Source organism: Aquarana catesbeiana, linkage group LG01 (genome assembly GCF_042186555.1).
Source record: "Aquarana catesbeiana isolate 2022-GZ linkage group LG01, ASM4218655v1, whole genome shotgun sequence".
Lineage (NCBI taxonomy): Eukaryota > Metazoa > Chordata > Amphibia > Anura > Ranidae > Aquarana > Aquarana catesbeiana.
In genome coordinates, this window is record NC_133324.1 from 501,677,735 (window position 1) to 502,145,005 (window position 467,271).

Sequence of the window (467,271 nt, forward strand, 5' to 3'; positions counted from 1 at the left end):
TCGATGACACCCTCCTTGTATGGGATGGACACTCTGACGGACTGCAATCCTTTCTTCAATAACTTCACAACACCACATTCAACCTAACGTTCACTATGACATTTGATTGCAAGTCAATCACCTTTCTGGATGTGACTATTCAGAAGAGACACTTGATTGCAAGTCAATCACCTTTTGGGATGTGACTTTTCAGAAGGTAGAGGATGGTATACTCACAAGTAGCCTGTACCGCAAATCCACGGCTGACAATTCAATATTGCATGCTAGCAGTTTTCACCCCAAAGCTCTAATTTTCTCTATCCCATACAGTCAGTGCTTGCGAATTAGAAGGAACTGCTCAGATGATGTATGTAAAAGGGAGGGAGATTCTTTGAAAGAAAGGCTATTGACACGTGGATATTCGACCACCTTCCTTAAAAAAGCCTTCAGAAGGGCATGTACAAGAACATGTTATGATCTTTTATACAATCCTGCCTCTACTAAAAGCAAGAGCAACCTGATCCGCATCATCACAAAATTTTCGAACCAACATAAATCCATCAGGAAGATTTTTGAGAAGTACTGGCATGTATTGACGATGGACCCTACAATCGATCCGTTTGTTTCTGATGCCCCAGCATTCACCTTTAGACGGGCCAAATCTTTGAAAGACCAATTGGTCTTCAGTGAATTCAAAGGGGGTGGGTGCAGGGATCCATGCAAACGTCTGGGGACCTTCAAATGTGGAGGGTGTGGCTACTGCCAGTTTATGAATACATCCAAAAACATCAGGCTACCCAATGGGGAAAGATACAAACCCAAACATTATGCCAACTGTTGAACATTTGGTGTGGTCTGTCTTCTGATGTGTGACTGCATGTTTTTATGTAGGTAAAACAATGCTAGAATTTTGGCAGCGAGCATGTCGCCACATTGCCTCAATGAGGACTTGCAATCTGGGTCTCCCCTTGGGAAGACATGTGACTGCAATTCAGGATGGGGTTTTCCCCAAAATAGCCTTTATAATTTTGGATCGCATACATCAGGGGTGCCCAAACTTTTGAGCAGCGAGGGCCACTTTAGCGACTTGGCAACCAGTCGCGGGCCACAATGAGCGTAGAGGGCGGATGGCAGGTCTGTGTCCACTCTGCATATGTAGAGCAGACACAGACGCAGCCCGCTCTACCCTAAGGCCCCTCCAATCTGACCAGACAGAAGGGGGACAGATCCCCTTCTGTTTTTTTTAAGCAGATCAGATTGCAGATAGGCGGGTGTAAACAGACACGAGTCTCTTTACATCTGACGCTCTATAGAGATGAATGGAGGGTCCGATTGGGTCCGCCTGAAAAACAGACAGGCAGACCAGATCGGACTGATTGTGTGAAAGGGGCCCAAGGCTACTTTCACACTGATGCACAGCGGTTTACCTGCACCTCAACTGACCTCGATCTTCATTTCTTCCTCAGGATTCCTGCAGCTGGTTGCTGCTGTCCCTCAGGTGGTTATGGCTGGTGGCTGCTGCTGGCTGTCCTCCAGGGCTGGTACTGCTGACAGGTTCTGGTACTGCCTGCTGGCAGGTACTGGTACTGCTGGTGGGTACTGGTACTGCTGGCGGGTACTGCTCGAGAGTACTGGAACTGCTGGTGGGTACTGGTACTGCTGGTGGGTACTGCTGGCTGGTACTATCCCATGGCCATACGGTGTGACCCCGGTGATCTCGCCTTCACTGCTCTAATCCACCTAGCAAAAAAGGTCTGTACAGTGGCTGAATAACAACCACACAATATAGAGTGCTTTATTCCATCCATTTTTTAGTAATCAGTCAAACTTTCTCCTTTAGAGGCACCAGATATATCAGTCCCTGGTGTGGTGTGTTTCTTGTGTGGGGTTGGAGTGGAGTGCCCTTTGTGGGTGGTCTTGGTTGGATTCACCTTGCATTTTCGCCACCTTGGACTTGTCAGAATGGCCTAGGACAGCAGCTCTTTCTATGGTTTTTAATAGGTTGCAATACCAATGATATTCCACGCAAACCACATGGTCAGTGTGTATGTATGTGTATACACACACACATACACAAACTGCTGTTTGAATATATATTCTACTGTATACTGAATTGTATATCTTTTTTTGTCAATTATAGACATAAAACGCTTTCTCTAGAACCACTTACTCCTAAAGAAGAGGATCAAAGGATCAATGCTGTAAACTCGAAATGCGTTGGGTACTCGCTGTTGTATACATTAGCCGACAGAGTCAGTAGTTTTTCACGTCATGCGTTTTTGTAGCCACATTTATATTTGTATCCATTGCGATTTTATTATCATGCTTTACCTACTTGCTTTTTAACTTTTTCTAATAAAATGTTACATTTATTCAATGCTGTTCCCCTGCCCTCTAAAGTCCCATTAGAGGAAACCTCTTTAGTAGCATGTTTTATTCAGGAATGTGGGCAGTGCCACCTATCCTATAAAAAATTAGCACAGTTTACTGAGTTTTTAAAAATAGTGACAGCGAGCAGAGGAAGATCCCCTACTTGCTGTCACTAGATGCAGCAGATCAGGGAGTGGGAACATATTACACGTTCCACCCTACAAATTGGTGGAACATGTACCCAACGTTGAACTTTAAAGGTAAACTGTAATCAGGAGGTATTTGTAGCAATATTACTTTCCACTCTTAAAGCAGAGCTCCACTCAAATTTTTAACTTAATCTTACCCCTTCAGTTAATTGCATAGATGTTCAAATGCCACACAAAAAATTTTTTTATTGCTGTAATTACCTTTATATTGTACTTTATTGTGGCACTTCCTGTCTCTCCTCCCATGGGAGTAGGCGTGTTTATTGCCTTTCCCCGGCGCCGCACTGTCTCCTGGGAGCTTAGTGTCAGGCTTCCCAAGATTCAGTGCGGAAACAATGATCATGCGCGTGAACAAGCTGTGAGTGAACAGCAGTCACCGCACCCAGGAAATCAATGCTTGTGGGCTTCACATGCCCACAAGCAAGATGGAAACAGCCAACATCACATTTTTTAAGTTATTCTTCAGTACGAAAACAGACAGAGGCAGAAATATTACACCCAAACTGTGAGCATTATTTTGGGATTAGCAAAGTGTCTCAATGACCTAAAAAAAAAAAAGATTGTTCACTGGACTCCCGCTTTAACCTCTTATAACAATGCAGATTTATATCTTAGAGCATTTTTTAATTTACTTTTATTCTATCACTGTCAGGGCATAAGCAATCATCTTAGCGTTGAGTTGAATGACTACTCTCTAGCCTGCCCAAGCTTAGTGCAGACAGTGCCTGTGTTATTTGACTTTCTCTTTCCTGCAGACAGATGCAGCACCAAGTTTTGTGTTTTGAGAAGGCAATAATACACCTAAATATTAGCACATACATCTATCCCTGCATGGTAAAGCTACACAAAAGAGAAAATTTGGCATGTTTATCCGATATATTTCCAGAACACATAAGTTTGGTGTTCAAGAAATATGTCTGATGCAGATGTGTAGGTAAACACTGATGCAAAGAAGCTTCAGCATTTACGAGAGTACGGCTACATCAAGCCCTACCACTTGTATGGCAGGATGGATGTGGCACTTGTAGCTCTCTGGGCGCAGGCAATTTTTGCTAGGCATATGAAATGCCTATAATTGTCTCTGTGCATGCACCCTTAAAGGCTAACTCCACCTTTAGCAACATGTGACATGCTTGTCACCCAACCCCCACCACTGTGACAGCATGCCCTGCAGTTGCTGTCCCCTTTAAAATCAGCAGGGCTCCGCCAGCACACCTGCATTATTCATTTACAGAAATCTGTGTCAGGACACCTTGTCCCCATGACGAAGGCTCCCATCAACTACCAGCTCCGTCATGTGACAGCTCTTGTAGTTCCGGCCCCCACCCCCCCAAATTAAGTCCGCAGCTACAAATACTGTAGCTTCTGACTTCTACTATTAGGGCACTTACTTTTCCAGGCATCCAGCGGTGTCCTCACTGAAGCCAATTCTTGAATCGGCTCTTGGGTGCTGGCGCCATCTTGGTTGAGGGAAAGCCTTGTGACTTCATAGCCATTTTCCTACTTTACATGCACGAATCGCACTGTGCTTTGTTAATGGGATGGCTGCGGGGGGAAGAAGGGGCCGAACTGTCAAAACCAGGTGCTAGGAGGCAGACAAGCAGAGCTTCCCTTTTTGGGTGGAGCTCCGCTTTAAATAACTAAGCATGCCCTCGGCCAATGACGTCACAAGGGGATGGTGCCACCTGGCGATGTCCCCGCACATTAGTCATTTAAGAGCTGTCAGAGGGATTTGCTGGCAGACAGCAGGAGTCGTTATCTTGCTCATTTTGGCCCTTGTCATCAGGGGCCAGTTCCCGTGTCCTTCAGTGGTATCATACAGCGGAGCACTGTGGAGTACTTCTGGCAGTAACGGACAACATCTCTGGGCTTCGAGCGGGTCACTTTTGCCCAGCGAGTGCATAGTTTACCGGTACCCTGGCAGTTGCCAGCATCTTCCCTGGTGTCACCCGGCCACCCAGCCTCTATCACAATAGGTTCCTGGGGTTTGAGCCATTCATCCAGCCCTATGTCCAGGTATCGCACTTAACATCAGCATATGGCAGCTTAGCTTGTTCTCTCGATTGTTCTTGCACCCTGGCCATTTAAAACCACTTTGTGAGCAGTTTTATACATATGAACTTCCTATCTACATCCCGATAAATGGTTTTACACATGACCCAGTGAAGTTGCCTACTTTACTTATACCATTTGGAACAGCGCTCCCTTTGGATGATTTTTAAGGGAGGAAAGAACCTGCCCTCTGACTCCATAGGAGCTGGACCAACCGACAAAGCCTTGCATAACAGAAAAAAGACACCTCCACTGTACGACAGGAAGAGATCCCCTCCTTTCTCTTTTATTCCCGGAGGTCAGAAAAATACAGGTAGATCCGACAAGGATCTATGAGAAGTGCAGAAGGCACAATCTTTCCCTGCGCCAAAAAATGACAGCAACTTGTCTGATGGCAAACAGAAGGGCGAATATTCAGTCAAAAAGGCCAACATTATTTTAGTTGCCTAGCAACTGTAAAAGTGACAGTAAAGCGCCATAAAATAGGTGAGGTGGGGACAAGGGTCAACAATGCCCATCTTTAATGGAGGCTGCTCTGAGGTGCATTTTTTAGATTTAGAAATTTCTGTTGTACATCAACATCTTGAGTTCTGCAACTTATTTTAAACCCACTGACCGGAATGGGTACATTCCGTTTGATAGTTGTCATCAAGAACAATGGCTTAGGTCAGTGCCCCGCAGTCAATTTTTGAGACTGCGGCGTAACTGTACCAATACTTCTGATTTTCTGTTACAGTCCCAAGTTCTTAGAAGCAGATTTCTCGATAAAGGTTATGACCCTTACCATCTAGATGAAGAAATCAATAGAGCATTACTTACCGAAAGGAATTCCACTCTTGTTGAACATCCCAAAAGTAACACTGAATTTAATGCGAAGTTGGCTTTTTTTACCACCCATTCCATCCAGTCCAAACAGATCAAGGCTATTATCAAAAAACACTGGGGTATACTACAGAATGATAGACTATTAGGCCCTGTTCTACCTGAACAAGCAGCCGTGGTGTTTAGAGGTGCTCGGTCCATCCAGGGACAAATTGCCCCAAATATAATAGACCCCCCCAAGAAGGCGTCCTTTTTTCAAGAGTGCAAGGGATATTACCCTTGCCGTAAATGCAAGGTATGCCTCCATAATATTGGAGGAAGACGTAAGAATGTTACCTTTCAGTCTACGGTAATTTCTTGCATTTATCAAATGAAGCACTTTACCACGTGCTCTTCACAGTATATCGTCTATTTGATAACTTGTCCTTGCCTTAGGCAGTATGTGGGTTGCATGATCAGAACCTTTTCTGTTCGGGTCAACGAACATGTGGCTGCGATTAAAAGGGGTAAGGATAAGCACACAGTACCACGTCATTATTTGGAGCACCACAATAAGGACCCTACGGGAACCCTGTTCCAAGTCGACAGGTTCGTTCCGCACTGGAGAGGAGAGTCGCGTCTTCGGGGCGTTTCACGCCTCAAGACTTATTGGATCTACGAGTTGAGGTCCTACTTCCCGTTTGGGATGAACGTGGAGTGGGACCTCAACTCGTTCATCAATCAATCTTGAACATAGTTTAACTGTTAGCATCTGTTTACCTTACATTTTTATACCTATGGAATTTTTCACCCTCACATGCAGATTTATTTTGATATTTTCTAATCGATAGACATGATGCATTTTTAGGGGTGCAATTAAAAATCTCTTTGCACATATTTATTTATGTTAGAATACTTCATAGTTGTGCGCTCACATGGTGATCCATGCGGAGTCATTCTCTCTTGAGATTCCATGCTGGCACACACACAATTTACCTTGTTTTTTATTTATACATCATCCAGTTTATTTGTTGTTGTAGACACAATTTTAGCTATATCACAGAAATTCTTCCCAGAGATTACTACAACATTTGTTTTTATTATGTGCCCATTATAGTTTGTTCACATCACTAGAGTTAACATGCTTCCCACCTAAATTCAGTTTTGGTCATTATGTCCAGTTATGAGGATCTTATCCTATGGAAGTTTATCTGCCCCTCCTTCAGGAGATTTTAATGAACAACATGTGACCTTTGGGCGCCGTCCTGTTATAGGACGGCCCTTTGGAGTCACACGTCCCCATTTCAGGTTCCAGCACAGATTAGGTAGCTCTCCGCATGCGCTGGTTAATGTTTCTCCACTATCTGTGGGGATCTGCATGCAATCATCTTCTTTGGTCTTGCTGGACCACCGTAGGGGCACGGGGTGAGCGCTGGATGTGACGTCAGGGGTGTTCGCTTGGCGCACATCTCTCTCTCTCCTTTGTCCCTCCGGTGTTCCCTTATTTATATCACGTGACAAGGGATTAACGTCTGGCGCGTAGCAAAGCCCGACGTCATTTCCCTTCGTTTGACACGTGGAGGTAAGGCGGCTCTGACGAGACTTCCGGCCTGTCAGCCTATTGGCCGTCGGTTCCGCCCGCCCACCAACACGTCATTTCTGATTGGCTTTGATTTATGTGTATCCTTAGGCCATCTCAGAAGTGTCAGCAAAGAAAGATTTTAGTGTGATTTCTCTGACCCTAATCTATTTATCATGTACAGTGGTGCTGTGTTAGTATGATACCTTGTTGGTGAGGATCTGCTCAGTGGGATGTCTGCCAGACAATACTGAACTGGTTAATGATATACAGCCAATAGAAATGTGTTGAATATCCCCACCCAGTCTAGCCGGGCATGATCAGGTTACCTCATTTAACCAATGGGATTGTTGGATTGTCACTTGATGCAATTGGTTTACACTCATTTTCTTATTTATAAATATAAGGCAACATGGAGGAGATGCTGTATGCCCCAGTAGAAGACCTATTGGTCGAAACGCGTCGGTCACTTTTAGCATCCTCCTTGTTGCCCATCTTTTTTTTATATTTGTGATCACATTTTTTATTGTAATCAGGCTTTTTTAAGCAATAAAAAACCCACCTTTTTTCATCTACACTATGTGGAGGCTTGTTATTTTTTCTCCACATACCATCTGAGAGAAAATTCAGCTTCTACTGCAGCTCCACAGGAGATGTCTCATTTCCTCTGATCCATGCCTTGGCTGTTCTTTGCGAGGACCCACCTGGTGGCCCCTGGAGATCCATGCTGAGTCAGATCCAGAAGGTTTCGGGAGTCTGGATATCCCTTCCAAGGCCCTGAGGGGCACCCTGCCTAAGTGATTCCCTGTCGCTGACAAGGGAGTCCAATCCATCCGGTAAGACTTTTTTTACACACTACTTTATCAAGATTTTTTTTCAGCCGATGGATTTGTTTCTTCCTGGGGGATTTAAACATTTGCCTATGTTTGAACACCAGCTGCTTTATTCATTCACTCATCTTTAACCAGTGGGACACTTTTCAATTATATGTTGCTCACTTGTTGGACTTCATTTTTCTATGTTGAGAGACTCACGAGTCATTCACTTTATGGATGGTGATTGATGGTGATACCATATATTAACACCCTCCCTATTTTTGAATTTTCACATTCTATACACTACATTTCTTCACAAAATGGCCTGTCTGCTAAGAGGAAAAATCTCAACAAAACCCATAGGCTGCTAGCCACTCAATAGCAAGTCTGTGGAGACAGGCACAGGACAGCTGCTGCACCTCTGGTTCAGATAATGCTACAAAAAATCCCCAGATATACTTGTCTGACCTGAATAGAAGAGACCTGCGCTAAACAGAACACAAATAATTAGTCACTGCTGACTGTAGAACCATCACAGAGAGAACAAAATATACTTAATGAACTGGGAAAACCTGCACATATTGGCTACAGACTTCAAGTTTTTTCAATTTCCGGCCTCAATTTACCAGTAACTGCTAGTATCGGAAAAAAGCTTCCAGTTCAGTTGAAAAATATAGCAGAAGGGAAGCGGCACCCATTCTCCTGAAGACTAAGAACAGGTGTCTCTAGGGGCTGGACTTCAAGGGTATTAAACCCAAAAGCAACCATTTATTATATCACAGCTTACCAGTTCTGGCAATGGCTGTATTCCTTTTTTTAGGCTCTTTTTCACTTATTGTCACCTGGTGATCTGCCCAGTAAGTGTGTTTTTCAACAGCTCTCCTCCAAATGTAGCAGTTCAAAATTGTCAAGACAACCATTTAGTACTGACAGGGGTGCTTACAATGATTAGCTTTTATTTATGCAAAACCTATGTCCCAAAAGGAAATAACTGCTTGTGTAACTGCAGTGTAAGCTGCAGTTTGGTTTTAGTTTATTAGTGTATTTAAATTTGTGAGTACATCCAAAACTCCTTTCCTAAAAATGCTGCGGTCTGCTGTGCCTCTATGCTCCTTCATCCAGTGGGGACACCAATATAGCAGGTGTGTTAATCGCCAGCCCACCAGGTGAAAACAGAGGAGAGCAAGCCTAAAAACAGGGAAACTAATGCAATATTACATTATTTTGTTTAATACTGCTTTCAGGTTACTTTGTGCATAGTGTCCATTTCATCTGTAGGTAGCAGTATAACCCTAGGTTGCTTAAAGCAGTATTAAACCCAAAGCCAAAAACTGAATACATTGCAGCTTACCAATCAGGTGTGGTGGCTGCATTTGTTTTCTTTTTTTTAGGCTCTCTTCACCTGGGGATCTGTCCAGTAACACACCTCTTGTATTAAAGTGCCTACACATTGGATGAAGGAGCAAAGGGGCACCTTTTGGTAGCAACATTGTCCGTCTGGGGGGAGGGGAGTGCAGTTTATGAGCAGTAACAGCAACAGCGTTTTACTTTGAAATAAAGGTTTCACATAAAACTGATCATTGTAAACACCCCTGCCAATAATGAATGGTTTATCTCAACCCCGTAACTGATACATCTGCTAGAGAGCTTGTTCAGTTGAAAAATAACAGACCTACTGGCTGGTTCACAAGGTAAAAATAGAAGAAAGAAAAAAAAAATAATAAAAGCAGAGTTAGTTCTTAACTGTATCTCCGTTTCCAGTAGTCTTCCAGGGCAGCCCTTGGGGGATGGAGCTCCTCCTCACACACAGGAAACAGTAATTTCTTTAAAAGGCGGTCTCTCAGGTCCCTGGTCAGTCATCCAAGAGAACCGAAGGCCGGAATCTGAAAGACACAAACTTTCTCACAGGTCGTCCCTGTGAGGAAGTAGCCACGGTTCTTCTGCTGAGAGACTGAGGAGCTGAGAGAACCAGGCTCTCTTGGGCCAATATGGTGCTCAGTATGAGCTTTGTTTGCTCTTGTAGGAATTTCTTCACTACCAGAGGAATAAGATGTACCGGAGGGAAGGTGTGGCACATCTTAAAATTCTATGGGTTCTAGAGTGCGTCTACCCCTAGAGGCCGGTCTTGCGGGTTTAGCGAGAAGAAAACGCTTAACCTGAGTGTTTTTCCGGGATGCAAACAGATCTATATTTGGTACCCCCCAGCGGGCTGTAATTTCCCTGAACACCTCTGGGTGCAATACCCATTCCTCTTGGGAGATCTCTTGGCAGTGGCGTAAGTCCGCCACTTGATTGTTTTCCCCTTTAGATGGACCGCTCCCAGCGACAATAGGTTCCCTTTCTGCCCATCGACATATCTGGTTGGAGATGTTGCTTAACCACTTGACAACTGGGCACTTAAACCCCCCTCCTGACCAGACCAATTTTCAGCTTTCAGTGCTCTCACACTTTGAATGACAATTACTCAGTCATGTAATACTGTACCCAAATGAACTTTTTGTCCTTTTTTTCATACAAATAGAGCTTTCTTTTGGTGGTATTTGATCACCTCTGGGTTTTTTTATTTTTTGCGCTATAAATGAAAAAAGGCCAAAAATTTTGAAAAAAAACCCTGCATTTTTCTTAGTTTCTGTATAAAATTTTGCAAATTATTAATTTTTCTTCATTAATATTGGCCACAATTTATACTGCTACAAATCTTTGGTAAAAATAACCCAAATTAGTGGATATTATTTGGTCTGTATGAAAGTTAGGGAGTCTACAAGCTATGGTGCAAATCATAAAAAATCGAATTTCTTGCAACACAAACAAGTCAGGAAAGTACAAATACCCCCCAAATGACCCCTTTTTTGAAAGTAGACATTCCAAGGTATTTAGTAAGATGCATGGTGAGGTTTTTGATGTTGTCATTTTTTCCTACAATTCTTTGCAAAATGAAGATTTTTTTTTCCCCACAAAATTGTCATTGTAATAGGTTATTTCTCTCACATGGCATGTGTATACCACAAATGACACAACATACATTCTGCTACTCCTCCTGAGTATTACGATACAACATGTGTAGGACTTTTTCACAGCCTAGCCGCTTAGAGAGGCCCAACATGCAGGGAGCACTATCAGGTGTTGAAGGAGCATAAATTACACATCTAACTTGTTGACTACCTATTACACTTTTGAAGGCCCTGGAGCACCAGGACAATGACACTGATGTGGCACTGATGACAGATGGCACTAATTTGTGGCACTGATGACACGTGATGCTGATGACAGATGGCACTGATATGTGACACTGATAACAGATGGCATGTGAGACTGACAGGTGGCACTGATGACAGATGGCACTAATATGTGGCACTGATGGCAGTGGGGACAGGTGGCACTGACAGATGGCACTGACAGGTACTGTGATCACTTTATTTTCCCTTTTTTTTTTTTTTCTGACACTCCCCGCTGCAGCCGTTAACTCTCCCTCCTCACACGCTGTCTTTGTGTGAGGAGGGAGAGCCGGCAATGAGAGATCATCTCTCGTTGGAAGCTCCGATCGCGCTGTAAACGGCTGCTGTGATCGGCCATTTACAGCGATCTGTGACTGGCTGTGTCCAAGGGTAGTCTTTCTTTTCTTCTTGTGGACGCTCTCTTCGTCCACAAAAAAACCTTTTGTGGAGGTTTGCGCTTTTCGGTCGGGAAGGTTTTCATCCTGTCTGCCGTTCTTTCTAGGGCTTCATCCAAGCCTGTCCCGACAAACAGTCTGGGAGGTTGCATAGTCTCATTTTGGATACCAGGTCTTAAAACAAATAGCCCGTCTGGCTGCCATGGCTAGGCCTCCTGATTTTGCTACCAGTTTGATGGACTTTGCGGACGCATGTAGCCGACTGTTTTAGAGAGGACCGGTAGGGTCTTCAAAGTTTCTTCCCTAGGCGTGTCATTTTTTTATAGTCTTGCAGTTGGGAGAGCCAAAATTCCAGGTTTCGTGCCACGCAAGTGTTGGCGAGTGCCAGCTTCAGGCTGGCGACACTTGTTTCCCAAGCTCTCTTTAGGATAATGTCACCCCTCTTATCCATGCAATCTTTAAGATGCCCCTTATCTTCAAAGGCCAATGAAGATTTTTTGGAAACTTTGGATAGTGGCACATCCAATTTATGATTTTTACTCCACGCTTCCTGTGGATCGCCACTGAAAGGGAACCGCTTCTTATGACTAGCTGCAAAGAAGGGCTTCTTTTCTGGGTCTGCCCACTCATTCCTCAAGACGTCCGACATCACCTGGTGGACCGGGATTACTTTTGACTTTTTCTTCCTAAGACCTTGGTACATCGCGTCACGTTTTGATGGAAGTTCTTTTTCTTCCTCAATCTCCAAAGTATCATATATGGCTCCAAGTAAGTCCTCTACGTCTTCTAGGGACAATTTGTACTTAGGCTCCTTTTTCTCTTCTCCCCCATCCTCCTGCTCCAAATCTGAGCTGTCGGTGGCTATTACGCTAATTGCGCTGCTACCCATTCGTTCCCTCACCGTTTTCTGCAACCCTGAGGTGGCTGATCTTGGTGAGGCTATGGGAGAGGAACTTCCAGAGGGAGCTGTTGGAGGTTTTACCTCTGCAAGGATTTTTTTAAGATCCTTAAGGGTGGTAGCCATGTCATCCCTCAGGGATCCAAAAATCTTTGTGTAAATTGTATCATACTGTTTTTTTAACCAGTTTATCTCTGCAAACTTGACATAGTAGTTCTGTGTATCCCAAGGACATCTTGGTAGCACATTTTGCACACCGCTTCCTCTGAGTGGGCTTTAGGTCTTTAGAGTGCTTTGCCTGGCAAAACACAAGGGCCCATGGCAGTGAGAAAAAAGCATCAGCATTTACTCAGCCATTACAGCATGCACACCCAGTGACACTTGAACCCCCTTGTATTGCCCCAGCCTGCTACTCCTTTTTTTACTCCTACACTCTGTACACTCCTACAAACTGTACATGAAAACGGTCATCAGTCTGAAAACAAAGTATCACAAGATAGATAAGCAATCTCAGGAGAAAAGCTTGCCTTGTAGCAGATTTTGTAGTTCTAAAGAGATTATTTCATACTTGTATGGGATACACACGAGCTTCAAGTACAGAGCACATTGGATCCGTTTCCTAAATTTATTTTTAAATGTTTGTTCTTTCATTCATTTCTTAGCTTTTACATAGTTTGCCAAATGCAAGACCAGAACAGAATATATTTTAGCCTTTCAAATGTCTGTTTATAGAACTAGTAATACACATAACTAGTATTTGTGAAATTAGTGTGACCGTATTATACATGGCAGCTTGATTTTTGCCAAAGTTGACAATAAGCCCCATCTCCAGTCATTTAACTGTCACATTCCAGAATTTCAGCGGCAGTGGAGGCATTTGGATAAGAGGCTGCAGGTTTTCATCGATTTGGAGTCAAGAATTAAAAAAAAATATTTTTGGACTGAGTTTGTAAATCTATTTTTCAGTAGGTTTGGCACCATTTCACTCTATACAGGTTTTTTTTAATTTATTTACATTTTTAAATTTTTTTTACAAATTCAAGCAGTCTCTACCCTGTTTAAAATGACCAGAAGCAGCATTTTCTAGTATCTGCTCTAAGGCTTAATGTACACGGGATGTTTTAAAACCTCCCCTGAAAGATTTAACTTGACAGATAGTAAACGTTTAAAAAGGTCCGTTTTGCCATGTTTACATGTTGCGTTTAGCCGCGTTTAAAAAAAAATTTTTTTTTCAAATAAGCAGAAATAAACACCTGTAAACAAAACGCTAAACGCGAGTTACCGCGTTTACAAGCTGTTACAGGCATTTGAAATGCCTCTGAACATACGTCCTGAACGCATTTTTTTGCTCTCCAAAAAATGCTTCTAAACTCAACTGACTAGAAACGACCCTGTGTACATGCATTAATAACTGTTCTCAAGCCTCCAGGTTCTCCATATAACCTATTGATTTTTTAAAACTCAACCATCTGCCCCATATAGATTAATATTTCTCTCGGGAGTCCTCTCCTATGTACATGGTTTCTTCAATAGATCTCACCCAATCATCTTCACAGCCTATTCATGCATACTTGGGATTTTTGGTGTTTGCCAATATCTTGGTATCAGACTGTTAGTTGTATTTAGTAAGTGTGGGATTAGAGTACTTCTATATTGGGCTACCGTTTTCTCTGCGTCGTGGAACAAGCAGCTCCATGGTTCTGCTTGTATGTGTTCTCCTGTAATTTGATAAATTGCCTTAATCTCCCTCCAGTACGGCTGTATTTTGGTACATTCCCACCACAGATGCTCAAAGGACCCCAGGGAATCCCATCCCGTCCAGCATGTTGAGGGCACATCCGCTGCAAACCTTCACACCCTCTGTGGTGTGACGTCCCATCTGGCAAAGAGCTTAAAGCACATCTCCATTGTTTTAGCATCAATCGATGAGAAACACGCTAATCTCATCACCTTCCTCATTTTTTCCTCATCTTGAATAGGCCCCAGTTCCTGTTCCCATTTACCCAAGTACGGTGGATATTCTGGTTCCTTTAGCAATATCTTGTATATTTTAGATATTCTTTGCTTTATGGATAATTTGGAGTAAAACAGCTTTTCAATTAATCTCATGTCTGCTTTTCCCCGTAATGGCTGTGGTAGTGACTTTGAAAAGTGTAATTGTGTATATCTCCATCTCTTGCATTGTATGCATGAAAGTAAAAAACCCGTGTGCTGCTCCCCCCACAGTCCCCTCTAATACTTACATTAGCGCCCTCTCAATCCAGTGATGTGCACAGGAGCATCGGCTGTTCCGGATCTCTCTCTCCTCATTGGCTGACACTGCTATCACTCACAGCCAGTGAGCCAATGAGAAGAGAGCAGGGGCAGGGCTTGGGAGCGAGCATGCACCAGTGCCCCATAGCAAGTGGCTTGCTATTGAGGGGACTGGTCAAGAGGAGGATCCAGGAGAGTCGGTGGGGGATCAGAGAAGAGGAGGGTCGAGGCTGCTCTGTGCAAAACCATTGCGCAGAGCAGGTAAGTATGACATATGTAAGGTAAATTTTTTTAAAATGACAAATATCACTTTTGGATTCTTCAGTGAGGAGGGTGCTAGCAAGCTCTTGTAATTTGTTTTGTGGAAATTTGAATGGAACACGTGTAGTAACATATTGTAGCAACCAAACGTAAAAAAATGCACTCTCTATAAAGATATGAAAAAAAGGGGGGAAAAAACTAATGCACAAACCACAGGGGACCAGACAAATATTCTAAAGCATACCAAAGTGGCTGCCAACATAACAGTGTTCTCACACCGGATATTTTGCTCTGATATGAGGCGAGAGGCTGGGGGAACTACTTTCCACACACACTGGAGATTGGCTGAACGGTGTCACTGGTATTCTTTGGATGAATTGCAAATTCACATTGAAGAAGATTGTTACAATTAGATTGCACTGTGTATAGGAACTTTCCGTCACCCCATTTTTTATATTTTTTGTGTTTGACTACTTGATGATTTCACTATTTAAGCATTAAGCACCTTGTTTGGACTACTTCGGACTGTCAATATATATCAATTTAATTTTTACACAAGGTTTGCACTTTTTTGCACATTTGTTGCTGTTTTGCACAGTCAGCTATTTATTATGTCATTCAATACATGTTAACAATTTTTGACAATATTTTTCTGATTTGCACAGATTGCTTAATTTGCACATTTTTTTGCATGCACCATTGTGTTGCACCTTTGTGTTTTGTGCACACTTTTTCGTGATTTGCATAGATAGTCACATTTACTTTGGAGACACTTTATTAACTAATTTGTTGCAGAAAGAGAAAAGGGGACACTCAACGTACAAAAAAATAACAGGGCTGCGCACCCCATACGATGCACTGAAAAAAGACGAAAAAGACCCCCTAAGTGGGGCTTTAATGCAGCCAATGATGATAAAAAAGAGTAATGTGATAATCGAGTTAATTTATTAATACAAAAAATTGTTACACAGGGTTGATGACCTCTGACATTAGAAGTCAAGACATGAACTGTGGTACAACAAATTGTTAAAAAGCCAGCAACAATATACAATACAATATATCCAAAGCAACAAGATCAAGTTTACTATTGATGTCCTGACGCGTTTCGACCCTGGCGGGTCTTCTTCAGAGGACAGATGATTAACAGCATTTAAGTTGCTTCTGATGGTTGGCCGTGGTGTGGGAAAGTCAGCACCTCCCCCCCTCTCCGTCCCCCAGACAGTGAACTAACCCCCCCCCGGGGGGGGGGAAGCGAGCATCAAGTCACTGCACCTTGCAAGGGATCACACAGAAATTCCATTTATAAGACCGGGGGAGGTTGCATTATTTATTTAGGAATTTATTTATATTTTTATTGATTGTTCATCTCATCATGATTTAGGATTCCGTTCATCTTGTAGGATTTCAGTCATTAAGTGTCTATCAAGCCATTCATTTATTTAGTTATAGCATTGGTTTCCTAATCTGTGGCTATACAATTTAATGAGAGATCAATTTATCCCTCTGGATTTATCCTTTTGGAATTTTCAGAGATGGTTGTATCATTTATTATTTTTAAGTAAGCGCCACATTAACTTTTTTGCCATTTACTCTCTATAAAGAACTGTCTATGCCACCATGTATTATGCAAAAATTATGAACATTTTTATTTGGACCATCATAAATATAGTGAAGAAGCAAAGTAGAAATATGTACAAAAAAAGTGCACAAGGGTTTTTAAACATTCACTGGGTTTAGGCACTAAATCTTAGATATATAGTTAAATCATATGTTACAAAATTTACATTGCAAATAGGCTTCAAACCACTGCCTACAACAGAATGACTAGGTCTGGCTGATTTACACAAGTTTTTGAGACAAAAAAAAATAAATTGTGAAGATTCCCTTTTAGTATCCAATCATGTGTAGACAAAATAAACAGGAATTTGCTTTTCACTTGATTGGGTAACCAAATGAATTTTACGTTTTTTGTTTTTTTTTCATTCGAGCATTTTCAACTACTTTTGCAAATAAGCTTCATTGTTTAAGGCAGCCCACACAGTCATCACTTTTTTTCCTTCAAACAGTGGGTTGAACGAAAAAAAAAAAAAAAAATTTGATTCCCCTATCTACTCATTTGATGTGGATGGGTAATCCTCCTGCAGTGCCACTACTGGCTATAGCCGGTGGCACTAATTGATGGGAAAAAAAACTGACAGACAGATTGACTTCTGACCAACCAGGGTGCCCATACATTGATCGAAATTTGGTTGGTCCCTGCTGTACTACCAGAGTTTCGATCCCGGTATGGCAGGCTTCTACCCAAGTTCTGTAGGAGTATGATCTACGACATCCAAAAAGACAGCTAAGAAAACTTTCCTTAGAACAAAATACAACAAACAAAATTAGGCTGGCCACACATACAATCTTCATTAGATTTACCAACAACTACACAGTGCAGGGCCTACCTGACTGAATATAAATGGAATGGATGGTTTAGGTTTAGTCACTGCACAGTTATTGCCAAACCTTAAAAAAAAATAAACGTACAATTTAAAATGCATTATGTCTGGTCAGCTTTATACTAACAAGGTTTTCATGACATGTTTAAGACCTGCGCATAGTAGAGACAGCAAAACATTTATATTCAGATAATATTTTTCTGGCACACTATTTGTTAATAACAATTTATCTGTGGATCACTTATAAACCACTTCCCTATAGATTTTATCTAGCAACATGAACATCTTACTCCAATTTGACAAAGTGCTGTAGATGAGCTGCACACATTTAGAAGGAGCATTTGTAGTAGAGTTAAACAATGGCTTGCTCAAAATACCACTGCTTCATGACATCCACTTCACAGTTTTCTTCCACTGACTTCTGACTCCGCAAAGATATTTCTTTGTTCACTTTGTATGACAAATCCAGGACCTGGTGTAAACTCCTGTAACACAAAGTGAAAGGCAACACTCCAAAGGTTTATTAGGGTGATCACATCACATGAGTAAACATGCAACATTTCTGGGTTTTACAGGACCTCTCTATCAGGCATGTGAGTAAGGCATCCAATCCATGAGGTGAGCTGCCCAATAAATCTACTCTTATCTGCAGTTGGCCCTCATGTACCTTCACGGCTCCGTTAAATCTACTTGTGAACTGGGATTAATGTGGAAATTTACTCGCTCAAGCAACATTGACTATTTTTAATCCTTACATTATGCTGCTAGCTTTAGTAAATAGATAGGAAGGTATATTATATTTACTTGTTTAAACGTATTTTTTTTTTAAATTCTTCAGTTACTTTGTGCATTCCAGGCCTAGGCAAAATATGTCCTACAGAAAAACAACAGTATGGGTCCTTAACCACTTAGGGACCAGCCTTGTTTTGGATTTTAGGTGTTTACATGTTTAAAACAGTTTTTTTTGCTAGAAAATTACTTAGAAAAAAAACAATATATAATGTTTGGGGGTTCTAACACCCTAGAGAAAAAAATGGCGGTCATCGCAATACTTTTTTTCACACCGCATTTGCGCAGCGGTCTTACAAGTGCGCTTTTTTTGGAAAAAATTCACTTTTTTTGAATAAAAAAAAAAAAAGACAATAGTGAAGTTAGCCCAATTTTTTTTAATATTGTGAAAGATAATCTTACGCCGAGTAAATTGATATCAAACATGTCATGCTTCAAAATTGCGCCCGCTCGTGGAATGGCGTCAAACTTTTACCCTCAAAAATCTCCATAGGCGACGTTTAAAAAATTCTACAGGTTGCATGTTTTGCGTTACAGAGGAGGTCTAGGGTTAGAATTATTGCTCTCGCAGCGATACCTCACATGTGTGGTTTGACCACCATTTTCATATGCAGGCGCTACTCACATATGCATTCGCTTCTGCGCGCAAGCTCGTCGGGATGGGGGGGGGGGGTGTTAAAAAATTTTATTTATTTTTATTATTTATTTTACATGATTTTATTTATTTTTACACTGTTTTATTCCTATTACAAGGAATGTAAACATCCCTTGTAATAGAAAAAAGCATGACAGGACCTCTTAAATATGAGATCTGGGGTCAAAAAGACCTCAGAGCTCATATATACACTAAAATGCAATAAAAAAATAAAAATAAAAAAAAAAGTCATTTAAAAAAATGACATTGAAAAAAATGTGCCTTTAAGATGTATGGGCGGAAGTGACGTTTTGACGTCGTTTCCGCCCAGCAGTGTCATGGAGACGAGTGAGCGCCATCTTAGCCTCACTCGTCTCCAAGCACAGCAGGGAAACAGACGCGATCGTCTCCGCCGCTACCGACGGCTCCGGTAAGCGGTGGAGGGCACCGGATCGTGGCGGGAGGGGGGGCCCCCTCTCCCGCCACCGATAAAAGTGAGCTTGCGGCGAATCCGCCGCAGAGACCACTTATCTGAAAGCCGACCGCCGAACGAAAACGGGGATACCGGGGTTATGGCAGCTAGCTGCTGCCATAACAACGATATCCGCCGCCAAACTTTGGACGTACATCGACGTGCGGCCGTCGGCTAGTGGTTAAGCGCTAAAAACGGGTATCATTGTGAAACCATTGTCTTGTCTTGCTATAGTTCATCATAAGGCTGGGTCCCAGTGCAGCTGCCAACTCCAGGAGGGAAGTGAAAAGCAAATGGACAAACACGCAGTGCTCAATGGGGGCCAGTAACAAGAAATTGTTATAAGGAGTGTAAACAATCAAGTTAATTTATTGGACGCATATAAAAATGAAAAGTCTGACATTGTAGACAAACATTGAAATTAAAATCAACCTTGAATAAAAGTCAATGTACACAATCAAAATCAAGAATGAAGTTCTCTGAAATGGTAGTGACAGCGATCCACCATGACTCCAGTAAGCAAGGGGTTAATGTCAACAAGTAGTTGTGTGTGCCTCAAACTTCAACAGCAGACTCTGTGGCTATAATGCAAGTGAATGATGGGACGAGAGGGTGACTGTTTGCTGGAATGCAATGGAGGGGGCAGCTAGAGTAGGACTACCAGACTCACTGTGACCAGAGGTGTAGTGTGGGCTGCGTTGAAAGATGACACTTGTCACGCTGGCTGGCCAAACACGCTGGGACCTGGCTTGTAAACAGTGCCTGAGCTCGTATGCTTGCATCCAAGGATCGGGAAAGCCCGAGCAAAGCCGACCAGAGCCGATGACTGCCTGAAGGGAGGGGAAACCAATGCTGTATGGAGACGTGTGCTGGGCGGATCGCAAGCTCCGTTAGGTTGCCATAATGACCGTGACTGACATGTTTTGCACGCCTGCGCTTTGTCAAACATGTGTCGGTGTGGCCTACATATGCGTTCGCTTCTGCGAGCGAGCACGTGAGGACGGGGGCGCTTTAATTTTTTTTTTTAAATTGTTTATTTTACCACTTTCTTTCTACATTTTTTTGTATTCCTTTTATTTATTTATGCAAATCCCTTGTAATAGGAATAGGGCATGACAGGTCCTTTACAGCGAGATCTGTCTATAAGTCCCCAGATCTCGCCTCTAGGCTGGGAAGCCTGAAATAATAAAAAAAAAAAAATTATATACATATACATATCTATCTATATACACACACACACACACACACAGGTGGGGGACTCGAGTCACATGACTTGACTCGAGTCACCTGTTTGAGGACTTGCGACTTGCTTGACAAAATTAAATAAATGACTCGACTTGACTTGTCACTAATGACTTGCGACTTGACTTTGACTTGGGCTATTTGACTTGCAATGACTTGGCACCACCAGTTCTGTGTCTTGGCCTAGGCAAAAGATTCCCGCCCCCCCCCCCCCACAAAAGAAAGCTCCCCCGAGTCCCGGCTTCGGGGTAGATCAGTATTTTGACTTAATTTGTGACTTGACCAAAATAAATGACTTGACTTGCTTGACTTCTAGCAGGGACTCGACTTGACTTGCTTGCTTTTTGCCACAGTAACTTGGGACTTGCTTGTGACTTGAAGGTTAAGACTTGAGACTTGCTTGTGACTTGCACATGTGTGACTTACTCCCATCACTGTGTGTGTGGTATATATATATATATATATATATATATATATATATATATATATATATACACACACACACACACACACATAGAGAGAGATTATATATATATATATATATATATAGAGATATATAGATATATAGTTTGATTTTTTTCTTCCCAGCCAAGGCAACGGCATTTTTTCAAATGCAAAGGCCGGACATAACATTGCGCCCGGCCTCTGAAAGGTCATAGAGATTTCCGGGGGCCACCTGGCCCACAGGATTCTCCATCGTAAACTTCAGACGCCGGCGGATTCCTTCTCTGGCTCGCCGATCGCACAGACGAGGTGGTAGAAGCACCGAAGGGCAGCGGGGGGTGTTCTATTCCGCCGCCTGTAAGAACAATCATGCGGCTGAACAGCAACAATGATTGTTCTTATGGTGCATTGAAACGCTGGCTGAGAAAAATGATATCTGAACGAGGTTTGTAACTGCAGGCATCATTCAGATATCACTACTCAAAGTCTGCAACATCATATGACGTCGCCCCAGGGAGAACTGGTTGAGAAAATATGGCAACTAGGTGGCAGCACCCATTCCTCTCATGCCAAGTTCCCAGTAACCATGTGACAGCCAGGTGACTAGTGTTTTCAGCATTAGGCCAGTTGCACAAGGATGCAAGAATTTACTTATGCTTATACTCAGGATCCAATTGTTCCATGAAGACCTTGTGTAAATGCGTGTAAAGACACGTAAGCGTATTCAAGTGTAAAAGTCTTCTTCGTTACCAGTATTGCAATATACATGCGTAAACATGTGTAGATGTGTAAACATGCATATGTGTGAAAATTACTGCACTCAAATGTACATTTTTTTATTTTTGGTTTACGGCTCTGTACTCGTCACTCTATTGATCATCTTTACGCAGAAGGGTGTAGATTTCCATAGACAACAATGCATCCATATCCAGATCCGTAAAAATGTGGTGTTTTTTTACTTCCTATGTAAAAAAGAGGCTTTAGAGCTCAGGAATGGCAGCCTGCATCAATTTCTCCTGGTATTTTTGTTGCCAATGTTATAACATGCGCATTGAGATGCAAGCATTTTAGAAGGTGTATTTGAATCCGATTTCACAAAATCAATATACAGTATAAAGGATTATAGGACCAGAATTTATGATGTATTTACCTTTACATGCTTATTCTGTTTCGGTAAAAAAAAAATTGCAGTATATCCAAAAATAGTACACACAATAATATTTCTCTAATTTGTATACTAGGATATTGAAGGGGAAAGTGGGAGGTGATAAAAAATAGCAATTACAGATATCTACAAGTACAACATGCTTTAGTAAATGATGGGGCAAAAAGGTTGCATTCTTCTTTAAAGGGATCATGGTACCAAAGACGAAGGAAGGGGGCCTATGGATAACAATTTAAGGCTCGGTTCGCACTAGCCTGAATCCAAAGTCACGCAACTTTCAATGCAACTTTGGAGTACGACTTTGTGACTTTTTACACTCTTTGACATTGAAGTTGTATCAAAGTCGGACCAAAGTAGTGCGGGAACCTTTTCTAAAGTCGGACAGACTTGTGTAGTATCAGTTAAGACGGCTTTCATAGGGAAACATTGAAGTCATCCAACTTGAGGTTTTACAAGTCAGATCCTATGTTTCATCGGCGTGAACCGAGCCTAAGGAGGGTACTGCCACCTACAGCAAAGGAAAACAACATAAAAACATGTAAACCTCAAACAGTATTTTCTAACATAAGAGACACTAAGGGGCATATATTTAAAAGAGAAGTATGTTTTTTGTTTTTTTTTATAGATTCATACTTATCTAGGTGGATGCAGCATCAGACCGATGCCGCATCTGTCCCCGATGCTTCTGCACTGAGAACTGAGCCACAGAACACCGCTAATGGCTTGGTTTTCTCACCTCCCCAAGCAGAGAGCTGCTGCCTGTCAGTCAGCATCTCTCCTGCTCTGCTCCTGCACACTCATTGAGTGCTAAGCTGTGGAGGGGCAGGGAGCGGCCGTTTCAGTGGCTCGCTGAGAGGCTGAGACTGCCATCAGTCCAGGCAGCTGGCAGATTCAGACTTCCTAAGTTGGGATGACGCGGTGCCTGGACTGATTCCAGTGACGAAATCAAGTGAAAGATAATGAGGCTTGTTTAACCATGTATATAGACTCTGTACCCTTAAACTATGATTGCCCTTCAGCCCCCGTGCATCTGTAACCCAAAATTGTCCCAAACAGAGGGGGACCAAAAGAAAAGTGGGGCTCAAAGGAAAGGCAATCTAAATGAATGTATTAGATTTAAGCAAATATTTATTGTGGTACAAAATTGAAAAACATGGGGATATATAAGAGCATCACCAATAAATTACATAGCCCTGATAAAATTGATCGATACCATGAATCGATCAAAACAAAAACACAGACATGGGGGACATACAACATGTAAACAAACAAATAGCGCAAGTTACATGGTTAATGTCATATGCAGATGTTGCTATAGAAATGTCCTTTTGAGCGTTGCGCTCTTTGTGAGATGCAAACAGCTTCTAGATAGGGCAGCCTTTTGATGGGAGGTGAAGCCACTCCAGATATGCAAAGAAAAAACAACAGGGAAGGCGCCTCTTAGTAAAACTGTATATTTAATGGAATATATGCATTAAAAACACTCACATTAAAAACTTAGATAGTCCGGCATGGGGAGTTCAGTATAGCCAAACAGGATTGCGTCCTCCTATGTCCACAGTCTTATTCCTCTATTGCTGACGGCTGGTCCGTGTGGTAGAAGCTTCCGGTATCAGTAAAGATCCACAACGAGGCTTGGGCACCGCCGAGTAGTCAATTGGGAGGCTGGGACGCTGGAACGCACATCCAGAGTATGTGCTGTACTGCCGTAAGGCAGTACAGCACATACTCTGGATGTGCGTTCCAGCGTCCCAGCCTCCCAATTGACTACTCGGCGGTGCCCAAGCCTCGTTGTGGATCTTTACTGATACCGGAAGCTTCTACCACACGGACCAGCCGTCAGCAATAGAGGAATAAGACTGTGGACATAGGAGGACGCAATCCTGTTTGGCTATACTGAACTCCCCATGCCGGACTATCTAAGTTTTTAATGTGAGTGTTTTTAATGCATATATTCCATTAAATATACAGTTTTACTAAGAGGCGCCTTCCCTGTTGTTTTTTCTTGACATACAACATGTAAAGACTAACAAAACAAACGTCCGGACGTCTAAGCTATTGATGTCTGCGCAACCTGTAACAATGAGAAGTGTACAGCTATGCTGAATAAGGTTGCAGCGCAGATATCAATCCCCCCAGGGGAGGGGCGGCTCAAAACAGGGTGTGGGGGGTAAGGAAAAAGTGGGGGTAAGGAAAAAGAGGGGGGAAAGGAAAAAGTGGGGTGAGGAAGGAGTGGGGGAAGGAAGGGAAGGGACCAGGAAGAGGGTGGAAAGCCGTGGAGTGGAAAGCTAATATAAGTCCTGTAATCAGACATCAATCATCCTATGGATGGAGGTGTATAGGCCATACATGTATTGACGTTAGATTGCGGTTGCAAGAGTCCAAGATGGTGTGCAGCGGAATACTCAAATATCCAGAGTAGTATGTGGGATATGACCAAGAGCGTGCTGTTATGAAATCAGGCAGTAACTAGCATGGGCAGAAATACATTAACCACTTGACCACTGGGCACTTAAACCCCCTTAATAACCAGACCAATTTTCAGCTTTTGGTGCTCTCACATTTTGAATGACAATTACTCAGTCATGCAACACTGTATCTATATGAATTTTTTGTCCTTTTTTTCACACAAATAGAGCTTTCTTTTGGTGGTATTCAATCACCGCTGGGTTCTTTATTTTTTGCGCTATAAAAGAAAAAAGACCGAAAAATCTGTAAAAAAATTAATTTTTCTTTGTTTCTGTTATAAAATTTTGAAAATTAGTAATTTTTCTTCATATATTTTGGCCAAAATTTATACCGCTACATATCTTTGGTAAAAATAACCCAAATTAGTGTATATTATTTGGTCTTTGTGAAAGTTATAGCGTCCACAAGCTATGGTGCCAATATCTGAAAATTGATCACACCTGAAGTACTGACGGCCCATCTCATTTCTTGAGACCCTAACATGCCAGAAAAGTACAAATACCCCCCAAATGACCCCTTTTTGGAAAGAAGACATTCCAATGTATTTAGAAAGATGCATGGTGAGTTTTTTGAAGTTGTCATTTTTTCCCACAATTCTTTGCAAAATCAAGTTTTTTTTTTTCTTTCACAAAATTGTCATATTAGCAGGTTATTTCTCACACACAGCATATGCATACCACAAATTACACCCCAAAACACATTCTGCTATTACTCCTGAGTATGGCGATACCACATGTGTGAGACTTTTACACAGCGTGGCCACATACAGAGGCCCAACATGCAGGGGAGCACCTTCAGGCATTCTGGAGCACCCATGCCAATTCTGACATTTCTCTCCTACATGTAAAAATCATCATTTATTTGCTAGAAAATTACATAGAACCCCAAAACATTATATATGTTTTTTTAGCAAAGACCCTAGAGAATACAATAGAGGTCATTGCAACTTTTTATCTCGCACGATATTTGCGCAGCAATTTTTCGAACGCGTTTTTTTTGGAAAAAAAAAATGTTTTTTGCTTTAAAAAAAAACTTGCATAATATGAAAGATGAAGTTACGCCGAGTAAATAGATACCTAACATGTCACCTTTCAAAATTGCACACGCTTGTGGAATGGCGCCAAACTTCGCCACTTAAAAATCCCCATAGGCGACGCTTTAAAATTTTTTACTGGTTACAAATTTTGAGTTACAGAGGAGGTCTAGGGCCAAAATTATTGCTCTCGCTCTACCGATCGCAGCGATACCTCACATGTGTGGTTTGAACACCGTTTTCATATGTGGGCGGGACTTACGTATGCGTTCGCTTCTGCATGCGAGCACACGGACAGGGGCGCTTTAAAAAAAATTTTATTTTTTTTTATTGTTCATTTTACTTTATTTATTTCAGTTTGACACTTTTTTCCAAAAAAAAAAAAATTTTTGATCACTTTTATTCCTATTACAAGGAATGTAAACATCCCTTGTAATAGGAATATGGCATGACAGGTCCTCTTTACAGTGAGATATGGGGTCAATAAGACCGCAAATCTCACCTCTAGCCTGTGCCTGAAATTAAAAAAAAAAAAAAAAAAAAAAAAAAAAAAGATCCTGGCTTCGATCGTAGCGGTGAGTCGGTAGAAGCACCGGAGGGCGGCGCGTCCCCTCTCGCCTCCCGTAAGAACGATCAAGCAGTGTAACAGCCGCTATGATCGTTCTTATGGTGTAGGGAATCGCCGGCTGAAAAAGATGATATCTGAATGATGCCTGTAGCTGCACCCATCATTCAGATATCCCCGCACAAAGTCAAGGATGTCGTATGACGGAAGGCCGGAAGTGGTTAAAACGCTTTTTTTTTTTTTTAACACAAAGTTGTCCATTTATACAATATTTCTAACACATAGCATGTACATACCAAAAATGACACCCCAAAATAGATTCTCCTACTCCTCCTGAGTACGGCGATACCACATGTGTGAGACTTCCACAGCCTGGCCACATACAAAGGCTGGGTATGGCTGAGCATGGCCGGGTATGGCTGAGCATGGCCGAGTATGGCTGAGCATGGCTGGGTATTGCAGAGTATGACTGGGTATCACCGAGTATTGCAGAGTATGGCTGGGTATTGCGGGGTATTGCAGAGTATTGCGGGTTCTGGCAGAGTATTGCAGATTTTTGCGGGGTATTGCAGAGCATGGCTGGGTATGGCAGAGTATGGCTGGGTATCACTGAGTATTGCAGAGTATGGCTGGGTATCACTGAGTATTGCAGAGTATGGCTGGGTATCACTGAGTATTGTAGAGTATGGCTGGGTATCACTGAGTATTGCAGAGTATGGCTGGGTATCACTGAGTATCGCAGAGCATGGCTGGGTATCACTGAGTATCGCAGAGCATGGCTGGGTATCACTGAGTATCGCAGAGTATGGCTGGGTATCACTGAGTATGGCTGGGTATTGCGGGGTATGGCAGAGTATTGCGGGATATTGCGGGGTATTGCAGAGTATGGCGGGGTATTTCAGGGTATGGCAGAGTATTGCGGGGTATTGCAGAGTATGGCAGAGTATTGCGGGGTATTTCAGGGTATTGCAGGGTATGGCAGAGTATTGCGGGGTATGGCAGAGTATTGCGGGGTATTCCAGGGTATGGCAGAGTATTGCGGGGTATTCCAGGGTATGGCAGAGTATTGCGGGGTATTCCAGGGTATGGCAGAGTATTGCGGGGTATTCCAGGGTATGGCAGAGTATGGCGGGGTATTCCAGGGTATGGCAGAGTATTGCGGAGTATGGCGGGGTATTGCAGGGTATGGCAGAGTATTGCGGGGTATTGCAGGGTATGGCAGAGTATTGCAGGGTATGGCAGAGTATTGCAGGGGTATTGTGGGGCATACCAGAGTACTGTGGGGCATTGCAGAGCATTGCAGGGCATGCAGAGTAGAGGGGATGGCTGAGCATGGATGGATGGATGGATGGCTGAATGTCTCTGTGCAGCGCTGTGGGCACTACACATGCAGCCCACAACGCTGCAGCCATCCATCCATCCCCCTCTCCGCTCACAGTGTACCGATCGGTACACAGAGGGGAGGAGAGGAACCGGCGTCATCAGATGACGCCGGTTTGTTTACATGTGATCGCTCTGTCATTTGACGGAGCGATCGCATGGTAAACGACCGCGATCAGCGGCCATTTTCCGGGATCTGTGATGCGCCGGGTCCTCTGGACCCGGCGGTCACGGATGCTCTCGAGTGCGCGCCCTAGGGGGCGCGCGAGAGCAGAATTCTGGGAGGACGTCCCTGGACGTCCTCCCAGAGTTAAACAACCGCCCTGTAGCCGTCATTTGGCTATGGGCCGGTTGTTAAGTGGTTAAACAGGTGGCCAAGTACGTTACCACTCCCGGGTCCTGTCTGGGGATCCACAGGTACCGCAGAGATGTGAGGTCACCTGTATTGTAGACTTAGCCACTTGCTGCTGTAAACGATACTGGACACTGCCTAAAAAGTTCTCCGCAATCCAGAGGACGCTCCTCGTGTGAATAGATGGCCGGCCATCCAGGTGCACCTATTACCCTCCACACGGCTGTTCCGAACCGTAGAGCGGAACGCTCCCTCAGTGGGTGAGCCGGCTAGCCCCAACGGGGGATGACAGCAGGCGTGACGTCCGGGCGGAGTGACGTCAACGCGTTTCACAAGACAAAAGTGTGTAGCTTCATCTGGACGTATAGGTGGCGTGCGAGGGCTCCTTCTTATTATTGTCCATCCCTCGTGCACGCCCACCCGGCTAATTTGAATAGAGGAGGTTTACCCAGTGACGTCAGCAAAGAGCGGATTTCAGATAGCTCTCCGCTGAAAACGGGTCACAGGAGTGCAAAACTAATTGCACTCCTGTGACCCTTAGTAGAAGCCCATCCTAAAAAGCTCAGGCTGGACTTCTCCTTTAAAAGTAGTGAATGTGTTATTCAATAAATACTCATTGCAAATGACAATCACTGTAGTTTATCAAACATTAACGCAGGTGTATTTTTCTGGTGCATATTTTTAAAATATTAAATGTAATGCTTTATATACTTACACCTTCATAAAGAAGAATGAATGTATCCTTCAGCGAGTAAATGCAAATCTTATATTCCAGTTTTTGGCAGATGCTGGGCAGGTAAATCACCCAACAATTTCTAACATGTTTTGAGGACTCTGTTGCTGAGAGATCTGTGTTTTAGTTTCTGGGTCTGCACGCTTGCTTGCTGTGGCCATCATGAAAGGTTTCAACTCAGTGTGTTTTTTTTATATTTTATATTATCGAGAAGGCAACAGAAGGAGCAGAAAAAATTCAAAAGTAGATATGAACACCCACAACTCTCAGGTGGACAGAAAAGTAGGGAATTATTCAGTGAGTATTTGAAAACAAAACAAGCCAGGGCTGAATCAACTCGCTAGCCTTCACCTATATCATTTAGCATTCCTCCACATACCTTGAAAGCTCTGTATCAGTCTTAAGTGCAATTTCTTCCAAACTCTTAATTGGGGCAAGCAAATCTATGCTTTCATCACATGAGTGGGGTACGGCCTCTTCCAGAAGAGATTTAGTGGTACTCAGATGCTTCTGAATATTATCTTTAAAAATAAGACAAATAAATGTTAAAACCCTGTGCAGATATAGTCAACAACGTAACAATATTTCATACATATGGGGCAACAAGAGATAAAGAAAACCCAAAGAAGTGCACACATTTTATAAAACTGCTACATAGACTAGATCATTTGTTAACAATGGACCCAAAGTATCATTCACACAAGCAGTGACTTAGGTGCGTTTATAGAACAGCAATTGCAAGTAATGACCTTAAATGGTATAATGCATACTGTGCTTTTATCCCCGTTTAGGTGCATCCATGTTACTTTTGTTAATAGAAATAGAAATGTGTGTGCATGGGGCACATTAGATACTCTGAATGCATCTATGAAACCCATGCAAACACAGGATAAAGTGATCTGGGAAGTAAAAAGTGTGTTTACACTTTTCAGATCACCAGGAATGACTCACTCTAGTGCTTGACCTGGAGGCTCCAGCCTACACCAAAATAGCCGCCGATCGGAACTGCGTGCCTGGAAATGACGCGTCCGCCGTCATCTTGCTACACCTTCCAGGACCACCGAAGATGTCTGCGGGATGCCAGCGGGATACTGCCGGTGGGCAGGATGGTCGACGGCCTGTTCATTTTGGCAGCAAATTTCAATTTAGTTTTAGTCTTGGGTTGCTTTCACATTGGGCCGGGTGGGCGTTGATGGTAAAACTTTACTGTCGTTTTAGCGGCACTTTTAATCCCCATTAGCGGCTGAATAAAGGGTTAAATGCACCCTTGCTGAAGTGCCTGCAAAGCACTTCGGCAGGGGCACTACACAGGCGCGGTGCCCATTCATTTTAAAAGGCAGGAGCGGTGTATACCCCGCTCCTCCACTGCCCGAAAGATGCCGATTGCAGGACTTTTTCTAACGTCCGAGCAAGTCTAATGGAATTTCCTTGATAGGTTCAAATGGTTGTTTCTGTAACACAGACAACACCAAGTCCAAGTGCCAAGGACACATAGGTGACCTAATGGGGGAAGCAAGCGAGTTGCAGCCTGCATAAAGGTTTGGATCAGTGAACGGGAGGCTAAAGGCCTTTGGAAGAATACTGATAGGGTCAAAACTTGACCTCTGATTGTACTCAAAGCCAATCTGATTTCCACAGCTGACTGAAGAAAAGAGAGAATTCTCCCAATCACCCATTTCCAAGGATGCCATTTTCTGGCTTCACACCAAGCAATACAAGTCTTCTAGACCTTATGATAAATTTTCCTAGTGACAGTTTTTCTAGCTTTTACTAGGGTAGACACTACTGGCCCTGAGATGCCACGGTCCTTCAGCACCCTGGCTTCAATAGCCATGCCGTCAAATTTAGAGACTGTAAATTGAGGTGGAATATAGGACGTTGAGACAGTAGATCAGGGCGACATGGAAGCATCCATGGCCCGTCTATTGTCAGTCTCACAATCTCCAGGAACCAGGGCCTCCTGGGCCAGGCTGGTACCACCACAATGACCGGAACCCCCTCTTTCCGAAAACTGCGCAACAAATGTGGAAAGAGAGGGATCGGAGGGAAAGCATAAACCAGGGAGTACTGGCTCCATGGAACTATCAGAACATCTGCTCTGATTGCCAGAGGATCCCTTGTTCGGGACACAAATTGCTGTAGCTTGTTGTTGAACCTGGATGCCAATAGGTTGATCTCTGGCCATCCCCAACGCTGGCAAATTTCGTGGAACACCCCTGGGTGTAGGGACCATTCCCCCAGGCAGATCTGCTGGCGGCTGGGATAATCTGCCTTTCAGTTCTCTACTTCTGGGATATGGACTGCCGATAGTCGGCAAATGTCCCTCTGCCCAGGCTAGTATGTGGTTCACCTCCGTCAGAGCTGAACGACTCCTGATACTGCCTTGGTAGTTTATACAGGCCACTGCAGTGGCATGGTCGGACTGAGCCCTAATAAAGCAGTCCTGAAGCTCCATCGTCCAGGACCGTAGGGCCAGACGTACTGCCCGTAATTCCAGGAGGTTGATGGGCAGGATCTGTTCTCTCCCTGACCATTTCCCCTGAACTGTGAGCCCTTCTAGGGTCGCTCCCCAGCCTGAGAGACTGGCATCTGTAGTCAGTACTCTCCAAGTTACCGGGAGAAAGGATTTCCCTTTCACAGGTTCTGATCCTGCAACCACCAGTTTAGGCGTACACGTGCCCGAGGAGATAAGCACATTGGATAATCCAGGGCTTGTCCTCTTCTGTTCCAGGCCAAATAAATGTCTTGTTGTAAAGGCCTGGAATGGAACTGGGCATAGGGCACTACCTCAAAGGAGGATACCATCCTCCCTAGAAGACTGATACAGAGCCGCATGGAGGGTTGTCTGGTGCCCCTTATCTGATGCATATGAACCTTCAGGGCACAGATCCTTACACGTGGCAAGAATACTCTTGCTTGAACCATATCTAGGACCTAAATACTTTAGACTTTGAGCTGGTTTTAAGGCTGACCTTTCGTTATTTATGATCCAGTCTAAGCTTTTGAAATACCGCACTGTGCATATTATGCTCTGTTCTAGAGCCTGTAATGAGTTATCTCTGAGCAGGAGGTCGTCCAGATACTGAGCACTAGGATCCCTTGGGCCCTTAAAAGACCCAGTACTGGTGCTAGGACCTTTGTGAACACCCGGGGGAGCTGTAGCAAGCCCAAAGGGTAGAGCAACAAACTGAAAATTAAGTGATGGGACCTCTGCGCTACTAAATAGATGCGTTGAATAAGCAGGATGTGTGTAAAACCATAGGAGTGATGCTGCAAAATCAGATAGTGCTCACTGAATCACCATAAAAGTAAACTATATGAAAAGGATTTCGCGCAAACACATAAAGTGAAAATTCAATATATACTGATAAATCAAATAAATAATGCAAAACCAATAAAAAATGTCCAATAATAGTGAAAGGTGTGGACTTCTAATTTTCTGTTGGACACTTTAGTGAAAAATTAGCTGGATGATGTATTTTCACATACAATCAATGATTAGATGGTTTCCTTCCCTTAAAACAAGTCTCCCATTGCCCTTACCTTAAAGGGCTTAAGATAAAGCCTTGATGTAGATACAGGTGATGGTCTGGGAGTAGTTGGAGTATGTCCCCTGGTGGTAGTTCCTGGTGTGTTGATACTAAGAATACTTCTAGTCAGGAACGATTCCGAATCCTGGGCTCCAGCCCAACCAAGTGGGGAAAAAAGAGAGAAGGGACAAAGATGCTTCCAATGGTGTAGTTCGTTAAAAAATGATTTTTATTTTACCAAAAAAAACTTTCCAAACACTGGGTAGAAAGCAATACACACTGTGGATACAGTGTGCAGCAATGACAGGTAAAGATGGCGGCGGGATCCCGTCAACCACCCCACACGACATTACACACTGCTCTAACGCAGAAGCTGTCAGTGTGAACCGGAAGCTTTGTACCAGGTGACGGCGTCCCGCCGCCATCTTTACCTGTCATTGCTGCACACTGTATCCACAGTGTGTATTGCTTTCTACCCAGTGTTTGGAAAGTTTTTTTTTGGTAAAATAAAAATCATTTTTTAACGAACTACACCATTGGAAGCATTTGTCCCTTCTCTCTTTTTTCCCCACTTGGTTGGGCTGGAGCCCAGGATTCGGAATCGTTCCTGACTAGAAGTATTCTTAGTATCAACACACCAGGAACTACCACCAGGGGACATACTCCAACTACTCCCAGACCATCACCTGTATCTACATCAAGGCTTTATCTTAAGCCCTTTAAGGTAAGGGCAATGGGAGACTTGTTTTAAGGGAAGGAAACCATCTAATCATTGATTGTATGTGAAAATACATCATCCAGCTAATTTTTCACTAGTGTCCAACAGAAAATTAGAAGTCCACACCTTTCACTATTATTGGACATTTTTTATTGGTTTTGCATTATTTATTTGATTTATCAGTATATATTGAATTTTCACTTTATGTGTTTGCGCGAAATCCTTTTCATATAGATAACAAACTGAAAATGACATTCCTCTACTGCAAAACGTAGGAACCTCTGATGAAGCTGAAAGATAAGTGTAAAAACGCATCTTTTACATCGATGGCGGCTAGAAAATCTCCCCCTCTGGAGTGAGGCTAAGCGGACAGACTCCATCCGAAAGGACTGTATCAGTAGATACTTGGTTCAGGGATCTTAGGTCCAAAACGGGCCTTGTGTTCCTGTTTGGTTTCTGAACTGTAAATAGGTTTGAGTAAAACCCTGTGCCCCTTTCGGATACCGGAACCTTTACAATCCCTCCTTGATGCACTAGATCAGTGATGGCGAACCTTTTTTGAGCCCGAGTGCCCAAACCGCGACGCAAAACCAATTTCTTTCAAAGTGCCAACACAAAATTAAACCCACCAGCAGCTTTGTACAGAGGATGGGACTGATCATCCCTCTGAATGAGCCCTAAGGGACCAAAAACGTACGATTCTGCCAGATTCACTCAGAATGCAGGGATCAGGAATGCGTTGTGCTCAGAATGCACTGTGCAACATACACTGACCTACCTGACACATGCACTGACCATTAAACTCACCTGACCCATGCAATCACCTACCTGACCCATGCACTCACCTACCTGACACGTGCACTCACCTACCTGACACGTGCACTCACCTACCTGACACGTGCACTCACCTACGTGACCATTACACTCACCTACCTGACACACGCACGGACCTGACACATGCATTGACTTACCTGACCATTAATACTCACCTACCTGACACATGCACTGACCTACCTGACCATTCCACTCACCTACCTGACACATACTTTCTGCACTACTCACATCCCCATCCCCCCACACACAGTACAAGGATCCATCCTCCTCCTTACCCTTCCATGGACTCATCGTCTAGCTCTCCCCAGGCAGTATTGAAGGAGTTCCTGCCTTCCAGCCGCTCCTCGATATCCCCGCCGCTGGGGGGTCAGCTATCAGCTACTGGACCTCTCCCATGGCCATGGATGATCTGCTCTGAGCACCGCCCCTCCCCATCCGCTGTTTCACAGACTGCACCAGAGGGACAGACAGAACCAAAGTCATCCTGGAGCAGGGGGAGCTGAAATAGGGTGCCTGCAGAAAGGGATGCCTGAATGCCTTACCAGAGGTGTAGGGGTCTGGGGGAGGCAATAAGCTGCAGAACAGAGTTGGGACAGTGGAGGAAGAATTTTACACCCCCCTAAACATTGCACAAGGGACAAGAAGACTGGCTGCCCACCCCCCTGCCGACGTCACTGGCACTGATGGAAGGAAGGGAGCCGGCTCCCTTGTGCCTGCACCATCAGTGCCTGGCTGGGGGATTCCCCTGGTGTGCCCACAGAGAAGGCTTGGCGTGCCAGCTGTGGCACTCGTGCCATAGGTTCGCCATCACTGCACTAGATGATGTAGTGCCTGAAGCAATAAGTTTCTTTTTGGAGGATGCGAGGGAACGCTGGATCTTAAAAACCTCTGCAGGGGGAACCCCCCGCAACTCCAGCTTGTAATCACGAGATATAATTGAGGTGACCCACTCGTCCTGAATTATTGTTCTTCAAATGTTCGCAAAGTGCGGCAGCCTTCCCCCCACTTGGAGTGGGGGCGTCCCCTTAAAAGGAGGGCTTGGTGCTGGGTTTAGAAGAATTTTGAACCCATGGCTTCTTCTGGTCCTGGCCCTGTGGCTTGCCCCTGGCCCTAGCGCCCTGTTGGCGGCGGAACAGCCTTGACGCTGAGACATTGGAGGAAGTAGTCCCTGAGGTTTTAAGCGAGGACGTCTGGTGTTTTTCTTCATGGTAAGTAGAGAACTCTTGCCTCCGGAAATCTTTTGGATATATTTGTCCAAATGATCACCAAATAAACGTTCCCCATGAAAAGGAAAACCTCCCAATAACTTTTTACAAGGAAGCTCGGCTGACCAGTTCTTAAGCCACAAGAGTCTGCGGATATGTACAGACGAGAGAGCCAAACGAGAAACCTGCTGTATTGAATCTTTTAAGGTGTCAACAGCAAAACACAGCGCTCGAGAAATAGCTGTCTTACGTTCAGGCAGATCATCCTCCTGGTTAGACATGATCCTTTATGGACTAGCAGATATCAATTGCTGCAAAAGCTGGCCAAAGAAAAGGAAGCCTTTAATAATGACTCAAATGTCTTCTCAACAGGGTCTTTTAAGCCCTGTGTGTTATCTACCGGACAAGTTAAGTTCTTGTTTAAGGAAGAGACTGCTGCATCAACTGCTGGATTGCTCCATTTTTTAATGAACTTTCCATCCATGGGATATAAAAGAGAAAACCTCTTAGGAGGAACAAAAATCCTGTCAGGATGTTCCCAATCAGCATACACCGCCTGTTCCAACAGGGGGTGTAGGGGGGAAAGAGGACCGGGGGGGGGGCTCAGTCACCTCTGTAAGAGGCCACTTAAAGGCAGAACGAACTATTTTCGGTCAGTGTCAGGATCAAAAGCCTCTACGACTGAGAGGCAGACATCAACTGGATATCTTCTTATCCAGATTGCTCGGAAGCAGACTCATCTGCCGGGCCCTCCAGAGAGCCCTGAGCTTTAAGCTCTTCCTCATCTTCAACCCATTCCTGCTCCAGACTAGGAGGCTCCAGGGAGTCACGCTTCTTGCCACCCTGTGGGATGGAGGCAATCATGCCAGCAATTCTGTGCTTTTAACCTGGCTAGGGCCGAGGACAGTTCATCCTTGGTGATAAAGGGTGAAGCAGCAGCATTGACTATAGGCACAATACCAGATAGGCGCAGAGGCTCAGATTGCCTGGAAGCCTCTGGTCTTTCAAGGGATACAATACTAGGGATACGACTAGGTTCATCAGGAACTACTGACGACATAGGTGTGCCCTTCCCTGTAGTGTTAGCCCCACTCCTCTTTTTTGAAAACATTTACCAGCCACAAAAAGTGTACTTGGGTGTAGTATTAAAACACCTCAGAAGGGAGACCCTTTATTAGGGCTCGCCAAGCCTCTACGTAACAATCCTGCTAAGCACCTTTAGCCTGCCAAGAAACACTTGGTGACTCACGTGACCCGGGTAAGGAAAAATGAACCGCTGAAAGTGTCTGTTCAGAGCCTGCTCTGTGTCCCACAGCTACCTTCTGGAAGCACCTCATGCTTGGCCTACACAGCTTAAATAAGCTGGGTGTGCGCCGGAACGTTCTGTGCATGTGCGTAGTCCCGGCGAATGCGCGTCGCTGTATTCGCGTATGACGCAAATCCTTGTGCGCCCAGATAAAGGCTACTGCGCATCTGCTGCGAAGCCGTGTGCGCCATGGCCGCAAAAAACAAACTGCCAAGTCCAGCGGCGCATGCGCCTTAGTCGCCAAACAACTGCTGAGAACAGCAGCACTCTTGCAAACGCACGTGCGCCCTGGTGAACCAAGGCAAAATGGCGCACTGCCGTGCACCATCATACAGGTAAAAAACAGCCAGACACAAGCAAAAAAGGTACACTTTGCAAACACCCACAGCTAGCCCAAAACTCCCGTCTGGTCACCGCACACAGGTGTCCAGCCTCTAGCTAGCTTGACTGATTGTTACAATCACTGGGACACCCCACAATAATAAGTAAAGGGGTTTCACTTACCCGTCCATGCGCAGGGCAGCTAAGAGCCCAAACTTCACCCATCACGGTGGGTCCCTGTCACTTGAGGACCTTCAAGGACTGGGTACCCTTTTCATGTTTAGGGTCCACTCCCTTGGACCTGTACAGCACCCTTCAGGAATGCCTTATCGCTGTGGTGTCCAGGATTCCACGTCGCAGGGTCCAGCGCCCAGAGGCAGCATTACAGGCAAAACCTTGCAGGATCTTGAGGCTCAGGTACCATTTATCTAAGCATATATAGCCTGTGTCAAATGGATCCGATCGGTCAATCCCTTGATTCATTTAAGAATCGTTTGTGGGACTAGAGAAACAAACCGTGGCATCCACCTTGCAGACACTGGTAAAAAACTGAAGTGCTTCCTGTGTGGGAGGTGTTATATAGGGATTCACTTCATGTCTAAAGACATTTGGTCTACCAGTGTCCATTCACCTGGAGATGCAGTATAACCCAGCAGGTAATGAAAATTTGCCTAACTCTGTGTCCCATGATGTATGAAAAAGAAATGTGCTGTACTTTTCGTTTAGATTTCGTCACTGTAAAAATGCCACTGACGAAAGTTATGACGAAAACATTTTAGTTGATGAAATTAACAGTGGTCACGGTAATGATATCAAGTACTGGACACACGAAAAGCTGTAGCTAGTGGGCATGTTGTTTGAGAACCTTAGGACAGTCATGACAGCTTGGCTAACAGTTTAACATTGCAGTAAAAATCTGAACTCCCTTCCTTTTTTCCAGGAATTCATAGGTTTATACTTCAAAAGAGCGGTTATCTCAACATAGAGAAAGCAGAACCAGCCTTTTCATATTAAACCCTTATGTTGAAAAGTGTTAACCTGCCTCTTGAAGAGAGCTATTGTTGTAGAGTAAGGCCTCTGAGCAGACCTGTCTGTGGTGGCAGTGTGTGTTGCAGATGCTTATTCTAAAATCACGAGTCTCCCCCCGGCTCGGTCATTTAAAAACGGGGGTGGTGGCAGTTAAAGGGTTAATTGCATGATTAGCCCAGTGACAATCGCTCTCAGGCTGCTGGCACCTAGATTGTGGTCCCGCAAGCTGGAAAATCTTTGTGCTAGGCGCAGCTGAGAGTGGCATTGTTACGCAAGTGACAGCGTGGTGTGAGGTTTGCCAGTCCTTCGTCGTGAGTTAGCAAGGAGGGCGGGGATCTGACACTCCGTTTGTCACAGTCACCACTCAGGCACTCTAGCTCTTGTTGAAGCGCTCTCTCCCCTCTTCCCATTAGCTGCTGCTGACACAAGGAAGATCACCTGACTGGATTGGAGCAGCCTGAAGATAGGTAAGCACATCTTTCTTCCACAGGTAAGTTTAGTATAGGTGTTAGAAGTCGGTGGGAGCAATATTAAGATCTGTTAGAGATATCTCAAAGTTCTCCTTTAGGCTGGGTTCACACTAGAGCACGAAGCGGCTCACAGCAAGGGGTCTGGTGCATCTCCATTCACCGGTTCAGATCCGAATTCAGCCCAAATTTTTGGCTGAATTCAGACCAAAAGACGCAAAGGACTCCTGTGCAATTCGCACCAGAGCCGCTCTGTAGATGTGTGAGCCGGTCACAATCTCCTGCTATGCGATAGTACAAGTAATACAATAGTGTGAACCCAGCCTCAAAGTTGACAAAGGTCTCATCCACACAGGTGTACCCATCTGTATACCCATGCAAAGGACCGTCTTTGCCCGCACAGGTAATCCCCCATTCAAGTCTATTGGGACACAGCCACTGGATCCCTTTTGACAACTGTGCTGGAGTCTGTCCCTGAACGCACACTGTCTCTGTTTGAGGACACAAACCTGCGTTGCTGTCAAGTTGGGACTGCGTCCAAATAGACACGAATGAGACTGCCTACATGCAGATGCACAAAACTGCTGCTACGGGAAAGAGACCTTCGCACAGGTGTACGGATAGGTACGTCCTTGTGAATGAGATCTGTAAATAATTATACCTATGATCTATGGCTTCTAGTTACATTGCTTCATACAGCAATATGTAAACTGTACTGCCGTGCAGTACTGAGCAATTTATCAGCATTCCTATCTGTGGAAAGGGCAGCATTGTCACCCGAAGTCAGAAATGTGTTATGATCACTAAGACCTTCCTCACTTCTCCATAACAGAGAGGACATGTTCTGTAGTTGACACAGATAAATTCGGCAGGGCTGATAACACTGCTGGAAATAAGTACACAGTACAAACTGTATATCTGCCAGGATTAACAGATTTTTTTTTTTGCACACACTGAACAGATAAAAACACTTCCTTTGAATGGTATATTTAACAGACCAAAAGGGAGCATAGAGCAGGACATTTTGTGCAAAACCACACACAATTTTATTACCTAGATATCTCTGCCGTGTGCCAGCAACATGGATATTATTTATGGGCAGCTGATGCCTTGTACAATCCACTGCTGTTGCAAATGATGTGTAGCTGTCTTTGAACGGTTTCATAGCTGCAGAAGAGGGTACTAAACCTTCAGCCTGAAATGGATGCAAAGCAATAAAAGGCCAAAACTATGACAGGTAATGCAAAATGATAAAATACTACTGAAAGCATCCACAATAAAAAATATGTAAATATCTTCCACGTAATGACAATAACAGATATATTTACATGCATATGCATAACTCTTGTCACTAAAGCCCTCTAAATAAACCAACCTACTCAGTTTGTCAAATTAAATAATCATTGCTTATTTCTAAGGTTGCACCAATACCATTTTTTACTGGCGAGTACAAGTACCAATACTTTTGGTCAAGTACCGATACCTTTGCCATGCGATCTGAGCCCATACAAAATGAATGGGCTCTAATTGCACTGCTAATAATCGCATGTGATTTCAACAGAAATACGGTGCGATTCCTGTCTGAGTCACATGCGGTTTCCAAACCTCTACCGTGTAAACCCAGGCTAAAGTCAGTATGGGTCAAGCCTGGGTTCACACAGGAGCGGTGGGGGAAACCACATGCGATTTGGACAGGAATCACACGGCATTCCTGTCAAGTCACATGCGATTGTTTTCAGTGTGATTTGAGCTCATTCATTTTGTATGGGCTCAAAGCATACCACAAAAGGTATCAGTTTCAGGTATCAGAGCATTTGTGCACGTACTCAAGTAAATGCTTAGTATCGGCACAGATACCGGTATTGGTGCAACCATACTTACTTCTATATACAAAAATTGCCAAGTGCTGTTTACAAATAAAGGCGTTCACCACTTATGCCCAAAGCTGGCATCAGATGAGGCCACAAAGTCCACCTGGTAGAACTTTCCCAAAGAAAAGCTGGAAGCTTCCACCAGACCATCGCAAATAAAATTTAAAGCTAAAGCCATTTGTGCTACATATTTTATATTCAAAAGATCAACCACAGGAGTGGAAAAATCTCTTACGTGATTTTGACCAGTCAGTTAGAATGGGGTGAAGGGCAAGGCCTGTGAGCAAGAAGAGTTCAAGAGGGTTTCCAACCACTTATCAGTTGGACCTCTAAAGACAGGTGCATCTTTTAATGGAAAGGCGAGAGCCTTGTTGAGGAGGGAAACTGCCAGTGACCTCCCCATTTATAAGGCCAAAAAACACTTGGGGAAGTGAACTTGTGAGGATGAGGAGATAAAGCTGAAATAGTGGGTGCAATGGATTAGTCTTTGTAGCCTTATATTAAAGGTTCCAACTAAGGATGAGCTCCGGTGTGTTCGCACACTCCACGCGCCGAGCCCGCCAGGAAGTCGGCACGGCGCTGCGGTAATCACAGGCAGTGAGACATTTTCCCCATGTGCGGCTGCAGAGATCGGGAAATGTCTCACTGCCTGTGATTAGCGCAGCGCCGTGCCGATTTCCTGGCGGGCTCGGCACGTGGAGTGTGCGAACACGCCGGAGCTCATCCTTAGTTCCAACACTGAAAGCAGCACCGATTCAAGCAACAGGCTTATGCTCTAGTCTCAAAGTGGTGTGCACCACATCGATAGAACCGGACTTATTTAGCAAGTGAGGACAGTAGACTGGCTTATCAGGAGCAAGCTCAATAGTCAAAGGCTGGCTCAATTCAGAATCAGTTTTTTTTTTTTTTTTTTTTTTAAGGCCAATGGCTCAAAAGCGGTCAAGGCTGTGGGTAAATTAGTTACAAAAACTGCAAAGGATGAAAGCTTTTGGTCTCTATGATTAGAGTCCGAAAACAACCAGGTTATTTGGGCCATAAAGTCTTTCATGACTAGTTGAAATCCTCAGCCAAAAGGGGAGAGGAAGAGGCCAAATCTGAGGGAGTTATATAGAATTCTAATAATGGTAAAGGCTCTAAGAGGGCAACATCATTTCAGGCTGCAGACCTTGGCACCATTAGCAGGTGGGCTGCAAGCAGACACAGAGCAGCTAGTAGAGCGAGAGCTGGGGGCACCCAGTACAGCAGGAATGTTCCCTTGTGTGTGAAATCAGACATGTTTTGGCCTGAGGTAAGCCCTCAGGTGTTCACAAAACCTTGACAGCTGGTAGCAGAGGAGGATCATATGGCCAGAGGTGACCAAAGTCCCCGTAGGCGAGCAAAATGAAAAGTCACTGTAGATGGGCATCAGGAACTAACAAATATGGCGCTTTGCAAGCAGGAGCAGCAGAGGGAAGAAATCCTTCCCTAATGCTGTATGGTGAGAAAAAGCGCATGAAACTTCACCCAGTGGATGACATCAGAAGGCAGTCCCAATGTGTTAACGCTATCAGCGGTGGAAAATAATGGGAATTGTGAATTTTTTCAAGGCATCCAGGGATCTCAGTAAATGAGTTGGCTCCCAATGCTTGGCGTGACTGGCCTACAACAGAGTGAGACTTTAAGTAACTAGGACAGTGCCAAGACAATGCCAGCGGCTCTGGACCTAGAAAGCAATGTGCGTTTAATTTTTACCACAACAGAATCTGGAGAGCGCACTGGAGCCCAGGGTCTGAAAGACATTTCCAAGCCATCTACACAATGCCCAGTCCAGGGTCTGGACATGACATTCTAAAAGACCACTAAGCTTGGCTGCACTAGATAGGTGAAATTCAGGAGACAAGGCTCTCAAGGGTCTTGATTGAATAAAAAAAAAATAAAAAGGGGAAATGCTAACAAAAAAAATAGTCTTGAACACAGAAATATGCTGCAGAAAAGAGTAGACATCCTTCTTTCTAGGACACTAGGACTGGGGCAGGACTTCCTGTTTGCTTCAGAAGGAAAAGAAAGAAAAAAGGGTTTTACTTCATGATGCACTTTACTGTCCAGTGAATTTTCCTAGACTAAAATTTAGAGAGGGGGCACAGATAATTTTTTTTGTGGAATAAAGCTGAACAAAAAAACTGCTATGACTGCAGTTAAGCATCAAGTTATGAACCCAATCAGGAAGATCTCACCATAGGCACACTGGAAGATGTAAAAAGCCAACTGAGTCAAACTGCCCCTTGCTCAAATATCAGTTTTGTTTTTTTGTACACGACTGTATTTATCACACCATCAACCTGAAAGGTCTTTTGCACATGGGCGTCTGAGCCAGAGCAATGTGCAGTAATTTCCCTTTCCCGGAAAGCCCAGTTGCTGTGCACAGTTGCTAACAGGCACGAGTCGTGACCATCATATACCATGCTGCATAAGCAGCATCTGGTCTTTCCAGGAGCAGGATTTATGCTATGTGGATTCAGGTGCCATGTGCAAGTGATTTAACTCAGTATCTCAGCACATTCGGGCAATGACCTCATGAAATTAAAAGTTGGATTTTTCCTGCTTCACCCCCACATTTAACACTGTTGCCCACTTTCTGCAAACTCTTGGCATTTCAGTTTGCCTAAATGGCAACTCACCATCTCCCATATCCTTCTCTGTCCTAGTACCACAATGGTTTATCTATACCATCTTTACAAACATATTTCTTCCTCTGACCCTCATAACCAACTAATACAAATTATACCCTGATCTTCCTACCCACTATTCATTTGTGTCTTTAAGTTCTACAGATCATTTTAAATTGCATGTGAACCATTTTTTTTTTTATAGATGCTTGAAGGGTAACAAACCTAAAATGTGTGAGTTATTCAACTCTACATAGCACTGTCCTACCTAGAAGCGTAAACATTTAAAATGTATATTGGGTTAGAAACAACAAATCCATTAATCGACAACTAATCAATTATGAAAATAGTTGTCAACTATTTTCATAATTGATTAAATCGGCCAGCCGATTCATTGACCTGCATAAAGGATGCATTATTTGTTTACATATCAGGAAATACAGTGCAGCACACATACAGCTCAGCACACCATCCATACATGTCAGTAAGTGCCTGAGAACTTGTGAATGTGTGAGGAACAATGCCTCATGGGACATGTAGTAGTGGGCAGGAAGTGAGTGGTTCTAAAGGCAGAAGTTTTTTTACCTTGCTATAGGGCCACTCTAAACTATAAGCTGCAGCTTACTATTGGGGCACTCTGAAGGCAGGAGGAGGACCCCAGAAAAGGAGAATTAGGGCTGCTCTGTGAATTTTTTTTTGAAGGAAGACATTGTTTTTTTATGGTCAGCATAAGTGACAGCAGGCGCAGGTAACTTATCAAGCCACCTGCCGTTGACAAGGGAGTCTGTATTAGTCAGAACTTCTGTCACTTTCATTACTCTAACTAGCAAAGTGCTAATCCATTCCAATCCAATTCCACACTCAGACTAGCAAAATGCTAATCCATGCCCTCATGCATTTTTTTCACACTTACTACTGAATATGCTTTTGTCCAGTCTTCTACTTTCAAGACTCTCAGTCTACAATAACCTTTAGGCAAAACCCATTTTTACGCTTTTGTAATTCTTTAAATCAATCTTTATGCCACTATAATTTGATGTAAAAACCATATAATTTTTTGGTACAATTTCAAAAATCTTGGATCGCTGTGGAAAATCTACATAAAAAGAGAATGCAATGATTTGCAAATCTCATAAACCAATATCGTATTCACAACAGAAAACAGAAAACATATCAAATGTTTAAAACGAGAAAATGTACCATTTTAAGTAAAACAGAAGGCAAGTTTGAAATTGATGGCGCCAACACGTCTCAAAAAAGTTGGGACAACAAAAAGCTGGGAAAGTGGTACCAACGAGGAAGAGCTGGAAGAACATTTTGCAACCAATTAGGTTAATTGGCACCAGGTCAGAAACATAACTGAGTTTTAAAAGAGCCTTTTAGAGAGTCAGCGTGTCTCAGAAGTAAAGATGGGCAGAGAGTGCAACAATTGGTGAAAAGCTGCATCTATAAATTGTCGCACAGTTTCAGAAAAATGTCCCTCATTGTAAATTTGCAAAGACTTTGAAAATATCATCATCAATGTACATTCAGAAAGAATATGTTCTGACTTAATATCTGGACCACTGCTCTATCATCACAATGTATCTGTAATAATATTGGGTACACGTGGTTACTGCGATAACCTGGACTCACTTTTTGTGGTTGAAATAAAATATTTGAAAAAAAATATAATCTACAGTACATAATATGAAAAGATTCAGAGAATCTGTAAAAATCTCTGTGCACAAGGGACAAGGCTGAAACACAATATTGGATGCCTGTGATTTTCAAGCCCTCAGACAGCACTGCAATAAAAACAGGCATCATTTTGTGATGGACATCACTGCATGGGCTCAGGAATACTTCCAAAAATCACTCTGTGAGCACAGTTCAGCGTGCCATCCAAAAATGCAACGTACAGCTCAAGCATGCAAAAAAGAAGCCATATCTGAACATGATCCAGAACCGCCGGCTTCACTGGGCCAAAGCTCATTTAAAATAGTCTGTTGTGAAAACTGTTTTGTGGTCAGAATAATCAAAATTTGACATTCTTTTAAGCAACCATGGGTGCCGCGATGAAAGGGATCTTCCGCTTGTTATCAGAGCTCAGTTCAAAAGCCTGCACCTCTGATTGTATGGGGGGTGCATTAGTGTGTATGGGATGGGCGGCTTGCACATCTGAAAAGGCACCATCAGTGCTGAAAGATATACCAAGGTTATAGAGCAGCATATGTAGAAATCTTTTTCAGAGAAGGCCGTGCATATTTCAGCAGGGCAATGCTATAACACATATTGCATCTATGACAACACCATGGCTTCGTAGTAGAAGAGTCTGGGTATTTAACTGGTCTGCCTGAAGTCCAGACCATTCACCAATTGAAAATATTTCGTGCATCTTGAAATTAAGAAAACAACAAAGACAACCCAGGATGGTTGAATCCTATATCAGACAAGAATGGGACAATATTCCTCTCCCAAAACTCCACCAACTGGTCTCCTCACTTCCCAGACATTTTACAGATAGTTGGTAAAATAGGAGGGAATGCTACACCGTAGTAAACATGGCCCTGTCCCAACTTTGAGATGTATTGCTGCCATCAATTTCAAAATACCTTTTTTTTTTTTTTTTTTTTTTTTTTTTTTAAAAGGGAACATTTTCTCGGTTTAAGCACTTCAGCCCCAGAAGGATTTGCCCCCTTAATGACCAGGCCATTTTTTGCGATACGGCACTGCTTCAATTTAACTGACAATTGCGCGGTCGTGCGATGCTGTACCCAAACAAAATGGACATCTTTTTTCCCACAAATAGAGTTTTCTTTTGGTGGTATTTGATCACCTCTGCAGTTTTTATTTTTTGCGCTATAAACAAAAAAAAGCTATTTTTTTACTATAATAAATATCCCACCAAAAATATATAAAAAAAAACAAAACAAAAAAAGCCCAAAAAAACCACCAACTTTCTTCCTCAGTTTAGGCCGATATATTCTTCTACATGTTTTTAGTATTTAAAAAAAAAAATTAATAAATAAATCGCAATAAGCGTATATTGATTGGTTTGCACAAAAGTTATAGCGTCTACAAAATAGGGAATAGATTTATGACATTTTTATTATTTTTTTTTTTTTACTAGTAATCGCAGCGATCTGCTATTGTTATCGGGACTGCGACATTGAGGCGTACAGATCGGACCCTTTTGACACATTTTTGGGACCATTGACATTTATACAGCGATCAGTGCTATAAAAATGCACTGATTACTGTGTAAATGTCACTGGTAGGGATCCCCACTATAGCTGTTTAAAGGGCCGACGTACAGCTACGGCCATTTGCGCAGGAGAGCCGACCTGCCACAGTATAATGACGGCGGCTGCTCAGCTAGCGATTAAACATTTGGTATGTTTTTTATTTTCTATTGTGAATAAAATATGGGTTTATGAGATTTTCAAATCATTGCATTCGGTTTTTATGTAAATTTTACACAGTTACCAACTTTTTTGGAATTGGGGGTTGTATAGTAATATTTTGACACTTTATAAAAGGATCATACTTAAAGTGGTTGTAAACCCCCGATTTTAACTTTTACCTATAGGTAAGCCTAGATTAAGGCTTACCTATTGGTAGTGGAAATATCTCCTAAACGTGCGCCGTTTAGAAGAGATCTACCTTGTAGTGAAGAAACCGGCCTGTGAAGAATTGGAGCTACGTGCCGTTTCTTTACTCGCAAGTGCCGTGGCTGAGTGACGTTACGCGACTACGGCCAGTCACAGAGCCAGAGTCCATGGCCCCGGAAGGAAGAGGGGTGAAGAGGCATGCAGCCACCAGCGGGGACAGCGCAGGCTTCGTTGGCAGGTAAGTGAGACATAATGGGCTAGTATGTGATGCATACTAGCCCATTATGCTTTTACTTTGCAGGGCAACAAAAGAGGAAGTAAAACCCATCATGGTTTACTTCCTCTTTAATACATATATTAGAGATCTAATGCACATCTGGGAAAGTAGGCTCCCCTGCCCAAGTCATTCTCAGTATATGAACCAGATTCCAGAATTTAAGCTTCTAATTGATAGGCAGAGAGTTAGAACAAAGGTAGCCAGAAAGAAAGCGCTAAAAATATAGGCTTTTTTATGTAGATCTAACCAGGTGAATTGATAAGAATTAATTTCATGTAACTCACAACCTTAAATTCTGGTTGGGAAGATATTTTAAAGTAAGGGCATGTGCAAAAATGTTTAACAGCTTTAACGACTACTTATATTCTGAAAGGATTTGTGCTGTAAGCACATTTTTAACATACTTTTTCTCTCTGGATATACTGTGCAAGGTCACTGCAGCCTACTGCAAAAAAAAAAAAAAGGACTCTTGCCAACTAAAAGGGGCAAAGTGTTCATACTTTTAGGTAAATGAATGAGGAACACTAAAACACCCTAATTTCATTCTTATAATATTACACTAGACATATTATAGGAATATAAAAGGAGAACTACCTGCTTTTCCAGCAAATCATCCAGCTGTATTTGACTTCTGGTCAGTGAGAGATCATGTTTCAACTGGTGCACTCTTTCTTGCAGCTGGTTCTTTTCCTCGGTTGCTAGTAAGAGGTTGCGCTCTGCCTTTTCTTTCAGGCGTGTAATGTTTTTCTCCATCTTAATTACAAGAGTCAAAAACAGCAATTAAATGTCAGTGTCTGTTTCACATGGGCAAGAGGGAAAACCCTACTGGTACGAGGTGCAGCAGGGACCATGGTGATCTGATCCACCTTATGTGACGCTGTCCAAAATTGCACAGGTATTGGAAGGGTGTTATCACAACCATTAACCAGGTGTCTCAGGTCCAGGCACCAGAGGAACCGAAACAATGCTTACTGGGGATTCTGTTTGATCTCCCTGTAGAAGAGATCCCAAGGCAGGCCATAGCTGGGGCACCATTTCAGGCTTGTAAATTAATACTACGCCACTGGACTTCCACGAACCCTCCTACGCTAAAGGAGTGGATAGCTCAAATGGGAGACATTTCTCGAATGGAAAAATATATTTTTCAGCATAGGGGTAGCTTCGGTAAATGTGACAAGTTATGGACCCCATGGTTAGACACGCTGGGCCTAGCACCGGTTGACTTGGTAATGGATCGTCTGATCATTGGCCGGGGTGAGTAGTATATTTGATTTGATGATGCATTTGGGAAGTAGGGTATACATATCTGAAATAGCATGCATGTATCTATGCGTTTGGCTTTTTATGGGTTAACTGTTACATCCGGTTATTTAATGCCATGTTACCTACATGATTTTGAATTACCATACATTACTGTGGTGCATATGTTCTAGACTTTGTAATGCTGGCACAAATTGTCAATAAAGTTCCTTTTGCGAAAAAAAAAAAAAAAAAAGTTAGTGTCTGAACAAATTTGTTATGCCTTAAAGAGATCCGGTCAACAATAGCAGCAGTAACAAATTGCATCTCCACTCAAACTGTTTTACGTGTAATGGTTTAATGGATTTCCTATTATTTATTTGTATGTGTTCCTGGTCAGAGCAAAAGTGTCTGGCTAATGCTGGATACACACTATACAACCTTTGTTGTTAGATTTCCTTTAGAAAATGTAGTGCAAGGTCCTGCCTGATTGCATACAATTTCAAAGTGTTTAGGTTTGACCTCATATTATATGTTTTGGTAAATCTAAACAAAATTGTATAGTGTGTATCCACACTTAGCCTTAAGTCCCCCATAGATGACTCACGTTTCTGGCCAATTCCTGGTGAAATGGGCAAAAACTGAGCCCTGCAAAAGCCCCACCCAGCTTGACAAAAATGTCAGTTTGAAAATTGACTTAATTAATAAGCGGTACTTCTAGGTATAATATCCACCCTATACTTAGTTGACCACCACTGCGCCTCGGAGAATCAGCCTAGATGATGATTATCATCAGTTGGTATAGCCTACCTATAGCTGCCACTTGGTAAATATCAACTGTGTAAACAATATTTTCAAATCTTGTGACGTGACAATGGTGCACTACACCCCACGTGAAGAGTTAAAAATGTGGCGCTATCCCAAATACACTATATGTAATGTCACTATTTACAGTGAAAATCCTAATCTAGTGAACACATTTTTACAGGTGTATATTGAAAAAAATGAAAGATGAAAAATAAAAAATAAAAATAAAAATAAACCAAATGAAATCAAAAACACCAAATTAAATACAATACCTAAAGTGACTCAGTACTGACACTACTAGAAAATCATATGTGTCAATCCTATTACAATCAACGAGTGTATAACATTAAACCAATAACATAATGTACATATTAAACATTGACTAAGTGACTATTATACAATAATTATAGTCCGTGACAAGTGCACACATATGTGAAAAAAGTCCGTGATAATGATTAAATAAAAATCAACTGTGCCACAACAAGTCCTTATTGTTCCTGAAGTTTAATTGAACCTTCCACCACACCTATGTGTTCAGTGCTCCCTCTCCCAATAGACAGTCTCTCACCCGCTCTCTATGCCTCCACTTTCGTAAGAGGCTATCAAGCATAAGAGTATCCAGGCTACCAGTAGGGGTTAAGTGTATTCCATCCAGGGATTCGTTCCATATGCAAATGAAAAAGAACTCCCAATAGTGTAATAACGTAAAAACTTTTAATATCGCACACTTCAAATGATCCACTCACATTGTGTAAACACTATAAAAGCACAGCAAAAAATCCACGGCAATCTGTACACTGTAATATCAACACAGCAACCTGGACAAGCTTTCCTATGGGGTATGCGGTCACGGCGGACCTTGCCACAGCTGACGTGTAAGGAGTCTCTCTCACCCTCTCCTTGCCCGCTCGTCCAATGGTCCCACCGTCTCCCCTAATAAGCGAACCACAGAGCTTGCTTCCTTCTGTCACTAAGTATATGGTGTTTAACCTTCACTCGGCCACGCCCCCGACATGTTTCGCTACACCTGTAGCTTATTCATGGGATAGGCCGCTCAAAGCATCAATCTCCCTTTATACCTCCTCTTCTCTCCACTTAACTAGGGAACTCACAGTGCGCGTGCGCATCCTGTGTATCCCGCGCCTGCGCAGTCAGAGTGTCCCCGTGAGCGCAAACCCCAGCTGATCACGGCTGCCGGTCCGTTTATTTATGCAGCGGTATCAGACTGTTGGCATCCCTCTGCTTCGTCACCATTATTTATGGCAATCCCGCAGAGCGGTAACTCATCTACCAACATTATGATATCCTGACATGTTTCACAAAGCACTCTATACGCTTAATACATAATAGCATGCAAGTGTGTTTTACCACATATGTTATATAAAAGGATGCAGAAACTCTCCAATCAGGTTATTACTAACACAACCCATTGGTGTAAAAAACTGAGTGTCCGCACAAAAAAGACCTAAAAGAAGCATACAAAATAATATAATAAACTGAAAAAATATATATATAAAAATATATAAAAATGGAAAAATGGACATGGCTGGACCAGAATTACCTTATATAAGCTAAAATCAGACTTCTCTAATCTAGTATTTGGTAAGTCTAAAAACATTAGTATTAATCATATGCGAATAATGGTAATTTTTTAAAATTAAAAAAAAAAATATAAAAAATATACATAAAAATAGAAAAAATACTACATTCCTCCATTTAATCAAACCCTCACTCCAAATAGTCACATATCTGTACCCTTTGGTTCCTATGTGCAAAAAGCAATTCCTAGCTTATCCGTTATCATTACTTATCGTTGCTATAGCAGCTATGTCAATTATACTAACTATCATTCAAACACTATAAAACATTAAAATCCATATATGGAACATTAAAAGCAAAATTCATTATATGGGAAAATATTAAGCTACATATTAATACAGAATCAGTGCTTCAATTATACTGAGGGATTTTATACTCTTCTTCTGTCATACCTGAGAGGGTTTGCTTAGTCAACTAAAAATCATTGATGAAGCAATTGAGGTCTAGTTCAATGTTAAGCCCCCTCGGGGTAAGACTTTTAAAAAGGAATATCCATTCCGTTTCTCTGCGTGACAAGTCCCTTACTCTGTTAGAGCCCCTCCAGGAGGGATATACCACATCAATGCCACAAAATTGTAGCAGGGATGGGTCCTGTTGGTGTTTCTCCCTAAAATGCATAGATGCACTGTGGTACTTGTATCCATTTTTAATGTTGGTCAAGTGCTCGCTAATGCGGATCTTCAATTGTCTTTTCGTTCTGCCAACATAATACAAGCCACAGGGGCACCACATAAGGTAAACAACATGTGTGGTGGTGCATGTACTAAATTCTTTAATCTCGAACCTATCCCCTTCTCTATTGGTGACACTGGTAAAGCCTCTATTACTAACCTTCACTGTCTTACAACAGACACACTTCCTGCAACAGAAAAAACCACTAAAGTTGAAGGACAAGGACCTTGGATTTGGTGGATCCAGGATCTTTTTCACTATTTGGTCTCCTATGCTCGGGGCCCTCCTATATATGAATCTCGGTTGGGCTGATAGAATTCCTCCCAAGTGTTTGTCTTTACAGAGGATGTACCAATATTTTCTGAAGATGTTTTCAATCTCTTTGTACTGGCAATGGAACCCGGATATAAAACTTAATTGATGTTGGGTATCCCCTCTTTGTACTTCTTTTTCCTTCAGACACTGTTCTCTAGGAATTTCAACTATTTCTTGTGTGATTTTGGTTAGTATATCTTCCTTATATCCCTTCTGAATGAATTTCTCCTTCAGAATGTCCGATTGGGTCAAGAAATTTTCCTTTAAGGTGCAATTCCGACGGATCCGCAATAGTTGGCCCTTCGGGATATTTTTTATCCATGATGGATGATGTCCACTGGCCACAGACAGATAGCTATTGCGGTCCGTCGGTTTGAAATACACCTTGGTTTTTAGCGTACCATTCACTTTCTCTATAGTGACATCTAGAAAATGAATTGATTTCTCACTAATTTGGTATTCCAATTTAATATTGTTTGTGTTCCTGTTTAGTTGTTCCAGAAATGTTTCCAAAGATACCTTGGATCCCTCCCATATTAACAAGATATCATCAATGAACCTACGATAGAAGATCATTTGGGGTCTATTGATTTTAAACACGCGCCTATCCTCCCATTCAGACATAAGGATGGCAAGATATGCCCCCAGCCTCGCCAACCTGTTTATGTCTGAATGGGAGGATAGGCGCGTGTTTAACATCAATAGACCCCAAATGATCTTCTATCGTAGGTTCATTGATGATATCTTGTTTATATGGGAGGGATCCAAGGTATCTTTGGAAACATTTCTGGAACAACTAAACAGGAACACAAACAATATTAAATTGGAATACCAAATTAGTGAGAAATCAATTAATTTTCTAGATGTCACTATAGAGAAAGTGAATGGTACGCTAAAAACCAAGGTGTATTTCAAACCGACGGACCGCAATAGCTATCTGTCTGTGGCCAGTGGACATCATCCATCATGGATAAAAAATATCCCGAAGGGCCAACTATTGCGGATCCGTCGGAATTGCACCTTAAAGGAAGATTTCCTGACCCAATCGGACATTCTGAAGGAGAAATTCATTCAGAAGGGATATAAGGAAGATATACTAACCAAAATCACACAAGAAATAGCTGAAATTCCTAGAGAACAGTGTCTGAAGGAAAAAGAAGTACAAAGAGGGGATACCCAACATCAATTAAGTTTTAAGTTTTATATCCGGGTTCCATTGCCAGTACAAAGAGATTGAAAACATCTTCAGAAAATATTGGTACATCCTCTGTAAAGACAAACACTTGGGAGGAATTCCATCAGCCCAACCGAGATTCATATATAGGAGGGCCCCGAGCATAGGAGACCAAATAGTGAAAAAGATCCTGGATCCACCAAATCCAAGGTCCCTGTCCTTCAACTTTAGTGTTTTTTTCTGTTGCAGGAAGTGTGTCTGTTGTAAGACAGTGAAGGTTAGTAATAGAGGCGTTACCAGTGTCACCAATAGAGAAGGGGATAGGTTCGAGATTAAAGAATTTAGTACATGCACCACCACACATGTTGTTTACCTTATGTGGTGCCCCTGTGGCTTGTATTATGTTGGCAGAACGAAAAGACAATTGAAGATCCGCATTAGCGAGCACTTGACCAACATTAAAAATGGATACAAGTACCACAGTGTATCTATGCATTTTAGGGAGAAACACCAACAGGACCCATCCCTGCTACAATTTTGTGGCATTGATGTGGTATATCCCTCCTGGAGGGGCTCTAACAGAGTAAGGGACTTGTCACGCAGAGAAACGGAATGGATATTCCTTTTTAAAAGTCTTACCTCGAGGGGGCTTAACATTGAACTAGACCTCAATTGCTTCATCAATGATTTTTAGTTGACTAAGCAAACCCTCTCAGGTATGACAGAAGAAGAGTATAAAATCCCTCAGTATAATTGAAGCACTGATTCTGTATTAATATGTAGCTTAATATTTTCCCATATAATGAATTTTGCTTTTAATGTTCCATATATGGATTTTAATGTTTTATAGTGTTTGAATGATAGTTAGTATAATTGACATAGCTGCTATAGCAACGATAAGTAATGATAACGGATAAGCTAGGAATTGCTTTTTGCACATAGGAACCAAAGGGTACAGATATGTGACTATTTGGAGTGAGGGTTTAATTAAATGGAGGAATGTAGTATTTTTTCTATTTTTATGTATATTTTTTATATTTTTTTTTAATTTTAAAAAATTACCATTATTCGCATATGATTAATACTAATGTTTTTAGACTTACCAAATACTAGATTAGATTAGAGAAGTCTGATTTTAGCTTATATAAGGTAATTCTGGTCCAGCCATGTCCATTTTTATATATATATTTTTTCAGTTTATTATATTATTTTGTATGCTTCTTTTAGGTCTTTTTTGTGCGGACACTCAGTTTTTTACACCAATGGGTTGTGTTAGTAATAACCTGATTGGAGAGTTTCTGCATCCTTTTATTTAACATATGTGGTAAAACACACTTGCATGCTATTATGTATTAAGCGTATAGAGTGCTTTGTGAAACATGTCAGGATATCATAATGTTGGTAGATGAGTTACCGCTCTGCGGGATTGCCATAAATAATGGTGACGAAGCAGAGGGATGCCAACAGTCTGATACCGCTGCATAAATAAACGGACCGGCAGCCGTGATCAGCTGGGGTTTGCGCTCACGGGGACACTCTGACTGCGCAGGCGCGGGATACACAGGATGCGCACGCGCACTGTGAGTTCCCTAGTTAAGTGGAGAGAAGAGGAGGTATAAAGGGAGATTGATGCTTTGAGCGGCCTATCCCATGAATAAGCTACAGGTGTAGCGAAACATGTCGGGGGCGTGGCCGAGCAAAGGTTAAACACCATATACTTAGTGACAGAAGGAAGCAAGCTCTGTGGTTCGCTTATTAGGGGAGACGGTGGGACCATTGGACGAGCGGGCAAGGAGAGGGTGAGAGAGACTCCTTACACGTCAGCTGTGGCAAGGTCCGCCGTGACCGCATACCCCATAGGAAAGCTTGTCCAGGTTGCTGTGTTGATATTACAGTGTACAGATTGCCGTGGATTTTTTGCTGTGCTTTTATAGTGTTTACACAATGTGAGTGGATCTTTTGAAGTGTAATTTGAAGTGTGCGATATTAAAAGTTTTTACGTTATTACACTATTGGGAGTTCTTTTTCATTTGCATATGGAACGAATCCCTGGATGGAATACACTTAACCCCTACTGGTAGCCTGGATACTCTTATGCTTGATAGCCTCTTACGAAAGTGGAGGCATAGAGAGCGGGTGAGAGACTGTCTATTGGGAGAGGGAGCACCGAACACATAGGTGTGGTGGAAGGTTCAATTAAACTTCAGGAACAATAAGGACTTGTTGTGGCACAGTTGATTTTTATTTAATCATTATCACGGACTTTTTTCACATATGTGTGCACTTGTCACGGACTATAATTATTGTATAATAGTCACTTAGTCAATGTTTAATATGTACATTATGTTATTGGTTTAATGTTATACACTCGTTGATTGTAATAGGATTGACACATATGATTTTCTAGTAGTGTCAGCACTGAGTCACTTTAGGTATTGTATTTAATTTGGTGTTTTTGATTTCATTTGGTTTATTTTTATTTTTCATCTTTCATTTTTTTCAATATACACCTGTAAAAATGTGTTCACTAGATTAGGATTTTCACTGTAAATAGTGACATTACATATAGTGTATTTGGGATAGCGCCACATTTTTAACTCTTCACGTGGGGTGTAGTGCACCATTGTCACGTCACAAGATTTGAAAATATTGAAAATTGACTTAGCCAAATGGGAAATTGTTGGCCTAACAGTGACTAATTCTTAACAGATGCCGTTACAGTGACTGTTCTGATGTATTCAAGCATTCTTAGCTGCTCACAATTGCTGGCAGTGGAGATTCGTCCATTCACTCTGTTATCGTGGATGGGGCAATCAACTCACTTTCTTTCGTTCAGTCCACAGACTGAACGAGAAAAAAAAGTTAAGCCATCTGTGGCCAGCTTTGGACTGTAAGGCGGTCCTATTTCCTGTATAATCTCTGCGTTGATAACAGGCACAAAAACTGCTATATGAACAATTTGCATGTGCTCTCATCAGAAGGAAGGGGAGATATAAATACAGTGGGGATGGAAAGTATTCTGACCCCCTTACATTTTTCCCTCTTCGTTATATTGCAGCCATTTGCTAAAATCATTTAAGTTCATTTTTTCCTCATTAATGTACACACAGCACCCCATACTGACAGAAACACAGAATTGTTGATATTTTTGCAGATTTATTAAAAAAGAAAAAAACGGAAATATCACATGGTCCTAAGTATTCAGACCCTTTGCTGTGACACTCATATTTAACTCAGGTGCTGTCCATTTCTTCTGATCATCCTTGAGATGGTTCTACACCTTCATTTGAGTCCAGCTGTGTTTGATTATACTGAATGGACTTGATTAGGAAAGCCACACACCTGTCTATATAAGACCTTACAGCTCACGGTGCATGTCAGAGCAGTTGAGAATCATGAGGTCAAAGGAACTGCCTGAAGAGCTCAGAGACAGAATTGTGGCAAGGCACAGATCTGGCCAACGTTACAAAAACATTTCTGCTGCACTTAAGGTTCCTAAGAGCACAGTGGGCTCTATAATCCTTAAATGGAAGACGTTTGGGACGACCAGAACCCTTCCTAGAGCTGGCCGTCCGGCCAAACTGAGCTATTGGGGGAGAAGAGCCTTGGTGAGAGAGGTAGAGAAGAACCCAAAGATCACTGTGGCTGAGCTCTACAGATGCAGTCGGGAGATGGGAGAAAGTTGTAGAAAGTCAATCATCACTGCAGCCCTCTACCCATCGGGGCTTTATGGCAAAGTGGCCCGACGGAAGCCTTTCCTCAGTGCAAGACACATGAAAGCCCGCATGGAGTTTGCTAAAAAACACCTGAAGGACTCCAAGATGGTGAGAAATAAGATTCTCTGGTTTGATGAGACCAATATAGAACTTTTTGGCCCTAATTCTAAGCGATATGTGTGGAGAAAACCAGGCACTGATCATCACCTGTCCAATACAGTCCCAACAGTGAAGCATGGTGGTGGCAGCATCATGCTGTGGGGGTGTTTTTCAGCTGCAGGGACAGGACGACTGGTTGCAATCGAGGGAAAGATGAATGCGGCCAAATACAGGAATATCCTGGACGAAAACCTTCTCCAGAGTGCTCAGACCTCAGACTGGGCCGAAGGTTTACCTTCCAACAAGACAATGACCCTAAGCACACAGCTAAAATAACGAAGGAGTGGCTTCACAACAACTCCGTGACTGTACTTGAGGGGCCCAGCCAGAGCCCTGACTTAAACCCAATTTGGAGAGACCTAAAAATGGCTGTCCACCAACATTTACCATCCAACCTGACAGGACTGGAGAGGATCCCCAAATCCAGGTGTGAAAAACTTGTTGCATCTTTCCCAAAAAGACTCATGGCTGTATTAGATCAAAAGGGTGCTTCTACTAAATACTGAGCAAAGGGTCTGAATACTTAGGACCATGTGATATTTCAGTTTTTCTTTTTTAATGAACCTGCAAAAATGTCAACAATTCTGTGTTTTTCTGTCAATATGGGGTGCTGTGTGTACATTAATGAGAAAAAAAAAATGAACTTAAATGATTTTAGCAAATGGCTGCATAATAACAGAGAGTGAAAAATTTAAGGGGTTCTGAATACTTTCGTCCCCACTGTATATTAACTAACCTTCTCCCCCCAACATGTGTTTTTTGACAATTTAGTGCAGTGGTTTAAGATGGAGAGAAGCCCACAAACAATAAACAGACCTTGTATGAAGTACATTTTGCTGCATGAAAATACATTTCAAGTAGTAATCCCAACAACCACTATGTGGCTTGTTCAAATCTACAAGCAGGGCAAGTAGCCATCTGTGAGTTACTGTGTGCCTAGCTGTTAAACGAATATACGTACAAATGCTTGTATCATGTTTTGTACACTTCTAGTGTGTGAAAGAAAATCAGAGACTAGTACAAAATATTTGGTAAGTTACAGAAACATATAAACAAATAGTCATTTCATATTTACTCACCTTCAGGGTTAAATATGTCAACAGCAAGGTTTGCGATTCATAAATATCCATCATGTCTATTGGTACACTACTTACCTGTTAATGAAAAGAAGCATTATTCAAAAGTGGATTTTATCAGCCAACAATAAAAAAATAAATACCTGAATGTCCATTGTAATCCCATAAACTTGGTAAGCGTATACAGTATATAGCAACACAGCACTACAAAAATGCAACAGTGGTAAAAAACAAAACAAAATGTGCTTGACGCTAGGCTCACACTGTAGCGGGTCTGGAAATGCGTGTAAATCGCATGCATTCCCTGACCAGCAGGCAAAACTCATTGCTCTTCAGCAGATGCAATTCTAAATGGCACCCCCACGCATCAGAAAAATAGGATTTTTAAAACAGCTTACCTGTAAAATCCTTTTCTTGGAGTACATCATAGGACACAGAGCCTCAAGTAATTACTTGGTGGGTTATGGGCCTACCTTCAGGTGTTGACACTGGTATAACCAATACAGGAAGTTGACTCCCCTATATAACCCCTCCTCCTTCCAGGAGTCCTCAGTTTTTGTAGCCAAGCAATATAAGCAATATACTCTCACCCCATAAAAGAGAGGGGCGGGAGCTCTGTGTCCTATGATGTACTCCAAGAAAAAGATTTTACAGGTAAGCTGTTTTAAAAATCCTATTTTCTTTATCGTACATCATAGGACACAGAGCCTCAAGTAATTACTTGGTGGGACGTCCCATAGCAATGCTACTTGACGGGAGGGGGAGACAACCCGTAGGGCACCCCCAGACCTTGAGGAATTATACTGCTGCTTGCAGCACACTGCGCCCGAATGCGATATCCTCATTCCATTTTACATCTACTTGATAAAATTTTGTAAATGTATGCACTGAAGACCAAGTTGCGGCCTTGCAGATCTGAGACATGGAGGCCTGGTGATGCACTGCCCAAGAAACACCAACCGCTCTGGTAGAGTGCGCCTTAACTTGAAAAGGGGGAATCTTTCCCTTTAAATCATAAGTTTGAATTATAACTTGCCGAATCCACTTAGCCACAGTGGATTTTGACGCTGCCTGTCCTTTTTTAGGACCCTCTGGCAGAATAAATAAGACGTCAGTCTTACAAATCTGAGCAGTTTTCTTTAAATAGATCTTCACTGCTCTCACCACATCAAGACAACGTAGTGATTGTTCTTCCTTGGAATATGGTTTTGGAAAAAACGATGGCAGGACAATATCTTCATTCAGATGAAAGCCTGAAACCACTTTTGGCAAAAAGCCTGGACGAGGGCGTAACACCACTCTGTCCTCATAAATAATCAAATATGGCTCTTTACAGGAAAGAGCAGCCAATTCTGAAACCCTCCTTGCTGAGGATATAGCGACCAAAAATATCAGCTTCCTAGTCAGAAGGACTAAGGGAACATGCTGTAATGGTTCGAATGGCAGTTTTTGTAACACTGACAAAACTAAATTCAAGTCCCAAGAGCTTAAGGGTGATTTAACTGGCGGATTAATCCGCATCACTTCTTGCATGAAACCCCGGACTAAAGAATGCGTAGCAAGTGGTCTTTGAAATAAAATTGATAAGGCTGAGACTTGGCCCTTAATAGTACTCAGGGCCAACTTCATCTCTACGCCTACTTGTAGAAAGGCAAGAATTCTGCCTCTAATATATCTCCGAGGGTGCCCACCCTTGGATTCACACCAGGAAACATAAGCTTTCCAGACTCTATAATATATAGCTCTAGAAGCTGACTTCCTAGTATTAATTAAAGTAGAAATAACTGCCCTGGAAAGCCCACGTCTTTTCAGAATGTGGGTCTAAATAGCCAGGCCGTTAAATTTAGCATTCGTAAAGTAGGATGGAATATCGGCCCCTGTGAGAGCAGGTCTGGCCTTAGTGGAAGGGACCACAGACCCTCCACTGCCATCTTTACGACCTCTGCATACCATGACCTTCTGGGCCATGCTGGTGCTGCCAGAATTACCGTTTTTCTTTCCAGCTTGATCCTGCAAAGAAGTCAAGGCAGCAACTGAATAGGGGGAAATGCACAGATCAGTAAAAGCTGATCCCACAGTATCATCAACGCATCTGTTCTGCATGCGAATGGATCCTTTGTTGTGGACACAAAGTTGATTAACTCTATGTTGCACTGGATGCTAGAAGATCTACATCCGGAGTCCGCCATCCTTGACAAACAGCCCGGAACATGTCGGGGTGAATAGACCATTCCCCTGGGAATAATCTGCTGGCGGCACATGTAGTGCGCATGCCAATTCTCTATTCCTGGAATGAAGACTGCCGATGGGAACGGAATATTTCTTTCTGCCCAAGTTAGAATATGGTTCACTTCTCTCTGCACTGAGAGATTCTTGGTGCCCCTTTTGGTGATTGATATAGGCCACAGCCATGGCACTGACGGATTGGATCCTGTCGGGACAATCCCTTAACCTGGAAATCCAGGCTTTTAGAGCCAGACGCACTGCCCGAATCTCTAGGATGTTGATTGGCAAGGCTCTTTCGGTTCTTGAACACTGTCCTTGGACAGTTGTCTTCTCTGTCATTACCACTTTCCAGAAATGTGGTTTGAAGTATTTACCCTTTAGGACATTCTTTAGTAACTACCAATTGAGGCTTTGGGACACCCTTGGGGACAGCCGCATTGGCAAGTCCAAAGCTTAGATCGTTTTGTTCCAAGAAAATATAATACTGTTTTGCAACAGTCTCGAATGGAACTGGGCAAAGGGAACTGCTTCAAATGAAGGAAGCCACCATCCTTTCTAACAACCTCATGCAAAGGTGAATGGAGGGACCTCCTTTTGACCTGACCATCTGCACCAACTCTTTTATAGGAGTGGTGTTTTTTTTTTTTTTCCTGGGCAAGAAGACCCTTTTTCTGGGCTGTATCTATGATTAGACCCAAATACTGCAGCCCTTTTTTAGTGATTTTAATGGAGACTTTACTAGGTTGAGAATGCAACCCAGACCTTTCCAGGTAACTGGTTGTAATGCCTACACCTTACTCCATTAGCAATAGATCGTCTAGGTATGCCAAGACTGTTTAAGCCCTGTGCCCTTGACCTGGCTACAGGTGGGGCTAGCACCTTTGTGAACACTCGAGGTGCTGTAGCTAGCCCGAAGAGCAAGGCTATAAACTGAAATGCTGCTGTTCTACTTCGAACCGCAGAAACCTTTGGTGAGAGAGAAATATATGGACATGCAGATATGCATCCCTGATGCCGATAGGCGCCAGAAGTTCTCCTTGCAGGATAGAAATTACTGACTTGATCGACTGTATACATGATCGCATCTTCAATCATGTATACAGGGGCTGAATATTTTCTCCTCTTAGGCTCAGTTTCCACTATTGCAACCCCAAAGTTGCGTGATTTTACTGTGATCCTTTGCCGCCGAGAATACGTCGGGGCGCGATTTTGATGCGACAGAAAACAATGCCTGTGTATTCTAGAGGTTTATGGACCTCAAGTGGCATCAAAGTGGTACCAAAGTACCTGCCATGTCAGGTATCTCCGGAGAGGATGACAGTGTGGAGGCATGACTGGAGTTCCCAGCGCCTGGGGGTGGAATCCTTAGTACCTTTGTGCTAGCAGATGTAGCTAAGCTGCAGGAGCCCACAGACTATAATGTCAGTTCAAAATGCACTTTGGGGCACGTGCCAACAGGAAGCCATCATCTATAGAAAGTCCTGTCTTCATGACCACGTGTGCTGGGGTGCAAGATTGGACAATGAATAGAGGAAAGCATAGGCTGGGGTGACTGTGGGTAGGTTTTACTTCTAAAAATAAAAACCTTCCTTAACCGCTTCAATACCGGGCCTATTCTGGCACTTCTCTACTTCATGTAAAAATCATAATTTTTTTGCTAGAAAATTACTCAGAACCCCCAAACATTATATTTATAACATTTATATTTTAGCAGACAACCTAGGGAATAAAATGGCGGTCATTGCAACTTTTTATCTCACACGGTATTTGCGCAATAATTTTTCAAACGCCTTTTTTTGGGGAAAAAAAAACGGTTTCATGAATTAAAAAATAACAAAACAGTAAAGTCAGCCCAATTTTTTTGTATAATGTGAAAGACGATGTTACGCCGAGTAGATACCTAACATGTCACGCTTTAAAATTGCGCACAATCATGGAATGGCGCCAAACTTCATTACTTAAAAATCTCCATAGGCGACGCTTTAAAATTTTTTACAGGTTACCAGTTTAGAGTTACAGAGGAGGTCTAGTGCTAGAATTGTTGCACACGCCCTAACGCACGCGGCGATACCTCACATGTGTGGTTTGAGCGGCGTTTACATATGTGGGCGGGACTTACCTGTGCATTCGCTTCTGAGCGCGAGCTACTGGGGACAGGGGCATTTTTTTTTTTATTATTTTAATTTTTTTTTTACTTCATTTTTTTTATTTTTACACTTTTTTTAACATTTTTTTTTTTTATTACTTTTATTCCTATTACAAGGAATATAAACATCCCTTGTAATAGGAATCTATGTGGCAGGTCCTCTATATGGAGAGATGTGGGGTCAATAAAACCCCACATCTCTCCTCTAGGCTGGAAAGCATGAGATCGGAAAAAAAAATTCACCGATCTCATGCTGACAGCCGCGATCACGGCTTCGGTTATTTCCGGGTACATCTCTATGACCGTGGGAGGCCCGGGCGCGTCGTTATGATGTCACGCCCGGGCCTCCCACGGTCATAGAGATGACTGGTGACCATCTGTTCACTCTATCGTCAACATCCGGCGCCGGCTGATTCATTCTCCGGGCCCCCGATGGCACGGGAGAGCCCGGAGAAGCACCGGATGGCGGCGGGAGCGTCCCCTCCCATCGCCTATAAGAACGATCAAGCGGCGGCACTGCCACTATGATCGATCTTATCGTGCACAGAATCGGCGGCTGAAAAGAATGATATCTGAATGATGCATCTAGCTGCAAGCATCATTCAGATATCACCCCACAAAGTAGAGGACGTCATTTTACTATAGGCGAGTATTGAAGTGGTTAACTGTGCAATGAGGAGGTCAAAGTTGGAAGGGAGGAAAGATAATGGAATTGCTTTATACGGAAGTCGTGTGTGTATCTGGCTGTACAGTGGGGAAATCTGCATGTGTGGCCAGCAGTAAATCATAAAGCGTAACTAAACTCATCAATATAACATATTTAAAAAAAAGTTACATTCCTGGAATGTCAAGATTGCTAATGATTGCTGCATTTTGCATTCAAAAGCTGCAATATTCAGATGCATGAATTACAGAAGGCTTTCTTTTAAAGCTTTTACCTGTAAAATGTACAGATCTCAATAGGACAGGCTGTATCAGAGCAGGTTCAAACAGCCTGAAGATAGTCATCTGAGTTTGACCTCACCAAAAGCATTTTAAAGAATAAGTGTACCTTTGCACTTACCCAAGAGCATATAGTTCACTGTGCTCTTAATCATCGCTATTGTCTTTGTCCAGTGAGTTGACTTATGAAGCAGTATTGCTAAAACAAGAAATAGCTAAATAGTCTTATCAAATGGAAGGAGGTATGTGTAGCACAAGAATGACTGGACAAAGTTACAAATCCTTTGGTAGTTTAAACAGTAAACATGATTAAAGTGGAACGTTAGCTAGAAAAGTCCTGCTAGATGACTTCAGGCTGGCCCCTTTTGCAGGTACAGTTGCATTAAAAAACATGAAAAATAAGTGCCTAGCTCCAAGCCCAGGTGGCCTCACCCCGGCCTATTACAAGGCCTTTTTTGAGGTATTGTCTCCTTACTCAACGCCATTACAGGGGGCCATGCCGCTGGACATCTTGCGGGCCTATATCTCTCTGATCCCCAAGGAGGGGAAAGATCTAAGTGTGGGAAATTATTTGCACAGTTTCTGGCAAACAAGCTACTCCCCCACATCCCGTGTTTAATTCATAGAGATCAGGTGGGATTTGTACCTCTGCGTGAACCATGACAATACGATTCGGGTTGTAAATTTTATCCATATTGCCAGAACCACTCATCATCCCCTTCTCTTGCTGTCTACAGATGCAGAGAAGGCTTTTGATAGGGTCAATTGGTAGTTCCTGCGTGCCACCCTGGAGCATTTTGGGTTGGTGTCATCCAGCTCGATCTTCTCCCTCTATCCTTATCCCTTTGCTATCAAGGTTAATCAGACGAGGTCTGACTTTTTCACAAATGGTACCTGCCAGAGTTGCCTTCTGTCCCCCTTAATCTTTATTCTTTTCCCTGGAACCTTTTCTCTGCACTGCAAGGGCGGACCCCGACATTGCAGGCTACAAGGCGGCGTCTGGTCTCCATAAGGTGGCTGCCTTTGCAGACGATATTTTTCCTAACGGACCCTGTATTGTCCCTGCCACAATTGCTTCAATCGCTGTGCACGTATAGTGCCCTCGCTTACTTCAAACTAACTTGTCCAAGTCCTCTGCTCTTAATACTTAGGTGGATCGGGCCATGATCGCCTTTGTCCATCCTTCTCCTTCCATTGGACGGGCGACTATTATCTAATTGGGAATTAATGTTACTCCAGACCCTTCTTCCCTCAATACGGCCAATTTTGATCCACTGTTGACCCGATTGCGTACTGATTTATTCCATTGGCATGCGCTCACTTTAACCAGGTTTTGCCGTTGCAGGGCCCTTAAGATGACAATTTTGCCCAGGATACTGCAGGCCCTTTCTATCCAGTTACCTCTTGTTTTCTTCAAATGTGTCAACTCCCTCTTTCAGGAGTTTGTATGGTCCCACCGGAAACCTCACATTCAGCTCCAACCTTCCCAAATGCCAGGGTGGAGTTGGCCTCCCAGATATACGGGCCTACTAAAAAGTGGCGCATCTCACCAGGGCTGATAGATTGGCATTGTCATGCCGATGCAAAATATTGGGTGGCTGAGATGGAGGACTCATGCGGAACTGCGAAGAGCTGGCCATGTATCACTCTTTCATTGCCGAAGGATCTCAGTGATCATCCCACTCTTGGTAGCACATTGAGGTCTCCAGAAACACCTTTCTCAGCTCTTCGGTCTCGCCGTTACCTTCTCCCATAATCACTATTCTGGATAACTCAGAATTTGAGCGGGCCTTTCGGAATTCCCAGTGTCAATGCTTGGCATCCAGTTGTCTCCACCTCTGGGACTTCCTGAAGCCTGATGGTAAGCTCCCTTCCTCTGCCCTGGTCACCGCCTCAGAACCCCCATTCGATTTCTGGAGTGGTCTCCAGCTCCAACATTTCCTTCGTAAATGCTCTCCTGGTATTTTCCGCCAACTCATGGAATTGGAGACCATCTGTGGACTTCACCCCTGGCTTTCTCTCTAAATGGTAATCTGATTTGGCCATGCAATTCACCGATTTACAGAGAAAAAAGACTTTGCCCAGAAGTTCAGGAGACCAATGCACCTTTGTCTATTTTTATAGGGTTTTTTCACTATTTTGCACTTTATGCGATTCTTTTCATTTTATGCAATTTTTTTCACTTTATTCGATTATTTTCAATTTTTTTTTGTGATTTCTTTTACTCTTATGCACTTTTAGAGTAGTATTGGACTTAAGCATTCATATTGGATCTTTTTTGCACTTTATACAATTTTATTCATTATATGCAACTTTTTTCACTTTATGCGATTTTTAAAAAATTTTTTGTTTTTTGTGTTTTTTTTTCATCTTTATGCACTTTTAGATTATTATTGGACTTATGCACTCTTATTGGATTCTTTTAGCACTTTGATTTTGTTAGTGTATTGATGTCACACCGAAGAATTATCATTATTTTTATGTTTAATCACGTTATTTATGATCTTTTCATGCACTTCAGTTAGCGCCACATATCTTTTATAATCACAACTCTGTATTGCTTCCTTCCTTAAGTATCAGATACCTGCTGGTGATGTGGTGCTGGACAGGGTACAATGCTACATATTTTTTGGGACTGCCCAAAAATTACACAGTTTTGGCAAGCAGTGGCCGAGAGTGTTAAACACCTGACATGTTGACCTGGCAGGGAAACCCGCAGCATGTTTGCTGCATCTCACAGAATGACCCATGAACAAAATACAAGGTTTCCCTTACAATTCACTTACTGAAAGCGGCAAAGGCTTGTATCCCTTTATGCTGGAGGTCTGTGAATCCACCTACAAAGTCTCTCTGGTTTTCCAAAATGAATTAACTCACAGACAGAGGACCTCACGGCTACCCTACATAACAGGTAGGAGATCTTTCATGACACATGGAGGCTGTGGCAACCCCTCCCATACCCTTTATGAAATTTGGCGATATATTCCTTGCAGTTTCAGTAGTTACCCAGCCATTATACTTTGTCAATTTGATTGTAGCCCTGCCTTGGTCATTTTGGCCTCCGGGGCCTCTCTGAAGACCCCGGTCTTTATATTAAAACATAGTTACTTTCTTATACTGCACCTCATTTGTACATGTTGGAGGCTCTCACCTGCCACCTCTTTCTGAGACTGTCATGTTTTTTGTCACCTGATTTGCGGATTGACATTTCTTTGGTTCTCATTGATGCTGTGCAGACCTTATTGTATTACCACTAATTTTTATAAGTCGGTCTATTCATGTGACCTTTTATGCACTAGTTTTGCACGTTTGATGCAACTTTGTTTAATAAAGGAATTGCAAAAAAAATAAAAATAAGTGCCTATACTGTTTAAAATCCAGTAATACGCCATCTCACCCTGCTCTGAACATGCTCAGTTGGCTCCCTCTTTTTTAGTCACTGTCGACTTTATAGAGGCCGATCTTCAGACAGCCTTAAAGCGGAATTAATCCCCCCTCCCATCCTTTACAACAAAGTTAGCTGCTTCTGCTTGATCTGCAACTGCCATGGTGCTACACATGTGATCAGTTCTGATACCAGACATTTGATGGTTTGACAGTTTGTTTAAGAACACAAATGTGACGTTTAGCAATCCCGACATTCCAAGAATGTAACTGTTTTTTAAATTCTTTAAATTGATTGGTTTAGTTCCACTTTATGATTTATTACTGTTCAGGGGCTCTGGGATTCAGCAAAATGGCAGCCTCCAGCAAGAAGAAACAGGAGCAATGCTGTAGGCAATTTACAGCACACACAAATTTTGGTAGCATAATTATTAATGTGGAATGTATGTTCCTTACTAAAGAACATTTTTTTTTATCAAGTTGTTCTGGGTAAAGTTCTGCTTTAACCACTTATGGACCAGCCGCCGTCATTATACGTTGGTAGTTTGACGTGGAATACCGTTGTTATGGCAGCAGATAGCTGCCATAACCCCGGTATCCTCTTGAACGGCGCACGGTCCGCTTTCAGATAAAAGTGATCTCTGTGGCAGATTCGCCGCAAGATCACTTTTAAATCGGCATCGGGAGAGGTACCCCCCTCCCGGAGTGCTCCGATCGTCTCTGACGCTTACCGGAGCAGTCGGTAGCCCCGGAGACGACCCAATCCGTTCCCCTCAGTAGCATGGAGCCGAGAGAGGGAAAGATGGCCCCCACTCGGCTCCATAACATTGGATGACGGAAGCGACATCAAACGTCACTTCCGCTCAATTGTCTTAAAGTGGAAATTTAAAAAAAAAAGACATTTCTTTTTTTATTGCATTCAAGTGTAAATGTCTTTTTGACCCTAGATCTCAAATTAAAGAGGTCCTGTCATACTTCTTTTCTATTACAAGGGAGGTTTACATTCCATGTAATAGGAATAAAAGTGACCCAATAGGAATAAAAGGACAGTGTAAAAAGAAAAAATTGAAAGCGTTCCGTCCCGCCGTGCTCATGTGCAGCAGCAAACGCATATATATGCATGTCGCGCCCGCATATGTAAACTATGTTCAAACCACAAGCAATAACTCTAGCAAAAAGACCAAAGACCTCCTCTGTAACTCAAAACTGGTAACCTGTAGAAATTTTTAAACATTATCCTTCACAATATAAAAAAAAAAATTGGGCCAACTTTACTGTTTTCTTATTCAAAAAAGTGCATTTTTTAAAAAAAAATTGCCTTGTAAAACCTCTGCGTAAATACGGTGTCACAAACTATTGCAACGACCGCCATTTTATTCTCTAAGGTGTCTGAAAAAAAAAAAAAAAAAAAAAAGATATATATAATGTTTGGGGGGGGTTTCTACATAATTTTCTAGCAAAAAAAACAAAACAGATTTTAACTTGTAAAACAACAAGTTTGAAAAATAGGCCTGGTCCTTAGGTGGTTAAATTTGTACAGGCAGTCCCAGAGTTACGAACAACTCCTAATTACGAACGGAGGTGACGTAATGTCACTGCCGGCCACTTGCACTCCACACTGGTCCCAGATACAGCCATCTTGCAGCGCCGGACACATCCCACACTGCAGTACTGCATGGCCAGAAGAGCCCCAAATAACATGACTGTGTGCGCATAAGCACCTGGAACATCCCACATCACTCCACAGGCTGGAGTTGCACTTAGAAATGTATGTGAAGTGAACAGTGTGAAATCCAAAAACGGAACAGCTGCACCATTAAAAAGGTCTTAAACATTACATGAAATATTTAATTGTAACAATGGTGCGCTTATTCCAACAAAAAAAAAAAAAAAAACATAACATAACATAGTAAACATAACTGCACAAAATCCCCTAGATCAAAACATTGAGTGTATATATCAATCAATCTGTGCATATAAAATCCTTTTTAACAGGTTTAATGGTGACTTCTTAAAGTGTCCATACAGTGCTCCTCCAACACAGGAATAAACTTTTTCGTGATACATGTCACCACTTCCACCACCAGGTGCAATGCCCACTCAACCTTAAAGAGCGACCCCACTGGGTCAAATCGTGCCTTCAAAAAGTATGATCTTAGACAGTCCAGAGAGGTGGGACCCCAGAAGAGGAGTATCGTGGCCACTCTGTGCAAACCAACTGCACAGAGGAGGCAAGTATGACATGTTCGTTTCCTTTTTGTTAGTTTTTTAAAAACGAGACTTTACATATCCTTTAAACTGAATAGGTTGTTTTACAAGGTGAGGGTTTACAATCACTTTAATAGTAGACATTTCACAGGTAAGTACAGAAAAACTTACAGGCACAGGTTTCCATTTGGTTTTCTTTTGCTCTGATGTAGATGAACATTTTGGAGATCGGTCTATGAATAAGAGGAAAAAAAAAAGCATTATGCTGATTTTGGCATATTTTCTTGCCTAATTCTGCTTTTGATATTTTTTTTTGAAAATTATGTTTATTCAACATTTGAGTAAGACATACAGTACAACACATACAAAACTCGTATCCCAGCCCCCCCCCCCCCCCCTTTCCTGTGCAACATTCTATAAAGTGCAGGAGCATAAGTAAAGCTGACAACCTTGCAGACAACAATAATTGTTATTCTAGAATCTTATAGATTACACCATCTTCTCGAGGAAACAGTCACAATTGAGTTGCAGTTTAACTATGGTTTCAAATAGGTCTAAACCACTGCAGTTCCTAGATTAGAGTGTCATTGTCATCAACCCAGCACTGCCACACCTTCTCAAACTTTTTGGGACAGCCCCTACTTAGATATGTAGCTTTGTAAAGGGGTAGTGCCTTATTTACAATGTCTTTCCAGTAGGATGCCGTAGGGGATTCAGGCTTTTTCCAGCATAGCAAGATGGCTTTACGTGTGTAAAACAAAGAAAGAGATCATGGTCCTTTAGGCCCTACACGGTGCCATCTCCTCCACCAGGCCCAGTAAACATACTGAGACTGTTAGCGGGATGGGTATAGTCAGTAAGCCTTGAATGGTATGTGTGCCCCCCCCGTCCAAAACTCCCGTATCGGTCGGCAATGCCAGAATATATGGTCAAAGTCTGCAGAATTGGTGGTGCATCGCCAGCACTCAGCTGCGCCATCCTTGCTGGGGTATAATATACCCTGTGCAGTAGTTTAAATTGAATGAGCCTATCCTGAGCCAACAGTAGAGCCCCAAACGAGTGATTCCACATATCATCCCAGTCATCCCCTCTGAAATCAGGTATTAAAGCACTCCATGTGTCCCTGCATTTGCTCAGCATTTTTGGCCTTTCCACAAACAACTGTTTGTAAACTTCTGATAAAGGTTTTTTTAGGTTTTACTCACAGTAAAAGCTCCAAATGGGATGACCCAATTTCCAAGGTATCTGATCCAAACTGTGTCATGAAAGCATGTCTCAATTGTATATAGTGGAAGAAATACCAGTTAGGCAACCTGTGTTTATCCTTAAGTTGGTTAAAAGTAAGTAATTTCCTACCCTCAACTTTGTGCTTCAGTTATTTTATACCTACCCGAGCCCAAATGATGGGGTCTGGTATTGTACCCAAATGAGGTAATCTGGGGTTAAACCACAAGGGGGTATCCGGTGACCATATCCCGGTCACCGATTTCATCAGCACCTGTGCCTTGTCCCATGCGCGAACAGTGACGCGCATCGAGCCAGTCAAAGATAGCGATGCTTGAGTGCCCCTGTATACCAGAAAAAACAGGCTCTCATACGACCCCATACAAGCTGCTTCTAACACATTTGCTGCATCCCCATTGTCTTGTAACAACCAGCGTCTAGCAACCATCATTTGCCCCGCTATAAAATATTTGAAATGGTCCTGAAGCGCTAGTCCACCCTGTCCCAGAGGTTCCTGTAGTGTACGAAGGCTAATCCTGGGGTGTGCTGTGGACCATAGGAAAGAACCGAACAGACTGTTCAAATGCCTAAAGAACAAAGAGGGGACCCAAATTGGGGAGTTTCATAAGAAGTACAAGAATACCGGCAACACTTTGATTTTCAGAAGGTTTACTCTTCCAATAAGAGAGTGGCAGGTGTCTCCAAGCATCCAGCTGTATTTTTACCTTGGCCAGGAGTGGGGGGAGATACAGTGACATGAAATCACTTATCCTGGGAGATATATGAATGCCTATGTATTTAAACTGAGATACCCAGGAAATGGAGACCGCTTTCGTCGCCAGAGCCAGGGCACCCATGTCAATGACCATTACATTAGATTTTTCCCAATTCACACATAGCCCTGAGAAACAGGAGAATTTGTCTAAGATCTCAAAGACTGCCTCTAAAGATGGTCCTGGGTCTTGTAGGAAGAGAAGCATGTCATCTGCGTACAGAGCAGTGCACTCTCGAATGCCTCCTACCCCTAACGCCTTCACATCAGGCGAGTTCCTGAGAGCTATGGCCAGCGGCTCCATCACCAGAGCGAATAAGGATGGAGAGAGAGGGCATTCCTGTTGCGTACCCCTACCCACCGCAAACTGAGAGGAGACTGACGTACCTAGCCTAATGGCCGCCTTCGGTCTACTGTAGAGCAGGGATATCCATGTCATAAACATGTCCCCAAACCCCATATGTTTTAGCATCGCAGACATGTAATTCCAGTCTATGGAATCATAGGCTTTAGCCATGTCCAGGGACACCACCACCAACCTAGCCCGGGATCAGCATGGTCAACCTGTAGGTGTGCGAACAACCTGCGAAGTTTAGTGTCCATAGCCTTCTGGGGAATAAAGCCTGTTTGATCTATGGCCACCAGGGTAGTGATAACCCAGGACAGCCTTGTGGCCAATATCTTTGTCAGGATCTTAAGGTCCTGATTCAAGAGTGCTATAGGTCTATAAGAGTAACAAGATAACGGGTCCTTACCCGGTTTGGGCAGAAGGTTCACCTGGGCCTCTAATAGGGAGTCTGGGAGAAGTTTATTCTCTAAACAAAAAAGGAAAAGGGACCTAAGCCGTGGGACCAGAGCCTCCAGATATGATCTATACCACTCTATACAAAACCCATCGGGGCTTGGGGATTTGTGAGGAGGGAAGGATCTGATAGCCGTTTCAATCTCCTTCTCCATTATCTCAGCCTCCAAATTATTTCTATCTGTCTCCGACAGAACAAGACTATCTGGAGAAGATAATAATGCTTCCAAGTCCTGTGCACTATAAGCCGGGATAGAAGCATATATTACTTTGTAATATTCTACAAACGTATCCAGGATAGCAGTCGGATTCGTAAATAGGACCCCTTGGGCATTTTTAATACAAGGTATGTTTGTCTGCATTCTCTGTTCTGCCACTAGAACAGCCAGTAACTTCCCATTTGTATCACCTTGTTCAAAGATGGACTCAGCCCTCTTTGTACAAGAAGTATGCGTCAGCTCTGTGAAGTGCAGTGCCAGAAGACGGCGAGCCTCCAGTAACTCTGTGTATGTGACATCTGACTGATTACTTGCATGAGCTAGTTTGTGCGCCCTTTCCTCATCTTGTAATTCCTGGGTTTTTCTATTGTATACTTTACGTGCTGTCCCCGCATACATGCCTTTAAGGCATCCCACACAACAGGTAGATCAGCCGATTCGAGATTGTCTTCCCAGTAAAATACGGCGCCACCTAAGAGGACACTGACTCAACTTCCAGCCAACCTGGGTTCAACCTCCATGCTCCCCCCCCTAAGCTGCAGGGGCAGACCAATGTATGATCCGACAGGCCACCAGCTAAATAATTTGCGTCCCTCACCAACTGTAGCATGGGGTCATTAGCGAACGCCAGATCTATCCTTGAGGAAGATCTATGGGTTTTGGATAGATAGGAGAAGCTCCCGGTGGTGGGATTTTTCCATCTCCACAGCTCTGTCAAGGAAGCCGTGTCTGCACAGGCAGAGAGATCTGATCTACTGATGCCGCCCTGGACACGTTAGACTTTTTAAAGGCGGCACACAAGATGGCATTGAAGTCACCCGCTATCAGGAGGGGGAGATGCATCAAGGGAGCTAACTTGCCTAGTAGATCATACAACACCTGAACCTGAAATGGGGGAGAAACATAGAGGTTCACCAATACCGATTGTATGCATATATAGATCAGCAATAACAATTAGGAACCGACCTCCAGGGTCAGATATGACTTGATGGCTGGTACAGGGGACCGCCTTGCTGATTAAAATAGCTACTCCTCTGGCATGGGTGGAGTATGTGGCATGCAATACACACTGGATCCAGGATCTGCGCAAGGTCAGCATCCTGTTCCCATCCAAGTGCATCTCCTGCAAAAACACCACCTGTGGTTTGATTGGTTTCATGTATTGGAACATCAAGGCTTGACGGAACTTATCGTTTAAGCCTCAGACGCTACAAGACGCCACATTAACTATTGACCCTGCCATAGACCTACATTAATAGACCTACATTAGCATAATATATGAATCACTGTATACCATCAGTATGGGCGAATGTAACCAAGAGATCCTCATATACTGTAAGTGTATCAGAGTACATATGTCACCAAGGGCCCAGTATGTAACATTGGACATTCCTTTTAAAAAAGTCCCCAGTCCCATTAAACTCCCTGCTGCAGTGTTAAGAAACCAAAACATATACACGCAGCTTGTTCCCAAAACTTGTCTCCAGTCAGAAAGCGTGACCACAAAAAAAGGTCCAGAACAAAACAGAAAAAAAAGAGCAAAAAAGAAGTTCCTGAGTCCATCAGTCTGAAAGACATTACTGTTCGTGCCTCTGTCGCTCCGTGCCTTAAAGACGGATACGCTGTAGACCCCCTATTAGGAAGGATAGGATCTTTCTGCCCGACAGGAAACATCCAATCTCAACAGGAGTAGTAGGTGGGGGTCTGCTTGGGTGAAGTTCAAGCTGGGTATAGGCGACTGACTAGCCAATACAGTGGGCAAGGGTACTAACTTCCAGCTCCCCCCCATCCTGGGAAAAGGATTAAAAAAAGCCCCCCCCCCACCCCCCTATAAACAGTCCCACACTTGCAGTAAAAAAGGAGGGAAACAGACTGCAACCGCTGACATGTTGGCCCTTTGACTCACAGACCGTTGATCCAATCATTGGCCTCCATAGGTGTATCAAAGAAACGGACTGTGCCTTTGTGAGGAACCCGCAGTCTGCTGGGGTAGAGCATGCTGTACTTGATATCCTTTTTTCTAAGCCAGCATCTCACCTCATTAAAGGATCTGCGGCGCTTCTGAACATCGGCTGAAAAATCTGGGAACAGCATCACTTTGGTGTTTTCATAAGGCAGTTCGGGGTGCTTCCTATGCCAGTATCATATCCCGAAAGTTTAAGAACCGCACCAGAAATGGCCGTGGGTGGGCACCTTCAGGGCAACGGCTGTAGGGACTCTGTGGGCCCTTTCTACCAAGTAGGTGGGAGGCATGTCAGGCAGGCCCAGCAGACTTTTGAATAATGATTCAGCAAAAGCAGCCGGACGGAGCCCCTAGCACGCTCCGGCAGGCCCACCATGCGAATATTATTGCGTCTTTGTCTATTTTCAGCATCGTCCACTTTATGGACTAAGGAACTCACCAACGACTGAAGATCCGCTATTTGTGTGGCTTAGGACCCCTGCTGGTCTTCCACCGCGCTGATCCGGCCCTCTGCCTCCGACAGCCGCCCCCTGATCTTATCCAAGTCATGGCGGATCAGGGTACATTCAGACGCCATGTATTCCACCCATACCATCAGCATGGTTTTAAAGCCCTCTATGGCCTCCAGGACAGGCTTAGTAATTGAGTCTGGAGCTGCCTCTATTAAGGTGGAAGACAGAGGAACGTTCTGTTCCGGAGATGGAGACGCCATAGCTGCAGGGGATTTCACTGGGCTCAGCTGCGTCTCCTGTCCATGTTGTGCTCCGGAGGCAGTGGGTAAAATGGCGCCTGGAGAGCTTGCGGCCTGCCCCTTTCCAGGGAGCTGTGGCTTCAGGTCTTTTGGCGTCTTACCCCGGCCTTTTGCAGACATGATTGCGGCTTTTGGAGGGTCCAGGACGCTAGGCGAGTCAGGGAGATGTCCTCACGACGGAGAATGAGCAAGAATTCAGGGTATTTTAAAGCGGATGTGCACGGAGCTCTGAAGGCACACGTCTTCTCCCCTGCTTTTGATAATTAAACACCACATTAGACTAATCCTTCCACTGCCATGATTATGCTCACATTCTGTACCCCAGGTGGCTATATCCGATTTCCAATTTTTGAGAGAAAGAAAAAAATCAGCAAAAACTGACATCAATTTTATGTTTGTGATGTGCAAAACCCTTCCATGTGTACCTTACTGAAAAGGCTATAGATAAGGGTGGTTATCGTTTATCTGTACAACTTATTCACTGGATTTGGCGTGGGGACACGGATGCCTTCAGCTGCCTTTGTGCTCTTGCTGGGTGTTCAATGTGTCCTTGTGCCTTTAAAGAGGAGTGGGCTCCATCTAGGCAAATCATTAATTTATCCACTGCTATCTAGGCTCCAACTCAAATATTAGGTTAGGACCACAGTATACAGAGGAGCTGCAGCTTTCACAAATATTTGCAAATGCACGCAACCAAACCATTTATTTTTAATGTGAACTGTTAGGGTCAATTTATTTTTCTTCTGCAGGCTAACTGGTAAATGTTGAAAAAATTAGTCTAACGCTTTTCTAGAACTATCACTTGTTTTTAAATCCAAACAGACTCTAAATTTGTGATGAAAAACAAAATAGTACTATATTTACATCTACTAATTGCAAATTTTAGATACTACAAGTAAAACATATATATATATATATATATATATATATATATATATATATAAAATGCACTAATTTTTGCAATATACAAAGTTTTGGGTTGGTTATTTAAAGTGGTTGTAAACCCCATTTATGAAATTTGATCTAAGCACATATAGCTGTAGTGTTTACTTATCCCTCTCCAAAGCTCTTTCTCTCTGGTGCTCAGTTTCTCTGTTATCAACATGAGCCACTTCTGAAAGTTCTCGGACACATGAGATAACAGTAGCTGAAAATTTCTGTCGGGGAGAGTGCTTAGAGGAAGATAAGCACTGAGCTTGTCTATTCAGAATACAGCACTGCATGTTTCTTGGTTCCTCTGTCTATGTGTAGGGGGGTGTCCCTTTCCTCCACTCAGCTCTCACACAGTGTAAATCCAGTATCCCCATAAACCCTTATGTGCTGCTGAAAGAGGAAGAAAGATTTTTAAAAGGATCTATACTTTCTAAAGAGTGTAGAAAGGGGAAGACAGCAGATATACTGGATTTGTTTAATCTCTGTGTATCATCTGTGGCTATTCACTTTAATGGGTATATGTGAGGGTTTACAACCACTTTAACCACTTCAATACAGGGTATTTTCACCCCCTTCCTGCCAAGGCCAATTTTCAGTTTTCAGCGCTGTAACATTTTAAATGACAATTGCATGGTCATGCAACACTGTACCCATTTTTCCCACAAATAGAGCTTTCGTTTGGTGGTATTTGATCACCTCTGTGTTTTTTATTTTTTGCGCTATAAACAAAAAAAGAGCGAAAAGTTTGAAAAAAAACTTTTTGCTATAATAAATATAACAAATTGAAAAAAAAAAATATATTTTTTTCCCCAGTTTAGGTCGATATGTACTCTTCTACATTTTTTTGGTAAAAAAAAATAAAAAACCCCAAAAAAACGCAATAAGCATATATTGATTGGTTTGCTCAAAAGTTATAGCGCTTACAAAATAGGAAATTGATTTATGGCATTTTTATTATTATTTTTTTACTTGTAAGGGCGGTGATCTGCGATTTTTGCGACATTGCGGTGGACAGATTGGACACTTGACAATATTTTGGGACCATTGACATTTATACAGCAATCAGTGCTATAAAAATGCACTGATTACTGTAGAAATGTCACTGGCAGGGAAGGAGTTAACACTAGGGGGCGATCAAAGGGTTAAATGTGTTACCTAGGGAGTGATTCCAACTGTGGGGGGATGTGACTGACTAGGGGAGGAGACCGATCAGTGTTCCTATATACTAGGAACACACAATCTCTCTCCTCTCCCCTTTACACACACAGATCCATGTTCCTGCTCTGTCACGAGGGACTGCGTGCGCCCAGCAGACATCGCGGCCGCCGGGCACGCGCATTTGGCTCCTCTGACGCGGCACGCATGCCCCTATACCGCCAGAAAGGATGGGAGATCCCATCTGTGGACATCATATGACATTGGATGGGATGTGAAGTGGTTAAAAAGGGTGACAGCAGATTTTCCAGTTAATTGGGGGAATCACAGTAGCATAGGGATAAACTTGTATTGTAGCTGGTAAATGTGCTGGGAAATGTTATACTCACGTTGCCTCTACACTGAGAGCTGAACGATCAGATACAGACGATTACTCAGTTCTCCCCCCTGATCTGAGCAGTGACTGTCACTGCTCTGCCCCTCCAGTGTGGAGGGAGCAGCTGGCTTGGTCTCAACCGGTGGTCGAGGCTTCTACGTGGATCCCATATAGTCAGGATCTGTTCAGAGCCTGGGCTGGCTCTGTGACATTAGCAAAACGGGTCATAGGAGTGCAGAACAAACTGCACTTCTGTGATCCATATTTATTATGGGTACTGTAGGAAAGGATGGGTGGACTTCATTATGAAAAAATTCTATAATATATACATCTAACATGTATACATTAGGGTTTTACCATGAGTGGTTTTGTTATATATTCACTTTTGTAATTTAAGTTAATTGAAAGTCTATTTATTGAGTTTTACTGTTGTTTTTCTACTTTATTAATGTAAAGAGCCTTGCTGTTTTTTAAGGCGCCCATTGTGTCCAATGACCACGTGGCTACTCCCAGGTGGGGGGATTCACTACCACAATCAAGATGGTGATGGGGCCACTTAGACTAACCAGACTCCCAATGTCTTTGTTATAGTCAACAGTAAGCAGAAATCAGAGACAGAACTGAAAAAACTCAGCCTGCTTTTGCTGCAATAAGTGTAGGAATCTACTTCAGTAGGTGGTCTCTGTTAACAGCCAGGAATGGAATCAAAGACTATAACAAATACAAAGAATATGACCACGGGTCTCCAAAGAGAAAATCAAAGTACAACAAAAATCGAACTTTACTACAAGAAATACATTAATATATATGGTTACCATTAATAACTGAGAAGTCCAATTCTGGTCGAACAAATTTGTGGCCTTCCAACAATGTAGACTGTAAATCCTCCTTGGAAAAGAGACTGCCCTCTGCAACACTGGCATTCATTGCTAAGTAAAAAAAAATAAAAATTGCATAATATTAGCATTTTAAAGGAGAAAAAAATGTTGCACGGTATCAGCATTTAAGATGGAAACATTGATAATCTTAGAATTTAGACACTAACCTAGGCATGCTTTTGTTCTGGCCTTGGTCAACTTCCATTAGGCAGACCACAAAACTGCAAAAAGTTAGTGAGCTGCTCACATGGTAATATGTGAGGTACAGACAGTACTGATAGTACCCACTATAGGAGGTTTACTCACCAGAAGGAGCCTTTAATCTCTGTGGTAATACAGATCTGCGTGTAGGAGTGCCATTTCCTCCTCTGTCTTGGGCTTTTCCAGCTGAAGACACTATTGAATTTTCCACATTTGGCTTCTGTAAAAAGGAAGAAAATAAAACTATAAAAACACACAATATTCCGATTACCAGTTATGATAAAGCTTATTTACTGGCTAAAATGTTTAATAAATTTCATAGAAAGAGAGAGAAAGAGAAAAAGAGAACAAGAGAGAGAGAGAGAGAGAGAGAGAGAGAGAGAGAGAGAGAGAGAGAGAGAGAGAGAGAGAGAGAGAGAGAGAGAGAGAGAGAGAGAGAGAGAGAAAGAGAAAGAGAAAAAAAGAAAGAGAAAGAAAAAGAGAAAAAGAGAGCTTGCCCCTGTAAATAATTAGTAAGACCTCATCTTGAATTTGCAGTTCAGTTTTGGGCACTAGTTCACAAAAAGGAAAATCGGGGAACTGGAGAAAGTGTAGAGACGTGCAACCAAACTGAGAAGAGGCATGGAGGCGCTCAGCTACGAGGAAAGATTAGAGGAACTGATTTTTTTCCTTATTGAAAAGAGGAGATTAAAAGGGGGGGTGTGATCAACATGTATAAATACATAAGTGGTCCATACAGTGAACTTGGGGTAGGGTTATTAACTTTAAAGCAGAACCATACTCACCTTGGCTCCAGAGATGTGGCATTACTGAGCTCCCTACCCAACCGCTGACACCTTTGAGTGGCCAGCTTCCAGGTCTTGATCGTCAGCCGCTTTCATTGGCTGGGCAAGGATGATGTCACTAGTAAGATTCAGCATTGACAAAATTTGTACAGTGAGCTGCATGTGTGCAAAATGCGGACAGACAGGTAAGTAACTTTAATGCAGAAGAGACCAAGCATGTCTCTTCTGCATTAAAATTCCTGCCTGTTCACCCATTTTTAATTGTGGCCTAAAGTTCCACTTTAAGGTAATCACAAAAGGACAAGGGGGCACACTTTACATCTGGGTGAAAAGAGATGTAACCTCCAAATATGGAAAGACCTCTTCACAGTAAGAGCTGTAACAAAGTGGAATAGACTCCCTCAAGAACTAGTTCTGGCCAGTCAGTAGATTTAAAAAACAAAAAAAAACAAAAAAAAAAAAACTATTTTCTAAATGAACAAAATCTAAATGAATACTTATATTTACAGGTAAGAACACCAGGGGTAGTTGGACCCAGGAATATCTAATTTTCTCTTTTCGTGTGTATGTTTTTTTTTCCCCTTTTCTGTTGGTTGAACTAGATGCACTTGTCCCTTTTTTCAACCCGACTATGTAACAGAATGCAAAGGATAATAGCAAATTCTACTGTAAACAAGACCTAATGACAATTCTAATATACCATGGAGGAAATAAAATTAAAAGTAAAAAGTGGATATATACTGGTAAGGATTCCTTTTTTTTAAAAATTAGAGCCTACAAATCATTTTTAGCACAGTGGCACAATTCCCACTGAAGTATATATTGAGATTACATAACAGTAAAATGTAATGTTTTGGGGGCTCATCACTGTGTTCAAATAGGACGTGAAACCACAAAAAACATTGCACTTTCCTGGTATGTGTCTACAATAAAAATTTTGGATGAGAAACATGCCGATGTGCTGCTGACATAACTTAGGTTGAAGTCTTCAACCTATCATGGCTCTATCTGTTGTTGACACTAAAGCAACAAAATGTTTATCAACATTGCTCAGGGCTGAGAGATAACTATAAACATTGTATCATTTGGCTCTTAGATTAAAAGGGATGAACTTCGTTCTGCAAATGAGGCACTTAAAGCGGAGTTCCACCCTAAAATGGAACTTCCTCTTTAAGGGAGGTAACCCCCTGACATGGCACATTTGGCATGTCATTTTTTTTTGGGGGGAGAGAGATGGGACCCTCTTTTCAGAGGGTCCCAGCTCCCAATTCCTACCGGCGCACCGCAGCACCAGAAGGGAGCTCACCTATCCCCCCTCCCTCTTGGCAATCATCTGGGACACGTCTCATAGGTCCCACATGATTGTCCGGCCAGTCACAGCATGCGGCTCGCGCATGCGCAGTGGGTGTCCAGCTGTGAAGCCACAGCCGGGGTCCCACAGTTACAATGCCGGCGCCGCAGAAAGGAGGGGGAGATGAGCGGGGCTTTGCATCGCTGGACCGTGGGACAAGCGAGTGTACGATTATTAAAAGTCAGCAGCTGCAGTATTTGTAGCTGCTGACTTTTTATTTTTTTAAGCAGAACTCCGCTTTAAAGACTTACGGCTCTTTCACATGGGGCGGATCAGTGATGATCCGCCCCGTGAACACCCGCTTGCTCAGCGGGGATCGGCGCTGAGCAGAAAGATGACAGGTCCATCGCTGCACACTGTGCAGCGATGGACCTGTCGGAGCACCGCTCTCCCCTATGGGGGATCGGATGATGACGGACCGTAGGGTCCGTCGTCACCCGATCCGATACGAAAATGGATGGAAAAGTAGGGTTTTCCTCCGTTACACTTTTCGGATCGGAGCGGGTCGGATGTCAGCAGACATGTCACCGCTGACATCTGACGCTCCATAGGAATACATGTATGTCCGTTTTTTCATCCGAAAACGGAAGGATGAAAAACGGACATACGGATCGTCAGTGTGAAAGAGCCCTAAGCCATTTTCTGACACTTGTTGCTTACAAGTTAAAATCTGTATTTTTTGCTAGAAAATTGAATTACTTAGAACCCCAAACATTATATATTATTTTTTAAGAGATCCTAGAGAATAAAATGGCAGATGTTGCAATATTTTATGTCACACTGTATTTGCGCAGCGGTCTTTCAAGTGCAATTTTTTGGGAAAAATACACTTCAATTTATTAAAAAAAAAAAAAAAAAAAAAAACTAAAAAACAGTAAAGGTAAGCACATTTTTTTGTGAAATGTGAAACATTATGTTACGCCTCGAGAATCGTGATCTTTATTCTAAGCAAAAAAATTCCGACTCTCATTTAACCAGAAACATGCAGCTCTAGAATGTGCTCCTTCACTGTTAACCACTTGCCGACCGCTGCACGCCGATGTACGTCCAAACTTTGGAGGCGGATATCGTTGTTATGGCAGCAGCTAGCTGCCATAACCCCGGTATCCCCGTTTTTGTGCGGCGGTCGGATTTCAGATAAAAGTGGTCCCTGCGGCGGATTCGCCGCGAGATCACTTTTATCGGTGGCGGGAGAGGGCCCCCCCTCCCGCCGCGATCCGGTGCCCTCCGCCGCTTACCGGAGCCGTTGGTAGTGGCGGAAGCAAGCGCGTCCGTCTCCCTTCTATGCCTGGAGACGAGTGAGGCTAAGGTGGTGCCCACTCGTCTCCATGCTGGGCGGAAGCGACGTCTAAACGTCACTTCTGCCTATGCCTCTTAAAGGCACATTTTTTTCAATGTCATTTTTTCAAATTACTTTTTTTTTTATTGCATTTTAGTGTATATATGAGCTCTGAGGTCTTTTTGACCCAAGATCTCATATTTAAGAGGTCCTGTCATGCTTTTTTCTATTACAAGTGATGTTTACATTCCTTGTAATAGGAATAAAAGTGACACATTTTTTTTTCAAAACAGTGTAAAAATAAATAAAATCATGTAAAATAAATAATAATAAAAAAATTTTTTAAAAACCCCCCCGTCCCGACGAGCTCGAGCGCAGAAGCGAACGCATACGTGAGTAGCGCCCACATATTAAAAACGTTGGTCAAACCACACATGTGAGGTATCGCCGCGACCGGTAGAGCGAGAGCAATAATTCTAGCCCTAGACCTCCTCTGTAACGCAAAACATGCAACCTGTAGAATTTTTTAAACGTCGTCTATGGAGATTTTTGAGGGTAAAAGTTTGACGCCATTCCACGAGCGGGCGCAATTTTGAAGCGTGACATGTTGGGTATCAATTTACTTGGCGTAACATTATATTTCACAATATAAAAACAAACTGGGCTAACTTTACTGTTGTCTTATTTTATTTTTTCAAAAAAGTGAATTTTTTCAAAAAAAAAGTGCGCTTATAAGACCGCTGCGCAAATAAGGTGCAAAAAAAAAAAGTATTGCATTGACTGCCATTTTATTCTCTAGGGTGTTAGAAAAAAAATATATAATGTTTGGGGGTTCTAAGTAATTTTCTAGCAAAAAAAAAAAACTGTTTTAAACATGTAAACACCTAAAATCCAAAACGAGGCTGGTCCTTAAGTTGTTAAAAGAGAAGTATGGGTTTTTTTTTTTTTTTTTTAATTAATACTTACCTAGGTGGATGCAGCATAAGTCTGATGCTGCATCTGTCCCCCAGTGCCTCTTTCACTCTAACTAGGGATGGAGGCTGTATTGATGGCCTTTTATTTTTTATTTTTAGGCTAGTGACTCCTGATAGATAGCTCTCCATTATACCCCCAATGTCCCACATTTGGTAGCTGTCCGCTTTTACAACATCCATATCACTTCTTATTAGCGATGACACTTTTCAGCAGTATGTCCTGTGTCTGAGACTCAAGACATACAGTGGAGCTGGTTTTTGCCTGATATTTCCGGGAGCTGCGATGTTCACAGGCATCCCTCCCACTTCCCCTCTGACCATTGTTTGGCACGAGGAGGTGGGCGGGTCTATCCTCTGCGCATCGCCGCCACGCACCCGCCCTGTGCATCGGACGTCCTTGTGGCATTTCTTGCTGGGACGTGATTGGCCACCTTGTCTGACCAATGGGGGACGGTGTCTGGGTTTATATAAGCGGCAGCTGCCGCTCTGACTCTGGCGCCTCCCCTTTATGGCACACCAGTGTGACGCTGGTTGAGTCTTGTTTGCGCTATGCCGGGTACGACACTTCTGCATGTGTCACGGGTTACTGTATCACCAGCTCACTCTATACACTGAGCACTACTTCACTGACCACTGTGATCCCAGTTCTTAAGGTAATTACGGTTCATCTTTCTTTCTACCACCAGCACTCATTCACCCACACTTCCAGTATGTGTGTATGTATTCATACACACAACCTCCCCCTCCTTTTCTTCTTTTTTCTCACTACCTTCATCACATGTCACGTGGCTCAGGGGTCTCTTCCATATTTACCCCACTTGGGTTATATAACACTATACTATATATTATAATTTATTCCTAGATTGGAGCCCCTGCTGCACCCATGGAGGGACATATATTATCCTTGGGTACCACATCCATTTTCCCTGCCTTGTTATAGACACCCCCACAGCTCCCAGTACAGACAACTATGCTGGCCCATTTGCTCCGGTACAGATACTTTCACAGGCTGCTGACATTAAGTTGCTATGTGCATTTTCAAAATTTTTTTAAAGGTGCCTGCAGAGCATTGCACACGGGTGCAATGTTAGGCTCCTGCTAAGTCTTCTTTCAGCTGTGTGTCTGTATCTCTCTATGGGCTTTACAAAGCTAGAAAATGTCTGAATGAACTACGAGCGGGCTGAATAGCACACTCGCAGTTCATTGATACTTCCTTAACAGGGAACACAACTATATGAAGTTGTCTTTGGCATAGAAACTTCAGTAAAAAACAAATATTTTATTGCAGGACAAAATGATTTTCTTATATTGGATATTAAGAACGTTAAGGTGTATAAACTATTCATTTAAAGCTTTTTTTTTTTCTTTTACCTTAACAATCTTGGGCTTGTCATATTGCATGTAACGGGATTTCACCAACTTCGGGGCTGCTAAAGTATATGAAGAGAAAGACAAAAACAATTTTAGACTGTCTGGCAAGAAGTTTTTACGTATAAAAGTTAAATAGTTTCCTGAACAAACGCAACAATTTTCACAAAATTTTCACCATGGCACTGTGAGCAAATCTAACTATATTAATTTTATAAAACAAACACTAAGATCTTCTGCTGGGCTGCCAACCTCCCCATGATGCATGGACAGGCCCGTGCTCCTTTCCTTAATGAATGCAATATGTGAAATACATATCCCGGGAGGCACTGCGGGCAGTGTGCGCATCATTTTCCGAAGGCGACTGACATGCATGGGGAGGCAGGGCGGACACATAATAAATACATATATTATGCACACATATAGATATATATATACCGTATATACTCGAGTATAAGTCGACCCGAGTATAAGTCGAGGCCCATATTTTACCACAAAAAACTGGGAAAAACTTATTGACCCTAGTATAAGACGAGGGTGTGAAATGCAGCAGTTACTGTAAGTGGAAAAAGAGGGTCAACAATGCCCATCTGCAGCTGCATGCCTCCCTGTGTCTTGTGCATGTGTCCTGTGCAGCCTACCTGTGTCCTGTGTCCCGTACATGTGTCCTGTGTCCCTGTGTCCTGTACATGTGTATGTGTCCCTGTGGATGTGTCCCTGTGTCCTGTACATGTGTATGTGTCATGTGTCCCTGTGTATGTGCATGTGTATGTGTCCCTGTGCAGCCTACCTGTGTGCTGTGCAACCTCCGTGTGGCGATCCCCATCCTCCGATCAGCGTGTGATAATAAAGTTCGGCAGGCCTTCCACTGTTCAAAAGCCAGGCCTCCTCCTCGTCTGTGATAGGCAGAACACTCAGCAGTCAGCCTATCACGGATATTCTCTCATTCTCATACCACGGACGAGGATGAGAGAATGTCCGTGATAGGCTGTACACTGACTGCTGGGAAATGGAGTGTTCAGCCTATCACAGACGAGGAGGAGGCGCGGCTTTTGAAAGCTGGAATAGCCTCCGAACTTTATTATCACATGCAGGCCGCATTCTGCCTGCATGACACGCTGATCATGTAGGCTGACGGTGGTGACTCGAGTATAAGTCAAGGGGGGCACTTTCAACCTAAAAAAAAAAAAAGGCTGAAAATCTCAACTTATACTCGAGTATATAATATATATATATATATATATATATATATATATATATATATATATATATATATATATATATATATATATATATATATATATATATATATATATATATATATATATATATATATATATATACACATACATATACATACACACTGGATATAAAAAGTCTACACCCCAATGTAAGCCAAGGAGGAAGCATTTGCAAGGAGCTTGGATCATCCTACTTTAATCCTTTGCTATCCTTGCTGCTGAACAGCCTGGCGAGCCTGTACATCTGCCCTACCCAATCCCTGGCATCCCCTGCTTCAGATCCAGTCATTATATCTATGCCTGGCTGGCCGGCCCTGCAGCAGTAATCCAGCCGAGGCTGGCTCCATATACTCGAGGCCCACCGCCATCTTGAGGCCTACAGTGCTTTTCACATCATAGATGCCTGAGCTTGTGCTAAGCTGCTTGGAGTGGTGAGTACCCCAGTGGTGTCCACTAACACCCTGAGACTGAGTGCTGTGAGGCCCCTCTGCCAGATCATCGTCACAAGCTGCTGGCTATCCATCCACCTGCTCCACCCTACCAGACCCTTGCCCTCAGATTAATGGGCCCTAAAAACCGGGCCAAAAACTCATCCACACCAAGCCGCCCGGCCCCCTGTCACGGCTGCTAGGCCGGATCCTTCTCTTATAGGGAGGTTGCAGGCCCTGCTGGCTGAACTAGCTATGGAGTCTGAGACTTCCCCAGATGTGGCTCTCCCTGCCCCCTCCTCCCAGGATAGCATGGCAATGATCCTGGCCGCTATTGAACAGAGCAAAACCTCCATGCTGGTGAGAATCGATCGCCTTGCAGAAGAATGTAATCTCATTAGAAACGACCTAGATAAGATCAGAGGTAGACTGACTGAATCGGAATCCAGACTTTCTGCCACTGAAGACCTTATGGATACTCACACTAACACCATAGCGGACTTGCAACGCACGGTCGCCTGCTTGTCGCCAAATCCGATGACACAGAAAACAGGGCAAGACAGAAAACAATGTCCGAGTCTTGGGCCTCAGTTTTTTCGGCCTTTTGAAGAACTATTCAAAGAAGTCTGAAGATCTATCTGTTAAGGGTTTTAAACTGACTGGCATTGTTGTTGGGGTTGCTGGTCAGTAGGGAGTTCAACAGGTTTCTTCCCTGGAACTTCGAGCCTCACGTAGACGACTTTTGGTATAAAGGTTTAGGGATTAAACTACTAGCCCAGTTATGTTGGGGTATTGGCTAGGTAGTAGGGTGTTTTTTGATTATGTCTGGGTAGGGTGTTATGTGTTCTAGGGGGAGGGTTTTCTCTGTTTAGAAGATCTGGATACACAATGTGCTGCTCAAATGCTTCGTTGGTCTCTGACCCTAATGAATATATGTGCCAATTTTGGGTTTACTTACATGTGTTGGTTTGCTGGGCTCATCCTGCTCCTGTTTCCCCCAATGTTCCATGATAGCTCCCCTCAGATGCTGAGCTGCTGACCATTTTGTCATGGAACGTCAGGGGGCTTAACTCCAAACATAAAAGAACACTGTTATTCCAATATTTAAAACTGCATAACCCCCACATAGTGCTGCTGCAGGAGACGCACTTAACTGGTAGCAAGGTTCTGGCTCTGAAAAAGCCCAGGGTGCAAAGGGCGCTTCATACGTCTTATTCCTTGTATTCTCGAGGGGTGTCTATACTGATCAGCAAACGTGTACCATGTGTAATTCATGATGTTCATTTAGATCCCCAGGGGAAATTTGTTATGGTAGTGTTGAGCATTTATAACAAGAAATATGTCACTGTGAATGTCTATCTGCCTCCTCCGAGCCAGATACAGATTCTGTACGCGCTCTATGGGAGGCTGGCTCCGCATTGCCCAGCGCATGTTCTGTTCATGGGAGACTTCAATGCTACACTGTCCTGTGACCTGGATAGGCCTTCCCCTCAATCTACTTTTAAATTCTCATCTTGGAACGTGGGCTTAGGCATCAGAGTTCCAAGAGGCATGGCGGTGGCTTCACCCCCACAATAGAATGTACTCTTGCTTCTCGACCACATTTAAAACCTTCTCCCGAATTGATCTGACTTTTGCCAATGCTGCCCTGCTGGCCAGCATTCAGGAGGCAAGTTACCTTCCTCTGGCCTCTCTAACCACCACCCACTTAAATTGACCATTAGGACCGCCCATGTCGTTCTCATTCCAAAGCCTAATAAAGAGCCTAAGCTGTGCGCCTCCTACAGACCAATCGCACTTCTCAATTGTGATCTAAAAATACTAACCAAGTTACTGGCCACTAGACTTAATAGAGTAATAAAATCCCTGATTGACTCTGATCAAACGGGCTTCATGCCCAGTAGGTCCACAGACATTAATATATGTAGACTATTTTCTAATATACATGCCCCCCATACTAACCAGGGCACTAGGACCATTGCCACCCTTGATATGGAAAAAGCATTTGACACAGTGGAGTGGGTATATCTGTGGGAGGTGCTTAGAAGAACGGGTTTCCCACTGCAATTTCTTGCTTGGATACGCACACTGTATACCGGTCCCATGGCATGCATTAAACTAAATGGCCCCCTGTCTCCTCCGTTCCCCCTGCAGAGGGGCACCAGTCAGGGAAACCCTCTCTCCCCGGCTCCGTCCGCCCTGGCCATGGAGCCTATTGCTCAGGCCCTCAGGAGCTCCGCCGAGGTTCGTGGTCTTAGGGTGGGCTGGCTGGAGGAGAGAGTGGCTCTCTACGCGGATGATCTGCTGCTTTTTTTGAATGACTCTGGTGACTCTCTGCGGGGTGCACTCGGTATCATGGATGCCTTCTCCGCCTTCACGGGGTTGAGAGTGAACTGGCACAAGTCTCATCTGTTCCCTGTGGATGAGGGGGCCAGGTCCTCCTCACCCTCCTCTCTCCCACTCCAGTGGGTTGATCAGTTTACCTATTTAGGTATTATCATCTCAAAAGAGAGTAGGGACTTTGTGCGGCTCAATCTTGACCCTGTCTTGGTAGCAATTAAAACCAAACTGAAGGCTTGGAGCAATCTTCCCCTTTCCCTTATTGGGCGCATCAACCTTCTCAAAATGAAAGTCCTCCCTAAATTTACGCACATTTTTTGTAACTCCCCACAATGGCTGACCAAAACTTTCTTTAATTCTCTTAAGCAACTCTTCCTCTCCTTTATTTGGGGGCCTAAACCGCCTAGATTCAAATACACCACTCTGACCAGGCCTGTGGACAGTGGGGGCTTGGCTCTCCCTGATTGCAACAAGTATTTCTTGGCCACTCAGCTTGAGACCGCACATTGGTGGTTGCAGCCAGACCTGGCCAACTCTGTGGTCATGCCGGAGGCGGCTACAGTGGGGTCTCTGGAGGCCTTGAAGGGGTTGCTATTCAGGGGGCCTAAAACGCCTCACCATCTCACCCCTTCTATGCGTACCACTAAGCGGGGATGGAAGGTGGGTGAGGCGCTGAGGGCACCCCAGCCGAACTCCTGGTCTCCTCACACCCCCCTGTGGCTGAACCCTAACCTATCACAGTTCAATACCATCCCGGATCCACAGGCCTGGGCCAAATTCAAAATGCTGACCCTTGAGCATGTTATCACCAACAGGGAGCTCACCCCCTTTCACGTTTTACGCACCACATTTAATGTGCCTGCACAGGCCCATTTTAGGTATCTTCAAATCGCTCATGCCTACAGTTGTCAATCTTAGGCCAACCACCAGTTGAATTGGCATACTCGGAGCTCGAATCCACCCTTCGGGTGAAGGACTTGGAGAAACCCACGTATCAACTCTATGGGTCCCTGCTGGTTGCTGCCGGCCCCGAGTTGTCCCCCCTCCGCAGGAGATGAGTGGGAGACATACCGGAGCTGGACAAGGACGACTGGAGGGAGATTTGGGACTTTCCCTTCTCCCCTCTGGTCTCAGCTAGAGACAAACTGGTCCAATACAAAATTGTGCATAGAGCTCACTACACGCTTCACAGGCTGCACCAGATGCCGCCAGCGCATTCTTCGGCGTGCTGGCGTTGCTCCTACCAACCGGGTGACTTTTTCTACATTTTTTGGGTTTGCCCAGCAATCGAACATTATTGGAAAGATGTACTCCAGGTAATTGCTAAGGTCACTAAGACTCGTGTTCCTTATGATCCTAAATATTGTCTGCTGGGGCTGGTGGAACAACTGTCACTGCTCAGAGCCAGGAAAATACTCATATCCCTGCTATTGTACTATGCTCGTAAGGCCATTACGATTAACTGGAAACAATAGTCTCCCCTCTCTGTCAGATTCTGGAAAAGCCTAGTTGAATGCCAGTTTACCCCTGTATAAAGCCACCTACTCGGGCAGAGGTTGTCCACAAAAGTTTGAAAAGGTATGGACCTGTTGGCTAGATGATGGCTAGATGATAATACCACTGCAACTGATACAGTAACCAATTCCTAGATTAACACTATATCTCTAGTCTGTTAGTATATTAACCCAACTACTCTCATGTTGCATTATCCTGTTGGTACCAATTTGAGCACAGATTCTCCCGAACTGAACCTCTCCCCACATTGGGGTTATAGTATAAGTTAGTTTGTTTTATGTTGTATGTTGTGTCCTGTTGCGGTATGTTGCCGCATCAGAAGAACTGCCCCTGCGTGGGCAAGGTTTGGCCCCGGCGTGGGCTAATTTTGTATGCTAATGAAAAATTTAATAAAAAAAGATTTTGCAAAAAAAAAAAAAAAAAAAGTCTACACCCCTGTTAAAAATGTCAGGTTTCTAAGATGTAAAAAAGCGAGACAAAGATAAATAATTTCAGAACTTTTTCCACCTTAAGGCCTCTTTCTCACGGGGCGGATCAGTGATGATCCGCCCCGTGAACATCCGCTGGCTCAGCGGGGATCGCTCCGCCGATCCCCGCTGAGCAGGAAGATGACAGGTGCATCGCTGCACGCTGTGCAGCGACGGACCTGTCAGAGCGCCGCTCTCCCCTATGGGGGGATCGGATGATGACGGACCGTAGTGTCCGTCGTCACCCGATCTGATAACGGATGGAAAAGTAGGTTTTTCCTCCGTTACACTTTTCGGATCGGAGCGGGGTCGGATGTCAGCGGACATGTCACCGCTGACATCCGACGCTCCATAGGGATGAATGTATGTCTGTTTTTCATCCGAAAACGGAAGGATGAAAAACGGACATACGGATCGTCCATGTGAAAGAGGCCTTAGGCTTCATGTACATGGGACGTTTTTACAACCTCTCCTGAAACAATTTAACTTGACAGATAGTAACACACGTTTAAAACGTCCGTTTGGCGCGTTTAAATGCCACGTTTTCATTTAGAAGCGGTTTTTTCCCAAAATAGCCAAAAATGAAAAACGCCTGTAAACGAAACCCGGCTAAAAGCAAGTTACTGCATTTAGAAGCATTTGGCGCTCGAAATGCCTCTAAACCTAGCTTCTGAACCCATTTTTTTTGCGTTCCAAAAAAAAGCCTCTAAACTCAACTGCCTAAAAACTGTACTCATAAGATAACATAGAAGAGAGTTCGGGAACAGTTGAAAAAAATGCCTAACTGCTCCAAAACCTCCGTTTAGCAGCAGCAGTGTACATGAGGCCTTAAAGTGACCTATAAACTGTACAACTCAGTTGAACAACAAACTGAAATCTTCTAGTTGGAGGGAAATAAAAAAAAACTAAAACAATATGGTTGCATAAGTATGCACACCCTTAAATACTTTGTTGAAACACCTTTTGATTTGAGTCTATCAGCATGACACATCTTGACTTGGCAATATTTGCCCACTCTTTGCAAAAACACTCAAAACAAAAAATCTGTCAGATTGCAAGAGAATCTCCTGTGCACTAGGGGTGCTAAAATCAATCGTTGCATCGATGCATTGCGATTCGGGTGTCCCCGATGCAGCATTGATGCATAAAGACCGGAAAATCGACTGCGAGTGACGTCATGGCGACTAGCCCCGCCCCTCCCAGGAAAGCGCTCGGAGCGTATTTTTTAAATGACTTTATTTTAATAAATGCCGTGTTACTATGAATGAAGTGCACCGCTGTATGTGATTTTTTTTTTAAAATATGTCACTTCATACTGAATTTCACAGTAGTACGATATATCCCGCTCATGTGACTCCCGACTGAGGCTTGGTTTTCCACCAAATCATTCTAGGATACCCTGTTTTTTTAACCATTCTAGCATTGATTTAGGAATGTGCTTAGGGCCAATCTTTTGTTTAACTACTTCAACCCCGGAAGGTTTTACTCCCTTAATGACCAAGCCATTTTTTGTGATACGGCACTGCGTTTATTTTAACTGACAATTGCGCGGTCATGCGACACTGTACACAAGTAAAATGTATGTCCTTTTTTTCCCCACAAATAGAGCATTCTTTTGGTGGCATTTGATCAACTTTGTGGTTTTTATCTTTTGTGCTATAAACAAAAATGACAATTTTGAAAAAAACAAAAAACCCCACAATATTTTTTACTTTCTAGTATAATACATATCCAATAATTAAAAAGAATAAAAATAATCAAATTTCTGCATCAGTTTAGGTCAATATGTATTCTGCTACATATCCCAATAAGCGTATATTGACAGATTTGCGCAAAAGTTATAGCGTCCACAAAACAGGGAATATTTTTATGGCATTTTTATTTATTTTTTACTTGTAATGGCAGTGATCAGTGATTTTTAGCGGGACTGTTGTCAGAAACCAGTAAAACAGACAGAGACAGAAGAACAGTTAAATCATACTGGTTTAATAAAAAAAAGTAAATAGAACAAACGTAGTCAAAACATAGCCAGAGTTCAGTGAACCGATAGTCAGACAAGCCAAACGTCAGGGAGCCGGAGATGAGCGTAGTAAAGCAGCAAGCAGGATCTGGAGCCAGAAGGAATGTCAGCCAAGCAAGCCTTTAAACAGGAATGCAGGAGAGCGTCTCTGTGATGTTGACAAAGGCAGAGCTCCTCTGGGCTGGACGGCTTAAGTAGGCAGGACTCACGAGCAGCATATCCTCAACAGCTGGGTACCTGTGGAGAGATAGGAGCTGGCAATTAGCCGACAGCTGAGCGGCCAGCTCAGAGAAGGAAGGGCTGAGCTCTGCCCTGACAACTGCGACATTGCAGTGGACAGATCGGACACTTTTTGGGAACCAGTGACATTATTACAGTAATCAGTGCTAAAAATATACACTGACGGGGGCGTGGCTTGGATGGCTTCCGGATCGGACATCTCTCCCAGACCTGCCTGCACACTGCTATTAATCGCAAGAGAACGCCGGCAACATGGGCAAACCTCGCAAGAACAAGGAGGTAGACCCCAGGGGACACGCTACGAGGTCTTCCTCGGCTCCCCCACCGCTCATTACGGAATATTTTGGGCATGGAGCTCTGGCGGGACAGCACGAGGCCAAGATGGCAGCGGCGCCGACTCCAGCCCCAGGCTCTGCTGTCCTCTCCTCCACAGCGGGCTCCTCCTGGACACAGAACTGACAGGTATGCCTCTGAGGGGGACTTGCTAGCCGCTCATTCCCCAGCTACTGCCCTGATTGGTCCCCCCGCTCCCTCTGGGGGATACATGCTGGGGAGCTTGTTGCAGCCATTTCCCCCTTGCCTTGTGGAACCCCCACCATCAGCGCTCACCGGCCAGACATCTCCCTCCTGGGACTCATCTGCCCCTGATTGGGATCCCCGCTCCCTCACACAGCGACCCCAGACTTCCAGGGACAGGCTCCCCTCTTTCCCCACAGCACAGAGCTTCATACCAGGCTCCAGCACCTCCCCAAGCTCCACAGCTGTCACAACCTCAGGGGGCTCATTCACATAATGACCGCCCACATGCAGCGACCACGACAATGAGGCTTAAAACCATTACTCTCCCACAAACATCTCAAGGAGGCTATCCCCCCATTAACCGCCTATTCGGTCACAATGCGGGACTCTCAAGACCATATTGCAATGGACTCTGATCCTGACCAGAGGCGTGCACATCCTGGCGAGATTATGTACGCTGTATGCCCACAAAGCAGGATTTCCACATGCTCATCCAAGAAGTCCACGAAACATGCAGGTCTGAGATCAACATGCTACGCACCAACCTTCACCAGCTATCTACCAAAGTCGCATCTCTGGAAGAGGACGCATGCGACACCAAGATTGAACTCTCGCAAATACATGACCGCCTGGCCTCGCAAGCCTCTACTCTGAGACTTTCAAGGCCATCTTAAAGACCTCGACAACAGAGGCAGGCTTAACAATATCAGGGTCCGCGGCTTCCCAGAGGCTAACCAGGATGAAGATTTGCACGTAACTCTGCAAGCTATTTTCAATAATATCCTGGGCCACCCGGAAAACCAGAGAATCAAACTGGACCGTACCCACCGCGCTCTCTGCCCCCATGGACCGGAGCCCAGACTGCGTGATGTGATTTGCAGGGCCCACAACTAAGCCCTTAAAGAAGATATAATGAGAAAAGCGCGCAATATGCACACCACTGACTTTGATAGCGCCTCCATACAGCTCTTTCCCGATCTGTCATGGATCACCCTCCAGCAACGGCGCTCATTACAACCTCTTCTCACCTCCCTGAGGGAACACGACTTCCGCTACCACTGGGGTTTTCCCTTCAGTCTAACTGCAAAGAAAGATGGGAGGTCCACCACTCTACGGTATCCTGAAGACCTCCAATATTTCTGTAGAGAGCTGGATATCCCAGTTCCACCCATCCCGGGATGGGACCCTCTTCCGACCCCTCCACCTCACCCAGAACTCTGTATTCAAGTGAATGGAAAACCCCCAAGGCAGCATCCTGCTGGTCCGCCTTCATCATCCCACCAGAGATGAATAACTACTTTTTGAAATTCTGTACTATAGTGATGTTCAGTTTACTGGTTCTTCCCACTTAACCCCCTCTGTGGGGCTTCTGGACGGGTCTTTCTAGTTCCCTCACTTACTTGTCTGAATACGCTTAATAAGACTGTAGGTTTATAGTACCAACCTGTACACTGTTTTGATTACTGCCATTAGATAGCATTTTTTCAGGCTGCTGAGGTATCTCCCTCCCTTCTCCCATCCATCTTTACCCCCTACCTCCCCCCCTCCCTCTCATCCCCCCCCCCCTTTTCCCTCCCCCTTCCTCTCATCCAGGAGAGTATTGCACGAAACTTGGGAGGACCCTTATACCCCTCAGGTGCCCCTTTACAGGACGCTAGGACGGGTGATATGCTTCTCTTATGATATGAGGCCTAGATTATTCTTCTATTCTGAGCAAATAGTTATACCAGTTTTTTCTTTTCTTCTTCACCGGGGTTAGGAGTTATGGTTATTGATGTACCAGTTATCAGTTGATAAAAGCAAGTTCTTTGTTCTACTTTTTTATGTTTCACACTCATTTGCAAATGCAGGCAGGCCTGGGAAAGGGTTGTACCCATCCTGGGTCTATCCTATCATCCCCCGGGAGATCTTTGAATGATTCCCTACTCCATTTTCTATGGCAGTGGCCCCTCTACCTCCTCTGTAAGGGGGGCCCTTCGAGGATCCCCAACCCACCACCTATTTTAGGTGGGTCATACAGTGTATGGTTAATACCTGATTTTGTACTAAATGTTATGTTTTTTTTCTATTTCTCTCTTCTTCTCTCTTCTACTGGTACCTTTCCTCCCCTCTTTTTTTCGCTTTTCAATTTCCTGGAGCCCGGACTTTGCACATAATATTGTGAATCTCCAACGTGAAACGCTCCCGGGGACTCAACTAATCAACCACCTACACATCAGGATTCCACCAAGCCGGCTAAGTAAGCTACTACCTCCCCTTCCAAACCTACCACCATGATTGACATATTATCACTAAATGTGAAAGGCCTCAACTCCAACATTAAGCGGAGCCTAGCATTACGTGAATTTAAGCGGTCCAAAGCTGACATTTTTATCCAGGAGACACATCTCACTAAAACTGGCACTATGGCATTTGCATCCAAACACTTCCCCCAAATATACCTGGCCTCTACTCCGCATAAATGAGCAGGAGTAGCAATTCTTTTAAAACAGGGTTCTCCCTTCCAGTTACAATCCCTATACCCCGACCCCTTAGGACACTATCTCATTCTTAGAGGTTCATGGAAAGGTACCGATATTACTTTATGTAACATCTATGCCCCGAATACCAACCAAAACTCCTTTTTATCCAAGGTGTACAAACGATTATTTGCAACCCCCCACCAATATTTGGTCATCGGAATGGACTTTATTCTGACATATTCCCTAAGCCTTGACAAACACTCCATGGGGTAGGGAAAAACTCAAAAGGCCCTTGATAGAAAATCCACTCTCTTTCATCAATTAACTAGGAAATATGCCCTGTTTGATCCCTGGCGTACTACCTACCCATCGGCTAAACAATTCACTTTCTACTCTCATCCTCATAAATCCCACCATGGTCAGACCATGCCCCGATCAAACTTTCTATTGCACTTTCTCTGGGAACCTTTCGCACATGTCACTGGCGCTTAAATGAGTTTCTGCTCAAACATGACCCCTCCAGATTGGATCTGGAACAAACCCTTAAACTATATTTTGCAGAAAACAGTTCTCCTGAGGTCTCTACATCTTCCCTATGGGAGGGTCATAAGGCAGTGTTTAGAGGCCAGTGTATCTCACTCTCCACTGCTCTAAAAAGGAACTCTAATGCAACCCGCCGAGCCCTATTGGATAAGCTCCAGCACCTGGAAGCACGGTTACTCTCTTCCCTGTCCCTAACCACCCTTAGGGAACTAATAAACGTTAGGGCTGGACTAAGGGACATAGACCTGGGTAAAATAGAGAAAGGGTTACTTAGGTTGAGACAGACCTATTACGACAAGGCCAATAAACCACATACGCTCTTAGTAAGACAATTTTGTGAACGAGCGATAACCGCCTCGCCGTCTCACCTTAAAGATGAGAGAGGGGTCCTTCAATCCCATCCCACCAAAATTGCCCAAATCTTCCATGATTTCTATTCAACTTTGTATAATGACCCGACTGTTCCACATAACCCCCCCTTCACCCGATTTATCCCAAGCGATCCACTCCTATCTTGCGGATTGCGATCTTCCTAATCTCACCCCTTCTGCCCTAACGACCCTCAATTCCTCCATTACAGAGGATGAAGTCACTGCTACGATTTACTCCCTGCCAAATAACAAAGCCCCGGGACCCGATGGACTCCCGTACCTCTACTATAAAACCTTTTTACCACATTTACTCCCCCACATGACCACTCTGTTTAATTAATTTCTATCCGACACACCTGTCCCGATGGATATGCAAAATTCCTTCCTCACGTTGATTTCCAAACCGGGTAAAGACCACACTCTACCATCCAACTATAGACCTATAGCACTCCTCAATACAGACTTGAAAATTTTTACGAAATTATTAGCAAATAGATTAAACAACTTCATGCCGTGCCACTGATCCATAAGGACCAAGTGGGCTTTATTCCCTTCCGCCATGCCGGGGACAACACCCGGAGGGACATGGATCTCGTGGAGGTTGCCAACAGGACCGAATTAGAGGTAATATCGCTCAGTCTTGATGCTGAAAAAGCCTTTGATAGGCTGAGCTGGCCATTACAGTTTGCAAATCTCTGCCGGGCCGGGATTGAGGGCTCTTTCCTCAGAGCCATCTCCCACTTATATTCATCCCCCTCGGCTCAGGTCCATAACCAATTTGCCTCTACCTCCACCTTCCCGATATCTAATGGGACACGACAGGGATGCCCACTTTCCCCTCTTCTTTATGCCCTATGTATTGAACCCCTAGCAGCCCATATTAGAAAGAACCCAAATATTCACGGTATTCCAGTTCGTATCAGGGACTTTAAGATCTCCCTATACGCAGATGATGTTCTCCTTACCCTCACACAACCCCATGTCTCTCTCCCGAACCTACATGTAGAACTAGACCGGTATATCGCCCTTTCAGGGTATAAATTCAATAACTCAAAAACGGAAGCCCTCCCCCTCAATATACCCAGCCAGACACTCACGGCCTTCTCGCAAACATTTAACTACTCTTGAAAGACCTCCTCTTTAAAATACCTTGGAGTCCACCTTACTCCCACATACGATACTGTTTACAAGGCCAACTTTCCCCAGCTATACACTTCCATCAGGGCCACCCTAGCCAAGTGGAAACCCCTAAAGTTGTCTCTCTTTGGCCGCCTTGCGGCCTTAAAAATGACAATTCTACCTCAACTTTCATATCTCTTTGAGACGCCACCCATCCCACCCCCGCACCTTAAGAGGCTCCAGGGCGACCTGATAAATTTCTTCTGGAATTATAAGAGACATCGGATTGCTAAATCGGTCCTCTACGCCCCCTGCAACCAAGGCGGCCTGGCATTCCTAAGATAGCCAAGTATTATCTGGCTGCCCAGTTACGCCCTGTAGCCTCTTGGTGCACTCTTCACCAAGACGCAAATTAAGAAATTATGGATGGCCCCGGCCCACCCGAACTCCATGTTATGGAGCTCAGATGTAACCTCTAATAGCTTACAATTACTAGGGCCAATGACCCTTCTGCGCTCGCTGTGGCGAAGAGCCAAATCAACATATCCACCAACCACCACCTCTTCCCCAGTCACCTCCTTCTTATTCACACCCAACATTCCAGACAGCTTGACCTCGCAGATATCTCACTTCTGGATTGACAGAGCCCTATTCCGATACGGGCAGTTAATAGACCCTAGAACCAGATCGCTAAGATCTTTTCAAGACCTGCAAAACACCTTTGATATCCCTAGACAGGCTTTCTTCAGCTACTTGCAAATACGACATGCTCAATCTCTAGTAACGAATCTTAAATTCTCCCCTCTAACTGAATTTGAAAAATTATGCTTGGAGAGCTCGTCCCCCAAGGGTATGATTTTGTGCACTTATCAGCTTTTGACCATGGATCTAGCGCCGGTCGGACCGCGACATGCCTACATGGATAAGTGGGAGCGTGCCCTGGGTGTAGACATACCTCTGAACACATGGCAGCTCATATGGTCCCAGGCCTCTAAGAGCTCCATATGTACGCTTTATAAAGAGAATCAATACAAGATTTTATTTCATTGGTATCAGACCCCGGACCTGCTCCACTCCATATACCCTTCGGCCGACCCCCAATGCTGGCGATGCTGTAAGGATAGGGGGACGCTATTTCATATTTATTGGACCTGCCCTCTAATTATTCCCTTTTGGCAAATGGTGCACTCCTTGCTCCAGTCCATCTTTGATACTGATTCGCCCTTAGACCCGGAGGTCTTTCTTTTAGGTCTGTCACCGATCTCTCTCTCTCTCTAAGATGTCAAAAAAACTCATTTCACATATCTTAACAGCAGCGCAATGTTTAGTGGCCCTAAAGTGGAAACAGAGAGAACCCCCCTCGATATCCGAGCTGCACTCCAGAATCAGAGATGTCAAGAGAATGGAGTACCTGACAGCCTCTCTAAATGACGCTCTTGAAAAGCATACTCGAACATGGGAACCCTGGGTCCTCTTGGAGAATCCCATATCCTAAAGATATGTCTCCCTTGACCTTTTCTAGTTGGTCCTTGTTAAGAAACTCCGGGCTCTGGAGGCGGCTGGTTGTCCTTTCTTCCTCTCTATCTTCTATTACTCTCCTACTCTTCTCTATCTCTCTACTTTACCCCTCCCCACTCCTATTCAATTTTGTTTCTTTATACGGAGTTAACAATGCTGTACTGTCTGAGTAACATTACGGTTACCTACGGTAATAAGTCAAACTAGTTATGCATTGATTCATATCACTATACATCTGTCCGCTGATGGTATACCAGAGGTACCTGTACTAATACAAATTGTATTCTCCTGTATTCTATGTTGTCATTTTTTTTTTTCTCTTAAAAATCAACAAAAATTGTCAGTTAACAAAAAAACAAAACAAAAAAAAAAACAAAAAAAACAAAAACAAAAAAACACTGACACTGTATAAATGACACAGGCAGGGAAGGGGTTTACACCAGGGGTGATCAAAGTGTTCCCTCAGTGTTTTTCTGACTGTGTGTTGGGATGGGCTTACTGCATAGACACTCTGATCTGTGTTCCTGAAGCACTCTCCATGTGTGTTCGGACGTCACCGCTGCTCTGTGTCTAGCCTGACGTATGTTTCTTCTACTGGGACTTCTGTAAAGCAGTTTGACTGACCCGCCTCTGCATTTAATCTAGGTTTAACCTGCTGAACCCATCACCTTGGAGCGTTTATCCGGAGTTTGCATCCTATGCAGCAAATTTGTGCCTTTCCGGTTACCCCTAAAGCTTGATTGGCTTGTCAGGTGTACACCTGTACGAGTCCAATCCTTCTGGTAAGAGACTGGTAGTTCTAGTGGTGGATCCTCTATGTCACCCACAATTGATTTTGACGTTTGCTTCAGATTTCAGTGACTGTCACTTATTTGTATTGGATCACATATTTTGGGATTTATTAGGACCTTTTTTGGTCCCTCACTATTACATATGGACACTATTCTTCATTGAGTATATGTCACTACATTTTTTAATAATTATCTTTGTTATTAATAACATCTTCACATTTATTTTTTAATCACTGCAACTTTCAATATCATTGGCATTTTTTCATTTGTCATGGTTTGACATTTGTCCGTTTTGTAGCGCTGCACATTTTCTATCTTTTTTCTTGCTATATTTTTACACTGCTGTGCTGGCGGCTTGCATATGTTTTTGGCAGCGCGGTATATTTGGTTCCACAGTTCCTGATTAGCAGAAACACTTGATCAGTGTCCATGCCTGACAGGACTCTGCGGTCTGCTTGTTTTCATCGGCAGAGCGCCATTCTGTCTCTGCGGGAAGCGCTTCCCCTCCGTGGCCAATCAGAGCGTGATTGCAGCTCCGGCGGTGCGCCCCCCCAGTGGCTATTGGCAAAATCACGTACAGGTATGTTATTTTGCGCAATAGAGCCGCCTTGCCAAAGTATATGTACGGCAGGCGGTCTTGAAGTGGTTAAGGCATTTTTTTTTACAGTTCGGCCTAGTTTGTATTTGCAGTTCAGGAGCAATACAAATAGGAGGTTCAGCCATGTTTTTATCACTGCAAAGGCAGCTGGAAGGGGTTGTACAAATGTTGTGGTACTCTGTGCTGAAAAATATCCTCCCGTTACATTCCGTGGGCAGTACCGCTGCCGAACATGAGCCACTCTAGTGACTAAGGGCGCATCACAACTACTACATGACTCCATGTCATACGACAGGGGAGTCTACAGGATCCGGTAAGAGTTTACGCCTATCATTCCTTGATTTGATGCAGTTACAGGTGGAAGCCGCATCCGTGTGTTGACCAACCCAGTCTTCAGTCCACATTGTGAACACTCTCACTGCCAGCGATCTTTTATGTGCACATTTGCTTAGAGACTTTTCTTTGTTTTAGGTTCACTCATATGGACTTCACTTATCCCCACCTCATTTTCCTGGTATTTCACTACACCTGGTTTTCACAATTGGGGCGTTTGTGAAGAGTACATATCACATTTATGCGCTACATTTTTTATATAGATTCTGTATTTTTGTTTGTCACATTGTATGTAGCTGCTCCATGTATTAGCTCAGAGCAGTGTTTTTCTGTTCTTTTCAGGAGGGTGTGCTTAACTGAGAAAACCCCTCCTGAAGACTCCTGAGATGTATGACATCATTTGCCTAGGCATGGAAAGCAGGAAGTAACTGAAGAAATGTGAAAAAAAAGTGATTTAAAACAAGCAAATATAATATACTTTCCTAACCATTTACTAATGCTAGCATCATAAGTATTAAAAATAGTCATTGCTGATTAATAGAGACGTTCCGCTTTTGGAGCCCTTATTGTACCTTCTACTAGCCACAAGATGGCAGAATTGCAGCTGTCGACCAAATGTCTAACTTCCCGGTATTTGTTGAGTCTACACACAACACTCATAACAAAACCGCCAGCATGACAGATTGCCTTCCTGCCCTATAGTGTAACTGAAAATACTTCCTGATGAGCTGGAAAACAAACAGCTCCCTATATGGCTTTGGGAAGCTAAAGAGAAAAGCACAGACACTGATGTAAATAGCACACTTAGAGGATACATGATGTCATATCAAACTTATTAGTGCTTATAGCTTTATAACCACTTCCTCTCTAGAGCAATTTTATTATCACACATACAAACCATTTTTAGGTATAAAATTACTTAAAAAGTTACAGGTTTTCTGAACGCAGAAAGGGCTTGTAGGGAAAAAAAAAAAAAACCACACTAAAACAAACATGGTGCAGCAGATGTGCTGGAAAGCATTCAATTTATTTTGAAAAAAAGGAAGGTCCCCTCCCTGACCCTCCAGGGTGCAAGGATCCTGATGTGGTGACCCCTAACAGTAAAATTATTTTCGTTGGTCATTACATTGCTGTAATTTTGAGACTGTTATGAATCGAAATATAAATATCTGATACACAGGATGTATTTTCATTCTTACAAATTTAGCATCTTAAAGCGTAGTGATTAATCACAAAAACAATCTGTAATATACAGTGCAAAATATTTATTTAAAATTAACATACAAGTTACAAATTAATAAAATGGCCCACCGAGAGACAGGGTAAGTGCCGGGCAGATGGCGGGCAGGGGGGCACAGTGGGAGCATTTGATATGGCACGGGGGGCAGCATTTGATGGTACAGTGGGAGCATTTAATAGGTCACAGTGGCGGTGTTTGATATACAAAAATGCTTTTATTAATTAGTATCTCTGACTTACCAAAGTCACTGGTGTTCCGTCAGAATCAGCAACCTGTCTGTGTTAACCGGAAGTTTCATTGCCCCATCTTGGTAGACTCGTTCTCAGCAAGCGGACTTCGGTGGGTGTAAAAAGATGTCCGCTTGCCAACTTCTAAGTGTAGCCTTACTGCGGACAAGAGTACCAAGATGGCGGTGACGGAACGTCACTTTCGTGCGGTCTCTCCTCTCCCGGAACTGACATGTCGTTGGCCGAGACGGACAGACTCCGACGTAACACAGTAACTTCGGGTCCATCTCGGCCAGCATTTGCGACCCCCTGGCAATTCGGCAATCAACCCCGCTGGGGGTCGCAACCCCCAGGTTGAGAACCGCTGACCTAGACAAAAGGCCTCGTGGATCCATCTCCTCATGATCAGCCAAGGTCAACCAACAAGTACTAGATGAGAGGGTCTACCGAAGAGCAAGCCTCCTAAAACAAGTGCGGAGGGAACCTAATGGCCACACAACCTCCCTCTAGACTTCAGGGTAGGCCCAGAGACCCAGACCCACACCCTCCACCCTGAGTGAAAAGGCAACATGTACATAAGCGCAGAGTAAAACACACGTGGAGTGAAAAAGAAATAATATGCAAAATAACAGTGCAAGTGCATTGGCTAGGCCTTGCAGCCTGGAAATAAAAATTGCCAAAAGGCACAGCCAATGTGCATAGTGCATGAAAAAGCAAAAAGGTGTCAAGGACTAGTGCAGTTTCTCTCAATGGGGTCCCAAACCTATAGTGCTACTCTGACACCCCCAGGACGCCACTCCTGGGGACGCTTGATACTGTGGGCCCTCTGACTTCTCAGCCCCTGACCATACAAGATAACAGTCACATCAAGAGGCACTGGGCCTTTTCAAACACTCCACTCCAGGGCAATATTCCTGACCCACACCGTACTGAAGGATACCTCAGGACCTCCCGCCCATCATACCAGCAGAGATACTATATCCTAGCCATAAAGTCTAGAATGACAGTGGAGCATCCCTATTGGACAGTGATAAGAACTAGGGCCCAAACTAATCGATTAATCGACAACTAAACGATTATGAAATTAATCGATTACTATTTTCATAATCAATTAATCGGCCAGTAACATAACGGGGTTAAAAAAACTAAAATTAGCCCTTTATAGTACAAAGAGCAAATAAACGCTACTGTAAATATTACTTTCACTGTTGCACTTACTAATAAAAAAAAATTATAATAAAAATGCCATGAACTATCCCCAATTTTGCGCAAACCAATCAATATACTCTTATTGCATTTTTTTTTACCAAAAATATGTAAAAGAATACATATCGGCCCAAACTGAGGAAAAAAAAAATTTTTTTTATATATTTTTGGTGGATATTTATTATAGCAAAAAGTAAAAAAATATTGCTTTTTTTCAAAATTGTTGCTCTCTTTTTGTTTATAGCGCAAAAAATAGAAAATGCAGAGGTGATCAAATACGACCAAAAGAAAGCTCTATTTGTGGGAAAAAAAAGGACGTCAATTTTTTTTGGGTACAACGTCGCACAACTGTCAGTTAAAGTGACGCAGTGCCGAATCGCAAAAAGTGCTCCGGTCAGGAAGGGGGTAAAATCTTCCGGGGCTGAAGAGGTTAAAATGAATGTAATTTCTGAACGTAAACCACATACACTGTCTGAAAATTCCTTTGACCAAGAAGTTTTCCATTGTTTCTAATTTATACACGACACTTTTTTTTAAGGTTATTAACCGATTAATCGAAACAATAAATCGGCCAACTAATCGATTATGAAAACAATCGTTAGTTGCAGCCCTAATAAGAACAGATACAACACTTGTACATGTACAGCCAAACTTTTTTTCTTGGTTGTGGATAGAGTAGGGAAGAGTTAAAAGCCTGGCAAGTTTATTTTTTTACATTTTTTTTTTTTTAGATGTCCTAGTGGAGAGATTCCACTCCACTTCCTCCTCTGGAGACAACAGAAAGCTAGGTTTCTGCAAAACAGTTGTCTGCATTGGAAGAAAATGGATTTTTAATACAGCTTACCTGTAAAATCCTTTTCTGGGAGTACATCACGGGACACAGAGCACCATAATAATGACTATTTGAGTTATACGCTACCTTTAGATGATTGGACACTGGCAACCAATAGTAAGACGGTTCCTCCCATATAACCCCTCCTATACAGGAAGTACCTCAGTTTTGTAGCAAGCAATCACGATCCCAGAAAAGAGGGGAGGGACCTCTGTGTCCCATGATGTACTCAAAGAAAAGGATTTTACAGGTAAACTGTATTAAAAATCCATTTTTATTTATCATACATCACGGGACACAGAGCACCATAATAATGACTATTTGGGATGTCCTAAAACAATGCACCTGAAAGGGGGGGGGGGAGACAATATCCCTAAGCCCCAACGGGGCCTGAGACTATAAAGCTGCCTGCAACATGCTGTGGCCAAAAACAGTCTCTTTTTGAGATCTAACATCCACCTGGTAAAACCTGGTGAACGTATGAACTGAAGACCAAGCGGCCGCTTTGCAAACCTGAGCTATAGACACCTGTTGGCCTACTATCCATAATGCACTAACCCCTCTAGTGAAGTGTGCTTTTAAATCCCAAGGTGGAACCTTGCGCCTTAATCCATACGCCTGGATAATAGTCTGGAGAATCCACCTAGATATAGTTGAACTTGTTGCCGGCTGACCTTTCCTAGGACCTTCCGGCAGGACAAAAAGGCAGTCAGTCTTCCGAAAAGAAGCTGACATCTTTAAGTAAATTTTGATCGCCCTCACCACATCAAGCAAGTGAAGTTTTAGGGTTTGGAAAAAAGGAAGGTAAAATGATATCCTGATTCAAATGAAAATTGGAAACCACCTTTGGTAAGAAATCAGGACGAGGGCGCATGACCACTCTGTCCTGATGAAGAATCAAAAAAGGTTCTTTGCAAGAAAGGGTGGCCAATTCTGACACCCATCTAGCCGATGTTATAGCCACCAAAAAAAAACTATTTCCTGGCCAATAGGACAAAAGGAATATGCCTAATAGGTTCAAACGGTTGATTCTGTAAGGCTGATAGCACCAAATTTAGGGCCCAGGGGCATAAAGGCGGTTTAACCGGCGGTCTCAGGTGCGTAACCCCTTTGACAAAGGTTCGTAACCAAAGAATGGGATGCAATTGGTCTTTGGAAAAAAATCGATAAGACCGAAAATCTGTCCTTTAATTGTCCCCAAAGCCAGCTTCAAGTCTACTCCAGTTTGAAGAAAGGCAAGAACTCTTCCAATCGTATACCTAGAGGGTTCCACTTCCTTCTCTTACACCAGGAAATGTATGACTTCCAGACTCTATAGTAAATAGTTGTAGAAACTGACTTTCTAGCATTTATCAGAGTAGAAAAGACTGAACACGTAATAAAACAGTCTTTCAATACTCTGGTCTCAATAGCCATGCCATCAAATTCAGCAACCGTAAAGAAGGATGGAACATGGGTCTATGAGACAACAGGTCTGGACGGCACGGAAGGACCAATGGGTCCCCCACTGCCAACTTCACAACCTCCATGTACCAGGATCTCCGGGGCCACGCTGGGGCTACCAGGATCACTGGCTTTCTTTCCTCCTGTATTCTGCGTAGTAAGTGAGGCAGAATTTGGATCGGAGGGGAAGCATACTGTATATCAGAGAATACTGATCCCAAGGAACTACTAATGCATCTGTCCCGACAGCAAGCGGATCCTTGGTTCTGGATACAAACCTGTCCAGTTTGGTATTGAATCTAGATGCCAGCAGATCCACATCTGGGGTCCCCCAGTGTTGGCAGATCTGTAGAAAAACTTCTGGATGCAGGGACCCTTCCCCTGGCAGCAATTTTTGGCGACTTAGGAAGCCCGCCAATTGTCCACCCCCGGTATAAACGGCACATGCTTTTTTGCCCAAGTCAATATGTGATTTACTTCTTTTTGGGCTGCCCGGCCCCTGGTACCTCCCTCATCGTTGATGAATGCCACTACCGTGGAGTTGTCTGACTGGATTTGGACAGGAAGACCCCACAACCTGGATGTCCAGAAGCGCAGAGCCAGACAAGCTGCCCGAATCTCCAATAGATTGATGGGCAAGGTCCTTTCTGCCTGAGACCATACTCCCTGGACAGATGCCTCCTCCAGGACTGCTCCCCAGCCGAGATGACTGGCGTCTGTAGTTACCACTCTCCAGGCTGCTGGTAGAAAAGATTTTCCCTTTCTCAAATTGTTGGTTCTTAACCACCAAGAGAGGTTCCGTTGTACCTGCGGAGATAGAACCATAGGATGATCTAAGGTTCGAGCAGACCTGTCCCAGGCTTCCAGAATACTGTTCTGGAACACCCTGGAATGGAACTGTGCATATGGAATTGCGTTGAAGGATGACACCATCTAGGTTGGATTCACAAAGATGGCCTCGGCCAGGGATATGCAATTAGCGGACCTTCAGCTGTTGCAGAACTACAAATCCCATGAGGCATAGCAAGACTCTGACAGCCACAAACATGACACCCAGAGGCATGATGGGACTTGTAGTTAGTTTTGCAACAGCTGGAGGTCCACTGATTTCATATCCCTGGCCTAGGCTATAAGAAGACTGCAAAGACCCTGAAACTGACCTGCAGCCCGGTGGCCAAGACCATAGAGCGGATTAACAGGACAGGTTCCACTCAGAACAGGCCTCTGTTCTGGTCGACCAAAGAAGTTGAGTGCACGTGCTCAGCGTCATATCCAGAGGTTGTCTTTGGGAAGTAGACTTATGAGTGCTGCCAGCATTGCTGCAGAGGTTGAATGGGTAGTGTGGTCAGCCTGTCAGTGCTCAGACCATATGCCGCACATTGCATCAAATTGGTCTGCATGGCTGTCATCCCAGAAGAAAGCCTCTTCTAAAGATGATGTACAAGAAAGCCCGCAGTTTGCTCAATACAAGCAGACTAAGGACATGGATTACTGGAACCATGTCCTATGGTCTGATGAGACCAAGAAAAACTCATTTGGTTCAGATGGTGTCTAGCGTGTGTGGCGGCAACCAGGTGAGCAGTACAAAGACAAGTGTGTCTTTCCTACAGTCAAGCATGGTGGTGGGAGTGTCATGTCTGGGGCTGCATGAGTGCTACGGGCACTGGGGAGCTACAGTTTAATGAGGGATCCATGAAAGCCAACATGTACTGTGACATACTGAAATAGAGCAGGATCCCCTCCCTTTGGAGACTGCGCCGCAGGGCAGTATTCCAACATAACAACGATCCCAAACACACCTCCAAGATGACCACTGCCTTGCTAAAGAAGCTGATGGTAAAGGTCATGGACTGGCCAAGCATGTCTCCAGACTTAAACCCTACTGAGCAACTGCGGGGCATCCTCAAATGGAAGGTGGAGGAACGCAAGGTCTCTAACATCCACCAGCTCCATGATGTCGTCATGGAGGAATGGAAGAGGACACCAGTGGCAACCTGTGAAGCTCTGGTGAAACTCCATGCCCAAGAGGATTAAGGCAATGCTGGAAAATAATGGTGGCCACACAAAATATTGAAACTTTGGGCCCAATTTGGACATTTTCACCTAGGGGTGTACTCACTTTTGTTGCCAGCGGTTTAGATATTAATGGCTGTGTGTTCAGTTATTTTGAGGGGACAGCAAATATACACTGTTATACAAGCTGTACAATCAATACTTTACATTGTAGCAAAGTGTAATTTCTTCAGTGTTGTCACATAAAAAGATATAATAAAATATTTACAAAAACGTGAGGGGTATACTATACATTGACCACCATTAGGGTGGACCACTCTACCTGAAAGGCCACTGTTTTACCCATCTCAGAATAATCTTTATGGCTCGCTTTTCCTGTACAGCCGATGTTCTTTGCAATACATCATTGCATTGATGATTATATCGCTGTTACGCACAATACAAAATCCTCTGTGCCCGAGTTTCCTGTAGTAGCAGCAGCCTATCTCTCATGTTATCATGCTGAAGGAGGCCAATTATTCATGATTAACTCTAAACTGATGACTTGCATGGGCTTTTAAAATGTCACCTTTTGAAGTTTAGGGTACTGACATTTGTCGCTATTTCACAGGCACACTCAATTTAAGCTCGTCTTATATATTTTACCGAAAAATTGGAAATTGCGCTTGTGTGCCCTAAAATCAACTTTCATGCATCTTCTACTGAAATTTTGAGCTTGCTGAACCATTGTACCAATATCATGTGATCCAAAAATTGTAACTACCACCATTTCTTTATTCAGGGTCTCTGCTTTCAGAAAATATATAATGCTTTGAGGGTTTTAAGTAATTTTTAAGCCTAAATAGATTTTAAACCTGCTTGCAAAGTGGGGTTAGAGTGCCACTGATCACCACCAATTCTTTTGGGTTTATCCACAACATCTAGCTATTACACACAATGTAAAATCAGTGCAATACAATCCTCCAGGGATCTTTCTTCTACTTCTATTTATAACTTGCACTTGGCTGCTTTGGGCAACTTTGAAAGTCTAAGCGCACCCTAATCACCTCAATACCAGCATGTTTCTAACTTTCCAAATAATTGTGGCAAACTATTAGATTGCCTTGGGGGAGGGGGTGTCTATTTTCCAAAAAAGGGTAATTTTGGGGGTGTTGTATTTTTTGCTATATAAAAAAAAGGAAGAAAGAAACCAAGACAGCGGTTAAAAAAAAAACAAAACACCAAAATATTTTTATTTATTTTTTTGAGATAGAATAAGCTAAGAAAAACTAATTTGGGTACAGTGCTGCATGTCCAAGTAATTGTCAAACTATCAGAGCCCTGAAAACTAAACAATATACTTTTAACTCTAAATGGAAATATTACAGGGCCTATTTAATATGGTGAGAAGTAAAGAGGTCTATTTCTTTATCGTCTCACTTTTGTTTTATGACTTTTGAACTTTTTTATTCTTTGCGTGATTACTTCAAACTTATTTCATTTTTATCTATACCAGTGGTCTCCAAACTTTCTAAAAAAATGGCAAGTTTACTCTCCTTCAGACTTTAGGGGGGCCGGACTGTGACCATTGGGAGTAGAAAAGGTCCCTACAACAGTGGGAAAAAACAACCAATGCCCCATCTTTGTTCCCCATCGTTGGCGTCACTGGAAGGAATTGTGCCCCATCGTTGGTGTCATTCATCCCAATTGTTGGTATCATTGGGAGGAATTGTGCCTTTTTATTGGTGTCAGTGGGGGTGGAATTATGCCCCATTGTTAGTATCAGTGGATTAAATAGTGCACCAAGGGCCAGATAAAAGCCAGCAGAGGGCCACATCTGGCCCCCGGGCTGCAGTTTGGGGACCACAGAACTATACCACTAAAAATCTAAATTACTTAACTGCCATTGTCACCACAAAGCGGACCAAACATGCTACCTGCAAGTTGACTTTGTCAAGTTACCTAGAGATCCTGGCTGCTCCAGATACCAGGGACACGCAATGTAAACCAACCACCCTGATCAAGATTTTAGCTCATCTCCTCCTCTACAGCATTATTGGTACCCATCATAACGACATGAAGGGAGAGGGGCTCTCTACCAGAAATTTTGGCCGATATTGGCATACCGGGAGTCCTAGGGATTCAGGGCACCTAGGCACTCAACAGTTAAGCTGAGCTGATGTGAATGCACTATAGTTTTATGCTTAAACTGTTGTAACATGGGCAGTTTTGAAACTTTGATACGATTTCAGGATCATTGTAGACTCAGCTTAGGGACTATCTGCTATAAAGAGACCAGTGGAAAATTACAGCACATTGCAGGAGAGCAGGTATTTGACACCATCAGGAATGTCAGATGCCTGCAGCAGCCTTAGGTCCTCACAAGGAGTTGTAAAACATGGGCCTCAATATGTAAAAGATAAATTAACATAATTTTCTTTTAGCAAACTTTAGCACTTTTTAAATGTCAGGGTTGCTTTAAACCTAAAGGTACAAGTAGAAATACATTTTTAGCTTCATCTAGCTACTAAGAGTATTCCAACATTTGTTAAACCTCTACAAATAGCAGGAAACAATATTACATTATCTGACCTTTCTTTTTCTTTACGGCCATATCACCACTGCTGCCTCCTGAACTGTTCTGTGATCCAGATCTGTAACACAGATGAGTTGAAGTTATAGCAGAGCATTCAAAGTGAAAGTGACCGCCAAAGTTTAGGACCAAACAGTGAATATCAACTGAAACCTCTTTGCTGAGATTCAGGAACTGTATAAACTTTTTGACAATGTTACAACTAACATACTTAAGCAAGCCAAGATTTTGGCTAGGAGGTTGAATAAGGTAATAGCTTCCATTGTTAACTCAGTGCAAACTGGTTTCATACAGGGCATGAAAAAGCGGGATTATATTAAAGCGAGATTCCAGCCGGGAAAAAAAAAAAAATTTAAAAGTCAGCAGCTACAAATAGCTGCTGACTTTAAATAAGTAGACTTACCTGTCCTGGGTGCCCGTGATGTCGGCCACCCGAGGCCGACCCGTCCCTTGGCTCTTGGGTCCCAGCACCACCATCCTAACTAAGGGAAACAGGCAGTGGAGCCTTACGGCTGCATTGCCCGTTTCCTACTGCGCATGCATGAGTCGCGCTGCGCTTTGTGAATGGGACACACAAAGTTCCCATAACACACTGCCTCCAATTCCCCAGAAGACAACGCGGGGAGGAGAAGACTGAAGATCACCGCGGCGTAGGAAGAGGCAGATTATGAAGACTGCCTAGCAACAGCCATTTCACGTAAGTTAAAAAATGTTTTTTTTTTTCCCCCTCCATTTTTTAGGTATTTTTTATGCAATTTTTTTTTTTTCAGGGTGGACCTCCAGTTTAACCTCTTCCGTATATTCTATTTTACAGACCAATAGCTTTACCCCTGATACACGAGTTGCAGTGTTATTAGACACACATAAGGCTTTTGATCCTAATCGAATGGCCATATTGCGGTCCTTGGGTGGATGGGTTTCAGACCCAAATTCATTGCTTGGGATAGGTTGTTATACTGTAGACCTGTGGCCTGTATACGAGTCAATGCTTTACTGATCCATTTGGTACTGGCTGGGGCACGTGACAGGGGTGCCCTTTGTTGCCCCTGTTTGCCATCGCTATACAGCAAATAGCAGCCTTGTGAAGGTTAGATCCTGCTGTTCGGGGTTGTTGGATTTACACCTTGGAGGAAAGAACCTCCCTCTATGGCAGGGATATGCAATTAGGGGACCTCCAGCTGTTGCAAAACTACAAGTCCCATCATGCCTCTGGGTGTCATGCTTGTGGCTGTCAGAGTCTTGCTATGCCTCATGGGATTTGTAGTTCTGCAACAGCTGGAGGTCCGCTAAATGCATATCCCTGCTCTATGGCGATAATATGCTTCTATATCTAGCAGATTGCGGCTGTGTCCTTGGATACAGCCCTAGCAGTTATTTCTAGGTTTGGTGGTTTTTCTGGGATTGGAGTAAATTGATTGCTTTGCCCTTCGATTCCACATATGCTCCTGCTTTTTCCCCCAATATTCCTTTGCAGGTGGTCTCTAAGTTTAGGTATTTAGGAGTTGAAGTTCAATTACCTTTAGAAACCTACATTGTCAATAACCTATCCCCACTTATTTGCCGTCTGAAAGAATTTTCATGCCTGGTCCAAACTACCCTTGAATCTTTTGAGTAGAAAAATGCTAACTATGACCCTAAGAACACCATCCCTACAGTCAAGCACAGAGGTGGAAACATTATGCTTTGGGGCTGTTTCTCTGCTAAAGGTACAGGCCATTTTGCCGCATTGAGGGGTCAAAGGACGTGGCCATGTATTGTAAAATCTTGGAAGAGAATCTTCTTCCCTCAGCCAGAACACTGAAGATGGATCTTCCCGCAAGACAATGACTCAAAACTTACCACCAAGGCAACAAATGAGTGGCTCAAGAAGAAGCACATTAAGGTCATGGAGTGGAGGTAAGGAAAACACTGCGCTGACTATGATGTAAAATGTTGTAAAAAGCAGCTACATAAAGTGCGACTAATACACTAGGCAAAATGGTGACAAAAAAATGTAGCGCATGACAAAAGAACATAAGATTAGTGATGGGAATCAATATGCAGATCCATAAGTATATGCGCTTACCAGATCTGGTGGACTCTAGTGTCAGCGACATAGAGTCGTCAAAGCAGTGTGCCACATCTGACAGGTGTATAGATGTCCCAATGGATGGAACCTCAACATGAAATCCAAGGGCACTCCTCTGGGCTTAGGGATCCAACACGACTTCAGAAACCACAGAATGGAGACACGGAAGGTGGATGAAGCCAGGTGGGGTATCAACTCACGCCAGGAGGTAATTTCCAAGGATGCTTGTGAAGATCTCCAAACCCAACGCCACTTCAAGGACTCAGGAACATGAATCTTGAGGGGTGGATATGGCCAAGTTGTGATGTCCACTCATAGCAGGAAATCTAAGACTGGAGCAGTCAGAATCTGGAGCAGCTGTGTAGGATCTGCATTTTGATTCCCATCATTTCAGGAGTTATACCATCCAGTTGCTGTTTAGTCTGTTTAGACATATTGGGACTTCCTATTGTTTTTGTTCGGATACGGACACTTTTACTGTTTGTTTTTCATTCCTCTGGTGTATTGATTTTCACCCCCCTTTATATCATATTTTTTGTCATTTCATATGATTAGCACTAATCTTATGTTCTTTTGTCACGCGCTACATTTTTTTGTCACCAAGGTCATGGAGTGGCCTAGTCCATCTCTAGACCTTAATCCTATAGAAAATTTATGGGGGGAGCTGAAACTTCGAGTTGCCAAGAGACAGCCAAGAAACCTTGGGGATTTAGAGAAGCTCTGTAAAAAAAGAGTGAATCAAAATCACTCCTGAGATGTGTGCAAACCTGGTCACCAACTATAAAAAAAGTCTTATGCCCCGTACACACGGTCGGACTTTGTTCGGACATTCAGACAACAAAATCCTAGGATTTTTTCCGACGGATGTTGGCTCAAACTTGTCTTGCATACACACGGTCACATAAAGTTGTCGGAAAATCCGATCGTTCTGAACGCGGTGACGTAAAACACGTACGTCGGGACTATAAATGGGGCAGCGGCCAATAGCTTTCATCTCTTTATTTATTCTGAGCATGCGTGGCACTTTGTGCGTCGGATTTGTGTACACACGATCGGAATTTCCGACAACGGATTTTGTTGTCGGAAAATTTTATATCCTGCTCTCATTTGTGTGTCGGAAAATCTGATGGAAAATGTGTGATGGAGCCTACACACGGTCGGAATTTCCGACAACAAGGTCCTATCACACATTTTCCGTCGGAAAATCCGACCGTGTGTACGGGGCATTACATTTGTGCTTGCCAACAAGGGTTTCTCCACAAAGTCATGTTTTGCTTGGAAATCAAATATTTTACTCACTGAACTGCAACTTAATTTATAGCATTTGTTTTATGTGTTTTATTTTGTTAATATTCTGTCTCTATCAATACACCTACGACCCTTCATTTCTAGGTAGGTGGGAAAATTTAGAAAATCTGCAGGGGATCAAATAATTATTTTCCCCACTGTATGATGTACTATGGGATGTTTCTGCGGCTGCAGATTGCAGGTCTTTACCTTTATTTCCAGCAGTGTGGTTTAGTTTTCTTTTGGTTCATGTTTTTTATTATTTTGGGTTTCCCTTTTTATGTAATAGATGACTACATCATTTTAAATGTCTCTTATTCCTTTTTATTACATGTTTATGCTGTGACTGCATATACTGTCAAGATCCTTTTGTTGTAAGACAATGCTGTATTGGCTTTTTTGATATACAATGCTGTATTGTTGTGTTTGGTTGTTATTTTTTTTCTAAGGGCGGGTTCATACTGCTGCGATGCAGGTACCCTGTGAATCCACTGCGGGTTCCTGCATCGTATATGTAGACAAAAAAAAAAAAAAATCAAGCTCTACCGCATGATTGTAGAATGATGAGCTGAATAATGGTGCTCATGCCGGCAACTAGATTGCTTCTTCTTAAATCTTTATTGAGCACTAACAGCAGTGCGACATCTAAAGTGCTAACATGTTTCAGCTGGAGCCTTCCTCATAGCATACAGGTTTACAATAAAATGAAGTTGAGAAGAAGCAATCGAGTTGCCGGCATTTTTTGCTATTTCCCACATTGCATGTCTCCTGGCGGCAGTTCACACTGCCCTATGTGAACTGCTGTGAGTGTCAATTAAACGTTAATGATACCCCCAAATCAGTCCGCATATCGCAGCGCGATCTGCAAATCACATCCGATCTCGGACAACGCTGCAGTGTGAACCGGCACTGAAACTCAATAAAACGTACCCTTTAACCACTTGCCTACTGGGCACTTAAACCCCCCTCCTGCCCAGACCAATTTTCAGCTTTCAGTGCTCTCACACGTTGAATGACAATTACTCAGTCATGTAATACTGTGCCCAAATGAATTGTTTGTCCTTTTTTTTCATACAAATAGAGCTTTCTTTTGGTGGTATTTGACCACCTCTGTTTTTTTTATTTTTTGCGCTATAAATGAGAAAAGACTAAAATTTTGAAAAAAAATGCATTTTTCTTTGTTTCTGTGATAAAATTTAGCAAATTATGAATTTTTCTTCATAAATTTTGGCCAAAATTTATACTGAAAGTAGACATTCCAAGGTATTTAGTAAGATGCATGGTGAGGTCTTTGATGTTGTCATTTTTTCCCACAATTCTTTGCAAAATGAAGGCCACCCCCCCCCCAAACACACACACACAATTGTCATTGTAATAGGTTATTTCTCTCACATGGCATGTATATACCACAATAACACCCCAAATTACACATCTAACTTGTTGACTACCTATTACACTTTTGAAGGCCCTAGAGCAGGGGTCTCAAACTGGCGGCCCTCCAGATGTTGCAAAACTACAAGTCCCATCATGCCTCTGCCTGTGGGAGTCAGGCTTGTAACTGTCAGCCTTGCAATGTCTCATGAGAATTGTAGTTTTGCAACAGCTGGAGGGCCACCAGTTTGAGACCCCTGCCCTAGAGCACCAGGGCAATGACACGTGACACTGATAACAGATGGCACGTGACACTGGGGACAGATAGCACCGATAGGTGGCACTGGGGACAGATGGGCATGTGTGTTTGTGTGTGTGGCACTGTGCTAGTGTTCTAACACCCACGCTGCAGCTGCAGGTCGCTCCCCCCCTCTGTGTGAGGGGGGAGAGCCAGCAATGAGAGATGATCTCATATGTTTACATATGAGATCATCTCTCATTGGACACTTCCATTGAGTGCTAAATGGCCACTGTGATTGGCCACTTAGCACAATCTGTGACTGGCTGTGTCCAAGGGACATGGCCAACACAGATTCTTACCGATGCGCGCCCGCGACGGTGCGCAGTGAGGAAGTAAACAAGAGGACGTCCGGGGACGTAGTGGTTAAAAAAAAAATACCTAAAACAAAATCAACTTGATACATTCTGCTAATTCATTCTGCTAATTCATAAAGACATTTTTTTTTATGTCCATAATTTACCTAAAAAAGTCCACCTTTCTGAACATGTTACATCCATATTTAGGGTGTAACATATTCAGCATCTGCCTTCTCTCCCCTCCTTGTGACAGCAGGTTGGGGATATTCTCCAAGCACCTGCTGTCACATTTAATTATAAAAAATAAAAAAAGTGGCAGTGCTCCGCCCACACGACCCCATCATTCATTCACAAATCCTTGTGAATCAATGAACTACAAGTACATAAGAAAGGGGATTTGGGACTTTAAATGAGGTAAAAAATTATATAGTTGGATCATAAAATTGCACATGCAGATACACAAATAGCATGAACATCAAGGATACATGATAATATCAACTTGGCAACACATGATAATATGGAACAAATGAGTAATACCTGTAAATTCAGTATATTACACATATATACACACACACACATTCTATTACTAGGGTAGGACCCACCACTAATTCGGGGTACTTTGTCACAGTAAGTGGGGTCAGCACTATATGACCATATAGTGTGACCAAACCCCCGTATTTTTTTTGAATATGTTCAGGTGTTTTTAACTAGCCCTGCAGGAAATGTCATTCTTGAATGTGTGCGCTGTAATATGTTTTGTACTGTTTGTTGGTCTTATAGCAGCACCATCTTGAATGTGAACGCATTTTAGGTTGTGTCCCCCAAATATGTTTATGTTTATATATATATATATATATATATATATATATATATATATATATATATATATATATATATATATTTTATCTCATGTATCCTTGATGTTCATGCTATTTGTGTATCTGCAATTTTATGATCCAACTATATATTTTTTACCTGTTCTATACTATTGATATGTATTGTATACATCTTCTATGTTATTAAACATGTTTTTCTATTAATATACCCCCCACAATGTCAAGAGCCTCATTTAAAGTCCCAAATCCCCTTTCTTATTTACTTGAACAAGGGATGGAGGCACACATATGTGCCTCATTTAAAGTCCTACCCCCCCCCCTTCTTTTGAACTACAAGTACCGTCAGTCTATGTGGCTGAAGGCTTGTAGTTCTCAAAGAACTTCCTGGGCACTGATGATCGCTTTAGGTAGTTCATTGAGCTTTCTGTCATAGTATAACTGACTGCCCGTATCAGAGTTACGAGCTGACAGCTACACAGACAGTCTACAGGAGCGTGGAATTACAACCATGTTCTGCTGATCATGGGTGCAATTGTTTTATAGGCTCCAAAATAATAAATGCATGCTTATTTACCTGCAAAATAAAAAATGAGTATTATTTTTTTTTTTTGTAAAGGTGAACTTATTCTTTATCCTTATTTGCAATACGTGGGTAAATGTATTTACAAGCCCAACAAAAATCCTATGCGTGCCAAATCTGTGTGTTTTTCCTTCAGTTTTATGTTGGTATGGTGTGAAAAGCATTCACTGATTGGAAGAGACAGACCATTTATTTATCAACCCATCCTCCAATCATGCATTTGCATTGTGGGAACCTGTAATACAGGTGCTATGAATGGAGGACGCCAATGGAAAGGTCAGGCATAGATGGTACTGTTGACGAGTGTCTCTCACAAGAGCAGCTGCTGCTTAACCCCTGCAGCAGAGGAAGATCACCGCTGAACTAGGGATACACCGAAATTTCGGCTGCCGAAACATATCAGTCGAAAAATGGTGTTTGACACATTGCCAAAAGAAGAAAATTGCCGATAATGGCGCTGAAAATTGTGCATGCGCAGTAGCGGTGCACGCACCGATGTGTGACGTCACGCACGTTCCTCGTGGTTAAAACGCTGGACTCGTGAGCACGTTCCTTGTGGTGGAGATACTGGAGTTGGGAGCACTTTCCCTGCGGACATTCCTTGTGGTTGAGACGAGACTTGAGACGCAGCTGGGACTCGGGAGATGGCTGCATACAGGGCTGCATTGGAGAGTGGGCACCGTCCCTCCTGGATGGCTACTATTACTACTATTCGACGGTGAGCATTCTCTTTAACTAATGACAAACAATCTATCTAGTAGGATATATAATACAAACAAACTTTGCTATTGAAATAGAGATATTCAGTTGTATGTACTTTTAGCATTATAGTTAGTTCTGCTGTACTAGTTCTTCTACTACTACTACTAAACTAACAAGCCAGGTAATAATTATTATTATTTTTAAGGTACTTACAACTTATATAGCTCCGTCAATTTAGCATTCAGTTAGCATGTTATACTAATAATACACTGACAAGCGCATGAATTTTTTAAACATGACAGTATGCATTATGCAGCAATATACTACTGAATATTATATCTCAAAAATAGCATGCAATCAAAATCAATAAATTTAATATATTCTTTGGTACAAGTCAGATGTACTGCAGTGCATGGCAAGAGAGGTGCACTGTTAAAAAAAAAAAAAAAAAAAAAAGGATTAGTGGTTATGTTTAGGTTTTTTTTTTTTTTTATAGCTGCCTGAGGTTTAGTTTTTAGATTGATTTTAGTCCTTTTTTTTCCCCCCTCAGATTTCACTCCCACTATAGATTATTCTATGTTATTCTTCTACGTTACCAGCAAAGGTGGACCATGTCTACAGTGTGGAAATATTTTAACCACTTGCCGCCCGCCATATAGCAAAATGACGGCGGCAAAGTGGTTCCATTATCCCCTTCATTAAGAGATCGCTTAGCTCCTGGTGTTCTTAACCCTCCTGTCCTGCCCACTTATAGATTATTTTCTTTTTTGGGGGCTTTTATGCATGTGGACGGTGTATCCCATGCAAGCACTCAAAAGGAAATATTAAAAAAACGTAAAAAGTTCCTTGCATCAGCCACCAATAGAGAGTATGATATTAAGCAACTGATTTCTTGTGACACTGTGGGGGTTGTCTACATGCTGGAGTGTGGCTGTGGGCTCCAGTATGTCGGCAGAACCTCCAGACCCTTACATGTCAGGTTGGCAGAACACGTTAATAATATTAAAAGGCGCCTTAAGACCCATAATGTGTCTAAACATTTTAAATTATACCACCAACAGAACCCCAAGTTTAAAAATTTAATTTTAAAAGTTTAAAATTTTGGGGCATTGAGAGGGTCACTAAGTACTGGCGAGGGGGTAATTTTATAAGACAACTTAGTAAAAGGGAATCTTATTGGATACATGAAACCCGAGTCCTTTGCCCCGATGGATTAAATATCGATTTTGATACTAATTGTTTTATTTCTGACTGTTGATTTTTTTATTTATTCTTTTTATTGATTTTCTATGGGGTATTGTTGATGTAGTTGATGGCCGCGGATGATATAAATTTATTTAAATTTTAATACACTTTAATAAATTTTTTTATGTAGATACATTTTTATTGCATGGTAACGATTAAACTTTAATTATGCATATGTGCCTTTGGAACATGCATTAATTATTATCTATTGTGCCATTGCGGAAGTTTTTTAGTGTTTATTATATTTATAAACACATTATTATTCCTTCACCTGTTTCCGCTGGTTTATTTGTTACCTATGGGGACACTTCTAGGATTTCTATCCCTGCATAGTGATCCCCGCTCTGTGTGTTACATGGTGTGTTGATGATTGCCATGGTAACCCAGCTAGTATAAGGCGCGGGTGCCCACGTCGTTTCCGCATCCGCTGAAGAAGTCCCCGCCCATTGGGACGCAACGCGTCCGGAATGAGGAAGCGTTGTGACGTCACCCGCGGCCATCACTCATCCTTCGTATTTTTCTACACATGATTTTCTGCTGTTTTATCCTGCACTGGAGAAGTGCTTTGTTTAGTGTCTTTATGCTGTCATATGTCCGCTCATGCCCCGCTGTCTGATGGATGTGGACATGCTGTGTCATCTTTATATGACCCGTAAGGGAATGCTTTTGTGACCCTCTATAATCAAAGGGTCCCCGCTATAAGGTGAGAGGCCAGCCTTTGTATCGATGGAGGGTTCACAGAAAAGTCACTGAGATGTCAACATGAAACCACACTGCACCTGAATGATTGGATTTACTGCATATTCTTGGACTGTTATTGTGGTTATTCTAGCGCTGCACCATCTGTTACTGTTTTCTGCTTAGGGATTTGATTTTTGACAATGGTGTCCAGCTGCTGTGTTTTATATACATACCTGCGCTGATTTGCCTTCTTTTTGGTTTCATTATCCTGACTGGACGTCATATGACATGATCAGGATAATGAGCCACTGCGTGCCCCTGGGGGAGCGCATTGCGGCGATCGTTGTTGCGGGGTGTCAGTCTGACACCCCGCAACACCAATCTAGGTAAAGAGTCTCTGACAGAGACTCTTTACCATGTGATCAGCCGCGTCCAATCATGGCTGATCACGATGTAAATAGGAAGAGCCGGTGATCGGCTTTTCCTCACTCGCGTCTGACAGACGTGAGTAGAGGAGAGCCGATCGGCTGCTCTCCTGACAGGGGGGTCTGTGCTGGTTGTTTATCAGCACAGCCCCCCCTCGGATCCCGCCCAGGACCACCAGGATGGCCACCACACTGGACCACCAGGTATGCCCCCTAGACCCCCAGGGAAATACCAGTATGTGCCCAGGCAGCTGCCAATCAGTGCCCACTCCAATGCCTACCACTGCCAGTGCCACCAGGGATGCCTATCAGTGCAGCGTATCAGTGCCCAGCAGTGCCGCCTTTCAGTGCCCAGTGTCGCCTATCAGTGCCCACCAGTGCCAACCATGAGTGCCCATCAGTGCCGCCTACCAATGCCCAATGCTGCATATCACTGCCGCCTACCAGTGCCAGCTCATTGGTGCCACCTCATCAGTGCCGCCGTATCAGTGCCCATCAGTGAAAGAGAAAACGTACTTATTTGCAAATTTTTTTTAACAGAAACAAAAAGCAAGACTTTTATTTTTTTCAAAATTTTCTGTCTTTTTTTTATTTGTTTAGCAAAAAATAAAAACCGCAGAGGTGATCAAATATCACCAAAAGAAAGCTCTATTTGTGGGAACAAAATGATAAAAATTTAGTTTGAGTACAGTGTAGCATGACCGCGCAATTGTCATTGCGCCAGCACTGAAAGCTGAAAATTGGTCTGGGCAGTAAGGTGTATAAGTGCCCTGTATTGAAGTGGTTAAAGTTTCTGATAAAAAAGACCACAAAATTTGCAATCTGTAGTCTTTGCTCAGCAGAAATTTCAAGAGGGGGTACAGTGCAAAGACATTTTTCAACAACAGGTTTGATACACCACCTGAAAACACGTAATTCAGTTCGGCATACAGAATACAAGAAAACAGTACCGCTTCCAAAAAGTGCCTCAGGGCCAGGCTCAACACCATCTGTGGCCACAGTCTTTGAAAAGGTTAAAAAATTTACAAGTGACAGTCCCAAAGCACACAACATTACAGATAAAATTATGGAATTTATTGCATTAGACGACCAGCCATTCTCTTTTGTGGAGGATATTGGATTCTGTAGGCTCACGCAACATATTGAGCCGCGTTACACACTACCAAGCAGGCGCTACTTTTCAGATACCCGTCTACCTGAATTGTTTTGCAGTGTTTGAAAACACCTTCATGAGCTCATGACTACCGACATCATAGCAATCAGTTTTTCTACCGACATTTGGAGTTCAGGCATCAGTCCAATGAGCATGCTTAGCCTGACAGTGCAGTGGATAGATCACAAATTTCAATTGCAAAACACCCTTCTTAACGCACGTGAGTTTGTTGGATCACATATTGCAGCAGCAATATCTGACGCTTTAAAAACCATGCTTGACACTTGGCACATTGAGAAGTCTAAAGTGCATTTGATTGTCAGAGATAATGAACGGAACATGGCAAAGGCAATGGAGGACAGTGAACTTAAAAGCATACCGTGTATGGCACACATGCTGAAATTGGCTGTGAATGAAGGATTGCTAAGTCAGCGCACCATATCTGATATCGTATCAGAATGCTTCCATTGCTGAAGTTATTCCCTCGATTGCTGCACTGAAGCGTCTGCTAGGAAAAGAGGCAGAAACAGAGTAAGACGATACAAAAGAACAAATTGACTCCTGCGCACAAGTGGTCGACCAGATAGATAGAAGAACAACACAGGCCTTGCTGCCCTCAAGGATGGGGAGTCCTACCAGACAAGGAAATAAAAAGAAAGAGGGGCGCACCAGCCATGTGCATTATCTTTTGTAAAACATTTATTGAAATAAAATGATAAAGGAATTACTCACAAGCAGTAGTAAAATCTGGTGTCATAGACTCGAACGACAACAAGCAGCTTGGTGAGGATGATGAGCGAAGCCTACCAAAGGTCTTAGAGGAATATGTAAGCTTCACTACTAGCTGACGCGTTTCGAAGGGCACGTCCCTTCTTCATCAGAGCACAGCAGTGAGTCCTCCTTCGACACTCCCTGTATATATATATAGTGTATGAACCAGAAAGCCCAATCAATAGAGTGGGGCGGACTTGTGGGGCCCCTCCCCCTTGAAGAGTCCCTCCCTCAAGGGCAGCTCACTTTGACAAGTGAAAAGATGGTGATGAATAAAGTATAATAAAATTAAATAATAAATAAAGAATAACAAATACATAGTGGATGACTGTAAGTAAAAAATTGCGAATGATGTAGGATATAAATGTATAAATGTATAATCTATAATAAATAATAATAATAATAAAGACGAGTGTCAATGTGGTTGAAAATGTCAATGACAACCAACCACAGCAGTATACATTGCATACAGTGGTAGCGGCATAGTGTCCAGAATGGCACGGGGGAGGTGCACCTTTAACGGGGGAAATAATCATTGTAGATAGCAGGCTAGCGTACTGTAGCAAAATGCTGTACCTTTTATGTCAAATCCAGATCTCTGTGTGAGCGGCTCTGTGTATGAGAGCCGCTCTCCGATCATTTCCGCGTGTTCTTCTGTGTTGGAACGCACGCCAATGTGCTTGCGTTCCAGATGGGAGGAAGAGGCAGTGCGCGTCACTTCCTCCGCGCCTGCTGTCGCCTGCCAGTGACGTAAGCGGCAGTGAGTCGTTCGGCGCCATGTCACTGGGGGCAAAAGCTCAGTGGAAAGAGGGGGGCTGACACAGCGTAAAGTTGACCCACCGCCAGCGCAACCATGGGTCCGCCCCGCTGGCTGTAACTGCGCTAACCACTGCTAAAAGTGTAACATACAAACTCTAGAGATACTCGTGAGATGGAAGACGCTACTATAATTCAAAGATGACAAAAAAAAAAAAAAAAAAAAAAAAATAAAATTCCACTGTGCATAGTTCATTCTCTTGTGTAGTGCAAATTATGCACCTGACGGGGAGTAGGAAAGTGAATAGAAGCTAGATTGTATCACACCTAGCATAGTCAATATTATACACATGTAAGTGTACATCCATATTTAAAAACACAATTAATAAATAAAAAACGCTAATAAAAACGCAAATAAAAAAAACCGCAAATAAAAAACGCACACATGTAATGTGCATAGATAGATCAGATATTAAATATTAGTTGCTGTAGGTGCACATTCCATATGCCAATCAGCACACATGCATGCCCATATCACTGACATATCGTGAACCAACCCCGGGTTTATGAGGAGGTTGTGTAAATTAAGGGAAATGGGTATATATGTACACAGGGGTGGTGTCGAAGGAGTGGACACATGTGGCACAACCAGGGGCTGGCATGAAGACCGCTTGGTGAAAGTGTGCAGGTGATAGTGCTAGTAATCACCACAGGGACAGGGAAGGGGGGGGGGGGTTAGGGGGAGGGGGGGGGGGGGGCAAAGTATCAAGCGGTCCCCTCCTCGCCACTGTGTGCATCATGTGCGGAGTGACAAACTTGTCACTAAAGAAAGAATACCTTTATCCTATTTATGCTACACATATCACTAATGGTAATACAACAATGGTGTAATATTAATGGTGAAATTTAGCTGAGAACTAGAACACACTAATGGTAGTACACTGGTCGTACATCGCTGAAACATGAGCAATATGATACACTGGTACAAACCTAGTCGATAACAACAGACAATGCCGACCTGGTCTAAAAGGCAGAAAGGGCACGGGAAGGTGTGTATGTATAAGTGTGTGTGGAGAGAATGGTGGTGGCATATGGTGGCACCATGAGTGGGCACTGCGAGATCACGTGATTTTGTGGACCTCAGGGTCCTCATTCAGGCCCCCGGGGGTCATACTCCCGAGGGTGAAGATCCAATAGGCTTCGCGTTTGCAAAGCCTTTGGTGTCTTCTACCCCTATCGAGGCTACCTCCAATAGACTCTATCCCAAACACTTTCATTCCTGACGGATCACCTTGATGGACTTCCTGAAAATGTCGGGGGACTGGATACTTGACCCGTGTATTCGTGATGTCACATTTGTGTTCGCCAATACGCACTCTCATGGGGCGGGAAGTGCGGCCAACATAAAGGCGACCGCATGGGCAAAGAATGCCGTAGACCACGTGGTCCGTCCCACAGTTGATAAACTGCTTCAACTGGTGGATCCTCCCGTCTCTGCCAGTAACTGTCTTTTTTCTGTGCCACATGTATTGACATGTGCCACAGTTCTTGACACTGCATTTGTAGCTGCCCTTTTGGTCAAAAATAGTTGACCATGCGTTTTTGGACCTATTTATGGGTTCCCTCACCATACTAGGGGCTATAAGGCCTCTCAGGTCTCGTGGTTTCCTATATACTATGTTTGGTCCATCAGAGAGGTGCTCACTAAGCACTGGATCACCCTTTAAAATACTCCAGCTTTTCCGTAAAATACTTTGTATTTCAAAGGCTTTGTTGGTGTATTGTGTGGAAAACCGAGTTTGTATGGTGTCCTGGTTGATGGTGGGATCAGATGGTGGATCGTATCTCGCAGTTTCATCATACAAAAGGGCATATTTATTGAAGGCAGTCTCGATGAGGGTGGGATCATACCCCTTGTCTAGGAACTTATTACGAAGGACCTTGCTCTGCTCTAGGTAATCACTTTTCTTAGTACAAGTGCGCTTAAGGCGGCAGAACTGTCCAAACGGGACATTTCTGATCCATCTAGGATGGTGATTGCTATCAGCATGCAAGAAGGAATTACCACCACTGGGTTTAAAATGTGTTCTAGAGAGGATATTACCATCAAGGTCACTCCTAAGTTCAAGATCCAAAAAGACAAGGCTCTCACTGCTGATGACATGAGTGAAACTGATCCCAAAGGGGTTTTCTCTGCAGTGGTCAAGGAAGAGATTTATTTCCTGATCAGACCCATCCCAAATGATAAGGATGTCATCAATGTATCTGGCGTAGAGGACCAGGTTCGCCCCATATGGGTTATTATTCCAAATGAACAGATCTTCCCAATATCCCATGAAGATGTTGGCATAGCTTGGGGCAAACCTGGCCCCCATAGCAGTGCCCTTCTTCTGCAGATAGTGCTCTCCAAGAAAAGAAAAGTGGTTGTGTGTGAGAGAGTATTCGACACAGTCGAGTACAAATTTAGCCTGCACTGAATTGAGTGCACCTTCTTTGGACAGGTAGTGATTGGTCGCCCTAAGGCCATAGATGTGGTCAATAGATGTATAGAGTGAGTCTACATCTAGGGAAAGCCATTTGTACCTAGGTTGCCAAACATAGTGGGACAGTATTTCCAACATATGGCTAGAGTCCCTGACGAAAGATGGAAGGCTGGTCACTATACCCTGCAAAAAATGATCTACATAGCAACCCACATTGCTTGTAATACTATCAATACCTGCAATGATAGGCCTACCCGGAGGATTGGCCTCATTCTTATGCACCTTAGGTATATGATAGAAATGTGGGGTTAAAGCATGTCTGTTGTAGAGGAAGTGATACTCGCTTTTGGTAAGAACCCCATCCAGTAGGGCCTTGTCCAAAAGTAGTTTCAAATCTTTCGTGTATTCAATAATGGGATCTCTATTGAGTTTGACATAGGTATCCGTGTCCCCCAATAGTCTCATAGCTTCGGCAATGTAGTCCTCTCTATTCTGAATAACCAGGCTGCCGCCCTTGTCGGCTTTCCGAATGATGATATCCTGATTCTGTTTAAGGCTATTAACAGATAGCCCCAGCGGATCAAGATGTTTATTGGATTTATTACCTTTAGTATTGGTGTTATGGAATCTTGTTTTAAAAGATTCAAAAACCACATCATAAAAGGTCGATATGTATTTGCCTTTGGCCCAATGTGGGAAGAATGAGGATTTAGGTGCAAAGGAGGTGTGGACAATGGCTGTGTCGCTAGGGTGCGTTTGAAGGGGTGGTGGTAACTCGTTATGCTCTGCCTCTGCATATAGTTCCTCTAAGATATCCAGGGCAGAGTCATCTTCTATATCCCTGCTCGTAGAGGGACAGGGTGATGACTCAGCAGTCCTATTCATAGTAGCAGGGGTCTTACCATTGTCCTTCAATAAGTAATACCGTTGGAGGGTGAGTTTACGTATGTACTTATTGAGATCGACAAATAGCTCAAATAGATTGGGAGCGCTGGGGGGAGCATAGTTGAGACCTTTTCTAAGCAAATCTAGCTCAGCATCAGTAAACACGGAACTAGACAGATTATAGATTTTAATAGTGGCATGAGCACACTTTAAACTCTGCCTCTTTTTATGCCCCTTTCCTCCTCTTCCACCCCTTCTTGTTCCTCCTCCCGTTTCCTTGACTTTTTTGTTGCTGACGGACCATGTGGCGGAGGGTGCAAGATCTCGTTCTCCGTTGCAGGCCCCTCCATTCTTGCAACTTCCATTTCTAAAAAAGTCAATGGGGGTGTAACATTTGCTATGCTACTACTATTGAGATCAGATTCTAGGTTTTCTAGAATAGTGAAAGGATTATGAGTGGTTAAGGACGGATCAAACACTATCTCACAACCAATATCCAAAGGGGTGACCCCAGGCCTACTAGTAGGGGGCGGTGGTGCGACTGCACAAATACCAGGACACTCTCTCCCAAGAGATGAGGGATTGGTATAGCCAATGTCTGGACCTTCCGCTGTCGAAGGCCCAGCTGAGTTGGAAAATGAGGCTAAATGGGAGATATTATTCCCATTAGTGCAATCCCTAGTGGGCGGTTGACGTCTGTTGTGTACATTTAGATTGCTTTTAGTGAGCGAATGCTTATTAATCTTACTGTGTAGTTTACCATTCTTGGTGTGACTAGGGTCATCAGTGTACCCAGTCCGCTGGGGCTGGGATGGATGTACAGCCTGAGATGGAATGGTGGGATGTACGGGCCCATTCTTAGTGTGATTATTTCTATTGATTTTATAATTTTTATTGTTGTTTTTATTTCTATTTTTGTTGGTATTGGTGTTGTTACTCGTGTCGGGCCTATTCTTGGAGTGAATTGGACCTTTAACCTTATCGGCAGGAAGCCTGGGTTTCTTCCAGCTGAACTCCCTGTTGTTGAGGTAGTCCAACCTGTCTCGCTCGAACTTCCCTGACTTTTTGCTGATAAGGTTAGTTTCATAGGCCATCGTCTGTTCATTGATCTTGAGATCCCAACTCTCAAAAGTAGTCACATCCGAAAATGTAGACAGGTTATCTTGCAAGGTATTAATGTCAGCACGAATTTTAACTAGATTACGTTCCCTCTGAACAATAATGTATTGCAACCATAATTGATTGCAATCGCGCAAGCAAGATATCCATTTACCTTTGAGATCGTCATCAAGAAAAGAACATAGTTTAGTGATTCTTAGGCCCCTGGGGACTCGTTTAAATTCTACATATTTTTGTAGGAGCAGAATGTCCCACCATTGTAGCATCTCCTTCTCCAATAGATCTTTTAGCTCATAGAATAAAGATATCATTTTGTCCTCTCTTGATGGTGACCGCTCATCAGTGACACATAATATATTTCCTTCATTGTTAGGATTCTCAACTTCAAATGAGTCAATACTTGTGGTGAAACCTTTAGCCAATGAGGATCTTCTTAGCTGCCTTTCATCAATTGATTTAACCATTGTCAATGAGTCTGAGTCAAAACGGGGGGACTGGTTACGATCCACTCTGCTGCTGGAGACCCCAACACAGTAAGACGATACAAAAGAACAAATTGACTCCTGCGCACAAGTGGTCGACCAGATAGATAGAAGAACAACACAGGCCTTGCTGCCCTCAAGGATGGGGAGTCCTACCAGACAAGGAAATAAAAAGAAAGAGGGGCGCACCAGCCATGTGCATTATCTTTTGTAAAACATTTATTGAAATAAAATGATAAAGGAATTACTCACAAGCAGTAGTAAAATCTGGTGTCATAGACTCGAACGACAACAAGCAGCTTGGTGAGGATGATGAGCGAAGCCTACCAAAGGTCTTAGAGGAATATGTAAGCTTCACTACTAGCTGACGCGTTTCGAAGGGCACGTCCCTTCTTCATCAGAGCACAGCAGTGAGTCCTCCTTCGACACTCCCTGTATATATATATATAGTGTATGAACCAGAAAGCCCAATCAATAGAGTGGGGCGGACTTGTGGGGCCCCTCCCCCTTGAAGAGTCCCTCCCTCAAGGGCAGCTCACTTTGACAAGTGAAAAGATGGTGATGAATAAAGTATAATAAAATTAAATAATAAATAAAGAATAACAAATACATAGTGGATGACTGTAAGTAAAAAATTGCGAATGATGTAGGATATAAATGTATAAATGTATAATCTATAATAAATAATAATAATAATAAAGACGAGTGTCAATGTGGTTGAAAATGTCAATGACAACCAACCACAGCAGTATACATTGCATACAGTGGTAGCGGCATAGTGTCCAGAATGGCACGGGGGAGGTGCACCTTTAACGGGGGAAATAATCATTGTAGATAGCAGGCTAGCGTACTGTAGCAAAATGCTGTACCTTTTATGTCAAATCCAGATCTCTGTGTGAGCGGCTCTGTGTATGAGAGCCGCTCTCCGATCATTTCCGCGTGTTCTTCTGTGTTGGAACGCACGCCAATGTGCTTGCGTTCCAGATGGGAGGAAGAGGCAGTGCGCGTCACTTCCTCCGCGCCTGCTGTCGCCTGCCAGTGACGTAAGCGGCAGTGAGTCGTTCGGCGCCATGTCACTGGGGGCAAAAGCTCAGTGGAAAGAGGGGGGCTGACACAGCGTAAAGTTGACCCACCGCCAGCGCAACCATGGGTCCGCCCCGCTGGCTGTAACTGCGCTAACCACTGCTAAAAGTGTAACATACAAACTCTAGAGATACTCGTGAGATGGAAGACGCTACTATCATTCAAAGATGACAAAAAAAAAAAAAAAAAAAAATAAAATTCCACTGTGCATAGTTCATTCTCTTGTGTAGTGCAAATTATGCACCTGACGGGGAGTAGGAAAGTGAATAGAAGCTAGATTGTATCACACCTAGCATAGTCAATATTATACACATGTAAGTGTACATCCATATTTAAAAACACAATTAATAAATAAAAAACGCTAATAAAAACGCAAATAAAAAAAACCGCAAATAAAAAACGCACACATGTAATGTGCATAGATAGATCAGATATTAAATATTAGTTGCTGTAGGTGCACATTCCATATGCCAATCAGCACACATGCATGCCCATATCACTGACATATCGTGAACCAACCCCGGGTTTATGAGGAGGTTGTGTAAATTAAGGGAAATGGGTATATATGTACACAGGGGTGGTGTCGAAGGAGTGGACACATGTGGCACAACCAGGGGCTGGCATGAAGACCGCTTGGTGAAAGTGTGCAGGTGATAGTGCTAGTAATCACCACAGGGACAGGGAAGGGGGGGGGGGGGTTAGGGGGAGGGGGGGGGGGGGGGCAAAGTATCAAGCGGTCCCCTCCTCGCCACTGTGTGCATCATGTGCGGAGTGACAAACTTGTCACTAAAGAAAGAATACCTTTATCCTATTTATGCTACACATATCACTAATGGTAATACAACAATGGTGTAATATTAATGGTGAAATTTAGCTGAGAACTAGAACACACTAATGGTAGTACACTGGTCGTACATCGCTGAAACATGAGCAATATGATACACTGGTACAAACCTAGTCGATAACAACAGACAATGCCGACCTGGTCTAAAAGGCAGAAAGGGCACGGGAAGGTGTGTATGTATAAGTGTGTGTGGAGAGAATGGTGGTGGCATATGGTGGCACCATGAGTGGGCACTGCGAGATCACGTGATTTTGTGGACCTCAGGGTCCTCATTCAGGCCCCCGGGGGTCATACTCCCGAGGGTGAAGATCCAATAGGCTTCGCGTTTGCAAAGCCTTTGGTGTCTTCTACCCCTATCGAGGCTACCTCCAATAGACTCTATCCCAAACACTTTCATTCCTGACGGATCACCTTGATGGACTTCCTGAAAATGTCGGGGGACTGGATACTTGACCCGTGTATTCGTGATGTCACATTTGTGTTCGCCAATACGCACTCTCATGGGGCGGGAAGTGCGGCCAACATAAAGGCGACCGCATGGGCAAAGAATGCCGTAGACCACGTGGTCCGTCCCACAGTTGATAAACTGCTTCAACTGGTGGATCCTCCCGTCTCTGCCAGTAACTGTCTTTTTTCTGTGCCACATGTATTGACATGTGCCACAGTTCTTGACACTGCATTTGTAGCTGCCCTTTTGGTCAAAAATAGTTGACCATGCGTTTTTGGACCTATTTATGGGTTCCCTCACCATACTAGGGGCTATAAGGCCTCTCAGGTCTCGTGGTTTCCTATATACTATGTTTGGTCCATCAGAGAGGTGCTCACTAAGCACTGGAAACGCTGCCCTTCGAAACGCGTCAGCTAGTAGTGAAGCTTACATATTCCTCTAAGACCTTTGGTAGGCTTCGCTCATCATCCTCACCAAGCTGCTTGTTGTCGTTCGAGTCTATGACACCAGATTTTACTACTGCTTGTGAGTAATTCCTTTATCATTTTATTTCAATAAATGTTTTACAAAAGATAATGCACATGGCTGGTGCGCCCCTCTTTCTTTTTATTTCCGAGGCAGAAACAGACCATGGCGTAAAAACAGTTAAAACCACTCTACTGGAGGCCGTTACCAACCGATTTCAAGACACCGAATCCAACCCTGTTGTACTGCAACAGTTCTAGATCCTCGATTTAAAGAGCATATTTTTTTTAATGTGGAGAAAAAGCAGCGTGCATGGGAAATGATACTGGCACAAAAAGCATCTGGGGAAGGAGTTTCGAGGTGTAGCACAGAGGAAAGCATAACAGAGAAACAGCCGCATATCAATATCTGATATGTTTGAAGAAATTTTACATGCACGCACCCCAGGCCATAGCAGTGCCACAACAACTGTAGCTACCCAACAGCTGGACATTTATTTAGCTGAACAGCCCATCGCCAGAAGCGACAATCCCCTTGAGTACTGGCGCATCAACAAACAACGTTTTCCTTTGCACAGATTGGACACAGATATTTATATACCCCAAGCATCAGTACAGAGCGTGAGACTATTCAGTATAGCATCTCATATTCTTGATGAGAAGAGAAACCGTCTTTCCTTTGAGAAAGCTGCACAAATTTCGTTCTTAAAGCAAAATCTGCCACTTTTACTCTGAAATGGATATAGAAATCAGTAGCACAGTCCAATTTATTTACTATGTTGAACATAGTAAATGAATTAGTATATTTTTCAGACTGTGCTATTGGACACAGGTGGAACATAGTATGTTCCAATTGTCTAGTTGTGCCATTGGTTGTTCATTGTAGTTCTTCTACAGTTTTTTTTTGTACTTCTTTAAGAGAACTCCAGCTTTTGAACTACTTTACACATAGTTTGTTGTTGGGCCAAACCATGTCTCTCCCTAAGCTGTCAGCCCGCTGCATGTGCAAAACTGTATGTATATCTGTTCTGTATCTGTGGCTGGCTACATACATACAGTATACAGCACTGTGTTCCGGGTATGGGCTAGTTCCAGTCCCCTAAACATTTTTTTATTTTTTTAAGGACAGCTCTGGAATTGTCATAACTAGGGATGAGCTTCGAGTTCGAGTCGAACTCATGTTCGACTCGAACATTGGCTGTTTGCAAGTTTGCCGAACAGCGAACAATTTGGGGTGTTCGCGGCAAATTCGAATGCCGCAGAACACCCTTTAAAAGTCTATGGGAGAAATCAAAAGTGCTAATTTTAAAGGCTTATATGCAAGTTATTGTCATAAAAAGTGTTTAGGGGGGAACCCCACGTCATTTTTTTTTTTAAATTTTGGCCGGGGTTCCCCTTAATATCCATACCAGACCTGAAGGGCCTGGTATGGAATTTAGGGGGACCCCCCACGTCATTTTTTTTTTTTAAATTTTGGTTCGGGATTCCCATGCCGTTTTTATCAATGAACTTCTATGTGTATTGTCAGCAATGCAATAGCCGCGAGTAGGTTTAAATGGGTTTTTTCCTTCGAAATGTCATTTTGCTGTCAGACTGTTCTAAACAAGGGAAACATGCGCCCCTTTACAGGCATACTATAGACACCCCCCAGCTATGAAATTTAAAGGGATATTACACTTTTATTGTTTGACTTTAAGCATTAAAATCACTGCTCCTGAAAAAACGGTCGTTTTTAAAACTTTTTTTTGCATCGATCCATGTCCCCTGGGGCAGGACCCAGGTCCCCAAACACTTTTTATGACAATAACTTGCATATAAGCCTTTAAAATTAGCACTTTTGATTATTCATGTTCGTGTCCCATAGACTTTAACGGTGTTCGCACGTTCGAACGAACTTTTTTCCTGTTCGCATGTTCTGGTGCGAACCGAACAGGGGGGTGTTCGGCTCATCCCTAGTCATAACATGTAGATAAACATTTCTAATATGTCATATTTTTTGCACTTTTACTTTCTTTAAAAAAAGTTAATTACTCACTGATCTCGGAACCGAGCAGGTTTCATTTTAGCTGTGGGCATCTGAAGCCGTCCTGTGTTAACTTCCTGGATTTCTGTGCAGTTGATTACCCAGCATGCACCTCTAAATCCCACACCTATTCTTCCTGATAGGTTGCTATAGCAACGCCAGCGCAAGTTCCCACCCCAATGCTATAGCAATCTGTCAATCAAAGGACAGGAGAGGAGAGGAAGTCTCTCAAGCTGCCGCCGAGTGTACTGTGTACCGCGGGCTGTAAGAACGTTAACCCCAATCGCCCCCTCCTCCTCCCATTCCCCTATTAGCAGAGAAGAGAGCATGGTTCATTAGGTTCGCTGCTCTGGTTTTCTGCAGGATATTTTTTTTCCCTCCCCATTGCCTACAACTCCCAGCATTGCACTCAGCTGGGCTAACTCCCGTTCGCGTCATTTCCTACTTCCAAATATCACGAGATTTCGGCAGTAGGCGATTTGCAAGGACTCCTGGGATACATGAGGCTGCTATCCCAGGTACCCTTGTGAATCGCCTAGTGACGTAATCGCCTAGGCGATTGGAAAGGAGGAAGTAATGGGGAAAGACTAAAATAAGGTATTTACGAGCAAAAAAAAAAAAAAAAGCCCATTGTGAAAAGTGCTGCATGACCTTAGCTCATACAGACAAAGTAAAAAAAATGGGTGGAACGCCGCTTTAAATAATTAGTTCTCATTTATGTTGAAAAAAATATATATATAAACATATGTTATATAATATTATTTACAGAAAAACTATGAAACAGAATAAGGGCCTTCTGCCATATTTCTGTTATGGTTAGTTGTTCTTTAATTTTAAGTTTGTTTTGCATAGTAACTTTGCCATTAAAGGGATATATGAAACTGAATAGGAAAACACACAGAGGTTGATTGATTTACTATTACTAAAACTGGAGAATGCAAACTCTGGTGCAGCTCTGCGTAGAAGGTTAGGCTAACCAATCAGCTTCCAGTTTTTTTTTTTTTGGCAAAGCTTTGAACAAGCCGAAAAACTCTGAAGCCGATTGGCTAGCCTGATGTACTCAGCTGCGTTAAATTGTTCAATCTCTCCAATTTTAGTAAATCAACTCCACGTTCTCTGGTGCTTGGAAGTGGGCCCCAGACTGTTGCCTACATTTTTACCTGCTGGCTTCACGGGATATGCCTTGCCTTGATGCCCTCTTATGACCTGGGTAATCAGTGGATACACTGTCTGAAATAAAACAAGACAGAGAGCGCCCCGGCCTAGTGCATTAAGGAAGACCTCTCTTTGTTAATATGGCAACTTAAGTTATTATACAATAACAAACCAACAGGTGTACTGTATCAACCTTGTCATCAAAGTAAGCTTCCAGTCCACAATACATCATATCACATCACCTATAGCCTAGGACTCCCCGCTGAGCCAGCGCGTGTTCACGGGGCGGATCATCACTGATCCGCCCCGTGTGAAAGAGCCCTAAATCTTTTCTGACATTTGTTGCTTACAAGTAAAAATCCTGTATTTTCTGCTAGAAAATCACTTAGAACCCCCAAACATTATATATATATATATATTTTTTTTAGCAGAGACCCTAGGGAATAAAATAGCGGTTGTTGCAATATTTTATGTCACACGGTATTTGCGCAGCGGTCTTTCAAACGCAAGTTTTTTTTTAAAAATACACTAATGAAATTAAAAAAAAAAAAAAAAAAAAAAAAGCAGTAAAGTTAGCCCATTTTTTTTCGTCCAAAAGTTTTGATTACCTGTTTTTGTGTATTTAATATTTAAGATATAGTTTTTTTTTTTAATCTAAATTCTACATACAAGTGAACTGATCCGCGGTTTGTTTTGTTCAATAAATGTTTAAATATAAAAAAATGTCTGTATCACTTATTACTTAAGGCTGCTTTCACACTGGAGCGGGCATGCGTTGACGGTAAAACGCTGTTAATTTTAGCGGCGCTTTACCGTCATTTTAGCGGCGCTATTCGGCTGCTAGCGGGGCGCTTATAACCCAGCTAGCGGCCGAAGAAGGGGTTAAATGCGCCCCTGAAGCGCTGCAGCCGCACCGCTTTGCAGGCGCTTCGGCAGCGATGCGCATTCATTTCAATGGGCAGGAGTGGTGGAGCAGCGGTATACACCGCTCCAAAGATGCTGCTTGCAGGACTTTTTTTTAACATCCTGCCAGCGCATCGCCTCAGTGTGACAGCACTCAAGCTTTCACACAGACTGCAGGGGAGCCGTTTTACAGGCGCTATTTTTAGCCCAAAAGCGCCTGAAAAACGCCCCAGTGTGAAAGGGGTCTGTTAGATTTTATGAGATGAAGGAAAAAAAAAAAAAAAAAAAAAAAAAAAAAAAAAAAAAAAATCGGCCTAATATATCGGCCCAAAAAAATCGGCATCATATATCGGCCATCAGCCACCGCGATTTCTAAATATCGGATTTGGCATCGGCCAGTGAAAAACCCATATCGGTCGACCTCTAGTTGTAAACATGAACATTTTTTTTTTTATATATCATACTGTAGAGTATAAGATTTCCTATCATTTGAGCCCAGTATAGCCACACAAAGTTAATCAATCTCTGAGCAATCCTCTTTTATTGTTCAGTGAGGGAAATCTTGACAAATGGAGAAAAACTTTGTCAAATCCTCCCCCTTGCTGTGAGTGACAGGTGATTTACATCTCGTGCACTAGCCTAATGCTGGCCATACACTATACGAAAAATCGGCCGAAAAATCGTTCGTATGGACACTTCGTTCGTTTTTCGGCAAGTTAGTGGGTACAAATCGATAATCGTTTGTGACGTTTTTGTGGAAAAAAAACGAACGGCATGTTTGGAAAATTTCTGCCGAACGTACGATAAATTGCAAGGTTAATGTGTTTCCCGTCCGAACTGCCTGCACTAGGTATATGTAAAAAAACGAACACAAAATTATTTATTCATGTCCACTGAACAGATTATCGGACATTATATGATGGCACGATCGTTTGCGGTCACGGTCGAACGTTCGTTTTTCGAAAATGGGTTCGGCCGATTTTCTGTATAGTGTATGGCCAGCATAAGACACAGCCATTATTTTTTAATTCCCTCCCCCACTCCTTTCTTCAGCAGCTCTGCAAGGATTGGCTGTTCCACACCTCAGCATGATTTGGCATGCTGAAGTCATGTGGTTACTTTCCTGTCTTTTCACTGGATGTTAGAGATCATAGCAGAAGTTCAATGTTAGAAATACACAGGAGAAAATGCATATTGACAAGGGGAGTGTAGAGGTGGGCGGGGAGTCTACTGACATCACGACTCCACCCACCGAGCTCCAGACAACAGACCCACCCACAGAATATGCAGTTTTTCGGGTCTAATTACAGACAGAGGGGAGACATTTGACAGGTAAAGATACATGCAGGAGGCATGTATATCCTTATAGAGAACCCCTATGGCAGTAGTTTAGAAAGGATGACATTGGGTTTACATCCACTTTAAGTTACTTTCTTTAATTTTGTATTTTATTTTCTGCATCCAATTTATGTGGGTTACTTTTATTAAAAGTACTTATTTTACATTACTGGATTGCATTTTTTTTAATTCATAAAATTCATGATAATTAAAAGTCGAATATGAAAAATAACGAATATAAACACACTTTTGAATTTTATATATCAAATAAATTTTATTATTTAAAAAAAAAAAACTGTCATTTTCGGCCAAGTGTATCCTTCATTTTCGGTTTCGGCACCAAAATTTCCATTCGGTGCACCCCTACAAAAGGACTGTGAATTTCAACTGTAAACAGCAGCCACCAGCACACACTTCATTGCTGGTATGTAGTTTCACTAAATTTCAGCTTTAATCCTTAAAGCGGAGGTCCGCCCACTCCTGCAAAAATTAAAAGCCAGCACCTACACATACTGCAGCTGCTGACTTTTAATAGTAGGACACTTACCTGTCCTGGAGCCCAGCAATGTCGGCAACACAGCTGATGTTTCCATCAGCTGTCGGGTGCTGCTACCACCATTGCGGGTAAGGGAACCCAGTAGTGAAGCATTACGGCCTCAAGCCGGGTCCCTACTGTGCAAGCGCAAAGACAGCTATCCGCCCTCCCCCCTGAAAGGTGCCAAATGTGGCACCGGGGGGGGGGTTGGGACGGTGACAGATGAGCGGAAGTTCCACTTTTTGGTGGAACCCTGCTTTAAAGTGATACGAAACACACTGTTTTAATCTACATTGTCCCTTCTATTTTTGAATGTTGATGAAGGCACTGTATTTATTTTAATTAAAAAAAAAAAAAAAAAAAAAAACAAAAACACATTTAAGTACCTTTTTCCTAATCAATATACAGCAGTCACATGATCCAGATCTTTCCCAGCCTGTCTGCAGGGAAATATAAGCAGGAGGAGCTTCTAGTCCTCTGCTGCTGGTCACATGTTCCAAAAAACAAAAAAACAGCCTTTAGAATAAAAATAAATAAAATCAATAAACAGTTTTAAATTGTTACATGGTTGTGTCATGCCCCTCCAGCCTGTGTCTTTGAATAAGAGAGAGGTAAATTAAGATGTAATGTCCAGCCTCCATTGTGTTTAGCTGGTTAGTGGGCATGATGGAGGACGGAGGGAGTGGGCTGTCATTTACCACTGTGTATATGCCCACATATGTGATGCTATAATTACATACGCTGCTCAGATGTGATAGGGAGAAAATGTTCAGCGTAGAAACTCACTGTGTGCATGTGCAGAGTTGCCACCACAGCTGCAAAATCCTTAGCTGAATTTGGGACATGAACAGAAGGTGGGGATAGAGAACAGCAGGATCAACCAGGTTTTATTTTTTTTTTTTTTTTTGCAGAATACAGAAAACACATCTCGTAGTGACTATGAACAGCATGTAATACACCATTTGATCGTTTTTTTTTTTTATAATGTGGGTTTAGTGACACTTTAAAGATCTCTGGGATAACCTGGATACGAGGCAAAAGAATATGTGTATGATACCTTGACATAATATCATGAGGTAGGTAATTCCTGTTAACATGGTCTCAGTGTAGACATTATGCTGTTGAGACATTTCTAAACTTCACTGCCATGTGTGTTTACTCTTCTGACCAGGAATGAGTTCAGGCATGTTCAGATCCTAGTAGGTCTCCACCTGAGTGAGCCCATTAGGAAGCTGTCACTGCACACAGAGAATCATAAGCGGCATTCCCTGCGAACAGCCACACGTATACTAGGGGCATGTGTATACATGCAGCCGCTTATGATTAGTGGTGTGCAGTGACCGCTTTCTGATGGGCTCACTCAGGTAGGTTTGGACTAGGATCCAAAACACTCCTCAGCTTATCCTTGCTTTTGAGAATGACATGCAATTGGTGTGGAGATGTAACTGATTTATTCTGAGCAAACGTTAAAGAATAAGTTACTCCATTTTATATTCTTGATATGTGGCTGCTGTACCATGTACTTGTATGAAAAAGTACCCTGTTCTCTTTGTATTGCTTCCTTTGTGTAAAATCCCTGTTCCTGCCAGCTCCTCTGCTTTCCTATTAAAGAGCCATCATGGTCAGTTCTTCAGCTGTGTTGGGAACTCAGTGTGCTCTGATCCAATGAGGTGCTCCCCCGCACAGCCATTCACTGGAAAGACCAGTGTGCTGCTGTTTCTCCTACCCAAGCTCCTATGCAGCTGAGATAAGAAGGTATGTGATCACTTATAACTAATGGGGGGGGGGGGGGGGGGGGGCATTATAAACAAAAAAAACAAAAAAAAAAAGCAACAAATTTGAAAAAAAAAAAAAACAATATTTTTTACTTTCTGCTATAAAGCATCCAAGTAAAAAAAAAATCTAATTTCCTCATAAATTTAGACCAATATGTATTCTGCTATATATTTTTGGTAAAAAAAAAATCCCAATTAGCGTATATATTGATTTGCGCAAACGTTATCACGTCTACAAACTATGGAATAAATGTTGGGACTTTTTTTATTAACTAGTAAAGATCAGCGATTTTTAGCGAGACTGCGGCATTGCAGTGGACAAATTGGACACTAAGGCCCCTTTCACACTTATACGACTTGTCATGCGATTTTTGCAGTACAAAATGGTGGGACAAGTCATTCTCCATGATTTTCAATGACTACCATTCATATTGGCACGACTTTAAGTTGTGCCGACTTCAAAGTAGTCCCTGCACTACTTTGGTCCAACTTCCGTGTGAGTTGATGTCCATAGACCTCAATGTTAAACCCTCAAGTAGCATGCAAATCGTACCTGAATAATATAGACATGATTTCAGTATGACTTTGTAAGCACAAGCTGAGAATGGTTAATGCCAAGGTGGGGCAAAGTCGCACAAAGTAGTACTGCTCCAAAATCGCAGTGAAGTCGCACAAGTGTGAAAGGGGCCTTAGTGACATTCTTTGGGGGCCAGTGACAAAAAAAAAATTGCACTGACAAGGTATAAATAACACTGGCAAGGAAGGGGTTAACTTCAGGGGCAATCAAAGGGTTAATTGTGTTCCCCATGTGTGCTTTCTAACTGTGTGGGGGATGCTGACACTAGACACAGAGAGAGAGAGATCGGTGTTCCTGATTAGTGGGAATCACAGATCGACGGTATGTCTTGTTTACATAGGCAGACCGCCGTTCTGTAATTCCCCGGGATGATCGTGGGTGGCTGGCGGCCAGAGGCCCCACTGATTGGCTCCCGCTGTGTCCTATCACAGCGGGAGCGGGTATCCAGCGGCGTGCATCCCAGACCAGGAAGGGCGAACGTACAGATAAGTTTTCTCACACCACAGTAAATGTGCAGTGGGTGCTCCGGAAGTAGTTAAATACCACCAAAAGAAAGCTCTATTTGTGTAAAAAAAGTGATAAACATTTCATATGGGTACAGTGTTGCATGACCACACATTTGTCAAAGTGCGACAGCGCTGAAAGATGAAAATTGGCACGGGCAGGAAGGGGGGGTAAAAGTGCCCAGTAGGCAAGCGGTTACTAAAAAAATAAAATAAAAAAAATGCAAATTTTGTACATTATCATGACATAAAACACTATTAGAAATGTGGGTGAATGACTTGTAATGGCATCAACACTTAGAAAAGGAGAGAATAAAAAAAAAATATATTAAAATAAAAACTGATGATTGCTAAACACTAAAGAGAGATGACCCTGAGCTCACATCAAACTACTCTGTGTGTAACTAAAGGCAAAACTCCATTTTGGATAAAGCCCTGTCAGTTTTGGCATCTGTGTGCTATTGGGGAAATTTTCCTTTATTTCTTGTCCCGTAGTCAAAACAGAAAGTGAGAGGATAGACCTTCAAAATGAGCGTCCCCCATTGAAAGATTAACCCTCACTTCCTGTTCTGGTGACAACCCACAATTTGGGATTTTCTTTCACCTTCATTGATAACAGGACAAATAAAGAGAGTTAATCTCCCTAAGCGGGCCCCAAACAGCAAAAAAAAAAAAAAAACTGACAGGTGTTCCAATCCCTCCTCGTTTTTTTCCAAAACTAAAAAAAAAGTTTAGCCTTTAGTTCTACTTTGGCTTCTCCCACAAGACTGGGTATTGCTTCACTCTTGTACAGCCTCCCACACTCACCCTGCATCTGCCATTCCTTCACCCTCTCCCGCCAGCTCTTCAACTAGATACGCATAATCGTTTCGTCAGAGCGGCGGAAACAAGAGACGCTCTATCTCAGATCTCTACAGGCTGGAGGACTGGCGAACTGCACAACAAACTCGATGGTGAGTGTCGGCGCTGGCTCCTCCTTCTCTATCATTCAGGATGACTCAAGGTTTGGGTTCTGAGGAAACGCCTTAGCGAGGGTGGGAGGAAACCTGTGGCCGTGACATCACGGGGAGGAAGTAAGGCAGGAGGGGGAAGGGTGGTTGGCGAGAGAGTGCAGCGCTTCCTTCTGACTCTGTAGAAAGAAAAGAATAAAGGGGAGCGCTGAAAAGGAGGAGAACTTCTTAAAAGTGGAGGAAAACAGCTGGCAGAGGTTGTAGAGTGGCTGAAAGACAGGAGGAGGTGTGAGAGACCTGGAAGAGGAGAATTAGGTAAACAAGGTAAAGTTTACTCTCCTATAAAATCTCACTTTCCTCAGACACAGACCCCCCACCCCTTCCTCCTCCACAGTCACAGGCTCCATGGGCATGTTTTTAGGAGGAGTCCAAACACCCTTCAATTACTTTTCATTAGTCTGCTGAAGTCTAACTTTCTCTGACCAGGACCCAGAAGACAGGAACCTCCCTTGCACTTTGAGGTAAGTGGGTGCCTTTTAAATAAGGCTTTCCTTGTGGTAATTCAACAGAATTGTGAAAGCGGGCTTTGACAACCATTGTGTAGTGCCTGTAATATCTAATATATCATCAGAAATGTTTTTTTTTTTAATGAAGATGATCTGCATGGGTGTGTTATTTTTCTTTTCTTTTTTTTTGTGTCCCCCCCACTAGCTTTATTGTTAACAAATATATAGGATTGTGCTTTTGTAGTATTGACTGCTGCACCCCAGTCTGTGTTAAGGCATTGATAAAAATGCAATGTATCAATGAGACATAAGTGGTTACCTAGTTAATCTGAACCCAGGAAGCGAAGATTCGCTTTCTTGCAGGAAATATATCATGAAAGGTTTATGCTGCAGTTTAGCTTAAAGGGGTTGTAAAGTCTGTGTTTTTCACCTTTATTAATGCATTAAGGTGAAAAACCTTCTGTGCTGCAGCAGCCCCCCTTTTACTTACCTGAACCCGATCGTTCCAGCCATGAGAACAAGCACAGCAGCTCCAGCTGCTGTCTTGGATCCCCATTGGATAGATTGATAGCAGCAGGAGCCATTGGCTCCCACTGATATCCATTAAATCCAGTGACGGGGGGGCGGGGCTGAGTCCTGCTTTCTGTGTCAATGGATGCAGCAGGACTCGTGAGTGCACCCGCACGAGTGGCCCCATGGAATGCAGCCCTCCGTGGGGGCACTCGATAAGAGGAGGAGCCAGGAGCGCTGCTGAGGGACCCCGGAAGAGGACGATCAGGGACACTCTGTGCAAAACCCTTACACAGAGGAGGTAAGTATAACATGTTTGTTGTGTGGTGTTGTGTTTTTTTTTTTTTTCTTTTTTTTTTTTTTTACTATTTACTATTACTATTACTTTAAAGTGGTTGTAAACCTCAGACATGAAATATAAACAAAGCATATCCTTCTATAGTGTGGTATTTTCTCAACAAAGAGCACTAAGTGTTATTTCTGTCTGCTGCTTTTGTTCTTCTGCTATCAGCATGAATCACATCTGAAAAGTTTTCCTGACCCCAAGAGAAAACGGTGACAGGTGAGGGAGGTCAAACTGATTGACAGCCTCAGCTCTATTCCTGTGTGGAGGGGGTGTGTCTTTTCTCTCCCAATCAGCTCTCAGTGCTCTTCTCATTTTCAGCTTTCCGCCTTCTTTTTTTCTGAGCTCTTAGCCCCCGTTCACATTGGCACGATTTTGACATGTCAAATCTCAGCCTATTGCCGGCAACGGCACTGTCCCAATCAGTGCTACGCCAACCTAGCAGTGCCGCACCGATTTCCAAAAATTCCTGCACTACTTTTTCGCGACTTTGGGGGCGATTTCAATAGACATCTGTGCATGAACCTGCATGCACAGATGTCTATTGTCTGCGGAAGATAACTTGGGATAGAATACATTTTTACTACGTGTGTGTGATATCTATATCTATTTCACATAACTGAGTACACCCCTCACATTTTTGTAAATATTTTATTATATCTTTTCATGTGACAACACTGAAGAAATGACACTTTGCTACAATGTAAAGTAGTGAGTGTACAGCTTGTATAACAATGTAAATTTGCTGTCCCCTCAAAATAACTCGACACGCAGCCATTAATGTCTAAACCGCTGGCACCAAAAGTGAGTACACCCCTAAGTAAAAATGTCCAAATTGGGTCCAATTAGCCATTTTTCCTCTCGGGTGTCATGTGACTCGTTAGTGTTACAAGGTCTCAGGTGTGAAAGGGGAGCAGGTGTGTTAAATTTGGTGTTATCGCTCTCACTCTCTCATACTGGTCATTGGGAGTTCAACGTGGCACCTCATGGCAAAGAACTCTCTGAAGATCTGATAAAAAGAACTGTTGCTCTACATAAAGATGGCCTAGGCTATAAGAAGATTGCCAAGACCATACAGCGGTTTAACAGGCCAGGTTCCACTCAGAACAGGCCTCTCCATAGTCCACCAAAGAAGTTGTGTGCACGTGCTCAGCGTCCTATCCAGAGGTTGCCTTTGAGCAATAGATCTATGAGCGCTGCCAGCATTACTGCAGAGGTTGAAGGGTGGGGCGTCAGCCTGTCGGTGCTCAGACCATATGCCGCACACTGCATCAAATTGGTCTGCATGTCTGTCGTCCCAGAAGGAAGCCTCTTCTAAAGATGATGCACAAGAAAGCCTGCAAATGTTTGCTGAAGACAAGAAGACTAAGGACCTGGATTACTGGAATCATGTCCTGTGGTCTGATGAGACCAAGATAAACTCATTTGGTTCAGATGGTGTCAAGCGTGTGTGGCGGCAACCAGGTGAGGAGTACAAACAAGTGTGTCTTTTCTACAGTCAAGCATGGTGGTGAGAGTTTCATGGTCTGGGGCTGCATGAGTGCTTTCGGCACTGGAGAGCTACAGTTCACTGAGGGAACTATGAATGCCAACATGTACTGTGACATACTGAAGCAGAGCATGATCCCCTCCCTTTGGAGACGGGGCCACAGGGCAGTATTCCAACATAACAACCCCAAACACACCTCCAAGACGACCGCTGCCTTGCTAAAGAAGCTGAGGGTAAAGGTGATGGACTGGCCAAGCATGTCTCCAGACCTAAACCCTATTGAGCATTTGTGGGGAATCCTCAAATGGAAGGTGGAGAAGCGCAAGGTCTCTAACATCCACCAGCTCCGTGATGTCATCCTGGAGAAGTGGAAGAGGACTCCAGTGACAACCAGTGAAGCTCTGGTGAACTCCATGCCCAAGAGGGTTAAGGCAGTGCTGGAATATAATGGTGGCCATACAAAATATTGACACTTTGGGCCCAATTTGGACCTTTTTACTTAGGGGTGCGCTCACTTTTGTTGCAAAAGGTTTATACATTAATGGCTGTGTTGCGTTATTTTGAGGAGACAGCAAATTTACACTGTTATACAAGCTGTACACTCACTACTTTACATTGTAGCAAAGTGTCATTTCTTCAGTGTTGTCAAATGAAAAGATATAATAATATATTTACAAAAATGTGAGGGGGTGTACTCACTTTTGTGAGATACTGTGTATGTATGTATGTATGTGTGTGTGTGTATTATGTCTGAGGTCATTTAGCCTCTTGCACACAGGTGCCTGAGCCTGTTCATGTCCTTTAGATATATGGCACTGCTATCCTAAACACAAGTATAGTGTATGGTTTCCGAGGCAAGGGGGAAAAGCACCAGAATTTACATTGCGTAGGCTCTGACGCCCGTGTCCTAAAAACCTTAGACCCCTAAAATGGCACAGCTTGGCATCCAGACAATGGCAAATAAAGTTCAGGGCTCAGCTTCTTTTCTTGTAAGTCTGGGACTTTCGCTGCTTTGGTGAGGAGAGCAATTGTGGCTGGATGTGAAGTTTTGGAAGTTCCAGAAGCAGGTTAGCAGTGGCAGAAGTGGAGTTTGGGTGTGGAGGTGGAAGCTTGTGGAGGGGCAGTGAGGTGATATCTAGTACAATTAGGCACAAAACCTACAGCGGTACATTTTGTTACTGCCAGTGTTTATAGCAAGGAGGAAAAAGGTGGGCTATTCCCTACGGGAATATTGGTTGTATATATTTGTATAACTGCAAGCCCATGTATAAATGCTTGGACAAGTTATTTCATAAAGGACATGAAAAAAATCGAACATTTACAAAAAAAAAAGCACACAGAAACTTGGGGCATGCTAAAAATGTATACAGCTAGTGATATTAACCCCCGTTTATGACCATTGTCAGAGCAGCACCCGCAGCTACATGTACTAGCATTTGTCAGCTGATCCTTTTTGCTTAGGTGCTTTGCGGAAGGAAGACTGATTAATATAATAATAATATTATTATTATTTATTATTATTATTATTATTATTATTCAGGATTTATATAGCATCTCTAATTTCATTTTACAGGACTTTATGCAGGGCATCAGTAATATTTTGTTTTATTGTTGCTCGTGCTCTTCACTAAAGCTGGGCCTCCTGCTTGTATTGATTGCTTTCTCTGCCAATGAGTGCCCTACCTCTAACAGGGTGGGCATCTCCACACAGCATACAGCTTTGTCAGCCAATGGGTGCAGCTGTGGTGGCAAGACAGAGGGCAAAGATGTGGGACTGTCCCGAAATATCCAGGGCAGTTGCCATCTATGAGACGCTGTAGATTTCATAGTAGCATCTGGGAGGCCTGTAGATAGAGGCTGGCTTTACACCTTTGCATTTTCCCCCAAATGTTACTGTATTGTGTTGCAGTGCACTTTATACTGGACGTCAGTGTGTACCATACGCGTATCATCATGCCTTTATGTGCATCATGACGTGTTGATTTGCATCTTAACGCATTCATTGAGATGTGTTTCTGTTGACTTCAATAGAAAATGCATCAAGCAAAAAACGCAAAGTTGTGAATCCAGCCTTATTTCTTTTAAGTTAGTCAACCTCCTAGATTTGTTAGGTTGCAAAAACATAGCATTTAGGCATCTATGCTATTACAAATCTTGAGCATGCTTTTTTGTTTAAGGCCTCATGCCCACGGGCTTTTGAAAAAAAATGAGCTGTAAAACTAGTACCGACACCAGGAAAAAAGCGGCGTTAAAAATGCAATTTCCCCCCCACGTTTTGCATTGGCGTCAATGCACATTTAGCCGAGCTAGCTTTCAGCTGATTCAAAATTAGTGGTTCCCTGTGGGAGCCCATTGATTTGAATAGAAGTCGCACCAGATGTCAGATCAAGATAATCCGACTTGCGGGGCGACTTGTGTGCTGAGAATCTTGAAGGGGAACCCCGCCAAAATGTAAAAAAATTTGCGTGAGGCCCCCCAAGATGATACCAGATTCTTCGGTCTGGAATGGATCTAAGGGGAACCCCCACACCAAAAAAAATGACGTGGGGATCCCCCCACGATCCATATCAGACCATTATCCAAACGGGCAGGTTGGGGGGGGGGGGACGAGCGAGCGCGCCCCCCGCTTTCCTGGGTCATACCAGGCCACATGCCCTCAACATGGGGGGGGGGCTCTGCAAAGCACCTTGTCCCTATGTTGATGAAGACAAGGGCCTCTTCCCAACAACTCTTGCCGTTGGTTGTCGGGGTCTGTTGGGGGGGCTTATCGGAATTTGGAAGCCCACTTTAATGAGGGGAGCCCCCAGATCCCGGCCCCCCACCCTAGGTGAATGAGTATGGGGTACATCGTGCCCCTACCCATTCACCTAAAAAAATAAAAATAAAAAATAAACGCACTACATAGGTTTTTAAAGTATTTTTATTAAGGCAGCTCCGGCTCTTCTCCTTCTTCTGGCGATATCTTCTCCCCTCTCCAGTTCTTCTCACCTCTGCGCTGTCTTCTCACTCTTTTCCTAGGTCTTCTCTCTCTGTTCTTCTTCCGATGTTGGCTCTACGCGATCTCCTGGTGTAATGCTGGGTCCACCGTGTGCAGTGACTTATATAGGCATGGAGCGGGGCCACCCGATGATGTAATTTGGAGGCCACACCCCTTGTGACGTCACCACCCGGGGCATGATGGGGTGATGACGTCACAAGGGGCGTGTCCTCCAAACTGTGTCATCGGGTGGCCCCGTCCCATGCCTATACAAGTCACTGCATACTACAGCGGACCCAGCGTTACCTCGGGAGATCGCGTCGAGTCAACATCTGGAGAAGACAGCAGAGAGAGGAGACCCGGCAGAAGAGGAGCGCGGAGAGGAAGAAGAACTGGCAGAGGGAGGAGACATTGCTGGAGGAGGGAGAAGAAATCGGAAGAGATGCTGGAGCTGATTTAATAAACTACTTAAAAAAAAAAAAAAAAAAAAAAACCTGTGTAGTGCCTGTTTTATTTATTTATTTTTTTTTCTGGACACTTTTTTTGGAGTGAATGGGTAGGGGTACAATTCACCCCATATTCATTTACTTAGGGTGGCGGGCCAGGTTAAAGGGGGGGCTTCCAGATTCCGATAAGCCCCTGTCCGCAGACCCCGACAACCACTGGGCAAGGGTTGTGGGGAAGAGGCCCTTGTCCTCATAAACATGGGGACAAGGTGCTTTGGGGCGCAGGGGCCACCCCTGCCCCGAAGCACCCCCCCCCATGTTGAGGGCATGTGGCCTGGTATGGTAGGGGGCACTCGCTCCCCCCCCCCTTCCCTTTCCAGACCTGCGGGGCTGCGTGCTCGGATGAGGGTCTGGTATGGATCTTGGGAGGGACCACCACGCCATTTTTTTGGGCGTGTGGGTTCCCCTTAAGATCCATACCAACGTCATGCAAAAAATTATTAATTATTTATTTATTTATTTTTTTACATTTTGGCGGGGTTCCCTTTCAATATTCTCTGCACACAAGTCACACCGCATGTTGGATCATCTTGATCCGACTTCTGGAGCGACTTCTATTCAAGTCCATGGGCTCCCATAGGGAACCATTGATTTTGAACAGAGGCAGAGAAATGCCTGACGAGGCTTAACGCTGTGTATACAGTGTTAAGCCTTGTTAAAGCGCGTTTAACACCTTTTACTGGTGTTTTTACAGCTCTAGCACTGGAGCCTCAGAATGCAGTGGTCCTGGTTTATTTATTTATTTATTTATTTATTTTTTGGAGCTTGAAAACGCCTATGCCACTTACAGCTCCTAAACGCCTTGGTGGGCATGAGGCCATAGGCTAACATGGAGAGGTGTTAGCCTCTCCAAAAAGCGTTTGTAAAAACGTCTGTGGACATGAGGCCTACATTGTAACCATTATATATTGCCAGTCATGTTTTTGTTGGTTTATATAAAGTTGCAAATGACAGCTAGGTAAAGGTGAATGATGCCTTCTAAGACATGGCATTTCCTTTGTGGGTGTTGTATATAAAACGCAACATATACCTTTTTTTTTGTCATGGTGACTTTTTGAATAGTTATGTCATCTCCATAGATTGGTATTTTAAGCGATGCTGTGTAGCCAAGTTTATTTTTAGAGATTGGGATGTGATTTTTTTTTTTTTTTTCTATTTTCCCATAATTTTTGACACTATTGCTGCCCATAATTTTAAAAATGGTGTGTGCAACAGAAAAGGTACAGTTCTTTACAGGTATGGCTTTTTATAGATCTTCTTGCTTAATGACCGATTCTATTTAATCTATATATGCTATTGCTTTCTAGCATGACTTCCATATATATAATTTTTTTTTTCTTAAAGTTGAAATCCAGTCTAAGTACGAAAGGACTGTGTATTATTACTTGAATCTTGATCTCCTTTGTGTATATCCTTTAGATCTGTGCAGTAGTCCAGCTTGAAACAACTGTGATATTTTTTCACACTGTGCAGAACGTTTCCTGTAATAGACAGGTATCTACTGCTCCCTGTACTTCTGTACTTTGTGCAAGGCTTATACCCACCCCCTCCTGTAGTTTTCTGTAGTGGGTAGAGGGGTTTTGTTTTTTTTTTTTTTTGGACACTGTTTTTAGGCGAGGCCGCGGCTTTGGCCAAGTCGCCTAAAAACTCCTGCCCGCAGCTCCTCAGGACCGGCGCTGGTCCTGACGAAAAAAAAAAATCGATTTGACCTCTCAACTCGATTCAAGATTCAAATCGAATTTTTTCCCCAGCCCTAGTAGTGGGTGGAGCCTGCTGGGTCCCTCCCACAGATGCTTCCTGCACAAGCCATGTACAGTGTTTGATGTCACTATTATAATAATAATACAGGATTTATATAGGGACAACAGTTTGCGCAGCACTTTACAACTTAAGATCAGACAGTACAATTACAATACAATTTAACCACTTGACCACTGAGCTCTTAAACCCCCTTAATAACCAGACCAATTTTTAGCTTTCAGTGCTCTCACATTTTGAATGACAATTACTCAGTCATACAACACTGTACCTATATGAAATTTTTGTCCTTTTTTTCACACAAATAGAGCTTTCTTTTGGTGGTATTTAATCACTGCTGGGTTCTTTATTTTTTGTGCTATAGAAGAAAAAAGACAGACAATTCTGTAAAAAAAAAAATGCATTGTTCTTAGTTTCTGTTATAAAATTTTGCAAATTAGTAATTTTTCTTCATATATTTTGGCCAAAATTTATACCGCTACGTATCTTTGGTAAATATAACCCAAATCGGTGTATATTTGGTCTTTGTGAAAGTTAGACTCCAAAAGCTATGGTGCCAATATCTGAAAATTTGATCATACCTGAAGTACTGACAACCTAATTTCTTGAGACCCTAACATGCCAGAAAAGTACAAATAACCCCCAAATGACCCCTTTTTGGAAAGAAGACATTCCAAGGTATTTAGAAAGATGCAGGATGAGTTTTTTTGAAGTTGTCATTTTTTTTCCCCCACAATTATTTGCAAAATCAAGATTGTGTGTTTTTTTTTTTTTTTCTTCACACAAAATTGTCATATTAGCAGTTTATTTCTCACACACAGCATATGCATACCACAAATTAAACCTCCAAAATACATTCTGCTATTACTCCCGAGTATGGCGATACCACATGTGTGAGATTTTTACACAGCGTGGCCACATACAGAGACCCAACATGCAGGGAGCACCTTCAGGCGTTCTGGAGTGCCCAGGCCAATTCTGACATTTCTCTCCTACATGTAAAAATCATAATTTATTTTCTAGAAAATTACATAGAACCCCATAACATTTATATATGTTTTTTTTTTAGCAAAGACCCTAGAGAATACAATGGCGGTCGTTGCAACTTTTTATCTCGCACAGTACTTGCGCAGCAATTTTTCTAACGCGTTTTTTTTAGGGAAAAAAAAAAACAGTTTTGTGCTTTAAAAAAAAAACAAAACAGTAAAGTTAGCCCAATGTTTTTGCATAATGTGAAAGATGAAGTTATGCCAAGTAAATAGATACCTAACATGTCACCCTTCAAAATTGCACACGCTCGTGGAATGGCGCCAAACTTTGCTACTTAAAAATCCCCATAGACAACGCTTTAAAATTTTTTACTGGTTACATGTTTTGTGTTACAGAGGAGGTCTAGGGCCAAAATTACTGCTCTCGCTCTACCGATCGCAGTGATACCTCACATGTGTGGTTTGAACACTATTTTCATATGTGTGCGGGACTTGCGTATGTGTTCGCTTTTGCATGCGAGCACATGGGGACACGGGAGGAAAAAAAAAATTTTATTGTTCATTTTACTTTCTTTATTTTAGTTTGACGTATTTTTCCTCCAAAAAATAAATTTTTTTGATCACTTTTATTCCTATTACACGGAATGTAAACATCCCTTGTAATAGGAATATGGCATGACAGGTCCTCTTTACAGTGAGATATGGGGTCAGTAAGACCCCACATCTCACCTCTAGGCTGGGAGGCCTGAAATAAAAAACGATCCTGGCTTCGATCGTAGCGGTGAGTCGGTAGAAGCACGGACGTCGTATGATGGCCGGCGGGCAGGAAGTGGTTGAAACGCTTTTTTTTTTTTTTTTTTTTTTTTAACACGAAGTTGTCCATTTATACAATATTCCTAACACAGCATGTACATACCAAAAATGACACCCCAAAATAGATTCTCCTACTCCTCCTGAGTATGGTGATATCACATGTGTGAGACTTCCACAACCTGGCCACATACAGAGGCAGGGTACGGCTGGGTATTGCGGGGCATTGCAGAGCATTGCTGAGCATGGAGGGATTGCTGGATGTGACTGCAGTTGTCACAGAGCAGCGCTGTGGGCACTACACATCCAGCCAGCCCACAGTGCTGCTGCCATCCGATCCCTCCCTCTCTCCGCTCACACTGTACCGATCGGTACACAGAGGGGAGAGAGAGGAACCGGCATCATGACATGACGCCAGTTTGTTTACATGTGATCGCTCCATCATTTGACGGAGCGATCACATGGTAAACGGCCGCGATCAGCGGCCATTTACTGTGATGCGTCGGGTGCACTCCCCAGGGGGCGTGCGAGAGCAGGATTCTGGGAGGACATCACTGTACACCCTCCCAGGGTTATCCAACCGCCCTGCAGCCGTCATTTGGCTATGGGCCGGTTGGTAACTGGTTAATTAGGAATCCGAGGTCCCTGCTTGTTGGAGCTTACAATCTAAGGGATTTATAGCTATGTTCACAATGCTGTGATCTGATTTTGATCCAATTTTTTCAGTGCAATTTTATGTAGTGTTTCTTGGATGTGGTTTGCATATTCTGTGTGGCCAAAATCATGCTGGAATCGCACCAAAGTAGTACAGAAACCTTTTCCAAAATTGCTCCGTGCTGAGATGCATTGATTAGAACGAGCACCATTGAAAACAATGCGATTTCCATTGTTAAGTGATTCTGTGCAACTCCAAGTCACATCTGAAATCTCACCAGTGTGAGCAGTCTTGCAAAGAAATATCGCGTTTGCAAAGGCATTTAGAATGACTACTGAAGAATATACAGTAAAACCTTGGTTTGAGAGTAACTTGGTTTGAGAGCGTTTTGCAAGACAAACAACATTTTTAAATAAATTTTGACTTGATATACAAGGGATATAAAACTAGCGTCATGTCACAACTGGGTATAAAAGAGAAGAGAGGCGCCTCTAAGTAGCAATATGGTTACATTTAATGAAGGTACAACATTTAGCAACTTGCATGCAGGCATCCGGGGTAAAGCTGTCCACGTCTAGCCATGCTTTCAGATCGCTCTACTGCCGGGTCTTCCCGGTCATGATTGCAGACCAACAGCGGTGAGAGTCAGTGGTGTGGAGGATGGTCTATGTGGACAGCTTTACCCCGGATGTCTGCATACTTAGATGTGTCTCTTTTAATCATCAACCATGTGAGTTGCTAAATGTTGTACCTTCACTTATAAATGTAACCATATTGCTACACTTAGGCCCCTTTCACACTGGGGCGGTGGGGGCGTCGGCGGTACAACAGCGCTATTTTTAGCGCTGCTGTACCGTCGTTCTTGCAGCGGTATTCGGCCGCTAGCGGGGCGGTTTTAACCCCCGCTGGCGGCCGAAAAAGGGTTAAAATCCCTCGTACAGCGCGGCTATAGCCGCGGTATAGCCGCGCTGTCCCATTGATTTCAATGGGCAGGAGCGGTGAATACACCGCTCCAAAAAAGCGGTTTGCAGGACTTTTTTCACCGCCCTGCCTGCGCACCGCTTCAGTGTGAAAGCCCTCGGGCTTTCACACTGAACAAACAGCGGAGGCTGTTTTAGGGGCAGTTTTCAGGCGGTATTTTTAGCGCAATACCGCCTGAAAACCGCTCCAGTGTGAAAGGGGCCTTAGAGGCGCTCTCTTCTCCTTTATATTCTGTAGCTCCTGCTGGATTTTGCTTTTAATCTCCTTGTGGAGGTTGCCCTTTGTGGCTGGACATCCACATTGCTATAATATTTTTTATTTATTTATTTATTTTTTTTTTTATATGGACTATAAACTGAAGGACTTATAAATAAATAGTTGTGGAACGAATCATTTGAGTTTCCATTATTTCTTTCGGGAAAATTTGCTTTGGTATAGGAGTGCTTTGGATTACAAGCATGTTTCTGGAACTAATTATGCTGGAAATCCAAGGATTTACTATAGTTAAAAAAAAAAAATTGTGTGTCTGGAGCTCCACTTTAATCTTTTTAAAAATAAGCATTTAGGGCCCTTTCACACATAGCCTGACCATTGAGGTTTGTGAACTTGTGCATGTTAATTTTGACTAATTCAGTCCATTCATATGAATTCTTGTATGGTGCCCTTGGAAATGAGTTGCGCTACATCATACTAAAGCATGTATGATTTGTTGCAGTGTCAATGGGCTCTAATATAGAGAGATGTTCACAGAGCATTGTGGGCTTTCTAATAAGACAGCCTGCCAGTAGCAGCTCAAGTCTGTTTCTGAAACTGATTCTCCATAAAAGGTTGCATGTATTAACCCCTTCCCGACCGCTGCACGCCGATGTACGTCGGCAGAATGTAACGGCTGGGCAAATGGGCATATCCGTACGTCCCTTTGAATTTGCCGCCGTGCCATTGCGTGCGCGCGCCGGCCGGGAGCTCCGTGAGTCAGGTCGCGGGTCCCACGAACTCGATCGCCGCGGGGATACCCGCGATTGCCTCACGGAGAGGAAGAACGGGGAGATGCTAATGTAAACAAGCATCTCCCCGTTCTGCCTATTGACAGTGTCACTGATCTCTGCTGCCTGTCATCGGGAGCAGAGATCAGTGACATGTCACACGTAGCCACGCCCACCCAAAGTTAGTAACACTCCCCAGGACATACTTAACCTCTCCCTAGCCCCCTAGTGGTTAACCTGTTCACTGCCAGTGTCATTTACACAGGAATCAGTGCATTTGTATAGCACTGATTGTTGTATAAATGACTGGTCCCAAAAATGTGTCAGAAATGTCTGATGTGTCCGCCATAATGTCGCAGTCATGATTAAAAATCGTTGATCGCCGCCATTACTAGTAAAAAAAAAAAAAAAATTTCATAAAAATGCCATAAAACTATCCCCTAGTTTTTAAACGCTATAACTTTTGCGCAAACCAATCAATAAACGCTTATTGTGTTTTTTTTTTTCCAAAAATATGTAGAAGAATACGTATCGGCCTAAACTGAGGAAAAAAAATATTTTTTTAATATTTTTTTGGGGGATATTTATTCTAGTAAAAAATAATGTTTTTTTTTTTTTCAAAATTTTCGCTATTTTTTTGTTTATAGCGCAAAGCATAAAAACCACAGAGCCAATCAAATACCACCAAAAGAAAGCTCTATTTGTGGGGGAAAAATAGACATCAATTTTGTTTGAGAGCCACGTCACACGACCGTGCAATTTTCAGTTAAAGCGACGCAGTGCCGAATCGCAGAAAGTGCTCTGGTCAAGTAGGGGGTAAATTCTTCAGGGGCTGAAGCAGTTAAACACAGGGATGGTGGTTTATTTTGCGATAGTGACTCTCAGAAAGCTTTAAAGTTTTGTGTGTGTGTTTTGTGTTTTTTTTTTTTTTTTTTTTTATTTTTTTTATAACATGTTATACTTATCTTCTCTGTGCAGTGGTTTTGCACAGGGCAGCTTGGATTCCCCTCTTCTCGGGTCCCTCTTCGCTGCTACTGGCCCCTCCCTCCTATCGAGTGTCCCCACAGTCAGTAGCTTCCTATGGGGGCACTGGAGCCGAGTCACGGCTTTGAATGTCCATTCAGACACGGAGCCCTGACCCGGCCCCCACCTCCTCTAATTGGCTGACTGGCTTTGATTAACAGCCACGGGAGCCAATGGCGCCACTGTGGTGTCTTAGCCAATCAGGAGGAGTTTCCCTCACGGCTTAGACATTCGTGAACATCGCTGGAGAGAGATGGGGCTCAGGTAAGTAATTAGGGGAGTGCTGGGGAGGCTGCTACACACAAGGTTCTTTTTTTTGTTTTTTTTTTTAATATCTTTATGCATGGAATGCATGAAGATAAAAAGCCTTCTGCCTTTACAGCACCTTTTATTGCCAGAGGGTTAGCATGTAAATCGGATAACTAGCATGTTTTGGAGATCAGCAGTGGCAACCCCAATATTTTTTTGTGGCGGAATTCCATTTAAAGTGGAGGTTCACACAAAAATGGAGCCTCCGCTTTTCTGGAACCCTCCCCCCCTCTGGTGTCACATTTGGCACCTTTCAGGGGGGAGGGGGGTGCAGATACCTGTATAATACAGGTATTTGCACCCACTTCCGGACATAGACACCCGCGGGAGTCTACGCCTCTTCCCCCCAACCCCCGCCGTCTCCCCCCTGCTGTCTGATGGGAAATACACGGGTCCCAGAGACAGCAGGGACCATCCGGAATGCGCAGTAGGGAACCGGGAAGTGAAGCCGCAAGGCTTCACTTCCTGTTTCCCTTACTGAAGATGGCGACGGCAGCACCAGAGAGCCGAGCGACAGATCGGCTTCAGGTGCCGACATCACGGACGCCCTGGACAGGTAAGTGTCCATATTTTAAAAGTCAGCAGCTGCAATATTTGCAGCTGCTGACTTTTAAAAAAAAAAAAATTTGGGCGGACCTCTGCTTTAATGCAGTGCGTGCTACAATTAGGCATTTGCTCTGTATTGATGCAGTGTTATGATATGCATGGAAGGCTTACTGCAACAGCTTTGGCTGTGTTACATCACAATACCGATCCTTTTCCATGTCTATATATTCAGTTCATAAATACTTAATACTTGTAAAGCATGTGGTTCTATCTATCATTCAAATAATGCACAAGTTAAGTCATAAGGCAGTTGATGTTCATAGCCAGAGAGTGGGGGCTGTTTCATATATCTTCTGTCACAGTGAATGGTTAGTGCCCCGGGTTGCAGCAAACAACATATGAAAGTTATTTTGAGAGGCACAGAGAGGGGGTGGAAAGGCCCGAATACAGTGCTGGGTTTTGTAAAGATATGTCCACAGCAGAGTTTCTCCATTTAAGTGAGCCGTGCGCTGGAGGGAAAAAGTGAAAATCCAGCACTGCCCTTTTTAAAAAAAATTTTTTCAGAAGTGTATGAATCATAGCCTCTGCGGCCAGTGTAACCTTTTTTTCATTTTATCCTGTGCAGTAATATGTTATAGTTTATGCAGTACAACAAAAGAGTCAGATTACTGCAGACGTGAAGAATAAAGACTTTAAAGGAGGAGGAAACCATAAAAAATTAAAATAAAGCAATGAAAATAGCTCCAGGGCTGTGTGTGCGTTTTTATGTTTGAATACGCTGTTTGCCAGAAAACAATCAGATCTCACCCTGTTATAATCCAAAAGCCTTTTGTTGACGTATGGGCTTGAGTGTATTCCGGACAGCCTTAAACTGGCCATATACGGCCCTGCGGGCTGAACAATCATTCGATGTGTGGGTGGAAGAATCGTTCCTGCTAGATCCTATATTCAGGCAGCCACTGCTCCCTTGGCTTTCAGAATTCCTAAACAGTAATGCATCTGATTGGCTGTTCAGCTAGGAATTTGCTGAAATTTGAGCTGTGTATGACCAGCAGAAGTTACCCCCAAAATCGGTACAGGTAATTTTGTTATTGGTAACTGGGAACCAGGGGTGTTATCTGTTTTAACCTGTATTTTTTTTTTTTTTTTTGTACAGTCTGTTATAAGGTTTATTTTACATTCTCTTTTTCTGGGTATTATGTTCTGGTTTTAAAGTGTTACTAAACCCAGGACCCTGCATTCACTATATTTGGTCTCCCACAGTACACAGAACATGGAAATGCAATAGTTTTATTAAATAACAATTTCTAAATACCTTTTCCCATTTAAGTCTTGTGACTTCTATCAGTGTCTGGTTAAAGCTTGTTGTAGGAGTTTTCATTTTCCCCTGATCGTCCTATGAGGCTGCAGGCCCCCTGACTCTCTGTCTGGAGAGTGCTGATTGGCCCTGTGCTGAATGCATGCACCCTCCCAAGAAAAAAAAAAAACTCTCTAGTAATATACACCAAACTGAGCGTGTGCAATGTGCAGCTTGCCCCCGAGGCTCTGTTCTATCAGGAGATGGTTTGGGGACTGTGGAAGAAGGGGAGGATTAGAGAAAATGGGATCAAGCAGCCTTTTTACACAATGCAGAGGATTTCAACCCCCCACAGTGAGTATAACAAGCATGCTTTACTTCATATATAGACTGCTTTTACTGCTGTGGGTTCAGTAACACTTAATAAAATAAGGAAGAAAATATTTCCTGGTTCTAAGCTTCACGCATTGACGTCTAAAGACTGAAAAGACCTATAGTGTAAAATCTCTGGTGCTTTCCCATGCTTAGGGAGCCACAGGCATTGTGTAAAGTCGTTGTTGCAAATGGCTATATGCTGCTGTGTTTGTGTAAAACAATGATCGCTTCTGTATCAGCATTTACTCGCTCATGTGCATAAATGGCTTTGCAAAATCGATCAGCGATTACATGCATGGGTATAGCAAGATACAGCTATTTGTTTGCCTTGGTAGCTATATGTGGCTCCCCAGGCAAGGGACAGCACTGGGGATTTTGTGCCAGAGGATTTTGAAGCCTCTAGACATCTCATGTGCTTGAGATCTAATAATGTTGCATTAAAACACGGTAAATGCATTATGTGTATTTTTTATTGCTATACAGTTACATAGTAGGTGAGGTTGAAAAAAGACACAAGTCCATGAAGTCCAACCTCTGTGTGTGATCATATGTCAGTATTACATTGTATATCCCTGCATTTTGTGGTCGTTCAGGTGCTTATCTAATAGTTTCTTGAAACTATCAATGCCCCTCGCTGAGACCACCGCCTGTGGAAGGGAATTCCACATCCTTGCCGCTCTTACAGTAAAGAACCCTCTACGTGGTTTAAGGTTAAACCTCTTTTCTTCTCAAGGGAAGAACAGCACGGCGAAGACCTGACTACCAAAATGAAAGCTATCTTCAATCCCATCTTAGATAGGGGTCCAAATGAAGAACTGAAGATAGAGTCCATAGGTTGAGCGAACCCCCAAGCGCCAGTGAGGACTCACCAAGAGATGTAATCATTAGGTTCCATCATTATGAGGATAAAGCAAGAATCTGGAGCAACCTTAGAAAAGCTCAGCCTGTAAAATTTGACGGGGCAGAGATCCAGATCTTTGCCGATATTTCGGCAGGGACCCTAGCCAGGAGATGTCAGTTAAGACCTTTGCTGGAAGAATTGAAGAAGGAAATATGAAATATAGTTGGGGGTTTCCCCTTTTCGCTAAATGTAGTGAAGGCGGGCAGATCAGATTTGGTCCTGCAGAGGTTATGTATAGGAGTGCAAAGAACAACATGCAACATTATAATGCAGCTCTACTTAAAGATTAAATGACAGAGTTCACTTGTATCACGTATAATGTTAAGGGGCTGAATTCCCCCCTTAAGAGGCATAAGGTGTTAAGAGAATTAGAGCAACTCAAGGCAGATGTTGTGTCTCTCCAGGAGACCCACCTCTCAATGGACACACATGTCAGATTATTCTCCAAATGCTTCCCCAACTGGTTCTACAGTGATTCTCCTATCAAGAGGGCCAAAGGGGTAGCAATTGGGTTCTCAAAAAGGACCAAGTTTGCGATTCTGAAAAGGTGCATCGATATGGAGGGCCGCTATCTTTTTTTGAACGTGAGGGTGGGACAAAGGGTTTTTACCTTGGTAAATGTCTATTGCCCTAATAACAACCCAGCCGAATTCCTGCTTCAGGTCCTGAATAAGTTGTCAGACTTCAGGGCAGGGGAGGTGATTTTGGCAGGAGATCTATTTTTGCTTAGATCCAATTTTGGATAGTACATCTAGTTCACAGAGAGTGAGTAGGAAACTCTTAAAAAAAAAAAAAAAAAAAAATAGGACAGAAATTTCATAGTTGCCGTATGATGGACGCATGGAGAGTTCAACACGCGAAGGATAGGGATTATACTTTTTTTTTTTTTTTCTACAGTCCACGGGTCTTACTCTAGGCTTGATTATTTTGTGGTAGACCATAGATTACTCGACCAAGTCAAGGCAACGAAGATTGGAGTCACCACGTTGTCAGACCACGCTCCAGTCCTGATGAAGGTGGGGATCCCGAAATACCGGAGATCCCCATTTTCATGGCAATTGGATGAAAGGCTCATCGAGAATCCTAGTGTCAGCAGTAAGATACAAGAGGAAATCGATGGGTTTTTCTTGATAAATGACACCGGGGAGATTTCTGGATCAGTCCTATGGGAGGCGCTAAAAGCGTATATAAGGGGCATATTGATTTCATTAGGAGCTAATGAGAAAAAAGAAAGAACTAAGAGGAAAACAGAACTAAAAGAAGAAATATACCATCTTGAACAATCACACAAGGTAGCTAGCGGGGGCCATAACTCACTCCTGCATCAACCAATTTCAAAAGGAGAAGAACTAAAAGATTTAATGGAATTGGATTCTAAGCGTATTTTAAATAAAAGCTTAAAAAATAGCATCTGGCAACAGTATTAACCTCCCTGGCGGTATGATTATTTCAGATTTTAGGTGCTGAAAGCGGTACCATTATTTTGCACAGAAATTTGGCGTTTTATATTGTAGGCCTGTAATTCTTAGGAATAGTTCACTTAAATCTGTCCAAACAAGAGTCTAGTAGACATCCCGGGTATGATAAAGTTTGAAAAACGAAATAAAAAATTATAATATAATAAATAACTATAAATAATTAAAACACATAATATAATAATAAAAAATTATATAATAATGTAATCAAATCCAAAACACTGAAATTTGCTCAGTTGCAGAATTTTAGCTTTTATTACTTTTAGTGTTTGATGACGGATCTCCCCACAAATCACTATCGCTCAATTCTGCAAGTGATTATAATTTATTATCGCTTTTTTCTAGCTGGTCTAAAACCACTTTTGATGTAAAGAGACAGTTTTGGTTGCTATGGACAATCTCCAGTTTCCTGGCAGAAAGAACAGTTTTATATATATAAAACTGCATGCAGGACACTGGGCAGACCACTAGGGACAAAGGGGATGTGTAGTTATTTGATACAGTACTGTAATCTGTAAGATTACAGTATGCTGTATCTATACTGTGTGTTTCACTTTTGAATTTACCGCCGAACTCCGTCCCCGTGCGTCGCAACGCTCGCAGGGAACGGAGCTCGGCACTGTGAATCGAGCGAGACACGCGGCTCACTGATCACAGCGGGGAGACATCGCAGGATCCAGGGGACAAGGTAAGTAAACTCTTCCTGGATCCTGCGATGCAAGCCCGAGTCTGGCTCGGGGATACCGCTTTTGGTATGTAAAATCCACCCCGAGCCAGACTCGGGAATACCGCCAGGGGGGTTAAAAAGGAAAGGGAGCACCAACTTTATAGATAGGATTCAAAATAAAAAAGGGGTAATAAAATATACTTCCAGAGACATAGCTGAAGAATGTCGGAGCTACTTTGCATCCCTCTATAGGGTTAGGCAAGGTGGGGCAGGTACCCCGGAAAGAGAGGAAATAATGGACAAGTTCATAAGGGAGGCAGGTTTACCAAGCCTCTCGGACAGCGAGGCAAAAGAATTAGAGGGTCCGATCACTGTAGAAGAGATTGAGAGGGCCTTGAAGGCATCTCCCTCTGGAAAGAGTCCAGAGCCTGATGGTTTTACTCCCCATTTCTACAGAAAATTCAAGGAGTCCCTGATCCCCCCAAGCTTTGCCAGATCTGGAACAAGATAGGGGGTCAGGAAGAGTTTTGTGATGGGGCATTGACAGCATCAGTTACTTTAATACCAAAAGACGGGTAAGATAGCTCGCTGTGTTCGAGCTATAGGCCGATAGCTTGGCTTAACGCTGATACTAAACTATATGCCAAGGTATTGGCCAGTAGATTAAGGGATAAAATGTCGTATTGGATTCACCCAGATCAGACGGGTTTTATACCAGGGAGAGAGGGGAGGGATAACGGCGTTAGGTCTCTCCTTGTCATGGATGCGATGAAAAGAAAGGGGACCCCCGGTCTGCTTCTGTCGATTGACGCAGAGAAAGCCTTCGACAGAGTAGACTGGGGGTTCATGTTGAGGACGTTGAGGGCAGTCGGCTTGGGTGATACCATGCTAAACTGGATTAAAGCATTGTATAAATCTCCCTCGGCATTCGTAAAGGTGAATGGTATATCATCGGCGGAATTTAGGATGGAAAACGGGACCAGGCAGGGGGCACCCCCTTCTGTTTGTCCTAACCCTGGAACCCTTATTAGCTTCAATCCGAAAGAACCCGGATATATGCGGATGCGTTGTGGAGGGAGATGTACACAAGCTCTCGGCGTTCGTCGATGTACTATTTTACATCATTAACCCGAGGATCTCACTCCCTAATCTGCTGGCTACTATGAGGAGATATGGGGAGCTCTCAAATTACAAGGTCAGCCTTAGTAAATCGGTTGTCTTAAACATCAACATCGATGGACGAGAAGCATCTAAACTCAAGGAAAATTTCCATTTTCCGTGGTGCAAAAAATAGATTACCTGGGAGTCACATTAGCAAATTCCTTAAAGAATTTATACCGCTTAAACTTTATCCCTCTCCTTGACGAAATCAAGCAGGAAACGAGGAAAAGTATGCACCTCCCGATCTCTTGGTTCGGTCGAGTTAATACTGTTAAAATGACCCTGGCCCCGAAGATTTTGTATAAAATGCAGCTACTCCCAATCCCGTTAGCACAGTCCTTTTTTAGGGTTCTGAACAATATTCTTACCAGATTTATATGGAAAAATAAGAAGCCACGGATTGCCTATAAGGTCCTGAGTAGGGATAAAGCACAGGGTGGTCTGGCTCTTCCAGACTTTAAAAAATATCACAGAGCGATAGTATTATCACGAGTGTTAGAATGGGGTAAGGTATCGATAGATAAAAGATGGGTAAAATTAGAAAAAGATATGAGCAATGCAAAATTACACCAATTAATTTGGAATCCTCCACACTTTAGGAAGCTAGGTCCGAATGCACATATTATAACACGCTACACTCTAAAGATTTGGGATCAGTTACATAAACAAAATGCTTGGGAGTTTAATTCACCACTTATTTACTTAAAAGAGAACGAGTGCTTTCCGCCGGGGTTGTGGGAAGTGGGAGGGAACTGGATAAGAAGTAGTGATGCACAATTGATTGATATTATTAAAGACGGTAGAATTGTTACTTTTCAGGAGTTAACCCTACTCAAGGACCTAATGACTATAGACATATGGCGATATAATCAGCTTGCGTTCTTTATTAAAAGCCTCCCCGGTCCAATTAGAGATCAGAAGAACTTTTAGGCCTCTGGAGAAACTGTTTTTGAAAAAGGGAGTTATAAAGAAAACAAAAGAATTGTATAAAATAGTACGGGATGAGGGTGAAGGAGCGAAACCGTTATACCTTTTAATAAATGGGAATCTGAGTTGGGACCTATATCTGGTGGTGTGATGTGGGAGGCCAAGCTAAATGCAACACATAAATCGGCAATTGATACGAAAATGATAGAATCAAATTTTAAATGCCTAGCCAGATGGTACATAACACCAGATAGATTAAATAAAATGCAACCGGAGGCCTCTGGAAAATGCTGGAGGGGGTGTTCCACCAGGGGAACAATGGCCCACCTGTGGTGTGAGTGCCCAATTATTAAAAGATTCTGGCAAGAGGTGCTAAAGATAATACAGAAGATAATGGGTACCGAGATCAGGGAAAATCCTTGGGTGTGTTTGTTCCATGGGACGGAAGGTCATACTAGCAAATATAATGTTTCTCTAACTCCAGTACTTCTAAATGCGGCAAAAAGTCTAATACCAAAAAAATGGCAAGAGGTAGAGGGCCCAAGCATTCGAGATTTGGTTAATTAGGGTTAATGAAATTTATATCTTAGAGGCAGGGGAGGCCGCAGACACTTTGCACGAGATAGAAGAAGATTGGGATGGAACAAAGTGGGCAAAGTGGTTATCCTTCAAAAAATCAGGGAGATTTGCCGAGAAGTTCATATAAAGAATGCATGTATTATCGGAAGCAGGGCTGCAGGACGGGGGGGAGGGGGGTGTGGTAGGGGAATTTAAGCTGTTTATTGGGCTTAGTGATAGTTGAGGGGTTTTAAAGTGTTAAGAATAAATAAAGATTTCTTAAAATGGAAAAATAAGAAAGTTATATTTTTGCTACTATGATGTGATGATAACGGGATGGGAAAAAATGAGCCATAAACGGTGATTTAAATCCTCTCAGTATAAAAGCTGAATGTACGTAGCAACAAAAAATAAATAATAAAATAAATCTCTTTTCTTCTAATTTTAATGAGTGGCCACGAGTCTTGTTAAACTCCCTTCCGCAAAAAAGTTTTATCCCTATTGCGGGGTCACCAGTACGGTATTTGTAAATTGAAATCATATCCCCTCTCAAGCGTCTCTTCTCCAGAGAGAATACATTCAGTGCTCACAACCTTTCCTCATAACTAATATCCTCCAGAGCTTTCATTAGCTTAGTTGCCCTTCTTTGTACTCGCTCCATTTCCAGTACATCCTTCCTGAGGACTGGTGCCCAGAACTGGACCGCATACTCTAGGTGCGGCCGGACCAGAGTCTTGTAGAGCAGGAGAATTATCGTTTTATCTCTGGAGTTGATCCCCTTTTTAATGCATGCCAATATTCTGTTTGCTTTGTTAGCAGCAGCTTGGATAGATTGCATTCATATTTTTGCCACCCAAATGCATTATTTTACATTTTTCTACATTGAACCTCATTTGCCATGTAGTTGCCCACCCCATTAATTTGTTCAGATCTTTTCGCATGGTTTCCACATCCTGCGGAAAAGTTATTGCCCTGCTTGGCTTAGTATCGTCCCCAAATACAGAGACTGAACTGTTTACCTCATCCTTCAGGTCGTTTATGAAAAAATTAAATAGGATTGGTCCCAGCACAGAACCCTTGGGAACCCCACTACCCACCGCTGACCATTCCGAGTACTCCCCATTTATCACCACCCTCTGAACTCGCCGTTGTAGTAGGACTGGGGAAAAAATCGATTTGAATCTTGAATAGAGTTGACAGGTCAAATCGATTCAAATTTTCAGCAAATTGATTTTTTTTTTTTTTTTTTTAGATTTATTTATTTTTTCTCACCAGGAGCGGCGCTGGCACCGCGCCGCTCCTGGGGAGCTGCGGGCAGGAGTTTTTAAGTAAGGCCGCGGCTTCGGCCTAGTCCGCAAGGCTGGATGCCGCGGCCTCGCCTAAAAACTCCTGCCCGCAGCTTCTCAGGACCGGCGCGGTATCCATAAGAAAAAAAAAAAAAACATTCGAATCGTGAATTGAGGTGTGTGGGGTTTTTTTTTTTTTTTTTTTTTGTTTTTTTTTTTGAGAAAATCACCTAGCTCTACCTTGTAGCCAGTTTTCAATACATGTACTCATCCTATGGTCCATGCCAATGGACCTTATTTTGTACAGTAAACGTTTATGGGGAACTGTGTCAAATGCTTTTGCAAAATCCAGATACACAATGTCTACAGGCTGGCAACTCACCTCATAGAAGGTTAACAGATTGGTTTGGCAAGAACGATTCTTCAATCCTGTATATAGTCCCTTATCGTACCCTCCAAGAGTTTGCATACTATTGATGTTAGACTAACTGGTCTGTAATTCCCAGGGATGTATTTTGGACCTTTTTTAAATATTGGTGCTACATTGGCTTTTCTCCAATCAGCTGATACCATTCCAGTCAGTAGACTGTCAGTAAAAATTAGGAACAATGGTCTGGCAATTCATTGACTGGGTTCCCTAAGTACTCTCGGGTGCAAGCCATCTGGTCCCGATGATTTATTAATATTAAGTTTCCCAAGTCTAATTTTAATTCTGTCCTCTGTTAACCATGGAGGTGCTTCCTGTGATGTGTCATGAGGATAAACACTGCAGTTAGTGTGGTTTTTTTTTTTTTTTTTTGCCTTCCTCCGCTATGTGTCTGTCGTGTTTTATCCCTTACAATTCTTGTTGCTTTCCTTATAAAGTCTGAATGCTGATGATCCCTCAACCTCATATTTTTTGAAGGCCTTCTTCTATTGATTTTATATGTGTTTTTACATTCAAGTGAGCCATCCAGGACTTTTGATGAGCTGTACTTTGTGACTCCTCTTGAAGCAGGGTGCATTAAAGTGGTAGTAAACTTCACTAACAAAACTTGGTTAACTACTCCAGCACCCCCCCCCCCCCCACTGCCTCTACTGATTCCATTGGTGAGTCAGAGACAGGATCCACCGGCCCCGGATGTTTACCATAGAGATATCCGGTGGACCAGATGGTCGCCAGACACTCTATGATCGTTTGGAGGTTAGGCACAATGTTATCACGACACGCGCCGGCGCGGCTGGGAAGCCGAGATCTTCTTTTTTTTTTTTTTTGGGGGGATTTCAGGCTTCCCAGCCAAGAGGTGAGATGTGGGGTCTTATTGACCCCATATCTCACTGTAGAGGACCGATCATGCCATATTCCTATTACAAGGGATGTTTATATTCCTTGTAATAGGAATAAAAGTGATAAAAAAAATCGTTTTTAAAAAGTGTCAAACTAAAAAAATAAAAAAATAATTTTAAAGTGCCCTTGTCCCCGTGAGCTTGTACGCAGAAGCGAACGCATATGTAAGTCCCACCCACATATGAAAACGGTGTTCAAACCACACGTGAGGTATCGTCATGAACGTTAGAGCGAGAGCAATAATTCTAGCCCTAGACCGCCTCTGTAACTCAAAACATGCAACCAGTAAAATGTTTTAAAGCGTCCCCTATGGGGATTTTTAAGTACCAAAGATTGGCACATTCCACGAGCGTGTGCAGTTTTGAAGCGTGACATGTTGGGTATCTATTTACTCGGCGTAACTTCATCTTTCACATTATGCAAAAAAATTGGGTTAACTTTACTGTGTGTGTGTTTTTTTTTTTTTTTTTTTTTCTTCCAAAAAATAGAGTTCGAAAAAGTGTTTGGGGGTGCTTAGTAAATTTTCTAGCAAAAAAGTGTGTGTGTATGTATATATGTGTGTGTATATAATATATTGCTCAAACGCCTGTGAAAACAGCGTTTTTGAGCTCAATGTGCATGAGCCCATGTAAGTTAAAAAAAAAAAAAAAAAACAAATCTTAGACTGGGTGCAATCTATTCTTTGATGTGGAGGCAAGACAAGTGGCACATTCCATAAAGTTATGGTATCTAATCTGCTCCCTGCTGTACAAGTGTTGTTATCTTGCTATCTTCTTTTACAGCTTAATGGCCTCTTGAATGAAGCGGGCCATAAACTGACTAAATACCTTACATTGTATGCAAGAAGTCATTCTTTTCTTTTATAAAGCACAGAAGAATGGCTAATGGGATTTTGAGTAGAATTGTCCATAGTGTCTAAACTTTTATATTCTTTCACTATCTACCTGCCAAGCATTGTTTTAGTTTAAACACATTTACGCCTTGTGCACACTGAACATCTAGGCACATACAGGCTGTTATCAGCGTTTTTTGCTGGAAAAACCCCCCAGAACTAGTGGATTTTAAGAGGAGTTTTTCAGCTGGAAAGACGCGCTTTGATAAAAGCTTAAACGCGGCTGTTTGGCATTTTATCAACATTTTTGAGCCGTAAGCTTTTGTGGAAGTATAGTTTTTCTAAAAGAAAAAAAAAATGCTACTGCAAAAGCACTGCAAAACTCATTCTACAGCTAACGCTACTGATATTTTTTATAACGTCCAGTGTGCATGAGGCCTTAAACACAAGTATATTATGTATATTGACATGACTTTCACGTCTGTGCATGTTGCAGCAGACAGGCCTCACACACAGGCACAAATTATTCAATTTCACAATAATGCCCATGTCGTACAGAATTGCTCTCTGTAGCTTTTTTGTTGCTTAGTAAAAAAATTAATTGCAGTCTTAGAAAGGTCCATGTCGCTGAAATTTGAATTGATTTCTAGCTGTTGAGAAAAAATTACCAGCTTCGCAAACTACACGCTATCCAATTCTGCTGATAATCGCCATGGCACATAGCGCAAACTGTAGCTCCAGTTATATGTGTGGTAGCAAGATAAAAAAAAGCAATTGTGTAGCTACTTGTAATTCACTGTGAAAAATAAGGCACAAATTGCAAAACAAATTGCACTCCTGTGATCCATAGGAGAAACCCAGCCAAACGAGCTTTGGCTATACTTCTCCTTTTTATGCTGGATACACGCGAACAGGTTTTTTTTTTTTTTTTTTGTGCAGGAAAAAAGACTGACGGCTGCAGTCAGGGACACTGTATTAACCATGCAAGGTTAGTCCAGCGCGATCACCCCCCCCCCCCCGAGCTGTTCTGACAGGGGGAGTGCCATTGGCTGAGAGCGCTGATCGGGAGTCGGTAACTGCTGGATTGTCGGACGTCCCCCCCGGAAATGTCTCCCGACGTTCTGCCTGTGTGTACGGGGTTAAGGCCTGTTTCACACAAGCTTCAGCTTTTATAAGAGCAGTGTAAACAGTAAGCTTTGACAAAGCTCTTACAGAGCTTTTAGCAAGCTTTGTTGAAGCTTTTAATGGGTAAGTTCACCTTTGGGAACATGTTACATGTTTAACTGTTTTTTAGGAAGGGACATGTAACATCTTCCCACTGCTGCAGCCGCTCCCTGCTGCCCTCTCTCCCTGTGATAGCAGTATAAGGAGAAGTTCCTGGTACTAGGTGTCCCTTTTTCAAAAGAGTGCGGCCGTGCAGGGCTCCGCCCACACAGCTGCGTCATTCATTCAGAGTTCGGTGATGTTCCTTTGCGGATGTCAGCTTGTAGTTTTCAATGTACTCTCACAGCGCTTTTGAGTCTTCTGTCAGTGTAAAATTGCTTATCATTCATGCACATATATATATATATATATATATATATATATATATATATATATATATATATATATATATATATATATATATATATATATATATATTATAATATAATTTTTTTTTTTTTTTTTTTTTTTAAGTGAACTTATCCTTAAAGTGATTGTAACCACGGAATCTGGATCTGCCAGGGGCTCGGACTGACGCCCGCCTCAGCCTCTGTGTGCCACTAAGAGCCTGAGTCGGCCGCTCCGCCCCCTCCACAGCTCAGCACTCCAATGAGAGAGGAGGAATTAGTGCAGAGAGCTGCATTGGCATCAACACTTCTTTTGTAAAAAAAATTCTGACACTTCTTTACAGGAAGCATGTTCAGGACTCAAAAACTATTAAAGTGATACTAAATGCACACTCTTTTAATTTTACATTTATTATTGTTCACTCTGTTTCTATTCCCTCTATTTCTTTTAAATCGATTTACAGCTGTCACATGACCCAGATCTTTTACACCTCTGCTGCTGGTCACATGTTAAAAAAAAAAAAAAAAAAAAGCCTTTGGAATACAGAGGAAAAATAAATGTCAAACTTTTTTTCAAATTGCCATACAAATATATATTTGAATTACAGTTTATTTTTTGGCAAGAACATGGTGTGGGTGGATTTCTGCCAGTCAAAGGCTGTGTCACGCTACTCCAGGCTGTGTCCTAGAATAAGAGGGAGGTGAAGCCTCCATTAATATACATGTAATATTCCGCCCCCATTGTGTTTAGCTGGTTAGTGGGCATGGAGGAGGATGGAGGGAGCAGGCTGTAATTTACCACTGTGTATATGCCCACTTGTGTGACTGTAGGCACATGGGCTTCTCAGATGTGATGGGGAGGAAATGCTCAGCATAGAAACTCACTGAAAACTGAGCATGTGCCGAGTTGCCACCCCAGCTGCAAAATCCCTAGCTGAACTGGGTGCATGAACAGCAGGTGGAGATAGAGAGCAGCAGTATTAACCAGGATTTTTGCAGAATACAGAAAAGGACTCTTAGTGACAGAGCGAGTATGAACCGCATGTAATACACCATTTTATTGTTGTTTGTTTTTTTTGTTTTTTTAACGTGGGTCTAATACTAAAAACACTTTAATGCTAGACACAGCCAGGCAATGAAGGAGGCCAGGAAAGGCATTCCTCATGCTTCTCTTATAACTGGGTTCATTTTAAGTGCTTTTCGTGGAGTGGGTATGCCAGCAAGACGGTACACATTTCGTCGAAGTATGCAAACAAGTAATGCTTTTCTGTTTTATTTTTACTAATGTGAGAAGCTTTCCTTCTGTTCATCTGCTTCCTCTATTCAGCTGGCAGATAGGGAAGTTGAAGGAGGAGCTACTGTATCTGCGTGGTGTCTTATTGTATGCAATCTTGTCTTGAGTACAGAATGCTCCCAGCCTAATGGCTTTTGTCAGATTCAGTTGCTGAAATTGGTTTCAGTCTAAAGCAGATCCTTCTACCCTAAGCAGAGATCTTATTAAGTCAATTAATGGTGAGTTTACCTGTTTTGTAGTTTTGTTACAGGTCTAATAGCTTAAAGCAGAACTCCAGGTAAAAACTTGTTTCTGGTTGCTGATTTCCTATCTTCATCAGTTATGGCATCCATCATCTTCTGAGCTCCGTGGTTCCTCTGTAGTAGCCTGCTGATTTTACTGAAAAACCGTTAATGCCCCGTGGTTTCCTGTTTGTAAGACCGCTGGCTGCTATTCCTCTTGTACTCTCAGCCAGCGTCTTGTCACATCCCACCTGTAGTCCTATCTACAGCAAGCAAGGATGTACTTTCATCCCTGCTTGCTGTAGTGGGCGGAGGGGGTCTCTCAGCCCCCGGTCTGTACCACCCATAGAGGTGGTGTCCTCCCTCCTCCACCGCTGCCTGCCAGCATTGCCCCCAACACCCCCCCACCCCACCGCCGGACACCCGCCATCCACCCACCTGTCATGCTGGGTGGAAAAGGACCTAGGGGTCCTAGTAGATGATAGGCTCAGCAATGGCATGCAATGCCAAGCTGCTGCTAACAAAGCAAACAGAATATTGGCATGCATTAAAAAGGGGATCAACTCCAGAGATAAAACGATAATTCTCCCACAAGACACTGGTCTGGCCGCACCTGGAGTATGCCATCTAGTTTTGGGCACCAGTCCTCAGGAAAGATGTACTGGAAATGGAGTGAGTACAAAGAAGGGCAACAAGACTAATAAAGGGTCTGGAGGATATTTTCTAAGAGGAAAGGTTGCGAGCACTGAACTTATTCTCTGGTCTTAGCGGGGAGCATTGATAGTTTCAAAAAACTATTAGACAAGCACCTGAACGACCGCAACATACAAGGATATACAATGTAATACTGACATACATAATTACACAGATAGGATGGACTTGTGTCTTTTTTCAACCTCACCTACTATGTAACTATGAAGAGGAATATTTCTAATACTGAATTACAGTAGAGTACAGTGTGTATAATATATCATTATGGGATGTGTCTACAGTTCAGTAATGATTACATAAAGCAAGTGAGTGCAATATGTTTATCTCCTGTTGTGGCTGCAGGGGGAGAGCACAGACTGTATGTTAGGATGCTTTCACACGGGAGCTGGCGGGCGTTGACATGCAAAACTTTTCGGGCGCTTTTAACCCCCGCTAGCGGCCAATGAAAGGGTTAAATGTTCCATGTAGTGCCGCTGAAAAAGGGCTTTGCAGGCGCTTCGGCAGCGGTGCCTATTCTGTTCAATGGGCAGGAGCGGTGTATTTTACACCGCTCATTTACCGCACCCAAGAATGCTGTTTGCATGACTTTTTCTAACGTCCTGCCAGCGCATAGCCTCAGTGTAAAAGCACTCGGGCTTTCACACTGAGGCTGCAGGGGAGCCGTTTTTCAGGCGCTTTAAAGGCGCTATTTTTAGCCCAAAAGTGGCTGAAAAACGCCCCAGTGTAAAAGGGGTCTTGCTGAGTAGTATGGCTGGCATGCTGGCTGCAGAATGAGGGACGTGATTGATGTTGAAGTGGGCTTGTTTACATGTACATGCCTAGTGTCCCGCCCCACATTCACTCCAATCTCAAGGATTCATGGGAAATGTAGTTTGTCTATGGTTTAGATAGAGCGGGGAGGATATGATGTAATCACTGTTCTAACAGATCCTCCTTGGTAGAATACATGATGCATTTTTTTGAATTTAGAGCTGACTTCCTGAAAATTCAATCAGACTTTTCAATGGTAAGGGATTATACAAATGTAGTAACTGCTTAGTTTTCTGTGTAGGAGGGTGTACTAATAGGGGATTTTTTGAAAATCCCGGAGTTCTGCTTTAACCCCTAGCCAACCTGCTCGTGCAGATATACTGCGGCAGGTCAGCTGTACGGCAGCTCATGCCCGCTGCACACCACGGGGGCATCACCGGTGGTCGGGCAAACTCTGCCGGTGGCTCGCGATCACCTTGTAGACAGGCAGAACGGGGAACTGCCTATGTAAACAAGGCATTTCCCCATTCCGACTTGTGACATAACAGAGATCTACTGTTACCAGTGATCGGGAACAGTGATCTCTGTCATGTCCCAGGCAGCCCATCCCCCTTACAGTTAGAACACACCTAGGGAACACAGTTAACCCCTTGATTGAAGCCAATCAATATACGCCTATTGTGATTTTATTTTTTGAAAAAAAAAATTTAGAATATCTATTGGCCTAAACTGAGGCAGAAATTGTTTGTTTTTTTTTTTTTTTTTTATATTTTTTTCTGGATATGTATTATAGCAAAAAGTAAAAAAAATAATATTTTGTTTTTTTTTTTTTTCAAAATTGTTTATTTTGTTTGGGTACAACGTCGCACGACCTTGCATTTGTCAGTTAAAGCGACGCAGTGCCGTATCGCAAAAAATGACCTGAGCTTCTGTTAGCCCTGCCCACTCGGCTCTTTTGCACCAATCAGTGCTTTAATTGCTGTGGACGCCTCACTTTTGGAGCTGGTTCCAAAATTTTGGTAATTTGTCAAGGCCTACAGATCGTTCCTCCTAACTCGATTTGGTACAGTAAAGCGACTCACTTATTCCATGAACAATGTCATTTTTAGGAATTATGTTTTGGCTCCTTTTGAGATGACTACGTTCATAGAATTTTTTTTTTTTTAGCAGTTTTTCTTCATCCAATAAAATTAAAACCACTGTAAACTAAATTAAAAAAGCAGTAAAACGGCCAGGCTTTACACGATCCATTTTCTTTTGTTCAAACCCCCCATCCCACACATTCGAGATGGATCAGGGAATCCCTCCCACGGAGCTATCGTATTCTGAAGCTGGAGAGGCTCATCACTCATGAGTGAATAGCCTCCACTACACTCATCAGCACCACCGGCTGTAGCTGGCAGCACTGATCAAATTTTCCGACATGCTGCTTTTATAGTCAATCGAGAGGTCGACTTCTGTACAACCAGCCTGCCCATAGATGAATCGAAATTCGTCTGTCCCTGCTGAGCTGGCCACGTTTTGATCCATCTATGGCCAGCTTAAGTTTATAATATCTTTTGCATTCTGCTAGAAGAGAACCAAAGATGAACAATTTTTTTTTTTTTTTTCCATAATGTTTTTATTGAAGTACCAATGTACAATTACAGTAATGAAAGCCACGTTGGGCCCCTTTCACACGGGGCGAATGTGTCCGATCGGAATCCGCCTGCTCAGAGGGGGATCTCTCTACTGATCTCCGCTGAGCAGGTGGATTACAGGTCCTGTCCGCTCCGCTATGCAGAGCGGACCAGGACGGAGCCCACTCTACTCTATGGGGCTGCTCCGATAGAAACGGACTGCATGTTTGTCGTCCGATTGTCATCTGATCCGACCCGCTGGATGAATGGTGTACGTATCGCCATACGTCTGTTTTCAGCGGATTGTGTCAGATCCGATGCCACGCGGGTGTCACCGTATACATGTCCAATAGGTGGCCCTATCAGGTCCGCCTGAAAAACGCCCCCATTGTATTTTATTGTATTGTAACTGTACTGTTTCCCCTTAGATTGTAAAGCGCTGTTCAAACTGTTGGTGCTATATAACCCCTAATTATTTTACTAAAAACGAATAACAGTAAATCAGAAAAATTTGAAACTTTAGGCTGGACATACATTATACAATTTTTTTTTTTTTTTTTTTTTTCCAATTTCCTTTAGATTTACCTTCTTCTGAGTAGTGCAATGGCCTGTCTGATTGCATACAAACTGAAAGTGTTTAGGTTTGACCTCATATTATATGATTTTGGTAAATCTAAAGGAAAATTGTGCAAGAAAATTGTATAAAGCATGGCCAGCCTTAAGCTCATGATAGCATAACAGCGTTTAATTTAGATGTTGAAATGACACACAATGCACAGAAGCGGAATGAGGGATTGTATGGTTCTACACGGATGTTGCTTTGTGTTTTTCATAATTTTAATTTTTTTCCACTTTAAAATGTATATAAACCCTAATCAACTTTTTTCTCTTTTAAATATTACATTGAAAGAATTTATATATTGGTTCAATAAGTAAAAGAAAAACAATCGTTGATGCTTGGCATATCAATCTTGAGAGCTGATAACTTCTTGCTTTGCTTTCTACTGATGTTCAAGGGAGGGCGCAGTGTTCTGCGTGGCACCGATGTGCGTGCGTGTGCGCGTATGTGTGTGTGTGTGTGGACCTGCAGAACAGCGACCCGAGAGCGAGCCTGTATAGATGCCCCCATTGCAGACAGCTTGATCTAGGGGTACTCAGCAGGAGGGAGGGGCCAGGAGTGCCAGCAGGGGACCTGAGAAGAGGAGTATTGTGGCTGCTTTGTGCAAAACTGTTGCACAGAGCAGGTAAGTATATAGCAAGTTTATTTTAAAAAAAAATCCTTTTACTATCACTTGACCGTTGTATCACATTATAGCTATTGCAACAGGAAAGAACAACTGTACACAGATTACACTAAAGTGTGTAAGGCATATATGAAGCCATGGTCCATCTGTAGTTAAAATTTCACTTGTGGAAAAGGTTAGTAAGGCCCTATGCACACTAGAAGTTTACCCCTTGAGCATCCAATCCTGAGGTTTTAGTTTGCCAAGGAGGTACAGATGCAGTGTCCAGCCCTGCGCCTGCAGCCTGCCAAAGTATATGTCATACAGAAATACGGTGAGGCTGGACAGGGCTAAATGCCCTAAATTCAGGAACAAATTCTTGGAATGCTGGTATTCTACATTTCGAGCATGCAACCTTTAACGTATAGGGCAATAAAAGAAAGTATAACTTGGTATAGATTCCACTCCTGTCTAGCAGCAGTGTATTTCAGCCTGCTATGTAGTTTAACAGAGCCTGTGGATCCAGGTCCATGGACTTCTCCCTGTGCACCTGTCAAACTTGGTTGTACAAGCAAGTTCATACAGCCAATGTGTATCCATTCAGTTTAAATGGGCTGCCTGCATGCATCTCGGTGCTAATGAAGAAAGTAAACAGCTCTTCGTGCTGAACAGGGCTAAGCACCCATGTGAATGAGCCCTCAACAATATTAGGGAAAAAACTATCTGATCTAGTCTGCCTGCCAGTTTTTCAGGTGGACCTGAACTGAAGCTCCATGTGAGTCTATGGGCAGACTTATGTAAATGGATTTGTATCCGCTTTCACCCACCTACCTCCAAGTCTGTCCAGGTCTGAAAAAAAACAAAACTGAAAAGGACTGTCTTTTTCCGGACTTACAGTTGTGCTCATAAGTTTACATACCCTGGCAAAATTGATAATTTCTGGCCATTTTTCAGAGAATATGGATAACACAAACTTTTCTTTCACTCACGGTTAGTGTTTGGCTGAAGCCATTTATTATCAATCAACGGTGTTTACTCTTTTTAAATCATAATGGCAACAGAATCTACCCAAATGACCCTCATGAAAAATGCTTACATACCCCAGTTCTTAATACCATTTATTGCCCCCTTTAACATCAATGTCAGCTTGAAGTCTTTTGTGGTATTTGTGGATGAGGCTCTTTATCTTCTCACATGGTAAAGCTGCCCATTCCTCTTGCCAAAAAGCCTCCAGTTCCTGTAAATTCTTGGGCTGTCTTGCATGAACTGCACGTTTTTGAGATCTCCCCATAGTGGCTCAATGATATTGAGATCAGGAGACTGAGGCCACTCCAGAACCTTCACTTTATTCTACTGTAGCCAATGAAAGGTCGACTTGGCCTTGTGTTTTGGATCATTGTCATGTTGGAATGTCAAAGTACGTCGTCCCATGCGCAACTTGCTGGCTGATGAATGTTCCTCCAGTATATTTGATAACATAATGCATTGATCTTGCCTTCAATTTTGACCAAATTTCCTATGCCTTTGTAGCGCACACATCAGCGATCCACCTCCGTACCTTTTCATCATAAGCCTTGTTGACTCCTCTCCAAATGTAGCGTTTATGGTTGTGGCCAAAAAGCTAAATTTTGGTCTCATCACTCCAAATTACTTTGTGCCAGAAGGTTTGAAGCTTGTCTCTGTGCTGTTTAACATATTGTAAGCTGGATACTTTGTGGCATTTGCGTCGTAATGGCTTCTGGTGACTCAACCATGCAGCCCATCTTTAAGTGCCTCCTTATTGTGCATCTTGAAACAGCCACACCATATGTTTTCAGAGAGTCCTGTATTTTAACTGAAGTTATTTGTGGGTTTTTCTTTGCATCCCGAACAATTTTCCTGGCAGTTGTGGCTGAAATTTTATTTGGTCTACCTGACCGTGATTTGGTTTCAACAGAACCCCTCACTTTCCACTTCTTGGTTAGAGTTTGAACACTGCTGATTGGCATTCTCAATTCCTTGTATATCATTTTATATCCCTTTCCTGTTTTATAGAGTTCAACTACCTTTTCCCACAGATCCTTTGACAATTATTTTGCTTTCCCCATGACTCAGAATCCAGAAACATCAGTTCAGCACTGGATGAAAGATGCAAGGGTCTGTCAGAAGTCCAGAAACTCATTGACCTTTTATACACACTAATATAAGCAAACAGATCACAGATGAGAATGGTTACCTTTATCAGCCATTCCCCTTTGTGTCAACTTGTGTGCATGTTATCAGGCCAAAATCACCAGGATATGTAAACTTTTGATCAGGGTCATTTGGGTAGTTTCTGTTGCTATTTGGATTTAAAAAGGGTAAACACAGTTGATTGATAATAAATGGCTTAAGCCAAACACTAACCATGAGTGAAAGATGTTTTTGTGCTATCATTCCTAGTCTCTGAAAAATGGCTAAGAAATCATAAATTCTGCCAAGGTATGTAAACTTATGAGCACAACTGTAAATGTGACGGATTGGAGGTAGTCTGATATAAGCAGACACAAGTCCATTTACAGACACTCACTCATAAAAATGAGAATCCTGAATTTATTTTATTTTTTTTTCTTCGAATAAAGATCACAATTCTGATTAACTTTTTTTATTTTAAAAGATTTACAACCCCTGGACATTAGGTTATCATACAAAATGGCAATAGGACTTCCTCGACTTCCCGGCCATCTGGGGGGGGGGGGGGGGGGGCGGGCGCGCGCGGCATCACTCGGGAGTCGATGCGTGTTCCCAGCGGCCGCGATGTCCATCGGCACCCATGATTGCTTGTCAGAGCAGGGACGTGGATCTGTGTGTGCAAACACACAGATCCACTTCCAGTCAGGGGAGAGCAGACAGATTGTGTGTTCCTTGTATATAGGGACACCGATCGGTCCACTCCCCCCCACAGTTAGAATCACTCCCTAGGTAACACATTTAACCCCTTGATCGCACCCTAGTGTTAACCCCTTCCCTACCAGTGACATTTATACAGTAATCCGTGCATATTGATAGCACTGATCGCTGTATAATTGTCAAGTGTCTGATATGTCCACCGCAATATCACAGTCCTGACAAAAAATGCAGATCACCGCCATTACTAGTAAAAAAAAAAAAATAAATAATAATAATAATAAAAATAACTTTTGCTTTTGTGCAAACCAATCAATATACGCTTTATTGGGATTTTTTTTTTTTCTTACCAAAAATATGTAGAAGAATATATGTCATCGGCCTAAACTGAGGAAGTAATTTGTTTAAAAAAAAATAGGATATTTATTATAGTAAAAAATATTGTGTGTGTGTGTGTGGGGGGGGTTTTTTGTTTATAGCGTAAAAAAATGCAGAGGTGATCAAATACCACCAAAAGAAAGCTCTATTTGTGGGGAAAAAATGACCCATGACCCAATTGCATGAACGCAATTGTCATTCAAAATGTTACAGCTCTGAGAGCTGAAAATTGACCTGGGCAGGAAGGGGTGAAAATGCCCTGTATTGAAGTGGTTAAAGAAATGTAATGAAAAATAATGTAATGTGTAAACAACTTACCATTAAGTTTTATATTGGGGTTTTTTTTTTTTTTACTCGCTGATATCATACCAATACCTGCCGCAACTTTTTGGTTTGCACTTTAACTGTCAGCTGTGGTACAAAGCATTGAAATGTTATTTTACAAATGAGAAAAATTTTCTCTTTTTCTTTTTCTTTTTCTTTTTCTTTTTCTTTTTCTTTTTCTTTTTCTTCTTTTTCCTTTTCCTTTTCATTTCCTTTTTCTTTTTCTTTTTCTTTTTCTCTTTCTTTTTCTTTTTCTCTTTCTTTTTCTTTTTCTTTTTCTCTTTCTTTCTTTCTTTCTTTCTTTCAAACGTGTCAGTTAATGTTAAAGGTATAAAAATATTACTGAACAAAGCTAACAAAGAAAAAAAGTTTTTTAATTTAGTTTATGAAATAGAAGTAAATAAAAAAACAATCATAAGGAGTTAATAGGGCTGCTTGGAGTAAATTAAGGGTTAATAAGGGGTTAAACAGTAACAATTTAATAAAAAACAAAAAAAATATATATTTTTTTTACTTGACAATGTTGCTTTAACCACTTCAGCCCCATAAGGATTTACCCTCCTAATGACCAGGCCATCTTTTGCAATACGGCGCTGCGTTACTTTAACTGACAATTGTGCGGACGTGCGACATTGTACCCAAACAAAATAGAGCTTTCTTTTGGTGGTATTTGATCACCTTTTTGTTTTTATTTTTTGTGCTATAAATAAAAAAGAGACCACTAATTCTTCTACATATTTTTTGGTAAAAAAAAATCCCAATAAGCGTATATTGGTTTGCGCAAAAGTTATAGCGTCTACATAATAGGTGATAGATTTATGGCATTTTTATTTATTTATTTTTTACAAGCAATGGCGGCGATCAGTGATTTTTAGTGTGATTGCGGCGGACAGGTTGGACACCTAACTGACATTTTTGAAAACCAGTGACATTACAGCGATCAGTGCTAAAAATATGCACTGACATTGTATTAATGACACTGGCAGTGAAGGGATTAACATCAGGGGGGATCAAGGTTAAATGTGTTCCCTGTTTGTGTTTTCTAACTGTATGGGGGACACTGTGACTGGGAAAATGCACAGAGCAGGAAGACTGATCTCAGTGTCCTCCCCTGACAGAACGGATATCTGCCTTGTTTACTTCTGCAGATCCCCGTTCTGTCTCTAAGGGGAACGATTGCTGGTGGACATCGAGTCCGCTGGCCAATTGGAGTGTGCCCTTGAAAGCTAGTGCACTAATCGCCGTACCGGTATATCTGCGTCGCGTGGTCGGCAAGTGGTTAAACTGACTTAATTTACAGACCAAAGTTTATGACTTTGATCTGTAAATGAACAAACAGATACAATGTTTCTTTTTATCTTTCTGCGCTGAGCAATGTTGTTGATAAACATTGCCCTTTTTTTGTTTGTTTTTGTTTTTTGTTTTTTTGTGAGGCGGAACTGCTCTTCACTTGTTACATGAATTGTGTAAATGCTGGATTAAGATTGTGTGTGTGTGTGTGGGGGAGGGGGTTGTTTAATCGAGGTCCCAATCTTTTAACGATTGATCGTGCAGCTGTAATTCATGCCCCTTTTTTTCACATTTTGTCATTTTACACCCAAAAATGTAAGTGAATTTTATGTGATGGACCAACAGAAAGTGGCACATAATTGTGAAGTAGGAGGAAAATGATAAATGGTTTTCAATTTTTTTTTTTTTTTTTTACAAATATCTGGAAAGAGTGGCGTGCATTTGTATTCTGCCCCCTTTACTTTGATACCCACTACTAAAATCTAGTGAAACCAATTGCCTAAGTCACCCAATTTGTAAATAGAGTCCACCTGTGTGTAATGTTGTTCTCCGTATAAATACAGCTGTTCTGTGAAGCCCTCAGAGGTTTGTTAGGGTCAGGGTCCTGCAGCCTCATAGGACAATCATGGAAGAATGAAAACTCCTCCTACAAGCTTTAACCAGACACTGATAGAAGTCACAAGACTGCTATATCCTGTTGATGAGAAAAGGTATTTAGCAGTTTATATTTACTAAAATAATTGCATTTCCATGTTCTGTGTACTGTGGGAGACCAGATATAGTGAATGCAGGGTCCTGGGTTTAGTAACCTTAAAGCGCATGTCTCTTGGTCCTCTTCAGTAAGAATTGCAGTGTTATTGTCCATTGAAGCATTATAAAAATAGACATATTAGCTAAGTATAAACACGTGATATTTATGTGTAACTAGGGTTTTCTATCTGGGCTGTTGCTGTTTTATGATGCAGAATTTATCCAGTTTATATAGTCATTTGTATATTGCTTTGTTTGGAATACCAGTTCAAATCTTAATCTGGCCATGCACGTGGCAGTTTGATAACGCAACTAACCTTTTGATTTTCCTGTCCAAATTGCATAACCGTTATTATTATTTATTATTATTCAGGATTTTTATAGCACCAACAGTTTATGTAGCACTTTACAGCATGAGGGCAGACAGTACAATTCCAAAACATTTTAATACAGTAGGAGTCAGAGGGCCTTGCATGTTAGAGTTTACAATCTAAGAGGGAGGGTCAAGACATACAAAAGGTAATAACTGTGGGGGATGAGCTGATGGAGAAAGTAAAAGTACAGTTGTTAGATGGGGGCAGCCCAAACAGAGTAGCAGTCAGCCAGGTGATAAGGGAACGGGAGAGCAGGATGTTTTTGGAAGGAACAAAGAACAATTTAGTTGATATTTTGGCACTAGGTTAGTGATGTCACTGTGGGGGCAGAGTTTTGGATGGCGTTGTTAGGATTTTGAATATAATTAATTGGGTGAGTGCAAGCCGGCGGAGGGATCGACAGAGAGGGGTAGCAGATACTGAAGAGTTGGTAAGGTAGATGAGTCTTGCAGCAGCATTCCTGATAGGCTAACAGCTCTTCAGTCCATGTAAAGGTAATCCAGTAAGGAGGGAATTGCTTTAGCCGAGGAGAGAGATGACCAGGAAGTGAACTAGGAGCTTTGTGGTGCCATTGGTTAGGAAGGGGCGTATTTTGGAGATGTTGCACAGGTTGAGGCGGCAAGCTTTGCACATTGTTTGGATGTGGGGCCAAAAGAGTCCAGGATTACACCTTGGCATGCAGGGACGGGTTGATCATTGTGCCATCAATCTTGACAGTCAGGGGAAGAGGCACATGGGGGAAGAAATGAGCTTGGTTTTGGATTGTTTGAGGAAGTGGTGTGACATCCAGGCTGATATGTCTGTTCATAAATAAGTGATGTTGTGAGCTGTGGGGTAGAGAGATAGATGTGGGTGTCATCAGCTTAGAAATGGTATTGGAAGCTACGGGAGGCTATTAAAGTGGAGTTCCAGTCCCCCAATTCAATTTTTTTTTTTTTTTTTTAAGACTCCACTTCAACTTGCTCCACCTTACATGCAGTCTTTTTAGATAGTGTTATCACTGTAGTTCTTTTTAATTTTTGTTTAAATTCAATAAAAGTACCTGGATTTCGGAAGTTGGCAGGGTCCATCTCCACTGTGGGCTTCTTAAACCCTCCTGTATCTATTTCTGGGAATCAGTGCAGCTGCACCTCCCAATCTTGCGCCTGTGCAGTAATGCCATCGCGTGGAGCTTGTTCTAATCATTTCCTGATGGGAAATAGCGCGAGATTTTGGTATTAGGCGACTCCTGAGATACATGACGCCCATATCCCAGGTGTCCATGGGAAGAGCCTAATGACGTAATCGTCTAGGTGGAGGGACCAGGAAGTGCCCCAGAAAATCATAAATTACAGGTTTTCTGTATTTGGAGGGGGGGGGGGGGAGTTACCATTTAAAAGCAAATGGAGGATGGGGATGGATTTAGAGCAAGTTAAAAAAATTAGTGGAACTCCGCTTTAACTACCATAGTGAGGAGGTGCAGATCGAGAATAGGAGAGGTCCAAGAGCATAACCTTGGGGGGGGCCCTGACAAAGCAAGGGAGAGGAGGACGTAGAATCATAAGTGACACTGCAGGTGTGGTAGCATAGATACGTACAATGGGGATGGGATTGAAATTGCGCTGATGGACTGCTGTGAAAAAATCTGATTTCTTTTAGGAAAATTTACATTTTCAATTCAACTTGATAGTTTAACAGATAAAGCAGTCAACCTCAGCCCAGATTTTAACTTCATAATTACTGTATTTATCGGTGTATAACACACACCCCAATTTAAGAGGGAAGTTTCAGGAAAAAAAAATTTTTTTTTAAATCACTTTGAAGCAAAATAATGGTCAGTGAGCATCAATACAGCCTGATTAGTGCCCTTCTGCAGCTTCAGTGCAGCCTGATCAGTGCCCATCTGCAGCTTTGCTTTCCTCACTGCAGCCTGATCAGTGCCCATCTGCAGCCTTGCCAAAATAGACAGAGCCGGATCTCCTGTGTACTCGGCTCGGCGTCACGCCCAGTCCCGCTCCTTGGCCCGGATCCTATGGACATAACACTGGTCCAATGCTGGGATGGCAATGCTAGGAGCCGTCCAGGGGACAGGACTGAGCGTGACTGCGAGCAGAGCCGAGTACACAGGAGATCCAGCTTTGTCTATTTCGGCGGCGCTCGTCCCGCCTTCCCCTTGGTGGCAGCCTATATTGGCGTATAACACGCACACACGATTTCCCCCCTATTTTAAGGGGGGAAAAGTGCATGTTATACGACAATAAATATGGTAACTGTATTTTGGTGATTTGTCAAACTCCTGGGTGATTGCTTAGTTTATGGCATTTCCTTGCGATCATGTTTGCAATTTTCTAGTGGCTTGAATGTGCTTGAAATTCACTGACCTGAAAATTGCCACATGTATGTCCAACTTAAAGTTTTATCTGCTGTAGCTTTTGTAACCAGTAGAGTTTGTTCTTGTATAAATGATGAGGTTTGCTATTGCTGCCTAGATACTACATCAAAAAAATACAGAGGCTACCATTGCTGACCATCTTCTGAAAATGTCAGTTGCCTGGCTGTCTGCTTTAATACTTTTAAAGGAGAAGTATTCAGTATACAAAAAACAAACATACTTACTTGCTTCCATGCTTCAGCATCCATGTGACACATCCCACTATGGCTCTAAAACCATAAACTGAGCGATCACATGACCACTGATGAGTTCACTTTTGGTCTGCTCTTAGCAAAGAACAGTGACTAAGTTGCTCACTGAAGTGCCTAGCTGTGGCTGAAAGGCAGAGCCAGCTGTCAGTAATTAAGATGGATAGATCCTGACAATATTGTAAGGATCCTTCCTGATCTTGGGGCCGCTCTGCCCCTCCAGCTGATAGCGGGCAAAAGGCTCACAGGAGAGCCCAAAATAGTTTGTCTGTATTTTTTTCTTACATTTGCAAGTTGGAACTCCTGATCTGCATACTTGTTTAGACTCTATAATTTAAAAAATGCTGAAGCTGCATGACGCCTAGAGTTTTCTGGAGAAAGACAGAAGCAGGTTACATATTAATAATAATAATATTATTATTTTTTTTTTTTTTTTATCTATTATAAACGTTTTTCTTAGCTGCTCTGTGCAATACCTATTCTGCTGTCTTCCCCCCGCCGGCGCTCTCAGCTCCTCCTTTAATTTGTCAACATAGAAAGCCACTTCCTATGTGAGCTGACCTGCAGGTTTTCTCCCAAGCTGGGCTGCATGCATCCATAGACCTACACAGCGAATCTCGGCTTCATCACTTGCTTCTTCCACAGGATTTGATTGATGGCAGCAGGAGCTAAAGAAGCGAACAGTGCAGACTGGCACATTATGGATCGAAATAGGACTTTGGTAAATATTTAGGGAGATGAGGCGGTGATGCAACAGCTGGATATTTTTTTTTTTTTCCTTTAATGTATGGGAATCCCCCCCCCCCCCCAAAAAAAAATATTATACTTGCCTGGATGGCTGTAGCTGTCCCCCGCTTGCTCTACCCCAAGAACTAAGTAATAAAACACTGCAGTTTCCTCAGTTGTCCCCCTCTGCTCTGAACAGAGGGCAGTGACTGCCAGTCAGCGACTCTGCTTGGTCCCTCTAGCGATGGGCTGTGGAGGGGGCGGGAGTGGCTTGCTGAGAGACTGAGCCAGCGGCCAGTGCAATCATCTTGGTGGATCCCGACCATATGGCTTTAGAAGAACTGCAATCTTGTGAACAATAGAAGTACAGCCAAAATGGCTTTGGCTATACTTCTCTAAGGTAACCTTCAAAATATGAATGTAGTAACTGACACTTTGCAGTAAATTCCTTATTTTCTGCATTTCCCAAAGATGAAAAAGTTATTTTACCTGTTTTGTGTCCTCTGCACTTACTGTGTAACCTTGTGTGCAGGCAAAACATAATTGACTAGTTTAAATTAAATGTTTCCTGGGAGTGATATATAGTGGTTGTTGTTGCTACCCTCCTTCTGAAAATGCTAGTTACCTGTTTATATTTATTACTTTCCAAGTCAGTAACCTGAACAAATATACAGAGGAGTAAAATCTTAAGTCCTGATCCATACTACAGTGCATCTGGAAAGTATTCACAGCGCTTCACTTTTTCCACATTTTGTTATGTGACAGCCTTATTCTAAAATGGATTAAATTAATTATTTTCCTCAAACTCTACACACAATACCTCATAATGACAATGTGAAAGACATTTGTTTGAAATCTTTGCAAATGTATAAAAAAATTTAAAAAAAAACGAAAAATTCACATATGCATAAGGCTACTTTCACACCGAAGCGCGTTACAGCGCTAAAAATGGCACCTGTAAAGAGCCTCTCCAGTGTGAAAGCCCAAGTGCTTTTACACTGGAGCGGTGCGCTTGCAGGACGGTAAAGTCCTGCAAGCAGCATCTTTGCAGAGCTGTAGGAGTGGTGTATACACCGCTCCTACAGCACCCCTGCCCATTGAAATCAATGGGGCAGTGCCGTCAAACTGCCAGCAAAGCGCCGCTGGAGTGGCGCTTTGCTGGTGGTTTTAACCCTTTTTCGGCCGCTAGCAGGGGTTAAAAGCGTCCCGCTAGCTGCCGAATAGCGCCGCTAAATATAGCAGCGCTTTACCTCCGATGCCCGTCTCACTGTGAAAGTATCCTAAGTATTCACGGCCTTTGCTGTGACACTCAAAATTGAGCTCAGGTGCATCCTGTTACCACTGATCATCCTTGAGATGTTTCTACAACTTGATTGGTGTCCACCTGTGGTTAATTCAGTCGATTGGACATGATTTGGAAAGGCACACACATGTTTATATGTTTGTTTATATCAGGTCCTATAGTTAAAGCGTAACTCCACTTTTGAGAAAAAAACATTTCCCCCTTGGGTGATCTTTGTTGCAGATTCCTACCTTTTTGTTATTGTGAATATATCCATGTGTGTTTGTCTGTGGCTTTGTTCTAAGTGGGTCTAATGGGAGTGGTTTCATAATTATCAGTCACTAATGAGGAAAGCTGCTGGGCCTGCATCCCTTCAGATGTGATTTCTGGGGAGTGGTCAATACACATTCTGTGTACAGAACAACTCCATGTAGCCATATTGCTTGCATTTATAGAAAATAACAGCGGCTGCAGATTGAAAAGGAAAGGTTATTTATTTTTAATAACCTTCGATTACAATAGGACTTTTATCTCAATTGTACACGCTATATTATTTTTTCTTTATTTACAAATTTTTTCCCCCACGAAAGTGGAATTACCCTTTAACCGTGCATGTCGGAGTACAAATCAAGCCATGTAGTCCAAGGAATTGTCTGTAGACCTCCAAGACAGGATTGTATTGAGGCACAGATCTGGGGATGGTGTACAGAAAAATGTCTGCAGCATTGAAGGTCCCTATGAGCACAGTGGCCTCCATCATCCTTAAATGGAAGAAGTTTTGAACCACCAGGACTCTTCCTAGAGCAGGCCAACCTGCCAAACTGAGCGATCAAGGGGAAGGGCCTTAGGGAGGTGACAAAGAACCCAATGGTCTCTGACAGAGCTCCATCTTTTCTCTGTGGAGAGAGGAGAACTTGCCAGAAGAACAATCAGGCCTGTATGGTAGAGTGGCCAGACAGAAGCCACTTCTTAGTAAAAGGCACACGACAGCCAGCCTGGAGTTTGCCAAAAGGCACCTAAAGGACTCGCAGATCATGAGAAACAAAATTCTCTGGTCTGATGAAATGAAGATTGAACTCTTTGGCCTGAATGGCAAGCGTCATGTCTGGAGGAAATCAAGCACCGCTCATCACCTGGCCAAAACCATCCCTTCAGTCAAGCATGGTGGTGGCATCATGCTGTGAGGATGTTTTTCAATGGCAGGAGCTGGGAAACTAGTCAGGCTCAAGGGAAAGATGAATGCAGCAATGTACAGAGACATCCTTGATGAAAACCTCCTCCAGAGCACTCTGGACCTCAGACTGGGGCAAAGATTCATCTTCCAACAGGGATACGACCCTAAGCACACAGCCAAGATAACAAAGTGGCTATTGGACAACTCTGTGGACGTCCTTAAGTATCCGAGCCAAAGTGCAGACTTAAACCTGATTGAGCATCTCTAGGAGATCCAAAAATGGCTGTGCAACGACGCTCCCCATCCAACCTGATGGCGCTTCAGAGGTCCCGCATAGAAGAATGGGAGAAACTGCCCAAAAATAGGTGTGCCAAGCTTGTAGCATCATACTCAAAAAGACTTGAGGCTGTAATTGGTGCCAAAGGTGCTTCAGTATTCAGTATCAAAGTATTGAGCAACGGCTGTGAATACTTATGTACATGGGATCTTTTTCGTTTTTTGTTTATTAAATTTGCAAAGATTTCAAACAAACATATTTCACGTTGTCATAATGGGGTATTGTTTTGTTGAATTTTTGAGGAAAATTAAAAATTTATTCCATTTTGGAATAAGGCTGTAACCTAACAAAATTTGGAAAAAGTGAAACTCTGTGAATACTTTCCGGATGCACTATATGTCACACAAATCACAGCGCCTACCTACAGAGTTGCTGAGAGGAGGCATTTTTAGGGCAGAGTCGGTATAGGAGTGACAGCTCGTAGGCAACAAGGTACCATTGAAAGTATGAGGCAACAAAGTACATTAGAAATTGAAAGTAAACATCGGAGCAGAATCTGTAAAGCATGCTGTGAATCCATGTATAGACATGGGCAAGATCCGATTTATAGCTGTCACAATACCTGGCCGCTCACAGCAGCTGGATACCGATCGCCGTGTCCAGTGGCCACCGGTTTGCGCCGCTGCGTGCCCCAGGGGGGCGCGCCAGAGCGCATGTGCTCAGTGACATATCAGTATGTCGCTGAGCCTGCAGCTGCCATCCACTAGCCGCAGATCTACTGTTAGCGGGTGGCAAGTGGTTCATTTAGGATGGAAGAAGACCTGTGCCCTTGTTTGAACAGAAACTGGGCACGGTTTGGGAGTTTACTTTTTTTGCAGCTACAATATATTACTTCCCTATCATGTTACATGATGACGCATGGGCCTCGTACATTGTGCCTATGCATTTTAAACCCATAATAATTTTATGCAGCTTATAGAGCTGTTTACTACTTTGTCTTGAGGTACTTCATGGTTGTAGCAGATGGTCAGGTTCCATGTTAAAGCTGAACTTCTAGGCATGGATAGTTATGCATGTGTCATATATGGTAGATGCCTGTGAAAGCTAGAATGTACTGTAGTAAGCACTGCTACTACAGTGATCGATACTAGCTTCTGGGTCATGTGCCAAGGGACTGCCTTGCGCGGTAGCATGGGCACCCTTTAAAGAACATTCTTTTGCTCATTGAATACAAAGTGTTCTTGATGCCTGTAGGAGATCTGGGTGGGGAGATCTTGTAGATGAAGACTGTGCGGCATGCAAGCTGGCAGCTGCAGGATCTCAGATGCGTAGTCAGGCAGACAGAAGTTGGCAACAACCAGGCGGCAGAGGTACAGACTCTGACTAGAAGAAATGTCAGAGCCAGACCAAGGTCTGTATTGGGCAAGCAGGGAGCAATGTCGGGTCACAACCCAGAGTCGTCAACAAATGGAGTCACAACCCAGAGTCGTCAACAAGCCAGATTGGAATTCAGCTGTAAATACTCGTTCAGGTCTCAGGCAGAAAGAACTGATGATCATTTAGCAATGATCTTGAGTCTTACAGTGCTTTAAATAGGCCACAGGGAGCCAAAGTCAATTCAAATGTGCATGCGCACATGTGCATTTCTTTGAGTATGGGCATGAATCTGGTTTTCCTGACAGTTAAACTTTACTGTGAGTTACTGGGAAACCATTAAAGCAATAAGACAAGACAATTTATTTTTTAAACTGAAACCTCTATTTGATACTGTGTGCTTTTCTTCAGTTCTCAGAAAATGCCTTTTTAGAAGTCGTGTGTCTGTATAGGGAGCTACAGGTCTTCCAGTCGTCTTGCTCTATTGTAAATGGTTAAAGGATCTGCCACTGAGGAGTATTCATCATGTGCTACACATTTTAAAGCTATTTAATTTTTAGTGTTTTTGGATGCTTTGAAATTTCATTCAGACATGTGACCTAAGTATGACCTGGCAATGATTCAGCCTGGCAGGATGTGTTTAGTGTCTGATGTGGAACAAGAATTATTTCCTGACTCAAGGCTCCATTTGAGTTGCAGGCTTGCTTCAGTTATGGGCAGTGTGAGGCAAAGCAGAAAATTCTGTATTCTCATTGAGTATTGCAAAAAAAAAAAATGCTGTAAAAATGGCATCAGTGCAAATCTAGGAAATAAGTATAACACAAGTAGCAACTTTCTTTTTTTTTTTTGTCAAAATGATAGTCGTATGTACCTTGCTGCAGAACTCCTGTAGGCTCATACACTGGCCATGTGGGGCTTCCATAGTAGGACTTTGTAACTGTTACAAGGTTCTGTCCTCCAAACATTGTGCTCTAGTAAGTCTTTTCTGGGTTATAGAAATAGAAATTTTACTTATTTTTTTTAGGAAAATCGCTTACACCAAGAGTGGTTCAATTATTAGAATTGCTGTCTTGTATTTTTTATGTCCCAAGGTTTAGTTTTTAAAAATATTTCTGAGAGTCTCCATTGCATTGCTGTAATATGTATCTGATTGGCTTTCATTCAGGTTCTAGGTGACTTAATAAGGATCCTCCTTGAAAACTACAACTGGATGGGACCATATTGGTCAGAAGCACTGTCTGTCATGATGATAAAAAGATGGTACTGAGAGAGCGTGTTTGGTCAGTGTAAAGATTGACTGGGAACAGGTACATTTTTCCTACAAATGGGAGAATCCAATCAGTTAGGACTCCTGTTTACTTAAAGGACAGTGTAAGTGGCACATTTGGAGTGCATACCCAATCATGTCTGGCCAAAACAGACAAGCAGTGGAACCAGACTGATGATCGAGAGTAAAGCTGGCCATGCATGGTTTAGTTTTATTTTATAATTTTTTTTTCGGCTGATAAGTTGAATAAGAAAAATGAGCCAAATTCCCAATCCACAAATTTGAGGTGGGGGGAACCTTCCCTGTTGCGCTGTTGTATTCCAACAGTGGGGAAACTTCAATAGGGCGATAGGCTGCAGCGCTGATTGAGCGGATTTTTCATAATGGGGAGGTTGAACAGAAGTCGATTGGTAGACGTTACAGCTAACATTGCTGGCTTTTTTCATAACGTCCAGTGGGCATGAGGCCTGAGAGTTTGTATGTAGAGAGATGGATACAGTCCCGATTTCAACAGACGGCAAGTAGAGGTCTACTGTGGAGACCGATGAAACCAGCTTAGCAGAGAAACTGAGACATCTATCTTTTTTTAAGAGGAAATGTACAGAGCTGTGCAACAGATAACCAGGAGGCTGCAAAACATTTACTGTTCTGTTGTCAGGAACCCCCTGTGTGGGAGATCTTCTTCTCTGAAATTACTTTCTGGACAAATAAAAGTGGTTGGGAAGTCCTAAAATGCACTTCAGTGCATGGTGAAGATAAATGTTGATATATACGGTATATAATCTGCAATTGATGGCATTATTGTATGCAGTATATAACCTGCTGTACCACGAGGATGAATACATTTTTTTTTTTTTGTTTTTTTTTTTTTAGTTTGTGAATTACAGTGGAACATGCCTCTGTGTAAGCCAAGGGTGCTCTAACTTTTGAAGGGGTGTGGGCCACTTAAGTGATTTTTACTATTTTAAATAGCCTGTTGAACATTTTCCTCCTGCAGCCGCTGAATGGCAGTGGGAGGGAGAGAGAAGAACCCGGATTTCAGTGGTTGCAGGAGGAAAATAGAGGTAATTGGTTCCTGTATATGCTGCCCCCGCCATTGCAACCCCCTAATACTACACCAGTGGTTGGTTTTGACACATTTTAACTTTGGGGTTATACAACTATACCACCCCCCAAACCGCAAATTTAAATGAGCCCACTATAAGGCTGCTTTCACACTGATGTGCTGCAGTTTTGCAGCACAGCGCACCTGCTAGGGGCCAGGAGCGCACACACAGTAATTTATTGCCAGCAGTGTTTTACTGGCCAGATCACCAGGTTAATACGGGGGAAAAGACCTAAAAAAAAAAAAAAAAAAAAAAAAAAAGAAAGAATACTGATTTAACCACTTAAAGTGTTACTAAACACACAGCAATGAAATCAATCTGTATATGCAGTAAAGCATGCTTGTTATACTCACTGCGGAACCTGAGGGGTTAATCGTCTGCATTATGTAAAAAGGCTGCTTGTTCCTGTATGCACAGATCCTCCCCTCCCTGTACTGTGCCCCTGGACAGGCTAAGACAGAGCCTTTGGCGTTGGGCTGCACATGCTCAGTTTGGGTGTGTATTGCTAGAGAGCTGTCTCCCCCCCCCCCCCTCCCCCCTTGGGAGAGGGCCAATCAATATTGTCCAGACAGAGGGTCAGGAGCCCTACAGCATCATAGTACAGTTCAGTGCAGTATGAAAACTCCTACAGGCTTCACCAGGAACTGATAGAACTCACAAGACTGCTATATACTGCTGATGAGAAAAGTTATTTAGCAGTTTATATTTACTAAAATGATTGCTTTTCCATTGTCTGTGTATTGTGGGAGACCAGATTTCGTGAATACAGTAGCCTGAGTTTAGTAACACTTTAAGGACCAGGCCTATTTCTGCCATTATTTACACAAAAAAAACCAGTATTTTTTGCTAGGAAATTACTTAGAACCCCCAAATATTATTATATCTATATATATTTTTTTTAGCAGAGACCCTGGAGAATAAAATGAAGATTGTTGCAATATTTTATGTCGCACTGTATTTGTGCAGTGCTTTTACAAGGGCAATTTTTTGGGGAAAAAATACACTTTACAGTTTTTTGTTTTTTTTTAATAAAAAAAAAAAAAAAAAAAAGTTAGCCCAATTTTTTTGTATAATGTGAAAGGATATGTAAAGGTTAGTTTTAAAAAAAAAAAAAAAAAAATGAAAAAAAAAAACGTCATACTTGCCTCCTCTGTGCAGTTGGTTTTGAACAGAGTGGCCCCGATCCTGCTCTTCTGGGGTCCCTCAGTGGCGCTCCTGGATCCTCCTCTTCTCGAGTGCCCCGTTGGAGAGCCGCTCTCTCTCGGGGCACTTGTGCGGGTGCGTTCCTGTGTCCTGCTGCATCCATTGACACAGACAGCAGGACTCTGCAGTCCCCCCCCCCCGCGTCATTGGATCTGATTGACAGCAGCAAGAGCCAGTGGCTGCACTGCTATCAATCTATCCAGTCGTGACCCAGGACACTGGCTGGAGCTGGTGTGCTCGTCCCTGTCACTGGAAAGACCGGGTTCACGTAAGCAAGGGGGGCTCTGGGGGCTGCTGCATTACACGCGTTTTTCACCTTAGTGCGTAGAATGCATTAAGGTGACAAAACCTTAAGGGTTTATAACCCCTTGAGAGATGTTACACCGAGTAAATGGATACCTAACATGTCATGCTTTAATCTCCACGCTCGTGGAATGGCGACAAACCTCGGTATTTAAAGATCTTCATAGGCGATGCTTTACATTTTTTTTACAGGTTACCTATTTAGAGTTAGAGGAGGTCTAGTGCTAGAATTATTGCTCTCCCTCTAATGACCACGGCAATACCTCACGTGCCGTTTGAACACCGTTTCCATACAGTTGTGCTCAAGTTTGCATAACTTGTCAGAAATTGTGACATTTTGGCATTAATATTTTCATAGGCGATCAAATACCACCAAAAGAAAGCTCTATTTGTGGGGGGAAAAAAAGAACGTCAATTTTGTTTGGGTACAACGTGGCATGACCACAATTGTCAGTTAAAGCAACGCAATGCCATATCGCAAAAAAGGACTTGGTCAGGACGTGGGTAAATCCTTCCGGGGCTGAAATGGTTAAAGTAGAATTCCAGGCTGGAACTAACCAAGCTTAAAACTACTTGCACTCACCTTCTAACACCTCTACTAACTACCCTGTAAAAGGAAGATGCATATACTGAACTATTCCCAGTGTGCTCTGGTCACATGATATCCCCAGTGGCCAACTTCGAGGGAGATGGGGGAAAGAGTGCCGACAACAGATGGAATGCCTGGGTGGTGATGTCTCCCATAGGCTTACTATGGGGCATCAGTTGTTGACTGTCCCTCTTCTCCCCTGAAGCTGGCTGCTGGGAGACGATCATGTGACTGGTCCAGAACGCCATGAGAATAACTAAGTATAGGCATCTTCCTTCTACAGTGGGGTCGGAAACCCATCGATTGCATTCTACACATCAATCGTGAGTAGGTGATGGGTAGACCGCAATCCTTCCCTGCTGACCCTTGAAACTTGAACAGGAGGTGGGACATTTACTGATCCCCTTTCCTCCTGCAGCTGCTGAAAGCCACCTCTCCCTCCCTCTGACGTGCTGCTTCTGCTGCTGCAGGAGGAAAGGGTTTCGGTATTCTTATTTGTCTGTCCCTTTCCTTCTCTTCTTTTGGCTGCTCAGCCTCCTTGTGTGCTCCCCTGGTCCCCCCCCCCCCTCCCTCCCCTTGCAGTACTGTCGGCTGCCCTCCACTCTTCTCCCGCTGGGGGGGGGGGATGGCTGAAGTCCCAGTACCCAGAGGAAGCCAGGGAGAAGATGGAGGGGCAAAGTTCTTGGGTGAAAGGTTTTGCGATAGACTGGTGTAAACTGTTCTGTGACAGATTATTAGATTATTATGTAAACATTTCTCAAAGTTTAATAAGCCTGTTAATAATATGATTAAATATTTTTATCAACATTGCTTTTAGATTCACAATTGGATTCAGCAACTTTAGTGCCATGTCTAATATACATACCCCTTTTTTCCTTTGTTCATTGTGACTGTGTCATATTCTGTCTATACCACTCTCCTTTCACTGTAATGCATCTTTAGTCTGTGGCAACTGTACCCTTCCTCAATTGTAAACCTCCCAAGGAACAGGCATATTTTTCTGGGTTTACTGAAAGGAGCCATTTACAAAATGGCTTCCTACTGTAAATGTGGCTTGGAATGCCCTGATATCACCGACCTTGCCTTGCAGAATGAGTCTTCTTCTCAACACAGCTTGGCAAACCTGATTTTCAAATCCCACTGTCATGCTGCAAACTAGGTTTTCACACGAATTAAATAGTTGATTTGCTTACTAATGTGTGAATGTTTGAAGCTATTTAGAAATCTGCGGTGTATAAAAGTTTTAAAGCAAATTAAACATACCAGTATGTGTAAAAATTAAATTCAACACATGCTGTTGGCATGTGGATACCATTACATTCAGCACCATAGTGCTTTTGTTGCAACTCAAAGCTTACATTCAAAGACAAGTGTTTTTATTGTACAAAAAGTGACTTTTACACAGTTGAGTCCAATAAAGTTTGAGAGTTGGCTCACATGTCTAAAAATAGAGCGCCTCAAGCTGGCCATAAACTATAGAACTAATTGTACACATTTCTTTAGATCTACCATCCACTATGTAGTGGAAGGGCCTCATGGATTGCCTGGGTTAGTTAAGATTGTATCATCATATAGCTTTGGGTCTATTATACATTAGGTCAAACAACTTAGTGCGCTGTCCCTTTTTAAATACCACCTCATCTCCAAATATATATCGAAACAGTGATTAACTTGGTACACATAACATAGATGTTAGCAACATACAGTTTACACATGAAAACTGTATTTCATGTGCCCACATAATGCACATGCACGTTTCATGTGCCCACAAAAAAAAGTGAAAAAAGTCCACTCGTGATTGTACTTATGATAGACCCAATGCTGGTATTCTAATGCTACTAATGGTGATACTAATAGTTATAATCAAAGCTGTTATACTCAAGTTCATATTTACAATGATCATAATAGTGACACTGATACCAACAGGAATTGGGGGGGGGGGAATCTCTACAGTGGGGACACAAAAGAGGATCTATTCTTTTCTCTGTGGCCAATGCTTTAAAAAAAAAAAAAAAAAAAAGTTTGGGCTTGTGTTGGGATTCATGGTAAAGAGATTGCAGATATGAAATACAGATGGCACCATGTATCGTTTAGTTGTTAGAGTCCCCTGAACACTGGAGCTCTAAAATCAAAGCTTTGACATGGTCCTCTTGCTTCCCATAGCACAGTAGAGGTCCATAATGTGATGCACAGCATCTTTAGATAATCACGAGGGACGGAAAGAGGTGGGTCAACGTTCAGATTTTGAACCACCATGTTCAGATGTTTATTGCGGTCTGTTGTGGGGAAATTGGAAACAGCCGACAGTTATGACAGGTTCAGACTACAGTTAAAGGGGTTGTAAAGGTAATTTTTTTATTTTTTAAAAATAACAAACATGTTATACTTACCTTCACTGTGCAGCTCGTTCTGCACAGAGTGGCCCCGAACCTGCTTTTCTGGGGTCCCTCGGCGGCTGTTTCAGCTCCTCCCCACAAGAACTAACCACCTCAATGCAAGCTCCCTCGCATGGTGGTTAGTTGTTGCGGGCGCGCTCCCGTGATACGGCCGGCGGCTATAGCCGCTCGCTGTATCACTCAGTCCCGCCCCCCAGCGCGCCGCGTCATTGGATGTGATTGACAGCAGTGCGAGCCAATGGCTGCGCTGCTTTCAATCCATCCACTGTAGCCAATCAGCGGCCAGGCTGAGCAGCGGAATGGATGTCGGGAACGAGCAGCCGACTTTCGAGGGGTCAGGTAAGTAAAACGGGGGGGCTGGGGGCGGCGGTATTGTCAGTAGTTTTTTTACCTTAATGCATAGAATGCATTAAGGTGAAAAAATTTTTACCTTTACAACCCCTTTAATACCTAGAGTGGGATGGGATCAATTAAATTATCAAAACTACCTCTGTTACCAATATATTCATTACAATAATTTGAATTCTAGGTGTTATCAATTGCTAATTAAGTAAAATCTTCATTCTCATCTAAACCATTCCAGTGTTGAAAAGTCGAAGCAGGGGTTTATCTACACCAGTGGTTCTCAACCTGGGGTCGGGACCCCCTCGGGGGTCGAATGAAGATTTGCCATGGGTCACCAAATCCTGGGCTGTTACTGAAGCCTGTACCACTCTCCCAGCCTTTTTGCGGCCACCCAGCAGGGCTGTCCCTGGAGCCCGCGGCTGCCCACTCAGCCTCTTCCTAGCCGCTCATTCAGTTCACAGCATGGGTGGGGGGCAGAGACTAGAGGTCAGTTGACTGGTGAGGAATGTGAAGTGGGAGGGGCTGGAGGAGACCCTATCTCCTGATTTCGGCATAGGTGTAACTGCTTTTGATTAGAGTTGCCATTAAAAGTCCCCACTACAGTTCTCAGATCAGCGGATGACCTTGATCAAGAGCACCTAAGTTGGTTGATCAGAACTCCCCACAGCACTGCCACTCATCCCAACTCCCTGCCAGCACTGCCACTCATCCCATTCCCCCCCACCCCCATGGCGTAAGAAGGAATAAAAATAGAGAATACATGGAAGGGAAAGGAAAAGAGGGTGAGGAAACTTGGGTAATTTTATCAAGGGGTCACGGCACTAAAAGGTTGAGAACCACTGATCTACACGTGTGTATTAGAATTGGATAACAACTGTGCTGCAACTATGTCTGCCCCATTAGCCAATTGTTTGAAAATGAACAATAATATTTTAGCATGTGTGGACCATTTAATTGTTATGATTGTGTAAGAGTCACTTTAGAGAAATCTGCCTATGTATTATCACATCCGGTATTTATTTTTCAAAGGCATTTACTGTATTTCATTATTAAAAAAAAAAAAAAAAAAATGTGTTAAAGATTTGTTTTGTGAATAGCCAGACACATAGTTACATTTGTTTCTCCTTTTCAGTTGGTGAATGCAGCTGTTTGATGCACGGCATGTTGGATTCAGGACAAGCACAGAATGAGTTTAAAAAATGACCCTGAACTTGAGAAGGCGTCTTACAACCTATTCATTTATCCTCAGCTCTCTCGAGAGGACTCAAACTGTTGCACTGTTCTGGCCACAAAAGATTCATTGGCCTCAGATGTAATCAAGAATGCAGTTGCTGCTCTGGCACTTGAAACTTCCAAAACCTATGTTCTGGCCGAGGTGAAGGAGTCTGGAGGAGAGGAGTGGGTACTAGATCCCAATGACTCCCCTGTCCAAAGAGTTCTTCTCTGGCCACGTAAGGCTTTGGACAGGCATCCACAGGCAGAAGGGTACTATTTTCTTTTACAAGAGAAGAACAAGGATGGGACCATTAAGTATGTCCATCTGTCCCTTGTTTCAGAAGAGGAAAAAGCCAGGAGGCTTGTGGAGCGGGGCTTTCTCCCTCGATCTCAAGAGGATTATAACGATTTGTGTAACTTGCCCAAACTAACAGAGTCTGCCATCTTGGGAAACCTTAAAACCCGTTTCCTAAAGCACAAGATCTATACATATGCAGGAAGTATCCTTATAGCCATCAACCCATTCAAATTTTTACCCATCTATAATCCAAAATATGTCAAAATGTATGATAATCACCAGTTGGGCAAGCTGGAGCCTCACATTTTTGCTATTGCGGATGTGTCCTACCATACAATGTTGAAGAAGAAAGTCAACCAGTGCATAGTCATATCTGGTGAAAGTGGCTCTGGAAAGACACAAAGTACCAATTTTTTAATACACTGTTTGACGGCACTGAGTCAGAAAGGATATGCTAGTGGTGTTGAGAGGACCATACTTGGAGCTGGACCTGTTCTTGAGGTAAAACTGTTGTATAAAAGTGCTCACTCATACACAGCCTTTCCTTTTATATACTGTGGCTTTTTAATTATAATCTTTCACTTGAAATCCTCTGTTTTTTTTTTTTTTCCCCTTCTACCACTTTTTTTTAATAGATTATTTTGATTGTAAGCCATTCATATCAATTTAATCGTGTTTTGTAGCCATCAGATGTAACGTTTCAGCAGAAATATTTTGTGGCCAACCCTTTTCTTTTAAGTTGTCTCAAAATCTAATTTCCTTCTTAAAACTGCAATACTGCAGTGAAAGATTTTGCTGTTTTGGGGCTACTTATACATTTTTTTCATACAATATTCACACAACTTTCGTCCAAGATTCACACATTTTATTTAATTTAAAAAAATGTGTGAATTTTAAATTTACACATTGCTATATATATATATATATATATATATATATATATATATACATACACATACATACACATATACATACATACACACACACACAGTGGAGATGGAAAGTATTCAGACCCCCTTAAATTTTTCCCTCTGTTATATTGCAGCCATTTGCTAGAATCATTTATGTTCATTTTTTTTCCTCAATGTACACACAGCACCCCATATTGACAGAAAAACACAGAATTGCTGACATTTTTTGCAGATTTAATAAATAAGAAAAACTGAAATATCACATGGTCCTAAAGTATTCAGACCCCTTGCTCAGTATTTAGTAGTAGCACCCTTTTGATCTAATACAGCCATGAGTCTTTTTGGGAAAGATGCAACAAGTTTTTCACACCTGGATTTGGGGAACCTCTGCCATTCCTACTTGTAGATCCTCTCCAGTTCTATCAGGTTGGATGGTAAACGTTGGTGGACAGCCATTTTTAGGTCCCTCCAGAGATGCTCAATTGGGTTTAAAGTCAGGGCTCTGGCTGGGCCATTCAAGAACAGTCACGGAGTTGTTGTGAAGCCACTCCTTCGTTATTTTAGCTGTGTGCTTAGGTTCATTGTCTTGTTGGAAGGTAAACCTTCGGCCCAGTCTGAGGTCCTGAGCACTCCTGAGAAGTTTTTCATCCAGGATATACCTGTACTTGGCCTCATTCATCTTTCCCTCGATTGCAACCAGTCGTCCTGAGCCTGCAGCTGAAAAACACCCCCACAGCATGATGCTGCCACCACCATGTTTCCCTGTTGGGACTGTATTGGACAGGTGATGAGCAGTGTCTGGTTTTCTCCACGCATACTGCTTTGAATTTAGGCCAAAATGTTCTATCTTGGTTTTATCAGACCAGAGAATCTTATTTCTCACCATCTTGGAGTCCTTCAGGTGTTTTTTTTAGCAAACTCCATGCGGGCTTTCATGTGTCTTGCACTGAGGAGAGGCTTCCGTCAGGCCACTCTGCCATAAAGCCCCGACTGGTGGAGGGCTGCAGTGATGGTTGACTTTCTACAACTTTCTCCCATCTCCCGACTGCATCTCTGGAGCTCAGCCACAGTGATCTTTGGGTTCTTCTTTACCTCTCTCACCACTCTTCAGGCAGTTCCTTTGAACTCATGATTCTCATTTGCTCTGACATGCACTGTGAGCTGTAAGGTCTTGTATAGACAGGTGTGTGGCTTTCCTAATCAAGTCCAATCAGTATAATCAAACACAGCTGGACTTAAATGAAGGTGTAGAACCATCTCAAGGATGATCAGAAGAAATGGACAGCACCTGAGTTAAATATGAGTGTCACAGCAAAGGGTCTGAATACTTAGGACCATGTGATATTTCCGTTTTTTTCTTTTTTAATAAATCTGCAAAAATATCAACAATTCTGTGTTTCTGTCAGTATGGGGTGCTGTGTGTACATTAATGAGGAAAAAATTAACTTAAATGATTTTAGCAAATGGCTGCAATATAACAGAGTGAAAAATGTAAGGGGGTCTGAATACTTTCTGTCCCCACTGTATGTGTATGTATGTATGTATATGTGTGTATATATATATATATGTGTGTGTGTGTGTGTGTGTGTGTGTGTGTGTGTATATATATATATATATATATATATATATGATACAAAATAAGCATGCAGCTGTTACTAAAGATCCTAGGCCTGGTTCACACCTATGCGCTTTTTGCAGAAACACACTACAGTTCATTTAACGTGGTTTCTTTTGGGACACGTTCACATCTATGCTTTTTTCAGCTGCTGCGTATTTGGAAAGTGTCAAGGACTTTTTTTTAATGCAAAATGATGCTTTTTTGGTTCAATATACTTCAATGGAGAAGCTGCAGAAAAGCATGTAGTGTGTTTTTGCAGCAGTTTGTGTTTTTTAATCTGCCCAACAACAAATTGGACAAAACAAAAAGCATAAAAAAATACAAGACACAAATCGCAGCAAAATCATGTGCACAAAAATCAAAACGCACAGCAAAAAGCGCTGCAGAAACTGATCAAAAGCAAACTGCATAGGTGTGTAATGAGCCTTATGCTGGCCACACGGATCAATTTTTCAGACGAGAATATTCATATGAAAAGTCTTTGTACATTTGTCAAATGAAAGAATGTTGTTTGAAATTTTCACTTGCTTTTCTAAACGAAAAACCACATACACTGGAAATCTGAAAATTTCTTTGACCTAGAGGTTTTTTATTTCTAAATTTTCCCGTCACTGTGGTTGAAAACGAACGTCGATTTGACCCCACTAATGATTAGAAAATCGAACAAATGTTCTTAAAATGGCTTTTTTATTTTTTTGAAGGAAGACATTTTTTTTCTATGGCCAGCATATAGTTGTTTTTTTATACCATATTTACCACTGCATATAGATAATTAACCACTTAAGGACCGCCTAACGCCGATTTACGTCGGCAAGGCGGCACGGGCAGGCAAAATCACGTACATGTACGTGATTTGCCTCTCGCGGGTGGGGGGTCCGATCGGACCCCCCCCCGGTGCCCGAAGCGGTCCCGTTCTGTTCCCCGGCGATCCGAGATGAGGGGGAGGCCATCCGTTCGTGGCCCCCCCCTCGCGATCGCCGCCGGCCAATGGGAACACTCCTTTGCTGCTGTATGCTAAACAGCAGCAAAGGAAATGATGTCATCTCCCCTCGGCTCGGTATTTTCCGTTCCAGCGCCGAGGGGAGAAGACATCAATGTGAGTGCACAACACACACACACACAGTAGAACATGCCAGGCATACAAAACACCCCGATCCCCCCCCCGATCGCCCCCCGATCCCCCCCCAATCACCCCCCCCCCCCCCCTGTCACAAACTGACACCAGCAGGTTTTTTTTTTTTTTTTTTTTTTTTTTTTCTGATTACTGCATAGTGTCAGTTTGTGACAGTTACAGTGTTGGGACAGTGAGTATCACCCCCCTTTAGGTCTAGGGTACCCCCCTAACCCCCCCTAATAAAGTTTTAACCCCTTGATCACCCCCTGTCACCAGTGTTGCTAAGCGATCATTTTTCTGATCGCTGTATTAGTGTCGCTGGTGACGCTAGTTAGTGAGGTAAATATTTAGGTTCGCCGTCAGCGTTTTATAGTGACAGGGACCCCCATATACTACCTAATAAATGTTTTAACCCCTTGATTGCCCCCTAGTTAACCCTTTCACCACTGATCACCGTATAACCGTTACGGGTGACGCAGGTTAGTTCGTTTATTTTTTATAGTGTCAGGGCACCCGCCGTTTATTACCTAATAAAGGTTTAGCCCCCTGATCGCCCGGCGGTGATATGCGTCGCCCCAGGCAGCGTCAGATTAGCGCCAGTACCGCTAACACCCACGCACGCAGCATGCGCCTCCCTTAGTGGTATAGTATCTGATCGGATCAATATCTGATCTGATCAGATCTATACTAGCGTCCCCAGCAGTTTAGGGTTCCCAAAAACACAGTGTTAGCGGGATCAGCCCAGATACCCGCTAGCACCTGCGTTTTGCCCCTCCGCCCAGCCCACCCAAGTGCAGTATCGATCGATCACTGTCACTTACAAAACACTAAACGCATAACTGCAGCGTTCACAGAGTCAGGCCTGATCCCTGCGATCGCTAACAGTTTTTTTGGTAGCATTTTGGTGAACTGGCAAGCAAGCACCAGGCAGCGTCAGGTTAGCGCCAGTACCGCTAACACCCACGCACGCACCGTACACCTCCCTTAGTGGTATAGTATCTGATCGGATCAATATCTGATCCGATCAGATCTTTACTAGCGTCCCCAGCAGTTTAGGGTTCCCAAAAACGCAGTGTTAGCGGGATCAGCCCAGATACCTGCTAGCACCTGCGTTGTGCCCCTCCGCCCGGCCCAGCCCATCCCACCCAAGTGCAGTATCGATCGATCACTGACACTTACAAGGCACTAAACGCATAACTGCAGCGTTCGCAGAGTCAGGCCTGATCCCTGCGATCGCTAACAGTTTTTTTGGTAGCATTTTGGTGAACTAGCAAGCACCGGCCCCAGGCAGCGTCAGGTTAGCGCCAGTACCACTAACACCCACGCACGCAGCATACGCCTCCTTTAGTGGTATAGTATCTGAACGGATCAATATCTGATCCGATCAGATCAGATCTATACTAGCGTCCCCAGCAGTTTAGGGTTCCCAAAAACGCAGTGTTAGCGGGATCAACCCAGATACCTGCTAGCACCTGCGTTTTGCCCCTCCGCCCGGCCCAGTCCAGCCCACCCAAGTGCAGTATCGATCGATCACTGTCACTTACAAAACACTAAACGCATAACTGCAGCGTTTGCAGAGTCAGGCCTGATCCCTGCGATCGCTAACAGTTTTTTTGGAAGCTTTTTATTGAACTGGCAAGCACCAGCGGCCTAGTACACCCCGGTCGTAGTCAAACCAGCACTGCAGTAACACTTGGTGACGTGGCGAGTCCCATAAGTGCAGTTCAAGCTGGTGAGGTGACAAGCACAAGTAGTGTCCCGCTGCCACCAAAAAGACAAACACAGGCCCGTCGTGCCCATAGTGCCCTTCCTGCTGCATTCGCCAATCCTAATTGGGAACCCACCACTTCTGCAGCGCCCGTACTTCCCCCATTCACATCCCCCAACGAAATGCAGTCGGCTGCATGAGAGGCATTTTTATGTGCTCCCGAGTACCCCTACCCAACGAACCCCCCCCAAAAAGATGTTGTGTCTGCAGCAAACGCGGATATAGGCGTGACACCCACTATTATTGTCCCTTCTGTCCTGACAATCCTGGTCTTTGCATTGGTGAATGTTTTGAACGCTACCATACACTAGTTGAGTATTAGCGTAGGGTACAGCATTGCACAGACTAGGCACACTTTCACAGGGTCTCCCAAGATGCCATCGCATTTTGAGAGACCCGAACCTGGAACCGGTTACAGTTATAAAAGTTAGTTACAAAAAAAGTGTAAAAAAAAAAAAAATATATATAAAATAAAAAAAAATAGTTGTCGTTTTATTGTTCTCTCTCTCTATTCTCTCTCTCTATTGTTCTGCTCTTTTTTTACTGTATTCTATTCTGCAGTGTTTTATTGTTATTGTTATTGTTATTATGTTTTATCATGTTTGTTTTTCAGGTATGTAATTATTTATACTTTATTGTTTACTGTGCTTTATTGTTAACCATTTTTTTGTCTTCAGGTACGCCATTCACAACTTTGAGTGGTTATACCAGAATGATGCCTGCAGGTTTAGGTATCATCTTGGTATCATTCTTTTCAGCCAGCGGTCGGCTTTCATGTAAAAGCAATCCTAGCGGCTAATTAGCCTCTAGACTGCCTTTACAACCCGTGGGAGGGAATGCCCCCCCCCCCCCCACCGTCTTCCGTGTTTTTCTCTGGCTCTCCTGTCTCAACAGGGAACCTGAGAATGCAGCCGGTGATTCAGCCAGCTGACCATAGAGCTGATCAGAGACAAGAGTGGCTCCAAACACCTCTATGGCCTAAGAAACCGGAAGCTACGAGCATTTTATGACTTAGATTTCGCCGGATGTAAATAGCGCCATTGGGAAATTGGGGAAGCATTTTATCACACCGATCTTGGTGTGGTCAGATGCTTTGAGGGCAGAGGAGAGATCTAGGGTCTAATAGACCCCAATTTTTTCAAAAAAGAGTACCTGTCACTACCTATTGCTATCATAGGGGATATTTACATTCCCCGAGATAACAATAAAAATGATTTAAAAAAAAAAAAAATGAAAGGAACAGTTTAAAAATAAGATAAAAAAGCAAAAAAATAATAAAGAAAAAAAAAAAAAAAAAAAAAAGCACCCCTGTCGCCCCCTGCTCTTGCGCTAAGGCGAACGCAAGCGGCGGTCTGTCGTCAAACGTAAACAGCAATTGCACCATGCATGTGAGGTATCGCCGCGAAGGTCAGATCGAGGGCAGTAATTTTTGCAGTAGACCTCCTCTGTAGATCTAAAGTGGTAACCTGTAAAGGCTTTTAAAGGCTTTTAAAAATGTATTTATTTTGTTGCCACTGCACGTTTGTGCGCAATTGTAAAGCATGTCATGTTTGGTATCCATGTACTCGGTCTAAGATCATCTTTTTTATTTCATCAAACATTTGGGCAATATAGTGTGTTTTAGTGCATTAAAATGTAAAAAAGTGTGTTTTTTCCCCAAAAAATGCGTTTGAAAAATCGCTGCGCAAATACTGTGTGAAAAAAAAAAATGAAACACCCACCATTTTAATCTGTAGGGCATTTGCTTTAAAAAAATATATAATGTTTGGGGGTTCAAAGTAATTTTCTTGCAAAAAAAAAAAAACTTTTTCATGTAAAAAATAAGTGTCAGAAAGGGCTTTGTCTTCAAGTGGTTAGAAGAGTGGGTGATGTGTGACATAAGCTTCTAAATGTTGTGCATAAAATGCCAGGACAGTTCAAAACCCCCCCAAATGACCCCATTTTGGAAAGTAGACACCCCAAGCTATTTGCTGAGAGGCATGTCGAGTCCATGGAATATTTTATATTGCGACACAAGTTGCGGGAAAGAGACAAATTTTTTTTTTTTTTTTTTTTTTTTTGCACAAAGTTGTCACTAAATGATATATTGCTCAAACATGCCATGGGAATATGTGAAATTACACCCCAAAATACATTCTGCTGCTTCTCCTGAGTACGGGGATACCATATGTGTGAGACTTTTTGGGAGCCTAGCCGTGTACGGGACCCCGAAAACCAAGCACCGCCTTCAGGCTTTCTAAGGGGCGTGAATTTTTGATTTCACTCTTCACTGCCTATCACAGTTTCGGAGGCCATGGAATGCCCAGGTGGCACAAAACCCCCCCAAATGACCCCATTTTGGAAAGTAGACACCCCAAGCTATTTGCTGAGAGGTATAGTGAGTATTTTGCAGACCTCACTTTTTGTCACAAAGTTTTGAAATTTGAAAAAAGAAAAAAAAAAAAAAGTTTTTTCTTGTCTTTCTTCATTTTCAAAAACAAATGAGAGCTGCAAAATACTCACCATGCCTCTCAGCAAATAGCTTGGGGTGTCTACTTTCCAAAATGGGGTCATTTGGGGGGGGTTTGTGCCACCTGGGCATTCCATGGCCTCCGAAACGGTGTTAGGCAGTGAAGAGTAAAATCAAAAATTCACGCCCTTAAAAACGCTGAAGGCGGTGATTGGTTTTCGGGGCCCCGTACGCGGCTAGGCTCCCAAAAAGTCCCACACATGTGGTATCCCCATACTCAGGAGAAGCAGCTAAATGTATTTTGGGGTGCAATTCCACATAGGCCCATGGCCTGTGTGAGCAATATATCATTTAGTGACAACTTTGTGCAAAAAAAAAAAAAAAAAAAAAAAGTGTCACTTTCCCGCAACTTGTGTCAAAATATAAAATATTCCATGGACTCAATATGCCTCTCAGCAAATAGCTTGGGGTGTCTACTTTCCAAAATGGGGTCATTTGGGGGGGGGTTGTGCCACCTGGGCATTCCATGGCCTCCGAAACTGTGATAGGCAGTGAAGAGTGAAATCAAAAAGTTACACCCTTAGAAATCCTGAAGGCGGTGATTGGTTTTCGGGGTCCCATACGCGGCTAGGCTCCCAAAAAGTCCCACACATGTGGTATCCCCGTACTCAGGAGAAGTAGCTGAATATATTTTGGGGTGCAATTCCACATAGGCCCATGGCCTGTGTGAGCAATATATCATTTAGTGACAACTTTTTGTAAATATTTTTTTTTTTTTTTTTTTTTGTCATTATTCAATCACTTGGGACAAAAAAAATAAATATTCAATGGGTTCAACATGCCTATCAGCAATTTCCTTGGGGTGTCTACTTTCCAAAATGGGGTCATTTGGGGGGGTTTTGTACTGCCCTGCCATTTTAGCACCTCAAGAAATGACATAGGCAGTCATAAACTAAAAGCTGTGTAAATTCCAGAAAATGTACCCTAGTTTGTAGACGCTATAACTTTTGCGCAAACCAATAAATATACGCTTATTGACATTTTTTTTACCAAAGACATGTGGCCGAATACATTTTGGCCTAAATGTATGACTAAAATTGAGTTTATTGGATTTTTTTTATAACAAAAAGTAGAAAATATCATTTTTTTTCAAAATTTTCGGTCTTTTTCCGTTTATAGCGCAAAAAATAAAAACTGCAGAAGTGATCAAATACCATCAAAAGAAAGCTCTATTTGTGGGAAGAAAAGGACGCAAATTTCGTTTGGGTACAGCATTGCATAACCGCGCAATTAGCAGTTAAAGCGACGCAGTGCCAAATTGGAAAAAGACCTCTGGTCCTTAGGCAGCATAATGGTCCGGGGCTCAAGTGGTTAAGAATAAATTGCCTTTTTTTTTTTTTTTAAACTTTACATATTAACTAACTTATACACCACACATTTTCTTTTTAATGTAATTAACCGATTAATCAGGTCAACTAATCGATTATGAAAATAATCATTTGTTGCAGCCTTAATCGAAAGGTTATGGGTAAAGTTCTGCTTTAAGATATATCTGGGCACTTGAGACAATAAGGGCCAGTTCACGCCATATAAACGTGTTCCAGATGCTTTTCTGCATGCGTGTTTTTGATGCAGTCTAGTGCATTTTTTTTTCCCTCCCTCCTTTTTTCCCCCTCCTTGCATTCCAGTGCGTTTTTTTTATGCGTTTTTTTTTTTTTATGGAACTGCAAGCACTGGTGTAAACTATGCCATTGAAAACCATATAACCTACTTTCCATGTGTTTTTGATGCAGAAAAAAAAGCACTGAACTGCATGTGGTGTGAACTGGCCCTTAGTAGTTAAATCATCTTCTCCAGGTTATTTTAGAGGTTACTTATTACGGTCCTATTTGACCACAGCATATCGTGAAATTTAGGCCCCATGCACACTGGCTGTTTATCATCGGTGCGTAAGGCTTTGGCGTTTAGGTACAGGCGGAAGGCACAAATACACCATCCATCCCTGCTGCAGGCAGCCCTAATACTTACATGAGCCCCATTACAATCCAGCAATGTGCACGACAGCCTTGGCTCTTTGGGGACTCTCCTCGTTGACTGAGGCAGCAGTGGGAGCCATTAGCTCATGCTGCTGTCCATCACAGCCAATGAGCAGAAAGAGGGGGTGGAACCGAGCCATGGCTTTGTGTGTAAATGGACACACAGAGCAAGCCTGCTTGGGTGCCCCCATGGCAAGCCGCTTGCCCTGGTGCCAGGAGGGAGGGGCCAGGAGCGCCAGTAGGAGAAGCGAAAAGAGGAGGATCAGGGCTCCTCTGTGCAAAACCACTGCACAGAGCTAGTGAGTATGACGACATGTTCATTTTTTTGTTAAACAACAAGCCTTTGATAATACTTTAAATCTGAGGGGCTGGCAGCTGCCGCGGCTGGATGTTGTGTGGTGTGTTTTATTTTTTTTTTTTGTTTTTTTTTTAAATGGTAGGTGTCAGGTGTTTTTCATCTTATCTGCATTATACAGTGTACACATTACGTGGCAAAAATATGTAAGCTATCTGAAAAATGTATGAAGTGGAAAAGGACAATTAAAAGGAAAGGAAAATTATTGCTCTCACTATGAGGTTTGTGTCGATACCTCACATGCGTGTGGTACGATCACCCATCCTATGCATGCACAGTGGCAAGCTAGATATAAAGCCACAAAGAATCACAGAAGGCTGCTCACTGTAAACATGAAAAGTTGTTATTGCATGGATGGAATGTAAAACCTGTGCCCAGTAGGCATCAATTACTGAACAAGTCCAGGAGATGTGAAGAAACTCCACGTTCAGGCTGAAGGACCTCCAGCAGACACTAGACAGTAGCTGGGAACCTTCTCACCCTAAGGGCTCTTTCACACAGGCGATCTGTCGGATTCCACTTTGCTCAGCGGGGGATCTATCCGCTGAACAGACAGATGACAGGTGACATGTCTGCCGATATCCGATCCGTTCATGTCCATCAAATCGAGACGGATGGAAACCCTATTTTCCATCTGTCTGGCGGTTCGGATGAAAAACGGACAGGCGGTCCGTTTTCATCCGATCTTCCCATAGAGGAGAATGGGGTTCTAAACAGGTCTGTCTCTGCACAGTAAGTGGAGACGGACCTGTCAGAGCCCCGCTCTTCTCTATAGTGAGATGGGATGAAAATGGACCGCCTGTCCGTTTTTCATCCGATCCTCCAGTCAGATGGTGTGACGGACCTTGCCGGGACAGAGGCTGTTGGAGAGGACTGGGTGCGGGCCTGTTGCCTTTTGATTATGGGCCCTAGCATTTGGGGGAATGGTGCTCTCTGTGAGCTGTATGCCTGGGGACCCTGGGGTTGGTGTTACTTTGGATTCAGCTCCATGTCCCCCCAAAAACATACAGACTCTGGGAACCCTTTATATGCCATATTAGAATGGTGACTGATTTATACCGTTGGGACTCGTACTGTTAAATGCTAATGTCATCAATTCTGCCATAATGTGTTTATTGTAAATAAGTCTAGTGTGGCTCGAAGAGTCTTTTCACCCATTGTTTGTGTTAATTAACTGTGTGAAGCTCGGTGACCACAAGTCTGGGCGAAAGGTCATGTCTCAGTCACCTAGGCTGTATAAAGAATTGGATAATTAGCTCATGTTAATTAAGTTACAGTTGTATTGTTAGAGGAGGTTCCAGCAGCATATAAAGTCTTGTAACTTTGATTCATAATAAACAGTCCATGTTAGCAGTAAAGCAAGTGTCGCCTTGTTTTCTGCTCAGAGAGGTTGGAATATCTGATATCTGTATACAGACTGGGAGGAAGTGGTATATGACGGAAGCACTCAAGCGGAGTGTGGGACGTTCCGTGACAGATGGAAAATAGGGTCTCCATCTGTCTGGATTTGATAGACCGGATTGGATATCGGCGGATGTCAGCAGACATGTCACCATTGACATCCACCTTTCCATAGATGTGAATAGAGCATCCGATCAGGTCCGCCTAAAAAACTGACAGGTGGACCTGATCGCAAAGCCCGTGTAAAAGGGGCCTAACTGGTGTGAGTTAGTAGCAGTGAATTTTAAATTGCCCTGTCCCTGACTGAAATCAGTTGGTAAAACATGTCATCCCAGACATCCTCCCAGTCATTATCCCACTGTGCTCTGCATTTATTTAGGCCCTGTGGCGCAGGCTGTTGTAGTGCTATGTACAGAGAGGGATGAGCCTTGGGCAAGCTACGCAGGAGAGACTCCATACTCTGTCACTATACCAAAAGAGGCTAGATGAAACTGAGCAGCATAAGCATGGCACAATTGACTGTAATGCAATAAATATCTATTTGTCAGGAAGTTCTTCAATTTCAATACATCTAAAGGTGCAAAATTAACATCCAAAAATAAGTTGCCTAGACTGGCTCTGAAATATGGAGGAGGTGCTAGAGATTTGTATTATTCCATAGAGGAGTGTCGGGGACCATTTGGTAGTATCAGTTAGGGGAATTACCCTGGTTCTGCACCACACTCTGATAGTGGAATGCATAGTTCGGGTGAAAGAATATGGCTCAGGAGCCTCTATGGATGAGTAGCTGGAGTGCCTCATAAGAGTCTAAGACTACCGCTTCTGTCACCACCGACACATTTGTCCTGTTTAGTGCAAGCCAATGCATCCAGTGCATGGATGAGCTGTCTTGCCAGAAAATGTTGAAAAAAAAAAAAAAGTCAGAAGTGCTAACCCGCCAGAGGTTGCCTTAGGGTAAATAAACTAAGGCAATCTGTATTGCTCTAATGAAAGGATGACATCCGTGCATCAAATTGTTTAAGTAGGAATAATGGAAGCCAAATGGGAACGTTTCTGATACTTTACAAAAAAAACTGAAAGTAACATCTAAATTAAATTCACTTTTCCAATGAGAGATGGGGGAAAGACCTCCAGGCTTAAGGCTCCGTTCGCATCTTGGCGTTCCGATTCGTGGGCGGAGTCGGCGTGATTCTGCCCACAGTTCGAAATAGCGGGAAATCATGGGACGCCCGTGCGATACCCATCACTTCCAATAGCACATCAATCGTGGTGCAATTTTGCTGCGATTCGTCGGGCGACAATTGCAGGAGAATCACGGGATGCCAGTCGCCCAACCTACTTTTGGGCAGCAGGCGTCCAGTGATTCTGTTTGCGTAATTTTACTGCGATTGTCGTCTGGCAATTCGAGACAAATTTGCACCGCGATTGGGGTGCTATTGGAAGTGACAGGGAATGCACAGGCTTCCCGAGATTTGCCACTATTTTGCATCGTGGGCAGAATCGCGCCGATTTTCGCCCGCAATTTGGAACACCAAGATGTGAACAGAGCCTCAAATCTAGATTTTGAAACTTGTAACAAAGTTAAAAAGTTTAAACTGGCGAAGTATGTGACAGAGTTGGTCACCTGTATGTCCAGGTATTTTTTATTTTGGATACCCACTAAAGGGGAAACATCACATCTCGGGTGAATCTCAGTATGGGATCAAGTCGGGATATTTGCAACTTGCCCCGGTAATTTTGAAGGCTAGAGAATATTGAGTACTCCTCCTCTATAATCAACAGAGCTGGGCGTAGTGAAAAATGGGGATCTTATAGGAACAGGGACATATCATCGGCATACATGGCTACCTTCTTCTCAAGGCTATGGAACAGGAGGCCTTTAACATTGTGTTGTGAAGAGCCACAGCTATAGGCTCCAATATTGAGAGCAAGAATCACAGGAAATTATAATCGAGGACAACCCTGGTGAATGCCGTGGCCGATTTAAAAAAAAAAAAAAAAAAAAAAGGCGTGGATACTATGTTTCCTATCTTGATAGCTGTCGGGGAAGTTTGTACAAAAGAATGATCGGTTTCAAAGATGGGCCATGCTGGATACATTTTGATGTGAAGCACCATCAATGAGACCTTGTGAACTACACTTTCAGCTGCAATAGACATAATTGGTACTTGGCGCATGTTTAAACGAAGCCTAACTGTTTTGGGAAACTTAAATTGGTGGGTTTAGTTTCCCTTCAAAGAGGAACTAATGTTAAAGAAAAAATTGCAAACAGGCAGGCTCTTTATTGCAGAAGAGATATGCAATGTCTCTTCTGCTATAAATATATACTTACCTGCCTGTTCTCAATCTTTTTGTAGAATGTGCAGCTCTGTTTCTGTCGTCTGCAGTCTTAAGCCCCGTACACACAGGCTAAATGTCGAGAGACATTGGCCGGTTCAAAAAAAAGTCTTACATTCGGCTTGTGTGTCTGCCACCATGTCCGACAGAAGCTGGCCGTTTGGCTGGCTTCTGTCAGACAAGCATGCTGGAAAACCAGCAGCTGACGACTCCCGATCAGTGCTCTCAGCCAGTAACGAAGAGCGATGATCAGAGTGTTCTGGCGGGGGGGGGGGGGTGTCCCCCTGTCAGAACACAACAGCTTAGCAGGGGAGATCGCTGTACTAAATTTGCATACAGTGGCTCCAACTGGAGCTGATGGTTTTTCACTCATAATGTGTACCAGGCTTTAGTCCTCTTTCAGGGAACAGGTGTAATAAATGAAATCTGTAGTATGTGTTTTATCGTAACTCTGTTCCACACAGAGGTGTGCATAGTTTCTGTTAGTAAGGCTGCTTATGTGCAGGAAGATAACAAACACCAGGACCTTTTGTGTAATATTTGGCTGCTGAAAATTAACCAACCTCTTCCATTTTCACTATTAAAAGAGAAGTATGGCCAAAGTGTGCCGCTGAGAGCTTGAGCCAGCTGCTCCCACTCCCTCTCCTCCCTATCCTGCCTGGTGCTCCAGTGAGACCTGGAGGGGAGAAGCACAGAGCAGTGACTGACAGTCACTTCACCTGCTCAAAGAGGACTCGAACTGAGCAATCATCAGTCACGTGATCACTTGGTTCATGGGCTTCGAGACAGCTTGCATCACTGGACCGATGCTGCAACAGGTAGGTATGTATATTCCTGCACTTCTTCTTTTAAGGACCTAATTACACCAGCCTGATCAACTGTAGTGTTTTGGGCTGGGCTGTTCAACGCACTGCAATGGACTAAAAATTGTGCATGCAGCACACTGCAATGCATGTTTATTGACTTGCCACGCTGTGTGCTGCAAAAAGGGTATCATCGAATTCCGTGCGGCACCACAGCACCCCAGTACACATTACCATTGAGCAATAGTGTTTTGGTCAACGCAGTCCGAATGCAGGGAGAAGAAAATCTTTTCACATGTCATACCAAAGCTCTGTGTTGGTATTTGCTGTAAACAAATGAGGCACCACAGCATGTTACATTGGGTAAAGAGAAAGTCGTATGAGAAATAAAAAATTGCAACATGAGTAGATAAAGCACCACAGCACATGCAAAAAAGCAGCACAGAGTACATCGCCAGCACATTATAAAGGAATAAGTGATGATGTGTGTATTATAAAATTGACGTATTGGGCCTCGCTCACCCAGAGAGGGTCAAAAGCCACCCAGTTGTAAGTGATACTCAAATGGAAAATCTCACTTTTTGAGCTGTCTCTCTGGCCAAACTGCCGAAAACAGCGGGCCCTTTGTGGCTAGATAATTGTTTTGTATTTAGCATCATGTGATCATGCCTCCTTTTTCTTTTTTAATGACTTAGTTATATTTTTTGTGCTTGTTTATTTAAAGTTGAATATATGTTAACTTTTTCTAAATAAAAGAACTAAACAAAAGACCACAGCTCTACAACACAAGGATAAGTCATATGTATCCATGAAAATGTATTGGGGTGTAGAGGAACCTCTTTAAATTTCTGCAGATATGTACACCATACAGATAGAGAAGTTAGAGCCCATTCACACAGGGGTGACTTTGGATCCGACTTCAAGTCGCGCTACATGAAAAAATCAATGTAAGTGAATGGATCCGTCTTAATGCACACTACTGCAGTCGCTCCGACTTCAGAAAAGGTTCCTGTACTACTTCAAACTGACTTCTAGGCGACTTGTACCCATTAATTTCAATGGAAGTCGCCTCCAAGTCATATGCCCGTTCATAGTGAGGCAACTTTACAGGAAAAAGAAAAGAATTTACCCAGGAAGAGCGACCGTGATATGCCTGCGCCAAGCTGGCTCGCTCATCAGTAGGGTTGTCCCGATACCGATACTAGTATCGGTATCGGCACCGATACCGAGCATTTGCCCAAGTACTTGTACTCGGGCAAATGCTCCCGATGCTTCCGCCGATACTATGACAGTCAGCGGTGATCGGCGTGTGGGGGAGTTACAAGCTTCCCCCCGCGGCTTTCAGTGACATACAGCGGTGATCGGTGCTTGTAACTCCCCCTCACGCGATCACCGCTGACTGTCACTGCATCCTCCTCCATGCCCACTCCGTTCCACTGTCCCCCTCTCCTTCTCTGTCCCCCTCCGTTCCGTTCCTCTGTCCCCCTCTCCTTCTCTGTCCCCCTCCGTTCCGTTCCTCCGTTCTGCCGTTCCTCTCCGCTCTCCCCTCTGTTCCGCCGTCCCCCTCCTCCTTCCTTGGACTCTGTCCATTCACATAACTGAAACATTGTAATCTCCTGTGATTACGATGTGTCAGTTTATGAATGGAGAGGAGCCGCTGTGTTCTCTCCATTCATTTTCAGTGCAGCTGAGGCTGCAGAGAAAGGGACTGGGGAATCTCTATCCTCGGTCTCTTTCTCTGTCTCAAGGGGGAGATATCCGGGGTCTGCTAAGACCCCGGATATCTCACCAAAGCCCCCCAACAGGGCTGATTAAAAAAAAAAAAAACATATTACAAAAATGAATTAAAATATTATTGTAAAAAATAAAAATTGTAAATAAAAAAAAAAACAAAACACACAGATACCGTTCACCCCCCCCCCCCCCCCCCCCCGAAAAAAAAGAAAGCATTGTTTTTAAAAAAAAAACTATCACGTGACATTAAAAAAAAAAAGTATCGGTAATCGGTATCGGCGAGTACTTGAAAAAAAGTATCGGTACTTGTACTCGGTCCTAAAAAAGTGGTATCGGGACAACCCTACTCATCGGGAAAGAAAAAATTTGTTTTTTCCTTTCCCAATGAGCGACAAGCAATACTGACATGTGTTTGGTATGAATCATGAAGGGAAACTCCACACCAAATTTTAAATAAAAAAACGGCATGGGTTCCCCTCCAAGAGCATACCAGGCCCTTAGGTCTGGTATGGATTTTAAGGGGAACCCCCTATGCCGAAAAAATGGCGTGGGGGTCCCCCCAAAATGCATACCAGACCCTTATTCAAGCACGCAGCCCGGCCGCTCAGGAAAGGGGGTGGGGATGAGCGAGCGCCCCCTCCTGAACCGTACCAGGCCACGTGCCCTCAACATGGGGGGGGGGGTGCTTTGGGGAAGGGAGGTGCCCTGCGGCTCCCCCCCACCCCAAAGCACCTTGTCACCATGTTGATGAGGACAAGGGCCTCTTCCCCACAACCCTGGCCGTTGGTTGTCGGGGTCGGCGGGCGGCTTATCGGAATCCGGGAGCCCCCTTTTTAATAAGGGGGCCCACAGATCCCGGCCCCCCAGCCTATGTGAATGAGTATGGGGTACATTGTACCCCTACCCATTCACCTGGGGAAAAAAGTGTCAATAAAAAAAACACACTACACAGGTTTTTAAAGTAATTTATTAGGCAGCTCCGGGGATCTTCTTCTGACTTCTCTGCTCTCTCCGGCCTCTTCTCCGTTCTCTTCTCCCGGTGTCCGGTTCTTCTGCCGGGCTCCTCCCCTATCTTCTGCTCTTTTGCTAGCAGTGGCCCAGTCTTCTTTGTCATCGACGTCTTCCCTCTTCTTTTCTTCCGATGTTGACACAACGCTCTCTCCCGCTGTAATGCCGTGTATGCAGTGCGCAGCGACTTATATAGGCATGGGGCGTGGTCACCGGGTGATGTCGCCCAGTGACCCCGCCCCTTATGACGCCACAGTCCCGGGGTATGAGATATGATGAGACTTAAGAGCCTGGTATGTTCAGCTCCCTGTCCTGCAGGGGACTTCAAGTCGTGTTGTAAGTCACACTGAAGTCGCCCCAAGTCGTGCTGTAATTCATACTTAAGTCGTGTCCAAGTTGCCTCCCAAAGTCGCGCTGGAAGTCGTGTTGCCCCTGTGTCAATGGGCTCTTAAGAGGGCCAGAGGCACGTGGGGGGATAAAGAAAGGAAGAAGCAAAATTCTGGAACACAAGAAGAAAGGAGGAGAGGAAAAGAAAAAGAAGGAAGGGATTAAGAAGTGGGATCGAACTTCCCAAGGGTGAGCTACGTAGTAGTCTCATTTAAAAAAAAAAAAGGGGGGGGGTCAAAGCTAGGGTTGTCCCGATACCACTTTTTTAGGACCGAGTACAAGTACCGATACTTTTTTTCAAGTACTCGCCGATACCGATTACCGATACTTTTTTTTTTTTTTTAATGTCACTTCAAATACCCTTTTGTTCAGGGAACATGTCCAGTGTCATTTCAGGGAACTCAAAGTCACGCCTGAGATTCTGCAAGTACCATTGTAAGTCTTGTCAAGAATTCTGCAAGTACTATTAGAAGCACTGGCAGGGATTCTGGAAGCCTTGGCAGGAATTCTGAGAGTAGGAATTTAAGTCCCAGCAAGGATTCTGAAAGTAACATAACAGTTTTGTAAGTTGCCTGATTTATCTTTCTGGCAGATAACTTTACATGCATAAAAGGCCGAAGAAGCACATCAGGGATGTAGATAAATCTATGTCGCTGTACAGGCCATGTCTTGTTCACTTGGAAAGCAATGTAAATGTTTTAGGGCTCTCTACAAGGAGAAGGCAGCCATCCTTGGAGTGGGTTTAGTGACTCTGTAAAACATGTAGAAAAGGAGAAAGGGGGAGCCACCACCTAAGTGTTGTAGTAGTAGAATGTCCGCATTTATTGCACAAGGTATAAAAACACTTACAAGAGGTAAAAATAGTTCATGCTCATCAGTATGTGATCAGTCTCTCGTTTCCAGCTGTCCTGCAGGCTCCACAGGCGGTCCAAAAGCTGGAATGAGATATGAGCAGGCTGGGATGCCCCACAGTTCAGAGATGTCCATGTTAACTAGTGTGGACTGCAGAAGCGGAAGTGATATCACGGGAAGGGATGGCAATCGGGATCAAGACTCTCAATGGTATAGGCAGGCCCTTGATCCTGATTGCCACCCCTCTGGTGACGTCCTTTCCTCTTCTGTGGTCCACGCTGGTTGGCGTGGACATTTCCAAACTGTAGGGCATCCCAGCCTGCTCACATCTCATTCCAGCTTTTGGACCGCATGTGAGCCTAAAGGACAGCGGGGAACGTGGTACTGATCACATACTGATGAGCATGAACTGTTTTTACCTCTTGTAAGTGTTTTTATACCTTGTGCAATAAATGCTGATGCTCTAATACTACACGCCTCCCCCTTTCTCCTTTTCTCCAAAGCTTTGTGGAGTCCATGACTAATGTACGTGCCAGAAGCTGTGATACACTGCCTTGCAAAAGTATTCACCCCCCTTGGCTTTTTACCTATTTTGTTACATTACAGCCTTAAGTTCAATGGTTTTATAATCTGAATTATATGTAATAGATCAGAACACAATAGTCTAAGTTGGTGAAATAAAATTAGAAAAATATATACATAGAACTATTTTTCAGTAATAAACTGATAATTGTCATGTGCGTATGTATTCACCCCCTTTGTTATGAAGACCATAAAAAGTTCTGGTGCAACCAATTACCTTCAGGAGTCACATAATTAGTGAAATGATGTCCACCTGTGTGCAATCTAAGTGTCGCATGATCTGTCATTACATATACACACCTTTTTTTGAAAGGCCCTAGAGGCTGCAACACCTAAGCAAGAGGCACCACTAACCAAACACTGCCATGAAGACCAAGGAACTCTCCAAACAAGTAAGGGACAATGTTGTTGAGAAGTACAAGTCAGGGTTAGGTTATAAAAAAAAAAAAAATATCCAAATCTTTGATGATCCCTAGGAGCACCGTCAAATCTATCATAACCAAATGTAAAGAACACGGCACAACAGCTAACCTGCCAAGAGACAGCTGCACACCAAAACTCACGGACTGGGCAAGGAGGGCATTAATCAGAGAGGCAGCACAGAGACCTAAGGTAACCCTGGAGGAGCTGCAGAGTTCCACAGCAGAGACTGGAGTATCTGTACATAGGACGACAATAAGCCGTACGCTCCATAGAGTTGGACTTTATGGCAGAGTGGCCAGAAGAAAGCCATTACTTTCAGCAAAAAACAAAATGGCACATTTTGAGTTTGCGAAAAGGCATGTGGGAGACTCCCAAAATGCATGGAGGAAGGTGCTCTGGTCTGATGAGACTAAAATTGAACTTTTTGGGCATCAAAGAAAACGCTATGTCTGGGGCAAACCCAACACATCACATCACCCAAAGAACACCATCCCCACAGTGAAACATGGTGATGGCAGCATCATGCTGTGGGGATGTTTTTCAGCAGTCGGGACTGGGAAACTGGTCAGAGTTGAAAGATGGATTGTGCTAAATACAGGGATATTCTTCAGCAAAACCTGTACCACTCTGTGTGTGATTTGAGGCTAGGACGGAGGTTCACCTTCCAGCAGGACAATGACCCCAAACACACTGCTAAAGCAACACTTGAGTGGTTTAAGGGGAAACATGTAAATGTGTTGGAATGGCCTAGTCAAAGCCCAGACCTCATTCCAATAGAAAATCTGTGGTCAGACTTAAAGATTGCTGTTCACAAGCACAAACCGTCCAACTTGAAGCAGCTGGAGCAGTTTTTGCAAGGTGGAATGGGCATAAATCCCAGTGGTAAGATGTGGCAAGCTCATAGAGACTTATCCGAAGCGTCTTGGAGCTGTGATAGCAGAAAAAGGTGGCTCTACAAAGTATTGACTTTAGGGGGGTGAATAGTTATGCACATTGACTTTTTCTGTTATTTTGTCCTATTTGTTGTTTGCTTCACAATAAAAAAAAAAAAACCTTCAAAGTTGTGGGCATGTTCTGTAAATTAAATGATGCAAATGCTCAAACAATCCATGTTAATTCCAGGTTGTGAACCAACAAAACACGAAAAATGCCAGGGGGGGGGGTGTGAATACTTTTGCAAGGCACTTATATGGGAATTACAACCTCTTACCCTGCGCTTTGAAGGATATTGGTACCTGTGTATTAAAGTGATTGTAAGGGAAAAATTAAAAAAAAAACATCTCTATGCTTGGCTGCTCCGTGCAATGGGATTGCACAAAGCGGACCTGATCTTCCTCCTACTTGTTCTCCCACTGGTGCTCCTGGCTCCTTCTCTCTGTCCTGTGCCCCAGGCTAAGCCGCTTTCCATGGGGCACTTGTGTGTGTGCTCGCTCCTGAGTCTAGCTGCTGCGTTCATTTAGATGGACAGCGGGACTTGGCCCCACCCCCCCACTCCCTCGTCGCTGGTATCAATTGACAGCACTGGGAGCCAATGGCTCCCGTTTCCCCAGTAAAGCCAATGCGACATGGAAGTGAGGGGAGAGAAGAGCTGCAAACGTGCACAACACTGGATCAAATGAAGGGCTCAGGTAAAGAGGGGGAGGGGCCAAAACTGATGCCTAAACATTTTTTATACCCCTAATGCAAGGAATGTATTAAGGTAAAAAAAAATGTTTAGGCTTTAGAATCACTTTAACTTTGCTTATGCTGCCACCATAAATTAAATTAAAAGATGATTATAAACAGAAGAGTAAATAAACAAATAGTACTTTGTGGTAGCGCAATATCAGTTACATAGTTGCATCAAGTCCAACCTATGTGTGTGATTTTAATGTTAGTATTACATTGTATATTCCTGAATGTTGTGGTCGCTCAGTTTCACACGATATAAAGGTGCTCTTATTACAAGAAAAAAAGCTCACAAAAAGTGACAGTAATATCAACACAAAGTTCATGCATCCATCCATGATATTGTCATAAGAAAAAAATATTATAGTATAATAGTAAAAACATTTTTTTTTTCTCCTAGGTTTATGATATATGGAAATGTTTTATAGAGCATATCCTATATGTAGTCCTTTTTAAATCCAAATCAAATGCAAACCAAATTTCCCCTCCATTGTAGATGTGCTATGTTAGTTCCTGTTTTGCAACAAAATTCTTGTTCCTCTGTCTGCCTTACTTAGTTCAATGTTCTACTCAATTTCAATTTTATTCTTTCAACTAACAAAAGAGAGGCCCTGTGACTGTCTTGCATTTTTTTAAAATCTATTTTGGAGAGTTATTTGTTTGCCACTGTTAGCTGTGCCTTGACTAATGACACAATTTATTTTTCTTCTTCAATGCATATTAGAGCTGCCATTAACAAAACAGAGTTTAGCTTGATTTCAACACCAGTCCTCTCCTTTGCATATTGAGACACTAAAAACCCCGTAGCTTTTGCCAGTGGCTGGAAAATACAATTTCTGTACAATCTCCTTCAGATTTACCTTCAACTATGTAATGTGAGTGCCTAATTGATTGGATACAAATTGAAAGTGTTGTTTAGGTTTTTAGCTCTTATGGTTTTTAGTATGGTTTTAGAAAATTTGTATAATGTATGGTCAGCCTTAAGGCGGTATACACTAAGAAAATCAAGTGAACATTTTCGTCCAAAGAATTTTCGAATGATATTCGTGTATAGCGTGTACACAACTTTCGACAGCCGATTCCGAATTTTTGCACGAAAATTCCCGAAGGGACAAACTCCCAAATTTTTCTCCTTACTTTTTTCATTTAACCACTTGCTTACTGGGCACCTAAACCCCCCTCCTGCCCAGACCGATTTTCAGCTTTTAGTGCTGTCACTCTTTGAACGACAATTGCGCGGTCATACAACACTGTACCCAAATGACATTTTTATCATTTTTTTCCCACAAATAGAGCTTTTTTATGGTGGTATTTGATCACCTCCTGGGTTTTTTATTTTTTGTTAAAGTTGAAAACCAAATTTTAAAAAATAAAAATACAAAATCGCTTTTATATTTTGTTAATAAATTTTGCAACAGGTAATTTTTCTCCTTCATTGATGGCCACTGATGAATTGCATTGATGGATGGCACAGATGGGCCCTGATTGGCACCACTTGTGGGCATTGATAGGTGGCACTGATTGCTGGCACTTATGCACTCATTTGTGGCACTGTGGGCACTGGCAGGTGGCACTGTGGGCTCTTCCTCTTAGGGACCGATGTCCCTTGAATTGAAGCCGGAGATCGGCTTTTATTTCTCCTCACGCTGGTGAGGAGAAAAAAAAAACAATTACCGATCTTCTGTTTACATCACGTGATCAGCTGTCATTGGCTGACAGCTAATCACGTGGTAAGGAGCTGTGATCGGCCTCGACTCCGATCACCCGAGTCTCATTGACTCGGTGATCACAGTGCGCGCCAAGGGTAGGACATCTATTGATGGCCTCCCGGCAAAGCAGAGCCGCGCTGTGGCCGTCTTTCGGCTATAGCGCGGATTTGGAGGAGTTAAAGTGTACCGTTTTCGTACGATTTTTGGAAGGCCACATGATCAGAACAATAAACAAACCTTTGTCGTACGAGAATATTAGGTGGATGCTCTGGGCTCCAGTGATATTGTTATGACAATTTCAAAGGTTGATCTGAAAGACAAAATGTTCAAAAAAGAAACTGCGCTTAGGACACGTCAGTGGGGTCAGAAGCCAAAGGTTGCTGCCTCCCTCACACAAAGTCCCTAATAGGGTTCTTTGCAAAACATAATAAATTATAAAAAATGGGTATGATGGCGCTACCTCTAAATTTTAAACTGGGACAGTCTAAAGTTTTAGCGACTCCTTAATCGTGGTTTATAAGATATTAGACATATAGGAAAAGGTTTCCCCTTATGTTAAGGATGTCACTGCAGCATATAAATGTGTGCAGCTGGATTTATGCTGCGGATATATGACAAACGCTCAAGTGTCGCACAGAATAATGTGGTCCTACAGCATCTGGTAGTGAGGCCAGAGGCTATATTCCCTAGAGTGCATTTATTGGACCATATACCGTGTGCTGTATTCCTGTATTGGATCTGTGACCATATCAAGCATTAGAAAACGACCTGAAGATAGCATATTACAAGTGTAAATACCATACAGTACATACAGATTAAGCCACCTTAATCAAATGCCATAAGTAAGGCCTAAAATTTGCATATATATACAACTAGAAATAATAGCACAGAAATTACAGCAATTATATCTCGGGCATATTATAACAGTCCCATATGTTGACAGTGTATTAAATAAAATTCCCAATGGTGACTTTGGTGCTGCAACAATTTGCCTGGTGACTCTCGTGCTCCCCCTCTTGGTTGCCTACTCACCAGCTCCCAGAACCCTGACAGGGGTATTGCGCCTGTAATATAATATGCTGGGTTGTTTCCCTTGTTGCTTCCTCTGGTAGATGTTTGTGATGTAATCAGCTCCCCACGTCTCACATCCGGGTAATGCGATTATGCTGGAAACCGGGTCGCTTTGCCGCTATATTTTATGTTGGATGTCTCCTGTGCTTCTTACTCTGTAAGGATGTTGCTTCCCCTCATAAATTGAGAAAAAAGAGCTTCCATAGTGTGATAAAAGTATGAAACTTTATTTAAAACTTAAGTACCCATGAATCAGGGACTTAGCAAATGGACAGAGATAGGTTCAGATGAGCAAACAAAAAAATAAAAAATAAAATAAAAAATAAGACTAAAAATAAAGATTAAAAAGTCCAGGCACTAGATGTAAACTCTGTCCAGATGGAGTAGGACAGCTTAAGTTGCCAGACGTTAAACCAGGATAAAATGTCCCTCCTAGAGAGCATAAGCAGTGAGGTGGGGGGTAAATTGTTCCCCAGCCGCGTCCCATGTGACGAAGCGCGCACAACGGCATCACGCTCTGCTAGTCAGCTCCAAGGCATACGAGAGAGGAGGACGCTGTCAGCGGCTGGGGAACAATTTACCCCCCACCTCACTGCTTATGCTCTCTAGGAGGGACATTTTATCCTGGTTTAACGTCTGGCAACTTAAGCTGTCCTACTCCATCTGGACAGAGTTTACATCTAGTGCCTGGACTTTTTAATCTTTATTTTTAGTCTTATTTTTTATTTTATTTTTTATTTTTTTGTTTGCTCATCTGAACCTATCTCTGTCCATTTGCTAAGTCCCTGATTCATGGGTACTTAAGTTTTAAATAAAGTTTCATACTTTTATCACACTATGGAAGCTCTTTTTTCTCAATTTATGAGGGGAAGCAACATCCTTACAGAGTAAGAAGCACAGGAGACATCCAACATAAAATATAGCGGCAAAGCGACCCGGTTTCCAGCATAATCGCATTACCCGGATGTGAGACGTGGGGAGCTGATTACATCACAAACATCTACCAGAGGAAGCAACAAGGGAAACAACCCAGCATATTATATTACAGGCGCAATACCCCTGTCAGGGTTCTGGGAGCTGGTAAGTAGGCAACCAAGAGGGGGAGCACGAGAGTCACCAGGCAAATTGTTGTAGCACCAAAGTCACCATTGGGAATTTTATTTATTACACTGTCAACATATGGGACTGTTATAATATGCCCGAGATATAATTGCTGTAATTTCTGTGCTATTATTTCTAGTTGTATATATATGCAAATTTTAGGCCTTACTTATGGCATTTGATTAAGGTGGCTTAATCTGTATGTACTGTATGGTATTTACACTTGTAATATGCTATCTTCAGGTCGTTTTCTAATGCTTGATATGGTCACAGATCCAATACAGGAATACAGCACACGGTATATGGTCCAATAAATGCACTCTAGGGAATATAGCCTCTGGCCTCACTACCAGATGCTGTAGGACCACATTATTCTGTGCGACACTTGAGCGTTTGTCATATATCCGCAGCATAAATCCAGCTGCACACATTTATATGCTGCAGTGACATCCTTAACATAAGGGGAAACCTTTTCCTATATGTCTAATATCTTATAAACCACGATTAAGGAGTCGCTAAAACTTTAGACTGTCCCAGTTTAAAATTTAGAGGTAGCGCCATCATACCCATTTTTTATAATTTATTATGATCTGAAAGACAGGCCAGGCAGGTCAGGTGTTCCTTGGATGCAGTGTCTGCCTATCAGCACTTTTTTTAAGCAGGATGCTTTTTTATGGTCATAGATACATATTGGAGACAAGCCGAGATGCTTCCATTAGGCCATCGTAGCTGAAGCATGTAAAGCTTCAGCCATCTGCTCCCACACACTTAAATAGAAAAAATCCACTGCCATGGCTGAGAGATCCTTTTGAGGATTTTAGACCATTCTGCTACAGTTTGACAAATTTAAAGTCACTGCCAGAATAGGGCAAAGGGCAGGGCTTGCCAGCAAAGGCAACGACTTGAAGACCATGCTTTTTCTGGCACTTTTTTGTATACATGTATAAATCTGTCTTTTTTTATTTTTATTTTTTTTCTTTTTTGTTCCTTTTTTGCGAGAAAATTACTTTTTTTTTTTTTTTTTTTTTTTTTTTTAAAGCAGAGGCCCTAGAAAATAAATTGGTGGGTTTTGCAATTTTTTTATGTCACACGGTATTTGCGTGGCAGTTTTTCAAATGTAATTTTGGGAAAAAATAACCTTTTTTTTTGTATGATCTAAAAGATGTCACGCCAAGTAAATAAATGCCAAACATGTCACATTTTAAAAGTGCCTGCGCAGCAGTGACAAACTACATTAATTTTACTATCTGTAGGCGACGTTTTTAAAGTCTTTACAGGTTACCCCTTTACATCTACAGAGGAGGTCTAGTGCTAGAATTACTGCACATTTGATGTTCGCAGTGATACCTCACATGTGTGGGACTATTGCTGTTTGCATGTGTGTGGGACTGACGCACGTGTTTGGCATTTCATGCTAGCATGGAGGGGATGGGGGCACTTTAATTTTTTTTTTTTTTTTTCCATTTATTTTTGCACTGTTGCTTTATTTTTTAATCACTATTATTGCTGTCACAATGAATGTAAACATACTTGTGACAGAATAGGCATGTGACAGGTACTCTTTATGGAGGGATCTGGAGTCAATAAGACCCCAAATCCCTCCTTTGCACTTGAAAGCATTGAAAACGCCAAGGTCAGCATTTTGAATACTTTTGATTTTCAAAAAATTGTGCCAGGTAAACCAGAAGTTATGTCATTGCTCTTGGGTTACCTTAGCGAAGACCCAATCAAAGCCGATTGAGGCTTTGTATGAGTCTCTGGCCAGCAGCTGGAGATGGCTGGGGAAGGATGCGGCAGGGGGTGGTGGGCGTCCCCTTCCGCTGCTAGTAATTGAGACGGAGTAGCCACTCCGATTGCTGTTACAAGAGAGCTGACTGTCGGCTCTAATAAAAACTTACCAGGGTGATGCCTGCAGGTGCAGGCATCATCCCGGTACAACCACTTGAAGTCAAATGACGTAACAGGTACGCGATTTGGCAGCAAGCGGTTAACCACTTGAGCCCCGGACCATTATGCTGCCTAAGGACCAGAGGTCTTTTTCCAATTTGGCACTGCGTCGCTTTAACTGCTAATTGCGCGGTCATGCAATGGTGTACCCAAACGAAATTTGCGTCCTTTTCTTCCCACAAATAGAGCTTTCTTTTGATGGTATTTGATCACCTCTGCAGTTTTTATTTTTTGCGCTATAAACGGAAAAAGACCGAAAATTTTGAAAAAAAATGATATTTTCTACTTTTTGTTATAAAAAAAATCCAATAAACTCAATTTTAGTCATACATTTAGGCCAAAATGTATTCGGCCACATGTCTTTGGTAAAAAAAATGTCAATAAGCGTATATTTATTGGTTTGCGCAAAAGTTATAGCGTCTACAAACTAGGGTACATTTTCTGGAATTTACACAGCTTTTAGTTTATGACTGCCTATGTCATTTCTTGAGGTGCTAAAATGGCAGGGCAGTACAAAACCCCCCCAAATGACCCCATTTTGGAAAGTAGACACCCCAAGGAAATTGCTGAGAGGCATGTTGAACCCATTGAATATTTATTTTTTTTGTCCCAAGTGATTGAATAATGACAAAAAAAAAAAAAAAAAAAAATATTTACAAAAAGTTGTCACTAAATGATATATTGCTCACACAGGCCATGGGCCTATGTGGAATTGCACCCCAAAATATATTCAGCTACTTCTCCTGAGTACGGGGATACCACATGTGTGGGACTTTTTGGGAGCCTAGCCGCGTATGGGACCCCGAAAACCAATCACCGCCTTCAGGATTTCTAAGGGTGTAACTTTTTGATTTCACTCTTCACTGCCTATCACAGTTTCGGAGGCCATGGAATGCCCAGGTGGCACAACCCCCCCCCAAATGACCCCATTTTGGAAAGTAGACACCCCAAGCTATTTGCTGAGAGGCATATTGAGTCCATGGAATATTTTATATTTTGACACAAGTTGCGGGAAAGTGACACTTTTTTTTTTTTTTTTTTTTTTTTTTTTGCACAAAGTTGTCACTAAATGATATATTGCTCACACAGGCCATGGGCATATGTGGAATTGCACCCCAAAATACATTTAGCTGCTTCTCCTGAGTACGGGGATACCACATGTGTGAGACTTTTTGGGAGCCTAGCCGCGTACGGGACCCCGAAAACCAATCACCGCCTTCAGCGTTTTTAAGGGCGTGAATTTTTGATTTTATTCTTCACTGCCTATCACAGTTTCGGAGGCCATGGAATGCCCAGGTGGCACAAAACCCCCCCAAATGACCCCATTTTGGAAAGTAGACACCCCAAGCTATTTGCTGAGAGGCATGGTGAGTATTTTGCAGCTCTCATTTGTTTTTGAAAATGAAGAAAGACAAGAAAAAACTTTTTTTTTTTTCTTTTTTCAAATTTCAAAACTTTGTGACAAAAAGTGAGGTCTGCAAAATACTCACCATACCTCTCAGCAAATAGCTTTGGGTGTCTACTTTCCAAAATGGGGTCATTTGGGGGGGTTTTGTGCCACCTGGGCATTCCATGGCCTCCGAAACTGTGATAGGCAGTGAAGAGTGAAATCAAAAATTCACGCCCTTAGAAAGCCTGAAGGCGGTGCTTGGTTTTCGGGGTCCCGTACACGGCTAGGCTCCCAAAAAGTCTCACACATGTGGTATCCCCGTACTCAGGAGAAGCAGCAGAATGTATTTTGGGGTGTAATTTCACATATTCCCATGGCATGTTTGAGCAATATATCATTTAGTGACAACTTTGTGCAAAAAAAAAAAAAATTTGTCTCTTTCCCGCAACTTGTGTCGCAATATAAAATATTCCATGGACTCGACATGCCTCTCAGCAAATAGCTTGGGGTGTCTACTTTCCAAAATGGGGTCATTTGGGGGGGTTTTGAACTGTCCTGGCATTTTATGCACAACATTTAGAAGCTTATGTCACACATCACTCACTCTTCTAACCACTTGAAGACAAAGCCCTTTCTGACACTTATTTTTTACATGAAAAAGTTTTTTTTTTTTGCAAGAAAATTACTTTGAACCCCCAAACATTATATATTTTTTTAAAGCAAATGCCCTACAGATTAAAATGGTGGGTGTTTAATTTTTTTTTTTCACACAGTATTTGCGCAGCGATTTTTCAAACGCATTTTTTGGGGAAAAAACACACTTTTTTAAATTTTAATGCACTAAAACACACTATATTGCCCAAATGTTTGATGAAATAAAAAAGATGATCTTAGACCGAGTACATGGATACCAAACATGACATGCTTTACAATTGCGCACAAACGTGCAGTGGCAACAAAATAAATACATTTTTAAAAGCCTTTAAAAGCCTTTACAGGTTACCACTTTAGATTTGCAGAGGAGGTCTACTGCAAAAATTACTGCCCTCGATCTGACCTTCGCGGCGATACCTCACATGCATGGTGCAATTGCTGTTTACGTTTGACGACAGACCGCCGCTTGCGTTCGCCTTAGCGCAAGAGCAGGGGGCGACAGGGGTGCTTTTTTTTTTTTTTTTTTTTTTTTTTTTTCTTTATTATTTTTTTGCTTTTTTATCTTATTTTTAAACTGTTCCTTTCATTTTTTTTTTTTTTTTAAATCATTTTTATTGTTATCTCGGGGAATGTAAATATCCCCTATGATAGCAATAGGTAGTGACAGGTACTCTTTTTTGAAAAAATTGGGGTCTATTAGACCCTAGATCTCTCCTCTGCCTTCAAAGCATCTGACCACACCAAGATCGGTGTGATAAAATGCTTCCCCAATTTCCCAATGGCGCTATTTACATCCGGCGAAATCTAAGTCATAAAATGCTCGTAGCTTCCGGTTTCTTAGGCCATAGAGATGTTTGGAGCCACTCTTGTCTCTGATCAGCTCTATGGTCAGCTGGCTGAATCACCGGCTGCATTCTCAGGTTCCCTGTTGAGACAGGAGAGCCAGAGAAAAACACGGAAGACGGTGGGGGGGGGGGGCATTCCCTCCCACGGCTTGTAAAGGCAGTCTAGAGGCTAATTAGCCGCTAGGATTGCTTTTACATGAAAGCCGACCGCTGGCTGAAAAGAATGATACCAAGATGATACCTAAACCTGCAGGCATCATTCTGGTATAACCACTCAAAGTTGTGAATGGCGTACCTGAAGACAAAAAAATGGTTAACAATAAAGCACAGTAAACAGTAAAGTATAAATAATTACATACCTGAAAAACAAACATGATAAAACATAATAACAATAACAATAAAACACTGCAGAATAGAATACAGTAAAAAAAGAGCAGAACAATAGAGAGAGAGAATAGAGAGAGAGAACAATAAAACGACAACTATTTTTTTTTATTTTATATATATATATTTTTTTTTTTTACACTTTTTTTGTAACTAACTTTTATAACGGTAACCGGTTCCAGGTTCGGGTCTCTCAAAATGCGATGGCATCTTGGGAGACCCTGTGAAAGTGTGCCTAGTCTGTGCAATGCTGTACCCTACGCTAATACTCAACTAGTGTATGGTAGCGTTCAAAACATTCACCAATGCAAAGACCAGGATTGTCAGGACAGGAGGGACAATAATAGCGGGTGTCACGCCTATATCCGCGCTTGCTGCAGACACAACATCTTTTTTGGGGGGTTCGTTGGGTTGGGGTACTCGGGAGCACATAAAAATGCCTCTCATGCAGCCGACTGCATTTGGTTGGGGATGTGAATGGGGGAAGTACGGGTGCTGCAGAAGCGGTGGGTTCCCAATTAGGATTGGCGAATGCAGCAGGAAGGGCACTATGGGCACGACGGGCCTGTGTTTGTCTTTTTGGTGGCAGCGGGACACTACTTGTGCTTGTCACCTCACCAGCTTGAACTGCACTTATGGGACTCGCCACGTCACCAAGTGTTACTGCAGCGCTGGTTTGACTACGACCGGGGTGTACTAGGCCGCTGGTGCTTGCCAGTTCAATAAAAAGCTTCCAAAAAAACTGTTAGCGATCGCAGGGATCAGGTCTGACTCTGCGAACGCTGCAGTTATGTGTTTAGTGTTTTGTAAGTGACAGTGATCGATCGATACTGCACTTGGGTGGGCTGGACTGGGCCGGGCGGAGGGGCAAAACGCAGGTGCTAGCAGGTATCTGGGCTGATCCCGCTAACACTGCGTTTTTGGGAACCCTAAACTGCTGGGGACGCTAGTATAGATCTGATCGGATCAGATATTGATCCGTTCAGATACTATACCACTAAAGGAGGCGTATGCTGCGTGCGTGGGTGTTAGTGGTACTGGCGCTAACCTGACGCTGCCTGGGGCCGGTGCTTGCTAGTTCACCAAAATGCTACCAAAAAAACTGTTAGCGATCGCAGGGATCAGGCCTGACTCTGCGAACGCTGCAGTTATGCGTTTAGTGCCTTGTAAGTGACAGTGATCGATCGATACTGCACTTGGGTGGGCTGGGCTGGGCCGGGCGGAGGGGCACAACGCAGGTGCTAGCAGGTATCTGGGCTGATCCCGCTAACACTGCGTTTTTGGGAACCCTAAACTGCTGGGGACGCTAGTATAGATCTGATCGGATCAGATATTGATCTGATCAGATACTATACCACTAAGGGAGGTGTACGGTGCGTGCGTGGGTGTTAGCGCTACTGGCGCTAACCTGACGCTGCCTGGTGCTTGCTTGCCAGTTCACCAAAATGCTACCAAAAAAACTGTTAGCGATCGTAGGGATCAGGCCTGACTCTGCGAACGCTGCAGTTATGCGTTTAGTGTTTTGTAAGTGACAGTGATCGATCGATACTGCACTTGGGTGGGCTGGGCGGAGGGGCAAAACGCAGGTGCTAGCGGGTATCTGGGCTGATCCCGCTAACACTGCGTTTTTGGGAACCCTAAACTGCTGGGGACGCCAGTATAGATCTGATCGGATCAGATATTGATCCGATCAGATACTATACCACTAAGGGAGGCGCATGCTGCGTGCGTGGGTGTTAGCGGTACTGGCGCTAATCTGACGCTGCCTGGGGCGACGCATATCACCGCCGGGCGATCAGGGGGCTAAACCTTTATTCGGTAATAAACGGCGGGTGCCCTGACACTATAAAAAATAAACAAACTAACCTGCGTCACCCGTAACGGTTATACGGTGATCAGTGGTGAAAGGGTTAACTAGGGGGCAATCAAGGGGTTAAAACATTTATTAGGTAGTATATGGGGGTCCCTGTCACTATAAAACGCTGACGGCGAACCTAAATATTTACCTCACTAACTAGCATCACCAGCGACACTAATACAGCGATCAGAAAAATGATCGCTTAGCGACACTGGCGATGGGGGGTGATCAAGGGGTTAAAACTTTATTAGGGGGGGTTAGGGGGGTATCCTAGACCTAAAGGGGGGTAATACTAACTGTCCCAACACTGTAACTGTCACAAACTGACACTATGCAGTAATCAGAAAAAAAAAAAAAAAACCTGCTGGTGTCAGTTTGTGACAGGGGGGGGGGGGTGATTGGGGGGGGATCGGGGGGCGATCGGGGGGGGGATCGGGGTGTTTTGTATGCCTGGCATGTTCTACTGTGTGTGTGTGTGTTGTGCACTCACATTGATGTCTTCTCCCCTCGGCGCTGGAACGGAAACTACCGAGCCGAGGGGAGATGACATCATTTCCTTTGCTGCTGTTTAGCATACAGCAGCAAAGGAGTGTTCCCATTGGCCGGCGGCGATCGCGAGGGGGGGGGCCACGAACGGATGGCCTCCCCCTCATCTCGGATCGCCGGGGAACAGAACGGGACCGCTTCGGGCATCGGGGGGGGGTCCGATCGGACCCCCCACCCGCGAGAGGCAAATCACGTACATGTACGTGATTTTGCCTGCCCGTGCCGCCTTGCCGACGTAAATCGGCGTTAGGCGGTCCTTAAGTGGTTAAAGAGTTTCTAAATGTTGGTCAGTAGATTTCTTAAATGTAAGGATGCCTTCTACTGGCCTAGTGTTTTTTCCTGTTCAGGTGGGTCGCTAGCAGATCCACTGTGGGTTTAGACTACTGTTAAAGCGGTTGTATACCCGCTGTCTTTTTTTTTTTTACACCTGCAAGGGAAAAGGCATAATGAGCTACTTACCTTAGAACGAGGCGCCGGCATCTCACCCTGTCCACGCCGAGGGAGCTGACATCTCCCCTCGGCGTGTCTTCCGGGTATCGCGGCTCCGGCGCTGTGAGTGGCCGGAGCCGCGATGTTGCCGGGCTGTCAGCCGAGAGTCCCCTGTGCGCATGCACCACTGCAGTCAGCGGCTCATTGTGAGGGGAATATCTCCTAAACCTTACAGGTTTAGGAGATATTTTTTTTACCTACAGGTAAGCCTTATTATAGGCTTACCTGTAGGTAAAAGTTACAAATAAAGGTATACAACCACTTTAAGCAAGATACTTCCCAAACCGGAACAAATCCAGTACGTGCTTGGGTGAATGGGGAGTCGGAGACCCATCAGAGTGCTTCCAATCCCCATAGAAATATACCTACAAGAGTGATGAAAAAGCACCGTTTAGGAGATAATTAGTTTACATGCAGCTGGTGAAATCACCGGCACATGCGCTCTGAAGAAACGGCATACCTGTTCCTGGAGTCCTGTGCTGTAAACGGTGGCTCCCACCTGCGCAGAAGTAGTCATTGCAGCCCTGGTCAATCAACAGCCGGAGTCCGTGAACCCATAAAGAAGACCGGGTGAAGATGAAAGCACCTTCAGTGGGTGCCGCTGGAAGGCTTCAATTTCAGGTAAGTTTCACATAATGTGCTAGTATGCGACACAGGGACACTCCCCTTAGCCTTGTCATAGAGGGGGTAGGGGACAAGGAAGAACCAATGGTAACTCGACACTTGTACATTCAAACAGAAACTACAGTTGAAACACATAGAGGGATTATGATAAGCAGGCAGCCACTCTTTACACATCCCCCGCTGGGATGTGTATCCACACCTTTTGTCTACGTGCCATGACCTAACATAATTAAACACAATAACAAGAGGGGGCAGATGGGGAGAAGGGATGCAACATACATAGAGATATAATTACATTTATTCCAACGCCATTTTGTCCCCAAGTCTCTTGTTCTCTGCTGGGCCATAGTCTGTGGGTAGGAGGCCAGCCCACAGTCCCCTCCAAAACACACAGTGACAGTGGGTTCTGTCACAACTTCCTCCAGCTCACTTGCTGAAAGACCATACAGGCATAGAGCTGAAGGAAGTTTCTTCAAGAGCCTGACATTGCACCCCACCGTCCACGATCCACTTTGTATTTTAATACTTTTGCTAAATGTTTTTCCTCTTTTGAGGTTTTTTAATATTGCTTGAATACATTTTGTAATTTTTTTTTTTTGCAAATATTTTATTGAAAACAGGAAAAGGCAGATCCCAAACTGAGCATCTACATGGTATATGCATCAACATAAACAGATAAGGCATATATGCAATCCAAACAAAAAGTCGTTTTAAGGGAACATACACAACAAAGAAGCATTACTAAGAATAATTCCATAATATGTATGTCTTCACGTAGTCATTTGTAAAAATCAGCCCTATGAGGAGAGGTATGGAGCTACCCATTCCCCGTTTCTTATACTAATTTGTAGAGAGACAAAGTTAAGAGAGGATAAACGGCTAAGAAGGAAAGAGGGGGGGGATTTTGTCACTTTTTACTTCTACATTATCTTTACCTTTTTTCCCCACATTATTCCTTGGGTATCGTGTAGTCCCATCCCTTCTCGCATCCCCTGTGGGTTTTCTGTATTTTTTTCTTAAAGATTAACGTGGCTTTTAAGATTTGCTTCTACCTTCCTTCTTAAGGGGTTAAACTGATTACATTCACATATGATATATAGACAGACAGAAAAGTCTGCTTTTAAATATTGCACTTGAAAAGTTCAAAAAGACAGAGGAGTACAATATATACCCTCCCCTTCATTTCTCCTTTGCCACATCATGTCTACTACAAAATTACAGGATGGAAAGCACCTTTAGATAAACTCTGGTTTCTTTGTTAATACATGCAACATGTCAGCGATATGAGCCTGGAACTATTGCAGTTTAATATCAGAGGTGTTTTGGTCTGACCGTTTTCTGTTGAGCTGATTATTGGAGGTGATAGAGGCTTACATAGTGAAATGGACATGCTTTGTATAAAATTGTGACTAAATAGACAGGAAATGCAGATGTAGTGGTGTTTTCTTCCCACTGTCTTTAGTTTTATTTTTTTTAAATAGGCAAATATTTGTGTATAATATGCATTACACTTGCAGTATGTTAATTCTTGCTCCCATGTACAGGTAAATTTTGTGTGTATTGACATAAATTAAATTAAAGTGGTACTAAACTCAGATTATCTACCCTACCTTGTAAAGGTAGGACACACCAATAGACACACATGTACGTACACAGGACCTAAAAAATTATGTTTGTACCTTTTTTTTTTTTTGTATTTTTTTTTCTTCGGTCATGTGATTGCTGTTCTTATTACTGCTACAGCATTCCCCCGGGTTTGGGGTGGAGCTAAACCGCAGAGCATTACATGTCCTGTGACGTCCCTTTTAGCTTTTACACTTTCTCCACTTCCATACCATGCAGAAAGGAGTGCACTATAAGTATCTGATCCCCCTAGGGTGCTGGGCACATGCCTGACTGACAACTCACTCCCCTGTGATTGGCCTGGAAGGGAGGGCGTGTAATAGTTTTACACATAACAACGTGATAAAAAAAAATTATGTTCTTTAGCAAGGAACATACATTCCACATTATGCTACCAAAATGAGTGTGTGCTGTAAATTGCCACCAGCCCTGCTCCTGTTCTTGCTGGAGGTTGCGATTTTGTTGAAGCCCAGACCCCCAGCAGTAAATCATAAAGCAGAAATATTTAAAAGTTTAAAAAAACATTACATTCCTGGGATGCTGGGCTTGCTAACTGTCACATTTGCTTGTTTCCTCAACCAAACCGTCAACCCATCAAATAGCTGTTGCAGATCAAACAGAAGCAGCTTCCTTGGCTGTAAAGGTAGGAGTGTTTAATTCAGCTTAAGGCTGTCAGCAGATCGGCCTCTACAGACTCGACAGTGCCTAAAAATGTAGAGCAACTGAGCATGTGCAGAGCAGGGTGAAGTGGTGTATTAATTGATTTTACACAGTATAGACACTTCTTTTTAATGTTTTACATAGCTTTACCTGCAAATGCGGCCAGCCTGATGTGATCTAGCAGGACTTAATTTTCTGACTAAAATTCCACTTTTGTGACACGCTGTGGTTTAGCTCTGCCCTGACCCCAGCCACGCTGCAGTAAAAATAACAGTGGTCACGTGACCTAGTAAGATATGTATATTATGACATTTTTTTTGTGGTCAACCAAAAGACTGAATGAAAAAATTACTCGATTCCCCCATCCACACATTCGATGTGCTATTATATTCTGACGGCGGGGAGCCTTCCCCGCCTACAGAATACACTGATAAGTGCTGCCGACTATAACCAGTGATAGCTAATCCTTCATGAAAGACCAGACAGGCTGGTTGTACAGAAGCCGATCGGTAGATCAACTTCTATACAACCAACCTGCCCTTAAATGGATTGAAATTCAGCAGGAACCGGACAGATTTCGATCCATGTATGGGCGCCCTTACTTGTAGTACTTGGCTAAACGGGAAGCATACGTAATGTGACGGCAACACTGCCAGAGGCTGTATGAGGCTGCAGATCTCGGCTACCAGGAAGGAGGAAGCCCCAGGAACAGCAGGATCACCAAGTAATTCCGATTATAGGAAAGAATTATATTAACCTGTTCCCGACCAAGGTACGTCATATGACGTTCTTGACTTTGAGCAGGTATATCTAAATGATGCCTGCAGCTACAGGCATCATTTAGTTATCGGCTTTTTCAGCCGGCGATTCCCTACACCATAAGATCGATCATAGCGGTTGTTCCGCTGCTTGATCGTTCTTATGGGCGGCGAGAGGGGGGTGTCCCCTCCCGCCGCCCTCCAGTAGTTCTACCGACTCACCGCTTCCATCGGTGAGTTGGAGACAGGATCTGCTGGCCCCCGAATGTTTACTATAGAGATTTCTGGGGGACCAGATGGTCGCTGGAGTCTCTATGATCTTTCATGGGCTAGGCACGATATTATGACGTCACGCTCGGCCTCTGCGTTCAAACAAATATCGCCGCCTCGGCTGGGAAGCCGAGATTTTTTTTTTTTTTTTGGATTTCAGGCTTCCCAGCCTAGAGGTGAGATGTGGGGTCTTATTGACCCCATATCTCACTGTAAAGAGGACCGATCATGCCATATTCCTATTATGTTTGCATTCCTTGTAATAGGAATAAAAGTGATCAACATTTTTATTTTTTTTTAAAAAGTGTCAAACTAAAATAAATAAAATTAACAAAAAAAAAATTTAGGCGCCCCTGTCCCCGTGAGCTCGCACGCAGAAGCGAACGCATACTCAAGTCCTGCCCACATATGAAAACGATGTTCAAACCACACATGTGAGATATAGCCGCGAACGTTAGAGCAAGAGCAATAATTCTAGCCCTAGACCTCCTCTGTAACTCAAAACATGTAACCAGTAAAACATTTTAAAGTGTCACCTATGGGGGATTTTTAAGTACTGAAGTTTGGCACCATTCCATGAGCATGTGCAATTTTGAAGCGTGACATGTTGCGTATCTATTTACTTGGCATAACTTCATCTTTCACATTATGCCAAAAAATTAGACTAACGTTAATGTTTGTTTTTTGTTTTTTTTCTTTAAAGCGTGAAACTGTTTTTCCAAAAAAAAGTGTTCGAAAAATTGCTGTGCAAATACCGTGCGAGATAAAAAGTTGCAACAACCGCCATTGTATTTGCTAAAAATGTATAATGTTTGGGGGTTCTATGTAATTTTCTAGCAAAAAAAATATGAATTTTACATGATGACACCCAAACGCGTGTAGTACTACTATGTGTGTAACTTGGGAAACGTTATACCAAATAAAACTTTGTGCTACATATAAACTGTGTAATACAGTGCAACAAACACCACTGTGGGGGAAATATAATAAATGTTTCCTTTTGGTTTTAATAACCCCTGAATTTCTATTTTTATTTTTGCTTCTGGTTAAATCTGGTCACCTATGATGTAGAAACATAAATACAGGCAAGTTTAACAAAAGAAGTTTTAGAGGTCCCCTCCAGCATCCCTCACCCACACCCTTTATGATATTCTGGACTGGGCGCACCCACAGATTACACACTGCCAGTACCATTTGTGCTGTGCAGTATCCCAATTATATGTTATGAAAAACCACAGTCTGTTCAGCAAAAACTGGCCTCAGCTATTCTTGCATTCTTTGTAAACTACATATTTTGCTTTTCAGACATTAGAGCTAGCTAGCAGTTTTTTTTTTTTTTTTTTTTTTTTTTTTAAGTTTTAACTGCAAACATTTTTCTGCCTTCATAAATCCAGGGTTAACGTGTGTAATCGTTCTATATCCATATGACTCATTGGCTGTTTTTTTCTTGAAATGGCAATAGCTGCAGATGTATAAACAAATATTTGTATTGTATTATGTGTGTGTGTATATTATACGCGTGTATGTGTATATGTACACACACACACAGGCCACTTTATTAGGTACACCTGTTCAATTGCTTGGTAACACAAATTGCTAATCTGCCAATCCCATGGCAGCAACTCAATGCATTTAGGCATCTAGACATGGTGGAGACAACTTGCCAGAGTACAAACTGAGCATCAGAAGGGGGAAGAAAGGGGATTTAAGTGACTTTGAATGTGGCTTGGTTGAGTCTGAGTATTTCCAAAACTGCTGATCCACTGGGATTTTCATGCACAACCATCTCTCGGGTTTACAGAGAGTGGTCCGAAAAAAGAGAAAATATCCAGTGAGCGGCAGTTGTGTGCACAAAAATGCCTTGTTGAGGTCAGAGGAGAATGGGCAGACTGGTTCGAGATGAGAAAGGCAAGAGCAACTCAACCACTCGTTACAACCAAGGTATGCAGAATACCATCTTTGAACACACAACACATTGAAGCAGATGGGCTACAGCAGAAGACCACACCGGGTGCCACTCCTGTCAACCAAGAACAGGAAACTGAGGCTACAATTCGCACAGGCTCACCAAAATTGGACAATAGAAGATTGGAAAAACATTGCCTGGTCTGATGAGTCTCGATTTCAGCTGCGACATTCAGATGGTAGAGTAATAATTTGGCGTAAACAACATGAAAGCATCAATTCATCCTGCCTTGTATCAACGGTTCAGGCTGGTGGTGGTGTAATGGTGTGGGGGATATTTTCTTGGCACACTTTGGGCCCCACAGTACCAACTGAGCATCGTTTAAACGCCACGGCCTACCGGAGTATTGTTGCTGACCATGTCCATCCCTTTATGACTATAGTGTACCCATCTTCTGATGGCTACTTCCAGCAGGATAATGCACCATGCCACAAAGCTCAAACCATCTCAAACTGGTTTCTTGAACGTGACAATGAGTTCACTGTACTCCAATGGCCTCCATAGTCACCAGATCTCAATCCAAAAGAGCACTTTTGGGTGTGGTAGAACGGGAGATTCACATATTTGATGTGCAGCCCACAAATCTGCAGCAACTGTGGGATGCTATCATGTCAATATGGACCAAAATCTGAGGAATGTTTCCAACACATTGTTAAATCTGTGCCACGAAGAATTAAAGGGGTTGTAAAGTCATAAGGTTTCCGATCTTAATGCATTCTATGCATTAAGATAAAAGTCCTTCTGTGTGCAGTATCCCCCCTCAGCCCTCCTAATATATACCTGAGCTCCCTCTAGATCCAGTGATGTTGCAGCAGTGTCTTGGCAGCCTGGGACTCCCCTTCTCATTGGCTGAGACATTAGCGCGGCACCATTGGCTCCCGCTGCTGTCAGTCAGTCAGCCAATGTGGAGAGAAGGGGGGGCCGCAGCTCCGTGTCTGAATGAACACAGGGAGCTGTGGCCCAGGTCAGGTGCCCCCATAAAAGACAAAAACAGAACATTCCATAGCTCAACTCGCCAACCAGTCTTCCAACTGACCAAATTAACCTGTCCAACAGTATGCATTAAAAACAGGGGTCTAGTTAGCACGCATTTGCAAATGCATGCATAAGCTGTAAGGCCTCTTCACGGCACCCTGTGTATGCTTGCAGTCCTAACGCTGCTGAATTTATAAGTGTCTCCACAATGGAAGCACATGCATTAAATGGATAGATGAGGGGCAGGTGGGCCTGGAGGCAGCCCAATCCCCCTTAAAGGAACAGGAGCACACTGGACACCCAGCAAGAGCACAGTGGCATCAAATAGCATAGCAAGCAGCTTGTTAGGGGCACTCAACGGGTGGGAGGGGCCAGGAGCACTGAAGAGGGACTCGAGAAGAGGAGGATCTGGGCTGCTCTGTGCAAATCCACTGCACAGGGCAGGTAAGTATAACATTGCTGTTCTTTTTAAACTAAAAAAAAAAACGAGACTTTACAATCACTTTAAGGCAGTTCTGAAGGCAAAAGAGTGTCCAACCCGGTACTAGCAAGGTGTACCTAATAAAGTGGACATGAGTGTATATATACACATACACAAATGTTTTGCCTTTTCATTTCTATTTTAACCACTTGCCGACCGTGGGACATCCTGGGTTTATGGGGGTATATCTGAATGATGCCTGCAGCTAGAGGCATCATTCAGATATTGCTGTATTCAGCCGGCGATTCCCTGCACCATAAGAATGATCATAGTGACGGGTCAGCCGCTTGATCATTCTTACGGGCAGTGAAATGGGACGTCCCCCTCCCGCCGCCCTCCGGTGCTTCTACCGACTCACCGCTGAGATCGGTGAGTCGGAGAATAGATCCGCCGGCCCCGAATGTCCACCATAGAGATTTCTGGCGGACCAGATGGTCGCCGGAGTCTATGATTGTCGGAGAGCGGGCGCGATGTTATGACGTCACGCCCGCCCTCTGCATTCAAAAAAACGGCGCCGCCTCAGCTGGGAAGCCATGGTCGTTTTTTGGTTTTTTTTCTTTGATTTTAGGCTTCCCGGCCTAGAGGTGAGATGTGGGATCTTATTGACCCCATATCTCACTGTAAAGACAACCGATCATGCCATATTGCAAGGGATGTTTACATTCCTTGTAATAGGAATAAAAGTGATCAAACATTTTTTTTTTTTTTTTTTTTTTTTTCCAAGTGTCAAATTAAAATTTTTTAAGTAAAATTAACAATAAAAAAAAAAAAATGTAAAGTGCCCCTGTCCCCGTGTGCTCGCACGCAGAAGCGAAGGTACGTAAGTCCCGCCCACATATGAAAACTGTGTTGAAACCACACATGTGAGGTGTCGCCACGAATGTTAGAGCGAGAGCAATAATTCTAGCCTTAAACCTCCTCTGTAACTCAAACCGTGTAACCAGTAAAAATTTTTAAAGCATCGCCTCGGGGGGGGGATTTTTAAGTACCGAAGTTTGGCACCATTCCACGTGCCAAGCGTGACATGTTAGGTATCTATTTACTCGGCGCAACTTCATCTTTCACATTATGCAAAAAAATTGGGCTAACTTTACTGTGTTTGTTTTTTGTTTTTGTTTTTTTTGTTTTTTGTTTTTTTTTTTGTTTTTTTTAAGCATGAAACTGTTTTTTTTCCAAAAATAACACGTTTGAAAAATTGCTGCGCAAATACCGGTCGAGATAAAAGGTTGCAATGAGTTGCAGCTATGAGTAAGCACTTGGTATAAGTGCAAAACGCATCAGCTATTTTTGTACCACCCCACAGTCGTGTTTTGTGTATACCCCATGATCCTGTATTTTGAATAAAAAGACGGATTTATTCATTCCGGTGTGCGGCTGTCCAGGTCTTCTTGTTCTCTTATACTAAAAAGTTGCAATGCCCGTCATTGTATTCTCTAGGGTCTCTGCTAAAAAAACATATATAATGTTTGTGGTTCTGTGTAATTTTCTAGCAAAAAAATTATGATTTTTACATGTAGGAGCGAAGTGTCAGATTTGGCCGGGTTGGTAAGTGGTTAAACTGAATGGGCCGTTTTTACAAGGTGAGGGTTTAATACTACTTATTACCTTGTGTTTATGATGTCCTGTTATGGCTTGTCTTCAGATTGGCCCATTTTACCATTCCTATGGTGCCTAGAGCTAAAGCTGTTCTAAAGCAGGCTTCTTAAATACTATTACAGTTCAATGATATTTGTAAGCATTAAAGCGGTTCAAAAGCCAGGACATTGTATACCTTAATGCATTCCTTGCATTAGGTAAATAATATCCCAGTAGCAGTATTGCCCCCCCCCCCCCACCCCCCAAATACTAATCTGTGTCACCTAAACCAGCGCTGTGCCTGTCTGTAGCAGCTTTCTCCCTGCTCTCATGGGCTTTAGTCTCCTGCTGTTGTCTGTCAAATCCTATGAGCAGGGGGGCAGGGCCAAGCCATGCTGTGTGTGTCTTTGGATCAAGAATAGGCCTGCATGTCTGCTGCCATAGCAAGCAGTTGGCTATAGGGGCAGACACAGAAGAGGAGGAACTAAGGGCATCGGCAGGGGAACCCCAGAACAGGAAGTTTGGGACAGCTCTGTGCAATACCATTGCACAGAGCAAATGAGTATAACCTATTCATTTATTTTAAGAAAAAAAGCCTTTATAACCCCTTTAAACAATTAAACACTAAGGGTGAAATCATACATGCCCTCATTTAAATCTCAGAGCAGCTGGATCGATTCAGCGATTCGGCCACTCTGCTTTGCTAGCTGGCTAGAGGGCAGTGAGGTGCACTATTCAGCGCACCGAAGCCTTGTACAAGCTATATTTGAATTGTACAACATGTACACTCCATTAATGTACTGTACATAATGTTAATGTACCTTACTTGGTCATGAAATAGACTATTCAACAAACATAACAGTGTGCTAGCAAGCTTCATCTCCCAGAGCTTGGGGAGATTGGTTTGTCATAAGATTCCAGAGCTTTCAATTACCTCACCAGTCTCTGTAGAGCCCTGACTCACATTCTTGTAGCATAAACCCTACAAGATCAGTCTGTAGGTTTCTTTTATTAGCTACGCTTGACTTTCGTACGTTAGTGCTGACAGTAAAAGAATGATTATTATCTATACAATACTGTATACATTTTTTTTTGTTTTTGTTTTTGTTTAACGTGTTGCATCCCTCAACTATCTGTCATCTGCTTCTCACATCATACCACGTGACCAAATTGAATGCTGCCATTAAAAAAAAAAGAAAAGAATGCCATTGTTTGTGTTTAATCGAATTCCACTTTCCAAATGCCTAAGCAAGTGTATTAGTGACGTAAATTATATGATCTAGCAATCTCATCCTTTAAACCTGGTAAATCTCCAGGTCTTGATGGGTTCCCGGCTGATTGGTACCAGTTGCATAAGGAGAGACTAGCGCCTTTTCTCCAAAAAGTCTTTATAGCAGCAGAAAAAGAAGGCATATTGCCAGAATCTGTGCGGGAGGCTCTCATTGTTGTCATCCCCAAACCTGGAAAAGACCTGCAGGAGTGCGAGTCCTACAGGTCAATCTCTCTGATTAATTCTGACATCAAAATACTGGCCAAAGTGTTGGCCGGTAGATTGAAGTCAGTGATACTTAGACTGATAAATTCTGATCAGACGGGATTCATGCCCGGACGGTCTACTCAAATGAACCTATGCAGATTGTATGTCAATCTACAGATCCAACATATAAATAAGGGCAAAAGGGTGATAGCGTCTTTAGACACCAAAAAGGCGTTTGATTCTGTAGAATGGAACTACTTATTCTCCCTATTAGGCAAATTGGGCTTTGGACCGAAATTTATATCATGGGTCAAACTTCTTTATACGGAACCTCGAGCGAGCGTTAAAGTGAATGGGCTCATATCTGACTCCTTCAAGATCTATAGGGGAACGAGACAGGGATGCTCCCTGTCTCCTCTTCTATTTGCTCTTGCCATTGAGCCATTGGCAGCCAAGCTCAGGACTCATGACAATCTGCAAGGCCTGTTAGTGGCAGATCTGGAGGAACGGGTATCATTATATGCAGAGGACATGCTTTTATACCTCAGAGATCCTAATGCATCTTTAGAAGCGGCTGTCTCCTTGATCCGAGAGTTTGGAGATTTCTCTGGATTCCGGATCAATTGGACTAAATCAGTTCTTTTCCCACTGGACCCGCAGCCAGACTTGATTCTACCGCCTCGGTGTCCTCTAGCTATCGTAAATAAATTTAAATACTTGGGGATAACGATTAAACTACCGGTAGATTTGTTTATTGTGGTCAATTTGTGGCCTATAATTAGAGACTTCAGTGCGAGGATACAGAAGTGGAAGGATCTCCCACTCACACTTTTCTGGTAGAGCCAATTTATTTAAAATGATCTTTGTTCCAAAATTCCTATATGTGCTCTCAAATGCCCCAACTTACATTCCCAAAAAAATGTTTAATCACATTAACTCCTTACTGACGGCTTTTCTCTGGGGCAGTAAAGCTGCTAAAGTCTCTTTAGAAATCCTACAACTCCCAGTACAAAGAGGGGGATTGGCAATTCCCGACTTACGTCTATACTATCTAGCATCCCAACTAGTATTTACTCACTGGCGAATGTTAACACAGATAAACAATGCCGCAGTTGAAGCAGCAGCAGTAACCTCCTATGAAACCTTACTGAACTTTTATTTTAGAGGAGAAGTACCCACTGAGGGGGGTAGAAAGATGCTTAAATCTGCCAAAAAGATTGTGGGGATCTGTATAAAACATATGAAGGATAACCCGCTTCATCTCTCCCCTAACGCTCCATTGTGGTTTAATCCATCCTTAGATGAATTTTTTTGTTTGGAGGATGGTTTCAAATGGGCCAAATTTGGTCTCATATACCTACATCAATTATATGATAATGGTGACCTAAAGACCTTTGTACAATTGAAAAGGGAACTAAATATTCCAGAAACATGGGAATACCAGTTTACCAGACTATGACATGCTGCCTATGCTCAATTTGGATTGGGTAAAGTGTCCCTTGAGAACTCTAAACTAGAAAAAATACTTGCTGATCCGGATCACACTAAAAGGATATCTACTTATTATGCTGCATTAGCTGAAAGGGTAAACCCTAAGGAACAGAAGCTTAAGGACAAATGGTTAGAGATCATACCAGATATTACAAAGGAACAATGGGAGGGAGTCCTAATCTCATATCTACCTACGGTTATCTCTGCTAGAGATAAACTGATACAACTCAGATATCTACACCAAATGTACTATAGCCCCCTAAGGCTATACAAAATGGGAAGGAAAGATGACCCCACCTTCCATAAATGTCTAATAGCAGAGGGTATGGGAATGCAATAGGGTAAGGCCGCTATGGTTGCAGGTCACCCAATTTATTGCTGACACGCTTGATATACCAAACATATGTAGCCCACTTCTAGGACTATTAGGACTTATAGAGGATGAGGTTATGAGTAATAATACGAGAACTTTATTGAGGATCCTGTTATATTATGTAAGAAAACGCATTGTACTTAACTGGATTAGGTTAAATGCTTGGATAAAGTTAACGCTAAAGTTATCATGTATAAAATGACATATGAGTCTAGGGGTTCAACTAAAAAATTCAATAAAGTATGGGGAAAATGGGTTAACACTGAAAACACTATACAATCAGATGTGTAACTGTAACAAACAAATATATATCTTGAATGGAGGTTCAAGGGGTTGAGATGGAGATGGGCAGCATGCACACGGCACAAATGGTTAAGGGGGATTTTTCCCTCAGGATTTAATGGTTTCTATTTGTTTGGAGTACACTGAAAGCAATCACTGAAAGCAATCTATAAACTACATATGTAAATTCTGAAACCTTTTTTGCTTTAGGTATTTAATGTGCTTCAAGTGTTTATAATATAGGTTGATTCAAAAAACAAAAGGTAGCCGAATACAAAAATGAAAAGTTATTGAACTGTATAACAATTTTATTAATATCACAAGTGATTGATAGTGAACGTGTCTTTGACTGTATCTTACTTGTATTTCATACTCTGTCAATTAACATGTATGAATATTCGGCAAATAAAAACCTTTAAAAAAAAAAAAAATGATATGATCTAGCAGATTATGCAGGTGAGTGAGCTTTTAAAGCAAATTCTGGAGTAATAGTTGAGGTACATTTAATATATTAGGCCTCCTCCCCTATTGTAAATAGTAGTATAAATGTGAAAAAACACCAAGAGGGAAAAAATTATTACATATACATACTTTACCTTTGCTTCTGTACTGCAAGGGGTGAGCTCACCATTTTTCTGACAAGTACCCAAAATCTCACGAGATGTTGGCACAGCACAGTGCAACATTTTCCTTTTCAAAAGGACATGACCTTTGCCTATGCACCACAGGAGGGAAGCTGTCGAAGGGTAAGTATATTTGGAATCCCTTTTCTCAACAGGTGTGTGTGTGTGTCTTTTTGTGCATTCACAAATTAATTCCCAGCACACTTATCAGCTAGCCTGCAAACAAACCAGATTGACCCTGTCTAACAATTCACATAAAATCTGAGGGTTTTGTTGCACACATTTTTATGTATTTTTGTAGGGGAGATCCCTGCATCCACAGGGTTGAAAAAAAAAATGTTTACCCAGCTTTACATTTCGTTTATTTATTTTTGTCATGTAAAATTTGTTGACTTTGAGAATTAGCATATCATTTTTCTGACCAGAAGTGTTCACATTTTGCATACAATTGTTTACAGTGAGAAAACTAAATTCTAAATTTGGTTAATGCATAATTTTGAAGATAACCAAAAGCTGTTATCCAGTAAACAAGCATATAAATGTGGAAAAATACTGTAAAATCCACCTAACAACTGAGTGTGACAGCATACTTTAATTCATTTCTTAAGCCAACGTTCTTCTCATCTGGAAAGTTGTCTCAACCATCACCACCCTGCATGATGCCAGTCTGACATTCCATAATTAAATACTGTAGTTGGAATGTATAGTGACATTTGTGCAGTAATCGCTTCATAGCCTTTTTTAAACTGAGGTTACAGCTAACTTTTCTGTTGCAGGCAAGCCCAGTCACTTTTATGAGTAGACCATATTTCCTGGTACATTGCTACATCCATTTTTGGGGGGAATCCATATGGATACTAAGTAAAGTGTCATACATGGGCAGATGTCCACGTTTTATCACATATAGAGCTAGTCATAAATCACAGTAGCCTATATTGAAACCTTTCTTTAAAATAATTAACTTTCTTCTAAAATTCTTGCTGTGTCCTCTAATTTTACGTGTACATTTTTTCACTGATTGTGTTGACAATGTGTGTGCGTAATTATTTATTTTTCTTAAGCTTTGAATAGTGCGGAAATGGGTAGACTCCTAGTCAGCTTTTTACCCATAGGAGGGTTTCCCTTTGCTTCCTGTTCTAGTGACAGCATTGTAACTGGGTGAGGAGACATATTTTGCATGGACACCAACAATGATACAATGCTCACGGATAGATTTGTATCTCTTACCCTGGAATAATCCAATAATTCCAATAATTTTTGGCTGAAGTCCATGGTTTTGAAGCAGCTATATAATACACTGCTAGATATAGGTTGCATAATCTTCTGTGTAATATTGGTATCTTGTGTTGACAATATCTTTCAATTTCTCTATTTCCAGGCTTTTGGAAATGCCAAAACAGCACACAATAACAACTCCAGCCGCTTTGGAAAGTTCATTCAGGTCAATTACTTGGAGAGTGGCATTGTGCGTGGGTAAGCTTTAAATGCGAAGGCTTTTCTGTGATTTGCAGCATCACCAGTCTACCTCCACATTTCTAGAACCAAAGAAGAAATCTAGGGGTTATGGTTATTATTCAAGGCAGCTAAGTGTTTCCCCTTGACATTTTCCGATAGTCCTATCTAAAGATCTAAAACTAGCACCTTGTCCTGCTTTATGCATCAGATGTTTGTAACAACCATCTGTTGACCAGTCACCCACAGGAGCACATGCTCTCTTTTGTTCAAAACCAATTCATGAGCAGTGTGCTCTCTACTAAAGTAACAGCAGTGCTGAGCTGCTGTGGTCCTTCCCAGTGTGTTGGCAAGACAGGGGAACACTCAGAATGAGCATTGTTCAGTCAGACTGCAGGGGCACCACACATGGGTCCCACTAGTAAGGCATTTAGAAGCCATCTGTTTATTTTTTATCCACTGGTTCCCCTTGACTGGATAGTGAATTTTATTCAGACGGTAATCTTGGCCATTAAAGCTAAAGGTCAGCACCAAACACATAAGTTATGTGCAATAGTGTGTATTTATCTGCTTTTGGTCAAAATCTTTCCTGCAGTGCCTCTTCCATAGCCTCCTGTTACCTGATACTGCCCTGAGCATCTCTTTTCCAGCGCTGTGAGCCACTGCTTCTAAGAAAAGATGCACCACTTAACTGCACACCATTGTACCCTCACTGCCATTCATTGTGCTTGTATTACTATTCCCCCAAAATGCTTTGCATTCTTGGACTGGAGGAGGAGTACTTGAATAACAGGATTTTCACTGCCCATTTACAGAATGTGATGTATTGTGTGACTGACATAATATGAGCAGTATGAACGGTGGAGAAGGCAGAAGGGGGAGATCAAGCTGCTGCTGTTAATTTTTACAATGCTAGAAAAGAGCTGCTGAGGGCAGTCAGTAACTGGCGGCTATGAAGGAGGCACTGCAGGAAATATTTATAGCAGAAGCAGCCACCTGCAGCTACTGGGATACATGCCATTACTCATACTGTGTTTTGTGCTGTAAAACATAAACTTAAAGCGGAAGTTTGGGTATGACAGTTTTTACATAGGTACATTGGTCAAGCTTGTAGGTATGTATGTACCACCCCTGTGGGATCCCAATGGAAGCTAGAAATCCACTACTATGGTGATCACTGCTAGCTTCCAAGTTCCATTTTGAGTGACTTCCCTGCTTGCTACTGAACACAGGAGGCCACTCACTCAGCATGGGTGACATTCAGAGAATACTGTGCATTTTGTCAATGGATGCAGAGATTTCTCTGGACAAGAAAATTGTGATGTCACCTCCCTGCATCTCCAATGTGTTTAATCGGAGAATCCTTTACATTCATTAAGAAAATGCAAAGTGTTCCCTAAATGGCACCCGTGTTAAGCAAGCTACATTAGAGCAGCCACCTGGCACGGGACCCTAGTAAGAATGGAGTGAAGTAAAATATCTACAACCATTGCATGTCTTTCAAATTCTTGTCTCAAGGCCTCATGCACACAGGATGCTCAGCTCCTCTGAATGCCCTTTTCTCCTGACAGGAGAAAAGCAGCTTAAAAAATTGCCTAAAACCACGTTTTTAGGCCCGTCAAGCGTTTGGGCATTCATTCATTCCATTGGCCAGAATAGTGAGACTTTTCGTTACTGTAAAATCCCTTTTTCTGACTTTGACAGACACATCTGTTTATATTTTCAAACACAGGATTATATCGATACCTTCAGAAGTAGGGCACTTGGCAGAAAAAACAAACACAGCACCACATATGGGCATTCCTAGCTAATCATAAACCCCCTGTCTACTATAGGCAGCTCAGTTAGCCACAAAGCAGTACAAGTAGAAAAAAACAGAGGGGTGGGTGCTGTGTCCATCAATGAATTCAGAGAAAGGGATTTTACAGTGAGTAACAAAAAAATCCCTCATTCTCTCTATTGTTGATGGACACAGCTCTTTATTCTCAGCCATAGGGACATCCCAAAATGGTGTCTCCATGTGGGGTGGGAAACCAGAGAAAAAATGCACGCAACCACACCCGAGATCCCCCTGAAACAGAACAAGAACCACAAAACAGCAGCCTGCAAAACTGGTGCGTGAAATACGCATTTGAAGATGCTAAAACTGCAACTAGCAAAACCTGGTAAAGATGTGTACAGACGACTAGAAGCCACCTTGCAAGCTTAAGACACAGACTTCTGAGGATGAAACACCCAAGAGGCACTAATTCCCCTGGTAGAGTGTGCCGTAACAGTGAAGGGAAGAACCTGGCCCTTAATGGCAGAAGCCTGGACAGCCGCCTACCCGTTTTAGACCAAGAAACCTTGGTCTATTTGTGGGCCGTACGTGAGCACAAAAAATGAAGCTGACTTCTGGAAGAAGGCCATAACAAACAGGTACACACGAACCACCCAGACAACATCCAAGAAGTGGTGCACAGCCTCTTTAGGACCTAACACAGCGAAAGGAGGACTGTAAAAGTCAGACACCACCTTCGGAAGGAAGAAGGGACACATACCTTATCCTTGTATATAACCAAATAGGGGGGCATACAGGACAAGGCCACCAGCTTCGACATGTGGAAGTTAGTGACTAAACTGGCTACCTTCTGGGAGAGGGCAAGCAAGGGAAGACCTTCTCAAAGGGAGGCTTCAGGAGAATGGAAATTACCAGATTCAGGTCCCACAGTAGCACACAGCAGGAGCTACACGTTGAATCCCTTATACTGAAGTACGAACCAAAGAGTGCATGGCCAGAAATGGCATTGAAAGAAAATTGCAAAGGACTGCATGATGCACGCACTCGCGGGGGGGAGAGTCCTGAGAGGCACAGGCCAAGACACACAAACCCCCCCCTCCCGATGCAGCTACAAGTCAGCCACATTGAAAAGAGCAGGGTCAGAGCCCAGCCCAAAAAAAGAGACCCACAGCTTCTGGGTCAACTAAGGCAACAACATAGACCTTGAGGAGTGTAGTAGACCCAAAGAAGAGTAGTAGACCCCACAGAGCCAACCACCTCAAGGAGCACCCGCAGCCCACCACCACGCCTAAGGGAGAGGTGGGGCGTCTACTTATTGGTCCAGCCAAGGTAGCGGGTAGCACTCCCAAGACAGATCCACCTCCCACCTCGGTAGGGGGGGGACTGTCAGCCAGTGTAACACTGTGACACATACGTCAGGTGCTCAAGAAACTTTTAACTCACCGGCCGCGCCAATCCAGGATGGAGCTGTTGGGGCTGACCCAGCGCGTAGCTAAAAGTCTGCATGCACTTGCTGGCCAGGCTGGAGTGACTACTGGATCTAGATTATCCAGCCTGTCGCCCAGCCCGGCTGTTGATTGAAGATCGCCACAGGAAAAATCCTAGGGAATAAAAAGGAAAAAAACCTATAGAACCACAGATCCCAGCAGGGAAGCCAGGTCCTTACTCCTACACTAGGCAGAAAAAACTGAGCTGCCTATAGCAGAGATGGTGTTTACTACCAGCTAGGAAGGACAGTGCTGTTTTTTTTTTTTCTGTCTAGTGTTCTACTCCTGAAGGTGTCAATATAACCCTGTGGTGCGAAGAGACTTGTCCAACGAACAGAGAAAATAATTTATTCTGCCTAATAAAATGAAAGAACCCTCAAGCGCTAAACTCAGCTGCAAAATGCTTACAAACGTTTGAGCACGTCAATCATTTTTCTGCTCAAACTCTGCTCTCCTGAACACACCTCCTGTGTGTTCCCCTTTGCTCGCCTGTGATTTATTTATTTATTTTCAGCCTCTAAACACTTTTCTTCTAATACGCCTGTAAAGGCCTATGTGTGCATGGCCACATAGGCTAACATATTGGGGAGTTTTAGAAGCTGAACAGAAAAAAAGTTAAATGCCTTACTTAACCGTACGTTGCTGGACTTTCGATGTTTACACTGGGCATCATACCGGTAGCCGGTGGTCGGCCCTCTTGTAATAAGCAATTGGAGCTGCTAACTAGCCGCTTGATTGCTATTACAATCAGTGGGAGGGGACCTTGGTGATGGTAACTTAGAAGCAATGACATAACGTTCCCTCCTAGATTGTAAGCTCTAACGAGCAGGGCCCTCTGATTCCTCCTGTATTGAATTGTATTGTACTTGTACTGTCTGCCCTAATGTTGTTGTAAAGCGCTGCGTAAACTGTCGGCGCTATATAAATCCTGTATAATAATAATAATAATAATAATAACGTTACTTTCGGTTTACCTGGATATCAACGGCCCCATTTAAAAAAAAAAAAAATGTAATTATTCAAAAATACAGATCTTGTTTTTTTGAATGCTTTCAAGGGCAGAGGATAGATTTGGGGTCCTATTGACCCCAGATCCCTCCATAAAGAGTATACCTGTCACGTGCCTATTGCTGTCACAAAGGATGTTTACATTTACATCAATAAAAGTGATTTAAAAAAAAATTAAATGAAAGCAACAGTGTAAATAAAATCAATTATATTGGGAAAAAAAAAGGTGTGTGTGTATATATGTGTGTATGTATGTATGTGTGTATGTATGTATATATATATATATATATATATATATATATATATATATGTGTGTGTATATATATATATAATATTTTTTTATACATACTTAAAAAAAAAAATTATTTAAGTTACCCCCCATGCTAGCGCACAAATAGCACTAGACCTCCTCTGTAAATCTAAAGTGGTAACCTGTGAAGGCTTTAACGCATTGCCTATGAATAGTAAATTGTACGCCGTTTGTCGCCGCTGCACGGGCGTGCACAATTTTAAAGCATGACATGTTTGGTATCTAAATACTCTGCGTAACATCATCTTTTTATATTTTACAAAAAAATTGGGTTATATTGTGTTTTCTTGTGCTTTTTTGCACTAAAATTTTAAAAAGTGTATATTTTCCAATAAAATTGTGCTTGAAAAACTGCTGCGCAAATACCGCGTGACATTAAAACTTGCAACACCACCAATTTCTTCTCTAGGGCCTTTGCTTTAAAAAAAATATTTAATGTTTGGGGGTCCTAACACGTTTTCGAGCAAAAAATACAGATTTTTACATGTAAAGGTCTGGTTCCGTAATTTGATCCCTTGGGCGTTTCAAGATCAGCGGTGGGATGCAGAAAGTCGTGCTCTTTTTGTAAAAGGGACTGTAGGGAGCTCTAAGGTCACCCTGGTGAACATTTATGTTCCTAATTCGAACCAGATCGCCTTTCTGGAACCGGTTCTTGCCAAACTGGGGGAATTCGCGGAAGGCACAGTGATATTGGGGGAGATGTGAACTTTACAATGGACCCAGCCCTGGAAGCCTCCAGAAACGCTTCCCATGTTTCCTACGCAGCACTGAAACGCTTAAGGAAGAGGCTTCATGCTTTTCCATCATGTAGATGTATGGCGCATACTTCATCCAAATCAGCACAATTACACGTTTTCTGGTCTAAAGTTAAGTCTGCTTCCATTGGTGCAATTACCCCCCAAGCCGTGGATGTGGAAGCTAAATGACTCATTGATCCAAACTCTGGCAGTTATTGAGGAAGTCTCTAGGGAGTTGCGCTTTTTCCTCTACTCCAATGTAAACCCAGAAAGTGCATCTATGATGGTGTGGAAGGCGCATAAGGTGTACACCGGGGAGTCCTGATTAAGATTGGGTCATGTCTCAAAAGAGAAAAAGCTATACAAATGGTGGACCTCCTGGGGAAGATCAAGGCCTTAGAGGCAGTCAACAAGAAATCGCTGGCCAGCAAGGCTCTAGCGGACCTCACGGTTCCGAGAAAGTATGTTCCCTTGTTTTGGACAGAGCTAAAGCCATGTTGGCTAAGGGTAGATGTACCTTCTACGAACACAGCAACAATTGTGGCAAGCTCCTGGCGCACGCTCTTTTCAGCTTAACAAGCTTGCACTTTCATACCCGAGCTTCTTAACGAAGCTCAACATATGGTTCACTCAACAGAGGATATCGCTGAGATATTTCAAAGGTACCATACATCGGTCTCTAATCTTCCCCACCCTGAGCCCGGTGTCAATGACCCTTATAGGTTGACGGCTATAGAGGAATACATACAAAAATTGGGCTTCCCTAGCCTGTTGAAGAGTATCTGGCTGCTTTGGAGGAGCCTCTCTCGTATGAGGAATTGGCTCTGGCCATAGCTCGTACGCAAACGGGCAAGGCCCCTGGCCCAGACAGGTACTCCTTCTTTTTTTTTTTTTTTTTCCTATTATAAACTATTGAGACCTTTGACTCCACATTTTCTCTCAGAATACAACGCACCAGGCACGGGGGTCACCTTTCCCTAAGACACGCTTAGGGCACATATCACAGTGATTGCGAAGGAGGGAAAGGACCCGCTAATTTGTAAAAACTAACGCTTGATCTCCCTTGAACACTGGTCTTAAATTGTTCACTAAAATCCTCGCAATGCGCCTGATTGAGCGGATCCCCCAACTGGTCCACTCTGATGAGGTGGGGTTCTCCCCTATCAGGGAAGCCCGTGACCAAGGCCATCAATTTAAACCACTCTGCCCAGGCTCGGAAGATCCCTATGTTGCTCCTCTCGACCAACAGCGAGAAGGCATTTGACAGGGTGAACTGGGTTTTCCTGATAGACTCTTAGATGATGCACTGGATTCATGCATTTACTCTTGTCCTTATGGTCAAGTGAAGGTAAATGGTCAGCTTTTCTAATCCTTTGGGATCACGAATGGGACCCGACAGGGGTGTCCCCCCTGACTGATTTGTCCTGACTCTTGAGCCCTTTTTACGATTGGTCAGAAACAATCCTGATGTTGCTGGCCTACATCTATATTTGGCCTTGTCTCCTAAGATTGTGGCATGCGCTGACGACTTACTATTCTTTTTGTCTAATCCTCTGGTCTCCCTCCCAAACCTGCCCTCTGAGCTAAAGACTTTTAAGAAATTTTTTTTTTTTTTTCAGATCTATTATCAGAAGTCAGAGACATTACATAGTTAGGTTAAAAAAAGACACAAGTCCATCTAGTTAAACCATAAATAAAAATAAATAAAATAAAAAATATCATACAATCCCATACCCACAGTTGATCCAGAGGAAGGTGAAAAAAACCCCAGAAAAACAGGATCCGATTTGCTACAGCAGGGGACAAAATTCCTTCCTGATCCCAGAGAGGCAATCGGATTTTCCTTGTATCAACTTACTACCTATAAATGTTAGTACCCAGTTATTTCGGCCTCGCTGACTACTCTTCTTCAGACAGATTTTCCCTTCAAAAGGGCTACCTCCCACATAAAATATTTAGGCATCTCTCTACCTAGTAAAGTGGATAACATTTTTTCACTAAATTTTCCTACTCCTACTGGCGGCTATCAAAAAGGACCTTGTGTCATGGCAGAACAGCCTATTCTCATCGTTCGGACGGTGTAATCTCGTCAAAATGAATATCGTGCTGCGCATGCTCTACCCTTTCCAGGCACTTCCCATTCGTGCGTTCGTGCTCTTGTTAACTTCTTATGGGCACAGAAGCCTCCTCGTCTTGTTCAGAGGTTTCTGCTATTACTGAAATTGCTGGGGGGTATGGCTTTACGAGACACTAATCTTTATCTCATGGCTTGCCATCTGACTAAAGTGGTGAATTAGTGCTGCCATGGGGCTCTTAAACAGTGGGTACAGGTGGAGCAATCCCTTTCCAGAGGCCATGTTGGAATCTGTGCCATTTTGTCAAACAGATTTGCCTATTTGGGTGCTCACTCTACGGTGAGGGAAACCTGGCAGATCTGTTCCAAGGCGTTTCAGGATCTCTCTATTGCTCCGAGCCCTTCTCCGCTTACCTCCATAGCTGGCAACCCTGCTTTCAGCCCTGGCTTACGAGACTCTAGATGCCAAGACTTGAAATCTACTGGGTTGTTTCAGGCCCGGCACTTTATAGTAAATAGACGGTGGGTTACTAGACCGCTAACCATGGAAGACCCGAGATATGCGGGACTACCTTTTTGGCAAAAACAGTTAGCCCACTTCATTGGTTCCGTGCCTTCGATAGACGCCTTACCATATTCGAGCTCCTATGGGTACAGCATTCCTATACAGCATTCTTCATTGCACCATGTGACTTCTCAGACTGCTTGTTTATATCTCCGCTGCTGGATTTCAGACTTCCCTATATTGCCAGGTGGGAACGAGACCTAGGGCTGAACTTTTACGGATAAACAGGTGGCGAGAATTTTCCTGTTCTCGTACAAAACTTCTATCTGTGCTAAGCACCAGGAATCCAGGTTTAAAAGAGGAGTATGGGTTTGGGGGTTTTTTCCTCCATCATACTTAGGTGGATGCAGCATCAGTCCGATGCTGCATCTGTCCCCCAGGGCTTCTACACTGAGAACCGAGCGATCAAACATCCCCGATGGTTGTTTTCACAGCTTCCTGAGCAGAGGGCTGCTGACTGTCAATCAGCAGCTCTCCGCTCTGCTCCTCCACGCTCATTGGAGCGCTGAGCTGTGGAGGGGCAGGGAATGGCCATCTCAGGCTCGTTGAGAGCCTGAGACGGGTGTCAGTCCAGGCACCTGGCGGATCCAGACTTCCATTGTCGGGATGACACGGTCCCTGGACTGATTTATGTGATGTCAGCAGAGAGCGGACTTCAGTCCGCTCTGCTGAAAACAGGTCACAGGAGTGCAAAACTAATTGCACTCCTGTGACCTAGGAGAAGCTCAGCCAAACAAGCTTAGGCTGGACTTCTCCTTTTAAAGTGTTGAACTGGTGATATCATACACCTGTAAAAATTCATAGGATGTTCCCGCAGTGCTCTGATCTATACTGGAGGTATGGAGAGGACTCCGGTTCTATTCACATTTTCTGGTCTTGCCGCTTACTGTAATCGTACTGGACAGAGGTTCATCACGTAACACAAAAATTCACTGACCTTGAGTTACCGAAACATCCTCTGGTTTTTTATGAAGGTCTACAGACGCTCCATTTAACCTCTTCTGATTACAACAGCGAAGGGCTGTATCCTGCTTTTTTGGAAACAGACGCAGCTGCCGTCTGGTTGAAAAAAGTAGTTGAAATCAATGAGTTGGAAGACCCGGTGGCCATGGAGAAAGGCCTCAGGGAAAAATTCCTTAAATTGATTTATTGGCATGAATTTGCCTACTCTGAGGAGTACAAAACTTTGTTGAATTTAAATCCCCTCAACTGGAGATTGCTCTGGTGGGTCTCCTGGTCCTGTAAGGTTAGTGGTATGACTGTATCCTTTTTCCCTCCCCCTAATTTACCCCCCCCCCTTTTTTTTTTTTTTTCTCCTTTCCTTTTGGTTCTTATTCCTTCCTTTTTTCATTTCTCCTCTATATTGTCCATTTTACTTAGTGTGACCCTCTGGGTCTTTCTTTCTCTGCTTTATCTTATATATTCTCGCTGTCTACCATGTAAAATGTAACGAGGGGTACATCGACTCCCTAGTACCTGGTTTTCCGGGTCACCCTTTAATACACATATCTGCATCCTATGCTTGCACTTATTTTGCTGTGCTGACCTTTCTATGTACATGTTTCATTTTAGGCTGATAGGCCTATGCTGAGGTATCTGTACTAACCCTGTGTTACCTTAACCACTTCCCTACCCAGCCATAGTAATATGATGTCCACAGATGGGATCTCCCATCCTTGGTGGATGTCATATGACGGCCTCGGTTTCCCGGCCGCCTAGGGGGCGCTCTCGGGACCCGGTGCGTGTGCCCGGCGGCCACGATGTCCGCCGAGCACCCGCGATTGCCCGTTAACCGGGCCAGACCGTGGATCTCTGTGTGTAAACACAGAGATCCACGTCCTGTCAGCTCAGAGGAGAGCGATCTGTGTTCCCAGAACGGAGGAACACTGATCGGTCTCCTCCCCTTGTGCGTCCCCTCCCCCTACAGTTAGAAGCATTCCCTAGGAAACACATTTAATCCCTCCCCGCCCCCTAGTGGTTAACCCCTTCACTGCCTGTCACATTTACACAGTAATCAATGCAATTTTATAGCATTGATCGCTGTATAAATGTGAATGGTCCCAAAAATGTGTCAAAAGTGTCCGATGTGTCCGCCATAATGTCGCAGTCATGAAAAAAAATTGCGATCGCCGCTATTACTAGTAAAAAAAAAAAAAATAAATATTTTTTTTTTTTTTTAAAATGCCATAAATCTATCCCGTATTTTATAGACGCTATAACTTTTTTTCAAAATTGCCGCTCTTCTTTTGTTTATAGCGCAAAAAATAAAAACCGCAGAGGTGATCAAATACCACCAAAAGAAAGCTCTATTTGTGGGGGAAAAAAGGACGTCAATTTTGTTTGGGTACAACGTCGCACGACCGCGCAATTGTCGTTTAAAGGGCGACAGTGCTGAAAACTAAAAATTGGTATGGGAAGGAAGGTGGTGAAAATGCCCTGTATTGAACCGGTTAAAGTGGCTGTAAACCCAATGTCATGCTTTCTAAACTACTGCCATAAGGGTTCTCTATAAGGATAGCCATGCTTCCTGCATGTATCTTTACGAGCCCTTTCACACTGAGGCGGTTTGCAGGCGCTATTGCGCTAATAATAGCGCCTGCAAACCGACCCGAAAGTGACGCTGCTGTGTATCCAATGTGAAAGCCCCGAGGGCTTTCACACCGGAGCGATGCGCTGGCAGGACGGTAAAAAAAGTCCCGCCAGCAGCATCTTCGGAGCGTGAAGGAGCGGTGTGTATACCGCTCCTGCCCATTGAAATCAATGGGACGGCGCGGCTATACCGCCGGCAAAGCGCTTCTGCAGAGGCGCCTTGCGGTGGTATTTAACCCTTTCTCGGCCGCTAGCGGGGGGTAAAACCACCCCGCTAGCGGCCGCATACCGGCGGTAAAACGCTGCTAATAATAGCGGCGTTTTACCGCCGACGCCACCCCCCGCCCCAGTGTGAAAGGGCTCTACCTGTCAAATGTCTCCCCTCTGTCTGTTATGAGAACCAAAAAACTGCATATTCTGTGGGTGGGTCTGTTGTCTGGAGCACGGTGTGTGGAGTCATGATGTCAGTAGACTCCCCGCCCACCTCTACACTTCCCTTGTCAATATGCTTTTTTTCCTGTGTATTTCTTATACTGAACTTCTGCTATGATCTCTAACATCCAGTGAAAAAACAGGAAAGTAACCACATGACTTCAGCATGCCAAATCATGCTGAGGTGTGGGTGGGAATTAAAAAATAATGCATGTCTTAGGCTAGTGCACGAGATATGTAAATCACCTGTCACTCACAGCAAGGGGGAGGATTGACAACATTTTTCTCTGTTTGTCAAGTTTTATCTCACTGAACAATAAAAGAGGATTGCTCAGAGCTGGATTAACTCTTTGTGGCAAGACTGGGCTCAAATGATAGGAAATCTTATTATCTACATTATGACATAAAAAAATAAATACATAAATTTCGGGTTTACATCCACTTTAAAATAAAGTATTGGAAAAAAACAAAAAAAAATGCCTCGAGCTCAAGTGGTTAAAAACTGCATTTAAAAAGTAAAATTCAAAATTATGCTGAGTGTGAATGAAGCTTCAGTTCTTGAAACTGCCCTCATGTTTTTTGATCAAACCTTTAAATTTTGATCTGCAGAATTAGAGATGGATATAGGGGAAGATGTGACACTTCTTCCTTCACAATTTAGCAGTCAGGCCTATTTCTCGAAAGGTTTCGGCTTGTGTAAGAGCAGTGTGTGAACAGCAAGCTTTTACAAAGCATTTTCAGAGCTTTCAGCAATCTTTGTTGAAGCTTTTAAAGTACCATTCAGCTCCAGTTTGTAAATGTTGAATACAGATCCTCATGGGAGTGTTAATTGCTGCTTTAAGCTGTTAGCGGGCTTCAGCAAGCTTCGAGAAGTTCTGAAGCCTGCTGGCAGCTTGTTTAAAGTGTCGGTCAACACTCCCATTAGGATCTGTGTTCAGCATTTACAAACTGGAGTTGAATGGTACGTTAAAAGCTTCAACAAAGCTTGCTGAAAGTTCAAAGTGAAAATGTAGCGCCATAAAACAAATATTTTTTGTCGCACCACTTAAACTAAATCTCTCTAAAACTGAGCTATTAATATTCCCCCCGCCCGTGCCCCCCTCCATGACTTTTCCATCAAAATCAACAATGCAACCATCAGTCCCTCCCCTCACGCCAGGGTACTAGGTGTAATCCTAGACTCCGACTTGTCATTTCAGCCTCAAATCCAATCGTTGTCAAGTGTTAGTAGAATTAACCTCCGTAACATTTCTAAAATTTGCCCCTTTTTAACAAATGAAACCACCAAGCTCCTCATTCACTCCCTTGTTATCTCTCACCTTGACTATTGGCCTGCCTCTTCATAGGCTAGCCCCTCTTCAGTCTATCAGGAAAGCTGCTGCCAGACTTATCCACCTTACCAACCGCTCAGTGTCTGCCAACCCTCTCCTCCAATCCCTACACTGGCTCCCAATCACCCAGCAAATTAAATACAAAATACTAACCACAACATACAAAGCCATTCACAAATCTGCCCCGAGCCACATCACTAATCTTGTCTGCAAATATCACCCAAATCGGCCTCTCCGCTCTTCTCAAGACCTCCTACTCTCAAGCTCTCTCGTCTCCTCCTCTCATGCTCGTCTCCAGGATTTCTCCAGAGCCTCTCCTATCCTCTGGAACTCATTACCTCCACCTGTCCAGCTATCCCCTACTCTTGCTACCTTCAGGCGATCCCTGAAAACTCATCTCTTCAGGAAAGCCTATAATGTCTTTAACTAATCTTTTACCACTTCCATCAGCTCATTCCCCACAGTTACAAACTTTTGTACCACCTGCCCCACCCTATTAGATTGTAAGCTCTTCTGAGCAGGGCCCTCTTAATCCTCCTGTATCTTATTGTATTATAACGGTATTGTCTCCCTTTTATTTTGTTAAGCGCTGCGTAAACTGTTGGCACTATATAAATCCTGTATAATAATAATTTATACAAATGTGCAAAAAATCGCTTTCATATGCAACTTCGATGTATTTCTTTTTCACCGTATCATCTGCATCAAATGAAGTTTCATAAAACTTAGAGGAGTTCCACCCAAGGGGCCCATGAAAAAAAAAAAAAATTAAGTCAGCAGCTACAAATACTGCAGCTGCTTACTTTTAATTGGACACTTACCTGTCCCAGGATCCAGCAATGCGGGGGATCGAAGCCCCGCTTGTCTCCCCCTCCGTTCAGTGGCGCCGGCATTGCAACTGTTGGCGCCGGGCTGTGGCTTCACAGCCTGGCACCCACTGTGCATGCGCGAGCGGCGCCGTGATTGGCCGCTCAGTCACCTGGGACCTGTAATGGGTCCCAGATGATTGACAGGAGGGAGAGAGCGGAGCCCTTCCTGTGCCGAGGGGGAAGTGATGTCACTAGCCCAGGCACTGGAAGGGGCAGACTACGAGGGACCCCCTAGCAACAGGCATTTAGAGGTAAGTTTAAAAAAAAAAAAAAAAATCAAAATTTTTTTTGTTTGTTTTTTTTTGGGTTTTTTTTAGGATTTTTTTATGTATTTTTGTTTTTTTGGGTGGAACCCCACTTTAAATCGCCCATCGAAGTGAAAATTCACTAGAATGGCTGCCTAAACTACATGCAGCAAAAACGCATATCAGTAATAAGTAGGGTTCCCCTTTAAATCCGATCCATCCTCTGTCCAGTTACTCTAAAACTTTGGTTCTGCCACAGGTGTATCAGATTGCTGTATAGATAAAGCTCACGTACCAGAGCAACAAAAGGGGGACCATAGTGTAGTATTTTTAAATCAGCAGTGAGTATATAATAGTTACACACACTGCTCGTCAAATATAAACGTGGGCATGACCACAACGAACACCTATATCCGTGAGATTAAAAGAGATCATTTGTGCACCCATCACCAGACAGAATGCAAACCAACCAGAGATATATTGCTGCTCAGTAATGAGCAGCATATTACAAAAGTTGAAAATACGTGATGTTCCCTTTTAAGCTCCAGCTTCCACACCTCCCCTGCATCTATGTATCCACTTGCTTACTGGGCACCCCCCCCCCCCCTCCCCCATACAACAATGTACCCAAATGAAATTTTTATCGCTTTTTTTTTTCCCCCCACAAACAGAGCTTTCTTTTTGTGGTATTTGATCACCTCTGGGTTTTTTATTTTTTGTTAAAAAAATTGAAAAAAGACCAAATATCTTGAAGGAAAATACAAAAACGTTATATATTTTGTTATAAAATTTTGCAAACAGGTAATTTTTCTCCTTTATTGATGTACGCTGATGAGGCTGCACTGATGGGCACTGATAGGTGGCATGGGTGGCACCGAAGAGCATTGATAGGTGGCAGTGGTAGGTGGCATTGATAGCTGATATTCACTGATGGGCACTGATTGGTGGGCACTGATATGCACTGTGGGCACTGGCAGGCGGCACTGGTGGGCACATATGAGGTGGCTGTTTCTCTTCCGCACCGATGTCCCTTACACAGGAGCCGGTGTATAGTGGATTTTTGTTCAGTTGTTTTTTGGGGTTTTTTTGGTTGTTTTGTACTGCTTTCACAAATGCATATTAATAAATAGTAACGAAGTATATCTGTAGAGGACGTTTAAATTTAGTCTGAGCTTGTGGTTTGGTCTTTTTTATCTGAGTACACCAGTGTTCACCAGAGTTCCATGTGTACATCTGCTTAATGACGATACAACAAAGGGTACAATGACATAGACTTATATTAAACAGCAAGGGCATTTATGACTCTTCATTTTTGCAATGTATCTTAATGTAGAACAAAAAGTAAAACTTTTTTTTATTTTAGATCATTTTTTATATATTTTAGATGGCGTAAGGGGGAGGGGGATATATAACCCCTGTCTTGTGTGGTGTTTTTCCCATCTGTCTCATTGGGGAGATTTCACTTCCTGTCCCATAGCCAAAGCGCAAAGTGAGGGGGAAATCTCTGACAGTTTCATGGTTGTCTTCCTATTCTGGGGATCACTCAAAATGTGAGATTTTTTTTCACTTTCGGTGATTAACAGTAAACAGGACCAAGAAATAGGAGAGGGTAAATCTGCCCCATGGGGCCACAGACAGCAATAAAAACCTGACCGTTGTTCAAATTCCTCCCCACACTATCTCAAATTTAAATTAAAAAAAGTTTTGCCTATATATATATATATATATATATATATATATATATATATATATATATATATATATATATATATATATATATATATATATATATATTTCTTTTTTTTTTTAAACAGATGTTCTTTATTCTTTTTACATCAATATAAAGAAAAAGAACAATGGTGGCATGTACAATTAACACCTACAGCTGTTCAGAAGTAAACCTAAAGCAGTACACAAAAGATATGGTGACCATCAGAAAAGTATACAGACAGTTTAGGTACTCCTAGTGTAAACAGTAACCTATATATTTTACAATTTATAAATTAGGGCTTTGGGGCAGACACTTGAACGTACCTGTGGGGGGAGGGGGTTAAAGAATGGAGATGAGAAGAGGAGGGGGGTGGGGTTTATAAGTATACTTTAACCGTACAGTTCTGGACACTTCATCATTGCCCTTGGGTTATAGGCTTGCTCTTTGCTTAACTAGTTTATTATTTTACTTCAAATTTTTCGATTAACTCTGCACTGTTTTCTAATATAACAATAGAAGTTGTGCATCTGGATCAGTGCAACCTTGGTGAAACCTTGGGAGACGTACCCGGACCCCACGCCACGTGGACAGCCTGTAATGTTGATTGGAGCACTGGATCCTGCTTCAGCACTCACCTTGGCAGTTAGTGCAACATGTGCTGTATGGGTCCAGGGCTGTGGTCCATCCCTATAAAACCTAGGTCCTGAAAACTCCTTTTGAAGACCTAGTAATGGGCACAGCCTTGACACTATATAGCAGGGGTAGGCAACCTTAAAGAGGTGGAGATCTACCTGGACAACGTGGAAGAAGTCAAAGATCACCGGACACAGTGCCGCCCAGTGTCGCCTTCTCTCACCTGATTTAACCCTTTCATGACTAAGCCTATATCTGACATTTGGTGTTTACAAGTTAAAATCTGTATTTTTTGCTAGAAAATTACTTAGAACCCCCAAACATTATGTATATTTTTTAGCAGAGAATCTAGAGAATAAAATGGCGTTTGTTGCAATATTTTATGTCACACAGTATTTGTGCAGTGGTCTTTTAAACACAACTTTTTGGGGAAAAAGACACTTTAATTAATTTTAAAAAAACGAAACAGTAAAGTTAGCCCAATTTTTTTGTATAATGTGAAAGATGATGTTACGCCGAGTAAATCGATACCAAACATGTGACGCTTTAAAATTGCGCACACTCGTGGAATGGCGACAAACTATGGTACCTAAAAATCTCCATAGGCGACATTTAAAAAAAAAAAACAATAACGGTTACCATGTTAGAGTTAGAGGAGGTCTAGAGCTGGATACCTCACATGTGTGATTTGAACACCGTTTACATATGCGGGCACGACTTCCCCCAAAGACGATTCTAAATAGTGTATATTTTTTAAAAACCGGCGCCATTGGCAGCCGAGTAAACAGGAAGTGATGTTGTGACGTTGCTTCTGTGTTTACAGAGAGACAGACTGGAACAAAGCCGTTTCCGACTTCGTGCCAGTCTGTCTCTAGCCGCCGGAAGTGGCAGATCGAGGACCGGGTCTCCCGGTGGGACGGGAAGCCCGGTAAGAGTGGCGGGAGGGGGTATGTTCCCTCCCGCTCCTCCGGGATAACAACCGAGCAGCTTTTAGCCGCATCGGTTGTTATCTTTGGATAGCCGATCGCCCACTCTAAAAAACGGTACCGGGATGATGCCTGCAGCTGCTGGCATCATCCCGGTATAAGCCCCGAAAGCCAAGGCCGCATATCCGCGTACGCTCGGCAGCAAGGGGTTAATCCTCCAATTGCTGTACTACCGTGTTGCAATCTCATGCATTGCCTCCTCCCCACCTGTCAAACACACTTGGATCACTTTTCAGAGGAGCTGCAGTGCCTGGTGCACTTGTGAATGAGCCCTTAGTTGCATTCGGCAGCGGCACCCTCAGTGCTTGTTAATGTGTAAGTGGGGGGGGGGGGGGGATTGGGTCCCCATGTTGCTTTTGGTAGATGCTACCACCTGCCAATCGTGACCCATTCAAGTGAATAGGGCCGCTCTGCAAGTGCCCCACAACTGCATGCTTCTGCAGGGTCCAAGGGGGTTAAAGCAGGTGGTGAGAAAGCAACACAATGCTTTTAACCCCTCGTTTGCTGTACTACACAAGGTTGCAGGGCTCTTGCTGAGTGTCCTCGTTCACTTGAATGGGTCATGCTTCTGCTATGGCTGCGACATGTGTACACCCCTGGCCACTGCAGCAAAAGGGGGTTGGCTGAGGCGGAGTGATAAAAACAGGTCCTGACTATGGGGTTTTGCCACTGCCCAAATTGCAAATTGTAAATGAACCCTTACTGTTCTGAGCCCCCTATAAGACTGCTTTCACACTGATGTGCTGCAGTTTACTTGCACAGCGGGTGCAGTGCATCTTTAACTTTCTTCAGTTAGCTCTTAAAGCGGGATTCCGGCTGTAAAAAAAAAAATTTAAAGTCAGCAGCTACAAACACTGTAGCTGCTGACTTTAAATAAGTACTTACCTGTCCTGGGTGCCCGCGATGTTGGCCGCCCGAGGCCGACCCGTCCCTCGGCTCTCGGGTCCCGGCACTGCCATCCTAACTAAGGGAAACAGGCAGTGCAGCCTTACGGCTTCACTGCCCGTTTCCTACTGCGCATGCGCGAGTCGCGCAGCGCTTTGTGAATGGGACGCAATGTGTTGTGGGACACACACAGTTCCCATAACACACCGCGCCCCATTCCCCAGAAGACAACGTTGGGAGGAGAAGAGACAACATCACCGCGGCGTAGGAAGAGGCAGATTGGGAAGACTGCCTAGTAACAGCCATTTCACGTAAGTAAAAAATTTTTTTTTTCTTTTCCTCCATTTTTTTAGGTATTTTTTTTGTGCAATTTTTTTTTTCAGGGTGGACCTCCACTTTAATAAAGTGCACCAAAACGCCTACGTTCAGGAGTTTTTCGGTGTGCTTTCAGAAAGTGCACCAAACCCGCATTATATAATAGAAGTTGATGGCTAAGCGCAGAAAACCCACAGGAAAGATGCAGATATACTGCAGCACATCAGTGTGAAATCAGCCCTATACTATTATGCCCGATGTATTGCGTCATACTGACCTGAAGATTTCTTATTTCCTGCTGCTGGCACCACTCTGGAGACTGCTAGCTGGGATATGAGGTGGAGTGCAGCTGGTACCACTCCGCATGGGACAGGACCCAGCACTACAGAGGAGACATTGGCTTATGTGGGTCTTGCTCCCTACTATAGCTCCAACTTTATAAGTAGTCCCTCTGCATTGCACTCTGATGCTTTGGAATGGCGGGTCAACAAGCACAGACTGAGATCTACTGGTTGCTGACCCCAGCTATATAGTGACCACCGTCATGGACAGGTAAGATAGGGTTACCCTATTGATTCGACCGTTACTGTAACTCCATAGCAAGTATGAGGCATATCTGCTATTTGCTTTGCACCTGTGTATACCTTAAAACTGTCAGAAAATTTGGGTATGTGTTTGAGACTTTTCTACTTATTTGGTGTTAAGCTTTTCAAACATGGTGCTAAAATTCCACCGTTGGTCTCAGGTGAATTACTAGATGTTACCTCACAACACATTCACACAGTTTACTGCCACTTCCACCTACAGCCTTTTATAAGGTACTCGGGTCATCCCTCTTACCCTTTTGCTACAAGAACTTCACTGCAGGTCGCTTACTGTGTACTCCTTCATGGACACTCTGTGGCACCCTACTCTGAGTACCCAACAGAGGAATACCCTCACTCATAGCAGTGGCAGAAAGCAGGCACAAGGGAGCCACACCAAAAGCTCAGGCAAACATTCGCTCTACCAACGGCCTTCAAAACAGTCAAGCCACTCAAAGTGACAAGGTTTCCCTTGCATGCTGCAGGACTCTAGGTAAGGCTTCATTCACATTTGTGCAACTTGTCATGCGGCTTTGGGCCTCAAAGTCACATGACAAGTCGCAGCCTATTGTCTTCAATGGCACTGTGTCTTTGTAAGCCAGCTACTTGGAATAAAGTACCATGATGTGATTTTTAAAGAGTGCAGCTCTATTTTCATTGTTTTTGCAATACTTGATGTTACAGCTTCATGAATTATGCTTGCCAGTGTTATGCTCACTTCTGCTGTGTGCAAAATCCTTGGCATTGTTGCACTCAATTCTCACTCAGCCCCTTTGGGTACTAAATGACAAGCCAGGTCTAAAAACATATACCCCATCCATGAACAAATAGAATGGGCCATTTATGGCAATTGGGTCAGTACTGAAAATAATTCACCCCTCCAAGAATCATTCTTAAACCTCTTAATTGAATTACATTGAAGATGTGCCTTCATTCAAAGATACTGCTGATAGAACGTTTGAGATGCTCTTAAGGGTTTCTTTATTCTCACAGGCCCAGCTCTCTTACAAGCTGTTGCAGCAATTTCTGTTTGTCACACTGCAGCTAATTGGACTAAAGCAACAAACAACCAACATGATCCTGAGGACCGTACTTTCGGGGAGCACTTACAAACATTACCCTCCTCTTTGCTCTTTTGTATTGATGCCTAAACAAGTCATGTCACAGATCTCTAGAATGGCTCAGATTTCTGCCCATATGCGCAGAAACTTGTGTCTAAAAGCCTGGACAGTGGAAGCTGCCTGTAAGAGATGCCTAACGTGTATGCCCTATGAAGGTGGAGGCCCCTTTTTTGAGCCACTTAACAAGTTCATCAAAGATGTCACAGGTTGAAAAGTACTCCCTCCACAGTGGAAGTTTCCAAAATCTCCCTTCTCAGGGGGCTTTTGCCTCCTCAAAAATCAGCACGTCCGTGCTCTACCAAGGCTTCAACCTCTAAACCAAAATTCAGCCAGCTGATCAAAAAAATATAAATAAAAAATTTACGGTTTCCCAATCCACACATTTGAGGTGGAATTGGGAGTCTCCCACTGCGCTATTGTATTTTGGCAGTGGGACGCCCCCGCTGCCCAAGTACACTGATTCGGAAGGAGTCATTCACTAGATCATCTGAAACTCAGCTGGTTTCTGCTTCAACTGAATTTCGATCCATGTATGGCCAGCTTAGGGCTACTTGCACACTGAGGCGTTTTATAGCTAAAAATAGCATCTGCAAAGCGCCTGTAAAGCGCCTCTCCTGTCACTCCAGTGTGAAAGCCTGAGTGCTTTCACACTGGAGCGGTGCGCTTGTAGGATGTTAGAAGTCCTGTCGGTTTAGGCGCATATACACTGTATTTACTGCTCCTAAAATGCCTCTGCCCATTGGGCACTATTAAACCTTTCCTCAGCCTCTAGCGGGGTTAAAAGTGCCCTGCTAGCGGCCAAAAAGTGCTGCTAAAACGACGGTAAAGCACTGCTAATTTTTTTTGGATATGTATTATTGCAGAAAGTTTAAAAAATATTTTATTTTTTTCTAAATTGTCGGTCTTTTTTGTTTATAGCGCAAAAAATAAAACTTGCAGAGGTGATCAAATATCACCAAAAGAAAGCTCTATTTGTGGGGGAAAAAAAGACCAACTTTGTTTGGGTACAATGTGGCACAACCACGCAATTGTCAGTTATAGTAACGCAGTGCTGTATCGCGAAAAATGGCCTGGTCATTAAGGGGGTAAATCCTTCCAGGGGTGAAATGGTTAAAGCTGGTTGGAAGAGTTTTCATTCTCCTTTGATTTTCCTATGAGGCTGCAGGACCCTTGACCCTCCGTCTGGACTGTGCTGACGGGCCATGTGCCGATCAGATGCACCCTACCAAAAAAAAAAAAAAAACTCTCTAGCAATACACACCAAACTGAGCATGTGCAGAGTGCCACCAGGGCTGTATTCTATCAGCAGATGGATTGGGGACAGTGGAAGAAGGGGAGGATCAGAGGAGAAAAGAATAAACGTCCTATTTACACAATGCGTAGGATTAACCCCTTAGGCCCCATTGTTGTGGGTTTAGTAACACTTTAATGCTCATCAACATGCAAATTACATTTTAAAAGTGTGGCTAGTGAGGGAGCCAACAGGGTGCTGTACGTAGCTTCCTGAAAACATCATAGCACCCTGCTTCAGAACACCTTTTAAGAACCCCCTGCCCAGATGCAAGCATTGGGCTGGCTTTTGGGAGGAGTTATACATGTATCAAAATGTTTTGATGAGTGAATGTCTACATAGAGGACTGGGGTTTCTTTGGAAAACTGCATTTGCCTCTTATTGAAAGAAGTGAAATCCATTGACTGAACAGGATAGGCCATGGACAGTAAGGCTGGGAAGGAATCCCCTAGCCTAGAAAAAGATGCACGTCCTCCAGCCAGGAAATGAGGCAGGCTTGATCTGACTGCATCCGCAGCTATCCACTCTGTGCTGCATATGCAGCAGCAGGGTCCTTATCTCTCATAAAAAATTTTTTTTTAAAAGTTAGGCTTTGCCTACGCTTTAAATGTAGACCCCTAATAATGTTTCTTATCTTTTTATTCCTTTTTATAGTGTTCTCATAGTTAATATTGTTTTTATTGTTTTATTAGAGCTGTGGTGGAAAAATACCTCCTTGAGAAATCCCGACTTGTGTCTCAAGAAAAGAATGAAAGGTAAGATACATACATTTTTTTTTTTTTTTTCTCTTCCTACCTGTAAACGCACCTCTAATTTAGCCTATGCATTGATGCACACAGGCATTTACAAACAAGTGTATTAGAAGAAGAGCATTTTCACGCTGGAAAAGGAAAAATAACCCTAGCACCAACACGTTCAGGAGGGAGCAGAGAAAATGTTTGATGTGCCTAAAGAGTAGACATGTTTAACACTTGAACATTTATGAATTCCATTGGCCATAATAAATTAATATTCTGGCCAATGGAATCCATAAACATTTAAACACTTGATGCACCTAAAAGAGCATGAATAATGTGGCTTTAGGTCCTTTTTTTAAGAACACTTTCTCCTGCCAGGAGAAAAGACGTTTAGGGGCTGAACAAAAGCTTTGTGTGCATGAGGCCTTCAACTGGGAGGGGAAGGGTCAGCTCTGTTTTTAAATGGCTTGCCTACAGTTGTTTAGCTCTATCATTTTTACAGATTGTACCCATTTGATTTTTTTTCTGCTAAAATTAATGTATCTTGTGGTACATATTGTATGTAGAATATCACAGGTGAAGGTTATACCTTAATTTAATGGTATCCACTCATTGCCTTATAACAATTTTTGGACATTTTTTTTAATATCTAGGGATACATTTTTTTTGGGGGGGGGGGGGGGGGTGGGCGAATACATGTTTTTAACGGGAACATCCCCACTTCCGATAGAGCTAGCTGTGGTGAGATCACACGGAAATTCAGCCCCCTTCCCCTGCCGCTGGCCCATTCAGAAGGCGCAGCGCGATTAGCACATGTGCAATAGGGAACCGGCTGTGAAGCCGCAAGGCTTCACTGCCAGGTTCCCTCACAGGCAAAGGCGGCGATGGCACCTGAGAGCCGATAGAAACATCGGCTGGGGTGCTGACATCGCTGGATTCCAGGGCAGGTATAATATTTAAAAATTAATAGAACACTTATAATAATAATATAATAATAAATATTTAATTAAATAAAAAATAACTTTGCTTTAAAAATTTTCTACCAAAATTCATATGTTCTCTCTAATGCTCCGGTGTATATATACACCTAAAAAACTCTTTGGCTATATTAATTCTTTGATTAACTCTTTCTTATGGGGCTCTAAAGTGTCAAGGGTTTCGTTAGTTATTTTACAACTGCCAGTTGGTAAGGGAGGCCTAGCGTTGCCAGACCCCCGTATGTATTATTTTGCCTCTCAACTGATGTGTACCCATTGGCGGATGTTTCCATAGCTGAATAATGCAGCAGTAGCCATGGAGGCTGCAGTAGCTTCCTCATATGAGGCCCTATTAAGCTTTTATAAAGGGGAGGTACCTATGTCAGGTACTTAAGACCGCTAAATGGATTTTGGGTATATGTCTCAAACATACAGTCAGGTCCATAAATATTGAGACATCGACACAATTCTAATCTTTTTGGCTCTATACACCACCACAATGGATTTGAAATGAAACGAACAAGATGTGCTTTAACCACTTGCCGACCGCCACACGACTATATACGTCGACAGAGCGGCACGGGCAGGCAAAAGGACTTACAGGTACGTCCTTGCCTGCCCGCGGGTGGGGGGTCCGATCGGACCCCCCCCCCCCCGGTGCCTGCGGCGGTCGGCAAATCTCCCCCGGCGATCGGTGGTGAGGGGGAGGCCATCCATTCGTGGCCCCCCCTCGCGATCGCTCCCAGCCAATGGGATCATTTCCCTGCCTCTGTATTGTACACAGATGCAGAGGAAATGATGTCATCTCTCCTCGGCTCGGTATTTTCCGTTCCTGGCCGAGGAGAGAAGACTGCAATGTGAGTGCACAACACACACACACACAGTAGAACATGCCAGGCACACAAAATACCCCGATCCGATCCCCCCCCCCAATCACCCCCCCCCCCCTGTCACAAACTGACACCAAGCAGGTTTTTTTTTTTTTTTTTTTCTGATTACTGTATTGGTGTCAGTTTGTGACAGTTACAGTGTTAGGGCAGTGAGTGTTAGGCCCCCTTTAGGTCTAGGATACCCCCCTAACCCCCCCTAATAAAGTTTTAACCCCTTGATCACCCCCCGTCACCAGTGTCGCTAAGCGATCATTTTTCTGATCGCTGTATTAGTGTCGCTGGTGACGCTAGTTAGTGAGGTAAATATTTAGGTTCGCCGTCAGCGTTTTATAGCGACAGGGACCCCCATATACTACCTAATAAATGTTTTAACCCCTTGATGGCCCCCTAGTTAACCCTTTCACCACTGATCACTGTATAACCGTTACGGGTGACGCTGGTTAGGTTGTTTATTTTTTATAGTGTCAGGGCACCCGCCGTTTATTACCGAATAAAGATTTAGCCCCCTGATCGCCCGGCGGTGATATGCGTCGCCCCAGGCAGCGTCAGATTGGCGCCAGTACTGCTAACACCCACGCACGCAGCATACGCCTCCCTTAGTGGTATAGTATCTGTACGGATCAATATCTGATCCGATCAGATCTATACTAGCGTCCCCAGCAGTTTAGGGTTCCCAAAAACACAGTGTTAGCGGGATCAGCCCAGATACCTGCTAGCACCTGCGTTTTGCCCCTCCGCCCGGCTCGGGCCAGCCCACCCAAGTGCAGTATCGATCGATCACGGTCACTTACAAAACACTAAACGCATAACTGCAGCGTTCGCAGAGTCGGGCCTGATCCCTGCGATCGCTAACAGTTTTTTTGGTAGCGTTTTGGTGAAATGGCAAGCACCAGCCCCAGGCAGCGTCAGGTTAGTGCCAGTAGCGCTAACACCCACGCACCGTACACCTCCCTTAGTGGTATAGTATCTGAACTGATCAATATCTGATCTGATCCGATCAGATCTATACTGGCATCCCCAGCAGTTTAGGGTTTCCAAAAACGCAGTGTTAGTGGGATCAGCCCAGATACCTGCTAGCACCTGCGTTTTGCCCCTCCGCCCAGCCCAGCCCAGCCCACCCAAGTGCAGTATCGATCGATCACTGTCACTTACAAAACACTAAACGCATAACTGCAGCGTTCGCAGAGTCAGGCCTGATCCCTGCGATCCTTAACAGGTTTTTTGGTAGCGTTTTGGTGAACTGGCAAGCGCCAGCGGCCTAGTACACCCCGGTCGTAGTCAAACCAGCACTGCAGTAACACTTGGTGACGTGGCGAGTCCCATAAGTGCAGTTCAAGCTGGTGAGGTGGCAAGCACAAATAGTGTCCCGCTGCCACCAAGAAGACAAACACAGGCCCGTCGTGCCCATAATGCCCTTCCTGCTGCATTCGCCAATCCTAATTGGGAACCCACCACTTCTGCAGCACCCGTACTTCCCCCATTCACATCCCCAACCAAATGCAGTCGGCTGCATGAGAGGCATTTTCTTTATGTCCTCCCGAGTACCCCTACCCAACGAACCCCCCCAAAAAAGATGTTGTGTCTGCAGCAAGCGCGGATATAGGCGTGACACCCGCTATTATTGTCCCTCCTGTCCTGACAATCCTGGTCTTTGCATTGGTGAATGTTTTGAACGCTACCATTCACTAGCTGAGTATTAGCGTAGGGTACAGCATTGCACAGACTAGGACACACTTTCACAGGGTCTCCCAAGATGCCATCGCATTTTGAGAGACCCGAACCTGGAACCGGTTACAGTTATAAAAGTTACAGTTACATAAAAAGTGTAAAAAAAAAAAAAAAAAAAAAACAAACAAAAATATAAAATAAAAAATAATAGTTGTCGTTTTATTGTTCTCTCTCTATTCTCTCTCTCTCTATTCTCTCTATTGTTCTGCTCTTTTTTACTGTATTCTATTCTGCAATGTTTTATTGTTGTTATGTTTTATCATGTTTGCTTTTCAGGTATGCAATTTTTTATACTTTACCGTTTACTGTGCTTTATTGTTAACCATTTTTTTGTCTTCAGGTACAGCATTCACGACTTTGAGTGGTTATACCAGAATGATGCTTGCAGGTTTAGTTATCATCTTGGTATCATTCTTTTCAGCCAGCGGTCGGCTTTCATGTAAAAGCAATCCTAGCGGCTAATTAGCCTCTAGACTGCTTTTACAAGCAGTGGGAGAGAATGCCCCCCCCCCCCATCGTCTTCCGTGTTTTTCTCTGGCTCTCCTGTCTCAACAGGGAACCTGAGAATGCAGCCGGTGATTCAGCCAGCTGACCATAGAGCTGATCAGAGACCAGAGTGGCTCCAAACATCTCTATGGCCTAAGAAACCGGAAGCTACGAGCATTTTATGACTTGGATTTCGCCGGATGTAAATAGCGCCATTGGGAAATTGGAGAAGCATTTTATCACACCGATCTTGGTGTGGTCAGATGCTTTGAGGGCAGAGGAGAAATCTAGGGTCTAATAGACCCCAATTTTTTCAAAAAAGAATACCTGTCACTACCTATTGCTATCATAGGGGATATTTACATTCCCTGAGATAACAGTAAAAATGATTAAAAAAACAAAAAAAATGAAAGGAACAGTTTTAAAATAAGATAAAAAAGCAAAAAAATAATAAAGAAAAAAAAAAAAAAAAAAAAAGCACCCCTGTCCCCCCTGCTCTCGCGCTGAGGCGAACGCAAGCGTCGGTCTGGCGTCAAATGTAAACAGCAATTGCACCATGCATGTGAGGTATCACCGCGAAGGTCAGATCGAGGGCAGTAATTTTAGCAGTAGACCTCCTCTGTAAATCTAAAGTGGTAACCTGTAAAGGCTTTTAAAGGCTTTTAAAAATGTATTTATTTTGTTGCCACTGCACGTTTGTGCGCAATTGTAAAGCATGTCATGTTTGGTATCCATGTACTCGGCCTAAGATCATCTTTTTTATTTCATCAAACATTTGGGCAATATAGTGTGTTTTAGTGCATTAAAATGTAAAAAAGTGTGTTTTTTCCCCAAAAAATGCGTTTGAAAAATCGCTGCGCAAATACTGTGTGAAAAAAAAAAATTAAACACCCACCATTTTAATCTGTAGGGCATTTGCTTTAAAAAAATATATAATGTGTGGGGGTTCAAAGTAATTTTCTTGCAAAAAAAAATAATTTTTTCATGTAATCAAAAAGTGTCAGATAGGGCTTTGTCTTCAAGTGGTTAGAAGAGTGGGTGATGTGTGACATAAGCTTCTAAATGTTGTGCATAAAATGCCAGGACAGTTCAAACCCCCCCCAAATGACCCCATTTTGGAAAGTAGACACCCCAAGCTATTTGCTGAGAGGCATGTCGAGTCCATGGAATATTTTATATTGTGACACAAGTTGCGGGAAAGAGACAAATTTTTTTTTTTTTTTTTTTTTTGCACAAAGTTGTCACTAAATTATATATTGCTCAAACATGCCATGGGAATATGTGAAATTACACCCCAAAATACATTCTGTTGCTTCTCCTGAGTACGGGGATACCACATGTGTGAGACTTTTTGGGAGCCTAGCCGCGTATGGGACCACGAAAACCAAGCACCGCCTTCAGGCTTTCTAAGGGCGTAAATTTTTGATTTCACTCTTCACTGCCTATCACAGTCTCGGAGGCCATGGAATGCCCAGGTGGCACAACCCCCCCCCAATGACCCCATTTTGGAAAGTAGACACCCAAAGCTATTTGCTGAGCGGTATAGTGAGTATTTGGCAGACCTCACTTTTTGTCACAAAGTTTTGAAAATTAAAAAAAGAAAAAAAAAATTTTTTTTTTTTGTCTTTCTTCATTTTCAAAAACAAATGAGAGCTGCAAAATACTCACCATGCCTCTCAGCAAATAGCTTGGGGTGTCTATTTTCCAAAATGGGGTCATTTGGGGGGGGTTTGTGCCACCTGGGCATTCCATGACCTCCGAAACTGTGATAGGCAGTGAAGAGTGAAATCAAAAATGTACACCCTTAGAAATCCTGAAGGCGGTGATTGGTTTTCGGGGTCCCGTACGCGGCTAGGCTCCTAAAAAGTCCCACACATGTGGTATCCCCGTACTCAAGAGAAGCAGCAGAATGTATTTTGGGGTGCAATTCCACATATGCCCATGACCTGTGTGAGCAATATATCATTTAGTGACAACTTTGTGCAAAAAAAAAAAAAAAAAAAAATTATAAATTGTCACTTTCCCGCAACTTGTGTCAAAATATAAAATATTCCATGGACTCAACATGCCTCTCAGCAAATAGCTTGGGGTGTCTACTTTCCAAAATGGGGTCATTTGGGGGGGGGGTTGTGCCATCTGGGCATTTTATGGCCTTCAAAACTGTGATAGGTAGTGAGGAGTAAAATCAAAAATGTACGCCCTTAGAAATCCTGAAGGCAGTGATTGGTTTTCGGGGCCCCGTATGCGGCTAGGCTCCCAAAAAGTCCCACACATGTGGTATCCCCATACTCAGGAGAAGCAGCTAAATGTATTTTGGGGTGCAATTCCACATATGCCCATGGCCTGTGTGAGCAATATATCATTTAGTGACAACTTTTTGTAATTTTTTTTTTTTTTTTTGTCATTATTCAATCACTTGGGACAAAAAAAATGAATATTCAATGGGCTCAACATGCCTCTCAGCAATTTCCTTGGGGTGTCTACTTTCCAAAATGGGGTCATTTGTGGGGGTTTTGTACTGCCCTGCCATTTTAGCACCTCAAGAAACGACATAGGCAGTCATAAATTAAAGGCTGTGTAAATTCCAGAAAATGTACCCTAGATTGTAGGCGCTATAACTTTTGCGCAAACCAATAAATATACACTTATTGACATTTTTTTTACCAAAGACATGTGGCCAAATACATTTTGGCCTAAATGTATGACTAAAATTGAGTTTATTGGATTTTTTTTAGAACAAAAAGTAGAAAATATCATTTTTTTTCAAAATTTTCGGTCTTTTTCCGTGTATAGCGCAAAAAATAAAAACGGCAGAGGTGATCAAATACCATCAAAAGAAAGCTCTATTTGTGGGAAGAAAAGGACGCAAATTTCGTTTGGTTACAGCATTGCATGACCGCGCAATTAGCAGTTAAAGCGACGCAGTGCCAAATTGTAAAAAGTGCTCTGGTCAGGAAGGGGGTAAATCCTTCCGGGGCTGAAGTGGTTAACTGCAGAGTTTCAGCTTTAATTTGAGGGTATTTACATCCAAATCTGTGAACGGTGTAGAAATTACAACAGTTTGTATATATGCCTCCCTCTTTTTAAGGAACCAAAAGTAATGGGACAGATTAACAAGCATCCATCAAACTTTCACTTTTTAATACTTGGTTGCAAATCCTTTGCAGTCAATTACAGCCTGAAGTCTGGAACGCATAGACATCACCAGACCCTGGGTTTCATCCCTGGTGATGCTCTGCCAGGCCTCTACTGCAACTGTCTTCAGTTCCTGCTTGTTCTTGGGGCATTTTCCCTTCAGTTTCGTCTTCAGCAAGTGAAATGCATGCTCAATTGGATTCAGGTCAGGTGATTGACTTGGCCATTGCATAACATTCCACTTCTTTCCCTTAAACTCTTTGGTTGCTTTCACAATATGCTTAGGGTCATTGTCCATCTGCACTGTGAGGCGCCGTCCAATGAGTTCTGAAGCATTTTGCTGAATATGAGCAGATAATAGTGCCCGAAACACTTCAGAATTCATCCTGCTGCTTTTGTGAGCAGTCACATCATCAATAAATACAGGAGAACCAGTTCCATTGGCAGCCATACATGCCCATGCCATGACACTACCACCACCATACTTCACTGATGAGGTGGTGTGCTTTGGATCATGAGCAGTTCCTTTCCTTCTCCATACTCTTCTCTTCCCATCACTCTGGTACAAGTTGAGTTCCAGAACTATGAAGGCTTTTTTAGATGTTGTTTGGCAAACTCTAATCTGGCCTTCTTGTTTTTGAGGCTCACCAATGGTTTACATATTGTGGTGAACACTCTGTATTCACTCTGGTGAAGTCTGGTCTTCTCTTGATTGTTGTCTTTGACACACATACACCTACCTCCTGGAGAGTGTTCTTGATCTGGCCAACTGTTGTGAAGGGTGTTTTCTTCACCAGGGAAAGAATTCTTCGGTCATCCACCACAGTTGTTTTCCATGGTCTTCCAGGTCTTTTGGTGTTGCTGAGCTCACAGGTGCATTCTTTCTTTTTAAGGATGTTCCAAACAGTTGATTTGGCCACACGTAATGTTTTTGCTATCTCTCTGATGGGTTTGTTTTTTCAGCCTAATGATGGCTTGATTCACTGATGGTGACAGCTCTTTGGATCTCATATTGAGAGTTAACAGCAACAGATTCCAAATGCAAATACCACACTTGAACTCTGGACCTTTTATCTGCTCCTTGTAAATGGGATAATGAGGGAATAACACACACCTGGCTATGGAACAGCTGAGCAGCCAATTGTCCCATTACCTTTGGTCCCTTAAAAAGTGGGAGGCACATATACAAACTGTTGTAATTCCTACACCGTTCACCTGATTTGGATGTAAATACCCTCAAATTAAAGCTGAATCCATTGTGGTGCTGTATAGAGCCAAAAAAGTTTAGAATTGTGTCCATGTCCCAATATTTATGGACCCTTCTGTATATCTGACACGCCCTTGCATTTATCTCCTAATAAGAAAAAATAAAGTAGATATGGCGCCGTTCAATACCCGTGTTAAGACTCCCAACTAGATAAATAAATTAGTGAATATGTAAGTATTGGTGCAATTGACCAAAAGAAATACACATATAATATGTTATCAAACTGTTGTAAACAAAATAATTTCCTGTGCTAGTATACTAAAATCAATAAATTCCCACTAAAAGTTACTATTAAACTTGACATGATTCCATTGTGATTTAAAGTGCTTTTGTGCAAAACTTTGTGGATTAAATTGCAAATCTAAATATTAAAGTAAAACTACAAATAAAGAATATAATATTGCTGATATAAAGTTCTTTTGGTGTCCAAAGAATAAGGTGCTTCTGTGCTGGTAAAAAACAATATAGTCCGTTTTATAAAAGTGATCACAGCATGCGTGCTCTTATGGCCACCGGAACTCATCCCCCCCCCCCCCCCCCCCCCCCCCCCTTGGGGTGTGGAGCATTCACAGTATCTGCCACTGTGCAGCAATCTGAGGACGGGATATTCCTGGTGTGCGAATAGTTGCCACTCTTGTCCCAAATGTCATATAAGGTATAGGAAAAAAAGGTGCCAATAGTGTGATATTGCTTCAACCAATTTATTGTTTAAAATCATGAAAAGGATACTCTCCTACAGTAAGATACAAAAAAGCATTTGTTGCATTTGTCGCATCCTACAGCAAATGGCATGGTCCGCAGAGCGCTTCCAAAGCATCAGAGGGATCTTATTGTTAAATAGTATCAGTCAGGAGAAGGGTACAAAAGAATTTCAAAGGCATTAGATATACCATGGAACACAGTAAAGACAGTCATCAAGTGGAGAAAATATGGCCCAACAGTGACATTAACAAGAACTGAACGTCCCTCCAAAATTGATGAAAAGACGAGAAGAAAACTGGTCAGGGAGGCTGCCAAGAGGTCTACAGCAACATTTAAAGGAGCCGCAGGAATATCTGGCAAGGACTGGCTGTGTGGTACATGTGACAACAATCTCCCATCTTCATATGTCTGTGCTGTGGGGTAGAGTGGCAAGAGGGAAGCCCTTTCTTACGAGGAAAAAAAATCCAAGCCCAGCTAAATTTTGCAAAAACACATCTGAAGTCTCCCAAAAGCATGTGGGAAAATGTGCTCTGGTCTAATGAAACCAAGGCTTAACTTTTTGGCCATAATTTTAAAAGATATTTTTGCCGCAAAAACACTGCACATCAACAAAAGAACACCATACCCACAGTGAAGCATGGTGGTGTTAGAATCATGCTTTGGGGCTGTTTTTCTTTAGTTGGAACAGGTGCCTTAGTCAAGGTAGAGGGAATTATGAACAGTTCCAAATAGCAGTCAACATTGGAACAAGACCTTCAGGCTTCTGCTAGAAAGCTGAACATGAAGAGGAACGTCATCTTTCAGCATGATAACGATCCAAAGCATACATCCAAATCCACAAAAGAATGGCTTCACCAGAAGAAGATTCAAGTTTTGGAATGGCTCAGGCAGAACCCAGACCTGAATCCGATTGAAAATCTGTGTGGTGATCTGATGAGGGCTGTGCACAATAGATGCCCTTGCAATCTGACAGATTTGGGGTGTTTTTGCAAAGAAGAGTGGGCAAATTTCTTTAATCTTACATCACGGGACACAGAGCCATAGTAATTACTATGTAGGTTATAGTCCACCTTCAGGTGCTGGACACTGGCACACCCTAAACAGGAAGTTGCCTCCCTATATAACCCCTCGCATACTGGGAGCAACTCCGTTTTTTTGCCAGTGTCTAAGGTGTTGGTCACGAGTGAAGATGTGTTGTGCTGAGCTCCACTGGAGCAATCCTTGCTGGGGCTAGCTATGCAGCCGGATCCATTCAAAGTGTCTTTTAGGCCAAATTGAATGGTGCCCGGGCCTCGTATCCGAGGAAACGAGATTTCGCTTGTAAACGCTTCTCTTTTTAGAGAGCTGGACCCCGATATCCAGTACTTTTGGTATTAAGGCCATAAAGTTTTACTGGTGGGGTGCTATTTAAAGGTTCAGGATTGTGGGTTCCCCGAGGGTCCCTGGTTCCTGAAGGTTTAACGGAACCCACCGTGAAGGGTGAAGATTGGGCCTGTCTTACGTTGGATCGGAGGCCCGTGCTTGCGCGGGAAAACGTTTTTTTTAAAGAGAAAGGAGGGGACGCGATGCAAAGTGGGGGCTGGGCTTAGCGTGGGGTTGGCGTCCTCCAATGCGGGAGTGTGTTTTCAAAAAGAAAAGAAAAAACTCCATTTGTGCTGGCTGCAAAACTGTCGGAGAGACATAAGGGCAAAGAGGAGCATGAAAGAGGTTTTTGTGTCACAGGCATTTCCTATTTGACACATTTACTATTTGCATCAGGCTGAGCATTAATAGCAGCGGCAGTGGCTGGACTATTGCTCAAGCAGTGAATGCGATTTTTTTTTTTTTTTTTCTGGTAGTACCTCTGCTTTGTGCATCGGGCGAAGGTCAGAAGGGGGGTTGAAACACCCCCAAAAAAAGATCTAAAAGGGTCTCCCTCAAGCTCTGGAAAGCCTACTCATCTCTACAAATGGCATCCTCCCCTGAGAGGGGGTGGCTGGTCAGAGTGAGCATCGGGGCCATAAAAAGTTTGCAACTGTTTTCAACACTGCAGCCCCTGTTTATTTTACTAAAGATCTTTTTTCCTCAGCCATGATAGGTTTTTTATAAAAAAAAAAAAAAAAAAAAAAAAGTTTAGTGACTTTAATTGCATTCCCAGTGTGGGTCAAAATGTTCAAAAGGTTCTCTTCCATTGCCCAGGACCCTCAAACTGAGGAACTAGGGGCGGGAGAAGACTAATTTCCTCAGGGGACCATGGTGAGGCTGATGACTCCTCTTCTGAGGTGTCAAATGCGGGAGAATCAGCTGTTCCGATCTTAAGATTGATGGTGCAATTTCTTGCTAAATGGTCCGCTCTACATTTAAGTACCCTTAACTGAGTGTGTGGGTTCGCTAAAGCCTCCTCAAGCTGTAAATGCCTTTTCCTGTCCAATTATTGCTGGAAAAGCTTTTTTGTATTTGAGAGGATCACCCAGATAAGCATTATTTTCTCTCCTAAAAAGTTTTCACACTTTATCCTATGGTGGAGGAAATTGACTAAGTGGGGTATACCTACAATTAACGCTGCTATATGCTTTGTGAATAAGAGTTTGACTTGTCTGGCTGACAATGCTCAAATGCTTAGGGATCTAACTGATAAAAAGTTGGAATTCCTATTAAAAAAAAAAAAAAACACCCTTTCTCTGGCAGATCTGAGTATCTCAGCCTGCGCTGACAGTAATGGCTTAATCATTGAGAGACCAGTTTAAACAGGTGTTTAAGGTTAGGGTTGCAGGCCCAGGATCTGGCAGCTTTATATTTGCGATAGTTGCTACGAGAGATTCTATCCTTCAGGCCTTGCGCCCTTCACTAAGCACCATGCAGAAGCTTCTGGCTAGTCTTCCATTTTGCGGTGAAACAGCTATTTGGGGATTTTTTGGATAATGCATCCAAAGAAATTCTAGTGGAAAAAGTACCCCTTTTGCCATTTAAGAAAAGGAGTAAATGTATTTTCGTTTTAAAGCTCCTTCTTCTGTGCCAGGGGCATCAGCCTCCAGGCAGTCACGACGGCTTCCTCCGTTAAATTCAAAAGGTAATCCTCAGGGTTTACCCCAGGGACAAAAGAGGTCTCGGGGAAGGAAACCTACAAGATACTGAAGCCTCCTTATGAGGAGGTGCCCCCGCTCGCTCAATAGGGGAAATTTTCTGCAGTTCTCAAGGATCTGGCAGGAAGAGTGTCAAGACGAATGGGGGACTTCCTCAATAGCTCCAAGGTACAAACTGGAGTTCCAAGAGTTCCCGTCTCCTCGTTTTCTCAGATTAAACGTTCCTAAGGATCCAGAGAAAAAGAAGTCTTTCTCTCAAGCATTGGACCATCTTTTGGCAAAAAGTGATCATGGTGGCCCCCATGTCTAAATTCAATTTCTGACTGTAACCACTCTTTTTTCGCATGGAGTCAATCCAATCAGTTATCTCCATCCTACAAGGAGGAGAACTTCTGGCGTCAATCGACGTCAAAGATGCATACCTCCCATATGCCTATTTCCTCTCTCACTAGTAATATCTACTTTTCAAAGTGGAAAATCTTCATTTTCAGTGTGTAGCTCAGCTTTTTGGTCTAGCTACTGCACCTTGAGTGTTTACAAAGGTTCGCCCCTCTTCTAGCCAGATTAAGGGCCCAAGGTATAACGATTATGGTTTCCTGGACGATCTGTTCTTGATAGTCCAGTCGGTAGCCCGCTTAGACCAAAGTATGGTCACCACATTCAACTACCTGGAATATCTAGGTCTGATTCTCAGCCTAGAAGAAATCTTGTTTAAAACCATGAAAAGGGTTAAGATACTTGGGTCTGATCATAGGTACACCCAGAAAAGGGTTTTCTTGCCCCAGGCAAAGATCAGCGCCATAAAGGAACTGATTTAGGTGGTCAAAGATGAATTCTTCTATTCAACTTGGCATGAGGTTATTGGGAAAGATGGTGGCTTCATTCCGTTCCTTATGCTCAGTTTCATTCGAGACCGCTGCAAAACATTATCCTATGGGCTTGGAACAAAGGGTTCAAGCTCTAGATTCCCAACGTGTCTGATTCCAAAGCCTAAGGCCACATCACCCTGAAAGCGCCCAATCTCGTCTGATCTTGGAGGCTGAACACGGCCGGGCCTGGTTAGTACCCAGATGGACCACCTGGAAATACCAGGTACTGTAGGCTGGGTACGCCGGAGCCTCAGTTTTATGGTTAATATCCAAAAATCTGCAAAGGGGAAAATCCTTCAGTTACCACAGAAGTGGCCCAGGTCAGAAATGACCTTGCCCATTATCATTCTAGAAATTCAGGCAGAGCACTGGGTTCTGAGGGCCTGAACGTTCAGTTTACGGTATTGTCCTGCCAGGATTCAATCCGACTATGCCATAGCAATGGCCTATATTATTATTATTATTTTTTTTTAATAATTCATTCTTTATTAAACATTTTTCTCTTTATTACAATAAACATTTACATGGCTCATCTCCCCAAGACAGGGGACAATATTCAATATCCTGGTTTATATATACACTCCAACAACAGGGATGGCTCCCTCTACACCCCCTCCCCCATACCCTGAGAAAAGAGAAGAAAAAGAGAAAAAAAAAAAAAAACAGTTTTATAAGAGTGCTATAAAAATAATTTAAGATTTTCCAATATTGTACTCTGTATACATTGATGACTTAATACGTGTTAAAGGAGAGGAAAAAAAAATTTGAAAGAAGGGGAAAAGACCTTCTTTCAAGTGCTTTGCTCTATGTGTGTCATTAACTTATTACACGTGAAAGAAAGAAGAACACAAGAAGTTGTGTGGCCCAGAGAAAGGTGAATCATATCCTATCTTGGGCAGAAAACAATGTACTTTGTCTATCTGCAGTCTTCATTCTGGGAATAGAAAATTGGCAGGCGGACTACTTGAGTCGCCAGCAGTTGTTCCCGGGAGAATGGTTCCTTCACCCCGATATCTTCCTGTCAATATGTCAAAGATGGGGGATCCCAGACATATATCTGTTTACCTCCAGGTTCAACAAAGGAATCGACAACTTTGTGTCATAAAACAAAGGATCTGCTAGCATGCAGAACAGATGCATTGCTATTCCCGTGGAATCGGTTCTCACCGATTTATGCATTCCCTCCTATTCTGCCTGCGTCCACGACTTCTTTGCAGGATCATGCAGGAAGGGAAGTCGTTGATTCTTGTGGCCTCCAGCGGGGCCCAGGAAATCTTGGTATGCAGGGATCGTAAAGATGACAGTAGGGAACCCATGGACCCTACCGCCACGTCCAGACCTTCTTTTGTAAGGTCCGGTATTCCATCCTATTTTACAAACACTAAATTTAACAGTTTGGCTATTGAGACTCACACTCTGAAGAAACGTGGACTGTCAGGTTCAGTGGTTTCTATCATAATTATATGTTATGGAGTCTGGGAAGCATATGTCTCCTGGTGTGAAATTAGGGGTTGCACCCCAGGAAATAGGTCAAAGGTAGAATCCTTGACTTTCTGCTGATGGGGTGAGAAATAAAGCTGGCCTTAAGTGCTTTCTAAGGACAGGTCTTGGCCTTATCGGTATTATTTCAACGACCACTTGCTTCGCTTTCTTTGGTTCGTAACTTTATTCAGGGGGTAAGGCCCCTTTCACACTGGGGCGGTTTGCAGGCGTTATTGCGCTAAAAATACTGCCTGCAAGCCGCCCCTAAACAGCCTCCGCTGTTCAGTGTGAAAGCCCGAGGGCTTTCACACTGAAGCGGTGTGCTGGCAGGACGGTAAAAAAAGTCCTGCGAGCCGCATCTTTGGAGCGGTGAAGGAGCGGTGTGTTCACCGCTCCTAAACCGCTCCTTCCCATTGAAATCAATGGGACAGCGCGGCTATACCGCGGTAATACCGCGGCTATAGCCGCGCTGTACGAGCGGGTTTAACCCTTTTTCGGCCGCCTGCGGGGGTTAAAACCACACCGCTAGCGGCCGAATACAGCCGCAAAAACGACGGTAAAACAGCGCTAAAAATAGCGCTGTTTTACCGCCGACGCCCCCACCGCCCCAGTGTGAAAGGGGCCTTACACAGCTTAATCCCTGGTTAGGTCACCCCTTAACCCTTGGGACTTGAATTTGGTTTTGGCAGCATTACAGAAACAGCCTTTTTTTGAACCGATACGACATATTCCCTTGGTCCTTTTTGACAAAGAAACTATTTTTTCTGGTAACCATATCTGCTGTAAGAAGGGTATCAGAATTGGCTGATTTTTCTTGTAAAGAGCCATATTATTATTCTCAAGGATAAGGTAGTATTGCATCCTCATCCTAACTTTTTACCGAAGGTAGTATCAGGTTTTTATCTAAACCAGGATATGGTTCTATCTTCATTTTTTTCCAGAATCCTGTTCTATGGAAGAAAAATCACTACTTTCACTTGATGTGGTGAGAGCAGTCTACTTAAAGACGACTGCTCAGATTCGAGAAAATGTTTTGTTCGTATTGCCTGAAGGTCCTAAAAGAGGACAGGCAGCATGGAAATCTACTATTCTAAATGGATTCGACAAGTAATCCTTCTAGCTTATGCTTTAAAGAGGTAGTTTCTACTCTCTCAAATCAAAACGCACTCCTCTAGGGCTGTTAGTGCTTCGTGGGCAGTGCATCACCAAGCCTCCATGGCTCAAATCTGCAAGGCTGCAACTTGGTCTTCAATCCATATATTTACCAGATTCTATCAGGTGGATGTAAAAGACATGTGTCTCCCTCCCCTCAGTTGGCATTGCTCTGCGACATCCCACATAGTAATTACTATGGCTCTGTGTCCCGTGATGTACGATTTAAAGAAATTAGGATTTTTAACAGCTTACCTGTAAAATCCTTTTCTTTTGAAGTACATCACGGGATACAGAGGTCCCGCCCCTCTTACTATACACGTGTATTGCTTTGCTACAAAACTGAGATGCTCTCGGTATGGGAGGGGTTATATAGGGAGGCAACTTTCTGTTTAGGGTCTGCCAGTGTCCAGCAGCTGAAGGTGGACTATAACTCACATAGTAATTTACTATAGCTCTGTGTCACGTGATCTACTTCAAAAGAAAAGGATTTTACCGGTAAGCTGTTATAAAAATCCTATTATTGCCAAGTCAATATGTGCCATGCTGATAGACTCATACCCAAAAAGACTGAGTGCTGTGCACTCTTCTGCAACCATATTATTTTTTTATTTTTACTTCCCTCCACCTAAAAGATTTTTAGTTTGATATTCAACTGAGTTGTACAGTTTATAGGTCACATTAAAAAAGGTGGAAAAAGTTCTGAAATTATTTATCTTTGTCCCATTTTTTTTACATCACAGAAACCTGACATTTTAACAGGAGTGTGTAGACTTTTTATATCCACTGTATCTTCATCCGATATATGACATGGGTGGACTCAAAGCGTTTTCGCAACTGCAAACAGAGCTAGGGATACCTACTAGGCGTTTGTTATACCAGACTACAACAGGCAGCAGTGTCCAGTTTGGAGCTGAACCAGTCACGCTTGTTAATATGACCCTAGAAAAGCTCCTTTTGAGACCAGAACATTCTAAGCTAATACCTGGTTACTATTCTACTCTAATATGGGTTGAGAGTAGACAAACCCCAGAGGATTAGGGAAGATGGTACACAATTATGCCAGAACTGACGGTTGATTTGTGGGAGGAGGTGCTTAATTCTTATGTGGACACGGTTATCTCTGTCAGAGACGAGATGATCTAGTTGAGATATCTACACCATCTGGTGTACTATACCATATACGTACTATACTCCTCTTCGCCTGTTTAAAATAGGGAAGAGGGAGACCTCCATATGTCATAAATGTTTGAAGGAACATTCATTCATATGGTATAGGAGTGCAATAATGTCCGTCCTAATGTCCGTCCTCTCTTGATCCTAGTTGATAGGATACATTAGACCTCCCGAACATATGCAGCCCTATGATTGGGCTTTTGGGGATAATATAGGATGAGCTGGAATCCATGGAAAAAGTAGTGGACAGCCCTTAACCAGGGGGAGAAACAGTATATTTTATATTGGAAGATTCTTGTGGTAGTTCATGGGATGCTGCATGCCTCCAATCGACCTGACATGAGAACTCCGATAAAGTATTGTATAATATAAAATGAAAAGTAGTAGCCCCCTCCGAAACAATTGGGGGGGTTACCATTTTGCGTTTTTTTTTTTTTTTGTTTGTTTGTTTTGGATTGATTTACAAAAAACAAAATGCTTTATGTACACATTCAGTTATTTGTGAAGGATGTATGGAATATCTCTCCTGTATCTGAAAAGCATTGTTATACTTGATTCTGTATATTTGTGTTGTGCAATTTTTGATTTGTGCATATAGCAATACAACTCTTTTTAAAAGGGTTATACCTAATGGTGGAATTCACATCCATAAAAGACACAGCGAGTAAAATATTTCAGATTGAACATTTTTAAGGCACTATTACCTAATAGCGTTTGGACTTTTTCAGCACTGGACGTTTATTGTGTTTATTTACGATCACTGGATATTATTGGTGTTTTTTTGATCATTAGTACTTTGAATAGAAATGAATTAGTTAAATACTTTTTGGATGTATAATATAGTATTTTTTATTGCACACATATATATCACACTATCGCAGCACTCTTTATATGTCTACTATATGTAAGGAGCATTGCAGCAGCTGTCAGCTTAACACAGATTAACACTTTAGTTTCATCACATTTTTTGGGGCAGCGCACTGGGTTTTTTCTTTATATGTATGCTGAATTGCACTGTTTGTTCCACAGGAATTATCATGTTTTCTACTATTTGCTTCTTGGGGCTTCAGAAGAGGAAAGGAAATCCTTCCAGCTCAAGAAGCCTGAAGACTACTTCTACCTCAACCAGGTAATATTAATAGGTAAATTTATCAGGACAAAAAATAGTGTATGGATTCAATTTTTATTTTTTTTATCCAAGTAGTAGGTAAGCGTATGGGGCAAAAGAGGAAAATTTAAAGTGTCAAACTGTTTAAAAAACTAGTTAAGTAACTTAAAGTGGATGTAAACCCTCTCCTATACCTAGTGAAGTGAACAGCCTCAGTTGATACACTGAGATGAATCAAATCTCCCTACATTAGTTTTACATCTATATCTGCTGTCTTCAGCTTTCTATATTCTTTAGAAAGTGAACATCATGTTAGAATTTTTACTTTCTGTTCCAGCACTGGGTGTTGAGTCTTGGCATACACTGTGTGACAGCTGATTGGAGGAAAGGCACACACTTCTCCACAATTTTCAGCTGCTTTTATCTCCAGTGTCGAAGAGCTTGTCAGAGGAACAAAGCAGCACAAAGATACAGGATTTAGTGTTTTGGCGAGAAATGACTAAACGCTACAGATATGTGCCTAGGTCAGATTTCATGAATCGGGTTTACATCCACTTCAAGTTTTAAATGACACGTTGTTTTTATGAAATGAGCTTGGAAATTAATGTAAGCAGAAGTTTTGGGGGTTTTTTTGATCCATGTTGAAGGCTAAGTTCACCTTTAGAACATCTTAGTCTTGTATTTAGGGTGTAATATGTTCCAGCAACCACCTCAAGCTCTGAGCCCCCCTTTCTCATGACTGAGTGGTATGTTCTTCTCTTCTGCAGCAGCATCATTCATTGAGATCTGTGACTGCCACTATGGGCCAGTGCGCTGACTAACGTGCTCATAGTCCATTCACTCCTCTTCTTTTTTGCTGAAAGCCTGTACAGAGGTACAGACAGGAAGCTGGGTGTCCCGGAGTCTGACATTTGCACCCATGATCCACTGATCACAGGTGCATGTTTTCCAATTTCCTGTAGGAAAAAATAATAGGTGCACTTTATCAGCAAAATATCTGCATTTATAATTTTTTCTTAAAGGTGAGTGTAACCTTTAATCTATATATAGGTTATGCATGCAGCATATAAATCAAATGTTAAGTTGCCACCACAGACTTTATAATTTTAAGAAAAGTACATACCATTTTTGTGTAGTGTTTCCTAAATCATACTTATTTTATATTCATCTCCTCTTTGCGTGATTTTCAATGATTATGCATTAAGGGGCCATTTGAACTGTCCCAGTGTATTATTGTGCATTACAATACACATTGCATTCATTTTGAATGGACTGCCAGTGTATCACAAGGCATATTTTTTTCCATGTACAGTATATGTACCATTTTATATAATGCGCACCCCTGTGCACAAGTTTTATATCTGTGTTGTATGTAGCTAAAATATGCTGGCTAGGTGTTTTAAGGTGCTATTCAGATTTAAATGCTCCTCCATGAGAGCTTTGCAGTATTGCACACTGTGTGTTTTATCATATGTCGCAGCAACGCAATTGTCTAAATATGGTTAAAGGTCTTTCAGCTGCAACAAGTGGTAGGTCAGCAGTACATGGAATTATCTGTTTTCTGTTTTCCACAGAATTTCCATTAGGACAGCCATCTACGGTTTTCTTGGCCATGTCTTTACAGCAAACTGTAAACTTTGTTCTGCTTTTCAAATTTAATGGGGACAATTACATATACCGCTTACCGGTAATCACAATACAAAGGAGATGTGCTTGTTGTGTTAAAGACATATGGTAGCTATTAGTATGTATTCGGCATGTTCACTTATGTAGCAAGGAAGTATTTATCTTGAGCTAGAAATCATCATGATTTTTCTGTTATGATGCAAACAGTATTTGTTAATAAAAACCTTAGGCCAACACAGCTTTTTCAAACCAACATGTTTGTTGCAAAATTTATGTTAACCTTCTGGCCAGCTTTGCCACCCACTTGCTGAAACGATAAGCTGAAATTTTGTTGGTACTAAAAATTGGATTGGTGTTTGTCCTAGAAGCCTAGTTTTTAGTACTCCCACTTTGATACATTGGGCACATAGAGCTTAATCACATTCCAGCTTTTGCCACTTTAGAGTAATCAGACAAGTGAAATTCATTTGTTTGGTAGTTAAGGATTACTTCATGTTGTGCTTCACTTTTCCAAAATGAAAAGACGTTTGAGTAAAGTGGGGTTTTTTTGTTTTTGTTTTTTTGTAGTTAAGAGAGCTTTGCTATACAATTCTCTTTTAGCTCTTTTCATAGAAAACTTCACTGTTTTTATGTAGTCCGAAGATATGATTTTCAAATTAAAGTGTCTTTCTTACTTTTACTTGTAGAATAACTTTAAGGTGGAGGATGGAGAAGATCTTCGACATGATTTTGAAAGGTTGAAGCAAGCAATGGAAATGGTTGGATTCCTCCCAGCTACTAGAAAACAGTTAGTATTTTTCATGGTCTTAGTCTTGATCTATCAAAGTTCTTGTAGCAATAAGGGCTTGTATATACTTGCTTAAAAATGTGGCACGGACACTTTATTTATTTATTTTTAAGCACTCTGAATGCAAATTAATGCTCCTGTCACTAAATAATTTGGTTAGCTTACAGTCCTGTTTTCATGTTCTGTTTTTTTTTTTTTTTTAACATAAAGTTTATTTTAAACAAAACAAAGAACAAAAAAAAGGAGTGGTACATTCTCGACAATCTACATAGGTGGCATAAGTAAGCAGACACATAAAGCAGAAGCCGTAGTCAGGTTGGTTATATATGCATTACAGATTGAGTAGACTTCACAAAGGTTACATAGGAAGGGATGGGCATAGTCTAATATATGCAAGTAGGGCTATCTATAGGGACCAAGGAAGGTTGGGACATAGTTAAGAGAGGAAACCGCGTCTTTAGTGAAGTCAGAGTTTACTCCGTTCCATGAGAAGGTCTGATAGAGAGGGAGAATGGGGGGAGGGGCACCACCAGAGATTACTTTAGCCAAATCCTGTGTTACTCATGTCTCGACTCCGAACTCTACTCCAGAGTCAGCTGCCTCTCACAAATCCACACCACCCATATCTGATCAAATTTTATGGGGCAATTGCATCCCATATAGGTAAGTTTATACAGAGGCAAAGCCACATTCGCCAGGGTTCTCCATTGCTGCACCGTCGGAGGGGAGGGATTGTTCCATTTTAGGAGGACCGCTTTACTAGCCTAAAAGGCTGTTTAGAATACGAACAGTTTTTTTTTAGTTTGGGGGGTCTCTAGTATGTCAGCAATACCCAGTATCAGTGGTATCGGGTCACATGGGACTCGTAATTTGCCTATGGAGTTGATATCGTTAATCACCCCTTTCCAGAAAACTTGTAGGTACTGACAGGACCATACAACATAAAAGAAGGAGCCCACCTCCGAGGTGCATTTATGGCAGAGTGAACTCCTGGCAGGGTATATTCTGGCTAATCGCTCTGGGGAGTAGTATGCCCGGTGTATAAACTTAAGCTGGGTTAATCTGTCTCTCGCAGAGATCATGAGGAGAAAGTATTGCTGGATACCCTCTAACCAATCATCGGCGAGCGTGGGGATGTCCGCCTGCCACACTGAAAACAGGCGGGAGACCTTTAGAGATGTCCAGTTCATTGAATTCGGAATAGAGAGCTGATAGAGGTTTAAGGTCGTCTGCCAGACCCAACATGCGTTTGATACCGTTAACCTGCAATATTATAGAGTGGGGAAATTCTGCCCGATAGGCATGACGAAGCTGTAGGTATCTAAAGAACATATGGTTAGGCATGCTACGCTCTCTTTTCAGAGCATCAAACAAGTGTAAACCATCCGGAGAGACAACATCTGCCAGTGTTGTAATGCCATATCGAGCCCATAGCACAGGGTCCTGGATGGGCTGGAAATTTGGCAGTCTCGGGTTCCCCCATAGTGGAGTATTTGGGGACCAGTTGTTGGATTTCTCCACCTTGGCCCGTACCGTCTCCCAGACCCGAAGCGTTACACGCATTGAGGGGGTGATATTATGGTTGGATCGGTGTCACCTATGTATCAAGTTCCGGAGTTCAGAGTAGGAGCCAAGCAATGCCGCCTCCAACGTGGCTGCGGGATTGGCTGGCTCTTCAGACAACCACCATCTGACTGTAACCAGGACTGCCGCCCAATAGTATTTGACAAAACAGGGCAATGCCAGACCTCCCAAAGTAACCGGTAGTTGCAGAGTAGTTTCTGCTATTCTGGGGATGCCACCATTCCACACAAAGGAGATAAGTAGGCTGTCTAGTTTTTGGAAAACATCTGAAAAGGTAAACAAATTTGGGTAGCACTGACATTTTAACAAGATTAACCCTACCAACTGGGGTAAGGGGCAAAGTTTTCCAGGGGGTACAACGTTGAATCAGGAGGGAAAGCACCGGATTAAAATAAAGAGGAATAAATTGTGAAATATCTCTATGTATAATGACACCCAAGTATTTGAACTATGAGACCCATTGCAATGGAGTATCTATTGGCAGCATTGCGTCCGGGGAGTGTAATGCAAAAAGGACAGACTTTTTTTCCCAATTGATACATATGCCTGAGTACCTGTCAAAGATGTTAATAAGCGAGAGGGCCTCCCTCAGTGAGCCTGTAGTATTGCTAAGATACAGAAGGGTATCATCGGCATAGAGGGATATTTTCTCTTCTGCAGGGCCTATTGAGATACCAAAAAAAACACCAGTGAAGAGCGCAGAAGGATCGCCATCGGTTCAATAGCTAGCGCAAAAGGCGCTGGGGAGAGTGGGCATCCTTGCCTAGTACCCCCGATGGAGACAGAAGGGGGATGAGAGGATCGAGCCAGTACGTACTTTAGCCCGTGGAGACTTGTACAGGGCCTTCATCCAAGAGATAGATAAATTTTGGGCTGAAGCCAAAGTGGGGCAGGACCTCCCACAGGTAAATCCACTCTACCGAATCAAATGCATTTTCAGCATCTAGGGAGGCCACTGCGTCGGATTTGGTGAGATGGTTTCTAGAACCCAGGACTCTGTACAACCTCCGGAGGTTTATATACATGCCCTTACCCGGCATAAATCCGGTTTGATCCTCGTGTACCAGGGTGTGGGTGACATCATTCAGTCTCCTAGCTAGGATCTTGGTAAGAATCTTAGCGTCGGCATTGAGCAAGGAAATAGGGCGGTAGGAAGAAGTACACAGCTCTGGGTATTTACCCGGTTTCCGTATGACCACGTCAGCCATAGAAGCCTGGAGGGTCCCTTCTTTTAAAGTCTTAACTATCATCTCATATAATTTAGGTGTCAGCTGTTCACCATATTGTTTGTAGAATTCTGGAGGGATGCCATCCACTCCTGAAGTCTTCCCCGCCTGCAGTTCACCCAGAGCTTCTTGAACTTCTTCTGGAGTAATTGTGTTTTTTATAATCACTTTATCTTTATTAAGAAGCATTCCAACATAGAAAAACACATTGCACTATATATATATATATATATATCTCTTTTCATTAACATACACCACACTAACCCCCCCCTCAAAAAAAGAGAGAAAAAAAAGGAAAAAACCCACCCACTATGTGCAAAACATTATTCAAAATATAATTAAGAAGGTGGCCAACAATACAAAAAAATAAACAAAGAAAAAACATATAAATAAACTGTATAATTTCAAATTACTATTTTCGTGTCCTATTATGTTTAGTGTTTTAATTCAATATAATCTCACTCTACTATTTGATTTTTATACCTCTCCACCTTTCATTTCAGTCTACCCTTCTTTATGTGATTCCATTGCGTGTTGCCCATCCCGTGCCTAATTTACTATTATAACTTATCCTCTTCCTTTAATTATTATTACATTATACACGTTGTATATTTAATGACATCAGTCATCTCTCCACTGTGCCTCCCAGAGGAGGAAAAAATAAACAATAAACAATACAAAAAAAACACACAAAAAAACCCCCACCTCCCCCCAATTTCCCCCACCAGATGCATCCGTAGACTATCCGATCCATAACGCAGCATTGCCCCCAAAAGGGTTTAATCTACCTCTATTTCTGAGGAGTAATACAGCCATCCTGCCCATGTATCTTTAACCACTTGCCGACCGCCGATGTACGTCCAAAGTTTTCCGGGGAAATCGTTGTTATGGCAGCAGCTAGCTGCCATAACCCCGGTATCCCCGTTTTCGTGTGGCGGTCGGCTTTCAGATAAAAGTGGTCTCTGCGGCGGATTCGCTGCGAGATCACTTTTATTGGTGGCGGGAGAGGGGCCCCCCTCCCGCAGTGATCCGGTGCCCTCCCCTGCTTACCGGAGCCATCGGTAGCGGCTGAGGCGATTGCGTCTGTCTCCCTTCTGTGCCTGGAGACGAGTGAGGCTAAGATGGCGCCCATTTGTCTCCATGACACTGCTGGGCGGAAGCGACGTCAAAACGTCACTTCTGCCCATACGTCTTAAAGGCACATTTTTTTCAGTGTCATCTTTTTGAATTACTTTTTTTTTTCTATTATTGCATTTTATTGTAAATATGAGATCTGAGGTCTTTTTGACCCCAGATCTCATGTTTAAGAGGTCCTGTCATGCTTTTTTCTATTACAAGGGATGTTTACATTCCTTGTAATAGGAATAAAAGTGACACAATTTTTTTTTTTTTTTTTAAACCGTGTAAAATTAAATAAAATCATGTAAAAAAAATAATAAAAATTAAAATTTTTTTTTAAAAACTCCCCGTCCCGACGAGCTCGCACGCAGAAGCGAACGCATACGTGAGTAGCGCCCGCATATGAAAACGGTGGTCAAACCACACATGTGAGGTATCGCCGCGACCGGTAGAGCGAGAGCAATAATTCTAGCTCTAGACCTCCTCTGTAACGCAAAACATGCAACCTGTAGAATTTTTTAAACATCGCCTATGGAGATTTTTGAGGGTAAAAGTTTGACGCCATTCCACGAGCAGGCGCAATTTTGAAGCGTGACATGTTTGGTATCAATTTACTTGGCGTAACATTATATTTCACAATATAAAAAAAATTGGGCTAACTTTACTGTTGTCTTATTTTTTTTTTTTTTTTCAAAAAAGTGAATTTTTTCCAAAAAAAGTGCGCTTATAAGACCGCTGCGCAAATACGGTGCAAAAAAAAGTATTGCATTGACTGCCATTTTATTCTCTAGGGTGTTAGAACCCCCAAACATTATATATTGTTTTTTTTCTAAGTAATTTTCTAGCAAAAAAACCTGTTTTAAACATGTAAACACCTAAAACCCAAAACGAGGCTAGTCCTTAAGGCCCCTTTCACACTGGGGCGGTTTGCAGGCGTTATTGCGCTAAAAATAGCGCCTGCAAACCGCCCCTAAACAGCCTCCGCTGTTTGTTCAGTGTGAAAGGGGCCTACGTGGTTACGTTTATTCTGTTGGTTTTTAACAATATGTATCCATCTTTCTGCTTCCATTATTTTTTCTACCTCCCTTTTCCAATCCATAATAGTGGGACATCCGGACTGTTTCCAAAATTTAGGTATCAATATTTTGGCTGCATTTAGCAAATGGGGAGTAACGCTTCTCTTATAAATCCTAGCAGATGATGGCATCCCATGAAAAAGAAAATATAATGGAGAGAATTGTATAGCTCGAAGTGTCATTTTCTTAATCCAAGGGCTATCTCCTCCCAGAAAACTTAAATCTCTGGGCAATGCCACCATAAATGCAGAAATGAACCCCTTTGGTTACATCCCCTCCAGCAGTTAACATCCGCCGATGGATATATCTGAGCCAATGGAACCGGTGTACGATACCATCTTGTCAGGAACTTATAAGACATCTCCTGTATATGAAAACTTATTGAAGTATGGTGTCCCTCTCATCACCCTTTTAATTTGCTCTGATGTAAAATTATAGCCCAGTTCTCTTTCCCATCCTTGAATGAAATAGGGAGTTGTCATATTTTGGGCCCTCAGAACCAGCCTATACATTTGAGACATCATATGATCCGACTCTGATACGTAAATGCACCGTTCCTCAGGAGTAGTAAGCGGGTTCGCTGGCCTAATCTGGTGCTTCCACTTATTGAACAAGTCTGTCAGTTGACGATATTTCCATACAGCCGTTGGTACTTCCCCCAATATTCGAACGAAATCCACCAATGGAAGCAATTTACAATGTGGGGCCACGCCAGTGCAATTACCCTTCCCGTCCATTCCCCAGCGATCTAAACTCCCTTTCTCTCCCCCCGGGGAAAACCAGGGAAATCCTTCCAACGGTGTTATAGGGGATATTGGGGGGGGGGCAAACTTTCCCGTACTATTCATTCTATCCCAAATGGATTGTGTTATCTTTGTCAGTGGTGATGCATATTCCGACAACCCCCTATAAGAAACCTGAATCCAGGGGGCTCCAGCCAAGTTCCTACCTGCTAATGTTTTCTCCAAGGGCGCCCAAATTTTACTACCTGAGTCATGGCACCATTTCATTATACGAACCAGGGCCATGGCTCTGTAATAAAACGGTATATCTGGGAGTTCCACCCCCACCCTCCCATTTTGGTCTCCTCAAAATCTCGTGTGCCAACCTGAGATGTTTATCTCCCCACACAAAGGTCATAAAAGCCCTTTGTATTTGTTTAAAGAATGTCTGTGGGAGGGTTATGGGTACGGTATGTAAAACGTAAATAAGCCTGGGAATTGCACTCATTTTAAGTGCATTTACCCTGCCAAACCATGTCAGAGTATGACTTCTCCATTTTTGCAAGTCTTTTATTATGGATACCATCAAGAGTCCATAGTTTAAATCATATAGGCGCGTTATATCTGAAGCGATATAGATCCCTAAATAGATTATAGAATCAAGGCGCCAAACAAAAGGAAAAGATTGTTGCAAGGTGGTCTTCATCCTCAAAGGCACATGGCTCGGCATCAACACTGATTTCTCAATATTTATTTTAAAATTGAATATAAGGCCAAACCTGTCTATATCCAACATCAGTTCCGTCAAAGACTCTTGAGGAGAGGTACAACAGTAGATCATCTGCGTAAGCTGAGATCTTATGTTCTGTTGATCCAATACAAATCCCCTTGATCTTCCTATTTCCCCTAATCATACGCAGAAAGGGCTCCAGCACCATAGCAAATAATAATGGGGACAGTGGGCATCCCTGCCGAGTCCCCTTCTGTATCTCAAAATAATCTGATAGTCTATTAACTTTACCCCTTGCTCTAGGATCTGCATACAGTGCCGTCACCCATCCCATCATCTGCTCTCTGACCCATCTCCCTCAGTACTTCGACCATAAACTCCCACCCCACCCTATTGAATACTTTTTCAGCATCCATTGAAATTACTATACTCCGGGTCTGGTTGGGTCCATTATGCATCCAATGCAATACATGAAGGGCCCAAAAAGTATTCTCTAGCCTCTTGGCCCTTCAAAAAACCCTGTTTGATCTGGGTGAATCAATTTAACTATGTTCTTGTAACCTTTGGGCTAGAATTTTAGCCAGGAGCTTAGTGTCAGAGTTAAGGAGGGAGATGGGTCTGTAGCTGGCACAGCACTGAGGGTCTCTACCTACCTTCGGGAGAACCGTCACATAAGCAAACAGTGCCTCTGGAGGCAATGGGTTAGAGACCGAGATAGAGTTAAGGTATCTACAAAGAGGAACCAACAGGATTGAGGAAAACTTTTTATAATACATATTTGTGAAACCATCAGGTCCCAGGCTTTTACCTAATGGCAAAGCCGCAATCGCTCCGCCCAGTTCTTCAATGGAGATTGCTTTTTCCATTTCCTCCAAGGCCGCAGATGGAATGGCCTGTAGCCCTGAGGCCTCAAGATATTCCTGAATTCTGTCCAAGCGTCCACCCTCCTCTGCCCCCACGGGAACTGAGTCTATGTTATATAGAGACGCATAAAAGTGATGGAACTCAGCTGCTATTGCTTGGGAGTCCACTATCTGCTTATCGCCTGTCTTTATAGTGTGAACATGGCGTGAATCACTCTCTAGGTTATTCTCCTATGGGGGCTAGGATAGAAGGCGGCGACCATCAGGCACCGAGGCAGAACTATTTGGTCAGTTCAAACCTCAGGCAGCCACCCCAAAACCTGAATAATAATGACATAGAACAAGGGGTAGTAGTAGAGATCAATGCAGTCACACTTAGTCTGTGCTAAGGGCACACACTTGACCGGTAAAATGAATTAACAACCTATAACCAGAACCAGCATATCTCCAGAAGGAGAGTCTCCCCGTGTAACTCCCGCTTCCCCTGATTGGGTAAAGTCCTCTGGGCTGTTGCGATACCATTAGGCAGGTCCTGCAAGGTCCAGGGGGTCAGTGATCTGGAGCATTAGCATCAGTCCGAGAAAATGGTCGTTGCTTAAGGGGACATTGCCATGCGGTATAGGGTGTGACAGTTGGTAATCCTGAAAGGTAACAGCAGTGCCGGTCGGCCCCGTAAGACAAGGGATGTAGTCAAACTAGCACAAGGTGAAGGTGGTCGGGGAGTCCCCGGGAGTGAACGTAGCATTCTCGGATCAGTAAAAAAGGAGGGGAAGCCGCCAAAAATCAGGACAGTGTCACCACCTCGGAGTCCCATCAGCAAGGGGAGTCAGGCTCACATCCAACAGTAACATATGGGCATATACAGTGGGGACGGAAAGTATTCAGACCCCCTTACATTTTTCACTCTGTTATATTGCAGCCATTTGCTAAAAGCATTTAGGTTCATTTTTTTTTCCTCATTAATGTACACACATCACCCCATATTGACAGAAAAACACAGAATTGTTGACATTTTTGCAGATTTATTAAAAAAGAAAAACTGAAATATCACATGGTCCTAAGTATTCAGACCCTTTGCTCAGTATTTAGTAGAAGCACCCTTTTGATCTAATACAGCCATGAGTCTTTTTGGGAAAGATGCAACCAGTTTTTCACACCTGGATTTGGGGAGCCTCTGCCATTCCTCCTTGCAGATGCTCTCCAGTTCTGTCAGGTTGGATGGTAAACGTTGGTGGACAGCCATTTTTAGGTCTCTCCAGAGATACTCAATTGGGTTTAAGTCAGGGCTCTGGCTGGGCCATTCAAGAACAGTCACGGAGTTGTTGTGAAGCCACTCCTTTGTTATTTTAGCTGTGTGCTTAGGGTCATTGTCTTGTTGGAAGGTAAACCTTCGGCCCAGTCTGAGGTCCTGAGCACTCTGGAGAAGGTTTTCGTCCAGGATATCCCTGTACTTGGCCGAATTCACCTTTCCCTCGATTGCAACCAGTCGTCCTGTCCCTGCAGCTGAAAAACACCCCCACAGCATCATGCTGCCACCACCATGCTTCACTGTTGGGACTGTATTGGACAGGTGATGAGCAGTGCCTGGTTTTCTCCACACATACCGCTTAGAATTAAGGCCAAAAAGTTCTATCTTGGTCTCATCAGACCAGAAAATCTTATTTCTCACCATCTTGGAGTCCTTCAGGTGTTTTTTTAGCAAACTCCATGCGGGCTTTCATGTGTCTTGCACTGAGAGGCATCCGTCGGGCCACTCTGCCATAAAGCCCCGACTGGTTGAGGGCTGCAGTGATGGTTGACTTTCTACAACTTTCTCCCATCTCCCGACTGCATCTCCAGAGCTCAGCCACAGTGATCTTTGGGTTCTTCTTTACCTCTCTCACCAAGGCTCTTCTCCCCCAATAGCTCAGTTTGGCCAGACGGCCAGCTCTAGGAAGGGTTCTGGTCGTCCCAAACGTCTTCCATTTAAGGATTATGGAGGTCACTGTGCTCTTAGGGACCTTAAGTGCAGCAGAAATTTTCTTGTTACCTTGGCCAGATCTGTGCCTTGCCACAATTCTGTCTGAGTTCTTCAGGCAGTTCCTTTGACCTCATGATTCTCATTTGCTCTGACATGCACTGTGACCTGTAAGGTCTTATATAGACAGGTGTGTGGCTTTCCTAATCAAGTCCAATCCGTATAATCAAACACAGCTGGACTCAAATGAATGTGTAGAACCATCTCAAGGATGATCAGAAGAAATGGACAGAACCGGAGTTAAATATACGCGTGTCACAGCAAAGGGTCTGAATACTGAGGACCATGTGATATTTCAGTTTTTCTTTTTTATTAAATCTGCAAAAATGTCAACAATTCTATGTTTTTCTGTCAATATGGGGTGCTGTGTGTACATTAATGAGGAAAAAAATGAACTTAAATGATTTTAGCAAATGGCTGCAATATAACAAAGCGTGAAAAATTTAAGGGGGTCTGAATACTTTCCGTCCCCACTGTAATCACAACCCTGGAAAAGCTTCCCGCAGGTGAATCAAACCAGAGGGCAGCTGCCACGGGGTTGGCGGAAGTCAGCAGGTCGCATGAGCATCATGATGCATCTAGCGGCGGGAAGCTACCGCCATAGATGACCAGGGGAAAAGGGAGATTAGCTGGTAAACATGAGGACATCAGAACAAAGGCACTAAGATACAGTTACCGGGCTCTGGGTAGGGTAACCAGCCATTGGGAAGCTTCCTCAGGAAACGTGAAGTAGCGGGTAGATTCACCGTCCACTATGCACAGGCAAGCAGGAAACAGCATGCTGTACTTCAGGCCTTTGGTGCGGAGTTGAGCTTTAACATGATCGAAGGTTCCATAAAACTAAAAATCAACTAGTCTGGAGAAAGCATAATCTTCGCGTTCTCGTAGCAGAGCTCAGCCACTTCCCGGCACACCAGATCCCGGTCTCTAAAGTTTAGTAAGAAAAATATTAAGGTACGTGAGGGTACTCCTGGCTGTCTCTGCAAAGGGGGCATCCTGTGAGCCTTCTCAACCGCATAGTGTGGTGAGAACACTGCTCCAGGCAGGAGGATGTGTTCCGTGAAGGCCACAGGATCATGGCCTTCGGCTCCCTTTGGAAGGCCCACCACCCTGAGATTGTTCCGGTGACTCCTATTTTCGCTGTCCTCCGCCCGGGACTCGAGGGCCTTCATCCTCACCTGGAGAGTGTGAAGGGAAGAGCGGTGATCCCTAATGGAGTCCTAAGTCACCCACTCAGCCTCCCCCAGCCGGTCGCGGAATTTGTCCATGTCTATTCGCATCAGCCCAAAGTCAGTCAGCAGCAATCAGTCTTAGCCGTCAGAGTAGTTTTACAGCCAGAGATGGCATGTATTAGAGTTTGAAAGCGGTCCTCTACTGTCGCTGGATACGATGGTGAAGTCTTGGTCGCCATGTGCGTGCTGGTGGGATGGGTCTGCTTCCTCTGCTGTTGAGACGCCTTGGGAGCAGAGCAGCTCTTCCGTTCAGAACCGAATTTGCCCCTTCTCATACCTAGAGATCACCGGGTAGTGCTGGCAGAAGATATTGATTTGTAAATCCCGTATTAATCTGATAAAATTATCAGGTAGAGCTCTGATCACACGCGTCCGCTCAGGCTGCCAGCTTGACTACGCCCCCCTTTCATGTTGTCTTTGGTTTGCTTCACTTCAAACATTATAACCCATGTCGCTTTCATGGTGCTTCAAAACGTGTTCAAAGGCTCCATAGAAGTCTATGACAGAGCTCTCTTATAGTATCTGCAGCTTTTGAGAGGCTTTTATTCAGCTTTAGCTTTGCTTTGTTTTGGAGCTATTGCAGGTATGAGATATCCCAGGGATCCACTGGGAGAACAATGAACCATGAAGACGTCATCGGCAGTCACTTCTGGTTCATGTGTATATATTCTGAAAGTGTAGTGCAGATCTCGCATCTGGTGTGCAGCATGGAGCAGCAGGAAGGTGAGTGGGGTCCAGACTGGAGCAGAGCAACTAACAGAAGGCAGAAGACGCACATGGGATTGCTATAGTGCAGCCCTCAAAATTTGCACTCGCCTGCTCACATTTGGCAAGTGGAAATAAGCTGAGGGCGAGTGTGGAGCCGCATAGGAGGAAGGGACAGGTGCTGCCGGCAGGCAGGGTTGAATGGGAGCCGATTCACCTCCCAGTAATCAGCCAGGAAACTGTGGGGAAGGGAGAGGAGAGGAAGAAGAGAGCCAGCCGGATCACACAGAGGGAAACTCCTTCTGTGACGCAGCTTGGATCTTAACCACTTGCTTACTGGGCACTTAAACCCCCCTCCTGCCCAGACCAATTTTGAGCTTTCAGCGCTGTTGCACTTTGAATGACAATTGCGCGGTCATACAACACTGTACCCAAATGAAATTTTTATAATTTTTTTCCCACAAATAGAGCTTTCTTTTGGTGGTATTTAATCACAGCTGGGGTTTTTATTTTTTGCTAAACAAACAAAAAAAGATGGAAATTTTTGAAAAAAAAAAAAATCATGTTTAATAGTTTGTTATAAAATTTTGCAGTTAATTTTTCTCTTTCATTGATATGCACTGATGAGGCGGCACTGGTGGGCACTGATAGGCTGCACTGATGGGCACGGATAGGCACAGTTAAGGCGGCACTGATAGGCACAGTTAAGGCGGCACTGATAGGCACAGTTAAGGTGGCACTGATGGGGACAGATAAGGCGGTACTGATGGGCACAGATAAGGCGGCACTGATGACCACGGATGGGCGGCACGGATGGGCGGCACGAATGGGCGGCACGGATGGGTGGCACGGATAAGTGGCATGGATGGGGGGCAGTGATGGGCGGCACTGATGGGCACTTATGGGCACTGGTAGGTGACACTGATGGGCACTGATAGGTTGCACTGATGTGGGTGCTGATGGGTGGCACTGATGGGTGGCGCTGATTGATGGCACTGTGGGCACTGATGGGTGACTCTGGTGGGCACTGGTAGGCAGCACTGCTGCCTATTGCTTTGTGTTATAAGATCGCCGCGATCGGGACTAATGTCCTGATCACGGCCGCCGGTGATCGGGTTTTTTTTTTCCTCCTCACGCTGTCAGCGCGAGGAGGAAAAATAGCCGATTACCGGCTCTGTTTACATCACATGATCAGCTGTCATTGGCTGACAGCTGATCATGTGGTAAGGGGTCGGGACCAACCCCTTACTCTGATCTGTGATCAGGCGAGTCTCATAGACTCGCCTGATCACCGAGCGCGCCCTGCAGGGGGCGCGCAGGCCGCTCGTGCACGGGACGACGTCAATAGACGTAGTCCCGGCAATTTAGATCCGCGCTGTTGCTGTCATTTGGCAATGGCCCGGATCTGAAGCGGTTAAATGCCACCCGCTGTCAAACAAAGTCCCGCCTCCTGGACCTGCTTCTATGATAGACAGCACACTGTTCCAATGCCGGAAAATTGAATTAGTGTAACGTCTGTTATAGAAGCCAGTCCAGGAGGCGGGACTTTGTTGACAGTGGCCGGCGTTTCAAATCCAAGCTGTGTCACAGTGGGAGATCCTCTGTGTGTTATCCTCTGTGTGTTATTCGGCCAACTCTCCTCCTGATTCCTCCCTGTGATTCCCGTGCACTGATGGGCTGTACTGATAAAGTTATTGTTGTTAATATTTATTTTTGTAATCTAATTCTGCATAAAACATTTAGTGGTGTCATTTCATGAGATAATTTAAGAGGGCATGCTTAGGGATGGTATTAGGGGTAGGGTAGGGGTTTGCAGGGGAAACTGGTGGCGAGTAACTCTTAGGGCTTGGCTAGTAGCTCATGACTTGAAATTTTAAGCCCTGCTATAGTGGAAGGTGAGCGACAGAGGATTAGCAGAGCTGGCAGACCAGAGCGGGACAAATTAGCAATGTCACATGTAGCGCGTAGCAGAGGAGCAATATAGTGGAGGGCGAGTATGGACCAAAGAGAGAGAGGAGGATCAGCAAACCATAAGATCAGAGCTGGGGGTTACTACTGAGCAGGGGATCTGCTGAACAAGAGTACTAACAAGCTGGGGATTTGCTCAACGAGGGTACCAATGCTGAACAGAGGTACTAATGAGCTGGGGGTCTGCTGAGTGGGGGTAAAAAAAGCATGTTGAAATGGTAGGCATTTTAATGTGTGTTGAAGTCGGAGCAAGTGTAAATGAGTCCCTGGGGCTCTTTCACAAAGGCGTTGAAAAAAGGCAGTTGGGTTCCATTTTTAATGCTTCCTAAACGCCTATCAATTTTACAGATATTATTGCAATAGGGAGCAGATAGAGGTGTTCACATTAGCATTGCTTCGTGTTGTTGCGAGGCAAAAATAACGACGCCTGCAGCGTTTGGCAGGCGTTGACACTTTGCAATTGCCTCTAATATATTCCCTTCTATATAAAAGCACCACAACCCCACCTTAAACGCACAGTGTGATTGCAAAGCGTAAAAAGTCATCATTTCCCATTTTAGCCGTGTTAAAAAAAAAAAAAAAAAGAGTGGGCTGTTTTGAGAAGCGTTGCCTGATGCAACATCAATACCTGTAAAATGCATGCTATATACTTATTAATGGTATGGGTGCGTTAATGTGCTTTTAGGCTGCTTTAAAAAATAACGCAAGTGTGAAAGAACCCTAAGAGAAGAAAGGCAGGAGTTTCCCTCAAAAATACTTCACTTTGAAATGGAAATTGTCTATTCACCACTAACAATGGCTATAAAATGGAGACCACACAGGTGAAAATGGAGCTTGACAGTGTATGATCTTCATTCTTCTTACTAGTGTGACTTTTCTGTTGGATGTGAAGACAGCGAGTCTGCCTTTCATTGGGTGCTCCTCATTTTAAATCCACTTCCTGTTAGACCCTTAATATTTTAGTAGAAGTAGAAAGGAGGAAAGATGGAGGTAAAAACATGTGACAACTTGTGTACTTCCATTTGTATTCTGTATTTGTGTTTATTTTGTTATCATTTGTACAGGATATTTTCAGTTTTGTCTGCTATTCTGTATTTGGGAAATGTGACTTACAAGAAGAAGGCGACTGGGAGAGATGAGGGTCTTGATGTGGGCCCTCCTGAGGTCCTTGATTCTTTGTCACAGTTGATTCAGGTAAAGCTCCATTTTTTATGCTGTATTTAATTTTTTTTTTTCCTTTATATCACATTTTCTAAATTAAGTGCATCTTAAGCAATTTTTTAAATCTTTGAATAAAGTGGAAAGGGTTGGAATCCCTATCAGGTTTTTATTGCTGTCTGTGTCTCTGTAGGAGAGATTAACTCTCTATTTGTCCTAGTGACCAATGTCACCATGATTGAAAGTGAGGAAAAAGCTAAAGTTTTTAATGTTTTCTCTTGAACGGGAATAGCAAGAAAAGCTTCTCATACGGATGCTTGTTCATGTGACAACAGTTTGAGAGGCTCCCTTACTTTTACAAGATCTCCTCTTACACAATGCTATCTTGCAACAAGCGAGGGAAAATCTCCCTAATGGGGCACAAACAATATACTTTTAGGGTTAGCATACTTTGTTCCAGTGGTGCCTAATATGCAGGCCATCAATGCTCAGCTTGCTGCTTACTGTGGTCTCAGAGCAGCTCTTGCTGGGTCCAGGCAGCTTTGTTGCTGGAACCACCTACTATCATTGACCGTTGCAGTCCAGCACACTAAGCCCAGGGGCTGAACCAATCATCTCCTGGGTTTCTTCATATTACAGCACACCATAGATGACTATTAGAAGTGATCTGTTACTGCAGATCTGCATATAGATGCTGGATTAGGCCTTCACTGACCTGATCCAGAACCCTATTAAAAAAAAAAAACTTGTCATGAGATTTGATTTTTACTCCGTAAGTTACTTGCATGAGTGAGCACGGCATTCCATATTTTGACATTGCAAACCTATGAAAATGTGACTGTCGTGCTAATTCCTGTCCGCATAAAACCAAATGGATGCCGTTCTAAACAAACTGATTATATTTTTGTTGTGATATGATATTCTAGTAGTAGCAAACATTTTACGTCTTAATTCTGCAACTTGTCAGTATGAATGGGCCTCAAGCTATTGTGTGGTCATTCAAACATGTCAGGGAGACACATTTGTGGCCAGCTATATTGATCACCACTGCTTTATTCAAAACCAAAAAATCTTTTAGCTTTACATCTAGTTTCCTAAACGGATGCAAGCTACAGTGGGGAAAATTTAATTATTTGATCCCCTGCAGATTTTGTAATTTTTCCCACTTACAAAGAAATGAATTGTCTATAATTTTTATCATTGGTGTATTTTAAATGATAGAGACAGAATATCAACCAAAAATCCAGAAAAAACACATAAAACAAATGTTATAAACTGAGTTGCAGTTCAGTGCATAAAATAAGTATTTGATCCACAAGAAAAACATGACTTTGCACTTGGTGTGGAAACCCTTGCTGGCAAGCACAGAGGTAAGTTCGACTGAGTGCTTCATTTTAAGTCCCATTCTTCCTGTTCCCCCCCTTTTTCAAGCACAGAAGTAATACTTTTCTTGTAGTTAGTGACCAGGTTTTCACACATCTCAGGAGGGATTTTGGTCCACTCTTCTTTACAGATCTTCTCTAAATCCTTAAGGTTTCTTGGCTGTCGCTTGGCAGCTCGAAGTTTCAGCTCCCTCCCTAAATTTTCTATAGGATTAAGTTCTGGAGCCAGTCCATGACCTTAATGTGCTTCTTCTTGAGCCACTCCTTTGTTGCCTTGGTGGTATATTTTGGGTCATTGTCATGCTGGAAGACCAATCCATGACCCATTTTCAGTCTTCTGGCTGAGGGAAGAAGGTTCTCATCCAAGATTTTACAATAAATGGCCTTGTCTATTGGGTCCTTAATGCGGTAACGCCGGCCTGTACCTTTAGCAGAGAAACAGCCCCAAAGCATAATGTTTCCACCTCTGTGCTTGACTGTGGGGAATGGTGTTCTTGGGGTCATAGTCAGCATTTTTCTTTCTCCAAACACAGCGAGTCAAGATAATGCCAAAGAGCTCAGTTTTGGTCTCATCTGACCACAGCACTTTTTTTTCTGAATCTTTTAGATGTGCATTGGCATGACTGTACATGTGCCTTCTTGAGGTGAGGGACTCGCTGTATTTGGAGGGAAAAAAATGTGACTATTGCCCTAAGAACACCATCCCTAAAGTCAAGCACAGAGGTGGAAACATTATGCTTTGGGGCTATTTCTCTGCTAAAGGTACAAACCGACTTTGCCGCATTGAGGGGCCAATGGTTGGGGCCATGTATTGTAATATATTGGATGAGAACCTTCTTCCCTCAGCCAGAACACTGAAGATGGGTCTTTCAGCATGACAATGACCCAAAACATATCGTCAAGGCAACAAAGGAGTGGCTCAAGAAGCCGTACATTAAGGTCATGGAGTGGCCTAGCCTTAATCCTATAGAAAATTTATGGAGGGAGCTGAAACTTTGAGTTGCCAAGCGACTGCCAAGAAACTTTTAAGGATTTTAGAAGATCTTAAAAGAAGAGTGGACCGAAATCCCCCTCTGAGATGTGTGAAAACCTGGTCACTAACTACAAGACTACAACGTATTACTTCTGTGCTTGAAAAAGGGGGGAACAGGAAGAATGGGACTTAAAATGAAGCACTCAGTCGAACTTACCTCTGAGCTTGCCAGCAAGGGTTTCCACACCAAGTGCAAAGTCATGTTTTGCTTGTGGATCAAATACTTATTTTACGCACTGAACTGCAACTCAGTTTATAACATTTGTATCATGCGTTTTTTTTTCTGGATTTTTAGTTGGATATTATGTCTACATCATTAAAAATACACCTATGATAAAAATTATAAACCCTTCATTTCTTTGTAAGTGGGCAAACTTACAAAATCTGCAGGGGATCAAATAATATTTTTCCCCACTGTAAATGTTGGTATAGTCATACCAAAATGTCATGAAAAAATGTGCCAATTGAATGCTTTGATTTTTTTTTTTTTTCAATGGATTTTATTTAACATCAGGTTAAGAGAGAAATGCTTGTTGAAGCACTAACCAAGAGGAAAACTGTTACTGTAAATGAGAAACTCATCCTACCTTATAGCCTCAATGAGGTAAGCAGTAAAATAAGTTGTCAGTATAAGCTCTTGTTTTTTTAACTTTCTGTGATCATAGATCTCTGTAAATGTAATATATTACAGCTTACAAGTCCTTAGATATGATGGCTTGATTAGTTAAAATTTTTTAATGCAAAAAACATTTTCAGTAAATACCTGTCGATCTTACCAGAAATACAAAAACTTTTTCAGTAAATACCTGTCGATCTTACCAGAAATGCAGTGTCCTTGTTCCTTCCTGTGAGCTTAAAGCTGGCCACACACTGTTTTTTTTTTTTTTTTTTTTTTCCACCGGCTAGCCAACAAGCTGAACGAAAAAAGCACAGAGATTCATCAATCCACACAAAGGAGGTGGATGAAGGAATTGATCAAGCGATTGACTACTTTCAAGTTGGGACTGCCACACGCTAATTGAAATTCGGCTGGTCCCTGCTGAAATATTATAATTTTGATCAGTCTATGGCCAGCTTTATAGAAAGCACAAACAACCTTTTTTTTTCTTGTGTAAACTACTAATCCTTTTAGACCCTTTTCATAAAGACAGACTGATCAGGTCCGCCTGTCAGTTTTTGAGGTGGACCCTATTGGACCATCTATTGTTCTCTATGGAGCAGCAAATGTCAATGGACAAGTGTCCGTTGACACCTGCTGTCATCCGATCTGATCCTGTCCGCTAAAAACAGACAGATGGGGATCCATTCTTCATCCTTCTGGCGGTTCAGATGACAATCGGATGGAAACGGACAGGCGGTCCATTTCCATCCGCCAGCCCATAGAGGACAGCGGACTGTTGTGGAGCGAACACGGATCTGTCATGCGCCTGCTCTGCAGGGATTAGCGGAGAGATCCCCTGCTGACTCTGCTAATGTGAAAGGGGCATTAGTAATAGAGAAGAACAAAGGCAGACATGTTTTAAGTCCACTCTGGATGGCAACCATGGCTTCCTCCATAGACCCAGTAAGTAGTGTTACAGGCAAAAATAAAGTAAAGCCTGAAAAAAAAGGAAACTAATGCGGACAACTAATGGCTGCTAAGCTACACTCTGACACTTATGTTTTTTAGATTAGACACACTTTGAATGTAAACTTTTCTTAAAGTAATACTAAAACTTATTATCTTGTACAGTGCAGAACACAGGCAGAGTACTCTTAGACTTTGGGTTATAGGAATATACCTTCAGGTAATTTTGACACTGGCAAGCTTTTGAGGACATGTCCACTGGGCACCTCTAAGTCCTCAGTTTGTGCTCAAGTCCTAAGGTGATGGACCTCTTCTTTTTCACAGAGAAATCACTCTTAGCTTAATTACATTTTACTTTTTTTTTCATTTTATCTTGTGCTTCTGACTGTGACTGTAAAATACTGGGGCAATATTTGAATTGTATTCACTACACTGTAAAACTTTCAAATTTGATGCTAAAACCCAACCACTCAGAGGTTAGTCTCAGGTAGATGACCAGGTGTGACATAACACCACAGTACGCACTTGTTACTTCCACTTCCACCTAGAGACCTTCTATGGTACTCACGCCCTTCCTCCTGCCTTTTTGCCACGAGGATTTGCTACAAGACAGTCTACACCCAGGTTGCTTTGTTCTCCTTCTGGGCAGGCTTACCTATTTTCCAGTACCCTCACACATAGCTATGACAGAGACCAGGCAAAAGAGAGCCATTGCAAAACTGCAGACAAACATTTGCTCTGCTGAAGGCCCGCACAACACTCAATCTTATGCCGCGTACACACGAGCGGACTTCTTGTCGGACTGAACTCCGAAGGACTTTTCAATGGAGTTCCGATGAAACGGACTTGCGCCTACACACAATCCCACCAAAGTCCAATCGTTTAGAACATGATGACGTACGACCGGACTAGAAAAGAAAGTTCAATAGCTAGTAGCCAATAGCTGCCCTTGCATCATTTTCGGTCCGTGGGACTAGCATTCAGACGAACGTTTTTTTCAATAGAAATCAGGTCGGTCGGAAAGATTTGAAACATGTTCTATTTCTAAGGTCTGTCAGATTTTTCGACAGAAAAGGTCCCAAGAAGCCCACACACAATCGGAATGTCTGACGGATTCGTTCCGTCTGACCTTTTCTGCCGGAAAGTCCGCTCGTGTATACGCGGCATAAGAGTGACGATCCGCTCCCTTGCTGGAGCTGACTCAGACACTGGTCTCTGCATCCGATTCTAGCCTTATTTCAGGCATGCAACAAGCTGCCTACCTGACATAAGCAGCATTTTCTGTTTCAATTCCACAATTCCTCTGACAACTGCTTTAATACAGCAATCTTTGCCCTGGGATCAAAGCATCATGCCTCTTCTACTCCCATTTTTCTGCCTGAGTTAGATCCTTATATGCCTGCCCTAGATGATGCAGATACAGGAGGGAAAGAAGAAAGACACCCTGAGGCAGTATTGGAGGAAACTGTGGAAGATATTTTTTTTTTCTCCCAGGTTGCCACTACAATTGAAGAGAGAGCTTAATGCAACATGCTTGCTAATGTGAGAAAGCTCACTGCTGTCACCTGCAAATACCTTGGCATTGTGCAGATGGATTCTCCTCTGTTTTGCCATGCCCCTTTGGATACAAAGAGACCTGCAAAATATTTAAAGACATTCCATTTTCCTGAACAGATAGAATGTGCAATCTATGATGATTGGATCACTTTACCAAACTGGATCTATTTCGCTAGTGGAAAAAGAGTTCACAAAAAAATAGTCTATTCCTGTGGTTGATCCTGCTGTCCCAGTCTTATACAAACATCTCACTGTACCTATCAAAGGCATTCCTCCTTTTAAAGATTTTGCAGATAGAAAATTTGATATACTGTTAAAGTTTCTGCCCTGCAACCAGCTACCCCTGAAATTTCAGTATGTCGAACTGCAGTTAACTGGACTAGGGCTTTGAACAACAAAAATGACCCTGATTTTTAGGAATGTGCATTAACAGAGCAATTGCAGCAGTTGCCATACTTCCCTTTTTTTTTTTTTTTTTTTTTTTTTTTTTTTATTGACATAGAATATGTCACGAGACAAATTTCCAGAATGGCCTAATCTCTTTTCACATGCACAGAATCTTGTGGGGCTAAAAGCCTGGGCAGCGGCAGATTACCTCACACTTATGCCTTTTCAAGCACGACCTCCTTTTTGGAGAGACAATTGACCAATTCATAAAAGATGTCACATGAGAGAAGGATTCACTTTCACAGTGGAAGATTTCAGAACCCCCTACCACAGAGCCTCTATTGCCTCAAAAAGGAGAGCACCTTATCACTCTACCTAGGTTTCAACTAGGTTGCCAAACCTAAGTTCAGCCCTTCTTTTTAGCGCAAGATTTGGTCCACAAAGCCCACTGAGTCTACCACAGTGCTTTCTCTCCCTGTATGTCTGTGTTTCTTTCAGCTTACCGTGCACGCCTGCTCCTGAGTGGGGCTGTGTGCTTCCATTCAAACACACAGTGCCCAGCAACCCTTGTTGTTGCTACCTCTTCCCAGACAACTGCAGGTCCCAGTCGCTCCACTTCCCTTGCTGTCATATGTACAAACAGGAAGTTGGGGCAACAGTGCAGATTATGGAGGGCCCAGCAGCGGAGACAAGGCACAGTAGCTTAGCACAAATGGTGGTTGTTAATGTACTGGGTCATTTTTTTACTTTCAATGCTGTGAATGCATTTTGGTGAAAAACGCTTAGATTTTAGTGCTACTTTTAGGAGTTGAAAGTGAATGAAAGGATTAAAAAAAATGCATTATCCAGTGTTCCTTTTTAGCAGTTTACCTATTTTGATTGCTTCTACTGCCAGTTAAAATGCTTATGCAAGACTAGTACATTTTTATAACAAATGAGGTAAAAAAAAATACTTCTGACGCACACTTCTTTTTGTATTTCTGATGTCATGCTTTTTTTTTTTTTTTTTTTTTTTTCCAACAGTATATACCTGAGAATTTATAAATGTGTGGAATACTGCAGCACAATATAAAGTCACATCCTGCTATTAAGATACTTCAACTATTTGTTTTTTTTTGTTTTGTTTTGTTTTTTACATTTCACAATACATAAAAGCAGCTTTATTGGATCTATGCTGGACAGAAACTGTTTTCATGTCACATAAGCTGACCACTTGCAAATCTCTTTCAGGCTGTCACTGCCCGTGATTCAATGGCAAAATCTCTGTACAGTGCCTTGTTTGACTGGATAGTCCTCCGTATAAACCATGCTTTGCTCAACAAAAAGGACGTGGAAGAGTCTGTCAGTGTGAGTAAACAACATAGAGGTCCTGCTTCTTAAATCTGCAATGATGTATTCATCTAAAGCCTGAGGGTCCATATGATGAAACCAGGGTGGCATAGTGGTGTAGTGGGTAGCACTCTCACCTAGCAGTAAAAAGGGTCGCTGGTTTGAATCCTAACCATGACACTACCTGCCTGGAGTTTGCATGTTCTCCCTGTGCCTGTGTGGGTTTCCTCCGGGTACTCCAGTTTCCTCCCACACTCCAAAGACATGCTGGTAGGTTAATTGGCTTCTGTCTAAATTGGCCCTAAGTATATGAATGTGAGTTAGGGACCTTAGATTGTAAGCTTCTTGAGGGTAGGGACTGATGTGAATGTACAATGTATATGTAAAGCGCTGCGTAAATTGACAGCGCTATACAAGTACCTTAAATATTAATAATTTAAAGGCATAGTGTAATTTTAACAGATGTGTGCATGCTTATATTTTGAGGTTTTCCTTTTCTTTAGTGCCTATCAATTGGAGTGCTTGATATTTTTGGGTTTGAAGATTTTGAAAACAACAGCTTTGAACAGTTCTGCATTAATTATGCCAATGAACAGCTCCAGTATTACTTCAACCAGCACATCTTCAAGTTAGAACAGGTGAGAGATAAAATCATATTACTTATTTACTCATATAGGTTTGACTGCAATAATAAGCTGATGCAAGGGAGACATTCTTGCCTCATATTTTATATTTTTTAAGAGTTTATTTAAAGTGTTTGTAAATGCATTTTTATTTAAATAACAAACCGGTTTATACTTGCCTGCTCTGTGCAATGGAATTGCACAGAGTGGCCCCAAACCCCCTCTTCTCTGATCCCCTGCCAGCGCTCCTGGCTCCTCTCTGGCAAGTGCCCCATAGAAAGACACTTTCTATGCATGCGGGCTCACCTCCAAGCCCCACTGTCTGCATCTGTTGACACAGACAACAGGACTTGGCACCACCACCTCTGCTCCCTCGTCACTGGCTTTGATTGACAGCAGCCGGGGCCATTAGCAAAGTCAGTGAGACCAGAAAGTGAGGGGAGAGAAGAACTGCAGACTGGTACAGCTCTAGACGGGGCTCTGGTAAGTAAATGGGGGGGCATTTTTTACCTTAATGCAAGAAATGTATTGAGGTAAAAAAAATTTAGGCTATGTTACTACTTTAGCTTAGTTACTGGAGTTTCATTTCTGGGGAAGAGCAATATACAAAAAAGGCATAGTACAAAGCAATCTGAACATCGAAATCTAGTATCTCCTCCAGTGTCTCATTCCATTTTCTCATTAAAACAGTAATATTAGAATAAATGTTAGAATAAACATCATTTGGAAAAAGACACCTGTAGAAAACCGTATTATTATTAGGTGCTAGAACCCTGAAACTAAGTGGTTGTAATCATGTTAGTAGGAAAAAAGAGGGTACTTTACTAAAAAGCTAGCGAAGTAGAGAGAGTTAGAAAAATATGACAAAAAAAAAGAAAAATATAAAAGCATGAAAGAAAAGTAGGAAATCAGCTTAAAGGGTAAAATGAGGTATGACCTTAAGTGGGCTCATTTGCTAGAATATGATTAGCATCAATTTTCTAAGTCCATGAAATGGATCAGTTGAGCATGACATACCTTTCAGAGATAAACGGGCACGAAGGCTGATTTTCCAAACTAGTTAAACTTCACACAATTAATTCTATAAATATTGTCTTCAATTGTCCAATCATGTGAAAAGCAAATTTATGTTTACTTATATAATCTGCACATGACTCGAGAAATAAAGTGAGTATTCACACTATACACACACACAATAAATCAACCTTATTGTGTTGTCAGCACAAACAGGAAAGTAGAAACGCACTATGTTTCTGGCACCTCCCAAGAGTTATTTTTCTGTCCTTGCAATGTTTAAATGGATAACTGCACTAAAACTTTTTTATGTGGCCTTGACTGTTTTAAATGTTCATTTCCAGTGATTTTTATTGCATGCATAACTTTTAGGTGCTCTATTACATTGAAAGAAAGTTGATACGACATTGCAATCTTAATTTATTTTTATTTTTTTTCCTAGAGCAAATTGGAAAATGAAAGCAAATATTTACTCGATATGAGCAATACCAACCAAACTCCTTCTTTCCTAGATTACTTTAAAGTATAACAAGGCAAAACTTTTTTTTTTTTAGTTTGCGATCGAGTGGAGATGGATTAGAATACCTATTAGGTTTTTATTGCTGTCTGTGCCCCTGTTAAGGAGATTTACCCTCTATTTATCCTGTTTACCATTATCATTGAAAGTAAAAGTAAAAGAAAATCCCATATTTTGGGTTGTCCCCAGAAAAGTAATGGAGGGGAAATCTTCCAATCGGACTACTAGTTCTGGTGACCTTTATTTTTGCAGGGATTTCCTCTCACTTCCTGTTTGGCTATGGGACAGGAAGTGAAAGGTAATCGTGACAATGGGACACACAGCTAAAAAAAAAATCTGACGGGTTATAACCCTCCTTTTCTCTATCCAAAATGAAAAAAAAAGTTTTGCCTATAGTTCTATTTTAAACTTGATTACTTTTACTGCCACTACTAATAGTAGTTATAAAAAACTGTCAGTAAAGTGTTCTTTGCTTTATAGGAGGAATATCAAGGTGAAGGAATTAGCTGGCACAATATTGATTATACAGACAATGTTGGTTGCATACAGTTGATCAGCAAGAAGCCAACAGGTCTCTTCTACCTGCTGGATGAGGAAAGCAAGTATGTATAGATCAGTCCCATAACATACAAGGCGTCTGTATTTTGTTCGATTTAAGATGGCTACATACTAAGCAAATTTTGTCGGGTTCCTGATAAACCAGCCAGAGTTGTCAGTTGACCCTGTCAGCCCCTTCTCATCCAACATCCTTTGATTAAAAAAATGTAATCCGTCAGAAAGCAAATTTTCACCCATACAGGGTGGATAGAAGAAGCTGTCAGAATTTTTGTTCAGCCTTTAGGCTGAATGAAGAAAACTGACAGTCCTATAGCCATCTTTAGTATTAATCATTTATTTTGGGTTATAGATTGTATTATATCCCCTCCTAAGTAAATAAGGTACTATTCTAAAAGTATATTTTATTTGCTCTTCTATGTTTGTTGTTTTTTTAATGTGTGTCTTGGTTGTTTGTTTTTGTAAAATTTTAGTAAAATGTAATAAGTAGTACATTCCAGCATTAAGCAAAAGAATCAATACTTATGGACACCTTATTACTCCAACGCTTTTATGTTTAAAGTGGATGTACACCCTCACATATACCCAGTGAAGAACAGCTTCAGATTCTACACAGGGATGAAACAAATCTCCCTATACAAGTTTTACATGTATATCTTTATATATTCATTAGAAAGTTCAGATCCTGTTAGATTTTCTCTTCCTTGTTAGCACTGCAGTGAAGTCTGGGTATACAGCCAAGACAGCTGATTGGAGGAAAGGTACACACCCCCTCTCCTCCTAGGTAGAGACTTTCAGCTCTGTTTGTTGAATCGTTCAGGGTTCTGCAAATCTATTTATAGCAACCTCCGCAACACAAAACTCCTGCTTTTATCAAATGTGACGGAGAATTTTGTCAGTTTTCATGCTGATAACAGAAGAACAGAGCAGGAGACAGCTACAGGACATAGGGCTTTGAAGAAAGATAAGAAAACACTGCAGATATGTGCCCAGCTCAAATTTCATGAATCTGGTTTACATCCACTTTATGAGACATTTTGCCTTCATGCCCCCACGTTGTATTCTCCATGTAGTCCCTTCCTCCTACATTGAATATCACAACTGAGCATATCTTGGGAAAAAAAGCTTTACTTCAATGATGCAAACTTTTCATATCCTCTGCATAAACTGTGCTGTAATAGTTTTAACAGATACAGCTTCACTGTGCTGAAGATTAAAACGGAGTTCACTCGTTTGTAAGTTTATTAGGTCAGCGGCTACAAAAAGTGTAGCTGCTGACTTTTAATAAACAGACACTCACCTGTCCCACTGTCCAGCGACGCGGCCGCCAGAAGCCTCACTCCTCTCCCCCTCCTCTCAGTGGCACCGTCCTTGCAAGTGTGGGCACCCGGCTGTCACAGCCGGGTGCACACTGCGCATGCATGAGTCGCACTGCACTCTTGGTGACCAGGCAATTTTCTGGGACTTGTGACGTGTCCCATAAGATTGCAAAGAGGGAGGGGGAGAGGAGGAGTCGCCGAGGCAACGGAAGCAGCTGTCAAAACTAGGTGCCCGTCCCCCCCCCAATAATAAAATTAAATGCCAAATGTGGCATGTAAGGGGGGAAGAGTGCTTCAAGCGGAAGTTCCACTCTTGGGTGGATCTCCGCTTTAACTGCTCTCCAAGTTCCAGTGTTCTCTAAAATAATATCTTTTCTCTTAGACCACAACTGTGTTTTTAATTACCGTATTTATCGGCGCATAACACACACTTTTTTCCCCTTAAAATCAGGGGAAAATCGTGGGTGCGTGTTATACGCCAATCACCCGCCGATTGTGAGCCTTTCGGCGGCTCTCGCAGTCCCGAGTGAGCAGCCGAGAGCCGCCGAGAACGGCGGCACCATTTTTAAACAGGAGTTCAGTGTACTGTCAAGGCTGCAATGATGGACAAGGCTACAGCTGGACACTGACAATGCTACACTGACAAAGCTGCAGATGGACACTGATAAGGCTGCATTGATGGGCATTTAAATGTAAGTTTTTTTCCCTTAAACTTCCCTCCTAAACTTGGGGCGCGTGTTATACGCCGATAAATATGGTAGCTTGCCAAAACAGGACTTTTTAAATGTATTTTCCTATATTTTTTGACAAGCTAATATAATTAACTTTGATTCTTCCAACTTATTCAATGATTATGGTTACAAATATTTAACTTGGAAAAAAACGTATTTCCAGTGGGCCTAAAACGCTATGCATGCGTTGTCTTGTAATTTTTATATATTTCTCTAAATATGCAACGTTTTTGAGAATTTTGTTTTTTTCCAATCCCTCAAACAAATGACCATGTGAGAATTTTTAGATGGCCAAAGAATGCAAGACTGCTGTACCTTCAAAATGTAACAAATACTTTAAGAGCAATGGTATACTTTTTCCTCTAGCTCAAACTTCCTCAGGTTGCTAAGTTTGTCTTTTAAATAGCATGCAAATAGACCAAAAGACTACAAGCAACTCCCCTTGCTGCCTCCTAATATTTTAAAGATGACCTGTCATGGTACATTCTTTTTTTTTTTTTTTTTTGTTAACAACTTATGGAACCAAGTGCATACAGCACTTGATCCCATTCAAATCTGTCCCTTCATTTCTAAGCAGCGTGATCATACAATTTTCCATCCCCTATTCACCAACGCTGCTAGAAATTAGATGGATTTGCAATTGAGAGCTCTTGTCTCTGGCAGCAGGCTTGATCCAGAGGCCAGCACTACCATTCACAAGAACGGATAACACAACTGGCAGCGCTGTGCGTCTTGAGGCTGCTTTTACACATGCACAGCGCTACAGCACTGTGTGAGTTGCCAGTTTTAGGAATAAATGATTAGTGAACTCAGCACCAGCTTGACATCACCAATCGCTCATTTATAAATCGTTAAAGCTTACACAGTGCTCTGTGATCCATCAGCCAGGCTGTGTGTGTATGTACAGACGTCATTGTAAAAGATCATTCAGAGCAGTATTGTATCTGCAGATGCTTGTACACACAGAGGGCAGATACTTTAGCTCTGAATCACCTGTTACTATTATGAATGAACAATTCGCACCGATCATTCATTCATACTAGTGACAGGTCACTTTGCTTAGAAAGGGGTCAGAGCTCAGTGCTGGCTATACCTTCCCCAACAGGAACAGCGACAATTTTGGCTTCAGAAGGGGGTGGAGCTACAGCCAGCATATAGAAGTGTTTTTAGGGGACAGGAGGGTCACCAATTGGAACAGGACCAAGTGCTTTATGCTGTATTCAAAAGTAAAAAAAAGTTTTTTAGCTTTATATCTTGTGTAGGCTCTGTAAAATTTCCTGTAATGTACAGTGTATTTAATCAGTATTACAATGTTCAAAATGTTATTTTAATATTATCTGTAAAGGGAAAAGGTAGAAAATGAAAATACCCAGGCATATGCAAGTTTTTTTTTTTTTTTATAAAATATTTTTTTTTTTTTTTTAATTGTATGCTCTTCCATACAAAAACTGTGCTTATGGTATTGCATTGCTCTAGCTGTTAACATTTTGTCATTATGTTGTATTGGAATTTCTGTAAGAAATAATGTATGCAATTCTGTTATGCGTATCTGCTAAAAGGCTACTGTAACTAATTGGCAAAAAAAAAAAATCAAAATGGAAAAGCAGGATGTTGCTACAAATGGATGAACCATTGAAATGACTAAACGCCCTTTCACACTGAGGCGCTACAAGTGCTTTGGCGCTAAAAAAGCGCATGAAAAGCTCATGAAAACCTGACCTTCAAAAAAGAGCACCACTAACGCCTCAAAAGCGCTTGCTGTTTAATGGGCAGTTTTCAAGAGCCTCGTTGTGAAAGGGCTCTAAATATTACCTTTTTAATCTGAACCCAAGCCACAATAAATGTATCAGTCTAACGCCATGTTCAACATAGGTCATATATAAGGATTTGACTCTTATATAAGCAGATGCACTTCATTACTTTAAAGGATAAGTTCACCTTTGGGAACATGTTCCACCCGTTTTTAGGCTGGAACATGTAACATGTTCCTATTGCTGCAGCTGCTCCCTGTAAGAGGTAAAAACAGACAGTCTGTTGGAGTCCTGCACTGCACCCTTGATCTGCTGATAGTTCCTAGTAAAAAAACAATTCTAAAGGCACATTGTTTTTACCTGCAAAAAGATGTGCATTTATTTTTTTTTATCTTCTTTTTTTTATTTTTTTATTTTTTTTATACAAAGGTGAACTTATCTTTTTTAATGAACTGGCAGATTGGTCAGTGAACACACCCCAGTAAGCTAGTACACCTAAAACTTTCCTTGGCTACCCGTGCTATTTATTTGCACACCTGCTGTTGCAATGCAAACAAGGGATTGTAGTTTGATACATTGTGGCTAATTTACAGATTTGTTTTCTGCAAAGTGGTTATATTGTATTTTGACATAGTGCTACCATGATTGCCGGTGTGTGCCTTTTTATTGTATGATTTTGGTAAAGTGAAGCCAGACATTCAACCTTTTGCTCCCATGTTCTGCGTATTTCTTTTTAGAAGTAATTGTCTTTTCTGTTATCACAGTTTCCCTCATGCCACCTACCGCACATTGCTTGCCAAGTTCAAGCAGCAGCATGAGGATAATAAGTATTTTGTGGGAACACCAGTCATGGAGCCTGCGTTCATCATTACTCATTTTGCAGGCAAAGTCAAGTACCAGATCAAGGTCAGCATTTAAGTTGTATTTTTGGTGGGTTAACTGGGGCATTAACTTTTGAACCGTGAAATTACCTTGCATCCGGCCTACTGTGGTGGGTCAGCATAATGCTTGTAACCATGCTTGGGCTCCTTAACTGAAGGATTTCTAACCTGAAGGACTTAAGATTGGCCATACATGGTTTGTTTCCTCTTGTTCAGCCCAGGACACCTGTGGCTAAGAATGGGCTTGGGCGTGTTCGGATCAAACCCACCAGGAAGCCGGCACTTCACACCGCCAATCATAGGCAGCATGTGTCTGTGCAGCTGCCAGTCGGGAAATGCCTCACTGCATATGATTGGCAATGTGCAGTGATGGCTTCCTGGAGGGTTCGATCTGAACACACTCGCGCCCATCACTACCTGTGGCTAATTGAATATCTGAACAGTGACTGCATCTAACTTCAACCAACGTCTCAAGCCGGGTGGTGCTGATAGGGCCACCCACGGCTGAGTTTTGGCCAGTTCAGCATGTTTCTGCTGAAAATCAAGTGATTTTATGGCCAGCTTGGGACACCAGCAAAATCTTCACCTAGATAAAATGAGAATATTACAGTATGGATTGTGTAGCAATTATATACGCAGTATTCTTATTATTGAAAGAGGCGTTACCATTTAAAAATAAATCAAGTGGGAGAAGATTCTTGGATTTTTATAAATAATTTTACATGCTTTTTTTTTTTTTTTCCCCATTGTCACTTGATAAAGTGTTGACGTTTATTCTCCAGATATACTTTTTTTACTTGTCAAAAATTGAATTTATTCCCAACCAATAACCTTTGGATATTGAACATTTTCAAGAACTTTTTACAGTTAAAAAAAAAAAAAAAAAATGTCTTGTTTGCCTTGATGTAGGATTTCCGTGAGAAAAATACGGATTACATGAGGCCTGACATTGTTGCCCTCCTCCGAAGCAGCGACAGTGCCTACATCCGTGAACTAATTGGAATGGACCCAGTGTCTGTCTTCCGATGGGCTGTATTGCGAGCTGCAATTAGATCAATGGCTGTGCTCAATGAGGCAGGCAGACAGCATGCAGAGAAGACAGCAGGTACGTAACACATTGAATCTTTTCTGAATCTTCCCTACTTTTTACTATATTACCTGTTCTAACAGAATTTGCTTTTACTAGTAACCTGAAACGACATGTATTTATCTATTTTCTGAGCTTGCCTATCTGTATTTACTTTAATACATTGCTCTCTTGTACAAAGTATTTTATTACTAATTGCTCTAGTAATAACTCTTCCTCACGTGGCTTTGGTTTGATTAAAAGAAAAGCAAGGTCATGGATTTCATGTTTCATAGAATTTACACAAAGATAAGTATCCCAGGAACCAGAAAGAATAAAATCTTTTTTTTTTTTTTTTAAAACACTTTGGTTTTCTCCTTTAAATCTAGGTGTGGTACGAAAAGGACCTAGACTACCTTTAGGAGAGTTGCAGAAGTCAAACACTGCTGTGGATAAACTATATCGGTAAGCTGTTAAATATGTAGAACGTCTGTGATGTTGGGCAAGCTCTGTCCATATTGAGGTGAATTAGAAAATATTTCTCCTTGCCATCGTTATTATGCTATATACTAAGTCCCAGGCTGAAGAGTACCAGCCTGTGCAGTGTATGGCAGGCCATAGACTGTGCAAATCTACACGATTCCCCCATTAACACAGACCGTGTTGACAGGAGGTCATATTCTGACACACACATCTGTGCACATCGGTTGTTGGCAGCAGAATGAATACTGGACCTGGTCTTTAAAAGTAAACATACAGTATGTGTGTTTTCTAAACTTCCTACACAAAATGTTTGGTTAATAAACCAGAATGTTAGAGCTAGTGATGTTTTAGTTGTATACTGTGTATATGGAAGTTCATGTACACTGACATTGCAAATGTTTTATGGAATTTTATTTCCAGCTCTTTTAGATTGATGTTTTTATATCCTAGTTTTTTGAATCCTGAAAAAAAATTCTATTGTCTTTTAGTCTATTCACTAGACTTGTAGACAGGAAATCTGCCACATATAAATAATTCTTTTTAGGTTGCAGATCCAAGTAGTTCCCAGTTTATATCCTATAACAATAGCAGATTGTATACAAAAAGTGCTTCACTTTGATCTGACATGTTACTTTGTACCAGAATGTTTATTTCCCATTTTTAAATCTAGCAAACTTGCTTTGCTGTATGGCAGTGATATGCAGTTAGCGGCCCTACAAGTCCCTTGAGGCATAGCAAGACTCTGACAGCCACAAGCATGACACCCAAAGGCAGAGGCATGATGGAACTTGTAGTTTTGCAACAGCTGGAGGCCTGCTAATTGCATATCCCTGCTGTATGGTAAGGTCCAAAGCTATATCGGAAGTCTCCTAAACAGTGTTGTAAAAAATAAACTTTCGTATACACATTTAATGTTCTATATCTTACTGGGGATCACCTGTACTCCACCTTTAGCCACTCTCTCCTCGATTTCTCCTTTGATTGCTCCGTGGATTATGATATAGATGTGTTTGAAGACATCATAAATATATATGAAAGCAAAAAGTAAGTGCTGGGGTTGACGCAATACTTTTTTTTTTTTTTGTCCCAAAGTCATGCAGCTTACTGTGCTCCAAAAAAAAGAGTCTTGATACTAGTTTGACCCTAAAAAGCTCAAAAATCTGTTCCGATGTGGACTTTTTTGTACTTTATCTAAGATTTAGTTTTGCTTTTATTTAATCTCATGACAAGTAAAGCATAACCTAAAATGAACTGTGTCATTATTTATTTAATGCTAAAATGAATATAAAGTTTTTGTTCAATCTCATTTGGGGCACTTAAGCTGCATGTAGAGAACAAGGGATTAACACTGCGTCACACTGCATGAATTTATGTGCCCACCACCAACTAACTGTCCAGTCATTGACTTTAGTCTATTTTCCGCTCTTTGGGGTTTATGGTGTTCACTAAGGCGCTGTGGGTTGTTTTCTGTTCCTGAAGTTGTATGTTTTGTCTTGGTTTAGGCACACTATTTGTTCCAGTGTAGTTCACAAATGTAATTTCTGCCATTGTGTTATATTTCTATCATCTTTTTTGGTGATGCTAATAAATGACATGCAGTTTGAAATCCCCCAAAAACCTACACTCTCAAAATAAGAGATAAACTGTTGCCATAAATATGCTGTTGTATACATGTATTTTATACTTGTGTTTTAGTTCTTGATGATTGCCTCTATGAAAGTAGTAATCATTTTAAACTATAGTAGTCTCAGCTGGGTGTCCTGTAATCTCTAATCTATATCTCCTCCTGGCACTGGCAGAGAGCGACATTCTCAGCTGATGAACAGTATAAAGGGACTCTCCTGGCAGGGCGATGACCCAGCCAATGTGCTGCGCACCCTTTCTCTACGCAGGCACTCGCGGCTCCACTTACAGTGAGTGTGCAGAGGAGTTCATGACCATCAAGCAATCGAGGTTACATCAGTTAGGGGGCACTGGCATCGTGTCTTGCAATGTGCATCATGTTTGCTAATAAAAGACTGCTCTGTAGCAAAAAATTGCTGTACATTAGTGCAATTGATTTTATAGTATTCTCTGCAGGCTAATTGTCTTTGTGATTTTGTAATGTGTGTTCTTGATGTTTAGATATGTATTTACACTTGCTACAAATATGTTTGCCAAAAAATGCACATATAGTGGTTCTGACTTTTTTAACACTGACAAATTAGCACCTTTTCGCTGGTCTAACAGGGCATATATTCAGTGTTCTTTTCGCACTAAAAACTAACATACTGTAGTTCTAACTGGCTTTGCTGGCTAACTGCGACTGGCTTGCTAACTAAAATCATATACCAGGCGTTTTGGGGAAGAACTGGATTTTTTATAACTTTGACATCTATTATTCCCATAGGAAATCTAAAAGTGGCCGCCAAAAGCAGCTGATTCCAAAGGTAATGAAGATGTTTGTTTTGTCCTTCATATGACAAGAAAAATACAGAACTGCTTTTTTTTCATTCTGCATTAGTAAGAAGTAGTAAGCTTCAATTATTATTACTTTTTTGTTTTATTTCTCTTACGTTTCTGCTTTGGTACACACACACACACACTTGCTTTTTTGGCTCTAAGCACCAAGCTGTGTGCAGGGTTCTGGAAAAAGCATTGAGCCAATCGTCTGAGCAAAGGGAGTTGGACGTTCGGCAGCATTCCAGTTGCACAGAAGAGATTTGAGAGTTTTTTGGTGCTTTAGCTCAGCAGAGGATTCTTTTAAAAAAAAAAAACAAACTGTGCATGTCTGACTTCCATCACAAATTCAAAAGACCAAGGGATTTATCTCTCATTTTAAGATAGTGGTGGAATCATGCAAATAATTTATAGCACATCTAAAGCCTGATATTACAAAGCAACTTATTACAAATGCATACAACTTTCTATAGCTAGTTGTCCATCATTAAGGCACTTTACAGTAATCAGGAGCAAAAAAAAAAAGACCTGCTTGGCTTTGTCCTATGAAATGAAGATAAACTCCTTATTTTGTTATTGTGATAGAAGTAAGACAATCATATCTTCTTTTTTAAGATTGCTCCACTGTCTTTCTCGCTGATGTAGTGGATTATTTTGTTTTTTTACACCCTCTATGCCATAGCCTGATTAGTTATACTTTCTAATTATTAGTTTAGAAAATCATGGCTGACCTCAGAGTAAAATGGAAAGGTCCTTTATTAATGTTAAATCACAAAATGTTTTGTGCTGCGACTATATACATTATATCTATAGTGGAGTGGATATAGCGTTCTAAAGCTAAAAGTGGTGTTAAACCCAAAAATATTTAATCTGGTGAACTGGCCAGGAACATACAGTACTTCCTGTCTTGGGGTGTCTACATTCTGGATGAAGTAGTAAAGAAGACACCTTTGGGCAGCAACATTGTCAGTCTGGTTAAAGGGTAGTATTAAACTAGCAGTTTTAGATGTTCTTGACTAAGAAATTGAAGCTGAACTACAGCTAACACTTTATAAGTAGTTACAGCAAACAGTTTTTTTTTTTTTTTATTTCCTTTTGGGATATAGGTTTTACATAAATAAATGCTGACCATTGTAAGCATCCCTGTCACTGTTAAATGGTTTGTCTCAACCATCTAACCACTACTTTGTCTGGACAGCTTGGTCTAGTAAAGTAAGTTGAAAAATAACAGACTTACTTTCTGGATCATCAGGTGGAAGTAAAGGAAAAAGAATCGGTAAGCTGCAGTGTAATAAACTGCTATGTACCATTTCCATGTAAATTAATTCACATTTTATATGCAGAACCTGCTTGATTCACAATCTCTGAAATTAATAATGAGCATGACTCTTCATGATCGAACTACAAAGTCTCTCCTTCACTTGCACAAGAAGAAGAAACCACCCAGTATAAGTGCACAATTTCAGGTATGCTCTGATAAACAATGCATTTTCTGTGCTTTTTGTAATGTTATTTTTATTCTGCTTGTTTTTAATCGTATAGAATAAAAAATATAAAGCCTGAAGATGATCTCAAAATGTCTCTTCTGCAATAAAACGTCTGCCCGTTGAATTGTTTAATTTCTATGTAAAGTTCCACTTTAAAATGTGGTATTTATTACTAATGTTGCTTTTATAATTTCTATTAACATTTAATTAGGAGCTGAAATATTTTTCCTCATACACTACTATCCATATATTTTTTCCAAATACATATATATATATTTCTTCTAGGCATCATTGAACAAGCTTTTAGAAACGCTAGGGAAAGCTGAACCTTTCTTCATTAGATGCATCCGCTCGAATTCTGAAAAGGTATGCCTTTGTGTTATTGTCAAGCCTACAGCATAGAAAGACATTTTAGACCATTGTGCTTTCAATCCTCTGGCAACAGTGTTGCCGTTCCTCTAGGCACAAAGCCAGGTCCATGGTTTGATGAGTATTTTGTCCAAGGAACACCAGTGGCCTGCACGCACTCCTGACCTTAACCCTATTGAACACTTTTGGGATGATCTTTTGACTAAAGGGCATAGAACTGCTCTGTGGCCTCTAATATCCATATCTTTTACAGCAGCAGTCAACTGTTTGTGATGATCTTTGGCTTTATTGTTGTAGACTGTCTGATTTATTTATTTTTGTTATGGACTGGCTCTAAACAATCTATTTCTGAAATGATTAGAGCTTGTACAGTAATCATGGTAGTTTTGTGGGCATTATTCATCTCACTTTTGGAATTTCACTAGATGGAAATGACCTTTGATGAAGCTCTGGTACTTCAGCAGCTTCGATACACAGGAATGCTGGAGACTGTGCGGATTCGGAGATCTGGATATAGTGCCAAATACCCATATCAGGTAAATGGGCATCCCATTGCTCAGTCTTTACGTATAATTATCTTCTGTGTTGCAGCTAAAATTCTATGTGACATTCTTTACTTACTAGGAATTCAAAGACCAGTTTCAGGTGCTGCTACCCAAGTCCTCTCCAGATCTGAAAACGGACATCACATCCCTGCTACATAGACTGTACTTTGACCCACATAACTACCAGCTAGGGAAAACAAAGGTTAGAAAATATTTTTATTGTGGCTTTTGATTACCTGCTTGCAGGTTGCATGCTGAATAAAGACTAAGGTTTACTCTAATGCCGCGTACACACGAGCGGACTTTCTATCCTACTTGGTCCGGCACACTTTCCGACGGACTTTGTCCGCCAGGTGCGCCGGACTTTAAAACGAACGGACTTGCCCACACACGCCGGGATTTTCCGGCGGGCTAAGTCCGCCCGTCTTTCCGACGGACTTTCGCCGGAGTTCCGGCGGACTTTCAGAATGAACGGACTTGCCCACACACGGACAAGTCCGTTCATTTTGAACGTGACTCAGGTGCGACGGGACTAGAAAAGGATGTCAATCTTGCCGCTTTTATCGGCTAGATTGACACCTTGCGAGCCCCGTCGCGGGGCATACCAGGCCCTTAGGTCTGGTATGGATTATAAAGGGGAACCCCTACGCCGAAAAAACGGCGTGGGGTCCCCCCTAGAATCCATACCAGACCCCGATCCGAGCACGCAGCCTGGCCGGTCAGGAAAGGGGGTGGGGACGAGCGAGCGCCCCCCCCCCCCTCCTGAACCGTACCAGGCCGCATGCCCTCAACATGGGGGGTGGGTGCTTTGGGGGAGGGGGGCGCCCTGCGCCCCCCCCCAAAGCACCTTGTCCCCATGTTGATGAGGACAAGGGCCTCTTCCCGACAACCCTGGCCGTTGGTTGGGCATGCTGGGACTGTGACGTTTTAGGGGGCGTGGTCGACCACGCCCCCTAAAACGTCACAGTCCCAGCATGCCCAGGGACTGTGACATCATATGGGGGCGGGGTCTCCGCCTATATAAGTCACAACGCAGCCCTCAGAGACCAGTCCAGCCGGAGAGAGCGTCGTGTCAACATCTGGGGGAAGAGAAGAGAAGCCAAGCCAAGCCAAGAAGCCAAGAAGCCAAGAAGCCCAGAAGTCCGGACCTCCGCTCGCAATAGAGCTACATGAAGAGAGCGGAGGGGCCGGCCGAAGACCTGCGACACCGGGAGAAGAGGCCGGAGAGCGGAGAAGAACCAACCGGACGCCGGGAGAAGATGAAGCGGAGGGACCCCCGAAGCCGGAAGAAGACCCCCGAAGCCGGAGGAAGATCCCCCCCCCCGGAGCTGTTTAATAAAATATTTTAAAAACCTGTGTAGTGTGTTTTATTACTTACACTTTTTTCCTAGGTAAATGGGTAGGGGTACCATGTACCCCATACTCATTTACATAGGGTGGGGGGCCGGGATCTGGGGGCCCCCTTATTAAAGGGGGCTCCCAGATTCCGATAAGCCCCCGCCCGCAGACCCCGACAACCAACGGCCAGGGTTGTCGGGAAGAGGCCCTTGTCCTCATCAACATGGGGACAAGGTGCTTTGGGGGGGGGCGCAGGGCGCCCCCCTCCCCCAAAGCACCCACCCCCCATGTTGAGGGCATGCGGCCTGGTACGGTTCAGGAGGGGGGATGGGCGCTCGCTCGTCCCCACCCCCTTTCCTGACCGGCCAGGCTGCGTGCTCGGATCGGGGTCTGGTATGGATTTTAGGGGGGGCCCCACGCCGTTTTTTCGGCGTAGCGGGGTTCCCCTTTATAATCCATACCAGACCTAAGGGCCTGGTATGCCCCGCGTTCGCCGCAATAGGAAGATTTGTTTTTCCTATTGCAGCGAGCGCGAGATGCAATACCATGCCCTCGTGTCGTATTTGGTCTGTCGGACCAGCCTACACACGAGCGGGCTTTCCGTCGGACCAGCACACACACGAGCGGACTTTCCGCCCGAAACTGAGTCCGACGGAAAGATTTAAAACATGTTTCAAATCTTGGTCCGGCGGGCTTTTGGGAAAAAGTCCGCCGGAAAAGTCCGCCGCCGCCCACACACGGGCGGATTGTCCGGCACACTCTGGTCCGCCGGACCAAGTATGCCGGAAAGTCCGCTCGTGTGTACGCGGCATAAGAAGTCCAATCTCAAACTGGCTATGCATTGCAAAAAATGCATAAGCAAAAAATTGCCTTCAGTTAAAAGGGTCACTAGATCTAGAGAAGCATGCAAATGGGTTTCTCAATTTCCTGTAGAAGCTGACACTGGCCCCAACAATTGATTGTTTTACTCCCAACTCTATAAGTATTATGTTGGAGGAGTACAAAGCTGTAAACCCTACAACATCTCGCTTGACAGCCAGCTTTTCTATTTAAAGGTTGATCAGGCAGCGACAAAGCTATGGGGGCTCATTAGTTTATAGGGATGCTTAAGATATGTTAGGTTTAAGCTTGGTCCCACAACTTAACAGGAAAAGCTGATATCTGCATACATTCAGCTTTCTTTATCTCTGGATCTACTGATCTTTTTGATATGCAGACTTCACTGAAGGTTACTCAAAATATATGGTCATTGAAAATTTGTATAATTGTTTTCTAAACAACTCAAAATCTGTTGTCTGTATTACATTTATGGCTTTTCTTGTTCATTTTCAGGTGTTTATGAAGGAGCCAGAGAGGCAAAAGCTGCAGGACACCCTTCACCAGGCTGTTATCAAGAAGATCATCCTGCTGCAGAGTCTATTTCGCATGGTTGTTGACAGGAGGAACTTCCTGAGGATGAAATCTGCAGCAGTCACTATACAGGTAATGTTAGATGTGTACTCTTTTTCAGGCTGAACTAACTTTGTTTCATTCAGATAAATAAATTCCAGGTTCATCCAAAACAAAAGGTGTGCAAAGTCTTACATTCCATTTACTTTAGAAAGCATCCACAGCCTGAGTATTAAAGATTGTCCTCTGCCAGCAAGCTTCTGGAAAAGTGGTCTCTCTGCAGGTCACACCTTTCCAATTTGGAGAGTTCATGCTCACTACTGATTGGGGACCTCTAGCTCTGATTTATCAGTAAGTGTCAGACTTCTGCAAAGAGACCACTGCTTTTACACAGAGAGCAAAGATCCTTCTGTACAGCATTTTGGCAGAGGCCAGGATTTTCTACTTAGGTTTCGCATCTTTTCCCGCATATTTTGTATCTGTTGGATAAATCTTGGCAGCTTCTGAGCCTTGAGCCTTGAGTAGCTTCTGTCTTTACCTGACAAGCTTGCCTCTGAGGCTATGCAGTCCTTTGCCATTGCTTCCAAGTTAAGAAACCATGTCTGCTCCTGTTGCTGCAGCACACAGGTCCCCAAACGTAGAGGATCAGCCTTTTGCTGCCAACCGTGTTTTTCCCAGTTTGGATCCCTTAGAGCTTCTAAGGTCGCAAAGACTTAACCAATGATCCAAGTCTTCCTCTTGGAGAGATCGGAAACACCCTGACAAGATGTTCGCTTCCCCAAAGCAATTATTAACCTTGTGCCTGTTTAAAGAGAGCTTTAATAAAAAAAAAAAGTGGTACCCTCACTGTGGATCTGGCAGTGTCCCGCCTTAACAAAGCATCCACCATACTGCTGGAGAATGCATCTCTCCTTGTGGACCCAGCTAATAAACAATTGGACCCCTCTCTAGAGCGCTTTTCTTGCTGACAGGTCCTGCTGTTTAAGCCAGGTTGGCTGTGACCTTACTTTGCCAAGCCATAGCTAACTGGTCAAAGTCCCTTAAATTTTTGCCAGTGCTTGTGTTTGATTCTTTGGACAACAAGGATAAAAATGACACTGCATCTACACCTAATATAAACTTGGATGAAAAAGGGGGAACTGAATTTTAACAATTTCTCTCATAGTCATCGCTTACCGTCACCTCAAAATTTAAATAAAGGCTTGAGGTGTGTTCCTCTGAATTAGGGTAAGCATACAAAAAAAGAGGGAAGACTAAGAGGTTTCCCAAGTAATTCTTCGAGGAACAACCAGATTTATCAAAAATATACAATTCTTTATTGAAAAAACCCACATAAACACTGAGAACTGGTAAAATATTATATATAACAAACCTCCACCACATTTAATAAAAGTAGACAACATTGTCTAAGGACACAGATGGCCACCACAAGCAGACACACTCCTTACAAATATCATACATTTCTAATCCTCATAGAAGTATCCCAGTGAGGACATGGCTGGATATTGTCTCAGAGCAATTTGCTCAATATCTCATGGGTACAACACATTGAGCATTTAACCTTTCCACAGCAAAGATGAGGTTCCCATCTTTCCTGGAAACGGGTGGATTGTCGGTCTGTCTGCCTTGATGCTGTGAACGAGGTGGACATCTGGAGAGTGGTGAGCTGTATTGATCCCTTTTTCCCGGCTGGGAAGTGTATATACATACACACACTCACCTGTCCCCTAGTGATCCAATAGCCCACTTCCATCTGTAACTGACAACCCGGTCAATCACTGTATACCCAGCTACCTGGGGGAACCCTGAATACTCCTGCCGTGTCCATTCATGCTCGGCTTACATTATTAGGAAACCGTACTCCAATATCATCAATACCTTTGCCATTAATGCATCATTCATTTTGAATCTGCCTTACCGGAGTCAAGCTTTTGAACAGCTCTTAAATATCCTCTAACTCAGCTGTGGAAAGGTTAAATGCTCAATGTGTTGTACCCATGAGATATTGAGCGAATTGCTCTGAGACACTATCCAGCCATGTCCTCACTGGGATTCTTCCGTGAGGATTAAAAATTTATGATATTTGTGAGGAGTGTATGTCTGCTGGTGGTGGCATCTCTGTCCCTGGACAACATTGTCTACTTTTATTGAATGTGGTGGAGGTTTGTTAGATATACATTTTACCAGTTCTCAGTGTTTGTGGGTTTTTTCAATAAAGAATTGTATATTTTTGATAAATCCGGTTGTTCCTCTTTTTCGTGTTTTGATTCTTTTGATTATCTAAAGTAAATCAAAAAGCAAAATCTAAAGCAAATGATGGTAGTTTTAGGCTACAGTTGTAGCAGGCTGCTGATGGCCTCCGGTCTCCTCTACCCAAAGTGTCCTCTGCATGTGCATGTACAGGAGACTCATGGGGGAAAGTGCTGGTTTTGCGAAAGCAGCTTTAAAAATAAAAACTGATCTGCATTGCCTTCAAGGTCTGTCTTCATATTAATTATCAAGGATACTAATGGTAGCAAGAGTACCTATACCCAGTGGAAGAAGCCTTTGATATAAGCTCAAAACTGTTCTCCCTCTCTATCAGATAAGAAACCTTATTTTCATTTCTCCACTCCCTCATACCTCCAGACCTCTAAAGCTTGGCACCCAGTCCACCTGCAAGTTCTGGGGCTCAAAGTCTGCAAAATCCTCAGACAAAGCTTCCTTGGCATAAAGGTGCATCTATACTTTCCATAGTGGGTAAACGTTTGTTAACCTTGCAAACATTTGGATTGCTTCCATCTCAGATGCCTAGTTGCCAGGTGGTAGTATCAAGGGCTCCCTGCTCCCTCTCATGTCATCGAGCCCTCCTAGGTTTTATGGATTAAGGTGTCATTGCCCTAGTTTCTGGGGTTTTACCCCAACCTGTTCAACTTTCCCAAACCCAAAAATGGGCATCTTGGATCCAAAAGAATTTTACATCTTCATTCAAACTCAGAAATTTCATATCAAATTCACCAGTCTGTGATCAAACTCTCCAATCTCAGATTTATGTTTTCCAGTCCAGGAGTCATCTGACTCTTGCCCGATTTCACTCTAGACCCCAATAATGCAACTTTTTTTAGTCTTTGAACAAGTGAGTCCAGTCTCTTGACATACCATTTTATTTGGCACGAGGACCAGGTTGTTGGGCTCTGGTGCTGTGGAAGTCTTTCTATATTGTCTCTTGCAAGATCCTCACTATGGATGTCAGCCTCTCTCAGGCTGGACAGGAGTCCTGGGCACTCTGTAAGTGCAGGGCACTTGGTGGTTGAAGTCTCATCTCCCAATCAACATTCTGGAACTTCAGGTAATTTGGCTGTGTCTGCAACATTGGGTCTTCTTGCTGGAGGGTAATCCGCTCAGGATTCAGTTGGACAAAGACACAATGGTGTACAAAAAACACCAAGAAGGATCCAGAAGTTTCACCACAGCAAGAGAGGTAGATTGTAATCGTGTCCTTGGCAGAAATTCATTTCCCAGCCTTGTCCGTCATGCACATCCTAGGTGTGGACAATTGGCAGACGGACTTCCTCAGCAGGCGGCGCCTAGCCCCGGGTCTCCATACACCTGAAGGTGTTCCAGGAACTGTGTCGCAGTTGGAGGTTGGGTGTGGAACTCCTGTCTTTCAGGTTCAGCATCAAACTGGGTAGGTATATCTCCAGAAACAGGGATTTTTTTTTTTTAGCGAAAGCAGTGGATGCTTTGGTGGCTAGGTGGGATCTGTAGACCCAACCTATGCCCTTCTCCCTTAAAACATTGTCATCTGCTTTGCATGGCCAAGATGAAGGGCTTTCTGGTAATGCTCTTTGCGCCAGGCCTTTTTTTTTTTTTTTTTTTGTGCCTGTTGGCAGTTGTTTGCCATCTTGCCCATTCCTCGGTTGGACTGCTTTTGGACATCCCAAAGGTGAAAGATTGCCTGCATCCCTCGATGGACAAGGGAAAAAAAATAGTATTTTTGTACTCATTGTAAAAACAATTTCTTGAAGTCCACAGGGACACACATGTCCCATCCCTCTGTGTTTATGGTCATGTCAGCACACTATTGCTACAAAACTGAGGCATTCAGGTTGTAGGATGGAGTATCCTGGGTTGGCCTACAATTTTTTGCCAGTGTAAAATTCTCCTGTTGGTGGCAGTATGACCTAAAGGGTGAAGACTTCATGTGTCTCTCAATGGGCTCCATGATAGAATTTTTTTTACAGTGAGTAAAAAAAAATCCTGTATTTGCAAATAAAATTTTTAACGTGCATTGGAAACTCAGATGACTTTGTGTTGGTACTGTACAGTGTTCTACATTTGTGTTCACATGAAGAAGTGAGTTAGTGCCACTAACATATAGGTTTCCTTCTTTCACAGGCTTTCTGGAGGTCCTATCATGTGCGATGTGGGTTGGAGGCTAGGAAAAATGCAGCCGTGTGCATCCAGGCTGCCTGGAAAAGTTATGTACAGAGAAAGATCTATGTTAAGCAGATTCAGTTGATTCAGATATTGCAGGCATATTGCAGAGGATTCCTACAGAGACAAAGGTAAAAGAGGAACTTCAGTGAATGCATTTTTTATACAGTTCTCTTTAATATGTTGTCATACAGAATGCACATCAATAATATAGGAAGATTTTTTTCTTGGATAGGCTTCACGGTCCTCTTTAAAATGCATTACTATGATTTTCTTCTGTTTCTTAATAAATCGGGCTCTGGTTTTTAGCAGCTGTGTTATTTTACTCTACATTTAGAATGAGAAAGACACTGCACTATGAATAGGTGTTTGACCATATGGGTGTTTTAATCTGAAATAATTTTGTTTTAGCTTGTGCAATCTTAAATCGTGCAAATCGCAATAATTTATAACTTGGATGACAACTTTTCTAAATTGGCAGTACTTTCTTAATTTCATATGTAAGTAGTTTGTTAAGAAATGCTGTTTACAGCTCCAAACGTATTTAAAAAAAAAAAATTATTTTTTTTCCTTTTGCATTATTCAGTTCCTAAAGGGACAAAGTACCTGTAGTAGTTTGTCCCATTTCCTGTGTCTCCTTTAACACTAGCTTGTAATTGGTGGACAGGGCGCAGCACTGGAGGGCAAGGAAAAAGCTGCCTTGATAGTGAGTGCCTGTCTCTGGCTTCCAGCATTTGCCCAAGGTAAGCAGTAGCAAGAGGAATGCAGATTATGGTGAGGCTGACACACATCACTCGCCCTGTAGCTCATTATAATATCAGCCGCCTTCTTGCTAACTGCGGTTGCCGGGATGCCGTGCACAAGGGGGAAGCCCTGTCCGACATTGCAGCTAATGTTACAGGGCACCTAGGAAGATGGGACAAAGTACATCAGGTAGTTTGTCCCAACAAAAACTAGATAATGTAAAAAAACATTTCTCACATTAGGGTTTGAGCGCAGAAGACCAGTCACATAATTTCCTGGCCCAAGAAAGCTTACAATTCAGTGTCCTTACTAAAGCCATTTAAAACACTTAAAAATTAGGGCCAGTTTGGGTGGAAGGTAATTAACATATCTGTATGTTTTCTGTATTGTGTATGAATACACACACTGTGGGGATAGTGTCCTTATGGGAATCAAGGCTCTTGGGGGTGCAACATAGGATTGCTGTTCACTAAAGCTATCAAAAGATGGATGGAATTTTGGCTGGTTTAGAAGGGACTGGCCGAGATATGAACCATCTATGAGCAGGCTGATTGTACCCAGGTCAATCCATCCATTGACTTTGGTACAAATGGCATGTTGCATTTTAAGCATGCGATTATTGCCTGTGGCTATAGCCACTAGCAGTAATCTCACTGTGTTCTACCGGCACGTTTCAGGAGAAGAAATCGCTTAATCTATAGCCTGCTTTAGATTGTTAGGAAGATATTTACCATAGCCATCAAAAGTGTGGTTCATGGAAATGCTAGAGGTCATGCTGTGAGAAACCCTGCTCTCGCATGCCAATGTGATAATGAATTTTATATTTCAGGGTCAAGGTCATGTTAGAGGAAAAACGGAAAGCAGAAGAAGAGAAGCGAAAGCAGGAAGCTGCTGAAAAAGAGAGGCAAACCCTGTTAAAGGCTCAAAGGGAAGAACAAAAGAAAATGGAGGAGCAGAAGGAAGCCAAAAGACAGGCTGAGTTGAAACAAAGTGGTGCCTCGGGAATAGAGCCTGTGACACCAAGTGCACCTGAAAATAATACTAATGGAAAACAAACTGAAACTTTCCTAGATAAAGGGCCAGTGAGGAAAGAAAGAAATCTTTTCAAAACAACTGATAGGGAGGAGAGGATACCAAAAGAGAATGAACATAACAGGACTATTAAAGAAGAGAGCTTGGGCGGAAACCACAATTCCCAAGCACAACAAGCAAGTGTTGAGGACAATGCCACTGCATTAAATGTAGATCCTTGGATACCCCTGAGCCCCAAAACCGAAACAAACCTTTCAGACAGAAATTCTGCCAGGACTGAAAGGGAGAACAGGAGACAGAGGTGTCTGATGCATGATATGCTGCAAAATAAACATATATCCACCTCACTGGTTGAGGCTGAAAAGGGGGAAAATGGTGCTAAAGAACAACTTCATACTTGCAGTAAGGATGAGGTAACTGAGGTACCTCGGGAGGAAAAGTCAGACCAAGAGAAAGAAGTGGCTAAAGCAGACATGACTGAAAAGACAAATAATGATCAAAATTTAGGGAAACCTTTAAGGCCCTCAAATCTTCAGTTAAATATTCAGCAGGTTTCACAAAAGCAGTTGTCTGAGGAGACAAACAAGCAAAACACACCACAGGATGCGGATATTCCCAGTGTTGGGATCATACAGAGGTACAGCGATCACGAGAAGTTAAGAAACAAAGCAGAAAAGTGGAAAGAAAAAAGGCAAAATGAAACTAACCTGTTTGAATGTGAATCTACAAGCACACCTGATAGAGATGCAGTGCATCTTCGACAAGACAGCAAGGAAGTGCTACCAAGGTTTGGATTTATTCTTAAAGCTGAAACAAAGCAGATCTGGGGGACACAGTAGGCATCTATGTTTTATAAGCTGTGCCTACTGGATGTTAAACAGAAATTCTTCTGTGTGGTTATATCAATATTTTCCAAGGTATGGCACGTGCACCATTGGTGGGTACACATTTTTATTTTAGATGGTGTACAGCAAGGCGTAGGATTTATTATATTCAGGACAGCTTAGTGCAATTGTTAACTTTTTCTGGTGTCACCCATCATTGACAATCTCACTAGATAGATAATGTTAACGTATTCAAACAAAAACAGCCTGGTGGTACTTTTCAACCTTTTTGTAACTCTGTTGACATCACTGTTCTTATTGAATACTGACTCTTAGAGAGCACGCTACTGGGATTAGAATGAAGGGGAGAACACTCGGGGAAGAGTGTGAATTTGTGGATTGGTTCCTGATCAAGACTGTGCGGGGCGGGTGGCGGCAAGACCATTCAGAGGGGTGCCAAAGCTTACAAATCATGTGACCGCTCCTTCGCTGATTGAAAAACGCAACTCTTTTACAAACAGGCAGCAAGCGTATGAGGAGTGGGGAAACACAATTTTTAACCTAAACTGCAGTATCCTATACTTGCAGTTTAAAGTGGTTCTAAACCAAAACCATTTTTTGTCTTAATGCATTCCCTGCATTAAGGTAACACCCCCCCCCCCCCCCCCCCCAACCTTACCTGTTCTAGCCCCCTTGCCCTAAACACTTATCTAAATCGATCCAATGCTGTGCCTGGCTCAGGCGCATACGCATGGACTGCTATGGGAGCACTCATAAGAAGAAGTCAACGTTTGCAGGGGACCACCAAAGAAGAGGTAAGGGACCGCTCTGTGTGCAGTATCATTGTTCACAGATGCACATTAGTTGCACCCACCACAAGTATAAACACTGACTGACATTTTTTTTTTTTTTCTTGTTGCCAGACTTAGAATTCTAAACCTCAGTATAGTTTTAATGTGTTTTTTTTATTTAACAGAGCGAAGGGGATTGTTGGAACTACACAAGCTTCAACAGATATACAGTCTTCCTGCATTCCTCAGGTTAGTGATTGTCTAAATCCCTAATGCCCAGCCTGGGCCTCTGAACACAGTAGTCTGTTTTTCCTACCTATATGCTTACCTCAAGCCTGTGAAGCAAAATATTCTTCAGATTGAATTCCAGTATCTCTAAATGGCTTGGTTTATTTATTTCAGACTTTTCTATGCTGTACATCCCTTTATCCTTTAAAGCTACAGTTTATGTACGCATTTTATAGCATAATTACATTTAATACAGGATGAGGTGGAAATATTGACACCGCCCCACTTCTCCACCGCGTCCAATCAGAGAACACTTTGCATTCACCAAGAAAAAGGCATTCTGTGAATGGCATCCATGCAGAGTGAGCCACCCCTGTATTCACTATGCAGCAGCTGCTTGCCATAATACCCGGAATGTGGTGACGATCACTGCAGCAGTGGCACCTGCTACGGTCATTTCCAACTTCCACTGGGAACCCTCCAGTATGACACATGCATGTTTACATTAGTCCAAGCTTGACCAATGTGACAATGCTAGAAAATGCATACCTGGAATTTAGCTTTAATGTCAAGTAATTTTGCAGTTCCAAAGATTTTCTTTCTCGAACATCACGGGACACAGAGCCACAGTAATTACTGATGGGTTATATAGGTATCACTGGTGATTGGACACTAGCACACCCTATCAGGAAGTTCAACCCCCTATATAATCCCTCCCCCTTGCAGGGATACCTCAGTTTTTACACCAGTGTCTTAGGTGATGGACGTGTAAAGTTGTCCTGTGCTGAGCTCCAAAGGGAATATCCTAAGATCCTATACTGGGGCAAGCCAGGCGAACCGGATCCATTCAAAGTGTCTTTTCATGGCCGAATTGAATGGTACTCGGGCCTCGTGTCCGAAGAAACGAGGTTTTACCCGTAATGCTTCTCTTTTTAGAGAGCTGGACCCCGCAGATCAGAAAATGGCTTTAAACTTCCTAATTTCTGGCGAGGTGCTTTACGGTCCCAGAACTGTTGGATCCCCCTACTGATGGGGGCCCCAGTCTCTGACGGTTTTTTCAAACTGAGCCCACCGTGAGAGGTGAAGATTGGGTCTGTGTAAACAGCACCCTGCGGCTGGATAAGGTAAGAGGAGATTCCACAGAATTTTTGAGTTCTAGTGGCTTTTCTCCTTTAAGGTAAATGCATGCTATGCCTATTGTGACCACCGGGGGCTGCCAAGAGCACAAACCTACACATGCTGACTCTGTCTCAGGTGTTGTAATCGCTGTTTATGTCCCAGCGTCTCAAGCAGGCTGCAAACAGGTAAGGTGGAAAGGGGGATTTCTCATGTTTGAATGTTTCCCCCAGGCTAGAGAGGGGCCACAGGGGTCTAGAAAGTGGTTATACCACCCGGGCTCTGCGGCCTAATGGCCACCATCTCTCAAGATAGCCGTTCAGGCAGATCTTGTTACCAGCCTCCCTCCCTCCCCATCCCCAGCCTTTCTCCGGAAGCATGACAGGAGAGTCGGCAGCGCGGGAAGCGCTAGTTTTTTTCAAAACTCGAGGGGGGGGGCGGTAGAGGAGGGGGCGGGACGTCAGCACAGGTGCTTAGACTCCCACTCAGGCCAGCTGCAGGCTATTAGAGGCACTCTGTACAGGTGCACACAGCCTTCTGAGAGACACAGAGCTGACGGTCACATGTAAGGTGGGACACAGGCATTCTCCTAGGCAGCATTTACTGAAGTAACACCAGACTGAGCATTGGGTAGCAAGGCTTTTAGCCAGACTACATCGCTCAGCGGGCAGTGTTCATTTGTATACCTCACACCTTGTTGCTTTGCACTATGGGTAGAAGAGGTTCAAGCACCCCAGGAACCAGAGACACTAGGGGATCTCGTTCAGGTTCTGAGGGCCCCCTGTCGGCAGCATCCTCCCCCCCTAAAGATGGGCCAGGGACGGCTAGCCAGGGAGAGCCATCGGGGTCAGGGGCTACACCTGCTTCTGGCACTTCAGCCCCTGTATATATTACACAAGAGGTTTTTTCCTCAACCATTAATGGTCTAGAGGAAAGATTAATGGCCATGATTACGTCTTCACTCAGTGGAAGAAAACGCACTAGGCTTTCCTCTGTTCCCCAAGACCCTCAGACAGAGGAGCTCTGGGATAAAGGAGATGAATCCCTTTCAGAGGATCCGGATGGGATGGATGATTCCTCTTCGGAGGATTCAGGTGGAGAGGGACCCTCTGCGACTGCCCAAGAGGAGAAAGTCTTAGTGCAGATCCTCACTGGATTGGTCCGCTCCACATTTAAGTTGCCCATACCTGAAACTGCTAAAGAATCCTCTTCTGCTTTGGGGTCCCTGAAACCTTTCCAAGCAGCACATGCTTTTCCTGTTTATACTTTACTTGAAAAGCTTATTTATTCTGAGTGGGATCACCCAGACAAACCGTTTTTTTCCGCCGAGAAAGTTTTCAACACTTTATCCGATGGAAGAAAAGTTTATTAAAATGTGGGGAATACCGGCTATTGATGCCGCCATTTCCTCCGTAAATAATAGCCTGACTGGTCCTGTAGACAATGCTCAGATGCTCAGGGATCCTGTAGATAAAAGGATGGAATCCCTATTGAAGGATGTTTTCTCCTTAGCAGGATCAGTGGCCCAACCTGCAGTAGCAGCGATTGGAGTCTGTCAATACTTAAGAGACCATGTTAAGCAGGTCATCAAAGTATTACCTGAACAGCAGGCCCAGGGGTTTGCTAACCTTCCAGCGGCCTTATGCTTTGTGGTTGACGCCATTAGAGATTCTATCGTGCAAACCTCCCGTCTTTCACTGGGGTTGGTGCATATACGTAGAATCCTATGGTTGAAAAATTGGTCAGCCGAAGCACCATGTAAGAAGAATCTCTTGTGGGAAAAGCACTCTCTTACCTGTCAAGAAGAAGAGTAAGCGTCCCTCTTTCAAACGGACTCTTTCCCCAGCGCCGGGGGCTTCAGCCTCCAGGCAGTCTCGACGGCCGCCTCCATCGGGGTCCAGAGACAAGAGTCAACCCCAGGGACAAAAGAAGTCCTGGGGAAAGAAGCCTACTAGGCAAAACACTAAGACCTCTGCATGAGGGGGCGCCCCCGCTCACTCGAGTGGGGGGAAGACTGCGACAGTTCTCAGAGCTCTGGCACGAGGACTTCCAGGACAGATGGGTAGTCTCCACGGTAACCTTAGGGTACAAGCTGGAGTTTCAGGAATTCCCTTCTCCTCGGTTCCTCAGATCAAATGTTCCCAGAGACCCAGAGAAGAAGCAGTCGCTCCTTCTAGCGTTAGAGCGACTTTTGTCGCAGGAGGTCATTATGATAGTTCCCGCAAAGGACCAGGGATTGGGCTTCTATTCCAACCTTTTTACGGTCCAAAAGCCAAATGGGGATGTCAGGCCTATTTTGGACTTAAGGGATCTGAACCGATTCCTAAGGATTCAATCCTTCTCCATGGAATCAATTCGAACAGTAGTTCCCACCCTGCAGGGAGGAGAATTTCTGGCATCAATAGACATCAGAGATGCATATCTGCATGTGCCCATTTTTCCTGCTCATCAGAAGTTTCTGCGCTTCGAGGTAGGAGGGCGCCATTTCCAGTTTGTGGCTCTGCCTTTCGGGATAGCCACTGCACCTCGAGTGTTCACAAAGATCTTGGCTCCTCCTCTGGCCAGATTAAGGGCTCAGGGTATAGCTGTCATAGCATACCTAGACGACCTGCTCTTGATAGACCGGGCGGTAGCCTCTTTGAATGGAACCTTGAGGACCACGGTCAGGTATCTAGAACACCTGGGTTGGATCCTCAACTTAGAAAAGTCTTTCCTAAAACCAGTAAGAAGACTGGAGTATTTAGGTCTGATTATAGGTACAAGCCAGGAGAAAATATTTCTACCCCAGGCAAAGATCACTGCTTTGAGAGAGCTGATTCTGACAGTAAGGACCAAGAAGGGTCCCTCAGTCCGCCTTTGTATGAGGCTACTAGGGAAGATGGTGTCTTCATTCGAAGCAGTTCCCTATGCTCAGTTTCACTCAAGAATGCTGCAACACAGTATTCTGTCGACCTGGAACAAGAAGGTTCAGGCATTAGACTTTCCGATGCACCTGTCGCATGCGGTGCGTCAGAGCCTCAATTGGTGGCTCATACCCGAAAACCTGCAGATGGGGAAATCCTTTCTACTGGTTACCTGGACGGTGGTAACAACAGATGCCAGTCTGTCAGGTTGGGGAGCAGTTCTGGAACAGGCTGCGGTCCAAGGGGTATGGTCCAAGACAGAGAGGACCTTACCCATCAACATTCTGGAGATCCGGGCGATACATCTAGCTCTAAAAGCCTGGACTATCAGGCTACAGGGTTGTCCGGTCAGGATCCAGTCTGACAATGCCACAGCAGTGGCTTATGTCAATCATCAGGGAGGCACCCGGAGCCGAGCTGCTCAAAAAGAGGTGAACCAGATCTTAGTCTGGGCAGAGATGCATGTGCCATGCATATCGGCAGTTTTCATCCCGGGAATAGAAAATTGGCAGGCGGACTATCTAAGTCGCCAGCAGTTACTTCCAGGGGAATGGTCTCTGCATCCCGACGTCTTTTGGGCCATATGCCAAAGATGGGGGGTTCCAGATGTAGATCTCTTTGCATCCCGATTCAACAAAAAGATAGACAGATTTGTAGCAAGGACAAAAGATCCTCTTGCATGCGGGACGGATGCGTTGGTGATTCCGTGGCATCGGTTCTCACTGATTTACACATTCCCGCCTATTCTGCTATTACCACGACTCCTTCGCAGGATCAGGCAGGAAAGGAAGTCGGTACTTCTGGTGGCCCCCGCTTGGCCCAGAAGGACTTGGTATGCAGAAATAGTAAGGATGACGGTGGGTTCCCCGTGGACCCTACCGGTACGCCCAGACCTGTTATCTCAAGGTCCAGTGTTCCATCCTGCCTTACAAACGCTAAATTTGACGGTTTGGCTATTGAGACCCACGTTCTGAAGAGTCGTGGGCTCTCAGGTCCTGTCATATCTACCTTGATTAATGCAAGGAAGCCAGCTTCCAGGATGATTTATCATAGAGTCTGGAAGGCTTATATAACCTGGTGTGAATCCAGAGGTTGGCATCCCAGGAAATATGTCATAGGTAGAATCCTTGATTTTCTACAGATGGGATTAGAGATGAAGCTGGCCTTGAGTACCATCAAGGGCCAGGTTTCTGCTTTATCAGTATTATTTCAGCGGCCACTTGCTTCGAATTCTTTGGTCCGAAACTTTATGCAGGGGGTGATGCGTCTTAATCCTCCGGTTAAAGCGCCCCTAAACCCCTGGGACTTGAATTTGGTCCTGGCTGTGTTACAGAAACAGCCTTTTGAACCAATAAGTCAGATTCCTTTGGTCTTGTTGACAAGGAAATTAATTTTTCTGGTGGCCATCTCTTCTGCTAGAAGAGTATCAGAATTAGCAGCTCTTTCCTGTAAGGAGCCTTATTTGATTATACACAAGGATAGAGTGGTACTACGCCCTCATCCTAGTTTTTTACCGAAGGTGGTTTCTGATTTTCATTTAAACCAAGACATTGTTCTACCTTCCTTTTTTCCAGATCCCTGTTCTCCGGAAGAGAGATCTCTACATTCGTTGGATGTAGTAAGAGCAGTTAAGGCCTATCTAGGGGCAACTACTCAGATCCGCAAGACGGATGTTTTGTTTGTGCTGCCAGAGGGTCCCAATAGAGGACAGGCAGCGTCAAAAGCTACCATTTCTAAATGGATTCGACAGTTGATCATTCAAGCTTACGGTTTGAAACAGAAGATTCCTCCGTTTCAGATCAGGGCACATTCCACAAGGGCTATTGGTGCTTCTTGGGCAGTGCATCACCGGGCCTCTATGGCTCAAATCTGCAAGGCCGCAACCTGGTCTTCAGTTCATACATTCACCAGATTCTATCAGGTGGATGTGAGAAGGCATGAGGATATCGCCTTTGGGCGTAGTGTGCTGCAGGCAGCGGTACAGGGTCCTCAGGTCTGATTGCACCCTACTTGGTCGTGGTTCCCCCCCCCTCAGGTAGCATTGCTCTGGGACATCCCATCAGTAATTACTGTGGCTCTGTGTCCCGTGATGTTCGAGAAAGAAAATAGGATTTTTTAAAACAGCTTACCTGTAAAATCCTTTTCTTTCGAAGGACATCACGGGACACGGGACACAGAGGTCCCGCCCCTCTTCTAATACACTATATTGCTTGGCTACAAAACTGAGGTATCCCTGCAAGGGGGAGGGATTATATAGGGGGTTGAACTTCCTGATAGGTTGTGCCAGTGTCCAATCACCAGTGATACCTATATAACCCATCAGTAATTACTGTGGCTCTGTGTCCCGTGATGTCCTTCGAAAGAAAAGGATTTTACAGGTAAGCTGTTTTAAAAAATCCTATTTTTCTTTATCGTACATCAGGGGACACAGAGCAGCCATTACTGTCTGGGTTATACGTCACCTACTGGTGAATGGACACTGACAGATCAAGCAAACAGGAAGTCCTCCCCTATATAACCCCCGCTACACAGGACGTACCTCAGATTGGGGGGGGGGGGGGGGGCGAGGACGGGGTCCTGTATAAGTTCACCTTACAGATTTTTCTGTAAAGGTAAACTTACCCTTTAAATGCATGTTTTGAATAAACACGTTTTTGAAAAAAAAGAAAAATATGGGCATCAGTGCACTTTAAGTGCCGGTTCACACTACAGCGACTTGGGATCCAACTTGTCAGGCCTCAAGCCGCCCCAAGTCACTGGACATAAGAAATTCCATTGAAGTGAAAGAGAGCCGTCTTAATGTACACTACTGAAGTCCCCCTGGGATGCAGGAGCGTGTGAGAGGACGAGAGTGAGTAAGATGCTTGTCCTCCGCTTCAAGACGGAGAGTGGCCGGTGTGCTGAGCCTTGCATTCTGGGCACCACTTGAGGACCGGTTCGTGTTTCAGAGGGGGCGCCTGGCTCCCACCCCCCACCCCCGGTTTCTTTCGCAGAGCATGGAGTGTCAGCCTGGCTCTGGTACACAGGGTGGAGAGTGGAAGCCACGCTGGGCACGAACTTTCGTGGTCTCACGAGAGTTCGAGGGACGGAGAGCCCGCTGATGGATCTGCTGACCTGCTAACGAGCCACGGTGCTCGGTAGATGCAGAAGGAGCTGGAGATAGTGTGGAGGCAGCGTGCTCGCTGCAGTGAGTGCCATTGGTGGCTCTAAATCCCTTCCTTAATAATTCAGCAATAATCTTGGGGCCAAAGAAAGGAGAGGGGAAAAGTCTTGGATTAATATGTCCAAAAAACGAGGTCCAGAGAAACAGCCGCTCCAGGATGGGTCCCAGCTGACGCGCGCTGCGAAGGAGAGGGGGAACCAAGCGGCTGCAGTCGCAGCAGCCAAACTGGAGCGATATGCCCATTCAGCTTCCCTGTCACCTGTTAAGGGGGGCTGCCAACAGGTAATAATGCAATCTAAAACTCAGACGGGCAGAACGAGGCGATACTGGCAGAGAGGAGATATGTCGAAAACCCAATGATAGGCCAGATAGGCAAATAGAATGGCTAGACAAGCAACAAGCTTATAAAATGGCAAATATGAGTAAGACAGAGAAAAAACGATTATTTCAGAAACCGTGTCAATTTGGTGAAGGGTAGAGTGTGGGTCGTATATTGTCCCTATTGATTAGATCTAACACCCCCCCTCCACTGTTTCGGCCGTCAGGGCTTTAAATGGAAAAATTCCTACCGTCGCGACTGAGATATTACATACATTTAGTGAATATTATAAGTCGCTGTATAAATCTAAAAGGGAACTGGAAATGAGAAAATAGATGACTTTCTCCAGGGAATAATAATCCCGACTCTGACAGAAAATGACAAAAGGCACATAGATGCTCCGGTGACCCTAGATGAATTGCAGCGAGCAGTGGCTGGAATGCCCAATCAAAAGTCGCCAGGCCCAGACGGGCTTCCAATAGAAATATACAAACAATATGGAGGGGTATTGCTCCCTGAACTGCTGAAGACACTGGGGTGGGCAATGACCAATGGGAGATTGCCCACCTTAATGTCGGAAGCCACCATTATTGTAATACATAAAGAGGGGAAAGACCACCGGGAAGCCTCCTCCTATCGCCCAGTTTCACTACTTTGCACGGACGTAAAAATCTTGGCCAAAGTCCTAGCAACCCATTTAAACAGTTGTATTCAAAAACTTATACATTCTGACCAGTCAGGTTTTATTCCCAATAGGTCAACTAGCATCAACATTAGAAGAGTCTTTTTAAACATGCAGATTCCAACAGAATGGGGGCTCTAGGGCCATATTGGCATTGGACACCGCCAAGGCCTTTGATAACCTGGAATGGGACTATCTATGGAGAGTATTAGAGAGATTTGGGTTTGGCCCCTCCTTAATAAGATGGGTGAAAATACTTTACAGCACACCAAGAGCAAAAATTTAAATCAACAATGAATTTTCAGATCTGTTCAAGTTAGAGAGAGAGGGACGAGACAGGGCTGTCCCTTGTCCCCCTTACTATTCGCTCTCTTGATGGAACCATTAGCAATTATGACTCGATCAATGCCAGATATACAGGGGTTACAGAGTCGGATGGGGGAGGACAGGATAGCACTGTTTGCTGATGATGTCCTGTTTTTTCTTGGGGATGTTGAAACTTCATTGAAAACAGTGATACAAATGGTTGAAGAGGTTAGTCAATTATCTGGTCTGGTTGTCAACTGGGACAAATCGGCTTTATTACCAGTCGACCCACTTGGCAACCAGATACCGTCTGGAATTCCCCACCTCAAAGTTGTTGTAAAATTGAAATACCTGGTTGTTTGGATTACAAGTGATATAAAACAATATCTCAATGACAACATAGCACCATTACTACCTAAATTAAAACAAAAAGGAGATATCTGGAGCCGACGCCCATTATCTGTAGCAGGACGTTGCAATCTAATAAAGATGATATGGCTACCACAGATATTATATATTCTTCATAACTCCCCAATTTGGTTAGGCCAAAAGTGGTTCAAAAAAATAGAATTCCTTTTTAGGGACTTAAAGCGGGGGTCCACCTATCTATCGTTTTTTTTTTTTTTTAGTTCATTCACAAACTTTTCTTCTCAGCATTACATACTCACATATTGTGTGTAATATGTCCGCCTGTGTCAGATTTCGTCGGAAAGAATAACTTATATTATTCACTGCAGGCGGTTTCCATCTTCATTGTGGGCATTTGAAGCCCACAAGCATTTATTTCCTGGATGTGGTGAATGCTGTGCTCCCAGCATTCACCGCTCATACCCGCACATGCTCAGTGGCATCCTGGGAAGCCTGAGACTAGCTCCCAGGAGTCTGGGAGAGGCTAGAAACACGCCTACTCCCACGGGAGGAGAACCAGGAAGTGCAAAGAAGAATAGAAAAATAAAAGGTAATTACGGCGATTTAATTTTTTTTTAAATGGCATGTCAGCATCTAGGCAAGGAAGAGAATACATACAGATATTGTTCAAAATTTGGGTGGAACCCCGCTTTAATTTGGAAAAAGGGCCAATCTGGAATTAGTTTGCAAACTATGCAGCTTCCAATTCAAGAAGGGGGTATGGCGGTCCCACACCCAAGGTCATACTTTTTGGCATCCCAGCTCCAACATCTAGCAGGCTGTGGCGCTTTTGGAGCGGGGAATTCTAATGGTAGAATGATGATAATGGGGGCCCCACATAGCATACTAATAGAGGTACTAGAGGCAGACCCATTTATTTATATATGCCCGACGATAAAATTAGTAAAGTATGGCAAGTGTCGAAGGCACTGTTGGTTGGGGTACGGTGGGATATCGGAATATGCCCCTTTATGGAACAATAGAAAATTAGCGGAAGTAATAGGTATAGATAGGCCCATGGAATGGGAGAGACAGGGCATTAACCGGCAATGTCAATTATATGAGGGTAATCTTATGAAAACATTCCAATGTATGAAACGAGAGTTTAATATTTTGAATAACTTTTTATAAATACCTTCAAATTACACGCTATTCAAGCACAGTTTAGGTCACAGTCAATTGAATGGACCCAGATCCCCACTCTCTCAAAAATAATCAACACAGATACATCTAAAGGCCTAATTTCAGAGCTGTGTGCTAAATTGGAGGCTAAAACATTAAACAGAGTAGGACCTTCTAAGAGTAAAGTGGGATAGGTGAAAGATGTGGGGCCAATGACTGTGGAAGAATGGGATAGGATTTTGAAACAAGGAGAACTGGTGTCGATTTCTCCTTCACAGAAGGTATCTCACTTGTTCCAAATACATAGTCTACTATACCCCCCAAAAAAAACGTTTAAACTCGGGTGGAGACAAAACGATGAGTGCCCCAGGTGCAGGGCGACGGGATTTTATTCACATGGTATGGAAATGCCCAAAACTATTTAGATATTGGGTGGAGGTAGTGGACAGGATAAATAAAATCTTTAAAACTGTAATATCGCCAATTGCCAAGACATGCCTATTAAGGGATATGGAGGAGGCTAGAGGCTCGAATGATGCCATCAGAGTAGTCTTAAGATGCCTATTTCAGGCAAGAAAATTGCACAGAAATGGCAGGCACACACACACACTCCCCCGCCCCGACTGTGGAGAATTGGGTTGAGATTATCAACTCAATGACTTGTACTGAAAGAGTGTTTTATATTAGGCAAGGCAACTACAGGAAGTTTGTGAGAATGTGGAAACCTTGGCTGGACGAGATGGGGTGTCCCCTATAGGGGGAGGGTTGGGAGCGGATAGAGCTTTTTCCTTTTGTTCACCTTTTGCTGCTCCCAGCCCCCCTTCCTGGGAGATCTTGGATGTTCCTCGCCCCTGTATTTATCCCTTTTGGGAGTGTTGTTTTCTATTCCCTTGTGTGGTTCTCCAGTTAATAGAATGCATGCATAACCAATGACTAGGTGTTGTGGGTGAAGTCGCTCCGACTTGAGAAAAGGTTCCTGTACTACTTCAAGGCGACTTCTAACCAACTTGTACCCATAAATTTAAATTGAAGTTGTTTCCAAGTCGGATCCTTATCTTAATTGATGTGCTTTAGATCCGCATTACAGGAAGATTACCCAGGAATTCCCCGAAGTTGCCTCGCAAAGTCGTGCCCATTTACGGCAGTGTGAACTGCCTCCAAGGAGTTGTATCTCCAGTATAGTGTGCGCTTGGTCTGCAGAAGCTTATTTTTTCTTTTATCACTGTTCTGAAGCAGCATAGAGGCTGCATTGGGTGCTTATGTGCTTGGCTAAATCCTGCAAGGCTAGTATGGGGCCAAGTGCAGTTGAGCAGGTGCATGCTTGCAAACTGGCTTAAACGCACGGTTCCTTAAACGCACGTTTCCATAAAGATACGTGTTTCCATAAAGATACGTGTTTCCATAAAGATACGTGTTTCCATAAAGATACGTGTTTCCATAAAGATACGTGTTTCCATAAAGATACGTGTTTCCATAAAGATACGTCTTGGCATAAAGATACGTCTTGGCATAAGGATGTATGTTGGCCTATCTCTTTGGGAAACCAAATGGTGAAAGCGAAGATCCCATACGTCCTCCCAATCATAGTTGTCAAGCTTGGGCATGTCTCTTGCCCATCTCTGCCGGAGGTTGTTGAGATTGGGAAGGGATGCCAACGTTAAGTGATTATATAACACCGAGGTGGGTTTCTCAGCGCATTCCGTTCTAAATCTATGTTCCAAATCAGATCTTTCCAATTTTAGGGAGGTGGTGAACTGACTATTGAAGACGTTAGACAACTGAAGGTACCTGAATAGGTGGGAGGGTGGGATATTATAGTAGTCGGTAAAAGATGCGAAGGATCGTAAGCAGCCTCTGACCACTGAATGGAAAATAAGTTTGACATTATATTTAGTCAGTCGGTCGGTCTATAGGAGGCGCATGCTTTTGGGTCTTTAAGGGGTTTGTAGATAAGAATTACATGGGCTTCACTCATAGAGGGATGCTAATAGCGGGGCAAGAAGGTCTCCATTGGCTTTATAAAATTCCGCTGGTAGACCATCAGGCCCTGGAATTTTTCCATTAGAAAAAGACTGTATAATTATCCGAACCTCATCTGGGGAAATGGGGCGAACCAAAACAGAACATTCCTCATCAGAAAGCCAGCCAAGGGCCACAGTGTCCAGTAGAGGGGAAAAAAATCAGATGAGGCAGCTGTCAGTGACAGCGAGGTGGTGTACAAGGTAGCATAATACAATCTGAACTCCTCCAAAATGTCTTCTAGAGAGGTAAGTAGCCTGCCAGATTGGGATTTGATCTCCGGAATCAGCATTAGGGGAGTATCATGTTGAGACAATAGCGCCAAAAAACGGCCGTTCTTATCTCCATGCTCAAAAAAAGTTTGTTTACATTTAAGGAGGTTCATCCTGGTGACCTCAGCCATATTTAGATGTAGCTCTATTTTAGCTGACTCAAGAGAATCAAAATTATAAGCAGTGGGTTTTGAAGAGTGAGCACTGGTTTGGTCAATAACCTTAGTTCGCAGGAATTGCTCCTCAACGGCTTGGTTGCGTTTAACTGCAGCTATGGAGGAGATATAGTGGCTTCTCGTAAAGGCTTTAAAGGCATCCCATTCTATATCTGAAGAGGATGTACCCCCATTTATATTCCAGTACTCCTGCAAAATGTGGGGCGTTTGTTCGGAAATATCTGGGTAGGAAACCCAGTGAGCACTTAGTCTCCACAGGGACCCACTAGGATGGGGTCTAGTGCGGAGGACTACTTCAAGGGACAGTGGTCTGACAGCCCGCTAGGCAGGTATTCGGTTCCCACTACATCTACCAGGAGGGAGGGATTGGCAAAAGCCAGGTCAACGTGAGAAGAAGTTTTGTAGGAGGAAGAGAAGCAGGAATTCATTTTTTTCTTTTTCAGGATATTTCTATCTCCAAATATCAGTGAGGCCAGCTGCCTGTGCCCAATTCAACAGATCTCCTGAAAATTGCTTAGTTGGAGTGGGCCTGTCCTAATGTAGGGGACATGGTAGAATTAAAGTCTCCCATGAGCAGCAATTTAGCCGGGCAATGGGGGACAATCCTTGCCAGAACTGTATAAAGAATATCTGAGAAGAAGGGGGGGGGGCATATATAGCAGATATCACACATTTTCGTTGCCACAGTGTCATTACAACAATCGCATACCTCCCCGAAGGATCCATGTGCACATGTTTAACGACACAGGGCAGCTTCTTGCTAACAAGCACTGGCATAGTTTGAGAAAGTGGCATGGAAAGTCTTCTGGATCCAGGGCTTCTTCAGTGTCATAATTTTGCTGCCTGTGAGATGCGTCTCTGGAAGTAGGATTATGTGTGGAGCATGGGGCTTAAGGTATTAAAACATTATCACCCTTTTAAATTTAGAGCCCTCTAACATTCCAGGATTTAATTTTCAATTCGTCAAATGTGCGTGGTGTCATGAGGAAGTGGGTAATAAGAAGTGGAAGGTATGAGTGAACCCGAGACCAGACGACATATGTAAAGCAGCAAAATATACAGTCTTTGATAACGCCCTGGGGGAGGGGCGAAACGCGTCGACGCAACATCCTGCCTACGCATAACCAGCAACTAGTGACCAGTGACATCACTTCCTGGAGTTGGTGGAACGCACGCTGACTAGCGGCGAACCGACCTAGTATCTGAATGCCTGCTCTGCATGCCGGTCCCGTGAGTAGCGCTTATATGCGCAGGTGACCCTATGTTATCTTAAGGTTTTACACCATCTACTTTTTCTTTCTCTTTTGGCGGAACGCGAGTCCTTGTGATCCTCCAAAGCTTCCTTTCGTGCATCTTCAACATCAGTATACCGTCTGCCCTGTTTACTATACGGATGAATTAGTTGGTAGTCTGCCAATTGTCTCTCCTATGGAAGAGTTTTATTCAATCAAATACTTTTAGTTTGCAAATTTTGTTATTGATGACTTTTTTGTTTTACTATTCCACCTGGCATCTTCTTAGAGGCTCGCTTCTTCAACATTTGTGTTTGCGAATCCATGAGAGCACATATATTTATATTTTTGTATGAGTGCAGTGATAACCTTCACCTATATCACTTCACAGTTGCACATGTATAGTTTGCACATTTCTGATTCATCCTTTATTATATTGTAGGTATTTATTTTGTTCAGCACTTGGTGTGTTGTGTTAGGTATATATGCAATTTTCTTTTTGTATGATATTTTGTCATATTCACTATATATTTTTTCATATAGTGTATTTGGTTTTGACACTATTTATTTTTAGCAAGTTGCTAACGCAGTTCTTTTTGGTCATATATAAAATATATAGGAGCCATTGACATATCAATACAGTAATGATATCTATAAGAAAGGAAAAAGGGAAAAAAAAGAAAACGGCAGAGCATATAAGCAAAACTCTAACATAGAAGTCCTAACAACTTGGCACGGAGGTGCCAACCTTATCCTTAACTGAGCATCCCAACATGGGACAGCCAGGGATGGATCTCATCCCAAAAACTACAGTGCCTTGCAAAAGTATTCACCCCCTTGGCATTTTTTCGTGTTTCGTTGCCTTGCAACCTGGAGTTAACATGGATTGTATGAGGATTTGCATCATTTAATTTACAGAACATGCTCACAACTTCGAAGATGTGTTTTTTTTTGTCTTTTTTTTTATTGTGAAGCAAACAACAAAATAACAGAAAAAAGTCAATGTGCATAACTATTCACCCCGCTAAAGTCAATACTTTGTAGAGTCACCTTTTGCGGCTATCACGGCTCCAAGTCCCTTTGGATAAGTCACTGTGGGGGTGGTGTTCTTTGGATGATGTGATGTTTGGGTTTACGGCAGACATAGCGTTTTCTTTGATGGCCAAAAAGTTCAATTTTATTCTCATCAGACCAGAGCACCTTCCTCCATACATTTTGGGAGTCTCCCACATGCCTTTTTGCATACTCAAAACGTGCCATTTTTTTTTTGCTGAAAGTAGTAGGTTTCTTCTGGCCACTCTGCCATAAAACCCAACTCTATGGAGCGTACGGCTTATTGTCGTCCTATGTACAGATACTCCAGTCTTTGCTGTGGAACTCTGCAGCTCCTCCTGTGTTACCTTAGGTCTCTGTGCTGGTTCTCTGATTAATGCCCTCCTTGCTCAGTCCGTGAGTTTTGGTGTGCCGCTGTCTCTTGGCAGGTTTGCTGTTGTGCCATGTTCTTTCCATTTGGTTATGATAGATTTGATGGTGCTCCTAGGGATCATTAAAGATTTGGATATTTTTTTTATAACCTAACCCTGACTTGTACTTCTCAACAACATTGTCCCTTACTTGTTAGTTCCTTGGTCTTCATGGCAGTGTTTGGTTAGTGGTGCCTCTTGCTTACTGTAGGTGTTGCAGCCTCTGGGGCCTTTAAAAAAAGGTGTGTATATACAATGACCGATCATGTGACACTTTGCACAGGTGGACATAATTTCCCTAATTATGTGACTTCTGAAGGTAACTGGTTGCACCAGAGCTTTTTATGGGCTTCATAACAAAGAGGGTGAATACATACGCACATGCCAATTATCATTTTTTTTATTTCTGAGAAAATAGTGTTATTTATATATTTTTTCTAATTTTACTTCAACAGCTTAGACTATTGTGTTCTGATCCATCACATATAATTCAGATAAAAAAAAAAACCATTGAACTAAAGGCTGTAATGTAAGAGTATAGGTAAAAAGCCAAGGGGGGGGGGGGGGTGAATACTTTTGCAAGGCACTGTAGGTAAACGTACTTGTCACATTCAATACCCTATGCCCGGGGGGGGGGAACCAAGTGTTGTGGAGTGTTCTCAGCCAAAAAAACAAGAAGACTGCAGTGCCCAGTCTATGCAAGCTGTAAGGGAAAAAAAAGGGGGGGGTGGAATATAGTGCATTACCAAGCTTCAGTAATTCGGGCTCTTCACATGGCAGGATACCGTTGACGAAAACAAGAGCCTGTATAGGGAAAGCCAGTCAGAAGGTAGCCAGGAGACGATGGCTCAAAAAGGGTAGGTCCTCCAGCCAAGTGGAAACCGCATCAGGGGAGTCAAAGAAACGGGCATGATCTCCATCCACAATTCGGAGCCAGCTAGGATACAGCAAGCTGAATTTGATGCCCTTCTCTCGGAGTCGTCGGATCTCCATGAATGACCTGAGACGTTGTTGGATCTCCAGGGAATAATCCGGAAAAAGGAGAATTTTAGAATTTTCGTAGCGGAGGTCTGGCTTATTCCAGGCTGCTGCCAGGATTCGATCGCGATCTCCATAGTTCATTAGGCGAAGCAGGAATGGCCACACTGGAGCACCCGGATTCGGTGGGGGGGCAGACCCTATGGGCCTTCTCCAGCACGAATGTAGGCGGAAGGTCCCTCAGATCCAGGAGTTGAGCCAGAAAAGTGGCTTAGAGCCCTCTGCACGCTCTGAAAGGCCCAGGATCCACACATTGTTGCGGCGCAGACGATTTTCGGTGTCTATGGCCTTGTCCTGGAACGCTCTCACCTGGAGCTGAAGTTCATGGAGGTTAGCAGAATCAGAGCAGACCACATCCTCCACCCGCGATATGCGGTCTTCTGCCTCAGACACGCGGGAGCACAACTTGTCCATGTCGTGCCTTATCAAGCTGACATCCATAGTCAGCCCATACATTTTTGCTGTAAGTGCCTCCTTGGCGTTAGTCGCGGCCAGGATCTCTGCTCCTGTGGGGCCGCCAGCAGCTGGATCTCCGGGGGGTGTCTGTGTTGCCGCCGACATAGTGCTTGGCCTTGTGTCCAAGATGGCTGTGCAAGAAGAGGGGCGGGGAGCACTGACCTGTGATCTTGTGGTGCGTGGCGTTCAGATCGCCGGAGCAATGTAGTTCCATCTTGGGGGACCCAGGGTGAAGGATGGGGTGAGCAGAAAGGAGGAAAAGAACCCAGCTGTAGCGACACACATCTTTCCTCTCTCATGTGCCAGCTACGCCCCTCCGTCCTCATCCATCTTTATTGCCTAGAGTGATTTCTAGTTTTAATTTTAATCAGGGCAGTGTCTTGCCTTTTTATTTTTCTCCTAATCCACAGTCGGCAGAAGAAAGATCGCTACGTACTCTATTTCAGGCGTTCAGGATCTACTTGAGTTGTCGACACAGGTCAGGAATCCTGGTTTGTGCTGCCATGATCAATGATTCCTATGGTTTAAAGAGCAATCCCATTTTTTTTCTGGGGATAGTTTCTCTGCCAGGTGTGGGGAAGTATATTGGGCCATCCATCAGGTGTTGGTGGCCCAGGTGTGCAAGACCACTATTTGATCTTTGGGTTATACATCCACAGGGGTTTTACCAGGTGGATGTCAAGAACATGGAGGATACTGCCTTTGGCCTCAGCATATTACAAACAGTAATAGTGGCAGTTTCTGCGATGGTGTCTCCCTTCCCTCAAGGGTATTGCTTTGGGACGTCCCAGATAGTAATGGCTGCTCTGTGTCCTATGATGTACGATAAAGAAAATTGGATTTTTCCTACAGCTTACCTGTAAAATCCCTTTCTTACATGACAGGAAGTTTATTGCTTGCTACAAAACTGAGGTACTTCCTGTGTAGGAGGGGTTATATAGGGGAGGACTTCCTGTTTGATCTGCCAGTGTCCATTTACCAGTAGGTGGCGTATAACCCAGATAGTAATGGCTGCTCAGTGTTTCGTGATGTACTCCAAGAAAAGGATTTTACAGGTAAGCTGTAGAAAAAATCCAATTTATTGAGATCTGTACATATGGAACATTCACAGGGGGAATTTATCAAAACTGGAACAGCTGGAATCTGGAGCAGTTGTGCATGACAACCAATTAGTTCTATCTTCTGTTTTCAAACTGAACAAGCTGAAGATAGAAGCTGATTGGTTGCCATACACAACTGCTACAGATTCTGGCTGCTCCAGGTTTGATAAAAGTTGACTTAAAAGTTATTAGGTACGTTGTAGACATCTGAAATAGCTTTTCAGTAAAGGTGTTAATATATAGCATTAGCAAACAGTAAATCCATAGACAAAATATTTTTCCCATGTCATTGAGCGTTACTGACCATTCTCACGATGTATGTCTACAAGTCAGCCAGGTTATTAAAAACTGTGCATTCCGTATGTTAATCTACAAATCTCTTTAATGTGCACCTAAAACGAGGGAAATATATGGGCTACCATTGCTAGCTTCCTGAAAATGCTAGATAAACAGACAAAAATAAAATAATGGATCAGGGACAAACATTTCAACCCATTATACCATCAGGACCATACCCTTCCCTTCCCTCTTCCTTCAGCGTTTCTAAAATTGTTAAATGGGTCAAATATTTACCAGGCATTTTGGATTTGGTAACCATCGCTTTTAGAGAATTTTGAAATTTTGCTAGATTACTTTTTTTTGAAAGCTAGTCTTTTCATAAGAATAGTATGTGCTGAGTTTAGCCGTAACTTTAAAAGACTATATCGTTTCAGTTATTCGCCATCTGCGTAAGGTAACCACTTTGGTTGCAATACATAATTTATGGCCTGTCAAGGTTGGAGTATTTCTCTATATACCAACAGTGCCAGTTATGGAGATCTATATTTTTAACTAAAAGGCTACATACTATTAGCCAAGGGCTTAGGAAGTTTTTACAAAGCCAGAGGATATAAATGAGGGAGCCAATTTGGACACAGTCTCTTCAACTTTGAGAGGATTGGGTAGGGTAATATTTTGAGAATAACACATCTACCGTGATGGCTACTACAGTAAATAGTGGCGCTAAAAGCAATTGGCATATTATGTAAACATCACCCACTGATTAGGTGAATGAAATTCCCAAAGTAAATAAAATGAAAATCCAAATCGTTCATAATATCCTCAATGAAAAAGATAGGATGGTTGTAAACAAAAAGGATCCTGCTTGACAGACACCACACAACATGCAGGTTGTGTCACCGCTCTCCTATAGTCCAGAATGAAGTCAGAACACCAATGGCAGATAGCACTGATCGCGAGTCGGTTGGCTGCTGGTTTTCCAGCATGCTCCTCCGACAGAAGCCAGCCAAAACGCTGACATACACACGGGCAGAATGTCAACTAGTATATTTTGTACTGGCATTATGTCCATGTGTACAGGGTTTAGGGATAGACCGATAAACTTGTGAAAAGGAAGCCTAAAGCACCCCCTGCTGAATTAAAATAAATTTACAATATTTAATTCTTTACCAGAATATTAATAACTAATTGTATAGAGGTTATGTTGTAGTCACGGACATATTTAAAAAAGAAATTGTATAAATGGTAATTTTCCGCAGAGAATGAATACATATTTATCTTTACAACTGTTTGCCTTTAAACAGGGAGTTTAACTTTTATAGTAATCGCTCTGACACTGTAATATCTCTTGTGCAGCTACCGCCTCTGTCAGCTGACAATGATAAAGAACAAAATAAGCCTAATCTTCAGAAAAAGAAATCCGTTGAAAACAAGGCTCCTCCAGACAGTAGTGCACAGTCCACAGACAAGTGAGTGTTTCCAAAGAGATCATAGAGTTTTGCTGACTGTTGACATATATTACTACATCTGATTAGATAAGTGACTTTGTTTATATTAAAAGTCAAATAAATATTTTGCTTACCACAGGCATAGCTACAAGAGCCCTCTGTATAGGCTTCTGGGCAAAAAGCCTGACAAAAAGAACAGCAAAGATGGCCCACTCACCCCAGATGGCACAGAACAGCCATCTTTCCTTCACTCTGCCAAGGAGCCTTTAGCAACAAAACGATCCCTAGATGGTATGTATCATTACTTGCTCTGTATCACGTTACCTTGTTCGTGAAACTTGCCTAATAGTACTGAACTTTTTTAAAGCATATATATATATATAATATATATATATATATATATATATATATATATATATATATATATATATATATATATATATATATAACACATATACACATACAGTGCCTTCAATAAGTATACATAGCCCTTGAAAGTTGTAAATGTATACATAGTCCTTGAAAGTTTCCACATTATGTCATGTTGCAATCAAAATTGTAAATGTATTTTATTGGAATTTTATGTGATAGACCAACAAAAAGTGGCACATAATTGTGAGGCGGAAGGAAAATGATAAATGGTTTTCATTTTTTTTTTTTTTTTTTTTTACAATTATCTGAAAAGTGTGGTGTGCATTTCAGTGGTGGCTGGTGCTCAAAATTTTTTTTTGGGGGGGGGGGGCGCAATTGCAGCCTCACTGTACCATCAATTGCAGCCTCACTGTACCACCAGTTGCAGCCTCCCTGTACCACCAGTTGCAGCCTCCGTGCCCTGTCAAACGCAGTCACTGTGCCCCATCAAACACAGCCACTGTGCCATATCAAATGCTATCAGTGTGCCCCCCGCCCACCATCTGTACTTGCTGTGCTTTGGTGGCGGTGGGACAGCTCCTCAATGTCTTCTCCCGTCCTCTGCTATAATTGGACGCCTGATAGGCGTCCAATCACAGCTCCTGTCATTTCAGCCAATCAGGTGGCGGGTAACAGATCCTAGCACCTAATTGGCGGAGAGGCGGTTTAGTGTTAGGAAAGCAAATATTCATTCACTTTTCTAACACAGCTGAGTGACCTGGGAGCGCCCAGATGGGCACTCCCAGGTCACCTTTATTGACGCCTATTAAAGCCTATGGCTCTAATCAGGTGCTCAAAAAAAAAAAAAAAAACCCTGCCGTTGTAAATCAGCTGCCCAGCGCCCCAAAAGGGGCCGAGTGCCTGAATAAGGGGTGGCAGCAGCGGCCATAGATAGCTATTGCTGCTAGAGGGGTGGCAGGAGAGAGGGGGCGGCGCCTGTGCGCCCTTATGGACGCACCACCACTGGTGCATTTGTATTCAGCCCCCCAGTCAATACTTTGTAGAACCACCTTTCGCTGCAATTACAGCTGCAAGCGTTTTTGGGTATGTCTCTATCAGCTTTGCACATCTAGAGTGACATTTTTGCTCATTCTTCTTTGCAAAATAGCTCAACCTCTGTCAGATTGGATGGAGAGCATCTGTGAACAGCAATTTTCAAGTCTTGCCACTGATTCTCAGTTGGATTTAGGTTTATCTTTAACTGGGGCCATTCTAACACATGAATATGTTTTGATCTAAAACACTCCATTGTAGCTCTATCCGTATATGTTTAGGGTCGTTGCCTTGCTGGAAGGTGAACCTCTGCCCCAGTCTGAAGTCTTTTGCAGATATCGGTAAAGGTTTTCTTCTAAGATTGCTTGTATTTGGCTCCATCCATCTTCCCATCAACTCTTACTATCTCCCCTGTCCCTGCTGAAGAAAAGCATCCCCACAACATGTTGAAGCCACCACCATGTTTCACGGTGGAGATGATGTGTTCAGGGTAATGTGCAGTTTTAGTTTTCCGCCACGCATAGCATCTTGCTTTGAGGCCAAAAAGTTCAATTTCGGTCTCATCTGACCAGAGCACCTTCTTTCATATGTTTCCTGTGTCCCGCACATGGCTTCTCACAAACTACAAACAGGACTTCTTATGGCTTTCTTTCAACAATGGTTTTCTTCATGCCACTCTTCCATAAAGGCCAGATTTGTGGAGTGCACGACTAATAGTTGTCCTGTGGCCAGATTCTCCTGCCTGAGCTGTGGATCTCTGCAGCTCTTCCAGAGTTACCCTGGGCCTCTTGTCTGCTTCTCTGATTAATGCTTTCCTTGCCTGGCCTGTGAGTTTAGGTGGACGGTCATGTCTTGGTAGGTTTGTAGTTGTGCCATACGCTTTCCATTTTCGGATGATGGATTGAACGGTGCTCCTTGAGATGTTCAAAGCTTGGGATATTTTATTATAACCTAACACTGCTTTAAACTTTTCCACAACTTTATCCCTGACCTGTCTGGTGTGTTCCTTGGCCTTCATGATGCTGTTTGTTCACTAAGGTTCTCTAACAAACCTCTGAGGGCTTCACAAAACAGCTGTATTTATACTGGGATTAAATTACACACAGGTGGACTCTATTTACTAATTAGGTGACTTCTGAAGGTAATTGGTTCCACTAGATTTTAGTTAGGGGTGTCAAAGTAAAGGGGGCTGAATACAAATGCACGCCACGCTTTTCAGATATTTGTAAAAAAAATTTAAACCATTTGTCATTTTCCTTCCACTTCACAATTTTGTGCCACTTTGTATGGAGGAAAAGAAAACTGCGCTAGTCCAGTGAACAATAAGGGTGGGCAAATCCCAAAAAGCTGCAATTAATGTGAGATAAACATAAATAAAAAAGAAAAAAATCATGCTAAATAAAGTCCAGAGTGAAAAATAAAATGCATAAAAAAATTGTGAATAAATGAAAGCAAGTCCCAATTATTGGACAAATGATGCAGATAATTATTCGCCAGTCAGTGGGTCACGTAAAATTATCACCATGTGAAATGCATGCTTACCAAATTGTAAGCCAAAACGTGCAGATGGCCGTAACCCCAGCCTGGGTTGTAGATCTTGTGAGATAAACCAAGACGTTTGGAATCCTCTCAAAGCAGATATGCATAGGTTCCACAGATGTCGGTATATATTAAATAATAATTCATCATCGCGTGATACTGTAAAAATTATTTTGTGCACAATAGATACAAAAAGCCCTAGCATCGTGACCAACTCAAGAAAGGACAAACGCCACCTTGTGAAAAGAGCAACTATAAGTGTCCCGTCACCACACAGAGGGCCTCCTTACCAGATGCTGGAGGCCCTCCGTGTGGTGACGGGACATTTGTGTGCCACTTTGTGTTGGTCTATCACATAAAATCCCAAAAAAGTTAATTTATGTTTTTGGTTGTAACATGCCAAAATGTGGAGAATGTCAAGGAGTATGATTACTTTTTCAACGCACTGTACATATACTTTCCATAAGAAATGAAACCGCAGCTCACAATACTGTGTTTGCAGCATTTAGGTGTCAGTCCAACTTCATTGTACATGCAGACATCTTGGGGAGTAGAACAATGCACTTAGTACTGCAGCTCTTTGAGATCAGGGATGATCCAGCACTGCCACGAGAAACAAGGGTGTAGTAAAAGTATACAATCACATAATAATAATAGTATACAATCACTTCCATCAAAGTTACTACTGAAGAACTTTTACCAGGACAATCTGGTTAGCTAGCAGTGGTGTAAAGATCAGCACCAGTGGTGTACATAGGTAAAGCAGAGCACCTAGCAGGGATGGTAGCTTTCTAGCAGCCCCCGCTCAAAAGTTGTGAACAGGAAGTGTCCACAGGGGCTCCAGTCTCTTGGTCAGTAAGGCTGTGGTAGTGTTGGTCAAGCAAGGCAATGTGTTGTGGGGCTCCACCTATTTTCTAAAGCCTGATTGGAAGGTAGCAGGGGGGCTGCCTTACATCTAATTAACATACGGGATTATAGCAGTGTAGGTAGGCCCAACATCATACATTTTAATGAAAATACAATAAAAACTGGTGTAGAGTGTAGAAAGCTTGGATCATTGTGAATAATACTAAAATTGTTAGAAAAAACTGGGAGGAAAAAATACTGTGGAAGATACCATGCAGTTCCAGAATGGACCGTCAAAGGGAGAGGTGGGGGAGATATATATTTTTTAAAAATGCAGGTAAAATACACGTGTTGCATAAAATTAAATACTGTGAGCACTCGGAATAAAAATACACAAGCTTCACGATTCAAAAATCCATCATGAGATACTATAAATAGGCTCAAATATGGACTAGATTACAGTATATTGAAAATGTAAAATAATACCTATATTAACTGAAAAAAGTGCTAAAATAGTGTGAACGTGGGCCACAGACTAGTGCATAGTATTGATTTCATGTGCTAATGAAGGCCCTTCGCGCTACCTATTGGATCAGTGTGAAAAACGTGACAATCAGTGATTTAACAAGCTGCAAAAGCTATAGTGTTCGCAACACACATAATAGTACATAAATAAATGGATAGTGATCTCGCGCAGTAATTAACTGTCGCATACAATAAAATATATGCAAAAGTGATGCTCCAAATTAAAGTTCAACCGATGTGCACTAATGTTCTTGATGATTAAACAATCTCCAATAAATAATATTCATTCAGTGTCTTCACACAATTGCTATGTGCTCCCAGAACTCTCACCTCCAAACAATTTATGCCCAGCCTCCAAGATATGGGAATATCCAGCCTTTGGGCTCCAAACTACAGGATGCAATATATCACCACAGGTGATGTGTCATCAGCTTCTCAAGGCCCGTATATTAACACCGATATCCAATATCATGCTCATGATGCCAGGCTTGAAACTTTTACCATATCGTTGTTATAAAAGGCTCTGGTTAGCATGGAAATCAAATGAATAAAAATGGCCTCCATAGTGTAGTATGTTAAAAACAAACAGCAAGATAAATAGGTTCTTACATCATAAAAAGTGCAATAGGGTAAAATCACGGAGTTTGAACGCTTTCTCGCGTCACTTCCGGTCCACGACTCTATCGGGCCACGCCCAATGCATTATGTCAAGACACGTGACTTCATCAGGGGAACCGGATTGGCTATTGACTGATTGTATTTATACACTAGGTACAGGAAGTGTTATGGCGGCCATTTTCTTGTAGCCGATTTCTGAATTAATGACCGCAGCTATTTTCCAAGTAAATAGGCAGTGTAATATAAATAAATAGAGGATCCTAAAACCTAGAGAAGCAGTGAAGTAATTTCCCTATGTTGAATATAAACTGATCAGCTATTTTCCAGAAGTTATATGGTATAGTAGGTAATGTAGTCATTCTCAAAAGTAAATAAGTTAATAATTTTCAAATAGAAAAACGATATGGTCAATTTCATATAATGTCTACTGAATTAGTTGGCCATTTTCTTGGAGGTCAACGACGGCCTAATCTACATCCCACATTAGCTTTTATTATCTCACGTTATTTTAATTACATTTTTATGTATGATGTAGATTAGTTCGTCGTTGACCTCCAAGAAAATGGCCGACGGATTCAGTAGAAATGATATGAAATTGACCATATTGTTTTTCTATTTGAAGTTTATTCATTTATTTATTTTTGAGAATGGCTACATTACCTATTATACTATAGAACGTCTGGAAAATGGCAGATCAGTTTATATTCAACATAGGGAAATAGCTTCACTGCTTTTCTGTGTTCTAGGACTCTCTTTATATTACACTGCCTATTTAAAATGGCCGCGGCCGTTAATTTAGAAATCGGCTACAAGAAAATGGCTAACGTAACACTTCCTGTCCCTAGTGTATAAATACTATCAGTCAATGGCCAATCCGGTTCCCCTGATGAAGTCACGTGACGTAATGCGCAGGGCGTGGCCGGATAGAGTCGTGGACTGGAAGCAACGCAAGAAGGCCGTGATTTTACCTTATTGCACTTTTTATGATAGTTTGATGCAAGAACCCATTTAATCAGTTTTTTAATACATTGCTGTTTGGTTTTAACATACTACACTATGGAAGACCTTTTTATTCATTTGATTTCCATGCTAACCGGAGCCTATAACGATATGGTAAAAGTTTCAGGCCTGGCGTCTTAAGCTTGATATTGGATATCTGTGTTAATATATGGGCCTTAAGAAGTTGATGACACATCACCTGTGGCGATATATTGGAGGCTGGATATTCCCATATCTTTGAGGCTGGATATACAGTGGGGACAGAAAGTATTCAGACCCCCTTACATTTTTCACTCTGTTTTATTGCAGCCATTTGCTAAAATCATTTAAGTTCATTTTTTTCCTCAATGTACACACAGCACCCCATATTGACAGAAAAACACAGAATTATTGACATTTTTGCTGATTTATTAAAAAAAGAAAAACTGAAATATCACATGTTCCCAAGTATTCAGACCCTTTGTTCAGTATTTAGTAGAAGCACCCTTTTGATCTAATACAGCCATGAGTCTTTTTGGGAAAGATGCAACAAACCTGGATTTGGGGATCCTCTGCCATTCCTCCATGCAGATCCTCTCCAGTTCTTTCAGGTTGGATGGTAAACGTTGGTGGACAGCCATTTTTAGGTCTCTCCAAAAATCCTCAATTGGGTTTAAGTCTGGGCTCTGGCTGGGCCATTCAAGAAAAGTCACGGAGTTGTTATGAAGGCACTCCTTCATTATTTTAGCTGTGTGCTTAGGTTCATTGTCTTGTTGGAAGGTAAACCTTCGGCCCAGTCTGAGGTCCTGAGCACTCTGGAGAAGGTTTTCGTCCAGGATATCCCTGTACTTGGCCGCATTCATCTTTCCCTCGATTGCAACCAGTCATCCTGTCCCTGCAGCTGAAAAACACCCCCACAGCATGATGCTGCCACCACCATGCTTCACTGTTGGGACTGTATTGGACAGGTGATGAGCAGTGCCTTTTTTTCTCCACACATACCGCTTAGAATTAAGGCCAAAAAGTTCTATCTTGGTCTCATCAGACCAGACAATCTTATTTCTCACCATCTTGGAGTCCTTCAGGTGTTTTTTTAGCAAACTCCATGCGGGCTTTCATGTGTCTTGCACTGAGGAGAGGCTTCCGTCTGGCCACTCTGCCATTATGCCCCGACTGGTGGAGGGCTGCAGTAATGGTTGAGTTTCTACAACTTTCTCCCATCTCCCGACTGCATCTCTGGAGCTCAGCCACAGTGATCTTTGGGTTCTTCTTTATCTCTCTCACCAAGGCTCTTCTCCCCCGATAGCTCAGTTTGGCCAGACGGCCAGCTCTAGGAAGGGTTCTGGTCGTCCCAAACGTCTTCCATTTAAAGATTATGGAGGCCACTGTGCTCTTAGGAGCCTTAAGTGCAGCAGAATTTTTTTTGTAACCTTGGCCAGATCTGTGCCTTGCCACAATTCTCTGAGCTCTTCAGGCAGTTCCTTTGACCTCATGATTCTCATTTGCTCTGACATGCACTGTGAGCTGTAATATCTAATGTAGACAGGTGTGTGGCTTTCCTAATCAAGTCCAATCAGTATAATCAAACACAGCTGGACTCAAATGAAGGTCTAGAACCATCTCAAGGATGATCAGAAGAAATGGACAGCACCTGAGTTAAATATACGAGTGTCACAGCAAAGGGTCTAAGGCCCCTTTCACACGATCGGACCGTTCAGGTCCGCCTGTCAGTTTTGACGGCGGACCTGAACGGACGCTCCATGTTAGCCTATGGAGCGACGGATGTCTCTGCTGACATCAGACCCGGTCCAATCCGCAAAAAGCAGACGGATGGCCCTACGTCCAGATCCGTCGCTGGCGGATCGGATTGGGTAAGATCTGATGAAAACGGGCATGCTGTCCGTTTTCATCCGATCCCTCCATAGGCAGCAGCAGCACCTGACAAGCCCCTCCCCACTCAGTGAGCAGAGAGGGACCTGTCATCCGCCGGCTCAGCGGATATCAACGGAGAACTCCCGCTGAGCCGGTGGACTCCGTGGAAGCGGAGTCCGCCTCGTGTGAATGAGGCCTTAATACTTAGGACCATGTGATATTTCAGTTTTTCTTTTTCAATAAATCTGCAAAAATATCAGCAATTCTGTGTTTTTCTGTCAGTATAGAGTGCTGTGTGTACATTAATGAGGAAAAAAAATGAACTTAAATCATTTTAGCAAATGGCTGCAATATAACAAAGAGTGAAAAATTTAAGGGGGTCTGAATACTTTCCGTCCCCACTGTACATTGTTTGGAGGTGAGATGAGAATTCTGGGAGCACATAGCAGTTGTGTGGAGACACTGAATGAATATTATATATTGGAGATTGTTTAATCATCAAGAATATTTGTGCACATCATTTGAACTTTATTTTGGTGCATCACTTTTGCATACATTTTATTGTATATGACCGTTCATTACTGCACAAAATCACTATCCATTTATTAATGTAGTATTGATTTCAACCTCTTCATTTAAACCTGCTGGAGCTATAGTATCCATATATACTAGACCAATAGGTATGTTTATATGTGTTTCCTTGTATATACTGTATTCTAGCCTGTACTTTAGCTTACAGTGTTACCAAACTGAGGACCCTGCATTCACTATACTGTATCTGGTCTTTCACAGAACATGGAAATGCAATTATTTTAGTAAATATAAACTGCTAAATACCTTTTCTCATAAGCGGTATATAGCAATTTTTGTGACTTCCATCAGTGTCTGGCCGAGTACTGGTTAATGCTTGTAGGAGGAGTTTTCATTCTCTTCTGACTATCCTATGAGGCTGTATGACTCCTGACCCTCTGCCTGAACCATGCTGATTGGCCCTGTGCTGATCACATGCACTTGTCCAGAAAAAAAAACTCTCTAGCAATATACACCAACCTGAGCATGTGCAGAGTGCTCCCAATGCTCTGTACTACCAGGAGATTGGGGACTGTGGAAGAAGGGGAGGAGTAGCGAAGACCGGATCAAACCGCCTTTTTACACAATGCGCAGGAGTATCCCCTTAGGTTCCACAGTGAGTATAACAAGCATGCTGTATTTATAATACAAGAAATCTGTGAACTATGTCTCCCCTGATGACTCCTTCTGGAATTGCATGGTATCTTGCTCATATGGGATTTTCCACACTAGTTCTCTTCCTGTTTTTACTAATAATTTTAGTATTGTTTTAACTTTAGAGAAGTATTGTATTGAAAAAAACTGGACCAACAGGTATCATGTTCCAAGGTTTTCATGTTCCCCGTAAAAAAATTAATGAATTAAAATATATAAAAAAAACATCTGTGTTCGCTGAAACGAACAGACCTGATGGACTGGATGGACCCGTGTGTATGTAAAGCCGCATACACATGAGCGGAATGTCTGACAGAAAAAGTCAGACGGAAACTTTTCATCGTCTATTCCGATCATGTGTAGTCCTCATCGGACTTTTTTTTTTTTTTTTGAAAATTTCCGACGGAACCGATTCCGATCGGGAAAACCGATCGTCTGTATGCTGTTTCGATGGAACAAAAACGACGCATGCTCTGAAGCAAGTACGAGACGGAAGCTATTAGCTACTGGCTATTGAACTTCCTTTTTCTAGTCCCGTCGTAAGTGTTGTACATCACCGCGTTCTGGACGGTCGGACTTTGGTCGGACTTTGGATTGACCGTGTGTAGGAAGACTGCTTGAATGGAATTCCGTCGGAGAAACCTTCGGAGTTTATTCCGACGGCAAAACCGGTCGTGTGTACGCGGTATAAGGTAGCTTTTTTCTCTAAATACTGATATAATGGATTCATACATATATATGGATTGCCACCTTCATTTACTGTATGAATATCCAAATGATTGGCCTTTACAACAGCCAATTGAGGAATGTGCAGGAACTCGCAATGGTGTGCAAACAGCGGTGGCTGTTTCCAGTTTGTCATTACGTTGTACAGGCTGAGCGCCCCGCTGCTTATTGCATCTGTCATTCCATCCATAAGAATCTGCTAATGCTTGCTGCTGAATTCCAGTGTATGCAGATAATAGTCTGTGTGTGGACACAGACGGTTTACAAACTTTTTTAGGTTGGCCCTGCTAGGGATGTTGCAGCCCTAACTAACTGCTGATTTCACCTCTGTTCGCTGTTGCTGCTGCTGATCATTGCACTATTTTCTGCTATCCCGATTGTCCTGGTACAGGTGCTTCAATATTCACATTGATGTAAGTGATTTTATCCCAATTTAAAGCTAATTTTTCTTCACCAGACCTGTGCCCTTCTATGTGTCTTGTGGTATTTATACCTACTTGTCCACAAATATTCATAAACCGTCTCCTACATGATGAAGAAGAGTACATTTGCATGTACTTATACTGCCTTGTATTTATATGCATATTCATGCAATAAATATAAATTTATTTTATTTATTTCAGGTACTTATATAGCGCTGTCAATTTACGCAGCGCTTTACATATACATTGTACATTCACATCAGTCCCTACCCTCAAGGAGCTTACAATCTAAGGTCCCTAACTCACATTCATACATACTAGGGACAATTTAGACAGGATCCAATTAACCTACCAGCATGTCTTTGGAGTGTGGGAGGAAACCGGAGTACCCGGAGGAAACCCACGCAGGCACAGGGAGAACATGCAAACTCCAGGCAGGTAGTGTCGTGGTTGGGATTCGAACCAGCGACCCTTCTTACTGCTAGGCGAAAATGCTACCCACTGCACCACTGTGCCGCCCCTAAATTTAGAGTCAAGCATATAAATGCTTACACACATGTATTTTGAGGAAGCATTATATGTGCATATCCGCCGTCATGCATGCACTGAAATACAAATACAAACATATCACAAACTGCCCTCTATTCTTTCCCTGTGGTCCCTGTAGTGAGTAGAGGTGGGGCAGACTGCAGAGATTTGTTTTGTATAACAAGCATGTTGGGGTGAATAGTGGGATTTTTAGGGGCTCTCTTGGGAAAATGTGACTAATTAAAACTTTGTTGTATTCACCGTAGGGTTTGATCCTTTATTTTATTTTTTTAAACTCTGCCTGTCTTTAATAAATGTAATGTTTCCTTTTAATTGCAATCCTGTATTGCAGGTGCAGCTGTCACAGGCCAAACTACTCGTCCATCTCCAACAGAGCCGACTACTAAAGTTCGCAGGAATCGCTCAATTAAAATTGGTAAAGCTGCTACCGTGTCTGAAACATGGAAGGCATCTTTGTGCAGAGAAATCACCAATTCTACTGAACTTAAACACCTTGATGACTTCTTGTTTGCTAAGGTAATGTACTTATGGTTACAGATAGATCAAACTTTGCGCTAATAAATGTTTGCGCTTTCAGCCCTCTATGCTGAGCAATTTGCAGATTCTGCCAATAAATAAAGTGGGTGTGGGGTGATATGTTTGGGCAGGAGGAGTCAGCACTGTAATAATGATTTGTTCAAGGATAAGGGTACATTGTTCCAAGTAAGACACACAATGCATTTTACATCAGCCTTTTTTTTGTGCTCAAAGTTCAGCTTTAGGTGATGACAAAGTAAATATATTAACGTGTAAACTGATATGCTATGCGCAGCTGCGCCATGCAGCAATTGCGCAGTTTGGGGGGGTGAAATTATGGTACAGAACACGGACTTGGAAAAGGTTTGGATTGATCCGGATCCAGCTAAGCGAATCTCTAGATACTATGGGGCAGTGGGCCCCTGGGTAACCACTTCAACTTCTAGGCCCATGGCACGGTGGGAGGCGATTGTCCCGGAGTTGTCAGAGTTGTTTCTACATATGGTCTGGGAATGCAAAAAGGTGAGACCATTATGGTCGCAGGTGACTGAATTTATCTCGGATAAGTTTGATTTGCCTAACATTTGCTTCCCCTTACGTTGCCTCCTTGGGGTCTCTGATCAAGAGGAGATGAATGCATACACAAAACTGTTCCTTAGGATCCTATTCTTTGGTGTGAGAAAACTCATTGCCAGACGCTGGATACATGATGAACAGCTGACTCTGGGGATGTGGATAAAAATAATAAACGCAGATGTGCTGATGTATTAAATGACCTATGAAGCTAGAGGGGCTCCCAAGAAGTTTAGGAAGGTATGGTTTCAGTGGGTTGACTCTGAGAACACGTTGGAAGAGGAGGGATGATAGACCATTAGACTGCTTAAGACCATTTTCACTTTTAAATCTATGGCAGAGGGAAGATAGTGAGTATACTTCTCTCAATGTGGACAGAGTTGGGTTCTTGTATCCTATTGAACACAACACTGAATGCTGACATCCCCCGGGGAAGAAGGGATTTTCTTTGGTAATCCGACTGGTTTTGGTTCTGGTTTAATGTTTAAAAAAAAAACAAAAGCACATATACTCCAGTGTATGATAGGGGTGGAGACCTGGTTTGCTCAGTTAGGAGAACATTGATATGTACAACGTTATTGCTACTGATGTATGTTGGTTTCTTCATTGATCTTGATGTAACCCCTGTCTGATGTATCGTATGACTAATACTCAGGTGCGCAATAAAAACAAAAACAAAAAAACTGATATGAATAAATATCTAACCATTTTACATGTGAAGTGACTAGGCTGTGTTTTACATTACATTTTTTTAAATATTTTTAGCAAAAATGCACTAAGCTGCATTTAATAAGGTGAATTGTAAAGGGGGATGTAAGAAACATATACAGTGGGGATGGAAAGTATTCGGATCCCCTTAAATTTGTCACTCTTTGTTATAGTGCAGCCATTTACTAAAATCATGTAAGTTCATTTTTTTTTACCTCATTAATGTACACACAGCACCCCATATTGACAGAAAAACACAGAATTGTTGACATTTTTTGCAGATTTATTAAAAAAGAAAAACTGAAATATCACATTAAGTATTCAGACCCTTTGCTGTGACACTCATATATTTAACTCAGGTGCTGTCCATTTCTTCTGATCATCCTTGAGATGGTTCTACACCTTCATTTGAGTCCAGCTGTGTTTGATTATACTGATTGGACTTGATTAGGAAAGCCACACACCTGTCTATATAAGACCTTACAGCTCACAGTGCATGTAAGAGCAAATGAGAATCATGAGGTAAAAGGAACTGCCTGAAGAGCTCAGACAGAATTGTGGGAAGGCACAGATCTGACCAAGGTTACAAAAACATTTCTGCTGCACTTAAGGTTCCTAAGAGCACAGTGGCCTCCATAATCTTTGAATGGAAGACGTTTGGGACGACCAGAACCCTTCCTAGAGCTGGCCATCCGGCCAAACTGGGCTATCGGGGAAGAAGAGCCTCGGTGAGAGAGGTAAAGAAGAACCCAAAGATCACTGTGGCTGAGCTCCAGAGATGCAGTCGGGAGATGGGAGAAAGTTGTAGAAAGTCAACCATCACTGCAGCCCTCCACCAGTCGGGGCTTTATGGCAGAGTGGCCCGACGGAAGACTCTCCTCAGTGCAAGATACATGAAAGTTTGCTAAAAAAAACACCTGAAGGGCTCCAAGATGGTGAGAAATAAGATTCTCTGGTCTGAGACCAAGATAGAACTTTTTGGCCTTAAGTCTAAGCGGTATGTGTGGAGAAAACCAGGCACTGCTCATCACCTGTCCAATACAGTCCCAACAGTGAAGCATGGTGGTGGCAGCATCATGCTGTGGGGGTTTTTTTCAGCTGCAGGGACAGGACGACTGGTTGCAATTGAGGGAAAGATGAATGCGGCCAAGTACAGGGATATCCTGGACGAAAACCTTCTCCAGAGTACTCAGGCCCTCAGACTGGGCCGAAGGTTTACCTTCCAACAAGACAGTGACCCTAAGCACACAGCTAAAATAACGGAGTGGCTTCACAACAACTCCGTGACTGTTCTTGAATAGCCCAGCCAATTGAGCATCTCTGGAGAGACCTAAAAATGGCTGTCCACCAACGTTTACCATCCAACCTGATAGAACTGGAGAGGTTCTGCAAGGAGGAATGGCAGAGGATCCCCAAATCCAGGTGTGAAAAACTTGTTGCATCTTTCCCAAAAAGACTCATGGCTGTATTAGATCAAAAGGGTGCTTCTACTAAATACTGAGCAAAGGGTCTGAATACTTAGCACCATGTGATATTTCAGTTTTTTTCTTTTTTTAATAAATCTGCAAAAATGTCATCAATTCTGTGTTTTTCTGTCAATATGGGGTGCTGTGTGTACATTGAGGAAAAAAATGAACTTAAATGATTTTAGCAAATGGCTGCAATATAACAGAGTGAAAAATGCAAGGGGGTCTGAATACCCTCTGTCCTTACTGTATGTGAACAGTAAGGGCACTTTCACACTGCCAGCGCCGGTGGTTGCTTTAGCCTAGTTTTTGCAGTGCTTTTCGGCCGCTAGCGGGGCGCTTTTGCGGGTGAAAAAGGGTTAAAACCGCCCGCAAAGCGTCGAAGCAGCGGCGCTACCTATTGATTTCAATGGGCAGGGGCGCTTTAGGAGCGGTGTAGTCACCGCTCCTACAGTGCTGCAAAGAAGCTGCTTGCAGGACTTTTTTTGACGTCCTGCCAGCGCAGCGCCCCAGTGTGAAAGCACTTGGGCTTTCACACTGGGATTGCAGCTGAGGCTTTTTACAGGCGCTTTTAAAGCGCCTGAAAAACACGTCCAGTGTGAAAGGGGTCTAAGAATTTCTGAAGTTATGAATGTAAGAATCAAAATACAAAGACAAACATTGAGCTTTTATGATCTGATAATTAAACATATCTTCTGATTTTTCTTTACAGATCAACACCCTACACCAGAATAAAACGGCTATTGAAGGCCTACTCTGCAAAGCAATGGAAATGTTCAGAGAAAACCTCAAGTTCATGTACTCTTCTCCAGTAAGTTGCATACCTCCCATAAGGTTGAGATTTGTACACTGGGAATTTAGTGAAGGTTAAAGTGACATTGACCAAATATTCACTGCATGAGTTCATTCCTTGTGCATATGTTTAAATTAGTGATTGATGATTGGCTCGCCTGCAGTAAATGTTTGGTGAATGTCACATTCACGGATTTAGACGTATACCCTGTAGAGTATCTAATAAAAGTATGAGTACAGTGCATGCTACATCAATAGCAAAGTGCTAGAGAACCAGTTACAATAGAGTCCTGGGTACCTGTATCAAACATTTTATATATATGACTTGTTTCTTTTCAGAAAGGACACATTCATGCTGGTTACAAAGATCTTATGGAAAATTTTCAGCTTCTTGTGAACAACTTAAACAGAGAAAGGAATGAGAAGGATGTGAAGCTTGTCCTTAACCTCTTCCAGTCTTTCCTGGATGAGTTTACACGTGGATACACAAAGAGAGATGACGGTGAATCGCACAAGGTTAATTTTTTATTTTAATGGGCATCCTGTTATTTCACACACATACTAGCAAGCCTAGCAAGCCTAAACTATTAGAACTAAATTTAGAAAATAATTCAGGCAATAATACAGTTTAAGGTACATTTTGTTACTAATATGGCAATATAAACTGCATAACGGGGGGAAATAACTGGTACAATATATTTATTTTTGTTTAGCTATGTGGATTTTTTTTCAAACTGTAAAAAAAAATAATACAATAAAATTTAAAATCATACTTCACCTGTTTGGGTACCTTACGGTACATGGCTGTACAGGGTTTCCTCTCCCTGTTGGTAACATCCGCTCATAGTTTTCACTTAAAGTGTTACTAAACCCAGGACCCTGCATTCACTATATTTGGTCTCCCACAGTACACAGAACATGGAAATGCAGTCAATTTAGTAAATTTAAACTGCTAAATACCTTTTTCTCATCAGTAGTATATAGCAGTCTTGTGACTTCTATCAGTGTCTGGTTATAGCTTGTAGGAGGAGTTTTCATGCTCACCTGGTTGTCCTATGAGGCTTCAGGACCCCTGACCCTCTGGACAGTGCTGATTGGCCCTGTGCTGATCACATTCACTCTCCCAAGAAAAAAAAAAACTCTCTAGAAATAAACGCCAAACTGTGCATGTGCAGCGTGCATCAGGAGATGGTTTAGGATTGTGAAAGAAGAGGAAGATCAGAGAAGATAGGATCAAACAGCCTTTTTACACAATGCGCAGGATTAACCCCTTAGGTTCCACAGTGAGTGTAACCAGCATGCGTTACTTCATATACAGACTGATTTTACTGTTGTGGGTTTAGTAACACTTTAATGTATGTTCCATGTGGGCGGTACCAGCCTGTTACTTGTGGATGTAAGTACTACTTCTCTTTTTTCTTTTGTATTTGTTCTTGGCATATGACAAAGTTGCTATGTCTCTGCTGGATTCTTATTTTTCTAAAAAAAAGATTACACAAAAAAAAAAAAAAAAAATTGTACTTCACTCCAAGCATTAGTGTTTGTTGCATAAAATAAGCATATCGATTCACTTATTTTTTAAGTAACAAGATGGTGAATTTAGAACGTGTATAACTTTACAAGCCAAAGTGTACAGCATGGTGTGTTTCTGTGTTTTGATTATGAATCCAATAGCAAAAGTCTGGCATCACAAAACCTTTTCTGCCTCTTTTCAAACATTCTTTAAATTTTTTTTTCTCAGTTGAGAATATGTAAATATGGCAGATACATGTGTTAAATTTTCATAACTAGACCATTTAATTTTCCAACTTCCATACATTTTTAATACCTTCACTCTTTTTCCCACAAGGTCACAGGGTTCATATACACTTCTATTCTTCAATTCTAGCATTACTTACAGGTATTTATTGGTGTGTAATTATGAATTGTATATTTCCAGTGCTCAACACTCAAATGCCCCACACAACCCGTGTCCTTACTGGTTACTGAATGTCTGTACAAGTGAAAATAAAAACAATATATCTTCCATTTATCCTACATGAAAAATTTTGGAAAAAAATAAACTCCCCAAATAATTAGATCCTTATACATTAATGGGTCATATTAGGCATGTGAATAAATATGTTAACAGCCACCAGGTGTCATTCTTCCTCTTCCCAATAACTATTCAACAGTCAAAATAAACACTTAGTGTAGTATTTCCAACACAAACAACCAACAAAGTGAAATTGTGCGATCCGTAATAGACCATGTGTGCACAGATTGTTCCTATCAGTCCAACCACCAATGTGCACCCACATGCAATGGGCTCTTAACAAATGGGGTGACTCATAGCTTATGTAGGAATATGTTATTGCGATTTCCCTTGGTCACCAGACTCCCTCTCTCCTTGGACACCTTCTATGCCTCCAAAAGATGCTGGAAAACAAGCAGTCCGTAGTGTAGTATAATCAAGAATCGACTGATTTATTAAAATAGTATATGGTTACATAAGAAGAGGAAAAGGTAGACAGTATGCTTGGTAACAACAAGGAATGCAGTATTACCACTTCTGGTTCTAGGCTGGTTCTAGACATCACTTCCTCAATGCATTTGTGGGGAAATTGAGGGTTGTAACTGAGCGCTGGAAATATATAATTTGTAATTGCAGAACTTGTCGGGGGAGATAAGGTGATTCCAGCTGCTGGGGGAATTTCAACTGATTTGAGAGATTGTTCCACTGGTGTTATATCGGTAAATGTTTATTGGTGTGTAAAATGTGGTGAAATAAAGGAACTGTTCACCACCATACTGCTATTTGGTATATATGACTATTTTGTGGCACAGACATGGTCTGACGGATTTCTCTTTAACAACAGAGATGTGCATATAGTATTTCCTTTCATTTCCACAGCACTTTAATAATATTTAGTTAGCGTATGTGCACCCATGGTATATAAAAACCTATGAAATTAGGAGAAAGACAAATACCTTATTGTTGGCATGATTGCAATGACATTAACAAGTGGTTAGGAATATTACACAATAAAGCTATGTAAAATCCCATCTTATTAATTGCGATCAATAGATGATGTTTGTTGTCTCTTTAGCAAAGAAAATCTCAGAAGAAGAAGAGGAAACAGGATCAAAATGTGAGTTTGCTTATGTGTTTTGTATACAAATTGACTAACAATTTCACCACTTTATTCGTCACAGGTCTTTGAGCCATTTATATTTGGTCTTCAGCATCTGCCTCAGAAAAGCAGGACATTAAAAATTGTGAAACACACTCCCCCCTTACATATACAGTGCATCAGTAAAGTATTCACAGCACTTCACTTTTTCCACATTTTGTTATGTTACAGCCAAAATGTTTGTTTATTTATGTTTATTCCAAAATGGATTAAATTGATTATTTTCTTCAAAATTCTACAAACAATACCCCATAATGACAACGCGAAAGAAGTTTTTTGAAATCTTTGAAAATTTATTTTAAAAAAAAATACATGTACATACAGTGGATATAAAAATTCTACACACCCCTGTTAACCACTTGAGCCCCGGACCATTATGCTGCTTAAGGACCAGAGGTCTTTTTCCAATTTGGCACTGCGTCGCTTTAACTGCTAATTGCGCGGTCATGCAATGCTGTACCCAAACGAAATTTGCGTCCTTTTCTTCCCACAAATAGAGCTTTCTTTCGATGGTATTTGATCACCTCTGCAGTTTTTATTTTTTGCGCTATAAACGGAAAAAGACCGAAAATTTTGAAAAAAAAATGATATTTTCTACATTTTGTTATAAAAAAAATCCAATAAACGAAATTTTAGTCATACATTTAGGCCAAAATGTATTCGGCCACATGTCTTTGGTAAAAATAATGTCAATAAGCATATATTTATTGGTTTGCGCAAAAGTTATAGCGTCTACAAACTAGGGTACATTTTCTGTAATTTACACAGCTTTTAGTTTATGACTGCCTATGTCATTTCTTGAGGTGCTAAAATGGCAGGGCAGTACAAAACCCCCCCAAATGACCCCATTTTGGAAAGTAGACACCCCAAGGAAATTGCTGAGAGGCATGTTGAACCCATTGAATATTTATTTTTTTTGTCCCAAGTGATTGAATAATGACAAAAAAATATATATATATATTTACAAAAAGTTGTCACTAAATGATATATTGCTCACACAGGCCATGGGCATATGTGGAATTGCACCCCAAAATACATTCAGCTGCTTCTCCTGAGTATGGGGATACCACATGTGTGGGACTTTTTGGGAGCCTAGCCGCGTACGGGGCCCCGAAATCCAATCACCCCCTTCAGGATTTCTAAGGGTGAAAATTTTTGATTTCACTCTTCACTGCCTATCACAGTTTCGGAGGCCATGGAATGCCCAGGTGGCACAAAACCCCCCCAAATGACCCCATTTTGGAAAGTAGACACCCCAAGCTATTTGCTGAGAGGCATGGTGAGTATTTTGCAGCTCTCATTTGTTTTTGAAAATGAAGAAATGTATTTTTTTTTTCTTTTTACAATTTTCAAAACTTTGTGACAAAAAGTGTGGTCTGCAAAATACGCACTATACCTCTCAGCAAATAGCTTTGGGTGTCTACTTTCCAAAATGGGGTCATTTGGGGGGGTTTTGTGCCACCTGGGCTTTCCATGGCCTCCGAAACTGTGATAGGCAGTGAAGAGTAAAATCAAAAATTCACGCCCTTAGAGAAAGCCTGAAGGCGGTGCTTGGTTTTCGGGGTCCCGTACGCGGCTAGGCTCCCAAAAAGTCTCACACATGTGGTATCCCCGTACTCAGGAGAAGCAGCAGAATGTATTTTGGGGTGTAATTTCACATATTCCCATGGCATGTTTGAGCAATATATCATTTAGTGACAACTTTGTGCAAAAAAAAAAATTTGTCTCTTTCCCGCAACTTGTGTCGCAATATAAAATATTCCATGGACTCGACATGCCTCTCAGCAAATAGCTTGGGGTGTCTACTTTCCAAAATGGGGTCATTTGGGGGGGTTTTGAACTGTCCTGGCATTTTATGCACAACACTTAGAAGCTTATGTCACACATCACTCACTCTTCTAACCACTTGAAGACAAAGCCCTTTCTGACACTCATTGTTTACATGAAAAAGTTTTTTTTTTTTGCAAAAAAATTACTTTGAACCCCCAAACATTATATATTTTTTTAAAGCAAATGCCCTACAGATTAAAATGGTGGGTGTTTCATTTTTTTTTTCACACAGTATTTGCGCAGCGATTTTTCAAACGCATTTTTTGGGGAAAAAACACACTTTTTTACATTTTAATGCACTAAAACACACTATATTGCCCAAATGTTTGACAACAAAATAAATACATTTTTAAAAGCCTTTAAAAGCCTTTACAGGTTACCACTTTAGATTTACAGAGGAGGTCTACTGCAAAAATGACTGCCCTCGATCTGACCTTCGCGGCGATACCTCACATGCATGGTGCAATTGCTGTTTACGTTTGACGACAGACCGCCGCTTGCGTTCGCCTTAGCGCGAGAGCAGGGGGCGACAGGGGTGCTTTTTTTTTTTTTTTTTTTTTTTCTTTATTATTTTTGTGCTTTTTTATCTTATTTTTAAACTGTTCCTTTCATTTTTTTTTTTTTAATCATTTTTATTGTTATCTTGGGGAATGTAAATATCCCCTATGATAGCAATAGGTAGTGACAGGTACTCTTTTTTGAAAAAATTGGGGTCTATTAGACCCTAGATCTCTCCTCTGCCCTCAAAGCATCTGACCACACCAAGATCGGTGTGATAAAATGCTTCCCCAATTTCCAAATTGGCGCTATTTACATCCGGCGAAATCTAAGTCATAAAATGCTTGTAGCTTCCGGTTTCTTAGGCCATAGAGATGTTTGGAGCCACTCTGGTCTCTGATCAGCTCTATGGTCAGCTGGCTGAATCACCGGCTGCATTCTCAGGTTCCCTGTTGAGACAGGAGAGCCAGAGAAAAACACGGAAGACGGTGGGGGGCATTCCCTCCCACGGCTTGTAAAAGCAGTCTAGAGGCTAATTAGCCGCTAGGATTGCTTTTACATGAAAGCCGACCGCTGGCTGAAAAGAATGATACCAAGATGATACCTAAACCTGCAGGCATCATTCTGGTATAACCATTCAAAGTCGTGAATGGCGTACCTGAAGACAAAAAAATGGTTAGCAATAAAGCACAGTAAACGGTAAAGTATAAAAAATTGCATACCTGAAAAGCAAACATGATAAAACATAATAACAATAAAACATTGCAGAATAGAATACAGTAAAAAAGAGCAGAACAATAGAGAGAGAGAATAGAGAGAGAGAGAACAATGAAACGACAACTATTTTTTTTTATTTTATATATTTTTTTTTTTTTTTTTTTACACTTTTTTTGTAACTAACTTTTATAACTGTAACCGGTTCCAGGTTCGGGTCTCTCAAAATGCGATGGCATCTTGGGAGACCCTGTGAAAGTGTGCCTAGTCTGTGCAATGCTGTACCCTACGCTAATACTCAACTAGTGAATGGTAGCGTTCAAAACATTCACCAATGCAAAGACCAGGATTGTCAGGACAGGCGGGACAATAATAGCGGGTGTCACGCCTATATCCGCGGTTGCTGCAGACACAACATCTTTTTTGGGGGGGTTCATTGGGTAGGGGTACTCGGGAGGACATAAAGAAAATGCCTCTCATGCAGCCGACTGCATTTGGTTGGGGATGTGAATGGGGGAAGTACGGGCGCTGCAGAAGCGGGGGGTTCCCAATTAGGATTGGCGAATGCAGCAGGAAGGGCACTATGGGCACGACGGGCCTGTGTTTGTCTTCTTGGTGGCAGCGCGACACTACTTGTGCTTGCCACCTCACCAGCTTGAACTGCACTTATGGGACTCGCCACGTCACCAAGTGTTACTGCAGTGCTGGTTTGACTACGACCGGGGTGTACTAGGCCGCTGGCGCTTGCCAGTTCAATAAAAAGCTACCAAAAAAACTGTTAGCGATCGCAGGGATCAGGCCTGACTCTGCGAACGCTGCAGTTATGCATTTAGTGTTTTGTAAGTGTCAGTGATCGATCGATACTGCACTTGGGTGGGCTGGGGTGGGCTGGGCTGGGCCGGGCGGAGGGGCAAAACGCAGGTGCTAGCAGGTATCTGGGCTGATCCCACTAACACTGCGTTTTTGGGAACCCTAAACTGCTGGGGACGCTAGTATAGATCTGATCGGACCAGATATTGATTCGTTCAGATACTATACCACTAAGGGAGCTGTACGGTGCGTGCATGGGTGTTAGCGCTACTGGCGCTAACCTGACGCTGCCTGGGGCTGGTGCTTGCCAGTTCACCAAAATGCTACCAAAAAAACTGTTAGCGATCGCAGGGATCAGGCCTGCCTCTGCGAATGCTGCAGTTATGCGTTTAGTGTTTTGTAAGTGACAGTGATCGATCGATACTGCACTTGGGTGGGCTGGGCGGAGGGGCAAAACGCAGGTGCTAGCAGGTATCTGGGCTGATCCCGCTAACACTGCGTTTTTGGGAACCCTAAACTGCTGGGGACGCTAGTATAGATCTGATTGGATCAGATATTGATCCGATCAGATACTATACCACTAAGGGAGGCGTATGCTGCGTGCGTGGGTGTTAGCGGTACTGGCGCTAATCTGACGCTGCCTGGGGCGACGCATATCACCGCCGGGCGATCAGGGGGCTAAACCTTTATTCGGTAATAAACGGCGGGTGCCCTGACACTATAAAAAATAAACAAACTAACCAGCGTCACCCGTAACAGTTATACGGTGATCAGTGGTGAAAGGGTTAACTAGGGGGCCATCAAGGGGTTAAAACATTTATTCGGTAGTATATGGGGGTCCCTGTCGCTATAAAACGCTGACAGCGAACCTAAATATTTAGGTCCCTAACTAGCGTCACCAGCGACACTAATACAGCGATCAGAAAAATCTTAGCGACACTGGTGACAGGGGGTGATCAAGGGGTTAAAACTTTATTAGGGGGGGTTAGGGGGGTATCCTAGACCTACAGGGGGCTAATACTAACTGTCCCAACACTGTAATGCTCCGTACACACGGTCGGATTTTCCGATGGAAAATGTCCGATCGGAGCGTGTTGTCGGAAATTCCGACCGTGTGTGGGCTCCATCGGGCATTTTCCATCGGATTTTCCGACACACAAAGTTGGAGAGCAGGAGATAAAATTTTCCGACAACAAAATCCGTTGTCGGAAATTCCGATCGTGTGTACACAAATCCGACGGACAAAGTGCCACGCATGCTCAGAATAAATAAAGAGATGAAAGCTATTGGCCACTGCCCCGTTTATAGTCCCGACGTACATGTTTTACGTCACCGCGTTCAGAACGATTGGATTTTCCGACAACTTTGTGTGACCGTGTGTATGCAAGACAAGTTTGATCCAACATCCGTCGGAAAAAATCCTAGGATTTTGTTGTCGGAATGTCCGAACAAAGTCCGACCGTGTGTACGGGGCATTACTGTCACAAACTGACACCAATGCAGTAATCAGAAAAAAAAAAAAACTGCTGGTGTCAGTTTGTGACGGGGGGGGATCGGGGTGTTTTGTGTGCCTGGCATGTTCTACTGTGTGTGTGTAGTGTTGTGCACTCACATACCTGTCTTCTCTCCTCGGGCCGGAACGGAAATTACCGAGCCGAGGAGAGATGACATCATTTCCTTTGCTGCTGTTTAGCATACAGCAGCAAAGGAATGATTCGATTGGCCGGCGGCGATCGCGAGGGGGGGGCCACGAACGGATGGCCTCCCCCTCACCTTCGATCGCCGTGGGACAAAAGACGACCGCCTCGGGCACCGGGGGGGGGGGTCCGATCGGACCCCCCACCCGCGGAAGGCAAATCACGTACATGTACGTGATTTTGCCTGTCCGTGCCACCTTGCCGACGTACATCAGCGTGAGGTGGTCGTCAAGTGGTTAAAATGTCAGGTTCCTGTGATATAAAGCTAAATAATTTCAGAACTTTTTCCACCTTTAATATGACCTATAAACTGTCCAACTCAATTGAAAAAACAGACTGAAATCTTTTAGGCCCCTTGTAGGGGGAATTAAAACTAAAAAACTTAAATAACATGGTTGCATAAATGTGCACACCCTCTTATAACTGGGGATGTAGCTGTGTTCAGAATTAATCAATCACATTCAAACTCATGTTAAATAGGAGTCAGTACACACCTGCCATCATTTTAAGTGCCTCAAATAAAATTCAGCTGTTCTAGTAGGTCTTTTCTGGCATTTACTTAGTCACATCCTACAGCAAAAAGCCATGGTCCGCAGAGAGCTTCATAAGCATCAGAGGGATCTCATTGTTAAAAGGTATCAGTCAGAAGGGTACAAAAGAATGTCCAAGGCATTAGATATACCATGGAACACAGTGAAGACAGTCATCAAGTGGAGAAAATATGGCACAACAGTGACATTACCAAGAACTGGACGTCCCTCCAAAATTGATGAAAAGACTAGAAGAAAACTGGTCAGGGAGGCTGCCAAGAGGCCTACAGCAACATTAAGAGCCCTTTCAAGCTGCCAGCGGGCTGCGTTAGCGATAATGAGCCGCTAGTTTTAGCGGTAAAGCGCCGCTAGTTCTAGCGGCGCTTTTCAGCTGCTAGTGGGGCGCTTCTAATGTCTGCTAGCAGCCGCAGAAAGGGTTAAATGCGCCCAAAAAAGCGCTTTGCAGGCGCTTCGGCAGCAGTGCCCATTCATTTCACTGGGCAGGGGCGGTGGAGGAGCGGTGTATACACCGCTCCAAAGATGCTGCTTGCAGGACTTTTTCTAACGTTCTGCAAGCGCACCGCTCCTGTGTGAAAACACTCGGCTTTCACACTGGGGCTGCCAGGGAGGCGTTTTACAGGCGCTATTTTTGGCCCTTTCGTGCCTGAAAAAATGCCTTCAGTGTAAAAGGGGGTCTAAAGGAGCTGCAGGAATATCTGGCAAGTACTGGCTGTGTGGTACATGTGACAACAATCTCCTGCGTTTTTCATATGTCTGGGCTATGGGGTAGAGTGGCAAGACAGAGGCCTTTTATTATTTAAAAAAACATCCAAGCCCGGCTAAATTTGGCAAAAGCATGTGGAAAAATGTGTTCTGGTCCGATTAAACCAGGTTGAACTTTTTGGCCATAATTCCAAAAGATCTGTTTTCGCAAAGACAACAATGCATATAACTAAAAGAACACCATACCCACAGTGAAGCATGGTGGTGGCAGCATCATGCTTTGGGGCTATTTTTCTTGAGCTGGAACAAGGGCCTTAGTCAAGGTAGAGGGACTTATGAACAGTTCCAAATATCAGTCAATATTGGCACAAAACCTTCAGGCTTTTGCAAGAAAGCTGAACATGAAAAGGAACTTCATCTGTCAGCATGACAACGAACCAAAGCATACATCAAAATCATCAAAGGAATGGCTTCACCAGAGTTTTGGAATGGCCCAGGCAGGGCCCAGACCTGAATCCGATTTGAAAATCTGTGGGGTATTAGATCTTCCCAAGCTGCAAGGCGGATTAGGTTTCCCTCACTTTGCCAAATACTATCAAGCAGCCCAGCTGGCCTGACTTCCAAAATATCACGCTGCTCAGGAAACACCCCTTTGGGTTGCTCTTAAACCTGTGGACTGTGACTCTCTGTGGCCAATTTGCTGTGGCTCCACCCAAGGGACCGCAAATCACTGAAGGACCCCACTACACGCCACTCGCTACAACTTTGGGCCAATCCCAAAACCAGGTTTGGACTTTAATCCCCACATAACCCCCTCTTGTCCTATCTCCATAACCCTGCTTTCTACCCTGCGTGGACCTCACCTTCTACCTTCCATAGGTGGTCGTCCACTAATCTCATCCAAGCCTACTCATTTACTACTCCTGATGCCTTTTAAATCCTTCCCTACACTCAGCGAGTCCCATGGCCTTCCTAACTCTATCTTCAACTCAAGCACTTCTTTACCCCTTGCTTGCGCACTGACACCTCCCTCCCAGACCTGTCAGCATTCGAACCCACCTGTAATAAAGACCCCCATGATCGGGGCTTAATAGCTCTAATCTACACCCAGCTATTAGACCCCCCCAGACACTCTTCCCTCCGCTATGCAGCGCAATGGGAAGCTGATTTGAACCTCCAGCTAGAGGCGAAAGACTGGTCTGACATTTGGCTAGCCACCAAATCTGCTTCCCAAAATGTAGTAGCCTTGCAAACCAACTATAAGGTATAAATGCACTGGTACTTAGTCCCTGCCCAGATATCGAAATACCTCCCATCCTACTCCTTTTGATTGCTTTCGAGGTTGTACTGAACGAGGCACGCACCTCCACATTTGGTGGAGCTGCCCCATAGCCCAAACATTTTTGGCTGAAATCTTCCACATTATTTCTACTCTTGTTGGCAGCACCCTTGACCTTGACCCCTCTATTCCCCTACTTGATAAAAAAAACCTCTAGACCTGACTTGCCCCCAATTCAAATGACTTCTGCAGGTCACAAGAGATGCAAAGCAAACAATCGCAAAGGCCTGGAAAACCCCCCACCTGAACACTTTGGAAACCAAGCATAGAATAACTAGAGCGATGAGCCACGCTAAGATTGAGGCCATAGTCCTCGATAAGGTCACTAAATTTGAGACTTTGGCAACCCTGGGTAGTTCATTTTCTCCCCCTTGATTTTGATAGCTCTCTACTCTGCCCTTAGGTCACTTCCTTCCTAAGTATATACAGACATCAAACCCCCCACACCCCCTCCTCCCCCGGTTACTCCTCTCCTCTCTTCTGCTCCCTCTTGCTTTTCCCCTCCTTTTCTCTTCTTCTTCTCTGTTTCTCAATGGCTCATTCACCTCAGTGAGTTCTTCCCCCAGGATCCACATATCTACCTGTGGGACCATGGTCCGATACCCCTAGTTTCCAGTACGTAACCTGACCCTTTTACCATCTCATTCCCAACACTTGCTGTAACTAGCTCTCACTTGCAAAAGCAGCCCACTGCTGGTTTCACATCTGTGCCTCACCACCGACTCGCTTTATATTGGCTATATGTCGCATTACTCACCGGTTTTGAATGCACTGTACTATTGCTGCTACCACTATCTCCACAACTTGAGCTGCGTCTCTACTGGTTCCATGGTTTGATCTATACTCAATGCACTATCTTTGCTCCTAAGGAGTTCTCCCCCCTCAGTCCCTACCTCCATATATGGTTTCCCTTTTCCTAATAAAATGTTTGAACAATAGATTAAAGGTTAGCTGAATGGTCTCCCCCTCACGACACAGCTTGTTCCCAGATTGGGTGTCCAAGGGTGTCAGACGATCCTCCTAACCTTGAACTCAACAATTGAAATGGATTACATTGTCTACATGGGTTTATTATTGTTTTGCCATTTGTACCCATACATATGATTCTATTCCCTATGTCCTATTGTACGGTTGACACTGTTCACTCTCTCCCTTTCTTTTTTCTGTTCTTCCTGTAAACTTCTGTAGCAGGTGCCCTGCATATCCTGCTGCCTGGACAAGCTGACCAAGCTTCTTCTGTGAGGGAGAAAAGTGCCTGTCAGTTTCTGAGGGGGCTATCCCCCCCCCCTCCCTTTTTTTCTCCTCAGAGACAGACACACAGGGCTGCTCATTCTGCATCCTCCCCTGTGTCCCTATTGGCAGGAGGAGGAGAGCCAATGACAGGAACAATTACAAGGGCAAATCAGGAGGACTTTAACAAGCAGCTGCTGCAAAGGATTCTAGAACGTGTAGGTCCCCATCTAAAACTGCCCCATAGCTTTCTAGGAGGACAGAAATACAAGAGCCAGCCTGCGCTAGGAAGCGGAAAACTAAAGACTCCACCCTACTGAAATGAGGGGATTCAGACAGCATGAGGCAGAGTAAGAGATCAGATCTAAGGGAGCGCTACTGCCTCTTAGGTGATTTTACTGCACGATTTAGGCCTCCGTCGCCAGTTGGGACATCCAGCCTGAGAGAGGGGATCCTAGGTGCACGTCCAGGCGCATCTGCACAGACAGTGAAGCGTTCCAGTGTGAGGTGACCAGTCGGGTCGCAAGGAGAGCCTGCTTGTTCCTGGATGTTCGTTTGGGCCTTGCCCACAGGATTGAGTGAGGAGGCTTTTGCCCATTTGCAGGAAACTGGGACACTACACCACAGAAGAAGTTAAATGGACACTGTATACAGACATCATTGCTGTTCGTCATCTTGCTGACACTTGTTGTGCCACAGGGCTAAAAGATAAGGTCCTCCATTCCCAGGGACACTGTATACAGACACCATTGTCCTTTCATCTCGCTGAGAAAGATCCTGCCTTCCTCACTTGATAATCCGGGCCAGTTGTGTTGTTTGGCCCTGCTCTTTAGGAGTTTAAGTACAACAACGAAAGTGGCTAGCTGAAGACAGTCTTATCTTTTCTTCAAAAGGACTGAAGCTACTAGTGCCATACGGACCCGCACACACATATTCGGGGCTCTGTATATGCAGTGGGTGTGTGTGGGACAGTTTATCTAGGAAGTTAAGCCATTACATGTTGATTTAAATAAAGTGTTTAAAGTTGGGCCTGTGGTGTCAGGGGCATGAAGAGAGAGGCCTGACATAAGAGTCATTCCTCTGCTCTCCTGCCTGGACTCATAGAGCAGACCTGAGTAAATGTAACCAATCTGTCACAGATTGCCATATTGTGATTTATTGTTATTGAAGTGTTTGCCTCTGCTCTTGGGGTTATTCTCAGGTTTTGAATACCCTGAAAGCAGCCTGAATATGGTATTGAGCTATATTGCTGTTAATCTCAGTTATTGCTCCCCAATTGCATTACTTGAATGTATATGGTTAGCGTTTGTTACTCTTTTCCACAGAAATATTGCAGTAAAGACAATTTCTGTGTTATATCATGTGTGTTTCTCATTGGTCCTTGCACTTACACTATTGCCAGGTGTGCCAGAGGGGGCTGAGACTGTTATTGGGGTTGAGAGGCAGAGTAACGGACTGAACAAACTTAAGTGGCTTTTCCGGGGGTAGCGCTACACTTCAATAAAAAAATTGACCAAGAAAATCTGTGGGGTGATCTGTACACAGGAGATGCCCTCGCAATCTTACAAATTTGGAGTGGTTTTGCAAAGAAGAGTGGGCAAATATTGCCAAGTCAAGATGTGCCATGCTGATAGATTCATACCCAAAAAGACTGAGTGCTGTAATAAAATCAAAAGGTGATTCAACAATGTATTAGTTTAACCACTTAAGGACCAGCCTCGTTTTGGATTTTAGGTGTTTACATGTTTAAAACAGGTTTTTCTGCTAGAAAATTACTTAGAACCCCCAAACATTATATATGGTTTTTCTTCTAACACCCTAGAGAATACAATGGCGGTCATTGCAATACTTTTTTTTGCACCGTATTTGCGCAGCGGTCTTATAAGCGCACTTTTTTTGGAAAAAATTCACTTTTTTGAATAAAAAAATAAAACAGTAAAGTTATCCCAATTTTTTTTTATATTGTGAAATATAATGTTACGCCAAGTAAATTGATACCCAACATGTCATGCTTGAAAATTGCGCCCGCTCGTGGAATGGCGTCAAACTTTTACCCTCAAAAATCTCCATAGGCGACGTTTAAAAAATTCTACAGGTTGCATATTTTGCGCTACAGAGGAGGTCTAGGGCTAGAATTATTGCTCTCGCTCTACCAGTCGCGGCGATACCTCACATGTGTGGTTTGACCACCGTTTTCATATGCGGGCGCTACTCGCGTATGCGTTCGCTTCTGCGCGCGAGCTCGTCGGGACAGGGGGGTTTTAAAAAAATTTTTTTTTATTATTTATTTTACAATATTTTATTTATTTTTACACTGTTAAAAAAAAAAATGTGTCACTTTTATTCCTATTACAAGGAATGTAAACATCCCTTGTAATAGAAAAAAGCATGGCAGGACCTCTTAAATATGAGATCTAGGGTCAAAAAGACCTCAGATCTCATATTTACACTAAAATGCAATAAGAAAAAAAAAAAAAAAAAAGTCATTTAGAAAAATGACATTTGAAAAAATATGCCTTTTAAGAGGCGTGGACGGAAGTGACGTTTTGACATCGCTTCCGCCCAGCAGTGTCATGGAGACGAGTGAGCGCCATCTTGGCCTCACTCGTCTCCAGACACACCACGGCACAGGACGCAATCGCCTCCGCCGCTACCGACGGCTCTGGTAAGCGGCGGAGGGCACTGGATCGCGGCGGGAGGGGGGGGGCCCTCTCCCGCCACCGATAAAAGTGATCTCGCGGCGAATCCGCCGCAGGGACCACTTTTATCTGAAAGCCGGCCGCCGCACGAAAACGGGGATACCGGGGTTATGGCAGCTAGCTGCTGCCATAACAACGATATCCCCGTTCAAACTTAGGACGTACATCGTCGTGCGGCGGTCGGGAAGTGGTTAAGGGTGTGCACAGTTAGGCAACCATATTATTTTATTTTTACTTCCCTCCACCAAGATTTCAGTTTGTTGTTCAATTGAGTACAGTTATAGGTCACATTAAAGGTGGAAAAAGTTCTGAAACAATTTATCTTTGTCTCGTTTTTTAACATCACATAAACCTGACATTTTAACAGGGGACTTTTTATATAGACTTTTATATCCACTGTAAGTATTCACAGCCTTTGCTCAATACTTTTTTGAAGCACCTGTGGCACCAATTACAGCCTTAAGTCTTTTTGAGTATGATGCTACAAGCTTGGCACACCTATTTTTGGGCAGTTTCTCCCATTCTTCTTTGCAGGACCTCTCAATCTCCATCAGGTTGGATGGGGAGCGTTGGTGCACAGCTATTTTCAGATCTCTCCAGAGATGTTCAATTGTCTGGGCTCTAGCTGGGCCACTCAAGGACATTCACAGAGTTGTCCCATAGCCACTCCTTTGTTATCTTGGTTGTGTGCTTAGGGTTGTTGTCCTGTTGGAAGATGGACCTTCGCCCCTGTCTGAGGTCTAGTGTGCCATGAAGCAGATTTTCATCAGGGATGTATCTGTACATTGCTGCATTCATCTTTCCCTCGATCCTGACTAGTCTTTCAGTTCCTGCCGCTGAAAAACCTCCCCACAGCATGATGCTGCTACCACTATGCTGCACTGTAGGGATGGTATTGGCCAGGTGATGAGCTGTGCCTGGTTTCCTCCAGACATGACGCTTGTCATTCAGGCCAAAGAGTTCAATCCTTTTTTAAGGGTATTCTCAGATTAAAAATTTAGAAGCTTTTCATCCAGTGCTCATTTGACAGTAATGAGAAAATGAGCAGCATGTTGGAGCCTGAGAATATATGGGTTGTAATACTGCCTGTGACTGTTCCTTATGGAGGGGTAACTCATGGTTTTGTGTTATCCAGAGTTCTAGATGTGTCACATTCCACACTTTTTGTTTAAGTTGATACTCCAGTATGGAAGTTATGAAATTAAATAAAATAATAGTCCTTTTGCACTCTTTATTTGTAGGTGGAATCCAATGGACATGTATTTGTGAGCTATCAAGTAACCATTGGGCAGTCCTGTGAACATTGTTCTTCAACCATCTGGCCTATGGAGAAGGCATATCTTTGCAGTGGTAAGTTTAAATATGTTAAAAGAAGTTTGTTACCTTTTTCTTCTGCTTTGCTCTTTCACCTTCCCAACTAGACTTTTCTTCTTCTTCTATTCTTTTTGCTTTCTACCACTTTTGACTCAGATGCTGGTGTTACACTTAGGCCACTGTTGGTCCGGAGTGACTTCTTCTCCAGTTACATTGATGTAGGGTTAGAAGAAGTCCACAGAGTTAAACAGGCAGATGAAAATTACCTGCTAATGCATATACGGACATTGTTTTGTCCTTATTTGAGTTTTCCTCAGAGTTCCAGCATTCATTTTTTTTTCTTTTTTCTTTTTTTTATTATATTTCTTTGGAGAATGTGTTTTACTCATACCCTGCTTGGGACTCATGTAACTTGAGGCTTGGCTACCTTTTAACATAATGAGTTGCTTATAGGTTATATGCTATTGACTGATACAGTTCCTTCAATTGTAACCAGTATTGTATGCTGAAGTTCACCAAAGGAAAAAAAAAACATTGTACTGTTTTCTACTTTCATGCTCTTTTTGATAATTATTGGAAAGAAAAAGAAGTTTGTTAAAGGATAAGTTCACCTTGTCATAAAAAATTAAAAGGTGAGCTAACTCTGAACACCTTCCCCACATCCTCAGTCCCTGCTGCACTCAACTGCTCTGATCACGTAGACCCACCACCCCGCCAATGTTTAATTGAGTCATACTCTTCAAAACCCTGGTGCTCCTGCTGTGTGGCACTGCCAATGGAATGATCTAACGTCATAGCAGTGTTTCTAGCAAGCAGGACAGCACCATGCATGTGCACTTCTCTGATGTCATCAGGTCACACAAGCGCCATCCTGCATTCCGGCTGGCTGGGACACATCTTCTTTTTAGCGGCAATTCAGCACAAAGTTACAGTGGCAGCTAAGTTATATCCACAAGTGTTATTGGGGCATCTGCTGCGGTGGTCTTCATCACCACCAGGTGTCTTGGTTCTTACCAGACACTCCTCAGTTGGTTAGCCACTCCCATATTGGAGGTTACAGGTCTATTACCGTTAGCGAACCATGGCACTTCGCAGGCAGTGAGGTGAGGGAGGAACGATGGAGAGGGCTCCCAAATACCTCTTTCAGCTAGAGAGGACCCCTCTGCATAGTTGGTGCTGGCCTGTGGGTCAGTTTAGTACTGAATCCCTGCCCTTACCTGGTATTTCACTGTTTCAGGGGCACATTCCTCCAGTGCCTTTGTATCTAGGGAGGAATTTTCAACGGCCATTTCTGATTTGTGTGAACAGCTTTCAGGGGTTCTAACTTGCTTGTAACACCTGAGATTCAAGCATGGGCACTCTCCTTCCCCTTCTCTATCTTTTGCAGCAGGTTGAGATGTTGGAGGAACAGGTGGAGTCTAAGGGTCCAGGGCTGTCTCAATTGCAAAAGACGGCCAGCACAAATTGGTGCACACAATTTTAAAGTTATGATTTGTAAGTATCCTCTTCTCCTAAAGTCGCTGGATTAGGGTCCTGGCTGCTGCCTAAGAATCCCAAACCTTTACCTGTGCATCCTCATTTGCAGGAAGTGCTGTAACTTGTGGAGGAGGAATTCCACAACAATGGGGTTCTCCACCTGTTGCTATTTTGTAAAATGTCAACAGTCCATGGATTTACTGATGCACCCGACTCTGAAACCAGGTTGGCTCTGAAATGGCGGATTTCTATGCAGATGCTGGATGCCAGAAAATCTTTGCTTCCGTTGACTTGGGAGGTTTTGGTGATGGATGCCAGCTTGCTGGGGTGGGGAAGTATGCTGGGGAAACCATAAGTTTAAGAAACATGGTCGTTGGAAGAAACAAAGGTTGCCTACCAACATCCTGAAACTTCAGGCAACTCGGCTGGTTGACAGACAGGCAAATCAATGCTTCAGCACTGGTCTGTCTGTAATTCGGTTCCCGTCATCGTGGTATAGCCATATAACGGCATGGCTGTGGCAAACATCAAGTTGTGCCGTTTAAGACAAAGTGGACCTGGTCTTGTTCTTGGCAGAACTTCATGTTTTCAATGTTGTCTGCTATGCACATTCCCATGTGGAAAACTGGCAGGCGGCCTTTCTCACTCATCAACAGCTGGGCCCTGCTACCAGAGTTGTTTGCAGCAATTTGTCTGCAATGGAGGATGCTCAATGTGGATCTATTGGCATCCAGATTTGACAACAAGCTAGATCGGTTTGTATCCCAGACCAGGGATCTTCAGGCATTTGTAGTGTGCCCTATTGACTCCTTAGGATTAGTTCTTCCTGATTTATGCCTTTCCTCCACTTCCACCTCATCCATTGCACAGGATAAAGGTGGACGGCAGTCAATTGATTATGATCACACCAGCTTTTCCAAAAATAACTTGGTATGTAATGATGGGCTTGGGCATGTTCGGATCGAACCCACCAGGAATCCGTCACTGCAAACTGCCAATCATAGGCAGTGAGGCATTTCCCAGCCTGCAGCTGCACATACACATGCTGCCTATGATTGGCGGTGTGCAGTTCCGGCTTCCTGGCGGGTTATATCCATCCGAACACACCCAAGCCCATCACTAATGGTATATAGACATCATGGGGTTGATCTACTAAGAGTGGAGAGTGCAACATCTAGGGCAGCTGTGCTTGGTAGCCAATAAGCTTCTAAAGTCAGCTTGTTGAATTAAGCTTTGACAACAAAAAAAACCTGGAAGCTGATTGGTTTCTATGCAGAGCTGAACCAGATTTTGCACACTCCAGTTTTAGTAACTCAACCCCCATAAGTCTCTTGGCAGACAAGTCTTGGCCAGATGTAAGGATTACTGAGCTGGTCTGCTGCAAGTAGTTCTTGCATCCATAGCAGTAAAAGGGTTAAAGGACTTGTGCTTACCATAAATTATATTTTTAATTGAAAATATCTAAGTTAATTTCTGACTGTTTGTTTCTTTCCTATGCCAATCAGCCTGCAAGACAATCTGCCACAAGAAATGTCTGAGTAAGATTCAGTACCGCTGTGCACCTGCTGGAGTAAAAAGTGTAAGTGTTATGCAGTAGGTCTCATAACAGCATGTGCTCACTAAGCAGGGAAGCGTGTAATCACAGCTGGAATTTTTTGGGAAACAGAAAATATTTTATTTAACTTTACATGCTTGTTGCAATTTTTTTCCACAATTTTTAAATTCATCCTTTATTTAAACAATAAGTTCACTTTAATTTTTTTTTTAATATATTTTTTGTTGCAGGAGCCTCTAAAGCATTGCACCAGCGATCAGCAGATGGCTGATGCCATGCAAGTCTCCTTCAGGCCTGTCAGTGTATCTGCTTGCTCGTACCTCGTACTAGGAAGCCGATACATTCTGACCGGAAGAATCAGTGAACTACCACAGCACTCACTGCACTGTTTTAGTTAATTGAAAACTACAATCCAACAGCCGCAGAGGATGTCAGGACTTTTAGTGCATTCATATACAGAGGTCTGTGTATGAATGACGCGCCTGTGTGGGTGGAGCCCTGCACAGCTGCGCTGTTTTACCGGAAACTTCTCCCCGTACTACTGTCACAGGGAAAGTGGGTGGTGGCTGCAGCAGTGGAAACATGTTAGATGCTCTACCCTAAAAACGGGTGGAACATCTAAATACGCATGTAAAAACGAACGTTGTTGTTTTAGATTTTTTTCAGATCTTTTTAAATGGAACAGATTGGAGACTTGTTTCTTTAAAAAAAAAAACGAACCTAAACGGGGGATCATCTGTTTACATCTGTTTGCCCATAGAAATGCATTGCTGTCTGTTTTCATCCATTTGTCGATAGAAGAAAAACAGACTTATCACTCATGTGCAAGGGGCCTAAATCTTATCTACTAAAATTGTGTAATGAATTAGGAATGCCAACCTTGGCCTACAAATTTGTCTTGAGATATTGGAAAACTAAGGCACACCAATTGTTCTCCATTACAAATCAGTCCTCAAGGCATATATATTTACACATAGTATATCCAGGGTATTTTGGGGCTCCATTTCAACAGTTTGGTATAGAATGGTGAAAAGTTTCTGGACCTTCCTTATGCTACTAAAATAGGACAGAACTGCAACAGCCATGTCCTGGCCTCAGTAGTGAAAAGAAGTGTTGATGTCACCTCACTTCCTATGTAAACCTAATACAGAAGCTTTGTGTTCTATGGAGCACTGTGTAGCTGGATCTGAAGCCCAGGAAGTGTTTTAGCTCCTGCTTCCAGGGATGAACCAAGCCAGGAGCCACGGAGTCTGGTTTATGTATTAATATGTCACAGACCTAGCACCATTTACAAATGGCTCTGGAAACTTAACTTTTTTTTTAGCGTTTTTCATTTTTTTAAATTAAGTCTTTCCCATTCACCTCTAAATAAGTACATAAGTATTAGTATTCTCAAATTTTCCTTCAAATTACATTATTGGATTAGATATGGGGACACAGGGACATTTTTGTCTCAAGTTGTGAGAGTTGGTGTGCTTTTAAATGTGAGACCTGAGAATAAATGCAGAATTCCAGGGCATTTGATGAATGAATGGAGTGAATAATATGCATGAAAACAGTCTGGGCTTATTTGGACTTGCCCATTTTGATGCAGCAAAACTCATGCATTTTGTTGCCTGTCAGGTATAAATCAAATAATTTCTTATGCCAAGTGGTTCACATCTATGTGCTGATGTTTGGTGTAAAAAAGAGGGGTAACTTTTAACACGTCTGCATTTCCTACCATACCTGCTGCATGCAAAGTATAAATCCAGCCTTAAAGTGCAACTAAACACAAAACCAAAAATGTTATATACTGTAGCTTACCAATCATTGTATGTGGCGGCTATAATAGTTTTCATTTTTTTAGGCTCTTATTCCTTTAGATTCACCTGATGGTCGGCCCATAACATAACTCCTGTCTTAGGGTAGCTTCATTCACTCCTCCACTATATCTATAGGGGAGCAACGTAGCCACGCTTGTACAGCAGCAATGTAAATCAGTGTAGAGGTAGATGCTGTTGCTGGATGGACTAGTAAATTGAGGTAAACTTTACATAAGTGACTAACAATGTAAAGCCAAACTCCAGCTAACACTTTTTAATCAATTTCAGCAATAGTTTTTTTCCCTATAATAGCTGACCATTGTAACTGTAACGATAGCTACATCTTGGTAACTCACAATTTTGATAAATCCATGTGTTTTAAAAGGTAATTGTACAACTTCCAAATCATATGACATCTGCCTACATACACTCATATGTTTGAACATTTTCCAGCAAGAACTATCACTCAGGTCTTTAAAGGACAAAATGTGGGCACATACAACTATTAACTTTTAAAAATCAATAGTTGCATAGTCTATTTAGAAGCAGCTAAGGTGTATAATGACTTCATCTGCAGGATGTTTGAGTCATGGGCAGTTCATTATAGTACTGTATGGAAAATGAATTTTTTTTTTATCTTTTTTTTTTTTCTCGTTTAAATGTACACAGAACCAGGGCAATCATCACTTTGGTGTTCACATGGCTGACTTAACCGAGATAGCTACTGTACCTGTTGTTATGGAGGTACTTCTTGAGTACCTTGAAATGCATGGCTTGTACACAGAGGGTATCTATCGTAAATCTGGAGCAGCCAACTGCATGCGAGAACTTAAAACATCCCTGGAGAAAGGTACACATGGATTGCATAAAACTGATATCTGTTTACAACTGTGTTTGTTTATTGTGATCTTTTAAAGCTAGGCTTCAGCAAAAGCCTTTTTTACATTTTTGGTTAGAACTACTTTCAACTATTTACTGCTCTGAATCCCCACAGTGGAGAGCTTTCATTCTCCAGAAAACAAAGTTAGTGGAATTTAACACAATAAAAGCACTTTTTTTTCTCATCCATTAAGGACTCAGGAAGTCATTACTGTCGCCTATAGGATGATTGCACACTAGCAAACAAAAAGCAATTGTAGGCCAGCCAGGATAACCTCTACTACAACCAACTTGCCTCAGTTTTTTGGTAGTGGCCTAGGAGGATGGCCTCTATTTTTCTTATCAATCAAGATTCTTCTCTGCATCACTGCTAGAGCTGGTGGCCTATCCTCAACTTGGCTTTTGGAGTGCCATAACCTGATCTCCTGCACTGGATATTGTGGAACTAGTCTGTAAGTGACCTTTGGACACTAGGTTCCACAAAAGGCACTTTTCAGACCCTGTTCTGGTTGCAAGTTAGCCGACAGTTCCAGAGCCATTGGCATTGCCACAGTGGTTGCCCTGTCACTGAACACTCAGTGAGTAGGTCAGTCGGGCTAAGCACCAAGAGTTACCTCACCATTTGGATCACTGGGTGCCATTAAACTTCCCACTCCCTACTGGTCTGTTCCAAGGAAGGTGCCAACACTGAGGGATTGATCATTAACATTTAGCGTTCCCTTTCCTATAATTTAGTGACGCAGCAACAGGTTTGTTCCTACAGCACATTTACAGTGACTTTGGTCACCCCTGCCGTTCGACCCTCATTGGCTGCCAGCTATCTGGCGTTTGTGAGTACTTGAGGCCTTTCCTCATACCCTAACCTTAGTTGCCTAGTGGTGGTAACATGTCTGCTTGTATGCTGTTGCCACGAGTGTCCCCAGCTCACACTCTAAAAGTTCTGGGGGCATTTGTTGTGTGTCTTCTGAAGTCACTGACGTATGTAATCTGGAATTTTGTTACCCTATGATTTTAAGGTCTACCTCGTTGCCATCCTCTTTAGCTCTGCCGGATTGGGCCAAGTCCCGTGCCCTATTATCTGGGGTCTACTACAGTTACCCCAAGTTTTGCGGGTACATTCCCCCAGTTCTTTGTTGGTCTTGACCAGAGGTACTAAACTTGCTCCATCACCTTTCCCTGCAGAATCTATTGCTCATCTGCCTACAGCCTTAGAGGCATCCAGCCCCTCAGTCACAGTTGACTCTTTCCTTATTTTGTTAAAAAAAAAAAAAAAGTTTACAAAGGCATCATTATATTTACAGCTATCAAGGATACGGATTATTGAATGTCATACATTGTGAGTGGAGCAGTAACGTCAATTGGCAGGGCCAGACCCGTATCCAAAACAATTTACTTTCTATCAAGTCCACAGAAACCTCTGTTTTTTATAGACTTGCAAAGAGAGAGAATTAAAGTGAATCTAAGAAAGTTGAGAAATCTGCATATCGGTTAAAGCGGTAGAAAGAAGACATGGAGAGCGTGAGAAGAATCAAGGAAGTAAAGGGCCCCTGGTGGGGGGGGGGGGGGGGAGAGTTTAAAAGGATCTAGTTTTGGTAGAGGTTGAAAGAAGCCTATAGTAGTGTAATGTCTGAAATGGGTCTAATTCTGGCAGCTGAGAAGGGTATCCATGATGTTCATCAGAGATTTAAACTCGGGTGTATAGGAAGTCTCTTCAGTGGTACTATATTTTCTTAAATATTTCCTCTCTGTGGTAGTGGGGCACCATAAGTGGGCTGATGTCCACTCTCTGCTGACATCACAGAAGTCGGTCCAGGGTGCGCGTCATCACGACAATGGAAGTCTGGATCCGCCAGATCCCTGGACCGACACCCGGCTCAGCCTCTCAGCAAGCCGTATAGAGTCTGAGCCGGCCACTCCCGCCCCCTTCACAGCCCAGCACTCCAGTGAGTGAAGAGGGGGTAGAGCAGAGAGCTGTGACTGGCAGTCTGCAGCTCTCTGCTCACGGAACCCCATACTTCTCTTTTTTAGAAGACCCAGAATATATGGAGGAGCGTACCTCAAGGAGATTGAGAGCACCAGCATTGTGGAGAGCTTTGTGTGTAGATTTTATGTAGTAGGTGAGTGGTATATACCACATTTGTAAGCAATTTGTATCTGACTCTTGTTTTTATTAGATATTAATGATTTATGTGCAAATCAGGTCAAATTGACTTTGTGTGATTATGCAACTAAGATCTTTTTCCCAGGCCTTTATGTTGGTATGAAGTTTTCCTGATGAAGAAACACCTTTTGTAAAAATAAATCTCCTAATTGCATGCCACATGTGTCCTTCTTTTCAGAGATTGTTGGGAAGAAAGGTCCATTTTTTTCTGTGGTGTTGAGACTACTTATATTATAGGACATACATTTGATTCCAGGCATTGTAGATGATAATGGAGGTGAGGAAGGGTCGGGTGTGGTTAGGTGTAATCTGGGGTAAGTTTGAGTCGTGAGAAAGGGTGGTCAACTATCAGGCTCCCACTGTAGTTTTTGTCCAAGGAAGTAGTTAGGGGATAGGTCTGGGGAAGAGAGGGTAGCTCACAGGAGAAAAGGAGAGGAAAAACATCAAAGAGGGACATGGAAGGAAATGAGAGGGGGGAGCAAAGCAGGAAACTAAGTATAGACACAAAATCATTCCTAAAGTTCTTGGTTGGTATTCCTGACTCACCCTGATCTGATAAATAATAGGAATGCGTAAATTGCCCCATTCGTCTGATGGGCTAGGTGAGGGAAGAAGGAGGCAAAGCGAGGTTGAGATAGGTAGGTCAGTTTGCAGCCTCCTTCAAGGGTTTTACTACTTCAGCTTCTTGCCACATGCTGGCTTCTGTGGACTCATTAATTGAGGTAGTGTGTACTAGTCTCTGACTAGTGCTGGACATCCCCCACATATTCCTATAGGCACAAAAAAGAACATTAAAAAGGATTGCTAGAAAACATTTTGAGATTCTTAATCAAACCAATTCTTTCTATTACCCCTTCCTACTTCTTTCCTTTTAGGAAACCTTATGTTCGCACATGTATCCCAAAGAGACAAGGTTCTATGTCCCATCATGCCCTTAAAACCTCTGTCAAAATTGTTGCAGTGGTTAGACTCTTGCAAGATCTCTTATAGGCCTGCCACTATGTCTACTGCAGAAGCTAGACTTCTTTGTGGTCTTCAATAGACCTTCCAATATATCCCTCATACAAAAGTGCCTATAATAGCAAACACTACATGATGGGTTATTCTCCATAACTATTCACACCCCAATGTAGCCTTTACATTACTGAAAAATCACCACATTCGGTGGTGCTATTTTATTAGACTTAAATCAATATTCCAGGGTGCCTTGGGAGACCTTGAACTACAAGGTTCCTGAACATAAGTCTTTGAACCATATTCCCCAAATACTGATTTCTCACTATTGATCCCACATCTTTCTCTGGCTCCTCATCCAACCTTGTACTGTCTGGGGTAAATAGGTCTAATCTTGACATCAATCTTATTCACATTCTCCCTTAGCAGAGCATTTTTGTCTGTCTGGTCCTACGTTCAAAAACATACTCTCACTACCACCCCTTAGTTGCCCTTCTCTGATAATTTCTCAGAGGACTCTTTCAAAACAACCAGTGCCCTTTTTTTTTTTTTTTTTACCACTCAGAGTCACTGGGACTCTCCTTATCACTACATGGGTAGGTTAACTCCACTACCTAGAGCCTCTTTTACTCCCTATTTCCAAAACACATATATTCATTGCTTACAATTCTGAAGCTCTGCCTTGAGCTCTGATTTGCTGTGTGCCCGTATAAGGGTTCTGAATTACAGTCACCCCATTTATGGGCTGAGGAGCCATTCTGCTCTTGCCTCCTCAAAAACCTGACCTTGTATACTGGTCAGTTCTGTTTGCCAGTTTAGTTTTAGAAAAGGTTGCACTGCCTTTGTCCTCAGCACTTCCCTTAAGCATTATTTTTTCCTCTCCACAGCATCTCAAATTCACTGATATTCACCAGTTAGGCACATTTCAGCTCTAGGTTGGGTGCCTCTGTTTCCATGGGACATGCAAATCACTTCCACCATACTCTGCAATTTATCATGTAGCGTAGTTCTTCCTTGGTGTGATGTTGGGGAAACCCCCTACCAGAACTTTTTCATCCTGTTTCTCATACTGGGATTGCCTTTGGCATGGTCAGACACAACTAGCCCTTGGTACCCTGCAGGTCTTGGCTTGGTTACATATATGGGCAGCACAGTGGTGTAGTGGGTAGCACTCTCGCCTAGCAGTAAGAAGGGTCGCTGGTTCGAATCCCAACCATGACACTACCTGCCTGGAGTTTGCATGTTCTCTCTGTGCCTGCGTGGGTTTCCTCCGGGTACTCCGGTTTCCTCCCACACTCCAAAGACATGCTGGTAGGTTAATTGGATCCTGTCTAAATTGTCCCTAGTATGTATGAATGTGTGTTAGGGACCTTAGATTGTAAGCTCCTTGAGGGTAGGGACTGATGTGAATGTACAATATATATGTAAAGCGCTGCGTAAATTGACGGCGCTATATAAGTACCTGAAATAAATAAATAATAAAATAAATATATCCTTTTCCTAACACCTAGGCTCTTGCATTCCTTTTGCTCTCTTTGCAAAAAGTTGCTCTTCTCCTCTTCACCCTCTGAGGTCTTCTTCAGGTTCCCTTGCCTATGCAGAACCATCACCTTGTGTTCAAAGAGGTTACTCCCTTAAAAGGTCATCTGTGAGAATAGGCCTTTCTTCTGTGTTGCCCCTGGCAGCTGTAGTTCTGCACTACTGTGAAAAAGCTTTCAGTGTGAAAAATGCAATAAATGATGAAAATGCAAAGTAAATGATCACAAGATAAATCCAAATCAGACCAATGTTCAGTGTGGCCACCCTTTGCCTTTTAAAGCTGCATTAATTCTAGGTATACTTGCACACAGTTTTTGAAGGAACTTGGTAGGTAGGTGGTGCCAAACATCTTGGAGACGTAACCACAGATCTTCTGTGGATGTAGGCTGTCTCTTCATGTAATCCCAGACAGACTTGATATTGAGATCTTGGGTCTCTGGGGGGCCTAACCATCACTTCTAGGACTCCTTGTTTTTCTTTATGGTGAATATAGTTCTTAATGACATTGACTGTATGTTTGGGGTTGTTGTCCTGCTGCAGAATAAATTTGTCCCAATCACACACCTCCCAGGTTGTATGACATGATGAATAAATATCTGCCTGTATTTCTCAGGCATTGATCCTGGCCAAATCTCCAATAATATTTGCAGAAATGCAGCCTCAAATTTGCAAGGAACCTCCACCATGCTTCACTGTTGCCCGAAGGCACTCATTATTGTGTGTGTGTGTGTATATATACAGTGGGGACGGAAAGTATTCAGACCCCCTTAAATTTTTCACTTTGTTATATTGCAGCCATTTGCTAAAATCATTTAAGTTCATTTTTTTTCCTCATTAATGTACACACAGCACCCCATATTGACAGAAAAACACAGAATTGTTGACATTTTTGCAGATTTATTAAAAAAGAAAAACTGAAATATCACATGGTCCTAAGTATTCAGACCCTTTGCTGTAACACTCATATATTTAACTCAGGTGCTGTCCATTTCTTCTGATCATCCTTGAGATGGTTCTACACCTCCATCATGAGTCCAGCTGTGTTTGATTATACTGATTGGACTTGATTAAGAAAGCCACACACCTGTCTATAGAAGACCTTACAGCTCACAGTGCATGTCAGAGCAAATGAGAATCATGAGGTCAAAGGAACTGCCTGAAGAGCTCAGAGACAGAATTGTGGCAAGGCACAGATCGGGCCAAGGTTACAAAAAAGATTTCTGCTGCACTTAAGGTTCCTAAGAGCACAGTGGCCTCCATAATCCTTAAACGGAAGACGTTTGGGATGACCAGAACCCTTCCTAGAGCTGGCCGTCCTGCCAAACTGAGCTATCGGGGGAGAAGAGGCTTGGTGAGAGAGGTAAAGAAGAACCCAAAGATCACTATGGCTGAGCTCTACAGATGCAGTCGGGAGATGGGAGAAAGTTGTAGAAAGTCAACCATCACTGCAGCCCTCCACCAGTCGTGGCTTTATAGCAGAGTGGTCCGACGGAAGCCTCTCCTCAGTGCAAGACACATGAAAGCCCGCATGGCGTTTGCTAAAAAAACAGCTGAAGGACTCCAAGATGGTGAGAAAAAGGATTCTTTGGTCTGATGAGACCAAGATAGAACTTTTTGGCCTTAATTCTAAGCGGTATGTGTGGAGAAAACCAGGCACTGCTCCTCACCTGTCCAATACAGTCCCAACAGTGAAGCATGGTGGTGGCAGCATCATGCTGTAGGGGTGTTTTTCAGCTGCAGGGACAGGACGACTGGTTGCAATCAAGGGAAAGATGAATGCGGCCAAGTACAGGGATATCCTGGATGAAAACCTTCTCCAGAGTGCTCAGGACCTCAGCTGGGCCGAAGGTTTACCTTTCAACAAGACAATGACCCTAAGCACACAGCTAAACTAATGGAGTGGCTTCACAACAACTCCGTGACTGTTCTTGAATGGCCCAGCCAGAGCCCTGACTTAAACGCAATTGAGCATCTCTGGAGAGACCTGAAAATGGCTGTCCACCACCGTTTACCAGAACTGGAGAGAATCTGCAAGGAGGAATGGCAGAGGATCCCCAAATCCAGGTGTGAAAAACTTGTTGCATCTTTCCCAAAGACTCATGGCTGTATTAGATCAAAAGGGTGCTTCTACTAAATACTAAGCAAAGGATCTGAATACTTAGGACCATGTGATATTTCAGTTTTTCTTTTAAATCTGCAAAAATGTCAACAATTTTGTGTTTTTCTGTGAACTTAAATGATTTTAATGAACTTAAATGATTTTAGCAGGGGGGGGGGGGCGTGTCCAAGATGGTGACAGGAGCGGACGTGTTTAAGCTCTGCTCCGCCGTTCGGATCATTTATCCTCCATTCCCTGGACATCCATCCGCTGCTAAAAAAAAAAACCTCCGCCTTAGTCCCTAGATCCTGCTGGCCATGCCTGGCTACAAACGGGGGGGGGGGGGGGGGAGCTGTGTGCCGACAGTCCCACAAACAAGCCGGGACTGCACACCACGTTGGAAGGAAGGATGGCCGCAGCTGTCCCTCACATCATGGCATCCCAGGAGGAGGAGGTGAGTCACGTGGCTGCGGCTCCCCAAGCCCCTCCAGAACACACAGCACTCCTAAATGCAATTAATGGCTGTAAAACAGCTCTGGCTGAGAAAATTGACAGTGTATACATAGAGCTGGGCCTTATCAGGAGGGACATTGATGCTTTCAGGGGCAGGGTGACAGAGGTGGAACAGCGTGTGTCTTCAGCTGAGGATGTACAGAGAGAGCACACGGCTGACCTCCATTCCTTAAAAGTCAGAGTTGAACACCTCGTTTTGCGCGTTGAAGACGCTGAAAATCGCAGCAGACGCAATAACCTGCGTGTCATAGGGCTGCCTGAGGGAGCAGAGGGCAAAAACACTACCCTGTTCACGGAGCAGATGCTGAGGTCTCTTCTACCCCATGCCTCCTTTTCTCCCCATTTTGTGGTGGAGCGGGCCCACAGGATTCCCACAGTTAAGGGTCCGCCAGGGCCCCCCCCCCCCCCACGTACTTTTTATCTTTAAATTGCTCAACTTTCGAGACGGAGATCTTGTCCTGAGAGAGGCCAGAGGAATAAGAGATCTGAAGTATGAAAATGCTAAACTACTAATATTTCCAGACTACGCCATTGAGACACAGCATCAAAGGAAATCGTTTGATCAAGTGCGTTCCCGTCTGCGCGACAAAAATCTGAAATACCGCATGCTGTTCCCTGCCAGACTCTGGGTTCAAGATGGTGAACGAGTGAGACTTTTCACATCCCCAGAGGAGGCGTCCTCCTGACACGATCCGAGTACGATAAAGCAAGTATGTGTTCCATAGCTTGTGTTCCACTTAAGTTATAACTTATTTTTTGCTATGCATTCACCTGTGGCTTTCTGTCTTTCTCTGATGATTGACTCTGCTTCCCCCCTGCTGACATTGTATTTACAGAGGTCAGGATGAATCTTCTGCCCAATTGCTTCCTGGAAGAATCAGAGTCCCATGATCTAGTGCTCCCCTATTGTCGGAGACTAGGTGTTGTCTCCCCCTATACTTTTCATCCCTTTTGCCCCATCTGCAATCTAAGGGGAACACCATTTTAAGCCAGTGGCCCATGTATGCCTCAGGAACACTCAAATACCTGCACTAAGTTTTGTACCCCCAGCTTGCTGGGAGACCAGCATCTCACTTATCATCTGGACGACCCTAGTTGTTATGGGTCAGCAAGCATATGTATAGTATGCCTCTGGGGAATGTTTTGTTTCTGTTATTATTGTTTATGTTCTTTTTTTTACTGATTATTATGTGTATGTATACCTGACAGACATGTGGACCTACAATGTTACCGCCCCTTGAGGGCAACTCCCTTGAGGTAACAGGGATGTTCGTCTCCGCTCCATCCGGGTTGGGCTTGTCCTCTGAAAATTCTCCTAAATTTATGTATTGGACGATCGAATGGCATCTTTGACAATTGTCTCGTGGAACACCAGGGGCCTTAACTCCTCTGTGAAGCAGTCACTGGTGTTCCAGTTCCTAAAAACATATAATCCTCACATATGTGTTCTCCTGGAGACCCATCTGGTTGGAAGGAAGACCCTTGGCTTGAAAAATCCTTGGGTTGGTCATTTATATCACTCAACTTACTCGCATTTTGCCAGGGGGGTAAGTATCCTAGTGCGCAAGTCCCTGCCATTTAGACTTCTGGGGCTGGTGCTTGACCCGGATGGACGGTACATAATAATACATGCAATGGTGGAATGTTTGGATCTGCTGTTGGTGGGTGTTTATATACCTCCTCCTGCCTTGACTAAGTTACTTCACAAACTGACTCCTCTTATTGCTAATTATGGTACGGACAATTTGTTGCTTATGGGGGATTTCAATATGACATCGAACCCTGGGTTGGAGCGTTTTAACGCACTGGGGGAGTCCACATCGGATCTGTCCATTTGGGCGGAGACGTATGGGCTGACAGATTTGTTAAGATGGTGCCACCCTAATGATAGGTCTTTTACCTGCCACTCGGCCACGCATAGGACTCTCTCATGCATAGATTTGATATATGCGGGGAGACCTCTATTGTCCAGGGTACAGCAGATTTCCAGCCTGCCAATGGGAATATCTGATCACGCACCACTTCTTCTCCAGTTGTCTCTGGAAGGTTCCCCTGCAGATAAACTGTGGAGATTGTGGCGATTTTGGATCTCTGACCCTGGGGTGGATGCGGGGTTCCATCAACAAATGAATGCCTATTGGGTACTGAACCCTCGGTCGGCCCCGGCGGCGGTAGTGTGGGATGCCTTCAAGGCTTCCTCCAGGGGTCAATATCAAACACTGATTGGTGGAGTCCGCAGACAGCATAGAGCAGATTTAGTTAAGGCTGAAGACAGGGCCACCTCCCTGGAGCGACAATACACCCAGACTCGCGATCTGGAACTTTATACTAAACTTCAGGAGTGCACTAGAGAGGTAATGCTAATCCGCACCTCACTGACCAAAAAAAAGCTACTGCAGCAATCCCAGAGGATCTTTGAGGAGGGTGAGCGAGGGGGTAAACTGCTGGCATGGTTGGTCCAAGAACAGTCGGCCTCCATGAGCGTTTCCTCACTGATTGACAAAGACGGGGTCAGACAGGTTTCCTCTAGAGCAATTAGTGAGGGGTTCACATCCTATTACTCAGACCTATACTCTGCTCGGGTGGACTATTCTATGGAAGTCCTCCACATTTACCTCTCAGATGTTGATTTCCCTGTCCTGACAGATACTTACAGAGACCAACTTGATTCCCCTATCACCCTTGAAGAGGTCCAATGGGCCATCTCCTCGCTCCAGGCCCGGACGGGTTCCCAGCTGAGTTCTACAGAACATATGCCGAGGAGCTAGCACCCAAATTTCACTCTATGCTCCTGTCATCGCTGAGAGAGGGGGCCTTGCCGGCTTCCATGTCTGAGGCGGTGATAGTGGTTATTCCCAAGCCGGGTAAGGACCCTGAACTTTGCAAATCCTATTGCCCGATCTCCCTGATCGACGTGGACGCTAAATTGCTGGCCAAAATCTTGGCGACCCGGTTGAACGGGGTGATTACAGCTCTGGTCCATCATGGTTCAATCCGGCTTCATGCCAGGCAGAGGAACAGACATCAATATCCGTAGGCTGTTCACCCACGTTGATCGGGCTGGAGAGGGCGACACAGGAGTAGTGGCTGTGCTCGATGCCGGAAAGGCATTTGACTCAGTCGAGTGGCTTTTCCTCTAGGAAGTGCTGGAATGCTTTGGATTTGGACCTAGGTTCATCTCCTGGATCCAGCCTCTTTACAGAGACCCGACAGCCCGCGTTAGAGTAAACGGCCTATTGTCAGCCCCATTCAGCCTACACAGAGGTACTAGACATGCGTGCCCTCTGTCTCTGGGGCTTTTTGCCCTAGCGATTGAGCCCTTGGCGATCCTGATACGTCAGGATCAGAGAGTGCGAGGCCTTCAGGCTAGGATAATCCAGGAAAAAAGTCTTGCTTTATGCTGATGATAACCTGTTGTATCTGGCTGACGTGGGGGCCTCCCTAAGCTCTGCCCTTGAGATAATAGACCAATTTGGGAAATACTCGTGTTCGAGTTATTTGGGACAAATCAGTCCTATTCTCCCTCCATCAATTGGGACAAAGGGCAGTTACTGACACTCCACTCCAATGGGTGGATGAATTTAAATATCTCGGAGTGATTGTCAGAGGATCCATTCAGGCATATATGGAAGATAATATCTCTCCCCTACTGACCCAGTTTAGCAAGAAGTGTCATCTCTGGAAAACACTTCCCCTGTCCCCGGTGGGAGGGGTAAATCTGCTAAAAATGGTATATCTCCCCAAGTTTGTATACTTCTTCAGGAATACTCCGTGCCCTATCCCTAAATCTTTCTTCCAAAAATTGGACTCCATTATCTCTACCTTTGTCTGGGCTGGGAAGATCCCGAAGCTGGCGAAGTGGACACTCTAACTCCCCCTATCCCAGGGTGGCTTGGCAATGCCTCACTTCCAGCTCTATTATTGGGCAGCAGTCCTGCTTACGATCCGGTGGTGGTTTGCCCAGTCCAGACAGAACCCAGCAGTGACCCTTGAAGCGGCCATCCTGGGATCCTATGCGGCTCTGAGTAATCTACCCCTGCGTACAACCATACAAGTATGGCAAAGGGCTAGGGCTATTTACAAAATGAAATCTGTCATCTCGCCCCATACACCCTTATGGGGCAATCCCATGCTACCTCACCTCTACATGCTTCCGGGTCCCCAGTTATGGGCAGCTAAAGGAATAATCACAGTCAAACATATTTACACAGATGGGTCCTTTTCCTCCCTTGAGACGTTGAAAGCCAGATATGCTGTTCCGACCTCCATGACATTTAGATAATATCAACTCAGGCTCCCGACCCCCTGACTCTACAGACTGACAGTGTGGAAGACTGCTCATTGCTAAAATCTTGGACAAACCCCTATCTTCCCTTTACTTTTATCTGTCAGTTGCGTATATGACATCCCTGACTAAAGTATATAATAAGTGGAAGACTGACATTCCAGAGCTGACGGACGAGAGCTGGGAGGATGTGGTATCTGACTATACTACCAAGATGATCTCAGCAAGGGATCGCTTCATTCAACTTAAATTCTTACACAGAGCATATTACACCCTGTTAGACTAGCCAATATATACCCGGGAACGAGCACCCTATGTTCCAGATGTGGTTCATCCCTGGATCATTTCTCCACATGGTATGGTCCTGTCCGAAACTGAGCCTCTATTGGGAGGGAGTATTGGAGACCCTGGGATCCTTTTGGGACTGGTCTCTTAGACTAGATCCGGCCCTGGCATTACTTGGCAGTATGGAAAATGTTGAGGCCTTACAACATGAAAAATTGTTCTTGTTTTATGCTTTATACTACGCCAGACAAGAGATTCTCCTCAAGTGGAAGCTACCCACCCCACCCACCCATCATATGTGGATTGCCACTATTAACTCTGTCCTGCCATTATATAAGCTAATGTATGAGAGTAGAAACTGCCCCAAAAAATTTGATAAGGTCTGGTCTCAATGGATTGATGCACATGGTCAAGGCCCCCTAGGGCTCATGGTTACCCTGAGTAATACTTCTGGTTCCTGTGGTGCCTTTTGCTTATATCTGGATATGCTCCCTTAATAAGTGCTGCCCCCCACCCTTTCTTCTCCCCCTCCTCTCCCTCCCCCTCCCTCTTACTTTCTTCCTATTATCCTTTCTTTTTCAAATCCAGTATTGATGCCATGAATCGGACTACTTTACTGATAGAAACGGTTAACCACTCAGGAAACTAATTATCAAGTGTAACTGAACAACTATTTGATCTATTGTGACCTTATGTACAATGTAATGTCCATATACTGTGTCATTGTCAACTTTAATACTTTTAAATAAAAATCTATTTACTGTAAAAAAAAAAAAAAAAAAAAAAAAAAAGATTTTAGCAAATGGCTGCAATATAACAAAGAGTGAAACATTTAAGGGGGTCTGAATACTTTCCGTCCCCACTGTATATATCTCTATCTCTCTCATATATAATCTCATTTCTTTTACTTTTTCTTTCTTGAAAAAGAAGACCAAACATCACATACAATATGACACAAAACTTTAAATCACCAGTTTTCCAAATAGCCAGATTAAGAAACATCACTCAGTGTCGTGTGCTGTCACAAAGTCGATGGCTACAGAGAACGAACTGACCAACCATCTCAGAAAACATGAATCGAAACAAATGAAGGGAGGGAGAAAGACAACCATTACATCTAGCAAGGCAAAGATTAACCATTTCAGAACTACAAGAGTGATGACAGCAGACCAAGAAAAAACTCCCCCACTAAAAAAATATGCCAGCCAAATATTTCAAATTTTGACCAGTCATCATCATCCGTCCAGAGCACCTGCTGCCATTTTTCTGCACCCCAGTTCCTATGTTTTGGTGCATAGTTGAGTCGCTTAGCCTTGTTTCCACATCAGAGGTATGGCTTTTTGGCTGCAGTTCTTCCATGAAGACCACTTCTGAACAGACTTCTCCAGACAGTAGATGGCTGTACCTGGGTCCCACTGGTTTCTGCCAGTTCTGTGCTGATGGCACTGCTGGATTGCTTCATGATGTGTCTTACATCTGCATGTGTTTCATCTGCTGCATTAGGTTTCCTTGGTAGACTTGGTATCTACGGCCTTCATAGGGTGATCATCTCAGCATTTAGTGCAACGTATGTAGTCAGTCACAGGATGCTATACAGGTCCAGGACCATGGTCCATTCTTATGGAATCCAGTCTCTGAGAACCACTTCAGGGTTTTGCCTACCCTAATGGACGAACCCTGAACTGTAGATACCTGTCCATGACACTGGACTGTAAGACATCTTTTAATATAGAAGAACGCGGGTATATTTAAATTGTATTCACTTCAGTGTAAACTTTTCAAAATTGGTGCTAAAACTCAAACACTCAGAGCTTTGTCTCAAGTAGATGACCAGGTTTTAAATCGCACCACTTCCTAGAGCCCTTATAAGGTACTTGGGCACTTCCTGCCACCCTTTCTACACCCCAGTTGCTGCATCCTCCTTCTGGATATGCTTTACCATATATTCTGCATCCTACTCCATGAGTACCCCACAAGGGAATTGCCCTCACCCTTAGCTCTGCCAAAGGCCCGCACAACCCTCAACCTTAGCGTGACGATGCTCTCCGTAAATTGGAGCAGGACCCAATTCTAACACTGGTCTCTGCATGCGATTCCAGCTCCGTTTCAGGCATGCAACAAGCGGCCTATCTGACAAAAGCATTGGTCACAGTTCCTCAGACAAATAATGACTTTAATACAGCCATCTACGCCCAGGGATCAAAAATGTCATGCCTCTTCTCCTACTCCCACTTCTCAACCAAAGTTGGATCCCAATATGTCTGTCCTAGATGAGGCAGACGCAGAAGGGATGAAGAGGACATAGAGGCAGTATTGCTGGAAGCCGCTGAAGATTTTTCTTCCCCAGACTGCTACAGTTAAAGAAGCTTCATGCAATATGCTTGCTAATGTGGAAAAGATCACTGCAGCTGTTTGCCAAAGCCTTGACATTGTTTAGATTGTGTATCTTCCATTCTGCCATGCCCCTTTGGGTGCAAAGAAACCTGCAAATCTTTAAAGACATTCTCCGTTCATGAACAAATGGAATGTGCAATCTATGATGATGATTGAATCACTTCCAGAAAAGATTTTCACTCCTCCCACAATCTTTACTGAACTCTATACAGTAGCAAGATCTTTACTGAACTCTATCCAGTAGCAAAATAGTTTACTAAAAAATGGTCTATTCTTGTAGTCGATCCTTCCGTCTCATTTCTAAATGAACATTTCACTGTACGTACTGAAGACGTTCCTTCTTTCAAAGATTCTGCAGATAGAAAGCCTTAAAAACCTTCTTAAAGGCTCTCTAGGATTGTGCTTTCACAAAGCATTTACAGCAGTTACCTCCTGCTTTTTTTTCTTTTTTTTTGTGAAGATGCTCTAGAATATGTAATGAGACACATTTCCTGAATGATCTAAATCGCCATTTACACATGCAGAATCTTGTGGCTAAAAGCCTGAACATTTGAAGTCCCTTGTAAAAGACCCATCTCAAGGAAAAGCTCTGTTTGGGGCGTCGATTTATAAATGATGTCACTGGAGATAAGGTTTTACTTCCACAGCGGAGGATTCCAAAACTCCCCTCCTTAGGAACCAGCAACTTCACATTCCAAAATTTCACATAGAATTTGCAAGATCTGTTATTTCCTCAGACCAGGGGAAGACCTAGCATCCCTACACATCTAAAATCCTTATTTTCATATTCCCATTCATCCTCAACAGCGCTTTCTGTGCTTCAGAGTGGTAGACTATCACTTCCAGTGTTCTCACCCTTTATTCTATCACTTCCAGTTTGTTGCACTTCCTTTAGGCCTATCCTCTGCTCCTAGAGTATTCACTGAGGTCTTACAACCTCTTCTATCCCTTCGCAGAAATCAGAGCTTCCAGGTTATAGGTTACCTGGACTCCTCTCCCTTTTCAACCATCTGCAATAGTCTACAGTTCAATCCAGATGCTCCAGGACTTTGGCTGGGTGATCAGTTTTCAAAAATGTGCTCTCCAACTTTCTCTGGAATACTTGGGTCTGCTCCTGGAGACATTCCAAGCAAAGGATTTCCTTCCAGAAAAGAAAATCCTCTCTGAGCCCAGGCTCAAGAATTAGTCAGACAACCCACAAAGAGGTTCTCCATTAAGGGTTTTGGCCCCACAGTAGCCTTCTTTGAGGCTGTACCATTCACCCAGTTCCATTCGAGACCTCTGCAACAAAACATTTTGTCGAATTGGAACAAACGTACTCCTTCTCTTGACCTGCCTATGCTTCTAGTCAACCAAGCATGGAATTTCCTAACTTGATGGATCAACGTCCCAGCCTTGGCAATGGAGAAATCCTTCCTTTCCTATTACTGGAAAGTGGTTACAGATGCCAGTCTTTCAGGCCAGGGAGAAGTGTTCAAGTCCCTCACAATGCAAAGAATATGGCCATCTGCAGTAACCAAGCTTCCCATCAACATCCTTGAGCTCAGAGCAACAAAGATAGCTCTGCAGCACTGGACATCCGGTCAGGATGCAGTCAGACAAATGATACTCCTGTGGCCTACAGCAACCACCAAGGGGCTCCAGGGGACTGCAGATCTGAAGGGGGTGAGCAAGATCATCTCAAGGATGAATACTCACTGTCCAGTGATCTCTGTGATCCAGGTCCCAGGAGTGGGCAACTGAAAAGAAGACTACCTTGGTCACTACTGCATGGATCAGGGAGAATGGGCCCTTCACCCAGACATATTTATCCTAATATGTCAGAAGTAAGGGACACAGGATGTAGACATTATGGCCTCCGGATTCAACAACAAACAAAATAGTTTGTGGTCATTACCAAGGTTTCTCTAGTGCTTGTCTTGTATGCCCTGATAATCCCCTTTCCTCAGTTCAGGCTAATCTATGCCTTCCCTTCAGTCCAATTTCTACTTCATCTGCTCAACATGATAGAGCAAGAAGATGGTGCTTACGCTCTCTAAAGGACAGATCTTCTCCTCTTTTAACTAGATCGGTAGTAGTTTTCTGAGCTTTCTGGAACTAGGCCTCTGTGGCTCTATTTTGTAAGGCCGCTACCTGGTCCTCTGTTCATACATCCAGTCCTTTTGCGAATACCTTGCTTTGTCCACTGGTCCAAATCATTTGGTGAAGGGGGGGTTATGGTGTGGGGTTGTTTTTCAGGGGTTGGGCTTGGCCCCTTAGTTCCTGTGAAGTGAACTCTTAAGGCGTCAGCATACCAAGATATTTTGGACAATTTCATGCTCCCAACTTTGTGGGGACAGTTTGAAGATGGCCCCTTCCTGTCCCAACATGATTGCACACCAGTGCACAAACAAGGTCCATAAAGACATAGATGAGCAAGTTTGGGGTGGAGGAACTTGACTGGCCTTCAGAGTCCCTACCACAACCTGATAGAACACCTTTGGGATAAATTAGAGTGGAGACTGCGAGGCAGGCCTTCTTGTCCACATCCGTGCCTGACCTCCCAAATGCGCTTCTGGAAGAATGGTCAATCATTCCCATAGGCATACTCCTAAACCTTGTGGACAGCCTTCCCAGAAGAGTTGAAACTGTTATAGCTGCAAAGGGTGGGCTGACTCAATATTGAACCCTACGGACTAAGATGGCAGTAAAGTTCACATGCGTGTAAAGACAGGTGTCCTAATACTTTTGGTAATATAGTGTATATTCACTATACCTGTTTGATATGTTTTAGTTCTCTTAAATTGTCTGTTTTTTTTTTTGTTTTGTTTTTTTTGTTTTTTTTACCTTTTCATATTTTTGTCTACACTATAACGTAAAAACTTTTTTTTTTTTTTTAATTGGAAAACAGACCCCACCTCCGTGAAGCTAGACAGGTATGCAATCCATGCTATTACTGGGATCCTAAAACAGTGGTTACGTGAACTGCCTGAGCCTTTGATGACATTCGCGCAATACAGCGAGTTTCTGAAAGCCGTGGGTAAGTTTTTAATGTGCATAAAAACTGTTTGTCAAGCTAAATGTGTGTCTTTACCTCTAATTTGTGCTGCCTACTTAGAATTGCCAGGGAAGCAAGAACAGCTTTGCACCATTTACAAAGTCCTTGGACAGCTTCCACAAGCTAATTACAACACCTTGGAGAGACTCATCTTTCACCTTGTCAAGTAAGTAAGGGGAGGATCTTCTCACAATCAGCCAACAGAGCTTTCATGTGTTTTGTGAGACGGAGAGCCAGTGTTTCCTAAAATACAACTTTAAAAAGGTTTTAAAGTCTTAAGGTTTTTCATCTTAATGCATTCTATTCACTAAAGCATTTGATACCCCAACACTTCATATGCCTGATATGTGCCTTTTTTTTTTGTACTTGTATGAGAAAGTATCCTGTTTTTTTTTTTAATTGCTTCCTTTATGTGAAATCCCTGGTGTTCCTGCCAGTTCTTCTACTTTCCTATTAAAAACTGACCACATTACACAGAAGAGCACACTATGGGTCAGTTCTCTAGCTATGCTGGGATCTCAGTGTGCTCTCCCCTAATAATCAGACTTGTCCTGACACACCCCTGCTGCACAGCCGTTTACTGAGAAGCTCAGTGTGCTGCTGCTTCTCCTTCTCCCCCAGCTTAAGCAGCTGAGAACAGACGCAATGTGATCACTTCTAAAAAAGGGAATAAAGGTATTTATAATGGGTTTTTTTATGTCTATACAAAAATGTTTTGCTTTTCATTTCTATTTTAAACTGAATGGGTTGTTTTACAAGGTGATCGTTTTTAATCACTTTAAGGACGAAAAACCTTCTCTGCTGCAGCTGCCCCCCAGACCCCCCCTTTTCCTGAGCCCATTCGATCCAACAATGTGCAGTGGCACCCGCTGCTGTCTCTATACTCATTGGACAGATTGAAAGCAGAGGGAGCGATTGGCTCCCGTTGCTGTCAATCAAATCCGGGGACATGAGAGCCGGGGGCGGAGTAGCGGGACTCAGGAATGAGCGGCTTTCTCTGGCAAAACCATTGCACAGAGCAGGTCAGTATAGGCATGTTTGTTTTTATATGACATTAAAAAACAAAGCTTTACAACCACTTTAATGCTGAAGTTTAATCAATTATAGGTCCCCCTTCCCTCACCTACATGCTAATTAAATGTTTACATGAAACCTTTCTGTTGTCATTACATTGGGTATTTTAGATCCAGTGGTATCATCACTGGGCCTCTGTGCATATCAGTGCAATGCAAGCAGATCATGGCTGATGGGAGGGGCCAGCAAGGCGCTGTATATTGCTTTCTAAAAACATAACTGTAACCTGTCTCAGTATTCCCCCTCTCAAAAGTCCCCAACATTGATGCAAGCAGTGGACATATTCTTGGGAGGAGTTATGCACACATGACAGTCTGTAGTAGTAAGCTTTCCAGGTAGGCTGCATTTGCATGCAGACCACCCTAGGCAATGTCCACATGTGATATTGAGCCTCAGTGATTTAAAGAACTGAAGCCCAGGGAATGAAAAGGACAGGTCATGGACAATCAGTGTTGGTGTGCAGTCAAATTAGAGTAAGCAATTTCAGTACAGGAGAGTTTGTACAACTGTGCAAGACTAAAGGTAAGGCTGGAGTTCAGCTTTAAGCCCATTAAGTTTGTCAAAAAAAAAGCAATGTATGTATGATGGGTTGATTCAACTAGTCTTTTCTTATTTATAGGGTTTCTCTCTTGGAAGATGTAAATCGCATGTCCCCAAATTCTTTGGCAATAGTGTTTGCGCCCTGCCTGCTTCGCTGCCCAGATAATTATGACCCTTTGACGAGCATGAAAGAGGTGTCAAAAGCTACTGCGTAAGTAATAGACCTACAATATATGCATGTAATTCTGCTTTCGTGAACATAGGGTGTATCACATTTGTGTTGCAATATACCTTGAAATTTTTGTCATTTCTTGTAGATGTGTGGAGATGTTAATTAAAGAACAGCTAAGACAATACAAAATCAAAATGCAGGAAATTGGCCTTCTTGAAGCAGCAGAGACACGTGCAGTGTGCAGGCTCTCCCTTTTGAGGCAAAGCACAGTAAGTGACAAGTCCTCTCATAATTCTTTACTATATCATCTGTTTAGTTATGCAATTTAATCATAATTTTTAACTGCATATTTTCATGTCGTAACTTCCTGTGTGTAAAATTATAGCTAGTCTTTTATAGAAGTAAACTGAGCATACTTGTAATGTAGATAGAAACGAGCTATTGAATGCTGATCAATTACTGTATAGTCCCTTGAAGTGTATTTTTAAGAATAAATTCAATTGGAAACTGTCATTTTTTTTTTTTTATTGCATAGAAAATTTTGTTGTAAATATATTTGAGGGCTGAGGGAGCCCTAGAGAGACAAGTATGACATGGTTAGGAAGTTATCTCAATGGACAGAGAGATGGTATCTCTTTAATAGGAATACTGGTAAATACATTTCTTAAAAGTAATGTATTGAATTAAGTGTTAACGCCTGAGTGTTGTTGTCTCCTCCTTTTTTTTCCCCTGTGACAGGCTTGGCCTGGTCATTTAGAATTCATTTCTCCTATTGATGGCTTCCTGGTAGGTATAGTTGCTTTCCACCACCTCTGCATGCCACTACTGGAATCACTAAAATAGAATGGCAGATAATTAGAACAGCGACTAATTATAATGGACAAATGTCTTATAGTAAATCACATAATTATTTGTGAATTTGATTAAATCTTGCTGTTGTGGGGTTTAAAATGGGTTTTTTGCTCATTTTGTTTAAAAACATTTTTGCTGACCTTCAGTCTAAATTAGTCCCCAGCTTAGAAAAGTAGATTTACTCAGTTTTTTCTATTATTTCCAATTCCAAAGTGCCATAAAGCATCTTGGAGCCCAGTATAAGCAGAGAGTGATGATTCATTTGTATTTGTCCATTAAAATTGTCGCTCAGCAGGATTTCCCACTGCATGCACCTAGATCTACTATTTGCTTTTCAAAATTAATGGCTGTGGAGTACCTTAGGGCTGCACTGATCTAAACCTCCTTAAGGACATAGGAAACAAAAACTGTTTTAAATGACCACATCAAGACTGATATTTGAGTTTGTATCAGATGCTGGTAAAGTGGTTGTAAACCCCATTCATGAAATTTGACCTAAGCTAGTGTTTACTTATCTCTCTCCAAAGCTCTAAGTGCCCTGTCTTTCTGCTGCTCTGTTCCTCTGTTAGCAGAGTCACTTCTGACAAGTTCTCTGACACATGAGATAACCGCAGCTAAAAATTTGTTTTGGGGAGGGTGCTTAGAGGTAGATGAGCAGAAAGCTTGTCTGTTCATAATACAGCTCTGCATGTTCTTTCGTTCCTCTGCCTATGTGGAGTGGGGGTGTGTGCCTTTCCTCCAATCCGCTCTCACACAGTGTAAGCCCAGACTTCACACCCACCCCTATGTGCTGCTGAAACAGGAAGAAAGATTTTTAACACCATCTGCACTTTCCAAACAGTGTAGGAAGGGCAAGACAGCAGATATACAAGTAAACCTATGTAGGAGGGATTTGTTTCATCTCTGTCTATTACCTGAGGCTGTTCACTGGGTACTGGAAAGGGTCTGCAACCACTTTAACCCACCTAACCAATGTCTGCAGAGCTGCTGTAGCAGTTATGTTGGTGCCCTTTCTATCTTGGGTTTTTATTTTATGTTGGAAACAGGCCTACAGGAGGGATAGGAACACCAAACGACACCCCTGGCTTGTACAACATATGGTATATATTTAAAACATATATCGTACAGATATTTGTACAGCAGTTTGGGGGGGATTAGGGAGAACCCAGAAATGTTTCTATGTGTTACTTTTTGACACTCCTGTTTTAGCAGTGCTAACACTTGGAATGCCCTTAATACTGCAATCTCTATGAGATGCAATACGTTGGTGTATTACTTCCAGCTACCAAACTACCGTATTTTTCGCTCCATAAGACGCACCTGACCAAAAGACGCACCTAGGTTTTAGAGGAGGAAAACAAGAAAAAAAATATTCTGAACCAAATGGGGTCCTAAAATATTTACCAGTGCCCATGAAATGCAGCCTGACCATTGCACATAAATGCAGCCTGACCATTGCAGCCTCACGTTGCCCACCAATTGCAGCCTCTGTGCCCATTGCAGCCTCTGTGTCCACTAATGTCAGCCTCACCATTTTCTGGATAACACAGCGCTCTCCTCCCTCTGTCCTCCTCCGCTCGTGTGTAATGGAGCTGGGTCTGTGTGCAAGGTCCGCCCCCCTAGACCGGCTTGTGTGATGGGCGGAACACTGATTCAATCTACTATCACACGCACCGGTCTTGGGGGGCGGGACCTTGCACACAGACCCAGCTCCGTGACATACGAACGCCGGAGGACAGAGGGAGGAGAGCACTGCAGTCGCCGGTAGGCCAGTCCGGCCCTGGTCACAGGGGCTTCAGATGTCTGTCGTCCGCCTCTCTTCCGGCGGGGGGGCGTTTCCATCGGCGGCGGGGGGTGGTGCCTAGCATGCATTCGCTCCATAAGACGCAGAGACATTTTCCCCCATATTTCTGGGGGAAAAAAGTGCGTCTTATGGTGCAGAAAATACAGTAATTCTGTAACGGAAATATCACTTTTGGGTGTACTGAGCCTTTGCAGGTAAACTGACTTTTACCAGATTCGTGTTTGTTACCTGAACCCCAGTTTAGAATATAGTGTTATCCAAAGTCAGTAAGAAGTCCTTAAAACTCGAGTACCTGGTCACAAACAGGGTGAATTCTAAGGAAGTTAAAGTACATCTAAAGCCAAAACTTTTTGTATTTTTAATTTTGGATAGAGTAAAGAATAGGTAAAACACTTCTTATTTTTTGCCATCTGTGTCCCAGAGATTTCACTTCCTGTTCAGTGTATACGAGAGGGAGTGATGGAAGATCTCACAAAAGTAAAGTAAATTCCTTCTTGGTCATCACCAGGCAATTTAAAATTTTGGATATTCCCTCATTTTGGTCACCAGGACAAATAGAGGGATGAATCTCCCCAGCAGGGACACAGACTGCAGTAAAAACTACACAGGGGTTCTAACCCTTCACCACTCTAAAATGCAACGTTTTGGGTTTAACATTTTTATATTGTACTTGTGTTTAATTACATTTTTAAATGACAGAACAAGAGCCCATCTCCCAGTGGAAATGGTTTACCTGATCTGGTGGCAGTAGAAGAGGAGCAGTTGACAGACCCTGACTTAGCCCGAGAATCAGAGTTCCTGATAGAGAGAATACAATCTATCAAGGATGAGAAGTAAGTGAGACTTGCCATATACAAACAGGAAGACCCCCAAATGGTAGTGATAAATGATGTTCTCATCACGTGTTGTTTTCTCCCCATTCTTTCTGTTTTACAGAGAGGACATTACTTACCGGCTACCGGAGCTTGAACCACGTGGATCAGATGAAGAGAATATGGACTCTGAAACTTCAAATAGCACTGAGAGCTTATTGGATGATAGACCTGTTCATACAGTAAAGGAAGGTCAGTATTAAGGTAGTGTGTCCCTTATATTACTTCTATTACTGCACTGCATGCCAAATTTGTTGCAACCTTCTTGTACTCAGAGCTTTTAGAAGGTACATGTTTTGTGCAGGGAAATTCATTTTAAAACCCCTATATATACAGTGGGGACGGAAAGTATTTAGACCCCCTTAAATTTTTCACACTTTGTTATATTGCAGCCATTTGCTAAAATCATTTAAATTCATTTTTTTTCCTCAATGTACACACCGCACCCATATTGACAAAAAAACACAGAATTGTTGACATTTTTGCAGATTTATTAAAAAAGAAAAACTGAAATACCACATGGTCCTAAGACCCTTTGCTTTGACACTCATATATTTAACTCAGGTGCTGTCCATTTCTTCTGATCATCCTTGAGATGGTTCTACACCTTCATTTGAGTCCAGCTGTGTTTGAATTTACTGATTGGACTTGATTAGGAAAGCCACACACCTGTCTATATAAGACCTTATAGCTCACAGTGCATGTCAGAGCAAATGAGAATTATGAGGTCAAAGGAACTGCCTGAAGAGCTCAGAGACAGAATTATGGCAAGGCACAGATCTGGCTAAAGTTACAAAAAAATTTCTGCTAAGGGTTCCTAAGAGCACAGTGGCCTCCATAATCCTTAAATGGAAGACGTTTGGGACAACCAGAACCCTTCCTAGAGCTGGCCGTCCCGGCCAAACTGAGCTATCGGGGGAGAAGAGCCTTCGTGAGAGAGGTAAAGAAGAACCCAAAGATCACTGTGGCTGAGCTCCAGAGATGCAGTCGGGAGATGGGAGAAAGTTGTAGAAAGTCAACCATTACTGCAGCCCTCCACCAGTCGGGGCTTTATGGCATAGTGGCCCGACGGAAGCCTCTCCTCAGTGCAAGACACATGAAAGCCCGCATGGAGTTTGCTAAAAAAAAAAAAAAACACCAGAAGGACTCCAAGATGGTGAGAAATAAGATTCTCTGGTCTGAGAGCAAGATAGAACTTTTCAGTTTTAATTCTAAGCGGCATGTGTGGAGAAAACCAGGCACTGCTCATCACCTGTCCAATACAGTCCCAACAGTGAAGCATGGTGGTGGCAGCATCATGCTTGGGGGGGTGTTTTTCAGCTGCAGGGACAGGACAACTGATTGCAATCGAGGGAAAGATGAATGTGACCAAGTACAGGAATATCCTGGACGAAAACCTTCTCCAGAGTGCTCAGGACCTCAGACTGCGCTGAAAGCTTACCTTCTAACAAGACAATGACCCTAAGCACACAGCTAAAATAACGAAGGAGTGGCTTCACAACTCCATGCCTGTTCTTGAATAGCCCAGCCAGAGCCCTGCATCAAACCCAATTGAGCATCTCTGGAGAGACCTAAAAATGGCTGTCCACCAACGTTTACCATCCAACCTGACAGAACTGGAGAGGATCTGCAAGGAGGAATGGCAGAGGATGCCCAAATCCAGGTGTGAAAAACTTGTTGCATCTTTCCCAAAAAGACTAATGGCTGTATTAGATCAAACGGTGCTTCTACTAAATACTGAGCAAAGGGTCTGAATACTTAGGACCATGTGATATTTCAGTTTTTCTTTTTTAATAAATCTGCAAACATGTCAACAATTCTGTGTTTTTCTGTCAATATGGGTGCTGTGTGTACATTAACCACTTGCTGACCGGGCCATAGCCGAAAGACAGCTACAGCGCGGTGGGCTTATTCTGGGTGGACGTCCATGGACGTCCTCCCAGAATGTTGCTGGAGCACGCTCCCACAAACATCCGTGACCGCCGGGTCTGCAAAACCCGGCGCATCATGGATTGCGGTAAATGGCCACTTGTAGCGCCCGTTTACCACGTGATCGCTCCGTCAAATGATGGAGCAATCACTTGTAAACAAACCGGCGTCGTGACATGACACCGGTTCCGCCCTCCCCTCTCTGTACCAATCTGTACAGTGAGAGGGGGAGAGGTCGTTTTTAGCAGCGTTGTGGGCTGGATCTGAAGTGCCCACAGTGCTGCTCTGTGCCCATACTGTGCAATACTCTGCCAGTACTCTGCAATAAATAAATAATAAATAAATAATAACAGAAACAAAGATATTTTTTTTTTTTTTAACCAAATTTTCATTTTTATTTATTTATAGCGCAAAAAAATAAAAAACCCAGCGGTGATTAAATACCAGCAAAAGAAAGCTCTATTTTTTTTTTTTAAAAAAGGACAAATAATTCATATGGATACAGTGTTGCATGACTGAGTAATTGTCATTCAAAGTGTGAGAGCACCGAAAGCTGAAAATTGGTCTGGTTAGGAAGTGCCCAGTTGTCAAGTGGTTAATGAGGGGAAAAAAAATGAACCTAAATGATTTTAGCAAATGGCTGCTAAATAACAAAGAGTGAAAAATTTAAGGGGGTCTGAACACTTTCCGTCCCCACCGTATTTTTGTTTCTGCCAAAATCAGGTATAAGGATATTTCAAGTGTTAAGCCTCATACACACGGTACGATTGTTGGCCAACCGAGCGTCTGATTTTTGTCAAAAGGGCGTGTGCCAGGATCTTGTCTTGTATACTAACGGCACACAATTGTCGTGCCACAAACACAAACGTAGTGACGTACTATGAGAGGAATTTCAGCTCCTGAGCGCCACCCTTTGGGCCCCTTCTGCTAATTTCGTGTTTGGTTCGCATTGATTCCGAGCATGCGTGTTTGTACCTTCGACTTTTGTGTAATGGATTTGTGTACTGACCATACAAAAATCTGATGTCAAACCGTTGTCTGCCGAAAATGTAGCGGCCTGCTTCCAACATTTGTTGGCCGAAAATTGGACAACAATTGTCAAAAGGAGCATACTAATGGTAAGATTTTAGGACAACAGTCTGTCAACAGAGAATCCCCTGCCAACAGTTGTACCCTGTGTACGAGGTTTTACTTTTGCTGGGTGAGAACAGTTCTCTGGTCATTTACATTCATGGTGAGAATTTAGGGAAACTGAACTGTACCTATGATGGTATTGGAACTCTCACACAACAAATCCCAGTCCCTTCCTGATTCCTAACTGCTTCCTTGTCTTCCTGCTTTAGTTCTAAGACTGATGGTCATTTTCTAATAGAAAACTCATGGCAACAGCTGTAAACAAATCACATGAGAAGGAAATTTCTTTGGGGTAGTTTTGTATAACAGTGTACTACACCCCCATACAAAGAAGCCATGTTTGAACAGTTGCCTTCTAAAAGAATAGTAAATCTTTAGTATCCTCTTAAAAGAAGCTTATTCTTAAAAAAAAAAAAAAAAAAAAAAAAGTGAAACGAATACTCAGACCTGAGAGCAATCTTATGCTTACATAGACATCTAGCCTAACCTATTAAATAAGGTTAGCGATTGTCTTGAAATGAGAAATGACAGCGACTCTGGTCAACATTTTCCACAATCGAGTGCATGTTATTCTGTATGTGTCACAGACGTTGACTTTGATTCTAGTCCAGGACAAACTTGAAGAACATTGTCCCAAGAAGCTGCCTGTAATGTTGGCAGATCATTCGTGAATTGGATTTTGTTAGTATTGCAATTATTTGAAAAAGCTATGTAATGCTCAGTTGTTACATTCGGTTTACTTGCTTGGCCAGATTTGAAGGCATTACATGTCCCTTTTAAATAATGCATGCAGTTGCTATCACTAGGTAAGCAAGAATATGTCTTACATAGTTATCACGTTTTCTTCTACAGCAACATGTGTGATGGACTCTGCTGTTAAGCCACAACCAGTTGAGAATCCCAAACTTCTTCCATCCAAAGCACCTCTCTTCACTTTGTCGGTGCCTCCAACAACTGTCAAGCGAAGACCGTCCTCGTTTCTTGCAAAAATGAGGGGTCCTAGGCGTAGCCCTGTAATGCCGAATGCCAACATAAAATTGCCTCCTGGGTTAACAAAGGCAGTAGACTATTCTGAGGAATCCAGTAATATTCGGAGGAGGGAACAGCCTGGGAGGAGAACAGACAGTATCCAGTCTGTCTATATCCCTGAAGGAACAGAGCTGGGGACTGCACAGGGAACTTTAGAATATGAACCCACTGCCAAACTTAAACGGCGCTTTTCAGACCCTCACCTCCAGATTCCCTGCTCAGAGGAATCCAACCTCTAAAACATCTTCTGATCAACAATGCAAGATGTACTGTATGAACGTCATGTTTTATAACGGACAAGCATGTTTCTTGAAACAGAGGTTTGGAATTATTCGAGCTTGTATGCCAGTAGAAATGGCAAAAGATTATGTGAGATATTTAAAGTGTTTGCCTATCTGTATAAGGATTCTGTATTAAGATGAATGTATAAAGTGTGTGTAAGGAGTGAGTGTTACCCTCCCTACAGTATTGTAGGTTATTCAGATGCAATCCTTTCATTCCAGTTTTGCTATACAATAGGACCAAAGGTGAGATTATTTTGCCTTGTTACAGTAATATTTTTTAAACATATATTACATTAGCATTTTTTAAATGTTGTTGCCATTTTTTTACATAAATATATATAACTAGTAACGGGCCAAAATATTGTTTGCGAATGATGGAGGTTGGGGTCTTCTATTTTAAGTGTTTTTGTTTTAAAGAGTTGACAGAGTGCAAGATACATGGGTCTTAAAGGAGAATTCTGATGTGTTTTTCAGAGGATCAGTAGTAGAAAACCTAACATCTCTTAAAAAAAAAAAAAGCGCGATTTTTTTTGCATAGTGAAACAAGAAGATTTACTTGAAGCCGGAGAATCGCATTATGACTTATTAGTTATTAAAGCTGGCTTACCTTGCTCATGTAAGCACTACTTACTCTTCATGCCCATTCACAATTGTATATTAATGCAACAAACCTGCTCGAAGGTCGTTGGAGTGCCATCACAATGAATGAAACTACATCTTACTGTACAGTAGAGTGCAATGCAAATACTGTGCATTGTGGTGCACTGCTTTGCTAAAATGTATGAATGGGCCACCTTAATGCACTGCAAGGAATTACTAAAGTGTAAATGGGCCCCAAGAAATTAGGTTATGCTGCACATCCTGAAGTTTGACTAAACCAGGACCTGTGTAGCTTTGCTACCCTGGGATTGCAAACATAATGCATTCCTATGCAGAAAATCACTAACAATGGCAAACATCTGACAGAAGCTGCTTCTCTTGTTATTTATGATTGTTTTCATTAGACTCTTCAATAATAGGGAGCAGTGTGTGTGTATAAAATTACCTTGTTATCAAAACACAGTGCTGTAAACGTTGTGTTAGTGATCTCTTAATCTGGCCGTAGATTGTTTGGATCAAATGGATTCCTTCATCTACACATTTGAGGTGAATGAAGAAATCCTCCCCATTGCGCTATTGTCTTCTGACAGTGAGACTTCTGTGTCAGATTACACCGATCAGTGCTAATTAAAAGAAGGTTTTCCAACATTTCTGTTTGAGAGAAGCCATTCATTAGATCGACTTCTCTCTAATGGGATCAAAGTTGCTGAACCAACTGAATTTCGATCCATCCATAGCCAGCTTTACCCTTTGTGTACTGCTGCTGCACAATTGTCCATTGATATCTATGAGGCTGACATATAATCCTGACAATCATGAAGAGATCATGTGAGAGCGTTTGCAGAGATAGAGCTTCAAATGTGGCCAGAGGGTTTAATTGTAACATTACACATGGGCTGTCCCATCATAAACCACACAAAATAAAATAGACAAGAGTTCTGGGTGGCAGCATTTCACAATAAAAACAACTAAAGGTTTTAGGCAGCCATGTTTACAACCTCATGCTGGCAGTGGACAGTTTCATGTGCCTTGCCTTGTCTATTCCTGCGGGCTACACAGAAGTCACAACAGTTTTTTCCCGGACCTGTTATACCCATGGGCTCTCCATCGCCATATTGCACACAGATGAGAAAGATGCAGGCATTAAAAAAATTAACATGTTGTGCTTATTCATACAGTAAAATACATTTTTGCTTGAAGTGAGCCTAACATTTATTAATTATGGCCTTGACGGTATTATTACCTAGATGTTTTTAAAAATATATTCTTATGACAAAGAAATTGAGTTACCATTCCTTAAATATGATGAGCTTCCCCTTAAATGCCTAGATCTGTAGTGATCGGACATTTTCTGTTACTGGTGCAAGCAATGCATTCACTTTAGTTTTCGCTCTCTGGAACAGGTGAGTAATGATACCAAGGACAATGCCAACTTATTACTGGACTGGAAATATGTTTTTTTTTCTGTTTGCAATTTATTATGGAACAAATGGTACGCAAGTTATTTAGCGGTTTTCTTATACTGTTACAGTACCGTTACAGTTCCCAGGTTTGTAATTTGCACAGCTTACATTTATATTTGTTTTATGTAACCCCTAAGTGTCAAAGTGCCTTATTGCCGAGAGATTGTTTTCGCATAATGAACTTGGTGTGCAGCACTAACAGAGTGACCTTCCTCGTTCTTACACAATCAGTGGACCAGATATGAAATCCTTCGTTTTTTTTCTAACACATGCCTATCATGACATTAAAATGTCCCTGCGGTAGTCAGTTATTATTGAAGTCTGCTTGTGTTCTTTCCATGTGAAGAAGCACTAGCAAAATGTTAAAAAAAACTTGCTTTTGTCAAAATCATTAACTTTCCAGTTTAACTGGACATTCTCTTTCTGCACGAGTATCCACCTGCTGCAGGGTTTTATCAACACTGAGAAGAAATCATTCCAGGCAATACATTAAGCACCCTGAAGATCATCCTTACATCAGTGCTGTGTGTTATTCAATAGTGGGGTCGATCAAGGTGGATATCCTTCACAGCAGAAATCTGTTTCTCATCCATTAAGGGACACATGAATACAGATGCAGTCAGGTTATACTACCACCTACAAGGAATATTGGACACTTGCCTGGTTTTTGTGAGTACTTGAGGTCTTGCCTTGCACCTTGGGCCTAGTAACATTATGTAACATGTCTGCACATAGGCAATGAGGGGGCAGTCCTGCTACTACGAGTGACCCCAGCCCATACTCCCCTACTAGTTCTGGGTTTGATTTACTTGGTATCTTCTGAGGGAACTTGTACCAGCAATCTGGTCCTGGAATTTGGTGTCTGCATGATCGGATTCTTCCAGAGCTCTATTGGGTGAGGTGAATTCCCCTCTCCCGGGGACATCTAGGTCCATCTTTTGGCAACATGTTGACTCTTTTTGAGATGCCACAGAATCTCCTGCCATCACATCAGAGTTACAATACCTTATTGATCCAGTGCAATTTTTCCTGCATTTGAAGGCTTAACCTGCTGTCTCCATTCTTGGATCTTTTAGAGCTCCTACAGCTGCCTTTTCACTACACCCAGTATTTGAGGTATTCCTCCATGTTAACTGTAAGCACCCTGAGGGGTTCTGGGCCCCACATAAAAGTGTGCTGAAATTATTCGCCTTTTGAGGAGTTCTTCAAAAGGTGGCCCCTATTCCTACTGCTGATCCGCCAGTGACCCGCATAATTGCTTATGTGTAAGGATTCTACTGACAGGCAGGTTTCTTGCAACCCACCTCATACTGACTGGTTCTTTTCTTTTTACTGAGTTGGCAATGACATTAATCTGTCAAATTGGGTTGGATCTCTCAAAAGTGATCTCTCCACTGCTGGGGTAGACCCCTGTTTCATGGAGCATATAAACAAATGTCTGGAGTCATATGCTTCAGTTGTGATGTCTTGTTTATACATTTAAGCTTATGTCCTGCATGGGTCTGATGTGTATGCTCCTGGGATACTGACCCAGTAGTCTTCACACTGAGAGGTGAGGTTTGTGCGCCTCAGATGCTATGCGGCAAGTAGAAATTATCACTAGAAGTCCCAGAGCCACCCTGAATTTTCAAGGGCATACACCTAATTATGGAAACTTAACAGTTTTGTCAAGATTCCTGTCCCCCTTTCAATCGCTGTTAATGCTCCGTTAAACCTTGGAGGATAATGTGCTTGTTGGTTCCAAGTCTTGTGCTCAGGGTTCTGCAGAATTCTTCTGCAAGGCCAAGTGACACATTTGGATATTCTGGTGGTTCCTAACTCACTAACTTGCTTTCCTGCCTATCCTTGTGTTGGTACCCTACCCCCTTTAAGTCATGTTGAATTTCATGGGATCAAATCCTTGTGTTTTCTAGCAGTTTCAGGAGTAACTTCACACCCTTTGACGGATATTGTTTTGTGCTGATACCATAAATTCTCCCATATATCTTGTTTGCGAGATTGATTGCAACCCCTATTTTTTGTCATGAAGTTTTCACCCCCTTAATTCAAAGGATTGGAGGTGTAAAACTGACCATAGATGGGTTGATATTTAGCTGGTTCAGCAGGGATCATGCCTGTTCGACAGAAGTCAGAGCTACTTTTGTCGAACAGGCTTGTTGGAAAATGTTTCTTAATCATCTGGCTACAGCTGCTGATCAGTATATTCTGACAAAGGAGGGTCCCCCTGTCAGAATACAGTGTTCCAGCAGGGAATATTCCTCTATCCATCTCACTTGTGTGGACTGAAAAATGCATAGATGTTTTATAAAAAAGCGAATAATCTATGGCCAGTGTAAGGCCTTGGGCCATGTAGACTGGCTGTGCTTTCTCGCTTGGAATGTTTTTTTGTACTAGGTCTCTGCTTGGGACATGTTCCTTCTGGGTTTGTCCCCAATGTTTTTGGTTGACAACATCAGTTTGTAGGTCTTGTCTTTTGGTCTATTAAAGAGACACAAGACCCACCCCTCTGTGTTTATTTTCATTATTCTGGCACTTATTTACCACAGACCTCAGGCATGCTGGCTAACAATTTTTTTGTTTGCCAGTGTCCAGTCTTCCTGTAGGTGGCAGTTTTAACTGTATCTGAATTTCTGTGTCTGTCAGTGGACCTCAAAAAATGGATTTTACGTTAAGTGCAAAGATCTAATTTTAAGCCTGCACGCACAGCTCTTTAATGCATATGCTTTTAAAATAAAAGCAATGGAAACGCATGTCAACGCATGTAATGCATGAAAAAAGGTGCACATCAACATGAACGTGTGTCAACATGGAATTCAAAGCACAGTACGAAGCTTATTACATGTATTCCAGTGGAAAATGCATCTGCACAAAATGGATGGGAGTGAATGTGGCCTCAAAGACTTGGATATCTATTAGGTGTTGGTGAAATTTATGTAAATCTATTGGATATTTAATAGTCTTCTGATATAAAGATATGCAAATTCTTTTGAAATTGGCCTAGCTTGGGTAAGAGCATACATTTGAATGTAAGGCGTTAGCAGTAAAATCTTTTTCTTATTCTTATTGTGTTTTCTTATGCATGTCTAGGCTTTTAAGTGTACATTCTATCGAAAGAAAAAACGTCATCTACTCTTTGCTGGTACAAGGACCTGTCCAGAGTGCTAAATGAGCAACTACCTCCATGTTTACAGAATGTTTATATAGACTTAAAGCAGTATTAAACCCTAACCAAGAATGTAAAATATTGCAGGTTACCAATTATTAGAAGAAGTGGCTGTATGTTCCCTTTTTTTAGGCTTTTCCCCCTCTGTTATTACCAGGGGATATGGCCAGTAATACACCACTTTGGATGAATGCGCACAGGGGGCAGATTTGGACAGCAGCATTGTCAGTCTGGGGGGAGGGGAGTGTTCAAAGTACTAGATTTGAATACAGTAACAAATTGAAGCCAAACTCCAGCTAATATAGATCCATCTTTATAATCAGTTACAGCGACGTGTTTTTTCCTTTTGGGATAAAGGTTTTCCATTAAAGCTGATCATTTTAAGCACCCCTGTAAGCGTTAAATGGTCTGTCTCATCCCTGTAACTGCAAGAGTATTTCTGCTGAAAAACAGCAGACTTACTGTCTAGATCACCAGATGGAAATAGAGGAAATCAAGCCTTAAAAAGAAAACAAATGCAGCCATCACATTTGAATTGTTGGTAAGCTGCAATATAATAAATATTTGCTTTTGGGTTTAACACTGTTTTAAGGGGGCTAAGTATAAAATGTTTGAATCTGACAAACTTCTGCACAGCTCCAATGAGGCTTGCAGTAGTCTGTGTATTATTATTTCCTATGATAATATGATATATATCAGGAAAAAATGCATTATGGCCGTTGGATGATGATTATGTTCATAGGAGATAATTATATTAAAATGCAGCAAGTTTTATTGGAGCTGTGCGGAAGTGTGTCACATCAGATAACTTTTTATACATGGACCATTATGTGTTTCTACACCTATCAGCCATAACCTGTCACGGCATGGACTCAACTAGACCTGTGAAAGTATGCTGTGGTATCTGGCACCAAGACATCAGTAACAGATCCTTTAAAGTGGTTGTAAATGCATGCATTTTTCTACCTTGATGCATTCCCTGCATTAGGGTAAAAAATGTCCCCATATTTGTATGCCCATCCCCCCACCCATTAAGTACTTGCCTCACTCAAGCCATCACTGTGTATGTCAGTATTCTCTCTCCTCTCTCCCTGCATTCACAGGACAGAGGGGCAGCAGGATGAGCCATTGGCTCATGCTGCTGTCAATCAAATACAGAGAGCGGGCGGTGGGGTTGAGCCGCACTTTTTGTGTCTATGGACAAACATAGCCCAGCTAGGGAGCCAGCCTGCATGTGCACCTCCATTAGAAGCAGCTTTTTATGGTGATGCATGGAGAGGAGTAGAAGACAAGAGCACCAGCGGGGGGACCCCAGAAGAGGAGGTTTGGGGTCGCTCTGTGCAATACTAGCGGGTAAGTATGACATGTTTGTTTTTGTTTTTTTAAATGGCCTTTAAAACCTCTTAAAGTCCTGTAAGTTGTGTAGCAAGGCCTCCATAGAGCAGACTTGTTTTTCCAGCACACCCCACAGATGCTCAGTGTGATTGAGATCTGGAGAATTTTAAGTCCAAATCAATACCTTAAACTTGTATTCCTCTAACCATTCTTGAATTCATCAGAGCAGGCCACCTTCTTCCATTCCTCGGTGGTCCATTTCCATTGTAGGTGCTTTTGGCTGTGGACATGGATCAGCATAGTCACACTGACTGGTCTGGGGCTACGCAGCCAATTATGCAACAAACTGCAAGGTACTGTGTGTTCTGACTCCTTTCTATCAGAACCAGCATTATCCTTTCAGCAATTTGAACTACAATAGCTCTTCTATTGGGCCGGCCTTCACTTCTTACATGCATCAGTGAGCCTTGGCTGTCCCATGGCCAGTTCATTGGGATTCCTAATAAATCCCACCCACCTAGAGGTGCCATTGTTACAAGATAATTAATGTTATTCACTTTACCTGTCACAATGTTATGGCTAATCGGCGTATATCTCCTTTTATAAGTGCCTTTTAATCATAGGTCCACTTAAAAAAAAAAAAAAAAATGCTGTCTCCTATATCCCAGGCTAGATCAGATCATTCCTGGATACAAAATATTACTGCAAGGGGTTATGTTTTATGTGGTAGTTGGGTTAGGGAAGCCAAAAAGCACATATCTTTATAAACCGTTGTAACCAATTCATAGAACCAAGATTCATAATACAGTAACGCACATTGCTAAGACTGTTCATTAGGTAGGTCTCTGATTTATTTTTTAAAATACTATAAAGCAGTTTCCTCCCTAACTGCAATATCAGTTTTAGATGAAACGGTACTTTAAATTTCAGAACTTTCTTTCTATAAATACAGTTGTTACAGCTGCTACATGTGTTACATGCCAGGTATTTTGCTGTGTGACCTTTCAGAGGACATTTGAGAGTTGTTTGATAGTCTTGGAACTGATTGGTTCTTGTACAACAGAGTAATATTTATTGATATGCAAAGGACCTGGTGACTAGTACATAAAAACAAAAATAATAGTGCATCACAGCACCATAGAGTCTTAACAAGAATGTTGCATTTTGCGACTTAACAAAGCATTTGTTTTTATAACAACCTTGTCTAAACAGCATATTGCATTATTAGCTCCAGAATGTGTGATCAATGTATTAGCCTTACTTTTGTCATATTGATTTAATATTTGACATTTTTGCTAATGGCCACTCAATATAAATAAAGGCAAAGCACACAATGCAGATATAAAAACTTGATTCAGACCTGGTCCACATTAAAGGTCACAGAACCAGCCACTTTAAAGTATTTCTTGTTTTACAGATGTCTTAATGTATATAGATGTATAGACTTACTGGATATGAATTTTCATGTCTTGTATGTGTAAAATACATACAAACATCTTTGTTAATAAACATATAACTGGGCACTTTCTGTTGTGTTTGATTTTCTAATGATTTCGTCACCTTAACAGTATGCCTGTGTGTTTTTCTTGTTACAGTAGAAGTGAAAGCCAAACTGGAATGTTTGTTTACCCGTTGCACATTTGCAATAATTAAAGTGATTGTAAAGTCTCATTTTTTTTCTCTAAAAATAACGAACATGTTATACTTACCTGCCCTGTGCAGTGGTTTTGCACAGAGTAGCCCAGATCCTCCTCTTCTTAGGTCCCTCTTCAGCGCTCCTGTCGAGCTTGCTATGGGGGCACCTGAGCCGAGTCACAGCTCCATGTGTCCATTCAGACACGGAGCCCCCATTCAACCCCACCCCCTCTCTCTCTCCTGATTGGTTAACTAATTTTGACAGCAGCGGGAGCCAATGGCACCACTGCTGTGTCTCAGCCAATCAGGAGGAAAGGCCCGGATGGCTGAGGCACTCGTGGACATCGCTGGAGTGTGATGAGGCTCAGGTAAGTAATAGGGAGCGGCTGCTGCACACAAGTTTTTTTTATCTTCATGCATAGAATGCATACAACGTCCTTGACTTTGTGCGGGGATATCTGAATGATGGGTGCAGCTACAGGCATCATTCAGATATCAGCTTTTTCAGCCGGCGATTCCCTACACCATAAGAATGATCATAGCGGCTGTTCCACTGCTTGATCGTTCTTACGGGAGGCGAGAGGGGATGTCCCCCCCTCCCGCGCTTCTACCGACTCACAGCTACGATCGAAGCCAGGATCGTTTTTTTTTTTTTTTTTTTTTAAATTCCAGGCTTCCCAGCCTAGAGGTGAGATGTGGGGTCTTATTGACCCCATATCTCACTGTAAAGAGGACCTGTCATGCCATATTCCTATTACAAGGATGTTTACATTCCTTGCAATAGGAATAAAAGTGGTCAAAATTTTTTTTTTTTGGAAAAAAGCATCAAACTAAAATAAATAAAGTAAAATGAACAATAAAAAAAAAATAAAAATTTTAAAGCGTCCCTGTGTGCTCGCATGCAGAAGCGAACGCATACGTAAGTCCCGCCCACATATGAAAACGGTTTTCAAACCACACATGTGAGGTATCTCTGCGATCGGTAGAGCGAGAGCAATAATTTTGGCCCTAGACCTCCTCTGTAACACAAAACATGTAACCAGTAAAAAATGTTAAAGCGTCGCCTATGGGGATTTTTGAGTAGCAAAGTTTGGCGCCATTCCACAAGCGCGTGCAATTTTGAAGGGCAACATGTTGGGTATCTATTTACTCGGCGTAACTTCATCTTTCACATTATGCAAAAACATTGGGCTAACTTTACTGTTTTGGTTTTTGTAAAGCACAAAAAAAACGCGTTAAAAAAATTGCTGCGCAAATACCGTGCGAGATAAAAAGTTGCAACGACCGCCATTGTATTCTCTAGGGTCTTTGCTAAAAAAGCATATATAATGTTTTGGGGTTCTAAGTAATTTTCTAGCTAATGATGATTTTTACATGTAGGAGAGAAATGTCAGAATTGGCCTGGGTGCTCCAGAACGCCTGAAGGTGCTCCCCTGCATGTTGGGCCTCTGTATGTGGCCACGCTGTGTAAATGTCTCACACATGTGGTATCGCCGTACTCGGGAGTAATAGCAGAATGTGTTTTGGGGTGTAATTTGTGGTATGCATATGCGGTGTGTGAGAAATAACCTGCTAATATGACAATTTTGTGGAAAAAAAAAAAAAAAAAAAAACCTTGATTTTGCAAAGAATTGTGGGAAAAAATGACAACTTCAAAAAAACTCACCATGCATCTTTCTAAATACCTTGGAATGTCTTCTTTCCAAAAAGGGGTAATTTGGGGGGTATTTGTACTTTTCTGGCATGTTAGGGTCTCAAGAAATTAGATAGGCCGTCAGTACTTCAGGTGTGATCAATTTTCAGATATTCGCACCATAGCTTTTGGACTCTATAACTTTCAAAAAGACCAAATAATATCCACCAATTTGGGTTATTTTTACCAAAGATATGTAGCGGTATAAATTTTGGCCAAAATATATGAAGAAAAATTACTAATCTGCAAAATATAACAGAAATGAAGAAAAATTTATTTTTTTACAGATTTTTCGGTCTTTTTTCTTTTACGGCGCAAAAAATAAAGAACCCAGCGGTGATTAAATACCACCAAAAGAAAGCTCTATTTGTGTGAAAAAAAGGACAAAAATTTCATAAAGATACAGTGTTGCATGACTGAGTAATTGTCATTCAAAATGTGAGAGCACCAAAAGCTGAAAATTGGTCTGGTTAGGAAGGGGGTTTAAGTGCCCAGTTGTCAAGTGGTTAAGAGTGGTTACTGCTGTGTTGTTATCCAATAGTGTAACTGTAGCTAAACAAAATGCAGTAACTGCCAAGGGTCAAGGGCTAATTCAGTTTGTACACCATGTAGTATCCCTAGACTTAAAGGAGAAGTCCAGCCTGAGCTTGTTTGTCTGGGCTTCTATGGGTCACAGGAGTGCAATACACTCCTGTGACCCATTTTCAGCAGAGAGCGGTCTGAAGTCCGCTTTCTGCTGACGTCACTGGAATCAGTCCAGGCACCGCATCATCACGATAATAATGTCTGGACCCGCCAGGTGCCTGAACTAATGACTGTCTCAGCCTATCGGTGAGCCGTGGAGACCTGAGATGGCCGCTCCCTGCCCCTCCACAGCTCAGCGCTCCAGTGAGTGCGGAGGGGCAGAGCAAAGAGCTGCTGAAAGCTCAGGGAGCTGTGAGAAGCAAGCCATCGTAGGTCTTCGATGGCTCGCTTCTCAGTGCAGAGGCGCCAGGGGACAGATGCAGCATCAGTCCGATGCTGCATCCACCTAGGTAAGTATGATGGTTATCTCCTTTAACCATTTCAGCCCCGAAGGATTTTACCCCCTTCCTGACCAGAGCACTTTTTGCGATTCGGCAGTACATCGCCTTAACTTACAATTGCTCGGTCGTGCGACGTATCCAAACAAAATTGACGTCCTTTTTTCACACAGAGAGTTTCTTTTGTTGGTATTTGATCGCCTCTGCGTTTTTTATTTTTTGCGCTATAAACAAAAAAAGCGACGCGCTCGCGACATCGCTTCTTTTGCCTACCAGAGCCATTCTGCCGATGTACGTCGGCGTGCGCTGGTCGGCAAGCTGTTAAAGCGGAAATCTAGTCATTTTTTTCATCTTTCTATCTATTATTTCTTCTGCCCTTGTTGTTTTTACTTTGGATAGTAAAACATTTTTTTTTTTTCTGCCAGTAAATACCTTATACAGCCCACTTCCTGTTGGTTGTCTGGTAAAAATCCTAGGCTTATGACATCATGCACAGCTCTCTCTCTCTCGTGAGAGTTTGCCAGGAAGGGGGGGGGGGGGTTATAGGAGGGTCAATGAGAGCTGCAGAGCTGGAGGGGTGTGTCTTTGTAAATCCAGAAAGTGAACAAGCGGCAGCTTCAGCTGCCCACAGTTAAGATGATTGCAGCTAGACTCAGTACAGAATCACAGTATATATAAAATAATATGCAAAGTGGTTGGAGGGAAGCTTCAGCATGGCAAAGATGTTTTTATTACAAATTATTTGCGCAGACTGCAGTTCCTCTTTAAGCCCCGTACACACATGCCGAATGTCAGGAAACAATAAAAACCGCCCGACATTCTGCAGGCGTGTATGTCGGTCTGTCCGACAGAAGCCGGCCGAGCATGCTGGAAAACCAGCAGCCAACCAACTCCCATTCAGCGCTGTCAGCCAAAGGTGGAAAGCGCTGATCAGAGTTTTCTGGCGGGGTGGGTCGCCCCCCCTGTCAGAACACAACAGGTCAGCAGGGGAGATCGCTGTACTAACTTCAGTGGGTTAGTACAGTGTCTCCAACTGGAGCTGTCAGGTTTTTTTCGTTCAACCCACTAGTGTGTACCAGGCTTTAAGCTAGCCAAATCATAAACAGATCGAGGTTTAGCAGGGACCATTTGAATTTCGGTCAGTGTGTGGCTGTTCCTGCTCAACAAAAGTTGATCATTTGGTTGACTTCTGGCAAAGGAGAATGTTGGAAAATTGGCCTCGATCAGCAGCTGCAGTGTATTCTTCCAGCTGAGGAGCCCCTGTCATAATGCAATATCCCACTTGGGAAAATTCCTCCATCCACCTTATTTGTGTGGATGGAGGGATGTTCGATCCTCTTTTGATCAGCCTGCCGGTTGAACAAAAAAGCTCCATTCACATTAGTGAATCTCCAAAGTCGCATGATTTCCATCCAGTGTGACTGATCCAACTTTACACTCCAATGGATCTAAGTCGCATCATAAGTTGCACCAAAGTAGTGCAGGCACCTTTTCAAAGTCACTTTGACTTTGTCATACCACATTTTTTTTTTTTTTTTTACGTTTCAATATTTTTATTGAAGATGTTCACGAAGAGTTAAGAAATTCCAATAGATATTTTTAAACATTAAGCAATTTCCACAATATGGAATGCATTTAAAAGAAAAAAATTCTGGCTATGGTGATGTTAGTGGATACAAATATAAAAGTGAAGAGTTTTAGATTTTTTGAGGTTTCCTCCACCTTGCATCCCAGCAGGGCATGTTTTGGAGATCTGATCAGATTGATGTGAGTGAGAGTAAAAATGAAGTTCTAGATTCTGAGCCAAAATCTCCTCACCTTGTGCCACTGCCACCATATGTGGTATGCCGTCTCTTCCTGGCCGCAGCCTCAAACGCTTTGGAGAACCTCAGGGGAGGTAGCCAATATGGCTGGTACCATATACCATCTTAGCAGTACTTGATTATTTGCTTAAAGAAAAAAAAATCACACCAATTTGAACAGGTGCCATTTAAAAAGAATGGGGTGTGATTTTTTTTTTTTTTTTATTGCAACTTGTCCAAAGTCATGACAGCGCTCCAGCGTTTCTCTGTGGAGAGAGAAGAACCTTCCAGAAGAGAAAACATCTCTGCAGCACTCCACCAATCAGGCCTGTATGGTAGAGTGGCCAGATGGAAGCCACTCCTTAGTAAAAGGCACATGACAGCCCACCTGGAGTTTGCCAAAAGGCACCTGAAGGACTCTCAGACCATGAGAAACAAAATTCTCTGGTCTGATGAAGCAAAGATTGAACTCTTTGGCCTGAATGGCAAGTGACATGGCCCATTGATGCCACTGTGTGCATGGTGTACATTGCCTTATAAAAGTATTCACACCCCTTGAAATGTTCTACATTTTGCCATGTTACAACCAAAAACATAATGTATTTTATTGGGAATTTATGTGATATACCAACACAAAGTGGCACATAATTGTAAAGTGGAAGAAAAATTATAAATGGTTTTCAATTTTTTTTTATAAATCAATATCTGAAAAGTGTGGTGTGCATTTATTTTCAGCCCCCCTGAGACGATACTTTGTAGAACCACCTTTTGCTGCACTTACAGTTGTAAGTCTTTTTTGGATATGCCTCTGCCAGCTTTGCACATCTAGAGAGTGACATTTTTGCCCATTCTTTTTTGCAAAATCGTTCAAGCTCTGTCCGATCGGATGTAGAGCATGTGAACAGTAATTTTCAAGTCTTGCCACAGATTCTCGATTTGGATTTAGATCTGGACTTTGTCTGAGCCATTCTAACACATGAATATGCTTTGATCTAAACCATTCCATTGTAGCTTTGGCTGTATGTTTGGGGTTGTTGTCCTGCTTGAAGGCGAATCTCCACCCCAGTCTCAATTCTTTTGCAGACTCTAACAGGTTCTCTTCTAAGATTGCCCTGTATTTGGTTCCATCCATCTTCCCATCAACTCTGACTAGCTTCCCTGTCCCTGCTGAAGAAAATCATCCCAACATGATGCTGCCACCACCATGTTTCACAATCCGGATGGTGTGTTCAGGGTGATGTGCAGTGTTCATTTTTGGTCTCATCTGTCCAGAGCACCTTCTTCCACATGTTTGCTGTGTCCCCCACATGGCTTCTTGCAAACTGCAAACAGGACTTCTTATGGCTTTCTTTCAACAATGGCTTTCTTCATGCCACTCTTCCATAAAGGCCAGATTTGTGGAGCGCACAACTAATAGTTGTCCTGTGGACAGATCTCCCACCTGAGCTGTGGATCTCTGCAGCTCCTCCAGAGTTACCATGGGCCTCTTGGTTGCTTCTCCGATTAATGCTCTCCTTGCCCAGCTTGTCAGTTTAGGCGGACGGCCATGTCTTGGTAGGTTTGCAGTTCCTTGCACAACTGCTTGTGACTTTTGTTTATCAAATCATGCACCCTAATATTTATTTCAAGATAAAACCTGCCTTGTTTCTCCCTCTTATATTGTGGAATAACAAAAGCTGCTTGTATACTTTTTTAGGCTCTAGATAGTTGTGGCTATTGTCTCTCCCCAATCATTCTGAACAATACTATAAATATATAAAGTGCCAATATAAATACAAAAGTGCAAATTCATATATTTAATTTACTCACATTAAAAATCCGTCAGTGACCATTACACATATCCTAATTTATGTGTAATAGTGCGCAAAATCCATACTTCAGTGTGAGAGTGCCATTGTTCCCTAATCTAAGCATCCTCATATGAATCAAACCACTCACCGGATATGGTCAAACAGCACTCTTTTATTAATCCCCAGTACATAGAAGTTTCCTGGTAGTTTAGGTGCTCCACATACAGTATTTCACAAAAGTGTGTACACCCCTCCTATTTTTTGTAAATATTTTATTATATCTTTTCATGTGACAACACTGAATAAATTACACTTTGCTACAATTTAAAGTAGTGACAGTGTAAATGTGTTGTATAACAGTGTAAATTTGCTGTCTCCTCAAAATAACTCCACACAGCCATTAATGTCTAAAACACTGGCAACAAAAGTGAGTACACCCCTAAGTGAAAATGTCCAAATTGGGCCCAAAGTGTCAATATTTTGTGTGGCCACCATTATTTTCCAGCACTGCCTTAACCCTCTTGGGCATGGAGTTCACCAGAGCTTCACAGGTTGCTACTGGAGTCCTCTTCCACTCCTTCATGAAGACATCACAGCTGGTGGATGTTGGAGACCTTGCACTCCTCCGCCTTTCGTTTGAGGATGCCCCACAGATGCTCAATAAGGTTTAGGTCTGGAGACATGTTTGGCCAGTCGATCACCTTTACCCTTAGTTTCTTTAGCAAGGCGGTGGTTGTCTTGGAGGTGTGTTTGGGGTCTTTATCATGTTGGAATACTGCCCTGCGGCCCAGTCTCTAAAGGGAGGGGGATCATGCTCTGCTTCAGTATGTCACAGTATGGCATTCATGGTTCCCTCAATGAACTGTAGCTCTCCAGTGCCAGCAGCACTCGTGCAGCCCCAGACCATGACACTCCCACCACCATGCTTGACTGTAGGCAAGACACACTTGTGTTTGTACTCCTCGCCTGATTCCCGCTACACACGCTTGACACCATCTGAACCAAATACATTTATCTTGGTCTCATCAGACCACAGGACATGGTTCCAGTAATCCATCTCCTTAGTCTGCTTGTCTTCAGCAAACTGCCTGCGGATTTTCTTGTGTATCATCTTTAGAAGAGGCTTCCTTCTGGGATGACAGCCATGCAGACCAATTTGATGCAGTGTGCGGCGTATGGTCTGAGCACTGACAGGCTGACCCCCCACCCCCCAACCCTTCAACCTCTGCAGCAATGCTGGCAGCACTCATTTGTCTATTTCCCAAAGACAACCTCTGAATATAACGCTGAGCACGTGCACTCAACTTCTTTGGTCGACCATGGCGAGGCCTGTTCTGAATGGAACCTGTCCTGTTAAACCACTGTATGGTCTTGGCCACCATGCTGCAGCTCAGTTTCAGGGCCTTGGCAATCTTTATGTAGAGCAACATTTTTGTTTTCAGATCCTCGGGGTTCTTTGCCATGAGGTTCCATGTTAAACTTCCAGTAACCAGTGTGAGAGCGATAACACCAAATTTAGCACACCTGTTACCCATTCACACCTGAGACCTTGTAATACTAATGATTCACCTGAAACCAGGGAGGAAAAATGGCTAATTGGGCCCAATTTGGACATTTTCACTTAGGGGTATACTCACTTTTGTTGCCAGCAGTTTAGAAATTAATGGCTATGTGTTGAGTTATTTTGAGAGGACATTAAATTTACACTGTTTTACAAGCTGTACACTCACTACTTTACATTGTAGCAAAGTGTAATTTCTTCAGTGTTGTCACATGAAAAGATAGAATAAAATATTTACAAAAATGTGAGGGGTGTACTCACTTTTGTGAGATACTGTGTGTGTATATATATATATATATGTATGTATATATACATAATTATATATATATATATATATATATATATATATATATATACACACACACACACACTCAGTGCAGAGTATATAATACAGTGCATTGAAGTGGTTAAGGGGATCCCCATGACAGAAAAAAAAAAAAGACATGGGGTCCTCCCTAAAATCCATACCAGGCCCTTTAGGTCTAGTATAGATTTTAAAGGGAACTCCACACCAAAAAAAACAGCGTGGTGTCCCCCCAAAATACCAGGCCCTTTGGGGACAAGGGCCTCTTCCCGACAATCCTGGCCATTGGTTGTCGGGGTCTGCAAGCGGGGGGCTTATCAGAACCTGGAAGCCCCCTTTAACAAAGGGGCCCCCAGATCCCACGCCTCCCCCATGTGAATGGGTATCGGGTACATTGTACTCCTACCCATTCACCAAAAAAATTGTGAAAATGTAAAAACCTCAACAGACAGTTATTGACAATTCCTTTATTAAAACAAAAAAGACAGTGTCCCACAATGTCCATCCATCTTCAGTCAGAATCAGCCCGACGGACCCGAAAAAAAAAAAAAAAAAAAGCTCTGTCTCGATGGCAGGCCTCCCGGTGACTGCTGTCTCTTGGCTGTGACAGCTGTTATATAGGCAAAGGCTAGGGAACCCGGTGACATAACCGCGGGACCCCGCCCCCTTCTGACGTCAGATGGGTAGGGTCATCCGAATACGTCAGTGGGTGGCCCCGTCCTTGCCTATATAACAGCTGTCAAAGCCAAAAGACAGCGTCGGTAGGCCTCCCATGGAGGCAGAGGTTTTTTTTCGGGTCAGTTGGGCGGCGTGATTGTCGATGGATGTACATCGTGGGACACTTTTTTTTTTCTTAATTAAAAGGATTTATTAAAATTCTTTTTTAATAAAGGAATTGTCAAAAACTGTCTATTGTGGTTTTTACTTTTTGACACTTTTTTTGGTGAATGGGTAGGGGTACAACGTACCCGATACCCATTCACATGGGGGGGGGGCAGGATCTGGGGGCCCACTTGTTAAAGGGTGCTTCCAAATTCCGATAAGCCCCCCCACCCACAGACCCCAACAACCAATGGCCAGAGTTGTCGGGATGAGGGCCTTGTCCCCATCTATATGGAGACAAGGCGCTTTGGGAAGCACCCCAAATCACCCTTCCCCATGTTGAGGGCAAGAAGCCTGGTATGGTTCAGGAAGGGGGGGGAGGGCGCTCGCCCCCCCCCCTTTCCTGGCCTGCCAGGCTGCTTGCTCGGATAAGGGTCTGGTATGGAGTTTGGGGGGACCCCATGCCAATTAAAAAAAAAAAAAATTGGCGTGGTGTTCTCTTTAAAATCTATGCCAGACCCAGAGGGCCTGGTATGGATTTTAGGGGGGGGGTTTTAAATTATGGCATGCAGTTCCCCTTAATATCCATACCCAACCCGAAGGGCCTGGTATGGACTGGGGGGGAACCCATGCCGATTTTTTTCCTTGATTTTTCATCTATATTTCCAGGAGTACATTACAGCCACAAGCAAGTTTAAATTACATTTTTCCTTTAGAAATGTCATTTTGCTGCAGCACTGTTCTACACATCACACAGATGCCAACTTTACAGGCAGACTAAGGGACCCCCAGGCAAAATATTTAACCACTTCAATACTGGGCACTTTCACCCCTTTCCTGCCCAGGCCAATTTTCAGCTTTCAGCGCTGTAACATTTTGAATGACAATTGTGCAGTCATGCAACAGTGTACCCAAATTCAATTTTGATCATTTTTTTCACAAAAATAGAGCTTTCTTTTGGTGGTATTTGATCACCTTTGTGGTTTTTATATTTTGCGCTGTAAACAAAAAAAGGCCGACAATTTTGAAAAAAACACAATATTTTTTACTTTTTGCTATAATAAATATCCCAATTCAAAAAGATAGATATATATAGATATATATATCTATATATCTATATATCTATAGATATATATATATTTTTTTTTTTCCTCAGTTTAGGCCGATATGTATTCTTCTACATATTTTGGTAAAAAAAAAATTGCAATAAGCGTATATTGATTGGTTTGCGCAAAAGTTATAGCACCTACAAAATAGGTTATTGATTTATGGCATTTTTATTATTTTTTTTTTTATTCAGATCGGACACTTTTGACACTATTTTAGAACCAGTGACATTTATACAGTGATTAGTGCTATTAGTAGCCATTGATTACTGTATAAATGTCACTGGCAGGGAATGAGTTAACACTAGGGGGCGATCAAGGGGTTAAAAGGTTACCTAGGGAGTGATTATAACTGTGTTGGGATGGGTCTGACTGGGGAGGAGACCGATCGGTGTTCCTATATACTAGGAACACACAATCTGTCTCCTCTCCCCTGACAGGACGTGGATCTGTGTGTTCAAACACACAGATCCACGTTCCTGCTCTGTCACGAGTGAACGCGGCCGCTGGGCACGCTCATCGGCTCCTCGGTGACGAGGTGCGTGCGCGCCCCCTATGCCAGCGCGAAGCTGAGGATGCCATATGACGCCCGGCCAGGATGGGAGATCCCATATGCGGACGTCATATTACTATGGGCAGGTATTGAAGTGGTTAAAGGAATATTTAATTTTTATTGTTTCACTTTAAGCATTATTAAAATCACTGCTCCTGAAAAAAACGGTTGTTTTAAAATCTTTTTTTTTGCATTGATACATATCTCCTCGGGCAGTACCCGGGTCCCCAAACAATTCTTATGGCAATAACTTGCATATAAAACCTTTAAATTAGCACTTTTGCTTTTTCATGTTCGTGTCCCATAGACTTATAATAGGGTTTGCATGTTCGCCCCAAAATTTTTGCCTGTTCGCATGTTCTGGTGCGCACTGAACAGGGGGATGTTCGGCTCATCCGTAGTGGAGGGCCTGTTTCTGTCTCTGTGCCTGCAAATATGAAAGCCATCCACGACACGATCATGGAAGACCTCCGAATATCAGCCAAAAGTATTGCTATATATCTGGAAATATCACTTGAGAGAGTTGGTGCCATTATCCACAACGACTTGGAAATGAGCAAGCTTGCAGCAAAGTGGATCCCAAAACTTTTGCCAACCGAACAAAAGAGGAAACGTGTGGCGACATTGGTGGCTGTTTTGGAACATTTTGCAAGAAATTTGTCAGATTTCCTGGACAAATTGGTAACTGGTGATGAAACATGGATCTACTGTTATGGTCCTCCGACAAAGGAACAGTCTAAGGAATGGAGGCACAGTGGTCCCCCCAGGCCAAAGAATGCATGGCAAAGCCTCATCACTCACTGCAGGTGAAACAATGGCAAAGCTGACCTCCTTAGGCTTTCAAGTGATGCACCATCCACCAACTTGACTCCTTCTGACTATCATCTGTTCCCAAATCTCAAAAAACACCTTAAAGGGACAACGATTTGGGAGTGTTCTGGAGGCACCTAATGCTGTAAATGAGTGGTTACACCAGCTGTCGGAATAATTTTATTTGCAGGGACTTAAGAAGCTGCATGACAGATGTCGCAAGTGTATTAACTTCTTGGGGGAATACGTAGAATAATGTGGCAGTTACAGCTTCCTAACTCAATTTTTTCTGGGTAAGGCTCAATACTTATCAGCAGCCCTTCATACTGTCAAAAACCTTGAAATCAGACTGAGAACAAAGTACAGTTAAATCACACTTGTTTAATAATAAAAGTAAAAAGAACAAATGTAGTAAAAACATAGCCAGAGTTCAGGAACCGGAATGGATAGTCAGTCAAGCCAAACGTCAGGGAGCCGGAGATGAGCATAGTGTAATATATACTATGTATTACAGACTCCCTTGTCATGGGCAGGTGGCCTGATAAAAGTTACCTGCGCCTGCTGTCACTTATGCTGACCATAGAAAAACAATGTCTTCCTTAAAAAAAAAAAATCATTTTGAGAACGTTTTCACAGAGCAGCCCTAATTCTTTTCTGGGGTCCTCCTCCTGCCTTCAGAGTGCCCCAATAGTAAGCTGCATATTATAGTTTAGAGTGGCCCTATAGCAAGGTAAAAAAAAAACTTCTGCCTTTAGAACCACTCACTTCCTGCCCAGGACTACATGTTCCATGAGGCATTGCTCCTCACACATTCACAAGTTCTCAGGCACTTACTGACAAGTATGGATGGTGTATTGAGCTGTATGTGTGCTGCACTGTATTTCCTGATATGTAAACAAATAATGCATTTTTTTTATGCAGGCCAACTAAACGGCTGGCCGATTAATCAATTATGAAAATAGTTGACAACTATTTTCATAATCGATTAGTTGTCGATTAATCAATTAGTTGTTTTGGCCCTAGACGTGGCACCGAGGTGGTAAAGCAGCTGCAGACCAAAGGTTTTAATAAGGAGAAATGAAATAAATTTGAAATACGCATGTTAGAAGGAAGGTCTAATGCATAAGCCACTGGGTTAATCCTGCGAAGAATATGGAAAGGCCTAATAAACCGAGGTGCGAATTTCAGTGAGGAAACACAAAGTCGGAGGTTGCGAGATGACATCCAGACATTGTCCCCAACCTGGTAGGAAGGCGCGGGCAGGCATCTGCGGTTAGCATGGAGTCTGTACCTATCATTAGCATGTCGCAAAGCCTGCTGGATTTGTGCCCAAGTGGAACAAAGACCACGGAGATGCTCCTCTAATGCAGGAATACTCTGAGGAACAAATGAGTCAGGCAATATGGAAGGTTGGAAACCATAGTTTGCCATAAACGGGGACAATTGGGAAGCAGAATTCAAGGCACTATTGTGAGCTAACTCTGCCCATGGTAATAGGTCTGACCAGTTGTTATGATGGTCAGAAATATAGCAACGTAGGAATTGCTCCAAGGACTGCTTGGCTCGTTCTGCGGCCCCATTACACTGCGGGTTATACGCAGAGGAAAAAGCAAGCTGAATTCCCTACTGAGCACAAAAGGCTTGCCAGAACCGAGACACAAACTGACTACCTCTGTCCGAGACTATCACCTTGGGTAGCCCATGTAAGCGAAAGATCTCCTGAGCAAAAATGGAAGCCAGTTCCTTAGAAGTAGGCAACTTCTTAAGTGGAATACAATGAGACATTTTTGAGAACCGGTCAACTACCATAAGGATAACTGTTGCCCTGGGAGTTGGGTAACTCCACAATGAAATCCATAGACAGTGGCCTCTCTCCATTGGGTATGGGTTGTAGGAGGCCCACTGGAAGATGTCGTGGAGTCTTACTCTGAGCATACATGGAACAGGCAGTTACGAAGGCAGTTACATCAGCACATAGACTAGGCCACCAGAATTGTTGGGAAATGGCCCAAACAAGTTGATTCTTCCCAGGGTGGCCAGCAGCCTTGGGAGAATGTTAAGTCTGGAGCATGGCAGTACAGAGACTCTGAGACAAAGCAACGGTTACAAGGTTTCTCAGGAGAAGCATGGACCTGAGCAACAAGAATTTTGTCACCCAAAGGAGAAGTGAGACTGGTGTGAACCGTAGCCAGAATACGATCAGGAGGACTCACAGGAACCGGAACCAACTACAACTTGGAAGTGGAGGAAAATTGTCGTGACAAGGCGTCAGCCCTTACATTCTTAGTACCGGGTAAGAATGAGACAATGTAATTGAAACTTGACAAGAAAAGAGCCCATCGTGCCATTCTGGGAGAGAGGCGTTTAGCCTCAGACAAGAATGTGAGATTCTTATGGTCAGTAAGAATGAGAACTGGCACAGTGGTACCTTCAAGGAGATGTCTCCATTCTTTCAGGGCTAAAATGATCGCCAACAGCTCTCTGGGGGTATATCACCAGGTTGAAGGTCAATTGCGCAATTATACGGCCTTTGTGGAGGCAAACTACCGGCTTGACCTTTGTCAAAGACACCGCTAAAATCACGGTACTCCTCCGGCAGGGAGGAGAGTGAAGAGGTGCACAGAACCTTGGCTATCTTCTAGAAGCATGTCTCACTGCAGAACCTCAGCACGGAGCCAATCAAACAAGGGGTTGTGCCTCTGTAACCAAGGATAACCAATAACAAGTGGAAACTTAGGTGAGGAAATAACTTGGAATTGGATTATCTCATGGTGAAGAGCCCCTACGGCCATGGACATGGAACCGTCTCATATGGCACATGGGCAGGCTGTAGGGGTCTCCTGTCAAGAGCCTCAATGGCAAGTGGAGTGTCACGCAGCTGCAGTGAAATCGAGTGCTTCGATACAAAGGCAGCATCAATGAACAGGCCTACAGACAACTCAGCCCAAGAAAGGGTGACCGAAATCAGGGGCTTATCCTTCTGGATAACTGGGGACAAAACAACGCCACCTATGGTCTGTCCATGAGAGGACCTCAAGGTTCGGGCGTTCCCTGTACGGGTAGGACAAGAATTCAAAAAGTGACCTGCCTGGCCACAATAAAGGCACAATCTTTCCCTCCTCCTAAAGGCTCTCTCATCCACAGAGAGACGCGTGATGCCCAAGTGCATGGGTTCATCTTCACTGACCGACTCGGTACCAGGAGGCATGAGAGGTAAGGGAGGCAAGGGTGGGACTGCAAAGCCTTTCTCTGAGTCTGGAGTCAATGTGGATGGCAAACGTGATCAACTTCCCCAATTTAGTGGGTATATCTGAGGCTGCTATCTCATCCTTGATGGAATCCGAGTGACCATGAGAAAAAGCAGCCACGAGGCCTCATTGTTCCAAGCAACCTCTGCTGCCAGAGTACAGAATTCAACGGCGTAGTCGGCAACAGTTCTCGTACTCAGTTTGATGGACATGAGGCACTTGGCAGCAGAAGCGGAGTGTGCGGGAACGTCAAATACCCTTTTAAAGAAGGCCACAAACTCGTGTATGCGTCTCCCATAGGGGGTTTGCCCAGGCCAAGGCTCTCTCAGAAAGCAAAGATATCACGAAACCTACTTTGCTTCTGTCCGTGGGAAATGCCTGGGGCAGCATCTCAAAGGATATCTCAACAAGGTTGAGAAACCCTCTGCATTGAACTGGATCGCCCCAAATCGTTGGGGAGGTGGAGCGGAACCAGACATACCTCCTTATAGAGGTAATACTCGAGGCGGGTGCCTGCACAGAGACTGGCGCAGCAGCAGGGACGGCCTGCAACTCAGGTTGTACCGGAGCAACCATAGTGGGAGATTCCAGGTGAGCCATGCGACCCAGGAGCATTTGTAACACCATGGCAAACTGATCCATGTGGTGATCTTGCTCATCCAATCTGGAAAAAATATTACCAACAAGTGGATTGACTATCTTCTGAATTTATGGCCTTCGCCTACTGTCAGAAACCATTAAATCAGACCGAGACCGGAGTACAGTTAAATCACACTTGTTTAATAATAAAAGTAAAAAGATCAAATGCAGTAAAAACATAGCCAGAGTTCAGGAACCGGAACGGATAGTCAGACAAGCCAAACGTCAGGGAGCCAGAGATAAGCGTAGTAAAACAGCAAGTAGGATCTGGAGCCAGAAGGGATGTCAGCCAAGCAAGTCTTTAAACAGGAATGCAGGAGAGCATCTCTGTGATGTTGACTAAGGCGAAGGCAAAGATCCTCTGGGCTGGACGGCTTAAGTAGGCAGGACTGACGAGCATGATATCAACAGCTGAGTAACTGTGGAGAGATAGTAGTTGGCAATTAGCCGACAGCTGAGCGACCAGCTCAGAGAAGGAAGGGCTGAGCCCAGCCTTGACACATACATACATACATACATACTCATTTGGAAATATTGAGCCTAATATTTATATTAAGGGGTTTCAAGGGAACCATTGTGAGGACTTTCTAATTAAATTACCATGCCCCATTAGATGTATATATGTGTGTATGTATGTATATGTGTGTGTGTATATATATATATATATATATATATATATATATATATATATATATATATATATATATTACACAGTATCTCACAAAAGTGAGTACACCCCTCACATTTTTGCAAATATTTTATTATATCTTTTCATGTGACAACACTGAAGAAATGACACTTTGCTATAATGTAAAGTAGTGAGTGTAAATTTGCTGTCCCCTCAAAATAACTCAACACACAGCCATTAATGTCTAAACCACGGAGCTGATGGTTGTTAGAGACCTTGCACTCCTCCATCTTCCGTTTGAGGATGCCCCACAGATGCTCAATAGGGTTAAGGTCTGGAGACATGCTTGGCCAGTCCATCACCTTTATCCTCAGCTTCTTTAGCAAGGCAGTGGTCGTCTTGGAGGTGTGTTTGGGGTCGTTATCATGTTGGAATACTGCCCTGCGGCCCAGTCTCCAAAGGGAGGGGATCATGCTCTGCTTCAGTATGTCACAGTACATGTTGGCATTCATGGTTCCCTCAATGAACTGTAGCTCCCCAGTGCTGGCAGCACTCATGCAGCCCCATACCATGACACTCTCACCTCCATGCTTGACTGTAGGTATGACACACTTGTCTTTGTACTCCTCACCTGATTGCCGCCACACACGCTTGACACCATCTGAATCAAATAAGTTTATTTGGGTCTCATCAGACCACAGGACATGATTCCAGTAATCCATGTCCTTAGTCTACTTGTCTTCAGCAAACTGTTTGCGGGTGTACTTGTGCATCATCCTTAGAAGAGACTTCCTTCTGGGACGACAGCCATGCAGACCAATTTGATGCAGTGTGCAGCATATGGTCTGAGCACTGACAGGCTGACATCGTACCCCTTCAACCTCTGCAGCAATGCTGGCAGCACTCATACGTCTGTTTCCCAAAGACATCCTCTGGATATGACGCTGAGCACGTGCACTCAACTTCTTTGGTGGACCACGGCGAGGCCTGTTCTGAGTGGAACCTGTCCTGTCAAAACGCTGTATGGTCTTGGCCACCGTGCTGCAGCTCAGTTTCAGGGTCTTGGTCATCTTCTCATAGCCTAGGCCATCTTTATGTAGAGCAACAATTCTTTTTTTCAGATCTTCAGAGAGTTCTTTACCACGAGGTGCCATGTTGAACTTCCAGTGACCAGTATGAGAGAGTGAGAGCGATAACACCAAACTGAACACACCTGCTCCCCATTCACACCTGAGACCTTGTAACAATAAAGAGTCACATGACACCGGCAAGGGAAAATTGCTAATTGGGCACATTTTGGACATTTTCACTTTGGGGTGTCCTGATTTTTGTTGGCAGCGGTGCAGACATTAATGGCTGTGTGTTGAGTTATTTTGAGGGGACGGCAAATTTACACTTATACAAGCTGTACACTCACTACTTTACATTGTAGCAAAGTGTCATTTCTTCAGCGTTGTCGCAGGAAAAGATATAATAAAATAACTCACAAACTCACTTTTGTGAGATAATATATTATATATATATTAACTAAAAATTCAGTGTATGTTCATGTCAGGTATAATTGGTACTATACAAAAAGATATAAATTCAAAACTCAATTATATTGGTGTTACCAATGATTAAAAATGTTACCACAAGCTCTTGTTACAAATTACATGTCTACAGTTCATGAAGGCTTTAGTAAATAGCTTTCAGTGGCTTTACAGACTTATGAAAACAAGCAAGGTGTTGAATTTAACACATGATTTCTTCTCAAAACAAAGACTTTCAAGCTTAACCTCTTTTCAATATATGAACAATTTTGTTAACCACATATAAACTTGGTAATTTAATCAAGACTCATTTTTAATTAAAAATAAATTTAGAATGAATTTATTTTTAAACACATATTACGACAAAACCATTGTACAAAATTTGGTATTAGCTTTTGGAGAGATATATACAACATTTTTTTAGGGTTTTTTTAGGTTTTTTTTTAGGATTTTTTATAGTTAAAATTGTAGTTTCCTTTATTCATCACTGCCAAGGAGGGCAGTATTGGATTAGAATTGACTTTATTTAATTCCTGAATAATCTTTTGACTTAAGCTTAGAAAAAGGAACATAAAACATCGAGAACTGTAACTTATGTGTCAATTTCTCTAGACCTGGCGGCGACTTATGAGATCTATTACTTTAAGAAAATATACCCACACTAATTACCTTCCCTTTAAATTCTTTAAGTTTATCTTTCAATGGTTTTTATTGAAAAATATAAAATAATATGTACAAAATACACAACACATATATTTTGAAAATAAATGGTAGAAAAGAAAAAAAAAATGGGGGGGGGGGGAACATATTTCAGCCTATATGGCCTGCAGGAAACCTATGAACATACCATGTTATCCATTATTTCTTTTCACTATATGAGGTGGATGCGTCTATCCGTCTGTACCCAGTCGGTCAAAATTCTTTAAGTTAGTTTCCAGGCTGGGCTCAGCACTTCCTTCTCTGAGCTGGCCACTCAGCTGTCGGCTAATTGCCAGCTCTCATCTCTCTCTACAGTTACTCAGCTGTTGATGATCCTGCTTGTCAGTCCTGCATACTTAAGCCGTCCAGTCCAGAGGAGCTCTGCCTTCGCCTTGGTCACATCACAAGAAATTATCTCCTGTGTTCCTGTTTAAAGACTGGCTTTGCTGACATCCCTTCTGGCTCCAGATCATGCTTGCTGTTCCACTACTTTGATCCCTGACTTCTGGCTTGGCTGACTATCCGTTCCAGTTACTAAACTTCTTTTTACTTTTATTATTAAACAAGTGTGATTTAACTGTACTTCTGTCTCGGTCTGATTTCATGGTTTCTGACAGTAGGCAAAGGCCATGAATTCAGAAGATGCAGTCAATCCACTTGTTGGTAATATTTTTTCAAGATTGGATGAACCGGATCACCGCATGGATCAGTTTGCCATGGCGTTACAAACGCTCCTGAGTCACGCGGCTCACCTGGAATTTCCCACTGTGGCCACCCCGATACAACCTATGTTGCAGGCCGACCCTGCTGCTGTTTCAGTCTCTGTGCAGGCACCCGCCTCAAGTATTACCTCTATTAGGGGTATGTCTGTTTCCGCTCCACTTCCCCAGCGATTTGGGGGCGAACCTAGACAATGCAGAGGGTTTCTCAACCAGATTGAGATATACTTTGAGATGCTGCCCCAGGCGTTTCCCACGGACAGAAGCAAAGTAGGTTTCGTGATATCTTTACTTTCTGTGAGAGCCTTGGCCTGGGCAAACCCTCTATAGGAGACACAAAAACCTGTTGCCTTGAGTTACTCTGAGTTTGTGGCTTTGTTTAAAAGGGTATTTGACATTCCCGCATGCGCCGCTTCTGCTGCCAAGTGCCTCATGTCCATCGAACAGAGTACGAGAACTGTTGCCGACTACGCCATTGAATTCCGTACTCTGGCAGCAGAGGTTGCGTGGAACAATGAGGCCCTCATGGCTGTTTTTTCTCATGGTCTCTCCCATACCATCAAGGGTGAGATAGCAGCCCGAGATATACCCACTGAGCTGGAGAAGTTGATCACGTTTGCCATCCTCATTGACTCCAGATTCAGTGAAAGACTCTCTTTTAAGGAGCACTTGTGGAAGCCTCCTGTACGTTTATCTCTGAGCTTTGCAGTCCCACCCGTGCCTCCCTCACCTCCCATGACTCCTGGTACCCATTCAGGCAGTGAAGTTGAACCCATGTACTTGGGTTTCATGCGTCTCCCTGCGGATGAGAGAGCCTTTAGGAGGAGGGAGAGATTTTGCCATTATTGTGGCCAGGCAGGTCACTTTTTGAAGTCCTGTCCTACCCGTCCAGGGAATGCCTGAACCTTGAGGTCCTGTCATGGACAGACCTTTGGTGGTGTTGTTTCATCCCCAGTTATCCAGAAGGATAAGCCCCTGGTTTCGGTCACCCTTTCTTGGGCTGAGTAGTCCATCGAGATACAGGCTCTAATCGACTATGGGGCTGCAGACCTGTTCATTGATGCTGCCTTTATATTGAAGCACTCGATTCCGCTGCAGCATCGTGACACTCCACTTGCCATTGAGGCTCTTGACGGGAGACCTCTACAGCCTGCCCATGTGACTCATGAGACGGTTCCGTTGTCCATGGCCGTAGGGGCTCTTCACCATGAGATAATCCAATTCCAATTTATTTCCTCACTTAAGTTTCCGCTTGTTATTGGTTATCCTTGGTTACAGAGGCACAATCCCTCTTTTGATTTGCTCCGTGCTGAGGTTCTCTTCTGGTCACCACAATGCAGTGAGACATACTTCCAGAAGGTAGCCAAGGTCCTGTGCACCTCTTCACTCTCCTCCCTGCCGGAGGAGTACCGCGATTTTAGCGATGTCTTTGACAAAGGTCAAGCAGGTAGCTTGCCTCCACACCGGCCGTATAATTGCGCAGTTGACCTTCAACCTGGTGCCATACCCCCTCGTGGCTGGGTTTGCTCTTTGTTAGTCTTTGAGGATAAGGCCATGGAGGAGTATCTTGCAGACACACTTTCTCAAGGTTTCATCCGCACATCCTCGTCTCCTGCTGGTGCTGGTTTCTTTGTGAAGAAGAGGAGTGGTGAACTGAGACCTTTGTACTGATTATAGGGATCTCAGTTGTCTCACGATTAAGAATGCCTATCCGATTCCGTTGATTACGGCATTATTTGACCGCCTCAAGGGAGCAATGGTTTTCACGTAGCTTGATTTAAGAGGGGCATACAATCTCATGAGGATTAAGGAGGGTGACAAGTGGAAAACTGCGTTTAATACCAGAACAGGCCATTATGAATGCCACGTAATGCCTATTGGCCTTTGTAACGCCCCGGCAGTTTTCCAGGAATTTATTAACAATGTCCTCCGAGATTTGTTGCAGTTATGTGTGCTGGTTTATCTCGATGATATACTCATATTTTCCAAGTCCCTGGAGAGCCACCACACAGATGTCTGTCGTGTGCTTCAGAAACTAATGCTGCGTACACACGGTTGGACTTTTCGGCCGGACTGGTCCGACAGACTTTCCAGCGGACTTTCAACGGACTTTTGACGGACTTCCGACGGACTTTTTAACGAACGGACTTGCCTACACACGATCACACCAAAGTCCGACGGATTCATACGTTATGACGTACACTGGACTAAATAAGGAAGTTGATAGCCAGTAGCCAATAGCTGCCCTAGCATCGGTTTTTGTCCGTCGGACTAGCATACAGACGAGCGGATTTCTGGGTCCGGCGGAGTTACGACGTAAAGATTTGAAGCATGTTCCAAATCTAAAGTCCGTCAGATTTGCGACTGGAAAAGTCCGCTAAAGGTCCGGTGAAGCCCACACATGATCGGATTGTCCATCGGATTTGGTCCGTCGGCGTCTGTCGGACAAGTCCGGTCAAAAAGTCAGACCGAAAAGTCCGACCGTGTGTATGCTGCATAAGAGAGAACAATCTCTATTGTACACTGGAGAAGTGCGAGTTTCATCGTGAACAGGTTAAATTCCTGGGCATGTCATTTCTATTGCTGGTTTTTGATGGTCCCTGAAAAACTTTCGGCAGTCCTACAGTGGCCCCGACCCGTGTGTTTACGTCCTCTGCAGCGTTTCCTGGGCTTTGCCAACTATTATCGGAAGTTTATTCGTAACTTCTCGTCTCTGGTCAAGCCCCTGACTGATATGACCAGAAAGGATGGTAACCCACAAAGTTGGTCTCCAGTGTCCATTAAGGCCTTTGAGAGTCTCAAGGCTGCCTTTGTTTCTGCTCCTGTGTTGGCACATCCTGATCCTACATTACCTTTTATCCTTGAGGTTGATGCTTCTGAGACTGGTGTTTGCGCCCTTCTGTCTCAACGTCCTACCTCTGAGAGCACTATGCATCCTTGTGGCTACTTTTCCAAGAAATTGTCACCTGCAGAGTGCAATTACGAGATTGGTGACAGAGAGCTGTTGGCGATCATTTTAGCCCTGGAAGAATGGAGACATCTTCTCGAAGGTACCACTGTGCCGGTTCTCATTCTTACTGACCATAAGAATCTCACATTCTTGTCTGAGGCTAAAGCCTCTCTCCCAGAAGGGAGCAATGGGCTCTTTTCTTGTCAAGTTTCAATTACATTGTCTCATTCTTACCCGGTACTAAGAATGTAAGGGCTGACGCCTTGTCATGACAATTTTCCTCCACTTCAAAGTTGGAGTCTGTTCTGGTTTCTGTGATTCCTCCTTATTGTATTCTGGCTACAGTTCGCACCAGTATCACTTTGGGTGACAGAATTTTTGCTGCTCAGGTCCATGCTCCCTCTGAGAAACCTTGTGACCGCTGCTTTGTCACAGAGAGTTTCCGTACTGCCATGCTCCAGACTTACCATTCTCCCAAGGCAGCTGGCCACCCTGGTAAGAATCAACTCATTTGGGCCATTTCCCAACAATTCTGGTGGCCTAGTCTATGTGCTGATGTAACTACCTTCGTAGCTGTCTGTTCTGTGTGTGCCCAGAGTAAGACTCCACAAAACCTTCCAGTTGGCCTCCTACAACCCATACCCAATGGAGAGAGGCCCTGGACCCACCTGTCTATGGATTTCATTGTGGAGTTACACAACTCCCAAGGCAACACTGTTATCCTTATGGTGGTTGATCAGTTCTCAAAGTTGTGTCATTGTATTCCACTTAAGAAGTTGCCCACTTCTAAGGAACTGGCTTCCATTTTTGCTCGGGAGATCTTACACTTACATGGGCTACCCAAGGTGATTGTCTCGGACAGGGTTAGTCAGTTTGTGTCCCGGTTCTGGTGAGCCTTTTGTGCACAGTTGGGAATTCAGCTTGCTTTCTCCTCTGCGTATCACCCGCAGTCTAATGGGGCCGCAGAACGAGCCAATCAGTCCTTGGAGCAATTCCTACATTGCTATATTTCTGACCATCATAACAACTGGTCAGACCTATTACCGTGGGCAGAGTTTGCTCACAATAGTGCCTTGAATTCTGCTTCCCAATTGTCCCCGTTTATGGCGAATTATGGTTTCCAACCTCCCGTGTTGTCTGACTCGTTTGTTCCGCAGAGTATTCCTGCATTAGAAGAGCATCTCTGTGGTCTTCGTTCCACTTGGGCACAAGTCCAGGAGGCTTTGCATCATGCTAATGATAGGTACAGACTCCATGCTGACCACAGACGCCTGCCTGCACCTCCCTACTAGGTTGGGGACAGGGTCTGGCTGTCATCTCGCAATCTCCAACTTCGTGTTCCCTCACTGAATTTCACACCTTGGTTTATTGGGCCTTTCCGTATTCTTCGCAGGATTAACCCAGTGGCTTACACATTTCTCCTTATTAAAACCTTTGGTCTGCAACCACTTTACCACCTCTGTGCCACGTCCTCACCCTGTACAGGTTGAGAACCATGAGGAGTATGAAGTACAGTCCATTGTTGACTCCCGTAGGTTCCTTGGGCGCATACAGTACCTGGTGCATTGGAAAGGGTACGGTCCGGAGGAACGCTCTTGGGTCTCATCCTTGGACGTACATGCCCCTGGCCTCCTCCATGATTTCCATAGACATTTTCCCCTCAAGCCTGGTGGTCCTCCGAGGGAGTACTGTCAGGGCTGGGCTCAGCCCTTCCTTCTCTGAGCTGGCCACTTAGCTGTCGGCTAATTGCCAGCACTCATCTCTCTCCACAGTTACTCAGCTGTTGATGATCCTGCTCGTCAGTCCTGCCTACTTAAGCTGACCAGTCCAGAGGAGCTCTGCCTTCGCCTTGGTCACATCACAAGAAACTATCTCCTGCGTTCCTGTTTAAAGACTGGCTTTGCTGACATCCCTTCTGGCTCCAGATCCTGCTTGCTGTTCCACTACTTTGATCCCTGACTTCTGGCTTGGCTGACTATCTGTTCCGGTTACTGAACTCTGGCTATGTTTTGACTGCGTTTGTTCTTTTTACTTTTATTATTAAACAAGTGTGATTTAACTGTGCTTCTGTCTCAGTCTGATTTCATGGTTTCTGACAGTTAGGTAATGTGGAACTTAAAAACCTCATGTGTTATTTCAGGAGAATTTTACTCTTAGAATTCCAATACATTTAGACTCTTCATAAGATTAAAACAAGCTATGTCATATTTATATATAGACAATATATCCATGATTAATATTCAACAATAATGTGTATATATAAATTATATATATATATATATATATATATATATATATATATATATATATATATATATATATATATATATATATATATATATATTATTACACAAACCAAAATATGTGACATTGTTCAATTAAGTAAGCATATACTTGCCCTATTATAAAGTAATATATAGTAGGAATATAGTAGGAATTTATGGCTAATATAATTACGTGCAGTGAAAATTGCAATACATTTTAGGTACAGCTTGTTTTGTAAAAATAATTTTTGAATGAGCCCCATTCCCTTCTCATGTTTGAGAAAAAAATATGTCTGCCAGCTCATTTGAAATAGTCTTTCTAGTCTAAACACTGGCCATGGGCCTTTTTCTTATCTCTCTTATCTCTTCGGGCTAACAGAAATATATATATATATATATATATATATATATATATATATATATATATATATATATATATATTAATATGCTAATTTGATAACATTCTCTCAATCTCCTCCACGTTATTATACCACTACATATGACCGCCATAAGCAGCCTTATATAGTGTGGGGCGTGTACTTAGCCCCTAAGCCATGATTGACAAAAGGCACCCTGCGAATGGGTGAACACCTGATGTTCAAGTCGAACTTATGTTCGAGTCGAACATCGGGCCCATCCCTAGTGGACAGACATGTCTTGGTAGGTTTGCAGTTGTGCCATACTCTTTCCATTTTCAGATGATGGATTGAACAGTGCTCTATGAGATGTTCAAAGCTTGGGGTATTTTTCTATAACCTAACCCTGCTTTATCTCCACAACTTTATCCCTGACCTGTCTGGTGTGTTCCTTGGCCATCATGGTGCTGTTTGTTCACTAAGGTTCTCTAACAAACCTCGGTGGGCTTACCAGAACAGCTGAATTTATACTGAGATTAAATTACACACAAGTCGACTCTATTTACTAATTAGGTGACTTCTGAAGGCAATTGGTTCCACTAGGGAGCTGAATACAAATGCACGCCATACTTTTTGTTTCAAATAATTTTATTGATAAAGCAATAAATGGTACAATAACAATTATCATAGAGTACAATCAACACAGTTGTGTCGGTCAGGAGTACAATAAACAAAGTATAGTGCGCATTGAAAAACAGTATCGTATATGCATTTGCAATATGTTACAAAAAGGAATAATCATACTCAAGATCATAACATATCGGAAAAGAAAACTGTAAATAAAAGTTAAGTAAAATTAGTATTTAACTTTAGTGCATTTATTAGGCCATGAGGATGGAATGTGTCTGTTAGGTAGATTGAGAAATGCCAGTACTCCATCTCGCACCCCTGATGGGAGCATACTGAATTCACGCCATACTTTTCACATATTTATTTTTAAAAAATTAAAACCATTTATTATTTTCCTTCCACTTCACAATAATGTGCCAATTGTGTTGGTCTATCACATAAAATCCCAATAAAATACATTTATGTTTTTGGTTGTAACATGACTGTGACGGGAGGGCCAGTGAAACCCAGAATCCTTTGGAAAGTATGGGATACCCTTGTTTCAGCTCCCCAAGTCACCCTGTGCTATCCTGGCACAGGGTGAGTGAGAAAATGTATATCTTGGATTACTTAAAAAGGGACAGTAAAATTTATCCACAATATCTCCCAGGATATATGTAAAGACTATTCTTGGTTTGTTTGATTCTGAACTCAACATGTTAATTGAAAGAGCTGATCACGTTGGCTTCTGTACAATGTAGGAGACAGGCCGACTCCTAGTGGAGCTCCTGCTGTTGTGAGAATGTCCTGTGTTTAAACTTATGATAATGTATCATCTACTGTGTGAAGCTCATGTTAATTAGGTTTCTGGTCACAGGTGTATTTTCAGAGTAATATGAGCAAGAGGTAAACACCTCCTCTTTTTACTGTATATAAGACTTGTATTCCTTTCAATAAAAGTTAATTCCTGTTTGACCCTCAAGACAGAGCTTCGTCTCGTACTTGGGGGGAGAATTATTCGTATGGGTTTCTTGTTTGGCTGATTGCAGTGTTTGGTAGCTGCCTTTGTGTTCGGCTTTAACCCCTTTCATACTCGGGGTGTCGTTACAATGACAAAATGTGGAAAATTTCAAGGGGTATGAATATTTTTTTCAAGGCACTGTATATTAACCCAGAGGTTGATGACATCACATCATTTCCGGGTTACCCAAATGTAAACCGCATAATTTTTTTAAATCAAAAGCATTTGATCTCACCGATTTTGTTGTGCAGAGGAGGGATTTGGGGTCTTATAGACCTTAGATCTTTCCATAAAGAGTACCTGTCACATGCCTATTGCTGACACAAGGGATGTTTACATTCCCATACCTCCCAACTTTCTGAGATGGGAACAAGGGACACCTAGTAGCAAAAGTATGTAGGCAAAGGACATACCCCCTGCCACACCCCTTCAATACAGGGCACTTACACCCCCTTCCTGCCCAGGCCATTTTTCAGCTTTCAGCGCTGTCACACTTTGAATGACAATTGCGCGGTCATGCAACACTGTTTGATTTCATTTTGATTTTGATATGGGATTTGTACTGCGCCGAATGCGCTCCATTAGGAGCGCGTCTAGGTGCACAAAGACCCTAAAATCAAGTGAGATTTCCAAAAGAACGTTAAAAAAGGAGCCTAGGGTGCCCAATATGAAAGAGGTAGAGTAAAAACAGAGAAGAACAGGGGGGGTGGGACTAACCCTCCAGATGGGGGAGGAAAAAGAGCATACAAAATCCATGTTTTTGTACGATTTCTATTCTTCATCAGATTAGCCGTAGGCCTGGGGAAAGAGGAAGGTTTTTAAACCCTTCCTGAATTTCAGGAGGGAGCGTAACGACCTTAGAGACGCTGCAAGGGAGTTCCACAGCTCATTGCCCTTTGTAACCAGGCGTCTGTTACCAGTAAATTTTAGTCTGCTGATTGTCGGTTCTGTGAGAAGTAAGTTGGCTGATCGGAGTGGTCTTGACGGTACATGGTGAGGGGCCCATTCAGACAAATAAATTGGGCCCAGTTTCCGGTGTGGAAAATTAGAATCGCGCTATCCATAAATTATTGACCAAAATTCAGACTGATCTCATGAGTACATTGTTTTCTTGCACGCATTCCCTGATCCTCTGTTATGGGGGATCATGGAACTCTGGTAAGAGTTCATTTCTGCTGATCTGGTGGTGGATTCAACGCAGTCCTTTATTCATTGGTTTTGAGGATGGCTTGCTCGCAATCTATGGACCTTTAAATCTTTTTACACTGGTGGCTTTTTATGTATCAGCTCACTTATTTCTTTTTTTATTCACAACAAGCTATGGACTTATAATTTTTTTTTTATTTATTTATTTATTATTAGAAAACCGGTTTACCGGGACATACAGTAATAATGTGATTACATTCAACAACAGTACATACATAGGTATAGGAACAATATGTGGCGCACACTGAAATACAATGAAAAACATGGCATCTCTTTTCTATAAGCTTGGGAGGCATAGAAAGATATCACGGTATCGATGGCCTACAGAAATTTTTTTTTTTTTACTACAACATAGTTTCTGACCTATATCCAAGTTAGTAACATAGAACTATGAATCCATCCATATCGTACTCTCCCCTAGTCCTCCGTCAGTCAGTGTGCCTTGTATGTGGTTGCAGAATTGCAGGGGAACATGATCCCAGTTTGAGCGGCTTCCTATTTATTTTATTATTTTTGAGAGAAAAAGAGAATATCTAGTGAGAAGAAGAACAGATTAGTAGGGTGGAATGGGTATAGACAGGGTTAGAAAGGAAGGAGGGGAAGGATATGAGGGGGGGGGTGTACACATGGGGGGGGAGGGGGTTGGGGATCCGAATAATGATTCACGAGTATGTGTATTTGCTTGTGTCTATCTGCAATTATTCCTAGAAACAGAGTGCATTATAACCTCACCGGCCTCGCAGTGCCTGCCCCTCTTCTGAATACTTGAACATATTCCATAATTGCCAAGTTTTGGTGTACGTTTCCTGTCTGTTTTGGCTTGTGAGGATTAAGTCCTCCATCTTATTTATTTCCTCCACTTTTTGGAGCCAGAGGGCTATGGTTGGTGTTTGAGTGGACATCCAAAAGAGTGGGATGCAAGTTTTTGCTGCGTCTAGCAAGTGACGTACAACTGATTTCTTGTAAATCCGTGTGGGGGTGTCGTTAGCATGTAAAAGTTAGTATGCTGGGTCATCTGGTACAACACGGTCTGTGAATTTTTGCGTTAACTGGCGGACTTCTCTCCAGAAGTTCTGGATCCGAGAACAGGACCAGAAAATATGGAGGAGTGTGCCTTTTCTTTCTTGACATCTTCAGCACAGATCTGATGACGAGGGGAATATTGTGTTAAGCAATGCTGGGGTTCTGTACCAATGAGTAAGGATTTTATAATTTGTTTCTTGGATCTTGGTACATAAAGAGGATTTGTGAGTGAACTGCAGGATGTGTTGTTTTTTGCTGGTGGTAAACTGACATTTTAGTTCTTTTTCCCATTTGGTGAGGCCCTGTAATTTATATTCCTCTGCTGGAGTGATTAACATACTATAGGTTAGAGAGAGTGAATGTAGTAAGGACCCCGTTCCCGAGCATAGATCTTCCATAGGTGTGAGGGTTTGATCAGTATCATTAGGTGGTGAGGAAGTGATGGAGCTGTAGTGCTCTCAAAAAGTCCAGACGGAACTGTCCTTCTGGATCGGACAAATCTGTGATAGTCTTCCACCTACCCCTATTGCTAAAATGTGAGGCTTGGTATAGTCCCTCCTCTCTCAGTTCCCGAAACCTCCCATCACCCATTCCTGGTTCAAATAAAGGGTTTCCTAGTATGGGCTTAAGTGGTGAATTGCGAGAAAAGAAGGAAGATGAGTCAATAAGATGAGCACAGACACGTGCCGTGTTACCTATTAACGGGTGGCTCTTGAGATTTGTTGGGAGGGCAATGTAACACCAGGGGATTCTGTGTATAGGAGTCGCGCTTTGTGCTTGTTCAAGTTGTGTCCGCAGTTTGGTGGTTGTATGTCGGCACCAGTCGATGAGCCTTCCTAGATGTGTAGCTCTATAGTAGGTCTGGAGTTCAGGCATTGCCATTCCTCCGTACTCTTTTGGGCAACGAAAGGATCTTCCTGTGTAGTCGCGGTTTTTTCCCTGCCCAAAGGAATTTAATTAATATTGATCGTATTTGGTTAAAGTATCCTGCGCGTATATGTATTGGAATAGTCTGTAGGAGATACAGGAATTTGGGTAGGATTGTCATCTTGAGGATGTTGCAACGTCCAAACCAGGAGTGGAGCCCCCCATTCCATTTATCTAGCATTTGTTGGACTTTTTTTTAGTAGGGGTGGGAAGTTAAGCTTGAACAATTGGGAGAATGTCAGAGGTATGTGTGTACCCAGGTATTTCAGTGCTGTAGTGGTCCATTTCAAGTGGAAACTATTTTGAAGTTGTGTGAGTTGTGGTTGTGGAATTCCCAGTCCCATCGCTTCAGACTTACTAAAGTTAATTTTCAGATTGGCTAGTTGACCATAGATGTGAAATTCTTTCATAAGGTTGGGGAGAGAGATGGTTGGGTTTGTGAGGGAGAACATCAAGTCGTCAGCATATGCAGAAACTTTAAATTGTTTTTTATTTACTTCTACTCCTGTATTGTCTGGGTTCAATTTAATGTGGCATAGGAAAGGTTCCAGGGATAGCGCGAAGAGCAGAGGTGATAAAGGGCAGCCTTGACGGGTCCCATTAGTAATTGGGAAAGCTTCCGAGATTATCCTGTTCGCTCTTACTCTGACCGTTGGGTCTGAATAAATTGCGGAAATCCAATGTATCATTTTGTCTCCTAGTCCTATGTGTTTCAGCGTTGCAAACATGAACCTCCAGCTGACCTGGTCGAACGCTTTTTCAGCGTCTGTTCCGAGTAGGATGCAAGGGGATTTGGTACTATTAGCTATATGCAGTAGGTTAAGGACTTTAATCGTGTTGTCCCTAACTTCCCTAGTTGGGACGAAACCTACTTGGTCTAGGTGTATAAGTGAAGTGAGGTGTTGTTGTAATCTGGTGGTGATGATCTTTGTGAAAAGTTTTAGATCCGTATTCAAAAGAGAAATCGGGCGATAGGACCCGCATTGGCCTGGATCTTTACCCTCTTTTGGTATAACGGAGATTTGTGCCTGTAACGTGGATTTATGAAACTTTCCCCCTGAGCCTAGGTTGTTATAAAGTCTGACCAGATGTTGACCTAGAGAGGGGAGTAGGGTCTTATAATAAGAGATTGTAAGCCCATCCGGGCCTGGCGCTTTACCCAATTTAGTATTTTTTAATGCGATTTGCAGTTCGTTCAACGTAATGGGATCTTCTAATAGGGATTTTACATCATCTGGGAGGGTCGGCATAAGGGAGGATGATATGTATTCTGTCGTTTTTTCGGGGGGAGTTTGCGTCTCCTTTAAATTGTATAGAGAGGAATAGAAGGAACTAAACTCCTGCACTATGTGCTGGGGTAGAGAGGCCTTCCGACCCGTAGGGGACATAATGTGGGGTATATATGAAGCCATTCTTTGTTCTCGTAATGATTGGGCTAATAGTCTCCCGCATTTGTTACCTGATTCATAATTTTTCCTTTTGCTAATTTGTATTGCCGCTTTCGCTTTATATCGTAAGAGGTCAGTAATCTGCGTACGGAGTCTAGTTCTATTTCCAGTTGTTTGGTGGGTGTCTGTTTATGATGGTCTTCTAATGTTTCTAATTTCTTTAGCAAAGTATTCAATTGTGCAATCCTTTGCTGTTTGAGTCGTGAGCCGTGTTTGATGAGTATCCCCCTAAAAACGGTTTTGTGCGCCTCCCACACTAGCCCGATGTCACAGTCAGGGTTGGTATTAGAGGTAAAATAGTGACCTATTTCCTTGGTTACCTCAGATAGAATTTCTGGGTCTTTCAGAAGTCCCTCGTTTAGTCGCCATGGTGGTTTCTGTGTCGACCTCAGGTCTGGGAGAACGTACCGTAGTGTAATCGGGGCATGGTCCGACCATGTAATTGAACCTATAGTGGCTTCTTTAATCGCTTGCAAGTCCCTGTGGGGGATCAGGAAATAATCGATTCTGGAATACGTCTGGTGTGGTTTAGAAAAGAAAGTGTAGTCCTTTTCCCCCAGATGAAAAAGACGCCAAGCATCTATCAGTTGTGAATTGTGTAACGTCGTACCGATACGTTTACGCAAATCTCGCGAGGTTGAGGATGTTCCAGTGGATGTATCCTCCGTAGAGGTAAGGGGAACATTAAGGTCTCCTCCCAAGATCAAATGTCCATCCGAGAATTGCAATAGTAGATCCAGGTGTCGTTTGAGGAATATGTCTTGGTGTGTTTTGGGAACGTACAGGTTAGCTAGAGTTACTTTTGAATCCCCTATCTTCCCCTTTAGGAAGAGGAATTTACCTTCCTTGTCATACTTTACTTCTGTAAGTGACTATGGGATTTTGGACGAAATTAGAATGGAGACCCCTCTGGATTTAGCTTCTGTGTACCTTGAGTGATATACCACCGGGAAAAATCTGTTCTGAAGTGTCGGCAGAGAACCTTCCCTAAAGTGGGTTTCCTGCAAGAAAACAATATCAGCGCCCATGCGTCTCATGTCATTAGTCAGCATATGTCTTTTCTCTGGCGTGTTTAGGCCCTTCACGTTAAGAGAGACTATGTTTATGGAGGCCATGATCGTGGGTTGTGGGTATGTTGATGTTCAAGGGGTAGATGATAAGGAGGGGGTGGGGAGTTGAGGTAAGGGGAGGGAAGAGTAAGGGGGAGTAAAGGGGGTGTAGAGCAGGTTCAGTGGGAAAAAGTGAGAAAACTCAGGAAAGAGTGAAAGAGAAAATTTAGAAGCTGTCACTAGAGAGTGCAGCTTAGTGCAAATACTAAATTAGCCAAATGGGCTATTACGCTCCCCAGACACTATACTGGGAATGGAGCACAGTCCTATGTGGGACGGTGGATAGACAGGGCCGGGAAGTGAGCTCCCGAGCCTCCCCCTCCACCCCCGGCTATCAATGATTTTTATATGTGCATGCGGTGTGCCACTAGCAGTAAAAGAACAGACTAGTGGGTTGTAACATTACAAGTGTACTAGCGGTCTAAACATAACCAGTAAAAGAGGCATAGAATAACATAAAATGAAATGAAATAAAATAAAATGGGGCTCTCATAACTAGAGCCCAAAGAGCACAGTTGCGTAAACATAATAACTCAGCAAGTGCAATAAAATAAATCACGTTTCCATCCCCATCCAGCGATGTATATAATAGTCAAGCCAAATGGAATGGCCAGAAAGTGAACTGTATGGTGAGGCGCATAGCCAGTCTGAACTTAGCATTTCTCTGCACAGGACAAAGCATCAGGTTCGTGGGTATTCAGTCCCACACAAAGATATGTTGAAGTGTTCAAACTCTATCGTGACCATAAACTTTAAGTGTTAAACAAACGGGGAATCCCCCCCCTCCCACCACAACATAAAGCGTCAGCGCTTAAATACCGGCTTGTGCACTAGCGGTATGGTAAGTACCAGTAGCCGCTGATAGAAATCGGGTCATACCACCGTTCATGGCTCCTGTCGCATTTGTAGTTCCATGGTGTGCTTTCCCTGAAGTGCAAGGCATGGAATAGTGAAAGCCGTTCGAGTCACGTCCCCTGTCGTTCCTATGTCACTCAGCCTCCTGCGTCCGCATTGTATGCATGGCTTCCAGCGGTTAAAGAGGAGATGTTCCTGGGCACCTTAGATAGACCTGTACTGGTGGACAGGAGAGGACAAGTTCCGTAACCTTGATTCTACTAAATCTGCTGTAACTTATGTCCAGGGCTGGGGCGGGTACTGTTAGGTACTAGGCCTTTGGGTTTCCTCTAGCACTCCAGGGGATCCTCCAGCTCCCAACGCTGTCCGTCAGCAAGCCCAGCAAACGTACTGAGGAGTGGAGGGGGGGGGGGTTGGGTAGGGGGAAGCAGAGCTAGAGTTTGTCTAATCACCCCCTCCTCTAACGGGCAAAGGTGGCCATGTTTCACTTCCCTGTGTACGGGGACTAACAACCTCTCGTTCTGTCCTGGACAAGTGCAACTGGATAGGGATGGATGGCCAAAGGCCTACTCACGTGGTTCTCCCTCTGAGGCCGTCCTGCATCTCCTTCTTTTCCTTAGGTGGCGAGGAGGGAGGGGTCCGTGCAGCCTCAAGGGTCCCGATCGTCCTTGTGGATGTGGTAGAAACTGGAGCCAGTCAGGGACTTGTATTGGTTCTGTGTCCATGAACCTGAATAGCGCTGGGAGGTCTTCTGTTCTTTGCATGGAGAAAGAGCCTGTGTCGTTGCGGAACGTTACTGCTAGCGCATACCCCCATCGGTATGTTAAGCCTTTCTGCTTGGCAAGTTCCAGGAGAGGACGAAGGAGGGCTCTGTGTTTCAGTGTGGCCCTCGATAAATCCGTCAATATTCTAGCCTGTTTGCCCCCCACTTCCACATCACCATATTCCCAGGCTCGGTGGAGGATATTTTCTTTTTGAGTGTAGCGGTGCAATCTGCATATTACATCCCACGGTCTGCTCGGGTCTTCAGATCTTGGGCCAAGAGCTCTGTGCACTCTGTCTAGCTCGATATTGAGGTCGGGGTCATCCAGCACGGTGCGGAATATCTCTTTCACCATCTCCCCTAGGTTCTCCATTGCTGTTTCCTCTGGGATTCCTCGGAGCCGCAGATTATTCCTGTGACTCCGGTCCTCGATATCTTCCAGGTGTAACTGCAAGGCAATGGTGGAATCTCGGTGTAGATCTCCCCTCCAGAGAGGACACCGAGGCTTCGCCTGTGGTCATGCGTTCCGCCAGAGTAGTTACCTCTCCTCGTACCTCTTGCATATCGCGTCGGTGGGTCTCTTCCAACCTGAGGATGAGCGCCTCAATGTCTGATCAGGTGGGGAGGGCCTGAAGTAAAGCCCGAATGTCCTGGTCAAGCGTAATGGGTTCAGGAGATTGTGGGGATGCCATTGTGCCCCTCGTAGGACCTCCGTTGATACCTGGGGAGTTGTTAATGACACCCCGGGAGTAGGATGAGGCGGGATGACCGCTCTGTCTAGAGGTCTTCTGCTTCTCTCCACGTGGGAGGCCTCGCGGTGCCGCTACTGTGGCTCCCGGAGATGGGCCTTGCAACTGCTGGAAATAGTGGCGGATCACTCCTGGGCTCCTTCCAACGGGTGTCCCCCGGGTAGTTGCTCTTGTCCTGTGCCTTTTGGTTGGTAGCATGCCTCTGGCAAAGTGTATATAGCCGGTGTTTTCGGGACAGGCCGGAAGCTGCAAGAAAAAGCAGCTTCACTCAGCCATGTCCAGGCCACGCCCCGGACTTATAATTTTTTACATTGACGTATATTATTTTTCCAACTAATTACTCACGGACTTATTAATTTTTTTGTTTCACTGATCAAGACGTTTATGCACTTTTTAGTTTTGGGGGAGTTTTTGGTCTCTTATTATATTATTCATTAATTGTGCACTATCAGATGTACTCATGAGATCAGTCTGAATTTTGGTCAATAATTTATGGATAGCGTGATTCTAATTTTCCAAACCTTTTACTTATACTAATGTTATACATGAGAATTGCAGCTTCTGATGGATCAGTTTTAGAGTAACTTTTCTTACATTTTTATTTTTATTAATTAATTTGTATTATTCATTATTTATCTTGGTGCAGTTTTTTTTATTATTTTTCCCAGTTTCCGGTGTGCCCTATACATATAGCACATTGCCTTGAATAGTACTCGCTTGGCGATAGGAAGCCAGTGCAGTTTTTCCAGCACGGGAGAGATGTGGTTTGTTCTGGCGCATCCGGAGACCAGGCGAGCAGCTTGATTCTGAATTGCTTGCAATTTTTTTTTGCCACTTCAATAGAAGTCCAAGAATAAAAGATGTTAGAGCAATCCAACCAGGAATGCACAAGGCCCTGTACAAGAGTTAGCCAGTTTTCGTGCGAAAACAGATCTTTAATTTTCCGGAGTCTCTGTATAAAGAAGTTGGAGTTTTTGATACAGAGTTTTGCGTGAGGTATAAATGACAGGCAGGGATCAAAGATAATAAATAGGTTCCTGGCCTGTTTTGCCAGAGTTGGGATGGGGCAGAATAAAGTGGGCCAGGCCAAGAGAAAATTGGTGATTGATTGAGGACACACCAGCATCACCTCGGTCTTTGCTTCATTAAGGCCTAGCTTGTTATCGGCCATCCATTTTTGTATGTGAAGGAGGTCATTTCTCAGTTATAGGTGCATATTTGGCCCATTGTCAGCGTCAGCCAGGATCTGCATGTCATCTGCATAGATCTGGCATGCTAATTTGTGTGTAGCAATAATGTCAGTGAGTGGGCGCATATAGCAGTTGAATAGCAGGGGCGACAATGCCGAGCCCTGCAGGACTCCATAGAGAAGTGGTTCCATTGGCGAGCTGCAAGCGTTCATCTGCACTTGATGGGTCCTATCAGTGAGAAAGGAGTTTATCCAACGGAGGACAGCACCACTACATACAAAAAGGTATTTCATGCAGTCTCCCAGGATTTGATTGTCGATATTGTCAAAGGCTGCGGAGAGGTCGAGCAGCACCAAGGCTGCCGACCCCCCCACATCCCTTACCCTTAACAGGCGTACGCGTATATCGAGTGCGGACAGTTCAGTGCCACGTACCGGCCTAAATCCCGACTGGGAATCATGGAACAGGTCGTTACCCTCGAAGAAGCTTTGCATTTGTTGAAAGACGACTTGCTCCAGGATCTTCGCCAGAAAGGGAAGATGAGATATAGGTCTGAAATTAGTGAGCAGAGAAGGGTCGAGTGTGCTCTTCTTCAACAAGGGGGAGACAATGGCATGCTTCAGTCGTGTTGGAATGGCCCCTATTTTTAAAGATAGATTCACTATCCTTGTAATTTCTGGGGCCAATGTATCTGCATTTTTCTTCATAAACCATGCGGGACAGATGTCATTCGGAGAGCTTGATGGTTTAAGCTTGCACATAATATTGGATATCTCTGCCACTGAAGTGGATGCAAATGAGCTAAAAGCTGGAGGAGCTTTTATTAGTGCCGGAGGGTCAAAGTCATCAGGCAAGATTTTGTCCTGGTTACGGATTTTTAAAATTTTTTCCCCAAAGGAAGACTGAAGCGCAGAGCATAATTCCATAGATTGGACAATCTTAGAATCATTTTTTTTCAGTTCAAACATGTCCCTAACCAATGTGAATAATTCCCGAGGCTTGCATTATTTGATCGTTATAATAGGATCTTTTATGGCATTTTACAGCCTTTGTGTAGCCTCGACAATAGACCCGATACGCCATTTTGTCCCGGGGAAGTTTTGTTTTAAGTCACTTTCTTTCCAACATTCGCCTTTATTCTTAAGTAAGTTGAGACTAGGGGCATACCAAGGGCTTGACTTAGAAAGTCTTGAGCGCCTATTTACTGTTGTCAATGGGGCCAGGATGTCCAGACTTGCCTTGATTCTTAACTCAAATTCATCTAGGGATCTTTCCAGCCTTTCAATCTCGGTTTCTAAAGCCGGAATTCCGGTTTCTCTCTCTTCATTTACTAGGAGTGTTTTAAAGTCTTCGACTGTTATATTTTTTAGCTTCCGAAATGGAGCAGATTTTGTCATACAATTTCCTTTGGGGATTTTTATTGGTGCAAAATCCAAGAGGTTAAAGGTGATCAGACTATGGTCTGACCATCCCACCTCAGGTGCTATAACATTGAAAGCTTCTGTGCCATGAGTAAAAAGGGCATCTAGCATATGGCCCTTTATGTGTGTGATCATGGTGGATATTAGGGTAAAGTGGAGGCCATCTAGGTCAGCTATGAGATCCTGGGAGTCACAGCTTGTGTCATCTTCCAGTCACATATTCATGTCTCCCTGGAGGATGACACAATCCGATTGTAGACACAGGGACATCATTACTTCAGATAAGTCAGCATGGAAAGTCCCTGCTGGACCAGGTGGACGATAGACAGTGGTTAATACAAATGAAGAGTCACTTACTTTACACCTGATCACCAGGTGTTCAAATGAACTAAACTCAGGTGTTTTTAGCTCAGTGCAATCCAAACAGTCATCATGAATCACACAAACCCCCCTCCCCTCTTGTATTCTCTAAAATCTTAACATTTTGGGGAAGTAATTCTTCTAAAACTGACTTATAATTCACATTAAACCAAGTCTCTGTGATTCCTAAAATGTGAAATTTCTCTGACTCTAGCATGTCAAAAATTTCCGAACAATGCTTAGTGGCTGAGCGGGCATTAATGAAGGCGGCCCTTAAAGTCTCAAAGGTAGATGATTTCGCCAATGTACTTTTCGGCTGTTTGTCCTTTTGTTTATGTTCCCAGGGGCACCAGATTTTATTTTCGCCGCAGTTAAGTGAATGTCTCTTAATATTGCAGTATGTTGATTATTCAGTGAGATAAGCAACGACCTTGAGTAGATTAAACGGTGTGCGGTACTAATTTCCCCGGCAGAAAGTTTTCCTGTACAGTATCCAGAGGTTTGTGGCCCGTCCAGCCCGGCCCAGACGGGCACCGACGGGCTTGCCTCTGGCGCACCTCCGGCGTGCCCACCATGATGTTTATAGCAAGTCCCGGTGGTGAGGGGGCGTGGCCAAGTCACACGTCGTGTCGCGCTGGTTGCCAGGCAGTAGGACGCTGGATGGACTGGCTACGCTATGCAAAGCAGCAAGGTAAAATCTGTTCACATAGTCTTTAGAGGAGAGTTCAACAGTGCAGCAGCAAGCAGGTGGAAGCTGTTAACACAGTCTTGAGAAGAGAGTTCAGCAGTGCAGGGATGAGGAGGTGAGACACATAGGCGACCACCCAGGGCTCATTCCAAAATCTCAGGTCTGTAGTTTATGCTCGGCGCGGGGGCGCCATGATGTTTATAGCAAGTCCCGGTGGTGAGGGGGCGTGGCCAAGTCGCACATCGTGTCGCGCTGGTTGTCAGGCAGTGGGACGCTGGATGGACTGGCTACGCTATGCAGAGCAGCAAGGTAAAGTTTGTTAACACAGTCTTTAGAGGAGAGTTCAACAGTGCAGCAGCAAGCACGTGGAAGCTGTTAACACAGTCTTGAGAAGAGACTTCAGCAGTGCAGGGATGAGGAGGTGAGACGCATAGGGGACCACCCAGGACTCATTCCAAAATCTCAGCTCTGTAGTTTATGTAGTTTACACTGTAACTATGTGAAATTTTTATCATTTTCTTCACACAAATAGAGCTTTCTTTTGGTGGTATTTAATCACTGCTGGGTTTTTTATTTTTAACAAAAAAAGACTGAAAATTTAGAAAAAACAAAAAAATGTTTTTCGTAGTTTCTGTCAGTAAATTTTGTAATTTTTCTCCTTCACTGATGTGCGCTGATGAGGCGGCATTTATGGGCACTGATTAGGTGGCACTGATGAGGGGGCACTATTATGCTGCACTGATAGGCAGCACTGATGGGCACCGATAGGCGGCATTGATGGGTGGCAGTGATGGGCATTGACGGGAAGCACTGCTAGGCGGCACTGATAGCCAGCACTGACTGGCATCACTAATGGGCACTATTCGGTAGTATTTGTGGGCATTGATTGCTGGAACTGGTGGGCACTGATGGCTTGCATTGATTTCTGTCACTTCTGGCTCTATATTGTAATCAGTGCCCTGATTACATGTGTTGATGTCCCCCTGCGAGGAGATGCCACTGATTGGATCTCTTCGCCACACACTCTGTCAGTGTCAGACAAGGAGCGACGATTACTGCCATTTCTGTATTTACATGTGACCTGCTGTGATTGGACACAGCCGATCACATGGTTGAAGAGCTGCGGCCACGGCTCTTTACAGAGATCGGGGTTGAGCCATAAGATCGGGGTTGAGCCGTTGTCCCAGAACGAGAGCCGCACTGCCCCTCCGGGTGGGCGGCAAGTGGTTAAAGGAGAATTATAATAAAAATTATTAGTTAAACCCATGTAATGCTTTTTTTTTTTTCCCACAAACATTTTATTTAATAAATGCCAGTAGTAGATAAAGAGGCGGATTCCATGAATCCTAAACAATTACAGACATAACACAAACATTCCATAACAGGAAACAGTAAAGAGAACAAAAGCGTGCACATGCACAAACAAAAATGTGTCAAACGCTTCCTGAGGTTCTCTCGATCTCGAGCCTAAGCATGGTAGTTAGTAGAAATCAAGCTAGCAGCAAGCTAGGAAAGCTCCTGTTTGAGCTTCTCGGAGTAAGAGAGGGAGAAAAAAAGGGGGGGGGAGGGGGGGGAGAGAGAGTAGGAGCTTCGGGGGTGATCCCACGGTGAGTGTGCGGAAGGAAGGGGGTGAGAATAACACCAGCTGCCCTCTCTGCAGCCTATGTTGTGGGACCAACCCTGTGTGTCACCATTAGCGTGGTACTAATTTAGCCTTTAGTAAGTTCCAGGTAAGACTGAGAAACCTTAAAGAACATCCAGGGGCCCCAGATCGCAGTAAAAGTAGAGATTTTATCTAACGAAGTATAGATCAGCTCCTCCATCTCCGCAGTCCGATTAATCCAGTGTATCCATTCGGACAGAGTCGGTGCCGCTGTCGATCGTCAATGAATTGGTTTCGCACATCCTAGCATTGATCATATGTAATGTGATCGATTTATAGTATTGCTTTTTAGATATCTCAGATAAGTGCAAGAGATACTGTGCCGGAGAATACTCCAACGGGAGAGAGGACACCTTTGTGATCACCTCGTGTACTTTCTGCCAATAAGGTTGCAGTGGTGGACAACTCCACCACATATGAATGTAGGAGCCTTTCTCTCTACCACATCTCCAGCATTGCTCCGGCACAGTAGGTGAAAATTTGTGTATTATGTCTGGTGTTCTATACCAGCGTGTTCTCAATTTATAGCCATTCTCTTGTACTGAAACATTTAGAGAACCCTTGTGGAGATAGAAATTGATCCTGTCCCAACTTCCATCCTCTATATTCCTGCCAAGCACCGATTCCCAGTAGGCCTGCTCCGAGCGTAAGCTTTTTGGTGTTTTTTCGTGAAGCGAAGCGTAAAGTGTTGAGGTAACATGCCTCTGTGGGGGTGCGCTTGAACACAGTGATTCCAGAATTGTAGGGTTCCTAGTGAAACCTCCTCTACATGCTGGATCATCTAGGAAGTGCCTAAGCTGAGTATAGGACCAAAAACGGGAACGACCCCGTATTGGAGAATACTGCGAGTTCAGTTTGGCGTAGGAAACGGCCTCTACAAAAGAAATGCTTAGCTAACATCTCGGCGTATGGCCATTCTGTCTCCACAAAGGTTCTCGATAAACCCGGAGGAAAGTCCGGGTTGTTATGAACTGGAGTGATTGGGCATATTTTTGCAGAAACCGCATATTTGGCACAAGCCTTATTATAGGCGTTAAGTGTGGGGCCGATAAGTGGGTGTGTCAAGGTCGGGGGAGCTATATATTTCCCTAGTTGTCCACGGTAGGTATCGTAAGTCCACATTCGCGACCAGATTCTCCAGGCCTACCCAGTCCTTACAGTGGCTATGTATCTTCCAATCGACTATACACGCTAGATGGGCTGCCCAATAATATCGCTGCATGTCTGGAAGACCAATGCCTCCACCTCCTTTCAGTAGTGTCAATTTAGCCCAGCTTATCCTTGCAGTCTTCTTATGCCAAATGAAGGCACAACAGATAGAATTGTACATGCCAAAGAAGGAGGTAGGCAAGTGAATTGGTAAGGTTTGAATTTTATATAAAAGGCGTGGGAGGACTATCGTTTTGAGGATGGACGATTGCCCAAACCAGGAGATATTCGACTTATCCCAATTCTGAGTGTCTTGTCTTATCTTTTGTAGTTCTGTCAGAAAGTTCCTGCTGTATAGTTGCGATAGGTCAGCAGGTAATTGAATACCTAGGTACTGTATGGCATCTGACCTCCATTTAAAGGGAAAGTTAATTTGGCACTGTTTGACTGACTCTGGAAGCAATGAGATATTCAATGCAAATGATTTGGTATAATTGATCTTTAAGTCTGAAATATTTTAAAATTGGTTTAGGACTAGCAGAAGGTTGGGTAGTGACGTCAAGGGGGAAGTGAGGAAAAATAGTACGTCGTCCGCAAAAACGGCAATTTTGAATTCCCGTTCCCGCACTCGTATGCCTCTGATGTCTGGGTTGGCCCGGAAACAGCGAAGGAGGGGTTCAAGCGAAAGAATATATAATAAGGGGGATAAGGGGCAACCTTGCCTAGTCCCGTTATGGATGGACAAGGCGTCCGGCAGGTGGCCGTTGACTTTGACTTTTGAACTAGGGTTAGTATACATGGACATGATGCGAGTCCGCATACATGGCCCAATTCCTATTGAGCCCAAGACAGTATCCATGTAGTCCCATGCCACCCTGTCGAATGCCTTCTCCGTGTCCAATGCAAGAAAAAAGCCCTCCTGTTGCGAGGACGTAAGCCAGTAATGTAGATTAATTGCTTTGATCATGTTGTCCCTGGCTTCTCTTCCAGGGACAAACCCCACTTGGTCTAGGCAAACCCAGGCAGGCACATGGTAGGATAAACGGGAGGCTAATATCTTGGCAAATAGTTTCACATCTGCGTTTAAAAGGGAGATCGGACGATAATTAGCTACATTAGTAGGGTCCTTCCCCTCCTTAGGAATTACTGCAACATAAGCTTCCAACAGCCTCTCTGATACACAGGAACCGGTGGAAAATGAATTTAATGCTTTAAGGAAATTCGGAGATAAGATGTCTAAGAATGTTTTATAGTATAAGGCTGTAAAGCCATCTGGGCCTGGGCTCTTGCCTGGCTTAGTAGCTTTTAATGCCTCCACAAATTCCTCATGTGATAGTGGGGCCTCCAGTGCCTGGGAGTCTGCCTCAGATAAAGTGGTGGGACTGATTTTAAGTAAGAATTCTCGAATCAACGTGCCACGCTTAGTGAATGGGATGCTGTCAAGGTTTCCAGATTGGAGGTTGTATAATTTGCTATAAAAAAGTTGGAATTGCCTGGCTATGTCTTAATTTTTAGAATGAACCTTACCTGTCCCATCTACAATGTGATGGATTGTAGAAGCCACCTTACGTCTGGGTAGCTCTAGCCAATAATCTACCTGGTTTGCTGCTTTGTTCATAGAACAATTTTTGTGACAAGGTGTTGCGACGCCTTGCCCTATTATGTAGTTCATCCGATAAAAGAGAGCACGTTCCCACCAGTTCCTGCGATACATCGATTGCTAAGGTAAGCTTATGTTGGGCTTCTAATTTGTGTATCTTGGCGTATAGTTCAAGCACCAAGGCTTGATGTTCTCTTTTTTTTCTCGCTGAGATTGCCAGTAATTGTCCTCTAATGACACACTTGTGTGCCTCCCACTGAGTATCGTTGTGAAAAAAGAAATCTCGGATCCCTTTTTTTTAAATCAACTAAATCTCCAAAGTCAGCCAAAGTAGACGCATCTGATCTCCAAAGTTTGGTGGTAGTGGCTGTGACTGGGAATACAAGGGTCATTGTGTCAGGGTGATGATCCGACAGTACCATACCCTCTATAGTAGCCTCATGAAGATATGTCAAGTCTGATTGAGTTATAAACAGATAATCCAGTCTTGAGTATCGATTGTGAGGAGGTTAAAAAAAGGTATAGTCACGGTCTTTGGAATAGAGGGTTCTCCACGTGTCGTGAAGTGTTAGGGAGGCCAATTGGCATTTGATTTGGCGTAGGGCTGAAAAGGGAAGGGAGGAAGTGCATGTAGATGTGTCCACTAAGGGGTCTAGGGGGACATTTAGATCTCCCCCCATGATTAAGAGGCCCGACAGAAACAAGGTAAGTTTCGCGACAATCTCCCTCACAAAGGTGACCTGTTTAGTGTTAGCAGGGGCGTAACTAGAAATCACAGGGCCCCACAGCAAACTGTTGTATGCCCCCCCAAAAAAAATAAAAAATAACTAATGCCATTGAACAGCAGATTACCACACTCATGTGGCACAGTACCCAGGCAACAGCTTATATTAATTTTGAACAAAAAAAAATTTGCCAATAAAATCTACAGGTTACATTCAGTACATTATAGTGTAAGTAAATTCAAAAAAGTTTTTTTCAAGTTTTGCACCCCCACAACTAATGCCCCAGGGCTTGTGGGGAAGAAGCCCTTGTCCCCTTCTGCACTGAGACAAGGTGCTTTTCCAGGCACTGTGCAAAACAGACAGTCTGTCTCCCACTCCCTTCCTACCTCCTGTCCAGACTCCAGAGCCTCCTCATGTGCCAAAAACGATGTCCCTTCACAGGCGCGCTCGAGCGTTCTGCCCCGCCCACTCTGCTCCTGCCTCCTGCTGTATGCATCCGGACTCACGGGGCCCGGGAGGCTTAACAGTAAACTTCAATTCCTCATCCTCCCTGGGCATAGTTGCCAACATTGTAAAAAAATTTATAGGGACACTTTTTTTTGCAAAGCGCGCCGTGGCAATAAATTGGCGTGGTTTAAGAGTAATATTGGAGCGTGGCTTAAAGGGGCATGACTCAAAGGGGGTGTGGTTAGAGTCTGAGATGAACGAGGGATGGAGGGAGAAACAAAGGAAGAAAGAGAGAGAGAGAAGAAAGGAAAAAAGAGGGATGGAGGGACAGCAGGCCCAGATCCTACACCACAATAGAAATATGTGTATTCCAGAAAGTTTAACAATAAGCAGATAAAGACACTCCAAACATCTGGTGTTAGTGCTTCAATCATCCCGGCACCATGGTTGTTATGGTGTCAGGGTGATTGAAGCGCATTATTTCTATTATTACATTGTAATATAAAATGAAATAGTTCAACTCACCATAATGCAGAATCAGTGGGAGCTCTGAGGGTGTCACTTGCCACCAAATGCCATCAGGTGTCCCCAGCAGAGTGCTTCCTTACATCTCAGGTGTCCCCAGCGGAGTGCCTCCTTATATCTCAGGTGTCCCCAGCGGAGTGCCTCCTTACATCTCAGGTGTCCCCAGCGGAGTGCCTCCTTACATCTCAGGTGTCCCCAGCGGAGTGTTCCTTACATCTCAGGTGTCCCCAGCGAAGTGTTTCCTTACATCTCAGGTGTCACTGTCCCCAGCCAGCGGAGTGCTTCCTTACATCTCAGGTGTCACTGTCCCCAGCCAGCGGAGTGCTTCTTTACATCTCAGGTGTCCCCAGCGGAGTGCCTCCTTACATCTCAGGTGTCCCCAGCGGAGTGTTTCCTTACATCTCAGGTGTCACTGTGCCCAGTCAGCGGAGTGCTTCATTACATCTCAGGTGTCACTGTCCCCAGCCAGCGGAGTGTTTCCTTACATCTCAGATGTCACTGTCCCCAGCCAGCGGAGTGCTTCCTTACATCTCAGGTGTTACTGTCCCCAGCCAGCGGAGTGCTTCCTTACATCTCAGGTGTCACTGTCCCCAGCCAGCGGAGTGCTTCCTTACATCTCAAGTGTCACTGTCCCCAGCCAGTGGAGTTCTTCCTTACATCTCAGGTGTCACTGTCCCCAGCCAGCGGAGTGTTTCCTTACATCTCAGGTGTCACTGTCCCCAGCCAGCAGAGGGCCTCCTTACATCTCAGGTGTCCCCAACGGAGTGTTTCCTTACATCTCAGGTGTCACTGTCCCCAGCCAGCGGAGTGCTTCCTTACATCTCAGGTCCCCCCCCATTGGAGCCCTTCTATATCCCAGCAGCGCAGGAGACTCTGTTGGAAAATCTGACAGAACACCGCCATTACTGAAGCCTGAGGGGGAACAAAATAGAGGCGGAGCTGGCCGGCTGCAATAGAAATTGAGCTGCGGCACCCCCCATCCCTTTCCACAACAGATCACAGATGACAGACAGGCCGGGGGCAGGGGGGTGGGCGGCGCCGCAGCTCTATTTCTATTGTAGCCACTCGGCAGGCTCCGCTTGTCATTTCTAATGCCCCGTACACACGGTCGGACATTGATCGAACATTCCGACAACAAAATCCATGGTTTTTTTGCGACGGATGTTGGCTCAAACTTGTCTTGCATACACATGGTCACACAAAGTTGTCGGAAAATCCGATCGTTCTGAACGCGGTGACGTAAAACACGTACGTCGTGACTATAAACAAGGAAGTAGCCAATAGCTTTCGTCTCTTAATTTATTCGGAGCATGCGTGGCACTTTGTGTGTCGGATTTGTGTTCAAACGGATTTTGTTGACGGAAAATTTTATAACCTGCTC

General features: G+C 43.1%; 2 protein-coding genes across 10 annotated transcripts; one reads left to right on the forward strand and one right to left on the reverse strand.

Moving 5' to 3' along the window:
* Positions 1-15,755: 15,755 nt before the first annotated feature.
* On the reverse strand, positions 15,756-139,126 carry HAUS8 (HAUS augmin like complex subunit 8). Its single transcript, XM_073593026.1, has 11 exons — positions 138,970-139,126; positions 109,073-109,134; positions 83,039-83,097; positions 77,384-77,498; positions 77,015-77,128; positions 68,177-68,238; positions 57,103-57,177; positions 46,937-47,095; positions 39,010-39,151; positions 28,926-29,067; positions 15,756-17,753 (listed from the first exon to the last, which is right to left on the reverse strand). Exons 1-11 carry the CDS (start codon positions 138,981-138,983, stop codon positions 17,621-17,623), a joined length of 1,077 nt encoding a protein of 358 aa, XP_073449127.1. The 5' UTR covers positions 138,984-139,126; the 3' UTR covers positions 15,756-17,620.
* Positions 139,127-139,152: 26 nt separating this feature from the next.
* Positions 139,153-421,802, forward strand: MYO9B (myosin IXB). 9 transcript variants are annotated; one of them, XM_073593007.1, is made up of 42 exons: positions 139,153-139,633; positions 193,446-194,327; positions 241,823-241,917; positions 263,542-263,604; positions 281,542-281,641; positions 283,933-284,033; positions 298,340-298,469; positions 301,363-301,452; positions 305,590-305,706; positions 306,192-306,326; positions 308,323-308,444; positions 312,963-313,104; positions 313,989-314,184; positions 314,535-314,610; positions 315,583-315,672; positions 316,428-316,541; positions 317,018-317,057; positions 318,411-318,533; positions 318,840-318,920; positions 319,349-319,459; positions 319,548-319,670; positions 322,139-322,288; positions 326,573-326,742; positions 328,185-329,174; positions 330,188-330,251; positions 349,641-349,753; positions 349,872-350,023; positions 360,767-360,951; positions 364,411-364,509; positions 364,830-365,006; positions 367,580-367,621; positions 380,975-381,083; positions 384,029-384,102; positions 386,553-386,733; positions 403,882-404,010; positions 404,089-404,194; positions 405,722-405,853; positions 405,960-406,083; positions 406,553-406,600; positions 409,170-409,303; positions 409,407-409,546; positions 413,258-421,802. In XM_073593007.1, exons 2-41 carry the CDS (start codon positions 193,500-193,502, stop codon positions 409,543-409,545), a joined length of 6,195 nt encoding a protein of 2,064 aa, XP_073449108.1. In that variant the 5' UTR covers positions 139,153-139,633; positions 193,446-193,499; the 3' UTR covers position 409,546; positions 413,258-421,802. The 9 variants fall into 9 exon arrangements, with proteins under 9 accessions (XP_073449108.1, XP_073449042.1, XP_073449052.1 ...); XM_073592941.1 differs by having other exon boundaries at positions 409,407-409,534; XM_073592951.1 differs by having other exon boundaries at positions 139,153-139,436; positions 409,407-409,534.
* The last annotated feature ends 45,469 nt before the right edge of the window (positions 421,803-467,271 follow it).

Coding starts and splice junctions, on each gene's coding strand:
- MYO9B (XM_073592941.1), top strand. CDS start 193,500: ATGAGTTTAAAAAATGACCCTGAACTTGAGAAGGCGTCTTACAACCTA. Junction 315,673..316,427: donor AATATATATGAAAGCAAAAA/GTAAGTGCTGGG, acceptor TGGCACTGGCAG/AGAGCGACATTCTCAGCTGA. Junction 384,103..386,552: donor CACCTGCTGGAGTAAAAAGT/GTAAGTGTTATG, acceptor AAATGTACACAG/AACCAGGGCAATCATCACTT.
- HAUS8 (XM_073593026.1), bottom strand. Junction 68,239..77,014: donor GGACTTCTCAGTTATTAATG/GTAACCATATAT, acceptor TCTTATTCATAG/ACCGATCTCCAAAATGTTCA. Junction 29,068..39,009: donor CACACGGCAGAGATATCTAG/GTAATAAAATTG, acceptor TTATTTTTAAAG/ATAATATTCAGAAGCATCTG.